The sequence below is a fragment of the Diceros bicornis genome, chromosome 15 (genome assembly GCF_020826845.1).
Source record: "Diceros bicornis minor isolate mBicDic1 chromosome 15, mDicBic1.mat.cur, whole genome shotgun sequence".
Taxonomy (NCBI): Eukaryota; Metazoa; Chordata; class Mammalia; order Perissodactyla; family Rhinocerotidae; genus Diceros; species Diceros bicornis.
In genome coordinates this window covers 50553696-51089038 of record NC_080754.1, presented here as the reverse complement: position 1 = coordinate 51089038, position 535343 = coordinate 50553696, and the positions used below count along the sequence as shown (strand labels likewise).

The 535343-nt window shown below is 40.2% G+C and overlaps 2 protein-coding genes across 3 annotated transcripts; both read right to left on the bottom strand.

Moving 5' to 3' along the window:
• Window positions 1–55056: 55056 nt before the first annotated feature.
• On the bottom strand, window positions 55057–81891 carry SLC2A2 (solute carrier family 2 member 2). The gene is made up of 11 exons (XM_058555586.1): window positions 81877–81891; window positions 74710–74802; window positions 71034–71296; window positions 66553–66677; window positions 63492–63607; window positions 62412–62574; window positions 61720–61907; window positions 59936–60040; window positions 56251–56352; window positions 55347–55550; window positions 55057–55257 (listed from the first exon to the last, which is right to left on the bottom strand). The coding sequence occupies exons 1-11, from the start codon at window positions 81889–81891 to the stop codon at window positions 55057–55059; spliced, it is 1575 nt and encodes a 524-aa protein (XP_058411569.1).
• Window positions 81892–104126: 22235 nt separating this feature from the next.
• On the bottom strand, window positions 104127–495706 carry TNIK (TRAF2 and NCK interacting kinase). 2 transcript variants are annotated; one of them, XM_058556353.1, is made up of 32 exons: window positions 495308–495706; window positions 414402–414467; window positions 273528–273584; window positions 258644–258769; window positions 244030–244140; window positions 240575–240665; window positions 238546–238676; window positions 230386–230440; window positions 228286–228364; window positions 220778–220953; window positions 216826–216892; window positions 212905–213109; window positions 188299–188409; window positions 186138–186326; window positions 176325–176489; window positions 172120–172359; window positions 169012–169118; window positions 156967–157130; window positions 154826–154923; window positions 153932–153955; window positions 148113–148297; window positions 136209–136338; window positions 130693–130857; window positions 128446–128557; window positions 127478–127648; window positions 122970–123113; window positions 120041–120175; window positions 116935–117035; window positions 114586–114735; window positions 112636–112795; window positions 112246–112385; window positions 104127–110009 (listed from the first exon to the last, which is right to left on the bottom strand). In XM_058556353.1, exons 1-32 carry the CDS (start codon window positions 495362–495364, stop codon window positions 109926–109928), a joined length of 3996 nt encoding a protein of 1331 aa, XP_058412336.1. In that variant the 5' UTR covers window positions 495365–495706; the 3' UTR covers window positions 104127–109925. The 2 variants fall into 2 exon arrangements, with proteins under 2 accessions (XP_058412336.1, XP_058412337.1); XM_058556354.1 differs by lacking the exon at window positions 153932–153955.
• Window positions 495707–535343: the final 39637 nt, after the last annotated feature.

The window sequence follows — 535343 nt, the reverse complement described above, 5'->3', positions numbered from 1 at the left end:
GATTGGAGAATGCCCACTACCTGATTTCAAGACTTATAAAGCTATAGTAATAAAAAATGAACTCAAACAATGAAGGACAGTCCATTTTTTAAATGGGCAAAGGATTTGAATAGACATTTCTCCAAAAACAATATAAAAATGTCCAAAAAGCACATGAAAAGATACTCAACATCATTAGTCAGTAGGGAAATGGAAATCAAAACCACAATGAGGTACTACTTCACATCCACTAGAATGGCTGTAAAAAAAAAAAAAGGGCAAGTGTTGGTGAGGATATGGAGAAATTGGAGCCCTTGTATATGCTTGTGGGAATGTAAAATGCAGCCTCTGTGCAAAATAGTTTGGTAGTTTCTCAAAAAGTTAAATATAGAATTATCATATGACCTAGCAGTTGTACTCCTAGATATATCCACAAGAAGTGAAAACAGGTACTCAAATCCTTGTACACAAATTGTCAAAGTAGCACTATTCTCAATAGTGTAAAGGTGTAAACAACCCAAATGTCTTATTAACAAATGCATGGACAAAAATGTGGTACATACCTGCAGTGGGATATTACTCAACCATAGAAAGGAATGAAGTACTGATACATGCTACAACATGGGTGAATCTCAAAAATATTATGCTATGTGAAAGAAGCCGGACACAAAAGGTCACATATTCTATGATTCCACTTAGATGAAATTTCCAGATTAAAATCCATGGAGATAGAAAGCAGATTAATGATTGCCAGTGCTGGAAAGAGGAGAGGAATAGGGAAGGACTGCTTAATGGGTACAGAGATGTCTTTTGGGGTGATGAAAATATTAGAAATAAATAGAGGTACTTGTTGCATACATTGTGAAGTGTACCAAATACCACTGATTTGTACAATTTAAAAATGGCAAATTTTGTGTTATATGAATTTCACATCAATAAAAAAAGCGAACCTCAATCTCCACCTCATATGCTACATAAAAATTAATTGAAAATAGATCATAGACATAAACATAAAATAAAACTTATAGAAGAAAACATAGGAAAATATTTTTGTACCCTGGGAGTAAACAATTTTTAGGCAAGACATAGAAAGCAATAACCATAAAATAAAAATATGTTAAACTTCATCAAATATAAAACTTTTTGTCAAAATGAGTAGTTAAGCTACAGTCTGGGAGAAAATAATAAGAAAAAAATACACGTAGCCAAGATACCTTTCAATAGATGAAGGATAAACCAACTGTGGTATATTCATACAATGGAATATTATTCAGTGATAAATAGGAATGAGCACTCAAGCCATGAAAAAGACATGGATAAGCCTTAGATGCATATTGTTAAGTGAAAGACTCAAGTCTGAAAACTATTCCAATTATATGACCTCCTGGAATAGGCAAAACTATAGAGTCAGTGAAAAATCAGTTGTTGCCAGGGTTTTGGGGGAAGTAGGGAGAGTTGAATAGTTGAAGACAGGGAATATTTTTAGGGTTGTGAAACTATTCTGTATGATATTGTCGTGGTGGATACGTGACATGCGTTTGTTAAAACCCATACAACTTCACAGCACTAGAATGAAACTTAATGTATGCAATTACAAGAAATCATTTAGGGGGCCAGCCTGGTGGCATAGTAGTTAAGTTCACACACTCTGCTTTGGCAGCCCAGGGTTTGCAGGATCGGATTCTGGGCACGGACCTACACACCACTTATCAAGCCATGCTGTGGCAGGCGTCCCACATATAAAGTAGAGGAAGATCAGCATGAATGTTAGCCCAGGGCCAATCTTCCTCGGAAAAAGAGGAGGATTGGCAACAGAAGTTAGCTCAGGGCTAATCTTCCTCACCAAAAAAAAAAAAAAAAAAAAGATAAAAAATCATTTAGGAGATTGGGGGATCCAGGAAGGAATGCAGGTGTGACAAGAGAATATAACTCTATTAAATGTGGAAAACAACCTCAGTGAACCTTAGTTTCTAAGGCTAAAGGCAAAAGGAGTTGCATGTGAGTGTGTATTCTAGTTGATAAAGGTGTTTCCCGTGGGGACATGGATTAACAATTCTGATACTGCTATACTTGTATTCTGGAATTAAACAACAGAAGTAAATGGATGGTATAGGCTAGGAGCCAGTTTTCTCACTGTTGGAATGAGAATTTACAGATAAACAAAGGGAGGAGATAGAATGATCTATGTGGTGGTCGACAAGAGTTAGAGATGTCAGTATGAACTCGTGTAGCTTAGTATAACTACACATCGTTACATACAGAAATATTTATAGATATGTATATTATACAGGTTAATATACATGCATGTATTTCCCTGCTCTGTCGGCTGAGGAGGCCTAGAAGCAGAGATACCCCAGTAGCCATGAGCAAATCTGGTACCCAGATCTTAGTTTCTAATATCATTCTTCAATAAAAGGAACTAGGGCTTCTTGGAGAAATGTATGATTCTACAACTAGGGCAGGAAATACACAAGATAAGCCTAGAGCATCTTGTAGTGCCAGAATGTAAGGAAATGCCCCCCCCCAAAAAAAAAGGAAATGAAAAGAAAAGCTTACATTGATGGGACTATGTCAAAGAGACACAGGAACCAATTGAAAGAGATTCCACTGGTCAAAGTTGGAACACCTTGAAGTCATATTGGATAATGACCCAAAGTACAAAATAAATATTCATGAGTACCTGCTGATATAAACAATTGATTAAATTAATAAACAAGGGAATAATGGGTAAGTTATCAGCACAGAAGAATTCCAAATAATTTGTGTCAATATTCTAACCATAAGGAAGTGGAACACTCCTTAAGTGTGGGCTTCATATAGTGACTTTCTTCCAAAGGGTTATGGAAAGGGAGAAAAAAGTAACAGTGGAGAAACCTGACAACACTATATCAGCCAGGTGATCAGCAAGGTCAATAGCAACAAAACAAATGAAATAGTATTGGAATATAACCCAAAGTGTAAAATAAATATCATGAGTCCGTAATGATATAAATAGATGATTGAATAAAGAAGTGAACGGAGGAAAAGAGGCAAATTTCCCTTACAGAAAAATTGTAAATGATTTATGTGGATGCTCCATGCTCAAAGAGGGGGAGCACAAATCCCCGCTGTGCATAGTGACTACCTTCCAAAGAATACAGTATGGAAAAGGGGGAAAAAAGAATGACTTTACAGTGGAGAAACCTGACACCTACCTCAGCCAGGTGATCAAGGTCACTATCAACAGTGATAAACCATATTGATAAAATGAACCTTTGATATGATGTGAAAAAAAACCCAGTACTTTACTTCTGTGGTCTTCATCCCCAAAACCCATATCCTCAGTCTAATCATGAGAAAAACATCAGACAAATTCCGTTAGAAGGACGTCCTACAAAACACTTGACTAGTATTCCTCAAAATTGTGAAGATCCTCAGAATAAAGGAGATTTGAGAAACCATCACAGCCAAGAGGAGCCCAACGAGACATGACAAGTAAATGTAATGTAGTATCCTGGATAGGATTCTGGAACAGAAATTATACCTTAGGTTAAAAAAAAAAAAAAAAAAAAAAACAGGAAATTTGAGTAAACTATAGACTTCAGTTTACAATAATATAGCAATATTGGTCCATTAATTATAACAGATGTACCATACTAATATAAGATGTTAATATTAGGGGAAACCAGGTGAGGGAGTATATGGAAGCTCTCTGTACCATATTCTCAATTTTTCTGTAAATCAAAAACTTTTGTTAAAAAAGGTCTATTAAAATATACATGGCAAATGACTTATATTCCTATTAATTAAAAGAATCCTACTTAAATGCAAACAATGAAAAATCGACAAATGGCTTGAACAGATACTTCACAAAGGAAAATATATGAATACCTAGTAAGTGCATGAGGTACTTTATATCACTAGTCATTAGGGAAATGCAAATGTAAAATCACAGTGAAAAACTACACTACAGACCCACTAGAATAACTAAAATTTAAAAGTCTGAAAAGATCAACTACAGACCCACTAGAATAACTAAAATTTAAAAGTCTGAAAAGACCAACTACAGACCCACTAGAATAACTAAAATTTAAAAGACTGAAAAGACCAAATGTTTGTCAGGATGTGTAACTCCTGTACATTGCTGGTGGGATTATAAAATGGTACAACCACTTTGAGAAATGTTTGACAATTTCTTATAAAACAAAACAATTCCAATTTTAGGTATTTATGCAAAAAAATGAAATCAGATGTCTACAAAAAGGCTTGTACATGAAAGTTTATAGAACCTTCACTCATAATAGCTAAAAACTGGAAATAATCCAAATATCCATCAATTTTTATCTTTATTGGATAAACAAACTGTGTTGTATTCATAAAATGGAACACTACTAAGCAGTAAAATGGAACAAACTATGTACTGATAACCACAGCAATATGGATGAGTGAAAGAAGCCAGAACATTATGCTAAATAGAAGAAGTGAGACACAAAATAATTCATACAGTGATGTGCTTTATATGATGTTCCAGAATAGGCAAAACAAATCTATGGTAGAAAAAAATAAGAAAAATTATTTACTCTGGGAAAGGGGTGGTGTATACACAGGAAAGGGGCATGAGAGCACTTTCCTGGGTGATGAAAATGTTCTATATCTAGACAGGTGTGTATTACCTGGGTGTATGCATTTATCAAAAGTCGTCATATTGTAAAGTGAAGATGTGCATTTCACTATGTAAATTTTACCTAAATAAAAAATTCTTAAGGAGAAAAAAGCTTAAGGGTTTTGAATTGGTAATTTTAATAAATTGAACAATTATTTAAAAATCTTTTGAATTTTTTTTCTGTGTTTAAAAAACTACCAACAGAGACGTTACAAAACATTCAAGATTAGGTAATTTTGTCAAGAGATTTTTGCTGAGAAAAGGAGGAGAGAAGTATAATAATGGGTAGAGTCAGATGTGGAGTCAAAGGAAAGTTTTTTATTTTACCTCTTTATATTTAAACTTTTTATTTTGAATGAATTTTAGATTTAAAGAAGTGTTGCAAAGATAGAATAGTTTCCATATACCCTTCACATAGTATCCCCTAATGATTATATCTTACATAGCCATTAAGAAATTAATATTAATACAATATTATTACTAAAGTAGAAATTTTATTTGGCTTTCACCAGTTTTTCCAGTGATGATTTTTTTTCTGTTCCAAGATCCAATTCTGTTCCAAGAACCGCATCACTCTATTTCATTAGTCTCCTCCAATATGTAACAGTTTCTCAGTGTTTCCTCGTTTTTTGTATCTTAGATAGTTTTGAAGACTACTGCTCAAGGTATTTTGTAGAATGTCCCTCAGTATGAGTTTATGTGATGTTTTCTGTTCTGTATTTTCATAGATTATGTGTTCATCTATTTTGCATCCATTAATCACAGGACCAAACTAACAGCCAAACTTCTTTGCATCTCCCCTGTGATCCAGCATTCACAGGCACATGAAAGTCATATTACAAACCCTCCAACCAATCCCAGTCCGTACCCCAACCACCTCCTTTATCTAACTCACACACCAAGCCAATATTTCCCCTGCCTTAAATCACCCAGGGCCGGGTACCAGACCACTCCTATAGCTCAGAGCCTGTTGACCTTATTCAAACTAGCCAATCCTGGGTTGTTTCCTCTGCCCTGCCTTGCCAGAAAACACAATAAAGGTTCTAGGCCATGCTTTCCCCTCGCTCTTGCTTCTGCCTCCTAACCAAACTTGATGCTTCACCATGTGGTCCTGCATGGCATGGTGTGCGCTCTTCTCTTGGGAAATGTAAATAATACATTCTTCTTTCAATGGTATTTGCCTCTCCATTGTCATCACTTAGTCATTTCCATAAATTAAAATCCTGTCGGGTATATTTTAATACATTTTCTCATTATTAGACTAGGATGATGAGTTAGAGGGAATAATATTATAGAAGTAAAGTGCTGTTCTTTCATTTTAGGGGCATATGATATCAACATGACTTATTATTGGTGATGTTAACCTTGAATATTTGGTTAAGGTAATGTCTGTCAGATTTCTTTGCTGTAAAGTTAATATTTTTCCCTTTCTATATTCTAGTCAATAAAAGCAAATCGCTAAATCCAGCACACATTCAAGAAGTGGAATTAAGTTTCACCTCTTGGTGGGAGAAATATCAAAGAGTTTGTGGACATATTTTAAAAAGCACTACAATTATTAATAAATATGTTGGGGTAGATGTTTCAAGGCTATGCACATATCCTATTTCTTCTTAAATTTTTGACCACTAATTATAGCATTCATCTATGGATCTTGCCTGCAACAATTAGTACTGTGATATTCTAATGGTGATTTTCTATTTCCTTCATCTCTCCTGCATTGATTACTTGAAATTCTTCTTTAAAGATTTGTCCCTTCTCTCTCTCTGTTTGTTTGCTTATTTATTTACATCAATATGAACTCATTAATATTTATTTTATTTTTTGGTGTATAATCAACACTATCATTATTTTGTGGCTTAAATTGTTCGGGTTTTGGCCATTTGGAGCCTGTGTCCTTTTAACATGCCCCCATCTCCCCATCCTCATATGTTTTTTTTTAAGTACTTCCTTACGTTCTGGGATTATATGATGCGCCAGGCTCATCTTGTATTTTCCCCTGCCTGGCCCTAGAATCAAATGATACTTATTTACAAATCAAGATCTTGTTGCTACTAGGCGTGCTTGCTGCTTTTAGGCTTAGAGCTAGGCTGTAAATGTATGTATACTAACCCATATATACACACTGTGTTGGTGGTCCCTATGACCACTCTCAGGTTCAGTATTTTGCTAGAAGGACTCATGGGACTCAAAAATCATTATATTCATGGTTTATTACATCAAAAGGAATCAAAGCAAAATTAGCAAAGGGAAAAAGCACATTACATGAAGTCTGGAGGAATTCAGGTGCAAGCTTCCAAGAGTCTGTCTTCAGTGGAGTTTTTCAGGATGCACTTGATTCCTCCACCATTGAATTGTGACTTCATGTTCAAAGTGTTCTCTACTAGGGAAGCTTGCTTGAGCCTAGGAGTCCAGAGTTTTTGTTGCAAGTCAGTCACATAAGCACACAGTCAATGCATTTTCTGAAGTTCCACATGCCCAGAAGGAAAAAAAGTGTTCACCATAAATCACATTGTTTACACAAATTATCTAAACAAACTGGTATAGGGGTTCAAGGCTCCAAGCGTGCAAAATACTCTTATCAGTTAGAACATTCCAAGAGCTCAATTCCCAGGAGTAAGCCAAAGGCTAGTCATGAAAACAGGCCCTTCTGGGAATGTGCGAAGTTTGAGCCACTCAGTCCTGCTGCGATTTTGCTTTCCTGCACACACACCATCTATATTTATTTCAGTTCTATTTATTGGTAATATGTATGTTAAAATAAACATGAGTTCATACTCATATCTCTGTCTAATCTAGCAATACAAGTTTCATTCAAGCTTCCCCCCTTGCTTATTTATAACTTATTTCTCTGACAGTGAGAAACATTGCTCCATAATCTACAATTTGCTTTCTTATTTATTTATTCACCTCTAGTATATATGTAAAGTAGTTTCAGAATTGCTAACCTGTACTCCTGTAAGAAACACATTTATCAACCAATTGAAGTACCGTTTTTATTACAATAATTTTTGTCTTTAGCCTTTCAGTATCCAGCCCAGACACTATTTTCTGTAGTTACTTAGGTCAGCTGCTTTCTTCCCCACCCCCTTCAGTGAAGTTATATCATACATTTATAATTCAGTTAAGATTCATTTATCACAGTCTGCATTCCATCCTGGGATTCTCCAAAATACTGGTTGATTTTTTAAAAAATTGGTTTTCAGTGAAGGTCACTCTTTGTGGTGTTTGGTTCTATGGGTGTTGACAAATGTATAGTCATGTATCCACCAACACAGTACCATACAAAATAATCTTATCACCTTAAACATTTAGTTATTTGGTCCCTTTATAGTCAGACACTCTCCCCTCCATCCAAAGCTCTGAAAACCACTGATCTGTTTTCCATGCCTATAGTTTTTCCTTTTCCAGAATGGTATATAAATGGAGTCATACAATATGTAGCCTTTTAGATCTGGCTTCTTTCACTTAGCAGTGTAGCTTCATGAATCAATATTTTGTTCCTTTTTATTGCTGAGTAGAACTTCATTTTCTGGATGTACCATAGTTTATCTATTCATCTGTTGAAAGATGTCTTCTAGGTTTTGGTGATTATTAATACAGCTGCTATAAACATTTGTATACAGGATTTTGTATGAACATAAATTTTCATTTCTCTTTGATAAATACCTAGGAATGGGATTGCTGGGTCATGTGCTTGAAAGAAAACTGCCAAAACGTTTTAAAAAGTGGCTGTACAATTTTGCCTGCCCACTAACAGTAAATGAGAGTTTCAGTTCCACATTCTCAACAGCATTTAGAATTGTAAGATATTTTTATTTTAGCCATTCTATTATGTGTTTAGTAGTTATCTCATTGTAATTTTAGTTTGCATTTTCTTAATAACCAATGACGTTGAGCATCTTTTCATATACTTACTTGCATGTGAAGTGTCTGCTTAGATCTATTGCCTACATTTTAATTCAGTTGTTTGTTTTCTTATTGTTGAGTTTTAAGAACTCTATATAGGAGAATTCTGGGAAGTCGGAAGAATAGGAAGCACTAGGAATCTGTCTCCCTACCTAGATAACAATTAACACTTGCAGAATCTGTCTGATGTAACTATTTTAGAACTCTGGAGTCTGTTGAAGGTTTCCAACTTTCAGAGGAAGGCTTGGATAGTGAATCACATTTAATTTTGGTAAATTTCAGCTCAGCCTAGTAGCAGCTACCCATCTCCGCTCACCAGCCCCATGGCAGGTGACTGTGCACATGTTCCAGGAGCAGCTTGCATGCAGCTTGTGAGAGCCAGAGTTCTCTGTTCCCTCCAAATATCAGGAATTTGTTCTCTGATCACTAATTGCTGCTTCTGATCTCAGAGGTGCACACAAAGAGGTGGGTGGCCATTGTTATTGCACCTCCCCCATTGTTGCAAGCCCTTCCTCCTCCAGCTGAAGTAACTTCTAGGGAATTTAAAAGGCCAGCACCCTTCTCCTCCTTCAGTTTTCTTTTTTTCCTCTTTTGGGAGCCATACATTAAAGACATTCAAAAGCAACTGCATATATGGAGGAAATTAGAAAGTCTTTGTGCATGCCCAGAGAAAGGCTCAGGCTTAGGTAAGACCTGTGATCCTCAGCATAGACACTGCCTCCAATAATAAAAAGTAAATAAATAAATAAACAAAATATAGAAAACCCTGGAGAAAGGGGGAGAATCTGACTTCCAGAGTTACTGCATTTTTAGATTCAAATGTCCACTTTTCAACAAAAGAATCACAAGGCATACAAAGAAACAGGAAAATATGGCCCATTCAAAGGAAAAAAAAAAAAAAGCAACAGAAACTGTCCCTCAATGAGACCAGATGGCAGATCTACTAGACAAAGACTTTTAAAGCACCTGTCTTAAAGATCTTTAAAGAAAAAAGAAAGATGTGGAGAAACTCAAGAAAACAATGTATGAAAATGAAAATATCTATAAAGAGATAAAAACCTAAAAAGGCACCTAAAAGAAATTCTGGAGCTGAAAAGTACAATAACTGAAATGAAAAATTCACTAGAGGGATTCAAGGGCAGATTTGAGCAGGCATAAGAAAGAATCAGTGAATGAAGATAGGACAATGGAAATTATCAAGTCTGAGGAATAGAAAGAAAAAAGATTGAAGAAAAGTGAACAGAGCCTGAGAGACCTGTGGGCACCATCAAGCAGAACAACGTATATGTTGTGGGAGTCTCAGAGAAGAAAGAGAGAAAAGGGCAGAAAGAATATTTGAAGAAATAATGGCTGAAAACGTACCAAATTTGATGAAAGACATGAATATAAACATCTAAGAAGCTCAGCTAACTCCAAGTAAGATGAATTCAAAGAGACCCATACTGAGACACATTATAATCAAACTTTCAGAAGACAAAGACAGAGAATCTTGAAAGCAGCCAGAGAGAAGTGACATGTCACATTCAAGGGATCCTCAATAATAATATTAGCAGATATATCATCAGATACTTTGAAGGCTATGCCGTAAGGCAGTGGGATGATGTAGTCAATGTACTAAAAGGAAAAAAAAACTGTCAACCAAGAATCCTGTGTCCAGCAAAACCATCCTTCAAAAGTGAGGTAGCAATTAAAACATTACCAGATAAACAAAAGCTGAGGGATTTTGTTACTATTAGACCTGCCCTGCAAAAAATGCTAAAAGGAGTACTGTAAGTTGAAATGAAAGGACACTAGACAGTAACTTGAAGCCATATAAAGAAATAAAGATCTCAGTAAAGGTAAATACATGGGCAATTATAAAAGCTAGTATTATTGTAACAATGGTTTATAACTCCACTTTTTGTTTTCTACATGATTGAAGAGAGTAATACATTAAAAAAATTATAAAAGCTAGTATTACAACTTTGGTTTGTAACTCCATATTGTTTTCTATGTAATTTGAGACTAATGCATTGAAAAGAATTATTAGATTATGTTTTGGGACACACAGTGTATAAAGATGTAATTTTGTGACATCAACAACTGAAAGGGGTGAGGATAGAGTTATAAAGAAGCAGAGTTTTAGTGTATTATTGAAGTTAAGACTGAAAATTTTTTCTCTAAGATTAGGAACAAGACAAGGATGTCCACTTTCACCGCTTCCATTCAACATAGTGCTGGGAGTTCTAGCCAGAGCAATTAAGCAAGAAAAAGAAGTAAAAGACATTCAAATCAGAGAGAAAGAAGTAAAATTATCTCTTTTTACAGATGATATGATCTTATGTGTAGAAAACTCTGAAGAGTTCACACAAACAAAATAGAAATAACAATTGTGCTAGGCAAACTGGATATCCACATGCAAAAGAATGAATTGGACCCTTACCTAACACCATATACAAAAATTAATTCAAAATGGATCAAAGACCCAAATGTAAGAACTAAAACTATAAAACTTTTAGAAGAAAACATAGGGAAAAGCTTCATGTCATTGGATTTGGCAATGATTTCTTAGATATGACACCAAAAGCACAGGCAAAATAGACAATTTGGACTTGATGAAAATTTTTAAATTTTGTGCATCGAAAGACACTATCAATGGTGTAAAAAGGCAACCCACAGAGTGGGAGAAAATATTTTATCTGATAAGAGAGTAAATACAGAATATATAGAGAAACTCAACAACAGCAAAACAATCTGATTCAAAAATGGGCAAAGAACTTGGAGACATTTCTCCAAAGAAGATATACAAATGGCCAATAAGCATGTGACAAGATGCTCAACATCACTAATCATTAGGGAAATGCAAATCAAAATTACAGTGAGATACCACCTCATACCCGTTAGGATGTCTACTCTCAAAAAAACCCAGAAAATAACAGTGTTGGCAAGGATGTAGAGAAAATGGAACTTTTGTGCACTGTTGGTAGGAATGTAAAATGGTCCAGCTTCTCTGAAAAACAGTATGGCAGTTCCTCAAAAAATTAAAAATAAGAGTTACCATATGATCTAGCAATTCCACTTCTGGGTGTACACCCAAAAGAAGTGAAAGCAGGGTCTCAAAGAGATATTTCATAGCAGCATTATTCACAATGGCTAAGACTTGGAAGCAACCCAAGTTCATTGACAGATGAATGGATAAGCAAAATTTGGTGTAAACATGTAATGGAATATTATTCAGCTTTTAAAAGGAAGGAAATTCACACATATGCTACAACATGGATAAACCTTGAAGATGTTATGGTAAGGGAACTAAGCCAGTCACCAAAAGACAAATACTGTATGATTCCACTTATATGAAGAACTTAAGAGTAGTCAAAATCAGAGAGACAGAAAGTAGAACGGTGGTTGCCAGGGGCTAGAGCAAGGGAGAAGTGGGAAGTTAATAGGTATTTGCTTAATAGGTATAGAGTTTAAGTTTTACAAGATGAAAAGAGTTCTGGAGATGGATGGTGGTGATGGTAGCACAACATTGTGAATGTATTTAATACCATTGAACTGTACACCTAAAAATGGTTAGGATGGTAAGTTTTATGTTATATGTATTTTACCAAAATAAAAAAACTGGAAAAAAAGAGAATTCTTTATGTATTCTGAATATGAGCCCTTTTATCAGATACAGGCTTTGCAAAAATTTTCTCCCAGTCTGTGGTTTAACTTTGTTAACTGTGTTTTTTGAAGAGAAGAACTTTTAATTTTGATGAAGTCCAATTTATTAGTTTTTTCTTATATGTTTTGTGCTTTTGGTGTCGTAGCTAAAAAATCTTTGCCTAACCCAAGATAAGAAAGATTTTCTATGTTTTTTTCTAGAAGTTGTATAGTTTTATGTTTCAATCTATGATTCATTTTGAATTAATTTTCATATATTGTGCAAGATATGGATACAATTTCATTTTTTGGCATATGGATATTCAGTTGTTCTTCACCATTTGTTGAAAAGGCCCTCCTTTCTCCACTGTATTGCTTTTGTGCCTTTGTCAAATATCAGTTTTCTATTTATGTGTGGGTTTATTTCTGGACTCTCTATTCTGCTCCATTAACCTATATGCCACCCTTATGTCAATACCCTGCTGCTTTGATTACTGTAGCTTTGTCATAGTTCTTGAAATCAGCTAGTATTAGCCTTCCAACTTTGCTCTTCTTTTTCACAGTTGTTTTGGCTATTCTAGGTCCTTTGCATTTCCATGGTGGACTATGTATTTTGTGTTCTGTCAGTACAATGACATTCATTCCACAGTTAAGCTTTCAGTTTCTACAGTCTGCTGAGATTTTGATTGGCATTAAGTTAATTTAAAGAATCAATTTAGGGAGAATTGACATGTCAACAACATTGAATCTTCTAATCCATGAACAAGATATATCTCTACATTTATTTGGATCTTAATTTCATTTTAGGAATATTCTGTAGTTTTCAGTGTACAGATCTTTCATATCTTTTGTCAGATTTATTCCTATTTCATATTTTTGGTGTTATTATTAATAGTGTATTTTTTATTTCAATTTCAGACTGTTTGTTGCCAGTTTATAGAAATTGAATTGATTTTTGTATATTGATCTTATATTATGCCACCTTGTTAAACTTGTTTATTAGTTCTACAATTTTTTTTGTTTGCAATTTCTATAGTATTTTCTACATAGACAATCATGTTGTCTGCAAATAAAGCAGTTTTACTGCTTACTTTCCAACATGGATGCCTTTTATATATTTTTCTTTTTTCCTTTTTGCTTGATTGCACTGGCTAGAACCTCTAGTTCAATGCTGAATAGAAATGGTGACAGTGTAATCCTTGTCTTGTTCCTGATCTTAGGGGAAAGGTATTTGGTGTTTCACTATTAAGTATGATATTAACTGTAGGTTTTGTATAGATCCCATTTGTCAAGTTGAGGATATTCTCCTCTATCTCTAGTTTGCTGAGAGTTTTTATCAGAAATGGACGTTAAATTTTGTGATGCCTTTCTGCATTTATTGCTGCGTCTATTTCTATATGTGGTTTATATTTTTTAGTTTGTTTAGTTGGTTTAGTTTGTAATGAACTACATTAATTTATTTTCAAATGTTAAACAAACTCTACATTCCTGGAAGAAACCCCACTTGGTCATTATGTATTTTTTAAAATATATTGTTGGATTCAATTTGCTAAAATTTTCTTTAGAATTTTTACATCTGTGTTCCTGAAGGATATTTGTCTATAATTTTCTTGTAACGTCTTTGGTTGTGGTGTCAGGGTAATGCTAGCTTCATAGAATGAATTGGGAAGTGTTACATCCTCTTCAATTTTTTGGAAGAGTTTGTGTAGAATTGGTATTATTTCTTCCTTAAATGTTTGGTAGCATTCACCAGTGAAGCCACTTGAGCCTTGAATTTTCTTTTGGGGAAAGTTTTTAACTACAACATCAATTTATTTAATAGAAAATAAGACCATTCAAATTATTTATTTCTTCTTGCATGAGATTTGGTAATTTGTCTTGCAAGTAATTCCTTCATTTAATCTAAGTTGTTGAATATTTTAGCATAAAGTTGTTCATAATCTCTCTCTATTATTCTTTTAATATTTGTAGAATCTGTAGTGATGTCACCTCCCTCATTTCTGATGTTGGTAATTTGTATTGTTTCTTTTTTTTTTTTTTTTTTCCTAATCCATCTGGCTATAGGCTTTAGTGATCTCAAAAAACTATCTTTTGGTTTCATTGATTTTCTCTGTTTTTCTGTTTTCTATTTCTTTGGTTTTTACTTTGGTTTTTCTTATACCATTTTTTTCTGCTTACTTTCTCTTAATTGCTCTTCTTTTTCTGGTTTATTAAGGTGGAAACTGAGATTCATTGATTTGAAACCTTCCTTATTTTTTAATATCAGGGTTTAGTGCTATAAATTTCCCTCTATGTATTGATTTAGTGGCATCTGATATGTTGTTTCTCTTCAATCAATGCATCTTTTTAATTTCCATTTTTTATTTCTTTTTTGATTTATGGGTTATTTAGGAGTGTTTTAATTAGTTTTCAATGATTTGGAATTTTTCCAAAGATTTTTCTGTTATTGATTTCTTTTTTAATTACATTGTGGTCAGAGAACATACTTTGTATAACTTGAGTCTTTTTTAATTTGTTGAGATTTATTTTATGGCTCAGAATATGGTCAGTCTTGGTAAATGTTTCATATGAGCTTGAGAAAAATACGTATTCTGATATCGTTGGGTGGAGTGTTCTATAAATGTCAGTCAGGTCAAGTTGGTTGATAGTAGTATTCAAATCTACTACATCCTTACTGATTTTCTCTCTACGTGTTATATCAATTATTGAGGAGGTGTCTTAGTCTATTTGGGCTGCTGTAACAAGATACCACAGATCAGGTAGCTTGTAAACAACAGAAATTTATCTCTCACAGTTCTGAAGGCTGAGAAGTCCAAGATTAAGGTGTCAGCATGGTTATGTTTTGGTGAGGGTCCTCTTTCTGATTCATAGCTGGAGACTTCTCACTGTGTGCTTAAGTGGTGGAAGGCACAAGGGATCTCTATGGGGTCTCTTTTATAAGAACACTAATCCCATTTATGAGGGCTCCACCTTCATACATGTGAATCTTTTGGGGAAACAAACATTCAAATCACAGCAGGGAGTGTTGAAGTCTACAGCTATAATTGTGGATTTGTCTATTTCTCCTTGCATTTCTTTCAGTTTTTGCTTTGTGTATTTTGAAGCTCTTGTGTCATTAGGTGCTTAAATGTTTACCACTCTTATAAATTTTGATTAATTTACCTTCATCTTTATGGAATGGCTTGGCTTTTCTTATTAATATTCTTTGTCCTAAAATATACTTTGTCTGATATTAAAATAGCCACTACAGCTTTCTTTTGACTAGTGGTAGCATGGTGTATTTTTTAAAAAATTCTTTTACTCTTTACCTATTGTGTCTTTGTATTTAAAGTACATTTCTTGTAGGCAACACAGTGGATCTTGCTTTTTTATTATTGTGGTAAAATATACAGAACATAAAATTTCCTATTTTAACTATTTTTAAGTGTATACTTCTGTGGCATTAAGTATGTTCATATTGTTATGCAACCATCACCACCATCTATCTCCAGAACTTTTTCATCTTCCGTAACTGAAACTCTGTATCCATTAAACACTAACTCCCCATTCCCCTCTCCCCCATCCCCTGGCAACCATTATTCTACTTTCTGTCTCTATGAATTTGACTACTCTCTATGACTGACCTCATATAAGTGGAATCATATGATATCTGTCCTTCTGTGTTTGGCTTATTTCACTTAACGTGATGCCCTCAAGATTCACACATGTTGCAGCATGTGTCAAATTTCCTTTTTTTGAAGGCTGAATAATATTCCTTTGTGTGTATATATACCACATTCTGTTTTATCTTTTCATCTACCAATGGACACTTGATTTGCTTCCACCTTTTGGCTATTGTGAATTATCCTGCTATGAACATGGGTGTACAAATATCTGTTTGAATCCCTGCTTTCACTTATTTTTGGGTATATATCCAGAAGTGCAATTGCAGGATCATATGGTAATTCAACGTCTAATTTTTTGAAGAGTTGCCATACTGTTTTCCACAGTGGCCACACCACTCTATGTTCCCACCAGCCATGCATGAGTGTTTCAGTTTCCCTACATCCTCAGCAACACCTCTTATTTTCTGAGTGTGTGTGTGTTTTAAATAATAGCCATCCTAATGGGTGTGAAGTGGTATCTCTTGGTTTTTATCTGTGTTTACCCAATGACTAATGATATTGAACATCTTTTCATGTGCTTATTGGCCATATGTATATCTTCTTTGGAGAAATGTCTACTCAAGTCCTTTGCCCATTTTTTGGTTGGGTTGTTTGTTTTTTTGTTGTTATGTTTCTCGCCTTTTAAAAAATCCAATCTGAGCATCTCTACCTTTTTAATTGGGGAGTTTAGACCATTCACATTTAGTGTGATTATTGATATTGTTAAGTTTGAATTATTATCTTTCTATTTGTTTTCTGTTTTTCTCATCTGTTCTTTGTTTCCCCTTTCCTATTTCTTTGACTTTTTGGATTAATCAAGTATTTGTTTTTTTATGACTCCGTGTATCTCTTTGTTGACTTATTAGCTATAACTCTTTGTTTTGTTAATTTAAGAATTGCTTAAGGATTTATAGTATACATCTTTTACTTTTCAAAGATTTGCTACAAATATGTTACATGTTATACATAGTATAAGAACCTTACACTAGTATATTTCCTCTCCTAGCCTTTATGCTATTTTGTGTGTGTGTGTGTGTGTGTGAGGAAGATCAGCCCTGAGCTAACATCCGATGCCAGTTCTCCTCTTTTTTGCTGAGGAAGATTGGCCCTGGGCTAACATCTGTGCCCATCTTCCTCTACTTTGTATGGGATGCTGCCACCACATGGCTTGACAAGCGGTGCGTCGGTGCGCGCCCGGGATCCGAACCTGCGAACCCTGGGCCACCGAAAGCAGAGCACACACGCTTAACCACTGCGCCACTGGGCCAGCCCCACCTTTATGCTATTTTTGTCAAGGATTCTACTTGTACAGTTTATAAACAACTCAATACATGGTTAGTATTTTGTTTAAAGGTCAATTATCTTTTAAAGAGATTTAAATAATAAGAAAAAGAGTTGTGTGTATTTATCCAGGTAGCTACCATTTCTGTGTTCTTTGTTCCTCTGTGTACATCCACATTTCTATCTGGTATGCTTGTCTCTCTGCCTACAGGATGTCCTTTAACACTTTGTACAGTGCATATCTGCTATGACAATCCATGTTCATGGATTGGAAGACTCGATATTGTTAAAATGTCAGTTCTACCCAAACTGATTATAGATTCAACACAATTCCAGTTACAATTCTACCATGCTTTTGGTAGAAATTGACAAACTTTTTCTAAAATTTATTTGGAAAAGCAAAGGACTTAGAATATCCAAAGCATCTTGAAAAAAGAACAAAATTGGAGGACTTAACTACCTAACCTCAAGCCTACTATAAAGCTACTATAATCAAAACAGTATGGTATTGGTATAAGAAATGACAAATAAATCACCCACACTTATACAAACGTTTGATTTTCAACAAAAATGCCGAAGTCATCTGAAAGGTAAAAGAAAATCTTTTCAACAAATGATTCTGGAAAAACTGGATATCCGTATTGAAAAAAAATTAACCTTAGTCATTACCTCATACCATACACAAAAATTTATTTTGGATAGATCATGGACTTATACATAAAAAGTAAAACTATAAAGATTTTAAAGGAATATCTGTGACTTATGGGTAGGCAAAGGCCTTTTTTGGGCAGGACACAGAAAAGCAATAACCAGAAAAGAAAAAAAAAATGGATAAATTGGACTTCATCGTAATTAAAAACTGCTCATCGAAAGACACTATTAAGAAAATAAATCATATAGCCATAGAATGGGAGAAAATATTGACAAAACATATATCTGATAATGACCTCGTATCCAGAATACAGAAAGAAATCCCTCAAGTCCATCATAAGAAATGCAAACAACCCAATAAAAACAGGCAAAAGAGGGGGCCGGCCCCGTGGCTTAGTGGTTAAGTTTGGCGCATTCTGCTTTGGTAGCCCCGGTTCACAGGTTCAGATCCCAGGTGTGGACTTATACCACTCTTCAGCCTTGCTGTGGCGGTGACCCACTTATAAAGCAGAGGAAGATTGGCACAGATGTTAGCTTAGGGCTAATCTTCCTCAAGCAAAAAAACGCGGAAGATTCGCAACAGATGATGGCTCAGGGCTAATCTTCCTCAGGAAAACAAATATATAGGCAAAAGATTTGAACAGATACTTCACAAAGGAAGTATGCACACAGCTAGTAAGCATATGAGAAACCAAGATCTGGGTGCTAGGTATGCTGTTGCTACTGAAATATCTTTGTTTAAATGATTAGTGGACAGAACTAAGAAGTAATTTTTTTTCTTAAATCATGAGTTAATATTGATATTTCTAATTCAAATGTAACATTATAGCATTTTTCCATACCTGATTTTATTTTATATATGTATCTCTTTTCTCTTACAGTGAAATCTTGGTTACTAATTTCATGAATATATTTGCTTATTTGCTTTATTCTATAATTACATACAAAAGTTTCAGAATTACAATACCTATATGATTACCAATAATATACCAACTAAGTCAAGTTTAAGATTTCTTTTTCAGTTCTTTTTGTCTTTAGAATATATCACAATAAGGATGTACAGAGTACTTGGTCAAAATCTAGTTGAATTGTAATTTTCTCTTTTGTTATTTTATCAGTTTGATTTATAGTTAGGTTAATTTGTTTCTGTTTCTGTTTAATAATAAACATCAGAAGAATGATAGTGATATAAAATCATTTTGCAATTCCCGGTCTAGTAACTGATTCAAATAAGCATTGTCAGTATATGTTAAAACCTTTGGGCAGAAATTTGTTGGGGTCAAGGTATTCACATGACCTCAAAGTAACACTCCATTCATGACATTAATTATGTAGGGTAAATTTTGTGGTCACTACCTTAACCAAGTGATCAAACTTAGCAACACAATAGTAGGACAACCTGATATTATGTTTCCTGAAGTGATGCAATAAAAATGCAAAGTCACTTATGAATATTCTTGCCAAAATGTTTAATATGAATCTAATCAGGGGGTAATAATCAGACAAATCCAGAATGTGGGACATTCTACAAGTTAAGTGGTCTGGATGCTTAAAAAATGACAATGTAATGGGAAGTAAAAAAAAAAGTAGTGAAAATTGTTCTAGATTAAAAGAGACCTTAGAAACGTAACAACCAAGTGCAAAGCATAATTCTTGATTAGATCTTGAATTAAAAAATACAAACATAAAAACATTCTTTGTGACAATTAGAGAAATTTGAATATATATAGCATATTATATGATGATGTAAAACTTACTGTTAATTTTTCAGGTAAGGCAATGGCATTGTGTTTATGTAGAGGATATCCTTAGGAAGTTAATGCAGAAAATTTTGGAGTTGAAGTGTTTTAGTGTCTACAATTGACTTTCAAATGATTTAGCATATATACACATATAGGAAGAACTGAAGCCAGTGTGGCAAAATGTTAGCAATTGGTGAATATAGATGATGGTATAGGAGTGCTTATTTTTTTATTTTTTTACCTTTTTGTTTTTATTGATGTTTTAATAGTTTTTAACATTGTGAAATTTTGGGTTGTACATTTTTGTTTGTCTATCACCATATATATGTCTCCCTTCACCCCTTGTGCCCACCCTCCACCCCCATTGCCCCGGTAACCACGATACAGTTTTCTCTGTCCATGTGTTGGTTTATATTCCACATATGAGTGAGATCATACAGTGTTTGTCTTTCTCTTTCTGGCTTACTTCACTTAACATAATACCCCCCAGGCCCATCCATGTTGTTACAAATGGGACGATTTTGTCTTTTTTTATGGCAGAGTAGTATTCCATTGTATATATATACACCATATTTTCTTAATCCAATCATCAGTCGAGGGACACTTAGGTTGCTTCCACTTCTTGGCTATAGTGACTAATGCTGCAATGAACATAGGGGTGCATAAGCCTCTTTGGATTGTTGATTTCAGGTTCGTTGGATAGATTCCCAGTAGTGAGATGGCTGGATCATAGGGCATCTCTATTTTTAATTCTTTGAGGAATTAGGAGTGTTTATTTTAGTGTTCTTTCAACTTTTATGTCTGTGTGAAATTTTTTCAAAAAAAAATTGAAAGAAAATGGAATTTAGGACTGTTGGGAGGGCAATCTGAGCTATCGTCACCAGATGGTGCTAGTGCTTTTCAAATAACGCTAAATAAACAGGTGAAGTCTATGTGGCAATTAATTGGATGTTTATTTAGGAAAAATTTGGCTGTGTGTGTGGGAACACAAACTAGAAGCCCATTTTTTATATTTTGCCAATTTTCACTCTCACTTGCATTATTATAGTCTTTGTAACTTGAAGAGTTTTAGTTATAGATTTCCTTTGTCTCAGAGTCTGCCTCTCTCCCTGCTTTTTCCCTTTCCAGGCCCTTATTTACTTCTCACAGGGCTTCTGCAGTAATCCCTCCACCAGATGCCACTTCCGTCCCCACTGCTGACACAGTAACCTTCCCACAGCACTTCTCTCCCCTTCTTCTGCTCCGCATTTCCCTCCAAATAGTTTCTACTCCTCAGCAAAGTGTTCGCACTTGATACCAGTCTGCTTCCCCAGTGTATCTCCCATTATTGCCTTGCATTAACCCTACTCACAGTCACCTCAATTGCTATCCTTTTTTTTTTTAATGAATGTCACACACTTTCTTGCCCTTGAGTGTTTCGCTGCATATGTCTACATACCCAAGATGCCTTTCTGCCCACTGCCAGTCAAAGTCTGACCTTATCCTCATCAAAGCCTAGAATAAATGTCATTTCCTTTATGTAAACTTCCCAAACACCCTCTTGAGAGATCTTCTTCCCACAGCACTTTGTAATTTTCTTATAGAACTCATCCCATTTTGTATGATGTAATAATTATGTATGAACACTAAGTTATAAACAGTTTCAAGGTAGGCAGTTTATCTTCATGGTCTCCACATTGTGCTGAGTACTATGTGGCATTCACTAAAGTTCAGTGGAGTTGAGTTTTGGGATTATTCAAAGCTAGTTTATGGTAGTGGCGAAAGTGCTGACCGATCACCACCAGTTGCTGGCTTTGCTCTGGCTTTTCATTTCACAGATATGCAATGAGAAACATCCTAGATGAAGGATGTCCATGGCTTATAAACCCCAGTAACCAAAAATTTAATCAATTTGAAGTAAAATTCCCATTCAGTTTGACACTGTATGTCAAACTATTAAACTTTTGCATGTCGTTTGATCCATATTTTCCACTTTTAAGTAGGAATGTGATAAGAATGCTCAAAGATTTGTTTTAAGAATATTTGGAAGGATGTGTTTATAAAAGAAAAATTGGAAGCAGCCTAACTACTCAGCAATACAGGGTTGGTTAAATGAATTCTGATACACCCATATAATGGGTTACTATGGAGCCATTAAAGATGGTGCTAGGGAATATATTTAGTGACATAGAAAGAGGTCCCCAATGTATTATTAAGTGGAAAAAAACTACAGAATAGTGTTGACATCATAATGCCTTTTAATGGAAGGAAAAAATATCTATGCATAGAAAAAAGACTGAAAGTGATGCAGAGATATTTCTAGGTTTGGAGATTGCATGTTTTCAATTTTCTCTATTACTATATTTTTTGAAGTTTTAATGATAAGCAGCTATATTAAGAAAACAATAAAAAAGTTATTTTTAAGAAAAGAATTATATCCCCAAAGTTATTCTGTTGTATACATGAAATTCAGTAATGTAGGAAGAAAATTTCAGGGTCTAACACTAGTCTTTGGGCCTCACATAGAACCAGGGGACAGGAAAGGCCAAATGATGACATAAGGGAAGACAGTATTAGAAGTCAGAAAAGTGAGAGTAAAGGAGATAGGTTAAGGAGGTTAAGGTTAAGTGAGGGTTAAGGAGTGTGGTTACCATGTTAACGAACAGAGGGAAACAGGAGTACAAGTAGGAGAACCACAGGAATCAAGCAGGTACCAAGATTGTAATGTAGTAGAAAGAAAACTACACTTAGAAATCTAGGTCAATATTTAGTATTATTGTTTACTAGGTGGATGGTCTTGAGTAAATCATTTGTAATTTCAAGGGTCAGAAAATACTTTTAAGGTATTTTTATGCCTGTTTTACAAGTGAGTAGAGTAGCACTCAGAAAATATAAATGAAGTCGTGTATATATATGTAAGCTAGGGTTTCTCAACATTAGCACTCCTGCATTTTGGACCAGATACGTCTTTGTTGTAGAGAGCTGTCTCATCTGAACAGGTACGTTCGTATGGGATAATGGGATGTCAATTTTATTTTTATTTATTTATTTATTTTTGTAAGGAAGATCAGCCCTGAGCTAACATCTGTTGCCAATCCTCCTCTTTTTGGTGAGGAAGATTGGCCCTGAGCTAACATTGTGCCCGTGTTCCTCTACTTTATATGGGATGCTGCCACAGCATGGCTTGACAAGCGGTGCCTCAGTGCATGCCGGGGATCCAAACCTGTGAACCCTGGGCCGCCAAAGCAGAGCACGTGCACCTAACCTCTGTGCCACCAGGCTGGCCCTTGATGTCAATTTTATTAAAGAGAGAGTTGCCCAGTGAGAAGGAAAGAAGATGAGAGGCATTTTGTAGTTCATCAAGGAACTAGAAGTGATATGCCATTTTATATAAAGTCTCTCTAAATACTCAGTATATATCTCACCAAGGAGGGCTCTCCACTGGTCGCCAACTCCGAAGAACTTCAGTATCTGTAGTTGGCAGGCATATGCCCCAAATCTCTGCAAGTCAACTCAAGCTACCAGCCGAAAGAGCATCTTGTATAAGTGTTTTTAAGCCAAGTCTTTGTTAGAAAGGGCTCTCTCATATCCTTCCTGTCTAGGCAGAGATAAGTCTTCAGTGTGGGTGGGCCTGAGAGAGCCCAGATATGTGTAAGAGGGTGAGTCATTGTCCCTGATTTGGAGAAAGAGGGAAAAGGGTAAGAAAAGGGGGTTCTCACCCTAGTGGCGCTGTTTGTGGGTGTGTAAGGAGGACTCTAAAATAACTCGTCAAATCGTGATACCGTGTTAAATCCCCCCAAAATTTGGAGTAGGTGTTGTTTGTATTAATCCCATTTATTTTATTTTTTAAAGAGAACTGTCATGGATTATTACTTCCACCTCAATTCACCTCAAATTTATTCCAAAGTAGAGATATAGATTTAATAAAAATGAGAATAAAAATTTAACTTCATGTTTAGTTTAACTTGCAGATTTCAATTTTGAAAAAATGTTTTTAATACGCAGTTTAAACATTTTCATACTTTAAAGGTTAGAAAACACAGTAAACAAAAACAACAAAAAAAGAGAATAGAATTTATATGTAACTTCACACTCAGATAGACCCAGTATTCATATTTTGGTATATATCCCTTCAGACTTCTTAAATCAGTAGTTCTGAAACCAGCCTGCACATTAGATTCATTTGAGGAAATTTTACAATGTAACCATGATTAGTTTCATCCGAGAACAATTAAACCAGAATCTCTGGGGTGGGGAGAGGGGTGGGGAAGTGGAGGGGTGGAGCCGGGCATAGGTAATTGTATGTAAGCTTCATAGGTGATTCTAATGTGCAGACAGGGTTGAGAACCACTGTCTTAAATGAATGGCATTAGTGCTATTGTCTCCAGCTGAAGCATCTAGGCCACACCAGGCCAAAATAAAAGATGCTGGTGCCTACAGCTAAGTGGTATTTTGGCTGTGGTTGACATTGGCAACTAGAAAATGAGAGTGGTGGAGAGCCGCCTGGCATACAGCGATCCTCAGTGGCCTGGCACTGTCCGAGCCACAGCACCACTGTCTTTGGTAAACAGTGATCAGTAATTTGGGCTGCAGTAGCTGTAGATATTTTGCAAACAGCAGGCTGTCAACCACGTACGCAAGAACTGCTGTTTACTGCATTCTTATTTCAAATTATAAAAAATGCCAGAATTTATCACCAGAACGTCATCTTTAAATATACATATTTGAATGGCCCGATGGGCTCTGTGAAAGGTCCCCAGGTAAGCTAAGTGGTGGAATGTATGGAGGCTGCAGATTACTTTGCCCTGGCCCCAGTATTGTCATTGGCACCAGTTGGATTGGTGCAGTGGGGTCCCAGGTTCTTGGTCCACAGATGCAAAAGAATTTGAGAGCAGACACACAGCAGAAGTTTTAACAGAGGAGGCTTTGTTAGCAAAGCAAAAGTACACTCCCAAGGGGAGGGGCGGGTAGGCTTGAGGGAGCAACTGCATCACAGTTGTGGTGGTCAGTGGCTAAGGAAGGTCAGGTACAGGGGTTGGTGAGGGTCTTGGAACGTGTGCCTGTCGGTGCATTGTCTCCACTCTCACGTCGGGAGGGGGAGATTTTTTCCTTACATAGGCATCTCTGGAACTGTCATGGTGGTGATCCCTCACAAGGGAGATCAAAACTGCAGTGCAAATGAGGGTATAATGGCGCTTGGGGCTACTCTTGATCAGGGTCAGGGGGAGTGCTGCACATCCAAAGAGCCGCTGCCTGGTAATTAGGATGCTGCACCTGGTGGAGTGACCTTGCTATTGGTCAGGGGGAGTGCTGCATGTCCGAAGAGTTGCTGATGCAGTGAGCTTGCTCCCAGCTCATGTCTAGCTTCCTGCCTATCTCAGTATGGCAGGCTCATAATGGGTTCTGGTGAACTATTTGTACAAAGGGCCAGGGAGGCAGTATGGGAGAAACACACTGCAAGAGCAGATTGAGAGAAGCATCAGTCACTCAAAATACTTTGTCCATCAGCTGTTGCCTGTGGAAAGAGGAGTTGATGGATGGAAGGGAGTCAGGTTGCTCCATTGGGGCCTCATGAGCTGCCTTTTCCACAGTGGGGTCTGGCATCAACGTTGTACAGCCCAGAGATGGGATCCTTCCAGTCTCTCCAGTGGAGGATGAGCTCTGAGGACAGCTACACACAATAATGATGAAGTATTATTCAGAGGAGGAGAGTACTTAGTAGTCACCAAATATTTTGTGTTTATTACCCCAAAGACTCTTTCCTTCCTAGGAAGGGAAACTGGAGATAATGAGTGAACATTTATCGAAATATCAGTGTGTTGGGTGCTTTACATTTTGGCATTTCATTTTCAGATGAAGAAACCAAGGTATGGAGAATATGCCCAAGTTCCGAAAGCTGGTCAGTGTGATGAAGGCGAGATTTAGTCCCAGCTCTTTCTGGCTCCAGAGTTGTGCTAGCCTTCCCAGGACACTGAACGTGTATTCTGAAGGATGCTCAGGAGACTGAAAAAAGGAAAAGGAATGATCCTACGGAAATGTCGTGAAGGCCATAAGAATACCTGCACTATACCCGTCTCCTAACAGGGTGGGCCTCTCTGGTAACCAGAATGATTTAGGCTGCCAAATACAGTGTCTCTCTTTTGAGAAGTGCTGTATAATACTTAAATGATCTTTCTTTTTTCCCCCTGACTTGCTGAAGTCTCACATATAGAAAAGTGGACAAATTTTAAGCGTCCACTTAAGAACTCAATGAACTTTTACAAATGTGTACACTTCATATTGCCGTAACCCAGATGGAGAACATTATTAGCAGTGTAGTGGCTTCTGTTTTGTTCCCCTAGTCAAAATCTCACCCTATCCTCCTGCTTCCCAAAAACCCACTATTCTGAATTGTGGCACAGATTTGTTTTTGCCTATTTTAGAGTATCATGTAAATGGATTATACAGTATGGGCTTTTTTGTATCTGGTTTCTTTCACCCTACACTATTCTGTGAGATTCATCCATGTTGTTGTATATAGTTCTTAATGTTTATCTTTTCACATGCTCTGAGAAGATCACTCCTAGCCATATCCTAGCCTCGAGCAGTTGGTTTGTGCATATTTGATGAGATTATACCTGTCTTTGGTTATAGTCCAGTCCCAAGGACACTCTCTGGACACCCAGATTGACTCCAGTATACCTCATATTCACATCAGCTAGATATCTAGGCACCATTTCTTAGGGTGGACGATATCTTCAGAATTTTTTTTGTTTTTTTTGTTTAGCTGAGGAAGATTGGCCCTGAGCTAACATCTGTGCCAATGTTCCTCTTTTTGCTTGAGGAAGGTTCACCTTGAGCTAACATCTGTGCCAATCTTCCTCTATTTTGTATGTGGGTTGCTTTCATAGCATGGCCACCAATGAGTGGTATAGGTATGCGCCTGGGAACCGAACCCAGGCCACTGAAGCGGAGTGTGTCCAACTTAACCGCTAGGCCATGGGGCTGGCCCTTCAGATGTTTTACTTACTCACTATGTGCTTATTCTTTTTCTTTTTTTTTTTTTTTTGGCTAAGGAAGATTGGCCCTGAGCTAAAATCTATTGCCAATCTTCCTCTTTTTGCTTGAGGAAGATTGTCCCTGAGCTAACATCTGTGCCAGTCTTCTTCTGTTTTATATGTGGGACGCCACCACAGCATGGCTTGATGAGTGGTGCGAAGGTCGGCGCCAGGGATCCAAACCCATGAACCCTGGCCATGGAAGCAAAGCACGAGAACTTAACCGCTACGCCACTGGGCCGGCCCCATGTGCTTATTCTTTTTTTTTTTTTATAAGTTTTTTTTTTAATTTTATTTATTTAGTTTTTTCCCCCAAAGCCACAGTAGATAGTTGTACATCATAGTTGCACATCCTTCTAGTTGCTATATGGGGGACGTGGCCTCAGCATGGCTGGAGAAACGGTGCGTCGGTGCAGGCCCGGGATCCGAACCCCAGGCCGCCAGCAGCCGAGCGCGCGCACTTAACCGCTAAGCCATGGGGCCAGCCCTGTGTGCTTATTCTTAATGTTATCACTCTCAATAGTGATTTTTTTTTCCTCCAAGTTGTTGCATTTTACCAACCATAGCTCTCTCTTTTAAAAAAATGCTTTGAGGGGCCGGCCCGGTGGCACAGGTGGTTAGGTGCATGAGCTCTGCTGCAGCAGCCCGGGGTTCGCCGGTTCGGATCCCGGGTGCGCACCAACACACCGCTTGGCAGGCCATGCTGTGGCGGCGTCCCATATAAAGTGGAGGAAGATGGGCACGGATGTTAGCCCAGGGCCAGTCTTCCTCAGCAAAAAAAAAAAAGAGGAAGATTGGCAGATGTTAGCACAGGGCTGATCTCCTCACAAAAAAAAAAGAATGCTTTGAGTTTTTTGTTTTTTTGTAAATGCATGGCCAGATAGAAACAATTGCTTTTGAGAAGAAAGTTTTACTGTATATTGTGTTTTTCTAATGCAAAGAGTTTCTGTGGCTTGTAGGGAGGTCTAGTAATAATGATAAATGGTTCCCAGGTTATTGTTCATATGATGCCAAGGAGTAGAGAAGTAGAGCTCTTTACCCTCTAATTACCCCATGCTGTCATCCGAAATGTCACTCCTACCACTCTGTTCCTTCTCCCAATCTTGGTCATCAAACTCCAGCTCTTCCCACAAACAGATGGAAGGAGGGCCAGTTTTCAGTGACTTGCAGGCACACCCTCCACACATCCTCCCCTCTTTCTTATTTTGGTGAGGAGGATTGTCCCTGAGCTAACATCTGTGCCAATCTTCCTCTATTTTGTATATGGGACACCACAGCATGGCTTGATGAGCAGTGTGTTTGTCCGTGCCTGGGATCTGAACTCACGCACCTCGGGCCGCTGAAGCGGAGCGCAGGAGCTTAACCACTATGCCACTGGGCCAGCTGCCTCCCCTCCTCTTTTAAAAAAATATTTCTTAACTGTTACTTGTATCAGTTGGCAATTGATATCTTTTAAAAGAGCCAGCAGCCAGCATTGCTCAACACCTTTTACCTTCTCTCTTATGCTACTGCTCTCTCTCTTTCCACCCTTTCTTTCTTGTTGTGGCAAGGGGAAAAAATAAGTTGGAATCCTGGCATAACATTTTTCAGAAATTGCCAAATCAAATTATTGGAGGGAAAATATAGGAAGACCTAAAGAAAACATGTAGAAAAACTATTTTTGCCTGGAATTTTTGCGTATAATTTCCCCTATAAAATATGTAGTTCTTGGCAAAGAAACATCACTACCTTACCCCTGTTTACTTTTTTCCATTTCTACAATTAGCACTTGTTTTTCTTTTTGGTGGCACTTGTTCTTATGAAGGATTTGTTATTGCTTGTTTGTTTCTTTGTTTAAATCACTTCATGGGGGCCGGCCGGCCCTGTGGCTTAGCGGTTAAGTGCACGCGCTCCGCTACTGGCGGCCCGGGTTCGGATCCTGGGCGCGCACCGACGCACCGCTTCTCCGGCCATGCTGAGGCCACGTCCCCCATACAGCAACTAGAAGAATATGCAACTATGACATACAACTATCTACTGGGGCTTTGGGGAAAAAAAAAGGAGGAGGATTGGCAATAGATGTTAGCTCAGAGCTGGTCTTCCTCAGCAAAAAGAGGATTAGCATGGATGTTAGCTCAGGGCTGATCTTCCTCACACACACACAAAAAAATCACTTCATGGCAGTTAGTGCATTGTTATAGTGAGTAGAGAATGACAAAACCGTGCAGAGATTCATGCTAGCGCAGGGGCCTCTGAACATGTTAGTCAGGTTTGGGTGATGATGGTCTACTGTGCTTTTGTTTCCACTTTGAAAAAATATTTCCCAAGAGCCACCCCTTCCCCTTACACATGCGTATATACAATATTTCAACTAAAGTATTGGGAAAAAGAGATGAATGAGCACATGGGTAGAAGTTGCACCCATTCTTTTCTAATTATTTCATACAAGCAATTCGTTTGTATGTAGCAAAGAGAAAACCGTTTATTTTTCTTCTTTCTGAGTGTAATACATGTTGATTGTAAAAAATTTAGAAAATAGAGATAAATGAAATAGAAAAAAATAAACTTCACATGTAAAAAATAAAAATTTATCTGGGCTGGCCCAGTGGCCTAGCAGTTAAGTTCCCATGCTCCGCTTCGGCGGCCTGGGGTTTGCAGGTTCAGATCTCGGATGCAGACCAACACCCACTTGTCAAGCCATGCTGTGGCGGCGTCCCACATAAAGTAGAGGAAGATGGGCATGGATGTCAGCCCAGGGTCAGTCTTCTTCAGCAAAAAGAGGAGGATTGGCATTGGATGTTAGCTCAGGGCTGATCTTCCTCACAATAAATAAATAAATAAATAAATAAATAAATAAACAAATAAATTAATTAATTAAAAAATAAATAAAATAAAAATAAAAAAATAAAAATTTGTCTCTAATTGAATAACAGAGAAAAACATTATTGCTATTTGGGATTATAACACATCCTTTCAGTAATTTTTATGTCTATATACCATTTTATTTGTTTTTTCCTTTCTCACAACATAAAAAGAGGGTTTACTAGTTAATTTTTTTCAATTTGATGTATTGAGAATGTGTCTCCAAGTCAATAACTACTGTTTTTCAGCATCATTTTATTTTTATTTAGGTAACATTGGTTTATAATGTTATATAGGTTTCAGGTGTACAACATTATAATTCAACATCTATATATGTTACAGCTTGCTCACCACCAAAAGTCTAGTTTCCATCTGTCACCATACAGTTACCCATTTCACCCACTCTGCAACCCTTTTCACCTCTAGTAATGACAAACCATTGTCTGTATCTATGAATTTGTTTTTGTTTTGTTTTGTTCACTTTTTTTATGTTCCACATGTGAGTGAGATCATAGGGTGTCTTTCTCTGGCTTATTTCACTTAGCATAATACCCTTAAGGTCCATCCATGTTGTTGCAAATAGCAATATTTCATCTTTTTTATGGCTGAATAATATTCCATTGTGTATATATATACATAGATATATATATATGTATGTATATATATACCACATCTTCTTTATCCACTCCTCTGTCCATGGACATTTAAGTTGTTTCCATATCTTGGCTATTATAAATAATGCTGCAATGCATATATCTTTTCAAATTAGTGTTTTCCTGTTCTTTGGATAAATACCCAGAAGTGGAATAGCTGAATCATATGATAGTTCTATTCTTAATCTTTTGAGGAATCTCCATACTGTTTTCCATAGTGGCTGCACCAATTTATATTCCCATCAGTAGTGTACGAGGGGTTCCCTTTTCTCTACATTCTCTCCAACACTTGTTATTTCTTGTCTTTTTGTTAATAGCCATTCTAACAGGTGCGAGGTGATATTTCATAGTGATTTTGATTTGCATCTCCCTAATAATTAGTGATGTTGAACATCTTTTCATTTGCCTATTGGCCATCTGTATGTCTTCTTTGGAAAAATTACTGTTCAAATCCTTTGCCCATTTTTTAATCAGGTTGTTTTTTTTTGTTGTTGTTGAGTTGAATGAGTTCTTTATATATTTTGGATATTAACAGCTTGTCAGATATATAGTTTGCATATATCTTCTTGCATTCAGTAGGCTGTCTTTTCATTTTGTTGATGGTTTCCTTTACGGTGCAGAAGCTTTTTAGTTTGATATAGGCCCATTTGTTTAGTTTTGCTTTTATTTCCCTTGCCATTGGAGTCAAATCCACAAAAACAATGCTGAGACCAGTGTCAAGGAGCTTATGGCCTATGTTTTCTTCTATATGTTTTATGGTTTCAGGTCTTACATTCAAGTCTTAATCCATTTGAGTTAATTTTTGTGCATGGTGTGAGATAGTGGTCTAGTTTCATTCTTTTGCACATGGCTTTCCAGTTTTCCCAACACCGTTTATTGAAGAGGCTTTTCTTTCTCCGTTGTATGTTCTTGGCTCCTTTGTCGTAAATTAGTTGTCCATATTTGTATGGGTTTATTTCTTGGCGCTCAATTCTGTTCCATTGATCTTTGTCTGTTTTCCTGCCATTACTGTACTGTTGTGATTACTATAGCTTTGTAGTATAGTTTGAAATCAGGGAATGTGATACCTCTGGCTTTGTTCTTTTTTCTCAGGAGTTTTTTGGCTATTGGGGATCTTTTGTGGTTCCATACAAATTTTAGTATTTTTTGTTTTATTTCTGTGACGAATGCCATTGGGATTGTGATAGAGATTGCATTGAATCTGTCGATTGCTTTAAGTAATATAGACATCTTAGCAATGCTAATTCTTCTAATTCATGAGTATGGGATATTTTTTCATTTCTTTCTATCTTCTTCCATTTCTTTCAACAGTGTCTTCTAGTTTTCAGTGTATAGGTCTTTCACCTCCTCGGTTAAATTTATTCCCGGGTATTTTATTCTTTTTGTTGCAATCATGAATGAAATTGTTTTCTTAATTTCTCTTTCTGATAGTTTGTTTTTAGTGTATAGAAATGCAACAGATTTTTGTGTATTGATTTTGTGCCCTGCAACTTTACTGTATTTGTTTATTATTTCTAATTGCTTTTTTGTGTGTGTGGAGCCTTTAGGGTTTTCTAAAGATAACAAATAAAATTATGTCATCTGCAAATAGTGACAGTTTTACTTCTTCTTTTCCAATTTGGATGCCTTTTATGTCTTTTTCTCACCAAATCATTCTGACTAGGACTAGGGACTAGGACTACGACTACGACTAATACTATGTTGAATAAAAGTGGTGAGAGTGGGCATCCTTGTCTTGTTCCTGATCTTAGAGAAACAGCTTTCAGTTTTTCACTGTTGAGTATGATGTTAGCTGTGGGTTTGTCATATATGGCCTTTATTATGTTGAGTGAGTTTCCTTCTATACCCATTTTATTGAGAGTTTTTATCATAAATGGATGTTGAATTTTATCAAATGCTTTTTCTGCATCTATTGAGATGATCATATGGTTTTTATCCTTCATTTTGTTAATGTATCACATTGATTGATTTGTGGGTGTTGAACCATCCTTGCATCCCCGGAATAAATCCCACTTGATCATGATGTATGATCTTTTTAATGTATCGTTGTATTTGGTTTGCTAATATTTTGTTGAGGATTTTTGCATCTATGTTCATTGGAGATATTGGCCTGTAATTTTTGTGTATGTGTGTTGTCCTTGTCTGGTTTTGGTATCAGGGTAATGTTGGCCTTGTAAAATGAGTTAGGAAGCATTCCTTCCTCTTCAATATTTTGGAAGAGTTTGAGAAGGATAGGTATTAAATCTTCTTTGAATGTTTAGTAGAGTTTGCTATTGAAGCTATGTGATCCTGGACTTTTTTTGGGGGGGTGGGATTGATGCCTGTTTCAGTCTCCTTACTAGGGATCAGTCTGTTCAAATATTCTATTTCTTCATGGTTTAGTCTTGGAAGGTTGTACAATTCCAAGAATTAATCCATTTCTTCTAGGCTATCCAATTTGATGGCATATAGCTGTTCATAGTAGTCTCTTATGATCCTTTGTACTTCTCTGGTGTCCATTGCAACTTCTCCTCTTTCTTTCTTTCTTTTTTTTTTTTTGTGAGGAAGATTGGCCCTGAGCTAACATCTGTTGCCAATCTTCCTCTTTTTTGCTTAGGAAGATGGTCCCTGAGCTAACATCTGTGCCAGTCTTCCTCTACTTTGTGTGTGGGACACCACTACAGCATGGCTTGACAAGCGGTGTGTAGATCCACACCCAGGATCCAAACCCACGAACCCCGGGCCGCTGGAGCAGAGCACATGAACTTAACCACTACACCATCAGGCCAGCTCCTCCTCTTTTGTTTTTGGTTTTATTTATTTGTGCCCTCTCTCTTTTTTTTCTTAGTGAGTCTAGCCAAAGGTTTGTCAGTTTTTTAAATCTTTTCAAAGAATCAGGTCTTAGTTTCATTGATCTTTTCTGCATCTTTTTAGTCTCTATTTTATTTATTTCTGCTCTGATTTTTATTATTTCTTTCCTTTGATTGACCTTGGGCTTCATTTGTTCTTCATCTAGTTCCTTTAGGTGTAAAGGTAGATTGTTTGAGATTTTTCTTGTTTCTTGAGGTAGGCCTGTATTGCTATAAACTTGCCTCTTAGTACCACTTTTGCTGCATCCCATAGATTTTGGTATGCTGTATCTTCATTTTCATTTGTCTCCGAGTAGTTTTTGATTTCTCCTTTGATTTCTTCATTAACCCAATAGTTGTTCAGCAGCATGTTGTTTAATCTCCACATATTTGTGATTTTCCCAGCTTTCTCCTTGTAGTTGGTTTTTGGTTTCATACCATTGTGGTCAGAAAAGATGATTGATATGATTTCAATCTTCTTAAATTTATTGAGACTTATTTTATATATCAACATATGGTCCATCCTTGAGAATGTTCCACATTCCACATACACTTGAGAAGAATTTGTATTCTGCTGCTTTTGGATGGACAGTTCTGTATGTATCTATTAAGTCCATCTTGTCTAATGTGTCATTTAGGGCCAACGTTTCATTGTTGACTTTCTATCAGGATGATCTATTCACTGATAAAAGTGGGGTTTTAAAGACCCCTGCTATTATTTGTGTTGCTGTCAGTTTCTCTCTTTAGGTCTGCTAATAATTGCTTGATGTATTTTGGTGCTCCTATGTTGCTTGCTTATGTATTAATAACTATTATATCTTCTTGATGGATTGTTCCCTTTTTCATTATATAATGTTCATGTTTGTCTGTTGTTATCCTTTTTCGCTTGAATTCTATTTTGTCTGATATAAGTATGGCTACACCTGCTTTCCTTTGGCTACCATTTGCTTGGAGTACCATCTTCCATCCCTTCACTTTGAGCCTGTGCTTGTCTTTAGAGGTGAGATGAGTCTCTTGAAAGGCAGCCTATAGTTGGGTTTTGTTTTTTAATCCATCCAGCACACTTTGTGCCTTTTGATTGGTGAGTTCAATCCATTTACATTTAGGGTGATAATTGGTATATGAGAACTTACCACTGCCATTTTATCTTTTGTTTTCTGATTGCTCTGTAGCTCCGCTGTTTCTTTTCTCTTGTATTTCTGTCTACCGTTTTAGTTTGGTGGTTTTCTATGATGTTTTTCTCAGTTTCCTCTTTTTTTATGTTTTGTGTCTCTGCTCTAGATTTTTGTTTTGTGGTTACCATGAGGTTTACATAAAACATCTCATAGATAAAATAGTCATTTTTCTGCCAATAGCTTCTTATCTTCATTCACCTACATAGATTCTGTCCTTTTCCTCCTCCTCTTTTTTCTGTTTTTGTTGTCACAAATTCTTTTTTCTGTTGTGAGTTTGTTACCAAATTGAAGTAGTTGTAGTTACTTTTAATGTTTTTACCCTTTAACCTTTATGTTGTAATTAAGTGTTTAACATCCTAATCTGAAATAGAGTTGCAATTTTCTGATTCTGTCTGTCTTTATCACCTTACTCAAAGTTTTGTGTACTTTTCCCTTTTGTTTCAGGTAGAAGAGCTCCTTTCAACATTTTTTGTAAGGTGGGTCTAGTAAGGTGGTGAATCCCTCAACTTTTGTTTGTCTGGGAAAGTCTTTATTTCTCCGTCATATCTGGAGGATAACTTTGCTGGGTAGAGTATTCTTGGCTGGCAGTTTTTATCTTTAAATATTTTTAATATGTCATTTCACTCACTCCTGGCCTGTAGAGTTTCTGCTGAGAAATCTGCTGATAGCCTAATGGGAGTTCCTTTGTAGGTTACTGGTTTTTTCTCCCTGGCTGCCTTTAAAATTCTTTCTTTATCATTGACTTTTGATAGTTTTCATATGATGTATCTTGGAGAAAGTCTTTTTGGATTGAGATAATTAAGAGTTCTGTTAGCTTTGTTGACTTGTATATTCGGTTTCTTCCCCAGGTTTGGGAGGTTCTCAGCCATTATTTCTTTGAATAAGCTCTCTGCTTCCTTCTCCCTCTTTTCTCCTTCTGGGGTATCCATTAGCATTATGTTGCCTTTTCTAATGGAGTTGGATATTTCTCTTAGAGTTTCTTTATTTTTAAAAAATCTTAGTTCTTTCTCTTCTTCCACCTGAATCATTTCTAGATTTCTGTCTTTGAGCTCACTAATTTTCTCTTCCATATGGTCTATTCTATTTCCAAAGCTTTCTAATAATGCATTCTTCATCTCATTTATTGAGTTCTTCAGCTCCAGAATTTCTGTTTGGTTCTTTTTTAGAGTTTCAGTCTCTTTGGTAAATTACTCCTTCTGTTCATTAATTTTGTTCCTGAATTCCTTTAACTGCCTTTCTGATTTTTTTTATAGCGTGTTGAGTTTTGTCATGAGAGCTATTTTGAATTTTCTATCAGTTCACAATCCTCCATGACTTTGTTTGGTTTTTGGAGAATTGTCATTTTCTTTTTGTGGTACCATGTTACTATGACTTTTCATGGTGCTTGATGAGTTGTTCCTTTGCTGGTGCATTTGAAGTAGCAAACGCCTTTCTTATTTATGTAAGGCTTTGTTTACTTTGATTCTAACAATTCAATAGATTGGTAATTAGAGGCCTTTCTTTTGTTTTCCTGTAGGTGGCACTATAGCACAAGTTTTTGGTTTCTCTTACCTGAACTGCCTCTGGCTATATTTGAGAGCAGGTGCTTTCCACCCTCCACTGCCTCTGTCAAAGATGTCACTGGTACCCTTGTTGTCACTGCTTGTGCCTCTGAGGTCACTGGTACCTTGCTGCTACTGGTGTCACTGCGGTCACAAGTGTCACCACCATGGCAGGTGCCTCTGCTGCATCCAGGGTTGCCTGGGTTGCAGGCATTGCCACTGTTGCGGGGGGGTAGATGGAGGGTGGGGGGAAAGCTGGGGTTACAGGTGCCTCCACTGCATCTCAGGTTGTTGGGTTTGCAGGTGCTGCTGCTGTGGGCAGGAGCACCAGGATCGTGGGCACCACCATGGCTGGGGGGACCAGAGTTGTGGGCCCTGCTGTTGCTGCTGCTCAGTTCCCTGTGGCTGTGGGTGCTGCTGCAGCCAGGGGGCCAAAGTCATGTGTGCTGCCTATGCTGCTGCTATTGGGTTCTCTGGGGGTGCAGGCACTGCTGCAGCTGGGGGGTCGGAGTTCTGGGCAACAACATCACTGAGGGGCTGGGGTTGTGGACCTCACCTCTGCCACTGCTACTAGGTTCACTGGTACAGGCTCGGCTGTCATGGCTGGGGCTCCAGGTCATGGGCACCACCTTCACTTTTCCCCCGGTTCTACCTCTTCTGTGCGTTCCAATCCTCCTACTTTCGGATGTACAGATGTGTGGATCCCTTTGGCATCCTGGTGTGCTGAGAAGAGCAACCTTCGTTGAGTTATAAACATCCTACTGGTTGTAAATTGAAGTGGAGAGACAAAGGGAGCATCTTCTGCTGCCATGATGCTGACGTCACTCCATAAATCTTTTCAGCGTCATCTTTAATAGAAGTCCAATATTCCAGTGGGTGAACAGATCATAATTTATTTAATGATTTGCTATTGTTAAATAGTTAATTTCTTTTTTTAGTAAGCAACATACAATAACATAAAAAGATATGCTTTTCAAAGACCCTTAACTTTTAATGTGTGTTCATCTGTTTTCTTCTAGACATCATTCTAGAATCTAGTTTTGCAGTAAGATTTGCCAAAATTTACATTGTAGAACAATGGGATGTTACCATTGGTTCATTATGTCTTGCATTCAGTTATCCAACAAATACTTATTGACTGCCTACTTTGTGCCAGGCACTGTGCTAGCTACTCAGGATACAATGATGAAGAAGGTAGAGGTGGGTCCTTATTCTGGAGAATTTTGGTTTTGTATGGGAGAAAGGCAATAAGAAATGTTGAAAAGTTAGATAAGTGTCATTATAGAGGAAGTATAAGCATCCAAGGAAGCACATAAGAGAGGTAGCTATTCTAGACTCTGGTGGTTAAGGGGAAAATGTTCACATTGCATGAGAATTCCCTGTGATATACATTCTCGTGGTTGGAAAAGACTTCAAATGTCATTTAGTTCAAAACTCATTTGCTGCTGAAATTCTCTGTGTTAAGTGGTGATTGATCCAATAACATAGAGGTTTGCAGTATGGTCAGTGGATTTAGCCTACCTGGATTTGAGTCCTGGCTCTACTCCTTTACTGTGTGATTAACTTACTTGTTTAAGCTGTGATTTTGGTTGGGCAAGTTGCTTAAAATCCATGTGCCTGTCTCATCTGTAAAATGGGATAATGATAGTACCCACTTAAAAGTGCTGTTGTGATAGAAGATTTAATATAGGGAATGCACTTAAAAGAATGTCTGGCACATGTTATACATGCAGTTCATGCATACTCAATTCATGCAATGGTCATGTTGATAGGAAACTCGCTGTCCACTGAAACATTTGGATTGTTAGAAAATATTCTTCATGAAAGGCTGAAATTGGGCCCCTGTAGCTTTTACCTGGAAAGTGTTCCCACCTGAAAAAATGGAAGCAATTTCAGGGAGGCAGATTTCAGTTCAATTTAATGAAGTGTTTTCCAAGTTTTAGAGCTGTCTGAAAGAAATGGACTGCCTCAAGAGGGGCAATTTTCACAAGTTAAAATAACTACACACCTTTGTGGTTTGGATAAAATCCCAAATAGCAGATTTCAGAGCTTATCTGTACTACAAGTGGACTCTGAAATGCATTTGGAAAGCATGTGAACACAGACACATTAAACTTTGATTTTGTACTATAGTGACAATGTCATTGGCAAACCCAACTTGAAATTACACATTTGCATCAGGACATGAGCACATTATCTTACCCTGAATTCCACGAAGGAATCAATATTCCCATGACATTCAGATTAAACTTGGCTCTATGACAGAGAATCAGGCATCACTCTCCTTTGTAACTCTTGAGTCAATCAATATTAGTGGTGAAATTTAGATTATGACATTTGGCAATCAAAACCAGCCTTCTACCAGAGATCCCTCAAAATATTTTTCCTACAACAAAGAGATATTAAAAACAAGACAAAATGAACCATGCTACATTTTGTTAAGCTTGTTACCAAGACTTAAGTGAAGTAAATATGTTTGCTACTGAGAGAGATTCTTACCATGGGTTTCCTAGTGTGAAAGGTTTATGATAGATTTTGGACTAATGCAAACAACTATGCTTTGGAAGAGTTTAAGTGGGAGTTGATGTGTGCTTATCAGTTTTGAATTGATTTACAATTCATGAAGCCTTTAGATGGCAGAAAAGAATGACTGCTGCGTGAGTCACCTTGGTGAAGGTCACAGGAATAGTCAAGAGAGATCAACAGTGCATCAAGGCTGTGAATGGAGCCCAACAGGAACAGCTACTGCTGCAGTGGCCATTTGGAAACAGGAAGGGACTGACCCTGCGGCCAGTTTCTTATCTCTTCCGGTATAGTATTTTCATGTCCTTCAAGATATAATCTGTGTTATATAACTGAGCAGTTTATTGTTTAAGGATATCACTCAAGTTGGATTATTTCTAGGGTCAAACTATTATAATACCGAGGAACTGTGTAAGAGATTTACATTTGAAAATTAGAAGTGGTGTCAGATAGGATAGTATTATAGTACATTGTAGGGTTTTTTTTGCCTTTAAAAAATGTTTGTGTCTCCTATTTTTAGATGAGTTTATAAACTTGGAAGGGCAATTTCTCATTTGAACTCAGAACTGACTTCATCTTCCTCTTGAAACCACTTCTCTTTTCTCAGTGAAGGTCAACATTATCTACTAAGCCACCCAAGCTCAAATCTGAGTCTCAAAACTGTAGTGTCTCAGGATTGGAAGAGACCTTACAGGGTCCTTAGTCCAGTCACCCATTTGATTCTTAAAGGCTTTACCATCATCTAATTTGTGATTCCCCAAGAATTTGAGTACCTACTAACTACCAGGCACTGTACTCATTCTACTGAATAATCATTTCTGCCAGGTATTGAACATCTCTGGAAAGAAGATGTAGTCATAACAAGGCTCAGCCTGCTCTGGTGGAAGAGACAGCTGAGAACAATTGAATACAGTGTAGCGAGTGCTTTGCAGCGGCAATGCAGAGGACTAGGGGGAAGAGAGGTAGGGTGCCTAGTCTAGAGGAGGCTCTAGGAAGGGAGTTGGGGCCTGCTTTCTAGAGTAGGGAACACTAGAACTGAATCTTGAATGATGTATAGGAGTGATGCAGGTGACTTGCAGATGTGTGTTTCAGGCAAGAAAACTGCAAAGGTAAAATCCAAGAGGGACCATGTGTATCTCTCTAAATCTTGGTTTCCTCATTTGTACATCTTGGTTTCCTCATTTGTAATAATGTTTACAGGAGTGTTGTGAGGAATAAATGAGAAAATGTTTATCTTTATAAAGGACAGAGTAAGTGCTTACCAAATTATCATTATAACGTTGTAACATTATTATTATTATTATTGTTATTGTTATTATTATTATTATTGCAACTGCTACAATAGATCAGTGCAGACCAGATGACCCCCCCAGGTCCACAATACTTGCCTGATAAATATACTAACATATCTATAGTAGGAATGTTCCAATCTGAAACAATCTCAGCCTAATGCTACTAGATACTTAGATCATAACAACTCCCCTTGCTTGCTGACGTTCCATGCTCGCTAAGAACCATGTTGCTTTGGCTTCCCTTGTGGCCAGGTCAGGTCAACATGAATATCCAGATTGCTTGACAACCCTGTTTCCTCACTGTAAAATAATTTACCACTCTGGTGTTATGACCAGTCTCTTATTAGTTTTGTAATAACTCTCACATGCACTATGTGCCAGACATTGATCTTAACATTATTCAAATATTAATTCATTTAATTCTCATAACAACCCTAGAAGGTAGTTACTATTATTATCATCATTTTTTAATTGTGGAAACTTTTAAAAGGAAGGCACAGGGAAGTTAAGTAACTTGCAGCTAATAAAGGGTAGAGCCAAGATACATACTGACGTAGTTTGGCTCCAGAGTCTCTGTTCTTTACGTCCCCGTGTGCTGCATCCCTGAATTCAGGCAGCTCTGGGACCCTATGGGACTGACTTTCTAAGCCCACAAAGCTGAGTTCAGACCCTGGCCATGGTAAATGCAGCAAGATAAACACCACTTTGTTGGGTTTGTCTGGGTGCCTTTGGGAGCTGGTCTTCCAAAGTGTCTGGATATCAGCCTTGTGTTTGGAATTTAGACCTCATCATTCTTCCTCAGTCAGCTAAAGAGAGTAGTGGGTCGTCTCTTGCTTTCAAGATATCAAATGCACTGGCCTTTTATGAGATTTCAGCTTGCCCTGCATTGGGTCCAAAGTTTGCCCTAACGTAAACTGGAAAAGCCCTCAGCTTTGAAAAAAAAATCCCCTGGCCCTACAGCAGAGCAGTTCTTCAGCCATATTCTGAATGGGAATTTACACTTCTTGGATTTAGAAGTGGTTATTCCATTCCTATGGAGAATCTTATGGTTTGAGTTTTTCTGTGATGAAAACAGAGGCGGCCAGAGGCCCACCATTACAGTCTTCCTAAGAGATCTATACACAGAAGCCATATTCCAGGAGAATACACATTGCTCTTTCCTGTATAACTTTGACCCCAACTCCTATGAGACATCCTGGCCTTGCTAAACTAGGTGAACTGTGAGTGAACCAGGAGGACTCCTTTTGCCTTTCTAGCCTAAGGCCAAGTCTGACTAGGTCTTCATTGCCCTTTCCTAAAAGCCCACATTCCATACTTGAGCTTTGAGATGTTACACTGTTGACAGAAAGAAGCAAGGACAGATGAATTGCTAAAGCCCAGAGCAGTGTTGGCTTTATCTCCTCATCTCCAGGCTTCTTCAGGGCAGGAGACCCCCTCCAGGCAGGGCTCGGACCTATTCACGCTAGCATCCTGGAAGAGAGCAAAGCTAAAGTAGCTAAGAACCAAGAGAAGGTAGAAAGAGAGATAACCCCAAAGAGCTCTTCATGCCGAAGCAAGGACTTTTACCTTCTTCTGACCAAGAGAAAGCTGCAACTCCTAACAACACACCCTCTGAGTGTCCTCTCCAATGGTCCTTGACGGGAGGATAAAATTGTGTTGAGTGGGGGTGGAGGTGGGAGAGGGTGGAGGGCAAGATGGTGCTTGAGCAACCCTAGAAGTTGGCTTATGCTGCAAACGCCTTGTAAAGGGCCAATAAAGTCATGGCCTTATCTTACCTGCTCTTGAATTCACAGATGAGACAGGATACAGCATGTCATGGGGGTGAAGATCAGGGACTTTTGAGTCAAACTACCTCAGTTTGAATCCTGCTCTACCAGTTACTAGTTGAGTGGCCTTGTACAATTTACTTAACCTCTCTGTGCCTCAGTTTCTTCATTTTTAAAATGGTGATCATAATAGAGTTTAGAATGGTGAAATGTCGGGGAAGAGTATGTATGATGGCAGCACAGGTTACACAACTAGGCAAATCCAGTTCCAGTTGGAGACTTTCTCTGTCAGTAATCAGAGAACAAGTAAAGGAAAAAATCATTAATAAGGAAGTAGGAGACCTGAACAACACTATCAACCAAATTGGCCTCGTTGATGTTCAGAGAACTCTACCCCACAACACAGACTATGCAACTAGACTGTCCTCCAGTTATTAAAGGTTTTCTTTTATCTAATTTCTAACTTGATAAAAAATGAAATTTTATATAACTGCAGAACCAAGAGAGCAGTGATTCTTGCTTCATAGTGTCTATAATTCATCTCAGGTTTTTTTTCTTTCTGATAGTTCTATCATATTTACATGATTTAAACACTTTCTGCTTTTGCAAAGTGTGGTGTGAGGGACAAGTACCTCATTCATCTCTTCTGCCACTGCCCTGGAATGTGGGTGGGCAATGGAAGATGGCAGAGATAGGAAGCGGAATCTGGGAATGGGCACTGAATTTCCAAAATTATTTCTATGTTCTTATTTGACAGTAATAGTGATGTAGGGGATGAGGATGAGTCTTTGGCCATGTTTTTACATTATTATTTGCTGTTATTTTGCTTGGCTTTCACTGAACTGCTCTGGTCTCAGAAACCATCCTCACTTGTTTCTTATTCCAGCAAAGTGATGTTAGGTGATGTAATAGTTAATTGTGTAGGACATCCAAGATTGTTTTCCCTACACACAAAATACGCTTTTCATCACCAATTAAGAATAATGGGACAAAGCAGATCCTATACACAGGGAAATAAAAATTAAAAAAAAAAAAAAACAGTGAGAAGAGCATGAGATAGTGCAAGCAAATGAAGAAATCTATGCTGGGGTGGATGAATCATTGTCCTGACTTCCCTGGGTTTTGCTTGCCAAAGACCTTGTGCTGAGATAGATGTGCTTTTGCAAGGCAGAATTGGAGGTGAGTAAATAAAAAGGTGGTTATTAACTTTTATCATCACAGCACCCCACATGTCAGTTCAAGAAAATGCTAATGAAAATTCTGTGTTTTTTTTTTTAATCAGAACCCAAGTTACTTTTAGAATTAAAAGAATCAGAGGAGGGACAGCACCAGTCACTTATCTGATGAAACACAAAAGGCCTGATGGAGATCACCTTGGAGCATTAGGAAAACAACCTCAGGGCTCCCGCTGACAGGACACTTTTCCTAAGTACTATTAATTATAACGCATTATTAGCTAACTGCAGGCAGCGGACACCCTTTGCATGTTAACCAAAGTGCAACAGCCATTTAGCTAGAGGGGCTTGCTCAATTTTTAAAATTGTCTTAATGATTAGTGAATTAGTTAAACTATAACATTAGGAGATAAAAATAATCACCAGTGTCACTTGGGAAGAAGTCTAAACTGAAACTAGTTGTCAGAGGCCCTGAGTACAGACATTCCTGGCTGTGCAGATTGATGGTGACAATCAATAGCTCCAGATGGGGCCAGCCTCATCCCTGCCTCCTTAGGGTTACACAGTATCATGAGATTGTTGTTCCAGGGTTGATTTCTGCTTCAGAGTGTGGTAGGTGTGTGAGACAGGGAAGGCGGTACCATGGCCTTTATATTCAGTTCTCAGTCATTCAGAAATTGGCGATGCAGTTAGCAGATTTTAGAAACTGATGTTCCTTTAAGTGCTCTCTTTTTGGACCATTTCACTGATTATTAGTGGCTTCACTGGGGAGGTCTGGAAATGATGCTAAAACTCAATCAAGCCTCCTTGGCAGTTCTGGAAAGAGGTTTAAGGGTTAGCTCAGAGACTGTGAAGAGAAGCTCAAATTGTGCTTTAGGATTATCTGTGGATTTTGATGATTAGCATATTCCTCTTCTGTGGCAAATCAGCCAGAGTTAACAGAATAAACAAGGCTTAATTGGTTTGGTTTTGATTCATGTTTTGATGACTGATCATAGGCAGAAAACATGGAAAAAATCTCTCCTCAAGTGACCTGAGAAGATAAGTTCATTGCTCTTTACTTTATCCAAATTTTTGAAAATATTAAATTTACTTTTTCAATTTTACATACAGTAAAATTCACTCTTTTTCTCATATAGTTCTGTGAGTTTAGACAAATATATAGTCCAGTAAACCACCACTACAATCAAGATAAAGAACAGTTTCATTACTCCCCCAAATTCCCTCATGCAGTCCCTTTATAAATCGACCCCAAACCCTTGCGAACACTGCTCTGATTTCTAGTCCTATACTCTTGCCTTCTAGATATCATATCAATGGAATCATAGATTATGTAGGCTTTGAGTCTGGTTTTATTCATTTAGCCTAATATATTTGAGATTCATGCATATGTTGCATGTGTTAAATTAATTAAACGAGGAGGCCATTAAACTGAGGTGGCTGTAATGCCTTGGCAGCCTACCTGAGCAAACCAAGACATAAGCCTGTAAATGCCTCGAGGGTGAGAAGTCTACACCTAAGGACAGCCAGCTACAAACAGCCAGCTAGGCTTTCCTGAATCAGGGAGCCCTGTAGCCAATCAAATAATTTCCTTGCTTTGCTTCTGCTTCCTCTCTATAAAAGTCTTGCCCCTAGCTCCTGTTGGTGGAGCACTCCTAACCACTTCGTGTTTGGCACTGCCTGATTTGAATGGATTTTTGCTCAAAGAAACTCTTAAAATTTTTAATTTGCCTCAGGTTATCTTTTAACAAATGTCAGTTATTCACTCTTTTTTTAATTGCTGAGTAGTATTCTATAGTTTGTTTATCTGTTCATCGGTTGAATGACATATGGATGTTTCTAGTTTTTGATGATTATGAAAAAAGCCACTATAAATATTTATACACAAGTTTTTATATGGATGTATGTTTTCATTTCTCTCGGATAAATACAAAGTGCGAGATTGCTGGGTCTCATGTTAAGTGTATATTTAACTTTATGAGAAACTGCCAAACTGTTTTCCAAAATGGCTCTCCCACGTTGCGTTCCCACTGAGAATGAAGGAGAGTTCCAGTTACTCTGTATCCCCATCAGCGCTTGGTATTGTCAAGTATCTTTCTTATATTTTCTAGCTTATTTTTTTTTTTCTGGTTAGAGAATATACTTTGTATGATTTCAAATTTTTTTACATTTATTAAGACATGTTCTATGGCCCAGAATATGGTCTATCTTGGTGAGTGTTTCGCGTGCACTTGAAAAGAATGTGTATTCTGCTACTGTAGGGTAGAGTGTTTTAAAACTGTTGATTAGGTTCATTTGTTTGTTGTTCAGGTCTTTACTGATTTTTTTGTCTACTTGTTGTGTTGATTACTGAGAGAAGGGTGTTGTAGTCTCCAACTGTAGTTGTGGATTGGTCTATTTTTTCTTTTCATTTCTATCACTTTTTCTTCATGTATTTTGAAACTCGACTGTTAGGTGCATACATATTTAGGATTGTTGTATCTTGGCTAATTGACCCTTTAATTATATAATGTCTTTTATCCTTCACAATGTACCTTTTTCTGAAGTCTACTTTATTGATATTAATGTAGCCACTCCAGCTTTTTTTTTTTTTAGGTTTGCTTGATATATTTTTTTCTATTCTTTCACTTTTAATTTATCTATGTCTTTATATTTACAGTGGATATCTTGTAGACAGAATATAGCTGAGTTGTATTTTTATGCCCAATCTCATAATTTTTGTCTTTTAATTGGTTGTTTAGACCATTTACATTCACTATAATTATTGATGTAGTTGGATTCAGGTCTACCATTTTATTATTTGTTTTCTGTCTCTCCCATCTCTTTTATTTCTTCTATTTCCTTTTTCCTGCCTTCTTTTGGATGTTTGATTTTTTTTTTGTATTCCATTTTATTTTATTTATTGTCTTTGAGCTATGTTTCTTTATATTATTTTTCTAGTGACGGCTCTAGGGATTACAATATGCATACCTAACCATTCACAGTCTACTTAAAGTTAATATATTAACCCTTCAAGTAAGGTGTAGAAGACTTAAAACCATGTAAGTCCTCCCCTGCCTTTATGTTATAGTGGTCATAGGTATTACCTCTATATACATTGAAAACTTTACCAGACAATGTCATATCTTTTGCTTTCAACAATTGTACATGTTTTAAAGAATTGAACGTGAAAATAGTTTTTAAAAATGTTTACCCAGATGTTTACCATTTCCTTTGCTCTTTCTTCATTTCTAAAGTTCCAAGTTTCCTTTTAGTATCATTCCCTTCAGCCTGAAGAAATGGAGGGAAATGTCTTTAACAGTTCTTTTAGAGCAGGTCTACTGGCAACCAAAGTCTCTTGGTTTTTCTTCATCTGAAAATGTTTTTTCTTTCTTTTCATTCCTGAAGGATATTTTCTGTACATATACCAATTTATTCTTTCATAAGCAGTGTATCAGGGCCCTGTTTTCTTAGCAGTCCTGCCAACCTCAACAGTGCCATTTTTAATAGTTTTGCCAATTTGACAGGGAAAAATGACATGTCATTCTCTAGTCATTAAGAATATTTGCCCTTTGTTATATATGTTGCCAATTTTTTTCCATTTAGTTATTTATTTTTTAAAAACATACACAAATGTTTAATTCCTAGGTAGGAAAAGCTATCTTTTTTTTTCCTTTACTGCTTTTCCATTTGCTTTTATTTAGAAAGACCTTTTACACCCCAAGTTTAGATAAATATTCATCCCCATTTTCTTTTGACCCTTTAGTTGTTGTTTCCTAAATTTAGCACTTTTCTCCATTTGCAGCTGATTGTTTTGGTTAGTGTGAGGTAGGCATCTAACTTTATTTTTTCTAACTAGTAAATATCTGTTCAGTAACTTTTATCAAGTTATATATACTTTCCCCTTGTTTGAAATACCTACTTTATCAAGTATTAATTACTTTTATATAGTTGTGACTTCCTGATTTTTAATTCTATTACGCCAGTCTGTGTATTTGTACCATGCCACATTTTTATAATGACAATTTTTTAGTATTGCCAGATTTAGCAAATGAAAATATAGCACACCCAGTTAAATTTGAATTTCAGATAAGTAATGGATGATTTTTTAGTATATGTATGTTCCAAATTTTGCATGAGATTCTCAAATTCAAATTTAACTGAGCATCCTGTATTTTATCTGGCTGTACAAGTTGCCCTCAATCTTTTTCTGTTTCTAAAGTGTCCTATTATTAAAAAAAAAAAAACATAGAGTCTTTTAAAAATTGGTGGGTAGGCTCTTTGGGAAAGTATACCAGGAATCAGTGATCTCTAGGATTCCTGCTCAGGATATGAGCTCACCTAGTGCTTTCTCTGCTAAAAAGGGCCAGTCAATCTGATACAAGCAACTGCAGTTTTTCTACTCTTTGTCTCAAAATGTCTCAAAATGAATAAAGATTCATTTTTCATTTTTCACTTTTCTTTCACCTTTCTGTTTCTTCCTTCCTAATATCACTACCTGTGATTTTTATATCAAACTTTCCCATGCTTCACTTATCCTCCTCTCACACATCCTAAAATTCCTTCTCTATTTCTCTTTTCCCTTTTCTCTCTTTTCACACACTCCCCATTGTAATAAAGTCTTGTCATGTTCTTCAAATTGCAGACCCGTTTCTCCTCTTTTTCTCACTATCTGTTTCTGAAAGAAGATTAATTTCCCCCACATTTGTTTTTACCCTATTATAAACATAAGATACATGCACAATGAAGAAAACTTGGACCACACGCTCACATACACACTCTCTGAAATCCTACCACACACTCATCTACACGCTATCCTAAATCCTACCACACACTCACATATATGCTGTCTGAAATCCTACCACACACTCACTCACATGCTATCTGAAATCCCACCACCTCTGGATAACCACTAAACCCCGTTAATTTTGTCCTCTCTCCCTCCCTCCCTCCTCATTCATCTCCCTCCCCTTCTACCTCTCTTTGGTCTTTCAATCTTTCTCATCTATCTAAAATATATTGTGTATAGATAATGTCATCCATTTTTATGCTATGAGGCATTTTTAAAGTTGATTTAATGTTTTAAATTAAAATGTTATTTAATAATTATTTTTTTATTTTTATAAAATAATGCATGTCTATAATTTAAAGGTCAAATAATAGTACAAGGCTTATATTAAATATATTAAAAACACACACACAATAGTTTCCTGCCCCATGCCTCTCCACCCATGACTCTCCTTATAGGTGAACACTTGAAAAGTTTTTAACTATTTCTTAAGGCTTTAATTTCCATATTCTAATTCATATGCTATATTGTTCAGGGTCCCAGGAGAAACAGAAGCCTACTGAAAAAAGAAGTGGCTGAAAGAAATGGATGAAAAAGGAATGATTAAAGAAGTTTAATGAAGAGGTAATTTACAAAAGAGTCAGCCAAGTTAAGGAACCAGCAAGGGACTAGCAACTGGAACTAGTAATAGTGGAACTGATAATAGTCGGATGCCTTTACCAAATCTAGGATTAAAAGGGGCAAGGTCAGGGGAGCAATTACCAGAATGCAGTTGCAATAGAGGCTGTAGAAGAAGACCCACCCTACAGGAGCTGTGGCCTCAGGTGGAGGAATGCAGTCACTGCCCAGCCTAGTGGGAGGGTGGAAGCTGTAGGAACCAATAGCCTGCTTTCTGTCTCTTCCTGTCTTATTTCCCTCCAATGCACCCCATTAAGCAAACCCAATTAGAAGCCACAGACAAGGAGCCCAGATGATAGTCTAAAGAGATCAGCCCTCTGAGGCACAGAGCAGAGTGGGAAGGGTGAAAATAGATCTGCAGGGACACAGGGAAAATTACCAGCACGTAGGCTTATACTGAAATTTTTTTCTTTATGGATTTATATGTTGACTACTTATTATGTTAAATAATAATTGTGTTCTTAATCTCATGGTTTCTCACCTTTCCTTTCTACATAGCTCGTAATATAGTACTTTTATAAATTGCATTTGAAAACAAGAGTTGTAACAATATCCAGCGTTTTACATAATTATATAAATAATTGTTCACTGCTGAGCCAAGTAGTGTACTATGTTGTTTCTTTTCTATGTCACTCCCTACCTTACTGTCTCCCCAGGAATTCGTAATTGCCTCATATTTTTATTTGTTTAGTTTTCTCTGTATTTATCACTAATTTTTTCTAAATGTTCCAAATTATTCTTCGTATGGCCAAACACATCAGAGAATCTTTCAGTTCTGTTTTTCCCTGGAACCTTCTTTTCCTTGCTTCAATCTGCATCGGTTACTTTCTAGGCCTTGATGCTAGATGTCAGGACTTCTGTCCTGAGACTTATCTTTCTGTCTCCCCTTTTGCTGAATTCCATGTCTTCCTCTCTTTTGGTTTTCTCCCTTATTTTGATAGAACACCCCTTCCACTTGTTTCATGAGAAAACGTACAGAAGAGGTAAAATTTTGAGTCTTACATGTCTGGAAATATCTTTATTGTACTTTTACACTTAATTGATAGTAAGTCTGGAGAGAGAATTCTAGGTTGAAAATTATTGTCCTTCAGAATTTTGTAGGCATTGCTCCACACAGCCCTATGGCTTCCACAGTTGCTGTCCAGATAGTTCATGCAGTTATGAACTTTGTTCCTTTGTATGTGGCCTGTGTTTCCTTTCTAAATGCTTTTATATGTACTCTTAAACTATGGAGTTTTGAAATTTCATGATGAAATTTTGGGCTTTGTTTCTTTATTGTGCTTGGCACACAGTGAGCTTTCAATCTCAAGTCGTCTTCTTCAGCTCAACGATATAATATATCTTTGATAATTTCTTTCCCTCTATTTTGTTTTTTCCTCTCTTTTGAAATCCCATTGTTTGGACACTGGATCTTCTGGGCTGATCCTCTAAGTTTCATTTCTTCCTCTACCCTCAACACCCTCAGCATTAAGTTTGTAAATAACTTATAATAACTGTTTTTAAAGTTGGGCATATGATCTCTTGTTCATGGACAAAAATGTATGCTTTCATGCTCAATAATGTGCCTGCAGTTGGGCATTAGGTCATTTCTTCTTTCCAACACCTCTGTCATAATCATCCTTCTCATTGGATCATGACTCTCACCATGGTGCATTGTCTCAGAGTGTCAAACCTTTAGAGGTGCCAAACAAAGGGATCCTTGGAAATAGCTTCACTTATGAAGCCTCCCTTAATTAAGGTGGCATAAGAAATAGTACGTTTTGGCCTGGGTTAGGATATTTTGAATTTAGACATTGTAGAACAGGATAATGACCACTTTTATTTAGCACACCTTGCCCAGTTATTTTCAAAGTACCTTGCTCCTGAGGGAAAGAACAGTAAAAATGAAGAAAAATAAAGTATCTGTAAGAAATGCAAGAGACAGTCTTATGGCAAGTATTCATGCCTTATCTGTGTTTACCTGTGGAAGCACTGGAATTCAGACATGAGATGGCTGTTACAGGAATGAGTATTAAGATACTTATTGGAAGTGAAAAATTAAGCCAGATAGCAAGTAAGTCTGATTTGGAAAATTAGTTTGACAGTGAGGACTGATTTGCCCAAGAGGTATGACAGACATTTTCCATGAATTGAACAAGCTAACAAGCTTAACCTGAGCTCTGATGGTTTGATGTAACTAAAGCTTGTGATAAAATAGAAGAATTTTATATATATGTGAAAATGCATAACATTAATAATAGTCCAATTCTCCCAGTGCTTTCTCGGTATATCAGATTAAGCAAGTTGCCTCTAAGTGAAAGATTCAATGATATAATTAATAGTCATTTATTAATTCTTGGTAAAGCCTTTTTGGTATGCTGCCCAGAAACTAAGTGAGGGAATGATTGTAACAACTGGATAACAAATCCTTTCACAATACGAATTCTTTGATTTCTACAAAATTAAATGGCCCAATTGAGTTATTAGCTGATAGATTATTAAAAATTACTTTGATGATTAATTTTTATGTGCTTTTTGGCTATAACTTAGAAATATTTCATTGACTTGAATGACATTGGTCCTTTGATTCCTCTCTACCTATTTATGAAAACAAGATTTTTCAATATACCTATAATAAAAAAAAGTAATAATAGAATTTATGCTGAACACTGTTCCACTTATCAATAAGAAATATCCATTCATTAATATTTAAATTAATTGAAAAAAATAAGCCTATACTTCTCATTAGATGAATTTCTAAAATCACTACTTTTAAAATAAATAATTTTATCAAAATTTGTATTACATATGTTTTTCATGAATTGTGTACTACTAATAATCATAAATGCCAACTCAACCCAGAAAAAAAAAAGGTTAAACATTTTGGCCTTTGTAGACACAGGATATTTTTAAAAATTTAAATTTAAATTATAGTCATGTGTTGCTTAACGACAGGGATGCATTATGAGAAATGCGTCGTTAGGTGATTTTGTCGTTGTGCGAGTATCATAGAGTGTACTTACACAAACCTGGATGGTATAGCCTACTACATGCCTAGGCTATGTGGTACTAATTTTATGGGACCACATATGTATATGTGGTCTGTTGTTGACCGAGATGTTGTTATGCAGCACATGATTGTATAGATATTTTTGTTGCAGAAACTTAAAATAGAATCATCAAAAATATTTTAAAGCATATAAATTTATTACTTTGGGATAAAAATCTTTGTGGGAAATGTAATGGAAATATGAGAATAAAAAAGAATGCAGTAAAATTTCCATCTGTTAAATATATAAATATATATATATTTTTTTAATGGTTATAGTGAGTAACAAATTACTATGGTATTTAAATTCCATTGGATAAATAGGGCACAGCAGTTATTAAATGTCAATATGTACTGTATTTTAAAAAATTACATCCTTTGTAGCTATTCAAACATAAGATGAAAAATTTTAGATGTCAACTTAAAAATTTGAAAATCGCTAACTTACAATTTTTTCTGTTCTCTCCTTTGTACTATAACTATTTGTTTTCAAATTTTATCCCTTTAATGAGAATGCAGGTGATTGAGGATAGAGACCATGTTTTCTAAGCTTTGTATCTTTCACAAAACTTTAACAAAGTGTCTTGTTCTTAATAGGAACTCAATTAAACATTTACTGAATTATTTTTATTTTCATCAAAGGGAGTCATTCATTCCTCTTCAACTGTTCTTACCTAGCCTTCAGGTTAGTTTTTTCTACTACTGATAATCAAAACTGCCTGATGGAAATAAAATTTGCATTGAAAAAGTAACTCACATATCTTTAAAATGAGAATAGGAAAAATACTGTGAGAAGGAAACAAGTGTATACAGTAAACCAATATCAGTTTTCTTAAATGTAGTTATTTTCTATATAAAATAAAACAACACTAAGCATTTGGAAATATATTTATTGACATAAAACTATAGTGTATATATGCTCTTAACTAAAACCAGTTTATTTTCATGATGATTCTTTCTAATGTGTACCAAATTAGAAAGCAGTAAAAACACCAGCAGATGGCTCAGAGTGGTTGGCAATAAACCTTTTCTCCTCAGGTCACTGATATAGAATTGTAATGAATTTTTATTTTTTACACTTTACTCAGCACTTCTGCTTAGGTCACCATAAGCACAAAATATTGTCTAACATTGCTTTATTTGCTACATAAGCAACAATAAGCTAGCAATAAGAAGTAGCTTATGCATGTACACTGGTTTACACACTTTTGCAATTTTTGAGGATTATCAAAAAGATTTGGTCTTGTCCTGTAATTATAATCCTGTCAAATTACATTTAAATATGATATACAGCATTTTACTTTGTACTTAGTATTATCCAAAAAATAATGTTACATATGGACCTCTTAAAAAATAACATAACTTAGGCAAAAGCAAATTTTAAAAATATAATAAAAACTCTTATAACCTACTTAGAAATAGAAATGAAGTTTGGGTTTAGGAATTAGATCGCCTAATATCTCCCCCTGATTCTTACCATTTCCTTGTTGTGAGATTGTTGCTTGAAGTAAGAAAATACTATCCTGAATTTGTAAAACTCCTTTTATTCAAAAGAAAAATTTGGAACTATCTTATATATGATAATACAGTATCCTAACAGTATCTTTGTGAATACTAATTCTAGGTAACATGTATTGAGCACCCCCTTCGTGCCAGGCATTCTGCTTAGCACTTTAAATTTAATCGTCACAACAGCTCTCTGAGGTAGGTAATATTATTGATCCCATTTTGTGAGAGGCCTTCAAATTGAGGTTCATGGAAGGCAAACGATGCGGTTGGAAACATTTATACCCTGCTCTTCTTGAACTCCTCATTAGACTGTGAGCTCCTCGAGGAGGCATTCTCTTACTGTGTCTCAGGGCTCATTACAGAGCTGATGTATAGAGGAAAGAGGAGAGGAGGAAGCTAGAGAAGACCCTTTCATTGGTGTCATGACGGTGGGCAGTAGCTAGATGTAGCAGATGAATGGCAAGACCAAGGTGTGTAGTCATGCTTCGAACAAGCTAAGAGAAGAATCACATTTGCAAGGACATTAGAGTATGAAAACACTTCAACAGAAATTATAGAGCACTACGAGAATTAAGTGTTCAAACTCACATCTAATTTCCCTGGGATTAAATCTAATTAATTAGTGCCAGTTTTATTATTTATTATGATGTATACTGTTGAAGACCTTGGAGTTTTTATTATGTTAGGCTACTTCCTTTGACCTCGTATAAAGCTCTAACAGCTTGTTATTTCACCTTAATGTTTCTTTTCAACTCACTTGTATCTCTGCAAGGAAAAAATTGTGGAAGGGAAACCATGTAAGTTACTTAAATTTCTCTGAGGCAGAAAACTTGAGGGTCTGACTATCTGGTATTTGTGGGTCAGTCAAAATAACTAATTAGAACTTAAAAGTGGTCTTTTGGTTTCTTTATTTAAACCTTTTCAACTTCATTCTCTGAGTAAATAAGATCAGGAACAGTGATTTGATTAAATCACATTCGTTGCCTATAGAAATGTTAAATTTCTTTATCGTTGCAACCTTGGGCTTCTCAAAGGCCACCAGCATCCTGAAGAAGATGAGAGCCGCACAGGAGCTATTTTCCTGCTCCTGCCCCGTTCAGTCCCTACTTTTTTTTCCAGAGTTCACAATTTAGCAGAAAGGTCTACTGAACTATTTAAGCTCACTTTGACTGTGTCCTGAAGTCCTAAGTGAAAACAGTTTATCCCAAATTGGGCCAAAGGAAATAAAAATCAGTCAAAGTGAAAAGAAATAATTTCATGTTGTTTAAACTGCCAAATTACGTAAAGGTAAACAACTTTGGCAAAAAAGCAAGTGTTCAGTAATTTTTTTCCACCTCTAAAAAGTGCCTTTCTTTTATGCACATTAAAGCAAACTTAAAAAGGATTGATTCAGTGCTCCACTTTGTGAGGAAAACAGCCTGAAGACACTTTAGCTCCCTGCTGAGCCTTTGGTGTCCATCAAAACTGTATTTCCATAGTTGCAAAATTGACTGTAAGTGAAAGTCTGTGTAATCATCTGTGTATTTCCAATTTGCCTGCATAGGTGAAAGCACTTAAAACGGTGCACAATAAACGTTAGCAATAGCAACAGAACAGCTTAGATAGCGTCCGTATACTGCTAAGACAAAGAAGGCAACGGCAAAGAGAGTGATTGTTTTGTGTTAGGGAACTCAGTCTTTCCAGGAAAATTAAATAGGGATTTTGATCAAGCCTGAAATTGAACATTCATGAAGTTTCAGGAGCCCACCCTCTGGAATCCTCCAGTCCTACCTTTTCAACTTGTTTTGAAACATAATAATTCAGAAAATATTTTTTAACAAACTTTTACTTCAAGTTCCCTAAGTTAGGCTGCTCTAACTTACTTAGGATTTGAGGAGATACACAAAATGCCTGACTTATCACTGTTTGAGTGTATTTTATAACACAGCTCAGAAAACCAGGCTGTGCTCAATCAAAATGCAAAACAAAATAGAGCTGAAAGGATGGAACCAGCCAGGAATTAACGTGAGTTTATAATAGATGTTAATATTCACCGATAACCCGTGCTATATAACCAGGTAAAACCTTTTTAGTGTTTAATCTTACAAAAACCATTTGGTCATCAAAGGAGCTAAAATGTCTTTTTTTTCTTGCTAGTACTGAAAGGTTTTGGTAAGCCTACCAAAAATAAAAGTTTTTCTTTATAAACATATTCTAATGTTTATAAAGATGTCTAATGTCAATAAACCATTTCACATGAAAATACAGAGAAAATAAAATTTTAAGCAAAATACAAATTCTAATGCACAAGAAAAAAGCTGAGTGGGAAAAATGGAAAAGTTATTAATTTTAACGTGGACCTTACTGCCACTAGCCATATCTCCTTTAGTATGAGGTGTGTGGGTAAGAAAATTCCAACTTAATCATATTCAAATATATAAATAATAGATGTATCTTCAGGCTTCTAGTCACGTGCTTAATGAAGCAATAATATGATACATTGAAACTGCTTCAATTTCAGGAGAACCTTGTTATAAAGAAGAGAGCTAGGAACATTAGGACAGTACTTGCCATTTAGTGTAGGGAAATGAGCTAGACTTTTTGGTTTACTTAATTACAGAGTCTTACCATCAAAAATAGATTCTCTAACTTGAAAAAGAAATACTTTCTTTGGTAATACTTGATGACATTTCTATCAGAGCCCATAAAAGCTCTTAAAAAAAATAAAACAATACTTCAAGACGTAGATATAAAATTCTCCAAGAACCGTCATTTAAAAACACACAACCTCCTTCCTGTTTCTGTCATATCTTTACGCAGTCTCTGTAGGCCCAAGGAATTCCATTTCTACAGCAGCTTTTGGCGCTTGGTCTGATCTACTCTTCTTTCGGAATTCTGCCGCGATTTCCTCAAATGACTTTCCTTTGGTTTCTGGAACTTTGAAAAATGTAAACAGAGTAAAGGCCAGGACCACACCAGCAAAAAAGAAAAACACATAAGGTCCACAGAAGGCCTGCATAGAGAATAAACAGAGAGTTCCAATTAGCAGCTGTTCAACATTATCTTCTGTTCATTAAATGTGCACAATATTAGGCTGCTTACCACAATGTACGGGAAACACAGAGCTACAATGAAATTGCAGGTCCAGTTGCTAAATGCAGCTATTGCTAAAGCAGCAGGCCGTGGTCCTTGACTGAAAAACTCAGCCACCATAAACCAGGGGATGGGGCCTGGCCCAATTTCAAAGAAACTGACAAAAAGGAAGATGGCTGTCATGCTCACATAACTCATCCAAGCCAATTTATTCTGTGGAAAAAACAAAACAAAACAAAAGTGGAACTGGGATCATTGGCTGCTTCTTGCTTCAGCTAAATAGACTCTCATTGAGTTCAGAGGTGACATACCTCTCTTCCTGATGTGTTTATGTTCAGTTAAGTACAAGTTATTCTAGTCAGAGACAAGTTTATTCTCGTCTGAGTCATCCTTGAATCTTTTGAGGTCTATTGTAGGAAATCTCTGGATTAGGATTTTATCTGACTCTTAGTCACTCTTTTCCTTTTCCTGTGAAAGAGGCAAGGCAAGGCAAGGATCCAATGACCTTTGCTCTTCCTCATACCAAGGTTGCTAGACAGGTTACATGACCCCCTGTGAAGTGGTGGATGGGTGCTGGGCTGCAGAGGTCCAGGTATTTGCCCAAGGTCACACAGGTAGCCAAGTGGCAGCCAACTCCAACACTGTTGGAGTTGACCCCAGAGCCTATGCTCTGACTGTTTGCTACACTGCCTCCTTGGGTAACAAGTGCAATTTACTTGCTCATGTTCAGTCTTTACATTCAAAAAACTACTTCCCTCTTTCTTTACATTTCTCCTTTGTATTATATGCAGTTCCTCTGGCTTTATTTCATAACTCAATCTCAAATGTTTTTGACACACAAAGCACTTTAACCTGGAGCACAGAAATGCTATCATATGGTAACCAAAAATCTCAGTGCAGGCACCAAACTCACCAGTAGCAGAAGTCCCACCGACATGAAGATGGCACAGACAAACATCCCACTCATTCCAATTAGAAACAAAGAGCGTCGCCCTGCCTTTTCCACAAGGAATACCTAGGAAAAATTTTTAAAAATATTGACTTTATACTTAAATATTTTTACTTCCAAAGAAGTCATTTTAATTTATACAGCTGGAAGAAGGCAGTTCTGTTATATCACTTTAGAGATGTGGAATTGAGGAGGGAAGTGACTCTTGCTCGAGGTGGCAGAGCTGGTCTCAGTAAACAGAGGTAATTAACAAATACCTGTTTCATTTAGTCACAATGATTTGAACAGGCCATTCTAGAGACAGAACCATGGCATTACCGCCACTCTACGATTATCACTTCGGGTACAATATTAAGAGGCTGTACATCTTGGATCTCTCCCTATAGATTTCCTATACATTTAAAATATAAAGGTCCTGCATAAAAAATGACATTAATTTCTCTTTTGATAATTATCCTAAGTTATAAATATAAGGGTTTATGCACTGCAGAAACTTGAAACAGTACAACTGTTGAGGTGTCAGCTATTCTCATCCACCTTTCTTACTGCTAATAAAGTCAAATTATGACCACTCACGTAGCAACATATGGAATTTGATCACTTTACCAAAATAGTCAGGTCTGCATTTTTCTGCTGTGCCTAAATGTATCTGGTGCTGGAAGTGAACTATACATTTCAAAAGATAAGACTTGAAAGCAAAAGGTTAAAGTGCTTTCTTAACCTAATTCAGGGCACACGTCACTGATTCCTTTGGGTCTGTGGACCTTTACATTAATGGTTAAGATTTACAATTAGCCAAGACCAGACGTTTGTTGAATAGACTCTTGCTTGATCCTCGGAATGCTGCCAAGTTTGGTGAGTCACACACACAAAAATTACCTGTCATAATTTCTCACTTCAGTAAGTAAATTGGCCAGGCTCATAAATCTATCAGTAAATCAATAGCAATTCAATACCCTTAGTATAGTGAGCTCTGGCTCTGAAAATATCTGAGAAACATTTCCTTTCATCAACAGTGAAAGCCCCTTTTATCTCGGAGGCATTCATATCCGAGTTTCAAGTCATTTGGGGATGATAAGCAAACAGCCCACATTTAATTATTGAGAAGGAAGTGGGAAAAACCAACCTTTCTCAAGTTCATAAAATTTTTCTATATATTTTGACTCTTTAATTATGACTTTCAAAGCTGACTTGATGACACCATGTCAAGTGACCAAGAAAACAGAAGTATTTCTTTAGGAATAAGGGCTTTTGCTCTGTCTGTCTTCTCTGTTTCTGAACAATGATTATTAATTGGATAATAAACTCTAAAACTACATGCCTTGAAAATTGAGTTGAACTCCCCCCTTGAGGTCAGGCGAGCACTCAGGAGGAGTATGACAGGGTGAGACCTGCTCAGTGGCTGGAGATGTCTGCCTGACCTTAACCCTTGTCTCTGCCTCAGAGACAAGGGTCTCTGGCCCATTCGTGTGTAGTATAGAAAATATGGAATGTGGAACATAATCCAACATGGAGTTAGGAAAGTCTCTCTCTTTTCCCAGATACTCATTGAGAAAAAAAAAAGATTGATTATGTTCTTTCCAAGTTAGTGAAACATTAATATATTATCAGTGCATATTCGTATTTGCATATCTTTATTTGAAAGGATTCACAGACTTTGGTAACATTGGTTAATTTGAGGGAGAACCTGAGGGATTATCCTTTTTTGTACAGTTTGAATTTTATTTTATTTTCATTTTGAATTTTAAAACAACTTTTCAAAAATAAATATAATTAAAAATTTTAAATGTTATCTGTAGTCCTGGAGGGTTAATTAGACAGCTAGTTACAGATGAGTTTTTTTTTATTATATCACTCACTTGCTCAAAAACTTTCACAGAATAAAAGGATGAATTCTAAAAAGGTATATTCAAAATAATCAAGACACTGTTTTCAAAACAGCTCCTCCCACTCCAGTGATGTAGGGGAGGGGGAGACAAAAATGAAATTCTGTAGTAGTTTCCTCTTTAGGCATTCTTAGTGTTTGGGTCACCCGGTGTTGACAACTTGATGCTTTACATAGAAAATCCTGTTACATGTAAAATATTTTAATCATAATCTCTATATTTAAAAAATATGTTGGGGGCTGGCCTGGTGGCGCAGCGGTTAAGTGCGTGTGCTCTGCTTTGGCAGCCTGGGGTTCGCAGGTTCGGATCTTGGGCACGCACTGACGCACCGCTTGTCAAGCCATGCTGTGGTGGCATCCCATATAAAGTAGAGGAATATGGGCACGGATGTTAGCCCGGGGCCAATCTTCCTCAGCAAAAAAGAGGATTGGCATCAGATGTTAGCTCAGGGCTGATCTTCTTCACACACACAAAAAACAAATATGTTGAAGTAGGATTTGTAACAAATATTATCTCAGAAGGCAAAGAATGTGAATAGTCCCTTGGATAACATCCCAGGCCTTCATTGATTTAAAGTGGCCTTTAGGCTTGAACAGGTATGATTTCTAAAGGCATGTCTACAGGACAGCCGGTGTTCCCTTGTTATCCGTTCTTCCTCCTCTTTCCAAGGTCCAGCACTGTTTAATGTGGTCTGGACAAACCTGCCTTTTGATCTGGGTAGCCAGGCTGTAATTTATTGACCACCCTAAGGTAATAGTTAAAAGTCCATGGGCAGAGAATGAAAAACAAGTGACTAAAGTATATTTAGTGTAGCATTGAGACCAAAATTGAAAAGCCCAAGCTTTTTGAACATCCTGCATTCAAAGATAATAATAAGCCTAATTACCCTCATTTTAGAGTGAATTACGTTAGTTAGGAAGTTTTGGGTTTTTTTTTTGCTGTTTGTTTACTTTAACTCTTAGATTGTTTTTTTAAGTATCATTGTTGTCAAGACATTGAATCATTCCTTATATAAGGTATTTGGTTTTAAGAAGAGTATATGACCTCTTCCCTGTGTTGGGAAAAAAAAAGGACATTTCAAAAATATGTAACATTTGACTTTTCAAAAAAATAACATTTCAAAAATAAGAATAACATTTCAAGTTATACACATCTACTCCATCCTCTCATAATATCACGCACACACTTATGCATCACCAGAAGCCATAGCCTTGTAAGCTACCTGGAGGCTCTGCCCAAAGGCCTAACATCGTAGGAATTTGCTTAGTCTAACTTTGCTAGAGGCTTAGATAACTATTAGAGAGGACCTTGTTTGTTTATTTTAAAAAATGTTTTCCTCAAGACATCAGGATAAAAAAAGAATTTCAACCATGGGAGGAGAGGAACCTAGGTAGAAGACCCAATATTGATAGAAATAATAAGCTGTTGACTAATCCCAAGAGGTGTAAGTACAGAGCAAAGGAGAGGAAACCCAGGATTTACACAAGGAAAAGATTCTCTCTGCCCCCAAGTAAGTTATTAATTCACAAATGAGTTACTAAATGGCATCCTAGCAGATGGGGACAACCAGTGATCCACCAGCTTGGTTAGCCTAATCTCAATACGGTGGGTGGCTATTCACATACAGGACTCTTCCTGTGACCCGCTTAGTTCACAGTACACGTGGATAATAAGCCATTGATCGCTTTTAGATCACAGATTTTTTCCCTCCCAATTTCTGGACTGAGGAACAAGCAGAGTGTTTATCTAGGGTGTTTACTTACAGACACAGCAGTGAAAACCGTGTTGACAGCACCCACTCCAATGGTTGCATAAACAGGTTGCTTGATTCCAGCTGTCTGAAAAATGCTGGTTGAGTAGTAAAAGATCTGCGAAGTAACAGTTTAGCCTTAATCAAGAAGCCTAGCACTGATGGCTTTAAAGCAAGAAATATTTTACGTTGTTGATTTTTAGTAGTTTCTATGGAACCGTGGTCTCTAGAACTCCCTAAAGATTTTATCTGCCTTCTCCTTCCAGGGAAGGAGAAACCACAATCTTTCTTTAGTGTTTAAAGCTTCTAATTGCTGAAGAGTTCTCCTTAGGGGGCCAGCCCGGTGGCGTAGCGGTTAAGTTGGGCTTAAGTTAGTGCATTCCGTTTCGTTGGCCTGGGGTTTGCAGGTTGGGATCCTGGGCGCAGACCTACTCACTGCTCATCAAGCCATGCTGAGGCGATGTGCCACATAGAAGAACTAGAAGGACTTACAACTAGGATATACAACTACGTACTGGGGCTTTGGGGAGAAAAAGAAAAAGAAGAAGATTGGCAACAGATGTTAGCTCAGGGCCAATCTTCCTCAAAAAAAAAAATTATATTTAGCTGAAAACTCTGCTTCTGCATTTTCTGTATTTTTTTTTAATTTAAACTTTCTGTTATTAAAGTATAAAAATAGATACAAAACAGTACACATATCATAAGTGTGCAGATCAATTAATTTTCAACATTTCCTGGATGCCTCTAAATCAGGCACAGGGATGGAAGCTAAAGCAGGGAGGTTCAAAGAGATTAAGTTTTGTGCCATTGGATATACAGACAGAGCTGAGGAAGGGATATGAATTTGGTCTCTGAGCCCCAAAGGTATATAAAGTAAGATAAAAATTATTATCAAGGACCCCTTAAAGGAGGACAGAGATCACAGCAGATCAGTAGTCAGCTTGTGGAGTGAGGGTTAGTTCTCCTTTTCCTTCAACTGATGGGAATTTCTTTCTTTGCCTCCACCGAGTTTCTTGTGGATCCATCAGTCACCCCCAAGGTGTCCCTCGTGGATCTGGGGTTGGCTCACTATAGATGAAGCCCAAATCACATTTTCAACAGCAATGAAAGGGGATAAGTGATTTTCGTTATCTAGTTTCTTCATAAATGCTTAATTTTTTCTTCTAGTAGCTAGTTGCCAGTAGAACAAGTTTAGTCTGCATGATGCAAGGATTTCAATTAAAAACCTAAATGCTAGCTAGTTTAACACTCAGTATGTTTTTCAGTTATGTCTTATCTACTGCCCTCACTCACCAATATCATGCCAGTTCACTCTACTGTTTATTTTGTATGCTCTCTCCCCAAATAGAGTGAAAGTTTCTTGGATGGCAGGAAACTTCTTTGCACCTGGCTGTCTGGTGTACGTCACTTAAATAGATAGAGGGAACCATGGATTTCATTTGCCTAGGCTATCAGAAATTTTAAATTTGATACTCAACTCTAGAAGCCCCTTGTAATTTAGTTTTTTTGGTATAATTATTCTCCTTTCCCCTCTTTTGTATTTATGACTTTGCCTTTTTGCCTTCATCTTAATAGACATACCTTACCATTGGTTGTTGACATTTTTAAAAATTGTAAGCTAATTTTAGAAAGCAGTTGAAGGAAAACAAAGAAAATTAGTGCTCACTCAGTATGTATGTTGTAATGAAACATGTGATGTCAACATTTTAAAATATCTTTTAGCTATTTAGACTTATACCCCTTTCCTTCTCTTAGTTCACTTTCCTCTTAAAAGTTAGGGAGTGTTCTTAAACTTACCCCATTGATTCCAGAAAATTGCTGAGCCATGTGTAGCATCAATGCCACTAGAATAGGCTGTCGGTAACTGGAATTGGTGAAGAGCTGAATTATGGAGACTTTCTGCTCACTTGATGCTTCTTCCTTTTCTTTTCTCATCTCAGTGATGTCTTTGGTGACATCAGCACCTCCTCTGAGTCTTTTCAAGCCTGTCCCCCAAAATGATCAGGTTGACAACTCAGGTCAAAACAAAAATAAATTTATTTTTATGTGTTAATGAAAGAGCTACAGTTCTGCATAGCCCTTTCTATTATTTAATAGCATGGGTATTGGGAATTCTTTTTTGTTGAATTAGATCCTGCTTTTTTATTTTAAAAAAATCAGAATGTTTGGCTTCATCTCATGACAAAGAAAACTATGAACCTCATTATCATTGAAGCACAGCACTGGAAAAGCTCTTTTAGAAGCCTCTGGTTGAGTCCAATACCCTGCATGTGGGTTTACAATTTGGGTTCAAGTGAATGTTTATGGATGCAAAATGGCATGGAACAGTCATATTAAAGTGATCTTGCACATTCTTTTTACATGTAATCATTGACTTCATTTGGAAAGCACTGGTACCAATTTCACAAGTAACCATTCTTGCACACTGTTTTTCCTTAGCTGATAGTTCCAAAACAATAGGAAGAAAGTAAAATCACCCACAGACTTACTTTTACTGGCTTTGACTTCCTCGTCCAACTTAATGTAAAGGTATCTGGGGCTTTCTGGACAGAAGAAGAGCATCAGCGACTGGAGGACAGCTGGCACAGCAGACAGACCAAGAAGGATGTGCCACAGCTGTTGATTGCCCAGGATAAAGTTGAGGCCAACAATCTGAAAAGACAGGGAGGAAACAGATCAACTGCACGACAATTTGGGTCTGCCTTCTGCAACAGTGTATTGAAACAGCACATTGGCCATTTAATAGTGATCTTCAACAACTTTGATTCAAGCATGCACAAGATGGAAACTATTACTAGTGTGTCTCACCTTAACTAAATTAGGGACAATTTGTTTTACAAAGAATTCACCGAGGTTTGTTTTCATCAACTTCAATGGGACATTTAGGATGGGAAACAATCAAACTTTTAAGAAAACATGCTTAAGCTTTGATATCTAAAGCAACACCAAAAATTACGCATAATTTTGGACTTTTGTTAAAAATTTCTTCTTAGGTTACCCAGAACTTAAATAGAATGGGGTTTCATAGATAGAACAATTACTCTCATGAGAACCAGCTTTGTGATCCCTATCACAGTGGTTTATAGACTATCATCTGGATGGTCATAGTTCTGGGGTTCCGAGGCCTCCCTCTGAGACCATGGGATAGCAGGGAAGGATAGAGCCAGCTGAACAAGAACTGCTATGGTGATAATTTACATATTAAATTTCCGAGTAAGATGCTCAAAACAAAGGAAACCCAGACAGCCAAAAATGTGAAGTTTCTTTTTCCTTGAAATCTAAATGGAATAATTTAATTCTAGAATAGCTCCAGAAGTTCAGGACTTGACTTGCCAGGTCACCTCCAGTGCCAACCCCACCACACCTCCAAGGGAAAACGTGAGGAGTGGAGTAGTGATAACTTAGCTTTGAGCTAAAACGCCTGTGTCTCTATACCACCTTCACTACTGCTAGGGGTACTGGTAGAACTGTTTTTTTCCTCTGTTTTGATCTACAATGAGAATGGACAGTCAAGGAGGGAGAAGTTGGGAAAAATAGAGGATGGTGAAGTAGGGGATGGGAGTTTTTACCTGACTAATAAGAATGCCTGTGACAATGGCCAGCTGGTGAAGAGTGCCAATAGCACCCCTGAGCGTGGTTGGAGCAACTTCACCAATGTACATTGGAACCAAGCCTGAAATTAGCCCTGCATGAAACATGATCATAAATGTTAAAGTGCAGCCAGGACTATCTCAATAACAATAATTTGGTTTAAATATAGTCAATATCCTGATGGAAAGTCCCTTCTTGAGTCTGTTGGAAGGAAGAGCCTTTGTCCCCAGCCAAAGACACAGTTTATTTAAAGAATATTTGTTGATAAGACTCCAGGTGAAGTTGTAGTTGGATGTACGAATAGAGAAATGGTTAGTCATGTATTTGGCAATTATTCATAGCATTGTCTTATTTAGTTAAAAAAATCCATGTAAATATTGAGTTTACATCATATTGCCTTAGATTGTCTTCAGAAAAGAGACTGAAGAATGCTTTAATAATATTCTTTAAAAAAATTCTTTCTTTCTTTCTTTTTTTTTTTGAGGAAGATCAGCCCTGAGCTAACATCCATGCTAATCCTCCTCTTTTTGCTGAGGAAGACTGGCCCTGGGCTAACATCTGTGCCCATCTTCCTCCACTTTATATGGGACGCCGCCACAGCATGGCCTGACAAGCGGTGTGTCGGAGCGCACCCGGGATCCGAACCCAGGCCACCAGCAGCAGAGCGCATGCACTTAACCACTATGCCACCGGGCCGGCCCCTAAAACAAATTCTTAATCTAGACTCATGGGATTAAAGGAAATTAGAACATATCTAGGCCACCTCTTTACTTGATAGGGGTGAGAAACAACTTACCCAAGATCACAGTGAAATAGAGAGCATGAGAACTACAAGCCGTATCTGAGTTTCCACAACATGATGGTGCCTCAAGATCACTGTTAGAGTGGTGGTGGTGGTGGCGGTGGGGGGACAGTGTAGAGAGGTGGAAGGAGTTAAAGAAATCAGACGCTCTTCCTCCAATTACTCCAACCAGCGCAACCTAGTTTCTTCTTTATTCTCTCCAAACAGTAGCCTTCATAAAATATTTTATTTGAATAAAGACTTTTGGTACTTAAAAGAATACAAAAAATTTGAAAAGCACTAGGCAATTCTACCTTCTATAGCTTTCTTAAGAGCAGATGTAATCAGTCATGTTGGAAATGGTGGAGTATCCAGCCATTTGGTGAGTGCATAAAAAGGTCAAAGACTATCAACAAACAAGCTGAATGCAATGTTTGGCATTTTATTACGAATTTAAAAATAAGATTTGTCAGAGGCTTCCTCTTAGAGAGACTGCCTGCCTATCAAATGGAAATGGATGGTCTTTGTGTGCAAGATGCTTTTGGGAACTGTTTCAATATGTTTTTTAATAGTTCAAATTGTTTTCACTATCTCACATGAACATTTGTGTGGTTGAAACGGCATCTGAATTCTTGCTGACTTTTGCATGTGACTCTGATGTGTGCTCTGTTGATCTTAAGTAAGATAAAAACCCATTTATTTGGCCCTGTTCTGGCTGTACTATCTTTCTGTAATACATACTATTATACCTCAAGAACAGAATTATAAAGATAAGCTCACAGGCCTGAAGTCATAAAAACCTGAAGTCAAATTGTATTTACTATAATTTTTAGCAGCTTTAATGCTCAGAATAAGACCAGACATAATTTTAAAAGATGATGGGAGAGTACAAGTTAAAAAGTTAAATTTTAAAAGATGGTTGCAGCGTACTTGGCTGCAATATGTTTATAGCATTTCTTTTCAACTTTGCCAAAAACATTTTGTGATTTTTTTTCCTTACTGTATTTTAAAAAATGGAGAGAAAAGAAAGAAGAAAGAAAGATTTGGACCTCTTTCATAGTGTTATTATTTGCATTTTATAGAAGAAGAGGAAACTGAGGCTCATATTCAGTTATAATAGGCCAGACAGAGACAGTGCTAGAATTGATTCACTCCAAATCCAAAGCTCTTTCCACATATGGGTTGACTTTTCACCTTGATAAAACCATCCTGATTTTCAGTTATTTATTTGTATTAACATTGAAAATAGTGAAAAGAGACATTTAATTAAGTAATTTTAGACTTTTGTTTCAACTGATCATTGAAGATGCATGGAATTATAGTCTTTCCTCTTTGTAGGTAAAAGTGTCGTAAATATTTTATACACCATTTTGTGCCCTCATCCCTCGTCTCCCAACCCCGGTGGATATTAGTTTGAAATGTGGCTGTGATTTGGGACAATGGGTTAAAACCTTGACCCAGAACCGTCTGAATCAGGGCGTCACTGGCATTGAGAAGCGAAAGATTTGACCATTTTAGAGATTGAGCGATCCTCCCTTTGTTCAGGCCTCTGCTGATTAGTTGCTTTGGAAAGTTTAAAAATCTATTTCCAAGAACTAGTGATTCCAGCTATTCAGATGTGAAGTTCATGGGAGGAGAATCCTTCCTCTGTTCTGAACTCATCTACCAGCTGCTTCTGCCTGATTCCCCCTCCCTGTGGTCACCGCCACTTTAATGCTTCACCCAGCCACATCTGGAATCACACAAGGCTAGGTAATGTGGTCTGAGAGATGGGCCTAGTGTTAGTCTTTCCAGATAGGAGAGACAGAGACATAAGCGGCCAGGTGGGCCATAAGGGCCGAGTTCAGGGTGCAGCAGTCTTCCAATTCTACTGCATGACAGGAGGAATAACAGATAGCATTTCTTGGCAGTTTACTGTAGTCAGATTCTATGCTGAACGTTTTACATGTATATTCACAAGCACCCTATGCGGCAGATATTATTATCCTCTTCATTTAATAGATGAGGAAACTGAGAGTTAAATAATTTTTCTGAGATCATATGACATAGAAATGATGTCATTGCCATGGGCAAGAACATAGCTTCACAACTCCCATTTACTGGTCTCACATCTCCCTGACTCAGGACTTCAACTTGGTGCTATTGCTTTTCCCTTTTATGATGTCACTTTAGGCTCAAAAAATTCCCTGCATATTACCAATCTGCCTTTAGAATAATTTTCAGACAAATGTGTGTGTGTGGGTGTGTGTGCAACTTACCACAGTAAAGTCCTGATATGCCTCTTCCTGAAATTATAAGAATGTGAGATGGTCCCAATTTCGAAAACCCCATCAAGAGAGCTCCAACTAATGAGAAAATGTTTGCTACCAACATGGCTTTGATTCTGAAATTTTAAAAAGCAAAGATTACAAATTCAGCATTGATACTTGGTAAAATTATTTGCTTTCAGAGAATGCTGAGATTTTTGCTTGAGCGATTATTTTAATTTTGCTGAAAAATCTAGCTGGGGAATCTTAAACCGTCATGCTGCTTTGATAAATCTACAGACTAAAACATTAACAATAAGTAATATTTATAATGAGAGAATCTGGGTTGCGTGCACCTTATCTCCACATTTTGATAGAGATAATTTGATTGTGGTGATGACTAGTTTGATTTAAGATCACACTTCTGACACTTTTTCAAATAGTTAACCAATTAACTTTTCTGCAAGTTGATTGTTTTAAAGAATAATTGCCTGATGATAGCTAAATTCAATTCTAGTAGTTTTAACCTATGACACCCTGTAGCTTTTTTTTTCTTTTAGTGGTACAGGTTTTTAGTTGATGTAGATCATGAAAGAAACCTTCAAAGTTAAATTTCCTTTAGTATGAATTATTTAGAAGTATATTAAAACATACTTTTACTTTAAGCCTTATCATAGAGAATTACAATTATTCTTATTTTAACATTGTATGCCAGCATATTTCCAGAATCTAGGAATTAATGTCAACCAATGTAAAATACATAATAAAGTTTAAAATAGCAACAAAAATATCATTTTCAAAATTAATCATATTAAAATTGACATTTGCAGATATCTGATACTTTTATTCCTATTAAATGGGAAAGTGAGTTGCACAAAAACCTTCCTTAAAGTTCAATAGATGATGATAAGGCCAGTAAAAGAATCTGAGTGGATAAGTGTGGAAATGTTTTTGCCATAAAGAAACGTAAGCATTTCAGTGTTTCAAACTTTAATAGGTGAGTGTTTTCTAAGCAAGTATTATTAATACTAAACAGGGTTTGTTTTTTTTTCCTGGAGAGTAAAACTATATAATCATACTGCGATGATTGCCAAACAACCATGTGATAGGCTGAATAATCCTTCCCAAGATTCCACATCCTGATCATCAGACCCTGGAAATATGTTACCTTATATGGCCAAAAGGATTTTGCAGATGTGATTAAATTAAGGATTTTAAGATGAAGATATTGTCCTGGATTATCCAGGTGGGCTCAGTGCTGTACTCACAAGTATCCTTATAAAAGGAGGGCAGAAGAGAAGGTGATATGATGATAGAAGTAGAGATTAGAGTAATGTGCTTTGAGGATGAAAGAAGGGGCCACAAGCCAAGGAATGTAGGTGGCCACTGGAAGCTGGAAAAGGCCAAGGAAATGGATTCTTCCCTCAGAACCTCCAGAAGGAACCAGCCCTGCTGACACCTTGACTTCAGCCAAGTGAAACTGAATTTGGTCTTCTGACCTCCAAAACTGTAAGAAAATAAGTTTGTGTTGTTTTAAGCCACTAAGTTTGTGGTAATTCATTATAGCAGTAATAGGAAACTAATATATGGAAATTATAACAATCCAAAGACAGGGAAAGAGAATGATTTAGAGCTGGCCAGCTTCAGAGATGCAGAGTAGGAAAAGACAGGGGTGTTTCTCTGTGAAGTGCTTTTTCTCTACACAAGGACGGAGGGCATACAAATTCAATAATTTACCTTAAGAAATTGTTACTAGCTAGCTAATAGTATATCTATTAGGAGAGAAAAAGTCTTAAAAGAGATAGTCTGAAAGTATTTTTGATGCCAGATTGCTCTGAAGTCCCTCTTCCTTACCACCTATGGATGCTGGAGCGTTTTTTACAACTTAAATGATTTTTTTTTTTTCTGAGAAAGATTAGCACTGAGCTAACATCTGTGCCAGTCTTCCTCCACTTTATATGTGGGTCCCTGCCTCAGCATGGCTGACGAGTGGTATAAGTCCGCATCCAGGATCTGAACCCATGAACCTGGGCCCCTGAAGTGGAGTGCACTGTGCTTAACCACTACACCACGGGGCTGGCCCCATTAAAGGATTTTTACTTCTGCTCAGACATGAGAAATGGCCAAGAATAAATAGTCTAAAAATACATGAAATGGTTGAATCAGGGGAAAAGAAATGTATTTCTAAGTATATTTCTTTAAATCTTGCCCTAAATACTCCTTTTAGCGTAGGCTTCATCATTGTTGTCGTCATCATCATCATCATTGCAATCAAAGTAAGCCTACATTCACTGTTTGCTTACTGTGTGTCAGGCATTGTGCTAAACCCTTTTTATTCCCTCTTGTTTAATTCTCACAATAATGCCATGAGGTAGGTATTATTCTTTCCCATATTGCGGAGGGGGAAACAGCTTATAGAACTGAGGTAACTTGCTCATTTTCACCCAGCTATTAAGTGACAGAGCTGGGGCTTGATCTGTGTGAAACCAAGGTAAATGCTTCCTTTTAGTGAGTTTCATTTACCATACAAGGAAAGAATGCATTCAAAGGCAAGCTATGTATACTTTCCTTGACTAATGATAGTGTGGATTGCACAGACCGTGGTTTCCCTCTACTGTACCCTTCTAATTAAATTGTAAGTGCACAGCCTCTGAAAAAATTACCTTGAGAACCCAAATCTATAAAATAGTGGCCACAGACATCTATTGACTATTCCACAATCACAAGGAAAGACTTTTTCTAAAAGCAGTAATAGAAAAATACATATTTATTTATTTTTAACTGGTGGAGCAGTGACACTGGCAAAAGGGAAAATCATGTCATTTCTCGTGATTCTTCTTAGAAAAATAGTTTTATGGGAGAGGCTGAACTCTTTTGTCCAAATTTTGAAGTTAAAATTATTAATTTTATGGCTGTTTTTCAAGTAAGATCATTTTTCTACTGAGAGCTGGAAGAAGCCTTACTTTTAGTTTACAAGTTATTTGATAAATGGTCATTTGACATTGTTTTGTGGTTTGACCATTGTTGATGCTAAATCCTAAGACTTGAGAGGGCACGCATCCTGGTTCTATCACTAGGACACTAATTAAATGTTTTAGAGTAAGTCACTGGACCTGTCAGAATCTCATCTATAAAAGAAAGACAACAAGGACTTAAATTTTTTCTTCAGGGATTAGAAGTATAAAACATTAGTAGCTGCTAAGAGAACTGGTTTGTCCATATTTCAAAATTTAATTTAATTTTGCTTAATTTTATTTATTTTAGAAATAATCTAGAAAAATTTCCGATTACTGCTTAAACCAATTTGATACAAATTAAAATGATTTTTAAATTTTTTAAATGATTAAAGTCAGTTCATGGACTCTGTATTTTATGGACTCTGATTTAAAGTTTAGCTAAACACAGTAAGTTGATAAAAATGTGAGGAACTGACCATTTTCTTTTATGGTAGAGGAAAGTTCCTTTGAATTAAGAACAAGAATAAAATTTGGGTTACCATGCTACCCGTAACTTAAAATTTCTTACAGTCTTATTACATAAAACCTTCAGTACAAGAGGAAGAAGTTTCCAGAATTTTAATAACCAGAGAGACAAAATTATAAAGTAGGAATTTTAAAAACTAAATGAATTATTATCTAGAATTACTAAATAGTTGCATATATCATTTACATCTTTAAAGGTTTTTACGTTTTCTAAATTTTCCGTATTTGCACGTTTCTTTTTATCATCAGAGAAAAAGGTAATTAATAAACAAAAGATGGATTTAAAGAGTAGAAAATAAATCTATTATTTATTAATAATCATTTGATTTTCTGATTTTATTTCCTCTCTATGGCAGGGGGCAATCCCAAGAGCTTTGGTAGGTCACATGACTAAGTGAAATTTGAGTGTAAAGGAGTTCTGTTCATGTTTTTAATCCAAAACGCCTAATAGAAACCAGAGTATAGAGTGGAGACACCACTGGCTTCATCTCTGGTTGGACTTTGTGATAGCAGTAGCAGTGGCTAAAGACCCTGTGCCATACTGGGCAACTGGAAGTTGAGGGTATTGACTTGACCTTAGGACTTGACTGATCCAAATGCCAGATTCTACCTTGAAAATGAAAAACTGGAAGTATGAGAAATGGAGTCATTTGGTAAAGCAAACAATGGACTCCCAGGTTAAAAATTCCACTCTTGGCCCTTCCGTTGAGTTCCTGAGCTGACCATTTGTGTACTGATTTCTTAGTATGTTTTATAACTTACAAAGCCAGAAAATCAAAGTAGTTATCTAGAAATACACACGAAACTCACTTTTGCTGTAAATGCCTCCACAAATAAGCAGTTTGTTTTCCATTATTTGGTCTAACACAGAGCTAACTCATAAGATCATGAGTTGGAAAAAACAACTCTAAATTATTCCTCTAAAGGAAAGATGACTTCTTTCTAAACAAATTTTAGAAACCTAAACTACTAAAGTTTCTATATTCATGCATATTTGTGAAATTTGCCTACCTTCCAAGCTTGTCCCCAAGCCACCCACCAAAGAATGACGCGATCATTCCACCAACTGCAAAGCTGGACACAGACAGGGACCAGAGCATGATGATGTGGTCGGTAGATGCTATAGCCTGTTCCTCAGCACCAGGAGATGGTGTTGGATTCCTTAGAGATGGGACCGTGGGCAGTTCCTTTGTATTGTTGATAGCATAGTCACTGATAGCTTTTCGGTCGTCCAGCGGAACACCCAAAATGTGTCTATAGTGGGATATTATTACCTGAGGAAATAAAGTAAAGAAATGTAGCTCCAATATTTAAAACATCCTATGTATTTTTTGTTTGTTTTTCCTTTAAAATGTTTGTTAGGTGTTTAAACAGGATCATCCCAACTATGTGTGTTATACACATACAAACACATATAGATTTATTTACAATTCACCATATCCTATAAAACAGAGGTCACCAATTTCAGTGCCAACTGGAACCAGGCAGGAACACAGTGAAGAAGTCAAGAAGAACCTTCATGACTAGACAACTGAAATACTGTCTCCACTATTGAGGATATAATAGTGAGTGGGCAGGATTATGTCACTGCAGAGCATTTGCCCCATCTAAAGGAGGAAGCTGCAAATATGGGTCTAGTGTTGCATGACCTTTAATTTTTAAAGAGAAGCCAGACATCTGGGTTTTTATGTAAAATTACTCAAGTTTTAAATATTGGCAACTATTCAAATTGAAAATATTCTCCAGGCTAAAATGATACGTTTTCACATCAGTGTTACTCCTACACAGCAAGATTTAAATTGACTTAGATAAATATTTTGACTGAAGAAAAAAAGTGAATATAAGAAAAAGATTGGGAAAGATAAGATGAGGCCAAAAATAAAGTTTGTATACAAAATGCAAACACTAGGTGCTGTATCCTTGCTAGAAGTGAGCTATAAAGTTAGCAATAAACTTCCTAGCATGGGCCGGCCCCGTGGCTTAGCGGTTGGGTGGGCGTGCTCCGCTGCTGGCGGCCCGGGTTCGGATCCCGGGCGTGCACCGACGAACTGCTTGTCCGGCCATGCTGGGGCCGCGTCCCACATAACAGCAACTAGAAGGATGTGCATCTGTGACATACAACTATCTACTGGGGCTTTGGGGGAAAAAATAAATAAATAAAATTATAAAAAAAAAAACAAAAGAAAACTTCCTAGCAGCCAGTGCAAAGAGAGGAAACAATCCTGTATATTGATGAATTCCAAAGATAAAAACTACTCAATTGCCCCTGAGAAGGTATTGAGACCTGAAGAAAGTTTCTCCTATGGATCTTCATGGAGTTCAGTGTGTAATAGAATGAATAAGGTTCAAAACTAAATTTCACAGAGCCACATTTTATAATGTGTTTCAGTAGAGGCAAAGATCATACTACAGTATAATCGAGTAAAGGCACGTCCTTCAGGCTATCTTCCTTCCGTGTCATTCCTCTCAGTGATGATTTGGTCCTTATTCAGTGGCAGTGAGCTGGGAAGACCTCTGACAAGGACCTGGAATGCAGCTGCTCTGGGTTGTCGGTGGTGGGCAAAGTCCTGTATGGTAAAGTTAGCTGAGGGAGAAGGGAACTGACATTGTCTTATGATAAAGGAAGTCTGACCAAGGCATTTGCCTCATTGGAAGGCCACTCTTTATGGATAATATGCATAGAAAAAAGTCTGGAAGGAAATATCCAAAATGTTCTCAGCAATTTGCTCTATGTGGTAGAATAATTATGGGTGATTTTCTGTTAATACTTTCTGCAACAGGCCTGTGTAGTTTTCATAATCATAAAATATGATTTTAAAATACCCTATAATAATTCCAAATGTCATTCCACTAATAAAAACAAATGGGCCTGAATGACTATTCTTACATAATGGTGTTTAAGCAGCTCTTTAAACACAGGAGGAAGGGGCTATAGAGAGGGCACTAAGACAGGTGCCAGTCAGGGAATCTGTGTTTTCAGGTCTGACTCTAGGACTTGGATTGAAGGACAGGAAACCTTATATTAATTTTCCTTCTAAGACTGGAGTGGATGGTTTAAATAAGGATTTGAAAAGGGCTTTCCATAAAAAGAGATGAGGCTCTACCAATTCCAAATTATAATGATATTGAGCCACATTTCAGGGAGCCTGCTAAATTGACACATGTTGTCATCACTCACAGAAAAAAGATATGAACTCCAGCATTATTCCCTAAATCTCTCAGCTTTGGCAAGGCCTGCCACACTTATGGTGACGTGTGGCGCCTCACCAGAGCACATCTTTTGGTTCCAAGAGCAATCCTTTTCAGTTGATGGACTGGGGACCACACACGTCTCACACATTCAAACTCTGCAGTATCTTAACATGTTCTTTGGAGTTCAGTGTTGTAAGAGAAGCTGAAGAAACATGATGGATTTCTAGAAGGCACCAAACAAATGTTTGTACCTTCACCTTATGCCAGCCTTTCCCCCAGCTTCTCTCCTCTCTCTCTCTCCCCTTCACTCACTAAACCCTTTATTGAACACCTTCTTTACGCCAATCATTGTGCTCAGCACTGGTGATAGGAAGAGGAACAAGACGTTAATCCTCCCCTAAAAGACCTGACAGTCTGAGTTAGAGCAGAGGGAATGAAGTCTTGGTTCCCCCACTTAGAGGCTGTAGCAGCTGAGAAAAATGACATCCCTCTCCTCACTGTTCACTGGATTCCAGAGTAGAGATGCACAAAACAAATGAGAAAACTGATGGAAATTATTTGATATTAAAAAAAATACCCATTCAAATAGTTGTGGAGAAAATCCAAACTTTTTTGGACTTTTTGACTATTATTTAAAAGTTTTGTGTTATTTTACTTTGAGAGACAGGAATGGGGGGAGGGCTAGAATCTTTTTTTTTTTTTTTTTTTTTTTGTGAGGAGATCAGCCCTGAGCTAACATCCGCCAATCCTCCTCCTTTTTTTTTTTGCTGAGGAAGACGGCCCTGGGCTAACATCTGTGCCCATCCTCCTCCACTTTATATGGGACGCCGCCACAGCATGGCTTACCAAGCAGTGCGTCGGTGCGCGCCCGGGATCCGAACCAGCGAACCCCGGGCCGCCACAGCGGAGCGCGCGCACTTAACCGCTTGCGCCACCGGGCCGGCCCCTAGAATCTTTTTAATGTTAGGGCTCCTAAAGTTTTCATTCTGGCGTAGAAATGGGCACAATAAGGTTGATTTGAGGGTCAAACTGGGGAAAGCATATGTTAAAGTGCCTGATGCCCAGTGAATTGGTGGTCATGAAATGTTTGTGTCCAGAATGAAACATCCCCTTCTATTGTTTCCTTTTGTTTTCTGGCATTTTTCATTATGTGTGGCTGGGATCTCTGAATGAATGCTGCAATTTTCTCTTAAGCTTTGTAAAAAAACATCCTTAGGCATGTGGTGTTCTGGCTAGAATTTTCTGTTAGTTCAGCAAACAGCAGAGACAGCGATCAAGAATTATTTATTGCCCTTTCTTTTCTTGTGAGGGTTGTTAAGTGAGGAGTCAAGGCCAAGTTAATTAGCTTTGGAACCATGCACATGGTACCTGACAGGAGGCTGGGTTACCTCGTGTTCCCCACGTGGGCACACTTTATCTCTCTGTACGAGGAACAGATATCTTTCTGTCTCTGACAGAAATTGCCAAATAGAGAACTTGTACATGTTTCACTTGCCTCTTGAGGTGCATTGATCACACCAATGTCGTATCCAAACTGGAAGGAACCCAGCACGGCAGTGAAGACAGTGAACATCAAGGTCCCGGCGATCTGTGGGGAATGAAACAGAGGGCTGGGAAACACCACGTAGTTTCAGTTACTCATCATCCCGTCAGCCTGCAGCTTGGACTTCTGACAGGCTCCGCAGGCTGGTTCTTGCCCCTTGATACTCATCCACAGTGCGCCTTGTGCTCTGGCAGGGGTCATTCACATGGGAATGTCTGCATCTTTCATCATTTCCCCTACACTGCTAAAGCTGAAAAAAGTTGGGGTCAACTTCTTCCAGGGAGGAACCAAACATCTTTATTTATATATATATAAAAATATATATATAATAAATACATATATATGTAAAGTTCAAAATCAGGACTGAGAACTAGAATTGCTCCTGAGTAGAGGAAATTGCCAAGATGAAAACGGTCATTTATATCATTGGGAGAAGTCAAATAAGACACCCATAACAAAGAGATGGGGAGCTCTCTTGGACATTGCTATGGTGCAAAAACACCTCAAAACTCGTACAAGAAACATCAGCAGCCTTTATCATGATCCACATCAACATCTAGGTAAGGATACTTTTCAGGATTTGCATCTAGTTGAACCTAGAGTTGTGGGTTAAGGGGTATTATTCCCCCCCAACTCCATGTAGCTACAAAAAAACCGTGTAGAAAAGGGCCGAGCATTCATTCCCTCAACTCATAATTACATATCTAACCATCTTAGAGAATTCATGTCATGCATACAGAATCACATATAAGGACAGTTGATGCAGCATTTTTTGTGTGTGATAAGAAAACTTGTAGAAAGAACCTAAATATCATTTAATGGGAAATGGCCAAATAGATTTCAAATGCATCATGATACATGCAACATGCTATGCAGCAGTTAAAAAGAATAATGTGATTTTTATGTACTGACTTATTGTTAAGTGACAAAGGAAGTTGTGTAATCTCATCAGTGTTTCTTTTTAAAAGGCTTAAACCTGAGTATTCTTTAATTTGTTCATGTTGTATATAATTCATAGAATGTTTTCTTGAAGAACAGATAACAAGAGGATGACATTTGAGGAGGAACGTAAGATTGGAGAAGGAGGGTAAAGGAGTATTTTTTCTTTTATTTATATTTTTAGACATCTTATAAGGAACTATTTCATGTATAATTACACAGTTTAAAATTTTAAAATAAATAACATGGAATATGGTAGGAACGTTGTTGAATGAAAGAATGAGTCGGAACAACATGGATTCCAGTTCCTGCTCTGATGCTTAGTGAGTAAGTGACCCAAGCTACTTCTCCTGTAGAATCTTCAGTTTTTCTCTAAATTGGAGGATAATTGTAAATCCCCCTACTCCATCATGAAGAATAGCTAATTAACCAGGACGCTTCATTCTCCAGTCAGTCTCCAATCTCCAATTTAGTGGTTCTAAAACCAGGCCCTACTTGGAAAGCTTGTTACACATGTAGCTCCTAGGGCTCACTCGAGACCTATGACTGGATTGGAATCTCTGGGGTGGGGATTGGGAATCTGTAGGTTTGCAAATCTCCCCCTCTTACCACTAATTCAGAATTAATTGCAGGTGGCACCTCTGTAGACTTTCCCTCCCAGCAACTTCCTTCCCTGAAAGAAAGCACTTCAAAGCTGACCCAAAAGTTATGATAAAAGAAGCATATATAATATCGTATAGTATACCTTCTATACATTTATTAGATATAAATCATATAAATATATGAGTTATTTATAAATTATAGATAAGTGTATTGTATGTAAAATATGCACATCTGTGTGCACTTGCATGCGTGCACATGCACACACACACAGTATGGCATATGGTGTATGGGATTACCAGAGATTTTGAATTATCCTCTAAAATGTAACTAGACATCTAAAACTCAGTGGCTCAGGCAGCCAAAGCTAAGATGGGGTTCCTTTTACTTGGTTAGTGGTTTCTCCTCAAATCCTTTTCCCCTCCAGCTATTTCCAAGGACAGGGAATTTTATCCTATTTACAGGTAGTAACTATCATCAGCGGTGAGGGGACCAGGGGCACCCTGAGAGGGCTTTAACCCACTTCCATGATAATCTCTGTACTGATAATCTGGACAATCTGATGTTAGGTGCAACGCAAACACAGCCTGAAGTCCTAATACTAAATATTTATGCCTACTGCGTGCCTGTTCATTGTTGTATGTGTATTATCGCATTTACCCATATTAGTTTTCTCTTGTTGCCGTAACAGATAGCCAACAAAGCAGTGGCTTAAATAACACAAATTTATTATCTTAGAGTTCTTGGTATAAGTCTCACCAGACTAAAATTAAGGTGTTGGCAGGCTGTATTTCTTTCTGGAGGCTGTAGGAGAAAATTCAGGTTGATGGTAGAATTTAGTTCCTGGTGGTTGTAGGACTAGGTTCTGTGTTTTTGTGCTGGCTGTAAGCAAGGGCCATTCTCAGCTCTAGAGGCCACCACATTCCTTGGTTAGTGGTACCCTTCCTCCATCTCCATTGCCAGAAATGGGCTTGTCAGATCCTCACGTTGCGTCTCTGTGACCCTGACCACAGCCAGGAAAGTTTATCCCTTTTAAGAATTTGTGGGATTAGATTTTTGTTTATAGGGATAATCCAGGAAAATCTTCCCATCTCAAGGTTCATAACCTTAATGACATTTGTAAAGTCCTGTTTGACACATAAGGTAACATATTCACAGTTTCTGGGGATGAGGTTATGGACATCTTTGGAGGACCATTATTCTGCCAACCACACTTCTCATGACAGCAACATTAGTATCCCTATTTTATAGATAACTAGACTAGGTTAAGGTATCACAGCCAGTAACTTGTAGAATAATGTTTTGGATCCAGAGCCTATGCTTTAAACTACGTAGTTATTTTGCATTTCTCATTGGTCAGAAACGGACATTCAAAAGTCAAGCACATCTCAAAATCTAAGATCATAATCTTTTCTAAGTTGAAAAAAAAAAAATCCAAGAATGCACATACACATAGAATTTTCCAAGTGTGATGCTGAAGCCAAATCACCAAACCCCCACCAATTCCAAGTGCATTTCCCCACCACCTGCCACACATATCCCTTTCCTCCTCATCTGCCTGTAGAAAACTTTTTGAAGTCTCTGGAAAAAAATTCAAAAGGGCAAAGGCTACTCAATTGCTCATCTGTGGCTCACTTGAAGAACCTCAGGGCCTTCTCACCAGCAAGCCCAGGGCCACAATATACTCACCCAATTTCATCCCTGCGTCACCTTTTCTTCCTGCGGCAGAGTCTCCAAGCACTTGGTATCTTAGTGACTACACCTCTCACTCCATCCCTGGGCTTCTGCTCTCTACTGGCTCTCTCCTTCTGCCCCCGCCAGACAAGCATATAGTTCCTGTCTTCTTATTTTAAGAGTCCAACTGGTGACTGTGCCAATGGTGAGCAGGGGTGCCACAGAAATGGAAGTTGGGGATGAAGGTGGTGGCTGCAGTAGATTTGGTCCCCCGTAATTTATGTCAGCCCTCCCCTGTCACTCCAAATACACAGTCTAAGTCACAACAGTGTTAGCTGTTCCTGTAGCACTTTGATAAAAATGAAGGTTAATTTTCAAAGATGGAGGTTCTCTGGAGCTTCTGCCCCATTACCTTCCAATCAAATTGTTCTAAGTCATCACTATAGAAATATGGAGCTGCCTCTAAGATCAATTTTTTATGTTGTAGAGACAACAACAACAACAAAAAGCAACTGTGAAGGAGATAGGAAAGTTTTTAAATGTTTAGAAATCCTAGAGTGTTCTTAAAGTCCTTGTCCTCTGGTCTTCCTGGCTTCTTTTTCAGAGTTGGCTCTGGTCCTGCCACCCCAGGGCCTCCAGTTCCCCACTTTAATTCCCTGAGATAAAAATTTCACCCACTTGGTCAGGTAAAGAGCAATGTCATCAATTTTAAGCAGGTCACTTGACTTTCTGAGAATTCCCAACTAAAGTGATTTTTCCAAATATTGAAGTCTCTGGAACAGTTTAATTGCATTTCCTTTTTTTCCTGCATTTTTTTACCTCTTATTTTCAGGTTTAATTTCCCTCTCTGAACTCCCTTTTAACCTGGCTCTTTTCTTGCCATCTTTTCTTTTTCTGCTGTGAAATGATATGAGATAACATTTATAGTTAACTTTCTATGTGGCTCGGCACTAGAGTTGGTCAGAGAAAGTTTGTTTATAAGAGGGAAAATTTCTGAAAACTGCTAAGTCTGAATTAGCCCATCAACCCTCATCCATTCAATCTAATGTCCAAGAGGTTGACTCAAGGATAGGTACATAGCAGCTGATGAAAACAGTGAGAACTTAGGACCTTACTTTGTCCAGGCTCTGGGGTTCTAAATGGTTTGCCTCTTCTCTCAATAAACATGTAGGTGGGAATTATTATTATTTCACATATGGGAAAACTGGTATGGAAAGGGTAAGGAGCTTGTCCAAAGGCTATACACTTACCAAGTGACAGAAGATCTTCAGCCTTTTCTCTCCACCTCTTCATAGGCTATAAGGCATTAACCCTGCACTTTTAGCAAGACTACTTTCATTTAGAGCTTAATAATTTTAAGTTAGAGAAACTAGGTGCCGTATCCAATTAAAAATATGCTGCTGGATAAATATGGAAGAGTAGAATGGGCAAGTGGCTAAACCTTAACATAAAACAAAATGTGGTGTTTATTGTGGCTGAGAAGTCAGATGGGGTCTATTAGAGAAAACAAGTAGACTTGGGAGTCAGAAAACTTAGAAGAGTCCCAGCTAGGCCCTTAATATCCCTGAGCCTCTGTTTCTTTGCCAAAAAATGAGTATAATAATAGTTAATGCATAGGATTATTATAAAGACTAAATAAGATAAATAATGTGGTCTTCCTGTATATAGTGACAGGGCTATAACACAACTGTGTCTTTAATCACATCATCATCACCTCTCTTCATAATCTCTATCATGATTACTCTTGCCAAACAACCACTTGTCAACTTTTCACACATCACCAATAATCTTTACAACAATACTACATAGTACATGAAATTGTCCCCATTTTGCAGGTGAGGGAACCAGGGGTCAGAAGTTAAGTGGTATGCCAACACTACACAGCTAGGAAGTAACAGATACTATAGCATTGGAACCCAGAGCTCGTGTTCTTAAACTCCCACTGCTACACAAAAAAGCAGGTTTTCAGCAGCTACTCACTGACTAGGTGGGGAGGAGAAGCTTATGCTCTTTCCTCTAAACCGCTTGCCTCCAAATGCCAACCCAAAGGTGATCTTGGACCCAACTTTGGACAAGCCCAGAGGCCTTTCAAGCCATAGAATTTTCAAGCTAAAAAGACTCCTAGAGAGCAATGGATTCTAGTCTAATCTCTTCATTTTTCACTTCAAGAAACTGAGTCCAAGTCCCTGTCTGAGTTACACAGTGCATTACTGGGCAGAACCAGAGCGAGAACCCTGGTCTCCTGACCCTCAGTCCATGCTTATCCCACTTTTTTCAAAGTCTGGGTAGATTCACAAAGCTGAAACATTGTGCTTTACATCAGTTCTTGTTCTTTCTGGATTCCATTATTAAGCAATTTCTTGGTTCTCAAGAAAAGTCCTACAACACAATTTCAAAAGCCCTCTAAGGGAATTTAATGATAGATCTAAATGGAGCTTGAATATCTGCAATGTGCCAGGCACTGTGTTAAGCATGTTATCTTCCCTTTTGCAGTGTCTTCCAAACTTCAGTTATTTGAACACTGTCTTCATGATTTTTGTCAAATTTACATCTACCTATATAGTTATTAACTTAATATTGTCTTTATATTGTCCTTAAAATTCTAACTATTTAGCTTTATCCTGGGCTATAATAGGAAATCATGATGTCCTAATTATTCTTTAAATACACATTATATAAATAGGTAACTGTTAACATTAAAATGTTTTTCATCTGAGCCTCTCTAATATTATCTCATTTAATTACTCCTAGACCATAAAGAGCTATTATAGTCCCTGTATATCCCATATTATATCCTTATATTATTTCCCAATATGTTCTTATTTTGTCACAATGTAGAAAACCCAAGTTCAGTTAAATAACCCAGGTCTCACAGCAGGTAAGTAGCATCACCATACCCCAAATCCACACCCAGCTGACTGCAAAGCCTATGCTCCTATCCTTGTCACTTACTGACATGAAGGAGTGTTCAGCAGAGTGAGTTATACCAGATCAGAACTTAGAGGTCCTACTCTCACAGGGGCACAGATTTACCTATTGGAGTGATTGTGTGCAGCGGTGGGTGCATTTGTTTGGGGGAAACTTATAAAGGAGCAACAGCACTATACCCTTTTTATTTTGAAAAGTATCATATCTACAGAGAAATTGAAAGAGTAGTGCAGTGAACACTCCCTAACCTTCACCTGTGTTCACCAATGGTAAACATTTACCACATTTGTATAGCTTTCACTCTGTGTATGTGTGTGTGTGCTTTTGGCTGAATCAATTGAAAATAAGTTGCAGATATTTGTGTCACTTCACTCCTCAATACATCAGCATGTACTCACTAAGAACAAAGACATTATCCTACATAGTTGCAATACCATTATCATATCCGGGAATGTAATAGATACACTAATATTATCTAATATATACCCATTTTCAAAATTTCCTAAATGTCTCATATTGTCCCTTAGAGCTGTTTTCTGCTTCCTTCCACAATCTATCACTTTTGCATTTGGTTGTCAGTTCTTCTCAGTTTCCTTTAATCTAGAACAGTCCTACTTCTTGTTTTTCATACACTGACATTTTTAAAGATTTCACATCACTTTTCATAATTAGTTAGATTCAGGTTGATCTGCCTTTTCTTTTTCGCACATTCCTTCAGTAATATGGTTATGCAGAATCACTCGAGGAAAAGTTACACAGTCACAAAACAGAGCAAATATTCTTAAAACCCCAATTACTGAATAATAAATATGATTTTTTAGCAGCCAAATGAACTATCAGTTGGCCAAGAGAAGCAGCTTTGATCTGTGTTAGCTACACCCAGCACCCCCCAAATCCTCCATTCACTCACTGACTTGAGCAGATTCCCCTACTCCTTTCCTCAAAGCCAGATTCAGAGTGAACGTAATGCTGCTTTACCTTATCTTCTGTCATTTTATGGGTCGGGAGTCCTCCTCTAATTCCAGGTCCTGCAGTGAGTGTGGTGCATGCAGCTGGCCAGTCCCTGCCTGTTTCTCCAGCCTCGCAAGACTAGTTATACATTAGAGGAGGAGGAGCAAGAAAGGAGCGGGGCCACTACCTAAAAGTCCAAGTCTAATCTTAGCCGAGGCTGATATTGATAGGAATCACATCAATAAATGCTTTGCCTCAGAGACCTGTGGCTTCAGTGCCTTTATTCCACCAGGAAAGAGAAAAGGAGCAGGTCCCTTAGGCATAAGTTACAAACCAGAGGCGGTCACATTTTAAGGCATGTGTTAAGTGTGGCAGTAACCAGGAATAGGTGAAGGAGAAATCTTCTGGGTCTTTGGAAGAAGATGAGATATAGTGGGCTGCCATGCCGTGTTGTGGGGATGAACGACAAAGCCAGGGGCCTGGGAGGCACACCGCACTCTGCCCCACAGAGAACCAGTGCCGTGGTGTTTGAGCTTTAGGGCTGGGCCGTGTGGCCAGAGGCTGTTGTAGGCTTGAGCAGTTACCTGAATGAGCTTTGGAGAGTTATGAACTTGGGTTTGAATCCCAACATTTTACTGGTGGTGTGACCTTAAGCAAGTGGCCAGCTGTGCCTTAGTTTTTTCACCTGATAAAATGAAAATAAGAGAATACACACTTTGTTTTGTTGGGTGGATTAAATGCAATAATATATAAAATGTTTAGCATAGTGCATAAAAATTGCTCAGCAAATGGTGGTGTTATTGTTTTTACTATTATTGTTATTAGTTCCATGTATGTCAAGAGGCACTCATTGGAGGCAGTAGTGTCGAGTTCTCAAATAAATCTGCTCATACAGCTTGAGCTTGTACCTTCTGTGTATCCTCTATGATATTCGATCCCTGTGGGGGCCCAGGCGATATCAAAATTGATTGAGCTTGGCTGTGCTTGGCGACTAGTGTCACTGGTTCCACTGAGGCTCAACTAGAATCGTTTCTCAGCAGAGGAAATGTCATGGACAGCAGCAAAAACAAGCAGTTGTTATAAAGAAACAGAAGATGATAAAGTGAAGAGGTAAAGGAGAGTCAGATTTCATTTCTTTTATTTCACCACCCTCTTTTCATTTCTGTCACTTCGTCAAGGTAATGCACCTGCGTAAATAATTCAATTCAAACCACAAACTTTTATTGAGCCCAGCACAGCCCCAGGCTGTGAGATGCATGAGATAAATAAGACACTTAGGAGCTAATAATGTATAAGGAGAACATATATAACGCAATACAGTAATTTCTCAGTGGAAAAGCATGAACGAATATTATTAGCAACGTTAGTTAATATTTATTGTGTTCTTGCTTGGTGCTAGGTGCTGCGCTCAGCACTTTACATGGATTAACTCGTTCAGTCATAACATGAGGCGCTCTCCGTTGCAGACCCAAGCTTTGGGGAGCAGCTTTGAAACCAGACTTTAAAGAGCCACGCTGACGTTAGTGCATAGCCGGCTCCTGGCTTTCCGCACAAGTTTCGGCCGGCAACGCGCACGCCCAATCGTCAGAGCGCTCCATAATCAGGAGAGAATTCCTTAGCAATCATTTCCCAGTGACCTGACACTTTGCAGGAAAGAGTCTCTGTGCGGCTATCAAAAATGATAGTTGCTCTCTGCTGTTTACCGCGGAACTGGCCTTGAGTGCGCTGCGGGGCGGGTGAGCCTTGAACTTCTCGCGCCGGGTGGAGCCCGGTCGCGAGCGGGCGCGCGCAGGAAGCTGCTTTTCTCTCTCTTGGAAGCACGCCCTGCCTCTCGCTAACCCGGCGCGAAGGACCTTGAGCTTCCCAGACCAGTCTCTTCTGGTTTAGTCAGGGCTTCTCTTGTTCTGCCCTTGCTCAGAAATGAGTAATCTCTGCACCATTTAGGGATGGGCTGAAACTTTATCTCCGGGGTAGGAGTGGAGGGATTCAGTTGCAGTGATTGCATTGATGGATTTAGCCCTCGGAGAACGGATATTCCATTTCGGCCTCTCAGGAGAGTTTGCCTTAGTGCCCACCAGAGGAGCTGAGGGTCTGATTTCATGGAGGCGGCTTCCTGTTTCCCTAGCGGTGGGATGAAGTTTGGCTTTTCGCACTTTGCTGTTGGGTTGGGGGGCCACTCAATGAGGTGCACCAATGCCCACATGCACCCGGAGATCCCCGCTGGGCTGGGTGAAACCAGTTCTGTGTGGTGGTTCTTTTGGCCTCACGCTTAAAAACACTTTAGGTCACGTTCTGATTACTTCTTTGATTAATCCTCGAGGTAGATGCCATAGCTCCAGGTGGTGAGAGTTTCCAAGGATAGAAAAGAGTGCCCCCTCCTTTTTTCATTATTATCCTTCCATTCAATAAACTGAGAGTTTAGTTTATTTCTATAAATGAGAGGAAAGAAAATTAGCTATCTCAGCATGCTGCATTCCTCTCTGATTGAGTCAGGTGTAGCTTACGTGCAAAGGACCCAAATCAAAAGAGTTCAACCTGGGCCAAGCCAGGAGTGCAAGAGAATGTTGACAAGTCCTAGTCCCTGAAGTAGGCCAATGTGTTTTAAAATACCGGTCAAATTTGTTCCCATTGTAGCCTGCCTCTTCTCCCTCTCTCCACAGGTTCCTCTCTGGTCCAAACCACCAGCACTGTCCTGAGTGTGCCTGCACAGCATCCTACGTGGCATCCCTATCCCCATTCCTGCCATACAGTCCCTTTTTGACAGAGTAGCCAGTGGTGATTGATTGATTGATTGATTGATTTTGCTGAGGAAGATTCGCTCTGAGCTAGCATCCATGCCAGTCTTCCTCTATTTTGTATGTGGGTCTCTGCCACAACGTGGCGGCTACGAGTGGTGTAGGTCTGCCTTGGGAACTGAACCAGGCCACCAAAGTAGTGCTTGTGGAACTTAGCCACTAGGCCATAGTGATTTAAAAATTAAACCAGGCCATAACATCTCTTGCTTCAAAGTCTCCAAAGCCTTCCCAGTCACCCTTAGAAAGAAATCCATCTTCTCCACCATGGCCTGAGAGGCTGCCTTGATGTAGCCTTTCCTGATGCTCAGATCTTCTCTTCTACTACTCTCCTCCTCCTCTGGGCTCAGACACACTGGTCGCAAACTTGTTTAGTGTGTTCCAGCCTCAGCATCTTTGTACCCAGTGGGCCTCTGACTAGAGCACTCCACCCCAGATTTGTATGTGGCTAGCTCCTCTACATTCAGATAGCAGCTCTGACTCTCCAACCAGGCTTCTTAATGTGAACACCGCCTACCTCCTCCAACTCCTTCTCAGGCCTGTTACTCTGCTTTGTTTTCTTCATAGTGCTTATACTTGAACTATTATCTAAACAATAAACATTAAATATTTAATTAATAAATCAATAAATTATATTAATTAAATTATTTAAATATTAAAATTATTCTATTATTAAAATTTATTATTTTATTATTTACTTGTGTATTTATTATTATGGTCCACTTTCCTCACCATGTCTAAGTTCCATGAATGTGGAGACCTTCCCCATCTTGTTATTCCCAGTGCCTATGAGAATGCCTGGTACATAGTAGACACTCGGTAAATATTTGTTTAGTAAATGAAATTCAAAAAGAGTTGCCGCATGCTTTCTTGCAATGGGGGAGGAGGTGTCTGAGGCTGGCATTGCGACATTTATTGATTTAACATTCAATAAATGCAGTATTTACTGAACATTTTGCTAGGCACTAGTTACAGCAGTGAACAAAACAGACAGGGTCTTGTGGGGCTTACATTCTGTGACAGAAACTAAATGAGTGCTGAGGAAGAGAACAAAAGGGGGCACCCACTTTGGAAAAGGCGCTCAAAAAATTTTTTTTGAAGAGGTATCTCTTTAGTTGATACCTGAACAATGGGCAGGCAGGGTGGAGGGGGAAAGTATGTGCAAACTTGGAGGAAAGATCTTAGATTGAGGAATAAGAGAAATTTGGTTAAAGCAGGGGAGCAAGAGGAAGTGGAAAGGGATGCTACTGGGGAGATAGACAGCAGCCATAGTCATGCAGGGCCTTTTGGGCCCTGGGCATGAGCTTGGATTCATCTGAAGGGCAATGAGAAGTCACTGGAGGAGATAAACGTGGGATTGATATGATCCGATATATGTTTCAAGGTTACTCATGCTGTTGAGTGAGGGATGGATTGGATGGGGGCATCTGTGGCAGGGGAGGGACACAATTGCAAAGCTCTTTCAACGGTTCATATTTGCTCTTGACCGCCAGAAATAATGGTGGTAGCAGGGAAAGAGAAGTAATAAATTCAAGATATATTTTGGTGGTAAAGCAGACAGGACTTCTTCATAATTGCTTTTGGGAGGGGAGGGAAAGGGGGAACTCAGGATGGCAGGTAGGTTTCTGGTGTGTTAAACTGGGGTGACTGTGATGCCATTTAATACTATAGGTGCTGGATTGTTTATTCATCTGAGTGATAATCCAAGTTCATCTCCCAGACCTCAGGGAGAGTCACAATAAAATAATCAAAACATGTTTTTTTTTTTGTATTATATGTATTATATTTGTATGTAATAAAACATGTATTAATTTTTTAAAATTAAACTTTTTGAGATAATTGTAGTTTCACATGTAGTTGTAAGAAATAATACAGAGAGATCCCATATATCCTTTACCCAGTTTCCCCCAATGAAACTATAGTACAATGTAAGACTATAGTACAATATCACAGCCAGGGTATTGACATCAATACAGTCAAGATACAGAACATTCCCATCACCACAAGGATCCCTCGTGTTGCCCTTTTATAGCCACACATACTTCCTTCTTACCCTTACTGACTGCTAAACTGTGGCAACCACTAATCTGTTCTCCATTTCTATAATTTTGTCATTTCAAGAATGTTATATAAATGGAATTAGATAGTATGCATATTAGTCAGAGTTCTTCAGAGAAACAGAACCCAATAGGATATATATACATAGAGAGACAGAGGGAGACAGAGGGAGGGAGGGGGGGAGAGAGAGAGAGAGAGAGAGAATGGGAGAGAGAGAGAGAGAGATTTATTTTAAGAAATTGTCTTGTGATTGTGGAGGCTTGGTGAGTCCACAATCTGATGGGGGAGACCAGCAAGCTGGAGACTCAGGAATGAGTTGCAGTTTGAGTCCAAAGGCAGTCAGTTGGAGAATTCCCTCTTGTTCAGGGGAGGTCAGCCTTTTGTTCTATCAGACCATCAACTGGATGAGGTTGATGTCAACTGGATGATTGGATGAGACCCACCCACATTCTAGAAGGCAATCAGCTTTTACTCAAAGTCCACCAATTTAAATGTAAGTTTCATCCAAAACACCCTGACAGAAACATCCAGAATAATGTTTGACCAAATATCTGGGTACTGTGACCCTGCTAAAAATGCATCAAACTAATCATCACAGCATGTAACCTTTGAGATTGGCTGTTTTTGCTTAGTATAATTCCCTCAAGATGCATTCAAGTTGTTGCATGTATCAATAGTTTGTTGGCTTTTATTGCTGAGTCATATTCCATTGTATGGATGTACCACAGTTTGTTTAACCATTTACCTTTGAAGGACATCTGGTTTGTTTCCAGTTTTGGGCTATCCCAAGTAAAACTATAAACATTCATGTTTAAAAAAAAACACCTTTTTGTGTGGACATAAGTCTTCTTTTCTCTGGAGTAAATATCCGTGACTGCAATTGCTGGGTCATGTGGTAGTTGCATGTTTAGCTTTTAAGAAACTTCCGTTTTACATTCCTACCAGCAATGTATGAGTGATCCAATTTCTCTGCATCCTCACATTTGATGTTGTCATTATTTTATATTTTAGCCATTCTGAAAGGTGTGTAGTACTATCTCATTGTGGTTTTATTTTGCATTTCTTTAATGGTTAATGATGTTGAACATGTTATCATTTACTTATTTGACATCTGTATATTCTTTTTGGTGAAATGTCTCTTCATGTATTTTGCTCATTTTCTAATTGAATTACAGTCACGCATCGCTTAACGACAACGATATGTTCTGAGAACTGTGTTGTTTGGTGGTTTCGTCATTGTGTGAACATCATAGAATGTACTCACACAAACCTAGATGGTATAGCCTACTACACACCTAGGCTATATGGTACGGCCTGTTGCTCCTAGGCTACAACCCTGTACAACATGTTACTGTATTGAATACTGTAGGCAATTGTAACACAATGGTATTTGTGTATCCAAACATAGAAAAGTTACAGTAAAAATACAGTATAAAAGATAAAAAAAATGTACATCTATCTAGGACACTTACCTTGAATGGAACTTGCAGGGCTGGAAGTTGCTCTGGGTGAGTCAGTGAGTGAGCAGTGAGTGAATGTGAAGGCCTAGGACGTTACTGTACACTACTGTAGACTTTATACAGACTATACTTAGGATACACTCAATTTATAAAAAAATATTTTTCCTTCTTCAATAATAAATTAATCTTAGCTTACTGTAACTTTTTTACTTTATAAACTTTAATTTTTTTACTCCTTGACTCTTTTGTAATAACACCTCAAAACACAAACACATGGTACAGTTGTACAAAAATATTTTCTTTCTTTGTGTCCTTATTCTATAAGCTTTTTTCTATTTTTATTTTTTTTACTTTTTAAACTTTTTTGTTAAGAAGTAAGACACAAGCACACACATTAGCCTAGACCTACACAAGGTCAGGATCATCATCAGTGTCTTCCACCTCCACATCTTGCCCCACTGGAAGGTCTTCAGGGGCAGTAACATGCATGGAGCCATCATCTCCTATGATAACAATGCCTTCTTCTGGAATACCTCCTGAAGGACCTGCCTGAGGCTCTTCTTGAGGAGGTGTCACTCTTTTCATAAATATGTTCCTGTTGGTTTGCTTGGTTTGTTTCTTTTTTTCAACATAGATTTGCTTTATTAATAAAAACATTTCGGTGTTGGGGTCCACGTTTTCAAGCTTTACAAGGAGCTGGTTGAGGTCTGCATAAGCTTCTGCTAAACCCTTCGCTGTGAATTTTCTTGGGGGTTCTTTTTCTTTTTCTTCTCCTGCAGTTTCCTTTTCTCTTGCCTCTTTTTCAGCTATGCATTTCTGTTCCAGTTCCTACAACTCCTCATTAGTCAATTCCTGAGGAACCACCTCTAGCAGCTCCTCAATGTCATCCTCATCCACATCCAGGTTAAGTTGTTTTCCATCTCGACCACAGCCTTGTTGATTTTTGCAGCCCCTTCATCCTTGGCAAATCCTTTGAAGTCATGGACAAACCTTTTGAGTGTCTTTTTCCAGATGTCATTCATACACTCCTTGGTGACATCACCCCAAGCCCAAGCAAGGTCCTTGATGCAGTCATAGATGTTGTAATCCTTCCAGAATTGTATCATTGTCTTCTCAGTGTCTTCCTCAGTTGCAGCAATAGCCTGGGCAAAGGTCCTCCTCAGGCAGTAGGCCTTAAAAGCTTGATCCATTGGTTGAGTCAAAGAGGTAGTGTTTGGAGGGAGAAACACCACTTTGATATTGGGATGAAGATTACCAATAAAAGGAGGATGTCCAGAAGCATTATCAACAATAAGCAAAATCTTGAAACAGTACTTCTCCATTTCGCTACATGGTTTCCGCTGATACCATTGGAGGGGAGTCTCATTGCAGTGTGGATAAAAATCCTGACTCCCTACTTGGCCTTCTCTGACATCACCCTGGCAGAGATGCTGAGGTTTCTTATTACAGCTTCACAAGAGTGTGTGTCTAGGCTCCCTACTTGGTCTTTGCTGGCATTGTTTGGGGGTAGGGCCACAGTTTTTTCTGTGGCGATTGGCTGGAATAAAGCAGTTATTATCCAACACTGTTCTGCCTTGCTAAATTTCCCTTTTCCTTGTCTTTTGGCTAGAGAGAGCAAGTTTTGGGAGGACTTTTTTGTCTGCACCCATTGGTATTTCTAGGTCGCTGGCTTCTTCAGTTCCAAGTCTGGGATATATGAGGCCAAAAAACAAAAACACCCAAAACAGGGAATTCACCACTGCCGTTCCTCAGGCCTTGAGGTTTCTAGCCAGTCAGCCTTCTACTCTCTGCCTTTCATAGTCTTCTTGTGTTTGTTTTATATTAATATCCAGGGTTTTTAGTTATAATTAGCAGGAGGAATAGGGAAAAATGTGTCTACTTCATCTTTCTGGTAGCGAAAGCCTTGTTTCACTTTTAAAAGACCTTTAGGAAAAGAAACCTAATTAATGATAAAAGAAACACGTGAACAAATAAATAAACAAAAGACAAAGTCAAACCAAACTAAAACAAAACAAAAAACTTTTATGGCGTTTAACCTAAACTTCTCCTGCTGCAACTTCAGATCTCCCCACTCTATCTCATCCATACAAGAGTTAAGAAGTTATTGTTTTTCATACCCTGTACCTTGATCCATCATATATAGCTGTGAGATGTAGGGGAAAGAAAATGGGCTAAGGAGGTGGATAAATGTGGGCTCGAAACAATCTCTCTTCAAACTCCAGACAACTGGATATCACCTGCTTACTCAACATCTTCATATAAGTAAGTGTCTAATAGGTGCAATCTCAATTTTATCATGATTAAACAGAAATTTTAATTTTCCTCCTCCCTACCCTCAAATATGCCACTTACTGCTTATGTAGCTTTGGGTCTCAGTATCCACTTCTATAAAACTGCTGTGATAATGCTTACTTCTTGGATTACTTAATACCTTTAGAGAATATGTATATATAAAAAGGACATGGCAAATACTGGTTGCTCATTAGTGATAGTTATTATTATTGTTATTATAGATCCATATGAATCTTTCTATCCAAATTAAAGTTCGTCATGCACTCCATCTCCTCCTCACTAATTCTAACAATTGGCACCTGTGTACTTTGTCTCCTTTGTTATAATGTAAGACTATGTCCCTGTTCCTCTCCAAAGCCAGTGCCTAAACTTCCATTCTAGCTCCTCATACCTTCTCAAGGACTTCATTCATGCAATTACCCACTTTCTCTCGTGGTAACCAAGAGAAATTATCAGTTTCCCCATCTCTACTGAACCATTTACTTTGTGGTGTAAAACGCATTAACCTTGCCCATCTGGGAAAAAAAATCTCGCTTAACCTCCTAGGTGATGCTGCATTTCTCTGTTTCCCCTTGTGGTAAAACTCTTCTGAAAAATTTTCTACACTATCTTCATACTCACTGTCCTTTTCTTCTCAACCCACTGTTAAGTGGGCTTTTGTCTCTCACCACACCTCTGAAATAGCTCTTTATGAGTTTCCCAACAACCTGCATCTCCCCAAGGCTAATGGACAATTCTCTGTCCATTGGACCACTCCCTTCTTTTTTGAAACATTTTCTTCTCTTGGCCGCATGACAACCTGATCACTTGAACTCAAGGGCCACTGCCTCTCATTTTCTGATTCCGTCTTCTTTTCCAGACTTCTAAATGGTGGTGTCATCCAGGGCTCAGTGCTTGGCCCATTTCTGTTTTTATCTACATTCCTTGTGTAGATGATCTCATCAGGTCTAATGGCTTTAAGAACCATCTATACCAGCCCTGTCCAATAGAATGTTCTGTGACGATAAAAATGTTGTGCATCTGTGCTGTCCAATATAGTTGCCACTAGCCACATGTGGATATTTAAATTTAAATTAATTAAAATAAAAAATTCAGTTGCTCAGTCACACTAGCTACATTTCAAGTGTTCAGTATCCATCTATGGCTAATGGACATTGGATTGGACAGCACAGATGTACGACATCTATTTCCAGCACTGCACTTCTCTCTCCAAGCTTCAGACAATACTCAGCATTTCCTTAAATGTCTAAGAATTTTAATTTAAATTTATCCTATGTAAACAGAACTCTTGCTTCCTCTACTCCCTAACCTTCAATCTGCTACCCTATGAGTCTTTTCTTGTTCAGTAAACTGCATTAAAAATGGCTCCAAACTGGGGATCAATTCCTGTCTTTTAGGTCCTGTAGCCAATCCATCAGAAAGCTCTGTCCACTATATCTCCCAAATATATGCTGAATCTGACCACATCTCTACCACCATCACTCTAATCCAAGGAGCTACCATCTCTTGCCTTGACTATTGCAGTAGCTTCCTAACTGCTCTCCCTGTCTCAATTTTTACTCCCTTGCAGTTCATCTTCCCTGACGTAGCCAGAAAGATCTTAAAAAAATAATCACAAGACAACATTTCTCTGTTTGCTTTCCATTTAAATGAGAATAAATTAGAACACCTAACCTTACCTACAAGGCCTGCATTAGTTGATTCCTTGCTTATTTTTTAACATCTCCTCCACTTTCATCTTTGTTCATTTTGCTGCAGCCACCATGTTGCTTGAGTACATCAAGCTAGCTCCTCTCTGTCTGAAATACTCTTCCCAGGATGGATGCCCCCTTCTCATAATTTAGGTCTTAACTCAGATTTTATGCACCCCCCCCCGACACACACACCAAGAGGCCCTCCTGACCACTATAGCTAAAATAGCACCTTCCCTCCAGTCACTACCATAATTACCCTATTGTGACTTGTTCATTGCATTTGTTAATATCGAAAATCACCTTATTTGTTTGTTTACATGTTTATTTATGAACATGTGTTGTGTTATGTATCTCATAATACAATACAAATTCTTTCAAGGACACACTCTATCATGCCCACTATTGTATTCCCATCCCCTAGAATATTACTAGTATACACAGTAGGTGCTCATTAAAAATTGACTTACTGACTTCAGGCTTTCCTGGGAGTATTATATTTGTTGATTAATTCATATTCAGGCAATATACGCAGTTTTCCAGAATCCATTTCTACCTTATACCTGGAGTAGACAGTCTGGGTTCAAATCCCAGTTCCATCCTGTTTAGCTTTGTGACTTTGGGAAAGTTACTGAAACTCTCTGTGTCATAGTTTCCTCACCTGTAAAATGGGGCACATAATAGTGTCTCTCTCATGGGGGTGGTAAGGATTAAAGGAGTTAATACATGTAAAATATCTTGAATGCTTGGAACAGTGTCAGGCCCATAATGATGAGTATTTGCTGCTGCTATTATTATTATTATTATTATTGCTGAACATAGGCTACATTTCATTAAAGGGCACTTTCATTTTGAAGATTTCCAATAAGGACATTGGGTCTCTAAGGATGATGATGCTTCAGGAATTCGCTGACGCTGATCAAAACACAGCAACTGATATGTGATATGTGTTGACCCACCCTATTTATTCCCTTTTTAATCAATGACATTTAGAATTAGTCCCAGGAAGCGATTCAAAAACATCATCTCTTGCCCACTGAGAGAGAAAGGGAAGAAAATTTAATTATTAGTGCAGACTTCCCACTGTGGGGTTATTAATGAGCAACTTCAAACCCTGGAACAGCCACAGGACATTAGTGTCTTCTCACTGCAGCATTTGTCTGACAGTGAAAGATCTAGATATTATCTTCAACGTTTAGACAAACAGTCCTTCAACAAATATTTGTAGATTATCTTTTATGTGCCAGAGCTGGAGATAGCAGTGAACCAATCAGATAAGATTCCTGTCTTCCAAGAATTTACGTTCTTTAGGGATTGGGATCCAAGTTTTAGAGCCTATATTGAGAGCACCTCAAATTTCCACAAATGACAACCGGTGTGGGAATGAGGTGGGAAATTAACAAATATGTTAACAAATACATGGGAACAGTGAACAATTACCATAGCAGCCACAAATATTTAATGAGCACTTCTAGTTCTTGCAGATTCTAATGACAACTGGGAAGAAAATAGACACAACCCCAGAGCACCTAGAACTTTCAAAAACTGTTGTCAAACAAGTGCTTAACAGGGCCAGGCAAGGTATGTAAATGATGAAAATGGCTATCCACTGTATCCTTTCAACACAGCTATATTTTGTGTGTTAAACAGCTACACATACTCTTCACTTTTTCAAGGAAGTATACCTTTATCCATTTTTCTTAAATTGCAAGGTTCTCTTTGGTCTAGCTTTTGTTTTCCTAATTTTGTTAGAGGCATTCTGTCTCATTTCTCTCTTTACTATGAGAAAAACAGCAGCACACATATAGTGATGAATGGCAGCTGACAATCGGCTTCAGCCTCAAAGAGTAATAGAGAGATGTGAGGTCTGTGACAAACTGGAGAGAGGCTGTTCCTTGTAAGGGGGGCAGCTGCTACCCAATTCCAGATGATTTCACCATCAGGGACCAAGGATTTGTGTTGTCAGAGCAAATGTAAGCCATAGCCAATGGTGGGTTGATTATTTTGAGTTCTTCCAGAGCTGGTGAACCCAAGACAAAAAGAAGGAGGACAAAATCTGGGGGGTTTAAAGGCCTGAATTGACTGAGCATGTTCTTTTCCCCTGGTATACTCTGAGGATGGTTCTAGGCCTATAGATTCCAGAAAACAAATCATACCCTGTAATCTAGATTATCTAGTTGCATGTTATTCACTGTGTGTGTTTTCCTTCTGGCATTCCTAACCCTCTAGAAAAGCTTTCAAGGAGAACTAAGAGTTGAGTCAATGCCCACCCTGAAGAGCTAGTGGGGACAGCTGAGGACCCAATGTCAGCATAGTGAATTTTGGGAGACTTGAATCAGTGTTGTGGAGTGCCCCCCATGTAAAGCTTCTCATTTTATTGCTAATTTGGGGGGATGTGGATTTATTTTTAAGGGAGCCTGTAGGTTTATTTCAAGAAAAGTAGGAGGTTTATAAGTAGGACAATTAAGAAGTGATGTGAAATACAGAAACCTTGCTTCTCTCATCCACACTTACTTGAGTGTGCCCACACACAGTACGTGAAAGCTTCCTGAAGGTCCGAGTCTTTCAGATTCAGCGTAGTTGCACTGAAACAAATTGCTTGAATCTTGTTCATTTGTGTTATAGTTGCATTAATGATGATTGTCATAACTAATAATCTTATCGACTTTCACTTTTATAATGACTATGATCTCATGGGATCTTCACAATACATTCTGAAGTAGGTATCGTTATTGTTCTCATTTTACAGATGACAAACCAAGTATTCAAAAGCATTTTAGTGATTTGTTCAAGGTCACAGGATTAGATAGCGTCAGAGTTCCATATGAAGTCAGATGTTTGGCTTCAGCTCTTTTTTCATAGCTCGCTCCTTTGTTACTGTTCTGAAAGCCACATATAACGGTTGTCATCCATGTGATCCACACACAGTGAATGTTTGGCTCTCTTTACATTCAAATGCTGTATGGGCTAAATTATTCAACAATTGATAACTAGATTCTTGACCATTAAGGTCAGGAGCAGACTGTTGTTTAAACTACAAAACCATTATTATGTTTTCCACCAAGTCTAGAGACCCCTCACACCTACTCCTTCTCCCAGTTCCACCCACAATCCTAACACAAATTCATCTATTGTGTGGAGGATCTCCATAGAGTAAGAATTCCTATGATATCCTTTCTTGAGAAAAGATAAAATGAGGACTTTATTGAATGTATTGAGGTTGAGCATTTGGCATTATTTAATTTTAGAAGACATTACTTTGAGTAAACAATTTAGAGATAATTTAGTGGCCACAAAAATGTTTCAAATTCAAACCTTAATCAAACTTTGTATTCCTAAGCAATGTAAGGCAGTTGGGCCAATAATATTAGACCCTTATTTCTTAGAGTAGGTCTTAGGAATAAATAAGCCAAACACTAAAGCCTGAGCTTTGATGTGATAGATTTAAGGGAGAGGGTTTGGTAAAGAGTAGGTATTTCTCTGACAGTCAGTAGTGTGAGTGTGGGTTGGGTGGGGCAATGGGTGGAAAAGGAAAGAGAGAGGACACTAAAGAGAATCGAATCCGAGTCTCCAGGGGGGCCTGCTGAGGCTGGAATATTTGGATGATACTCTGGGACCCAAACTGACCTCTTGGACTTCTCCTGGAAATAAGCTTTGGCAGGGGTCCAGGGAGGTCAAGTTGTGGTCAAGGTGTGGTCATGGTCTCTGTTTCCAGCCAACTCAACTGCTAGGGGAGCCTGCTAGGACTTTAGGAAGAGTGTTCAATGCTGGGAATAAGAGGGAAGAACATGGGGCAGTTTGTTGGTGCTACTTCTGCTTGTGGCAGCCAATAAATTGGCCTATTTCCTTTAAACCTTTTTTTCCCTTCTTTTAAACTTGCCTATAATGGAGTCAATTCAATGGATCTATGTAGATGGATTAGGAAAGAATTAGTGGATTCTTCTAGCTAGCTCAGTGGTCGACTGGAGAGACCCACACAATCTAAGGTAACAAACCCAGATGTACACAGAGGCCTATGAGACCTCTTGACCCCATCCCAAAGGCAGACATATGGCCACCAGGTGCAGGGCAGAGGAAGTAGCCCTGGTCACTGGGGCTGTGACTGTCAAGACTTCTTGGACAGATGCAGTGACCTTAATAGCCTTCCAGTGACCCACATTGAGAGTCACAGGTACCAGATGAAAAGCTATCCAATAGTTGTACAAGTCTAGGCACTGTCTCCACCTTTCAATTGATCTCTTCTTCTCCTTTTAAAAATATTTACTTCATTTTAATAGCAAATTAAGCATAAATACATGCAACCATTGTCATTGAGAAAATTTCATAGAATACAGATAAAGCTGAAATGATTCTCTACCACCGCCTTTGACCAAGACATCTCCTCAGAGGATCTCTGTTTTTAGTTAGGTAGGTGTCTTTCCAATCTACCATCCCCTTTGAACCTTCTACTCTTATTTGTTTACGTAGTTTCTGTCATTTTGCCTTCTTGCCAGATTTGTCCCCTCTGCCATGTTAGGATGAGATTTTAATTTAATTACTTCTCAAGAAGCTTCCTCTTAGTTTGCCCTTTTTAGTATGGCACAGAAGCCTGTAGACAAGTGACGTCCAATTCCTCAGACCAAGCTTAGGTGTCTAGATACCCTTTTCCAGCACCCCAGCCCTCTGCTTGTCTAAGAGATAGCATGAGAAAAAGACCAGCTGTATCATCACTTCTGCCAGGCCAGATGATGCCTGGTTGGCCCCCGTAGCCTGCTGCCCATGACTTCAGAAAGGAAGAAGAGTTTCCCTTTCCTGGAATGGTTTTATGTCTCTTCTGAACCCAAGGCACCTTGTAAAATGAATTCATGCCACCCACTCACAAGGGTTTGGAGCACTGGACTGGAGTCAAGAAATGTCGTTTGGGTCTTCCCTCTGCAAGGGTTTGGCTACTTGACCATGGGCAAGTCTTGCTTAACCTCTCTGGACTTCATCTGTGAAACAATCTAGATAAGCTCTAAGTCTCTTCATATGCAAGGTGGAGAGCGTGTCTGACTCATGGGATTATTGTGAGAATTAAATAAGATAGTATGGATACAGCGCTTAGAACAAAGCCCAGCACATACTAAACGCTCAGTAGACATCAGCTGTTATTATTTTTCTGCTCTCTGTTTCCATGATTCTTTGTTCTCAATGTAACATCCTCTTCAAAAGTTAATATGGGGTCCTGTGACCTCCTGAGTTGACTAGCTAGGTGAGTTCTGCTCCTTCTTTTACCCTGGAGCTTGTGATAATTTGGCAATCAGAGCAGTTCTCATTAAAAGAACAAGGGGCCACCTACTGCGTGGGCAGTCCCCTGGGTTTGTGCCATTCATGTCATGGAGGTTTGACAATCTGTGGCAAATTCCTTTGACAGATGTGCATCTCTGGCAATTTTTCAGTGAGCACTGTCCCAAATTAATTAATCATCAGGCAATTCAATCTAAATTGAATGGTGCTGTTGCATGCAGAAAAATTTTGTTTGCAATTCTTGAGTTATCTCAGTTTAAATTAAGTCTATTAAAATTCTCTGTTCCTAACCATTTTTAAATCAAGTATGCCTAAATGGCCACAATACTCTGCAGGACATCTTTCTGTTATGAGTTTGGGTCTCTTTAATGTCTGTGGGTTAATCATTTTCAGACAGTGTTTGTGCTATTTCTATCATTGCCTTCAATACCATTGCTGCTAATTTGCGGGGTGCTAAGGGAGGCTTATGAGGTTGACATAAAAAAATGGGAGCAAAGATCATCACTGAGGTTTAACAAACAATGTTGCTCGGTGTTGTTGGCCAATAGGTCACCAATAAAAGGAGCAGTGTCAGGGAGAAAGGGTTCTCATGACAGCTGTTTACCAGACGCAGAGGAGTTCCAGGAATGTACTGTCACAAACAGATGGTGCAACTTGGTGGTGCACAAGTTGTTGACCCAGGTACTTTGCCTCATAGATCTCTAAGAGACACAAACAGTTTTAATTTATTAGCCTCATTCTCCTCAGAAAATCTCCAGTGCTTGCAAGCACCAAATGGCTTCTGGCATCTCTTTAGAGACATTGCGAGTCAGTGGCAAGACTGGTCAAGCAAGCCCACATAGAATTTTCCTCTCTCTCACAATTTGAAGTCACTTTCTCTCTTGGAGCAGGGCAAGTGGGTTTGGTCTAGCACTTTGTGATGGTTGGTGGGGAGAGGAAGCGGTTTTTATTTTTCTTCAGTGATTCAAATGAGCATATCGAAAATTGAAGGTCAGTACCTCTGTGTGGCTACCACACACGGTGGAGTCTGCCCCAAGGCCTTGTCTTTGTCTTTTCTCTCACTTCCCTCACTCCTTTTTCTTCTCTCTTCCAAAACTCTCCTCAGTTGGCCTATGCTGAACTGAAGGGGGAAAGTGCTTTGTTTTGCTGCAGCAAGATTGCTGCAGCAAGAGCACAGGTCTTGTCTCTTACTCTGGCCCACCTGCAAGATTCCAGCCAAGCCTTATGGGTGGGCTCTGTTGCCACACACCAAAGCCATTGCCTATGTTTTGCCACTGATGCGAGCAGGATGAAGAGGGCCAGGAAAGTGGCTTGGTAGAGAGGAAAGAGAGCTGTCCTAGGAGTCAGGAGATGAGCCTTCTTGTTCCCCTGCATGCAAGTGATTCTTATGATCAGGAGAGTTTGGGGTAGTAGTGCCATAGGACAGCTTTATGCTTTAAAGCTGGGGTCCAGTGAGGAAATTTGGGGGCTTGGTCCTACAGACAGCAACTAAAAGGATGCCCAGAATTACGTGCATGAAATGATCCACTCATGGGTCTTCTAGCATGAACACACGGGAATCCCTAACTGATGGTGTTATTCATTCACCAAACATTGCCCACATGGGCCAGGCATCTGGCTGAATCAGGATTCTGAAACCCCTGGTGTCTCTGTCTGAGGTTGGGCGTAGGGGTGAAGAGAATATGCTATACATTCCTTAGTTAGGCAATTGTTTTTCCTGCTCCACCAGCGTTTTCTCTAGTCATGATGAGCACGCCGTTTCTGTGCCACATGCTCTTCATTCCTCTGTGCCTTTGCTCAAGCCGCTCCCTGTTGCTGGAATGTCTCCCTCCCTTTTTCCTGTCCCATAGTCTGGTAAAGGCCACCTCCTCTGGAAGCCCTCCATAATCCTTCCAGCCAGAGGTCCCCTTCTCTTCGGTCCCATTGCTGTTCCTGCCTTCCTCTAACAAATGCTAGGCTCTGCTTTTTTGGTATTGTCTCTGTTCATGTTTGCATGCGGTCCCCTGCCTTCCCCATCTCCCCTGCAGCATAAGGAGACTGCAGCTCCTTAATGGCAGGGATCATTTCTTCATCAGCTTTTTTACCTCAGCATCTGGTGTGGGGCCTGGTATGTAATAGGCAGCTGGTAAATAAATGGCTACTTGCTTTCCTTCACACAACTGGTATGCCCTGGGTTTGCTTTAGTGGCTTCTCAAAAGTAAGATCATAGCTGTCTCAAGTACTTTTAAAAATAACATGGCATATAAACAGGCAAAAAATAAAAAATAGTATGATGATATTTTTTGAGTGTCTAACACCTGAAGGTGGTAACGGCTGCCTTATTAAAATGAATTGAACCAGTGACCATTAACGTAACCACATAACCACTTTAAAACGTTGCCATAAAATAAAACCAAGACACAAATAGGGGTTCTTAAGGAGAACGTTTATAGTTACATTTTCCAAATTATGGACCAGGGACCTCAGCAGGGCTGGGAGCATGGAGCTACCATAAGGGGTCCAGCAACCCAAGCGTGTGCCAAGCATTGTTTGTAGACTAAATAAATGACTCACATGTATAAGTACCTTTTAAAAATGATATGGCTTATAAAATGCAGTTTCATTTAAAAGTGTTACTGAACTTTTTGCTGCTTTTCAGTTTCTTAGGTGGATGTGATGGGAAGGCATCATATTGAAAAAATTAGGAACCACAGGTTGATAAGGTGGGTGGGATGCAGTTAGCTGATGACTTCTGTGTTTTGCAGTCTTCCATCTCACAGTGTGTCTGCTCTGTGATGGCACTGGGGCCTGTAGAAGTTTCTTGAATTCTGCCCGAGTTTAACCACCACTTACCTTGATAAAGCCAGCAACATAAGTTGAAATCACCGACAGTAGGTGGGGCATCTGATTTGTTCCTAACGCTGGATGATGCTTTTTTTTTTTCCCTTTCTAAATTTATTCCATCAGTTTGGGGGATGGGCAGCATATTTCTATACTGAAAAAAGATCTGGACTTTTATAAGTACTGTAGAGCAATTATTACCACATTTTTCTGGATTTCACTAACCAGGAAAATTCCAAAAAGAAAACCAAAGCCTCCCTCACCCAACTCCAAATCTGGTTAGGACCGAAAAAAAGGCTGCCAACTTTTAATTTTGCCACACTAGAACATTTAATAAAGTGAATGGCTATATGTTATCAGCATCAGCTCTCAAATACATCTTAACACTATAAAATGAGAGCATACCATCTCCAAATAAGACTGTCTTTAAATAAGCTTTATGGAAAACTCACTACATTGTTCTTTTTGATTGTTTTTCCTTGAACTGGTGATAACTTTGGCCTGCCCTGGTTGATGAGCCTCCAGTTATGAATGGCTGTCCTACTGAGGAGAAAGGATGACATGAAGGAAAAGCATCAGGTTGACGTGAGGCTATACTGTTTCTTTCTGCTCCAGTGATGCCTTCTAGCTCTAAATTCCTCAATCTTTTAACTGCCATCTCTTTTACTAAATGAGTTTAATAGTATAAGATAACCTGAGATCATGAAGCATCAGGTGTAAGGCTGAAAAATTTGATCAGACCGTGATGCTGCTAATCCATGTCCTCATGACATCATTTGGTAAAATTAACTTTGAACTTTGAAAACCAAGATGACTATTTTTTAAAGGGAGGTGAGGCTATCAAATTGTTATTGTCACAGAACATGGACTTAGTTGCTTAGGGAAATATAAAAAAACATGGAAAGCTGGTGATGCTCAATTTTAAAGAAAACCAACACTCTAAAATATTTTTTCACATAAATTATTGAGAATGCATTTTGATATCATTTCTTGTATCTTAAAAACCGGAGACTGTGATATCTAGATTGTTCACAATGACTGGGACACCTTGGGCATTTCTTAGCATCTGTTTCACGTTCTCCATCTGTAACTAGATCCAATGCCCTGTATCTTTTGTAAAGGTCTTCAAGGATCTGCAACTAAGCACCATGGAAGCCCCTAATGGCTTTGGTCCTGGAAAAGGTTAATTAAGACCTTGACCCTGGCTATTTAACATGAACTACACATTCTCTTTCATCTCAGCAGATTTGTGAGAAGATACAGAAAATAATAGAGGAATAAAAAAATTCTTTCCTTATATTACTTCATATTACATCATTTCATTATCTTCTTCCTTTATTTTTTAAAATATTTCTTTTATTAAGTGCACAGGAAAATACATGATTGAACAAATTGAAAAAACAAAGTGTGCCCTTTACAAGACTGAGTGAAACAATAAAGTCATCAGAAGGCATGTGTCAGTTTCCTACAATGAAATTTCATGCAACAACATTCAGTGGAGCTGAATACATACAGACGTTAGAGGCTGCCCAGGGAGGCCTCAGAACTATTGTCACTTGGAAAAATGATGAGACCCAAATGTCGTTAGGCCTTCTTGAAGCTTCATTTGGCAGGAGGACATTTTACTGTTGTTTATTTCTTGCTTTAGAAAGAAAAAATGGTTGTTGTTATTGTCATTTTTAGACATTTAGACCAGAAAACAAAATTCAGAATCCTCCCTCCAACTTCCAATAACTCTGCACTTATTGCAATACCAATAGCTTAAAATGGATCATTATCTGTAGAAATGTAAGAGTTTTGAAATGCTACTTTTTTCAAGGTTTTATATGACAGCCTCTCCTCCAGCCTTGCAGTTGGGCCTGTTAAGATGATTCATGGAGCAGGAAAGTATAGCTAGGATCATAGCTAGGTGTTTTCCATCCACAATGGCCTTCCAGGCAAGAAAATCCATAGGATTTTCTATTTTCTACATGAAAGCAAACCTATGCTTTTATGATATAGACTTTGGACACAGCTTTTTGTATTCATGTTGAAATGAAGATACCCATATAGTTCTATACTTTTTTTCCCATTGTAAAGCTGTTATTGTTTATTTTCATTCATTCATTCATCCAGTATATACTTATTGAGTGACTACTATTTGCCAGGCATTCTTCTAAGTACTGGAGATTGACCAGTGAACAAAGCAGAAGTTGGTACGTGCTATGAAAGGCAATAAAGCAGAAATGAGTAGGGAATTGGAGGTTATTTTATATAGGCCTCTGATAGTAAAGAAATATTTATGCAGAGACCTAAAGGAAGGAACGAGCAAGTCACGCAGACATGTGGGAGAAGAGATTTCCAGACAGAGGAAACAGCCAGGGCAAAGACCCTGAGACAGGAGCACGTTCTGAGGATACTCTAGGTGAAGCAAGGAAGGCAGTGTGGCTGGAGCAAGATGAACTAGAGAAATAGATGAGGTCAGAGAAGTGGTAGTGGTGGTTGGGGATGGGGCAAACGGTAGGTCAGATTAATTAGGGCCTTATAGGCCATTGTAAGGACATTGACATTCTGAGTGAAATGGGAAGGCATTGAGAACTTGAGCAGAAAAGTGGCATAACCTAGTATATGTTTTAAAAGTGTCATCTCAGGCAAGAAGTGGCATGGAGTCAGACTGCATTCTGGATATATTCTAAAGCTATGAAAAACAATTTTTTTTTTAATGGATAGGATCTGGTATGTGAAAGAGAAAACTTAAGGGTAACTACAAGATTTTCTGGTCTGGAAGAACAGAATTGCCATTTACTGTCATAGGGAAGACTGTAATGGGAGTAGAATGGTGGGCAGGGTGCAAATTGTCAAGTTTTGCATGTCAAGCAAACATGTCAAGTTTGAGATACCAGTTACACATCCAAATGAAGATGTCAAGTAGGAAGTTAGATATATAAATCTTGTGCTCAAGAAAGTGGTTAGGGATGGAGATAAAAATGTGGGTATTGTCAGTGTATAAATGGTTTTTAAAGCTCTAAGACTGGAAGAGATCACTTAGAGAGGGGATGTCCAGTGCTGGGCACTCCAGGAACTCTGAAGGAGGCTGAGAAGTGGCCCGAGAGTTGAGAGAAGAACAGGAAAGGGATGTCCCAGAGCAGAGAAAGTATTTCAAGAAGGAAGGAGTCATTAACTGTGTCAAAGACTACAGATAAGTCAAGCAGCCTAAAGTCACAGACCTGACCATTGCATTTGACAGCAATGGAGATCACTCCTGTCCTTAGCAAGAGCTACGATGGTGAGAATGAAAGCCTGATCTCAGTTGGCTCAAGAGACCAAGGGAGGAGAGGAATAAGAGACAGTAAGTATACACAATTCCCTCTGGGGAGTTTTTCTGTGAAGGGGAGCAAATAAGTAAGATGGTAGTTAGGGAGGGTAATGGGGCCAAGGAAGGTATTTTATAAGATGAGGGACAGCAGCATGAATGTAGTGAAATTTTCTAATAGAATGGGAAAATTTGGTGATGCAGGCGAGAGGGAGAGATTGTTGGAGCAATGTCCTCTATTTGGTGAGGTTGGATGGGATCTACCTAGAGCAAATGGGAAGAATTGCTTGAGGTGAGGCGGTGCTATCGACTGACAACATGGTGTAGTAATTGGTAATGTAAGTTTCACTGGTCGAGATCAAGACACTGAGTGAGAAGCCAGATTATTTGCAGGATTGTCTAAGCAGATATCGAAATCACCAAGGATTAAGAGAGGGTGGTGTTGGAGATAGTGACAGTGAGTCAAAAACTAAAATGCTTAAGCAATGAGGGGGAGTGACTGAAGGGAACAAGAGACTATAGGCTGATGGCAAGAATTTCAAAGCATTGGGTGTTTAGGAGGAGGGACGGATAATACCCTGGAAGTAGAAATGAGGAACAAGCAGGCATCCTACTACCATTAATGTTTTATTATTCACATTTTGACAGAGATAACATAAAATAATATATCCCAGGGTGTGGCAGTGACTGTATGGGAAAACCCTGGCTTGGAACGTACCAAATCATTTCTAACTACAGCTCGGAACAACTGTAGACAACAATAACTGCAGGCTTTTTGTATGCAAGAAAAAAATACTTGAAAGAACCAAAAGGTTCAGACTAGAAAATATGCCAAGAAGATTTTCTTCTTTTACATCCTGACACAGGTGAGACTTCTCCAGTTTCAGCATATTTTTGACAATTTAAAACACTTTAGAAAACTAGAGATTTAAACAATGTAAACACTTGTAGGCATAGGAAAATGATAGTTTTCTCTTCCAATATTATAAATTTGGCATCTCTACACTTATGTTAACATTGCAAATAAGACACCTAAAATGCACAAAAATAGTTTCACGACATCCAATTTTAAAATTCATCCAAGCTGTCATCTTTTTTTCCTGCTGCAGATTCTTTTCTTGCTGTCACCTAACATTTGAAATTCTGACTCAGGGTAATGTATGAGGTTTTTAAATAAATCACAATACAGTATTATTATTCCTTAACACTAACCCCAGGGGAAAAGATAAGAGGAAGGGGATATTGGGGCATGGATATTTGCTATGTACAAATCATGATCCACTGCTGGAAATGAAGACTCACCTTTCCACCAGCATTTGCTCAGCCTCAATAGTGCAATGCAACTCAGTGCTGATAAAAACAAACCATCAAAACCAAACCCTATCATGCAAGGAATTGAGTCAGTTTGAAGATGTCTGCACAAAGCCAAAAATCTGGAAACTTTAGAACATTTCTACTTTTAACTATATTTTCTAGTCTTCATCTAAATGTTTGGCATCATGGACACAGAGTCCAAGATTTTGATTTAGATTTAAATATCTCAAAACTTATCCAGGGACTTTTGTTTTAAAAATGCTTTTATGGGGATTTTTTATTTTGGTGCATTCTGGCTGTTTCTGGAATGGCAGGCCCAGAAAAATATGTAAAATTCAAAGCAGAGAGTGTTATGGTCTCCTACTGTTTAATGCTATGTAAATTTTTGAATATTCTAATTGTCTATGGAAAAATTCCCAGAACAATGATACAGTATGGAAATCAAACAGCACTAAAAATGTTTAGTAGAAATGTACAAATGGTCAGTTTTGAACTTGCAAATTCTCAAGAGGTTTTCTTCTTTGCTAGAGCTTCTGAAAAGAGATCACTTTATACTCATTTTGAGACCCATGAATGAACAGCACACTTTAGCGTTCCTGATATTGCTATACTGATCAAGATCAAAATGTAGCGGCATTTATGAGAAATATTGGCAGGTAAATGAAATCAAATTTAGACTTTTGGATTTTATGTTGTAATTATGTAGTCTCAGGGGAGGCCAGTTTTGGGTCGGTTTGTTTGTTATGCTGTGTTTGATTTGGTCAGATTTAAATTTTTAAGGAATAAAAAGGTAACTAACAATTCACAGGGCCGGCCCCGTGGCTTAGTGGTTAGGTGCGCGCGCTCCGCTGCTGGCGGCCCAGGTTTGGATCCCGGGCACGCACCGACGAACCGCTTGTCTGGCCATGCTGAGGCTGCATCCCACATACAGCAACTAGAAGGATGTGCATCTATGACATACAACTATCTACTGGGGCTTTGGGGGAAAAAAATAAATAAATAAAATTATAAAAAAAAAACAATTCACAGAAATTGTTGAGACGGTCAGGACATAGTATCAGAGGGGATTTGGGAATATCTGGAGCATGATAGGGTCATTCAGAATTGTTATCAGCGTGTTGTGGATATTCTCCTATTTTCCTCCAGTGATTAAAAGTTTGATCAGTAGCTGTATCTTCTTTCTTAAAAAAATGTAGCACATCTTTTAAAGCAATCAGCACAAATGCAAGTGATGCCTGTTCAAGCAGACTTTCAAAGACAGCACACACTATTAACACAAAGAGCTCTTCCACATTTCAAGAATACGGTGATGGGAACTGCGACACATAATAGTAGGGAAAATATGTATATTTTTTAACTTCATGGAATGTGAGGTCAGACTTCAGCTGCTTCCTTGTCTGGCAATGGACAAAACCAAAATGGCTCTGGCCTGAATTTCACATCTTTCTAATCTACTGCACAGGAGGGACCAGAGACACCAATTACCAATGACTCACAAGAGCAGACAGAAAACTGTTAGTAGGTCTTGACAACCAGAAATTAAGATGCTTTTTAAAAATGTGTACTTGATGCAAAGTATGTAAGGAGTGTATCTTGGAAAGGTAACACATGTCAATGTGTTAGAAAAACGGAGTCCCTGTCCAAGTGGCCTTGTGGGATTTCATCAGTACCTTAATCTATACTGCTGAAATAGCTCTAGTTCTTCTTGAAGCATTGTTTAAAAGTCTTCAAGAAAAATGAGATCTATCTAAATAGAGCCATTAGATTTTGTGTGGAACATAGTACTAGATGTCTTCATTCATACTGTGTGCAATCACAATGGTCTGAATACAACTGGCATGGGAGGACTCTCATCATTTGAAGGGATCTTATAGGTCATCCATTCCTACCACCCACTGGATGCAGAAATCCTTGCTACAATGTCCTGGACTGGCACCTAGGAATGATGGTCACCTATCAGACCGTAGACTTAAACTATGGTGTAGGCAGTCTCAGTGGATTTTTGCTGCGTGATTATCAATTTAGAGCAGCAAGGACTGAAAAGATATAGTGAAACTTACTTTGGGGGGAGGGCTCAGTTTCTTTTCATAAGAAAATAAAAATAAAATGAGCCAGCGAGTTCTAGAGACGATATCCCCTACAGGAAAAACTGAAACTAAAAACTGAAACTAATTCGTTTCAAAAACTAGTTTCAAAACTATAGAAATTTTTATTAAGATGCTATTAAGATGGATGAAAAGCACAATCCTCTCCCCGCCAAAAAAAAAAAGAAAGCAAACCAAAAAGTTGGGAATTGTTACAAGAACAGCATTCTGAAATATTCTGCATGACCTAGACCTCAGTATATCAGGGCGAGGGCCGGTCCTGATGGAGGAAAATGTATTTGTGAAGATAAAAGCTTCAAAGAATTCTTTAGATATCTTTTAAGGAGCACAGATTTGTGGGGGGCCCTTTTAAATTTGGTTTTGCCTTGTACTCAGTGTAAAATATTTGTACAAAAATATAAAGGCATGGCTTGATGTTTAACGTCTGTGTTTTATTGTTGTTGGCACCAGAAAAGCTCATGTTCTATGTTATGTCACTGTACATACTGTAAACAAGACTGCATTAATATTGTTTTATGATTTTTTTCTTTCAGTGAATCTAGATTTTAAAAAATACATTCACAAACTACCTTATGTTTAAACACAATGATTCCCTTTTATTTCTTAACTGTACCCAAAATCCCACAATAAAAAAATCATTTAAAGCTGTGTGTTTCAAACTTATCACTTAGAAATAAAAATAAAACAAAACATAAAAACAAAGATCAGTTTGCAACATAATTTAAAGAAGCTTCTGATTTAAAATACCACAGCAGCAATATAAAGAGCTGGTGGCAATCACATTCGGGGATGAGACCCAATTCAATATATTTTGTCCATGTCAGTTTTCAATTACAGTAGTTGTTAAATTCAATCCAAAAAGTTATAGCGGAATTTGTTGCATGGAATTTGTGAAGATAATATTGTTTAGCAGCAGAACCACAGCAGTAAAAATGAGAACGGGAGGATTTCATTGCTTTTGAGAGCTAAAGGGACCATGATGAGGACATCTCGGTGATCGCCTGAAGATAATCCTCAATTCCATTCCTGTGTGTTACCTGCTTAAAATAAATGCAAATGACAACCACCTTTACAAGGAGGGGCATAATCATCTACTTTAGAAACCAGAATATTTCCCCTTCCTTTCTCCCCCTTGCCCAAACCACCAGATTGAAATAGCTCCATTTTCCTAATGTGTGTGTCGTTCTCATTAATAGTACATCAGCTGCTCATGTATTTAGGCAAAATCAACGGGATCATAGGTTTTTGTTTTTGACCTTTACCGTAATTGTTTTCTCCAGAAACAAGCCACATTAGATTTTGTTGTTGTTGGATGTTTTTTTTCAAGAACAACAATTTGGTCAACTACTGTTTTTTGTTTTATTTTGGTTTTTTTAAATATTAAATACACCTGAGATTGCCAGTTGAGCTCTCTATATGTCTCCTGGAGATAACACTGCTGTGATGAACAGTGAAACAAAAACAAACAAAACGAGGTAGGTTAAAACAGGAAGCGCAACACAGATATTGTTTTGCAACACCTTGATACCACAGGCGGCCATGCTTGGAGCTTTGGGAAAAAAAATCCAGACAGTCACGTAAAGTTCAAATCATCCGAGTAAGAGTTTATAAGGACACAAGTCAACCTGAAGTAAATACATACATATCTCTGCACGAATGTTGTTTACCGTGTGTCGGGTAATTTAGAGGAAGGTAAAATGATTAGGGTCTCAGAATTTTGGCCAAAGCCCTGCTTTCAAGTTCTATAAAATTGGAACCAATGATGCCTGCTGTGTTTCAGGCAGGCGCAGTAGTCTAGTCCCTTCTCTCACCAACCCAGAGAGAACACAGGCATCTTAGAAACATTTATTATTATTATTTTTTCAGTCACAGTTTTCATGTTGAGAAAGTGGCACCCTCAGGAGAAAGCTGGGAATGACCAGAGCCTGAATGTCATTCACTCCCCAATTCCCAGAAAGAACTCAACAGTATCACTCCTAATGAAGCCCGAACTGAGTGACCTCTCAGCTGGGAGGCTTTGAGCATTTAAAAAAAGAATGTGTATCTATCTGTATTTTAGCTTGTTTCCCAGAAGCTCTTTCTGTCTGACCCCATCTGTCATCCCATCTTTTGCCCTGATCTATTGCATCATAGCTGAGGGAAAGTTGTGTTATGGAGCCCCTCAATTGCAAGAGCCAACTCAACTCAATGGCACTACTATCCCATTCAACATACTCCCTTCTGTGCAAGCCCATATAAAAATAGGGCCTGTCAGACTCACAAAAATGGTAGTTGATTTTATTAGTCTAAGGCTAGTAGTTTAGCCATTTAAAATCTATTTTCCCAAAGAGGGGAAAACTAGTATTTTTCTTCTCTTTTAAAAATCCATTAGCCAGTTGCTATCAAAAAGCAACCTTTTGGGTTGGTGAAGGCAAAAGAGTTCTAAAATTACCCCATGATGCAGTTATGGCCTTCAGTGTAAGGAGATAAGGTACATTTATTGTGCTGTCTCTCACCATTTGAAATTGGAAATTTTACAACATATCATAAACTTAAAGCTAGCAGGCAGACAGAATTAAAAACAGACTCATTTTCTCAGTATGCATTCTCTCCCTATTCTTACAAAGTAAGAGGGTAAAGAAAAAAAGGTAGAAAAAAAACCCAAAACAAAACTCAAAATCCACCATAACACAGCTTAATCATAAGAGCACACAATATTTGTTTCTATCCCTAACTCCGAAGGGCACATGGTCCATCTTTGTCCACAGACAACGCAGCATTCTTGGGGATCTCCTGGAAATTCCTGCCACCTTTTTCTCTCATTCTCAACCAGGCTGCAACATTGAAAGATGGACTGTATTGGGACGGGAGGAGGGAGAGGAAAAGGGGAAAGTGGTATGTTCAACCAAGCCTTCTGATTCTGCCTCTAGACTGGCATAAGTCCACATGAGTTACGTTCTTTTAAATTAGAAATAACGCCATGAAGATAAGTGCCAAGTGCTCTTCTGTTACCAGTTCATCATGGAATTTCTGTTGAGGGTCATGAAAAACACTTGGCTACTTCCTCCAGATCGCACGGATGCAAAAAATACCTGTTTGAAATTAAAAAGAAGTTAGTTCAACTGCATGGTTTCTTTCCCTCTTTTCTTCAATCGTCCATCCTTTTTCTTTCACATGTCCTATCCTTGCCATGTGTCAGCTCTTAGGACCCATGGCTGATGTTTATAAAGTGCCTTTTAATACAGTACATCCTTTGTAAACACTCCTGCCCTTATTACTTTGATTGTTACTATTACTTATGTGGTATTGGCCTTCAGGGACATGGAAGGGGCTATACCTTGATTTGCAACATCCCTTTGGGTGCTCACATTTTAAAAGGGAGTTTTGTGCTAGGATAACGTGCTGGATTTCTGGCCTAGGACACAACAGGTCCTTTGTTAGTTTCTAAAAAGCCACAGAGGCTCCCCTCTCTCCCCCATAATGACAAGAGGGCAGAGTTTGGGATTGAAGAGAATCCCTTCAAATTCCCAAAGTCAAGGGGGAATTTTGGGTCTACTGACTTGAGTTCTCAGATTTAAAATTAAAAAAAAAAAAAAAAAAAAGGTTGCAGTCAAATTGGGTAAGGTGTTTAACACCTGTTCACTTTGGCATTTCAAGAGTTAACACTTGGCTTCTGTGCTGACACAGGCATATCCTAGGCCAAAGGAGATAATGGCATTAATAAGCAGAACCACAGTCCATTACGTCAGGGTCTGTTAAATGATTTTATTAAACAACTGAGAGAACTGAGCAAGATTTGGGTTATTGCTTGCTTGAGCTGAATGTCAATGAACCACTGCCCTAGGAAACGAATATCCTGGGCTGTGGCCTAGCCCTTAAATCAGCCAACACCAAACTTTGGTTCAAGGCATTTACTTTTGTCACTAGTATAAAGTCTCTGCTACTTCATTTCCACAGCTTCTTCAGAAGAATGCTCTCTCTCCCAACAACTTCTTAGGAAGTTCTGTGGAAATGCTTGTCATTCAGCTAATGCTACATATGTAAGTAAAGCTACTGTTAGGATCAATGAATCAAATGGGGAAGCACAAAGGACCCATGGAAACACAATGAGGGAAAGAAAGGGCTGCTGTTCTCTTCAGGTTGTGTGCCCCCTGGGCTCTAAACCTCGGGGCCCCAGATACTGGTGTGGTCCCAGCCTGCTTCTGAGGGTTTGGGCATGGCAAGCCTTGGAAAAGGCTTGCTGGGGTGGGTCTTCAATGAACTGGAGTGTGGGGGTCAATGCTACATCACTCCTAGTCTTATGATCCCCAGAGACTAGGTGAGGGCTGGAGTTTTACTAGGGGTCAGGTCTGTCTTCTGGTGTACTCTGGTAAGGCCCTGGAACCATCTTTGCCACCCGCAGCTCTTGGCCACCCAGACCACACCAGACCACACTAGATCATAGTAGTTGGCCAGGGTTGAATCTCGTCTAGACTTACACCTCCAGGGTTGGACTAAGACCAGCCTGGCCTCTGGGTAACCGGGGTGGACCAAAAGATGTATGTCTGTTCAACTCATCACATTCTTTCGTATAGGTGTTTATGTCTGCTGTTTGGGGAACAGCATTTCTAAGTTGGCCATAGTCACAAAGGATGAATTCACAAACGCAGTACAGCTTAGCTACTGAAAACTCTGGGCCAGTCTACAGGGAGGGCAAGGGAGAAGCAGCACTGCTGCAGAGTCCTTCTGAGGCGACTGATCATGCCAGATGGACACCGCCAATTTCACTTGCACTGGAAAACAGTCCCCCTATGACTCTTCAGAAGAAACATGGCTGGAATGACACAGGGCATGGCACTAGTTGAGTTTGTGATTGTGTATTCCTTAAGGAATGGGTGATATTTTTAAAAAGTTTATATTTCTACATGTCAAATGTTTTACATTTAAAGGTGAATATAATGTGATGGGTGAGATCCCGATAGTGACTTTGTGAAAAGTCTAAAAGTGGAGTATAAAGTTGACCCACTGTGAGATGATTAATGATGGGCCAACTTTTCTAAGTGCTTAGAAGAATTTGGGGTGTCTGCTGAGTCATCATAAGGCCTGCAGGCCACAAAAGTTACTAAGAGTTTACAAGAAATTTTTACATGTTTTTATGTCTTTTTTGATATGTGAATAATATATTTTGAGGGTTCACATGAATCAAACCAAATAATGCCATTTCAAGATAATATTGATTGTTTAACATAGATGTGATTTGAATCAGTATAAAGGAAAAATGAAGGTTTCACAGGTACCTGGTGGTCTCTTAAAATGCAAACACTAATGCAAATGTTGAAACGGATTTACCTTATCATTTCTTTCACATAGAAACTTTAACCTTTGAGCTCGCTTATGCATAAATACTCCATCCAAATGTCCTGTTTCCACTGACCGGATCTCAATAGCTTTCTCGCCCCAGCCCATTATCTGATTGGAATGAATGTAGGCTGTCAAAAGGAATTTCCAAAACTGCATTAAAAACATTAGATGGGCAATAACTCATAGCATCTGTTCACATCTTAACCACAAAAATGACAAACGACTTGAGATAAACAGACAAAGCAAGTCTTACAAGTGTTATTCACAGACTGTTTTTTTTTTTTTTTTTGTGGAATCAAATGGTTGTTTCACATTTCTTGACTTTCGTTTCATTTGGGGGGTGTAACTGCTGAAGGAGATAAGGAATGGTTAACCTACCCACAGACGTGGGCATTTCTCCCCATTGGAGCACCACATCCTTAGTTATCCGGCCGTAGGTGTTTACATACACCCCCTCATCCTCATAGCAAACAAGCATTTCCATTCCATCTGTTTTAGGCAAGATGACAATGGCATGAGGAGTGATATTGCCCTGAATCTAGAAGACAAAGAAAGGCCAGACATTATTCTCTTAAAAATAAGACAGCATCTTCACTATTAAGCTCTAGAATTGCAAAAAAAGAGGTGGGTTTTTTTTGTTTTTTTTTTTCCATTTTCACTCTAGAGACTGACATTTTGCTTTGCTTAATTTAACCAACAACATGTCAAATACAAACTTAGGTACTAGGTCGAGAATCCAATTTACCTGTTCCTAAAAACAATAACAACTACAACTATGGAGGACCTCCTTTGTGCCAAGCACTGGGCCCCTTTCATACATAATTTCTAGTCCTTAGAACAGCTCCCCATGGTAGATACCATTGTCTATAGATGAGGCAACTGCATCTCAGAGGGCTGTGTAACTTGACCAGAGCTACGCTAGTGTTTTGTAGAATTGGGATTTGAGCACATCTTGTGAACACTGAAAATCACGTTTTCCATCTACTTCCAAAAAAGGCGAGGAGAATGCAAACCAGCTGAATCTGATAGATAGCTTAAATGCGGTCAAAAGGTGGGACCAAAATGGACTCTTATCAAATGGGCTATGAGCATATAACACAGATTGTTTAGCTGGGTGCCTAAATAACACAATAATCTAAATTAATGCCTAGTTTAGAAAAAAATTTAAAATTCCCACTCATTAAAAAAAAAATCATACTATGGAAATAAGTGTAAACTGACTTGTTCTAGGAAAAGAGATGTGGTGCTGCCATGATCCTCTGGTTGAGAATGTTGTGGCAGTCCAACAGGTAGCTTGGTGGATAGGAACAAGAGGATCAAGGATGATAATGGTGATGCCCCAGTCACCCCACCAAGAACACGAGCTGGGAGTCCTGTGTGCACATACACACACACGGGTGAAAAGCTGTCATGCAGCAATGAATGTTGCATGTGTGTGAGAGAGATAGTATGTGTGTCATGTACTAAAACAACTGTTTTCAGTTGTGTGCTTCTTTGGAGTGAAGTCTTTAGACTCTCAAAATACCAATCAGCAACAGATTAGGCCTGAGACTTTCCTGATAGTTTCCACTGAACGTTAGCCTTGGGACTACATACAAGAAACACAACTTACACTGCACCAATCCTACTAAGTGAGACCATGTGCAGCATTTCCCTTTAAATGTCATGTTTCAGGCAATGTGTCAGTATAGTAATATTGATACTACAATTTGCAGGGCCCTGTGCCAAGTACTTGATGCTGATGATAACCCTAAGGGATAGATCCTTTAATCCCCATCTTACAGAGGTGAAAGCTGAGGGCTGGAGAGGCTACCTAATGTGTCCATTATTGCAAAGCAAATATATGCTAGAGCCAGGGTATGCACTCCACTGTGTTTGATTCTACTACACCACACTGCCCTCAAGTTGAAGAGAGGAACAAAAATAGCAGAAAAAGGACCACTGGCCTTCTCCTGCATAAAATGAACCAATCTCCCTTCAAAAACTGAAAATAGGAACTCATCTATTATACTGTTGCTTAAAAAACAGAATTTATGCCCTTGAAGGAAAAACATCATATGTATTTTATTCTAAAGTCCAGTGAGACATGTCCAATAAATGGCAAATAATTGCTATTATGTGTTACTCAGTTTTAAGTAGTCATAAAAATTAAATTTACATGTTTTATTTATTAAAAGCATTGTCTATTTAGTGAAAGCCAAAAGTCCATCTACTTTACTGATTAGTAAAAGTTAGCATGACTTCCATTAGAAATGTACAAAAGCAAATCTCTTAGTACATTGAGGTTGTTGTACAAAGAGCCTTGACAGTCTGCTTCCAGGAACTTACATGAGATGGTATGTAGATATCATAAGAGTTTCCTGAATCAACATCAATTACATGGAAACCAGTGTGTGAACCAAAAATAACCTTTAATCTTTGACCTTCTTCTACTGTGAGATCAACAAGCAGTGGCTTGTGCTGGAGATCTGCAAAAGACTTTAAAAATCACCCCATGAGTGTCCGCATCATTCAAAGAGATCATCTTCATAATTTTTTCCTTTAGCCGTTGCCTGGTGGAAGTTAATGTCTGGCTTTCTTAAATTGAAAAACCAGGAAATTTCTCTTTCAATTTTAGGTCTATCTCATATTCTGGTTCTAGGAGAAAGGGTCTACTATCCATTTGTGCCCCCTTCTCCACCCCTTGTCCTCCAGGGCAGAGAAGTTGGTTTACAGTTGTCAATTTTGACAGTGTCATCATATATTAAAAACTTGGTGCCTGGGTGCTGCTGTTCTTTCCTGTTTATTTCTAGCCTTTTCCCTCAGAAGAAGGTCCAGTTACCTCTCTGGCCCCTCTCCTTCCCAGAGATAGCCTGGTTGGGCAGCTGGGCCAGCTCTGTGCTAAGCCTGTTCAGGATTAATGGGCATGCTCTGGTTCTGATTTTCCTTCAGTGAGTGAGTAGGCATAAAATTAGCACTTTCCCTAAGCTAATGTTGAGATCTGAGACTTGGGTTTGGGTGATAGAGAAGGAAGGTAGGGATGGAACATCTCAAGACTCATGACTTACGTGAGCTAGTTGGGTTTAACTAGAGAGGAAAAAAAGAGAGCTCCAATCAAGTTTATCAGGGTTCTCTGTGTTCTCCAGAGCCTGAGCCCCATCTAGCTGTCAGTTTTCCTCTGCTCTTATTTAATCCACACTCTACCTTTATTAGGCCTTGAAGTCTGGGAGAGAAATTGTGAAACCACAAATGCCTCAGCTATAATGCACTGCCACCTAACAGACCCGTTCCTCTTCATCTTTTGCCAGCATGAGAGGCTCTAGCCTCATATCCTTGTCTATGGGAGGGCTCGAACCCTTGCCAGCTTGTCTTTCCTGTTTAAGTCCTTGCCTGTGTTCTTCCCTCTTTCCAGGCTGGGTGTGGTCTGCTGAAAAAGCATTTTGCACTCTCTCATGCACTTTGGCTGGTAAACTGATGGTGGTAACTTCAGAACCAGAATGGGAATGGAATCTTGATTGAAAAGCTTGTGGGGAGAGAGTTTTGGCAGAACAGCAGCACCACTTTAGCTTTGAGGAGTCATCCCTTAAGTGTTGTTACTAACCTAATACATTCCAAAAATTTCTCTCCATAAAAGTGGCGTTATGGAGGGAAGCCCATTTCCATTGATGAATATATCTTCCTGAGCACATCACAAATGAGCCCCTTGAGCTAAAGGAACAAGTTAGAAGTGGGGTGACTCAGCCCTGAAGAGGGCCTCATAAATGTTCCCAAGGCAGCCTCTGCCCTCACATGGCATGTGTGGCAAGAAAGAATATATACAGGGTCAAAGGGAGATAAGAGTCACAAAGGTGGGGAGACAAAGTGAGGGCCAAGGAGATATAAAGAGAGAGACACAGGCAGAGCACGAGAGTGAACAGAGGATGAATTCACATTGGCTGTGGATAGACTATGCAGCTCTGAAAACATCAGAGTGCCTGTAAGTGCTGGTCCTTCTGGCATTCTGGGATCAGCTTTCATGAGCTGGGGTCAACGAGACTAGCATATCCCCATCCCATTTCTGTTGAATCTCATAAGTGATCAATCCAACCATGGTGGGTACAGACTAAGACAAGGTCAAATATGAAAAAGCAATCAAAATTGAAGAACGCAGAGAAACTAGGCCATTTCCATACGTGACTACATTCAGTATTCATTTCAGACAAGTCCAATAGCAATGGGGATATATGAGCATCAAGTGAGTATTGGAGACTTTACCCCAAAAGGCTTAAGAGGATTATAAGATTTAGAGACTCAGTTCGACCTTGAGATTCAGTGCTGCTGTTGGTCTGCCTTTTCAGACAAAATATCAGAGAGTGCCCTAGTAAGGTGGCTGTATAATGAATCTCATTGCTTAATATCACAATTAATGCTTTGCCTGCAAACCATTCCATACTAAATGCCACTTGGAGATGATGATTCATAGACCTGAAATGGAGAAGAGTGTACCCAAATTTTAATTTGACTCATTTAACAGCATTTACTAATACTTAGTCTTTACTTTTAGAATAATAAATCTAAGAGTTCCTACACTTTTAAAAGAGGTTTATTATATATAGGAAAATTGGTACTAGTCTCCATACAAGCCAGACCACTGTGTTAACTGGTGGGAACCTAAAATAAAAAAACAAGCCCTTTTTAGGTAATCACATGCCTGCTTACCTTAAATGCCATGAACTTATGATATGGTTTAGGAGCCCAAGCATATATCTCCACAGCATTCTTTAAGGCAATCACCAAGAATTTGATCCTTTCATATTTAACTGTAATAGAAAAATTATGAATTAAAAAAGTATATCGTTTATTGAAGTTTTTGTATTAATGTGTAAGCCACAATATGTAAATATATATGTATAAAGCCATAATTGACAGTGATGCTCTCAGTGTGGGATTTTCTCATAGATATAGATTTAACTTCCTTTAGTGTACTTGGTCTGCAGAATACTTGAGGCCTTTTGCTTTATATTGAAGGCTCTTTTCTTCATCGAAAGATGTAACTGGCTTAGGACTGTCTTTAACCACTAGGTCTAGATGTGAATTATTCATTGCAGTAAGAATCTGTATAATATCCTTCATGTTTCCTTGCCTGGCTTATATGTTCACCCACATGAAAGTAGCTGAGGGATGGTATGGCAAGATGGGAGAAAAATTAGCAAATGGGTAGCGACATAAAGGCTGATGTTTGCTTATTATTCAAATTTGAATTCCAATTATTAGGAATTTATAAGGGATCAGTGCTTTTATAAAAGAGAACCCAGAGAGATCCCTCTCCTCTTCTGCTATGTGAGGTTGTAGCAAAAAGATAGCTGTCTATGAACCAGAAAGTGGGCCCTCACCAGACACTGTATTTGCCAGCACCTTGATCTTGGACTTCTCAGCCTCCAAGGAATAAATTCCTGTTGTTTATAAGCCACTCAGTCTGTGATATTCTCTTATAGCAGCCTGAACAGACTAAGACAGTAAAAAGTCATTTTCTTTATAAAATATCCGAACAAACAGAATATTCGGTGTCCTAAAGACACTGGACAGCCCAGGATAACCAGCCAAATTCTTACTCTCTGAGCTCTTTCTATAACATGCCCTTCTGTTTACACATTCTGTGTTTAATATAGTTTAAACTGCTTCTTCAGCAATTTATTTCTATATTTCTAAATAACATGCTAATAATGTTAGTTTTTGATTTTTTTCAGTTGTAGATATTATCTACTGACTTCGTAGTATGGAAAGGATTTAGTCTCTTATAACCATCTCCTCTCTCTCAATATTTCTTCCTCCCCCACACCCTCAAATAGTTATATTTTTAATTTTCGGTTAAATCAATGTCCTGTGTTCAAATTATTATTGTTCACAAATGAGGCACATAGTACACCATAATTATATTTCCTTTCTTGTTTTCTCTCACTGTTTTCACTTCCTTATTTTCTATGTCTCTATCTCTAAGCACATGTAAACTTTCTGCTAGTGCTGTAAATGTGTTCAATACAGTTAAACATGGCAGGTAATCTATTAATAACATTTTATTTTTCTTGAAGGCACCTCTTCTGGACCCCTCCCCATCATCCCACTCTGCTCGGACTGATTTCTCTCTAGGCCTATATATACATACATATATATATATGGTTCCTACTGTTTCTGTTTCTCTGGAGAACCCTGGTTAATGCAGATGAGTTATAAAATACCAGCTGAAAATAATTTTTCCTTCAGAATTTTGAAGGCCTTGCACTTTCTAATCTTCCAGTACTGCTGCTAAGTTCCAGGCCACCTAATTCTGGGTCTATTATATGTAAACTGTTTGTTTACTTATTTACTTATAATCTGCAAGCTTTAAGGATTTTCTCATTTCCTGAGTACTGAAATATTATGCTCATATGTCTTCTTGTGAGTCTTTTTTTCATTCACTATACTGGGTACTCACAAATCTTTTTATTTTGGGATTTCAAGGCCCTAGTTCTAGAAAATTTCCTTGTATTCTTTCTTTGATACTTACCTCCCCTTTCATTTCTTATTTTCTCTTTTTTCTATAACTTCTGTTACTTAGATTCTGAACCACTTGGACTGATCCTTTTATTTTCTTATCTTTTCTTTTATTTCTTCTTGTCCTACTTTCTTGGAGATTTCTCATCTTTATCTTCTAACACTTCTATTACATTTTTATTCCTGCCAATATATTTTAATTTCTGAGATTTTTTTCTTGGTCTCTGAATGATCTCCCCCAAACCCTGCTGTATTTTTTTTTTTCTTTAATAGCCCCTATTCTTTTATGGAAACAGTTTTTCTAATCTCTCTGAAATTATAGTTTCTTTTTTAGAAAATTTTCTTCCACTCCTCATTATCCCTTTTCCTCTAAAGTCCCTTCTTTCTGTTTAAGTTTCCTTCCTATTAGTGGATTTCCCCATTGTCTGGCATAGGTGGGCTTGTTGACTGCTAGACTTCACTTTAAGGTGGTTAGACAGCAGACTTTTTCATGGCATTTCAAATATTAGTACTTGAACATCTTTTCTTTCTAGCCATTTAGTTTATCCAAAGAAAAATCTTTCAATCACTTGTTTGAGAGTTTAAGCATGATGGCCAATATTCTGGGAGCTAAACAGGGAAAGGAGGTGTGTATGTGTATGTGTGTGTCCTCACAATTCAGTATTCCTCATCATCAGATTGACTGTGCCAATCTTTCATCTTCTGTTGCAGTGGAGGAGGGTGGCTGCCTGACCAGCTAGGAACTAGGTTCTGGAGGACTTGCTGGTCACCAACTTTCCAACAATTCTATTTTCAGTCACACTGTACACCTCCACCTCAGATACACCTGGGGTCACTGGTCCTGGGCCTTACTGGGTTCTGTTGAGTGACTAGGTTGATTTTGATGACTTTCCTCACTGCAGACTTAGAATTCAGCATTTCCTGGTTGGCTAGGTCTGTTCCTAGTCATCCAACTATTCTTGTTCAATTTTGTTGACATCTCATTTGCTGGCTTCTCTTCTCCTGGTCCCTTTGTCCCTGTGGGTTTATGGCATTTTTATTCCTTCATTGTCATTTTAATGGGTCTTTGGGAGGGAGTGGATTTAAATGTTCAAACTAGAGTCAAGGACTTTATTCTGACAAATGTACTCTTTGAACTTCAGCAATTTGACTTTGGAAATAATGCAAGTATACTTAAGGGTCCAGCAACATCTCAAACTGGTCACAAACATATCGTCATTATTTGATAGAAGAAACTAAATGAAATTTGGTGGAATAATTCGTATTGAATAAGCAGTCCCTGTCTGAGACTCACCAACTTTGTAATGAATACAGCCTTCCAAGTCTCCAACAGTGATCCAGCCTTGTTTCTTTTCTACTTCTGGGTCATTGTGGAGTATTCTGTTTCTTAACCATGAAAGATAATAAACTCGTAGCTTATTCTTCTTTCCTGTTGAAATAACAGATCTTTAATTTCAAGCTCCTGTGACAGCTTTTTCTCTCAATCCTTCCCCATCTCCACATTATTCATTTATTTATTTTTTTTAATTTAGCCCTGTTTGTTTGTTTATTTATTTATTTATTTTGTGAGGAAGATCAGCCCTGAGCTAATATCCATGCCAATCCTCCTCTTTTTTTGCTGAGGAAGACTGGCCCTGAGCTAACATCCGGCGGATCTTCCTTCACTTTATATGGGACGCCGCCACAGCATGGCCTGACAAGCAGCGCGTCAGTGCGTGCCCGGGATCCAAACCTGGGCCGCCAGCAGTGGAGCGCACGCACTTAACCGCTACGCCATGGGGCCAGCCCCTATTCATTTATTTTTATTTACAATGGCGTGTGTGTGTGTATGTGTGAAGGCACAATAACCAGTGTCCCCAGTGTGATCAAAGTGTTGTCTTTGCCAGGACTATGGTTAAAACAGCTCCAAGTGTTTTGGACAAATAACCATTTTATAATTTGTTTTTACCTTTGGGTGTTTCTGATTTAAGCAAGCTGTTCTCACTCTCTTTTTTGAATGCAAAGGGCAGTGTCTGCTGAACTCAGTAAGACCTAATTCTGTAACAGAATAATTGATCCGAGTTCCACAACATTCTAGATCCACTTACATGAAGAAGTGTGACAACTGGACATTTTTAGCATACGTACTTATGTGTGACTGCCTTTCCCTCACCTTCTAACCCAGCAGCATATGTTAACGAGAGCTTCTTATTTGTCTCCTCTATTAATTTAAAGATGACAGCTTGCAGTAGTTTTATTTTACCTGACTAACAACAAAAAAAGAAGGGAATTTTATACGGAGACAAGAGAAACAAGTGCAATAAAGGCAATCTGGGCTCAGAAAATAACCCTAGACATGTTTTTGGTGGTGAGGTCACTGAAAGGAATACTAACAAATATAGGAGAGGATAAAAAGATGTGTACTTGGAAAACAATTTAAAAGTTCCCTTTGGTAAAGTGATCCTGGAGTAAAGAATTCTTAGTATGATAAGAAAACATCTTAAAAATATTGAGGAGCAAAATTTAATATACTCCATGAGATTATCTGGGTACCAGGTAATGAAATGTCCCTTGGGGTGGCTCTTCCTAAGTGATCAGAAATTTAGGCCTGTGGGTTATACTTCTTGGGTACTTATTTTCCTTTGATTTTTCTTGCATGTCAAAAGATGTTTTATATTTTACAGGTGTGATATATATCAGAAGAAGAGAATTCATTAAAGCATTGCACACTGGGGTTGATGGGAGAGTGCCTTCATAACTTAAATTAAGAGAATCACTATGCAGTTACTATTCCTTTTTGTAACCAAAAGCCAAGAATATGCGTTGATCCCAATAGCCAGGATGGGAAAGAGGGCCAGTGCTTCCTCTTTTCTATGCCAACATTGATCTGAGGGCACTTCAAGAATCGTTTGCTCTTATTTTCATTTTCTTCTTTCCCCATCTATGCCTCATGATAAGAGGAAATGGTTACACTTTTAAGAATGGGGATGTGTTAATAACAACATAATGAAGCCTAAATGTGAATTTTCTGGTATCATTTCCATTTTTGGTAGGTGAGTGGCAGATGTATGGTTTTAAATTTGATTTGATGGTATAGAATCCAGAAAGCAATTAACCAGAACAAAGGACTACACTGAATTAAACTCAAATAATAATACAAGAAGAATGTACTTGGTTAACCCTTATCTGGGGAGAATAAAAACAGATGAAACTCTTAGCATTCAGTGGAAAGGTAAAAGAAAGAGGGAACTGTAGCATCAAGTGAAGGCATTTTTTCAAAATAGAAGTACAGATGGAGAGTTAAAACTTTACTCAAGGTTCAACCCAGTAGTCCTGTGCTGTCTCTATGAAACAATGGCTGAGTGTAGAGCCATGGTTCTCAAACTTGGCTGCACACTGGAAACACCTCAGGAACCATGAAAGCTATTGATGCCTGGGCCCCACTCCCAAGGATTCTGAACCACTGGTCTGGGGGGCATCTTGGATTTTTCACATCTCCTCAGGTGGTTCTAATGTGCAGTGGGACAGTTGGTTTCATATTAGATGGGATAAGATAGGATGGGAAAAAAGGATGTTATTTATTAAACTCTTTCAAACACTATCAGAAAGAAAAAACTGTCAATAAATGCAGACTCTTTCAGGTAACATTTTTAACCTGTCAGTAATAAGGCCTTCACTTTTGTCTCTCTTTTTTTTTTTTTTTTCCAAGCTCTTTTGGAAACCAGAAAGCTGCAGAGGGTAGCAATAATGATTTCCACATTTGAATCTCTTTGCAGACTCAGTCACCCAATGGGCCAGATGCACTTGCTAAAACATCAGTGGACTATAAGCTAGAGGAGTTTTTGAGAGAAGAGAGACCAGAGAAATTTCTGCTTATAAAGCTTCCTACTCCTAGAAGCCTACATTTGATATTCTCCATCTGAGAGGAGATAGCTGTGACTGGAGTGCAGACACCTTAAAAAGATTCTTGCTGAGGGCTGGCAGAGGTTTAAGGCCTATAGATACACAATCTTTGTGGTATGTCTCTGACTGATTCAGATTTCATGCAGAGGTGAGAGACTTCCTTTTGGAGGTCAGAATCTCCAAAGTTACAAAATGTGGGTGATCTCACTCTGGCTAAACTGCTATAATTTATTGTGTCACTTGTTAGCTGGGAAGGGCAGAGCTTACTGTTTTTTCAGAAACAGGTGATCACTTTCCCCACCTGTGCAGACTGGAAGGTCACGGTCATCCTAGTAACATACCTGATATAGTCACGAGGACATTCAGTCCTTCCAGCACGTCCATCTGCTGAAATCGCCGCCGGTTGATCAGGTTATAGACTTTGCCTTGCCCACTTCGATCCAAAAGCATCAGGCCATTTTCAGTTCCCACCAGGAGGTTTACACCTGCAAATTTAAGAAGCACTCAAGACTGATGTTTTATGGGCTTTAACCTTCTGCATCTGGGGTCCCTGTAAAATCTAAGAAACTGTGCTTTGTAAATATAAACTAATGGGCAAGTAGATACTACAGTAGGGAGTGGAGAAGTAGAAGCTCTGTCACAGTAATTAAATCACTGTCCCTCTGGTAATGAAATTAGCTTTCTTTTATCAAGTGGTAGTGGCATTCATTACATCTAGCCATTTACTACCTAGTATAGAGTCCTTCTCAAGAGGAGCCTTAGGCACAGCTGTGATGTTAGCACAATTTGCCTTTATTCCTTTCCTGTAATACCTACCCCTTTCTTCGCTCTCTCTATAAATCTTAACTCAAGACTTCCCTAAGGATCACCCCACCCCTACTCATGCAGTGATTTCTAGCCTACCCACCTCAACATACAACAGAGTGCCCCATTTCCATACCTCACTGGAAGAAAAGCCCTTCCTCGTTCTCACACCAAAAGCTTAATTTATGTCCTAAGGTTCTTCTCTTTGTTAGGAAATGATAAACCAATTTAAGTGAAGGTGTTAATAGCCTGAGAGTCACCGAAATATTGACTGTAAGGGACTTCTCATGTATCTAAATCTAGTCTGGCCCACCTCCCATGAAGTAATCCCTATTATAAAAGCTCTGGCAGGTAAGTGGTCTTGTCTGGATAGCTACAATCCTAAAAATTCACCCCAAGGCAAATTAACCTCCCCCCACCCCCCAACACACACACACACACACACACACACACACACACACACACACACAAAAGTCCACTGTGCAATGGACTATATTCATCAACAGGTAACTTTCTAATTTCTCTTGCTTGTTGTACATCTATCTTCTGAGTAACATGAATGTCTGCTCCTTTGTCCACATATTGTTCAATACTAAACATGGCTATCTTGTCATCTTCTGTCTCTTCTCCAGAGGACAGAGCCTTACTCCCCTCCATCACATCTCCCATAAAATGGTTTCCAGGCTTCATGTTTTTCCCCACTAACATCTCAAATGCTTTTGCCCTTATAAAATTGTGGTGCCCAAACAAGGCCTAGTAGTTTAGATGGGTACAGATGGGACATGTCCTTCCTTGATCTGTATGTGATGTTTATAGTAACACAGACCAGGACTTGGATAGAATATCATCACACCTATACGAGGCATACCTTGTTTTATTGTGTTTCATTTTATTGTGCTTCACAGATATTGTTTTTTCTACAAATTGGACATTTGTGGCAACCCTGTTGAGTAAGTCTATCGGTGCCATTTTTCCAACAGCATTTGCTCACTTCGTGTCTCATTTTGGTAATTTTCACAATATTTCAAACTTTTTCATTATTATTATATTTGTTATGGTGATCTGTGATCAGTGATCTTTGATGTTACTATTGTAATTGTTTGAGGGGTACCACGAACCACACCCATATAAGATGGCGAACTTAATTGATAAATGTGTGTGGTCTGACTGCTCTACCGACCGGCTGTTCCCCCATCTCTCTCCCTCTCCTTGGGTCTCCCGATTCCCTGAGACACAACAATATCGAAATTTGGCCAATTAATAACCCTACAAAGGCCTGTAAATGTTCAAGTGAAAGGAAGAGTCACATATCTCTTACTTTAAAATGCTAGAAATGATTAAGCTTAGTGAGGAAGGCATGCTGAAAGCCCAGATAGGCTGAAAGCTAGGCCTTATCACCAGTTAGCCAAGTTGTGAATATGAAGGAAAAGTTCTTGAAAGAAATTACAAGTGCGACTCCAGTGAACAAACGAATGATAAGAAAGCAAAACAGCCTTATTGTTGATATGGAGAAAGTTTTAGTGGTCTGGATAGATGATCAAACCAGCCACAACATTCCCTTAAGCCAAAGCCTAATCCAGAGCAAGGCCCTAACTCTCTTCAATTCTGTGAAGGCTGACAGAGGTGAGGAAGCTGCAGAAGAAAAGTGTGAAGCTAGCAGAGGTTGGTTCATGAGGTTTAAGGAAAGAAGCCATCTCCATAACATAAAATTACTAAGTGAAGCAGTAAGTGCTGATGTAGAAGCTGCAGCAAGTTATCCAGAAGATCTAGCTGAGATAATTAATGCAAGTGGCTACACTAAACAACAGATTTTCAATGTAGATGAAACAGCCTTATATTGGAAGAAAATGCCATCTAGGACTTTCACAGCTAGAGAGGAGAAGTCATTGTCTGGCTTCAAAGCTTCAAAGGACAGGCTGACTCTCTTGTAAGGGCTAATGCAGCTGGTGGCTTTAAGTTGAAGCCAATGCTCATTTACCATTCCCCAAACCCTAGGGCCCTTAAGAATTATACCAAACCTACTCTCCCTGTGCTCTATAAATGGAACAACAAAGCCTGGATGAAGCACATCTGTTTACAACATGGTTTACTGAATATTTTAAACCCACTATTGAGACCTATTGCTCAGAAAAAAAGATTCCTTTCAAATATTACTGCTCATTGACAATGCACCTTGTCACCCAAGAGCTCTGATGGAAATGTATAACGAGATTAATGTTGGTTTCATACCTAAAAACACATCCATTCTGCAGCCCATGGATCAAGGAGTAATTTCGACTGTCAAGTCTTGCTATTTAAGAAATACATTTTGTAAGGCTATAGCTGCCATAGACAGAGATTCCTCTGATGAATCTGGGCAAAGTAAATTGAAAACCTTTTGGAAAGGATTTACCATGAACACTTGTGATTCATGGAAAAAGGAAAAAATATCAGTATTAACAGGAATTTGGAAGAAGTTGATTCCAACCCTCATGGATGACTTTGAGGGGTGCAAGACTTCAGTGGAGGAATAAACTGCAGATGTGGTGGAAATAGCAAGGGAACAAGAATTAGAAGTGGAACCTGAAGATGTGACTAAATTACTACAATCTCATGATAAAACTTTAACAGATGAGGAGTTGCTTCTTACAGATGAGCAAAGAAAATGGTTTCCTGAGATGGAAATCTACTTCCAGTGAAGATGCTGTGAAGATTGTTGACATGACAGCACAGGATTTAGAATATTACATAAACTTAGTTGTTAAAGCAGCTGCAGGGTTTGAGAGGACTGACTCCAATTTGAAAGAAGTTCTACTGTGGGTAAAATGCTATCAAACTGCATTGCATGCTACAGAGAAACCATTCGTGAAAGGAAGGGTCAACTGATGCAGCAAACTTCATTGTTGACTTATTTTAAGAAATTTCAACAGCCACTCCAACTTTCTGTAACCACCACCCTGATCAGTCAGCAGCCATCAACCTCAAGGCAAGACCTCAGCCAGCAAAAAGATCATGACTCACTGAAGGCTCACATGATGGTTAACATTTTTTAGCAATAAAGCATTTTTAATTAAGGTATATACATTGTTTTTTTAAGACATAACGCTGCTGCACACTTAATAGACTACAGTATAGTGTAAACATAACTTTTATATGAACTGGGAAACCAAATATTCATGTACTTCACTTTATTGCAATATTTGCCTTATTGCAGTGGTCTGGAACTGAACCTGCAATATTTCCGAGGTATGCCTCTACTGAGTTTGAGGTCAGTTAAAAACTGCAGATCTTTTTTACAAGAACTGTAGGTTGGGGGCCGGCCCGGTGGCGCAAACGGTTAGGCGCGCGCGCTCCGCTGTGGCGGCCCGGGTTTTGCTGGTTTGGATCCCAGGCGCGCATTGACGCACCGCTTGTCAAGCCGTGCTGTGGTGGTGTCCCATATAAAGTGGAGGAAGATGGGCATGGATGTTAGCCCATCGCCAGTCTTCCTCAGCAAAAAAAGAGGAGGATTGGCAGATGTTAGCTCAGGGCCGATTTTCCTCACAAAAAAAAAAAAAGAAAAAAAGAACTGTAGGTTGATGTTTTGAACTATAAGGGATGGTTCATCACTTGTTGCCTTTTTCAAGTTTTATCTTGCTGCTACAAGCAGGATGGCCTTCAGCAATTCACTAAAATACGCTGGGCTAGTTTTCCAGCTGTGAAAAGGAGTAATGCCATGATTCCCCTTGCAGGATGTTGCATGGATCATAGAGACAGAATGTGGGGCACATCACACAGTGCTGGGCACACACTGGGTATATATTAAGTGGTAGCTAGTTCTGTTGTTGGCTTTAGCCCATCACTGTTTTGTGACAAGCTTGTTCTGAATCTCATTCTATTAAGCTGGGTATTAGGGAATCAGTTCTTTCTACCTATAAAATTGCTTTTGATCTCTCCTGAGGTTAGAACAGTCCCTAATCAGGTCTCTAACACCCATGATTCAATCAGTGCTCTTCTGGTGGTAAGATCCACAGGCTTAATATTTGAGCGTCAGTTCATGAAAGAGTGGTAAAAAGCAACAACTTACCCCACAGAGCTGCACAAAGTATTTCTGAGTTGAATCGTTTCTTGTATTTTCTGATTTCTGGTGTGTCGCTATGAGGCCGAATGTTGGTTGGGTTTACGTTTACTACCGAAATCTTCCTTGCTTCATTGAGTTTGGCCTGTTCTTGCCTAAGGAGTTCGCTAGTAAACAGAGCTTTGAGAAAAAGAATCAAAGAAGTCAGTGGGATCTTAAAATATAACCAATGGAGATATGGAGAAGGGGCTTCAAACACTATGATTTCTTCTTGTTTAGTGTGCGTTATAGTAAAGGCAGAGAAACTCTGGAACTATGCATATCCTACATTTCTGTTTAGTAGAATAAATTATAAATCATTCAGAGAGGCAGTATTTTATCCATTAGTAAAACAGGCTTATAGACACTACTCGGGTAGTTTAGAGAATTGATGGGTAGTTTAGAGAATTGATAGTCATCTCACAAAGTTAAATACACCATCCTCATTTTCTGTAATATATGCAGGGAAGATTTACTTTTTGAAATTCCACATTATCAGTTGACTAACTGGCCTAAGCTGACTCTGATGATTAGTGAGTTGCAGAAGTCTAAAAGCAAGACTCTCCTCTAAGTCAGCCAGATCTTTGCGGTGGGAAGCACACACCTAGAACTCAACACAACTCAACACGCACTTATTAAGTGTCTACTGCGTGCACAGCATTGTACCCAGAAATTGCTTTTGAGAAATAGGTGGTAAGTTTGGAGATCTCTGAGGAACAGCTTTTCCTAAGGCCCCTGGATATCTCTGGGTTCCTACTAAAAGCAAAATAGAAAAGATAAAAAAAAATTTGTTTTGTAAATCCTACAAAAACAATAACTGAAAAAGAGGTCTTTCCTTTAAGTCAGGACCTTAGCAGTAAATGGCTTAATTTATTTATCCGGCCATACCAGAAAGGAAAACCAAGCTGTTTCTAAAACATCAGGGCCCCCTAGCTTACCTGTGGCTGACGATTCTTCATCCTCTTCATCTTCATCAGTCGGAGACGTCTGGTATACTCTGGGGTCCACAAAGGGGGTGAAGGAGGCTTTAGTGCTGCTCCCCATGCCATACTAGTCAATAAGCAAGAAGATTAAGAAGAGCATATAAATAAATACAGCAGGAACAAACAATGCTAACAGTACTTTGCCTGGGCTTTAAAATGATTACATACTCCTCAGTCTATCCAGCTGGTCACACTCTAACCCCCTAGTCAAAGTGTTTGCCACCCACCCCCCCAGCTTCTCCTGGCATTGGTTACTCACTAACCATTGTGCCTTTGCAGCATTTTATTAATTATCAGACTGCAAGAGCCGCAGAGAGCAAATTACATTTTGGACCGTATATGGCACTTTAATATCTGGTAGGATGACTGTGGTGACAGAGCTTATCTCTCCCTTGAAGTAAAAGCAGTCTCATATTGACCAAGTGGCCTCAAGAGAAGCTGACACAATTGGCAACAAACTAAGTAAGCATGTCTACGCAGCAGCACTTTATCCTGAACACAAGGTCCACCAAAGGCTCCCTCTTGAGGCCTCTGGGCCCTCCACGCTGGCCTGGCGACACAAGTGGATTGATGTTGGCTCAAGAAGCCTTAAAATCTTTAATTCAGGGATAACGTCACCGTGGGACTGAAGATTTTTCCTTCCCATGATAGTTTCCTTAAAAGGATACTTAGATTTGCATGCCTTATTTGAGGACTTCATGAAGATACTAGGTTTGAAAGCACTGCACTTTAAGGGCTTACTTAAAAAATAAAAAGGGCTTACTTGGACAGCACCACGAAGACATGAAGTCAGAACTAGACAAGGGAACAGGAAACTCAAATATCAGGGCTTCATGTCACATTATTCCATATTTGTGTTTTGCCAAAAGAGCTGCAATAACCATCTCCCCATTTTGTCTGTCATCTCCATTCCTTCTACTGTATTCAAGACCTTTTAATATCACAAACAGACCTGCATTCAACTTAAGAAGCACCTCTTTTTTTTTGGATAAATGTTTTTAACTAAGTTTTTAATTTTTAGTTTATTTAAAAATAACATCAACATCCTAAGACCCCTAAACACATAGGGAGAAAAACCACAAAGATTCAATCTGATTTAATTTGCCCTTCACCTAATAAAGTCAAAACCACTCCATTCTCTACAAGGTAGGATTCCCGCTTCTAAATAGAGCTCTTTCACATACATCCTCTCCCTTGATCTTTAAAAGAAGTCTGAAGGAGGTAGGGCAGATACTAACATTCCCACTTAGAGGTTGGGGCAGCAGCAGAATTTGAACCAGGGTCCAACCCCATGGGGTCCTCCTTGGTATCAACAGAGGTGTTCAGGCAGGGAAAAATCTGCCCACACTGCATGAAGCTACAATAGGATGTTGCACTTTGCAATATGCTACTATTCTTTTCCTTGGGACAGGCCAAGCTCATTTGCTCTGTAAATTTAGAATCCAAAGTATGCATCATAAAAACTTAGTGTGCAGAGATCAGAAACAATGGTGCCTATGCTCTATAAACACATTTAGGGTCAATGTGTGATTCACAGGACTATTCACAAAACATGACCAATAACTGTGAACTCATCCAATTGGTCAAGCTCGGTCAATGACACCTATGAGCACTGCCTAACAGACTGTGTTTAATCAGGCTTTTTTCCCTGCACTGTTTCTATATAGGAAAGATAATATCCCATTTCTGTCTTTCTAATGTAATTTGGAGTTTAGGAAGATGAATATTTTGAGAGCGTGTCTATTTATTGATTTTTATTTTTCATGAACAAATCATTTTAACCTCATTTCATTTAAGTCAAACTTAGTTTGACTAAATTAATGTAAATATGAACCTTAACTATTGGCGTTGGAATCTCTACAGGCTGAAGTTTCTGTCACAGGCCTGGGAGATAGGAGGTCCCAGTTCTGGTCCCAGCTCTGTCACAAACCAGCTGTGTGCCCTGGGAAAGGCATGTAATCTCTCTGAGCCTCAGTATTCTCATTTGTAGAAACAGGTATTGGTCCAGATGATATCTGAGAACTTTTTACTGCTCTGCTTCTATGATTTCCTCCATTTGAGGATATTCATAAGTAGCTATATAGTAGAAATCAACCAAACACGTTTCAGGGAGCTTGGCAAAGCCTCATTCTTGAAGACAGGAGGCTTTCAGTATCCCCTGAAATGAGAACAGAGCTGTCGTGACCGTTGCCCAGCACCTACTTCAGTCCCAGAGTCCATCTCCTGGGGATGGGTGGAGACGCGCCCCAGGCCCTCAGTTGGGGTCCCAGCCGGGGAATGGCTCTGCTGCACCAGGTCCGGGAGGTTGATGTGGCCAGCAAAGCCATTGCTGTCACTATGGCCAGATCGCTTCTTTTCTCCAGACGTCTGAGGGGGCACAACACATGGGGGACATTAGGGAGGGCAAAGGCCATAGAGTGACATCATCCCTCACAGAGCACAGGCGCAGTGGTCTCTGAATCGACCCGCTAGAGTGTGGGAAGATAACATTGAAATTTCTATTTTACCTAAGAAAATAAGAAAGAAGTTAAGCTTTGCTAATATTTAGTATATGGACTGACCCTGAGGCCTATGCTTCTGTATGGGGGGCAGTCAGAGGTCACATAGGATGTGGGGGTTCTCTGTGGGGAGACAGGAATGCCACAGGTGGAGGGGCTGAGGGCGGCCCATTCTTGCAAGTTTATCTTCTGCAGTGTTTGTGTGTGTATGTCTGCCTGTCACACCAGTTAAGTGCTTTTGCAGATCATATTACCAGGTTACAATGACACAAACCCACAAAACAGAAACATGACCTAAAATATTGCTGAGAAGAAGCAGTAGGTTGAAATAATACTAATAATCCATGCACAGTGTAGAGATGATACCTACCCAACTCACAGGGCTCTTTGTCAGTCATGAGGTCAAAACAATGATTAACTAATCATATCTGACAGGAGTTACAAAAAAAAACATTGAAGTGATGTAAATATTATTTGAAAATATGAATTTACATCCACTATCACTAACATTGAATCTCTCAGTAAGCAACTATGGTGCCTTGTGATAGTAGCCAGAAGAAAAAAGAAGTCATCATGACTAGCAAACCCTCTAAATATTGTCTATAGCATCCCTTTTTAATGTCCTTTAAAGATATTTTATAATGTATATAATATTTTAGTGTAGTAGGACAAATGCATGATTTGTAAATAAATAAATACACTGTATTACCTGGCATGCTCTGAAATTTTTACCGATAGGGTTATATGACCTAACAAATCACTGCTCTGGAGAGCAAAGCCTACTCCCAAATCTCCCGAGGAAGAAATACAGACTTAAAAGACAATCCTGCTCCCTAAAATCCAGTGCCCACATTGTAGGCCTGGCTAGTACTGCACCTTCTGATTTAACATTTATGTGACTGGCTCACTGAGGTTTCTTAGAGCAGACCTGATTAAGTAATCACCCCCTTCTTTGTCTTTTCTTTCTTTCATTCATTTACCCAACATTTCTGAGTAGCTACTAAGTGTGAAGCATTTGCTGAATATGGAGGAATCAGTCAGGAGCAAAGCAGATGCACTCTCTGCCTTCTTTGGGGCTGGCTGCCAGGGGCAAGGGCTCATGCTGTTTCTTTGACCACCTCACTGGCCTGGCTTCTCCGTTTCAGAGCCTGTCTTGGTCTTGCAATTATCGCTCTGCACTTGCCGCTGGCTGGAAGTGAAAAGAGGCACTTTTTGTGGGGGGAGATGAAACAGACCCCAAGTTCCTGAAGGGTTGTGTGAAGTGGGTAGTTTCTTGATGCTACCAAGAAGCTTGAGAAATAACTGGAAAGCCTTAGTGCCCTCTGTTTCTTAGTAACATGCTCCTGGCTTGAACTGCCCTGGAGACAGATATTTTCTGGATTCCTCTTGTCACTGCTCATTTGAACATTTCATCTTCTAAATGACATTTTGAGGGTTCGGTCCTATTTTATCTTATTGTCCCCAATTCTATGTGTACTGGGAAGCTTCTCCTCCCTTCTAACTTCCGTTCAAACACTGAAAAGCTTTTTAAGATTTTCCCCCAACGTCCCAGTAGCATACATCACAAACTGTCTCTTCAGAGTTTTGCAGTCTTTCTTGCGTCAGCAGCAACCTGCCTTAAGCCAAAAACTGAGGCAGACACATTGGTTATCAAAGACCTGAAGAGGCTAATGAAGGGAAATGGCCCATAGAGTGAGAAGCTTGAAGGAATCCAGCAATGACCCCTGAATCTTCCCACTTCTGAGTCATCAACCTTTTGTTCAATCAACCAGCACCTTCTTAGACTTAAATACCTTCTGTGTGCCAGGCATTCTGCTGGGAACACAAAGATAAATGAACAACAGTCCTACCCTCTAGGACCTCATTAACAGAGCCCCCACAATCTCTACGATCTTCATGCCCTAACCATTCCCATGGGGGTAGGCACTAAGATGTGCCAAGTACCAATATATGCCAGGTACTGCGCTAAACACTTCATGTTTATATCCTCACAATAACACCATGGGTTAGCTTCCATTCCCCCCATTTACAGATGGAAAAACTTCAGTATAAAGAATTTAATTAACTTGCCCCAAGTGACGTACACTTAGAAAAACTTCAGTATAAAGAATTTAATTAACTTGCCCTGAGTGATGTACGTTGTAAGTGATGAAATCAGGGTTTGAACTAAGGCTATCTGGTGGCTGAGCCCAGTGCTCTGGGCAGCTGCTGTACTAGGTGGCTCTGCTTGCTCTTGGCCACAGCTAATTGGATCAGAGTGGACACCTGAGCCAAGCAGGATCTGATTCCCATTAGAATTTACTATTAAGCCTGAGAGATACTGCTAAGTCTCTGCTGGGCAGCTAAATTGGGATGTGGTTAATATCTTGCAGTGGGGGACCAAGGGAGATGAGAGCACGTGCATGCAGAGGGAGAGAAAGCTTGTCTGTGGAGAGAGAAGAACAAAGGAGAAATGCAGAGGAAACAGAGATGAGGGTAAAAGGAGGCCAGGCAGCGAGAAAGCCAGAGATATGCACATGAGAAGTTGCCTGAGCTCCTGATCCCTTTTTAGTTTCTGGTTCCAGACCTGCATAGGGGGCCAAACTCACTCTTTGCCTTTGGATTCCTTCCATGAAATACCTCTGAATCTTTATTGCCCCATCTCTGATGCCTACCTCACTTATTTTCTTTCTTATGTTGTTTTAACTGGGTTCTTTTTCCTATGACTTGTAACTACAAGAGCCTTCATGATGACAAGCCAGTGTTCTGGCCAGTGGGGTAGACAGACACTGGAGAGAGACCAGCTGGTCAGTAAGGAAGGTGCTATAGAGTCCCATGGAGTCCCAGGAGAGACTTCAAGGAGAAAGGGAAGGCTGAGCTAGCCCCATGGACAAAGTGGCAGATGACAGCTGGTGTGGAGTGTTCTAGAACTAGAGTAAAGAAAGGTAAGAACTAGAGTAAAGCAAGTAAAGAAAGGTCCTGTGGGGCTGTAGAATAGGAAAAGGTAGAACCACAGGGACAGGGGTGTGTACTTTGTGCATCTGACAACACCATGGGTAGGAGAGCCATTATGTTCCTAAGAACCATCTAGTCCACGCCCATGAAAATGACGAGTTGAGTGAGTTCTTGATGTTCATCTTGGGGAACTGAACTAACAGCACCCTATAAACTAACTTCTATTATAATGAGTTTTTATTTTCATATTTCTTTTGTCAGGGACAAACTTTAATTTGCATTAATCTTTTTAATACATGTACTTTTAATGGATTTCAACTCAAGTTTTCTTATTTTTAAAGCCCACGTTTGGGAAAGGTAGAATTTGGAAACTGAGAGGACAAAAAGATTTGGGGGCCCTCAATAGATCAAATTCATATAGGACACTGATGAAAGCTATTTTCAAAGTGCTTGACTGTGACCAGAGAATTTTTGAGTGCTTTAAATAATCTGGAGCCATTCAGATGTGGCTGGCAACTGAACTAAAAATATGGCTCCAAATAGCTACTTCAAGGTGTTGATTCTGTCATAAAGACTCAAGCAAATTTTAAACCACATTAGAAACAGCAGTCCTTTCATTTGGAGTCAGAAAGTAACTCATTCCAGAACATTTTCCCTCATGTTTTCCCAAGTGGCAAGCTATAGTGATGGAAGCCCTCCACGCTTCCATTGAAATGATCCCTTCACCACACTGGGAGATTTATATACCAGCACTACACAATGTCAACTTCAGCAGCCAAGCCCATTTTTCATTTCATGCTTACGTGAAAGGACTCTTGAAAGCCTACTTGAAAGATTCGGCAAAGCCATAAAACGAAATTCTAGCAAGTTGCTTTGTGAACTTCTCTTCCTGTTATAGCCCTACTGCCAATGATTACTTCAAAGGCCTTACTCATCTCAAACCTACAGTTCCTTTCTTTCTTACAAAGTGAGATACCCTCTACCTTTCTGGAGAGCAAAGCCTGCTATTAGGGTTTCCCAATCTATCCTGGATGAGGAAGGAGAGTGACAGATAATATACGTTTACGTTTCAGAGGGAAGAGTGGGGAGTGATAACAAATCAAAGAAGAACTCAACTCCATGGAGAGAGTGAAATAAATATAGTTAACATTTATTGAATGCTTACCTGTATTAACTCATTTAATATTCCCAATCACCTTATGAGCCATATACTATGATTTATGAAATTTCATAGATGATAAAACAGATGCAGGGAGACAACAACTAATTTTGCCCAATGTCACCAGCCATTACTTCTACACAGAGACCTGCTGTCAAACTTGCATGGTGATGACGAAGTGAAAAAGAGAAGACGGATTCTAATTTCTGAGGGCCCTTCTGGTTAGCCCAGATACAATGGGGAAGTACTGCATGTTTGAGGGACGGGTGAAAGGGAACCTGTGGGCACCCCTCCCAAATGAAATGATGCTCCTAGAGTTAAAAAAAAAATAAAATCACTCAAAGTGCTAAGGTCATTTTTAAGTAGTTCTGCATATTTCTTTGTTCTTTCACCAATATAGCTTAAGTCTTTTTTTTTTTTTTTTTTTTTTTGTGAGGAGATCAGCCCTGTGCTAACATCCGCCAATCCTCCTCTTTTTTTGCTGAAGAAGACGGCCCTGGGCTAACATCTGTGCCCACCTTCCTCCACTTTATATGGGACGCCGCCACAGCATGGCCTGCCAAGCAGTGCGTCGGTGCGCGCCCGGGATCCGAACCAGCGAACCCCGGGCCGCCGCAGCGGAGCGCGCACTTAACCGCTTGCGCCACCGGGCCAGCCCCTAGCTTAAGTCTTTTTAATGTTAATTTACCTAGATAAGATGATATCACCATTTCTTGGAACTACTGAGCATTTTCTACATAAAATCCACAAGGATAAAACCACTACGGGAGGAGGCATAACAAGCCCATTGATGCTATTCAGAGAGACCATTCATTTCTGTTTTCCTGTGGTAGGAAACATCTGGGTTTGCCAGTTTTATATCCTCAGGCTCAAATTCCATATTCTGATTTGCATAGCTCCTACTGAAGAATTTGGACTAACGTAATTAAGTCACACTGCAAAAGCTTAGAAGGATACAGGAAAGAAGGCGGCTGACAATTAAAATCACTCAACCATTTGGAAGTATGGGTCCTGCTCCCGCCATTCCCCGTGCTTAAAATACATGCCATAAGCATTCTTTTTGAAAGCTCTAATATAAAAACCACTCAAGAAATGCACTTCCTCTGCATTTTTTTATACCAACTTACCTCCCTTATCATCAAGGTTCCTTCTCTTGAAATACTGCTGCTGAAAGTGTCCGTGTGAGAGGTCTCCAGCCCGTGCATGCTGACCATTCCCACATTGTACTGCTCTGTGCTCCCTGGAACTCCTGTTGGTCTGAGATGGGAAGAAACAATATTCATGGCAATGTATGTTTAGGGAATACCTGTTTCCTGTCCATATTAACTTTCTTTATTGTGGTAAAATATACACAACATAAAATTTACCATTTCAACCATTTTTAAGTGTATAGTTCAGTAGCCTTAAGTACATTCCATATTCATTTCCCCTCTCGACCTGTTCTCTATCCAGCAGCCAGAGTGAGTGAGCTTCCTGCTCTCCATGGAAAAAACACTGCTGTCAGTGTCGGAGCTGACCGGGCTCTACGTGATCTCCAAGCCATGCCTACCCTTTCTTTGACCAGGCACCCTGACCTGCGTTTTTGCATATGCTGCTCCCTCTGCCTAGAAAGCTCTCTCCCACCCCGGTTCCTGCTGATTTCATTTTACTTTATTTTTTTTGGAGGGGGGAGGAGATCAGCCCTGTGCTAACATCTGCCAATCCCCCCCCTTTATTTTTTTTGCTGAGGAAGACTGGCCCTGGGCTAACATCCGTGCCCATCTTCCTCCACTTTATATGGGACGCCACCACAGCATGGCTTGCCAAGCAGTGCACTGGCACACGCCCGGAATCTGAACCGGCGAACCCCGGGCCGCCGCAGCGGAGTGCGCACACTTAACCGCTTGTGCCACCAGGCCCGCCCCTCTGATTTCGTTTTAAATGATACTTTCCCTGAGAAGCCTTCTCTCACCACCTATCTATGTCGTATCCTGCCAGCCCCTCATTTTTCTCTTCACCCTTTCTCCTAATACTTCTCATTACAATTTGTAACTCTTTTCTCTCTCTGATTCTCTTTTAACTTTCTCTTTCTTTATCATTAGAACAAATGCTCATGAGGGCAGTCCTTGTCTCTTTGCTTATCACTATATAGCCAGTACCCAGCATAGAGCTTGGCACAGAGTAGAAGTGCAAAAAATAATCATTTGATAAATAGGTTTTACACCATTCATATCCACAGATGTGAAACCCATGGATACAGAGGGCCAACTGTATTCATTGTATTATGCCATTTCATATAAGGGTCTTGAGCATCTTCTGATTTTGGTATTTGCAGGGGGGTCCTAGAACCAATCTCCCACAGATACCAAGAACGACTGTACTTATTTTTATCCTACTTCAGCAGCTAACTCTCTTTTAAAGTGGATTTTTTAAAAATAGGAAAGGTATCAAAGCTGTTTTCTCTCATTAGGTGTATTAACTGCATCTCTTACCATTTCATTCTTTTATTTTAATTGTTTCTTATATATTTAAAAAACATCTCTGGGGACCAGCCCCATGGCCTAGTGGTTAAGTTTGGCGCACTCTGCTTTGGCAGCCCAGATTCGGTTCCCAGCCAGAGCTACACCACTTGTGAGTGGCCATGCTGTGGCGGTGACCCACATACAAAACAGAGGAAGACTGGCACAGATGTTAGCTCAGGGCAAATCTTCCTCAGCAAAAAACAAACAAAAAAAGAAAACCCAAAAATCTCTCGTTTCTCACATCCTATCCAAGTCCAAGGTCTTGATGAAATATTTAGATCAAGAAGCAAGAGACACTCCATATGTATGATATCTCTGGGGCAGAGAAGACATATGTCAAGGATTTTTATCCAAAACAGAGAGGCAAAAAGATGAGTCCAGACAAAAAAAGTGTATAGCAAGACACTTACTTCAAAATTACTAAACTGGAGCAGGGAACTGAATGAATCTGAATATGGGTTAGAACTGATGTGTTTGGGAAGAAATTCTGAAGAGGCATTTTCAATATATTATCCCCAGAAAAAGCTATTAATAGTGTTCCAGAGACATGGAAAAAGAAATTGCTGCAATGAATTTCTGGCACATTGCTAGATCGGGAAATCAGAAGAGTTCTCAAAACTATGATTTATTTGGAATTTTATTTTATCTTGTATTGTTTTGTTTTTGTTTTTTAGCTGCCTTAAATTCTTATTTGGCACAAGATGGTATAAAACAAATAAATTAATAAATGAAGCATTTATCAAGAGCCAAAGCCTTCTAGGAAGGTAGTCACTTTTGTTCTTCATCAGACAGGCATACTTTGCCACTGTTGGGCTAGATTGATGGTGGCTACCACCAGGCTGACACTGTACAACTGAGTTCCCTTTTACCATTAGAGAGTCCCATGGGAGTTCAAAGATGGAGGACATTTTGGCTCCACTTACGTTTTTTTACCCTGATGATCTTTTGATTCTATCCAAACATTTTAATCAGAAATATGTCAACATGAATAAATTTTTCATTAAAAAAGTATTTTCTATAGCTAATTCCATTAAGACAATTCCTTGATTAATTTTCCACATCTCAGTTAAACTCTTCCCCAATTTTTGCATTTTCATTATTATTTTACTAAAATTATCACGACTGGTTCCAATTCTTTTCTTTTTTATTTTATTTTTTTATTTTTATTTTATTTATTTTTTGTGAGGAAGATCAGCCCTGAGCTAACATCCGTGCTAATCCTCTTCTTTTTGCTGAGGAAGACCGGCTCTGAGCTAATACCTATTGCCAATCCTCCTCCTTTTTTTTTCCCCCCCAAAGCCCCAGTAGATAGTTGTATGTCATAGTTGCACATCCTTCTAGTTGCTGTATGTGGGATGCCACCTCAGCATGGCCAGAGAAGCAGTACGTCGGTGCACGCCTGGGATCCAAACCCGGGCTGCCAGTAGCAGAGCACGTGCACTTAACTGCTAAGCCATGGGGCTGGTCCCTCCAATTCTTTTCTATGTAAATTTATAGCAAAGATTTGATATACCAATGAACTTTTTGGTCCAATCATCTTTCAAAGGCTTCTGTGGTCACAAGTTCTACCAAGTACAATTTGTCTAGATCAGTTTTAAAGGTGTGAATTTTATTAAGAAGATTTGATTCATGTGTCAATCTTTAGTCAACAGCAAGTTTTACAATGTATAGTGTTAGCCACTGTCAGTTTTACCTCTTGTTGAACATTTTTACTGAGATTATTTTTTTCCTGGATCAATTTTTATACTTTCAATTATAGGAGCCAGAACTGCTTCATCTATGATAAATTTTCATGGTGAGCAGTTTGGGCTGTTTTTTTTTTTTAAATGTTATTTCTACTAGTAATATTCTTTATAGATTGAATAAAAGATAATAATCTATATTTCTTCCTTAGTCAGTTTTCTTTTAAAATGGCGAGCAATTCCTCTTAGATAGTTTAAGGTTGTTCTGTTGTGTAGGATGGGTCTTTTGTATTATGAATCTTTTGTACATATTTACTCATTCTGTGTACCTTGTATTAATTGCCCACACCATTAATTTTTCTGTTACCATGTAGTCTGATATAAGGTAATGGCTTTTGATTATGGAAAATTCCCACAAATTTCTGCATGTTCCAAATCACCTCTCTACACCTTGCTTTTTAAAAGGCAAGGTGCAACCCACAGTTCATGCTTCAGGGACTGCAGAATATTTTTAAATCATGGAAGAGGACTTTCTGCTGTGTCTGTCGCTGCTGATCACTCCCTTCTGCCCTTACTCTCCTGGCTTTTGTGAGACTACCTTTTCCTGGTTGTCTTTTAAACTCCTCTGTCCCTGTGTGTTCCTTCTCAGAGCTCTGCCACGTCAATCTTTTTTTTTCTTAATCTTTGCTGAGGAAGATTTGCTCTGAGCTAACATCTGTCACCAGTCTTCCTCTTTTTTTGCTGAGGAAGATTTGCCCTGAGCTAACATCCATTGCTAATCTTCCTCTATTTTGTATGTGGGTTGCTGCCACAGCATGGCCACCGATGAGTGGTGTAGGTCCACACCTGGGAACCGACCCGGGCCGCCGAAGCGGAGTATGCTGAACTTAATCACTAGGCCACCAGGGCCGGCCCCAAGCCATGTCAATCTTTATTAACTCCTTAGAAGTTCTTTCGTTTTTTCATTCATTCATTCATTCATATACTTATTAAAAGTTTACTATGTCATATGCATTGTGCTAGATGCTAAAAAAAAAATATTTAAAAAATAAGACATAATCCTCGACTTCCAAAGGATTATAATCTAATAGAGGTTGAGAGACTAATAAGGTACATAAAGTGATGGGCAAAAGACAAAATAATTAGCTTAGCAATACAGTATTTCTAATTTATTGACAAAGCTAAATAGAAGAGCAGAGGAACAATGCCAATTGGAAGTTATTTCTTCTCCTTCTCTTTCCTGTGTTTTCACAGTCTCTCCCTCTGTACTGGCTCTTTCTCCCAATCAATAAACATGATATGGTCTCTCCTCTCTCTCATTTCATTAAACCATCTCCCTTGACCCTAACCTGCATTTTCCGCTAACACTTAAATTTCTCTCTTTTCTTAATCAAAGTTCTTGCAAAGGTCTCCATTTTCTCCCATTTATTCCTCAACATACTATGATTCACTCCTCAAACCATTGCATCCTATACTTGACTTCAAGCACCTCAAGGAAACTCTGTAAGTCATTTCTTAGCTCTCAAATTCAATCTTACTCTTTGATACTTATGGCGTTTGGCATCTTGCCTGTGCCTGCTATTGCTCATCACTCCACTCCATCCTTCTCTACTCCCCTGGCTTTTGAGAGACAACTTTCCTCTGGTTTTCCTTTTACCCTTCTGTTCTCTCTCTGTTTCCTCCATGAGCTCTTGCTAAATGCTACTGGTCCCCAGGATTCTGCTTCACTCTACATAACCTTTTGGCATGCTCTTATCTACAACCATTATAACCATTACCCATTGTCTAGAGTAATTCTAATTTAATATGTCTAATCTTCTTACTCAGAAACTCATTTATCCAACTTCCTGTTGGATATTTCCACCTAGGATCCGCAAGTCTCCAACTCAGTGTGCTCCAAATTGAAACCCTCACCTTCCTTCCTAAACTGATGCTTCCTCCTGTATTACTTACCTCAGTTAGTAGCATTAAAAGTCATCTAGTTATCCATGCTAGAAACTCAATGGACATCCTGAACACCTTTCTCTCATCTACCCCTCACAGTCAGTCTAGATCCTGCCAATCCTACCTCCTAAACATGCCTCAAATATTTTCTATCCTTTCTGTGACTGCTCAGTTAGGTCTTCTTCCTTGTTACCTGAACAACAGTCTTCTTGCTGATCACCCCATCTCCAGTCCTGTCCCCTTCATATCCACTCTTCACAGCTGACAAAGTGAGTTCTCTAAAACACAAATCTGACCGTGTCACTCTTCTGCTTTCAACCTTCAGTAGCTCCCCATTAACCACAAGATAAACTTGAAGTTCCTTACTGTGGCTTACTGTAGCTCTCCATTATCTGGTCCTTGCCTATTTCTCTAGCGTTATTTTTTCACCAAAACATGCCTTCCATTTCTAACTCTAACAATATATAACTTCTAGTAGCTTTCTATACACATCATGGTACCTAAACCCTTGGGTGACTTCAGTCTATCTTTTCTCCCTGAAAGGTTCTTTTACATTCTCTGCCTCTCCCTGGGTAACTCATCCTTTAAACTGCAGTTCAGGCACCCCCAACCCCATCCCAGCCCCACTGGGGTGGTTTAGGTGGTCTTCACTCTGCTTCCATATTACCCCCTGCACATCTCTACCAATACACCCAATAACACAGTCCTGCAATTATGAGATCTCATTAACATTGGTATCTTCAGTGCCAAGCACTGTGCCTGGCACGCAGGTAGCATCCAGTTAATGTTTAATAAATCATTGAAGGTCTTGGGCCAAAGGCTTTAATGACTCTAGTAAAGATCTCATTCAAGTTTATTGTCAAAATATAGCTCTTCTATGAACTGATGAGCAGTCAGCTATGAGGATAATTATTAGCATGTTTAAAGTGTCCTGAACAACTACTGTTGAGTTTCACTTTTTTAAAATTTAAAAATAATTTTGGTGTAGGTTGACTTTTCTACATAGGTTGTGTGCCAAAACAATTTTCTTATAATTAGGTTGTTATTGTAAGATAACAAAAAAATCTGTTCAGTTATGTCATAGAACTTTATAGTACAAAGAGTGAACTCGGATGTATGCAAATTAAAAAAAATTATTTCGGAGGTTAGAAGAGCCCCGGAAAGATGTAGACTGTGACAAGAGACTCTAACTATATTATGAATGTATTAAAAAAATCTCACTGAGGGAGGATGGGGGAAAAAGTGTTGACCTAAGTAACTTTGGAAATGAATGGAGTCTATAAGATTAAAGGCAAAAGAAATACTCTAATTGATAAAGTTGTTTCCCATTGGGGTATAGGTTAACCATTTTGATACTACTATACATGTGTCCTGGAAGTGAACAATTAAGTAAATGATTTGGCAGACTGTGATAGCCAGTTTTCTCACTGTTGAAGTGGGAATTTACAGATAAGGAAGAGGAGGGCCTAGAATGATCCATGTGGTAATGGATCAGAGTTGGAGATATCAGGATAAACTTATGTTTAGCTTAATACAGATATAGATGACTATATATAGAAATATTTACAGATATGTGTACATACATGGGTTATTATATACACCTATATGTCCTTGCTCTGTCAGCTGAGAGAGCCTAAAATAAATGATACTCCAGTAGTAATGAGCACACCTAGTGCCTAAATCTTGGTTCTAATATTCTTTAATAAAAGAAATCAAGGGTCCTTGGAGAAATGGCTGATTCCAGGTCTGGGACAGGAAATATACAAGGTAAGCCTGGAGCATCTTATAGCGCCAGAAAGTAAGGAAGTGCTTGATGGGGGTATGTCAGTCAAAGGGGCATAGGAGCTAACTGAAAGAGCTTCTAATGGTGGAAGCTGGAACAATTTAAGCAACAAATTAAAAATGTATTGGATGATAATCCAAAGTACAAAATAAATATCCATGAGTGTGTACTGATATAAATATATGACTGAATAAATTAATACATGGAGAAGAGATAAATCTCCTGTACAGAATAATTCCAAATAAAATTATATAGATACTCTGTCCTAAAGGAACATTAACTCCCCACTCCTTAAGTGCCAGCTGTGCACAGTGGCTTCCTGCCAAAGAGTACAGTATGGAAAGGAGGGGAAAAAAATCACTTTACAGTGGAGAAATGTGACAAGCAGTACCTCTGCCAGATGATCAAGGTCAATGTCAACAGTCATAAGTTACAGTGATTGTACATACCCTTGATATGAAGTGATAAAAATGTCACGTTACCTCTGTGATCTTCCTCCCCCAAATCCATAACCCTAGTCTAATCATGAGAATAACGTCAGATAAATTCCAGTAGAGGGGACTTCTACAATATTCCTAATCAGTATTCCTCAAAACTGCCAAGTTCACCCAAAACAAAGGAAGTCTGAGAAACCGTCACAGCCAAGAGGAGTTTAAGTAGACATGGCAACCAAATAACTAAATGTAATGTGGTATCCAGGATGGGATCCTGGAATAGAAAAAGGACTTTAGGTAAAAACTAAGGAAATCTGAATAAACTATGGACTTTAGTTAAAATGTACCAATATTGGTTCATTAATTGTAACATATGTACCATCCTAATGTACAATGCTAATAATATGGAAAACTGTGCAGGGGGTAGTGGGAGCAACATGAGAACTCTGCTCTATCTGCTCAATTGTTCTGTAAATCTAAAACTGTTCTAAAAATAAAGTTTATTAATAATAAAAAAATGAAAAAAGGTAATGATTAAAAAAAAAAACTAAGGCTAAAACAACTATAACATTTTATAGTTAAAGTAATCCTTTGTTCTAAAAATTATTTTTCCAATGTAGAGTCTGGAAAAATGAGTTGTCCAAATTCCTATAAAGATTGTAAAAAGCAAAACACCTCCACTGATTAGAAGGAAATTTACTGTAATTAGGCCACAGGTTCAGAACAACAATTTCCTCTAATTGGATTTGTCAAAGTGTTCCTGCAGGTATTGATTTAATTCAATTCAATACACATTTATCGAACATCTGCTATATGAAAGGCCTTTAGTTTGGCACTGGGTAGTAGATATAAAAGACACGGTTCCTGAAACTAAAGTCGTTAACATCCCGAAGAGCATAAACACATAACACAAATAGTCAAATATAAGGCAGGATGTAAGTGAGAATGTGGGACAGAGGGAGAGGTCGTTCCAAGAAAAGGTACAACATTGGGAACGTGCAAGGCATTTGTAATGACTGAGGAGGAGGCCAGTTTGGGTGGAGCATATATTGTGGCAATTATGGGCCCCAGGGATGAAGAGAGTTGTAGGGCACTAGGGATACAACATGAGCAGAGCCACACTTCTACAACACTAAGACCAGAGCCTGACCAATGGATGGGAGGGCAGCGAGGGGACCACTACAATAGCCCCGGGTGGGCAACGGGGTCATGGCCTTCTAGGGAGAATGGAAAGGAGAGAACACAAAGGTGTGTGGCCTTCATTGTCCAGACTGCATTTTGTGACACTGTACAAAATTCAGTGACTATGGCAGGGGTAGATGGTCCTAATGATCAAGACTGCCTCACATGTACTGTTCTGAAGCATGTGCTGGCACTTGAGGGAAGATACTGATGCAAAAGGATGCTTCTTTGACTTGCTTGATATGATGCACATCAACTTACATGCCTTATTTTTTCCAATAATAAAAATAGTACATGTTCATCATCAAATTGGGTAAAAATAAAAATCCCTCATAGTTTCATAATCCAGGGAAAATCACTATTATAATTTTGCTCTATTTCCCTCCACTCATTATTTTTCTATGCATGAGGCATTGGGAAATAGTAAAATTGGTTAGTTAGCGAATACAGTATTAGATATGTACACTCTTATATGTTATACCTTATACTATAAATATGAAACCAGCTCTGTATGTAGAAAAAGTTGTTTGTACATCAGAATCTATAGCTGCTTGTCTCAATGGTTAGGATCTATTTCTGAGAAGCTCTTTTGTATATATTTCATGGTAGTGAACTATGTTGCAATGTTTTAATTTTTTGATCTAAAATATGTAGCACAAAATGTAAAGGCTTATCTTAATAGAAAATAAAGGTGATAAGAATGTATATAAGAAGCACTCTAACTCTGAACTACCCTATTCCTAAAGAAACAATTATTTTATAATGGATTTGTTAATAGTGTGAAGTTTCTTAGGCATACAACTATTATGCTGTAGCAGAATAGACTGTATATATTTTATATTCACAAAAAAATGCATATATTTACCAAATTGGAATAAACACACACACATACTTCTATCCTGCTTTTTCTCTGAGTATAAGATAATTAAACATTTTAAATGTTCTTTAATGGATGATCATTTCAATCTGTCTAAAATTTACCAATTCTTCAAGAGCCATGTCAACTTTTGCCTCCATTATAAGCATTCAATGATAGCCCATTTATTATTTCTCACCTGGATTACAGTAATAGATCCTCTGAATTGCTTTACCAGTCTCTAGTCTGTTCTCTTTCTAAATCATGTTGCTGAAATGATTTCTTTCAAACACAGCACCGATCATGTCACTCCCCAGCTCAAGAGACTTTCAATAGTTCCCCAATGGCTACATGATAAAGTGCACACTTTTTGGTCTGGTTTCACTAGTCCAGATCCCCATCCTCCCATACACTCTACATTCCCACCAAACTCAACCTTCACTTCAACTCGCCCCTGACTGAGATTCTAATATTACCCCATGTTCCTTTCTATCTTGATGGCAGTTATTTGTGTACCTGTCTTTCCTCTGGATTAGGCTATAAATTCTTTGAAGCCAGGACTTGCAATTTCAGGTCAGTGCAATTAAATGTAAATCAGAGTCCCCCACTGAGGACCAACTCTATTCCCGACACCATGCAAGGTGTTAAGAGGCGAGTTGAAGAGATGAGACACAATCCTCACCCTCAGGGCTCTCACAGCCCAGAGAGGACGACAACATGTAATACATATCCCAATTCAAGGCCCTACATGAAACTGCAGGAATTCACACAAGATACAGTGGCAGCACCGAAGAGGGCACAGGCTCCACCTGTGTGGGCTGGGCTGTGACTAGGTGATTTCTAAAGGGACAGGGGAGTGCCAGACAGCAGAGAGGAAGTACAGCATGGTCTATTCAGGCAATTGTAGAAAGGTGGCTGTTTCTATATTGGGGAGAGGTCACAGAGGATCTGCCTTTAAAGGTAGGAGGGTAAACACCATTAACAGCTTTGCAAAATATGACAGGAGAGTTAAAAACCAAATGTGACTTAACATCTCTTCCCAGGCTGTCTTTGGTTATTCTTCCAAATATTAACATTACTCTGAAGTTTTCCATTTATTATTTTGTCTCTCTCCAACTAGAATGAATATAAACTTTGGAAGGCAGAATTCATGTATGCACTTCTTGAACGCCTCAAAACCCTCAGGGTGGTGTCTAACACATAGTGAAAGTTTTACCAATCTTTTAAATTCATAATCCACCCTCATCCTGATAGTTGTATGCTCAGTGCTTAAAGGGAATTCAAAACATCTGTTTGAAGAATTAACCAATGCTGAGTCAAGACAAAAACTGAAAGCACTAGCATATTTTGCAGAAATGTTCTGGATTAGTGATTCTGCCTCTAGAACAATTTTTTTTGTGGTTAAAAAAAAGCAATTTAATGCAATTGTTTCAAATGTCATATTTTAGCATATTTATGGTTGTCAATAACTGGGTAATCAACAGTAAAATAACAAGTATGGATTTTCAGCTATGCTAATTGGATTTGCCTCTCAGAATTGCTCATATGTAACCATGATTAATCAATGGCTGACATTCCCTGCAGACTAGCCAGCCTTGTCTCTCTTCTGCTGGACAGGACAGTAATCTGTGGCCCAAAATGGCATGTTCTCTATAGGGAGTGAGTGTGGTGTGATGATCAACACTAGCAGCTGAGCCAAAGAAATGGAAATGAATGAGGAGCGAAGTTGAAAGAGTTAGCATCGCACTCTATCAAAATTATAGGAAACGGGAGCAACAGCACCTTGTGTTTCTTTGGGGGAGGAAACAAGAGATGTATGTGAGTGTGATTGTGTGGATATGTTTGTTTGAATTGGGGAAGCAACAGGGGAAGAGGAGAGGTTCTTTCATAGGATCAAGCCCAATGAGAAAAAGAAAAAGTGAGTCTCCCCCTCACTGAAAAAAAGAAAAGAAAAAAAGTAAAGATTATAAATACTAAGAGAAATATGGGTAAGTGTAAATACAGATATAAATATCCAAAAAGAAGACTGCAAAGAGACTGACAGAACATAGGTGGCTAAGCCACAGGCCACAGAAAAAAGGATCATGTAAAAGAGACAATGAAGAAGATGAAGTGGAAAGTCGTAACAGGGAAATATTCACATCAAACACTCCGAAGTTTCTCAGCAGGATTACTTGACTCCTAACTCTTTTCCTGGGATGCTACCTCACGCTGGCACGTGCATTCCTCCTTATTTAGTGGTGATGGGGGTGATGAAATATATGTCTCATGTTGTTAATTTTAACCCTGAAATGTCATTGCCCATAATTTCACTCTTTCAGTTGTAGGGGGACAGGTACGTGCCAACAGTTTGGCTATCAATATCATTTACCCTGGAGATGACAAGAACCAAGAAAGTCAGCAAAGGGACAGTCAATGCAACACAGCAGGGATAAAGCACATACAGTCCAAGAAACACTATGTAGTCTAAGTGACTGTCTGCAGAAAGAGGTAATTATTGAACTATGCTCTAATAAAAACTTGGATCCCAAAAGTTAACTGATCCTGCCAGAGATCCATAAACGATCTTATATTTAACTTATATTTCTTGTCCTCTTATTTTGGAGACCTAGCCCCTCCTGGCCAACATTTAAAAAGTAGTCCTCTTACATCAGTCTGGGTATGTCACTGACAGCCACTGTCCCATCATGGGTCTCGCTCTCTCCATCTTCTTCCTCTTCATCACTACTTTCCGACTCCTCGCTGGAGGAGGAGTAGTCAGTTACCTTCTTCAGCGGGCGGTTTGTTTCTTCAATCCGGAGTTCTCTTAATTCTTTGGCCAATGCCGTCAGATCCTACAAAAGGAAAGTTTGCTCAGCATATATGAATTGTAGATATGAACAAAGCTACATGTCTCAGCAAGTCAGTGCTCCAGCTTAAGCAACAAGAAAAAAAGCTCTATATAGAAGTGTTACAAACATAGTTACTGCATGGGAGTAAGAAAACGATGTTTGTAGTGCGCAGAAACTAGAAAAGAAAGATGAAATAAATTTAAACTTTGTTCAAAACCAATTGCTAGACTGAGACTGTTCAGTTCTGAATTTATATATATATATATATATATATGTGTATGCATGTTGTGTGTGTACACATATATACAAACATAGGATTCTCATTTTATTTTGGGAAGGTGAAGTTGGTCACCCTCAGAATTAATGGGAAAACACATGGGATTAGAAATTGTTCCCCAATATTTTGGGGTTCCTGCCCAAGCCACAGTCATGGCCTTTCCCTCTTATAATTGCTACTGTACCAAAATCTAGCATCAGTCACAGAACAGAGCAATTCCCAAGGTTCCAGCTACTACAGTGACTCATTTGGTGTGTCATCATTCCCTGGAGAGCAGAGGTACCATATCACATAATGGCCCATCCCAAAGCCCAGTGTCACTGAAATTTATAGCCACAGAACTGAGTTAAGAGGAAAAATAAAAAAAAAAAAGGGAGTTCTCTTCCAGAATGATGGATGTTTCATTTTCTTTTGTTTTAAATGGCAGTCACCTGGCAGAAACCCTGGCAAAGAATACTGAAATGAATGTGCAAACACCAAAAGGAAGAGATAATTTTTCAGTTTTCCATGAGTATGATGAAACTTTTTGCCTTATGGATGTGATGATGTGGTATTTGATCACCAGGCACATTGCAGGCAGTGTGCTGAGTATCTGACTGCCCTTTACTTTACATGCTTTCAGAGCAATGCAGAGGGAAGCAGTTCTGCAAAAGCATGGCCGCTCTAATTTGCATGGGTAAACTGCCCATGGCACATAGCATGCAAAAGAGGAAAAAGCAATTTGACATCAGTCTTACCATTTCTCCCTATATTAGTGACCCATGTGGGAATCAGAGCATTCAGTGAGAGACAGGGCATTAGGGAGAAAGACACTCATTGAAAGAAACTAAATCCCACAGTTTTCTTATGGCCATATTCTCTCTTTATTTCAATCCAGAAATGTATTTGTCTAATTCACCTGATGTAGGATTAAAGCAATGTAGGTGATATAAATAACATTTGGTAATCTAGCTTAACTGGTTAGAAGAAAAACTGTGACAAATGAGTAGAAAAACTGTGACAAATGAGTATAATTAAATTATAATTATTATTTTAAGAAGATAATAAATCATCGTGTTTCTTTACTGTCACCTATATGTCAGGCATTACTATGTTGGTTAAGACCAGGAGAGGAAACATTTCAGGTGTTTTATTTGGTCTAGAAATTTAGGAAGTTCAAGGTGTAAGTGAAGGAGTCATTTCTTTCTAATTTCATAGAAATCAAAGGGAAAGCAATAATGACTTTTAAATTTGCTCTAAAGTCACTTGATTGAAGCCCTTGGAAGGGGAAGTCTTTGAAAATTCAAATTGTGCATTTTCCACCCAAACCCACTTTCAGGGCTTTCACACACATACACACGTGCACACGCACACGGCCTCAATCTCAGTGGATATATTTGCCCCATCCGTGAAAATGAAAATAGAATTGTATTAAAAAGACTCCAAGGTGTTTAAATATAATATATACCTTTAAAGGAGAGGAAAATTACCACATAGAATTTTATGCAAATTTATTTCTGCTTTCTTTGGCAATGGGCCAAAATAGGAAAAGCTAATATCCAGATATCAGCTTTTTACTATTTATTTCCTCTTGACAGTGTTTATCAAATTGAGAAGAAAGTGAAGGGTATGCTATACTTGAGCACATTGGGAAAATACAGTCTAGATATTTGTTAAGGCTATGAATGGAAAATGATATTATAATGTTCCAAACCAGTAAAATAATAACAAATTAAATAAATTTTTTATTTTATATTTTGTCTTCTATATGTTAGAAACATGTTAAGTCTCATCAAAGAATATAACTAGAATTTAAACTGTTACTTGTCATTAAAAAATACATTTTATTATAATTTAAAGAGAGAATATGGTTTAAAAGAGTTTATTTCTAATGTCAATAATTCTGAGTAAATATAATAATATTAGCTATGATTTATTTAAATTAATAATACATTTTCCCCATGGTTGTTTTTCCTTATCTCTGACATTTCAGAACAAGAAAAGGAGATTTAAAAAAATCAAAACTATTTAGAAATATTTAGCTGATCCAAAGCCCATTGATTTAAAGAAACCCTCACTTATTAAAATGACCTAAATTTTTCCAAACACTGTATTTAAGAACACGTTAAAGTTATGACCTGTTTTACAATTTTGGTTTTAATTAGAATTTTTTTTGCTTCTGTGTGATTAAAAAGCTATCTTCCTGAAACATTAGAAATAATTGCAAATTCCTTTTAAGTTTAATTGGTAACAGCTTGGAGGGTGAGACATATATGAAAATCCCAAGGTAACAATAATTTGTAACTCAAAAGTAATACCCCCCAAAGAAAAATTAATTTTCCATTGCCAATAGGCTACATGTTTAGCTGAAGTTTTGTTCCTTATCCATCCACTCTGGAAAAATTTACAATAGCAAAGTTATAGGAAATAGACATGATCTAAAATTGACACCATTGAGTTCAGATCCATTTTCATACATTTTATTTTCTGACAATACCAATTTTCTCCATATAATGAGTTTTTGTGGTAATTTATTGTTTGGCTGTCTCAAGCCTGGAGCTAAAAAGTATTAAAAAAAGGAGGAAAAAGTGCTATTTAGCATGAAAATATTTGAGAATGTATAACTGAAAAAGAAATATGGCAAAATGGTAAGATTTTTCAACTACCGAGTAAATGTGAAGATAGTTAAGAGGCCCTTACCCAAAAGTTTCTTTGATGTAACACTTTTTAGAATCAACTTGATATAATTTTTCATTCAAAAAAACTTATCTTCTGACAGTTATGAATGCCTTCCTAAAAGGGTGCTTTTTTAAGTCTCTTTTTAGAAACAACATGGTTTATTCCAATTTTAGTGCAAATTTTTAAACTATTAATATAATAAAGATTTTAAAACTGGTCTTTTCTTTACATATTAAAATAATTTATTTCTTTTTTAGGAAATCTAAAGATATGAGATTGGGGAAGTCACTTAACTTCCATATCCTCATCTAGTTATTGCTCAAGTTCTGTCCGAACTATGGATGTGCTCTGGAATTTTTCAGATTCCTACATACTAATGAAAAAATAATGGTAGAGCCAGTTTTTACTTATGTATATAATCTTAATGCCATGTATTTAATTGTGCTAAAGTAAAAAGAATATTTATTTTCAAAGGATATATGAAATAATCACAGACTATACTGTACAATTTCATATTCCATTAGAAAGTTATGCCAAATTAATGGACACTCCCCCAGATTGATTTTTATGAACATTCAAACCATTACATTAGCAATAACAAGCAACAAGTTTTCAAAAAGAGTTTTAAGACTTTTCATTTCAATCCTGGGTTACCTAAATGGCAAATGAGTCACTGGAGAGAGAATTCATATCAAAACCTGGGAATGGAGAGAGGAGAAAGATTTTTTTCAAAGTTTCTCAACTGTGGCCCTATTGACATTTGGGGCTGGATAACTTTCTATTGTGCGTTGTTCTCCTGTGCACTGCAAAATGTTTAGCAGCATCTCTCTGCTCTACCCACAAGATGCCAATAGCACTGCTTCCCACCTCCAAGTTGTGACAACCAAAACTGTCTCCAGACTTTGCCAAATGTCTCCTAGGGGAGCGTAAGGAACAAAAGGAATCATCCCTGGCTGAGAACCACTGGGTTAGGTAGAACCAAGTAATCCTGTATTTTTAGTGGTTTGGATCAGTGATACTCAAGGGGTAGGATTATCAGAATCACCTGGAGGGCTTTTTCCAACCACACACGGCCCCAGAGATTTTGGGTACAGCTCACACTCCCTCAATTACTTATAATTACTTATACCTCTGTTGCCCCCTCTCATCTCTGTCCAGTGTGCTAGAGTATACCAAAATGAATAAAGCAAATTTTAAAAGCCTACAATATCCTGGGTTAACCCCTGAGATGAAACCCCTGAGAACCCTTTCCCTCATGACGGCCCCTCCACGACAATTTCTGGACTCATGAGATTTCCCTTTGAGTTGTGCACACACACAACCATTTTATTGGCAGCCATAGCACCAGAACATTGTTCTCTTTCTTCTGCTGTTCGGGAGAAAACTGATAAAAGTTATGATAATCCCTGTCCTTCTCACTATTATAAGGGAAAGGGGCAAGACTGTGTCACAGAGCAATAAAAAACATCCCCCTTTTCCTTTCTATATATGCCATCCACACTCTGTAGACATGTGCAGTCTCACTTTTTTATAAGCAATAATCCTTTAACTATGATAATAACTTTCTAAATCACTCTGAGTGGTGAGGCTGTCATAATTCTGAAAAAGTGAGGTTCTTTGGTAAAGAGCAGGTGCAGAGAAACATGCTACTCCCACCTGCCAAAATAGTTCCATGCCTCAGGCCCAAACCTTAATATGAGGACAACCTCTTGGCTTTATGTAGCACAACACTTCATAAACTGCTCTTGCACACGTGATCTTGAGTGACCCTAAACAATCTTCTGAGCGAAGCAGGGCAGGTGTTTTTTACCCCCATTTTACGGATGAGGAAACTCTTGCCCAGAGAGGTTATGAGACTGGTACCAGCCAGTTATTTACTGGGTGAGCCAGAATTTGAATCCAGCTTGTTGATCCCAGAGCCAGTGCTTTTTCCATATTACTTCACAAAAATGGTGCTCAGCAGAGCTACAGCCTTAAAGCCATAATGGTGGTTTTCAGATTCCATGCAGTTAGGACTCTTTGCAAGACCTGTGTCTGAAAAAAAAAACTCCACTGTGCTGTATTCATGCAGATCTGACAAACAGCAGTAAGGCAGTCATCCTTCTTTGCAAGCTGCCTAAGATTGACAAAGCCATATATTTTTCTAATGGAAAAACGTCTCCACAGATAAGGAAATAAAGTCTCTTAACTTGCCAGGAATCATTAACTAACGTTGATGTTGCTGCTGATGCTGTAGTTAATGTCCCACAAAATTAATCTAACAATACCCACTAACTCCTTGTTCACAAATCACACACTATAAATTTGGAGTGCCCTAGAATGATGTCTCTTTTCTTTGTGAGTAAAACCACCATCCCCTAGCAAGGCTGGCAAGTGCAGGTTAAGAGCTCAGGCTTTGCTACTGGAAGATACTGGAATGAGAAACTGTGCTGATAACAAAGCACTAATGCTTATCTTTAGCCAGACTGGAAGATTGGAAAAGTGACATTTTGGCTTAGAAGGAAGGTCTCTGGAGCTTCATACAAGTGTCTGAGGGTCTCAGGCTGGCTTCTGTTGAAGGGGTTCTCCTCCTAGCAGATCACTCCAAATAAGTGAACTTTAAACCTGCAATCCAACTGGCCACCTTTCTGAACATCCACATCAGAAAATGAGTTTTATATTTACATTTTGTGAAAGCATGACCAAGAAAAGGTGATACTAACCTCATCTATAGCTTTCTTATAGCTCTGAGATAAGAAGAACCCAATCCAGAAGAATCCACAGGAGGAGGAAAAGGCAGAAGAAAGGCAGCAGGTTAGACACAAAATGGGAATCGTTAGTACACAACTGATAAATGCAAAAGGGCAAAGAACCTCAACCCACAATGGGGAAAGTCCCTTCATTATTACTCTCACTATACTTCCTTACTGTAAAATGTAAAAACCAGAGTAAACCAAAAAGTCTTCACACTCATTTCATAGAAAAGATTCTTGGAAAATTTCAATAAAATAAGTGGATGGTAACTCATCCTAAATTAATTTCCAACTTTCAAATTTCGGACTCCACCCTCTTATTTCTTTCTTTAAGGCTATTTGAGGTCTGTTGTGTCACAGCAATAAGCTAGGTTTCAAGTTGTCAGCCCCCTGTCAGACCATGCTTAGCAAGTTTGGGTCCAGAAAATACAGTCCTAGAAGCATGAAAAACAGCAGAAAATTGTAATATTAATTTATATGGAAAATAATATGGGGAAAGGGCAGAATAGACAAGAGAAACCCATAGAAAGTACCCAAATCTCCTTAACTGCCAGTTTCAACATCTTTTTGCCAAAGCTGCTGAAGAGAAATTATGGAATGACATGAGTTATTTCTCCTCCTTTTTATTCTCTAAAGTGGTGCTACTGGTCAGCAAAATACCAAAGGTGGACAGATAAGCAATCCAAGATCTGTTCAGTTCTTTCCTAATCAGATATGACTTCCTTCTGGATGCTTCTAGCATCCATTCTTATTAATCTCAACAATTTTTGTTTCATAGTCATGAGTGTATCCCCAACTACTTCATCCTGTGGGTTCTCTGGTAAATTAAAAGAGTTCAAAACTCTTAGAGAGAAAAGCACTCACAGCTGGTCGACTAGGTCGGGTAATTTCCCTGGATTCTTCTGGCTTCACCTTGGAAGGCTCATGCGGGAGCACAGGTGATCCTTCCGACTTACTGTTGGCTAGAGGAAAAAACAGAGGGCCAAGAAAGGTAATGACCGTCAGAAAGTGCTGGCTCAAGTTCTGGAGTTCTGTAGTGAGTCATCTCTCAGGATTACTCAGTGGACACATCGTTCATTTAGGACAATCCTCAAGCACATCCGTGAAAAAATAGTAAATGTTCACGCAAGCAAAGTCAAGCAAACACATTTAGGCTTGTAACCTGGAAATCACTTATACAATGAGAAAAACTAGCAAGCACCACCACCACCATTTACTGAGCATTCATTGTGTGTCAGGCCTAGCACTAAATGCTTTCTATGTCAATTGTCTCATTTAATCCTCGCTCCAACCCAATGATGTTGCAACACTTTCCTATTTTACAGCTGAAGACAGACTTAGAGAGATAAGACAACTGGCCCAAGGTCACGTGGAAATTATGGGCAGAGCTGGGATTCTGTCTGGTTTCTCAAAGTCTGTTCTCAATTATTATGCTAAACTAGTTTGCAAGTTAAGATTCTATGTTTGGTTTCTTCTTTTACCACTTACCCAACAGATAGGTTATTTTGATGGAATTTTGTGGAAAAAAATATTTCATTTGGTGGAATAGTTTTTAAATGGGGAGGGAGTTATCTGGGTCTTTTAAGGAAGAAAGAATGAGGGGGGCAGAAAGGAGAACATGGGTGATAAAGCGCAAGGACTCTAGAATAGAGGCTGAGCAATGGTGGGGGAGGGCTCCCTGCTAGCTACAGAATGAAGAGCATCCCTCCGATGTATGAGCTTATAGGTGGAGAAGAAGCAATCTAGGGTAGGAGAGATTCTTTTGTTTTGTTTTAAAGTGGTCTTTCCTGGGCAGGGACATACCAGGGACACAAGAGTGCTTTTAACTCAGAAGAACTAGGGGCCAAAGGAAAGAAGATAAAAATTAAACCTGGACCAGACCAAAGAATTAAAATAATATGCATAAGTTTGGTTTTCTAGACCATTTGCTCTAACTAAGGATATTAAGTTGTTTATGAATAGAAAAAAGGTAAGGGAATGGCAGTTTTCTAAATTAAGTAAATTTATATTTGGATCAAGGCAACAAAAAGTATACACAGCTGTGGGCTGTGCCACTGATGTCAGAAGAATGCACAGAGGGGCAGCCATCCGCCAGTTCATATCCACATTCAGAGACACAAGCATCATGTGTCAGATGTCAACCTTTTCAAAATGGACATACCATGATTTTATCTAAAACTTTAAAAAGATACTAGGAGGTAAACTATGATTGTGTCTAATGAAGTGGCTAAGAAAAGTGTGTTAACATTTATCAAATTGCACTTAAAAAAGTCCTAGTCTTTATTACTTGGAAGCAAAATTATCTTCTGAAGCAGCTTATTCAGAAAGAGTAAATTTAGATTAGCTAGAAACAATGTGTTGTCATGTATAATTAGCTGGACATATTCATGTTTTCATAAGCTTTCTCATTAATGAAAACTAAACAATGATGAATGACTTGAATTAAATGGTCAGAGAGGCTAATTTTTACCTCTCTAATAGGAATATCCAGAAGAATCAAATATATTTTTGAAGTCAAAGATTTTATTTCTTCTCTCAAGTGTATATGTATTCTATATTAGCCTTTATTGAATTTCACTTTGAGAAATACCTAGTAATATGAACTACGTTCAGAATACGAAAAGGGACTATTGGCACGTGGGAAGAGGATCCTTGGGGGTACACGAAACTCTAAGCAGGCAATCAAATGGAAATGGGAATTCAGGTGACTGATATGTGATGATATTTTCGAATAAGACCAATATTGTGTGATCTCCCTGGAAAACACTGGTAGCTGTGATTACAAGGGATTTAGTCCACACTCTGATGTCACACATATGATTGGGGAGGGTAGCTCACTCCACTAAGGAGACTGAGGCTGAGAGCAGTTCAGAGGCTCTTCCGTGTCACACAGTGGTGGGCCACGTCAGGACCAGAAGTCACAAAGTCAGGAAGTAACCTGATTCACCGCCCACGGCTCCCCTCTCCAGGCAGTGTTGTCAGGGATAGGTAAGGGAAAGCTTTACCTCGAACTCTGGTCCGTTCGCTGGACCCTGCTTGCGATCCAGGCTGAGAGCCTCCTTGGGAGCTGGGCTGGGAGCTAGGGGTGCTGGAGCTGGAGGAACTGCCACTGCTGGTCCTCTGCAAGGGGCTCTCCAAGACGGGCTCAGTTCTCCGGAGGTCAGGGTTGCTGTACGGATGGCAGAGCACAGTGACTGTACTCTCAAGACCTTGCCATTGGTAGACACAGCACAGTCCAGTACCATCCCCAGTGCAAAGGGGTAAAGAGAGCACTTATAGTGCCCTTGAACTGAAGAGGTCAATGGAAATGATAGTTATGCCATCCTCTGTGGAGCTCCAGGATCTGGATGGGATGAACTCTTGACCCAACTCAGGTCATCACACTATAAGCATTAGTTCTGAAATGGTGAATCTTCAAAGGAGGCTTTCTTTTAAGCCTTTTTTTTCATGCTTATTGTAAAAAACTTAAAGAATATTAAAAGACAAAAATAAAGAAGCAACACATACAATCTCTGAACCAAGAGATAGATAGTCAACTATATTTTACTATTTGGTATATTATCTTCTAGTCTTTTTCTTTTTATATGTATGGAAGCATACGGTATATTCAGTTTTGCAGCTTGCTGTTTTTCTCTTAACACTACAATGTGAGCAACCTCTTATGCTTTTAAAAACAATAATGGCTGCATAATAGTCCATTATATAGATCAACTGGTTTAACCATTCCTCTATTATTAGATGTTAAGGTACTTCCAATACATTGCTGTGACACAAACACAAAAATAACTAACTACATGCATATAATTACCCAATCACATCTCTCTTTCCTGGAATTGGAATTCTTAGGTGAAAGGACATGAACTGGGGGGGGGAGGGGCGGGGTGTGCATAGGTTTCTATGTGAATGTATAAAGGTATTATCAGTTGTCGCTAAAGTGTATGAAATAGTGTCACTGAATTCTTACCACACTTTATTATGAGCAGTTTGCTAATTTGTAAAAAAAATGTGTATCTGGTTGTTTTAATGCAGTTTCAAAACATTACTACTGAGGTAGAATAATTTTTACTCACGTTTATTTGCCATTTATAATTCCTCTTCTGTGAATTGCTTAATTAAGTTCTTTGCTTGTATAGCTAGTGGTATATTTGCATTTTTAAATTTCTTGCAGAAGTCTTTATATACTTTGGCTATTGTCAAAGGGAGGTATGTTTTAAAATAATTGTTATTAAATGCTACTTCAAGAACAAATTAGTTTATTGGCAGGCTAGTAGGGCTACTTTTTATAAAATCTTACTGTATTATTCACCTTCATATCTTTACTGCTCCCAAAACAGTGGTATTTATTCACTCACTCAGTTGGTCTATACCAGACACTGGGTCAGGCATCTGAGATACGGTAATGAACAAGACAAAGCCCATGCCCTCTGCCAGCTTAGCCAGACACACACAACCAATTTCCTTCTTGCTCTGCCTGCACTAAGTACAGGGCAATATGGGAGCACGGAGCAGGGCCATCTAGGCCACTTCTGGTGATCATGGAAGCCGTACCAGAAGAGGAGACATCTAAGCAGTGAAGGTAAGAGACAACTGCTGAGGTTTCTATGATTATTTTATAAAAATAAGCAGCATTATCAAAGTTTCTACCAAGCTCTTTCTTTTTAATTTATAACCTTTTCATTTTTCCTTTACACTTACATAATGCTAGATAATTCAGTGAGACCTGAAACTCAAAGCTCAAATGCCATCCAACTGCTAAGGGGAGCATCATCAGCCCCCTCCATGTTACAACATCTTCAGTTCCCCAAACGGCATTTCACATCTTAGCTAATAGAGTCACCATAGTGCTATGATTTTAATGCAGTGAGATATCATATTAAGATGTAATTTTATGCTCACTTTGCTCTGCCCATTTCAAGAGTATCGAGTGCATACCTGGCACTCTGCACTGGGTTGGGTGTCAGATGTTTCACATATAAATATGAAAATAATATGGTCCCTTCCCTTGAGACACTTGCATTTTAGTCTACCAAAAACCTGGCCATGAAATGGCATCCTTATAGCAGCAACTAAACCAAATAATTTCTTTTTGAAAACACAAGAATCTTGCTTTGTGGTAATATATCTTCCAAAAACATTTGATCAAGTTACAAAAATTCTTAAATATTGAGTTACTGGAAAACATGGCTGGTAGCCCTGGAAAATACTATATGTAAAAATAAATGTCCTCATAATTTATTAATTTTGATCATATAAATGTAGAATTTATGACAATATTTATGTTTTTATGGTATAGGGGTTGCTAAGGTAACCTAACAATAAAATCGACTGCAGAAGGGATTGTTGGTAAAGTTAAGGAAAACTTACAAAATTCTTGATATTTTTATGGCACTCCTTTGTATAGCAACTACTTTGTGAAAACTGTTATCATCTAATTGATTGAAATAGATTTAATCAATACTGGAAATACCTCTGATTTGGAGGATACATAAAATGATAAATATATCACACTTCTGAAATATCCTATATTTCAAATTTCTCATTTTTCATAAAGAAACAATCCTATCTTCTTTAATTCCAAAATAATGAATTCTTCCCCATAGTCCTCTTTTATTGAACAGTAGTGGTCAGGAATTATTTAAGTATAATTAATAAATTCCAAAAATATTTTTTCTAAAAATTGTATTGCTAACCAACTGTATTGCAGATGAAGGATGATGGGCATACTAAGGTTTCTTGGTAGGTACTCTCATTTTGTGGAACAATAATGTAGTCTTTTTTGTATTAAAAAAAAAAATCCACTGAGATTTTTCTGGCTGTGAGCTCTAAGTTGTTTGCCCTGGGCTGTGGTGTGGTAGCAGGATCCAGCTATTTGCTCTAATGTAGCTCTCCTCTGATCATTTAACCAAAACCTTTCTATTAAGCGCCTACTTGGTGAGACTCATTGGACCAGTATGAGGGATGGAAGAGAGCACAGGTCACAGGGCAGACAGTCAAGTTACAACACAGTCCTAGAGATGAGATATGTGCAGTAGAGATAATAGTGAACAAGGCAAAATTCTGCATGCTGTACATATCGTTGGAGTTTGGGGAACAATGAATGAAGCCTACAGTGGTCCAGGTGGTGTCAGGAAGGAGACAGGACTTGACTGGGCCTTGGAGGGGTGAGCAGGAAGGCTCAGGGTATAGCCTGAACAAAGACACAGGGGCTGGGGTTTTCCTGGGGCTTGTCAATGTAGAGAGACATGGAATACCAAGTCTGTGTTAGGAAACCCTGGGAGAGTTGCTCATCAGAAGAAATGGGCGGCAGAGGCATTTAAAGGCAATGGCCTTTAAAGCCTGGCAGAGAACATGAGCCTCCCAGGGTAGAGTTATGAATGACTGGCCAGAAGAGAGGCAGGCTGACCAGGTAGGAGGCTGATGCCATGTTAGATGATAAGGCCTGGGCCAGGGATGTCCTGGCATAAAAGAGGGGCATGGGCATTAGCAGAATCAGCTGGGATGAGTGTGCGTCTCTGACGGGGTTCAGCGCCTCTTTCTGTGTGAAGCTAATTGGTTCCCTTGGACATTAAATCCCTGACCTGCGCCTCATTAGCACAAGTCCTCCCCACTGGAGCTAACCAGCATGAGTGCTGATCTTCATGGGTTGCTATTTTTGCTGCTGGAGACGGAAAGAAGTATTTAGTTTCTATGTAACCACACACAGAAATAGGAAAACCTTTAAAATGCCCTATCTTTTTTTTTTTTTTTTTGATAATATGAGTATTTTGAGAAAATGTCACACTGTTCACATTTTTCTCTTCTTTATCACATAGTAATATGGTCTGGCTTTGGGGCCAAGGGTTCTGAGATAAATGTTCTTAGAGGGGATCAATTTCAGAAGAATTCCATGAAATAATAGATTTCCCTTGTTCACATACTAACTGAGCCTACTCAGATCTAAACGAGTAAAAACTTGAAAACATTCATATAGATTTCTTTAAATGCTAACTTTTAGTTCAGACATTGCCATCCCAGAGACAATGCTGTTTGGTCTATGAAACACACAGTAAAGTGAAAATGTGGCAATTATTCCATTTACTCGAATCATTATAAAAAGTCGAAATAGATAATTAGGATTACAAAGTGATTTCTTGGCCCAAATACTTGGGCCAAGTCTATAATTAATTGGCTGACTGCCAAAATTCACTTTACTTTGTTCTTTGATGACACACCCAGTGAGAACAAATGAGCCATAAGAAGATAGGTTTGGGATAGGACAGAGAATTATTTTTTGAAATTAAGTATTTAGTCATTGGGTTTTGACTGGGTGTTTCTGGCTTAACTTAAATCTTTTCACATTCTGAATGTACTTGTTTGATCAAATTCTAATTTGCTTTAAAAGAACAGATGAATCCAAGTTAAATATTAAAGTGCTTAGAATTTTTTAAAACAGCATTTTAAAAAATGAACAAGTCAAATCTTGATTTGAACTCAACTGATCACCTTCACAACATAAGGCATTTGAGAGTCTATCTTGGAGCTGAAAACTGCCCATTGCTCTTGCAGCCTGAGCAATGCCCAGCTGCACACGGTGACTGTGTTATCACCCCGACTTCAGCTGTCTAGGAAGGGGACTGTCAAAAGCACATGATGATACTTGTTCCAGCTTGAGTAGGGAAGGTTTGGGGATATAAATAGATCTCACAGAACAATAACCTTTAAAAGGTAGTGAATATCACAAGATGAGGATCAATAACCATAAGATTAAGAGGAGCTGTTAACAGACTCACTAAACTACATGGTGAGGGGCTAGCCCAGTGGCGCAAGCAGTTAAGTGCACGTGCTCTGCTGCGGCGGCCCGGGGTTCGCCAGTTCGGATCCTGGCACGTACCGATACACTGCTTGTAAAGCCATGCTGTGGTGGCGTCCCATATAAAGTGGAGGAAGATGGGCAAGGATGTTAGCCCAGGGCCGGTCTTCCTCAGCAAAAAAAAAAGAGGAGGATTGGCAGATGTTAGCTCAGGGCTGATCTTCCTCAAAAATAAATAAATAAATAAATAAACTACATGGTGAGAAAGGTGGAGGCAAAATGGTGCCGTGTCAGTCAACAAATCATGAGCTCCCCTTCCCTTGGGAAAACAAGGTAGCAATGACAGTTGCATTCACTGCTCAACAGATCAGCACAGCTGGTGCTTTCGAGTGAGGACTTTGGTGCAAGGCTACCAGGTTTCAAATGTTGGCTCTTTCACTTACTAATTTTGTCACCTTGGCAATTTACTTAACTTGTGTTTGTCTTGGTTTCCCCATCTATAAAGTGGAGGTGATTATAGCCACTACCTCACAGAGTTGTTTTATGGCTTGAATTAGTTAACATCTATAATGCACATTGAACAGTACCTTGCATATACAGGTGTTCCAGAAGTATTTAATGAATAAAGAAATAAAAAATAAGTCACCCCAAACCAAGCAGAAGGTAGGGATCCACAGGGGTGGCCCAATAACACTTTCTTGACCAACTGATGCCAGCACAGCTGTACCTGCTCGATACTATATCTATTTAAAAACATGTTCTCTATAGGGCTCGTTTTGATTTGGTGTGGCATGTGCAAACAGCGGAAGAAGGACATAACAGCGAGTTTTTCCTGGGAGAAGGAAGGCTATTAAAAATGGTAAAGCTTTGCTTTTCTCCTCATGTTACAGGTACATGCTTATATATTCCCATTTTAACTCATGTCTTCTATTCAGGGTACTAAGTAGTTTATTGATTTCAACATATTGTTTCCCAAATTATCAAAAAATATCACACATTCTGCAGTTACTACATAACGTCTTGCACCTAGTAACTGAAGTTCATTAGTACTGAATGCAGGAAGCAAAACTGAGCTTCTTGACAATTAGGCTCTGCCTTTTTTTTCTTCACTGGCTTAGCACAGCAATGGTTTATTTCTCACTCACATCACAATATACAGAGGTAGAACTGCTCTCCTTGGTGGTTCTTCTCCAAGTGGTAAGTCAGGGACCCAAGTTCCTTCCATGTTGAGACACATGTTATCTCACACTTATGGTCCCTGAGTGTGCCACAGAAGGAGAAGAGAGAGGCTCTGCCTTCTTCAGATAAGTTAATTCACATATTTACTCCAAAGCAAAATAAGAAAGAAAAGCAAGAAATAGAATCTCGCCCTGATAATACCTGTAGCCCCAAAAAGCAGCAGGTATAGTATATCCTCTGACTCATGGGCCCCAGGATCAGGCAGCCTTGGTTGAGTCACTGGACCACAAGGTCACATGCAGCCCTGTACACAGCGAGTTCTCAATATATATTTGCTGAATTTAGCAAATAAAAATAATAACAACAAAACATCTTAAATCTGTCCGTTATTACATGTGTAATTTTTCTTGGGATCCATTCTAACTTTGCTAATTTTCTAGTCTCCCTTAAGAGTCATTTCAAAGAAAAGGCTGGGAGGACAGAAGGAATATTGACTAAGTATAAAGAGTGTGGCTTATAAGCATTGTAAAGAACAAATTATTTAAAAGCAACCCTTTTTTATGGCTTTATGAGTAGGTAGTTATCTGAAAAACAATACAAAGAGAATTATGAGGAGAGTTTGGAAGCCAGTGGCACAGGAGAATCCTGAACTTGCCTCCTCCCATGGACACGACAAACCTACAACTACCTGTGGAACAATTTCCTCTGAGAGAGATCTGGAAACTGGATGAAAAGAACCTCCACAACAAGGGACAACACAGAGAGGGGTCGAAGAGGCAGAGATACAGGCCTGCTGAGGAAAAAAATCCCACCCTAGTCACGGTGCTTCACAGTCAGGAGCAATCTCAAAGGTACGAAGCTTCTCCTGGGGGAGTGCAGAATTTGAGCTCCACATTAGGCACCCCAGCCCTTAGATCCAGCATAAGAGACATGAGACCCCAAAATACCTGGCTTTGAAAACCAACAGGGAATATGCCCAGGAAAACTATAGAACTTCAGGGAAAGGAAAACCTGCTCTTAAAGGGCCCACACACAAACTCACTCAACCTGGAAACCAGCACAAAAACACCAGATAGAAAAGTGCATAGTCCATTGGTAAAACAGACTCCTTACTAAGCTCAGAGCCAATCCTGGGGAGGCAGGAGTGGCTGGGCCCACCCCCCAGGGACTGAGATACTGGCAGCAGCCATTATTGTGAACTAGTTCAGCAGTGCTGACACTGACACTGGCAGGCGCCATTGGAATCCTCCCTCTAGCCTGTGAGTGCAGGGGTCTGCCCTGCCTACTAGAGCACTTGAGGCAATCAAGCGCAGCCAGGCAGCAGACAGCCCACCTCAGGGACCAGCCCCATCCACCAGCGAGCTGGCAGCCGACTTGTGCCACTGGCCTCAAGTCCACAAACAGCCACACAAGGGATCTGCCTCGCCTACCAACTACCTGAAATGGTTGCGCACTGCTGCACCGGGGACCTGCTCTGCTCATCAGCACACCTGAGGCAGCTGAGCGCCTCCGGTGCATAGCCAGTTCATGCTGGAGACCTGCCCCACCCAAGAGCAAGCTGGCAACATTGGCACACGGTGCAGCCAGCCTCAATGGGGGCCTGCCCTGTCCACCAGCATACCCAAGGCAGCAGAGCACCACTGGGCTGTGAAGCCAGACACACCAGGGGCGTGCTGCAGTTATGCGCCCCTGGGCCTAGCAACCAGCCACATTGGGGGCCTAACTTACCAACAAACCTGCAGTAGTTGTGTGCTACCAGACCTCGCAGCCAGCCATGCTGTGGGCCTACCCTGCCCAATAACGTGCCCATAGCACCTGCACATGGCCAGACCTCACCACCAGCTGGCCTGGGGGCCAGCACAGCCTACCCATGTGCCCAAAGCAATAGCATCCCCACCACAACATAAGGGCACATGCAGCCCACACAGGGGACACTCCTGGAGCATTTGGCATGGGTGACAAGAGGGGAGCATGCTGCTAGGCCCCATAAGACATCTTCTACATAAGGCCACGTTTCCAAGATTGGGAGACATAGCGGATCTACCTAATACACAGAAATAAGCACAGAGACGTAGGCAAAATGAGGAGACAAAGGAATACATTCCAAATAAAAGAACAGGAGAAATCCTCAGAAAAAGAACTAAATGAAACAGAGATAAACAATCTACCTCATAGAGAGTACAATCTACCTCTAATTGTCATAAGAATGCTCACTGAACTCAGGAGAAGAATAGATCAATACAGTGAGAACTTCAACAAAGAATTAGCAAATATAAAAAAGAACCAATCAGAGCTGAAGAATAATGGAAATGAAAAATTCACTAGAGGGAATCAACAGCAGAGTAGATGACACAGAATAGAAGTAGATGAACAACAGAGTAGAGGAAATCACCCAAGCTGAACAGAAAAGAGAAAAAAGAATTAAAAAGAACGAGGACAGTCTAAGGGACCTCTGGGACAACATCAAGCATACTAACATTCACATTATAGGTGTCCAAGAAGAAGAGAGACAAAAGGGGGCAGACAACTTATTTGAAGAAACAGTAGCTGAAAACTTCCCTAACCTGGGGAAGGAGACAGACATCCAGATACAGGAAGCACAGAGAGTATCAAACAAGATGAACCCAAAGAGGCCCACATCAAGACACATTATAATCAAAATGCCAAGAATTAAAGATAGAGAATCCTAAAAGCTATAAGAGAAAAGCAACAAGTTACATACAAAGGAAACCCCATAAGGCTATCAGCTGACTTTTCAGCAGAAACCTTACAGACTAGAAGGGAGTGGCATGATATATTCAAAGTGCCTAAAGGAAGAAACCTACAACCAAGAATACTCTACCTGGCAAGGTTATCATTCAGAATGGAAGGATAGAGAGCTTTCCAGACAAGCAAAAACTAAAGAAGTTCATCACCACTAAACCGGCCTTACAAGAAATGTTACAGGAACTTATTTAAGTGGAAAAGAAAAGGCCACAAATAGGAATAAGAAAATTATCAAAGAAAAAATATCACTAGTAAAAGCAAATATACAGTCAAGGTAGTAGATCAACCATCTATAAAGCTAGTGTGAAGGTCAAAAGACAAAAGTACTAAAATCATCTATACCTATAATAAGAGGTTAAGGGATACACAAAATTAAAAGAGGCAAAATATGATGTCAAAAACATAAACTATGGGGAGGCAGAGTAAAAGTGTAGGGCTTTTAGTATGAGGTCAAACTTAAGAGACCATCAGCCTAATATAAAGTGGTTATTATATATGAACCTTATGGTAACACAAACCAAAAACCTATATAAATACACAAAAAATAAAGAGAAAGGAACCCAAACTTTAACATGAAAGAAAGTCATCAAATCACAAGGGACGAGAGCAAGAGAAGAAGCAAGGAAAAGAGAAGAACTACAAAAACATCCAGAAAAAAGGTAAGAAAATGGCAGTAAGTACATGCTTATCAATAGTTAATTTAAATGCAAATAGACTAAATGCTCCAATAAAAAGTCAAAGTGTGGCTGAATGGATAAAAAACCAAGACCCATATATATGCTGCATACAAGAGACACACTTTAGACCTAAAGACACTCACAAACTGAAAGTGAAGGGATGGAAAAAGATATTCCATGCAAATGGAAACAAAAAGAAAGCTGGATTAGCAATACTTACATCAGACAAAATAGAATTTAAAACAAAAACTATAACAAGACACAAAGAAAGGCATCACATAATGATAAAGGGAACAATCCAGAGAGGATATAACATCTCTATGTGCTCAACATAGGAGCACCTAAATACATAAAACGAATATTAACAGACATAAAAGGAGATATTGACATTAACACAATAATAGTAGGGACTTTAACACTCCACTTACATCAGTGGATAGATCATCCAGACAGAAGATCAGTAAGGAAACATTGGCCTTAAATGACACATTAGACCAGAGGGACTTAATAGATAATATACAGAACATTCCATTCAAAAACTGCAGAATACACATTATTTTCAAATACACATGGAACCTTCTCCAGGATAGATCACATATTAGGCCACAAGACAAGGTCAAGCGAGATCAGCAGAACTTCTTAGTGAACACAGAATCATGAGAAATAACCTGTTATTATTTCAGGCCACTAAGTTTTGGGGTGCTTTAATATGCAGCAAAGGTGAACTAAAGCTGTCTCTATCACAGTAAATAAACCAAATCCTGAAGCTTTTAAAAATGCAATCCAATCTGGAGTTGCAAAGTCCGATTCACATCTTAAATGTTGGCTACTTGGAGATACATGATATTAAGAAACAGGTGTGCTTCATAGGATTGTGCCACATGGCAGAGATGGAGATTCTCCATCCCTCCCCTTCCCAATAATCCCTCTGACTTTCATTGTAGGTAAATAATTATTACCTCATAGCTCACTCCCTCCATACCTCCTCTCTAAGCAGAAAAATGTTAGCTGTCTCAAAAAGTCTGCATTCTTTGCACAAAGTACAATACTTAAGTGGTTCCAAGGGAAAAGCGCATGGTTTGCAAGTCACTGACCATCAAACGTCAACTGTCCTAGGCCCTAATGTTGTTAAAATAACACTTCAGAGGAAACAAAGAGCTGGTTTTTATTGGACTATATAATGATATTTCTCTCTCTTTCTTTTTGGTTGATAGAAAGAAAAAGACTTAAAGTTGAAATGATGCTTGATCTACAGCAACTAAAATCTAAGCAACTATTCCAATGAACAGAGCCTCTAGGGCAGAGTTCAAAGGAGAAAAAGCACTGATAATTGTGGCTTATCGCTGCTTGAAGAGGGGGACTGATAAAGTTCAGGCTGGCAGTCCAGGACTAACATTCCTTTGGCTCCCTGGTCACAGTGCACTACAGTAGTTCTCAGCACTGCTTAGCAACACCAGCTCAGCCTGAATCTGATAAGTCACTGGAAAAAAATGGCTCATTCACAGCTTCCTGCAATTGGTAATTCCAATCAGAATGGGCTAGCTTCTTTGCCCTAAATGGATTAATGTTCTTAGGACAGTTCCATCTTTCTCTTGGACTGACCCCTTCTCCTAAGGCTTTTCATGTGAAGAGGAAAATTAAAACTTTATGATCAAAAGCATTCCATATTTTAGATATGTATGAATAATCATAACCTGCATTTCCAGTCTCTCTTTCTCTCTTACTAGCAAGGGAGAGTCCTTCTCTTATTATGAACACAATAAAAAAGAATAAAACAGCCAGCCCAAGCTCACCATTGTTATAGTCTCAGCAGAGGCCATTTGCTATTTCAGTTGGTCCTAAAAAGGGGTGTATTTATCATGAAAAATCTGAGGGAAGCTTGATGAACTATAGCAGCAAACAGCATCTGTTACCACATAAAATCTGCTCAGATACTGTAAAGAGATTGTTTACTTTCCAGCTTCTCTTGAGACCTCTACACCAACCAGTAGGTGGATGCAACTTCCTGACTGTAGGAATATACATTGTTGATGGAAATTTCAAGGAGAGCACAGAGCAACAGTGGAAACATAAGTGTATTTAGTGACCCTCCATAATCCCAAAGAGGTAATTTCCTCCTAAGAGCTAGTCCTTCTGTAATTTGCCAAGCTAGGGAAGCTCTGCATCTGGTCATGACTACATTTCTTTGGCAATTACTTTGTAATGTCTCAGAGGTTCCCAGGGCACATTTCTTGACCTGATGCTAAAACTCACCTCAAACCAGGTCATTTTGTTCTGCTGACTCCATGAAATGGTATCTGAAGTAATGACTTGGGGTACTGCAACCAGACTTACTTTTGCAATTTTACTCCCAGATTTTTAAAACTGTCAGGTAAGGTACACCTGATTGGCTTCTGAGTTGCCTCATTCATTCATTCATTTACTCATTCATTCATGAGCCCCCACTGTACACTGATTTCTGTGAAAGGCTACTGAAGAAATAAAAGGCAGGTGGTCTGGCCTACCAAAGCTTACAGTCTAGATGGCCAGTCAATATGCCTCTGAAGTGAAAAAAGAACAAAGACATTTTTCAGGAAAGCAATAATGACAGTGGTGGGTGGGAGCCTTTTCCTTCACCCTAACCATCTTCCTCCCCTTACCTTGCTCTGATGGGCTGAGATCCGAGTCTGGGTCCCAGAGCACTACCATTTCCAGGAGAATTCTTTCTGGCTAACGCTGGGGATATAGAAGTTGTTCTTTGAGGCACCTGAAAGAAAAACAAAATTCAGAAATATTTTCCATAAAATAGTTTCCATAGGCTACTGCCTGAAAAGCAACCTACTCCTTTCCAAAGATTTGCCAGGGGTTACAAACTATCAGAAACGAGGAAGAAATACCTTGCATTTCTCAAAGAAATATTTAACTCCCAAAACAAAGTCAAACAAAAAGCAATGAGGCACATTCAGCAACCATTAAGGAGTATGGTCCTCAATTTTAAAGTCAAATTTAAAAACAGATCAAGCTAATTATTTTGATTCATTGGGTTAAAATAATTGACCTCCTTTTGTGCAAGAGTGGTGGATACCAGAAATTTCGGGTTTTTTTTTTAAACAATTCTCATCTCTTTTTTTTTAAGGAAGATTGGCCCTGAGCTCACATCTGTTGCCAATCTTCCTCGTTTTTTCCTTTTTATTTCTATCTATCTTTCTATCTTTCTATCTATCCCCAGTAGATAGTTGTATGTCAGTTGTACATCCTTCTAGTTGCTCTATGTGGGAAGCCACCTCAGCATGGCTTGATGAGTGACACATAGGTCCATGCCCAGGATCCGAACCAGTGAACCCTGGGCCACCAAAGTGAAGCACGTGAACTTAACTGCTATGCCACCAGGCCAGTCCCCAGAAATTTCTTTAGTGTACCATTAACTCAGCTGATCATTGGAAATTGCATCAGATGAGAGCCATCCAGATAAACCGAGCTCCATTTTTAGCTCACATCCCAACTGATAAACAGATAAGGAAATTATGAAATCTGGTGAGAAACTAGGCTATCAGGCTAGAAGTTGGGACAGAAGCCACATGTCAATGAGCTCAGAGGAACTACTGCAATAGATCCTGCATGCTTCCACTTCCTAATCAGCTTGCAATTACTAATTAAAAACAAAACCCAAAACACTGTGCTATTGTATTACTGTGCAAAGGTAATACAAAACAGGATGAATACTGAAAATACTAGAAAGGTCTTCAAAAAGACTATGTGAGTACCAATCGGACTGTGAGGTATAGCAGGAAAAAGTATCAGCTTATCTGGCAAGGGGCTAAGGTAGAATTCAGTATGCCTCATTTTATGAAACATTTTTTAATGAAATCAAATATTGTAAGTGTACTAAAGAGGGAAAACTTACTTCATGCAAGTTGACTAGAAAATGAAAACGCAGATACCCTGTGACAGCTATTTGGGTTAAACATTCATCACGTGCTTCGATTATTATTCATTTTTTGGCTCTTTTAAAGTGGGTTTGGGGGCTGGGCCCGTTGTTTAGCGGTTAAGTGTGCGCGCTCCGCTACTGGCGGCCTGGGTTCGGATCCCGGTCTCGCACCGACGCACCGCTTCTCCGTCCATGCTGAGGCTGCGTCCTACATACAGCAAGGATGGAAGGATGTCCAACTATGACATACAACTATCTACTGGGGCTTTGGGGGAAAAAAAAAGGAGGAGGATTGGCAATAGATGTTAGCTCAGAGCTGGTCTTCCTCAGCAAAAAGAGGAGGACTAGCATGGATGGTAGCTCAGGGCTGATCTTCCTCACAAAATAAATAAATAAATAAAAATAAAGTGGGTTTGTGTTTTGTACTAGATATTTTTAAGATGTGCTTTGTTTTAATATTTTTGTTTAATATATTTAATGATATGAACATTGATATAAATTTTATTGGTTATTATGTTTTAAGATAGAGACCTAGAAAGATGAGTCAGTCAAGCGAAGCAAAACAACCAAATCGGTGTTACCACCTGCTCAAATCAAATATCACTACTACTGTTTTTCCTTTTTCTTTTTGTAAACTTAAACAGTTGTAGAGAAGAAAGAGTCTAACGAATTATTAAAATCTAAAATCTTGGTATTGATCTAAATATTTCTCCCAGCTCTGTAAATGTACGCCTGCATGTTTTTAGAGAGTAAACCAATAACTTCCATTTTCAGTTTCCCCAGCTCTCGTCTCTGCTCCTCCAGCCACCCAATTTTCCATTCCTCTGCCTATCCTATTTTCCATATAGAACTCTGCTCCCTAAATAACCTTTTCTGACGGCATCTCTGCTTCCACAAGAGGAGAACACCAACAAAAAAGCCATTATCAGCTATTTGCATTTTCAAAATAATGGAAATCCTGTTACAATAGCCTTTTGAGATGAAAATGAGGAAAAATATTTGAAAATCATTGATTAAAAAATTATATTTTTTTTCTGAAATCAACAATGGCATTGATCTCTGGAAATTGTGGGACATTCCATTTGTCATGGGGCCTAGGCTGAGCTCATGAGAAAGGGGAATCCTGAACCAGGAAGAATCTGATGCAAAATTTCTTCAGTATTTTGAAATATTTTCAAGTTGTCTGTAGTGAGATGCATGGACACATTTCGGGACATTTTGGGGAATGAGTAACGACTTGGTAAAGGCAAACACAAAATAAGAACCCAAACCAGGACTGTTCTGCCCAGTGGGCTGGCTGGTCATTTTACCCTACAGTTTTATCCTCAGTAATAATTCAGGTTGGTATTAGATTACAAGCTGGCCCAGAAGGAGCTTTCCTAAATGGGGCAAACTAAAATATTCTAAGAGCAATACTACCTGAAGAATAAATGAATTTTAAGAATAAATGAATTTTCTACTTTTTATATGGATGTTTTCAACTGGTCTAGATGTAGATTCAGTCATCAAAGGAAATATCTATTATTCTATTTCTTAATATGGATAGTAAAATAACCGTTTGCAATGCTTGGAGTTGAGAGTTCTAATTCTGGATACAGGATATATGCTTCCAAGTCATTCAATCTATTTGAGCCTCCATTTCTTTGGGGAAAATGGAGGACAGAAATGATAAATGACAATCCAAGTCCTAGCTTGGGAATGAGGAGGAACCAAAACAAATGTGAGAAGAGATGGTGCTTTGGCATTATCATGTTCTTCTTTACTATTAAAAATCTAGAATAGGGGTAATAATAACAAAAAAACAATGATGACGATGATAAAAACACCCCAGTAATATTACCTTTGGTGGAATGTCGTCTTCTTGTCGTAACCAAGAGCTTCGGTCAAATTTCTCAATTCGAGTGGGGAGAGGAGGGTTTTCGGACGTGGGATCCGAGTTCTGGCGCGGCATCTCAACGCGGTGAGAGGTCACATTCAGAGCCTCCTGAAACCCAGACAGGCCCTTGGTGGGCTGCTCGTGCACTGACTGGGAGGCGGTCAAGGCAGGCCCCTGGGATTTTACAGCTACCAGATGTGGGATCTAAGCATCAAACCAACATTAGAGCAGCATTATTAGAAGAAAAAGCAGATCAGCCTGTACCTCACTCAGTGGGAGGGAAAAAACAGTTTTAGGGCACGAGATTTGGAGTACATGGAGCCCACCGTGGCTTTCTGCAGCATGCTTTTTAAAAGCTCTTCGAAATTTTCCACTTAGAGCCATGTGTAGAGCTGAACCAGAGTTCCTGGCAAAAAGTTAAATGATTTACTTGGGACTGCTATGAAGTCAGTGAAATAAGGGTGACAATAATAACAACAGCAATTTTTAGTGAACATTTGTTGACCAGCAATGTAATATATTTACGAGCACTTCTCTTCTAATATTACAACTTCCTCCTTTGAAACCCCTATCCTTGACTTTAGAAAATGTTATTGCTCTGAAAACAAGAATTGCCTGGGATATCTTACTTCTTACGAACTAACTAAATCTACCATGAGGTGGACACAATTATTTTCCTCATTTTACACATGGGAATGTAAGGTACAGAGAGCTTAAGGAACACCCTAGATTTCACAGCTAATATGTGCAGGAGCCTGGATTGGAACCCACACAGACCCCCACAGCCCATACGTCCAACTGCTATGCTCTTCTGCTTTCTGGTGGACTGGCTGTTACCATCTATGATATTATATACCTCTTGACACCAGGACGTTTCTTTTATAGTTCTAAGTCTCACAATTTGGCATGTGTTGATATTGTTCAGGCAGGGAAGACATGCAGGAAATGTGGCTTTTTAACAAATCATTAAAATCTAGAGTTCAGAGTACCCTTTACCACTAGCACCATCACACTTTATTGTTCGTGCTCATGTTAGCCTGTCTCTTCCATCACGAAGGTAAGCTCCATGGATAAAGGAGCCACGTCTGACATCATATCTCTGAGTCTAGCACTGTGCCTGGCATGTGGAAGGTGGTCAATAAATCTTGGTTGGGAAAACATCTAGAGTGCTTTCTAAATTAAATTGTTAATTCAACAAACGTTAATCTCATATCTGCTTTGTACAAGGGACCTATCAGACCCTCTTTGGTTTGAAATCTCAGAGCCTAGACTGCTGGGGGGCATTTCCACAGCCCTGCTCCACCAGCCTGGCCCCATCCCTCTTGCCCTTGAGGTTTCATCCCTGGAGCAGTCCTGCCTCAGCCCCTTCAGACGCTCTTTGGTCTGAAATCTAGAATGTTATTAACTATAGTTCAGAGAAAATCCTCAAAGTCTAGTTCAGCTGATTGTCATGCTTCAACCAGAACAGAACTGTAACCAATCAAATTTCTATTAATGTTAAATATCAATCAATAAATAATAATATTAAAGCAAAGCATATTTTAAAAATATGTGGTACAAAACACAAACCTACTTCAGAAGAGCCCAAAAAATAAAAACAAAAATCGAAGCACCTGAAGAATGCTTAATCCAATCAGCTGTCACAGGATATCTACATTTTCATTTCCTAGTCACTGTCATAAAATTTCATAAGTTTCCCCTCCATTCTCCCTTTTACTGGGCGAAAGTACCCTAACAGGTCAAAGTTAGGGTTAAAAGAGGACATTTGTGTGCTAAAAGAGATGTTCCCATAAAAATGTATCCTCTGGAAGGTTAGGCATGGAAGAATTATATACAAATTAAAAAAACCAAGGGAAAGCTATGCTAAGCTGGCCGGTACTAAAAAATCTTGGACCTTATATGCTAAAGGCAAACTTAAAACCAAGAATCCTTGATTTTATCACTAGCCTTTTAAACTCCAGATCAAATAGCATTACATATTTCAAAGGTGACCTCAAAATATTTTGTGGAAGTGTTAACACAGGTGGATGCCTGAAAGAAATTTAAGACATTTGGGTGAAAGCAGCTGCATTACCTTTATCTTTCATGAAATTCCATTCTTTATTTCACTTCATATTTCATTTTTGGCACACATAATTTAAAAAGTCCTCTAAAACTTCCCAAAACTTCCTCCTTTTCTAAAAGTGGAGTAACATTTTTTCTTTTTCAAATAGCTTAAAACATTGGTTCTCTGACAGCTTATCTTTGAAAAAGGAGCCAAGAACATACAACGGAGAAAGGAAAGTCTCTTCAATAAATGGTGTTGGGAAAACTGGACAGCCACAAGCAAAAGAATGAAAGTAGACCACTATCTTACACCATACACAAAAATTAACTCAAAATGGATGAAAGACTTGAATGTAAGACCTGAAACCATCTAACTTCTAGAAGAAAACACAGGCAGTACACTGACACCAGTCTTAGCAGTATCTTTTTGAATATGTCTCCTCAGGCAAGGGAAACAAAAGAAAAAAATAAACAAATGGGACTACATCAAACTAAAAAGCTTCTGAATGGCAAAAGAAACCATCAACAAAATGAAAACACAACCTACCAATTGGGAGAAGATATTTGCAAATCATATATCTGATGGGGGTTAATATCCAAAATATATAAAGAACTCATAGAACTCAACAACAAAAAACCCAATTAAAAAGTGGGCAGAGGATCTGAACAGGCATTTTTCCAAAGAAGGTATACAGATAGCCAACATGAAAGATGTTCAACATCACTAATTATTAGGGAAATGCAAATCAAAACCACAATGAGATATCACCTCACACCTGTTAGAATGGCTATTATTAAAAAGACAAGAAATAAAAAGTGTTGGAAAGGATGTGGAGAAAAGGGAACCTTTGTACACTGCTGGTGGGAATGTAAACTGGCATAGCCACTATGGAAAACAGTATGGAGATTCTTTAAAAAATTAAAAATAGAACTACCATATGATCCAGCTATTCCACTTCTGGGTGTTTATCAAAAGAACACCAAACACTAATTCGAAAAGATATATGCACTCCTATGTTCATTGCAGCATTATTTACAGTAGCCAAGACTTGGAAACAACCTAAGTGCCCATCAGTAGAATAATGGATAAAGAAGATGTGGTATATATACACAATGGAATACTACTCAGCCATAAGAAAAGATGAAATCTTGCCATTTTCACAACATGCATGGACCTTGCAGGTACTATGCTAAGTTAAATATGTCAGAGAAAGCCAAATATCGTATGAGTCCACTCATATGTGAAAGATAAAACAACAACAACAAACAAACACATAGATATAGAGAATAGATTGGTAGTTACCAAAAGGGAAGAGGGGTAGGGGGAAGGTGAAGGAATAAAGGGGGACATTTGTACTGTGACAGATGGTGACTAGACTTTTGGTGGTGAACACAATGTAGTCTATACAGAAGTCGAAATATAATGATGTACACCTGAAATTTATATAATGTTATAAACCAATATTACCTCACTAAAAATAAATTAGTAAAAGAAAAAAACAGTGGTTCTCAAACTGTAAAGTGCATCAGAATCACCTGGAGGGCTTGTTAAACCATAGGTTGCCAGGCCCACCCCAAGAGCTGCTGATCAGTAGGTCTGAGGTGGACCCGAGAATCTGCATCTCTATCAAGTTCCTGGGTGATGCTGATGCTGCTGGTCCAGTGACCACACTTTGAGAACCACTGGCTTAGAAGACACACTTTTACTTAACCAAGTCCTTTTAATTTTTCCAGTTTCAGGATCATGCCCAAATCCCAAGGAACAAAGGATAATATAATAGGTTATATATATCAGAGGTCTATACAAATTTTAGTTTGGTAATTATAACGAAAAAGATGCTTGTTTCTACCTCGTAGAAACTCCTAGGGGTCTCCAGAGAGGCCAGTTTACCAAGAAGTGACTTTGCGGTTGGCTCAAAGATAAAGATGGTGCTTTTTTCTTGCTCGTCCCTCCCTCTACCCTTCAAATTCAGTGCAGCCTCCTATATTACTGTAGATTCTATACTAAGGGCCATCATTTGACTGGTCCTATGCCTGAAACCATGTTACAATCCCCCAGGCTTTTAATAGGTTTAACTGTACACCCTATTGAAATGTCCAATGGAACAAAGGGGAGAATGTACCTGGGGGTCGACTGATCTGAGCATGGGGGGCGTCCGAGCAGGCTGAACTCCACTGATACTGAAAGACTCTGACCTTGGGGGCAGGTTGGGGTCAGATATCCTGTTGGCAACCTTGTGAGGCATGGCAGGTGAACTCTGCCGGTTGAGCCTCGACCTTTCTTCTACCTAGAAACAAAAAAAAAAAAAAAAGAGAGAGCTTCAATGCATAGATAGATAGAAGCTGCTTTACTTCCTAGAAGTAAAGATTTTCTATAGTCACCTGCACAGCCATTTTTGTGTCCCTCTGATCAATGCATTTTAAGGAGCCAAAACTCTTGATATCTGTTCTGCATCAAGAATTTTCGAAAAAGCTCTTTCTGTCAGAGTAAACACTAGCACGAAAAACACACAGAACAGTTAAGCCTTCGCCCTTCCATTACCCATTATCTCATACTATTTTAGTTTGCTGGGAATTTGGGGTCTGCTTTAGAGTTTATCTTGCATTGATTGGGATATTATCTTGCTGATTGGTGGCAAAGCCATGCGGTAGTGAGGGAGACAGAGGGAACCATGGTAGGCATTAAGACTGCCTGGGAAAAAAAGAAAATTGCTTTGAGTTGACTCATGGGACAGGGAGGGGAAGAACATGGGAGGGCTGACAAGAGGATGAAGCTGAGAGCACTAACCCTCCAATTCTTCACATGCCCTACTGATAGGCAAGTGGGTGTTTCAGGAGCTCGCTTAACAAGCATGGCCTGTCTTAAACAGACTTCCTGTATCATTTTCTTTTTCTCTCTTTAGGGCCCTTTCTTTTCACTTGTCTCTGCCTGCCCCCTAAAATACATCACCCCTCCTCATTCCTTCCATTTCCAGCTTAGATTCCATTGCCTCACTCTCCCCTTGCTCCTCCCTGTTTCTCCACAAGTGGCCTTCATTCTTGCTTCCTCCCTCTTCTCTCTCTCCTCCAACCCTCTCTCCTTTCTGGCCATTTCATTTTCTTGTCATTCCCTTTCTTGCAGAGTCTCTCTTAGCCCCAAGCAGATAGCTGATCAGAAGCGTGTCACAGGAAAGGCTCACAGTACCAGGGAATGCCCTTTTCACAGGTAAAAATTACCCTTAGTACATGTTTGCAGCAGACAGACTATCATGGAGGATATTTTTAAAGGAAAATTTAGATAAACAAGACATAAACTGCAAGACATGATTTATCTTTGACAGCTTCAAGAGGTCTAGGACTTTTCTTCCAGATCCATCGTGTCCTGTCCTTTATTTCTTTAGGGTAAATTTGACAGCTGTACTTTGCAAACCTACCAGGGCAATGAATCCCACTCTGATGACTCTTCAGTATAAGCCTTAACTCTCTTCTGCTGACTCACCATCTGAGTGTTCCAAGAGCCGGTTACAGAATCCACATGCGGGTCCTCAAGACATATTTGCATGCAGCAGCTCAGAGTCTTTATTCATTTTACTGCCTGATTTGAAATAAAAATTCAAAAGAGCCATTCTTTCCCATCCTCCCTATCCCATTTTGAATCTCTTTAGAGGCAGACTCAGTCTCACATACAGGATAAGTCGGTTTTTTAAACTCTCATATTAACTGCAAACATTTTAACGTGTTAAGATATGCTACAGAATAGAAAACCACCCCCCTGCCTCTACTTTGGGATAATTTGAACATCTCTTCCCCCACCATGGCTGTGCAGGGTACATACAATTAGCATCCAGTTGACACTGGTTTTGAAATTCCATGTCCCAGAAGCTTACTATATACCAAATAAGATTAGCTGCAAAAAGCTAGGAATATAAACCAGAACATGTATACTTTGTGTGTGTCTGTGTGCAAAGTATTACATCAGCAATTATTTGGCTATTGCACCGAGCAAAAGAAAAAAACAAAGCCAGCTTCAAGATAAGACCATAAAGAAGAGGAAGTCCCACAAAACAGCAATAGATAAACTGAGAGCAAGGCATGCAATGCATTGCTTTTCCAAATACTAGACTCTTTGAAAAGAAGATGACTATTTCCAGACCACTGGAATTAGTCAAATATTAGCTATTTTCTTATTACTAGGAAAGATCATTAATAGATAAATCACAAGTACAAGCACCCCTCACTATCTGAATTCCCACCATCCAACCATTGCTGTCTGAGCTCAGGAACCCAAGAGATTCAAACACATTTTCAGATTAAATACCTGGCTATCCCCTTATTACCCGACTATAGCCAATTGTTACCAGACATTCAGGAACCAAACATACTCAGAGAGTGAACAATACTTGTCATGATTATTTTTTTAACTGTAAAATATACTCAGTATTTTTTGTTGTTGTTGTTGAGGAAGATTGGCCCTGAGCTAACATCCGCCACCAATCTTCTTCCTTTTTTTGCTTGAGGAATATTAGCCCTGAGCTAGTATCTGTGCCCATCTTCCTCTACTTTATATGTGGGTTGCCACCACAGCATGGCTGATGAGTGATGTAGGTCCACACCTGGGATCCGAACTCACTAACCTGGGCTGCCGAAGCGGAGCATGCAGAACCCAATCACTATGCCACGTGGCTGGCCCCTTATACTCAGTTTTAAACACACATTTAGAGAAAGCACATTAAAAACAACAGTCCAAAGTCTGCTCATAGAGACTCCATCTTGAGCAAAGAAACCACTTTTGAGATAAAGAATTCTTTTGGCAAGTGCCAGCAGCAAGGCTCCAATAAAGGAAGCATTCTTGCTTCTAATAGGACCACAGGCCACACAGGCCCTAGAGCTGTCACTGGAAATGAACAGGGCAGAAAGCAGTGTACTGATTTTCATAGGAAATTAATGGGTTTGATTAGTTGTATATAGATATTACTAATGTACTTCTACTAAAATTTCCTGAACCTTCTTTCAGTTAGTTTATAGGCTAAATCCTACCATTAGTATATTTCAGTTTGTACTATTCTAAAATATACAATATAATCAATCTATTGTTACACTTTGCAAATTATTTCAGGATGATCCAATGAGGTGAAATTTCCTGGGTGGGAGTTTATCCAAAGAAATTTGAAAATCTATGAGAATGGTGTAACAATGAGGCATCTAGCTACACATTTTATCTCTAGAAAACCTTGTCCCAAAATCTTTAGGAAGATAATGCTGCCCATTGCTTTTGCAGCAAAGGAACAGCATGAGTATTGGAGCAAAGATGTCAAATCAAACATCCCAATAACAGTTTCAGATGCACAGAAGGGAAGCTGGATAGTGTGTCTAGAAGCAGGCCCCTTCCGATTATTTGGATACTGGGCAAAGACCTTTCTCTTGATTCATCACATCTTTTGTGTACTAACTGAACAGGAGATAGGTATGTGAATAAAAAATAAATAAAAGTGTGTTTTCTCCCCCAAGAATAAGGATATATGTGATTAAAAACTGGGGTACAGTCAAGATATGTTTCAATCTGCCTTGTGTGATACTCAAAAAAAAATCTATTAGCTGAGCCTCTGGTCTAACCTCTTGCTGCCAAGAAAATGTAAAATACCAGAGGTACTACCAAAAAAGAGTGTTCTAGTAGCATGGGACATAGTGTCAAGGTGTCAGAGCATAACAACAAAAGATACCTGTTACAAAGAATTTCATAGTTGAAGGGATTCTCAATGAATATAGAGAACAAGATTAGGAGAGCTTGATCAGTTTACCATAAAAGCCATATTTTTCTTATTAAAAGGATTGTTTTAACATCAAAACTAAAATAACTTTGGAGAGGTTTGGATCACCTCTGTAGAAATGCTATACTATTTATTATAGCATTATAAGGAGAAAGAAAGAATAACTGTGGTCTCAGAAATAAAATTCTGCTCCAGGCAGGCTGTGCTGTCCATTGGGTACGCTAAGAGTGATGTCTAAGGCCTCTGAGATGTATAAAGGCTACCCAAATACAGAAGACCTGAAAATAAAATTGTTGATTACAAGATTTCAAAGAATTTTTCAAAAGAAATAAAAATATGTTTAAACATATACAAAAGGAAATATTATATCAATGTCAACTGCTAAATTGTTTCATGCATTTGAAAACAATTTATAGCTTACAATGTCTGACTTTGCAATAATGAATGATACTTGCTGAGAGAGAATTTCAAAACAAAATTACAGAAGTAATTTTTAAAATGTTGATAGCAAAAATGTATTTGCTGTGTAATATGGGTGAATTTTAATAATATTTTATATGATTTAGGATCCATGGGTTCTATGAAGGTCTTAAAAGGCCTTACTTAAGAACTAATACTTGGTGACTTGAACACAATTGTATGGGAATTCCTTTTTTTCCAACTGAACACAACAGTTTGATTTTTTGTCCTTACTGGCAATGTTGGAGAAAGAGAAAGAAGTCAACAAGTAACTTTTAAGTGCTCCATAGATTCTTTGACCCTGTACTCCCTGGTCACATAAAGAGTTGAGTCATACCATCCTTTGGAAAAACCACAGGGTTGGATAGTTACTGAGCAAGACTGGGGATATTCCTTCTCTGAGGCACCTTTGAGGACAGGGGAGATGCTGCTTCATGTGAAATGCTTGAAATGCAGTCTCATCTGAAGACAAGAGCCTGGACTACTTTTCCAAGATCTACTCCTAACCAATGATTCCAGAGAAAAGTATAAATCCTCAAGCTAATGGAGCACATAACTTAAAAGTAATGAGGCAAATCTTTAGCAAGCTGGGATGGGAAATGAAGAAGTGTGCATCTATCACTGGGGAGGGCTGGGTGGAGGAGAGGGGAGATGCTCGTGAATCGCTTATGTGAAATCCAAACCAGAAACAACAGAAGCAAAACGCTTATTCCTTCTGGGCAACAATGGCCTTGAAAACAAAATATGACTATGTTGACTACTGTATCTCATTTGCATTTGTCAGTGCTACAGTTTCAATGGCACATTCACATATACGATTGCCCAGGATCCTCCCAACTGGGAGGCAAGAAGAGCAGATAGGGAGGCTGCGCCTCAGGAAAGCTATGAGACTTATCCCAGGTCACACAGCCAGGAAGTGGAAGAACCTGAACTCAAACTCCTTACTACTCCTTCCAGGTCTCTCTTACGCTAAATCTTGAGAGATAAGGACAAACTGAGGAAAGATGGGAGCAGAGCTGTAAACTCTCTCAATGGTAATTTGGGACCTCATATATAAAATAATTTATATAAAAAGAAAAAAACAACACATCAGTGTATAGCAGAGAAAACCAAGTGCAGAAGGAGTTCTTATGTACAGGGATTTCAAAGTGCAGTGGGTTGATAGGATATAAAGAGATATCTTGGCCTATTATTTGCCAAATAAAACCATAGCCAGATGACTGGCACGCATCACAGAGAAAGAACATGATGGAGTGTTAAAAAAAAATTGAAATACAATCTCATGCAATCCTCACGTACACAGAGCATTCTGTCACTGCTGTGTGCTGGTGAAAATTTTAAAAAAGTATGTGTCAGGTGCGGGGAGGCACACACAGTTACTGCCAGGCCCAGACAATCACATGCCATTATAAGGAACAGGAATCTGTCCCATTATAAGAAAAAGGCATTATAATAAAAGGAAACTATCTTTCAAAAAGGGACAGTGTAAGAAAACCCTTCAAACAGAACAAATCTCCCTTCCATCCCAATCCAGAAATGTGAGAGAATTTGAAGGGGGTGAGGATGCCCCTACCCCTCCTTTTTTTTTTGTGAGGAAGATCAGCCCTGAGCTAACATCCGTGCTAATCCTCCTGTTTTTGCTGAGGAAGACCGGCCCTGAGCTAACATCTATTGCCAATCCTCCTCCTTTTTTGTTTTTTCCCCCAAAGCCCCAGTAGATAGTTGTATGTCATAGTTGCACATCCTTCTAGTTGCTGTATGTGGGACGCCGCCTCAGCATGGCCGGAGAAGCAGTGTGTCGGTGCACGCCCAGGATCTGAACCCGGGCTGCCAGTAGCAGAGCACGCGCACTTAACCGCTAAGCCACGGGGCCGGCCCCCCCTTACCCTTCCTTTTAATAGACACATTCATGTTCCTTTCTGGCTGACATCTGAAAATCAAAGTCAATGTGACATTCAGAACAGATAGAATATTCAGTAAAAGGAGAGAGGGAAGAGCTCAACAAGATTTGCAAATGATCGAGTATTTTCATTTGTTCTTATTGCATCCAACAAATTAATGAGAAAGGTAATGAGAAATGCGATGATGATTTATGTTTTACAAAGTGAAGCAACAAAAACACAGAGGATGAAGCATTATAACAACATTACATTGCTAATGAAAAACTGTCGATTTGGAATAAGGAAGAGAAATAAGTGGATGGAAAAGTAATCAAAGAAGGAAAAACCATCTTGATGAGAAGGTATAGAACTGAGTTAGAAAACAAATATGGAGCAGATTACAGAAGAGGCTGCAGTGGGTAGAGGATGGCATATGTGACAAAAGAGCCTAGCCCTATACCACAGGAGACCGTGGCATGGGCAGAGCTGCCGTCCCATTCCTGGCAAGGATACATTCAAATTTATATGCTGGCAGAGGATGCATTTGGAAAAGAAAATGGTATCTTTTATTCTACCTCCAAGAGTGAGTTTAACCCAGCATCTTTTTATCGGTTGATAACTAAATAACTAACATACTGCTGAGCTAGAAATTGTGTCCCTATCTAAAGTCTTGAAATGTATTTTACTGTTTGTCTACTTTCAGCCCCACCTACCTCCCTACTATAAGAAAAGAAACCTGTAAATAATGCTCTAGAAGAAAAGTTCATACATTGCTGTTGAGAAGCATTAAAAGATCAAGATAAGGATCCTCACATTCACTTTTAGTCCCATTTTAAGAAGTGGGTGTTAAGAAAATGATGAATCAGGGGGGAGGGAGGAGGGTGAAAGGGATAATTTGGTACATGTGTGTGGTGATGGGTTGTAATTAGTATTTTGGTGGTGAACATGATGTAATCTATGCAGAAATAGAAGTACAATGATGTACACCTGAAATTTTTACAATGTTATAAACCAATGTTACTGCAATAAACAAAAAATTAAAAAAATAAATAAATAAATAAAAACAAAAAACAAAAAAAAGAAAATGATGAATCAAACCAAGGCAGACAATTATTTGTTCTTATTTATACATCAGTCACTCCAATCCCAAATTTAGCACTGTCATCCATTCTATCAACTAAATGTTTCATCTTTCTTCTAAAATATGAACACCTACTCTAAGACGTGGGAACTGTTTCATGAATAGATTGAGGGTTAGTTGGAAGCTGGATAATGTTAACCACACCCAGGAGGATAGGAATAAATATGAAATCCCAAAAGAATGTTTCCACATACGGCTAGGAGTGCATGAAGCCCAAAGGAAGAGCATGAGCTGCTAGGAAGCCAGCAACCTTGTAAGATGTCACCCACCAGAGGTGACTTATGATGGCCAGGGAACCTCACATCTGGAGTGCTTCATGACACAGCCATGTTGTTTGCACACCCAACTGCTAGGTTTCTTTTAGTACTGGGAGCCTGGCCAGGAAGCATAGGGGAATCGGGAGGTCTAGAAAACTGCTTTGATGACATCTGCAAAGATTTGCCCCCAGGAATGCCATGGCTTCTGAAAGCTCGAGAACTGTGAACTACTTCTGTAAAGGGAGGACAGGCCAGGAAACTTAGTGATGAGGACAGATAGTAACTAGGTAACAATGAGGTCAAAGTGGTTAAGTTCAAATCAGAACATACTGGGTACAGGCTGAAGGAGGGAAGTGGAAACTGCTCCAGGCTTTTTCCCCTTTTTTGGTACATTTGTGCATGAGGGAGCTGCATAGGGGAAAGAAGGAGTTCTGGGATGCTTTGCAAAGAATCACAGTCTTCTCCAATGGGATCTGTAGGTGTCCCTCTTCTAAACTCATGCTTGGGGCTAGGAACACTGAGGGCCATGTGGTAATGCATCAAAGAGAGGTCATTTAGCAATGCAGCACATCTTAGAGGAGTCAAGGTACTTGTAACGATGCATGAATTCAGGCCCCTCGTGCCCAGGTCCACACGAGTCTCTAAGGCCCTCCTTACTTGTAGTAATGGACAACTTGGGGCTTGTCACTTTGGAGATGTTGAGAGAAGACACACAAATGACCTTAGATCCTAACTCTCGAGTTGGGCTACATCCTCGGGAGCAAGATGGCTTTGGAGATCTCACTGTGGTCCTTGAGGCTTCCTGAGGCTCCAGTTGTTCTTCAAGACCAAGTCTAACAGGACAAGCGGATCCATCTTTCTTCCATGAGTGATGCTCAAACAGGAGTCCTGATCTCGAATCATTAATTTCTGCAGATGCTACTGGTATTAGCTTAGTAGAGGCTAGTTTTTCAGCTTTCTGAATACCTGCCATGATCAGGAGCTGTGTCTGGCTTAACTGAGAGTTTCAATTTGGCATGGCTAGAAAATGATTTAGCAGTGGAGGAAGGTGGCACATCTCTGCCAGCCAGGACGCATGTTAGCTGCTGTTTAACAGCATAGAGATTCTGCTTAGCTGGAAGAACAGGTGGGTTATTAAGGGGCTGATGCTGTACCTGGGAGTAGGATCACAAATTTGAATGACTGATCTAAGAGAAAGAGGCAGCTGTTACAGACATAGGTAAATACAAATCATTTACACACTCTAAGGGAAAGTGATCAAAAACATTCTTTACATCAAATAGCATGATTTTCTCTACAGATTTAGTTTTTCAAGTTTTAAAAGAAAAAGTTATTATTTTTGTAAAAACAGTACATGATCATTATAAAAGATTTAAACCATATGTAAAAGTACACAAAAGTTTAAAGAAAAAACCCTGCAGTTTTTACTTTCCATAAACAACCATCATTAACATTAGGACAACATCATTTCAAGCATTTTCTATACGTACGTAAGATAGAATGAAAAAATAAAAAATTTTTTTATAAAAATAGGATCTTAGGTAAGAAATCTGGTTCTGGTAAAACTGTAGTCTAGATAACTTGAAATAAGCTCTAGCTATAAATACCTGAAGATACTAGAACAAAATACAAAAAAACACAAACATCCTTTTAAATGACTAGCTATGCTCACAAGAAAATAAAGGAATCAGTAGGTGCCACAAATAACGACAGAACTAAAAACCAGGGTGTTACACACATGAGCTGACACAGTGACTCCTGGAAGGGTTGTTGATTTTGGCTGGAGTTATTACTGTGATTGTTTGCTTTATCCATTTGGTTATCGCCCTTTTTTCCTACCATGCAGTTTTTAATTAGATTTTTAAAATAGCTCATCACAGAGACAAGTTTCTGAAAATCCTTCATTAGTCTAATAGTTGAACAAATGAAGGACTATTACTTTGGAAGTATTTGTGAAAGAAATACAAATGACCTCTGACCCTGGAAGTGAATACCACAACCACAAGTGTGAGGCCAACTATGTATCCACTGGTACCACAAAAGATCAAGGGAGTGTTAGCAACAATGCTAATGATCAGTTTCAAGGTCTAGGTATGGAGAGGAAATGATTCTACCTAGAATTCCTTAAGTCCTAAATCATATTCTTCCATGGAAAAGTCACTAAAAATCCTCATGCCACAAACTTCACTGGACTTCTATAAGGAAAAGGATTTTTCTATTTCCTGTTGCTTACAAAAGTGCACTGCATCCATGAAGATATAGGGGAAAAAAAAAAAAAAAACCAACCCACAAATGGATTAAGGTACCTTGCCAAAAGCAAAGTATGTGCATCTTATGATGAACTGATTTTAAACTTGGTAGCACTAGTTTAACTCGCTGCTTCTACAGGATGAACTCCTGAGAGCCAATCGCCTGGCCCACAGGGCATGGCTGCACTTGCTTGCTTACTTACCTCCTTGGCCCACGCTGGTTTCTCACTGGGACTCATCCCTTCTTTGTAATGGTACAGTGGCTTCTTCTCCACAGGCCTCTGTTCCTGCCGCTGATGCTGAAGGGAAACCAAGTAGTCTCTCTCTTGCTTTAGCTGTCTCTGTAGTCTTTCTGCTTGTCTCTGTTCTTCCAATTGTTTGCGCTTATATTCCTGTCCAGATCAGGAAAGAAGAGCAAAGAAAAGGCCAAATCACCACACAGAAACCACTGGCCACTTCCAGTAAAGCATGCAATGGAGCCGAAGGAGATGATCTCAAAGAGCCTTAATGCGAACAGAACCACAGGAGAACGTCAGGATGTGCCATAGAGGTAAGCTACAGCCTCAGGTTAGCATCTACACAGAATGTGGCATTTAATGAAAACACTACTGCTTTAATGGCAGTCCCTACAGAACACCACCCATTGCAAAGTGACTTGTCCCTGATGAATTGCAACCAAGAGAGTGGCAATAATGAGGACATTTGGATGGTCAGCACACAACCCCTGTCAGGAGCCATCCACGTCCTGATTGAGTAATTAACCATTCAAACATGTACAGTTAGGTACAAAACTAAATTAGTAGCTAAAGACATTGCCTAAATCATCTTTTGTTTAACAAAATTTGGACCAACAAAGGCCATTAGCAAGCTTATGTACAGGCTAAAAAAGTATCATAGTGCCACTGAATAAAAAGTTCATTTAAAAAAAAGATACACCAAGAAGCTCATTTCGAGAGCAGTGTAAGAGTAATAAAAAAGTACTTCAAGTGGAAGCTGCGTGAGCAGGGAACACAAAATGTTCCCATCGTAAGGGTAAAACTAATAGCTTGCAAATGAAATATGACTGCAGAGCTGAGTGGGTTCTTATGGAAGAGGTGCATTTGGCTATGATTGTGTTCCAGCATGTTGCAAATGACCTCAAAAATTACTCTGCAATAAACACAGTGGGTCTCAAAAACAGTCTGAACTTATAATAAGGCTGGATTCATGTTAAAGTTTCACAAGTAAATGGAGTTAATAAAGAATGCATAACCAGTGTCTTAAATGTATTAAGACTCAGCAAACTGGGTCAGGAAATGTATTAAGTTTCTATGAGATTTTAGAGGTCAATGAGGCTTGGAGGATCCCCTCTTCTGGACAGGCACATTAGGAGGTCACACACACACACGATGAACACAGAGCAGGTCAGCTGGCTCGTGGCTTTCCCATTACCAGAAGTAGAGCTTGTTCATGCAGTAGCTGCTGCTGCAAGATCTCTAACTGTCTCTGCTCCTCCTCTAACTGTCGCCTGATGTACTCCTGGAGAGGTAGGCAGCAGAGAATTCAGAGGAAAACAAAGAGAGAAAGAGAAAGAGAAAGAACCGGTAATTTCAAAGGTGACAAGAGCTGCCAAGTAAAGTGTGCAAGGAAGGAGGGAAAAAACACCCAGACACCTCCTCACAAAACAGGAAAAGTATGCCACACCGAAGCCAAAGCATTTCAATGCAGTCAAAAGCACAAGCCCTCTAGCTGCAACAGCTGACTGAGATGGCCCAGTGCTTTGCTGTTACTATTTGGTTTTAACAAACCCAGCTACATTTTAAAGCTTTTCATTACAGGTTCCCTCTGTATGGGCTACTCGGAATTAACAATGCTATAAAGTTCAGAGGCTCCTGTGCAAGCAGCAGGGATAAAATAATTGTTGAATGCCATCATGCACAGTCTTTGTAACGGAATCATCCTGCAGAGTTTCACTGTGCTGTCAGAATGTGATCCTAACCAAGAGAGAGAGGAGCCTGCATCAACAGCTCAAAGTCATGGGGACCAGAGATGGCATGAGTAGAAAAGCTCTTCTGAAGCAATGAAAGAGAAGGACTCGTTTATCATGCTTCAGTGCTACCTTAAAAGTAGATACCCAGGGCTGGGAGAATCAGAAGATCAAGGTAAGCCAGGGGACTCTGGCCTGGGTAGGGAGCAAGGTTGAATGAGTGGGCATTGCCAAGGTTGTGCATTTGACCTCTTGAATAGGTGAGAATAGCTGCTTGAGAAAAAGTAAAAACCTGCTTAAACTGAGCAGTCCTAAGAGAAGGTGACCCACAACCCAGAGACGCTGGTGCTGGAGTTCACACCGGGACCATCTGTGGGGCTCCCTGGTCCCAGCTGTACCTGCTCATGCTCCGCGCGCCTCCTCTCCTCCTCCCGGCGCATCTGCTCCTCGTAGTGCCGGCGCTGCTCCCGCTCCTGCTGCTTCCGCAGCTCCTTCTCTCTCCTTTGTTGCTGTGGGGCAACAAGCAGACAACCATGAAGGAACAGGGTCTGGTGGGGGGTGTCGGGAAATCAGCAGGGAGAGCTGCAGAACCGCGGACTTGAGGTCTTAACAGAGATGCCCACAGAGAGCCCGAAGGCTCTTTCTCTCCTGTGCTATTGGGAGACACACTGGGGAGGACGGGGTGATAGACAGCAATTCAGTGTCATAAAGAACAACCTTCCATTTACCATGCAAGTAGACTCTCCAGGTTTATACATCTCCCAAGAAGTTTCCATTAAGTGTATTCTCCCAATTGGCTGATGGGGGTTTTCAAATCAGGAGTAGGAAACACTAGTGTATAATAAGTAACTTATTATTTATCATCAAACTGTTTATGAGATTCTATAGGTTTTAAAGCACATTCACAATGCTCATGTCATTCAATCTTTTTGACACCACATAGGGCAAACATTTGGTAGATAGAAAAGGCAAAAACCAGAGAAGTGAAGTGATGTATTCAAGGCCATACAGTAATTAATGGCTGAGGGTGCAACAGAATTTACTGACTCCCACCCAGTCCACTACCCTTTCTGATATACCATGCTGCTGTTATTTTCTGGAGTATTCAATGTAAGTGTCAGTTTCAACTTCTTGCTCAAGTAGACCCTTAGGCTCAGGAACCATCATCATCATCTCATACAATTACTATGTCTCTGATGCTGGACAGTGTGGTAAGCACCTTTCATGCTTTACCTCATTTAATCTTCACAAAAATGTTCTGAGGTAGATATTATTATTACCCCCATTTTATTTATTTATTTATTTATTTATTTATTTATTTATTTATTTATGGTGAGGAAGATTAGCCCTAAGCTAACATCTGTTGCCAATCCTCCTCTTTTCACTGAGGAAGATTGGCCCTGGGCTAACGTCTGTGCCCATCTTCCTCTACTTTATATGTAGGATGCCTGCCACAGCATGGCTTGATAAGTGGTGCGCAGGTCCACGCCCAGGATCTAAACCTGTGTACCCCAGGCTGCCGAAGCAGAGCACACGAAGTTAACCACTACGCCACCGGGCCAGCCCCTACTATCCCCCATTTTATATGAGAAAACTGAGGCACAGAGAGATTAACTAATTGTTCAAGGTCATGCCCACATTCAAGGTCAAACCCAGTAAGTGGCAGAGCTTGATTTCAAAGCCAAGCAATGTGACTCCAATCTGAGCTCAATCATTACAGAGGATGAAGAGGTGACAGGAGTGACAGAAAGATCACAAATTAGTCTGGCTCTTCACTATACCCTCAGGAAAGGAGAATATGTTAGCAGCAGTTACAGGAGTGAATGTTTCTCAAGTAGGGATAGTGCCGTTCCCAATCCCTGGAGCACGTGGATACGTGGGGGCATGTGGGAGCTCTTTCAGTTGTCCCAATGACGGGGGGACAGGACTGGCATTTAGCCCGGGGGCCCAGGGAAGCTAAACATCCTGCAATGCTCAGGATACTCATACACTACGAAGTATTTTCCCATACCACCTGCTAGTAGTGCCCCTTTTGAGAAATGTCGCAGGCCCTTTGTGTCTGAGCCTGGTACTGGCATTGGGATTTCTTCTTCCTCAAATACGAGATTTGGAGGGGACATATCAGGGGGTCCATTCCCTTGTAATATTCTCAATAACACTTCACTGCCTGGCTGAGGAAGCATGAGTTACTCAAAATAGAATGGATTGAGACTGTATCACACTGACAAGCTAGCTCTACACAACCAGGGAAACAGCTTTCTAGTACAAAAGCTCTCTGTCACAGCCCCAGCTAAAGCAACCACAGACATTCAAACTCCAAAGAAGCCTATGAATGAGGAGGCCTTCCTGACGTGCCTCCTGCTCACAATCCTCGGATCTGCTGTCTTCCAATAACCTCTGAACCCTGGGAGATAAGCTGCATCTTTTGAGCCTCAACATCTATCACTTCTAGATCAACAGTTATTTGTCCGCCTTAGATTGTAGGCCATGGGGAGCCACTGGAGGACTGTCTGCAGTCAAATATCATGACCACATTTGCATTTTCAAGATGCCTCCTAACAGCCATGGCAGGAGGCAAGACGAGAAGCTGAAACACAGTGTGAGGCCATTCTACGGATCCGGGCAGAAAATGACAGAGCATCGATGAGTGAAGCAAAGGCAGTTGGAGAGTCCATATTCATAATCCCTGGTAAGGATGGAGACGCAGCCAAAAGGAAGAAAGACTAAAAACTATTCAGATTTCTAGTCATTCTAACAGGACTGGAGTGGACGCCAACTTACAAGTAGAAATTAGAATTAGGCCAGATAAAATTGGCAAAATTTGGTGACTATCGGGTTTGTGGGGGTGAGTGAAGTTCTAGGCCAAGGAGCATGGCAGATGGTACAATACAGCGGCAGAAAAGCAGGTTTAGGGAAGGGAACGAGGGGTGTTGACGGATAGGGGCAAGTTAAGTTCCAGACATGCAATTATTTGTTTTACAGAAAAATAATACAGGAAGAAGTGAGTAGCAAACATCATGGGAACCGACTAAATAATTTGGATTACAAAACCAAAACAGAGAGATTTCTAACATTCAACCAACATGAATCAAGGCCAGCACACAGAATAAAAGAATTATGTGTACAGATCTGGCTCCTGGCAGGAAATAGCCCTAATTTAGCTAACATTTCAAACTTTTTACTCCCACCATTGGTCTCTTTCTTCAGAAAAAAAAAAAATAATCAAAGCTTTTGGAGACTTAGCTGATTTTTATGTGAAAAATTTGTACATTTTCAACCCCTTTGCCAGGAATCAATGCTGTTTTATAATTACATGCCACTCAGGTCCCTGAGCAAGGTGTACACAGTATTGATTGCAACTCAAGAGGTTCTGGGCTTCCCAAGTACTCTGTAGTTTCTGAGAAAGACACTCAAAAGTGACTAATAATTAATAATGATCTCAACTCAGATAAGCTGCCAGTAACTCACGGAGGCATCTGCCAGGGCTTTGGTTCCTGTGGTGAGGTTGGAAAAATAAGTCACTTCCCCAACCTTCTGAGGGCACCTTGCCAATTTCCAGCTGCTATGTCTCAATGTTAATGCCTTTCCCAGAAAAACGTTTGCTCTCTCTCCTCCTGGGTGTGGGGCTGTTTGAGGGGCCATATCAAAACATGTCAGAGAAAGACCATGTCCCTGGCTTCAAGCGCACACCTTTACAAAGCTCTGATGACTCTTGCTGGAAGCAGCTCTTTGAAAGCAAGGCCTGTGCTTGAGTGCCGCTGGACCCGCAGACCCTCACGTGGGGCCTGATACCTGGCAGGTGCACAAAGACTTTTTGAACTGAACTGAACAAGAAACCTGGGGCAAAAGAAGAGAATACAGTATCCTCTTAAATTTCTTTGGGGGCATTTCCCTCCCATCAATGCTTATAGTTTATATCACACTGTACCTGGTATTATGGTTATCTGAGTATGTCTTACCTACTCTGCAATCTAGGCTGAAAGCTATTTGTGGGCACGGTCTTTGTTCCACTCCAGTTTTTATCTCCCACTATCTTCTACATAGGGCCTGATACCACTGATATTTGTTGCACTTAATACCGTAAATTGTGAAGCAAGAGAAGAGGAGAAAGCCTGGCAGAGCCTCAGACCACCCCTCACCCTTCTATGCCCTTCTCAGACAGCCCTTCCAGGCCAGAATATTCTTTTATGCTGAGCATAGACAAGGACTGAGAATGTTTTTCTAAACAGAGCCACCTATGGTGGGCACTGGCATAGTACCTATTTGCCATCTTAGAGAAAGGCAGGAAAATAAAATAAGGGAATGAGTCTAAGCTGGAAGGAGTAGAAAAGGGCAGAATGAAACAGTATTTCTAAATTTCATTCAAATTATGCATCAAGATCACAGTGGTTTTGCTGTCAAAAAAGAATGGCTTAAACCAACCACTTTGAAACTCTTGGCAGATGCCCCACCTATATTGAACTGCCTAGAAATGTATTTTCATCCACATTTTCTTGGAGGCATCTCCAAAAGTTATCACTTAAAATTAGACATTCAGTGGGTTCTTATATGTTTCTTAATTTTTTTTCCCAGTTGGGGGATGATTGATAATACACACTCTGAAAGTTTTCCAGACTGAAGTCATTGCTGCCTTGCTCTATGGAGTAGGTCACCAGGGTCTTCTTGTCCCCTTTGCCTTCTGCTGGTGTTCCCAAAGAATGATTTTTTTAGGACAGTTTTGATTCTCCCCATGGGTGTTCCCCTCAGGCCACCTCCAGGCAGAGGTTGAGTGGCTGTACTTTCAAGTATATGAACTGGCTAGTTAATTTTAATGAGGAAATAATCCTATTCCCCTGCTCAGGGGACCCTCAAAGGTTATACATTTATCCCAAATTGACTACGCAGAATTTTGGTTCTTTAAATTCTCCCAAGAGAATATCACCTTAACCCTTAAATATTCAATTCTTATTAAGGTCAGAAGAAATAATGCCTCATGGGTATTCATCACAAAGGCTGTGGAGTTGATCTTTCTTCCTTTTGTTTCTTTAAGCGTTCTTGGTAGATTAAGTTTAACCAGCAGGAAGATGTGGACTGTACCATGGTGCTCTGGCTCTTGTAGAAGTGACTTTGATGAACTATTAGGCCACAAATTGCATTTTACAATGTTATCAGAACAGCTGAATAAAGCCAACCACTGTGTTTATGGTAGGAATATCACCTCAGACCTTATTCATAGAACTCTCAACCACTAACAGGCAGGGGTGCAGGTTTTCAATGATCTCAGAAAGCTGGCCTGAGTGATGTGTTTATTTTATCTGATGGACAACAAGAACCTTGAACCATTCGAGTTTGCCTCTTTTCTTAGTTGCTAGGACTCTCAGAGCCACACTGGCGGCCCGCCTCGGCCACCTGCACCTAGACACCATGTTATGCAGGCCTTCTGTGAATTGACCCTACCCTGGCTTCATCTTGTGTTTTTCTTCTACTTTATAGTCCCTTGTACTTTATTTTCTCATTTACTTTACTTTCAGTTACTGTATAAATCTTTGTAAGCCACCTTAAGTCTTCTTTGTGGAATGAAAAAAAGTCATAAAGAAGGGTATACATAACAAACAAATGAACAACAAGTATTGACCCTCCATATCTTATGAGATCTCAAAATCTCCCTTGGAAAGATCAAAATGGAGATAAGTGAGAAACTGTAGACGTGTCATTTGACTCGTTGTTTATGAAGATGCTGCCACTGATTATGTCACCTAAGCATGTGGTTAAAGTTATTTGTGCAGCAGTGGGGATCACGCTGCTCTGAGCCTGCCACGCCCTCTCACTAGAGAGCTGGTAAAGTGAGCGATGGTAACACACACAGAACTCACTGGGGAACTGGCGAGAGAAGTCAAGATGGCAGCGTAAGCAGACTCTGAACTCACCTCCTACCGCCAACACAGCCAATTGACAACTACTCGTGGAAAAATTACTCCTGAGACAGAACTGAAAACTGGATAAGAGGAACTCCTGCAACAAAGGACAATCCTAATTGAGGTGGAAGAGGCAGAAACTCCGTTCTGGAGAGGAAAAACGCCACCTTCACAAGCCGCAGTGCCTCACAGCCGCCCGGGAGCAGCCCACAGGTATGCAGCCCTCCCTGGAAGAGTGGGGCCCTGAGCCGGGGAGCACACCCGCTGTGGGCATTTTGTGGACCCAGCACAATCGAGACACATGGCACAATATCTGACTTTGCCTGCTACTAAAACATTGGGGAGTACCCCCAGAAAAGCTGGTTCACAAAGAAATTTAAACCGGCTCTTAAAGGGCCCACGTGCAAACTCACCCGTTTCAGAAAGCAACCTAAAATCAACAGAAAGAAAAGTGCACAGTGCTTTGGTGAAAAAAGACTCACCTGATAGGCTCTGAGTGCATTGCAGTGAGAGGTGAGACTTCTCCAGGGACTGGGACATTGGCGGTGGCCATTGTTGTGGCCTGGTGTGGGCGTGCTGACACAGACATTGGAGTTCTCCCTGGGGCCTGCTAGCCCAGGTCTGCCCCACCCACTAGAGCACCGATTTAATCCAGCTCAGCCAGGACAGGCAGCCCACCCTAGAGCCTGGCCCCACCCAACAACAAGCCCTCAGGCAACTTGTGGTCCTGCACAGATTGGTGACTGGATTCTCTGCAGCCTGGTAACTGAGCCCACTTCAGTGGGGCAGGGCGTGCACAAGGAGCGGGTGGAGAATGTGGGGCGGTGATGGAGTGTGTGGGGCTCCAGCTTTGGAGAGACTGGGTCCATTTCAGGAGGTCGGGGCGCGCACACGGGGCAGGACTGTGTTGACTGTGTGTGTGGATCTGTGGGCTGCAGGGCTTGTCAGCTGCAGAAGACTTGTGCTTCTCAAAAACCTACACAGGGGGTTTGCCCCACCTTCCAAAGCCTAAAACAATTGGGTGCTCCCGTGCCTGAGGCCAGCCCCACCCAGCTGCAATCCTCAGAGAGCTGACAAGAGACCTAAAGGCTGGAGGCTTATAGCATTTGTAAGCCCCTGAGCCTAACAACCTGCCACACTGGGGGCCTACTCACTTAAAAGAAATACTGAAACACAAATGTGGTATTAGAACTTGCAGCCAACTGTGCTGGGGCTCCCCACACCTGATAAAGAGACTAAAGGGCCCACAGCAACTACAAGCAGCTGAGCATTACAACAGCTGGCCAGGAGCATAACTCAGCCTCCCTGGGCGCCTACAGGGAGAGCAAACACGCCACAACAGAAGGACACATGTAGCCCACATAGGGGTCACCCCTGGACATTGAGAACTGAGGGAAGCACACTGCAGGCCTCCTAAGGCATCACTTATATAAGGTCACCTATCCAAGAACAGGAGACATAGCTGACCTACCTAATACGTAGACAAAAGCACAGGGAAAGAGGCAAAATGAGGAGGCAAAGGAATACATTCCAAGTAAGGGAACAGGACAAAACCCCAGAAAAGGAACTAAGTGAAACAGAAATGAGCAACCTACCAGACAGAGAGTTCAAACAAAGAGTGTTAAGGATGCTCACTGATCTGGGGAGAAGAATAGATGAACTCAGTGAGAATGTCAACAAAGAAATGGAAGATATAAAAAAGAACCAATCAGAAATGAAGAATACAATACTGGAAATGAAAAATTCACTAGAGGGACTCAAAAGCAGAGTAGAGGATACAGAAGAACGGAACTGCGAGCTGGACGAAAGACTAGAAGAAATTACCCAAGCTAACAGGTAAAAGAGAAAAGAATTAAGAAGAGTGAGGACAGTCTAAGGGACCCCTGGGACAACATCAAGCACAGTAACATCCATGTTATAGGTGTCCCAAAAGGCGAAGAGTGAGACGAAGGGGCAGAGAATCTATTTCAAGAAATAATACATGAAAACTTCCCTAACCTAAAGAAGGAAACAGACATCCAGGTACAGGAAACACAGAAAGCACCAAACAAGATAAGTCTTGGTGTGTCACACCAAGACACATCATAATCAAAATGTCCAGAATTAAAGATAAAGAGAGAATCCTAAAAGCAGCAAGAGAAAGACAAGTTACATACAAAGGAAACCCCATAAGGCTATCAGCTGACTTCTCAGCAGAAACCTTACAGGCTAGAAGAGAATGGCACCATATATTTAAAGTGCTAGAAGGAAAAACTTACAGCCAAGAATACTCTGCCCAGCAAGGTTATCATTCAAAATGGAAGGAGAGATCAAAAATTTCCCAGACAAGCAAAAATTAAAGGAGTTTGTCACCAAGAAACCAGTGCTACAAGAAATGTTAAAGGGACTGATTTAAGGGGAAAAAAGAAGACCACAAATAGGAAAAATTATCTATTTCCATGATAAGAGGGTAATGGATACAAATGCACAAAAAAGAGGTTAAATATGATATCAAGAACATAAAATGAGGGAGGAGGGGAGTTAAAGAGTAGAGCTTTCAGACAGAGGTCAAACTAAAGAGACCATCAATTCTGTACAGAAGGAGAAAGGAACAGAGAAGGACTACTAAAACACTGAGAAAAAAAAAAGTTAAAAAATGGCAGTAAGTACACATTTATCAATAGCTACTTTAAACATCAATGGACTAAATGCTCCAATTAAAAGGCATAGGGTGGCTGATTGGATAAAACAACAAGACCCATATATATGCTGCATACAAGAGACACACTTCAGACCTAAAGACACTCACAAACGGAAAGTGAAGGGATAGAAAAAGATACTCCACGCAAATGGCAATGAAAAGAAAGCTGGGGTAGCAATACTCATATCAGACAAAATAGACTTTAAAACAAAAACTGTAAAGAGAGACAAAAAAGGCCATTACATAATGATCAAGGAAACAATCCAACAAGAGGATATAACACTTGTAAATATCTACGCACCCAATGTAGGTGCACCTAAATATATAAAGCAATTATTAACAGACATAAAAACAGAAATAGACAGTAACACAATAATAGTAGGGGACTTTAACACTCCACTTACACCAACGGATAGATCATCCAAACAGAAGATCAATAAGGAAACACTAGCCTTAAATGACACACTAGAACAGATGGACCTAGATATATACAGAGCATTCCATCTAAAAACTGAAGAATACACATTCTTTTCAAATGCACATGGAACATTCTCCAGGATTGATCACATATTAGGCCACAAAACAAGTCTCCATAAATTTAAGAAGATTGAAATAATACCAAGCATCTTTTCTGACCACAACGGTATGAAACTAGAAATCAACTATAGGAAGAAAATCAGAAAAGCCACAAATACGTGGAGTTTAAACAAAATGCTACTGAACAACGATTGGGTCAAGGAAGAAATCAAAGGAGAAATCAAAAAATACCTGGAGACAAATGAAAATGAAAATACGACACGCCAGAATTTATGGGATACAGCAAAAGCGGTTCTAAGAGGGAAGTTTATAGCAATACAGGCCTATCTCAACAAACAAGAAAAATCTCAAACAATCTAACAATGCACCTAAAGGAACTGGAAAAAGAAGAACAAACAAAGCCCAAAATCAGTAGAAGAAGGGAAATAATAAAAATCAGAGCAGAAATAAATGAAATAGAGACTAAAAAAACAATAGAAAAAATTAATAAAACCAAGAGCTGGTTCTTTGAAAAGATCAACAAAATTGACAAACCTTTAGCTAGACTCACCAAGAAAAAAAGAGAGAAGGCACAAATAAGTAAAATCAGAAACGAAAGAGGAGAAATTACAACAGACACCTCAGAAATACAAAAGATTATAAGAGAATACTATGAAAAGCTATATGCCAACCAATTCGACAATCTGGAAGAAATGGATAAATTCTTAGAATCATACAACCTTCCAAAACTGGATCAAGAAGAAATAGAGAATTTGAATAGACCAATCACCAGTAAGGAGATGGAAACAGTAATCAAAAACCTCCCCAAAAACAAAAGTCCAGGACCAGACGGCTTCCCTGGTGAATTCTACCCAACATTCAAAGAAGACTTAATACCTATCCTTCTCAAACTCTTCCAAAAAATTGAGGAGGGGGGAAGCTCCCTAACTCATTCTACGAAGCCAACATTACCCTGATACCAAAAGCAGACAAGGACAACACAAAAAAAGAAAATTACAGGCCAATATCACTGATGAACATCGATGCAAAAATCCTCAACAAAATACTAGCAAATCGCATACAACAATACATTAAAAAGACTATACACCATGATCAAGTGGGATTTATTCCAGGTATGAAGGGATGGTTCAACATTCGCAAATCAATCAACGTAATACACCACATTAATAAAATGAAGAATAAAAATCACCTGATCATCTCAATAGATGCAGAGAAAGCATTTGACAAGATACAGCATCCATTTATGATAAAAAGTCTGAATAAAATGGGTATAGAAGGAAAGTACCTCAACATAATAAAGGCCATATATGACAAACCCACAGCTAATATCATCCTCAATGGTGAAAAACTGAAAGCTATCCCTCTAAGAACAGGAACCAGACAAGGATGCCCACTGTCACCACTCCTATTTAACATAGTACTGGAAGTCCTAGCCAGAGCAATCAGGCAAGAAAACGAAATAAAAGGGATCCAAATTGGAAAGGAAGAAGTGAAACTCACACTATTTGCAGATGACATGATTTTATATATAGAAAACCCTAAAGAATCCACCAAAAAACTTTTAGAAGTAATAAATGAATACGGTAAAGTTGCAGGATACAAAATCAACATACAAAAATCAGTGGCATTTCTATACACTAACAACAAAGTAGCAGAAAGAGAAATTAAGAATACAATCCCATTTACAATTGCAACAAAAAGAATAAAATACCTAGGAATAAACTTAACCAAAGATGTGAATCATCTGTACACCGAAAACTATAAAACATTGCTGAAAGAAATTGAAGAAGGCACAAAGAAATGGCAAGATATTCCATGCTCTTGGATTGGAAGAATTAACATAGTTAAGATGTCCATATTTCCTAAAGCAATCTATAGATTCAATGCAATCCCTATCAAAGTTCTAATAACGTTTTTCACAGAAATAAAACAAAGAATCCTAAAATTTATATGGAACAACAAAAGACCCCGAATAGCTAAAGGAATCCTGAGAATAAAGAACAAAGCTGGAAGTATCACAGTCCCTGATTTCAAAATGTACTACAAAGCTAGAGTAACCAAAACAGCATGGTACTGGCACAAAAACAGACACACAGATCAATGGAATAGAATTGAAAGCCCAGAAATAAACCCACACATCTATGGACAGCTAATCGTCGACAAAGGAGCCAAGAACATACAATGGAGAAAAGAAAGTCTCTTCAACAAATGGTGTTGGGAAAACTGGATAGCCACATGCAAAAAAATGAAGGTAAACCCTTACCTTACACCATACCCAAAAATTAACTCAAAATGGATTAAAGACTTGAATGTAAGACTTGAAACTATGAAACTTCTAGAAGAAAACAGGCAGTATGCTCTTCGACATCAGTCTTAGCAACATATTTTCAAGCACCGTGTCTGACTGGGCAAGAGAAACAATAGAAAAAATAGACAAATGGGACTACATCAAACTAAAAAGCTTCTGCATAGCAAAGGAAACCATCAACAAAACAAAAAGACAGTCTAACAATTGGGAGAAGATATTTGCAAACCATACATCTGATAAGGGCTTAATCTCCAAAATATATAAAGAACTCATGCATCTCAACAACAAAACAACTAACAACCCAATTAAAAAATGGGCAAAAGACCTGAACAGACATTTCTCCAAAGAAGATATACAGATGACAGGCACATGAAAAGATGTTCAACATCATTAACTATCAGGTAAATGCAAATCAAAACTACAATGAGATATCACCTCACGCCCATCAGAATGGCTATAATTAACAAGACAGGAAACAATATGTGTTGGAGAGGATGTGGAGAGAAGGGAACTCTCATATACTGCTGGTGGGAGTGCAAACTGGTGCAGCCACTATGGAAGACAGTATGGAGATTTCTCAAAAAATTAAGGATAGAACTACGATATGATCCAGCTATTCCACTGCTGGGTATTTATCCAAAGAACTTGAAAACACCAATGCATAAAGATACATGCAACCCTGTGTTCATTGCAGCGTTATTCACAATAGCCAAGACTTGGAAGCAACCTAAGTGCCCATCAAGGGTTGAATGGATAAAGAAGATGTGGCATATATACACAATGGAATACTGCTCAGCCATAAGAAATGATGAAATCCACCCATTTGTGACCACATGGATGGACATTGACGGTATTATGCAAAGTGAAATAAGTCTGAGGGAGAAGGTCAAATACCATATGATTTCCCTCATTAAGTAGTAGATAATAACAACAACAAACAAACACATAGAGACAGAGATTGGATTGGTGGTTACCAGAGGGGAAAGGGGGAGGGAGGAGGGCGAAAGGGATAATTCGGCACATGTGTGTGGTGATGGGTTGTAATTAGTATTTGGGTGGTGAACATGATGTAATCTATGCAGAAATAGAAGTATAATGATGTACACCTGAAATTTATACAATGTTATAAACCAGTGTTACTGCAAGAAACAAAAAATTTAAAGAGAGAGAGGGAGGGAGGGAGGGAGGGAAGGAGGGAGGAAGGAATGAAGGAAGACACAAACAAACAAAAACAAACAAACAAAAAAAGAACTCACTGGGACCTACAGGGAAACTTAATCCAGTCTCCTTTCTAATCTAAGACTGTACTGCGGGCCTAGTACCTGGGAGAGTATCTGTCAATTGGAGATGTAGTGGGAAGTGCAGTGCAGTGTAGAGGGAGGAAGTGAGCAAAGATACCTCATCCACCCCATCACCATTAGCACTTCCTTCAACATTCTTAAGAAATTCCAGATAGGATACTTGGCTGATTTTTTCTACTTACCAAATGTACAGGTTGAATTTGAATCTTGTTCTCATGACATTCAGGTAGATTTGGGGAAAACAAGGCTAGATGCCATTGTGTAAAGATTTTGGGCCCTGGGTTTATCTTTTACATCATGTTTCCCATTATACAGACTCAGAGATAACACCCACATATAAGAATTAATATCTCATAGCTGCAATGTGACGTGCCTTTGGGGGAGTCGGGTAGGTAAGAGAGGTCACAGGGCTTGGGGGAAAGTACACTGGATCAGAAGTAGTAAGACTAGATTCTAGTCCTGCTCTGCCACCGATACAAACACTGCAGACCCCACAGTCTCAATAAATGTCTGTTTAATAAATGAGTGAATGTTGTATGACCCTGAATATGTCATTTCAACCCAACCTTCAACAAGGGGGTAGATTAGGTGATCTCACAAGTCTCTTCATTCTAAAAGTCTAATCGAGGATGTGCTACATCGAAAAGCTAAGATCTACTAACACTTCAGAATAAGAAGTGAAGTGAAGCAGTTCTGGTTTGCTCTTGGAGAGCTCCGCTTGCTTTTCATCCTGGGTGCCCTCCTAGAAGTGGTGAGAGGGGACCCCACGGACTGTGGAAGACCTGAGTCAGCCTCCAGAGGACAGGAAAGCAGCTGTTGCAGGATCAAGTCAGGCTCCTTGGGAAGTACCTCAAACCATCCCCTCAACCCAGGGGCTCTCTGTTCAACGACACTCGGAATGAAAGGACCCAGTGCAGTCTTTTGAATCGACCGCACAACACACATGCCCCCTCACTTAAATAGGACTATTCTCTATAAGCTTCACAGGAGCTGCAATTGTGATGACAAGCATTAAAGCTTCTGGGCATTCCATTGGCCCATTTTAACATCCACTAAAGTTTCAGTTTTGGTAAGACCATTGCAAACCAACCATTGTGGGGCAAGGGCATGAGTCTTTGCAACTAACACTGGGATTCCAGACCTGCTTTATAGGAAGGACACGAGAGTGATGGTGAAGCAGTCTGGCACCTCTGAATCCAGGACACAACAAAGTCATCAGAATAACAAAAAAGAATAATAATTATTAATAATGAGAACAAACACTTATGTAGTGCCTCCTATGATGCCAGGCACCGTCCTAAGCCCTTTACTTGTATTAACTCATCTAACTCTCCTCCCAAGTTTTTGCCCAAGTTCACTCAGTTGATAAGTGCAAAGCCAAGACCATACTCTGCATCTGGCTCTTGCCACGCTGCCTCTGTGGATCGGAAAGCAGCTGGTTGAGACATCTACATATACAAAGTGAAAGATGTTGTCTTATGCTTTTTCAAGTGGCCATCTTCCCCTCTTTCTATCTTCACTTTGTTACTTATCTTTTCTTCACAGAAACAGTAAGCAGCAAACCACTGAGAAAGCTAGACAGACTAGATATAGCTCATTCTTTCTTTTTACATCAACTTTCCACTATTAAAGATAAACCATCCAACCTACTCATTCAGAGCTTTCCTGGAAAATTAACAGCCTAAGTGAAGCCCTCTCTTTGAGTTCCCAGCCAACTTTTGATCAGTAGGCAGCCCCATGGCTAAGCACCGTCTGAGTACACATGTGCCAAGCTGGTCTTTATGCATGTGGAAAGCAAATGCAAGTTCCAAACAGACTGAGCCACGAGGAAGCTTATAGAAGAATCCTGGTCCCGCCTCTTCTCCGGATGCTAGTCAGTGTGATAATTCACAAGCTTCTTATCATCTCTGAGCTGCAGCTTCCCCAGAGAGAATGGCTACCTGGGTTTTCCTGAGTATCACACAGAGGAGCAAGAATGGCCCAATGGACATCCTGAGTACCTATGACTCTGGAGGTTGGTGTAAAAGTCAAGTGCAGATCTAATTCTCAAATTTCTTCTGCCACCATTCTGAAGCCTTAATATGAGTCCTAGGAAAACAAGCCCATTATACACCAGTTTATTAATACAATATCTCCACAGAGGGCCACCCCAGCACATCTGCAATGATACTGAAGATGCTAAATTATATCAGATGTGGAAAGGTTGCAGGAACTGTGACATTTGTGGAAGAACATTACCATCGCCTTCAGACATTTCTGGGCTGATGTGTAGGGCATTTTAGTTTTCTTTGGCATGACCTGTATTAATGCAGGGGGATCACAAGGACTTGAATCAATAACAGGATACATTTCTTAACAGGAGGAATTGCTCGAAAATAGAACATGCTGCCTCGAACCTCTTAACGTATAAGCAGAGATTACACATTAAACAGGTTAAATGACTCTGAGGAGTATTGTCAAAGGGAGTCTTACTTTGAGAGAAGAAATGGCTTAGATCACTTTTGAGGTCCCTTATGTTCCCCAGCCTCTAAGATTCTATAAAACTGCTCACTGAAGAAAACAAGAGTGGAATGAAAACAATTCGATTTAAATGTCACGTGAAATCATACTTTCTGTGAAACTATTTTGTTGTCATAGTTCTACGTTTAGGAATACTAAAAATAATGATTGTGAAACATAAGAGATGAAGACTAGATGTAACAAAAGAGGTTCTATGAAGACCCTAGACAATGGAACCCAGGTCCGTAATGTCCATTCCACGCTGTCAGGGAAAAGCAATCCCTGCCTTTCACCTAAGGTGCTCTAGATACACTGAGGGCCAGAAACTGCCTATCACTGGGTTTTTTCCAGTTTGAAATGCTACAAGTGTAAAATACTGGCATACCCTTCCCATTCCTTGAAAGTGTAGGAAGGAGTCTGAGCAAAAGGATTTCAAGTATCAGTAACTTTTTAAGCTGCAGTATAGGAATTTCAGCCCAACTTCCTCACCTTGGCAGGACACCCTTCCCATCACAGGACCCAGGTGTCCAAGTGGACAAGCGGGACCTCCTGCAGCATGGCAGGTAAGTTAGAACAAGGAACCCCTCTGGGATCCACTGAGAAGCAGGGTTCCTACATCCATGCCAACCACACAGCCTCCTGAAGCACAAGCATGATTTCTAGGCACACACGACCGCACACCCTTGTCAGAGGCCCATGGGCAGGCCTTGCCCTGGACAATGAGTAGCCAGTTTGCTAGCCTGCCTCCCAGCTGTTTCATAATTTCTGTTCAGAAAGAGAGCAAAAGCCCAGCTAGAAAGCATTCAGCGTTCGTGCTGATGCTAACGACATCCAGGAATAAAGGGCTGCTCGGCCCCCCACCAGCGGCCGCTGCTCACAGGACACATTCGGATGCCTGTGGTTAATGATTAAGTGAATTAAAGGCCATTTCTCAGTAGTATCAATGAATTAACACTCCAGGCCCTGAAATGGGGGAGTTATTCTTGTTCACGGTGCTTTCTTCCGGCTGCGGACCCGCGAGTGTGGTCCTGTGGGTGGGAAGGCAGCATTCCCTGTCTCCTGCTCGCTCAGGCTGCATTCAGCTCTGATTCCTCACCCTGAAAAGAGATGACTCAGAGCGGCAACAAAAGGCAGATAACGGGAAACAAAGATTGTCCTTTTGTGTTCAGTCTCTTCTTGAACTTATTTAGGTGCTTACTCGGCGCCAGGTACTGTTCTAAGTGTTTTGTGTGTATTAATTCATTTAATCCTTGAAACTATTACTATCTCATTTTATAAATGGGCAAAGCAAGGCATAAAGAAGTCATGTTCTGCCCACGATCATAAAGCCAGTTAAGTGGCAGAGCCAGGATTCAAACCCAGGCAGTCTCTTACTGCACCCTTGACTGCCTTGTTTCTACCTTCTCAGTGAAATGGTCATTCCCCACGTATGTGTCCCTGATGCCCAGAAGCTTACTGTTCAGACATCACAAGATCTCTGTCTTCTTAGCGGTTTTTTTAGGTACTGATAGGAGAGGAGACTTGCTGCAGCCATTTGCTGGCAATGATGGGATTGTAATTATACAGTGCTGGAAATGACAGTGAAAAATACTGGTAAGAGAATCTATCGAAAAGCAGAGTTTCTCCCAGGGAAGGTCCCCTGAGGCTTGGCTGGGAAGAGGAGACTTTCCAAGGTGGTGGTTGATCCTATAAGACGAGGTACATCTGGAAGGATGAAGAATGGGTTGCCCCCTTGTGCTGGCAAGGCCAGGACTGCTGGCTAATTTAACTGCAGACAGATACCCCAGCAAGACACAATAAGAGGGGTGCACTGAGAAAAGAGCCTCCAAAAAGGGATGGAAAAGTCCAGGTTTCATAGTAAACAGGGAAGGCATGTTAGATAATTAAGGAAGCCCTACAATGGGAAAATGCTATCTATCTAGAAAACTCTTAAAACAAGAAAACTGACAACAACATTGAAATCATCAGTTCCAAAATAACAATAAAATATTCACTCAACAATGTCAGTCCACTCTTGTGTCAGGCATTGTGCTGAGTCTTCTGCAGATATGATTCCACTGACTTCTCACAACAGTCCTGCACAGTAAACAGTATCTTGATGGTGTACATAAGGAAGCTGAGGCTCAGAGAGGGGAATTTGCCCAAGGCCACGTGGCTGGAATTAGACCTTGGTCTCCACGGCTTCACCGCTGGTGTACTTTGCCTCTACACTTATCTGCTACCCAGCCGTTTAAAAACCGTAGATATTTTTTTCTCTTAATGACATAACTGAATTCCTACTAGTATAACATTCTTCACAAAGCATGAATAAAAGTTTACCTGTTGGTACATATATTTTAATAAATTCAAGAGGGTTTTACTGCCGAACATAAAAGAGCTTAAACTTTTGGAAATTATACCTCTGACTTCAGCCAAAGGCACCCACTCCAATAATAACTACTACTAATATTTATTCAGTGTGTTCTCAGCATTGATGCTATTCTAAGGCTTTCTATGAATTCACCCATTTATATCTCACAACAGCCCCAGGAGGTAAGTGTTATTGTTATTTCTAGTTTCACAGATGAGGAAACTGAGGCACAGAAAAGTTAAAGAACTTACATCTAATAAGGAAGATAGCCAAAATACTGTTAGCCAAAGTACTACTCTTAATAGAATTTCCCCAAAAGCTCTGTCGTCCATGGGACTTTTCAGAGCTTCAATATGTTGTCCTGTACATAGTGACTCTTAAAGAAATATGCAGCTCCCCTCTGCCCCCCCTCACTTTTTTGGTCTAAGAGAATCTGGGAGAAACTACTTAGGTTCCAAAGAATAACCTCACACACCAGTGGCTTCTCTGGTTTGGGCTCCAGCTGGCACAGCTTCTATGAGACTAGCCTGGTTAGCCTGAGTGAAAGCAAATGCTAAGAGAGAATGTGGGCAAGGCTGACCACAAATGGATGCACAAGTAATTATGAAAAGTCTTCTAATCAGAAGCATGAGGTAGGGCTTGTTAACAATATTTAAACTGGATTTGTGGGGCTGGCTCAGTGGCGTAGTGGTTAAGTTCACATGCTCTGCTTTGGTGGCCCGGCATTCACGGGTTCGGATCCTGGGCACAGACCTACACACGGCTCATCAAGCCATGCTGTGGCAGCATCCCACATACACAAAAGAGAGGAAGATTGGCACAGATGTTAGCTCAGGGACAATCTTTCTCAGGCAAAAAGAGGAAGACTGGCAATGGATGTTAGCTCAGGGCCGATCTTCTTCACCAAAAACATAAATAAATAAATAAATAAATAAATAAATAAACTGGATTTGATAAGTCCTTCAAAAGCGAGATCTGTGCCCCTCTTGGCAGCTGACAAAGTGCTTCACAACCATTTTGCTGGTTCACTCTCAGCACAACGTTGGTGGTGGGAACAGGCTTTGTTAGCAGCCTCCCCGCAGTGCTCAGGAAGGGGGTTGTGGGGAGACCAAGGGGACCGTCAGGGCATGCAGGTGATACACAGAGACCCTCAAATTCAAATCAACTTCGTTTCACTCCAAATCCAGATCTTCTGACTTCCTGAGCAGATTGCTTCCCTTCCTCCAAAAGAGAGAAGAAATGAATGTGTTTCTAGAGAATACTACACAAAAACTACTTTTTAAATATCTTCTTTGTTCTGACAGTAAAGAATGCTGTTATTTTACTCAACCTTTGGGGGAGGTTCTGTAGCGCTGGCCCCTTTAACTCCGTCCTTATGCTTGAATACTTGATTTTCTTTGCAAAAACATCAAACTCTCCTGGTGTTCCTTCTATGTCCTTATCAGTCTTCTTTGCTGGCTCTCCTCCCCTACTCTGAGTTCTCAGAGCTCAGGCCCAGACTCTCTTCTCTATGTATTCTTCATTACCATAAACCAATAATTTCCATTTTTTTCTATCCTCGACCTCTCTTCTAAGCTAAATCCATATAATCCAACTGCATCCTTGGTGTCACCACGGGCCACCTCATACGCATCTTAAACTCACTACTTTCCAAAGTGATCTTCTCCTCCTGCTTCCGAACCTGGTCCTCCACCTGGATGCTCCAGTCCAGCATCGGGGAACCTTCTGTGACTGCCTGCTCTCCTTCACCTACACTGTCCAATCAACCACCAGGACCTGCATCTTCCACAGGCTGCATCTCTCTCAAAGGTGTCCACCTTTCTCAGTCCCCACTCCACCACCCTCCACCTGAAGCACCACAGCGTCTGGCCTGGACTAACTTGTCTCTCCTACCCACTCTCGCTTTCTTCCAATCGCAGCAGCAGCCAAAGTTTCCCTTGCAGCAGCCAAAGTTTCACTGTAAAACCACAGTTCTGATCGTATTTCCTTGGTTGCAACACATCAATGGTTTCCCACTATTCTTAGAACAAAATTCGAAATTCCTTAACTTGGTCTATGAAGCCCTGCGGGACTGTGCCTTGGATTCCCAGCCTGGCATTCCCGCATGCCCCTCTGCCCTCCTTCAGCTGGACACCAGGCCTCCAAGCCAGGCTAGGCTCCCACCCCTGTGGCTCACCCCCTTAGCGCACCATTCTCCACCATAGCAGTCTGGCAATGACAGTGACTGGTTATTTGGGTGTTTATTTGCCTAATGCCTGCTTCCCTCACAGATCCAGCCTTCACAAGGGCAGACGTATTCCCAGTGTCCAGCACAGTGCTTGCATAGTAGAGGTATGTATTCACTGATTTTGTTGAATGACTGCCTATAGGAATAGGAAAAAGGTTTTAATTCCACCATACACTTTAAAAAAAAACAGTTAAGCCCAATATCCTTGAAAGCCCCAGTCACTCACAATAAACAATTAGAGGCTTATAGGGACTTCACATGTTTGGACTGCTAGGCTCTCATTTTGTACATTAGTGCTCCACTGTTACTGGCCAAGGAGACACAGATGGTAATTCTTATTTTTTTTTTTTGCTGAGGAAGATTTGCCCTGCACTAACATCTGTTGCCAATCTCCCTCTTTTTTCACTTGAGGAAGATTATCCCTGAGCTAACATCTGTGCCAATATTCCTCTACTTTGTATGTGGGACGCTGCCACAGCATGGCTGGTGAATGATGTAGGTCCGCACCTGGGATCTGAATTTGCAAACCCGGGCCACTGAAGCAGAGCATGTGGAACTTTAACCACTCGGCCACCGGGCCGGCCCTGGTGGTAATTCTTTAAAAGAAATTTCATGTGATAGAACCAAAACAGTATAATATCTTTTAGCTAGCACTGGTTGTTTTTATAACTGGATGATGTTACGATTGTCTGGTGAATTACCTGGTGGTAATTCTTTAAAAGAAATTTCATGTGATAGAACCAAAACAGTATAATATCTTTTAGCTAGAACTGGTTGTTTTTATAACTGGATGATGTTACGATTGTCTTAAAGGGCACTAAATGAGACCCAGGTGGCTTGAAAAACTTAACACAATTCTCCAAAGAATAAAACTTACTACCATGGAGGTGGGTGGTGCTCCTGGAGTCAATTTGATTCATTCCTGTGACTTAAAGACACTCTCCCCCAAATGAAGGTACAGAAGGCTCTCAGCAAATTGAAAAAAATACATAAATCACTAGTATCATTTCAAAACTCTTGAGCAGAATCAAGCATCACCACACATCTTCTGCCCAAGGTTAGTCTGAAAAGATGACCAGAGTGGAAACCCCCACACCTCCTGGCCCCTAACTCTCTGATAACTCGTATAGAACAAGCTGTGTATAGTCTAGGCCAACTGAATAAAAACACAAGAGGCTCTCTATGCACTTCTTCTCACTATTGATGGATTCATTCACCTCAGCTGGGTTTAATCGAGTTCCTGGAACTTAGTTAAAATTGTACTTCATCATTGGTCAAAAACAGAGAGTCTTATAATATTGCATTACTGTTGTATTAACTTTGTATGGTGATAGAGGGTAACTAGACTTATTGTGGTGATCACTGTGCAGTGTATACAAATGTTGAATCATGAAGTTGTACACCTGAACCCACTATCATGTTGTATGTCAATTATACTTCAGTAAAAAAAAGCTGTGAGTCTTGTACCCACCACTTAACTGACCTGAAGCCACGTCCTTTTCACGAGCTGATAAATGACTACACTCAGTTTATAGTCAAAGTCCTTCTAAGAATATACATTTACTGATTTAGAACCTAGTCAGATCCACATGGTTACCCATAAATAGCAAAGGACAGTAGGGCTTCCTCAGAAACCTCTGGAAGGAGGTGACATCCGAGATCACTGAGGAATATGAAGGCTACAACCTACGCAGCCCCAGGTCACCAAAAGGGCATCTGAAGTGCCTTTATTTGGAAGTGGTAATGTATTTCCCAGGATGCCTACAAGAGCCCAGCTGACCCACAATGAAGCTAAATTTACATGTCTAACTACGGGCTTTAACTGCTCCTATGTGACAATGTGGTCCAAGTTCCTACTCAGGACACCAGAAACACAAGTCATCACCACAGGCCAGGGCAGCAGACGTGGATGGGGATCCAGCAGGAGCAAGATGCGGGAGAGGAGTTCCTGGTGGCAGGGACAGTCATTACTTAAGGGTTCAGAATTTACAGCCATCTGAGTATTCAGTATTTCTTTTTCGTTTCTATTGAGCAATAGGGGCAAGATAAAGGATCAAAAGATAAAGCCGGTATAACCTCCTGCTGCCCTGTGGTCACAGTGTTCCTGCTTCTGGGGAGAAGCCGGGGCTCGTGCACATTGGTGCAGAGGGCACAGTGCATGCAGCTGTCTTCTGCACAAGCGGGAACTTAGAGGGCACGTCCCTGTGGTTACACGTGTCCCTCTGAGTCTGAACTCTGACTTGCATCCAAGGTAGAGGCTCCAGAAAATGCCACAAAAGAAGAGACACGAGGAAGCCTCTGTAGCTCTGACTGGGAGCATGAGAGCCAGAACCCCGCTCAAAGATGAGCACCTGCTGGGTGCAGCTTCTTTGCACTTGCTCAGAAACCCTTCAGTTCTCAGGGTAATAGGCCACAGAAGCAGAGGCATTGGAAAGAATATGGAAAAGCATGCTGACCATGGCTTATCAGCAGAGAGGCCAGACAGATGCTGTGACAGCACCTGGGCTCAGCAGTTTGATCCCTTGGATTTGAAACCTCTCAAGCTGTGTGACCTTTAGCAAATTATTAACCTCTCTGAGACTCAGCTGCATTATCTTTTGAATGGGGGTTACTGTGAGGACTACATGAGCCAATTCACATAAAGTGCTGAACAGACTACCTGTCTTGTGGCAGGTGTTCATAACTGTCAGAAATGACTATTCTAACAACTTGATGAGAAAACATAAATTCAAATAAATCATGCCAGGTAAGAAGGGAAAAAAAAACAAAAAATAAAAACAAAACAATACAATGCATCCTCTGAAAAGACTTTGCACTAATTGAGGATCGAGGTCCAAGGGGCCAAGAGTTCTTATGTTAAAATTAAAAAAAAAAAAGGAAATTCACGTAAGTGTGTGTGTATGCCCACATGCATGTTTGCATTCTTGAGTATTGTAAGTGCTTTATGGGATGTCAGTGGGAATTTTCTAGGGTTACATGGTACTGCCTTTAGCTTGAAACTAAGTGTAACAAATCACTTGGCAAAGAACCCACTGACTAAGGCAGATGGTCCGGTTTCCTTCCAGGATTTGACATTCCAATGAGGTGGCAGCCTTGGGAAATGCTCCTGGAAGGAATAAACCACAAGCCAGGACAAAAGCAGGGAAGGCAGGATTCGGGAGCAGAGCCTGCGGGGGCACTGCTTAGCTGGAGGGAGAGGGTAGATCAGAAGTCTAAAGGAGCAAAGCTTGGATCCAAACAGCAGAGGCCTTTGGTCCTGAGGAGACCTGAGAGAGTGGAGGACATGGCGTGGCTCCAGGCTGGGGCCAGCAAGGAGATGACACCAGGGCATAGCTGCAGGGAATGTCAGTCTGTGCCCAGGAGAGTAACCAGAGGTGGTGCAGGCACCTCCACGGCTACACTTCATACTCCACTTCTGAGAGCTGCCTGATGAACACCCACACCTGCCTTCACCCTGCCTCTGCCCGCTTCTTTGAAGGTTCTGCCCCACAGCCCTGCAGTGCCTCTGTCTACTACAGCATAATCTTAGAATAGAAGGAGGTGAACGCCAAACTTCTCCTGTGCTGAGCCGTCTTCACACTGACAGTGTTACAGACTTATGTACTTAGATTGCAAAGGGCTTCACTTGCCTGCTGCTGTTGGCAGAAGCCTACAAGGTCCAATTCTGAGGATCACAGTTCGAGGCTCTGGCACGTACCTACACTTACCGTCTCAGGGCTTGCATGGACTTTGGGATCAGGGAGACCAGGGTGTGAATCCTGCCCTTGCAATTACTGGCCCTGCAACACGGCACCAATTACTTCCCCTCCCTGATCCTCGGTTTCCTCTGTTAAATGGGGATTATGTGTGTTTTGCATCCGAGATGATGGATATATGCAAAGAGATAATGACAGTAGATGAGATCCTAGACATAAGCAGAGCACCCTATCCGGTACCTGGCACACAGAAGTCACTCAGTAATTGCAACTGTTGGTATCATTGTTGCTGGTCGGCACACTAATATTCCAGGGACATAATGAGCTTGATGAGATTTACTGCAAACTGGAACTGAGGCCCTCACTGATTTAAACCAGGGAAGCTGGGCCTGGATGTGCCATTTAAAAAGCAATCTGTTCCTGGTGTCTGCAATTTACCGCCCTCTAACCACAGCAGCCACCTGACAAAGCAAGTGAATTGCTGTAAACCGTTAATGAGGAGCAAGACGGTGTCTAGGAAAACTGTAAAATTACTGCCCCATTACCGGGCAGCTAGTTAACCTTTCCTCTGCCATCCAACTTCCCCAAAGCTATGCCCTCTCAGGGTCTGAATTGTCTAGAGGCTTTGATTTATCTGGCAGAGGAAGGAGGCCTCAGAGCAAGGCTCTGGGAAAGAGGCTTCAATAACGATCTGTAAGACCACAAGGTGAGAGCCTCGCCCAGGACAAGCCATGCAGGAAAGTGTGCTTGCATGTGGTTTCCCACAGAGATGACAGCAATGCCTGCCGGTGAAGGCAAGTGTTGCCCACAAACTGGAGGACCGGCCCTGGGTACCAAACGGTGTGTGTGTGTGGAAGAACTTGGGAAATGCTTTCCCCGGTGTTCAGAGGAGTAACAAAGGAGTATCAAGAGACAGGCCCTGCTTTTCCATACTTGACATTTCTCTGTGGTCTAGTTAACACCTATATTTCACCTCTCAATCACTGCCTCATTCATTTGTATATTAATTCATTCATTCCATGAATATTTTTGAGGCATCTACTGTGTGCTCGGCAATGTTCTAGGCAGGAGAGACACATAATGTAGAGATACATCAGGGATACAAGAGACAAAATCCCCTGTCCTCAGGGAGCTTACGTTCCAGTGTTAGACACAGGGCAGTACACACAGAGTATGCGTGAAGGTGATAGGAGCATGTAAAAATAATAAAGCAGGGAGGGCAACAGGACATGCTGGAGGGAGTGGGTGTGAGGAGGTGACATTTAAGTAAGACTTGAAGGGGCTGAGGCCTCCACCTGCTTTTCTGAAGTGACCACAGCAAGGTCACACCCCCGCCCCAAGCAAGGGAGGTCCTCTGCTTGTAAGGGCATTCAGGCCTCGTCCCCCCTTGCAGTTAAGGTGTGTGTCCTCCGAGCACCGACTCAAGGGTGGGATCGGGCCCAGTGGGTACCCAGGAAGCGACCCCAGCCACGGGATGTGGGCGCAGAGGTGGCCCGCACAAGCCAGGCCTCACCTCCTCCAGCCGCCGCCGCTGCTCCTTCTGCTCCTCGATGCGCTTCTGGCGCTCAGCCAGCAGCTGCCGCTTGTGCTCCTCGTTCTCCCGCTGCTGCTGCTCCAGCTGCTGCCGCCGCAGGGCCTCAGACCGCTCCTTGTTGGCCAGCTGCAGCCTCAGGAAGTCCCGCCGCAGCGTCGACTCCCCCGGCAGGTTCAGAATGGAGCTGTGGGCAGGAGAGAGAGGTGAGGATCCCACACGGGGCAAGGGCCATCACTACCTGGGTCCTGGAGAGGAGAGCAGGGCAAATAACTCACCCATGTGTGGGGAAGGAAGCCACACGATCAAGCACAGGCTCTTAGATCCTCCGCGAATTACATCACTCACCCCCGGAAGAAACAGAGTCAAGGCAAGAGACTAGTGTCCAGCTGCCTTTCAGTGTGACTACTGCATACACATGCTGTCTCCATCCTGGAGGGACGTCACATCCTAGAGTCATCACCTCTCTCCAGGACCGTCCACACTGCTCCCTCACTCTTGTGACATGGCAAAGATCTGTTTCTAAAGGCTTTGGTGACTGTGCAAGCCCTGAGCCCCAGACCGTCTTATTTTCACTTTTAAGAAAGGCAAGAGCAAAGCCAGCAGATAAAAATGACCCATCAAGAGCAGTAAGGAAGCCTACTCTCCCTGGACGAGTACATCACCCTCACCCACATCACCTCCTTGACTCCTCCAACCCCAGGAGGCAAAGGGCAGGCATGACAAGACAGGGAGAGGAAGTGCCAGAGTCAAGGCTGACACAGATCCAGAACTTGAACCCAAGTCGGCCAAGTCCAAGAGTTCAGGGCTTGCCTCACCACACACTGTTAATTGGTTCTGGCCACAGAGGGTGCACCTGGGACTTCAGCTCAGCTTACTGATTCCTAGATTCTGTTTAAGCACCATGGGCCTCAATTTCCTCATCTGTAAAACAGTGGTTGTGCATCATGTGCATGTGTGCGTGTGTGTGTGACAGAACGAGGGACAGAAAACACCGTAACCAAACTCCAACTACTCCACTGGAGGTCCAGGGCCGCCCTACTCTCATCTAACTGCAGGCGGACAACTCAGAGTTACAGACTCCTTAGCTGTGCCCAGAAGCCTCACAGGGAGGTGGGAAATGGCCCCTATTTGTTCTTACAAACCCAGCCCTTTTAATCTTTCTGGCAGCTTCCACCTGTGATAAACCCATTAAATAATTACTGAGCACCCACTAAGTAGCAGGCACTGTAACAGGCTCTAGTGGATACAGCAGTAGCTAAACAAATTCTCTCTTGAGTTATCTTCTTGTGGGGAAGAGAGGTAGTTAGACAAATAATGAGACAGGCAGACACATTATTACAAGTAACATAATTTCAGGTATTTATAGGCTCTGTAGAAGACAAAAAATGTAACAATTTAAGAGTGACGGTGGCAGGTCACTGGGGCAAGGATTATGGGTTCTGCTTTAGGTGGGGTGATCGGAGAAGACCTATCTGAGGAGGTGACAGCTGAGCCAAGACTCAAATGATGAAGAGTCAGTCCCGCAAAGAGGTAGGGGAAGAACCTCAGGCAGAAGGAAAAGCAAGTTTAGGGGCCTGTGGTGGGACCAGGTGTGCCCTCTTTGAAGAAATGAACCCCCGCTGGTCTTCCCAGAGCAGAGTGAATGAGAGGGAGAGTGGTGCAAGAGGAGGTCGGAGAGACAGGACAGACGGGTGAAGCGTGGGGCCATGGAAGCCATGCATAGCAAGCTTATAAGCAGGAGAGTAACATGATCGAATTTGCTTGGCTGATGAATGGACAACAGTCCACAGCAGGTATGAGGGCAAGCAAGGCCAGCAGTTGTGCTGCTACTGCGGTGGCCTAGGGCAGGAGCAGTGGGGATGGAGGCTGGGAAAAGTGTTCGGGGATACAGTTAATGAAACCTGTTGATGGAGCTAATGTGTGGAGTGAGGGATGACTTGCAGGTTTGGTCTTGGCACCTGGGCAGTGGTGGTGACACAGACTGGGATGGGGAATGCTGGGGGAGGAGCAGGTTTGGTGGCAGCTGACGAGGGATCATTCTGTTTTGGAGAGTAGTTAGTGTGCCATGTGAGATACCACCATAACGTGTCATAAAAAGGCTTCTTTCATGACATTCCATAGACAATGCTGGGTTTCTCCTAGCAAGCTTCCCCTAAAACTTACAGACTTTGTGTAGAACTCTCAAATAAACCCCAAATGACAGCACTTATCTGCACAGGCCACATGCTCTGTGCAAGGCGGTGGGGCTTGGAGAACCCAGCTCACATGCACACAAGGATGCTCCATCAATTATTAATTAATGTTGAATCACTGTCAGGCGATCTGGGCTGTATTAGTGACTCAGTCATTAACTCAGTGTGTGACCTGGTTGCCATCCTTGGGCTGTTACCTCATTTCTAAAATGAGATAACCATTGTTCCTTTCTACTTTTCAGGATTTCATGAAGATTAATTGCATGTGTCCATAAAACAGGACTTGGACTATAATCTTCAATGTGATGTCATGACATGTTACAATTATAGAAGTGTTAAGGCATGACTAGGTCGGCCCACTAAGTGACTCATGCAGTTTAGGACGTATCAGTTACAACAGAGTTTCTCAGTTCTAAGGACAGAGATCAGACAGGCTGACACGACCATCTGGGTGACCTCTGGAAAACATAGTGTGTAACTTCTCTGAAAGCAGGACATCTGGTGCTTTGCCTTATAAGAAGATTCATTTTCCATGTCACCACCTGACAATCATCACCTCTATGCAGCTAAACTGGAGGTGGCTAACATGTTAAAGATCAGGTGGAAGGAAAGAATTCTCCTTCAGTAGTTGACCTTGAAAATTCCCAGGGCAGGTGATGAGAGACAACCTGATGGCCCTGTAAGCTCAGTGCCGCCCTCTCTCGGCAGTTGGGCAATAATCCAGCCTGGTAGGTCTGAGCTAGCTCAGAATGAACCCACTAGCTCCTTCCTGCAGCAGTGGCTGTGCCAGCCTTTCCGAAGCTCTGTCACGAAGCTCTGCCTCAGCAGTATAGGAACCGCTCCTCCTCCTGAAGCATTGGGGTCCCCTCCTTGGATGGCTAGAGGATGGGGACCTAAATACCCTGGTGACCCTTCTGCTTGTGCATTTTCCCCAATAAGTCTCACTTCACATGTTCAGTGAACCTGCCATGGTGTGCGAGCCTGCACTCCTTTCTCACTAAACTGCCGCCAGCTGAATTCTCCCGAAAGAGACATCTTAGCAGTGTGAGCACATCGGCCTTAATTATTTATAAACACAGACTAGAAGAAAGTCGGAATCAAAGTCAAGTGAAACGCAAAATGGAGAGGCAACAATAATAAAGCAGCACTTGATTCTGGGGTCCAACATGGGACAACCAGAACGGGCATAAAAGTTTCTACTTAGGGTTCACCTCTGGAGTGTAATTTGACTTCCTGGAAATCACTTCCTCTTGGATTTGGCTGGAGAGAAAATACCAAGGCATGTGACAAGGACACTGGCTGCCCTAATGGGCTTCTCAAAGATAGGAGGTAATGAACTGAGTAACTCAAGTCCAAAAATACCACTTAAGTCCCCAGAAAGTTGCAGTTTTAGGTACTTTCAGTCCCGTATTACCCAGATAATTGTCTCCTGCCCATTCTATACATTACCTACATGAGGAAACAAGGTCTTAGAATAGAGACCATAAATCTTGGGAGACAAGATAAAGAATATGCTGATTTCCATGTTTTCGTAAGAATCTGCCTAGAGAAATTTTCCCAAATTAATAAGTATGTTTGTGGGCAATAAATTAAGTAAGACCACTCTGCTGGATTCTTAAAAATGAACCTATAAATCAAAAGGAAGTGAATGTCACGCAAGCACAATCCAGAATGTGGAAACAAGAAGACTGGGCTCTTATTCTCCTACCTGGGCTCTCCTGAGTCATTCTCCTCCTCTTCTTCCTCACTTCCGCTGTACTCATACTCGGTCTCATCTAAAGAGAGACTCACAGAATGTCAGTGCACAAAAGGTACTACAGCTCAGCAAAGCCCACCCTCTACGTTTTATCTATAAGTAAATGAGGCCAAAGAGTGGTAGCTAATGCTGACCTGGGACAGGCTCCAGGCCTCCTGACTTGTGTGCCAACAGTTCAAGATTCAACAGATTCAAGTCCATGGAATTAATCCCATCCAAGATTGTCCCCACTGACTCTTGATATCTGTCCCTAACACCTGGCGTTCACATGAAAGTGGAGACAAGGAACTGAAAAATAACTTTATACTCCCATTATAGGACCACCTAAACTAATCTTTTATTGGCCTGCTGTTAACTTATTGATGGCATTAATCATTTTTTTAAGTAGGAGTTTTATTATGACTTACATGGATTCAGAAATTGCCTTTAGATATTTTGATAAATACCAGAAAGAAACTTTTGACAATATGTGCTATTAAAAATGTAGAGTTAAATGTGTTTTGATTGACCCACTGCGGACATTCATTTAATTCAGTAACATACTAAGCAGGTTAACATGCAATAATGAATAAGACTGAGTCTTTGATTTGGAGGAGATCAGAATCCAATGGGCAAGATGGACAAGTAAATAATCAGAGTCCCCATGATTGTGAAGAAAGGGGACTAATCTTTACTGGGTGTCTCCCACACCAGTCACCATGCTAGGTACTGTGTTCTCTCATTTATTTCTCATAAAAACCCATTTTTCAAGCGAAGATACTGAGATTATAAGAGGTTAAGTGATATGAACAATGTTATCTTATTAAGAAACCTGGAATTTGCACTTAGAATTCAATCCAGAACTTATCCAACTTTAAAACTAGTGTTCTTTCCAACATATTATATGCTAAATAGAAGTAAATAAAGAGAGCAATAAGATATTAGGGAAAAGAGCAGCTAAGTCCACTGGGCATAATTAAGGGAGAGAACAGTGAAGTGTTTGAGGGAAAAATGAGTTGGGCCTTGGAAGGTCAGTGCCCTTTTCCAGGCAGATGGCAGCTGAAAGTGGTGGGAAAGGGGCATTCTAAGCAACATAACCACCTGAGTAAGGCTGACAGCATTACAGTGCATGCCATGTTCAGGAAACAGTGAGTCGTGAGTCACTAGATGTCTGGGTGAGAGAAAAGCAGATGGAGTGAGAAGGCCAGCAGGTCTGATATAGCTTGCTGATCCTTATATAAACCATGCTGAGGACTTTTCTGTGAGCAATGGGGAGCCTTTGGAGGAGCTTTTAATTTTAAGCAAGGGAAGTTGTCACATTACTATTATCCCTTCACAGCTGTGGGTTAGTAATTACAACTTTGAAGACATGTGTGAACCCCTAGAAAGGAACTGAAACTGCAATTTGGTTATGTTACCACCAGGAGGCAGCAGTCACATGATGAGAACTACTGAATTTGATCATAAACTTAAACATGCTTTGCCTTCCATACTATTTAGCCATTAAAGGGATGATGAAAGGAAGCCAAAAGCATGATGAGTCAAGAGTATTTTTTTAAATCACAAATTAGCTTCATATTTTTAGTTATGAAGTTTTCAGGCTACTTATTTTTTAACTATTATTTCACCAAAATGTAAAAAACCTTCATAAAGTGTTTCAATAATCCAGATCGAAAGTTTAATATTCCAAACTTTCCTGAGATGAATCAACACAGAATTCAAAGAAAAATGCAGACATTTTATCTATTAAAAGAAATTACAGCAAGGAAAAGAAGCACACAACTAATCCAATTATTTCTACTCTCTAGGGTAAAACTTTCATTTGTCAGGCTCCTCAACTGTAATACTTCACCAGAATCTGGTTTCATTGCTTTTATATTACTGGCTTAAATCAGTATGTATCAACATATCTTAAGGAAGAAATAATATCAGGTAAAAAGAAATCATAAAGCAATACACATTAAAATTGTTTGCTTCTACCAAAAGCTGGTCTTAGAGCTACTAAGAGAGTGAAAAAGTATTGGAGCAAGTTAAGTCATTGGTCAAACTGAGCAAATGGAATGAGATCTCATTTGATCAATACTCTTTCTTGGGGAGCAGATAAAAATGAGGGCTTCTGGTGGCTCTAAGCCTAAACAGAATCAGGTTCCTTAAATCACCCTATAACTCTTGAGTACACCGACCACCAAGAATCTTACTCTTCTACTCTGCAGAGAAGGAATGCACTAAAAATAGTCTATCTTCATGGGATGGTGAGTTCCCAGTCACATTCCAGAGTTTGTGCCAAAAAAATGTGAAAACAACCCAAGGCACAAACTTTACCCATGCTTACTCATAGGTCAGAGGCAGAGAGGTCGCAAATTCTCAGAAAGTAATCCTGAGTAGTGCTGAAAAAGTATAGGTCAATGAAGAATTGTCTAAATAAGAATAGCTAATATTTATTGAGTACGTCTATGTGCCAGACAGTGTATTAAGCATTTTACATGCATTATCTCATTTAATCTTTGCAACAATGCCAAGAAATACTAATTATTATTACACCCCCACTCCTATTTTAAAGATGAGAAAACTGGGGTGAAGTTCACATAACTGTGAAGGGGTAGAGCTAGAATTTGAACTCAGAATTTGAGTCTGAAAACAAAAGTCTGAGTACTTAACCTCCCTGAGCCCTCTGCTGATCTGACCTCTGCCCAGCCTTGACCCCTCCACTGCCCCCCGCCCCACCCCTAGGTCCCTGCTCATACCTTGCCACATTACAGATATTAACTGCAGGGGCAAAGAAGAAAAGAAATTCAAATAAAAGGAGAGCACCCCCTGACCTGTGCTGCCCACGCCCTTGCCCCCTCACCCCCTCTGGCTTATGAGGAACAGAGGAGAAAGGTGGGGAGAATAGGAGCGAGGAAAAGCACATCACCGTGTACCTCCCATCCTCCATCCCTAGCCTCCCCTCTCCTCTCCACTCCCCGCACGCTCAGTGCGCACCTTGCGGTCTATCCTGCCCCCTCACTGTCATCCTCTCGCCAGCTGCCCCCTCCCACTCCCACTCAAGGAGAACCCACCCTGTCTGTCCTCTGCATCTCCCTCTTTCCTTCCCATACCACAACCTTCCCGACCTCCCTACCCAACTAGTCATAGAACCTGCCCCCGACCACGGAATTTTTCTCCTTGGTCAGGATGCTAGTCAAGGAATTTTGAGTCATTAGTCAAATAACTAGAGTACTGCCTCAGGACCTCAAGTCTGGACTCATGTCCTTGCCAGTGATGCAGTGAAAAGACAGCGTGGTATAGCTGCTAGAGCCATCGACATAAGAGTTTCTGAATCTACAAAATAAAGAAGTGCTAGAGCCATCGACATAAGAGTTTCTGAATCTATAAAATAAAGAAGTGCGCTAAATGATCTTCTAACTCAAAATTCAATGTTCCACATAGCAAGCCTGGCAACCTCTTTTATATCAATCTTGACTATGAACATTCATTCTGACTTCTTAATCACTAAATTAGAAATGAGCCTCAGAGCACGAAAACTTAAACACTGCAGACTGCCAGTACAAAAGAATATGCCAACTAGATTTTTTTTTTAGATTGTCTGTCTTCTGTAGATTTTTAGTCTTCTAAACATGAATATTCATTTGAATTAAGAAAATCACTTGTCATATTAAACCACTTCATAGTATCACTCAACATCACCTTTTGTTCAGTGCCCGGAAGAGGTAATATTTCTCTCAGTTCTATTCTTTCATGGGGATTCTATTCCAGCAGTCTCACTCCACTGAAGCCCAGAGGCTGCGATCTCAGAGGCAGCCCCTCTCGCTAAAGAAGAATGCAGGCACATTTGAAGTCCCCACAGTCACCTCGGAATACATCAAGAGCCCATGACTCACTCCATCTTTTGTTTCCTTTGCTGAAATACAAATGCGCTGCTAACCTTTCTCTCCTCGCTTCTTCTTTGTTCTATCGATATGGTCCTTGAGTTGAATGCGGACCTGTCGCTCATTAGGTTGGTCTCGTATAAATGGATGCTTCATCAGTTGTTCTGTGGCTGGTCGCTGGCTGTGGTTCTTTACCAAACAGCTCTCAATAAATGACTGGAATTTTTTTGACCTGCCAAACAGAAGAGAGGAACCCACAGATAAAAAGGCAATCCAAAGAAAAGCAAACTCACATTGTCTGAAATGCTAGAATGAAAAAAAACAATCGGTCCAATCAGCCAAGATAGGGATCAACCAATCACAAAGTAGGTGTAGCCCTTTATTAGGCACAACAGGGCTCAAAGGCATCATCACCATCAACAGACAATTCAGGTAATTACAGACAGGAAAGCATTTTTGCACAGTTTATACATAATGTCACGCAGAAGACCAAAAGGAATCAGAGGAGAGAAAGACCCCCACGGGAATCATCCCTGGAAGGTCTACTGGAATGAGGGAACCAGAGCTGGGCCCCAAAGAATTAGGAGAAAATTACTCTGGAGAAGGGGTAGTTCAGGGAAGCAGGAAAACAGTAAGTAACTGGAGCAGGGGGCAAGCACACTCCACGTCAGGGGACACTGAGGTGAGCTGTCTAAACGAGGCACGAAATGCAAGCCTGGGAAATGCAAAGCCAAGGTGGGACAGGTGAGTGAGGGGGAGGACATTTTGTAGAAATGAGCAAGATTCTCCTACGGTAAAAGGACCTGATTAGGCAAATTTTTTAACTGGTAATTTCAGAATCACTTTTGAACTTTGCTTTCCAATTAGTAAAAACAGGATGTATGTGTGTTTGCTATCAACCCAAGGACTCGGAAATTTAACTTTAAGGGACTAAGTTCATACCCAGACGCAAATTTATCTTTCTCTAGAAAGGCACTATTTCCTCAAAGATAACACACAGAGACACATAGGGGCAGAGGAGAGCTGGTGAGAGATACCATACCAAGAATTAGGGCAGTAAGTCCACAATGTGGTAGAAACTAATGGTGGACTTTAGCTATGAGTCATGAATTGGGCATGCATGTTCTCGCTAGGAGTTCCAAGAAATTGTCGAGCATCATAAATAAGTAAGCTCATGACTCTATAGCATGCCTTTTCGAGGCACTCCATCGGCAGCAGAGCACATGACTCTCGGAGACCTTGGCTGAACTCTATTACCCTCCTTACCTTCCCCACCCTGCTCAGAGCAGGAGGGACTCCATTTTGTGCTCTCCGTCGCCCTCCTGTGGAGCACTGTGGAGTTACAGGAGCAGATCCCAGGAGCAAGTCTTTCCCAGCTTCCCAGCAGGCCATATATAAATACTTCAGGCCTGAAAGGTGTCCTCACCACACAGAACACAGGGGTGAGCAGGTTCTTCAAGATTCAAATGCGAGGGGGCACTCCTGTATGTGCCACTCTCTACTTCTGACCAGGTCAAAGCAGTTTCTCACCTTATTCCATGTTTTTAAAGTACTGAATAATTGGTATTTTCTTCCTCCCTAAATTTCAAAGCTATGTTCATGCTTTTAAATTATTGTACATAGAAGTAAAAGTAATCTGCTATGCTTGGGGTCACCCCAAGATGAATCAGAACTGGCTGGGCTGTGGACTAGAAATAGTGACAACAGGGTGCACACTCTACGCACCTCCCTGTACGTCCTTCAGCCTGTAACCCCGCTTCCTCCACAATGGAAATGCTCCCCAGTGTCAGTTGTGCCTGAGTCATCTTCGCACCATGAGCACACTACCTGCCCTTACATGTTTGATGAGTGAATGAATGCATGAATGGTTATCGGATGAAAGTTCTGGGCAAGAGCTCTAATATGGGTACCTTGAAATCTGTGCTTATGAGGGGCAGAGAGGGAGGTTTGGAGCGTAGGTATTATTTATTATACTTCCTTTCTCAGATCAAATTTGTTTCTCAGACAAATCTGTGGAGGCACAAATGTGATATCATCTAAAGGGAGACCTTGCAAAAAAAAAAAAACCCATAAAGAAATAATGGACTCTCCTGGGGAATAAACTGAAGACAATGAGGTTAACCTGCATAAAAAAACAGACGAATCCCACACAGTGCTTGTCTAGGTAGAAAATCAGTACTAAAAAGATGAAAGCAAAAATAAAGACAGAAAGCTGTTAAATATTCACAAGGAACACAAATGGTAGTTCTCTTTTTCCTGCTTGCAACTACTAGAAGGAAGTGCTTGTTTTTTATAAAGTGCTCAACCATTAATTAAAGGATGATAAATAGAAGAAATCGCACCCAATTTAAAAATGAGATGCAGACTTAACAGACTGTACATTCCATTCCCCAGTACTGACACCTAAAAAAAGTCTGAGAAATCTCCAGGACGGATAGTGTTCAAGGGGTTTAATGGGACCAGCTACAGTACAGAGTCCTTTTTCCATTCTCTCTCCTGACGGGAAAGAACCTCAAGAGATATTCAAGGGAATAACTTTGGGCCCAAAGGATGGGCCAAGATGTGCAGAACTACAAAGCCGGCAGCGTATCCCACGTCTTCTTCAAGGGGTACTGTTTGAAGAGGAAATAATGCTGACTTAAAATGAGTCTTCAAAGAAAGATTCATTGTCTCTTATTTAAGTTAGGGCGACCAAAGAATCAATATGCTTAATTACACATTTAATTAAAAGTAAAAACACTTCAGCTATGTTGAACACCACCTAACTGTTTGCTGAGCAGTCTAACTGGTTTAAAGTACATTTATATAACTTTACTGTTTGAAACTCTGCTGTCGGTAATTTAGTTCTGTCTCTTAAAAAAAAAAAATTGCCTAAGATTAGTAATACTAATTTCCCAAGGGATGGCTGGCATGGAGAGAAAAATGTTAATGATTGGTGCTTATAGTCTGAGGCACTGGTTCTCCTAATACCAGTGTCATGGAACACTTTATCTTCCCAGACTTTTCCTGTTTATATATTAAATTGTGTTAGAGCAATTAAAAATGCCTGGAAGATTATTACATTAATCATTATAACCAGTTGGGCTAAAAGTTTTTGGTAATTATCGGACTCCCTAAATGCAATTTGATCTGTAAAATTTGCATTTGCCCAGAACTACCCTTTTTGTCTACTTTGGGCTCCATCACTTACTGTGTGACTTTGGGCAAATTACTTAACTTCTCTGTGCCTCAGTTTCCCTGGCTGTAAATGGAGATATTGTTAGTACTTATCTCAAAAGACTGTTGTGGTGATTAAATGAGTTAATTCATGTAAAATACTTAGAACAGTGCCTGTTACATCATAAATGCTGTATGTGTGTTTGCTATTATTGTTATTATTAGTATAACTATTACATGAGGACAATGTGTCAGCAACCTCTGACCATCACCTGGTTTAAAGAACAGGAGTATCTGCTTTTAGGGCTGGGAATGTAAATCTGAAGGTGTTTTTCCCCACTTCTGTTGAACTGAATGGTATAGCGTTCTTTAAGGGAATTATTTCACATATATATGGATTAGATATGTGGGCAGGAAGAGTCAGCAGGACCATTACATCCAAGGACACTGGGCAAAAAAGGTTAACTTTAAAAGTTTGTATAGCGATGTTTGTTTTGATTTTAATAAAGTCCAAAGTCACATTACTACTAGCAAATTCAGCCTATTTGAGGTATTTTCTGATATTTGTTTTCTATTGTCATTATTTTATTTAGAACACACACACACAAAAAGCTTTGTCATTTCTTAAAATAAAAGTGCCTGACAACCTACCAAGAATCAGACCTGGTGTTTCATAAAATAACAGGAGTGGTTGTAAGCTTTGGAGGAAAAGCAGGAGGCTGGGGCTCCAGGCTGGCTCTCCCCGTGAAGAGCCTGGGACTCTTGATAAGCCAGTTAACCTCACCAGGCCTCCCAGTCTTCACCTGGAGCATAAGTGGTTTGGACCACAGTGATAAGCAGTTAACGATTTTTCCAATGATCTCAATCAAGAGCTGCTTTGCCTGAGTGGAGTCTTCACATTTTAAGGGCACGTGAAAAGAACAAGACTGACCGTCTTTTACAGGAACGAAGTCATCCCTGTCCTTCTCCAGAAACTCCTCGAGGGATGCTAAGCAGAGCGCACATGTGAGGGCAGGGGAGTGGGGCTGAGCACGGCGGGAGGAGGGGGAGCAGGACATCTTCTGAAGGAGATGGTTTACCCTTGTGGGCTCAATCCAACCACCCACAGAGACAGGAAGAGGAAACAGGAGTCCCAACCTACTGTTCATTTGCTGGTGGTGACATGGGGACAGAGGGCGGTAGCCTCCTCGTTCTCCTCTGATTCAACTGAGGTTATAATCCTCCCAGAGACCTAATTATTCAAACAGCTGAGCCGCCTCGGCATTGACGGGAGCCCTGACCGCATGGCTCCCCCAGCTCTAAGGCCTCTCCTCGTCATGCTGAGGGGGGACGGAAGGCCAGATTCCTGCGAGTGGGGGCGCTCTCCTTTCCTGCAGCACCAGAAGGGGCAAAGAGCAGTGCTCCTGCTTTCCTTTCCCTGATATTAAGGCGCATGAAAAACAACGTTCAACCAAGAGACTCATGTGGCTCATTCCCCACTACTCTAACCTCAACCTTTAACAGACCGAGGTGCAGTGGAAAGAATGTGGGTTACAAACTTGGGAAGCTAAGACTGTACAGCCGTGTGCAAGGAGCGCAACCTACCTACAGTCTCTCACCCATGAAACAGGGAGTCAGAGCGTCTGTGTGGCAGGGCTGTGGTTAAGATCACATTTGTATACATATATATATATATATATATATATATATATGCCAGAAATTTATACACACACGTAGAAGTAAATTACTGCATCTACAAGACATATATGCCTTATAGGCCTCGTATGTTGTAGATTCAGCAGTGTTAGCTGGAAATGACCCTCAACTGAATGCTTATAGTGAAGAGTTTCATGGCCCCTCTCTACCACAGTGGCGTCCCCCTTTGGTAAAATGTTGATATATACACTGAGAACAATGCACTTCATCTGATAACTCATTTAGGAGAATAGTTGGAAATAAAAGAACATTTTAGAGTTTTGTTTCTTTTAGTGGGGGTGGGGAGGATCCTCTCCCTAAAAAAAAAAAAAAATGAAAATAAACAAAATATTTCACTTCCTCGCAAACACTAGAGCATACTAAAGCAAATCCTAACCTATTTCAAATTGCTATGGACCTGGTCCTTCAAGACAAAGTACGCTGAAGTGCTTAAATGTTTTCACTTAGAAACTGGAATTCTATTGCAGAGAAGTGGGAGCTACACCAGGTGTCCTGCGGCTGGAGGCTGCACAGCTGTCTTTGTAAAGGCCGGGTTCTAAGGGAGAAAGAGTCCTCTACCAGGGCTTTTGTTTCCCCAACTGGCTCTCAAACAGCCAAGTGCTTTTCCCTTCCCCTGTCCAGCAGAATGAGACTCCCGCTCCTAACTGGCTCCCCTTCCAAGTCAGGCGAGGGCGCGCCCGGAGGCTGGGGAGATAAAAGCGGCCTGGCCTCCTCACATTCCTGGACTGATCCAGCTCCCTCCAGCATGATCAAAAGTAGTTCTCGTTGTCAAAGGTTTGAAGCAGAAAAGTCAGCCTGTATTTTCCCCGAAGTCTGTGTTTCTCAAACAAGCACAGTGCAGAGCCGATCTTTCTGGAGCAGGGTCAAGGAAGACCGAAGCTGTAGCGCAGGGGCTATTCACTGACCTTCCTGAGGGGCCACAGGTCATACGAAGGGCGGTGCAGGCCAGGGCCAAGAGGAAAACAGGACAAGTGTGGTGACCAACTGGCTCTGCTTCTGAGTTGGGGAGAGGTGGCGACTGGGGCAGAAGGACAGTCTCCTACACTAAGAGGGAGCAGGAGCCACTCGGCAGGGCAGTATTACTGCACCTTCGCACAAAAGGCCAGAAATCTCAACATAATGTTCAATCATCAGGTTTTTAAAAGTTGGCAATTAATACAAATATTTCTGAAACACGGTGTGTGGCCACACTGTGCCAGTCAAACAAAACACACGTGTGGATGGCCAGTGTGTCCTCTGTGGAAGAGCGCAAACATCTGCTCCGCAGCAGTGCAGGGAGGGGAGAAGGCAGAGAGGGAACAGCATATGTAAGCAAAGCCCACTGTATACAGCAGGTCCCACGGGGAGGCTTGGCATGAAGGACAAGCAGAAAGCTAGCAGAGGGCTTTGTAGTGCCACTGATGCTTCCAGGGCACAGAACTGAGCCGACCCCTCTCCCTGGAGTCTGTTCCCAGGAGAAGGGAGGAAGCGGTGCCTCTGGGCACCCGTCAACCGCGTGCTGTGCCGGTGCCCAATGGAAGGCTGTTGCTGGGGAGAGAACACTGTCTTACACCACAGTGACCCTCTGGAGAGAGAAGGAGGAGCAGGGACACTCTGCCTCCTGGTTACCAATAGCAACTCTCACTCCCTCCTGTGCAGCGCAGGCCCCAGCAATTCGGAGGCTGTCCTCTCCCCCTGTGTCTCCTTCTCTGTCTCTGTGCAGCTCCACCAGGGCTGCCGTGTCATTCCTAGATGCCTGCTATTAGCCAGGATTGCTCTCTGTAGAGTGGGGGGTGGGTGAGAAACACGAGGGGCCTGATCGTGAAGCGGTATGAAAAGGGGCAGTAGGGTCCTGTCCCTTCACACTCCAACTGCCCAGACTGTGTCTCCAGAAAAGGACAGGAGGTCACAGCGGTCCAGGAACTGGCCCCCAGGCAGGGAGAATCAGAATTCAAGAATGTATCAGGGAGGATACACCATATCCACAGGGGGAGGAAGCAGCAATGAATTTTTGTTATAGACTCTGATATAAATACACAAAAAAGTCAGAAGTCCCACCTCTGGTCTAACCTGTAGAAGTCTGTTTCCCAAACTTCAGTCACTCATACACGACCAACACAACTTTTACCAAACCCTTAGACCACCCATACAAGAATTCACTAAGTATTTTCCTTTAAATTAAGTCACTTTCTATGTGAATAAGTTTATTAAATGGAAAGATGATATCACTGCCCCAAATAAGAAGCCAGCATCACCTGGCATAAAGAGAAAGCAACAGTAAAAACAAAAATTACAAATGTTCATGCACAGACCAGTGAAATCATCTCACATACTACCAGGTGTGTGTATGCATTTTGGGAATTATTGTCTTAAGGAACAAAAGAAAAGTCGGCCAATCTAATGGGTTGACTCTCTGATAAGATATTCTGTACTGCCAGGAAAGATATTACTTTGAGTGAGAAATCAAAGAGTTTCCATGTTATTACTTGTGCCCCACTACCCATTTGAGCTAATAGCTCCTCATCGCGAAGGTGTGGGGATAAAGACTTGCTGTGCAAATAGCAGGTACTCAATATGTACTGTACGCTGAGTGACAGCATGTGGAAAATCACTCACCAAGTCTTAGTATATATTAGTCTAATCCTGTCAGCAGGCCCTAAGGATTTGGCTCATCCAAAGGAGAATCACAGGACAACCCTGCCCTCAGATCTGCACACACTGAAGACCAACTCACCACTTCTTAGACTTCAGCCGCGGCGCTGGGTTCCGGGGAATGAGGAAGAGGGCTCTCATGGGGTGCATGTCACAGAGAGCTGCAAGAGACCAGAACAAGGGCCAGCTCGGGTTAGGAGGCCAAACCCAGGCCAAGCCATTCCTAGCTGTGTGGCTGATGCTGCCAAATGGCTCCCCGAGTCCACGTATGACCAGCGAGCAGAGTCGGAAGGTCACAGAGCTTCCATTTTGCGAGCATTTAAAAGAGCTGATGTTTAATTACAGAAGTCTTGTAAAATACGTTTCAAACAGATATGTAAATATTTCTACTTTTATTTCATACTTAAGGAAACTAAGTTAAAGGGTCAACCACTTTTGCTTTGCTGTAAATAATCTTCTAAGATTCAAAGTAAACAATATCAAGATAACAACTATAATGGAAATGGTAAGTTATTTTTAATTAGTCAAAGCCTAAATCATAAAATAAAAGATATTTCATAATCTATAGTCTATTTCTTATACACTGAAGGCTCATCCAGATGCAATCTTATCTCTGTAGATTTTTGTAGTCTAAAGCACTAGATCAGAACACCTTTCTCTCTGTATTTCTAAATAACCTGAATGGCTTTTCAGGTTTCATGATGGGTTGTTTTTGTTTTTGTTTTTTGTTTTGTTTTCTTTTGCTCACTGGCCCCAGGAAGACCAGAGGATTGAGTCTGGTAGAAAAGGTTATAAAAATATCTCAACTTGTAAACATGACATTATTGTTTATAGTGAAAGCACGCATATATTCTTACTTTAATCAAAATATTTCACTAGTTTACTTTTCAAACATCTGGGAGTATCTTTTTCTTTGTGCCTAAAATAAGAATATGTTCTAAAAGCTAAAGGATTCTGTGGATAGAAGTTTATTTTCACCCACTCTATTACTCAACAAGAATGATAATATGGTTTTAAGACTGCATTATATTATTTTTCTGATTCATAAATGCCTGTTAGCATTGTGGATGAGGGGAATTTTGTCAAGAAACACTCCAAAATCAATCATGCTACAGATGAATTCTACCAACTCCAGAGTGAGAAATATGAAGACTATGACAACTTGAAGGTAACAAGTCATATGACTCACATAATGACCTGTCATGCAAATAAGGGGCCCATTTTGGTCCAGATCCTCTGAAAAGCAGACACCAAGGCAGCCTTAAACACGAGAGGATATTACTGGGGAAAATTCCTCCATGAAATGAAACAGGGAGGGAGCCAGGGGAGACTGGGAGATTTGTCAGACCCCAACTGAAGGAGAGAGGGAGGAAAAGTAGGTGGAAGTGTGCTAGACTGTCCTGCAGTCTAAGGAGGGTTTGCAAAGTCATAGAGGATTACTTGAGTCAAAGTTGCCTACACGGGAATCCTGTGTCTTCCAAGAAAGGGTCTACCTTATATCCCTGCCAAGCTCAGTCATTGATAGGGGGTGGCCCTTGGGAGGCGCTATCTTGGTGCCATTGCCACAGCCAAGCCCTCAGTCAGCCGCGCTTCCTGCATGGATGTCTTTGAGGCACATTTCCATGGCCACCACAGGGCTGGGAGAGGCACCCTGCAAGGCCAATACTCCGGATTTCAAGGAATTTGAGAGGTTCTCCAGATGGCCTGAGCCCTGGCCACTCTGCCTCAAATAACAGCAGGGAAATCTAAAAGTCTATACATTAGTATTTTAACAGAAATGAGAGCAATTGAAGATAAGTGTTTGCATAACCTGTGCACTGAAAATCAGCTTTGAATTTTCATTAATTTGGAGTTTACAGTCTTTGTGGGTTGGTCCTAGTTTTACGTGAGGCGAAGAGCAGTTCAAGAATAAACTACACACTGAGTCTGTAAAACAAACAAGACTCCCCCAAGTTTGCTTCCCTCCTCTTTCTTTTTTTCCTCATAAATGCAAGATCTCACACCGCTCTGGAATGAATGGATTCCTGGTTGATTTAAGATGACTCTGCTTTCTAAATACACCAGCTTGAATCCATGCAGGGCTCGGTGTAGCAGAAGTAAAGCCACTGCAGCTCCTGGCAAGGAACCTTCAGCACCCGCAGAGCAGACCAGCAACAGATTTCACCCAGAGGAAGGGACTTACGGGGAGCACCTTCTGCCATCTCGATGGCGGTGATTCCCAAAGACCACAAGTCACTCTGAAAAAGAAGGAAGGCACAGACACATGCATAAATGCAGTCAACAAACGACAACGTGGTTATACCTGGTAATTGCTTCAAAACTACCTGTGAGAAAGCCGTTCAGTCCTCTCTTTACAAACTGATTCCACCCACTAGGCTTACAGGCAGAAACAGCCTCATTCACTTTTCACTGACAATAGCTTTCACGGTGCCTGACACACAGTGAGTTTTCAATAAACGTACGAAAAATGAATATAAGGTTTTAAAAATTAATTCACCACTAAAATTTATCTACTTATTGAACCACATGAAATTGCTGCTGTTTGTTTTTAACACCTTTAATGAGGTACAATTGTCATATAATAAACTGTGCATATTTAAAGTGTACTATTTGATAAGGTTTGACATATGTATATGCCTGTGAAACCATCACCACAGTCAAGACAGTAAATAAATCCATCACCCCCAAAGGTCCCACTTGCCCGCTGCAGTCTCTCCCTCTTGCCCTGCCTGTCCCCAAGCCCACTTTCTATTCCAAGGCAACCAGTGATCTGCTTTCTGTCACTATGGATTAATTTGCATCTTCTAAAGTTTTATACAAATGAAATCATCTAGTTTCTTTCATTTAGCATAATGTGTTTGAGGTCCATCCCTATTGCAGCGTGTATCATTACCTCACTCCTTTTCATTGCTGAGTAGTGTTCCATTGTATGGATATGCCACAGTTTGTTCATCCATTCACTTGTTGAGGGACATTTGGGTTGTTTCCAGTTTGGGCTATTACATATAAAGCTGCCACAAACATTCATGTATAAGTCTTTGTATGGATGTATGCTTTTATTTCCTTTAAGTAAGTACTTAGAAATGGAATGGCTGGATCATATAGTAGATGGATATTTATAGTTGACAGTTTTTAACCTACAAAAACAGCAATTTCTTATGGTTTAACCAAGTATGATGAGGACAGGGAAACTTTTGCATGGTGGTGTTTATTGATGTATCCCCAGTGCTGAGAACAGAGCTGGGCACAGTAGTAGGTGCTTGATATATTTGCTGAATGAATGAACAATATCTTCTATCTTGTAAGTAGACTAATACGTAAAACAGAGATCCTATACTCTTATGTTCTTTCTTATGGAAATACTGACTTTTACGCTCTTACTAGAATTTTCTAGGTTAATGCCTCCACCTCTACCTGTGCAATCTCCATCTCTAACAATATGCTTCTCCCTCACTCTGTGTCTACAGCTCAGTAGTCTCTAAATATTGCAAAAGAGGAGGCAAATCAGGAGACAGGGAAAACCAGGTTAGGGAACCCCAAAAAGAGGTTTGCTGCCTCAGCTTCTCAGTAGATTAGTAAGAATTTGTACATTATTCAAAATTCTCACTGGTAACCTCACTCAGATTAGAGAGATCAAAGTTAAATTTCCTTGCTGTTCCCATCAAACAATGTCAAGGCCACATGAAAAGGAGAAGGAACTAGAAGGGAACTATGAAATCCATGCTGAGCCATTTCCTGGAACTAAACTTCTCAGTCTCTTGTGAGTGACACCCAGGCGTGTTCAGCATTTGGACAGAGGCCTGTACAACGTGGAGAGGGCTGTCTAGGGGTCTAGCCTCTTGCCTAAAGTGCAATCTACCTTACAGCAAGTGGCCGGGGCACATGCTAACTCCACACTAGGACCAAGGGGGGATTCTTTATTCATGAGCCCGTCAACCCGTTCACATAAATGTTACTAGTTCTCAGTTCAACTGGAGATAACAACGCACCTACACAATACCATTGCCCTCAGATTCCAAGTAACTTCTCTGCTAGAACACTCAAGAAGGCAACTCGTGTCCTTTCTCTTTGTTATATTTCAAGACGTATTCAAAGTTGTCATTAAACACACACACACACACACACACACACACGTGCACATGCACACACACTCAAGGTTTGCACAGCCCAGGATCATTTTTTTGCTGGGGTTCTTTTGTTTTCCAAAAGGAATATTTATATTCCTGGCTATATATACCCAGAGCTGCTTGTAAGCTATGCTTAACTGCCCAGGCTAGAAAGCAATAAACGTCCTTGACGGGCCTTGTTTAAGCCTTTGGATACATTAGCGAGTCCCAAAGATACTTTAGAACTTAAATACGGGAGAAAATGTTCCAATTACAACTGGCAAGACAGATCACAGGAGACGAGAAAGGGAAGAGGGAGGAACAAGATGAGGAGAGAGTCAGGGAAAGATAAGTTTCCTTCCTGGCCATGGTGTGACTCATTTTGGCAGGAGCTGGGTAATTCATTATTCCAGAGGTGCTATGCAGCCTGGCCTGTGGTATGATTAACAGCCCAGTCCTGTGTGCATTACAAAAAGAACAGAGACAAATTCTAGTGCCTCTGAAAAGGCAGAGGCAAGCACACAACTTCTGGCTGGTGGGGGACCAGCTGGCATAGGCATCTTGAACACAAGAGAGCATTCCTTTGGGGCTGAGCTGCCCAACACGTGAAGAAAAGAATACTTTCAGATGGCCAAACCAACCACACAAAGAAAGAGAGGCAGTAAGGCATAGGAAAAGGGCCCCCGCTGCACTGAGAGGCAGAAAGAGCTCATGCTGCGCAGCCAGGCAGACCTAAGTTCGTCTCTCAGCTCTGACACAACTAGCTTGGTGGCATAGGGCAAGCCACTCAACTCCTCTGAGCCCATTCCCTCACCTGTAACGTGAAGAGAACACCTATTTGCAGAGTTAATATGAGAATTCAATAAGATAATATATGCAAAGTGCATAACACAATGCAGTGCACATAATGGGTATTTAACAGATACTGGTGCAGACAGACCCCGAGGCCCAATTATCATTGACTGGCAGTTCGACCAGTAAACCTGAGTCAGGCAAAGTGACGATGAGCTCTGGTACTAATGGTAACAAAAGAAGATGGCGTAAACAGGAAGCTTAAGGGAAGCAACCAGGAAAGGGCGTGTCCTTCCTCCTCTAGCCTTGCAGTCTCCCCCTGCTGGCAGAGCATAGTAAGAAGCCAGATGAACAGGCAGAAATGGGGTTCGCTGAGTCCTAGCCCCCACATCCCAAAGCAGAAGGTAGCAAGGTAGTCTAGGGTTGACAACAATAGCTTCATAACGTGCACAACTGGTACAGTGGATTCTACCAAGTTCTTAAAACCAGTAACTTATTTGGTATTCTCTTTTTGGAAATGTTCTAGCTGGAAAAAGGAAATTGAATTTATTGTGTGTGGTCTCTAAGGGCAGCACCTTAATCTAGAGGTAGAAGTTATAGAGAAGCAGCTTCTGGCTCCACACATGCAATTAGAGGTGTGTAATACAAACATGAGGTTTGAATTATATGATATTGCTAGTTTTTTTAGGTCAAAAATGGCCCCAAATAGCAATATCTTCATATGACACACAAACACAAATATTAACTATCATATACTGAGTACTTACCAAGTGTTAGGCACTGAATAAATTCCTATATATATGTTAGCTCACTTTATTCTAACATAACTTTGTAATATCCAATTTATTATTCTCATTTTATAGAGGCTCAGAAAGGTTAATAACGTCCCTGAGGTAATACAGAGAACAGGAGGCAAAGTCTACATTTTAAACCAGTCCTGTCCAACTTGAAAAGCCTGGTTCTTATTCACTATGTCAAACACTTATGTACTACATCATATAGAAACACGACCAAGGTGGTGAGTTCAGGGTCACTGAGAATGTTCAGGTACAGGTAGTTATTAATAATCCCATCTCACACAAAAAACAAACTGAGGCAGAAATCTTTAGTCTCTGTTCATCTACATTTGTTATCTGACCAAAAGAAAAATGTTAGAAGAATAGCTTATTCTCGTCAGCTGGGGATCAGCATGTAGCCTGGAGGAGGTGCTGGCTGTCAGACTAAGGAACCTTATACAGGCGGGTGTGAACATGCAGCCGCAAGAAATACATTTAATAGCACTTTCATCTTCCCACTGCTGATAATAACACGGTGTCTGTATCATCCTTCCCTCTTCTGAACAGGGATGGGACCTTTGTCTGAATCTCAGCAGAGAGAGGCCAGGCCTTGTTTGAGAGTGTAAATCTCATTCTGCAATCCGCATATGGTCCTCTCACCTGACACCCTGTATGCGTCTTGGTGACTCCTTGACTAGTCAGGTTGCTCACTTCATCTCCAGCTAAGGCCTTACCTAGAGTAGCTCTTTCCATCCTGCCTGAATAAAGCCAATTACCTGTAACACAGGAAAATGAATCCCTGCTCTACAGCCAGAGCACAATATTCACCCAAACCCTGGAGGAGACACCTACGTCTGCAAATGATCCACAGCACCTGTGGGCATCGTCGCATAAACAGGGTTTAGGTGAATAATACACCATATCAGCACAGATCGGGCAGGAGGATGGGGAGTGAGGGAGGAGGGGACATGCCATTTTGCTGTACTTCTCTTACCTTACTAATTTAATATAAAAGCAAGGCTAGTTTATGATTTACAAAAAAGGATGGGACAGAAAGATATATAAAATAAAAATTTTAAGTTCTCCATCCACATCCATATATCCATGGGGTAGAGGAGAATAAGACAACATTATGTGCACTAGACTGTATGTTGCTCTTTGCACCCAGCACTCTATCTTGGGATCTGTCCAACTTCAACATACACACTACCCCACTGCTGAAACGGCTGCATAGTATTCCACTGGACAGATGCCCCAGTCTTTATTCACCCAGTTCCCTAGCGATGGGAATTTGGCCACAGAGGACTTTCCTTAGTGAGTGGTTCTGTTTTAAAGCAATAAATACACAGGACTATAAAATACTTGACAAATTCCATCCAACTGAAATGAAATTCAAATTTAAAAAACAGCAATTTAAACAGCCTAGGAATTTTGAACAGTTTTATTAATTTCAAATCTTTTGAATGCTTATTATTAAATGAGAAAGCTTTCATTATTGCCCCACGTACTTATCAGGGAAATGAAACCTTTCCTTTTGCTTGAAGTGTTTTGACAGAATTTCTGAAAACAAGAAAGGAGGGGCCTCTAGGGGACCGTGAACACACCAGGCGAATGAGATTCTGGCGCTCCTCCTTGGATAGGGGTTATTTTCAGTCTGTTACTTACTGCGCCCGGCAGATATCAGACAAAACCAGATTGCAATAAAAAGCAGGAGCTCTTCAGAGAAAGACCCTTTCCTACAGAGGCCCTTATTTTATAGAATTACTGTAGTTTTTTTGAAAAATTTATAGCAGTCTATAAAGACATCTTAGACAAATTAAATAATACATCATAATCAACAAATAATCAATCAAATATCAAACAATAAACCCAAACTATACTCTTCTCTTTTGCATTTTGTCTTCATTAAAGGAAGGATTGTTGTGGAATCTAAGAAAGCCCAGTGGCCTTCAAGTCATCTTTTATTCTAAACACGCCCTCTAGGCTCAAAGTGTTTAATGCACATTAGAGCCCGAAGTCTCCACGTCAGTGTCTGAGGCTGGGATACACAGCGGGGTCAAATGGACTAGCAAACACACAGTACACCAAACCTCTGAACGTCGATGGGGTTGCAAACGAACTTTGTGTGTTGAGAACTGCATATACAGATACAGCATGGCTAATTCCCTCCACATAGTGGGTATTTAATAAATACGTGCTGAGTGAATGAAGAAATGGTTTTGACAGTCAAGTTGTCTCCTAGTGACAGACCACATTGCTAAGAATAGTGAACAGAAAATAGGGTAAGATCTGGTGCCAAGCAAGAAGTAGAAAGATTATATTTATAGAATAGCTTCTTCTCTGACCCATGGTAAAACTGTGAAGTGGTTGAAAGGAATCTTCAAAGAACCCCCAAACCTTCCTTTCTGCCCCATCTTCCCAATTCACCCTTTTTTCGTGTTCCTTCTTTACCCATGTCAAGTGACCAGTGAAGCTCATGTTCTTGCCATGACTTCTTCCTCCTCTGGTACAATCCTCCTCCTCCGACAATCCTGACAATCCTGACAAATTAATTCACACTAGGGTCTAAATGACTGTAACAGTTGAACCTGTTCTCTCATCAGGATTCTTTATTTTTTAATAAAAACATGGAAATTAATCTTCAATTTATTGTCTCAGGATACTTTTATAGTCACATGGACTTTCCAGTACCTCTGAAACCACCCTATCCACCATGATGCCCTCTGTGGTTACTCATACACCAGGGCTTTGCCCATACCTAGAATTATGCATTGGGATCAAAATTTTTTTACTGATCTCAAACTATATTCCTTAGCTATAATCTGAGGAAAGAGGACCAAGATATCAGTTTAATTCCAAGCTTTGGCTTGGCCAAAAGGAAGTCCTCTCCTAGTTACTTTGTGGAAAAAATTAAGTCACAGGGATCTATTTTACGTGACAGAAAAAAAGTCCCATATACAGTATAGCCAGTCAAATTACTTAAAAGGTTAAGCTAAGGGTAAACATTTGAAACACTCTGATTCTTCCTGGCATGTTATAAAGTCATCTAAAATATCTGTGGCCCAGATGTAGCACTTGTTAAGTGTAGCTATTGTTTGAAGAACTGCTTATAGCCAATTACGATACACATATCTGGTCTGGGACATATATTTTGTAGTGGCTCTTCTGAAGGGATTTGCAAATTAAATTATTTAAATGTGCTTATCATTAGCCGTTTAAATAAATGACATTTATTTTGGCAAGAGATTAATTTTTGACTTGGCAGCTGTTTTCAGACAGATTGTTGTCAGGTTATTACGGTGACTAACTTTGGAAGAAGGAGGATATTTACAGGATATTTTGTTTTTAGACCTTCAAGCTTACATCTCTCCAAAGAGGCAAATAATTTTGTCGATGCCCTGAGCCACTGGGGCCCGAAGACATTGCAATGTTTGCATCTTTGTGACCTGATTTCAATAATAACCCCACACGTGGAGAACTAAAAATGTTCTTTAAAAGAAGAATTCTTCAAATATATCTTAGAGGCTGTTTTGTTGGTAAACTGAAGATTCATATAGGAGCACACCATAGAGGAACAGGGTAATATATTGGGAAGAGCTCTGAACAAAGAGTGGGAGACATGGGTTCAAGCCTCAGCTCTGAGAAGATCACTAAGACCACTAAGTGGGTGTGCACTTGCAAAAGCCTCAAGCCTCACTTTCCTCGTCTGGAAGATGAGGGTGTTTGGTGATGATCACTAAAGTCTTTTGGTGAAAAGGCTATGAAACCAGACTAGGTAGTTATCAGGTTTTGCCCATGGCTGTCCTGTGGTCCACATAAAGACCACAGGGTGTCTCTCTACCTTCTGCACAGTCTAAAAATACACAGTTCCTATATCGCATTTGCCTCAGATTTTAATGTCTCAACTTTCAGCCAGAAATCATGACAACAGTGTCACCTGACATTGCAGCTATCGATGGGATGGTAACCCCAAATTATGTTTAATTACTGACTAGCAGACTGGAGAAGACGAGGGCTTCTTGGAGAAGGGGACAGCTTTCACCTCTCCACTTAAACATTGTTTGAATTTATTAGCAAATTTCCAGTTTAGAATACAAATAATGAGCCACAAATCAAATTTCTATGAAACACCAGGACAGGCTACAGAAACACCAAAAAGCTACCAACATTCCATTTGTTTCTCTCTTGTTGAAAAGAAACTCCAATAATTAAACTTTGAGCAATGTAGAAATGAGTAAGTCTGATTATTTTTAATCAGAAAAAGATGACCCAAGACAACGAATTCATATCTTGGTTTCTTTTAACACACGAAGCTCTCGGAATATATATACTTTGCCAAAAGTCGAACCAAACCTATATCTATAACCAAAACTCTAACTATAACCAAAATAGAAATCTACTTCCTAATAAGAAGCAAGAGTAAGTTCAAAATATAGAAAATGGTTTAAACATTTTTTACAAATAGGCAATCAGATATGATGGGTGAATTCATTAAAAGATTCTCACGTGAATGTCTTATCATTTCGAATTCAAATAATGTTTTCCAGTTCTCCCTTTGGATTACATAAATTATAAGCCCAAGGGCACGTGAGATTTCTCCCACTGCAAGACTCAGGATGAGATGTTAGGCATAGTTTTAAAACATAATGAGGAAGTAAGAAGTCATACCTTGAAATCATACGTGGCATCCGGGTTTTCGTCACAGGCAATAACTTCTGGTGCCATCCAGTAGGGAGTCCCAATGAAGGTATTCCTCCTGCCCACTGTTCGATCAAGCTGGGCACTGACCCCAAAGTCCACTATTTAAGAGAAGACACATGAATGAAGTCTACGATCTTTACATGAACATAAAATGAATGTGTATTTTTTTTATTGTGGTAAAATGTACATCACATAAAATTTACCATTTTAATCATTTTTAAGTGCACAGTTCTGTGGCATTAAGTACATTCACATTGTTGTGAAATCATCACCACCATCCATCTCCAGAACTTTTTCATCTTCCCCAACTGAAACTCTACCCATTAAACAATAACTCCCCATTCTCCCCATCACCCTGGCAACCACCATTCTACTTTCCTTCTCTATGAATCTGACTACTATAGGTACCTCATATAAGTGGGATCACATAGTATTTGTCTTTTTGTGACTAGCTTATTTCACTTAGCATAACGTCCTTAAGGTTAATCCATGTTACAGCATGTGTCAGAATTTCTTTCCTTTTTAAGGCTGAATAATATTCCATTGTCTGTAGGGGCCACATTTTGTGTAGCCATTCATCGGTCAATGGGCAGTTAGGTTGCTTCTTCCTTTTTGCTATTGTGAATGTGTATTTTTAAATGCTATGTATAAATGGATCAAGTGTACCAACGAGGAAAGCACAAAGTGTTATATTTGGTTACATCAGGCTCCATGGGGACCAAAAATAGGTGTTAAATAAAAGGCAAGCCTGGTTGCCACAAACGGTAGTATTTAGGGGATACAAAGGAAGTGGTTAAGAGCTAAGTTTCTGGAGTCAGACTGCCTAGGTTTGCACCACATTTCTGCTACTTACTAGTGACGTGACCTCAGGCTAGCAGGTCAACCTCTTTGAGCTTCGGTTTCCTAACCTAGCAAATGAGCATGATGATATCTACGTAGGGCTGCTGTGATGATGAAGTGATATAATCTTTGTAAAAGTGTTTTGTACAGCGCCTGGCATATAATATTCTCTCAACAAGTAACTGTTAATTAGTGATGAGTGAATATTCTGAGGATGGCTTATCTACTCAGTACATATATAACTGCCTTCCCTACATAACGCACGCTTTTGTTTTAAAAGGGAGTATTCATGAGAGGAAAGTCGGCCCCAAATACTAACTAAGGAAAAATGGAAATTATATATTTTAACAAAAAGGCAAGAGCAAATGTTTGGGATATATCCATAGGAAATATTTAAGTCTCTTTGAAAATAAACAATAATATGGACAGTAACTCTTTTCTAGATGACAAATTGCATACCCTATGAGACATTTGTCAATTCATGCTCTTACTCATATACACCAAGCGGGCAAATACATGTGGAGATTCTCTACCTTATCTGGACAGTCCCAGATTTATTGTGGTAAGGGCTCTAATGGACAGCACCAGAGAAAAGGATTCCCTCACTGATAACTCTGGCAGACGGAAGTGGGATAATCAGTACACACATCAAGCAGAATATTGAGCATCCACTTTGTACAGGTCCCTAGGTCATAATGAAATCAATGTAAATATAACTTAAAATACATGGGAATATAGCAGGAATTCATTATTCTAAATATATCTAACTGTGGATATTTCTAATTAAAAAAGTGAGTCATCATTGTTCTGTTATAGCAGCAACAAGGTAAACAAATGGTAAGATACAAGAAACCATTTCAAGGTCAGTCACTTCTAATGTAAAGGGTCTTTACTAAAAAAAAAAAAACCTCAATATTTCTACGCATTGATTAAGCACATGGTTCTGTTTACTACACTGTATACCAATTCACTCCTCAAAGTGCTTTTAGAAAATGTTTTTGAAATACACAAAGAAATATTTTTCTTTTCCTTCTTAGTAAAATGACTTTCAAATCCACAGTGATAAATTTACATTCATTAAAAAAAAAAAAAACCAGTTGTTGAAATAATCCTATCAATTCTTGCAATTCCTAGGCTCACTGAATCCTGTTCTTACCTAGTTTAACTTCTGCATTTTCAGTCAGCAAGACATTCTGCCCTTTAATATCTCGATGAATCACTTTATGCTGGTGCAGGTGACTCAGCCCCTGGAGTGATGGAGAGTTGAGAAGCATTATTAGGGACATAGGCCAAGATACAAATAAACTATTTGGGATGTTAATGATCCAAAAAAGATGTAAACTCACCCAGAGATACTTTCATTACTATATTTACATCTTTCAGCTGCTCAGAGTGCTGTTTAAACTGCAGGTAATTGATCAATATAAACTGAAATATAGAGGTAGTCCTTGCAATGCATGGTGCTGTGTTAAATGAAGTGCCCGCATATCAGCTCTGAACTCAGGTACCTCGGAACCACACAAACGATGACACGATCCTGGCATGCATGAGTTTTAGCTAAGAGTGCTGTGAAAAGTCAGGACTACCCATATTTGCTAGTTTGTAACAGGAACATCTACAGAGTCTCTGTACAGGAAACTAACCTGATTTAACTGAATCCTCCACTTTTTGGGGGGCAATATTTAAATTTAAAAGTTAAATTTTAAAGTGAAAAGTTACTGTATGTTATATAATTTTAATTAAGCACAATAAAATATTTCTCAGACCAGCCAAGAAATTTCCCATTGGCTTTAGCCAAAGTGGCTCACATTCAAGAAAACAAGTTCTATTTCTTTTGTTGGCATTTATAACTGTCATTTTTAGTGCTTTATGATATTTGTGACTTTGTGTTCATCATATGAAATAACTCTTTAGTGACATCCAAATCTGACTTGTTCCATTTCTCCATGAATTACTGTAAATTTGGCTTCTTTCTGATGTGAGTTCTAAAACCTACAGACTTGCTGTAAGGTAGTCACATCTTTCTCAGATAATCTAACCTAAAATAATCTAAAATTGGAGTCTTGAAGCAAATTAGGTTATGCTTACCTTTGTTAATTATAGACTGGATACTCAAGTGTTGTTATTTTATTATTCATGATTTTCTATACTTTTAATTTTTCTCCACAACAACAAAACCATGGTATGAGAGATGAGATTGACCCCAAAGGAAACAAAACTAAATATCTAAATTCTCTTGTTGAAAAGTTCAGCATGAGAATATGGATGCCCAAACAGATCCACATGTATGTTTAGGAATATCAGTAAACATAAACCATGTGACAGTTGGAAGCACTGATTTGGATCTTAAAAAATTACCTTTCTTATCTAGTCAGTTTGGCTCAAGGCAGGCATCAAGCAGATTAAAATGTATGGTTTTCACAGCATATTAACATCCCATGAATCCCTGAAAAAGGGATTGAAGATCTCTTTCCCTCCTTCACCACCAAAGCGGTTGGAAGCAGATACTACAGCAGATAAGTGAGTCAAAGGTTGTGTTTAATGAGATCATATGGTACATGGGGGATTGTCATCTCTGAAACTTGTGAGTCAATGCCCCTTCCAATGGTCACCTTATCTCAAATGCCAGTATCATTTGAGAGAATGTATTGGAAGAAGGAAGAAAACACTGTTTTCTCATATTTTAAAACCAGATATTGGGAGATACTCATGAGGTGAAACATCCCTGCTGCTTTGAGAGACCTGGAGGTCCCGTGACCCATCCCCAGCAGGGGTCCCCAGCAGGGCAGAAAGGGTATAGGCAGAACCAGCCCTGTAGACCCAGCAGATTTTTGGCACCCGCTGAGTGGTCTGGATGACTAAATGATTCACCATGCTTTCTCTGAATGAGGAAAATTCTAAGTCAGAAATTCAAATTAAGTTTACACAGTGGCCCCTCAAGACTTGGAAATACATGTCAGATTTGCAGGTGGTCAGCAGCCATATCTCCTTGATTCCCCCTCCAATTTTGTTTTGTGTTCTGTTTGAGAAATCTTTTTGCCTATTCCAAGCCATGGAGGTATTATCCTCTGTTTTCTGTTAGGAGCTTTATTTTTTATATCTTTCACATTTATATCTGTAATCCAGCGGGCATTAATTTTAGAATGTGGTATAAAGCAGGTGTCCAGCTTCCTGTTTTCACGACTGTGCAAGTGACCCAGCACTACTTACTGACAAGAGCACCCTTCTCCCACGCACTGCAGCACCTCCTCTGTCATAAATCAGGTGTCCATAGGAAGCGGGTCTGTTCCGGACTCTCGATTCTGTTTCCTCAGCCATTTGTCTATTCTTGTGACAATACTACTCTGTCTTAGCAACTTAGTAGCTTTAGAATAAGTCCAGATAACTCGCAGCATAAATCCTTCAGTTTTGTTCTTCAGATTGCCTGGTTATTCTTGGCCCCTTGCATTCCCATATTAATGTTTTAAAAATCAACTTGTCAATATCCAGGTATATCTAGAGGGATTTTGATAGGGAGTTCAATCACATCATGGAGCAAAACTGGGAGAACTAACATCTTTACAATATTGAGTATTCTAATTTGTGAAATGGTATACACCTCCATTTATTAAGGTCTTCTTTAATTTCTCTCAGTAATATTTTATAGCTTTTAGTGTAGAAGTCATTCACATCTTTCTGTAAATTTATTTCTAAGTATTTGACTTTTTATGCTATTATAGATGTTATCATTCTAATATTTCATTTTCTATTTGTTTTTTTGCCTAATGTGGTGTGAATTAAATGAATAAGCATCATTTTTTTTAATGCCTTCCTTCCATCCATCCATCCACAGCACATAATCTGTCTCTCAAAAGCATATCTTGGACACATTGTGAAAATAGTTTTAACTTTTGTTCCCTCATATTAAGAAAGCAGAGCTTAAATGTAAGTAGCAATTGCCAAGCAAATCTAGTAAGAATGCTCAGTGAACATACAGTAGCCTCCATATAGTAGCAAGAGATAATTATACTAGTCCGAATGAACAAAAATATGACCAATTACCTTCTTCTCCCTGAACTGAGCTTAGCAAATATGACACTATTGTCTAGATTGCCAATTATGGGATTTGTGGGCAAAACTGGGCAAACAGGCACAGTCTTGTCCAGCTATTTTGATTGGTTTAAGTGACTAAGTGTCAAAGTATTTTTTTTAATGTAAAATCAGTTAAACTAGATTGTATGTGCTGACATGGCTAAAGTCACGCCATCTTTAAATTAGTCATAAACTTTCATAAATGAAAAACTCAAACGAGTGACCAAAATGCCTCTAAAAAACCCATTTCCTAAATGGAACACTATCTCTATGATCTAAAATCAGATTTCTAATTGGAAGCACCATTGGAAATGAATCCCTTGTTGAAGGAAATCACCCAATGTTAACCTTCCAAATGAGAGTGCATGTGACCTATTCAGAAGGGCTCTCACTTCCATCAGAGCAGACCACAACAAACTACCACTACCACTATCGCTGTAAGAATAAAGCTTTAAAACAGTTTCCAATACGTTTACGAATTTCAGTGGAAGGTTAGTACAAAGTTCAGTACCTCCCAAGATATCCAGTGTTGTCACTTACTCGTAAGATCTCCCTGCAGATGTATGCGATCCACTCCTCCTTCAACGTATTGCCTTTCGTGTTCTTGATGAGGTCAGTGACAGAGCCAGCGCCACAGAACTCCATCACCAACTGGCAAAGGAAGCAAAGATGCCATTATTATAATTACACTTCACAGCTTCCACTGGGTTGAGATAAGAAAGCGTTAACTATTCCAGCTGGGTGCTTTGGGATGCCATTCCTGCAAAGAAAAAGTGATCATACAACAATATACAAAATATAAACTGTTATCTTAATTTCATCCCAAAATGCTAGAAAGGAAAAATTAGTTTTAATTTTCCAACCTGAAAATTATAGTTGGAAATTGAGAAAAGTCTCCATATTCTAAGTACTTTTAAAAATGGGGGTAGCTAGGTGGTTCAGATGTGCCTGAGAATTTCTCTGTGTTTTTATCCAGCAGTCGAACTCATTTTTCCCACAACAGTAGGATCATTCCCAGTCTGAAAGAGCTATGGTAGTCTAGGCAGTCCCAAGTTAGGACAATAGAAGTACATACTGTTTATGTCATTGGTTTGTAAGTGGCACTATAAGCTGTCAGAATGAGGACTATCTGTTTTTAATTAACTTCAGCAAATGTTCCCAGGAGGTTGGACACATCAAATAAATTCAATAAGCAATAAGCCCTAATTTAGCACCTTTCATCCAAAAAGCTCCAAGTTCTCCATAAATATAAACTCATTACATTACTCAGCAACTTTATAAAAGAGGCAGAAAATAAACATCTCCCTTTCTTAATGAAGAAGTAGTGACTAGAAGAGGAAAAGCAATCGATCTGCTTTGACGTTCATTTTCTACGTTTAGAAAAACACATCCATTTCCATATCTTCTACCTCTTCTTCAAAAAGTCTTCAACAAGGGGCCAGCCCAGTGGTGTAGTGGTTGGGTTCGCACACTCCACTTCAGTGGCCCGGGGCTCGTGGGTTCGGATCCCAGGCACAGACCGACACACTGCTTGTCAAGCCATGCTGTGGCGGCATCCCATATAAAGTAGAGGAAGATAGGCATCGATGTTAGCCCAGGGCCAATCTTCCTCAGCAAAAAGAGGAGGATTGGCATCGGATGTTAGCTCAGGGCTAATCTTTCTCAAAAAAAAAAAAAGTCTTCAACAAAAGTCACCTTATCAGGTACTTATATTTTTTGGTAATTATATGAAAAGTCAGAATAACCAGCAATCAATCTCTGATTGGACACTAGAAACAGAACTAAAATGGATCCATAATGAAACCACACTGATGATTCTGGCTTTGTCCAAATGTGCATTCCTAACATCAGCACCATGTCACCAGGTCCTAAAAGATACCCCACCAGGCTGCAAAATCTTCAGGCAGAAATTAGGTTTTCTTTTTTTCTATATACCTAGTTGAAACTCAATAAAAACTCATGAAAATAGTTTCATGAATGAATTTCCAAGCCTCTTCTGAATTGTCTTCTTATGATTCCAGAAAGGGTAGGGAAACCCTCCCATGTTCCCCAGAGTGCCAGTGGAAGTATAGAGACCTATCAGGAGCTTTTGTAAGGAAATTTGAGAAGTGCCACAATAAACCACATTCCAACCCAATGAGAGTCATAACATTACCATATGTGATAGTCGGGAAGCTATCAAAGACCATAACAGCATGTTAGAAAGGACTCAGGAATCAACCTCAAGAGGTTCTTACTGGCCAAAGATGGGATAATTTGAGCATCAATAAGAACAATAACCACAATGTCTTGAAACACATTAAATACGCTTAACTAAATGCATCAGTAAAGACACCCCTCACAAAGAATATACCTGGCACTGTTTGAAGAAAATGAAGAACTAACTTCTTATTTTGAGAACTGGTCAATAAAGGGAAGGAATCAAGAATGTACACTGCCTTTCTCATGTAAGTTTTACCACTGGGTAATTAAATAATAAAACAAGTGAAGCTTCTCTTCATAAAAAGCAGGTATTCCATCTAATAAAGGAAGAAGACATAACAGAACTAGAATATCACTATTTCACAACCCCTAACAAACTAACAGATTTAGGCACTGATCATCAATGGCTGCTAACATAAAAAAATTGGAAATAACCAGCTACGATTTGCCTCTTTATTAGAATAACACAGCATCACCTAAGGAGAAGTCTTGCCAAAAACAAAACAAAACAAACCCAAAAATCTGAATCTAATCAATCTTCTAGTTCCAGCTAGCAATTTACAGGAAATTCAGAGGACAGAGGAACATGTCACATCATGGAGATACAATCAACAAAACCTAGAATAGGAAACTACACAGGGCAAATGACTCATTTGCTCTAACAAATAAATTGCTAGAAGAAAAAAAGAGATGGAGGGGAAATCTATAGATTCAAAAATATTTAAAAAGAAATGTTGCAACAGATGAAACTTATTGCAATGGATGAAACTTATCTGGATACTGATTTTTTTAAAAAGCTGTTAACAATTTTGAGACAATCTATAGACTAGATATTTGATGATACTAAGGAAATATGGTTAATATTTTTTTAAGTGTGATAATGGTACTGTGGTTATGTAAAAGAAAAGTTCTTGTCTTTTAGAGAAACATACTGAAATACTATGGATAAAATGATATGATGATAGTCTCTTCCACAAATGGTGCTGGGACAACTGAATATCTAGATGTAAAAGAACGATATTGAACCCTCACCTCACACCATATACAAAAAATTATCTCAAAAATGGATCAAAGACCTAAATATAAGAGCTAAAACTATAAAACTCATAGGAGAGAACATGGGGTAAATCTCCATGACTTTGGACTTGGCAATGGTTTCTTAGCTATGAGAACAAAAACACAAGTAACAAAAGAAAATATAGATAAATTGGATTTCATCACAATTAAAACCTTTTGTGCATCAAAGGACACTATCAAAAGAGTGAAAAGACAACCCACAGAATGGAAAAAATATTTGCGAGTCATCTGTCTAATAAGGGTCTAGTACCCAGAATATATAATGAACTCTTACAACTCAACAACAAAAACATAGACAATATAATTTAAAAATGAGCAAAAGACTTATATAGACAGTTCTCCAAAGAAGATACACCAACGACTAATAATCATGAAAAGATGCTCAACATGAATAGTCATTAGGAAAATGCAAGTCAAAACCACAATGAGATACCACTTTACACCCACTAGGATGTCTATAATTAAAAAAAAAAAAAAAGCAGAAAATAACGTGTTGGCAAGGATATGGAAAAATTGGAACCCTCATACCTTGCTGGAGAGAGTGTAAAACGGCGTGGTCACTGTGGCAAACAGTTTGATGGTTCCTCAATAAGTTAAACATAGAATTACCATATGACCTAGCAATTCCACTTCTAGGTACATACCCCAAAGAATTGAAAACAGGTGTTCAAACAAAAACTTGCCTCTGAATGTCACAGCAGCACTATTCACAATAGATAAAAGGTAGAAATAATAAAATGTCCATCATCAGGCAAACAAACAAAATGCGTATATCCATACAATAGAATATTATTCAGCTACGAAAAGGAAAATGAAGTACTGATGCATGATACAACACAGATGAATCTTGAAAACATTATGCTAATTGAAAGAAGCCAGACAAAAAAGGCTACATATTGTATGAATCTATTTATATGAAATATCCAGAAGAGGCAAATCCATACAGAAGAGAGCAGATTACTGTTTGCCAGGCACTAGTGGGAGGGAAGAATGGGTGTGGCCACTTAATCGGTACAGAGTTTCTTTTTGGGTGACAAGAAATGGTTAACATGGTAAATTTTATGCTATGTGTATTTTACCTGAAATTTTTTTTAAAAAGATAGGATGAGAAGATTTGTTTCAAAATAATAGCAGAAGGGAAGAAGTAAATGGGTGTGTATATGGGGCAGGATTGACTACTGGTTGATGGTTGTTGGGTCTATTTTTGGGTACATGGGTGTCCATTATACTATTCTATCTACTTTTGTGTATTTTGGGGATTCTCTATAATACAAAGTTAAAGAAAATCTCATTATATAGCAAATGGTGGTTCAAAGCCAGCAGGATGTACCAAAGAAACATCTTTGGGTAGAAAGAAAAGAATATTTTCTCAAGCAAGCAAAACACCCTTGTGCCACTTCTCCAAAGCCCATTTTGAAAAACACAGTGACCGGACCTCCTGTGAATGCATCCATTGCTCCTGTATCAGCTGGGGAAAACGTCCCACCACTGAGCTCTATTAGGCCACATAATTATAGTTCCCAAGGAAAGCAGTGGAAGCCCAGGGACTCCAGTCTTTTAAAATGAGATTGGACAAAATACTTTCAAATATTCAGTAGGAAACAATCCTGCTCTATCCAGGCACTAATGTCAGTGATTTCTATAATTTGTTTCTCCATTCAGCTCCAGCTGAAGGCTGCTAAATTCTTTTCATCTCACTATGGAACAAAATGATTGTCAAATTATGTAATGGGATTTTTTTTAAATAAGCAAAGAAAGAAAGAAACCAGCATTTGCCAGCAATCGGTTCCTGCAGCCACACAGCAACTCTGATAATTACTGCCACACACAGCGGGGACCCTCCCACGCCACAAGTAACCTCATCACGTTAATAAACAGAAACAGGGCTCAACACGCCAAGCCCAGCAGCGATAAGTCAATAACTTCACATCTCACAAGCAAGAAATAATGGATCATTAATATTCTCCCCAAAAGACAGTTCTCAAAGAGTTGACACTGGGGCAATATTACTTGCTAACATTTACTGAGAATTTACCGTGTGCCAGGCACCAGGCTAAGTAATTTGTAACTGTTGTTTCATTAATTCTCCTTCCCCTCAATTCCTTTTTCTTTATTTGGAAATGAAGCTTAGTTACAGTCTGCTGCCTTATCCATACACTCATTAAGTAACTGGAGCAGAGTTGCAAGTATGGTGCACTCTCAGGACTAGCTACGTGGCCTTGGGCATGTTCTCTAACCACCCTGGGCTCAGCACCCCACCATCATCACTATAAGATGCAAAACAAGAGCATCAACCTTATTGGTTTGATGTCAACATTAATTGTGTCTATGAATACAAAACTCCTAGTAGCCAGAAATCTCAAACTATATTTATTACTTTTCTATTCTCTGGTCTGTTTGCATTTACAAAAAAGTTTCCAACTTGGAAAACAGCATCAATAGCTCCCCAAGATCCACTTTTTCCTTAGATGATGAAGAAACATCTGAAAGGTGCTTATGAAGGGCCTTGGGCATGTGTGTTTCTAAAAATTCTATTAATGAAAGAGTACCAAGGACACATGTCTGTTTTTCAAGCTTGCATCACACAGCAAGAAGATACAACAGTGCATTCCAGGACATTGGATCTTTTTATTTTGAAGGTTGGAAGATGGTGGTGGTGGTGGGAGAGGTTTCAAACGAGTCTTACATTTGAAATTCTCACTCAACACCACCTACATAACTGGTCAGAAAATGAAATACACATGCATGTCACTTGGGAAGAGAGAAGGAAGGTTAAGTTGAAGGTGGGGACAGAACTGTGCTCAGTCACGATGGGAGTTGGGCCCGGGCCTGGAACAGTGTCACGGAGGGGATATTTAAAACACAGCACAGTGTAGTGCAACCCAATTATTAGGAAAAAGGTAGCTTGGATTATTGGACATGAGCAGTTATTTCTATCTAAATTAAAATGGCTAATTTTTAAAAACAAAGAGTTCTAATATACTTCACAATTTGCATGGTTGTCTGTCACATATTTTTGTCAGTTGTCTTATATTTCTGAGAGCAGATGTTTTCTGCTGTGGGGGAAGGAGGGCTTATGCCCTCCTGTGCTTTCCCCCTCTCCAGGGCAACATTTAAGGAAACGGTCTTGAGCCTCAGCTGATCCCAGAGGGAGTTTCAGAAGCACTATTTAAGTTATCCTTAAGCTCACCTCCTCACCGGGAGGGGCCTTCAGTCTGGAATCACAGATGTGGTCACATCTAACCTGCCCTTTCCAACCCCAGTCACCTCTGAAAGAATTTAAAAAGGTCTTTTCTCAGAGCCAGCCTAAGAGGCTCAGGATGATTTCTGGGGTTCCTACGGTATTCACTCACTTGCTAGTTAACTGATTTTAAATTCCTGTCACAAGAAACAAAGCTGTAAGGTATTTTTATTTTTATTTATTTTATTTTTTTTTTAATTTTTATTTATTTATTTTTCCCCCAAAGCCCCAGTAGATAGTTGTACATCATAGCTGCATATCCCTCTAGTTGCTGTATGTGGGATGCGGCCTCAGCATGGCCAGAGAAGCGGTGCGTCGGTGCGCGCTTGGGATCCAAACCTTGGCCGCCAGTAGCGGAGCGTGCGCACTTAACTGCTAAGCCATGGGGCCGGCCCTGAGGTATTTTTAAACTGTAGGCACTAGCCCAGAGTATTCCTCCCAAACGTCACTAGTCAGTCACCCACAAGAATAAATGTCTACTAACAGATCCCTTCTCTTTTATAGTAAAAGGAGGGCAGGAGACAGGGGTGAGGAAGAGGAGGGAACAGGAGGATGAAGGTCTACCGAAAATGAGAGAAGTTTGCACCAAGCAATTGAAGGGGCACCCTAAGAAAAAGGACAGGAAAGATAAACTTCCAAGAATTCACAACTCTGCAGAGGACCAGCCTACTGACCTTGAAGGTCCAGAAACATCAGCAAGACACAGGATATTTTTATCATGTGTGGCTGGGAATAGCCACAGATCTCATCTGCATGATTTATGAAGGTGTAAACAAAACCCAGACTCAGTACTTTGTCATAGAATGCTGCTTCATTTGCCAGAGGTAGTTTAAGTCTCACAATGTAAAATATGTGTGTATAGAAGAACAAAAATTGGTAGGTATACATTTATCATTTCAATCAACTGATGTAAAAGTAAAATAGAACTGTGGGGAGCTCCAAGCAACCTAAACAGCTTTTTGCATTCATTTTTAAACTAACATGTACTTAGAAAAGAGACTTCTTTGGCTTCTGAATTCTATTTTTAGACTTGAAAAGAGAATGCTTGAACTACAAATTCTAAGTCTTCCAAAAATAAAAAGATGAGTCCCAAGGATGGGAAGTTCCAAAATTGTCAATAAAGTTTCTGGATAATGAAAAACTTTGTATCTTGAGAATGACAACGACAGTTTGAATATATCGAGCCAACCGGTATTTTTAGCAACAAGAAGCCTGCCCAAAGGACAGGCCCACTGGACATGCTCTACAGTCGCCATGTCTAAGGAGACAGCCATCTCAGGGGCAGCATGGCAGCATGCAAGGAATGAGAGAAGTTAGCCGCATCTTCTATTTGGTCTTGCATGCAAGATCTTCTGGAGAATTTCTCCTGTTAGGGGTAAATCATTACATGCCCTTTGGACTCAATCACAGAAACTAACCCTGAGGCTGTAAGAAATTTACAACTCTTTAAGTCAGAATGCAACACCCAAAGAGAAGAATTTGGGATGAGGAGAGGGGACCAAGCTTTCAGATCAATTAAAAATAGGAAAAGAATAAAAACTAATGGCCTTAGAGGACCTAGGACTAAGCAAGTTGGTAGCTGAGGATTTTGAGAAGCACAACATAAACAGGAACAGAGACCCTGGCTCAACATTAATCTAGAAAAGGAACCAGATGGTTGTATAGACAATGAGCAGAGTAACTTTGGGCATACATGAAGTCTTCCTCTTGCTAAGGCGAAAAGCAGTTTAAGCACATTTCAAAGGAAATTCACGATAAAAGAAGAAATCATCTTCACATTCTTGTCACAGAATCACCCGTTAGTTCATAAAAATGGCTCTATTAAGGCTGAACTCAAGCCCAGTTGCAAAGTATTAAACTGAGTGTAGTTAGTTGTAGCTGTGTTTGTATCTAAGGAACTGACATTCGTCTCTATAGGTCATGCAATGGGGTTGTTTACCATCCCCCCTCCTATTATTTTAGGCACTCCTATATTTACCAAATTCAGCCTTATAAAAATATCTACTCACAAAGCATAAGATTCAATCACTTCTCCAGACGAGTGACCTAGCCTCTTTGTATGAAGGGAGTTCATTAGTTATAAAATCGACAAAAACTAATTAAAACAGTACCCCCATCCCCAAAATGAAAGCCTCATTTCTGATGCTTAGAACCAGGCAAAGAGAAATTTTAATTAACTGTTCAAAAGACCCAGCTACAGGTGGCTGAATTTTTAATGGTGCTATCTGCAGCACTTTACATTTAAATCTTAAAACAACCAAAAATGTCAGTGTGCATGGTTTCTGCCAAGCCAAGATGCCACAGCAATGCAAATCCAACCTTTAACAGACTTGGGTTTGGGGGCTGTGGCCAACATCACCACAGATTCTAGAAAGGATCCCTCATTGGTAGCTGAATGACATCATGTCTTCGTTCATCTCAGTATCTCATTCCCAGATGATCTGACACAGGGCACGGGCAAGTCGTGCAAATGTATGAAGCTGAACACACACAGAAGACAACAGGGAGTGACGGGGCCTCTGGTGCAAACTGCAGCGGGCACACGCCCTCATTTAGCGCTGTATACTGCTCTAACACACAGCTGTTATTTGGGATCAGGCTCGATATTTTCAGATCATCTGATTTTTCAAAACTTTTCAAGGAATCCAGGCTTTGTGTGAAACTGCTTGGTTTTTTCTAATGTTGGCATAATTAAAACACCACCACCTCATGTGAACCAAACTAAACACATTTACCTGGATAGCATTTAGCCTCCGGGCTGCCAGTCTGAAAACTCAGACCTAGTCCAAAGTTATCATCTTATAAGGAAGAAACCAAATGCCAGAGATGCTGCCTCTGCCAGGGTTAGAATCCAAGTCTCTGGACTCCAGGCCAGGTTTCAGCCAACCGCTAGCATGTCTGTCTCTAATATGCATACAGTATAATTTCTTAACTCTTAGCTCTGCAAGTCCACACTGTTACGGTCTAATGAATGGTTTATCGAGTCATTTCGGTACAATAATCTACCTGACTTGACTACCCTACATTTTGGAAGCTAATTAGAAATTTATTTCCTTTTGTAAGATATTCTAGCCCTGTGATTGTTGTGCTGGTATCGAAAAAAACAGCAAAGTGTGTGTGCTTCCGCTTTCTAATTTTAGAGAAATTAATGCTCTTAATAGACAGCACTTCTCACTCACTCCCAGTGTCTGAATATCATGCAGCAAAACGGCGAGCCTCTCATCCCTGAGATGCATGGAATGAGATGGCAGTGCTGTGTGTCGGAGCTCACTTGTTTCCGAGAGATCGGAATCTTTATTGCAAGAGCTCCCTTTTTTGATTTCCGGATCAGGCCCTGAGCAGTTGATAAAGGAGAATTACTTGGCCATTATCAGAAGTAGTTGTATTTCCACAAAGAGCTGGTACTAAACAAGAGTTTATCTCTATGACATGACTGATAGAATTCGCACAGATTATAATTCAATCAGACACCTGAAACAGCACATATACCGGCTGGTGGGATATGTGCAAACCTCCAGCCACAGCAAAAGAAATAACTGGGGAATAGTTCACATAGTCTGAATCCCGGGAATAAATGTTAGAAAGTGCTGCTTTTGGTTGCTACAGGATATGTCTCTATATAATCCATAATAATATTTTCATATAAATGTAATCCTCACAGAATGCCATTAGCCCAAAGAGTCAACTATCTGTGACCTTTGCAATTGTTTGCTAAAACATTCCCGAAAGGTTTAACGTACTTTTCAAAGTGTATTTCTTAGACTTCACACCAGTCTTATTAGCAGCTGACTGGTCTTGCTATCCTCTTTGAAAACTGGAAAAACTGAGGAATGAAGATTAAAGGTGACGTCAAAATAAACTTATTTAGACACAAAGCTTCAATCTTATTTGGAACACCAACTTCTGATATCAGAACCATTTTTCACAACTAAAAGGAGAAGTGTAGGATTCAGGGGCCTGATTCTAGCATCAGACAGCTTGGGGTTAGCTAGCACAATGGCTTCAACACCCACTAGGTCTGAGACCTTGGGCAAATTTCTTAACTTCTCTTAGCTTGATTTCCTCATCTGTAAAGTGAGGATAATGATAATATCTAATTTGTAGAGTGGTTGTAAAGATCTAATGAAATAATATGACAAGTCAAACACACACAGTACTTGGCACATGATAAGCAGGCAACAAATATTACCAGTCATTGTCATTATTAACACAGAATGGCCCAAGTTTAGTGAGTTAGAGACCTTGAAATAAGTATCCATCATCATACTCTATAACCAAGTTCCCACCACTATTGTAATGTGGTACTAATTTCCTAACTATTATGTTTCTGTTCTGCCTTTACTTTTCCAAGTTCCTCCTTAATTTGTCATCAAATAGAAGTGCAACTGGAAAAAGAAATGATGCTCTTTCCCTTACGAGGCACTTTATAGCTTTGTATTTTATCCCCAGTGACATAGAAGCTAAGGGATGACTAGTGGGGATGGTCAGAATAATCTTCTGCGTGGGCAGGAATCTGACAAGTGCGAGGCCCTCTGTCTTCCAAGCAGAATGTGGGGCCTGTCACTACCACATTTGCCACCTGCATTTAATTGCAGGTGGGGAAAAGGAATGTGAAGGCAGGGATCCTCCCCATGCGGCCCGGGTTTGGGAGTGATCACTACTCGCAGATCCCCCTTTGCCAGCTTCAGGAAGATTAGCCTGCTACACCAGTCTCCTAACTGGCCTCCCTGCTTCTACTCTGGCCCCCATCCCGTCTAGTCTCAACCCAGCAACCAGAGGGACCCCTTCACTGTGTGGATCAGATCCCATCCCTCTACCTTCAAAACCCTCCAGTGGCCCCCAGCTCACTCAGAGTAAAAGCTGATGTCTTTCCAATGGCCTGTAAGGAAGCTCCTGCATGATGCGGCCCCAGGTCTTATCTCCCACGTGTTCCGGTCACACTGACCTCATTGTTATTCCTGGAAAACACCAGGTCTGGCATGCCCTTCCTCGAGTCACCCACAACAGGGCTTCCCCTGGTCACTGTACCCACCACTGCAACCCCTGCCTGCATCCCCATGAAGCTCCTCCCCCGCTCTTCCAGGTGATCACCCACTTCTGACTTCTCTAGAGTCTTCTTACTTATAATGTTTATTGTTTGTGGTCTGTAGCAAGGACATAAGCTGCAGGAAAGTAGGGGCTTTCGTCAGTTTCATTCACTGATATATCCCAAGTGCCTAGAAGAGTGGCCTGTGCCTGGCAAGTGCTTGAGATATATTTGTTGGACGAATAAATGAATGAATGAGTGGTGAATGAATAAATGGACCCGTACACATGCAGCCTCTTGTTCCCAGCAATCATAGGGAGAGCTATTGGCCAGGGTGAGAACTGGCAGGCAGTAACTCATTTCCAGAGAACAAAACCTCCTGTGTGCGCCGTGCAGACACAAACAGGCTTGCTTCTCCCCTCCAGGGCCAATCTGAACACGGACGGCAGATTTTGCTCATTTTTTAAAAGAAACTTCTAGCGCCCTTCACAGAACTTCAGGCCAAGCCAAACTGTCACGTTTCAGGATGCCTGCATTCTCATCTGCATCCATCCATTAAATCAGTTTGGTGGCCCTGGGAGAGTCAAGTAGCTTCATTGAGATCCAGCAAAAAAAATGACAACTAATTTTCTTTCCAGCTTAAAACATCTCAGCATTAGGAAAAAGGTGACAAGGTTTCAAGGCCTGCTTAACCACTCCTCTCCTCCCTCAACCAACAATTTGTAAAGAAATACCCCAATTTTAACAGTTTAACCTAATAAGAAAACCAACTGCCCTATCTGGTCCATCTCACAAAAGGAATGATGTTAACAGTTCGGTGTGACCCATCTAGAAATAGTTGGAAGACCTCAGGTGATGAGCTGGAGGTGGTCGCAAAGCTACGTTAATGCTTTCTTTTAATTTGGAAACATGGTCCTGACCAAACAGAACACCTTTCTGTAGACAGCATCAAAATAGCTCTCATTCCCCACCTGTCATCTGCTGCAGCTCATGGCAGCACGGGGGTCATTGCTAAAATGCTGGGTTCTTGAAAATGCAGAAGTCCTTTGAGAACACAGAGATGTTCCAACTTGTGCCATCTCATCACACCCTGTTGAACCTGCAGGCCACAGGGAAACTGAACTCTCAAAGTACCTGTAGCAATCAGGTTTCAATCAATAATAATAATAATAGCAACCAAGTCTGTCCCAGTAATATCACTTTCATTCATAAAACAACTATTTTGTCAGCATCACGTGCCCTGCACCTTCCTAGTGTCGAGGAGGACAGTAAGATGCAAAACACACAATCCTCGTCCTCGGAGAGCTGTCTATATGAGGAGCAAAGATAGCCCGATGAGAAACAATAAAAAAAAAAGACATGAAAAAGTCAAATGTTTTAAAAATTAAATTACCGAAATTACTACCCTGAAATATCTTCAACATTATTGGTGTATATTATTCTAGACATCCCCACCATGTCAATATATGTATAGATATATATTTTTTTCCTTTTTCTTTCTTTTTTTTGACAAATATGAAAATGTACTACATATCTAATCATAGCCTCTAAAATGTATACCCATGTGTGTATATATATATATACACACACACACATATCTGTATATCTGTGTGTGCGTGTGTGTATCTGAATGTATTCCAACTGCCCTTGAGTAAAGTTGTACCAAGTTCATGTCCACAGGCAGGGGGAGTGACTGTCCATTCTGGGCATATCATTTAAAAAGAAAATCTTTGACAATCTACTAGGAAGAAATGGTATCTAATTCTTGTTTCCTTTTTCATTTATATTACTAGCAAGATTACATTTTAGAAACATCTTTATTGGTAATTGATATTTTTACTTTGTTAATTGCTGCCTTGTTCTTAACTCAATCTTTCTATTAGTAATTTCATATTTTTTCCTATTGATTTATTAAAACTCTTCATCTCTAAAGGCTACTAAATTCTTTCTCATCATATATGAAATAAATATTTTTCCTAAATTACCTATTTGCATTTTTACTTTGTGTTTTTTTTGTAATAAGAAACTTGTAAAAATTGACATAGTCAAGTCTATCAAAATTCTGTTTTGTAGTTATCTCCTTGCTGTCATATATCTATCTTTAGTATTACAGAGTCACATTTATTTTCTCCTACTACTTTTACATTTTTAATTTTCACATTTACATCTACTACACATTTAAGAGGACACAATTAAAATCTTACTGTAGCTCTTTCAGAAATCACATAAAAATATATAATCAATGTGATCATACAAAGTGGGTTTATCTACCCCAAAGTACATTTTTAATTTTAAATTTAGAGATGGATATTATGGGGGAAAAAATTCCCAGCAGCTCTTTTCACTTCCGAAGATTGTAGTATTCAATATCAGATGACACGACAATCTTGTTATTTTTCTGAGCTAACATTATTATACCCTTTCTGGTCACCAACTGTGTTCACTGTATTTGTTTTGTCTTGTCAGCTGGACTATAGATGTCTTACACATTAAGAGAGTAACTTCTACCCAAGACTGATTCCTTTGAGAAATCTTCCATGAAATAGTGGTCACTGGATCCACATCGTTTAGTACATAAATTGGCATATAGTAAGCACTGGATAATTCAGTGAATTTTTTGTGTTAGACACATAGTAAGACCTCTGGAAAATGAGCAAGACAACAAGTGGTTAAAAGGGTATGTTTAGAGCTATTAATCCAACAGCAACATATGAGACGAACAGAGATGAGAGAGAGGTAAATCGAGTAGGAGGCTACTGCAAAATCTAGGCTTCCACTGAATGGGCCTATACTAGTGGGGTGGTTAGAAAATTGAGAAACGAAGGTCACAGCAAGACAGCATTATAAGCCTGCCTGTAGGACCAAGTGAACAGAAGTTCCAATGGCAGAAATCAGGAAGGTGAAAAGAAAAGCAATCGGGGCAGGGCAGGGGCAGGAGCAGTGGGACAGTCTGTGGGACAGCTGTCTCATAGACTGCCAAAGACACAGGCCTGGGGCACATAGCTAAGTGGACGAGGGGAAACAGCCTATGAGAGTATCTACGCGGTGTCAGACACTGTCTCAGGTATTTTACTCATAGAGGTGAAATTTAAATTTCTGGCATCCACACATTAGTGCTAGACAAGGGGAAAGACACGTAGAGCTTGCTTAGATCTGAGCTCCACCATTTCTAGGCACACAAACCTTGGGGTAGTTTACTTATCCTCCTTGTAAATCTAAGTTTCGTCATCCAAAAAATGAGGATGATAATAATGTCTACCTCAAAGAGCCAGAATAAATGATAGAATCCATAAAAAGTAAATAGCATGGTACCTAAAATATAATAAAAACTCAATAAAGGTAGCCATTAGTGGGGGAAAAAAAACAGAGAATGAACAAGGGCTTTCGGGATGGTCCACATTAAGGGACAGAAGATAGAGATATGGAAAAGATGGAGATGTATTCAAGGAAATGGGAGAAAACCTTGAAAACACAATGTTATAGAAATCATGGATTGAAGGGTTTCAAAGAAGGAGTTACTTAAACTTAGTCATGAGGATGGAAAAAAGTGCCATTTGGTCCTGGTTGTTCTTTACGTAAAAAAAGCAAATTCGGACAGCACTACATACCCAAAGTTGGTCATCCATGCCTGGTGGGTTCTTTTTGATAAAAGCACCATAGTATGTAGCAATATTCCGGTGATGAGAATATTTCTTCAACATGTTAATTTCTTGTTTGATTTCTTCCTCTTCATCCTATATTGGAACAATAAACATTCTGTGATGAAAATCCAATGCCTTTAGTAGGATTCTGTTTTTCATCGCCATCTATGTCAACTATATATTAAGTTCTTTCTTAAGTTTTTTCTTCTATGTTGATAATCAAGCATAATTATTATATGACTTGACTTTCTTTCTTGATTACGAAGAAAAAATTTACAAGGCAACACATTGGCAGTCCAAGGGGGTCTTCTGTTTGTACGGCAAACAGGCATAACACGCTGTTGAAAATAAGCTGTTGAAAAAAAAGATACACCTCATCCCTTCACCTGGAAGAGATCAAGGCAGACAGATTATTGAGATAAAATTCACTCTAGGCCTCAGGGAACTATGTCCATTGAGTACCTATCACTGATCACCTCTGGTATAGAAAAGACTGAGGAAAGTGAAAAGAAAAAAATACAGACTCTTAGATTTAAAATTTGTTAGGTTCATTTTCTTTGAAGCCTACTTTATTGAAGTAGCTGACTGAAGATGATGAAAGTCAGATGGGAAAGTAAGGGTAAGTTCCCTAGATCTGAAGAAGTTCACAAAGCAGGACTATCCATCTCACCTTTGGGGAACTAAACATGAAAAGAAAGGGGAAATGCGGTAGGTAGTGCCATGGATGTGAAAAGAGATAGGTCTCCTACAGAGTAAGTTTCCTAATTCAGGTTGCATTCATTCTGAGTTTCCATCTGGAGTCCACCAACTTGGGCCATTTTTAGAGGCCCTGCCATCACTGGTGGAGATGCATGTGTTCTCTCATAATTTCATTTTGATAAGTACACATCAGTGGGACTGCAAAACAGTATTTTATATTTGAGACTGGCGGAAAAAATTTCTGTTCCGGGAAGATTGTTTCAGATACAGCAGTAAGAATCCCTGAGTGTAAGATGTTACATTACCATGATCTGAAGGACAACTCACAGTGTGTCCCTGTCTGGGCCGTGGTCCTCTCCAGCTACGTGGCCTCCTTCTAGTGTCTCTATACATACTCCCTTCTGCAGTCTCTCATGTTTGTCTTCCTTCCCTTTTTCTTCTTCACACAATCTCTACTCATCACTCCTGACTGGGTCTAACTGACACTCCTCAGGGATGTCTTCCCTAATTCTTTCAGGCAATGTCAAATCCCCCCACTATATCTTGTCCACTCCCTACACTTCACATATGCCATATTTCTTGGTACTGATATAGAGGTATGGGTCATGCTGTGTCAGAATTGCCCTTTTACTTGGCTCTCTTCTCCATGGACTGTAAACTCTCTTCTGCCTTCAGATCTCAGTTCCAGAGTCTTTTCCCCAGCAAAGCTCTCTGATCTGCCTGACCTGGTACTAACTCCACGGATCATTACGTGTCTCCTCCCTTGTAGCACTTACCAGAATTGCAATCCACATTTATTTGTCTAATCACTTGATTAAAGTCTCTCTTCCCTGTTGGTTCATAACAACTATAAACACAGGGATCCTGCCTGCTTTTGCTCTCTATAACATCCCCAGCACCAAGCAAGTGCCTGTGAAAAAATGTGAATGAAAGAATGAATGCCTACAAAGGGCCCAATGGCTGACAGCAGCATCAGTGATGTTTAAGAGGAACTGGTAAAAATAAGGTGAGGAGAGTGGTGAAATGCTGACATTTCCTGACCACACACAAAAAAAGTTCTAGTAAAAAGCAATGGAGATTTGCAAACTTAGGAGAACTAAGCACGTAACACATTGCATGGCTTAACTACGTCGAAGACTAGGTAATCCAAAAATAGAAGGTACGATTGAGATGCTGCGCTGAGGTGAAGCTCGTGGCCCTCACAGTGAGGGGAGAGCAGAGAGGGGCTGGGGTGGTGTCTGAGGGAGGGGATGGCATACTGCTGACCAGTGAACTCTCCCCTGTAGCTATGGGAAACTGCCCACGCCTTCACCGCAGGCCTAAGGAGAGACTGACCGTCAACTTGTTGAAGGGTCCCTGCAGCGTGACTCAAATGTCTTACTATGGTGCATATTAGCTATTTTAAACTCACCCTGTGGGGCCAAATAATTGTGGATGAATGTAGGATGTGAGTGGATATACTTTAGAGAAGCCTAAATAGAAGGGGAGAAAACAAACCTGAGCGTTTCTGGGGGCAGCCTGGGTCAACAGCCCCTTGGACTAAAGAGGCAGCTCCAATGAGGCAACAGAACACCCATCACTTCCCCAGGGCAGCCTCACAGGCTCAGCTTCCCTCGCGCTTCAGGAGAAGTCGGGCTGGTTCTACACGGATGTGCTGCCTGCCCCCTGGGTTCTTAACAGGATGGTGCGTGATGTGGGAGAATTAGAGGGGAAAAAACTGCCTAAAAAAAGCTTACCAAATCATTAAAAAAATAAGAACTTATGAAACAGTTAAATAACAGTGTAACTCAGTATATAATTAAATCCAAAATCAATAGTATTGGAGATCAGAATGAAGTCAGCGCATTCTCCATCACTCTGCGAAGGTAAACTGAGGCAATGTGACAGTGAAGAAAGCATACGCATTGAGTCAGAAAAATGAGGGGGGCAGGCAGGGTGCATGTTCAGTTTGGCTCCACTCCTTTCTGGCTGCGTGACCTCAAGAACGTAACCCACCTTTTGGAGTCTAAGTTTTCTCATCTATAATGAGACACAGATTTTATAGTTGTATTATTATATGTCCCAGTCTTTTGTGGTAATTAAATGAAGTATGTGAAAGTTATAATGTGTAATACAAATAAACATTATTATTAATCTTCTCAACCAGAAAATAAATAAATAACAAGGGTAGGGAATGTAAGTAACTTGAATTTTAGGTTTAAATTACACTATTTCCAAACACAATTAAGGAACCACGGTGGGTCATGGTTATGTAGCTCTAATCTAGAACCTTGATCTTGATCTCATATGACATTGTAAGTGAGCATGCAATTTATCAGGCCTTCAGGGCTACTGTTTATCTATATTTTTAGCCTAGGGCAATGATAGCAGCAAGTTATTTGGTGAAATTGAAAGGGAGGCACTTGCTATGACTACAAGAACTCACTTAACCTTTCCACAAGCAGTCCAGCCTCTCACAATACGGCTCATTGAATGAGATGGGTTACAATGCTTTCCAAAAATGACAACAACTGAGGCTAGAATTAGATTACAAAGTTATGAGAAGGATATCCTCTATTTTGTAAATGGATTATTATGTCTTTTTTTTTTTTTTTTGCTGAGAAAGATTTGCCCTGAGCTAACATCCACTATCAATCTTCTTTTTTTTTCCTGTACATGAGCCGCAGGCACAGCATGGCCACTGACAGACGAGTGGTGTAGGTCCATGCCCGGGAACTGAACTCAGGCCGCCAAAGCAGAGTGCACCGAACTTAACCACTAGGCCACCGGGACTAGCCCTATCCTGAATATCTTAAGAATTAAGCATAGGGATGAAGCTCACAGGGAAATAAATGACCACTGTGTTGTAATGAAAAACAAAGTAATGGTACCAAATTGTCACAAATTTAAAAATGGAGCAATTTTGGGCCAGCCCTGGTGGCCTAGTGATTAAGTTCGGCACACTCTGCTTCAGTGGCATGGGTTCAGTTCCCGGCCACGGACCTAGGCCACTTGTCTGTCAGTGGCCATGCTGTGGTGGCGGCTCACATACAAAAAAGAGGAAGACTGGCAGCAGATGTCAGCTTAGGGTGAATCTTCCTCAGCAAAACAAAAACAAAAAAACGGAGTAATTTTAATAAGCCACGTCCAGTACTCTAGGAAGAACCGTCACTTCAATCAGAAGATTCAAAATTGAGTGCAAGCTGATTCCTTACGTAACCTCAGATATGGCATTTAAACTCTCAGTCAGTTATTTTGTAGTTACTTTGTCAGTTATTTCCCACCCATGAATCTGAAAAAGAATACCTCTCTAAGTCACCTCTCAGGGCTTAGGAATGATTAAGTGCTTATTTAAGCACAGCTTTATTATTGACATAATGAAGATTTTTTTTTTCAAGATCATAGGAATCTATCTATTGCTTAGTATTTGTGCTAGACCAAAAAAAAAAAAAAAAAAAAATGGCCATGGTATTTGGCAGGCTCCCTCATGAAGAGGTGGAGTCCATCTCCTCTCCTTGTCTCTGGGCTTGGCCACGTGACCTGCTTTGGCCGATGGGACGTTAGCAAATGTGATGCAGGAGAGGCCTGAAAAGCGCTCGTGCGTTGGGGCGGCCCTCTCTGATTGCTCGCAGAGAACACTCCCATGTGAGAAACCAGGACTGGCCTCCTGGAGGATGACAAACCATGTGAAGAGATGGTGGTTTTCAAATGCAAGGAAATGGATGATGCCAGGTGATGCTCTTAAGCCACTGACTACCTCTGATGACGATGTGATCATCACGACTGTGGTCATGACACACAGCCAGGGCCAACCTTACGTAACGTTCACTATGTACCAGAGGTTGCGTGTGAATTATCTCATTTAATACTCAAAACAGTTCTACGAAGTAGATGTTTTTAATGATTCCATTTTACAATGAGAAAATGTTTCAGAGAGTTTATTCAGAATATATTTTAAACGTTAGAGCTAAGATTCAAAGCCAGATTCGTCTGACTCCAAAGCCAGTGCTTTTAATTCTATACTGAAAACTCCTAGACAGAGGAAGAGCAATTACCCACGGTGATAAAACCAAAGCTCTGATCACGAAAGAAGAGTTTAGGAGCATCTTAAGCTGAGGCTGAAGAGAAACCTGCGTTTGGTCCTCCAATTAAAGGAGCTTGTTAGCACACAATAATATTTGCTTATGAATGATTTCAGGAGATAAAGGAGAGATTTAAGTTGCATATTTATTACAGAGGGGAACACACTTTAAGCACCTACAATGTGCTAGGATTTAAAAATGGAATTAATAAGACATTTAATATTAAAGTGCTCTATAACAAAGAGTTCGCCCAACCTTTAGCTCTCAATCCATCGAACAGAAATAAAACTGTGTAATTCCTATAACAATCCGACAGACTGGTCAGTTTTAAACTCTAGAGGGAAGTGAGAGGTGTATAGACTCATAAATGCCACCACCTCCTAGATGTAGGGGCACTGGCTAGAACCGTTCTGCCCCTGCTCACCTGTCCTGCCTTCCATAGCAGTTGCTGGCACTAGGCAAGTGTTTGTGTCAACCTCTCTGTCATTCTCACCTTCACTCTTGACTGAATGTGACAAAAAGTTGAAGATAATTTATTGGTAAAAAATCATAGACTGTTAGAAGCGGAAGAGATTGTTGACATTTTCTAGGATGGGATTTAAAAAAACTTTTTAAAACAATTTGTAGTAGTGAAATCCATTCCTCCATTACACATTTTATTCAGGATGCCAATATATAGCATCAGTAAAAACTAGACTTTTTAAATCAGTCCACATTTATTTTACTGTTTACCTATGTAATATCTAGTTATAAAGTTAATCAATGACGACAAACAGGGTGTTTTAGTGAATACAAAATTAGAATTTTCCAAAGAAATTTAAAGTTACACTTCAGCTTCAATATCTTATTAATTTTTGGTTTTGTTTTGGTTCCAAAGGAGAGAGAAAATCTACATTTCCTAAGATAAGTAATTGCAAATGGTAACAGTTACTTTTAAAGAGCATGCCTTGAAATTTCAGTGGAATCTTCATCTTGAATGACATTTGCACATGAATGGACTAACTAGCAGTACAAACTAAGAGGCCGCCATTTCCCAGTGCATCCAAAGTTGGTATATAACAGACAGTTTGAAGTTTGTTTTTTCAAATCACAGTTTATTAAATGTTAAAATGCATTACAAATTAAAAGATAATTAAGCACGTCTGGATCCTCTAAAATTATCTCAAGGTGATGTTATGTACCTGCCAACTATATTTTTACAAGTCTAAAGAAACAGACCCACCGTGTCTGTTTAATGAGTTGCCGAAGCCCACATCTCTTTACTGCAGCATTGACAGAACTCGGGATTTTACCATGACATTCTGCAGACAGCACCTGAATGTGTTGTATACATCAACCCTAAGCTAAATGAATTCATTCAACAGATATTTAAGTGCCTACTAGGCATAATGCCAAATGCTAATAATGTAATAATACAACAGTGGGCATAACAGATTCAAACTTACTATCGTCTAGTGGGGAACACAGACGGAAATCAAAGAATAACACAGATGCATGCAAAATTACTAACATGAGAGGTATGGATGGGTAATCTAATTGGGGGCCTCAGGGGAGACAGCCGTTAGAAATCCAAGTTTGAGCTGAATTCTAAAGGCCTTGTAGGAGTTACGTAGTTGGGAGAGAAAACAAAAAAGTGAGATGTGGTGTGGTTGAGGAGGGAACCGTTTTCCTGGTAGAGAAACAGTGACTGCCAAGGCTCTGTAGCTAGAGGGGATATGGCATGTTGTCTCCTACCGGGGTCACAGGCACCATGGAGAGAAAAGTGAAAAATGTCTGCAAGAGACACCATGATGGTAACAATAAAATGCACTGAACACTGTGTTCCACATATTGTTTTCAAATGCTTCTAAATAACTCTATTTATGTCTCACACTAACTTTATGAGAGAAGTGATATTATCCACATTTATACATGTGGAATAAGGGAAGGTTAAGCAACATGCCCAGGGTAAGAGAGCCATGAAGTGTCAAAACCAGGATACATCCTGAAGGGAGTGACAATCCGCAGTGTCTTCTTTACCATTAGGCTAACCGCTCTCTCTTACCAGGAAGTGGTGTCCCTCAGAGCAGCAGATAACACAAGTCTGACGTGCATCTTTCTCATACCCAAGCCTGCACCGATGTATGACTCCCAAGAAAATCATAAATTAAAAAAAAGAGCTGTGCTCAAGTGACCCAGAAGCAAATTGGTTTTAACCCTAGTAGTGTTGTCATTCATTTGGCTAAACTCCACCATAAATGAAGTGGCTTATAGCCTCAAGAATCTAGACCTGCAATTCAGGCAACAGCCCACAGGAATTGGAATGAGTCTTCTTTTCTGATGGTATTAACAGTGCAATTGATAATGTCTCCTCTTTTGGCTTTGGTTACCAAGAAAAATAACTATGGAGTTCCCTGTGACTTGTAATTTGGATTTGTTTCTCCTTTATCTGGCTTTCTACTCTTTACGTTTTCTCTGGTCTCTTGTTTTTACAAGTATATTATCATTTTGCGTAGCATCTACTATGTGCCAGGTTCTAGGTTAGCAGGCTCTGCAGGAGGTACAAAGATGCACAATGCACAGTTCCTGTGCCCGGCTCATTAAAGTCAGAAGGCTTTAAATGAGAAACAGAGGACATTTCATAAAGGGAAAACAAAAGGTGAGCTTCAAGTCATTCAGAAGAAAGCCAATATATTGATAAGGAAGACAAGACTCAAAAGAGCTCAACAAGAGAGAACCTAGTCAGGTCAAAAGAGAGACATAAACGTGAGATGGAGAAGACGTGCTGTCAGTGCAAAGGAGGGGACAGATCCACAAAAGGAGACCCCACAGTCCACTACTGTGGAACTTCGTTGCAAATCTGAATCTGAACAGCCTGCTCAACGCTTCCAGGCCCCCAAGCTCTGTGTGCCAATGTCCTCACCCACATGCATCTCAACTCCACTAGGGGAAACGAGAATTAATTATAGCTTTGATCGAATGCTTTGAGGTACACAAATGAAAGGCACTATTGAATACAAACCAACATGATGGAAAGATATTTTTAAAACCCAGTGAACCTAAGTGCTCACCTTCTTTAGTTTAGGGGGTAGAGACAGTAGTCCACAAGTCCATTTTTTGCTCTTAAGCAATCTCTCTAACACGTGTGCACACACATATGACAAGCCTTACACATCCAGGCCATACACTGACCACGCGTGCACATGTGCAGAGACCTAGACACACATAAGCCACCAAAGGGACATAATCTGTATGGACGGTGAGAAGAAATGCTGAAGTGTGCATGGAATGGGCAGCTCAGCTCATTCAATTTTAGAACTCCAGAAGCTTTCCAAGTTCTACATCCTGTACAACACACAGAGGTAAAGCCCTGAAAATAGCCCCAAAGGTGGAGAGTACTATGGAGACCAAAACACATTTGTTTATCTTATCTCCATTAAAAGTTCTCATCATGTGCTTTATCATACTGGTGTGTCTGCTAAAGACATCCACCTGAACAGCTCCAAAGGAAAAGTCCCAAAGAGGTGTCCGGAAGGGTCTCTGTGGCAGAAGAGCCTGGGGTGGGCATTCCAAGGCTTTGCTCAACCCACTTGAGGGTCAAGCTCCCACAGCTGGGAATGCCGCTCTCCCAGCCCTACCAACGTAACCAACACAACCAACATCTACCCATCCTATGGCTCTCACGTAGTTCTCACTTTATGAGGGAACATACTGGCCACACAGATAGGTCAGTTTCCTTCTTAAATTCTCTCTTAATACTCTCTGTATACTCTTTGAAAATTAAAAAGAACTCTGATTAAGTAACTGTCCAACTGTTTGTTAAACGTCTTTCCAGCATGCTGGAACGTAAGATTCCAGAAGATAAGGTCTGTCTTCTTCACTGCTATCACCCCAGAGCACAGCATATTCATCCATTCTTAAATGAATGAATTAATGAATTATTGTAATTTCAGTCTTCAGCTTCTGGAATCTAGTCCCACTTTGTCTCCTGGATCCTGATCTACATTAAGTCATTTGGACAGCTACATATTGCACAGAGTAGGACTAACAACTTTGTAACTGAGGTGGTGAAGTCAGGGCTGAGTCCAACTGTTTACATGTATTAACAAGTAACTAACCCACGTATGGCACGTAGTTCAGAGCACAGGCTACCATCCCCATATACAACCACTGAAGATCAACTCACACTGTAAAATCCTCTTTTCATTCTGATCACCTGCCCCATTTAGGCATTCACTGTCTCTTACCAGGACTAACAATTAAAATTGTTTATTGAGGAACTGTTACGTGCCAGGCATTAGATATTATATAATTTTAGTCTCAAAACAAATTTGCGATGTTTGTATTCCCATCTAACAGATAAGAAAAATGAGACTCAGAAAAGTTTTAAAATTTGCCCAAGGTCACGGTTAGTAAGGAGAGGAGTGGGGTGTGAATCCAGCTGTATCTGAAGCTGAAGGCCACACTCAGCGATGCCCCTCATCTCTCATTCTTATAACAGGGCTGTGGGAGGGTGGGCACACCCTGATGGGCTGGACTCGAATTCCAACTCTGCCATTTACTGTCTGTGGGGCTTGGGCGAATAACTTAGGCTCCTTGTGCTTTCAATTCCTCATTTGCAAAATGGATACAACAGCAGTGCTCCCCATGGGAGATGTTTTGAGGATTAAACGAGTTCATATATGTTGTATTAAGTACCAAGAACAGTGCTTGGCACATAATAAGCACTCAATCAATGTTACCAACTTTTATTTTGACCATGGCTGTTTCTGTTGTTATTACTATTAACAATACCATTATGTGCTATGTTACTAATCCCTCCACTGAACTGCCTCCCTTTGGGAGGGAGGAACCAAATGTGCTTAGAGCACTGTGTCACCTGACTTTTCCAAACAACCCAAGATGAAAAGATGTTTTTTTTCTTTTGGTCCAATTTCAGCATTCAATGAGCCCATTAACTATGGGCAAAGCACTCTACCAGAGGCTCCTGGGAGAAGGCCACTTCCTTAGTCTTCAAAGAGAGATTGAGCCTGGTGATAAGCTTCATCTACAGGAATTCAGTAAGACAGAAATAGAAACTCAGTCAAGCAGGGCTTAAAATGGATCTTTCTAGAAGGCAAATCCCATCATGTCACTTGGCTGGTTAACTTCTGGCTCCCATCCTGGCTCTAGCAGCGGTTGGGGAAAGGGGCCAGGACCTACAGCCTCCCACCCCTTGAAAAAAAAAAAAAAAAAGAAAAAAAAAAAACCTATATCTCTTTTATTTATTGGATTTTTGCCTAAGACTATTTGACCCAAGTGTTCTATTGGGAAAATAAAAAGTTGGAAAATCTTGCAAAATCCTTGTCATGGTGTTCAATTCCTTCATGACCTGGCTGTAACTTGTCCAGATTCATCTTGTATCACTCTTTCCTCAGCACTTTTTAATCTTAAAACTAAACTATGTAATAGTTTCCAGAACATGCTCCATGCTCTCAGCCATCATGCCTTGGCACAGGCTGTCTCCTTGGCAGGAGTGTCCTCCTCTGATTGTCCTCCTGGGCTTAATCACTGTCCCTCACTATCACATCAAACTTCATAAGTAAATTTACTTATGAATTTTGTAACTTTATTATAAAATTGATTAGCTTTACTTATAACTATTTAGGGCAAGGCTGTGTTATCGTGAGTTGTCCTTCAGGCAAAGGACCATTTTTTCATCCTTGAATTTCCAGTCCTGTCATAAAGTAGGTGTTTAGTAAATGTTTATTGAATAACTTAAGGAAAAAAAAATCGCACCAAATTAAACACTAACTACTTCCACCTTAATTGAAGACTTATAGCAATGTGGATAAAAGGATGGACTTAAAGAGTTAAAAGTTGAAATATTCACTCCACCATTTCTGTTACATTGAGCAAGATACTTCATGTGCCTGGTTTTCTCATCTATAATGGGACTAATAATGGACTCTGTTTTGTAGGTTGTTGAGGGGATTAAATGAGTCAATATATAGAAAGTAATAAAAAGAGTTCTGGCACATAATAGTCACTCCATCAGTGTTAGTTACCATTATCACTATTTTTGGCTGAAATATACAAAATGTAACTAGAGAGGCACTTTACTTAAGGACCAAATCAGCTTTGAACATGGGCACTATAAAGACACAACATAATTCTCCTGGTTTTGCCTACTCAGCATCCTCCCCCACATTTTCTCTAATAGCTCTCAGGCTTTTCTTTGAGGAATCATCCTTCCCAACTCCCAGTCCCTGTGTTAGTTTCCAGGCCAGGCACCCAACCCAGACGTGGCTGAAGAGAAACAGGGATTGGTTCAGGGATGGTGATATGACCCAAGCTGGGCCATGGATATTCAGACTGGCACTTTTGCTGGGACTAAGGGTAATGCAGTAATTAGAACATGAGCCTGGAGCTGCTCGTGGGAAGAAAGCAGAGCCCAGAGATGGAGAGCGACAAAATTCCCAATCACATCCTCTGACTGCCTGGATCCTACTGAGCACTTCTTTTTTTAATATACACAAGCCAATAAATTCCATTTCAGCTTTATTAACTTTGCATGGGGCTTTGGTACTACAACCCAAAGTGTCCTGAGTAATATGATCACAACCAGTCATTTGAAAGGTAAAAGCCTATGATATTAAGTTAGTATCTCATTAAGTCCCATATGGGCTTCAAGGTATCATTGTAAAGGGACTAGTCTACACCATGAAATTTTGTCCAAATGAAGATGGGGATTATTTACAGGGTTATCAAAGAATTAAAGTCTCTTCACACTTGGTGTTCAGAGAGCAGTAAATACAAGACCTTAGAAAAAGGCTCCTCTGACTTTGGTGTGTATGAAGCTCCTTGAGGAGCCTGTAGACAAGGCAGGTTCTGAGGCTCCACCTAGAAGTTCACAGCAGGCCCAGGAGTCTGCATCTATCGTGAACACCCTGGGGTGCTTCTAGTCCACTGATGCTGGTAGTCCACTTAGAGAAATACTATCCAAAAGATCCAATTTTGTTTAGATGTTGTAGGCAAATCTAGAGAGCACAAACCCACCTGGGATGGAACCCCCAGAAAGGGAGGAAATGCAGAAATTCCCATAATTATTTCAGGAACTAAAAGAAACTTCAAAGATTGAGTCTGAGTTTAGGCACTAATTCTGAAGCAAATATTAGCAAATTTGGAAGGAAACGTCTCAGCTCTAAAACAGGAAAGACACAAGAATTACATCCAGTTCTCTCTGTGGCTATTTTCTATTTAAAAAAAAAAAAAAGAAGAAGTGATATAGAATAAAAACAATAATTTAAAAATTGATTTCTTATGGCTTTATCAATTTCATTACAATAAACTGTAGTAACTGCAGTAGATCACTGCAAACAATTAACAAAGACGACCTTTGAGAATTCATCTCAGTTTTTAACGGAGCAGCTATAATGAGCACAATTATAATAATTGCTAAGAAGCTTTTGCAGCGTTCCACAATACACAAAAGACAACATGGCAAAATGAAACAGACTGTTTTCTGAGGGCATCACATGAGTTTCACAAAGGAAATCTTATGTTGACTGTGATGTGTAAGGGGGTGATACAAGTCATTAGATGCCATATCACACACCATGGGAAATAAGAAAACCATTTCCTGATGTGTATCTGTGTTTGCCTTTGTTAAGGGTCAATGGTTACATAATGGTCAATGATGTGCCTCAATCAGGGAAACTGTGCAGCTCTTTCAACAGGGGTGCCCCAAGAGAATTAAGCCTAAACACTATCAAGTATCCATTGTACTCAATGGATTGACTCTCCTACGCACTGAAAATGGGGTTAGCTCTATATCATCCTTGGGAGAATTGAGAAAATAGTCTCTCACATCATTTTCTGTAGGGCTTAGCTGCCTTGTGAAACCTGGTTCAGAAAAGCTAACAGACACTCCTTAAACTGAAAATACATACTCTGGAATAAATTCCTCGGTAACTTTTTTGATTCCAAGCAAGGTGGTCTAGCAATAGTAAGTGGTTCTCTGAGCAATTTAAAGTCTCACAAATAAAATCAGAAAAAGTAATATACAGTGCTCTCAGGTCATACTCTATGCATTAATATACAACTTTGTGCACACTTGTGCCCTGAGATTAATGACGTCAACAGAGCTCTGCTGTAGTTCAGCAGAACCACACAACAGAACTGTACGGCGTAATTGTCTTGGACTCCATCCACAACCATTAGTTGTTAAACTGCCAAGTGCATCATATTATGTGGAGATCCCATTCAATCCAAGGAAAATACAGTCGTATGACTTCAGCAGAAGTGCAGAATAAACTCTGATTTGTTTCGTGGTGGGAGCTCTGTAAAAGACGTGCACATTTATAATGGGTTTCTGTGCAGAGACTGATAATATCTGATCTTGATTTTTGCATCAGACCCTGCTAATTGACCGTACAAGTATTCATTCTCCCTTCATTCCTGACTAGTAGAATCTGGATTAACTCGACACGCTGGTAGAATAAAAGACTACATTTCCCGGCTTTCCTTGCAGCTAAGGATAGCCAATGAAAGCAGAAATAAGTAGAACTGTTATATATAAGCAGAAAAGATTTCACTGGAAGGGGCTTTCTTCTGTACCCTCCTGCTCCCACCCACTCTCCCTGTTTTTTTTCTCTGCCAGAGAATGTGATCAATGAAAATCCGACAACCACCTTGAATCACGGAACTGACCTTAAGTGTGGCAGCCGTGTGTTAGAATGACGGAGCAGAAAGATAAAAACCTCCTTCTTCTCCACCACATTGCTGCCATACACCCCTGGCTGTCAACTCTAGACTCCTTCAACACGAGAGAGCAAGACACTTCCATCATGCCCAAGCCTCTGATATTTTGAAATTTCTCTTTCAAGTGGGAGAACCTAAACCTAATTAATATAATCTACATGCAGATTCTTATTCAGTAAAGGCCAGGTGAATTAATAAACTAACTGGGATTAAATATCTGCTGGTTTGCAACCTCCGAAATTTGAATAATGTATTTAGGACAAATGAAAAGAAGTACTATTTACCTTAGTGCTATTAAACATATGGAAACAAATTTTTTTTACTGGTTAAAAATGTATGTAATTTAAAGAGGAATTCAGATCAATAATAAAAAAGGAAAGGAAGTCAGTACAATGTGTGACATAATGAAAATTAGTGAAATTAGTATTATGGTAGATAGCAAACCACATAATACATACCTCTCAAAGGTAACAAACGAGTCAGAAAAGGCACAGATTCAAGTCTTCCATACAGACATACTGTGCGCCTTTCTTATTTGTATATTGGTTCTTGATACCTTTGTGTGACCCATTCATTCTATGTCTATTTACATTGAATAATCCACTTCTGGGCCGAATGGAAGACTTTGGTCTTTTAGCTTTTATGTACAGCAAACAGACATCTTAGAAAAATCCCCAGGACAATAGAAAACTATTAACATGCTTTTGACTTCCATGAGTCCTTTCAAGTCTGATTTTTGCTCTGTACTCTTGAAAAGGCATTAAAATATTCTAAATAGACCTAGCAAAAAGGATTGAAAGCATAAGATTGTATTTAAAATGAAGTCTATTCCTTAGATTGCTTTTGATCATCCAGGCAGAAATTTTGTTTCAGTGTTGCTCTATCAATAATAAGAATTTGTGGTTATTGTGATTATTTGGTCAATAATGTTTTGGGGGGAGGAAAATATTCATGTTAAACATCCTACCAGGATTTTAGAGCTATCCAAACTCTTGTCTACTCAAGTGTCACGTGGACCTTTGGGAAAATTGTTAAGACCCATCTCTTCTGTGTAATCTCAGTATTATTCTCTTAATATCTTGAAATCCTTGTTCTGTCTTCATATGCAAATATCGTTGGTTGTGTTTATGTAAATTACCAGCACACATTATTCTTCACTCTAATTGTGTAGGTATCTAATTTAATTAGAGGGATTTGCCCATGGTCTTCTCGGTCAGCTGTTGAATATTCTTACTTCTTTATGTTAAGTACAAGTGGGGAAAGATCTTAGATGTTTAAGAAGATTTTATTTCTGAAAATGATTCTTTTAATCAGTAACTTCTCTATTATAAATATATAGCTACAGAGATGGCAAGATTAAGATACGTTACCCCTGTGACATCCATAACCTTAATGGCTGCAAGCTGGCCTGTTTTGACATGACGACCCTGTAAAGAAAAAAAATAATAATAAAAGACTTTAGTTCTGATGAGCAATATTAGCATTCAGTTCCAACCACAGAGAACAATTACCAAGGCCAATGTGACTGAATTCCAATGGGAAAGACAGACAGACAGAAACACACACACAGAGAAACCTTAAATGCTTTGAAGATCAATTTCTATTTAGTGTTTATTTTGTAAAACATCTCCATTACTTTGTCTCTTGGGTTTGTTTTCACACTGGTTGTCAAGTTAAATAAAAAAGGCAATGTTGAATAATTTGGTTCTACCTCCTCTCCTGGGTGTTAGATAAGGGCTTGTGTGAGAGGTGGATTCATACGAAGGGGAGCTAGACCTGGGTGGAGGAGACACGAGTATCTCCTCTGTCAGAAAATACTCAGTATGTGAAGATATTTGAGTGTCCTTGATTATTAAAATAGCTTGTATTGTAACCGTCTCTACTGGATATGATTCTGCTATTATTCACTTGCGATTGCTCATTTGTTTTTATCATAAAAGGGAGCCTAAAATAAAACAGATAGCAGCCCAAATTTGTGATCAAAGAGATATTGTTAAGCATAAGCACCTGCTTCCCCACAGTGGGCATCTTTGGTCTTTGAAACCACAGTGTAGCATCAACCACATATAATCAGAAGAGAATAGGGTGTGGTGAGGGGAGGCAATCCAGAAGAGAAGCTTTCTCTCCACTTGCTTCTTGAGAAATTTAAAGTCTACATCTGACTCTCAGACAGCAGCAAAGATGGTCAATACCCACTACTTCTAAACACATTTTATATATGGCTTCTAAAATACATTTTATCTACTACCGCTATCAGGCAGTCTAATATCGTTTCCAAGATCAGCTGGATTTAACTCCAGCTTCATGACCTTAGGCAAGACCCTTAACCTTTAAGGCCTCAGTTTCCTCAACTGAAAAATGGAAATAATAATAGCACCTAACTCATAGTATAGCAGTGAAGATTAAATGAGATAATGTATATGAAGTGCTTGACACTTGGCACAGATGAGCTGTCAGCAGATGCTGGCTGTAATTATTTATGGCCCACAAAATTAATTATGTGATTAATTTTAAATGTCTTCCCGTCTAGGCTATATGTTTCATGAAGGCAAGAACCATGTCTCATCATTGTATTTGCAGTACCTGGAATAGTGGGTGCCTATCCCATACATGGTGTGGCATGTTTATGACTTAACAGCAAGTAATGGAGGCATGTACACTTGTAGAGGGGAAGAGGTGATAGAATTGGTGCTGCCTGCCCCTTTCCTTCTCATATATCTCAGCGTTTTTTTACATTTACTTTGACTCTAATAGCGCTCCCTTTACCTTTTTTTTTTTCCCCCAAATCCCCAGTAGATAGTTGTATGTCATAGCTGCACATCCTTCTAGTTGCTGTATGTGGGATACGGCCTCACCAGGGCCAGAGAAACGGTGCGTCGGTGCGCGCCCGGGATCAGAACCCGGGCCGCCAGGAGCGGAGGGCGCGCACTTAACCGCTAAGCCACGGGGCCGGCTCCCTTTACCTTTTGACCCCCATTCTGCTCCCTCTCTTTCCTCCAACTCAGGAAAGAGCACAAAGAAGGAGATATTAAATCACTGCAATCACGTGTCACTTAACAACAGGGATATGTTCTGAGAAATGCATCATTAGGGATTTCATCGTTGTGCGAACATCACAGAGTGTATCTACACAAACCTAGATGAGACAGCCTACTACACACCTAGGCTATATGGTACTAATCTTACGGGATGACCGTCATATAAGCGGTCTGTCATCTACTGAAACATCGTTATGTGGTGTGTGACTGTAATCCAATATGGTCAGAGGCACAGCCCCTCAAACTTATTTCAATTTTCAAGAAATTGAGGGAGGGGGCTGGAGCCCTGGACCGGAGTTCCAGTGGCCTGGTTCTTGTCCGCGTTCTGCCCATGATCATCAAGTTCATCTGGGATAAATTATGTAACCCATCTGGGTCCAGGTTTCTCCATCCACAAAATGTGGGGAGACCGGGCTTAGTGAGGGGAGTAGGTATCATTGTTACCACCACCTCTTTCCATCGCAAGCAGCATTTGGAAATTTAGTTTTCACAGTGACTGAGTGGCGTCATTTATAGCTACTGCTATTTATGGCCCTGGGGCCAGGAGTACTACCTCCTGCAGAGCGCAGGTCAATCTCACACAAGGGAGAAGTAGCAACAGCGCCCTCTGTTGATAAACACTGAATGACCTCCAGGGTTGTCCAGGTCCCAGTAAGAGTCTGTGATGCAGTAACGATGACCTTAGCAAAGGAATCAAGAGCATCTCTTTGGGAATATAAAGTCTTTAAATGAAAGGCCATAAATCATAGCTTAAACAATGGCTGTTTCTCGATTAAAGCACTGAAGGAGGGTAGGGGAACAGCAGGAAAATACAGAGGGTCTGGTTGATATTATACAGCTGATTCACCTTGAAACTCTTAATGGTGCCATACAGCCCGATAAAGGCAACCACCTGTGTGTGGCTTGCAGGATCCCCTAAGAACTGGCCCCTTTCTGCCACACCCCCTTGTTAGGCTCCCATCTGCTCTTACTCTGTGGTCCTTGAAACTAAACTGTTTGTGTTCTCTAAATGTGCTATACTGTTTCTTGCCTCTCTGATAGTGTGTTTTCTTGGCCTGGGAAGCCCTTCACCTCCTGACTCGCCAGTAAACTCACTCTTTCTGGACTCAAGTATCACCTCCTCTGAAACCTCACTGTCAATTGTTCCTCCCTCTGTGCTACCAATGAACATGTCCATGATTCTATTATTGCATTGAGCCCAAAGGACCACTGGGCCCCCACTCTCCTTCTCTGTTTTTCCTTCCTTCTCTCCCTTTCTTCCCCTCTGGCTTCATTTGCAGCAGAACCTTTTCTCCCCAAAAATGTTAAATCTAATCCTCCTGGTTCAAGCAGGGGCTTGACCGGCAAAGTCTGGTCTGCTCTGCCTCCCAACTGCCCCTCCTCCCCTGTGGGAGCCCCTGAGGCACCTCTGCCAACACACAGTTTGAGAAACATTGCACTTGATTTTTAACACCTTAAGAAACAAGGAATCTTCTCTGAGTGAATAATTTGTTAAAGGACACATCAACACCTTGTTCTTTCCATCAGCAGCCTGGGAGCTGGGCAGATCCAGCCCGTGGAACTGGTCTAAGTCCAGGGAGCAGACCGGATACAAGCAATTCACTTTATACTTCACACACAAGGCACTGGGCAGTTCTTGGTTTGAAATACTAAATAAAATACCTGCTACTTTTTGGAACTCAGGGTACACGGTTGTTTTTGTTTTTATAGTAACTGCTATAATGTCATTGAAGGTAACACTGGAAAAAAATATAACCTACTTCTCCTCCATTTTAAATTTCACTTCCAAGCTGAAATAACAGTTCTCAATGGGTCTGACAGATGACTGAACAATACACCTTGGGGATGGCAGTTTGGGCTTAACTGAGATCCTGCAGGTGGAACAATTAGCGGCCTCAGCTCAGTCCCAGGCACAGGCATCCCTGTGCTCTGGAACAGGAAAGCTGCTGCGCTGTCAACCTTTGATGGTGAAGGGCCACAAAGGAGGCTGCCCAGCATGAGTTGCCTTTACCTCACTGGAGAATGTCAAACCAAATTAGGATCCAGATTAAGGAGGACTTTGAGAGAATGGCCAGGAGTCAGCTGACCTAAAGATCACTAGAACCCTGAGGCACCGTCATTGTTAAGACAGTGTTTAAAGAGGCAACTTCATAAAATCACAAATAAATTGAGTAGGAAGAGCCCCTAAGGCACCAAATCCAATCCCTTTATTTCAGAGACAAGACCAAAATCTCACAACTAATGAGAATCTAAACCCAGGCCCCTCTCTCCTCTGTCCCACTTCTGCCATCCAGCCCCTGAATTAGAAATTCTTATCACTAAAATTTAAAAATAGTTTTTTAAATAAACCTTCTTTTCATATTTTACTTAACTTGAGTTAAACATTGAACCATTCATCTCTGTTTCACATAGGATTTTTTTAAATTTATTTTTCTGATTTGAGGCAGGGCAATGAGGAAGGATGTTATTATTACAGGAGAATTTTGAAGAGGAAATTTAATATTACTCCTAATTTTATTTCCACTTATGAGAAATTAAAATTCAACCATAGACACCACCTAAATTTGGATCTAAAATACATACTCAACCAAAGACTAAAAATCAAATTCTGGAAAAAACAAACAAACTTCTAAAGGGAGACAAAAGAGTTAAACATTTTTTCTCCACAAAAATTAGAGAAAATGTCCTGTCAGATTGCAGTTGCTGAGTCACTTCTTAATCAAAGAATGAACTAAGGTTTCTTTCCGAAAGAAACAACCAACAGTAACAAAAATAACAGCCTAAATCTAGGAAAAAAACAAAATTGATATTCCAGTAGGACCCAGAACCTGATGTCCATCACGTCCTGAAGCATAAAGAGCCCGTCCACAAGAAAGGAGGAAGAAGGGCGTCAAATCGGGGAGTAGAGAGTGGGAGTCACTCAGAGCTGGCAGGCACAGTCCAGCCCAGTCCTCAGACACACTTCCAAACCAACTCTGCAACCCTTTTTCCTTTCTTCTGCCTCACGATTGAGGTAAAGACCTATGCTGATTCGTGTTCGAACAAATAATTCAACACTAAATCTAAATCACTCAAGGATTATAGTACTCTACGCCTTTCCCTCCTCCCTAAAACGAATGCAAGAGGAAAACAACAGTTTTGTCTGCAAGAGCCATGTCAGCCTTGGCTCTGTTATTGCTGCCATTTCTAAGGAACAGCAAATGGCTTTAGAGCTGCAAGCCTGAGGCTAGCCTGGAAGAGAGAGTACTTTCATTTCTAGGTCACTGAAATACATTTGTTTCCAGCAGAGCACAGGAGCAAAGTGGGGTTGTGGAAAATGCAGACACTCCACCTATGATTTCCTTCCCCCATTCAAGGACTCACACACAGGTAGAGTGTTTTTAGCTTTTTGTGTTTAGCTTAGATTAGATCTGGCCTTTACTGAGGAAGACTTCTTCGATTTCCTAATTGTAAGTGAGTGCCCTACCTGTGTGTTTCCACATCATTCTACATAACCCCACTGATCGTATCCAATGCTGTGATTTCCAAAATGTGCATCCTAAGAACCAGGAAAATAAATCAAATGAAACAGAGAAAAATCAGCGTGTAGAACATGTAGTAACAGCAGGTGTTGTTTCATGGATCAAATGTTGCGGTTACATCTGTCTATCCATCCATCAACATATCTATCTGTCATCTCTCTCTCTCTGTCTATTATCATTCATCATTGATGCTGAAGTGCATTACTCAGATGCTCCCTTCAAGACTGCAGCACCCAAGAGCTCTTAGCCAAGTCAATCCATGGGAATTGCTCTCAGCCAAAAGAGCACTGCCCAAGGTCATGCTCCCTCCTGGGGACAGCCATATCCAATAACTGGTTGATACAGGAGTATAAAGGCTCACTCTTGTCTTAAAGTGGGACAATTCTGAAGGGCCATCTTAGCTCCTGATCTCTCTTAGGCATGGCTGAGGTCTTTGTTAAGACTGCACTGCAGTTAAACACCTTCTTCTGCACAATTCTATTTTCTTCACAGGTGTAGATCCTAAGAACACTCCCCAGTAAAATTCCTACATGTTAATCTCCATCTCAGGGTCTGTTTCCAGGGGGACCCTACCTAAAACAATTGATGCCAGTAATGGCCCAAGGAAACAGGCCCTAAGAGTAGCTGTCAATGAGACCCCCATCACTGGTGACAGGTGGCTCACTGATAGCCCCTGGCATGCCGCTGTAGCAGTGTCACTGTTAAGATGCTCACTAGCAGGGAACTGGAGTAGGATACAGGTGCAAGGGAATACACCTGTGTGTCCAATATTTCAGACTTTTGAGAGATCTAGAAGAAATAATAGTGTAAAAAGAGGGAATCAGATGGCTTTTTTGAGAGCCACTGATATACAAGAGAAAGACAATGAAAAGCAAAGGATGATTAATCATCAACTGAAGACAAAGATGAAAATCATAAGGGAGGCGAGGTTAAATCCTGAGGTCTGTGCACTGTCTTCAAACAAGATGGGAACATCACTTCTGTAGGCTCAGAGGGTTCAGGGGATTGGGGATCTCAAGCTTTCGGGTGCATCAACTTGGATGTCTCCAGTCCAAGCTTCAGAGTCTTATATTCCTTCCCAATTAGGTTGGAGTTGGAGATCCAACCTTTTCTTCTACCCTGATAACTAATCTCTGTGTCTGGTACTCAGATTTTTCTACCATCCGGCTGCAAAAGATGAGACTTTTGGGGCCAGCCTGGTGGTGTAGTGGTTATGTTCGTGCACTCCGCTTCGGGAGCCCGGGTTCATGGGTTTGGGTCCCGGGCGCGGACCTACACATCACTCCTCAAGTCATGCTGCGGCAGTGTCCCACATACAAAATAGAGGAAGATGGGCACAGATGTTAGCTCAGGGACAAAAAAAAAAGATGAGTCTTTTTTAAATACTATCCAAATTTTTTTGTAAATAGATAACAGCAGCAGTCAATTCTCAGAAAGTCATGGTGAGCAGGAGCTCAGACTTCTCAGGAATGAGGATCTGGGTCACCCCAACAAGTATGCCATATAGACCAACCAAGATGCCAACCAAGGGGAGGAAACATAAAATGGGCAGTAGAGGTGGGAGATGATGAGCATCAGCTGCAACCATTAGACAATATGTAATGGTGGTGGCTTCTTCTTAGAACTTTGCCAACGAAAAGAGATCAGCCAGAATACTAGAGGACCTGTTTTCCAGAACTTATTAGACAAAGTAAGTGGATCCAAGCATCACAAGGGATGGACTATAGTGGACACCGTAGTGTGCCACCCAGATCCTCCTTCAAGACTGAAGGATTCTGAGTCTCTCTAGGAACTGCCCTTACACACAGAGAGGAGCTGGACCCAAGGCCGTGGTTCCTGCCCAAAGTAATGCCCCTCACCTGCAGGCCGCAAGCACCCAAGGACTGGTTGATATAAGAATACAAGAGCCTACATTGCTTATGTCAAAGTGGGACAACTTTGAAGGGCTCTTCCAGCTCCAAATCTCCTTTTTTGGATTGGCTGGGGCCTTGTCACTGCATTCAACTCCTTCCTCTGCCCAAATCTGTCTTCACTCTCTCACAGGTGTGATCCTGAGAGCACTCCTGAAAACACTTCCTACAAGGAAATCTCTGTCCTCAGAACCTGCTTCCTAGGGAACTCAATCAAAGACTCACTCACTCACTCTATCTATCTACCATCTAATGATTTGTCTGTCTACCTATCTAAATGTGTGTTCTTGATATTAATGTAAAATATTTCTTATTGGATCCAAGGTGAAAGTTTTTACAAAAGCTCGGACCTAGAAGATGAATAGAATAAACTAAGTCAAGCACTGGGAAGTATATTCTAAATAAAGGAAACAGCATGTTCAAAGGTCCTGTGGTATGGTTATTAGAGCACTTCCGTACCCGAAAGCAGGCCAGTATGCTGGAGTAGAAAATGTGAGCTAGTTCATGCAGAGCCTCACAGGCCACTTTGAGGAGTACTGTCTTTATCCTAAGACCAAAGGGCAGCCACTGAAGTTTGAAGTGATGGGGTTCAGGGAAGGCCACCCCAAAATACACCATTTTGGCATACTGATTATTTTGAATTAAAGTTTCTTAAGAAACAGCCAACGCAAGAAGGATACTCTGACCCTCCTCTGTCTCCCTAAAAGCAGGAAATAAATCTCCCATGTGAAAGGTATCCTCCCTGTACCAGGAGAAAGAGAGACATCCTTATCACCAGAGGTAGGGAATTCAGGGCGGAGAAGGCTGTGTAAACAAATCTTGTTACTTCTTCAATAATGTATTGCCCCAAGCCTAAACTCCTTTGTCTTGCCAATTCTTCACAAAATTATTGTTTCCTTGTTTAAAAGGCATAAAAGCTGCCTGCTTTGGTCACTTCTTTGAGACTCATATTTCTGTGAGCTCCCATACAAATGAAATTAAATTTGATTCTCTCCTATTATTCTGTCTCATGTCAATTTAATTATTACCCAAAGAACCAAGAAGGGAAGAAAGAAAAGTTTTCCTCCCCTACAGAAGCAAGGGTGCAAAGTCATCAAGTTTGCATTTGAAAAGATCACTCTGGGGGCAGGGCAGAGAATAGAGGAAACCAGAAAAGACGATAGAAGAACAACACTTATAACACTACTTAGTAATTCAGACGAGAGATGATGGCAACTTGGACTAGGATGGGAGTAATGGAGAAGGTGAGAAGTCGATAGAGTCAAGAGATATTCAGGAGGTCAATTCGTCAAGACTCGGAAATGGACTGAATATATATTTATCCTGTGCCTCCCACAGTGGTTGGCACAGCAGGGACTCAATAAATATTTGCTAAATAACAGAATGAATGAAGTAGTGAGATTTGAGGGTTGTATTCAGGTTTTTGGTCAATACATACCATGTCCAGATCAGTTTCTCCTATTCTCTGCTATTCTATCCAGGCACAAAGTATATAGGAGCAGATGGGGTGGGGTTGTGAGCAGGAATTACAGTAGTCTCCCCTTATCCAAGGGGGATACATTCCAAGACCCCCAGTGGATGCCTGAAACCACGGATAGTACTGAACCCTGTATATACTATGTTTTTCCTAACTAATGGGCTAATGGGTGGGTAGCATATACAGCGTGGATACACTGGACAAAGGGATGATTCACGTCCAGGGCAGGACAGAGCGAGGCAGCATGAGATTTCATCACGCTACTCAGAACAGCACACAATTTAAAACTTATGAATTGTGTATTTCTGGAATTTTCCATTTAATATTTTTGGACCGCAGTTGGCCACAGTAACGGAAACCGTGTAAAGCAAAACTGTAGATGAGGGAGGGACTACTGTCTGATTATTTCACCATAAATAAGACGTTGGAAGATGAACTCAGTGGGTGAAGTTCCTTTAAACTCTATACAGAGGCCAATTTACTTCCCCTCTCCACACATCACAGAGAAACCAGAAATTGGTTTTAGCTTTCCCTCTGAGCTATATGATGAGAGTGAAGGCGAACTCTGATTTTCCACTCACAGTTAAGATTAAAGCATAACTAAGACACCTATCTAGACATCTTCAGGAAGGCTACCCTTCTTTGATACAACATGCCTTGAGAAAAAGAGGTAGACAGCCAATTTTATGGAAAGACTCCAAAGATCCCTATGATCAAGGAACGTGAATGTTCACAGAAGATACTTGGCACAGTGTCTACTCCTAGGGTTTCCCCAGGTTAAGTGGGGCCTCTATTTTTCCTTGACCTGCGTGTGCCACTCATTGGTAGCTTTAAAAAATCCTGCTCTCCATATCTGCGGAGCTGTGGATCCAGCCATCACTGCTCCCAGACTTGTGGCAAAGATGAAGCAGGGTACCGACACAGGCCAGTTCCCAAGCAACAGCTCTCCATCTCAACATGCTCCCCGTGAATTGCTCTGGTTGGCACCTCCGAGAGGCAGAAAATGGATTGTTTTCAAGCTTGTTCAGGGCTGGGCCAGCTGAGAACCGAGGCTTGCTCACAGACACGGGTGGGGAAGAAAAAACTGTCTCAGTTTTCTTTGTTAGAAACTAGGATTCCTCCGTCTTTATGGCTGCAAGTTTGGCTCAATTTATAAATCAAAATGGATGATTAAAGGAAAAAAATCAAATAGTCACAATTTTTAGCAGACAATAGTTAATGTATGCAGATTCCATGGCAGGGAGCCTAATGTCTGTACCCAGGAAAGGCATGCACAGCTGAAGTGACAGCAGTGACGAGGCAGACAGGCTGCGGGGTGATAAGAGCTCAAAAAAGTAGCAGAACCAGTCTTTTGGCATGGCCTTAGGCCAAGAACACATATCCCAGTAACCTCCTCTCTTAACCCAAAAACTGAGCACAAAATCAAAGATCTTACTGGCTCTCATTTCATTTATGCCACAGAGTCACCACAATCATTGGCGGCTTTCATGCATTAATTTCTGGGAAGATCAGTCCTCCAGAAATTTGAACCCCCTAGATGTGGGGTTCAAAGGATGGGGATAGATTATGCACATGCAGCCAACTCCTCAGCCTCCCAGGTATTCCACCCCTCCCACCCAACCCAAAAGCCTTCCCTATCCCCTGAGCCAGGGTGGCCCCTGAGGATAGAGATGGCATTTAAAAGCCTTGGCTCCTGCACACCAGTCCAGGATGAAGTTTATACTCAACTTCAGGAGAAGGAGAAAAATAAGGACCCTTTGGCAATTTTTTTCAGAAAGCCAGAGATTCAACTTAAGCAGGCTTCTTTTTTTAAAGATTTTTGGTATAAAAATGTCCATTAATGAAATGTTTTGAATTTTTAAAAAGTAAAAGTAAACAACCCTATGCTGGTTCCTAGTGGTTGTTTTTGTTTTTTATTGGGGGTGGCTGGGTGAGATTTTAGTACTCTACGAAATCTGAGAGTCCAGGCACAGTGTTTTCAAATACATGGGTATAGAATTGTTACCGCCCGACATGGGGCCTTCTGCTTGCCGCAAGACATGCCAATAGTCAAGAGGCAAGGTGGTAGGAGAAAATGGACTTTTTATTACAGCTTGCTAGCAAGAGGGAAGATGGCCAACTCATGTCCAAAAGAATCATCTTAAGGGGGCACGAAATCTTACAGCAGTTACATAGGCCATTGGGTTATTGGGGAGGGGGTGAGGAATGTTGACCCTCTGGTGTTACAGGCGGGAGTGCCACACCAGATCTTTCAGTTTTCACTGATGATGGCTATCAGCATAGATTCTCTGTTCCGGGGTCATCACATTCCTAAGGAACTCAAAAAAACAAAGTTATCATCTTATCACAACTGGGAGGTACCCGCACAAGCAGGGGTCGTAAAATCTACAGAGCAGTTAAATCTCCTGGAGGGTGCATATCCAGCTGGGTTAGTTTGTCAGAGGTCATTCAAAGTTACAACAGGGCTTCTTTTCTACAATATGGCTTCCCTTATGCCAACCTTGTCTTGAGCCAGTATCAGTATGGTAGAGAGGTCAACAATCCTCTTAAGATACAAAGATAAACTGTTCTTGATGCAGTCTACACAAGTGAAATGTAACAGCCTATACAAGTGAAATGTAACAGCATATAGCTCCCGATAGCCTATGCTAGCCGGTGGGAACTGCATTGGAACCAACTTCTCCCTCCTCTGAGTTCCCTTAGTCCCTAACGTCTTTGGATCATCAGTCTGCCAGGCACATGGCTTCCGCACGCTGGAACCAAAAGCTCCTCAAAGGCAAGGACTCTGCCTCATGTCTGTTTAATCCTCTGACGTTGCCTAGGAAAGCATCTTGCAAAGAGTAGGCGCTAAACCAGGCTGGGAAACATGGAGCCTCTAGGCCTGGCCGACCTTGTAGGCTATCTCAACTCATAGTCAACGGAGACTCCAGCCACCCATCACGGCTTAACTGGGAGAAGTTCGACAGAAGCTGGAGAAATGCCTCCGTAAGAGTAGCAGAAGGCTTTTCTCTCTTAAGAAATAAGGGACTATAAGAGCGGCTCATGGTATTGTAGCTGGAGGAAAAAGTCACACGGTCTGATGGGTGTTCTGCTCAAGAAGATTTTGTTTTTTGTTTGCTTTTCCAAGCAGTAACTAACACACTGGGTCACTGGAGTGACCCAGAGGCTTGAGCAGCCATGAGCATTATGCATCTCATACTCGCAGCGTTTTACCTGAGGAAAGGGTCAGGGAGAGAACGATAGACGGGAGAAGCAAGGCCCAGACGCTGCCCTGCTCAGGTTCCTCCATCTCCGCCTCCCCTGAGAGAATACTCATCTGAGGCAGGACAGATTCAACTGTTCTCGGAGAAGGGCAGCTCATTTTTTTAGACTCCGAATCAATACCTCCCTCTCTACGGACTACTTTAGGGGCGACTCTGTCTTCCCCTCAGGACTCTGGCAGACCCACTGCTCACTCCTCTCCACCTCCCAGCTGCAGATTAAGAAGATATATTAGGTCCTCTCCCCAGGCCTGCCTAGGTTTGTCAATTACAGCCAGACAGCCAGCCCTATGGTCGGAGATTTACAACCACGTGGGCGGGAGTGGGTGCGGTTGGCTTTGTACCACGAGGCACCATAGGCAACTGTGCAGAGATAAATAATAATAATAATGATAAAAAGACAGTGCTGCATTTCATTTCACCTAATTTATGGCTTCAATAGGAAGCCAGTCTACCCGAGGTGCCGTCTTGGTCACTTCATAACAGAAGGTCTGTGGCAGCAGCAAGAGCAGGTCTGGAAGCTGGGAATTATTGGGGAAGAGAAAGGACAGCACCGGTGTCATGAGAAAAAACAAGGGCAAGGGACCAGTGTTCCCAGTGATCATTCTTGGGTCAGTGGGAACACAAATAGGGACCCATTTGACTCTCTATCAGGGCTGTTGATGAATAAACCCTCTCCCACAGTGTCCTCAAACCTCCAGAAGTTTTAATTAAAACAAAAGAAATGTCAGCGGGAGAAGCACTGGAATATAATTAGGGCCCACCAAATCTAAAGTAATATGGGGAAAAAAGACTAGTCATGAAAGGGAAGCTTTCATGTTCTTACTGAATCCCTGCTCTGTTGCTGACACAAAAATCAATTTCAATAGGCTTTAGCTGAATCTGAGCAGGAACCCAGGCGACAGATGAAATTTAGTGAGCAATTTACTGGAGTGATAATGATTCCCATGAAAAAAAGACTACAATGAGCACTCCCAACCAAATGCCCCTGTAAAAACTCTGTAAGAATGTGTGCTGTATGTGTGTGTGTAGATATAGATCTAGACATAGACATAGACATAGACATAGACATAGACATAGACATAGATATACATACAGATTTGGGGAAGATAGAATTTTAAACAATTATTTATTTTTTATCCTTAAAAACTGTAGTTAAAGTCTCTACCTCACCCCCTTTAAGGGGCAATTTTGGCTTCACCCCCAGGAGACATTTGGGGATGTCTGGGGAACGTTTTGTGATTGTCATGACTGCTGCTACTGATGGGTGGGTAGAGGCCAGAGATGCTACTAAACCTTCTGTAGTACACCAGACATTCCCCTCCCCCAATAAAGAATTATTGGGCCCAAAATTGGGGTCAGTGGGGCCAAGATTGACAAACACTGCTTTAAAAGAATTTGACATTTAATAGGTGCTCAATAAATGTTGAATTCTATTAAATGTCATATTCCCCACAGGCACTAAGTTTACAAAGATCAAAAGATATGGCCTTGCCCTGGGCGGGGGGCTGGGGGGAGAAGGTGGTATTGTTCTTTCTTTGCATAGCAGCATTTACAAACGAGGGACATATTTCTCAAATTCCAACACCCATGGTCTTTTAGAACACAGGTAATACCCAATGGCCCATAAGACCACTTTCCATCTGGCTTTTGTATGTGTAAGAAGCCAATTCCAAGATCTTCACTGTCTCCTAACTAAGCCACATTTTCTAAAATAAAAAAACAAATTGAGGGCCGGCCCCGTGGCTTGGCGGTTGGGTGCGCGTGCTCCGCTGCTGGCGGCCTGCGTTCGGATCCCGGGCGCGCACCGACGCACCGCTTCTCCGGCCATGCTGAGGCCACGTCCCACATATAGCAGCTGGCAGGATGTGCAACTACGACATACAACTATCTACTGGGCCTTTGGGGGGAAAAAAAAAAGGAGGAGGATTGGCAATAGATGTTAGCTCAGAGCCGGTCTTCCTCAGCAAAAAGAGGAGGATTAGCACAGATGTTAGCTCAGGGCTGATGTTCCTCACAAAAAAAACCCAAAAAAAACCAAATTGATAAAGTAGTATTGAGGCTAAATAAAATTTGATTTATGATATTTGGACACAGAGGTATAATTCTGCTAATTACATTAATTTTGGAAAGCTCTCCTATTTTGATTTCTCAACAATCTTTAGGTCTTCTCAACAACTCTTTATTGTGTGTGTGTGTGTGTGTGTGTGTGTGTGTGTGTGTGTGTGTAGGGGGGGTGTTCTTTCCATCCTTTCAAATGTTGAGTGATAGTTTTTAACTATTAGCAGCTCCATTCAGGAATACATTATTTTGTTTGATTAAAAAATAAATCATGGGGCCGGCCCGGTGGCGCAAGCAGTTAAGTGCGCGTGCTCCGCTGCGGCGGCCCGGGGTTCGCTGGTTCGGATCCCAGGCGGGCACCAACGCACTGCTTGGTAAGCCATGCTGTGGCGGCGTCCCATATAAAGTGGAGGAAGATGGGCACCGATGTTAGCCCAGGGCCGTCTTCCTCAGCAAAAACAAAAAAAGAGGAGGATTGGCAGATGTTAGCTCAGGGCTGATCTCCTCACAAAAAAAAAATAAATAAAAAAAATAAATAAATAAATCATGATGAAACTTTATGCTTAAAACATAAGGGTCAATTACAAGAGAATAAAGGTGTTTGCCTCTATCCAACACAAGTTCTTTAAATGAAGGGAAACAGGAATCTTGTCTTTGCTGTTAAGTGATCTGTTTCCCAGAAATAAGGAAAGCAGAATTTAATTTTTTTAGAAAGATTAAGAAGAGCAACATTATTCTATATCAGTGACACCCATTCACCACCTTTTAGATATTTGAAGATTAAACAACTCAAGTTTCTTGAAAGTGGCCAAAGAATAGCATCCAAATATGGATCTTCCACAGTGTAGGAAATGATTACGGCACAGTAATGGTTCCACCTGCAATAATGGAAGACCCAGACTTCTGCAAAGCTGCAAATCTCTCTGCCCCCAAACAGAAGTCTTCTGTGTCAGCACAGACAGCATTACAATTGTGCTTTCCGAGTAAAGGCCTGAAAATCGTTCTTTGAGTAGGAGGGCGAAGAGGACAAAAAGGACATTTGAAAACTGAAAGCCATTTTATAAATGCAGGACAGCGCCTACATATTCATAATCTTTCAAAGTGGTGGCAACACTGGCTATGGCAATTTGTCAGCAAACACATCCATCCCTGGGAAGCTAGCTGCTGGGAGGAGGTACTCATGCGCCTCTCAGAAACCTATGCCCTCCCTCCGACGATAATGCTGAGAACACTCTGTCTGAAATCTTGGGGGAGGGGAGGTGGGCGAAATACGATGACACCCTGAGAGAGAACGGGGGGGGGGGGGGGGGGGGGCGGGGGGCTCTTTTAAGTAAATATGACGTGCCCCAGGCTCTGGGCAGGCTGGAATGGGCGGGTAGCTGCTGCTAAGTAAGTAAATGCATTGATTTGCAGCTAAATTTAGCTGCAATCCGACCATGACCTCTCAGGTAGCTTTCTCTCAAGGAGGACGAGAGGTTTCCCTGACTCCAGTGAAATTCTTCTCGCCCATCACAGTTTCATGCCTCCAGCGTAGCCTGGCTGATGGGGACTGTGAGAAGGGCAAGGACAGCATCTTGCTGACTTTTCTGACAATCTTCTCGTCTCAAGCAGGGATTTCCCCCAGGCTAGGAGAGAGTCACCCATCTGAGCTGGAGCCTCTCTCGCAGGCCCTAGAGAGGAGTGTGGAAGAGGACAGGCTTTGGACGAGGTGTGAGGTGCCCTTGTACGATTTCCTGGGTCTAGAGTTACTTTTGGTCTACAGTTTCCTTATCTGTAAAACAGGTATAAAATAATAAGGATTAAATTAATATATATGAAAACACTTGGTATAGCGCCTGAGTAAATGATGACCACATTGCAGTGTTTTTGGTGTTACTATAAGGTTCTATTTCTGACCTCATCTGCTCTCCCCTCACTCCCCTCCCTCTCCCACACACTCCCAGCACAGTGCCTCCTCCCTTTCCTCCAACAGGCCTTTACACTTCTCCTCCTCCTGCTCTGCTTGCTCCCCTGCTTCCTTTAGATCTTGACTCAAACGTCACCTTCCCCAGGAGTCCCTTCCTGGCCATCCTATCCAAAATTTCAACTCCGCCCTGACTCTTACTGCCGTCCTTCCCTGCTTTATTATCACCTCACAAATCACATGTTTTACTTATTTATCGTGTATATTGGACTTCTCTCGCTCTAGAATGGAGCATCCTGAGGGCGGGCACTTGTCTTCATCTTGTTCACCCCTCTATCTCCAGTACAGGTCAGTGGGCACTCAATCAACAGGCACTGTAAGAGTGAGTTCCCCCCCTCCCTGTGGAAACACTTTTTCAAGTCTCCCTGTCTCTTTTTAACAAATCAGAGCATCTCATATTTGAAGGCATAACAGCTGATAGAACAAGTTCTGTCATCAAAGGAGGAAACTGAGGCTCAGAAGCAAGTGTTTTGCTGGTCAGGTTCTCCTTTCAGATTGGCCTTGCATATAAGCAAACCAAGCAAGAATGAATCGTTTCTCTCTTTTTTTACTCTATTTAAAATTCTTCCTAAAGTTTAAAGGTTAAGGAACAGAGTTATAAATTAAAATGCCTGACAATCAGAGTATATTTTGTCTAAGAAGATTTGTGTATTTATATGTACTTTTATTTAAATATTAGCAACATGAATTGAAAAGTTATATAATATAGAGTATTGAAAATCTATAAAGTATAGAAGTTGAGGTGACTGCATCTTCAAATTACATTCCTGCCAGCAGCAGCCAACAGATCAACCTTACAGGTAGCAATTAAGGATGAGAATGTGATTTTTGAACCAAAGAGAACATCTGATAACCTTTCTTTGACACAAATGTGGAAAGACGGAGCTAGCAACTTTGCCTAAACCATTCAGACCTCCATCAGGTAAGGTCACCTGCACAAAAGAATGAAGAATTGCCTTTCCTTCCTCTTCTTCCTCATTTCCAGTTGTGGAACAGGTGTAGGCATATGGCCAAAGACTCAAAAATCAAGTCTAATTTAAACGTAGTTGCCAGGACCTCATCTATCACCTTGGGCCTTAGGGACTTGCCTACTCTCCAAATGATCAGCATCAATCTACATTTCTTTGGCATTTAACCCAGCAATCTTGCATTTACAATATCAATGGTTTTATTTTATTGATAGCTTCTGTCTTCGGAAGGGATGTTAAGAAAATCAAAACGGTGCTCATTTAAGCAAATAACTGAACTGAGAGTTTTTATTATTAAAATATACCTTATGCTACTTCAGGAACTTCTAACCAGAAAATCTGTCTTAGATTTAAGAAACCATTAAATGATAGTAGTTTAATGTCAATAATAGTACAATGTATTAATTTATTACTCATGATGGACATTCAACAGTTTATAGATCTGACTATTGAAAAATACATAAGAATTGTACATATTATGCTTTCAAAGCTTGGATTATACTTTTTAAACACATTATACTTCTGTTTCTACATTTTTTAATATTTATTTTTTTTCTATCTTTTTGAGAAGAATACATTTTAGAAAGCAAATTCAGAAGCCATGAAAAATCTTCAGAAGATAGTAAATGCAGTGGAGCTGAAGGAGTAAAAATATATAGATTCTATTCAGAATTTGATCAGTTTTCAATTTTTCAGTAAGGCTCTATGCAAATCTCTTTAACATTTCATGTATTTTATAAAGACGGGAAACAGAAATACTTGCTATGCCTGTTGTCCTTTACAGGACAAAATGCAAAGAGGAGCAACCAGATGGAGTAGGTTCTTATGACTCACCTTATTGAGTCAACATTTCATTGTGTTATTCACGATAACTTCCAACAGAGTTGTCTAACCTTGACAATTCTGCCCAGGGGCTCACAACATATCATAAATACAATCAGTACCATTTCATTATTAAGCAAAATGACAGTCAATAAAAAACTTTCCAAAAAGGTGTCATTTCTATAAGTAGAAATGGATTTCAGTGCACACTGGATTGTGGTCAAGTTTTTACAAAGAAAGGTCTTATGAAGAAAATCTACTAATTTCACATCAAATGGGCATAATAATTATAATACGTTAAAAAAAAAAAAAAAAACCTTCTTACCCTAATCACAAGTCACATTGTTACACAACTCCAAGAAATACCACGCCCTTTCCTTTCCGTATGAACGGAATTTCCTGGAATTGAACAACATGGCAGCCCTGTTCATTAAAATTTAAATTCATAGACTACTTATTGAGCATCTATTATATATATAAAGCACTACGTCCATCTCTGAGGAGTCTGAATCATAATAATTATAATTATTAAAATTTCTTGCACTAGTTTAATTTCATTTTAATAGATTTTACTTCTAAAAGAAGATTTATAAAACTATGGGGCTTTTTTCCCTGTTTGTTTCATTTTCAGAGGCTTCCTCAAGTCATGGCATCTTATTTTGGAAATGATACCACTAAAAAGAAAATCTCTAATATATCTGGTCCTTACAAGACACAATAATTACCTTAAAGAAAATGGCAAGAAAGAAATCCACTTTATCTCACTGAGAAAGAATCATTTTTACTAGATCCAGAATATTCTTCCCTAATTTACTTTGCAAGGTCCTCCAAGAACAACCTTATTGCAGAAAGAAATTGAAGAGGACTGAGATTTTAGAGAGGCTGTTTTTTTACGGCCATGATACAATTTTAACTTTGTGCTTAGTGCTATACTATTCTCAGCAAAGATACTTTTTTACTCAAATAATCAACATTATAATACATTCTCAAATATACTTACTTATCCTGAAAAAACACTTTTCTCAAAGAGTTTAATTAATGATTGTAGAGAAGGAACTTTGTGCATTCCAATTTATATTTGCCAGTAAAAAATTACTCTCTAGTCTGGTCACGTACTATTTCTGCCACAGCTTTAGGTGAAGAAACTATTAAGGAAAATATCATGTATTTCAACTTGAAATTTAATCTACTGGCCTCTGTGTTACAAAGGTCATATGGAAATAAACTTCATGATTGTATTTTATTAATCGACACCCCCATATTTGATATACTTCACACTTCCTTGAAAAATTAATTCAATGGCAATAAGATAACAACAACTTACTGGTTCTCTCTCTATATATCATAGGAGCTTGTCTAGATTTCAACAAGAGACCTGAAATTACTATGAGATTATGAAAAAGGAACAAGGAAGCTACTTAGAAAGATTTGTATAAGCTTCTTAACTATTTTGCATTTAACTACACCAATAGTTATTTATGAACTGTTTCCTTCTGGATTACCAATATCCTCAGATACTCTTAGAAAATACAGTATTAAAGCAAATGATTTGGAAAAGGAAGTAAGAATGAAAGGACACGGGAATTCAGATCTGTTGAACTTCTGCTTCCGTTGTATACAAAAGAACCGGCTATGTAGGGATTTGAACTTTTACTTTGGGCTTTTACTTTGGACTTTTAGGAAATTTAGACTTTTACTCTTCAACACTGTACTTAGGTAAAGATGTAATTAATACAAACTCTATAACCTACATCGAAGCTAGAGAAGTTAAAGGATCCTGTGAGAGTGATCTGAATAATTTGGGGAAAGGTGTCAACACCTTTATGATAACACAGGCTGAGAAAAAAATATAACAACAGACATTAACTGTCTGGCCACTAGAACGGTTGATCATCTTTTTATATTAAAAGTAAGAGAAACAATAGACTTAAGCCATAATTTAATATTTTTAATTTTATTATAAAGTAAATTTGTGAAGGTTATTAAAGGGTCTGAGTTACCTAGGAAGGTTGGGACATCTTTTTAAGATACTTCTATAAAAATAGAACTAGATTCTCAAGATTTTGGCATGATGAAGGTATTATAGTACTCCATAATAGAAGAAGGGAAGCCTAAATTAGATGTTAAAAATCTGATTGGTGATTTTTACAGTTTATACATTTCTTTCCCATAGATCATCTCATTTGTTTCTGATAACTTTCCTCTAAATACCTACTCTAATACATATATGAATAAAATGCTATTTCTTGTCTTCCTGGAACTTACAGTCACAGCTTTCCTTCATTATAAATTTTTAATATTGTGAATATTTTAATTTAAGTAAATGAACATCAAGTCCTGTTGGAAATAGCAAAAAAAAGAGAATTGGAGGTGGGAGTAGAAAGGGAGCAAAAGCAGGTGTTTTTGTAGGGTAGCCTTGAAACATAAAGGAAGGAAAGGCAAGGAAAACTGGATTGTGAACTTTAGGTAGAGACCAAAGAGCTCTGTGTGTGAATGAGAGAGAGAGAGAAAGACAGAGAGAATGTTGCAGAAGAAGAAGCCAGGTCAGCCTATTCTGCCACATTCTGCATAGCATGAACAGAGTTAACCCTGTGCACTGGGAAAGGAGTTGAGAAATGCATAGTGGGCTACTCTGAGCTGAACTTAGATATACATCATCCAACTCTTCCCAAGTCAACTAGAAAGGCACATCTTTGAGACAACAGTGGAAACTAAGATGACTCTACAACTGTGAGTAATAAAATAGATCCCACTGAACACTTAGATTGGAGAATCAGTCAAAGAAAATGTGTCTTCATATTCACACTTCAGAACAAGACAGATTCTAATCACCTCAGTAAAAATAAAGGGGTTGGAAATAAACAGTATGTGGCAATCATAGCTGGTAAGTGAAAATTATTATTAATAGCTCACACCTACTGAGTGCTTACTATATCAAGCATTGTTTTAAGCATTTTACATATATTAACTCATAATTACAAACTATGAGGCAGGTATTATTATTATTATCCTCACTTTACAGACATGGACATTAAGGTACAAAGAGGTTACATGATTTGTCCAAAATATCTATTATTTAAGATAAATAGCTTCTCATTTGTGTTCATTTTACTCACTGTATTTTCTTTATTGCTTCATTTCCGGTAAACAAAAAATACTTTGCAGGGCTTTCAGGAGTTTACTTGCAACCTTAGTCTTTCCAGCACTAGTTTCTCTCCCAAGATCTTAGGTTTTCAGAACCTCTCAGCTTGAGAAACTGACATTATGATGGACAGATGCCCAAATATTACACAGAACAGGAGCTAGAGCAGCCAACTCAGACGGGGCTGGGCAGGAACGGTAGCAAAGGAAGACTTTAATTCAGTACTAAATGATCAAAGGAACTCGATCAGGAGAAGGACAAGGAAGGACATTTAAGGCATTGAGCAGGAAGAGCCAAAATCTGTGTATGGCTGTGATACCTTATGTGTATGGAAAACAGCAGGAAATAAGGTTGAAGAAGTAGACGGGATCCCAACCAAGAAGAGCTTCCCATGTTGTGCTAAGGAGTATGACATTAAAGGGTTTAAAAGCTGGGAGATACAGGATCAGATTGGATTCCAGAAAGGACACCCTGTCACCATCTTCCACACCCCTTGCCCGCCTCCCCACCCACTACCATCCAGCTCCAAGATTATAGTTCATCCATCCTCCACCAAGATTTAGAGACTATTAAACCAGTCAGGATCTGAAACAAAGTCTGTGGCAGAGAGAAGAGACTGGATCCAAGGAAGGAAGAAGCAATAGAATCAACAGGACTTTTATAAGGGGTGTTGGAGAATTGAGGGAGAAGAACTCTAGGAAGAAGCTGACATTTCTGGTGTGTGCATTTTGGTGGATGAGGGTTCCATTCGCTGAGACAGAAGACTCATGGGACAACACGAAGAGGGAGGAGATGACTTCAGTTTGGGACATACAAGGTTTTCAGGGGCCTGATGGACATCCAGACATATGTGTCCACTAGGCAGCCCAGTTGAGGGGACTAAGCTTCAGGGGGTCAAGCTGGTCTTACGGAGACAGAAGGACTCACAAAGGACACTAAGAAAAGACGACCAGATGGTGGGAAAAGAGAAAGCTGCAAGATCAACGGAAATCAAGGAAGGAGAAAATTTCAGAAATGAGGGTGTGATGAGTTTCCAAAAGGAGGGTATAGTCAGAACCAGATGCTACAGGAGACCAAGTGAAATAAGGACTGAGAGGGGCTCATTCAATCTGGCAATTATGAGACCCCTGGGGATAGAAGCAGGGATTATGAGGCAGAAGTAGAAACCAGATTATACAGAGGGGAGGAAAAATGGGAGGTGACCAAATAGAGACAAAGAAGGCAGAAAAAAGTTGGCTTGGTCTAGAAAGAGATGGAAACTGATACTGAGGTCTCACTAAAGATGTCTGTGTGCTGAGAGGAAAGAGACAATACACGGAGAAGGTTGGGAGACACCAGAAACAAGACGAGGAGGAGGGAACCCACACCCATGGAGGAGGATGAGTATTGAACAGAAGGAGGGAGAAGTCTTGCACCAAGACAGGACAGAAGAGAAGAAGGTGGGTGGGTACAGATGAGTTTGTGAGGGAGAGAGGGGCATTCAGGGGTGGTGGAAGGGAAGAGAGGTGAAGTTTTGGAGTAATTCTTCTAGGGAACGGAAGAAAGAACTGAGCAGGTACATACGGTAGATTATTAAGTAGTACTGAGTGTCTCATTGGGATTGGGGTTGCCTCTTTTTCTTGAGTTGTGTTGTGCAGCCCAAAGGCAGAAAAAGAAAGCAAATGGCTGGACTGATCCTAGGTAAGGGGTCTGCAAGGTGGATATTCTGGAAGAACAAAGGGCAAAGGAGATAGCACATGTTGGCTTAAAATGATTACATTAAGGAATCCTGGGGCCCAAAGCTAGATAGACAAGTTATTAAAGTTTCCTGGGGACTGAGAAACTGACAGAAGAGACCAGAGGGCTTATTCAACATCAAAGAGCAGGTGTACAGGGTTCAGGGACTATAAACCAGGAGAGTCAGAGGCTGTGTTCTGAGACTGGGATGCTGCAAATTTACGATTTTAAAAGCAGAACAGACCTGGGTCAGGATAAGTCCAGGGTGTAAGTCACAAGAGTGGGTGTCATTACGGGTAAGTGTAACACAACTACAGTATCATTATTTCACTAATGAGCCAAAGATTAGGTGACTTATTCAGTCACAGCTAGTTAATGGCAAGGCCAAGGTTTTATTCCAGACCTTGGTTGCCAAATCCTGTGATCTCTTCATACAAAATCATTTCATTTGGTACCTTTTTCTTCCAACCTCTGAATAAGAAATAATAAGATGGTGATTTTGCTTTCAGTCTAGAACCAAGTTATAAATGAAAGAAAGCTATAAATCTGACTTAAAATGCAAGTGAAAGTGACAGTTTTATTTTCAGTGTTCTGGTTATTACCTCTGGTGTAGAAGCTTATGAAATCCTGTTAAAATTGATCTTTGCATAGTCTTTTCTTATTATAAAAGCATTAAAAGTAAATAGCTATCTAACATGGCAACAAAAATAGTTAAGAACCATTTCAGCTCATACAACATAAATCCAGCCTGAAGTGGCATGTCAGCCATTATATCACTACACTGTACCCCACTGGCTAAAGTACCAGGCTGATTTAGGATGATTTAGGAAGATAAGGAGATGTTATATCACATATTTTCAACCCAGGGACGTTTAGGCATATACCCAAATGTGAACATCAGATTTGTTCAAATGTAAATGGGGCTGTCATTTTCTTTAATGAAGAATCACTCAGGCCCTCCACTACCATTACCAGACAATCTAAGGAGGCTGAGGATGCAGGGGCTGGGGTGGAGACGGCAAATTAGAGGCCTACTGCAGTTAGTTACTGCTAACCCCGCCCAGGGCAGCCCTTAGGATGTTATACATTAAGAGGCATATTCAAACGGAACGACGGTGGCAAACATTAGCATAATTCAAGCTGGAATCATTCATTACAAAAGATGAATGAAAAAATATCAAATTTGCTACCTCTGACATTAGCTATTACTGCCCTTTACTATATATTAAAGTCAAGAGACTGCAGGAAAGCACACGCTTCACACATTCTCACACAGAATTATTCCATACCTATTTATTTCACCCACTCTTGAAGCAGGCAGGGTTTTCCCCTGTCACCCGAGACCCATCCAACCCAGCCCATCAAGACTCTCCAACTGTTCCAAGGCTTTCTGCTCTCACTACTGGGGGCTAGTAGCTTGCTTTTCCGGAGTATTTATTTGCCATGGATAACAATTTAATCTCCACATCACCCACGTGAAGTAGGTACTGTTACTACCCCATTCTACAGATGAGGAGAGTGAGGCACAGTCACAAGATCAAACAGCTGGTAAGGCCAGGCTCTTAGCCATGCCCACACACCCTCTCCACGCCTCTACCTTTACTAGTTCCCCATCCAAACTTCACCCAACTTCTACTCTACAACTCAGATGTCACGTGTTCAGGAAGACTTTCCAATTATTTCAATCCACACTGATCTCTCCCTTCTCAGAGGGAGCTCATCCATGCCTGGATGGAAGCTTTGCTTTCTGCTAGCATCATCACCATCTAACATTCATGGGGAGGACTTTGGGGAGACAGAATGGCTCAGTTTGCCTGGGAAACTGGTGTCGACAGATGAGACAGCTTCTTCACAGAAGTGAGGTTTGGGTTAAATAGCTTCAGCACTTTAAAAATTCTAAGATGTAATTCAAGCCCTGGTTCCCCAAAGTGTTCAGATAGGGATTCCTGGAAATCTGAATTATGCCTGTTCTTTTAATCTCTCGTGCTCAAACCTGGTAGACTTGAAAGACTCTAAAAAAAGAATGTTAGAGCTGTTAGAGACATTTGGGCCCACAGATAACAACCCCTTCCATCCTACTCCCCCAAGGCCATGCAACTAACTTAGAAAAGCAAGCACTCCAACTACTTCAGCTGTGGGAGGAGAAAAGCCACTGCCCCTGTGTTCCAAGACCCTTGGGTCTGCAGCAGGTGCTGTCACCCACCAGCTGTGTTGACCACGTATGTGCAAATCACTCAAATCTCTCTGGACCTCAGTTTCCATCAGTACAACCAGAGGAATGATACCTAGGGCTGTTGTAAGAATTAAATGAACTGACATATGAAAGTTTCTAAAATGTATAATGCTGTGAAAATGCTACAAATTTCCATTATTATTTTACATTTGGGAATTTAGACTTTCACGATGGAGATTGGTTTTTTTCTTACAATCCTCTGTTGAAGCAATCATCAACTGATGGTGTCCAAGGCCACTGTCAAATACGGTGTACAGTCATGTGTCACTTAAAGACAGGAATACGTTCTGAGAAATGTATCGTTAGGTGATTTCGTCGTTATGGGAACATCATAGACTGTACTTACACAAACCTAGATGGTATAGCCTACTCCGCACTCAGGCTATAGGAACTAATCTTATGGGACCACCACCATATATGTGGTCCATCATTGACCGAAACATCGCTATGCAGCGCATGACTGTGTATTGTTCAGAGGCACCAAATAACAAACAACCACATGCCTAATTATGTGTTATGGTGCATCTGAGAGTGTTCGTGTGACTAAAGAACAGCAGGAGCTCATCTAAACTGCAGCAGGAAAACCAGCAAAACCCAACAAAAGGTATCACCCATATACATCAACTGCCAGACAACTTAAAGGTGGGCAGCAGCATACCGGAGATGAGCCAAAACCAGAACACATGTTGCAACCTGCATATGGTCTGGGAAGACCTGGACAAACAGCAGAGACCAGGGCACAGTAAGAACTTACTAAAGTAGGAAGAAGTGATGAGTCCTCTAAAAGATGATGATTTCAAGAGTGTCAAGACTGCTTTGGGTCTGTTCCTGCATGAGGTTGGTCACTCCTGCTGTTGGAGGCCTGAGATGATGTCTGACCATGTTTGGGTCGTGATTTTGATGACATGCACTGATAGCTGGGCCCAGAAATGAGAAGCAGGAAATGCCATAATAGTTACCAACCTTCCTGCCACTGTCTTGGGATAATTTCCTCTGGCCTGGGCAGGTCAGCATCTAGGGCTGGGGTGGGAGCAGGGTGCAAGGGCATTGCAAGATGGTCCTTATTATGAGATTTTTCATCTAACTCAGAGCCACAGAATATATGCACTTAGTTGGGGCCTAAATTATCAAGAATTTGAATTTCTTACATAGACTATTTGATATTTAATATAAATAATGTGTTCAATTTTATTTAATAAAACTACTGGGACTTGTACTAAAAATGGATTTTCTCTCTAGGCATTAACACCATTGATGTTTAAATCATTCTGAAATTGCCTTCATCACATTCCTCTGGATATTTAAGAAGAATTATGACCCATCTTTATTTGTTAGAGAGTATATTTGATTTTCTGAAAGAGTTTAATATCTTTCCAAACAGGGAAGGAAGGAAGGAAGTCAAGTTGGATAAAACTGCTGGAAAGCTAAAATGATAAGTGACCAAAAAAGCAACTTTGCAGTCTGTGCATCTCATCACCAAAAGATGGCAGTCCCCAATATGTAGGGCAATTGAATCATTTTTGAAAGAAATAGGTACAATCTTCTACTTGGAAGGAAGGATATTCACTTACACAGATAAATTCTGGGGTATGTATGTATTCTCTTTACTTAATAGATCACCTTAAAAAAGTCTGTGTTACTCTCTAGTTTTTCTTTTCTCATATAAATACATCTTCACTGTAAGCAGTTTATGGGAAGAGAATCCTCTACACCCTTCCTGTGCTCACTAGTTGGTTGCTGCCTAGTGTTGGGCATATGGTAGGTACTGAATAAATGACTGACTAGGCCTCAAAATTTAACTCTAGATAAATGCTCTGAACATAAGAACTAGGAAATCAACGGAATTTGGGCAGCTGGTGGAAAAGTAACATGTTCACTTATACCAGTAGGTGATATTAAAAATTGGAGTTGGGGGAAGACGAGAGGATGTAAACAAAATCATAGAAAGAAGGCATCGTACATACAATATTATAACTGAAAGTGTCATAAATCTCCATTTCTCTTCTGATAATTCAAGATAATTAAAATTCAAGATAATTAAAATTATCTGCATATTAAAATGTAAAGGTGCTAACACTGCATTGCTCTCCCCACTTGGAAGGTAAATACTGAAGCAAGCATGTGGCCCACCAGTGTGAATTAAATTAGAGCAATATTATACATCATTGAACGGAATTGGTTCTTTGACATTCACAATATAACTGCGATGTAAGAAAACAGTTTGGTTAGTTCATCTCTTTTTGAGGGAAACAACTAACCCGGATTTTGTAAGAAAGCAAAAAAGGGACAGGGCGTGGTGGGTTGGGGGGAACACTAGGTCCCAGTGACACCATCCAATCCCCTAAGAACATGAAAATCAACAGCTGGGATTGTACCAAGTAAGACAGAGAAAAGGGCATTTAAAGAGAATTTAAACGGAGTGAGCGTGTGATGAAGCATTTCATATTTTAGAATAACAGTTTTCCTAGGGCAGAGTAAGCCACTCTTCCCCAATTTTGTGAAATAACTGAAGCATCTGGGAATATTAAACCAGGACTCCAGAGCGGTCCCTCTGGCAGCCTGAGGGAGGCCCCTCACTCTGCTCCATTCTTCCGCCCTCAGATTTGGCTTGCCTGGTTAACTCAGCTAAAAGCAAAATCTGCAATGAGGCCTCAACTTGCTCTTCTGTCACCCCAACACTCACCTTGAGCTTGGGTCCAAATGGCTGTTTTAACTCTCTTTCTCATAGATTTGATATCAAGAATATAAGAAATCAAAAGACAGTTATTTTTTATTAATTTCCTCAAATATCAGCACTAGGAAGAAGTTTCGGCTGGCAGGGCCACCAAGACCCTAGAGTAAATGCGAGTGACGAACCTTCTCCACCATCCTCCCCAAAGGGAACTCAGATCAACAAAATCCAGCCACCCTCTCCCTTAAAGAACAATACTCACAAAATTAAGTTAAAAATTAGTTATTGAAGATTGGAAAATAGCAGGAAATGTCTTTACTCTACTCGTAAATACTTCCAGAGAAGTTAACAGAACAAAGGATGTAACTAGCTGGCCTTCCATTATTCAAATAACTGCTTTATAAAAACACACAACTGGCAAAATTATGAAATGTTTCATAACTTTCAGGATCTGGACATGGCTCAGACAATCAGCCATCTCAATCTCTCTTTCTACTTCATTTTTTAAAAAAAAATCTGCTCTTAAATCCTCAATTCACATCAAAATGCAAATAACTAATAACTACATTAAGTATCCTCTTTCTTAAGGATATGTTCATTTTAGCAAGAAATAATAGTAACTTCTAGCACTTGTAGAACAATACAACAAAGACATTCCATAGCTCATTTATACAGATCTTCTTAATGTAGGCTGTCTATTATTAAAGGCATTTTATAGAATAAAAACCCAAAATAGTCTTTAAATGAAGTCTTTAAATGAAATAAAGATGAATTGACTTTCTTAAAGTCCATTCTCCAATTCTTCTGACCCCAAAGACCACCCACACTCTTTTCTATCAGGCTGCCCAAAATGAAGAGTTGATGAACTAATTTACAGAATTTCAAACTTTACTCAGACTACCGGAGAACTCAATTCTTCAAGTTTTAATATTTGCTCACCCCTCCTCATATAAACCACAGAGTCCCACCTAAAAACCCAGACTCCTTGCAACTGTAAATTCAGTTTTTAGGTAGATATCACCAAAATAAATTAAGTTAGACACAAGCATCACCCAGAAGTTTTGCACTGTGCTGATATTAATCCCATAAGCCTCTCTTTTTGGTGGAAAACAAACAACAATATTATTACTAATCAAATTTCTATTACTAGATGAAGACTCTCAACTGCTAACTAATGCAGGCACATATATCTATCCAGCCCTTTACAACTAAGATTTAAGGGCTAAATGGAAATCCTAGTTTTATAGCATTAATCCATTATTTTGTGATAAAGTTCATGAGCAGACAATACAACAACAGAGACCCATTGTTTTAATTCCATTTCATAATCAGAAAGAAGTGATAAGCAAAACATAAGCACAGAAAACCTACTTGGAGAAAACAGTATGATTTTTCACTGTTTTCAAATAAGCAAGATAAATATGTTCTCATTTGGAGTATGGTAACGGCTTTGGGAATTGTGTTCGGAGAAGCAAAATAAAAAGGGATTTAGTATGTAAATTAATCATATGGCTTTTCCAAATTTTCAAAAAGAGAAAACTATTTTTAACGTATCTGAAATTCACTTCGAATTTGCAGTGCCCAGCCCACCTCAGCCTCATTCCCTAATTTTGGTTCATAACTACATCTTATTCTGCTGGGTTGCAGCTGGTTTTGAAGTTGTAATGTGTTTTATTTGATGCCAATTCAATTTAGAAAATAAAGGAGTGGCAAGTTCTTGAAAGAAACATCTGGCCAACAACACCTGATATGGGCAGAGAAACTATTAATCACTCCTTTGGTTTATGGAAAATTCCAGGTTCAAATAAACCAAAAAGATTCCTCAAATTCTATCCCCCGACTCTCCATAAGGAAACAGTAGATTTTTCTAAAGCTGTCTGGGCGACAAATGCTGTCTGGTTATACGCGATGCTCTATGGCTTAGGTAGAGCAAAGATGGTTTCAGAATCAAACTACAAATCACTTTGAAAGTTCTCTGTTTTGCAACTCCGGATACAAGCTTTAGCTATTTTTCTATTCACTACCTAGACATCACCTGCTCATCAACAGATTTTAAAACATCTTGCAGTGGCTAATTTCCAAAAAGAAGTCTTCACAGGTAGCCTAAGTACTTATCCACTCTTCAAAAGCAGCAGAGAGTAAATACAAAGCTGTCTGATAAGTCAGGAGACGATGAATTCAAGCTGAGGTGCCTGAACACGGGCAAAGCAATGGTTCGTGTCACAGGCCCAAAGGAACAAAGCCGATTTTGTTGCATATCCTCAGGTGTCGTAGCTCATATCCCAGAGTCCCTTCAGAGACCACAGGTGTGGCTGCTGCTTAGTGTTTCAGAAATGTCCTTCTGTAGGAAGGACACTGAAAAGTCATAAATACAACAAGAGTTTGCTCTGTACTTTCTAAGCCCTCGATGGTTTTGAAATCTGTCGCATCCCCTTGGGCTCATATTGAGAATGGATACAGGGTAGTGGGGTGGGCGGATCTAGTACCCTTGGTGGGACCAGAAGGAAGGTGGCTCTATGGAACCACAGGAGGGAGTACAGTTATACAGCAAAGTATTCTGAGCAGCCAATGAGACGGGCATTTACTACTTTGCCACGCAGAGAAAAAAGAAGAAAAACAAACCCTTACCTCACCACCTGCTTTGAGCATGGCTGTTTTGAGCATGGCTGTTGTTTCAGGATATTTCCAAGTTTTGTTTTCTTCCTCAGTTATTTTCTCTGCCTCCTATGCCTACTTTATTATGCATGAGAACTGAAAGCAAACTATTAGAAATTCTCACACTGCCAGAAATTCAACAAATGACTATAATTCCCAAGGCCCAGGCTACAGAAATACTGGCTGAGAATTAAAATAAGGAGAAGAAAAAATCTATAAAGAGGTTAATTAGCTTATGTGGTACAGTCAAGGGAGGCAGAGGATTTTGCTGGGAAATAGCCAGGGTGTCCCAATGGGGAGATGCTACCTTCTTAACCAAGTGAGATGCCCAGGGAACTCTGCTCTGCAACACTTCACACACACTCAAAAAAAAAAGCCACAGACACGAAGGACAAGGGCTAGCCATGAAGACTCAGGAGGAGCTAGTTCATGAGCACCTCAGGAAATACTGTATTCTCCTTCAGCCAATTTCCTCTAAGCTTCAAGGTCAGCTAGAACTTAGAGGGTGAACAGCTGAGGAGTCATCTGATTTACTTCCTACTGACACATACGAGAAGCCATTTATTACCACTAGTGGGGATGATGGATTCTGAACTATCCCCATTCTAAGGCCTGCGCTTCTGTGTGACACCAGAAGGGCACTTGGAAGTAGCCTCACTGGCATGACAACTGGAGTTTGAGGACAAAGATCAAAATAAACTAAAAGCTCACTCAGGACAGGACAAAAACTTTGGCTCCATTACACAAAGAGAGTCCTCTACACTTCCCTAGGGATGGGTGTGTGATCATGTGTGTTCAGTTTAGTGTGAAAAATCAGGATAAAAATAACTCTGGGTGCTGAGAGGCACTCCCACTTTCCCAGGTCCGAACATCCTTTCCATCTTTCTTTAAACTTGAAAAGTATCCACCAGGAATTGTTTATTCTAGTTCTCAAGTGGGGCTGACATGATGAGTGGCTGCATAGAAATGACCAGGAGAAGAATGAAGTCGTGAAGGGGGCAGCCCTAGGCACGTTTCATCTCAAAGGAAGACGGTGCTCACCAGTGGGGGCACTCTGCTGAGGTCCTGGTGTGTTTGAAGAATTGAGGACTGTGCTGGGGGGACCAGGGCAAGCGCCGCTCTAGGACTGGGAATTCATTTTCCACACGCTCAACATAAAAAGGGGTTTTAGTGTTTACATGTAACTGTCCATTATGGCAGCAGGTAACGTTCCCTAGCATTACAGGAGTCCAAACCCCAGCTCAATCCCACCAGCCATGTGACCCTGGCTCTTCAACCACTTCAGGCCTTGTCTCCTCATCTAAGAATAATAACACCTCTCGTCTCAGATAGGAGCTGAGAGAGAGTCCATGTAAAATACAAAGCAGATACTGAGGACATGATAACTATCACTATTACCATAGTCCCAATTTAATTGATTTATGCTCATCCCCACACTCTGTCCTGGTGATCTGGCTTCTCAGAAGGGAAAATAACATTTTGTTGACAATAAAAGCAAGCTGGCCATCTCAGGTACTTGAGAACCCATGCCACTTGAAAAGCCCAGCTAGGGTTCCCACTGGCACCTGAGAGCCAGGGAGGCCATCTGCCCAGGGCACCTTCCCTGAAGGCATTAACACCCCATTCATCTTTGCTATAAACTATGCTGCCCTCGACGTGACATTCTGGAGGACAGGCAAACCTACTCTTTCATCCCAGCTCAGACTCCATGAGAGCATCACGCTCATGGGGATTGAATTCCACATATGCTAACAGCAACCCAGCTTCTCGAAACACACTCCATGAGAGCATTACGCTCATGGGGATTGAATTCCACATATGCTAACAGCAACCCAGCTTCTCGAAACACCTCTGTAATACCAGCTGCTGGTCGGGGTTCTGGTTTCATTGCTAGTGCATCTCATTCCAGAGGTACAAGTCGGAGAGTCTTTTTTGGTTTCTGCATTTGGAGATTGTCCCTCACCACTTCAGACAAACACATCATCCTGTGCTTACAGACTGGCACTTCCCCCACCTCCTCCGTCTTCCTCTTTCCACCACAGAGATGATTGATGCCCCGCGATCTCATGAAGAATAATGGCAGCAAAATGAAAAGCATATGTGTCATCTCTAGGAAGACACGTGGGCAGTAAAATATAGCTGTACCAAGGCTTCGTGGTCATAACTCTTAATATCTCTGTGCAACTGGAAATGATAAAAAAAAAACTTTATGATTAATATTTTATCTAGAACTCCCACCACTATGGGGGAACAGAACAAAGGAAATGCACAATCCAAGGAGCCCTCGGCATCGATAAATAAGGAACCCTTAAAGAGCACCACTATCCTACTGATGATTTCCTGACTGACCTGAACCAACTTTCAGAGAGAAAACGCAAGTAATAAAGGCCTGGGAGAGGGGAGAATGACTCATTCCTATCTCCCTCTAGATGTTTTCTAATTCCCCTCACCTACTTTCAATGCCCCATGTCAGACAAAGAAAGGAGAGCCAACAGGGAGCCAGGCCTCAAAACCACTGCCGGTAGCCACTGCACAGGCTGCCCGTGGAGCCGGCAGGGGAAAGCGAAGCTCAGGCTCCTCTTGCTGAGAGTCAGCAAGCTCCAACCCACATGAGGTAAAAGGGAAGTTCTTTCAAGCCAAGCCCAATTTAGGACTTCATTCCTCTCCATTTCTTCCAGGGACACCATGCCTTTCCTGCCCTTCTTCTGCCAATGCAGTCAAGTTCCCATGAATTTTCTTTCTGTTCACCTGACCCTCTCAGAAACTGTGGCAGTGCTGTTATCTTCCTGGTGAAGTGTAAGACAATTCAATGATGGCAGTCTCATCACAATTTCAGTAACCGATTATCCTTGTCTACTCCCTGTACTGCTCAACTCACTTTCACCACACACACACAGACACACACCACTTAAGTTTGATTTCTCCCTGTAAATGTCATGAATCTGTCAGCCTTGTAATGTATTGTAATGACCTGTGTTTGTGATATTCATTTGCACAGCTTATGTCCCACAAAGTCAATGACCATGTGTTTTATATGTGTGCACTTGGTACACAGTGTGTGCTTAATAAATGTTTAGGGAATAAATCTTAGACCTGGGCCTTATATTCAGGCAGAGTGCTGACACCAAGTTGTAAGCACAGATCTAACATTTAAACATCACTTTTAATTAGGAGGCAGCCATATTGGTCTTTCAGGAGCCATCATCAGGAACCTATCACATGAGTGATGGAATAAGCCTCAGGTTTTAGGACTAAGGAAGAACTGGTAGTTGTCAACTGGCAGCTGATAACCACCTCTAAAAACTCCACTGAGTGGCCTAGAAGTTGACCCTCACAGGAGTCCACCCAAACCACTGAAGATGTAATGAGCCTCTAACAAAGAGGGTTGAAAGAATCCTTTTGCTTTACAATTTGCCTCACCCATTTGCTGGGAAGACCTAAGTACCCACAGATAGAAAGGAAAAGCCTATAGATATAACAGGTTCTATATAATAATTCTAATAATTATATAACCTATAGACTAACCTATATAGAAAGCGCAGAGAGAAACAAACTACCTGTCTAACCACATGGCCAAAGGTCAAGAATTCACAGAAATTAAGTCAAAAACTGGAAAGTGGTATCCACAATCGAAAAGCACTCGCTTTTTATACTTCTTAGCCAGGCACTCTTTATAATATCATAGAATCATGGTTCTGAACTCTGTCATTGTTTCATTGCCCTCATCCCTCATCCAACGCTCTTTGAGAGACCCAATCAAGATATAACTTGCTCTGCACTCTGGACGGGGCTTACATCCTTCTTCGTGCCCTCATTAACTAAAGCCCTAAGTATTAACCTGCAGTGAAGGGCTTGGTTGTCCCTAGCCTTGTAAGAGGATGAAAACCTGGGGAGATGGCATCCTTTCTCACCCTCTCCTCTTCCCCAAGACACACACACACACACATTTTACTGAGAGCATTAATTTCCAGGAGGGGAAGGATGTATTATTTGGCAGGAATTGGGTGGAGCGGGTGACTAGGGTACAGAGGCTCCCAGAATTAACAGCATCTTTGTCCTACAAGTTCTGTGGAGCTAAATTGACATGCACTTCAGAAAACAAGAGAGTTGAGCTCAGCTCACAATGGTGGCTGCACCATCTGGTTCCCAATGAGTTGTTTTTAGCTAAATTTTCAGTTAGGTTCATTAAAATCTAAGACACTTCAGTGTTTAGTTTAAACAAATGGGCTCACACAGCACTTAAAAAACTCAATAGAACTTTCCTTTCCTTTAATGGCTAAAATGCTTTACGAAATTCCTTTGGGTCCAATGGGGTGTTTTTCCAAAGCCAACTGCTTTAAGGATATTACTGAATAGCTTCACACCAGATTTACTGCTGAAATATTAGAGCTTTTCATTTTCAAATCTTTTCCTAGACTTAGAGTTTATTTTACATTAGATATTTAATAAAAATATAGGACCACTAACATAGATTATTTAAGAGCTTATGAGTCATATTTTATAGAGACGTTGTCTGCTTTCCTTTCTTCCTCCATCAAAGGCCTACTACGTTCAAGGCACGATGTTAAGTGCTGGAGACTCAGAGCGAGGAAAACACAGTCAGTTCACTTTCATATTGTAGAGTGGAAGAGCCAGCAACAAAGCCCCTGAGCTCAGAGCCCCCGTCCAGGGCCTCCTCTGCCACTAGTGCCTGTCACTGAGCAGCCTGATTAATCTGTTACCCAAAGGTTGCTGTGAGATCTAAATAAGAATTGATGGGAAGCCTTCTCTCTAGTGGGGGTGGTGGGGGTAACGGCAGGATGGGAGTAATCAGTAGTATTTACCACCATTTTCCTCAATACTGCCATTTTGAGTAAAACTTTGTTTGGAGATGACCAGCCTGCCCTTTAACCTACTATATTTCACAAAGGAATAGGAAGGGGACTGATGGATTTAAATAAAACGTCTTGATAACACAGTTTCACAGACACATATATGATATACACAAAAGATTACAAATCCTTCGCACAAATTGCCTTCTACCCAATGCTAAAGAGAAGCAGTAAGCTTGGCCACTTAGCATATATAATTTTAACTTCAACCTAAAGTTCCATAACTGCTAATACTTAAAACTTTCTGTCAGTCTGTCCATCCCCACATAAGCCCATCCATTTGCCTGTCATCTATCTATTTATTAATCTTTTTCTTTTTGAAAGGGTGCTAATGCAAAGCACAGCTAGACATGTAAACGTGTAATGGTAAAATTCTGGAATATAATTCTCCTGACTGTTTTCACTGACATTGTAAACCTCAACAGTCATCAGCAGGTGCAGCTGCAGCCTCTGTCCTCTCAGTTGCATCCCTAAAGCTTTCCGGATTGGAACGGAAAAGACAAAGGCTCTGTTTCGGTTTAAATCCCTGGTCCGTCAGTTACTAAGCCATGTGGCTCTGGGAAGTTATTCCACTTCCATGAGCCTCAGATTCTCATCTGTACTGATTTCTTAGGGCTTCTACGTTCATGAAACGAGGAGCACATTATAAAGAACGCAGAACAGTGAGAGATACATTTTAGGGAGGTGCTAAAGAAGTTAGCTTACTTAATCTTGTGTACCAACACCACCAATGCTCAAATATGTTTTCATTGTGGCATTTTACTTTTAAAATGTAGGTGTGGTGAGAGGAGCACAGTTTTTCTAGATAAACATGAAAATATATTATTCACGTGACCCAATTACTTTAAAGTAAATGAATCTGTCTTTTTCTCAATTCATTACATGCAAATAAGCATACCCAATTGGAGGTATTCAACGTTTGCATATTGAATAAATGTAGCTCTTCTCAAGGCAACACTCAAAACTAATAGAGATTTTCATATAATCTCTCACATACAACACAGAACTACATATATATCCAATATAGGATCCCATCCTTGTAGCAAATGCTAATAAGATCGTCTACCACAAATAATGTTTCCTCCATCACTATTTCCAACTGTATAAAGACACTCAGAATTAGGGGCTATGTAGTAATAAGGGACTGGGGACGTCACTAATAGTTGAACATCCCACTCAACACAGAATGTTACCTATAAGGCTAAGGCTCAGACACCACAAGGGTCTTAACAGGGTCACATTAGTACATGGCAGACCCTGCTTCCCAACCCAGAGCTACTTACACCGAATCAAGTACTTTTCTGACTATGACTATATTCCAAAGTAAACATAAAAAGGAAGCTTAATTCCTGACACCTAGCAGACACGAGACATTTGAGATTATACCTCACCATGACACGACGGGTCCTTTATAATATAGCCCCCAAATCTGTCCACTCTCATCTTCTGTTACCTCCTTCCATTCAGCAGGTACACCAAAACACACTTACATACATCCAACAAACACCAACAGATGTGGGTGCCTTACCAACAAGGAACGATTCTTACCAATCTCCATAGCAGAATACCTGACACATGGCAGACACTCAGTGCATTCCTATTGACTCATTAAGTCACCCTAACTTTTTTCCAAGCTCTCTTACACATGACAATCTTTCAAACATTTAGAGATTGATCTCATGTTTCAGATAAGATATCTTTTACCCCGATAATTATCCCTCGTTTCTATAGTTATTACTCATATACCACATGGATCCCAGACTCTTCCTTGTTTTCCTCCACTGGAAGTACCCCTACATGATCAATATCCCTGCTAGGATTTGGAGACCCAAAACGAACCTTAGTGCTGGGCAGAAACAGGCAGGGCTGTTCACCTCCTAAGTTGGATGACACTCAGGCATTTTTCAGAAGAGTTGTTTGTAAGGCTGCCTCTCTCTCTCTCTCCTGACTTGCTCAGTTGATTTCAGTGTGTTTCATTCATCCCTATGCAATGTCACCTTGCTTCACATTGCTTCAACCCTACTAAAATCATCATTTTGATTTTATCAACCCACCAATTAGTGATCTCCATCACTTTTGTGTCATTTATAAATTCCATATTTAGGCCTCCACTGTCTTCACCAAAGGCATTGATTTAAAGAAAAGAGAAAAGAAAAGAAAAGGACAGCTGCCATTAGAAACCTCCTACCACATGGATAATGGCCCATAAATCAATACAGGGCTGTGTGAGAAGCCATGAATCAAGACAGCTCTACTCTTATCTAGCCAGTACATTTTCATGAATGATGTCTCTAAGGCACACCACTGATAACTACATTGCCTAGTTTAAAATTTCTCCATAGCTCTTGATATTCTATTCACATCTATTTTATGGATAAAAGTCAAAATCTTCAGGGGCCGGCCCGGTGGCGCAAGCGGTTAAGTGCGTGCGCTCCACTGCGGCGGCCCGGGGTTCGCTGGTTCCCATCCCGGGCGCGCACAGACGCACTGCTTGGTAAGCCATGCTGTGGCGGCGTCCCATATAAAGTGGAGGAAGATAGGCACAGATGTTAGCCCAGGGCCGTCTTCCTCAGCAAAAAAAGAGGAGGATTGGCGGATGTTAGCTCAGGGCTGATCTCCTCACCAAAAAAAAAAAAAAAAATTAAAAGTCAAAATCTTCAGTGTAATATAAAAAGCCCTGCCCTTGGGCCTTTGCCTGGCTCTCCTATCTCAGCTTTGGTACCATGTCCCTTCCCCCTTACAAAGCTACCTTCACCCTTACAAGGCTACTCTCTGGCCATTTGGGACTAGAGCATTTCTCCCACCATTCCAGGTGATGCCACATCCCTACACCTTTGCTCACGCTCATTTCCCTTCCAGGATTGCTCTCCCTTTTTTTTTTGTTATATGTAAACAGTCACATATATTTCATGATCCAGCCCAAGCATTATTTTCTGTGTGCACGTCTTCCCAGGCAGAATCAATCGTTTCCTCCTTTCCTTGCACATTACTTTAATCATGATATCTGTGCATCTACTTGTTTATATGTCTGTCTCCCCTATTAAATGTTAATCCGCTTTCAAACAGGGGCCCCAGCACCCATGATAGTTCCTGGTAAATAATCAACAAATATTTGTTGGCTGGTTGGCTGGATAGATGAATGCCATTTTTGCTACAGTCAAGGCAAATGACCACATCACAATACCAAAGGTAAAGAAATCTACTTTAATTTCCTGTTTTCCTTGGATAAAGTATGACTTCCTTGTATAAAGTATGACTCATCCATTCAACAACTGAGCACCTATCCTACAGGCCATTATTCCAAGTGTTGGGGCTATAGCAACAGGTGAGGCAGACAAGGTTCCTGTCCTAACGAAGTTAAACAAGTATATACCTAAGTGAAGACCATTCCAGATCAAGATATGTGGTACTCAGAAAATAAAATAGGAGTGGAAACACAAGGGATAGCCTGGTTTGGTGGGAGGGGACACAAAACTTTAGATTGGTTTGGGTTGAAAAAGTCTCTCCAAAGAGGTAATACTTGAGCTAACTCCTAGATAACAAGAAGATGTCAGGTGTACGAACCACTGGAGTCAAATACAAATACTCCTATTTATAACCTTTGCAGTCCTAACCCAGCAGTAGGGTCAATAATAGACTATTCTGGGGGCACTGCAAGCAAAACGAGGACCATGGTCTCGCTCTGCTCACCACGGACCTCTCCAAGGGATTCGTCACGACTGCTGATTAACTACCCCAGAGCGAGGGAGGACTGACCTAAAGGTTTACCTTTCCCTAGTTCTGTTGGTAAAAACTGTCTGCTCTGTTTGATTTTACTGACCTTTTCATAAAACAACCAGATTCAGCTTCTGCTTGTCTTCCTCATGTCCCCCTCTCATCACAAGCCACCCTATCCCACCTCCTCTCTGAAACAAGCCTGAATGCCATTCTTCATCACTTTCATCTGGACATTGTCAGAAAAAACTCAATCTGGCATTCCACATCTCAATTTATCTGCTCGCCCCCCAGAGCCCATAAATAAAACAAAAAATTCTAACAGCTCCTAAAAATACTCTGGAAGATAAAAGATCAATGTCTGGAAGCTACTTCTCTCAGGCATTCTGGGTATAATCAACAAGTGAGAAATGAAGTCACTCATTCCTAACCTTGAAGTAATTTCACCTGGCTTTCCAAGAGTAGCATTTGCAAAGCCCTGTGGTAGAGGCACTGTGGAAAGCAGTTAGTTATACTAACACACCTATGAAGAATTACAAAGGAATTCAAGTTCAAGGTCTGTTACTAAGCAGTCAGTTGCCTACCAAAAAATTATTCTCCCCTTCTTCCTGGATAAGGGAACTCCAATTTTGCTCTAGTATCCACCCCTCAATGAAACGACACTATTCCAAGTTTAAGTATAAATCCTGACCTATCTTCAAAATCCTAGCCCTCTTGCAACTGACTGGCTTAGGAGTGGGCGTGACTCATTCTGGCCAATGAGATGGGGGCAAAATCTGCTGGAAGCCTTCTAGGAAAAGCGTCCTGACTGATGAAACACCCATGGAAGGAAACAGCCCCTCTTATGTTGCTGGACATTATCATACCTGCATCTGACACATGGAACTTTGACAGCTGGCTCCAGGTAAGCCAGCCGAAAGACAAGCTGACAGCCTTCCAATTCATCACCTCTGTCACCTGGAAAAGTCACCATGCCATTCCCAGATTTAAAACAAGTGAGTTGGGCTGCATAAGTGTTTTTTATAATTTTATTTTTATTTGTTTTTTCCCCAAAGCCACAGTAGATAGTTGTATGTCATAGCTGCACATCCTTCTAGTTGCTGTATGTGGGACGTGGCCTCAGCATGGCCGGAGAAGCGGTGCATCGGTGCGCACCCGGGATGCCAGCAGCGGAGCGCACGCACTTAACCGCTAAGGCATGGGGCCGGCCCTGGGCTGCATAAGTTTTAAAGTCCTTTCCAGCTCAAAATAGCATGGGATTCTCATGGAGGCACACTTTAGTGCTGTTTTAGGTAGTAGAGCCAGTGTTGATGTATGTGATGCTACCTATAAAAACTCTGCCAAGTGACCAGAGACTCACAGAGGCTTTTGTTCACAGGAAGATATGAATTGAGATTTGTATATCTAAAAGCTTTCAAATTTAATTTTTGGAATGAATTAAGAATCAGAGAGGGTTAAGGAAAAGAATTAGTTAGGAGAAATAAAGTGTACACTGACTGTACCAGACTGCAATTAACAGAGAGGAACACTTTTGAGGGAAACAAAGGGTAGGGCTTTCAAATTGCAGTGATTTAAAAATAATTCCAATGACGTTAATTTTTTTATCCATTCAACAAATATTTATGGAGCACCAAGTATCTGGTGGGCAATGCCTACATGCAATGATGTATAAAAAGCACAGTTCCTTTTCTCAAGGAGTGAACAGTACAGTGAAAGCCACAGAAAAGTAAAAGATGTCACAATTTCTGACAAGAACCATTATTAGAAGAAAGTCTGAGGGTTATGGGAGGCCAGACAAGGGGCTCTTACCCTGACCTGGAGCAAGTGGTGTAGAGAGGGCTTCCTGATGGAAGCAACCCTTAAGTTGCCACTTAAGTAGGAGGGCCTGGTAGGAGGGCCAAGGAGGCCTGGCGCATTGGGGGAAAGCAAGTATTTCAATAAGGCTGGAGGATTGGGTGTGAGGCAGGGAGCTGTGAAGCTGAAGAGGTAAAAACCGGGGCCGAATCACATGAGATTTGCTAAGGAGTTTGGGAGCTGAGATTAGCACCCGGGAGACCTGGGAAAGAGAAGGAAGTTTGTCTGCAGTAGTGTTGTTCTCCTCTACCTCCAGGCCTCCATCTCCAGTTCCCTCCTGCCTTCCATTCTCCATGCCAATCTTACCTCAAGAGGCTCTCAAGTTGGAAAGAGATTCCACAAACCAGCTTATACCGTGGAATAGACGAACAAGCACAGTTTAAAGTACAATTGTGTGTTTTAAAGGGAGATAATCCCTTAACACAGGAGAATGAAGTCATAGTCCTGCATTTTAGAGACTAAGGAGCTCCTAGAGACAAATTTAGATCAAGCCAATTCACAGGTGAGGAAACGGAGGCACAGAAATGCTGTAGAATGTTCCCAAACTCACTCACACCATTTCACACCTCTGCATTGAGAGAGAGGAGATACTTTTGGGTGGTGGTGGTGGGGTTCCCTTCAGAAGCTATCAAGTGAGGCCCTATGGGCTGCCAACTCCTGAGAACAGTCTCTCTTACCTCACTGAACACGTCAACCAGAAGCTCCGTGAGGACAGCAACCTTGTAAGTGCTCTGCGTGGCACACAAAATAGGTGCCTGTTAAACATTTATCAGAGGAAGGGAGGATCCTGCTGCTATTCCTCGTGTAATCTGAGAATGTGCAAGGAACCCGGTTCTCTCCAAAGGTAGGCACCAAGAAGCAGAATATGGTGCATGAAGTGTACTTTCAAAAGAAAAAGCTGGCAAATGACAGAATCCAACAAAATTGGCATGGCTGCTTGCCATTTGAAGAATCAAATACTGAAAATATTTCAAATATTAAAAGAAAATCTGGAGGAATTGTGACTTAGGACCAATATGGATAGGATTTCTAAGCAGATAATGTTCAGTTTAAAAAGATGTGTGGATGCTCATTTTCAAAATCTACATTGACTTCTAGCTCAGAAAAGCCACAGGCTAGAAGACCTTCCTCAGTTGAACTTGATTCTTTTGTCTTTAATGACATAACAGGTATTTCTATGAATGGTGTGGTCTCAGACCTGCATTCGCTCTGGTAGAGACACATTTCAAAACTGTCTGGTGAAAAATAATTGGAAGAATGCCATTCTTCAAGTGTTTAATTTCTTTGCACCTCCAATTCAAGCAGATGCTCCTAACCAATAGATATGCAAGATGGTTAAAGGTTGCAAGAGAATGGTAATTAAAACCATCCTCATAAGGTGATTCATGTTTGTAATGCTACCAACGATGTGGCAAGCCAACATTCATTTAATCAAGGTGAACTGGAACACAGGAGGAAAGGGGGACCTTAAAAAGGGACTGGACAGTGGTTGAGCCCTAAGAAGGATTGGCCTGAATCACTAGTGTTTGCTTTAAAGAAGCACTATATTTTTTCCTTTGTAAAGTCATGAAAAGGGCAAGAATTCCCAGATTAGGATCTACAATTGCCTGTTCAGCAGCTCCTGGGGCCTCCAGAGGCAGCCAGCTAGTTGTGGCAGCTCGAATTTAGACATGATCCTGGTTCAGCATACCTCCAAATGCAGTCTAGAACCAAGAGGTGGCAGATGCAAAGGGGGCAGAAGTCCAGAGAGCTGTCAGAGTTGAGAGAGAAAAAGACAAGGAGGAAGGGAAGAAGGGGGACAGAGAAAAGCAAAGAAAAAGGGAAGGAGAAAGAAAGGATGGAGAGAGGATAAAGGAAAGGGGAAGGAAGAAAGGAGGTTCCTAGTCCACAAATCAGACCACTGTTGACAAAAGACTGTGGATGTGAATTTTACAAAGTGAAATACAAAAATAATGTAAGCTGATAAAGTTTCCAGGAATTGTCATTTTACCACCCATCCCAGAGGGTAACTGCTCAGAAGATAAAGGATTCATAAATATTTTGGAATTTTAAAAAAGCCTACATTAGGGTCAAATACTTGGAAGCATTAAAAACAAAACAAAACAAAAACTAAGATTCAGAAGCATCTCCCCCTCTCAGTTTCCTTTCATCTTCTCCCGAGTAAGGAGGAATGGGTTTTACTAAGGTTGGCCCCATGGCTCTGTCATCTAAACACACAGAACAGGGCTGGGCTCCTCCTTAGCTGAGATGCCTGTTCAGGGTTCTCAATCCTCATTATTCTGTCCTTCTGCTGATTTAGAACACAGCTCTGCTCTACCACACTTCGTGAGATTTGCCAAGTGTCTAATCCAACTGACTTGTGAAATGTGGATGCTTACATGGGAGAATCTGGGTCTTAGCAGAAAAGTACATTTTACACAAAGGGAACCAAATAGAAATTTAGAAAAAACAACCTGAAAAAAATTACAGAATGCCTTGAAAACACTTCCTTCCTCTGGCCTTTGAGAAACAGAAGCCAATGTCTTTCAAGTTGAAAAATCAGTCCAGCTTAAGTTAAACTGGCTTCCTTCTGTTCTCCAAAGCAGATGATTATCATATTTGACTATTCTCAGTCAGAGTCTGTTCAGAACAGCCTGGCCAGTGTAAAATCCAAAAACATTTCACTCTTGGATTGCCATTTAAAACGCCTCTCTGATAATGACAAGCCTAGACACAGCAAATGGCATTTTCAGCTTTACTAGACTTTTTCTAGTGATATGAAGCTGGCAAAGATAAATCCATGTTATATTTCTTGGGATGCAACTTTGTTTTTTTCATCTTTACGGAGTAGCAGAAAAAAGTATTATTCAGGGTATAAATTAAAGGAGAGTTTGTGATCAAACCATCCTGGTGTTATAGTAGTATTCACCCTCCGTGGCAGGGATGAGTCACTGCGCAAGAGTTGGTAAATACAGAATTGACATCTTGTAGAGGAGCCAAAAGGTTCTGAGAAAGCCAGCCAAGGCTGCTGGTGTGGGAGCTGCTCTCTTCACCTGGCTTGTTCAATACAGAGGCAAAGGATCCTGGCTCAGCAGGTTCTGAGAGAAAATAAGGGGCCAATCTCTTCCAAAATGAAATCACATCCAGAAAAGGGAGTACACTTAATTTACTCCATGGCAGGGCTGAAAGAGAGCCTGAAATCAGAATTCAGATACTCCCAGGTCTAATTTATTCCTCTCTCCACTGGCTACATGTTCACCATCTGAATGTTCCAGTCATGGGAGATGATGAGTCACGAGTTCAAAATTCTGGGATGGGAGTCATGCGTTCAAAAATTCTTCATTTCAAGGCAAGTCTCTGGAGTACAATGTACTAGTGTGGCAGTAAAATGCTCAGTCTTCATCCTTCTGATTCCAGAGACTAAATAAATACTTATATGGCAACGAACCTACTAATAATATTTCCTCCTACTAATAATAAATTACAGTGCCATCCATGAGGAAAATACTGATAACTATCTAGTGGCCAAAACCTTTGGATAGGGCAGGAAAAATAAAGGTAATTTTTCATATAAATGAGATGTGAAAGAGAACAAAGTTCTCCAATCTCTCTCTGGGTCAGTTTCCTCATCTGTGAAACTCATTTATTCATTTGGAAAACAAATTTACTGTGCTCCTGCTATTTATGTCAGGCTCTGTACTAGGGGCTATGGATTCAACAGCATGCAGGATAGACACAGACCTCACATCTACTCTCTGCCAATTCCAAACCCTGATGATGGCCCTGCACCCTCAGCTCTCCTTTCCCTCTTCATCAAAAGAAATCTAACACGGCTCTTCCATTACAGTCAGAACTACATTCTAAGGAGTCCCCCCCCCCCCCAGAAGACTGTCTCAACTTGAGCCCAATTTGGAGTTGATTTGCTCCTCATTTAAAATATAACCCCTCCTCTTAGAATATTGTGCTTACAGTGACAAGAGTCTCTCCTTGACCAAACTAGGCCTTGACTTTTGGACTTCCATGTCCATCTTTTTACATCACCCAATTTTCGCAAGAATTCTGTCAAGTTGGTTTAGCTAGAATTACCCACCCTCGATATCTGATCACCTTCCTCATCTCCCACCATGCCCCAGGTAATATCTGATCACCCTAGACGGCCTTCAGCAAGAATCCCGTTAGGTCAGTTAGCAAGAATTACTCTACCCTTTGAGTAACCTTCCATCTAATGACCGCCCCCCGACCCTGCTCCTTGGCTATAACTCCCCACTTGTTCTTGCTGTATTTAGAGCTGAGCCCAGTTCTATACTAAGGTCTCTTTTCCCCTACTGCAGTAGTCCTGAGTATAATGCTTTTACTGCTTTAACTATTGTTCAGTTCTGGTTTTCTCTGATACCAGTCATCCAAACCTGAACATAAATTACTTCAGTCACCCCATGAGATCTAACGTTAAGCAAAGCAGCTACGGGAAGTGACTGGACTTTTCTTCTCGGAGAAGATGAGGGGGAAGGTTATTACAATGAGAAGATGTGGGTGGTGTGCTGCAAAGGGAGGCACTGGGCAGGCTGAAGACAGGAGCTCCAGGAAGTAGGATAGAGGATTAGATGAGAGTGGGAAAAGGGACGAAATGGACTGTGCCAGTCATGTTAGAGCTGGCAGCTCTCAGAAGTGCCTCAGGGGCCAAAACAATGGCTGCTACGTGGAGGTACAAAGGTACCATTCAAAGGTATGTTATGGCACAGCAATTTACACTTCCCAGAAATTTACTCACCCCATGAGTAGAAAACCTATTTACATTCCTTTTCAGAGTAATTCAACTCACACTTGATACAGCTCACTCAAGTAACCAAGTTTTCCTATTGACATCTCAATACAAAAATTTTCAGGATTATTCAACGCTCATTTGAAAAGCCTTAAAAAATATATAATTAAAAGTACAAAATGGCTGCGTTTTGGCTCCCTGGAAAAAAATCAAACTATAATTTTTCTTACAATGAAACAGTAATACTGTCTGTAATTTATTTAGAGAGTATCTAGAGTAATGCAAACATGCATATTAAAACACTCTCTATTTCATTTCATCTGTCTAAATGAATAAATACATTATACCATCCAGACACACAGTTGAAACATTTCCCCGAGTATTCTTTAAACACAATGCGCAAGATTGCAATGGCATCATGAATGATAAAAATGACAAAGACGCTGTTAATCAAGTGAATAAAAAGCAACCACATGAATTATTTATGCCAGTAATATTTGTAACCATACAAATTATAGATTGATGTTGTATTGGAGTTTTCAGTATTTCAGCTAACACACATCACACAATGGCCCCGCTCCCTCCCCTCAATATTTAATTTCCTTGGATAGCTTTAATTCAGTGGTACCACTTAAAACAGAACCATGGGGACAATAGCAAATTTTTTTTGGTTGTCTCAAAATGTGATTTCTCCTTTATTATGAAACAGTTACTCCACAGACCACAGCCACAGCTGGTGTTCTGTCAGAAATTCCTACATGAAAGACCATGGAAATGGCTTTGCTAGGGAGATTGGAGTTCCACCTTCCCTCATCTTCTCTTCTGAGAGAAGGTGGTATATGTGACAATCACTCTGAAATTGTCTTTTCTCACTCCTGTATTAAGGTCAGAGTGACAACATTTTAAGGGAGGGACAGCTAAAGCAACTCTTCCAAGCTAGGGACCACAAAGATTTTCTTTTGGTAACCTAAAATATGTTTCAGAGAACTTCAGAAATACTGAATATTTAGAAAGATTTTGAGTCCTCCTTCATCCACGAGATCAGTCATCTACACTGATGTCTTCATCTCAATAGGAAATACACTCACAACCACAGAGCCATATGCACACACACTCACATTCACTCTCACTTTGAGCAGTTCAATTCCTGCTTGGAAACTGGGAAAATAATTACTTTTCCTGAGGTAACCCCATCTTTCTAAGTTTGGAAGGAGCTACTCAGGTACCACAGTTGAGCTGGACACCCACCAAACTGTGAGTTCCTCAAGGGCTGGGGGCACATGGGTCACAGCAGTACTCTCATAGCACCCACTATTATTTAAAATACTGTATGATTACTAAATTGGAGTGGATTCTTAATGAACAAGTGATCCCTTAGGAAAGAGCTAGAAGGTAGTATTACATCCTCCTCCTTGAGATCCACTTCCCTGTTCACAAAGAGATGGAATATATATGGAATGCTACTATAGACTGTCAACATGAAGAGGAAAGAAGCCAAAGAGAGAATGTCTGGTAACTTCTGCAAAAATACCCATCTCCTTAGTGAGACATCCCCACCTAAATATATCACACCAGCAGTCCAAATGATGCCCAAAGTAAAACCATCTCTAATCCCCGACCTCCTTCCTCAAATTTTCTCTGTGCCTTTTCACGTATTAAATTCACTTCCTGAAATACCCTTCCCCAACTTTGCTAGATCCTCTTTCACTGCTGCCCACCGCCTCAACTCTCTCCTGACAGGGTGTAGTGGTTAAGAGTATGGACTCGGTTTGAATCCCACCTCTGGGTTTGAGTCCCGCCTCTACCACTGCCTAGTTGGGTGATCCTGGGGAAGTTACTTCATGCTCAGCGCCTCAGTTTCTTCAGCTACATAATAGGGATAATAAAAGTTCCTGCTTCATAGGGCTGTCAGGAAGGTTACATGAGTTAATAGATCTTAAATAGTTATAATAGAGTCCACATAATAGGTGGATTTTAAGTGATCATTGTCAGCGTTTCTGCTATTTTATCCCACAGCTGGACATTGGAAATACACTTAATACAACACCCATTTGTCTACCCTTCTGCCTCCCCTACTAAGCTGAATTCAGGGACTATTTCTCACTCTCTGTGCACCGTCTGAGCACAGAACCTGAAACGCGGTGGAGATGCTACATGTGGGAAGGAGGGATGGGTTCTGGCTTCCCCTGAGGACAACCTTATCCTCACTGTGTCTGGGTTCCAAATCTGTCTTTAAGTCCTGTAAACAATTCTGCTTCTGCATGGGCACATTTCCTATTTGAATGCCAACTTGAATAGTTTTGGCATTTATACATCACTTGCCCCTTTTGCATTATTCTCATGATTCGCCTTCCTTCTTCATCCTCTTACACTGTCATCCGAATAATCTTTCTAAGAGTCAATCTGATTATTTTTTTAAAAAAGAAAATAATGATCACCGGCTTCACTCGGATCATCAACAGTGAGTTCAATCTCCCCTGCCTGGCACTGAGACCTCTTTACAATAAGATCCCGACTTATCTTTTCAACGTCATTTCCCATGACCTACCCAATACACACCTCGAACTCACCTTTTTCCTTTCCTGCCTCAGAGCCTGTGCCCAAGCTGGGTCTTCATCCTACAAACATTCACGTCCATCTGCTAAAATCTTATTCATTCTTCAAGATCAAAACCAAATGCCATCTCCTCCATAAAAGTTCCTTTCAAAATTAATCTCTACCTCCTATATAGTTTCAAAACTCTCTTTATAGGAAGGCTGTTTTTACAAAAGTACTTGTGACTCTTTGACTTTAGTTATTTATATATATTAAGTTCTTATAAAAACAGGGACCATGTCCTAATCATGTCTCTATCCAGGAATGTGCCTGGAGCAGTGTTTCACAACCTATTGTATATAATTTTTTAAACTGAATTAAAAAGGAGAAAAAATTTAATTGACACCTAGTACTCATGTGTTTATACGCAAATTTAAAATTTTTTAATTAATCAAGTTTCACTCTCAGAATTACCCTTGAGTGTTAAATACTTGCCTGAACCCCATTATTTGATTAAGCTTCAAAGTCTCCTTTGAATGCTCTGAAGCATCTTGCACACAAAAGGCACTCAAAATATTTGTTGAATTTAATTGTTGAATTGTTTCGCTCAAGACAGTTCAGGAAAATAGGTCAAAAGAAGGAGTCCACAACATTAGAGCCACCACCTAGTTACAGCAAGGGTACTGCATGGTGACACCAAGAGGAAAGAAAAGACAAACTAGCTCCCTTTGCTGGTCCCTGGTTGCCATGTAAACACCTGCATGACTTACAGAACTTGACCTTCCCCATCCCACCCTACTGGAGCCAGGACTAGTGGGATTGCCCAAGTCCTCCTGTTGGGAGTCTGCAGGGCAAGATGTGAGCATCAAGGGCTTCAGTGACAGAGAAGGTGATTGAAGTGTCAACCTCTGGGGAAGTCCAGGACCCAGAAGCCAGGCCTTTAGCAGATGGGAAAGGGATTTCCACATCTGAATCATGGGCTAGAGTTCTTCAGCTGTGAGTTGCTAAGGGGCCTCTCTTAAGATGGCACCCTACACATGGAGACAGTTGGAGAGCCAGAAAGGAACAAGCCCTGAAGCGGGTGTTCTCAGGCTGAGGAGGCAGAAGACAGACAATTTTCTTGTTTTTACCCTGAGTTTACTTAAATTTGTTTAATTTTGTGTTGATTGTTATTCCCCTCCCAGTCTTTGATAAAGTGTTGTTTAGCCACTCCAGTCATCTCAAACCATGAACCACTGGGTAATAAGAGAAGTATCCAGTAGTGTGATGGTAAATGTTTGACAACTGGCTCTCTAGGGGAAATGCCCCTAGTGCTTGCCAATTTCTGTGGTGTAAATGCTATCACCACGGCCAATTTCAAACTACCAATATGGTGTCAATAAACTATCAATAAACTGAAAGTTGGGAAGAGACACACACAATCAGCTCCAGGCAGTACCAACTGGCTTTAGAATATCCTCCCCCTCCTCCCTTCAGCAGTACCAAAGTCAGTGAGGTACTGCTGGCAAATATTTATCGAAGGACCTACACCAGCAAAAGATTCTTTTTCAGCACAAACTTTGCTGGTGTGAAGTTCTGTTTTTAGTGTGGAAGGCAGCATACCTTTACCACACATACCTAAATTCCAAGGGTAGAGGAAGTTTGAGGTTAGAGCCATCTGTGAATTAATACCAAAGCCTTCAAAGCCACCCACTTTTGTCTACACATCCTGAAAACACACAAAACTTGGTGAGACAGAGATTGGCTGGTATTCCAAAACCTGAACGATATCGAGGCTACAATACCCTGTGTCCTTGTCACTAGGCATAGACAGATATTGCTAGCCAATCAAATGTGAACAAGAAGTGATGTGCAATCCTTCCAGCCTTGGCCACAATATCCTACCTATGTGCTCTCTCTCTCTCCTGCTCAAGTCTTTTCTCTTCCACCAGCCTGATGCAGACCACCACTGCAAGATGTATTTTAAAGATGGCAGAGTCAAAAATGGAAGGAGTCTAGGTCCCTGAATCACTTCTTGAAGGAAAGCTGCTCTTCTTATAAGGAATGCCTGTTCTGGACCTTACATAAGCAAGAAATAAACTACTATCACATATGTGCTATCTAAGGATTGGTTTATTTTAGCAGCTAGTGTTAACTAGTACATTTGGCAATACCTGCCATGATCCTGTGTCCCCACTGGGGATCATGAATACTCTGGAAAAACATTTCCAGGCAAAGCTAAAAAAGAATTTAAAAGCAAGTATTAAAAATGAAACTCCAGGCTTTTGATTCACAAAATGTACTCTGTTCATTTGATTTGGCTGCAGTTTGAGCTCTCACTAAGAATTTTTGTTGTTATTTTATTTTTTTAAAGAATGACTTTCAGACTACTCTAGATGAGAACAGAAAGGAGAAATTAGGCAAGATCCCTGAGAAAGTCAAAGGAATCAGAGCAATGATCCAGGTGCTGCTGATGACATTGTGCTTGCCCTACGATTTGTTTTTTCTGGGTTTTTTTCACTGAGGAAGATTCGCCCTGAGCTAACATCTGTTAGCAATCTTCCTCTTTTTGTATGTGAGCCACCGCCACAGCATGGCCACTGACAAGTGGTGTAGGTCCAAGCCCGGGAACTGAACCCAGGCTGCCAAAGCAGAGCACGACGAACTTAACCACTAGGCCACCAGGGCTGGTCCTATAATTTGTTTGCATTTATATACATGAACCTACGCTCAGATTCTAAGTGATAGCTAAAAACTAATAAAACAACAACACATATTTTAACTATGCCTGTATCATTTTCACAAGCTATAAGTCTCTATTAAACATTTTTAAAAGTTGTGTTTTGAATGCTGCACACCTTATCAAAAAATCAATTTACATTTGTCTACATAATTGTGAGAAAGCAGTGGTAACACAGAAGAGTCTACTCACCTAATTTAAATGTGTCCCATTTTGCACTGTATTAAAGTTATTATAAATTTGCACATTATTAACTATATTATATTTGCATATGGGTTGCTCTGACATTTTAACCTTAATATATTATCATAATATATTAAATACTATAATAACATAATTAATATATTATAATAGTGTATTATATAGGCATACCTCGGAGATATTGTGGGTTCAGTTTCAGACCCCCATAATAAAGCAAATATCACAATAAACTGAGTCACATTAATTTTTTGGTTTCCCAACGCATATAAAATTGTCTACACTACACTATAGTCTACAAGTGTGCAGTAGCATTATGTCTAAAAAAACAATGTACATACTTTAATTAAAAAATACTTTACTGATAAAAAATGCTAACCATCATCTGAGCCTTCAGTGAGTCATAATCCTTTTGCAGGTGAAGGGTCTTGCCTCAATGTTGATGGCCGCTGACTGATCAGGGTGGTGGTTGCTGAAGGTTGGGGTGGCTATGGCAATTTCTTAAAATAAGACAACAGTGAAGTTTGTCACATCAATTGACCCTTCCTTTCACAAATGATTTCTCTGTAGCACGTGATACTGTTTGATAGCATTTTACCCACAATAGAACTTCTTTCAAAATTGGACTCAATCCTCTCAAACCCTGCTGCTGCTTTATCAACTACGTTTAGGTAATATTCTAAATTTTTGTTGTCATTTCAACAATCTTCATAGCATCTTCATCAGGAGTAGATTCCACCTCAAGAAACCACTTTCTTTGCTCATCCATAAGAAGCAACTCCTCATCCGTTAAAGTTTTATCATGAGATTGTAGTAATTGGGTCACATCTTCAGGCTCCACTTCTAATTCTAGTTCTCTTGCTATTTCCACGACATCTGCAGTTACTTCCTCCACTTAAGTCTTGAACCCCTTAAAGTCATCCATGAGAGTTGGAATCAACTTCTTCCAAACTCCTGTTAATGTTGATATTTTGACCTCTCCCCATGAATCATGAATGTTCTTCATGGCATCTAGAACAGTAAATCCTTTCCAGAAGGATTTTTACTTTGCCCAGATCCATCAGAGACTCTCTATCGATGACAGCAATACCCTTACAAAATGTATTTCTTAAATAATAAGACTTGAAAGTCAAAATTACCCCTTGATCCATGGGCTGCAGAATAGATGTTGTGTTAGCAGGCATGAAAACAACATTAATCTCACTGTACATCTCCGTCAGAGCTCTTGGGTGACCAGGTGCATTGTCAATGAGCAGTAATATTTTGAAAGGAATCTTCTTTTCTGAGCAATAAGTCTCAACAGTGGGCTTAAAATATTCAGTAAACCATGTTGTAAACAGATTTACTGTCATCCAGGCTTTGTTGTTCCATTCATAGATCACTGGAAGAGTATTATTTAGCATAATTCTCAAGGGCCCTAGGATTTTCAGAATGGTAAATGAGCACTGGCTTCAACTTGAAGTCTCCAGATGCATTAGCACCTAACAAGAGAGTCAGCCCATCCTTTGAAGCTTTGAAGCCAGACATTGACTTCTCCTCTCTAGGTATGAAAGTCCTAGATGGCATCTTCTTCCAATACAAGGCTATTTCATCTACATTGAAAATCTGTTGTTTAGTGTAGTCACCTTCGTTAATTATCTTAGCTAAATCTCTGGATAACTTGCTGCAGCTTCTACATCAGCACTTGTTGCTTCACTTTTATGTTACAGAGATTGCTTCTTTCCTTAAACCTCATGAACCAATCTCTGCTAGCTTCCAACTTTTCTGCTGTAGCTTCCTCACCTCTCTCAACCTTCATAGAATTGAAGAGAGTTAGGGCCTTGCTCTGGATTACGCTCTGGCTTAAGGGAATGTTGTGGCTGGTTTGATCATCTATCCAGACCACTAAAACTTTCTCCATATTAGTAAAAAGGCTGTTTTGCTTTCTTATCATTCGTGTGTTCACTGGAATAACACTTTTCATTTCCTTCAAGAACTTTTCCTTTGTATTCACAACTTGGCTAACTGGTGCAAGAGGCCTAGCTTTCAGCCTGTCTCGGTTTTCGACATGGCTTTCTCATTAAGCTTAATTATTTCTAGCTTTTGATTTAAAACGAGAAACGTGTGACTCTTCCTTTCACTTGAACTTAGAGGCCATTGCAGGGTTATTAATTGGCCTAATTTCAATATTGTTGTGTCTCAGGGAATAGGGAGGCCCAAGGACAGAGAGAGAGAGATGGGCGAACGGCCAGTAGGCAGAGCAGTCAGAATACACACAACATTTATCGATTAAGTTCACTATCTTATACGGGTGCAGTTCGTGTTACCCCAAAACAATTACAATAATAGCATCAAAGATCACTGATCACAGATCACCATAACAAATATAATAATAATGAAAAATTTTGAAATATTGTGAGAACTATGAAAACGTGACACAGAGACACAAAGCGAGCAAATGCTGTTGGAAAAATGGCACCAACAGATTTGCTCGACACAGGGTTGCCACAAACCTTCAATTTGTAAAAAACACAATATCTGCAAAGTGCAATAAAGTGAAGTGCAATGAAACAAGGTGTGCCTGTACTATATTTGCACTGTATTATAGTTCTTTTCAAATCCTGCCTTACCTACAGCACTAGCTCCTCGGTGTCCTGAAGGGCAGTGATTGTGACCCATATCTAAGCTACCCACATCTCACACAGTGCCATCCTATGGTGGGCAGAACAGTGTACGTTGAATGAGTAAATACATAGGAAAAGTCATTTTCCAAGGATTTTCATTAGCAGTAATCCCTTTTTAGAAGTCTGTTGAATCCCTCTTCCCTTCCAAGTTCACATGTGGTCTTAGATGAACACCATCAAGGTAGGACCTGCTAAGGCATGAGCTGTCATAACAAGTGATCTCCAAGAGGGGTCGCCAGCATGTGTTTATGAAGGTCAAATCTGAGTGCTAGATAACAGGACAAGGGTAGCTTGTAGTCAACAGAAAATTATGTGTATTTCCACTTGATGGTCGCTGTCTCCCTTTTAACTATTCTCCTATTTTCTGTTGCATTTTCATTTACTATACATAGCAGCATAGAGACTCTCCCATCTCAGAGTAAAGTATCCTTTCTAACCAGAAAGACCATCACAGTCTGGACATGGGTCATCATTTAGGCGCTTTTTCGTAACTGCAAATACGTTCCCAGTTTCTGAAGACGAGTCTGGACAAGCTTCCTGGAAAATCCACAAGCACTTAGAAGGAGATGATGTACGGGGCTCTCATGGACACTTATCCAAATAACAGATGTGAATGTAGAGAAATGACTAGCCCACACTCACACACAAGGTAACGTGTTCAAGTGGGATTAAACAGAGCCTCAACTTACATGTGACATGCCACCACCAGGACTTCATCTTGGAAGTCTCATGGGAACCTTGGGTCTGACCATTTCTGAGGCTTGTGGAAAGGCTTAGAAAATTACCTTCAGTTTAAAAAAGAAGAAGCCTACAGCTTTTTAATAACTTTCTTATGCTGGGAGCCTCAAAACTCACCATTTATGTATGTGTTGCTCAAAAAAAATAAAACTAACTTGTTATTTAATAAAAATGTGAGTAGAGACTAAAGAAATTGGCATAGGAATGATAGAGACTTTCTGACAACTGACAAGGAACCACGGAAACTATCTGTTTTGTTTTGTCTTCCCAGGAGGGAAATCAGAGTGAGAAAATCTGTGAATTAACAGCTTGATTTACTTTAAACTTTCATGGAGAAGCCTGGAACATCAATAAGACATAAGTCTTCCTAAGGAGCTTAGTACAGACATCCCAAACACCCGATTTCTCTTCCTCATCTTGCAGAACACAGACATGTATATTCATAAGGGACTCGATAGAAAACGGGAGAGAGGAAGTGAGTTAACAGCTTGTGTTTTCAACAATGTTCTGTGTTTAAGGTGAAAGAAGCAGACCAGGGCCCTATATCCCACAGGGAGATCAGCCAGTGAACATTCTTTAGCAGGGAAAAGACTTCACAAAGAGAAAGACACACAAGAAACATGAACATCCTCATTCCAATCTTCTGGAATTCTCAAGAGTTAATTTGAGATGTTTGGAGTTTTTAGGACCAAAAAGCAAGACATAATCATGTGTGGGCTACTCCAACTTGTCAAAATACAATTTACTGTCAAAGCAATGGATAAACTGATTCTCTCTCTCAGGTTGCTTGTAGGGACCAAGGCCAAGGAAGGAGTAGAAATCACCTCAGAAGCAGCTGACAGCGATTGGCTGCCTAATGAATAAGGAGGTAAATAAATGGGAGAAAAATGGTCCTGGAGGAAATACAAGTAAAATAGGCAGTAGAAAAGAACTTCAAATATCCCAATGAGAGTCAGGAAAACATATCCATAAAACGAGAAGAGAATGCTATAGAGAAGGAAGAATGAGTAACCAAGAAAAAGTCCTAGTAATTGAAAATTACTTTTTTTTTTTTGAGGAAGACTGGCCCTGAGCTAACATCTGTTGCCGATCTTTCCCCTTTTTTCCCTTTTTCTCCCCAAAGCCCCAGTAGATAATTGTATGTCATAGTTGTACATCTTTCTAGTTGCTCTATGTGGGACGCTGCCTCAGCATGGCTTGATGAGCAGTGCGTAGGTCTGCACCAGGATCCAAACCAGCAAACCCGGGGCCACCGAAGTGGAGTGCGTGAACGTAACTGCCAAGCCACCGGGCTGGCCCCTGAAAATTACTTTTAAAATTAAAAATTAAAAAGAAAATGAATCAGGAAATATTCTCATTTCTCATAAAATCATGACAATTTTAGAATTTGAAGTCATCACAAAATGTGCCTTCATATAAAAAGCAAAGAGAAAAACTAGTTCTCTACAAAGGAATAGGAACCAGACTTTTCAGGAGCAAGCCTGAAAGACTGAAGACAAATGAAACTCCTACTGAAAAGTTATTTTTTCCCTCTACCCCATTCTTACCACTCACTCTCTCAATCCCTAACAATGGAGTCAGAGGAGCATAATTCTCATCTGAGAATTCTATATTCATCCTGATCATCAATCCAATATGAGAATAGAACAAAAACATTTTCAAAGACTCAGAAAAGTTAGTCTCTTTACACCATTTCATCAGAAGAAAACTGAAGACATGTACAACCAAAATGAAGGACTGGCCGTAGGATGAAGACAGGATGATTTGGGGGAACTAGTGGCTCCAAAGCAGGAAATTCCCAGAGTGACAGGGGAGAGAGAGCAGAGTGATGGTGGATGCCAGGGAGGAGGGCCTGGGGAAAAGGGCCCACAGTGAACCTGATGTAGGAGTGTCAGAAATTGAAGTTGTGATGAAAGGGCCAAAGGGCAGGGAAAAGAAAAGCATTTGGAAATTCCATGAAAATAGAAAGCTCTACAAACAAGAAAATTGAACTATAGTGATCATTAGCTCCACTAGAAACAATGTGACAAATGTTATTTGATTTTCAGTTTTTAGAATCAACTTTTCGATAAAGCGCTAAAGACTTAAGTGTAGTTGTATAACAGAATGAAATATTACGAGCCTGTTACACAAAAACAGAAAGAGGTGGGGAGTACAGGAGTGCTAAAATCTTAATTTTACAAAGTAGGCAATCTAAAAGATACTGTTTATTAGTGAAAATTCATCAAGCTGTACAGTGAACTTTTTGCTATGAATATTATTTCAGTAACAAGTAAAGAAACAAAAAATAACAATATAATTATATTGCCAGTATGGAGGAATGGGTACAAGAGAGTAGCAGTGAACTAAATTCTCATCTATCTTAGCAGAAAGTTAACAGATGTCTAAAACTAACAAATTAGGAAAAAACAATAAAAGCCTATTACATTGAGATAGGAAGGCAATATCTAGAAGAAACAGCTAAAAGAGAAACAAGTAGTTGCTTTTAGACATATACTGGCATTATTTTTACTGAAAAATAGTAAATTTTAAAGAAAATAGTATTGTTGTACAATGTATCAGCAAGTTACAATAAGTTTCTGTGAGCTGGTCATTTATAACAGGTGTTGACAAACTAAACCCATTTCACTTCCTGTTTTTATAAATAAAGTTTTATTGGAACACAGTCACACACTCATTTGTTTACATATTGTCTATGGCTGCTTTCTGCTACAACAGCAGAGTTGAGTAGTTGCAACAGAGACTGTTTAGCCCACAAAGCCTAAAATATTTATTATCTGGCCCTTTACAGAAAAAGTTCACCAATCCCTGATTTGTAACACTGATTTTCTGGGGAAATGTTATCTATAGTCAACTAGATTTTTAGAGTCAGTTTCTAAGTTGAGGGCTGCCTCGCTCTCTTATGAGCACAGCTCACCTGATGGGAAAGGATGTGGTCCAAGACGCAGTCTGTTTTCTCGTTTGGGGCATGTAAAAGGTGCATATAAGATCCCTCTCTCCACTTTACAGAGATGGGAAGAGTCTGTCACTACACTGTAATTCTTCTGACCTTTCAGATGACAGTAAGAACCTGACCCTTGTATTTTTATTGCTACATGCTGCATGTTACCTGTCAAAAAAGAGCGGTCTTTACATGCTCACATAAAAATGAATTTCTGCCTGTATCTCAATGTGGGTATTAGAATGAAGCTTATCGACATCAACTAACATAAGCATTCAGCATTCTACACCAAAGACTCAGCAGCTGGGCATTAAAAGACATACTATAAATTTTTTTTTTTTTTAAAGATATACAAGTCTGAATGCTATGTCTTTGGCCTTTTTCATTACAGTGCTTTAAATTGTCATATTTGTCTGAGCTGCTCTATCCAAGGCAACTGTTAAGTACACTTTGACAACAGCAAAACAACAAGGATGATGGTGGTGATGATGATGGAAACAACAGCCACAAACCTTTAGAACAATACCTTTGTTCTACGCATTTCGCATATATTATCTCATTTAATTGGTACAACAACCCTATAAGGGGGTACTATTATAATCATCTTCATTTTACAGATGAGGAAACCAAGGTACAGAGAGATTATATAAATTGCCCAAACCTACAGCTAATAAGAGGTAGAACTAGGATTCGAACCCATGCAGCCCGGTGCTAGAGCCCTTCAGAATTGATCTTGCCTCTCCAGATTCAATACATACCTGCTAATAGTCCATCTACCCTAAAGAAAAATGATTCATGAGACTAGAGAAATCACCACCCATGCCTGCCCTCGGGAGCACAGTTGTAATTTCTACAGTTCTACAGATGTGAGCTTACTTAAATACAATTAGCCAAGTACTTTCCCATCTGGACTCTGTTCCCTTTTAAATCAGAACCTATGCCCTGCCTGTTCCCTCCTGGATACCTGGCCCTCATGAATGGATAGGCACTATCTCCCTGTATCGCACCAGTCATTGGACCACGTCCTTCAGCCTTGCAGCTCTTGGATGGCCTTAGCCCTGCCCAATATCCAGGTAATCACATGAAGCTTCAACTGAGCATCAACAATTCTCACAGCTGCTGTGGTTCTATCTGATCACTGTAGATGAGACTTTCTGAAGAGGGCAACAGACTCTCGGGTTTTAAGAGGTAACTGAGCATCCTGTGCAAGGCCTTGCTTTCAGGGTCCACCACGTAGGAACTGTGTGCCCTTGGATCAGATGCTTCATCTCAGTTTTTCATCTATCAAGTAAGAATAAAAATATTTACAGCTCATAGGGCTTATGTGAGGAAATGTACATAAAATGATTAGTACTATGCCTGGCACATAGTAAATTAGTGATAAATTGTAGTTATTGTGATTTCCAGATGTTTCAAATGTTAGCTCTTTTTGTTATTCCTCTTGATCCCACCTTGAGAACTATCATGATGCACATAGTCCAAACTGTCCCTAAATTTAAAAATTGCTTCCAAAAGAACAGTTCTTCAGAGATGTATCAAAAGATGAAATAAAAGCATTCTTCACTTTAAAAGGAATTAACATTAATGTATAATATTATATAAAATTTTCTTAGGGTCTGGCCCGGTGGCATAGTGGTTAAGTGCACATGCTCTGCTGCTGGCGGCCCAGGTTCGGATCCCGGGCGCGCACTGATGCACCACTTGTCAAGCCATGCTGTGGTGGTGTCCCATGTAAAGTAGAGGAAGTTGGGACGGATGTTAGCTCAGGGCCAATCTTCCTCAAGAAAAAAGGGGAGGGTTGGCATCAGATCTTAGCTCAGGGCTAGTCTTCCTCCCAAAAAAAAAAAATTTTTTTTCTTAATATCAGATCTATAGGCTTTAGGACCATGCTGTTACTATATATTAGCGCTAATACTTTAATACTTGTTACCCAATAAATATTAATTATCAATATTAATATACTATTAAATATTGACATAGTTATTAATTGATACTTATTAATATTAATGAAACTATATGCAATAATTACTATGATAACAATAGAGAAATAGATATTTCATGTTACTCTAACACTGACCGTGGCTCTAGAAGAATAACCTGACAACATCTAAAACAGTCTCAGTCACACTTTCAGCAAGTACCCCTTTGAAACAGCTGGGGAGCAATAATGTCCTTATAGAATGGCATAGCATTAAACACAAATAGTTCCCATTTATTAGTAGGAAATATAATATTCTGGTTAAATTGAGATTCACTAAATCTAGGCCCCAAATTTTGCTTGGATGGGAGCTACCTTCTATCTCCCTTGTGCTTTAAAAAGATAAAAAGCCATGAAGCACTGGAAGAGAGAGGAAGAAGAGGCGGGAGCAGCCTCCCGCGCCCGTTCTCATACGAAAAATCCAAAGCTGGCCAGGAAGAGGAATGACATCACTACACTGTCGAGTTCTGACCACATTAGATCACCACTAGAAGTTTCCTCAGGGTAGCAAATTGTATAAGAACTTTGTTTTCAAGTCAGATAGATATGGATTCTACTTCTGGTGCTGCTACTTCCCAGCTGTGACATCATGAACAAGTTATTTACCTTCTTTTAGTCTCAGTTTCTCAATCTGCAAAATGAGGACTGTAGTAGCATCTTCCTCACAGGGCTGTTGTGAGGATTAAATTGGGCAATGCATATAAAGGGCTTAACAGTGCCGAGTCCAAATGAGCAAGCAATGCATTTTAAATATTATTAATATTTTTGATATATCAACAGCTAACACTAAAACTGTACCAAGTATAATTATTTTGCTCTCTCTCACACACATACACACATTCATACACATCTCAGACAGCTCTCTGGATCTTGCCCTACCCGAAGGTCAGTGAGGTCAATGTTGGCTGCCATTGTCTAGTACAATTAAAAAACTGTGATTATGTGAACTGGCATCCTGTCCCCCACTCACAGCACAGACTTGAGATGTAATCTAGAGAATGAGTGTTTGGGCTACAAGAAATCATCCAAGCTTCAAATCTTTGGTTATCATCAAAATAACATTTTCTTCACAGCATTGGGCCAAGATCTCCATGAGTAAATCACAAAGAAGAGAAAGAGCCAGCAGGAGTATTTATAGGTCACTGACTTGGTGCGGGGCCAAAAGTTTTTTTTTTAACCACCATCTCTGCCAAAGGAACTATCTGTGGATTCTCCTAATGGTATCTTGAAGCTTTTAAAAATAACAAATGAAACTGAAAAGAAAAACAGAGGCATCAAAGCAGTTACTCATGAACAAATGATGTAAGAATCTCAAGAAAGCGACTGTAACTGTTTTCTTTCCTTAAGATTCAAAGCAGAAATTTAGAATCTAAAACTCCAAGAAAGAGAGGAGAGAGAAGCAATAGCACCAGGAGGTGGACAGAACCCCAATCTTATAACAGACCTGGACAATGGCTGTTCTTAATTATGCCAGCACAATGGTGTAGGCAGGCTCCTTAAAGGCTGGGACCCAGCTCATGTTACCTGCACAATGAGAGTAGAACCCTGACACACACAGGCCCCTCTCCACAACATCTTCCTATGAAAACTCTTATGAATAAGAAAATAGTGGCCTTTATAAAGGAATCATTTTATTTAAATTGTGAAAACTGAAAATTTTTCATAGTTTCTTGTGGAGGGGAGAGGAAGGAAGCTAAATTTTATACTAACTTTTAAAAAATCTCATGTAATGTTAGCAACTGACCAAATTCTCCTTGAATTTCATATGCATCAGGAGAAGGAGTTAAGAATCTAAACAGTCTTCTGAAATGTTTCCTGGATTCTTTCCTCTTTTTCCACAAAAATAGAACTACCCTTTTTTCTTTTTTGATGGGAGATGAGGATTATATAGGAGATTTGGCAACCTGAATGAACATATGAGAAAGCCAATTGTATAACTAAAGGAAGTAGATCCCCCAAAATTATTCACTTAGGAGAATTTCAAACTTTGGTGCTAAAGCTTCAAAATAATAACGATCACCACCAGTGAACACTCCCCCTCTCACCCAGGGGCTGAGGAGTTCAGCCTTGCTGACTACCAATTAAGGGCTCTGAAAAAGAAAGGCTTCCTGGCAGCCAGCCAAAGCTGGGCATTCAGGAGAATCCACAGCTCCTGCCCTCTGTAAACCAAGAGAAGAGGAAGTAGAATTCCAGGTAGCCTCGAAGAAACCTTATAGATCCAGGGCTGTGGGGAGGGCAGCTGAGGAACAGGCATTCCCACCATTCAAATAGGGTTCTGGAAGCCACAGTAAATTGCCAGTAACTGGTTCCCAGAGAACTGCCTCAAATCACAGGGACTAGAGGAAGCCAGGCAGGTATGGCGCTGCATGGGAATGCAAGCAGACCAATCTCCCCAGAATTTACGAGGGTACTGCCTCTCTGCCACCTTCCAGGTCTCCCACAACCCTCAAAGTTTCCTTCAGGTGGACGTAATTTGGGTTACTTGCAAGACGGAGTTATGGCACAACTTCATTCAGAGAGGCTGAGTTGGTATCTCATCTCTCAGACCAAAACTTTCTGATTTTCACTAATATTTGCTCATTATCCAAGCAGAAACATCAGCATCACCAGGGAACTTGCTCATGAATGCAAATTCTCAGCCCCACACCAGACCTATGAATCTGAAACTCTCCCAGAGGGGACCAGCAATTTGTGTACTAACAAGCCCTCCTAGGGATTCTGATACACACTCAAGTCGGGGAACCCCTGAGCGTTCTACAGCAACACAATCTCATGAAAAATTAGCCTTGAAAACAACATCTGGATGGATATTGGGCAACAGATAGGTACCTGAATAGAAGAAACCCTCTCTGTCCATAGCTGGTTTCCACTCCCAAATTATTTTACCTAATAGTTCTCCTTTGCAAAAAATGTCCTCTCACATGCGGCATTTTATAATGAGCAATTTATTGCAAATAGCCAGTCTCAAAAAAATTCCCGACTTTGTAGTTTCCCTCAAAATCACACATTATTTAAGGGGCCTGTCTTTTACACATTTTTTATAACACCTAGAGAAATACAAATCCTCCACAAGCTCTAGCTAATATGGACTAATGTAATCATAAGTAATTTTGGGAGCAAGCACTCAAATTAGTAAGGTCTGGTTTCCCGTAGATTACCAAAGCGGGTGGAAGGGGGAGAACTCAGATAAAATGGGCATTGACTAAAAGGCAGAAAGGAAGCAAAAAATTTACTGTGAACAGATGCCAAGACTTTGCCACATGCTTACAGTAAGAGAAATGGAGAGTGGAGAAAATTATTTTTAAAACCCCCTTTCCTTGAGAACTAAGTTAATAATAGCCCTGCTTTAAGATATTGGGTAAATACTTTTTCAATGAAAGACATTAGGCAAACACAGAATATTAGCATGAAATATGCCTTAAATTATTTAAAGGATACAGAATATTTTTCTTCCATGGACAGGAATCACCTGTCTTCAGTGATAAAATTCAAGCAGATAATTTTTTGATAAAACTGTCTTCTTTATAAGCTGTTGATCATGTATCATTTATACCCAAGGCTGGGACAAACACATCAGCCATTGAAATTCCTCAGCAATACTCAGGCTGCTGAATTTGTTTGCAGTAGTGATATTAGCCTGCCTGACTTTAACTGCATTTACTCAAAGAAAAAAGTTGATGAGAAAGCAAGAGGGTAGAGATGATGTGACAGAGTGGAAAGTGATGAATAAGTAATAATAATAATAATTATTAAGAAGCACTTATTTTCACTTTCAATCTATTCATTAGACGTTAATAAAATTAATCCTTATTCTTCCACTTGGCAGGTAAGAAAGCTCTAGCCCAGCAGTTCTCAGCCCTAGCTGTACATTAGATTTACCTGGAGAGCTTTAAAAACAACAACAACTACCACCCCACCACAGAACAACTGGATCACAGTGCCTGGGGAGAGGCCCAGCCATTAATGACTCTGGTGATTTATGAGGGTTGAGAAACACTTTTCTTGGAGAATTCTTGATGAAAATCAATTTTGGGCAAATTGGCTATTCTGGGACTTGATCATTTAGTGAACTAGCCCACTCCATTCCTGAAGGATCAGAAGTAGACACAGCCTTAGCCCATCTTAGCATTCCTGGGAGATGTCAAGTACACCCAATGGTTATGAAGGAGAAAATAACACTAATTCAATATTTCCTGGTTGCCCTTTGGTGGGAGAAAAGGGGAATATGTCTGATGATGAGCCATTGAAATAGCATATCTGAATTAATTGAGATGGCAGAAGAGACAAAGGAGGAGAAGCTGGGTTAGTCGTTATTCTTAAAAAGGTTCTTCTCCTTCTTCTTCATCATCCTCCTCCTCCTCCTCCACCATAACAGATACCTAAGGAGGCCCTACTACAGTACCTAGAACACAAACTGAGTGTAAGAGGATGATTCATGAATGCCTTGGCTCATTACCTGGAAATTAAAGGGGGGTGGGGGACCTATTTAGACATCTCTGGAAGAAGACCTAGAGCTTCCAGAACTTCACAGCCTATGTCCTCCTTTCATAGTAAAAGTATACATTGTAAATTGAGACATAAAATTTTAGAGCAGAAACATCACCTTGGATAGTAAATAGATGTTTAACATTTGTTCTGACTCAATTAACACTACCTGGTACCAAATATAAGCCATGGCCATGCCAGGTATTTCCATTTACACAGTCTCATTTATGACACAATGTTGTAGTTCAAAGAGCTCTGTGTACCATTTTCTAGTACATAGGAACCTCTTATAATAATCAATTGCTATAGAAGCTTTATGACACAGAATTTTACTCTATATTTCATATGTGTTTTTATAGCTTATTGTTGGTAAGATGGTTTATATGATGCCAAGTCTTTGTTCAAAAAAGCTGCACCTCTCCATAAGGTTGTTCTCATAGAAAAACATACCTGTTTTACAATAAACCACTTTATGGTATTGTTTCCAGGAATATGTTGAGACAGAATGTAGGGGCTTCCTCTATGGTCCTCAAGGCAAATCAAGATGATCTTTGGTATTATACGTATGCTGTTGCAAATCTTTCTTTTTTCTTAGCCCAACTCAAAAACTGGACCAAAATTCTCATTTTAATTATTGAGAAAGTTCTCAACTCTATTTTCTTAGTACATAATGTCACATCCTATTTTTATCATTTATCCTTTCCAAATTCAATATATCTAAACTTCAAATTCACTATATCTAAAAATGGCCTTAAATATATCGAATCAATTAGTTTTGTGGCTTTTCCTTTGGTTTTAACACAAACTCTAGGATAAGAACATCTAAGAAGGTGACCCCAGTTGTACACAGCCTAAATACAACAGAATCCTGTGCCTATTGGCTTTAACTTGGAATAATGGCTTGGTGACAAATAAACATCTCTCCTAAAAATTTCCACTTACGTAATATTTTATAACATATTTTGGAACCTCACTGGGGATTTTACTATATTTCACAGTGGCTTTAAAAGATTATGACTTTTTATTCCAATCAAATCTAGTGCAACAGCAGGTCAAATAAGCTCATGAAAGTTGTTGAGTATTTTATTCAAGGTAAGTATTTACAGGACTGGCAAAATTATTCAAGATTACTAAAGTCAGTGAACTTTCTCCTTTACATTTCTTCCCGTCTTTAACTTTATTAATCACTTTCAAATGATAACTTGTCCCAAGATGGGTTAAAAAAATTTAAGTTATAACATGTACATTATAAGCACCCTTTCAGGGATAATAGTTCAAGAGGCATAAAGGGAAGTCTCACTAAGAGCTCATTACCTCACGAAGTAGATTAAGGGAAAGTGGAAATAAATGTGGCTAGGAATGCCCTAAATTGTGAGTTAAGACCCTTGAATGGTAGCCCTGGTTCTGGGAGCACTAATTGTATGACCTTCCCTCTGAAGTGGTCATTAAACCTCTCTTTGTCTTGAAAGCACCTGTAAAAAGAATGGGAGAACGGCTTTCTCTAAGATTCCTTCACACCTTTAAAAGGCTACGTTCTAAGTATACTTGGAATTTGGTTTTAATATGGTCTTAAAAACTCTTTATCTTTCCAATTAAAAATGTTCCATCTCCTGTAAATCTCACTACTGATCTGATATCCTGCCATGACATTCCAGACATGAGACGGGAGAAAATGTGACAGGCTTATGTAGATGCTATTCCCATCCTCTCACTACCCTGACTTTGCCAGGAGCCAGCTCAATCCTGGAACACTTCGAAAAACATGTCCTTATCACCAAAGTTCTAGAATAGGGATTCAAATTTAAAGTGTAAGAGAAGGCTTCAGTTTAGACTTGAACCCCGACATATGACTTCACGCCTAGTTCTTACACTACCATTCATTTGGGCCTCAGTTTATTCCTCTGTATGGCAGAAAATAACAAATCATGTTAGCAAATGCTGTGACATTTAAGTATGCTAATATTTTTAAGATAGAAGTAGAGGAGTATGGGAAAAAGAGCTTCTAGCACCTCGGGCTCGTGGGAAGGCATGTACTACCCCTACTATCACGACTGTATCATGTATCTGTTGCAACTTGTTATTCTCAAGTGCTCAAAAATATCTATGGATGAATGATGATGACAAAGCAGATGTCAACATTTAAATTTGATAAACTCCAAACAGGAGGAAACATGATGTGTGGGAAGGGGTTCAAATCCCAGCCAACCATCATTAACTACATGGTCTGAGGCAAGTTACTTGACCTCCCTAAGCCTGTTTCCCTGTCTATAAAATAGGGAAATTATAATTTTTCTCATGGGCATTATTTTGAGTATTGAATGATATACGACATGAAAAGGGCTCAGTATAGTGCCTGGCACATAATAGGTATGTGATAAATGGCAGTGATGATTATGTAGCACAAACTGACTTTATTAAGACAACTCAAATATCCTGGACATCAGATCTTATTTACCTGCTACTAACGACATTATGAGCTCTCTTTAAGCCTCGCACAATAATCTCTGACTTGCAATTTGCCATCACCTTATCTTTAAGAAAAGACAATCTGTATAAAGATACGTGTTAAATATTTTTCTTTATCTGAAAGTTCCTAATCCTCATCTCCTTAATTGTTGAAGGAACAGCACTATGTCTGAAGCTCACACATTGATGGGGAATGGGGAAACACTGTGACAAAGTACAGTGGACTCTATGCGAAGAGTTAATTCAGTGATAGCCAGAGAAGCAGGAAGAAAGGAATGGCAATCAAATATGATGAATTCCATGACAAGTCCATAGAACCAAAAAATATCTGCTCTCTAACTATGTTAGTCTATCCATATCACAAACACCTCAATTACTTTTTAGAATGTTAATTTACCCAATGGCTTTTTAACCTATGCCTTTTTGCACTAATTTTTTTTTTCAGCATTGCTCTAGAAGATATGATCTCTAACCTTTCACAATCTACTTAGAGTTAATACTGTTAATATTTTCCCCAGAAAATGTAGAAATCTTGCAACCATATATTCTATTTAACACCCCCCTCATACTGTACTTTATGCTGTGGTTGTCATATGTATTACATCTACATACATTATAAACCCCACAAGATAATGATATAATTTTTGCTGTAAATAGTCATACGTATTTTAATCAAATTGAGAGGAAACATAGCCTTTTTTATTTACACAGATATCTACCATTTTTGATGTTTTACATTACGTCCTGAAAAACTCAAGTTTCCCTCCTACATTATTTCCCTACAGCTTAAAGAACTTTCTTCAGCATTTCTTGTAGTACAGGCATACCTATTTTATTGTACTCCACTTTATTGCACTTTGCAGATATTGTGTTTTTATACAAGATCCACCACCAGCAAAAAGATTATGACTCACTAATGGCTCAGATGACGGTTAGCCTTTTTTTTAGCACTAAATGATTTTTTAATTAAGGTATGTACATTGTTTTTTAGACACAATGCTATTATACACTTAACAGACTATAGCATATTGTAACCATAACTTTTATATGCACCGGAAAACAATAAAATTAGTGTGACTTGCTTTAGTGCAATATTTGCTTTACTGCTCTGGTCTAGAACCGAACCCACAATATCTCTGAATGTACGTTTGCCCATACAGATCCACTGGCAATGAAGTCTCTTATGTTTCTTTTTATTTAAAAATATCTTTGCCTCTATTCTCAAAGGATTTTTCACTGGACATAGATTTCTGGTTTGACAAGTTTTTTCCTCCCCTCTAGAACTTTAAAGATATTGTTCCACTCTCTTCTGGCCTCATAGCTGCAGACGGGAAGTTTACAATCATTTGAATCAGTTATCCTGTGTGTAGTGTGCCATTTTCCTCTGACTGCTTTCAAGATTTTCTCTTTATCTTTAGTTTTCAGCAACATGACTGCAATGTGCTTTGGCGTGTATTTCTTTGTATTTACCTTGTTTGGGTTTTACTGAGCTTTTTGAACCTGTAAATTTATGTTTTTCACGAAATTTCAAAAAATTTTGGCCATTATCTCGTCAATTTTTTTTGGCTCCATTCTCTCACTCCTTTCCTTCTGGGACATTAAACATGTTAGACTTTAATTTTGTCCCATCAGTCTTAGAGTTCTGTTCACTTTTTTCCAATCCTTTTTCTCTTTTTCCTCAGGGAAAATTTCTATTGACTTATCTTTGGGTTTAGTGAATCTTTCCCCTATTACTTCCATTCCGATATTAATTAAGTCTATATGGAGGATTTTTTTATTTCAGATATTGTATTTTTTAGTTCTAAAATTTCCCTTTTGTTCTTTTTTAATATTTTCTGTTTTCCTAGTGAAATTCCCTATACTTCCATTCATTTGTTACAAGAATATTTTCCTTTATCTCAATTATGATGGTTGCTTTAAAATCATTGTCTCATCATTCCAAATATGGATCACCTCGGAGTTGGCTTCTGACCATTTTCTCTTGAGAATGGGTCATATTTTCCTGGTTCTTTGTGGATCGAGTAATTTTGGATTGTATACTGAACATTGTAAATGCTATGTTGTGGAGACCCTGTATTCTGTTGTATTCCTTTGAACATTGTTGTTGTTTATTTTAACAGGCATCTAACTTTGTTAAACTACAAATTTTGTCTTGCCTGCAGAGGGTAACAGATCAAATCTCAGTTAAGTTCTTTTATCTTGAACTGTGCTGCTTTGAGTCTGTCCAGTGCATGCACGGTTCAGGAGTCAACCAGAGACTTGGGCAGAGTTTACACACACAACTTGGGGCTCTCCTCACCTGACTCTCTCCTTTCTGGTACTCCATTCTCACTTTCAGGTAGCTATGGTCACTCCAGCCTCCGACCTATTGTAAGTAACTCAGGCAAGCAAGACAGCAGTTTTTATCAGAGATTCAGCTGTTCTGTGCCAGGCAACAACTGCACTCTGCTTCAAGGTCAAAGCTACAAAACAACTACCTCATCCCATTACAGTTCCTTTTTCTAGGTGCTCTACACAAAACCTGCTTGCCTTTTTTCACTCTCAAAAACCTTCAGGTAGCTACTTTTTAACATTTTGTCCTGAGTTTATAGTTGCTATCTGTGGAAGGTTAGTGTGTTCAAAGCTTATTCCATCATACAAGAAGTGGAAACTACAAATATCTCAATTTAAAAAATATATTTTACATATTATATATATATCATAATATATATGTGCGTATATATACACACATATATATTATGATATATATAAAGAATCAAACTTTAAATGGTGAAATAGACTGCCAAGTCTTTCTATGCCCACTTCAGTCTCATTCTACCCCACCCCTACAAGAGTCATGTTGAGTCTACCTACCATGGCCAATGAGTATCCTCTATTGTGCATTTCAACTCATCCTCAAGCCTTCATTCATATCTGGTCTCTACTTAGTAAGTGTTTCCCAAGTGCAGAATGTGCACCACTGGTAAACCCGATGACTTCAGGTGGCAGATACACAACATTAAATAGCACTGAATCACACTAAGGGAGTTATTTTCAAATCTAATTCTGTCAAGGAATTAATCTCAGTTTGGCGCTAATATGCCTTTAACACCTTTCTAATTGTGGCTAATTTCTCCCTTTCAAACATAGAGACAGCAAGTCTCATGTGAAGAACCTTCTCTAGGCAATAGCATCTAGCTAGAAATGAATAATATTATTTTGTTTTCACTCAATGTATTTTTAGAGTTACCTACTATTTGCAGTTATACCGTTTTCCAGTTGTGAAAATGATAAAAAGTTTAACTTTAAAATCAAAATTCAAAAAAAGTGAACTGATTTGAAAATAATAAATGACAGCATAGGTTATATACAGATAAGAATAGGACAAAGATTTGTAGTAGAATGGATAATTCTAGTTGCTATAAGAGATATCCCTACTTCCCAAATCTCAGTAGCTCAACACAACTGAACTTATTTCTTGCTCACAAAAATTCCAATTGGATGTTTCTGACCTGTGGTAGTTTTCCATGTGTTCATTCAGGAACTAGGAATGACAAAGTCTCTACCTTCTTCAACACAGGGATTCTGAGATCATTCTCAGTATGTCTGGCCAACAGACAAGGAAGAGTGAGAAAAAACATGACATACAGTATGGGTGGTTTTTATTGGCCAGGCTTAGAAAAGATGTACATCCTTCTGCCCACATTCCACTGGCTGGAACTCAGTCTATGACTACACTCAACTGTGAGAAGCCAGGAAACAGGTCTAACTCTGTGCCCAGGAGAAAGAGAGTTTGGGGTTTTGCTGAGCATAAAGTTTGGGAAACTCTGCATTAGGATATGTTCCCTCAAAGCAGAGCGGAGAAGGGAGCCATCATGTCTGAGACATCTCCCTTCATTTTGTGAGGATGACTCTGGATATTAACATCTCTCCTTCCTGCTCACCTTCCAGCCCAGGTGTTAGGTCTCCACCCAAGAAATGCAGAGAGACAGACAGGCGGTCCTCAGAAATGTTCTATGCATTTCAATAGACTTCTCCCCACACGGGAACCTGGGATGCTCACTCCAGCTCCAAGCTGCTCAAGCCTCCTGTCCCCCACCTGTCTTTTTCTTCCTAGCGGTTTTGTAATCACAATTTACTAATCCTGCCTCTCACCCTCTCCACAAAGTCTTTGCTTTCTGAGAGTCCAATTAACTAACCTGAGAAAGTAACCAGTGTTCATGTTAATTGAAAGCTCTTCCTTCCTTCCCTCTAGGGAAATTAAGAACATTTTATACAGTGGCTTCCTGGAGCCCACGATCTTGCATCCAGTGTGTACCAGCAAGATGCTGCAACTGCAGTCCCTGCCAGGGCCACCACGGACCAGGGAGGGAGCTCCCTCAGGGAAGACAGGAGCTTCTTGATGGGATCGCTGTCCACCAGCCCCACTTCTAAGGTATCTGGCCTGTTCTTACTCGGCTACTTCCTCATGCAGGGAAGGGGGCTAGCTCTCTAAAAACAAGAAATGCCCCTCCCTAGGATTTTTCTTTGATCTCCACAGATCACAGAGGATCTAATTCAGGGTCTGAGTTCTCTGCTTGGGATTAGTACATGTAACTTAATGGAATTCCAATTTTCGATTCAGCACCATTGAGACATTAGCAGTCATTTAAATTGTGTCCTACGTATTCCTTAAAAACAGTATATTTTTAAAGAATCAAGAACAGTACGTGCCAAATCTTTGCTCATTCCCCAAATGCTGTAATAAAGAGTCAACTCCTCACACTTTGTCAGAGCACAGTGGAAGGTACCCATGCACGACGCAGGCCTTCACTCAGATGTGACCTCTGCTTGACCCCCACTATTTTAAATTCATGCACTATTGGTAGAACATGTTGGCAAATATTAATTTCTATAAATATGTTTCCGGAGAGAAGCATCTCCTGCAATAAACTGGTGTTTCATGAGTGCATCAACAAAACGCTACACTAGTGGAGAAAGTTCCTGATACTGAATCATGAAGCCATCCTCCACACACTCACACTCTTTTAAGAAAATATGTGGAGCACAGAGATTCAAAGATAGTTTGGAGGTTCCCTGGAAGGTGTTGTTTGTTGGCTGGTTACACTGATTTTAAGAACAACTCCAACTAAGTGGTCTTCTCAGCTGCCTTGTCTATTCCCACGGGTTCTGGAACCAGACAGCAGAGGCTTGAATCCTGGATTCACCACTTTCCAGTAATGAGATTTAGAGTAAGACACTGCACATGATGTTTAGGATTTGCTTTAAAATTCTCCAACCAAAAAATAAAAGGATGGTGGCGACAGAGTAGATGAAACAAAATAGGCAAAATACTGATGATTAATGAGGATGGGTAAGGTATAAGTTAATTCATTCTATCTGCTTTCATGTCTGTTTCAAATGTTTATAATTAATTCTTCAAGGACACTTTATATTATCTAGAGCATAAATAATTTTCCAAGTCCTTTCACAAAACAACTTTCTCCTTTATTTCAGATATAAATGGTAGAGAATACATTGGGGATTCTATCCTTATTTTGCAGAAGCATTTCTTTTAGGCTTCTCTGCTCTCTTGTTAATAATATAACAAGAAGACCTTTACTTTTTTTTTTCCTTCTACCACGTCAGCTGTTCAGACCCACTAAGAAATCAAACTCTGTGACATGTATTTCACAGCAGTCCTTGCCTCTTACAGGCCAGTCAAGATCCTGGGTATCTGGACACAGCTATAATTTGGTGTCATTCTCAGTGTTTGTGCTGAGATTCCAATCCTTCAGTACCTCCCCTTTCCAAAAGGGGAGAGACTGGAGGCGGGAGGAGGAGAAGATAAGAAGAGAAGGAATATACTGCATTCCATTTCAAGCACCAATACAATTCCATTTTTCTCCCATTGATTCTTCAACATCTGGAGAGATCTAAACACAGATGCCATGCCCACAGAGAGGGGAGACAAAGTGATACACTGGGCTCAATACATATTTTTCTTTTTTACCCTCACCTCAACTTTTCACATGTAAGTAATGCACTGAGAAAAAGAGACGGTTTCCTGCTGGAGCTCCTAGCAGGACCAACATAATCCGCTGGCTTCCCCTAAGTTATATGAATATAACTGACTCACTGGCGATCCCCAGGCTGCATGTGATAATGTCAAAATTGTATAGAACGGGGAAAGGCTGTTTAAAACGCTTTCCCCAAATTACCAATTTTTAATTATATCCCAACAAATACTGACATCTTTTTTATTGCTGACAGAGCATATAAAATTTGGAGAGTGTTTTCCTTCACATTTTTGAAAAAAGTTGAACTCGGTATAATTTTATTACTTCTTTCAGATGTCTTCATCAGCTAACTTAATGATTGTTCTTTTAAATTAAGTGTAAAAAAAGAAATCAGTTTGAATTTTATGTTAAAAATTTAATAGTTATCACTGAAGTAAAGGTTAAAAATATATTTAAAGGCAGTTACTATCAGCATCAGAGTAAGAGAAAGTATATAATGACAGTTCTAATTATTACATTCTCTTGTTTTGCAGTTCCGAAGAACAGCAATTAAATCTCTGCTTAGATTTATGTGGAAAGTAAAATGTTCTGCACCTGCAATGCTGATACCGTGTCACTCCCTCCAACTGCAGGAGGGTTTAGCTCCTCACACCGCAGACCTCGGGTCAGAAGGGTGAATACAAACTGTTTCAAGACTAGCACTGTACCTCTGAGGATTCAGGATGGTGTTCATCTACCACTTGATTTCCATTCAATACCTACAAATGCAGAATGATCTGCCTAGCCTCTACCAAAATAAATACAGACTAAAGCAGGTGTTGGTTTCCATCCAAGTAGTGTACACGGACCAAGTGTAGTTTCTGAGGTCTAGAACACCGTCATTCGCTATCTTGGCCTTGGGCAAGCCCTTTTCTCTGAACCTCTGATGATTTTCCTCTTTCTATGAGTAATTATTGTGAAAGCACTTTGTAAAATGTAAAGCATTTGCACACAGAACTTTTTTTGGTCACTACCCACTTGGAAAAGTACTAAGCCAGACTGGTAGGTTGACTTTGGGGAAATGCATGCCCATAGCAAAGACCATGTGCTCACTAAATATTCCATCTTTCCCCCATCTCTCCCAGCCCTTGCAGTTAGGTTGGGCCAGGTGATAGTTCTGACAAATAAGCTGTGAGCAGAAGTGACTTGTGTCACTTTTATGTCAAAGTGTAGAAGGGCAGGCATGTGATCTTCTGACTGTGTCTTTTCTTGGCATGGTGACTGAGGGGCCCTGAGCTGCAGATGTTACAGCTACAAGATGGTAAAACTGCTGCCATCAGCCTGGGTTCCTGAATGACTGAGTGGAGTACAAACCACCACCAACTCTTGCTACATATGTACAGTGAGCAAGAAACAAATCTTTGTGTGCTGAGCCACTGGAAGACGGGATTATTTGTTCCTGCAGCATATCTACCCTATCCTGAACAAAAATAATGTTTGAAGGCCAAAAACCTTAAAACTTTCACCTAATCAGCATCACAAAACTCCAGATGCCTTCTTTCTGCAACTTCCTCCCACACTGATAGCTGACAGGAAGAGCAGTATATAGGGAACGGCTCCCCCGTGCACCCTGGCAACCTCACACGTCTCCACATAGGCCGCGTAAGGCAAAGCTTATCCACAGTCTGACCGGAGTCTTGGCGGGATGTCCTGCAATTTGTCCTGAAATGAAGGGAGATAAGCAGGCTGGTGGGGAGCTGCCATGTGGCCGTTTCTCATCTACCTCCCAATCTGGTGGGAGACTGCCCCAAGACCGTTTCCCATCCATCTCCTGCATTTCAGTTGAGCACAGGACTTTCCAGGGCACAGCTGCAAGCTTCTGTGTCTATAAAACTACTTGGCTGTAATTTAGAGATGGCTCCTCCAAGGCAGAGTGACCCACTACCCATGTCACCTGTCATCTGGCCCCTCCAGTTCAGTGTGATCCTGTGTGTGGGACTGGGGAGGCAAGGAGCTGATGCCATGCTGATCTTCCTTGCACTGTCTAAGTAATAAATGTCTGAATCCATTTGGGCTCATCATGTTCTTAGTGGCCAAGTCTATGGAAGTGTGGCGATCCAACATGGTAGCTGCCCTAGTAACCATGACACTGCCTCAGGGAGACTGCTGACCACTTGACACATTAAAAGGTGGCTTTTATGATAACTATTTGTTGCTCAGCTTCAGACAGTTCTGTGCTGGGACATCTCTCTCCTGCTTGAAAGAATGAATGGGGCTCCAAGCAGACCTATAAAATAGCTTTCCAATTTGAAGTTGGAGTACAAATGAGCCAGGATGATTTCCCATCACTTTAGCCTCGTCAACATTTTAATAAAGTTAGTATCAAGTTTACAAAAGTTAGAAAGCTCCAACAACACACGCCCAGATTCAGGTATCTGGTGGCAACACGGGGTGATAGAGTCTGAAGTGTGCTGAGCAGTGGCCACAAATTTTGGTGAAACTCATAAAAAAAAGCCAATACACTACCTAATATCCAAGGGGATGACTTGTGGCATTTCTTATTTTTGCCCTTCTGATGAACCAGAAACATATATCACAAGGACGAATAATTTCTTTCAAATTAAATAACCAACAATGATGCTAACGCTAAGTTTCCTGAATATTAATAAACATGAACGATAAAAAAATTCATTTAACAACTACTAAGCATCAGGAACCATGTAAAAAAGAGGGCTTACAAAGAAAAACGGGATTCTATCTTTAGATGTAAACCAAAAGGTCTCCGCGATGCGCACTGTTTCTGACTTGGCAGTGAGGTCCGGAAATATACCCGGGCTTATGAATCCCTGGATGTGAGGAGATTTATAGGCAACTTTGTGACTGGTAAACCTGCTACTTATTAAAATGGTGCAACCACACACAGCATTCTCTGTTGCAATTACACAACACAGCCTTGCCCTTTGGTACCACAGAGAATGGTAGCAGAGTTCTGCTTCTTTCAAGTTTACAAATATCCTATTGGGAGTAAAAATCAACACGACATATTTTGTTGATCGTAAGGGAGAGATTTTCTCAGAAAGAGAACAGGGAAAAAATACCTCACGTTATTTCTGGAAAGGAGACATCATTTTCTTATAGAACTGAGAAATATGTTGCTTTAAAGATGTTTCTGGGCAAAGAATGGCGAGTGAGAATCTGTGCTTTCAATGAAAATGATAGGCCTCTCTCTGTGCCAGGCATGATGCTAGGCAGAAAGGCTACAAAGATGAATAGGATACATGTTTGGTCAACCAGTGACTTGGCACTGTTAATGCTTTGAAGCTCCATTTCTATGGAGCTTCCTTGGTTTCTATAGTAACCAGTAGTGCTCAGTTAAAAGGTTCTGGGCTTTGGCAACCAAGGAAATAATAATTGATTCAGGCAAGGATTCTCAACGGATGTCCAAACCACTGAGTCAAAGTTTAGAAGGGAACAGGAGAGTCACACAGTTCTCGAAGTATTACTCTCACAGGTTACTTATTCATTACAAAAAGGAAAAGGAGAAATCTCTGCAATGGAGAAATCTAGTGGGTGTCATTTTCACCAAGGGATTAAACTCAATACCAATAATGGCACAAACATTACGTGGCTCCTGATGTGATGCAACAGGAAGGACAAAATGGTGCCTACATGGTACTCTTGCAAAATTAATAACTTGACTCTAATCATAAGGAAGCAAGCAGACAAATCCACATTGTGGGACACTGTACCCAACAACTGGCCTGGACTTTTTCAATACTACACTCTATCACAGAAGACAAAAAATGTGGAGAACTATTCTAGGTTAAAGAAGACTAAAGCAACAGAATAAAAAGGCAATGCATAATCCTTGATCAAACCAAAGAGCTGTACAAATAATTGTCTGAACTACTGGGGAAATCTAAATAAGGATTGCGTATTAAACGGCATTATTGTATTGGTGCCAAATTTCTTAGTACTTGATGGTTTTGTGATTATGTAGGGACAAGTCCTTGTTCTTAGATGATAATGCTGAATTACTTAGAGGTGAAACAGCATAATGTTTGCAACTTACCTTCAAATGGCTCAGGAAAAGAAACACGTTTGCATATACATACATATATACAAGGGGCGACACAAAACAAAAATGACAAAACGTTCACAATTGGTAAATTTAGAAGAAAAATATATGGATGTGCATTGTACTACTCTCACAACTCTTCTGCTCAATTGGAAACTTTTCATTAAAAAAAGTGGAGGAAAGGGCGGGCCCCATGGCTTAGCGGTTAAGTGAGTGCGCTCCGCTACTGGCAGCCCGGGTTCGGATCCCAGGCGTGCACCGACGCACTGCTTCTCCGGTCATGCTGAGGCCGCGTCCCACATACAGCAACTAGAAGGACGTGCAACTATGACATACAACTATCTGCTGGGGCTTTGGGGGAAAAAAATAAATAAATAAAATTATTACCAAAAAAAAGTGGAGGAAAAACAAAAAACTGGCAGCTGGCTGAGCTCAGGTTCCACTTGTAAGTCAGGTCACAGACAACAGAAATGCTAAGGGACCACTGGGATGAAGCCTGAGCTCTTGGCCTCACAAGCCCCGCTCTGACAGGGTGGGCCTCATCTGAATGATGGGACAGTCCCAGACGTGCACTCCTACTTTGAAATGTTTCAAAATGCTTCAACTGCCACACCCGAAGAGATTCACCTGTTTTAGTATACCTACAGACTTAAAACAAGTTTGCTTCAGAAAAGGGACAACTTCTCGTTTGCTATTTAGGCCACTGAAGACTAGCACAAATTCTACAACTGAAGTAGTATGAAATGCTCAGTGACCAACTTTGGGGACAATATCAGTACAGCTTGGGGACAACGTGGGTGTGAGCGTATCTACATCCTCAAACATGGTCACAACCAAGCCCTGGCTCCAGTAGGAGCCTAAACATTAGACTTTAAATTTTTCTTTTGAATTATAAATTCTCTGCTGAATAGTCAATAGCATAGACCTTAAAAGTCGGGCAGAAGCCCACATACGAATGAATTCATTATATGTTCTAAAGGAAAGTCATCAATTCTTTGTAAATAATCTTTCGGTATCTAAAGAGAAAAATCAAAAGATGTTTTATGTACATAAAGGAATGACAACTCAAAGTCCAACCTTCCGCTCTCTCTCACTGCCCTTTTATAAAGCCCTTTGCACTTGCGGAAGACAGCAAGCTATCTCCATCCTAGAGTCTCCATGTCCTTCACCATCTGCTCCACATGCCGTTCCAGTCTCTCTTGCTCAGGTCATCTGGTTTCCTTAACATTATCAATCAGCCTCTGCAGTTGTGTCTACATGATGCAAAATCAGATTCATACTACAAAGTGACTTTTCTCTACAGATTGTCTAGTACTAACATTGTAACAAAATGCCTTTATAACAAAAGGTGGTGGGGCTAACACCAACCAACACAAAACTCATAAAGTCAAACAAAATTAAGTTTCCATTTATCACATAGCTCAAAAGTAGTACTCCTACTAAAATTGAGCAGGATCAAAATGACTCTTCTCTCATCTTTTATTGTTCGATAATAGTGTAAAGTAAATAGGCAGCTACTACTGGGAAAAATTTTGAAAGCGGAGACAGTCAGGCCTCCCTCCTTCATACGTCAGAGAACATGAGGGTCCATTTTCATTCCCCCACATCCAAATTCCAGACTCTATATGGCCTAACGTATGGCTTTGACATTACTTAAATTAATAATATGTGGTAGTTTCATAGCACTACCTCATTTAACATTGTGAAACGCATATTTCAGGCATCCAAGTCTCTGATATGAGTGTGGAACTGGAACATATCCTTTTAATCAACAGAAGTAAAAATATTTTTTGACAGCCCACCACACATCCTTATTTTTCTAAATATATAAATACAGAATATATAACATTTCAAAACATTCAGATTGCATGACTAAATGCTTGCCTTTCCATCAAGAATTTGGAGTATTATACTTCAGCTTCACACCAAAAGCTTAGAACTAGGCACCCCAAGGTTCAACTCACATATTTTTCCTCTGCTGTCACCAGCCTGTCAAACATATGTATTGAACTATTCTTCTAAGACCAATTCTTCAAAAGCTAGCATGTGTGAATAAAAACTCTATCCATGGTTGGGCCGGCCCCGCGGCTTAGCGGTTAAGTGCGCACGCTCCGCTACTGGCGGCCTGGGTTCGGATCCCGGGCGCACACCGACGCACTGCTTCTCCGGCCAGGTTGAGGCCGCGTCCCACATACAGCAACTGGAAGGATGTGCAGCTATGACATGCAACTATCTACTGGGGCTTTGGGGGAAAAATAAATAAATAAAAATTAAAAAAAAAAAAAAAAAAAAACTCTATCCATGGTACCCTGGCTCCATCTGAGTCCTCTGGTGGTGTAAGGAGAATCTCACCGCCAGCTTGTGGTTCTGTCCCCAGAGGGGAGACAACCAGGACTTGTATGATGATGTAGAGCGTAGACTGGACTTGTGCAGAGGAGCTGGAGGAGTCAATCAATAGAATAGGAACTCACATCTTAGGTGAGGAAGGACCTGGGAGGAAGTGAGACCTGAGCTGGACCTTGAAGGAGAGGAATCCGGAGCGGGATCTAGGTGAGAGGAATCATGTAAAAGGAAGGACAGAAAGAATACAGCAGGGGATGTCTGCAGGGAAGTGAGGCAACTCCAGTTTGATGAGAGTTAAGGAGTGGTCGAAAAATACTTGCTGCAGGTGCCCACAATACGAAAGCCCCACAGGGAAAGCAGAGGAGTAGCCACGACAGTGGGGCTAAGAAAGGTGGGGCCAGGGGCAAGTCGTGAGTAAGAAAGGGGCTTGAGGACAATATTAGCAAACACTAGATTAACGGTGGGAATAACTTAGCTAAATGTGACCTGCTCTAATGGGGCCATCACACGGCACATATGATTTTTTTTGTTTTCCTTCTTTCTCTTCAACCAGACCACTAAGAAAGAGGACACACTGGGGCCGGCCCGGTGGCGCAAGCGGTTAAGTGCGCGGGCTCCGCTGCGGCGGCCCGGGGTTCGCTGGTTCGGATCCCGGGCGCGCACCGACGCGCTGCTTGTCAAGCCATGCTGTGGCGGCGTCCCATATAAAGTGGAGGAAGATGGGCACAGATGTTAGCCCAGGGCCGTCTTCCTCAGCAAAAAAAAAGAGGAGGATTGGCGGATGTTAGCACAGGGCTGATCTCCTCACAAAAAAAAAAAAAAAAGAAAAAAGAAAAAGGACACACTGATTCAAAGCATTCTTGACCCATTAAAAAAAATATTTCATTTGGAAATTCATTTGGAACCCTTTCAATAGCTTTGCATCACAGATCTGATAGTGTGGAGTAGAAAGCAACGTTAAAATAAGACAGGTTATAGATGCCAACTATGCTCCTCAGGGCGTGCGAAAATGACTTGTTATAGGATTTAAAGCAGAAAAAATAAGCAAATGAAATTTTTTAATCTTTCCATTTCAATGATCAATGGTCAAACTGTTAGACATTTGGGCTCAATTTGAATCCCCCCAAATTTATATTTGGATGCCAAGTGTCTCACTCAAATGGATTTTCATGAAACAGTGAAATGACAGGGCCTAAATATAAATACCACCAAAGCACAGGAAGCTGGAAAGAAAAACAACCAGTAGGGAAAATGTGCTCTCGGTGGTAAGACACAGCAGCAGTGACTCCCAGCAATTCCAGCTTAGCTTTTCTTGAAATAACAAATTCTCTACAGAGAGACGGCATGTGTGCTCTGCTGTCGTGGTGACGGGAAAAATCTCGGCAGGCAGCAATGGGAACTGACTGGGCAGATCTGGCCGACCCCAGCCCAGGGAACAAAGTCAACAGCATGCTCTGTGTTTTAGGGAGGTTCATCTGTGCACAATGGGATTCATGGCCAAGTCAGAGGTCGACTAGAAAAAGGGCAGCTAGTGTCAAAAACATCTGCCCTAATACCAAACTTTTCTTTATATAAGCTTCCAAAATCCCTGTTTTCTATTTAATCCTTTTGGCCTTTGAATTACTCATAGAATTTTATGCATAGTGCTGCGGGGAGGGGTAGTGGGGACAGGATGGTATGGCAGAGTTGCTATTCTCTGGGAAGAACCTTGAAGGCTAAAAGTGATGGCAGGCCCACAGTAATCAAATTCAAACCCTGCCTCCAGGCTCATCCATGTAAACCAGGACTTCCAGGGAAGGCCTCTTCTTAAATATTTCCAAGTCTGGAGACTACACACACATTCCATGTTAACTTACTCCAAGGTTCACAAGAAGTTCCTTATGATACCATATGATTAATTAGTATCTTCACTCACTAAGAGTGAACAGAAAATTCTCTTCACTCGGTTGACTCATAAGTCTAATTTAACATGTTTAAAAACAATTGAAAAGTTAGAAGCCATTGAGAGTTTTTTTCTTTTGTTGTTGATGTTATTGTTTTCTTTCTTTTTTACTACCAGTAGTTCCAATTCTGGACTACAAAGCTATTTGTAAAATTCAACCTTGTTTATTTTTAACCCTTCATACAAAGTTACTTATCCTGGAAAAAGAAGTGAGTGACAGTTTACTGAAGGAAAGAATCAGTACAATCACCCCAAATCTTGAGTATAAATAGCTCTATTGTGTCGATGGTGTAGGGTGATTCTCAAAGTGGTTTAGGGGGCCTCTGAGGGTTTCAGAGACACTTTTAGGGGATTTATGAAGTTAAACTATCTTTACAGTAATAGTACTATGATGTTATTTGCCTTTTCCACTCTCATCTTCCACAATTGTACAGTGTTTTCCATAGGTTACATGCCTCGAGATGACGTCATTCTGTGGCTAATGGAACGAGTGCTTGTATATTCCTGTACTTCAAAAATTCTCATTTATCGATAATACAATAAACATTGATAGATATAACCCACATAAACAAAAGATTTTTGGGGTCCTCAACAACTTTTAAGAATATAAAGAGGTTTTGAGACCAAAATTTTATAAGGGGTAGAAGTCTTATTAAGATAGCCCTTTCATTCAGAATCTTACTAAGTAATAACTTTGTAACATGGTGTCACACAAGCAGCTGGGGGCTTAAAAAATAAAAAACGTAAACATCCTTAGACTTTTTCCTTTAAGTGGTAGAATTCTAGTGATCTCCAGCTCTTACCAGTAGCCTGGCTTGTTCCTTCCCTGGAACCGTATTTGCTGATTTTCCTCTTGGGGAGAAGGCATTCATCTAATTCACCCTTGCCTATTCCTCCATTCTGTTTTTGCAAATAAACCCTTTTCTGACATCCCATCAACACAGTCACCCACTGAGGCTCTTAATCACATACCTCCTTGTCTGTTACTTAACTTTCCCCCACTGTGGTGATCACCTTTACTTCTTTACTCATTTTTAATTATTCCTTGCAACTTATCTACTCTTTTTAAAATTTGAAGTGCTCTATCACAAAAGACACACCTTACTGCCTCTCTTCTAATGTCTTTCCATAGCTCTCTGCCTGGCAACCTAAAAGATTCCCATAGTCTTCTTCCTCCACAGATGGTGGGTCTGGGCTCGATGGAATCCAGCCTCTGTTCATCTGTAGTTTTTGTTTAGAGGGTTTCAACCCACCAAGATTGTGAGATTTATAAATTTTTTTCCTCTCCTTTATAATTATCACAGAGAAGATGTTTGATGACTAAATCAATTAATGAACATAGGACTGTTAATTTAGAAATTAAAAATTTGAGAGAGAGAAAAAGGGAAGCAAATGAACAAAATAACAAAGCTACAATATACTACTTATAGTATGTTAAATCTGATTCTGACCTTCCTGAAGGCCAAGGGGGAAAAGAAAATAGGGGTCTGGCTTCATTGGTTCCCCTCCCCCATCTAGTAGCATAGGTGTTTATTAAACACTGCCTGTAAACCAAGGCCTCTCTTTGCTCAAGCGGTGGAGTTTGAGTTGTCTGTCCAATGACATATTGGATGTCACTCAAGATGCACCGCAAGGCAGGCAGGACTTCTGCAGGAACCTCTGTCACCCGTTCATTCGTAAAGACAGAATCCAGCTTTGGACTTCCCACATTGCCACCTCTATCTTTCCCTTCGGGATGAGTTTAACGGCAAAAACAACTTTTACACTTCGCCAAGAGAAATGAGCGAAACTTAAGGGAACTGAGTTTATTGAGAAGAAATGCATCAAGCTTAGAAGAGCAAGGTAAACAGCGAGGGGGATTAAAAACCAGAGTTGAAAAATAAGGAACTTCACTTAATTTCCTTTACTTTTTTGTATGAAAAATTTTCTCAATTATTTTTCCTGTTCTACACTGTTATTAATCAATCTCTTGTTACATAATAATATTTAATATTTGAATAAAGCATATCTTTTCAAGCATTACAAATACAAAGTCTACTAGTCCCTCATCTTATCTGTTGATCAGCAGAGAAAAAAGCTGATACCACACTCTTCAGAATGGCTGCCATGAGTAAAAAGCAAAAATATTTACTTTTTTATTTTCTTCCAGGAATACATCAAACACTTATGAAACACGTGTTCCACCCAGTTATTTCAGATCATGATCTGTTCCCCCAACTGTGTATATCTTTTCAACTCAAACACAAAGTTATTACCCCCAAATCCCAATTTCCACTCATTAAAATTCTTGGGGGGGGCGATGAGAATGTAATAAAAAGATACACTGCAAGCTTTATTCACAAATATAAAAGCGTGTTCTGACAGCAAAGCAGAGAAAAATTTTTCAACTCAGAGACTTTGTCTCTCAACCAAATCTTTTTGATATAAGAGAAGAAAAACTCAAATCATAACTTGTGATAAGAATCTTTTCCACTTATTAACATTATATAAACAGTTTTATGCAAGGTGTTTATCTGGGTAAATATTAGCATATCATTATCATCACTCACTGCCTCGCTGGTGAATTGTAATCCTTGTGCACACTTCCCAGAATCCTCTGGGGAAAACAGAACAAACAAGCTGGCTAGTAAGCACCTACTGTGTGCTAGGAACTCCACATATATTTTCATTTAAGCACCCTAAACACTGGGGACGTATGCATCACCATTGGTGGTCTATAGATGAGGAAACCGACGCTCATAGAAGTTAGATAACTTGCTCAAGACCATACAGAGGAGTGCAAGGAAACCAGAATTCAATTTCAGGTCTGTCTGATTCCAAGGATCATGCTGGTTCCATCTCCTAGAAGCAATCTCGTAATATCGAGAACCTTCCCCAACACCAAACCCCAGCTGACCCAGAAATACTAACTGTAAAGATTCTCCAAGCGTTTCCCCCCAGCTTCCCCATGATTTTAACAAATTCTGTTAAGTAGAGTGATATAACAACGAACACCTTTTCTTTACAAAGGAATTTAGAGAACAAAACCCATCATTTCTATTTGCTCTTTCATCATCAACTTTGCTATAATTCAGATAAGCAAAAGCTTAGCCAGCTAGGTTTTTGTAGCTGGGTTGGAAGGGGCAGGAAGGATCTCAGCAACAAACACACACGCAAGGCCAGGAAGTGCCAAAGTCCCCAGGAGCACATGTGACTTCCCCCAGGGGAAGGCGAGGGAAGGTGCAGCACTCCCGTGGACGGGGGTCTCAGAGCCCAGCCCTTCCTCGGGAAGCCGCCTGCCCACTCTCCCCGCTGGGCTGCGGGGAAAGGAGAGGGGAGGGGAGACATTTTGTGGCATTGATCTGCATGCCCTCAGCTGTCCCTAATGGCCGCTCCAGATCAAAAGAGGCCAGACAATGCTTGGCATTTCTGATTTTAAAAATGTGTGCACAATTGTATATGTGCTGTGTTTAAAATATGAGATTAAAAAAAGACTGGCAGGAAATACATTAAAAGGTTAATGAAAGTTATATCTGGATAGCGGTATTATCAATTGTGAGTTCTTTCCATATTTTTCTTTTTCCAAAATTATCAGAAAATGTTATTTTTATAATAAAAATATGTCTATGAAACTATATGTAGTATATCATTTTAAACATTTCCATTTTCAAATTTTAGAACAAGTTGTAACTGGAAGGGGGTAGCCTGACCATCCAGAATGGCTGCTTTCTGATGGGTCTCAGAAAACTGAAGTAATGCGGAGGATTTCACTACTACAGAAAAAACCACTTGGGACGTATTTGCCCAAATTGCCCTGTTCTCGGTGGTATCCAGTGGGTCAGGAGATCTATTTAACTGAAAGCTTTCAACCTTTTGTGCCAGGACTCTTCTTTTAACTGGGGTCTCCTTCCTGTTTCACTGTCAATTTTCAAGTTTCTAACATATATCCAGTAAATTTATCAGTTTCCTTCATCTATTGTGTTGAAACAATAAATTGCTCCACTTTTTTCAGCAGGCATGGCGCAATGACCAGTTGTTAACTCAGTAGCGTCACCTGTGTGTCTCTGACAACACTAACTACTTTAGCTTTCACAAGATGCATATTCTCAAATTCTGGTTTATAGCCGAATTCCAGCAGCTCCCACGTGGGGCACTTCCTTGAGTATTCATGGCAATTACTAATGCTTAAAGACCAGGGTATCGGACCACACAGTGACATTAAATGTACTTCTGACCTTCAAGATCTGCGCGTGCTTAAATTCTCCACGTGGATTCCCCATGCTCCCAGCATGCTACACAGAATAAGAGATTACATTTCAGGGAAATTGCTTTGCAATCACGGAGACAGTGTTTTGAAAATGAAGGTAGTAAGAATACAAATGTTTAGAAACTCCTTAAGAGATTTTTACCAGCAGGTAGTTTATAAATTCAAAACCAGGATCATTGCCTATAAGGATTCCAGCTTGTCCAGTTTTGAAAAAGTTATCTTTGTCATTATTTGTAGTACTGTTTACCAACTTTTACTTACCAAAAAAAAAAAAAAAAGCTAGAATTACACATAGCTAAAATCACAGAACAGTAGAGCTGGAAGGGAATTTAGAGATCCTCAACTTTGACCTGCTTGTTTTAAAGACTAGGAAAATTGTAGATATGAGAGATTAGGTGAGTTCACAGAGGACACACAGACTTAGTGGCAGAGAAGGTCCCAGAAACAGCTCACTTCTGTTTTCCTTACCTACCAGTCCTAGAAAGTAAAGTTTATAATTATTCCTTTTGTCATCAGATGGATATTCCATAAAAGAGTATTCTGCAAGTAAAAAGAATTCTAACTGTGTAAAGTTCACTTATAATAATAATTTTAAAAAAGATTAATGTATTGTGAAATAACAAACACATAGCCCTGTATCCTCAAAGTAGAATTCTGGCTTGGGGGAGAGGTGGGAGAAAATGGGTTTCTACATTTAAACAATGAAGAAAACCACACATTCGCAAAGAGCAGATCTATTACCTTGAGAGCTGCAACCCCACTATCCTACTCTTTAGAATAAACGTCAATGGAATAAGCCCGATGAAGTTCTCTCTGAAAATGCATTCCCTCCGATAAATCATTTATTGTACAACTGATCGAAAACTCAATTTTCTCTTGGTTCTGTACCATGATCAGAGTGTCCTGAGACTGGTCTTCATTCAGGCCTGATATTATGTGCTATCATGTGACATGCGTGAGGCTGCAGAGGCGGCGCTGGTAGGGTGGGGTACACAGAAGTACCGAGGCTAACGTAAACAGCCTATCCTGAATGTTTTAGGTGCTCAATAAATGTTGAATGCTTGGTGCCATGTCATAGGACATCATATACATGCAGATACATAGATGAGAAGTAAAGAACATGAGGAAAATGAGCCACACTCTCTGGGGGTGAGGACCAATACGCTCTCTGTTTCTGGAGTCACCTAACAACCTCATCCCTCAATGCGGCCTGTAGACTTCAGGCATCAGAGAAGATTTCTGAATTAGGAGAACCTTCAGCCTCTCCCTCTGTACTAGGAGCCACAATGGTAGACCTGTCCTCCCCCATCTGGCTATGACCCAGTGACCTTTGGTTGGCACCTCTGAGCAATGGTCTCAGGAGGAGGGCCTGTGAAAATATCTGACTCAATTCTCCATCTACAACAAGACTAGGAGATTCACGTAGAGCTGAAGGCTGACCTGGAGGCTCTCCCTGCTGGCACTGCCATCCCGCTGCCGCCAGCTCTCTGATTTGCTTAGGGACTCACCGCAGGGTTTCATGGATATGGTCTTAGATGTATAAAATGGGAAGGAGCTGCTAAAAGACTGGGAATTCCTGGCCTAACTCAGCTCTAGGAACTGCATTCACTCTGTCATTCATTTACTTGATAACTCATTCAAGAGATGGTTCCTGCATGCCCACTGGGTGAGTGAGTTTGGTTACCTGTCCTCCGAGGACTCACAATCTACTTGGGAAAACCCACACAAACAAAACTTCATATAATAAAGTGCAATGGAGATTTGTGAGACATGAGGAGGTCATGGAAGCTTTACAGAAGTGGTGTTGTGGTGTTGTGATGGACCAAGAGTGAGAAGGATTCAGGAGGCAGAAGGAGGGGAGAGGCCTCCAGGCAGAAGAAGGAGGGCAGCACCCCAGATTAGTGAATATCTGATTAGTACAGCTTTCAATTATCACGGCACATCTTGGTCCTTTCATTGTTTTCCCTTTACAAACAAAAAGAAATTATAATATCACGAATCATATGTGCTATGGAACTGAAGCAACAACTGTGAAACACTCTGAAAACATAAAATGGAACACAAACTCTAGCAATCATTAACAATAACCAAAGAAAAAAAAACAGTATAATTGCTGCTTTATCTTGAAGTGAGCCATTCAACCAGAGGGACAAACACAAACTGCCTGAGGAAGTGGGGGCTGGAGATACAAGGACTAAGATTCTACTTTGGAGGGAGAAATGGAAGAGTTACTCTTTCAACATTAGTGATTTTAGCTTTTTTAAGCCCTCTCATTAGCCACAGTGACAAAAACACAGCTTTATTTCTAAAGACAGAGCCCCCGAGGGCAATTAAGTAATTCAGTTCGGCCTCCTCAATTGATGATGATGTTGTTAACTGTGAATCCACATTTTTTTCCTCTTAAAAGAGAGCCAGAAACAGAAAAAATATCCTGAACTCACCCTGGTCTCTTAGCACTAAAGAGAGCAAACACAATACTCTATTCATTCATTCAAACATTCATCCAAATTCATTCATTTACCCAAACATTAGTGCATTGTGGTGTTGTGCACTAGTTCCTATGAACTTCCCTCTAGGAGAGGATATTCGTTTCCCAGGGCTGCCATAACAAATTACCACCAAGTGGGTGGCCTAAAACAAGGGAGATTTATTCTTTCACAGTTCTGGAGGCTAAAGGTCTGAAATCCAGGTGTCATCCGAGTTGGTTCCTTCTGGAGGTTCTGAGGGAGAATCATGTTCCATGCCTCTCCTCTAGCTTTTGGTGCCTGCTGCCACTCTTTGGTGCTCCTTGGCTTGTTAACTCATCACTCCAATCTCTGCCTATGTCTTCACATGGCATTCTCTCCTGTGTCTGTGTCTTTCTCTTCTTCGTATTGGACACCAATCATATTGGATTAGGGCCCACCCTTAACAAGTATGACTTCTCTTGACTTGATTACCTCTGCAAAGATTCTTTTTCCTAATAAAGTTGTATTCATAGGTAATGTATGTTAGGACTTCCACATATCTGTTTGGAGCACACAATTCAACCCACAACAGAGAATATGTACCCCACTACATGGTCATAGTTGGCTTATCCTATTGCCTTCTCCACCAAGCAAGAGGCTGTCACTGATGTTAAGGGGATTACAGTCTAGAGAGAGAGACACACAAAAATATCTCTATCTTCCTTGCTGTTATCACAGCTGCAGTTTTAGCTTTGTGGGTTTCATTATGTCCTTACTGGCCATCTCCACCTGAAGACTCCTGGACGACAGGCACCATGTCTGTTTTCTGCTCCCCATGACACTCCCATCTCCTTGCACAGTGCCAGTAAGCTTTCAAGAAATAATTGTTGAATGAATGTATGGATGGGTGAATGAATTAATTAAATACACACAGGAATGAGAGAAGCCTATACACGTAATAGTGGTACACACAATTGCCAACAATGAGGAACAGAGACGAAGAAATAATTGATTCTGATCAGTAGGACGTGGAAGGTTTCATGAAAGAGAAGGCATTTGAACTCAGTCTTGTGGGATTAGTAGGATCTTATAAATGAATACGGAGTCAAATTTATCCCCGGCTCACCAAACAGTATGAGCAAAGCCCTAGAAACAGAAAGCAGGGTCTTTGGGGGAACAGCTAATAGACCAGATAAGCTGGAGAAAAGTGTACCTAAAGGACGTGAAAACACTTGGGATGAAAAGGGGATGAAAGGCACCTCACAGAGGCCTCTGAGTGCAGTAAGACGCCACTGAACTTTATTGCAAAGGGAAATGATGCAATCCTACCGTGCTTCCAAAGGAAAAATATATCAAAATGATTGCTGCACGTGCTCCTTCTTCATCCTCCTGCCTGAGTGATAGTTCTTATAGTACTACAAGGAGTATTTTATATTTACCTGTGCATCTACTATGTACTTATTTGCCTAAGGAACTAACAAGAACCATACATAAGCAATTGTTTTATAATTATTAAGTATATACATATTATATTATTGTATAAATTACATAATTCATTATATATCTCATAATTAAAAGATACTATCTGAGAAGTACTTAAATAGGATGCTGTCACAGGTCCTAAACCTCTTCTCAGGATAATATCTGGAATTGAAAGCTCAGGGAAAGATGGATTTTCTACCGAAGTAATAAGAAGGACTTTCCCCTCTGTAGCAAAGCATTCCAACTTCTGGGTAAAGCCTGACTCTTTGGTTTCGATTTGAGCCTGGCAAGTCCGCAGACCAATAACGTTCATAACCAAGGCGGGGGGGGGGGCAGTATTACCATCTGTTGTTCTCTCCATGCAGCACCAGGGATCCCCCACCCTCCCCCACCTACCACTGACATCTGGAGAGCACCAGGCACCATTATAGCTGGACCTGAAGGAGACACCCCAGTTACCCATGGAGGTCTGTTCAGTAGCTGAAACTCTGCCAAATGAAAAGATTATTATGGTCTTGATGCCACCAAAAGTCTTTGATAATAATGCAAATATTCTTAGGAAGAAGTATTCATCATTCACCTGTAAAGAGATTCATTATATGGAACTGTTAACCAAGCTACCCCAGAGAGAACCCACCCCAGGCAACAAATTCTGCCTAGGCAAACGGGAGACTGGGCGCATGGGGAGGGCTTGAGTGAGTAGGTTAGAGGTGGCACGAAGGAGAAAGAAAACTCATTTCATCCTCACAAATCCTAGAAGGTAGGCCCCAGAATTTCTAGTTCACAGTAATCTCTTTGTTATTTAGACTGTAGGACACCAGAAGGGTCAGGACTGTGTTCCTCTGGTTCACATTGGTATCCATGTCCTAGCACTATGCACACAGATGTGCAGAAGAGGAGTGAGCTGCCAGGCGGGAGTGTCCCTACTCCAAGGCACTTTGAGGACATTTCTCTGACCTTGAGCACACCCACCACATATATTAAAATTATGCCTATGAGTCTACCTCTCCCACTGGATGGTAACCTCCCTAAGAAAAGGAAAAGTGTTGTTGCTTATTCCTACTATAGTGCCTGGCATTTAGAAAGCATACAATCCTTGAGTCTCAGGGGCTTAAATAACGTACGTGAAGTAAATAGCTAATTAGCAAGAGGCTTCGCTTTGAACGAGAGCTGTCTCCATCTAAAACCCGTGCTTTTTCTCTATACCTCACGATAGAAAGGTACCCTACACTACATGGCTTGGCCTGAACCTGGCCTTGTGAAAGGATTGAAATGTCTTTAGAAACAGGTTGGCTGCTGTGCTCCAGCCTGGTAAGACAGACAATCTGTGTGATTATTTACCATGAGTGTGTCAATTATTTAATGCCTAGTCAAAATACAGGCATGTGTAAACACACTCAAAAGCTCATACATCCCAACACTGAGTCCAAGCAATGACTGTCCAAAACACAGATAGATTTTTAGTCACTAATGGTCCTAAATTTCTGTTTAAAGAGGATAAGCTTAGGTGGACATAGAAAGTTTTAGAGAAATTCAGAGCAAAATTTTTAAAAAGTCAATTCCTATTTTATATATAATCTAGCTCTTATTGGGAAATATTGTAAATCTGTTCAAACCTATTCTCCTAAAACCCTTAGCCATGTTCTTACTCAAACAAAGACAGACAGAGAAAAATCTTCAAAAGCTATTATTTTTAAACTGCAGTTCCTCACACGGCCTATGGACTTTATTCTTTTGCCAAAAGACCAAAATATTTTTTAAAAATTGAAAAAAGCAACTTCTAAAATGCACTAGGTTTAAAGCTTCTTTTATAAACTCTCAAACTAAGAAATGTTAGTTTAAGCACTTATGCAATATATTTCATTCTAGTGGATTCTAAAAATTAACACTGTACCTACAAATATCCCAATAATATGAGTGTAAAAGAAAATTTATACTACACTTATGGTGTTAAAAATTACATGTAAAAACATTAGGAAAGAAATTCTATCTTGAGGAATGCTTTATCCTTTTTACTTCAGAGTTTTACAGAAGAAGCAACTTTCTATAATTTTATAGAAAATATTACCACTTTGGGGCAAGAATTCTGCACACTTGAGCTCTAACCATAGTCTGGAAGGAATTTAGCATGAAGACAAGTTAAAGTGATGGTAGTTTTTTCCCATTACTGATAAATTAACAAGTTTAACTGCTACAGTTTATGAAATAAATGTTTACCATCCTTTCATGGTATTCTTAAAAATCTTTGGGAAGGTTTTAGGAAAGACTTCCAGAGCAAGACATTTAGTGAAGTTGGTTGGTCGACTAGGTAATTGATTGGTTGGACAAAAAAATTTTAAACATCTTAGATTCCTGAATCAATAAAATGGATTTCTGAGTGGGTGATTAGATAATGAAGTTTCTCAAAACTCCTTTATGACCTTCAGTTTCTCAAGGCATTCAATGAAAAGCACTGGGACCTTTCTAATGTACCAGAAGTTAACAAGAAAAATGCCCTAAAAATTAAGTAATTCTCCAAAAGGTTATAACACCTTTGTAGACCACAACTACCCTAGTGGATATTCCAATGATGCCTTCCAGAAGCAGGTATTTGAGAAGGCAAGATGTCTTTACCTCCTTACAGGGAGGGTCAGTTTCTAAATACTGAAATTTAAAACACCTGCCTTCACCTACTCTTGGAGGGATGCTGAGATTAGGAATAAAATGACTCTGAAAGCACAGGGAGAAGGCAGTCAACCCTGTGGCTACTCATGAAGAACTCAATTGCCAGTGCCTGCAAAAGAACCTCATTCCCAGGGAAGTTGACCTCCTCCGTCTATCTGCTCCCTTATTACTGATCAAGCCAGAGGACAGGGGCCTTTGGCCTATTATACCTGAGTAGTTTACCTGTTCTTTAATTAGTAGGAGGGGTAACAGAACAAAGATGTTTTGATTTAAATTTTGTAGTTAAGTACCCATCATGACATTCTAATATGTCTTTTCTTTTGCCTATAAATTGACTAATAAAATTATATACACTGCTGTTGGAGATTTCACTATAATGGTCCACAAATAAAAGGTTAAATCCAGAAGATAAAAAGAAAATACTAGGCAAAATTATCTGTGAAGGGAAACAAAGAAACTGATTTGGCCACCTCACTGTCAATTTCCTCAGGCTGAAAATGTAAAGTGAAAAGAGATGAGATTTAAAGGGAAAAAGTATTTCTGGTCTCAGTACTACCTGAAAGGATAAGGTCACTACTTAAGGTCACTCAAAAGTAGGAGTTTCTCATCATCAAGATTTCCTTCTCAGACACATGACTCATGCAAAATCATCAAGATTTCCTTCTCAGACACATGACTCATGCAAAAAGAAACAAAAATGTTCAATGCCTATCTATTGCTTTTGATTCAAAACAACAACAACAACAAACTTGCTAGTGGTCTTCTAACAAAATAATAATAACCCTGTGTGGGCATACTTGATGCACAGTCATTTCCCTTGGCCCTCACGTTTCTTAGAAAGCTTTTGCCACCTTCACAAATGACTTTCCAAAGGATAGGGCAAGCGAACAGCATTATAAAGAGGCTGTGTCAGAGAGAAAAAACATATTTGGTTACGAATATTCCCACTCCTGCTGGCTTGCCTAACACAAAACGGGCTGTTTCCTTATCCCAACATGGAGGAACAATGGGACCCTGCAAATCAAATGCGTCACCCTCCAACCATAGGCACTTTCACAAGGAAGCAGGGTGTCAGATGGAAGACCAGACACCCAGAAGATGTGACATCTGTAACTCAGATAATTGCAATTAAAAGTAGAAAAAAAAACGAAATAATAATAATTTTTTAAATCCTCTATATTAGTGAAGTGGAAGAGGGAGGAGAGCAACCATTTCTTTAGCAACAGCTGTGCAGACTAATTTTTTTTTTTAATCATTCATACACTTTCAAAAGCACTCATTCCCAACTGCTGCCTGCATACTGGCAAATCCAAGAAATTCAAGACATGTAAACAAGAATAGATTTGAACTTAAATCCCAAGGTCAAAGACAGCATCTGTTGTAGAGAACAAGAAGGGCTTTCTTTTTGCTGGTTAGTTTGTTGTGGGTTTTTTTCTTAACAGAAAAAAAAAGTAGACAAATTTTCTAGATGCTTCCTCATCGTCTTAGGTGGTACAAAATAGAAAAACCTGCATAAAAGAGAATAAACATACAATGTTTTGATATTTGAGTTGCATGGATGAAAGGCCAGCCATGCTGTGATTTTTAAAGCTGATAGGAAAATTCATTTTCATACCAAGTCCCTCTCATGCCATTTGGCTATTAAATTATTCAAGGAATTTCTCTGCTTATAAAGATTAATAATATCAACCCAGGCCAGTTCTGAAAAGTACTTTCACCTCCTGCAGGAGACAGATGGACTACAGGAAAACAGCCTATCATATTACAGGCAGACAAAAAGATTTCAGATTACCAGATTAACACACCAGGCAGGGAAAGAATGACAGAAGTAGCAAGACATGAAATAACTGACAAATGGAACCAAATATTCTTCAGAGCCATCATTTTGAGAATAAACATAATTTGGAGCCCAGTGTAATTCAATTTTACCTGTTTGGTGCTCCCAAACCCAGCTAATTAGCATAAATGTCAGTTCCAATTTAACCAAAGACTGAAAATCTAGAGGAACCTTATTAAAACACATTGGTATCAGGAGACAAAGACACCACCACCTTTTGTGTTTTATGAAGAAATGTATTCTAAAACTCTGTGTATATGGTTGGATTCACACTGTAGTAGATTGTGGGATTTTATTGTACTTTACATTATTTTAAATATCAGCATCACTTGAGAAAATATTCTTGCTTCTATAAAACCTAAACACTTTCTATTTATCAAATCTCTCCTAGATGAAGGGATTTCTCAAAAGTTGCATTTCAGAAAGGGTAAATACAAAAAGATTGCAATGTCATTAAAATCACAGATAAATTGTATTTGTAGATTCACAGAAGCAAGCAGTGTTTACTTTTTCATGAATATATTTTTTAATTAAATACATAACTAATTTTAATTCCACAAATAATGCAAGAATCATTCTCATTTTAAAGTAAATAATTCAGAAAAAGGTCAAGTACCTTCTCTTCACCAATCCCACTCCCAACGGTCATGGGTAAAGAAACCAGTGTCACTATTTAGTAAATACCTTCCAGAACTTTCTACAAGCATCTATATAAAATACACCATTTTTTGTATAATGTAGTTTTTTTAAAAAATGGGTTCATACTGTATTTTCTACATTTCCCTCTCACCATCCCAAATGGCTAAGAAAACATATCCAATGCAATCTGAAAACTTGGTTCTACTTCTACCACACACATATGCACGCACACCGGCAAGCACGCATGTATGCTTAAACACAAAATGGTATAAAAATAAGCCACTACGAAAAAGCTCCTTTGTCCCTCATTTTAGTGCTTAGCTACCCAGGGAAGCAATAAGACAGATAAAGCAGAAATACTCCTTTCTGCCAACAAAGCTTTGACTTTGGTATTAGCAGTTTTTTTTTTTTTTGGCGCAGGGGTCGCCAAAGGCTGACCAGTGGGCCACACCTGGTCCACCACCTGTTTTTGTACAGCTAGTGAGTTAAGAATGTTTTTACATTGTTAAATGTTGGAGGAAAATGTTCTTAAAAGAATAACATTTCATGACATGTGAAAGTTACATGATACTCACATTTCAGTGTCCATAAAGGAGATTTGATTGGAACGCAGCCACACTCATTCCTTTGCCTACTGTCTATGGCTGCTTTCATGGTACAAGGGCAGTAATTGAGCAGTTGTGACAAAGACCACATTTCTACAAAGCCTGAAATATTTACTGTCTGGCTCTACAGAAAAAATTTGCCAACCTCTGTTTTAGTACATGAGATTTATGTTCCTAATACCTCACTTGTCAAACATTTCTTTACATGCCCTGTGGGTACTCTTCCAGTGGGTAAAGACCAGAAGTATGCCGGGAGACACGTGTAGAAAATGCTCTCTTTGCATAACCTAATAAATAGGTAATTTACATGTAGACAAAGTTTTAGTTTCTCTTTCTGGACCTTCCGAAAACTTGATTAGTCCCAATAAATTACTTACGATCTGCTATGGAAGTGAAGGCGCCCTGGCCGCCATTGCTCTAAAGTCTAATTCTTTCATCTATCTGTTGAGCACCTTCTGTGCCCCAGGTTAGTGCTGGGCACTGATGGTTCCCGAGTCAACAAGATGGACATCATCTCTGCCCTCATCGACTCCCAGCCCAGTATGTTTGTTACAATTGTGAGAAGCTACAAAAGCATAGATGGAGGACTAAACACAGTTTGAGGGGTGGGACGGGATTAGAAAAGATCTGAAGCAATTTCAGTATCATCAGGTGGAAAACTCTTAAAAACCAGAGTGTAGTTGCTGCACAAGAAATCAAGTAGCAATGAGAGGAATGTCCACCACTTGATGGTCTCCGTGTCCTCACACTCTGTTCTTTATAAGCCATGATTTAAAACAAAAGGAATATTTTAGTCTCTAAGACGTGATTTCAATCCAGTTTATGAGTCAAGTCAAACTGTGAGTGCTCTGCACCATCAACAGATTGTGAGTTTAAATTTTTTTTTTTTTTTTTTTAGTGTATCTAATCCAACCACTAAACCTGAGACCCCTCCATGGAAAAGAGAAATGAGACCACTGCACATCTCATAACTACCTAACGGTATTTAAAAAACAAAAAGCAAACATCACCCCCCTGCCTCATTCCACAATGTAATCCCAGCCACCACTGGCAGTGACAGCTGCTCACTTCCAAGCAGAACTCCACCCAGATGACAAAGGCTCCATGTCCAAATAAAAGAAATCAACATTACAGTTTTTATACACCTGAAATCCCCATGCACACAAAGTGAGAAGGCGGGGAGAGCAATGGGAAAGAGATGATTTCAGCAAGATTCTGCAATCCCCATGTAGGGAAGACTGTGGGTAAAGTTCTAGTAACTTCAAGGTTCTGCGCCTTTAAGGCTTGAATTCCTTTGAGTAACTGAGCTATGAGGACATTTAAATTGGGTCAGAGTCACTCTTACAGGCTTCCTTGGTGTCCTGTGTTCCTGTTGACTTCATGGAGAACTAAGCAAGCATAAACGGTCTCTAGAGAGAAACAGCAACTGGAATCTAGGACGGAAAGAACAAAATGACTTTACACTGCCGCTACTAGGTCTCTGCGATTGTCACAGGAGGCTGAGCGAGCCCTGTTCAGTCGAGTTGTATCTGACACTATCTGCACGGGTTTTCTCATGAGAACCTGAGCTGGTGGGGGTAAGGTGTTTTTATTCACCTAATTGATGGTAATTAGACGAGCCACCCTTACCCACACAAGGAACTCGAGATCAGAGTTAAGAGGTTTGGTGATTCACAAAAGATCAAAATCATACAAGAGAACTGCAGTTAGCTAAGCTTTCAGAAACACCAGGCTTTGTGACCCGCAACTATCCAGATATCACCCAGCTCCAAAATGGAGAGATTAACCTAATTTGCAGGGTGAGACCAGGTTATTAAAGGGAAGAATTCAGATTGGCTGGTGCTGTTTCTGACAGATCAGCCTTTCTGCAAACGGCAGAGACCAGGAAGAGGAACACCAAGAGAGGAGAAAGCAGAGGGTGCCCAAAAACGGAGTGACAACGACAAAGTAACAATGGCTTAATAAACAGAGTCCAAAGGCAAATGCCTCTGCTGGCTAGGGGCTATGGCCAGGGATCAGTAAGAAGCTCTGGACAGCTCAGTGGCCTCCAAGGATGCCTTTCTATAAGTCACATGAGTTCTGGCCAAAAAAACCAACAAGTCAAACTTCTGGATGCCCAGTGAAATTTAAATTTTAGATAAACTAACCTTTCAGTATAAGTACGTCCCATGACTAAGTATGTAATATGGGACGTACTTATACTAAAAAATAATTCGTTGTTTATCTGAAATTCAGATGTTCATACTTATTCTATATTCAAGTATTCAAATGTTACATACTTATAGTTATGGGTCATACTTAGACTAAAATGTTATTCATTGTTTATCTGAAATTTAAATTTCACGGAGTGTCCTGTATTTTATCTGGCAACTTTAGTTGCGGCCAACACAAACAGCCAAGGTCAGCGACATTTTAAGGATTTAGGGGAGCAGACGACAGTTCTCTAACGTGCCAGAAGACTACTTTCGAAGGGTTTATTTGGGGTTTTGATTCATTAATTGATGTTTGCAGAAAGGCCAGGAAGTCGTGCATTTTTATCCTAAACCTGCTTCTACCACTTGTATGAAAAAGAGGCAAACCTTGCTGACATCAGGGACTTGTGCCAGGAAGCAAGTCCCAGGGCCCTTGCAGGGTTGGGCCCACCGTTCCTAGGGCTCCTCTCCTCAATCCTCCAGAGTTCACAATGACCGAGGTCCATTATGATCCCCTCAGTCCCACGATTTAATTTGTTCAATATTGTTCATCTAAGATGGTGTGTTATGGGGCAGGAAAGAAGAGTTGGAAATGTTTCCAATAAACAGACTAGGATGACACACGTCAGGGCCCTAAAAAATCATCATGCTCAGAGTTCTAGTTAGCCATAGAGGGGAGGGCCAAAAGCAATCAATAACACCAGAGGAAAACTACAAAGGCTTTTTGAATCAACCTTTGCTTTAAAATGCTTTTAAAATTTGTGAGCCCCTTTCTTCTTCTTTATTATGTAGTGTACGTGAAAAGTAATTGGTCATCTTAGGCGCCTGAACTGCCTCATGTTACCTTTCTAGATATTGATTTTCACGACAAAGTGTTGTAGGCAGACATACAAAAGAAGCAGGCATCTAATCTGAAAGAGAAGCAGTTTCCCCAACAAGTGTCCTGAAAGGCTTTTGTCCATCTCTTTCTCCCATAGAAAAAAAAAATTCCCACTCAGACTCCCTAATTACTTAGATTTTGATAAAACTAGAATCAGCAGGTATAATCTATGCCAGTGATTCTCAAACACTGACGAGCATCAGAATCACCTGGTGGGCTGTCAAAACAGCGACTGCTGCACTCCAGCCCCACAATTCTGAAGCTCTGGGGTAGAGGCTAAGAGTGCGCATTTCTTAAAAGTTCCCAGATGATGCTAATACTTCTGGTTTAGAGACCATCCTTTAAGAAACCTGTGCAATTATAGGTAATGAGATTGTTTAATTCATTTGTTCACAGTGAGTACTTAACGATTTGCGGTACCATAGAGGCAAATCACCCCTGCCCTTGAGTGTGCCCTTCCTAGGATTCACACCTTGTCTGCTTATATTTTTAGACTGTCTAGAAAGTCCCTAACTCACAAACACCATACTTAGAACCATCCATGCCTACAGGAGGTCTGCTCTGGCTCCTAAATACCCCTGCTGCCAATAACACAAGAAGCATCATAAAAAGGAGAGTCAATGATAAAGGAAAGACGTTATGGTATCCCTGAGTCTCTGGGATGAGACTCCTACTTTAAGACAAAAATGATTTCTGGGATGGTTGTCGGGGGCAGGGTGTCTATTATGCAATTACACCTCAGTGTGATTTGGTTTAACCAGGCCGGTTCTTCCGCATGCTGCGCTGAACTAGGGTTGAGGGCAGAGAGATCAGTAATGCTGAGCATGGACTGAAGTATCCAGCAGACCTGTGGAGAAAAACACTGGGAACTCGCAGGCAATTGCATCCGGGAGAGAACTAAGGTTACGATAGCAGACCCAATGCTATGTGTGTGCTCGCCAATAATTTCTCTTGAGTCCTGGGCACATAAGCTACCTTTCCTGGCCCCTTGCATCTAAAAGGAGTAAAACGCATCTAAAGTGACCGATTCTGCTTATTAGAGAATACGGGCAGAAGGGCTGGACAGTTCCAGGCCTGGTCCCTAAAATGACCCACAAAGATGGACACACTCTCTCTTCAGCTGACTCTGCAGGAGCCTCTGAGGAGGCCATATGGGACACAGTGTGACTGGATGAAAGTCTCTAGTATGCACCACTTGGAGGAGGGCCGCCCTTCCAGAACACCGGCCCTGGACTTTGCAGGAGCAAGAAACAGACTTTAGAGCATTAAGCCACTGAAATTTGGGGTTATTTGTTACTGCAGCATAGCCTGGCCTTCCCTAACTAATACAGCTATATAAAAGAAGCGTATTGATTACCCCTTCATCATCTGAGCCAGAGCAGACTGCATCCTCACTCCACTCTTCTGCATTACACAGAACCTATATTGTCCTTACCCCAGACCAGTGGCTCTAAATCACGGCTCATTAACAAAATCACTTGTTAGGGGCTGGCCCAGTGGCACAGCGGTTAAGTGCTCGCGCTCCACTTCGGTGGCCTAGGGTTTGCGGGCACGCACTGACGCACTGCTTCTCAAGCCATGCTGTGGCAGTGTCCCATGTAAAGTAGAGGAAGATGGGCACGGATGTTAGCCCAGGGCCGATCTTCCTCAGCAAAAAGGAGGAGGATTGGCATCAGATGTTAGCTCAGGGCTGGTCTTCTTCACAAAAAAAAAAAAAAAAAAGGAAAGAAAATCACTTGTAAGGAAAAGAAATCCCGAGCCCTCTCCAGACCCACTGAATCAGAATCTCCAAGACGGAGGCCAAGCCACTTAGACTTAGGCTGCAGGTTTATCTACCCGGGGCTACACTGAAAAGTCCCTTTCAGAGGGCCAGTTTGCCCCTATCTGAAGACGGGGTAATGCTTCTCCAAGTGCATAGTTTAGGACATTTTGGTGGGTTTACAAATCTTTACCAAATTATTTTGAAGTGAGGAGTTTAAATTATGTATTGGCAGGAATCAAACATTCAAGTGTAATGGGTTTAATTAATTTAAAAGCTTCTCTTTTAAGATGATGCAATAATTGGCATAAAGCTGAATGCCTGAAATACCTACCAGTGAGAAGGATTTAAATGCTCAATTAAAACAATTTGAGTTTTATTGCTTCTGATGGAAGTATTTAAATATGTAAATGAGATTGGCTCCTCACACTCTCTAGCTTGCGTGTAGCTTCTGCCCACCTTTCCCTACTCCCCTTTAAAGGAGCCTCTAAGCCCCCTGAGAATGGAGGCAGTCACACGGTGAACTTGAGCTGTCACAGGAAGTCACTGAGAAGACTCAGCCTGAGGGTCCCCTCTCGGTCAGAGCAGAAGAGCCCCATCTGAATTGTCTGAGACTGACACTTCCTTGTTGATCCTCAAAAACAATACCACCACTCTACCTCAGGGCCTTTGCACTTGCTGTTTCTGCTGCAGTCTTCCCTCAGATGTCTGAAAGACTTGCTCCTGCACTTCCCTTATGTATTTGCTCAAATGTCACACTATTCTTGAGGCCTTCAGAGAATCAAGAACCCCTTGCTCATTAAACACACACACACACACACACACACACACACACACACACACTCCTTCCACTCTATTTTGTTTTTCTCTATAGCAGTTTAACCACCTGGCATGTTAAATATTACTTGTTTATTTATATTTCATCTATTTCTCTCACTCACATGAGTTCCATGTATCCCTAGAGTTTAGAACCCAGCACAATAAGTGGTTGCTTAATAAATATTCTGAATGAGTAAATGACCAACCTTATCCTCTCAAAGATTAGTGAATTTAAATAATCTGAGTATTGGGGTGGGGGGCTTTAAATAAAAGATAAGTATGGACTGGGCTGTGATATCTCGGCTATACATATGATAGAGGGTTGTCTTATGACAAAGATTGGACAGTTTTCATTTCATACTGTCTAGTTTATTGCTTCACTGTAGGAAAATTCTAAAAGAGTTGCCCCTAAAATGTTTAATTTCTCATGTCAGGAAAAATATATTTGAACTGAATACTTTCTGCTGTCTGTTTACAAATTTATATTTTAAAATACCACATATATAGGAAGCCTGGAGCTTGCAGATGGGCTGTGTTCTAAAAACATGTAACTCAGGGCCTGCTTCCCCTCAAAGGGATGTAATAAAGTGATATGGTGGCCAGTCCATAGCTCCAGAAGCAGCCCCACCCCAGCCCCTAGTCACAGTCATGTGACATGGGAAAGCATGTCCTCAAGGGAGGAGAAGGTTAAGCATGTCCCCCTTCTCCTGCTGTCTCATTGCAGGACTGGGTGTCAGCAAAACTGCAGGGAACTCTAGGATTGCCCTCAGGGTCCTCCCAGGATTTCTAACTTGCTCCTGAAGCCAGTCTCACACCCTGCAGGGAACCTCGTCCCCACCCCACAAGAGCCTGACCTCATCCTCAACCAATCTTTCAGAGGGAGAAAGAGTAACCACCAAAGTATACTACAAAAATTTGTTCAAGGTAAGAGAGGGTAGAAAAAAACCACTCCAACATTATTTGCCCATGAAATTATTGATATTTAAACCAAAAATTATTATTTTTCTGTAATAAAATATTACAAGAACATGAACTCAAAAGACTAATATCTCATTTCATTTCCATTTATATTGGTCACTTACAGATCATTCCCTTTTTATGCTCAACTCAAGTTGCACAGCGAGATGAAGCATCCGGACTATGAAGACAGCTGGCCGGGGTCTGAATCCTGCCTCTGCCGTTTTCTAGCTTTCTGACCTTGGACCAGCACTCCAACTTTTTTGAGACTCATCAGTAAAACGGCAAAAAAGTGGAACTCATCTCTCTTCATCATGGTGAGAGTTGAATAATGCCTGGTCCACATGAAGTGCTTGGTTCAAGGAAATGTGTTACTGTCATTTCAAAAATTATTTACTATGACAGTAAATATTTTTCCTTGTCTTCTGAGGCAATAAGATTGCCAATTTTACTTCAGTTTAATTATCTCTCTAATATATTTCAAATATAAAAATATATATATATTTGTTTTTTCAGTGAGGAAGATTAGCCCTGAGCTAACATCCGACGCCAATCCTCTTCTTTTTTGCTGAGGAAGACTGGCCCTGGGCTAACATCCGTGCCCATCTTCCTCTACGTTATATGGGACGCTGCCACAGCATGGCTTGACAAGCAGTGCGTCGGTCTGCACCCAGGATCCGAACCTGCAAACCCCAGGCCACCAAAGCGGAGTGTGCAAACTTAACTGCTACGCCACTGGGCCGGCCCTAAAAAAATTTTAAATAAAGAGAATATGGTCGAAAACATCAGGGCTTCCAGAGAGAGAAATGTGTCCAAATTTCAAATCTTTTACTAAGGAGCTATGTGTCCTTGGGCCATCTTCCTTGAACTCTGTGAGCTTCAATCCCTCATATATAGGATGAGGATAAAAATTCCAACTTTCAGGGTTGTTGAGAGAGGGAAAGGAAAAAGTAAAAACCCCTAGCACAGAGTGGGCCCCACTGATTTCCTGAAGGAGTAGATGGCAAAATAAAGAAAATAAGAGAATCAATGCCTTTTTATTTAGGCCAGTCATTAGCTAACGATCAGCCACTGTGAATGAAAAAAAGTCTAGTAAAGTCAATAAAATGTGAAGTGAAGCCTAATTCATTTTTACAATCTGACCTACTTTCAGCTATTTTTGACTCACATGAACGACCAAAGTTACAAGGAGCTGATTCTGCAAAGACCGTTCATTAAAAGCATTTTCTTTTCCTTACGGCTTTCAGCTTTGAGTGGTAAGAAAACAAATTTTCAGTTACAAGCATCCTTTGAAAGACCCCTGGCACTCATCTTACAGTGTGACTTTCAAAATCTATGCAGTGTCAAAGGTTGTTGCAGATGGGGAAGGGATGGCGGGACCTGAAGGAAGGTGGTTTTCAGTTCCATTCACTTATGCAGCTGCCATTAGTCAGCTCTAAATGCCCTAAATAGATGATTCAGATCTTAGCGTTGGAAGGTTTGCAAAAATAAAATTCCGAATGATCTTCTCCTTTCCTAAGAAGTACCAGGAGCTATACCTGGGTTTATGCTCTGTGGAGGAGGCCTAGCTGAGCTGGTTTTTCATTTGGGACACAAATGTGCTTATTAGATATTGACTCCAAATCACTTAAGTGCCACTGAATCTTAGATAGCAAAACAGCTGAAGGAAAAAATATTTTCAGCTGCTTTGGAGTATCTTTGTAAAGTACCATCATCTTTTCATTCACAGACTGCAGTATTCTTTAACCAATTTAATCTACCCGCTAACAAAGATGGAAGAAGGAAGGCTTATTTTCCCACAGGGCTAAACAAGAATTAATGATAGTCAGCCAAATTGTCTCTTAATTTTCTTTTCTTCTCCCTCTCCGGCTGGCCTTCTAGAGACAGAGTACATAGATTTTTCCCTTGGTTAAGAATGTTAACTCAGAAGGCAGCAGTATATGAACAACAGAGAGTGGGCTTTTGGTGTTTGGGGTTTTGTTTTTGACACCCCCGGGGATTCTGCCTTATAAACTGGAGGGGGGATGGGGACATTTTATAATTGGGGTATTTTTAAACAAGCAGATGGGGAATTATCAGGGACAAAACCTTCTTGAGAGAATCTGATATATGATCCTTATATTCCCACTATATTCCCCAAACCAAACCCAAATGAGAACCACTGCTCTGTCCTTCAGACCTACCATCCCAATTACGCTGACAACAAACCTATTCATCTCAACCCTCTCTTCCTACCCTAACAGACTCCTGAATTAAAACACGCACAGGGCTCCCACCCAAAGAAGAACAAATGGCGAGCGAGTGGATGGAACGTCTGTTTGGACTCATTTCAAAATATAGGGACAAAAGACATAGATGGTCCTCCCATAAAATAACAGAAAAGCTGGAGCTACATAGGTGCCAATTGTGACTAAATTTTCAAAGTAAACAATATAAGTAAGCCTTTGAAACTGTGACATGAAAACAAGACTTTGTGATCCTCTGAAACTGCAGTACATGTTTGAATCCCCCGTTGAGAGAAAAGCACTGGGGGTTGTTAACTAGGTCCCAAACCCTCTGGGGAGCCAGTTCCTCTCCTTTCTGAGTGAGGAGGGGGCTGAGACAGTGCCTTACCCTACAAATTCAAAAGCGGGCCACCCTTCCACCCCAGATCCACGGCCACTCCCTGCCCCTTTCCTAAAGAGCTTTCATTCAGGAACAACATGGCAAAGAAAACCTCCTAAATACCGACTGCTGTCATTTCTTAATGTTTTCTGTGATGGCCTGACTTGCTAAAATGATAGGGTTTATTATTTTTAGCTTTCAGCTTTGGTGAGTTGATCAGTCAAAACAAAGTATTAAAATAGTACCTACATGGTAAATTCAATTTCAGATGACTGCATTTTAAACTCACATCCATTACAGACTCATATAAAACTGACTTTTATATGGCTAAGAAGTTTGAGAAGAAATAATAAATATCTAGCTCAAAGAGGCAGGATGAATAACTTCTTTTGTCTTAAATATGAGTCTATTTTGGAATCAAATCCAAAAGTAAGTCAATGATAAACAACTGATTCATTTAAATCATTTCAGGGCAAATAGTAAAGTTAAAGAGAGTTTCTGAATGTTCTAATGTGCCATCCGGTATGTGTGAAGTGCTTGAAACCTCAGTCAAACGCAGCATTACAAATAAGTAAGTAAACAATAATCTGAGTCACACATGCCTTTTGATGAAAAACATAAAATTTTTTCTTTATAAACTCCCTTTAAAATAAACCTAAATAATTACGAAAAGTTATCTTGTGACAATGTAAGCCACACACCTTAATCACTGTAAAAAGTAACTTCTATTTTACTCTAATTTTAAAAAGTAATACAAGTATAGGGAAAACTGGGCAAGGTCTATTGGAACTGTGTACTGTCTTCGCAACTTTTCTTTGAAAAATAAAAGCTATTTTAAAATAAAAACTTTATTTTTAAAAATGTAATACTGTTTTTGTTACTGTAGAATATTTGGAAAACAAAATTGTAAAAAAAGGAAAACACCTATAAAAATAAGTATGCATATAACTACATCTAACTTTGTGTAAATATGTAGTTTTACATCCTGTTTTCTTTGGATTAATATGGCATTTTCCCAGTCATTAAAAATTCTTCGTAAACATTGTTTAAAGGGCTGTTTATCATTATATCATATGGCTAAACCCAAAATTTGTTTAATCGTTGTCCTACTGTAGAACATTTAACTTTACTATTTTTAGCTATTGGGATTGGCTTGACAAACAATATAATTGTGCATATTTCTCATCATTTCTTTAGAGATGGATGCACTTTTTTAGACATGGCCAAATTGCTTCCCAGAGAATTAACTTATTCTTGAAGAGCATGCATCGCCCAACCTCAGCCCCAAGCACTGCCACATATGACAACTTCCACAATGGCCGGACTGCTGACAGTGTAGCACACCATGGCTCTTCCTGCGAAGAGCCTCCACACTGAATATCTGCTGTGAGTCAGGGCTGCTGAGCCAAAGAAAGGTGTGAGATGCACAAATGTCTCCAGGTAATCCTTCTGCCAGCCAACCACCTCCTGCTTCAGCCATAACCGAAAGCCATGTGCATTTACTCAAACAAAACCCACTGAAATCGAGTAAGGGGAAGGATGGCTGAGACAAAGAAATATTTTACCAAGAGTATGAAGTGTCATATTTGGCCCAAGATTATTCTCAGCAAAAGAAACACAGAGATACTTGGATTTTGTCTATAATGATACTGGAAAAACCTCAGCTGGTGGTAGGGATATTGTTTCCCTAGGAGTTATTTGCAAATTTGAGGGCATTTTTGTTTGGCAGAATGACAGGAAAGCAATATTGGATAGGAGGGGCTGTGGTACTAGAAATCTGTGATATGAAGGTGAGTTCCATAGAAAGAAGAATCTTTCTGCCCAAAATGCCAGTAGCACAGTGACATTCCTGAAGATATTTTATTTGACCAGAACAGTGTAAGGAGGGGCATGAGTGTGTCTCTTTCTAATTCCAAATTCAAATTTCATCATTTGGAAAATCTGGCTTCTCCCCCCAAAAATCATAAGACCTGGCAACACTGAACCAAAATTCCCATGGTAACTACCGGTGGAAGATGAATAGTGGCTGCCCCCTTTGAGCTGAGTGGATGAAGCGGTTTCACTCATTAGAATTACCTGCCTGGTAAGGTTTTTCCAAGATTTCCCCAATTCCCCAGACTGAGGAAGTTCAAGGAAGGCCCCAAGTAGTGCCCTTTCCCCTTCCCCTCATGCTCAATTACCAGAGAGATACAGCACCAGGAGCTCTTCCTGCCAAAGGTAGTTTCCCTCCGGGACAGTGTGTCTGTCTTGAAACCGGCATCTCCTTTCCCTCCCTGGCCAGTTGAGCTGTACAACCCAGAGCCCTCTTCCTGGAGCCCCAGAGCAAGTCTTCCAGTGCTAGCGTCTAGTTTCTTCCCCAACACCATCCTCACCATTATAACCATCACCACTCCCCAGACCATTGAAGCACCAGTGCCTCCTCCACAAAAGAATCCCCACCCCAAGCTAGAGAGGAACTTTGTAAGGTCCATCAGAAGCTCCACACCAAAAAGCTACAAAAAAAGAAGACATACAGGGGCCAGCCCGGTGGCGTAGTGGTTAACTCCATGTGCTCTGCTTTGGCAGCCCAGGGTTCACAGGTTCGGATCCCGAGTGCAGACCTACACACTGCTTATCAAGGCATGCTGTGCCAGGCGTCCCACAAATAAAGAAGAGAAAGATAGGCATGGATGTTAGCCCAGGGCCAATCTTCCTCAGCAAAAAGAGGAGGATTGGCAACAGATGTTAGCTCAGGGCTAATCTTCCTCCCCTCCCAAAAAAAAAAGACGACGACGACATACATAAGGTTATGGATTCTGTCAAGGAAGTGGATCCTAGCAGATCCACCACCTCTGGCCTGGACTCAGCATTTATCTCTCATTTGACCTTGGCCTTGTCACTTACTATCTCTAAGTCTCAGTTTCCTCAGCTGTAAAATGAAGATAAGGCATCCTTCCCAAGGTTGCCGGGAGGTGTGTAAACAAGATCATGAATGTGAAAATGTCCTCATGGGTCCTGGCACATAGCATAGGCTCAGGAAATGTTATGCGAACGTGAAGCTAGTTAAAAATAACGCTTTTACATCCTCTGCACTCAGGGTAACATGCCCCTGTCCGGACAGCTGCACCTGGGAAAATAAAATATCAATTGCCATACATGCCCCTGGGTACGAGGTATTATAAGCTCCTTCCTGTAACTTCTGGTATCGAATGGGTTCATTTTTTTTTCATTGTTTATTCATTGATGTCTTGAATAAGCATTAACTGAGCACCAACAATGTGCTAGGAGCAGGGATACAAAGAAAAAAATGACAACTTCAAGAAAATCAAAGTACAATGACAGAAACAAGCATATAAACACATCACTAGCACTTAGTCTAACAAATCCTATATCAGAGATATGAATGGAGCTCAGGGAAGGGAGCATGACTGACTACCTCCACATGAAAGAGGGCAAAGAGATCAGGGAAGAAAAGGACAGGTTTCAGCTCCACCTAAAGCTGACTGGAAATTCACCCAGAAGACAAAAAGAAGAGGCGCATGTCAGACAGAAGGCCCTCCATGCACAAAAACAAAGACATGGAGAAAGTGTCCGGTGCTTCTGAGGAAATACAAGTATTGTGGCATAACTAATGCACCAGGTGCTAGTGAGGCAGTGGGGCAGGGGCTGAGCACGAGGACCAAGCACCCCAAGACACAGCTTGGATTTTGGAAATGAAAAGGGTTTTAAGAACTAGAAGGACGATGGCTTTTAGAAAGACTACCCAAGCAGTCTGTTTGTTCTTTTAGTTCTCTCTCTCTCAGTTCTCTCTCTCTCTACACACACACCCCTCCAAGGTGACTGTAGCAACCGAAGGGCCCTTCTCTGAGGAGACAGAGTGAGTGGAATAGAACGCTGAAAAGAGGCATGAGGAGATGAAGGAGAAAGATGGAGAAGAGCAGATGGCCCAGAACGCAGTTCGTTTCTGATAGGACCTGTGGGCACCAGAGATTCTTCAGGCCGCAGGGCTGATTCATGGCCACACCACGGCATCCAGAAATGGCCTTGCCCTGCAGCCATCTCAAAAATATGACACTCAAGTGCAGTGTGGGAGAGCCTTCTAAAAATAGTCTAGAATCAAGCTACCTTCTGGGCCATTTCTTCTTCTTTCTTTTAAAGATTAACTACCCTAATGCTGCGCCAAAAAAAAGGGAGCGGGGACAGACTCGTAAAGTCTGAGCAGGTGCTGCTGTTTACACACCAAGTCTGACAGCACCATATTGTTTCTAAGGACTACAGCAAGCTTCGGGGCCTCAAACACACCAGTAATTTCCCTACGGAGAAGCGAAGTATGAAGGGAGGATAGCTTGTACTCAATTTCAAAACCTGAGTCCTGAATCGTTGATCTTTATAAGCTGTTTCTTACCATAAAGTGTCACAACCCCTTTGATGACAGAATCTATTATTCTACTAGTACTCAAGACAGATCACTATTATTTGAGGTGACTTTCAGAGTCTTTTTAGAGATAGAGCTGATGGACAACGTGTCCTCGTCAAAAATGTTCTCTTCCTAAATGTCAGTCACTAGCAACCATCTAAGAGCTTGGCTAACATTGGAGAATCTCTCTAACGCAAAAGCGTCTGGAACTAAAAGTGATGACAGCAGGGTCATGTTTTATTCATATTTTTATCCCCAGAGACAAACATAGTGCCTGGCATACTAATGGCATGCAATAAAATTTTGTTCTTAAAAAAATGAGGGGCCAGCCTGGTGGCACAGCGGTTAAGTTCTCGAGCTCTGCTTCAGCGGCCCAGGGTTCGCAGGTTGAGATCCCAGGCATGGACCTATACACCGCTCATCAAGCCATGCTGTGGCAGTGTCCTACACATACAAAATAGAGGAATATGGGCACAGATGTTAGCTCATGGCCAATCTTCCTCACCAACAAAAATGCACTCATGGGGGCTGGCCCCGTGGCCCAAAGGTTAAGTTCAGTGTGTTCCACTTCGGCAGCCCAGGTTTTTCCCCCAGGCATGGACCTACACCACTCAGCAGCAGCCATACTGTGGCAGTGACCCACATACAAAATAGTGGAAGATTGGCACAGATGTTAGCTCAAGGCAAATCTTCCTCAAGCAAAAAGAGGAAGATCGGCAATGGATGTTAGCTCAGGGTCAATCTTCCTCAGCCAAAAAAAAAAAAAGAACTCACAGATACAGAGAACAGATTGGTGGTTGCCGGGAGGCAGAGGGGGAGAATGAATGACAGGGGTCAAAAGGTACAAACTTCCAGTTATAAGATGAATAAGATCTGGGAGGTAATATACAGCATGGTGACTAGAGTTAACAATACTGTGTTGTACGGCTGTTAAGTTGCTAAGAGAGATCTCAGAAGTTCTCATCACAAGAAAAAAAAATTTGTAACTATGTGAGGTGATGGATGTTAACTAATCTTATTGTTGTGATCATTTCATAATATACATATATATCAAATCAATATGTTGTACACCTAAAACTAATACAAGGTTATATGTCAATTATATCCCCCAAAAATTTTTATTGAAAAGTTAGTCCGGGGCTGGCCCCATGGCTTAGCAGTTAAGTGCATGCTCTCTGCTACTGGCGGCCTGGGTTCAGATCCCAGGCACATACAGACGCACCGCTCGTCCAGCCACGCTGAGGTGGCATCCCACATACAGCAACTAGCAAGATGTGCAACTACGACATACAACTATCTACTGGGGCTTTGGGGAGAAAAGGGGAAAAAAAAGGAGGAGGATTGGCAATAGATGTTAGCTCAGGGCCGATCTTCCTCAGCAAAAAGAGGAGGATTGGCATGGATGTTAGCTCAGGGATGATCTTCCTCACAAAAATAAATAAATAAATAAAATATTTAAAAAAAAATTAAAAATTAAAAAAAAAAGAAAAGCTAGACCAATAAAAGAAAATGTGTGTATTATTTATTTAGTAATGCAATTTCCAATTTTTGGAATTTTCTTAAATTGAGGTATAATTTATATATAATAAAATTCACAATTTAAAAATGTACAGTTAGATGAGTTTTGACAAATGCATGTAGTCATATAAGCACCACCACAATCAGCCCTTAAAAGTTCCTTCATATCCCTTTGTAGTCAAATCCCCTCCTCACAATCCTAGTCCATTGAAATGTTCTCCATCCCTGTAGTTTGCCTTTTCTAGAATGTCACATCAACGGAATCACACTTCTTTCAGAAACTTAGCATGAGGATTTTGAGATTCATCCGCGTTGTTGCATGTATCAGTAGTTCATTCATTTTCATTGCTGAGTAGTATTTTGTTGTGTAGATGTACCACAAATTGTTTTTCCATTCTCCAGTTGATAGATATTTGGATTGTTTCCAGCTTTGGGCTATTATGACTAAAACTGCCATGAACATTCACATATAGATCTTTGTGTTTGTGTGTGTTTTACTTCTCCTGAGTAACCACCTACAAGTGGACTTGCCTAGTCACATGGTAAGTATACGAAAAACTTCATAAGAAACCGCCAAAGTGTTTTCCAAAGTGGTTGTATCATTTTCCATTCCTATCAGCAATGCATGAGAGTTCCAGTTGCTTCCTATCCTTGCCAACACTTGATATTGTTAATCTTTTTAATTTTAGTCATACTCATGGTGCTGAGTCTATCTCACTGATTTTAATTTGCATTTGCATTTGCATGATGACTGATGTTGAGTATCTTTACATGTGCTTACTGGCCACATATAGCTTCTCTGGTGACCAAATATCTTTTAATCGAAATAACTACATTATTCATTTAGATTTCTCCAATCTATTTTGACTAATATTTGAAACTGGCAAAACAGGTTTTCATTTTTCTCCATTTTTCATGGAAAATTTCTAGGATGAATTACACATTTCTTTGACTTCTCAGAGTTCTTAACCATTTTCTTGTGGAGATGACTGAGGCATGTGGCCCATATCAGTTGACTATGTGTTTTTCTTGCAAAAATTAGGTCTGTATTTCATTTTCACAGTTTTTCTATCTCCTTCCTCTCTCTCAGGGGCTACTTGATCCCATAAAATCCCCATAGGTGTCCCCATGCTCACCTAAAATCACTCACCCCACCAGCCACTGTCATCTGCTGTGTAACCAGCTACAAGATTCTGTAATTATTTTAAAAATAAGCATAGATGGCTCTGAGTACAGGCCTGAAAGTCTCTCCAAGAATCAAGCCCATAGTCTCCTCCAAGGGAACTGATGATACGTTTTATGGCTTATTTGCAGGTCAAGGCTCTGCTTTAAAGATAGGCAAAGTCAGTTAATAAATGTCCTCAGGATCAGTGAATGGAATCTCTATCAGCATTTCCAGACAGACAGAAAGTTTTGAGGGGACTTACCAACCAACTCTGATGCATCCCTGAAGGAGCCAATATTTCTAGTTCTACAGCCATAAAGGATACCAAATAAATACTATCATATGTAAGGCCAGCCAATCGGAATAGAGTTCCTACTCCAGTGCAGTGTCCTAGAATAAGTTCCCAGGTTTCCTTTTGGTTCATTTAACAGCACAACTCTCTTCAGCGGAGAGCCTCCTGCTCACTGAAACTCTGGTAGGGACGAGAGACGAAGGCACTCTCCCTGCCTGTGAGAGCGTCTGGATTCTAAGCAGCTCCACCCCTTCCAGCAACTGCAGCCTCACTACTCTAGGTCGGTTTCCTCACCTAGAAAATGAGAATAATAAAGTACAGACCGTCCACCTCAGAGTGCCTTGTGCCAATCAAACAGGAAAGAGAATGTGAAAGTGCTGCATGAAGAGTAACATGACTACAGGAGACCAGGATTACTACTCAAGCTCAAAGGAAAGCCCAACTTATAAGAGTCCATGACAGTCTCACGCCAAGGCAGAAAGTTCCTGTGAATAAAAACAACAGCAAAGACACAAATACTCCTTCAACTGGACCGAGAGAAGGACAAGAGCCTCACAGTGAGAATGAAGCAACACACTGTGCTGCCCAGAGAGAGGAAGTCCTAGGAAAGAGGAGAACAGAAACAGGAAGGAGCAAGAGACCCCAGAGAAGTAAGGGTGAGGAAGGGACACGAAGTCCAAAGGATGAATGAAGACACAAACAACACTGGGCACGGTGGGAAACCGGTTCAAACCTGGGCATCCTATTGGGGTGGAGACAGCTACGACGCCATATTTCAATCTTGAGTTTGGAGTTGGCAAGACTTTCAGTGGAACTTCAGCTCCCTTATTCCCACTTCAGTGTTTCTTATCCATTGAAACAGATGTCGATTACATATACTTCTCATCCCCTCACTGCATCTTCTGTGATAGCATCTTCCCCAATAGAATTTTTATCCAGGCCCAAGTTTCACGATAGTCAAAGAAGGTAGATGATCACTGTTCAAAGGAAGTGCCTGGCCACTTGATTCACTTCTAGAAATATTTTGTCAAGATTTACCACGCAAGAAATATACCTTCGGAAGACAAAAAGATTCCCAGAGTCTTCCCAGAGTGACATCTTCAAAAAGCCCTTGGGATCAACACTGTTTCAATGAGGGTAAGCAAAACAAAATAGAACCTTGATAATGAACCCTAGCTCTGGGTCTTTTTTTCTCTTATACCATACATAGCATATGAGCAGCAGGGAGAGAAGCTGTTCCCACAAAGAATGAACGATAAAGCCATTTGGCAGCTTAATCTGCCCCTTCAACCACGTACCTCTGAGTCTCTAATTTTATCAGATTCTCCTATACGGACCCATTTTTCTAATAATTTTGTAATTACGATCGTAATGTGACTGAAGGAAGATATATTCATCATGTGGCTCCCTCTCCAAGTCTTTTAAGTTCAATCAACCAATAATTAATTTTTTAATAATATGACATATGCTACTCCTTCTATACTTTCTTGTCTCATCTCTAAACTGTGAGAAGGCTTCATTTCAGTCAGAATAACAGGTGATGTGTGTAGGTGTGTATGTATAAAATTACATCATAGTTCATCTTCTCTATGAAGGTAATAACTTTTCTCAATTTTCTAAGGTCACAATGTTGATAAAAAAGAAAGTTGGAGGGGCCGGCCCCACGCCTTAGTGGTTAAGTGTGCGCGCTCCGCTGCTGGCGGCCCAAGTTCGGATCCCGGGCACACGCCGACGCACCGCTTCTCCGGCCATGCTAAGGCCGCGTCCCACATACAGCAACTAGAAGGATGTGCAACTATGACATACAACTATCTACTGGGGCTTTGGGGAATAAAAAGGAGGAGGATTGCCAATAGATGTTAGCTCAGGGCCAGTCTTCCTCAGCAAAAAGAGGAGGATTAGCATGGATGTTAGCTCAGGGCTGATCTTCCTCAAAAAAAAAAAAAAAAAAAGTTGGACCTCAACACAGAATGTGTAATATGTTAATAACATCTCCCCAAAACCATTCATTAAAAATTATTATTATTGTTTTTATTCACTAATATTAATTGAATGTTTACTAATTGCCTTGCAACCACTAAGTCTGGTTGGTACTATTATTAGCCCAATTTACAAGTGAAGAAACTGAGGCTCAGAGATGCTGTAATCTGTCCAAGATCTCAAAGATGGAGAGATTCTTGAGAATCTTGAGATTCTTTGAGAATGGAAGAGCTAAGATTTGCATCTAGGATTGTCTGTCTCCGGAACCCAAGCTCATAACGACTATGCTGAATCTATTCACCTTATTTTCTTTCTCTCATGCCTCCCCCATAATGCTCATCTTTTCTCCCAAATTCGTGCATTCACTCAACAAAACTTTATTAAAACTTACTGTAGTACGTGCTAGGCAGGAGGCTAGATGCTCTAACACATTCCTGAATTCTCCATTTTGGTTTTTGGCTAAGTTAACTAAGTTAACTCCCATCTCCCACAACCAGATATCAGCATCTAGGTACGCATTGTTTGGACCAATGTGACCTTAGACCAGAAAGGTGCACTTCCAGGCCTCATGGAAATGACTTGACGATAAGTCACCCCTGCAATGAGTTTGGCTCTGGCCTTGTGCATACTGACAAGCAGCTCTGTTCCTTCCCCATACCTCAGTCTGTCTTGGAGCACACTCAATATGCCAGTTCCTCTAAAACCAGAGCTCCACCTTGCTTTTGTCAGTCCTCATCCAAGGAAGCCTTTCCTCACTAGAATGCAAGTGCCATGAGGGCAGACATCAGTGTCTGTTCACTGAGGTATCCCAAGCTCCCAGCACAGTGCCTCGTACACAGGGGGCCCTGGATAATGTTTGTGGGTAAAGAGACCGAGGTCCTTCCGCTGAATCCCAGGCTGACTGATGGCCACGCTGCTTTCCACTAACTTCCTGATACTTACTTACTCCCTCTTTCCAGATCTTAAGACCATCTAAGACTTCTTGGGATACTCTACAAGCTCCCTGGATTCCCTGATGCCAAGTGACAACCAGAATCCTGCCTGTTGCTGTAATTTTCAGATTGTGTGCCTTGGCCACCAGACTAGGCCTTCTGGCAGCCCCTGCAAGGTGTGTTGGTTGGTACACATCAGCTCACGGGCCGATTCCCAGCCCCTCCCAGCCTACCCCATTTGGAAGTGTTAATTGGTCTTTGCCTAGTTACATCTAGAAATATTTTTTATATAATTATATACAAAAATCATGTGACATTCTCAGAGATTTATGTTCAAAGATGTGACAGCAAGAAATTGGAATGAATGATATAACTGTTAATGTATGGCAGATACACACTATGGGCTTTAATTCTACCATCACAACATTATAAAGAATACTGATGACATGAGAAAATGCTTATAATATTTAAAAAGTTATAAGATTTTACATCTAGTATGATCCTAACTATGGGAAAACACATTAAAAAGAGAAAAGACCAGCAATAATAGTGGAATTATGGATGATTAGGTTTTTGATTAACATTTTTCTGTTTATTTATAAATTTCCACCACAAGCATATATGACTTTTATAATATGAAAACACAGTAAATTTCATGTTGCAAACATGTCCTAAAGCAGATATGACTGTTTCTTGACAATACTTTGCTCAAGCTTCTCAGCCATTAGGATCTGAATTACTAGCCTATGCTTATCAGTAAACCTAACTAAATAAAACAAGATGAATACAATTTGAATTTTAATTTACTCCTATTTTATTTCAAGCTAATGAACAGATCCACAGATTGAAGTAGGGTACAGCCTGACCGCTCAGCCCACAGCTCAAGTCTTCTGGAATACCCAACGTCATGCCTTGTTAGTTATACTTACTTGTGAACTTTACTCATTTCCCCCAATTAGCTATCAGCTCCCTAACGATATTCCTGGAATGTCTACACAGAACCTACATGTAACTGGTGTACCATCGATGCCTGTTGAGCAAATTAATTTTCAGAGTGTACCAAACTGGTTCCAAAGGAGTCAGCTTTTTCCAAAATTATCATGGAAAAAATAACCAGGCAGTCCAACGGAAACAACCTCTTCTTTGGCTGAAAAGTCCCTCCCCTATCTCTTTCACCACAATGGCATCATGACTCTTGGTCTTTTGAAATAAAAAACAAACAACTACAAATTCAGAAATAGGCAAGCTGTCCTCCTCCTCTAAGGCAGAACAAAAGTTCTGAGAGGATGGATGAAGAAAGCTATTTAAGAGGCAGATGGGAATACCTGAGCTACCTCAATAGTTCAGTTTATCAAACTGCTGAGTCACTGAGAATAGGCTTGGGCACTTATCAATAATTCAGGCTATGCCAGGGTGATTTCAGGAACCCAAGCAGATTTCCTTCATCATAAGCCTGCCACGACCCCACACTCCACTCAAACGTTCCCCATCCATAATCAGTTCTTGAAGTTTCAAAATGCAGTAGGCAATCTTCTCTTTGAAATGTTATTCAAAATAGCTTAGGTGTAAACATTTTAGGTGATACTTGGATTAATATTTTGATTTTAATAAATATGCATTGATTTTAATGTTGACTAGAAAATATGTCACGAAGACTGCAAAACCACAAGTTCATGACTATTAATGTAGTTGTAAATCAGATAAAAAGTATCAATTTAAAGAAAATTAGTTAGTATAGTACAGGTGAATCTGTCAAGCTTCCTTAAAGAGTACACTTAAGAATTGTACATTCCACTATACGTAAATTCCACTTCAATTCTTCAAAAAAAGTACAGGTGGTGCGCAGCTGTGGTAGAAATCCTAAGGTACCATGGGGAAACAAAAGCCTGAAAAATAATGTGATCATTCCATAAACATCCACTGAGTTCATACCTTTATGGACCATGCATTGTTCGAGGCACTGGTGATAGCTACAACCCAAAGACTTTACCCTTATGGCACTTACTATCTAGTAGAAGAGAGACCCAATACAAAAATAATCCATATGTTCCTTCTGGCTCACCAAGCACTGTCGAATCTGCCACCTCATTTGAAATGACTGAATAAATACATACATGAGGGAGAAAAGACAAATCCCCTGTGCAGAAGAATTGGAAATAACTGACGTAGATACTCGGTCTTCAACTCCCCACTGTGGGCTGGGCATAGTGACGTCCTTCCGAGGAGGACAGTGTGGAAAGGGAGGGAGTAAATGCACAGTGGAGGAACCTGACAGACACTACCTCATCCACGTGATCACAGCAAATGGCAACGGGGACAAGTCGTGTTGACAGTATGTACCCTGGAGATAATGTGATAAATATTTTACTGCTGTGGTCTTTCTCCCCCAAATCCAATCTAATCATGAGGAAAACATCAGACTACCGAGGGGCATCCTACCAAACACCTGGCCAGTACTCCTCACAACTGTCAAGGACAACGAAAACAAGGAAAGTCTGAGACACCGTCATAATCAACAGGAGCCTAAGAAGACACAACAACTAAATGTAATGTGGTATCCCATCCTGATCCTGGATGGGATGCTGGAACAGAAAAAGGGCATTAGGGGAAAACTAGTGAAAACCAAATAAAGTATCAACTTCATTTAATTAAAAACAAAACAAAACACTGAGGCTCACTGAGCAGCCATCATGTCTAAGGTTGTTGGTCACCTTGACTGAGGGAAAGAGAAGTCTAAAGGCACCGGCACCAGTAATTAATGCTCACCCCATCACTTTCACCCACAACTCACTGGCCATAACTAGTCACATGGCCCCTTCCACCCACAAGGGGATGAGGACATGCAAGAACCACAGCGTGCCCACAGTGGAGGGATGAACGGTACTAAGGACTGCCACACTATAATGACTGCCACTCTATAATGACTGCCACAGCACTGCTTTCCATCTTTTTGAAATGCAGCCTTGTTTCTCTTAAGTTTTATTCTGCAGATTCTTTGGAGTCAACCTGTAGACTGATGGGCATCATGACTGAGCAAGCTGCATGGTTTCCATACAGAGATTATTTAGACTGCATCTAATTTTCTCCTGCTCCTCCAAGTGTCTCCTAGGGTTACATATCATAATTGGGGTTTCCAGTCTTCTTCTCCAATGATTCTTTTGATTTTATCTCAGACCCAGTGTACCATCACAACCAAGTCAGCTATTTAAGAGTTGTTTGTTGGTTTACTCAAAAGACACAAATGAGTTTAAACGCCTCACTCGTTACAGTAAAATGAAAAGGGCAGCCCCTTTTTCACATGAACCTGCTCAACCATTTTACAAACCAAATGTCTACTCTGAGCAGAAATCAACATTTCAAACTGAGTGTGTTTCCTCCTTCCTCTCCTGTTACTCAACTCAGTTCTTAGTCTTTGTGTCTTCCTAAAAATAGTACTATTTTATTTCTCATCTCCTCCACACCCTCTCCTCTTGCAAAAGCACCTCCCCCAAAATCCTCAAACCAAACAATTTTCCTTTAATACCTAAATCTTGACTGTTTGCATTTCTCTCTGCATGACTACAGTGCAATTTTAATTTTTCATTTTGCATTCACCTTCCAGGAAGTTAAACATGTGACCCTCAGCGGGCAGTTTTGGTAACCTCCTCCCAAAGGGCATTGCTTGACCTTGAGATTGCCCGCAAACTCCTAAAGGATCTATCTCTTTCAGTAAATAAGTATTCTTTATATTCTTTATAGGCTATGAAACAGCCACAAGAAGGTCTTGCTTCTATGCAGGGATTTTGTGCTGATTGCGGCGGCGGTGGTGGCGGTGGCAGTGGCGCGGTATGTGTGTGTTTTTATTTTCGTTTTTTCCAAATGCAGCAGTTTTTATGGCAGAGACATATTACAGCCATTCCATACTGAAAACTGTGTAAATCACACTCAAGAAAGGAGTTACTGATGGCCTCATTTCAGCAAAACACTAGACGATCAGACCTCCCTATGTACTTTGCACAGCTCAGAATTCTAAAAGTCACAGGCTAAATTTTGTGGACATTGCCCAAAAATATAATCACACCAAGATCCCACGGTTTAACTCACTAAGTGTATTTTTCTTAAATGATCTCTTTTCATATCAATATTAAGAAATTCTTGCTTTTCTTAACTGATTCCTGTTTGCAACTGTCCCCATTTCATTACAACGAAGTTGCTAAGATGGTTTAGGATTCTGAGCCTTGCCAAAATTATGGATTCTATTTTCTGGAGTGAGAGTTTTTAACTCTTTGAATATTTACAACATAAAGACCAAACTGATTTAGAAGTTGCTGAGATTAATAATTCATCTGTACACATATCATGTACTTTGGCCCAGACTCCAATACCATCAACACTTTTCCTAAATTGGTGTTCCCAATCCCTTTATTAGAAATAATGAATTCATCTCATGGCTGGGAGCAGAGAGCGATTTCCATGGTCTCAACTGATATGAATCAACCCCATTGGGGTTGGGAATATGTCTTAACTGTATATTTGTTTGTGACCAAAACTACTGCTTCCATTTGATTTCTTCCCCCTTTTATGTACCCAAATGATTTTCATTCTTACCTCACTCATCAACTTGTCAATTGGAAAACAGGAGCTATTTCCTTCCTTTGTTTGGGATTCTGGCCACAATCCAGGCACCATTTTCCCAGTAATTAATGAGCCCTGCAATGTCCTGGCTTGTGACCACCAGCCTCTTCCTTTGTTATATTACATCTCGCCGGGAGAAGGCCTGAATGCACGAGCAGGCAGTAGGCTGCTGCTTAATGAAGAGCAAGCTGCCATTTTTTGGTGAAAATACCCTAAGTCCTTTTACTTTTGCCACACGGCAAAAGTGTGTGTTTATAGCCAAATCTTAGGCTCATGAAGAAAGCCCCAGAACAGAAGTATTTAAGAGTTATAGATTTCCAATAGACTGTCAATAACACGGAGCGCCCAATCTGGTAAGGCGGCACTCAAGCTTTGCTCCCACCCGCCATCCCAAAGCTGCTTTCCCTGCATCAGCAACAAGGGACCTAGTGTTTGGTGAAGGGCAAGAAGAAGTCCAAAGGTGAAAGTGGACTTTATTCTCCTTCCTTTTTCCTTAGAGGCAAGGGGTTTTCTTCACCATGATCATTCATGCATTCAAAAAACATGCTTTTAGTGTCTTCTAGGTATCTAACATTGATCTAGGTGCTAGGGACAGCATACTCATCAAACAGAATCCTTATCCTCAAGGAGCATTCTAGTAGGAAAAGACTGGAATGAATGAATAAATGAAAGGGAGATAATGATGAATGCTATGGAAAAAATAAATTAAGCATGGTAAGGAGAACAAGGAATGGGAGGTCTAGAGGGTGGAACGTTACCTTCTATGAGGTGGTCAGGGAAGGCCTCTCCAATAAAACAACATTTGAACAGAGACCTGGAGGAAATGAAGGAGCAAGCAACAGGCGTGTCTGGAGGAGAGGATTCCAGGCAGATGACACAGCAGGTAGAAAGGCACTGCAGTCAGACCAGGCTTGGCATGGTCGATCATTAATCACTCTAAAAGCTTAACAATCTATGCAGAATTGAGTCACTGCAGATAAATACCTACTCCTTTAAATCCCAAAACATTGATTTTACCATTTTTGAAGAAAAATTGTTGAATGTGTTATGTAACCCTCTGCCCTGTTAGAGATATATCCATAATTAAATCTTTCCTGATGACTCCCACGTGTATCATCCTTTATTCATGTACACATCAAGCACATAATCTATGCACCACATTCTACTTATTCTTTTACTAATTGTACATCTAGTCTTTACTAGGTACTATGTTAGTTACTATGATGAGCAAAGTAGATAAGTCCCTCCCCTCATGGAGCTTACAGTCTGAGAAGGGAGAAAGGTATTATTCAACTAATACATATCACTATAATCTGAGTTCAGCCCCCTGAAGGAATGTGCAGGGGCTATGAGAGCTCACAACAGGGACTGTGATCTTCCGGGGGATGAGGAAAGGTTTTTGTGAGGAAATGACATAACGAAGTTTATAAGAGGAGAAAAACATTCCAGGAAGCAGGAATAGCATGTGCAAAAGCCCTGAGATGGGCAAGAACATATTGGGTTTGCTGTATTAAGAGAAAGTAATGTATCTGGATCCCAGAGAGTGAGAGGAAACAGCAATAAAACTGAGTCTGGAGAAGGAGGCTGTGGTCACATCATGCTGGGCCTTCACAGCTAAGTTTGGTCTTGATCAAATGGGAAACCATTTGAAAGATTTTAGGCAAGAGAGAGACGTGATCAAATACGCATTTTCATACGACCCCACTGGCTGCAGAGTGGGAATGCTGGGACTGCAGGGATAACATTAGGGGACAATCCACTGCAGGCGTTCAGATGAGTGAATTTCATTGCCTGGACAGGACAGTGGTGGAAGAGACAGAAAACAGAAGAGGGAATCAAGAACCATTACGGGGGCCAGCCCCGGTGGCCTAGTGGTTCAATTCCGCGTGCTCCGCTTCAGTGGCCCAGGTTTAGTTCCTGGACACGGACCTATACCACTCATCTATCAATGGCCATGCTGTGGTGGCGGCTCACATACAAAATGGAGGAAGATTGGCAACAGATGTTAGCTCGGAGTGAATCTTTCTCAGCAAAAGAAAAAAAAGAACCACTAAGGAAGTAGAGTCAGCCAGACTTGGTGATGGATTCAAATTCAGGAGATTAAGAGAGATGTCGTGGGCAACCCCTACTTGGTTTGTGGAGTCATAATGATGCCCTTCATTCATTTGTTCACTCGTTGGAAAAAAGGACGAGACATCCTAGCTCAGGCGCCAAACACACAGAGCACAGGATCTCTCTTCTTTTTGGCAACCAGGCTGGTTCTAAGTAGTATCTGGATCCCTGGTATTCAAGGCCTCAGTGTCCCACAGAGCTGGCCGTCTGCTGAGAGGAGTCTATCACAAAAAAATTTCAGAGAAGCCAGTAGGCTTCATCTGACTCGGGACACATGAGCTCCTGATCCAAATGACTTCTTCTGTTTCAGGGGATTAAGTATCCTGGCACTTAGCTGCTCACACCTACAAAGAAGGCAGCAAACTGGGTGACTCATTAGGATTTTCTTTTCAAGAGAGCAAAGCACCTAAATAAAGAGCCTCGCATTTAGATACAATACCGAGAAGTCATCTGAGCAGCAGCAGCAGCAATTTGGGAGAACTTAAAGTGTGGCATTTAAGTTTGAGAGGGGAAGTTGGAAATCAGAGAACTGATCTCACAAACAAAAAGCTTTTATAACAGCCTGTCCTGGCTAAGACAGTAATGAGAGGACAGAGAGAAAAGCTGTCCTCCTCTTAATCCCAAGGAAACCTCAGGAAGTGACTTTTTAAAACAGGTGCAGGTGAAAAGAAAAATTTTAGGGTCATCAGGAGTGACTGTTCTTCTTTTTTAGAAATAGCTAAGAGAGTCTAAGTCACTCACTAGGCCCTGAGAAAGGAGGTGCTCATAAATGAGCCTGAAACCGACAGGACTGTATAGATTCTTCCAGGTTCTTCAGAGAATCCTAATGGACTTTAATATTTACCTTAAGATCACCCGTTCAGGGTCACCACGGCTTTAGGATAATATCTGTAATTTGTTTTTGATAATAAGTAAATCCATCAAAAACTCAATTCCTTCCCTGGAACATAAGTTTAAAAAAATAATAACAAAAAAAAGCCTTTCTAAGCCTTAAATGCTTTATGCCTGTGTTTTCAAACCAGAGAACATGTACTCCAGGGGGGCATGCCGTCTTATAGGGGCAGGAAGACACAGAATTTTTTTTAAGTCTATCTTCCTGTAGGAATTAAGTTCAAATAATTTTAAATGGAAGCAATAATGGTTATTCCATGGTATAAAAGTCAAAATCTACCTGAATTTTCGAGCCATAACACAGGATTTCAAATACATTTCACTTTTTGTGGTTTCCTCGCCACCACCTTGAAGGAAGCCCCCACTCTTGGTGGAGATGGGGCAGTTACAGGCCGACTCCTCCATTAGGTACGGAGGGCACAGTACCGAAGGCCCACAACGCTTTCCATAGCTGACAAAAAATGTCCTATTAGTTTTAAAATCAGAAGAAAACAATTAACTCTTTCGGTCAAAGAAAATGTTTTAATATATAACGTCAATATATTCATCTTTATACCACAGCAGTTGTAAAATCTAATCTAAAAAAATTTTTTATGGAGTCAGAGGACCACGAAGGCAAAAGTGCCTAGGGCCCACGAGAGGCATACTGTGGCCCTGGGTAGTTAGCCCCACCCCTCTACTGTGCTCGTAAACCTCAGAAAACAGGTGACAATGACATTTCTTAAAGTATTGTGGTCCAAATATCACGATGATTTGGTGGAACAACAGCAAACAATTTTTAATTTGAAAAGTATGCACTATAAAGTATAGTTGAAAATAATGGATTTCCCATTTACAGTAGCAATAAAACACTTTATTTGGAAACTTTTTGGAAAATTATAATTTTTGGATACTGGTCTGATTGTTTAATTCCATTCTAAATCATACATGGTAATGCATTTCAGAATGAGTGGATCACACTGTTAAGAGAGCAAGAAATATTTGTTGATTGGGACAAGGCATCTCCTTTTACCAGCACATGAAACGATCCTACATAACTCCTGCATTGTACGAACGGAGGGAGATAATTGATAAAGATTCCTCACAAGAACAAGACATTCATATAAAAATGACACCAGCAAGTCCAGTCCTACCAGCTGGGACAAATTTTACAAGGGTCAGACAGTCCTGGGGCATAAACTAATCACTCCTGGGACTGGAGGAAGCTGACTCCTGATTCTCAAGAGGCAGCATCACACAGGTAGATTGTTTACCCTTGCTCAACACCAATTTGACACATTTCCCCAAAACTGCCTGTCTGGGGTCCTGTCGAAATAGGATGATGGAAAGTCAGAATAATTTTCTGGCCCAGTATGTCTAACATTCCAATAACCCATTCCATTTCAGTCATCTTTGGGATGTAGAGAAGGATATTTTCCCCACTAATATTTGAAGTCAATCCATTCTTGCATACTTTAAGATCCACAGAGCATAGATCCATTGTTGAATCAAAAGCAGCCAGTGACATCCAGGACCTTCTAAAAGTAGTATTCTAGGGCTTCTTTGTTTTCTTGTATGTCTTAGAGTTGTTAACTCAGAGAGAAGGGACTTATCTACTCCCAAAGCAAGAAGGCCTTATATTGTTTTTAAGGGCCAATGAAACTTTTCCCAGGGAGCTGGAAGAAGGGCTGTCCAAAGAAAAATACTCTGTATATTTCTCATGAACATTTAGAAGAACTACAAAACAAATAAGACATAGAATACAACATTATTGCAAACATTTTTGAGGAAGGTAAGATTCTCAATTGGTTCATTCACCTCTGCCAGTATCAGCTATACCATCATCCTTACCTAGTACTTGCACAAAATACTGCAGCTAGTAATCAGCAGCATCAGGATTTGAACTCAGGTCTGCTTAGACCCAAACTCATGCTCTTAACTCCTGTATTAGAGCAGTGCCAGGAACAAAGCTGGTAGGCAATACATATTTTTGAATCTGAATCGAGATTAGGAACTGGGCTGTTTAATCCAGAATTCTGAGGTATTTTCTAGAGCTACTTTATAGCTAATTTCAAATCCCAGAATAAAAGAATTCCTTAGAATATCTGAAGAGATCAGAGAAGTGCATGTAATAATGTCATATTCATATATTCTTTTAGCTTAATTTTACCCCTTGCTGAAATTCAAATAGGATGAAAAAATTAACTATTACAATTAAATAAGCAAGAGGAAGCAAAAGATTTCCATACAAAAAGTTTACAGTTCTGTTGCTTTAAAAAAACGAATGTCCAAAGAAACTCAATCCTTCAACTGGATTCCAGATATCAGAGTACACTACCTACATACAAACTAGCTAACAGTTTTTTTGAGTACTCATTTTATCCTTGAAACTCTTCTAAACGCATTTCATGTATTATCTCATTTAATCCTTGTAAGATAGGTATTATTCCTATTTTTCAGCAGAGGAAACCAAGGTACAGAGAGATTAAGCAATTAACCCTAGGTCAAACAGCTAAGTGGCAGAGCCAAGCTTATGGACTCAAGGGATCTAATGCCAAGGCCTATGCTCTTAAACACTTTGCTCTGCTGCTTCTTATAATAATAACTACCACTTATTGGACACTTTAATATATCCCATATATCCTTTATGCACATTATCTCATTTACTATTCCCAACAACCACAGGAAGAGTATTTGTATATACATATATGTATATGAATGCATGCAGCTAGAGAAGTAGGTATGTGTATATGTGTATTTGTGTGTGTGAATGAGTCTACCTTCTATCCCATCACTGTAAAACACTTGACAAATCTCTCAACCCTTGAAAGAAAGCCATCTTAGATACTCCATGATCAATCATATTAAGTACTCACACAAAAAGTACATTATGTATCATCCTTCTCATATTTCCATTAGGTATTTCGATTGAATCTTCGTTTTGAGAAGAACAGAATTCATTTATTCTCATGTTCTTGTTCTTTTTTTCATTTTAATATGAGATATAACAGCACCAGAGAACCTTCTACAATATCTTGAAAGACAGAGTGTTAGAACTATCACTGAATTTATAAAAGTTCAGAGGAAAGTCTCCAATGCACAGTAGCAGCCAAGTTTTTCAAATGTGTATGCACCCTCCACTTAGTATCATAAGACTCCATCACGTATCCTGGTTATTGACAGAGCCAAGAAGATTTGCCTTCTCCTCCTCACCTATCCAAGTGTGTGATTTATCTCTGTGGATTGTGACAAGCCAACCAGCACTGGGCATCAAGTTCTTGCCTTCGCCTTCTCATTTTCCAGAGGAAGAGTGCAACACAGAAGTTACATGCCCCATTCAGGCACGCAGCCCATCCTGAATCTGGATTTATGCCTTCTCTTCATCTAGGAAAGGCGTTTCACCTAATCGAGTGACCTCTAGTTCTCAGGGTCAATGAAGTGGCCTAATTTCATGCTTCCCAAATGTAAATGTGCATATAAATCACCTGGGGAATCCTGTTAAAAAGCAGGTTCTGATTCAGTAGGTGGGGAGACCTGAGATTCTGCATTTCTAACAATCTCCCAGGTGTTGACAACCACGCTACTGGACAGTAGACTGCACCTAGAACAGCAAGGGTCTAGTTAATAGACATGCCAAAAAAAGACATGTTTGAATTTTTGAAAGGTTCATCCTGGATTCAAATACAGAGTGAGCTATAAAATTTTCCGTTATCTTCATGCGGCATTAAAAACTCTAGACAATCCTTAGAAATATCTATTCACTTTTTAAGCCTTCAGACTCCACAGGGTTATCTCACTCCAAGGAAGGAAGATCATTATTTCATACATAAAGTTAAAGGCATCCTTTCTGTCACTTAGCCACATGTTCTTTTGTGTCCATTTATCCAAAAAGTAAGCAACTACTAATTTCAAATTCTCCAAAATGTGAATCCTTGACATAAATGTGTTTAATACTCAGTAAGTCTCTCTAACTCAGACTACTTTGAATGCAAGGGTTGGTACCACTGTGTAAATAAGTCACTATTTTACTGTATAGTTTAATGAACCAAGTACGTGCAGTACAAATTCCCTGCAGGAAATGCTTTAATATTGAAGAACAACTTGTGATCAGCATATCAATAGGAATAAACAAAGAGTAGTTTTAAGATATCTGAGGGTATTTAAGGACAGAGGCTTTTCAACAAACTTCTTAAACTTCTGTTTATACTCTTAAATTACTTAGTAAATTCTTTCTTCTAGGGCACTTTAAAAGGTCAAGTTCAGCCCAGGTCTCCTCTCTGAAAATTAATAATGTTTTAATGTACTCAGAAATGCAGAAGTGGTGTCAAGGTTACTTGACTGACCCAAGCCAAAGAACATTCTAGAATAGCAACATATTTTGGCTACGTTTCTACCTTTAAGCCATCTATCCTCTTAAGTGGGATATTTTAAAGAACATTTATTTCGAAATATTGGCAGAATTACTAGGTCGCTGTGAACAGCCGGATAACTCTCTTCTACCTTTTTTAAATGGTCAGATGGGAAAAATAAAGCATGTAAACAATGCTGCAGGAAAAATGACTGGCCAGTGTGTCTCCTACTTTAAAACGGATCCTCAGAACTAGAGACTATAGTTCTCAGTTAAACCAGACATTTTTAAATTAAAGGTTAGATCACTGAGGCCTTGAGTTGGTCAGTGAGACCCACCACGCTGTCATTATTCCAGTGAATTACATCTGCTTAAGTCTTGGGTGTTAGAAGGTTGTAGGTGGGTTCAACTCCAGGTTGTGCCACTTATTGTCAATGTGTCCTAGGGCAACTCGAACTTTCCAAGGTTCAGACTCTTCATCTGTAGAGCGGGGATAATAAGGAGTAAGTGTCTACCTCATGACGTTGTGGAATGGAGCCTTTCCTGTAACGGACATAAGTACTATATGCATACACTAGACATAGGCGTTTACAAACCAGTACTGCTTCTACTGTTAGCAGAACAAGGGCGGCCCTTGAGGTTGAAAGAGACACACAAACCACAAGACAAGAACTGCCGCCTATAAAGCACATATTAAATCTATGGAGCTCTCGACCACAAGACAGGACCCAAGGTGAAAAAGATAGAGACTGCTCTTTAACCAACTACCAAAAGCGATCTGAACACTTCTTAACTTCTAAGGTTCAAGTCTAGAAAGAGAGTAACATTCTTCTTCCCCAATGTGACCTTCAACAGCATGGTAATCGACAAGGCCACGGGAGGCGGAGGGAGGGTGGGGGCAGGTGAGTTTTGCCTGTAAGCCAGCTCTTAGCCTTTGGGCGTTTCATTGGGATGCCCTTCATGTGAACAAAGTTGCTATTTGTTATTTCTTACAACTCTTGTTCTGGAGGATTTTTTGTAAATATCCTCCATGCTCCAAATCCCCTAAAAAGTCCCCTAAAAAGTGTATGGTAGTATAAAGTGCCATTATTCTAACAAAATCAGCTTTTCAGGCCACATTTATTTTAGGGTGACACTGCACCACCAGGAGAATTGTCCTCAACTGCTACCTCTTCTTAGAGAGAAATCCAATTCCAATAAAGCACAGAACTCAGTCAACACCAAATGGATATATATATACCCTGTGTATCCACTCTTTTTCTTTTTTTTCTTTTTTACTAATATTCAACACTAGTCATTTAATTGCTTCTACTCTAACCCAAAACACTGACTGTGAAGCGGGGATTTTCTCCCCCCAGTGTATTTTGGAAACAGACAAGACACCAGCCACAGAGTAGTTGACTTCATGTGCCCACAAACTCACAGCACCTGGGCTGTTCAGCCCCTTAAGCTGTGTTCCTCGAGGAAATCTGGAAAGAAAACCTTTCAGCTTTAACCAGGACCATGGAGAGCCAAAGGGCAGCTCTTAGCAGAGCTTTGTGGGCACAAGACTAAAAGCCTAGGAGTTCTGCGTGTCACACCCTCGGGCTTCCTGAAAAGCAAGATCCTGAGCAAGACGCTGAAACTCTGGATGTTCAAGTTCTCAAGGAGCAAATGGGTATCATACTCCCAACTAATCTCTGGATTTGACTGTCAGAATTACAACATAGTGACTACAGACTTCAAAATGCAAAGATGCTCCCTAGAGACTGATGCACAGAATAAGAAGTCCCTTCAACAGTGATAATGTAGATGACAGAACGCTGGGGGGATTGTCAGTGGTCAGTGGGCTGTGATGAGAAACACTATCAGAACCTATCTCACTTTTAGGTATTCACAAATACATGGATTTGAATGAGAACTAACATCATGACGCAGAGCATTCAGGCCAAATTTCAAAGAGCACATTTGACCACGGTATTATTCATCAACTTAACCAGGTATTCATAAATCTCCTATGCCTCTGGACTGGAGAACAATATTCAAACAGAGTTTTTTGTTTTGGAGGTTGCTATTTTGTTTGGGGCTTTGTTGGCAGCCTTTTTTTTTTCTTCTATTTTGTGTTTACCCCATCCCCTATCAACACTGGCTTCTTGCCCACATCTTAAATGTATAACATATTTACTCAGATGATTAACTGTAGACCTTAGTCTTGTTCAAGCAAGTCTTGTCCTGAGCAACAGATAAACCAGAGACCGAAGGAAGAGGGCAGCCACGGCTCCTCATTAACCATCTGCTCAAGCCCCCTCATCTCCCATCCTGCTGTAGACCATGAAGGCTGGGTTAGCTCGAGGGCTGGGCATCAAGCATCTCCTCCTCTCAGCACTCACAGGGGGCTTATTCACATGGGGCGGGGAATAGTTTTGGTGATTAGCTACAGTAACAGATTTCTTCAGGGAATGAAAGGTTTTGAAAGTTCTGAAGTATCTCTCAAAGCACATAAGTGGGTACAAAATGGTAGAACTAAACGTACTAAACACTTAGGAAACAAAACATTCCTTTTCTCCTGCTGAATTCACCGGAAGGGTTAGCTGGGGGAAATCAGAATCTGCTTTATTTGAAACTCCTCTTAAGAGAATATACAATCAACTCTGCCTCTCTCCAAAGAAAAGGACACACTCTCCTGTGTTTTCACTATCTTAGATTGTTTTGACACATAAAGAGATAAATTTGGGTAAAATTTGCCATTGAAGCATCTAATAATAGCCTTTAGAGGGACCACTAGTATTCTTGGGTTGTAGATAGTACATATCTAAAATCTGTAGGAAAAAAATGAATAGTGTGGTCCTTAATGGAAACAGAAATGGAGAGTCTTTACACAGGTATTCACAACTTGGATTCATGATAAATTGTCCAATAAATAGTTTGTATCCTGATACTGTCGCGGGGTCACTCTCAACTACATTATCCAGAAATTCTTTCTTTTCATCCTCTGTTTCATTGTCCTTCCCTACCCTCAACCCTAAACACACAAACCTAGGCCCCCCTAGAGGGAGAAAGAGAAAAGCAAAAAGTAAGCAATTTGCCACAGTGCCACACACCAGGTTGCAAGTACAGAGAAAAGTACAGATTATGCACCTGGCAAATATTTGCATGGTCTCCAGAGCAGTCAGATCCATCCATTTGCTCACAAAAGTACACAACTGCAGCCGAGAGAATAAATCAATTCAATTTGACAAACATTTATCAACCTCCAGCCTGACTGCTGAGTCTTTCCGAAAAAAATAATCATGCACCTGGCTATTGGAGCTGATTTTTGAGGAAGTCTAGAAATATGCTATTTCCTCCCCTCGCCCACCAAAAACAAATCATGAGAAAAGAAGCAACCAATTCCTTCAAATGATCAGCACAGCAGCATTTCACATTGTAAAATGTAACTAGTCCAAGGCTTCCCAGTTCCTTTTTGTAGATGGAAAAGAATTCCGTTCTTATCTTTCTAGGGAAATAGCCATTTTGTTTGCTACATAAAAATATAGTGTCTCCACTTACTAAGAAATCAATGATTAATTACCTAGCCATCAATCACCCTTCAGTATTTTGGATATAAGGAGTAGAACTACATATTCAAACAAGTTAGGGCATCACTGCTTTATATCATAAATTCAGACTTATTGGGGATCTGTTTACAATGAATTCTAAACCTGCAATGCAGGAGCAGGGCAAAACCAATGCCTGCCAAACATTTAAGGAGATTTCCTGGGAAATTTCTGAGTGGAGCTAAGAGAATTTAGGCCACTTGACCACAAGTCAGGCTCTATCACCTACCTGATGACCTCAGGAAAGTCATTTATAAACTCTCAGACCACAGGTTCTTCCTCTTTAAAACAGGGATCCTTGTACCTCCTCTGTCTCACTGGTGAGGTTATTGTGAAGGTCAAATGAAATGATGAATATGAATGTTTTATGAAAACTGTTACAATCATCAACATCAATGTCTAACTCCACGGTCCCAAAGACATGATAAAAGAAAGAGAACCTAAGAAAACTCATGTCTGTTACCATGTCTGTTACCAAGAGTATGCTGCAGAGTCTTTACAAGTTCAAATGAGCTGTCGCCCCTGGAGATTAGTAACAAGGACAGATTAGAATCATGTCCATGAAACCAGTTTTATTTTATTATTTTTGTGTGTGTGTGAGGAAGATCAGCCCTGAGCTAACACTCGATGCCAATCCTCCTCTTTTTGCTGAGGAAGACTGGCCCTGGGCTAACATCCGTGCCCATCTTCCTCTACGTTATATGGGACGCCACTACAGCATGGCTTGATAAGCGGTGTGTTGGTGCGGGCCTGGGATCTGAACCTCCGAACCCCCTGCTGCGGAAGGGCGGAGCAGGCACTTAACCGCTGTGCTACCGGGCCGGCCCCCATGAAAGCAGTTTTAGAAAGGAGGAAAAATATTTTTCTTTATCCTATTTTTTTGTTATATTGGTGGACACTTTTTATTTAACTTAGTATTTAGCTGCTATTGGCTATTAAGTATCACATTTAGTGTCAGTCTCCTTGATTAATATACTTAAACCGTTGACATTAAGCAAAACAACACATATTCCCCTGAGATAGGGTATTCCAAACTAGCCAAAGGTAGGAGTGCTGTACTCTTTTTTTTTTAAAGTTGATATTTTTAACCATCTACTCTGTGTTGGCACCAGAGAAACAGTCAGGTAATGTCCCAGACCTCAAGGAGCTCCGAGTTTAGAGTGGAAACAGCCAGACAGAACATGACAAAACAGCAATGTCAGCACAACGAGAAGAGGTCAGCTGTGTGCCCGAGTGTGGAGAAGGGGGTGCTGCTTGAGCCAAGAATTAAGGACGCAGGGCTGCTAGCACGAATAAACAGAAACTGTCTGCTGTGTGCACAAATGCCAAGCAATGTGGTACCACTGAGGCACACAGTGAGTAAGGATGGGCCAAAGATGAGGCTGGAGGGGGAGGCAGGGGTCATGTCATGAGACCAGGGACTGGGGGACATAGAATCTGAGTGTGGGGCTGCTCTGTGGATACATGCAGGGAGGGGAGTATCAGGGAAGTGATTCATTGGCAAAGAGACGGCTGCACGAGGGAGACCCCAACTAACCTCCATCTACAACATTCTGCTGTTGTATGAAATACTGGAGTTTCCTATGAAAAAAACATGTCCTGCTAAAAAAACAGTTGATACATTTCAAGGTAAAGGAGAATCTCATTTATAAAACTGTAATAAAAATAACCATAGTCCAGAACATTTTAATAGAGAAAACATTAACAACACTTTTAGGATTCAAGAAAAATGCTTGCACATTTGTTATTGACCTCCACCTCTACTTCTACCTCTACCTGAGAAGGATCGTTTTATTTAGATATAAACAGGGTAGAAAAATCAAGGGCTTCAGCCAGCTAGAACAGATGCAGCCCTGCAGGGGCTGGGTGCTCAGTCACCTGGAGGATAAAGTGGGCTGTCGGTGAGCCATCTGGAAGAATGCCAACCCATGGACAGACAGATGTTCAGGACCATTCCAGGTTTGTTGGTGAGCCAGTGTTGCAAGAAACTATCCAGGAAACCTTCACTTCTATAATTAAGTCTACTGGGAATATTTTTTAAAAGAAAGACCCGGAGCTGGTTAGAGGAGGAGGGTGGGAAATGGGGACTTATTGTTTAATGGGTACAGAGTTTCAGTTTGGGATGATGAAAAAGTTCTGCAGATGGACGGTGGTGATGGTTGCACAACAACCTGACTGTACTTAAAGCCACTGAACTGTATTCATGGATGTGTATTTTACCACAATGAGAGAGAGAGAGAGGCAAAATGAAAAAGTAATAAGATTTCTAGTAAATGCAGCTAGGAGCTTCACACTGCCTTCCTGAATGTGACGCACAGACCAAAACTGCATTTCTTAAGAAATACTTTAAAGAAAAGCATCAACTGGAACACGTTAGTGGCCTGCCAAAGACGCAATGTCCCACTGGCCTATATTATGTAATTATGGGCAAGTTTTCTAAAACAAAAATTTTCTCTCCCTAAAGGAGAACAAGCTCTTCACATGATTTACTTCATAACTCTTCCCTGCAGTCTAGAAAGATGATATTATTATCATCATTATTATTATGGTAGCTATTTTGTATTTATTAAGAGTTCTCAGTAAGCCAGCTGCTATCCTTTCTTCCTTTGTCATAGATAGGAACAAAACAGACACAGAAATTCTGTGCATTGCCTTGGAAAGTAAGCAACAGGACCACGATCAGAAGCAATGCCCAAGGCTACAATCCTTGGCAGAAGAGGCTGTATTTGGCCCTATTTGGAGGCCCTGGCAACGCTTCGTTCCTTCAATCCAGACCCTCACCAACAAGCAAGGCTCCTACTTAGTAGTGAGTATGTATTTGCTGGTCAACAACACATATTTATTTTTGCACATGCAAAATATCCAAGTGGATTTAATAAAATTCCATTTAAGTTTGGACTACAGAGATAAGAAATTCAATCTCAGGGCCCCAATTATTAGTTATTCTTCTTAAAGAGTCTCAAATGTTTCCCATGTACAAACTGGTTAAAACTGTACATGGCTCTATAAACCCTGTGCCAGTAATCCTGGCAGAGTTTCATTTTACAGGTTACCAATAACCCTAAAATAATGGTAATTACGTAGTAACTATTGATTGTTTAATTACTTAAACTGCCTTATAATCACCAAGCCATTAAGGGTGTTATGAGATCTAAAAACTACAAGTCACCAGGGTGTTGTGCATCAAGCTATTTGGCAATTCACTGATATGAGATGGAACGCAACTATTTTGAACAAAAGGAATCTAAATATTGCAAATGAAAGGTGGGCACACAAGTGCCAAGCAAATAATAGATGCTTATTACAAAGGCTGATGCTGAATAAATGAATAAACGAGGTAAACCAAACCTCAAAGGCAAAGACATTCTAATACCACCTGAGAGGCAATAGCTTAGCTCATTGGCTCTCAATTCTGGCTGTGCATTAGAAGCATCTGGGAAGTTCTGGAAACCAATTTTACCCAGACTAACTAAAACCAAATCTCTAGAGAAGGGCCCAGATAGCTATAGCTTTTCAAAGCTATCCAGATGATGTCTATAAACAGTGAGGGCTGAGAACCACTGTTAATAACAAGAGTTCCTGCATAGTGCCCTGCAGCAAGTTTTGGTAGCAACTCTGGAGGTTCCACCACCTAGCAGAGAAAGCGACCCTTCCGTATGACATCTGGCACATAGGCACTCATGAAGGTCTTCCCTCTGTGCTCACATGGCAACCATCTAATTCATTACACCTCACAGATCATAGCATGAGGCAGCATGGTCTTGAGCCAATTCAGACGCAAACATCACAGGGATCTATGAGGATGAAAAGCTCATCAGGCCAACATATTGCAAGGGTAAATGATTCTCCTACTTATTGAGGAGCAGGACTGAAATTGTTACCTGTAATTCTGGTCAACTGCAATTAAAGGTCACTCTGAGACTAAACAGCAATAATAATAACTAGATAATCCTAAAGTCTTAGCTACAGTCAAATGAGCCTATGACCAAGAACAAAGCTTTGCAAGTGCTATAGCATCTTAGAGACGTTTTGTAAATGTCTATTTGATGTTAAAAATCACAGTTTCTGCACTCCTAGAAAAATAGTGCTGAGGTATTCTGGCAGTTACAAAAAAATTTTTAATGGAATGAAACCCACTAGTATCCTTAACCATATCACTAATTTATTTTAACAGATAAAATGTGTTACTATAAACAATAAAAAAAAAAAAAACTTTTTAAAGGTGATCAATATATCAGACCTGGCCCAAGAGCCTGGTTTATAAGGAAACAAGCAAGAAAGCCCTCCAGCCGTGTTTTACGTTAAATGCCCCGATCCAAACGGACAGGACGACAAGGAGGCTGCAGCAACGGAGAGATGGGCATTCAGCCACGGTACAGGGACATAAGCCATCCTGATTATCTGTGTTCTGGGGAATAGTTCCAAGAGGCATGAAAGGGGGAGGGGGAGGAAAGGGGAGATTCCGCAGTTAAATAAATTGAGGAAATACAGGGTAAAACAAAGTAATGCAAATGCAAATATTCAAGAGGAAGGGATAGTTGGAAGTGCTATGAAACTTCTTTAGTCACTCTGCTCTTTTTTCACAGAGCTCATCTTGGGGTTCCCCTGAACAACTTCGGGAAATGTGACTAACAAGCTAACAAATGTCAATGAGGCAAAGGCAATGCCAGAGAGACCTCCACTCAATCCAATGACACTTGTTTGCCTGAAGATGGCAAAACAGGAAACAGAAGGGGTGTGAAATGAATCTGTAGCTGCAGTCAGGCTACCCAGAGGGGAATATCATTTGCCTGGTGACACACAGCATAATGAGCATAAGGATGAAGAAGAGAGAGAACAGCAGAGGAATAAACTTCCCTAAATCCTGGTATACAGGACTTGGCCACCCACCTTGTAATGAATGACAAGAGCAATAATCAAACATTAAGTGTACACAGCAGTTCAAATTTAACAAAATACCTTCATAGTTCTTAATTCGTTTCAACCTCACAGTAACCTGATGGAGTATAACAGGAAAGATATTTATTCTCATTTTACAGATGAGCAAAACTGAAGCTCTACACGGTTATGTGCCAAGCTCAAAGCCACAGCAAATCAGAGGCAGAACCACAATCATTGAGACAGGTCCTCAACTCCTAAGTGAGGTCCTCACTACCCCACGCCCCCTACAAATCTCACAATAAAGGCTCTCGGCTTAGATCCTCTACTACCTGAAGAGGAAATACTGTTGATTCTCCCCCCAAATTTGTAAAATATATAATTATTTAAAAATCACTCTCATCCGACAAAAGTTCCAGCGTGCTACAATCAGTTCTTGTTATTTCCTCTAATAATCTACCTTCTCTTTACAAGTTATTGAGAAATTGGCCTTTTTTTTTTTTAACACTAAAGATGACTATAGAATCCAAATGGTAATTATATCACCAAATTCCAAATAAGTATTGAGAATTGGATTTAATGTAAATAATGCAATTCTGAGCATTCATAAATACTAAGAAATCAAAGGTAGAAGGTGAAGCACAAAGATAAGTGTATTTCTGACTTCATCTTCTATGAATGTTTCTTTCAGATCATAAAATCTTCTACAAAGACAAGACCACGGAAAGAACTGGTAAGCTAGGCTCCCAGTGGCACATGTGTCTGGGAAGAAGAGGTTCTGAGTGCCTGAGTGTGTCAGGCACTGGGCTCAGGGCTTCTGCATACATTACACTTGAGTTTTCATAACAACCCTATGCTGTACTATTAACAATAGATGAAGAAATTCGACTCGGAGAATAAGCTAGCTATCTTCACACAACTAGAATGAGGCAGAACCAGACTGGGAATCCAGCTCAGTCCTGCTCGAGTCCTTTTTACTACACTCCTTTCTACTTATGAACATGCTAAATTACACTCCAAGATGTGCAAATCCAGGGCCTCTAGGTTTTTTCCAAATCTTCCTCCTACAGTCCATTCAGGTCCCCACTCTGCCTGGACGGCACTAATAGCTCCATATTCTACACTCCCACTGTCTCTGTTCGTACCTCAATTTTAAGAGTTTTGCTATTTTGTCTTATCCTTAAAGAAGTGGTTCTCAACTTGGAACAATTTTGCCCCCCAGGAGACATTTTTGCTTGCTGTGACTTGGGGAGTGCTACTGGCATCTCCTGGGTAGAGGCCAGGGATGCTGCTAAACATCCTATAATGCACAGGAGAGCCCCCCACAACAGTTATCTGACCCAAAATGTCAATAGTGCTGAGGTTAAGAAACCCTGCCTTGGAGTGATAATGTGGTTTAATAAATATGCTTTAATTTCCTCCCCTATAAAATCATGAGGAGTAACAAGACAACATATATGAAAACCTTTAGCACACAGAAGGCACTCAGAGTCTTGATTAGATAATCTGATTGCACACTACGTAGAGTAGGAACCACCTCAGTAGACTCTGCATTCTTCCCACACAAAGCACAGGGCTTTTTTCATTGGCACTCAACAAATGTGAAAGAATGTATTCTTTATATTGGAAAATCTTGATTAAAGAAACAAATACCACCATTATCAAGAAACACAACATTCTCCCACACTCACTCCTCATCAAACAAGAAGTGAATAGTACAATTCATGATTCATTAGAACAGACTGTGAAAAGCTACACTGCACCCTGAGTGTCACAGAATCACCTTCATCTCAAGACAATTAATAACCTTACTATTAAAATTTTTTATTTTATTTTAACAGAAGGTTAATTAAGAGATCATAATGTATAGATTTGAGGAAATCTCATGCAACAGGCTTATATTCTTTGTGTAGAAGGTCATTTTTGACCCCATCGATTCTCAGGTCTTGAGCTGAATTATTCAGGAACAACCTTAAACTGTAATCACAAGCACATCAAATGAAAACACTGAAAGTCAAATCTCTGAATGAGTACATCAAACTGGTTGACATCACATCTCAGCTCAAGATCTTTACGTTTTTCACTTTTCTCAGTTTATGCAAGTTTGAGTCAGCATGGAAATCCTAAAGTAGATGATTACAGAAAACATTAGGATTAGCATTCCCTCAAGCGGCCCTACAACAGGATAATCTACAATCATGTTTGCAGCATTTCTGGAGGTGTGGCCCCGGGGCCCTGGACATCAGAATGAACCCATGTACTTACTAGAAGTGCAGACTCCTGGACTCCACTCCAGACTTACTGAATCAAAATTTCAGAGGTAGGGCCTGGAAATCTACATTTTTAATAATTTCCCAAATATTCATTTTGCACACTAAAGTTTGAGAAGTTCTGCCAGAAGTCTCAACCCCAGGAAATTGATTGGCCTTACTTTTCAAATTTCCAGCATGGGTCTTGCTTCTACAGACTATCAACAATTCATTTAACATACAATCCACATCTACCTCCCGCCATAAAAAATAGGTAGAGCATTTTGCTGATTACTTTTGTGCAAATATGCATTTTTGAAGTAAACAGACTAATATTTTATGGGAAACGCTGAAAGAACTGGGAACTGGGAACTGGAAAAAAAGAATTATCAAGGAAAACAGCTCAATTCTGGGCCCCACAACAGTCAACATCTCCTATGCGTCAGACTGGGGATACAGTGATAACTGGACAGATGAGGTCCCTACTCTTATTTTTCCTTTTTCATGCATTTAAATTGTTTAATATACAGAAACAAAGACGTAAGATGATTTCAGACGGTGGCAGTGCCATGAAGACAATAAAACAGGTTGATATGAAAGAGAAAGTCTACAGGGGAGGGAGGCAGAGGCAGTGGCTGGCTGTATTAGATACAGGGATGAAAAGTGGCTTCCTTAAGGAGGTAACATTTGAGCTGAGACCTAAAGGAGAAGGAGCCAGTCATGAGAGGGTTGGGGGAAAAGTGTTCTAGACAAAGGGAACTGTCACTATAAAGATGGTGAGGTGAGAACAAGGTTCTCATGAAATTATTACAGGAATTAAATCAGAAATAAGATAATATACACAAAATGTTTTACAAAATAGAAAACTATTTTAAAATATAAAGTATTATTTTTAGTAATATATTAGAATAGTTTCAAGACAGAAGCTGGGCAATGAAGGCCCTCAGGTCTACGTCATATGAAGAATTACTTAAGCAACCAAAGCTATGCTATATCGTCTGGAGAACAAAAGACACAAGTATGTATTAGGGGGTGAAGTCTTCTTCAAATATCTGAAGGACTATGTTCTTGTGGAAGAAGATTTAATTTATTTTTTTAAATAGCTCTAAGGGTTTGGAATGGTCTTGAAATGGTAAACATTTTAGGAAGGCAGAATCTCAGCTCAACATGATAACGAATATTTAAAGAGAGTTGCAGGAAAATGGACTGACTAGGAGGTAATAAGATCCATGTGACCGGAGGTGATCAAGGATGGGCTGAACAACAGGGGGCAGAGGAATGACTGGACTAGATGACATATGAGGACCCTTGTGCCCTTTGAAAACACACACACACTCACTCCTTCACAGTGCTCTCTCTCACGAGCTCTGTAACACCAAGATGGCCTCTTTACTTCACATTTTACAGGCTTACTGAGGTTTCAAGAGAAACCTGAAAGATACTGAGGAATCGACCATCTTCCCAATTCACATTGTCACACTGGGATAAAGTATGTCTCCATCCCTGTAATAACCAATATATATTTGAAAAGAGCAAATTAAGAAACAAGATAGACTAACATGCATTTGAAATCTGTGGCTAAGATTTAGTGGTGTTTAAGCAGTGAGCATTAAGCAATTATTTTGACTTATTAAAATAATTACTCTATTTTAACAAAACCATGTGTGTATTCCATTAGGTTCCTAATAGGTGGCATGCTGATAAACAGCCAAAATCTTTAGCAGACAGGTATGCGGCCTTTTGTTGGTTTGTTTTTTAATGGGAGCCATGGGCTCAGGAAGATGGTTTCCTCATTAAAAGCCCTGAGAGAGAATCACAACTCTTTATTATTTATGTATTCTGTCCAGTAAATAAAGTAAAAAACAGATACTGAATTACCACTTGACCACCTAGGACCAAAATGCTAAAGATAAACAAATCTAGCCTTCCAAGGACAGACAGACCAAACTAAACTTGGGAGTAAGAGTAGAAGCAAATTTGAAAAGCTAAACGTTACTAAATGACCTTTATATAACATATTTATATTTCCACATCCAGATATATGTGGCTATATGCTGATATACTTCAGGACATATTCTCTTAATGTCTACATATACTTTTTGTTTATTCTATTAAGCATGTTTCTTAAAAACTACTTGTAAATAAAATTATATTATGACTCTTTTAAAACAACTTACAAAAAGACACTTATGATGAATCTTTCCATAAAATAAAGATTATGTCCATATAGTTGTTCATAAAAGTATTCCCCATTTTATGAAATCCAGGCACACCAAAAGCTGGACTTTCAAAAAATTAAAATCAAAGGCTTAATACTTAATGTAAAGAAAGTATTTATCATAGAATTTTTTTGTATAGATATCTCTTTCTAGGTCTATAAAGTATATTTGTTAAAGTATATATAGTTACATATATATATACATACATAAAGTATAGAAAGTTATATCTGAGTTCAGATTTTGCTATTTTATTAAACTTTAATCCCTCACGACTCAGGGCAATGGCAGAACTGGATTAGTGACTCAGGGAACCCAAGTGTCCCTGTTCACGAGGTGTGCAACTTAATATCAGCTGGTTGCCTAGAAACTGAACCCTTAACTGGGTAAGGAATTTCAATTCTTTAGATAAAGCATTACAAGTCTCCAGAATATTTCTAACGATATTCTCATTTGACTAATGCACAGAAAGGCTGCGATGCCACAAAACAATACACAGGCTGGTAAAAGACACTAAGTCTCCTGTCCCAAAGTCCAATGTGTTCCCCATGACTATTCTTTGCAGAGTCGTCCCTCAGCTTGAGAGAGGCCAAAGTTTTGTATCAACCACTAAGAAAATGGCACCCTTTAGAATAATAATGTTAACAATGTAGTTAGTAAATATCTTTCCTCTCTAAAAAGATAGGAGACCACTTGCCATTTGTTTCTTTTTCCTTTTATTAAGGTGACAAGAAATTAGGGATAATTCTGGATTTTCCAAACATCCTCATCCTTAATTGAATCGCTTTGTTATCTTCTCTTGCAAGAGTGTAAATCCACCTCTTGGATTAACGGACAAAGTTGTGAATCATCTCCCAAATGTGTATTCCACAGGTGGGAAGCACGGTACAATGGAAAAGCTCTAAGAAATGGCAGCATAAAGCCAACAGGACACTACAGAGTTGTTCCTCCATATTGACAGCAAATCAGAAGTAATTTTCTACCTAAATCAGAGCTGAATTCTTTAGGTTCACATTATTTCACAAGTTCAATCCAATTTCTCAAAATGCAATAACACAATCTTCCAACCTAATTATCTTCATTGAAAGTATTTAAAAGCATTTGCTGAGACACATTTCTTTCTTGTGTCAGACAGGATCAGTGTCAAGTGAACAGCTTAGGTAGACTACATTCTGTCTAATAACAGGCAGCTGACATCTTAAGAATAATCATTTCTTGCAAGAGAGAAATATTCCCCTGGAGTGGACACCAAAAGGTACCTCCCAATAAATAACAGCTTAAATATGTATCCATTTACAATTGTGCTTTAAAAACCAGATTCTCAAGAATACCATATATATACTTTTGACATTCTGGAGAACTGGAAATACTATAATTTGGATGACTTCTACAGTAATTTTAATCAACTAGGAGAAGTTTAGGGCTCAAAGAAGGAATTTTTAAAAATAGAACAAAAGAGATAATTTGTAATGGAAATGCCATCCCATATCACTACCACTCAGGAAAATGATGGATATTTCCCTAGAAATAATCATGAGGAAACAGTTGGTTTGTTTTGAAGGCATTTATTTCAATAGCTCATTCACTAAAACCCCGAGTTTTAGTCCAAACACAGTTCATTTCCATTTCCTTTTGATAATCAGAAGGGAAATCAACCCACATTTTCAAATGACCATTTTTTTTTAAGATTATTTACTGGGGAAAACATCTTTTAAAAGCACTTTTTGCGTGAATTTGTAGGCAAAAACTAGTAAAAGGACAAGAAGGGCTTCTTATTCCTCAGCTCAATCTAAACTCAAGTTTAACTTTTAATTATTTCCTATCTTGTAAAAGTCATTGCTGCCATTAGGCCTTTGCTTTTTGAGGTAGCCAGTTTTCTCTTAACACTGTTCACTAAACTCATTTAACTCACGCCCTAGGCCAATAACAAATCTACTTTTCCAGCTGCGATACTTTAATGGCTTAAATTTCTGAAGTAAATGGCATCCTTTGCTCCTTTGAAAACCAGTTCTGGCAGTGATTAAGTCACAGAAACTAAGCACTTAAAAGAGCTTCAAATATGCAACATCAGAATTCATGTGTCCACTATAAACATTGTAATATACAATGAAAGGAAATGCCCAAATCCCCGAATCCAGTTTAAGCAATGGGACCACAGATACATTTGAAAAGATGGAGAGTCAATTAACAAGTATATTATTTTGTTTTAAATCTATCATAAAGCATATATGAGCAAAAATAGACAGCACTGTTATTCAGCATTCATGAACCGAAACCACACATAAGCCGTGTTCAAACGTAATGAACTTACTTTATAAACTTGTCCATATGTTCCATTTCCAACAAGTTCCACCAATTCAAAGATCCCTGCAGGGTCCTGAAAGAAAATAAACAAACAAAAATTCAAAACAATATTCTAGGCATTGTCTTAATCAAAAGCAAATACTTATTTAAAATAATCAAATAAAGAACAACTTTAGCTTCGGGGACTCTCATATGTTAATATTAAATACTATTAAAATTTAATGCAGCTGCAGCTATGAAATTAGTTGAAATCCATTTTGTTTCTGTTTTACATTTCTATGAGATGTGTTTAAATCAGACAAAAGGAGACACGACTTCCGTGGAAACAATAAAAAAGAATTAATATATTTCCCACTGTCAAATGGAAACACACAGGTCCATAGATAAAATGAAAGATTCATCATCCTGAGAGGGTTCTAATTTTTAAGATCTTTCTCTTTGAAATTTCTGAGCTGCTCATTGTGTTCCACACTGGCAATTAAGAAAGGGGTGTTCCTGTACCGGGGAGCCATCTTACCTAAGGTAGTCAACAGTTTCCCAAAGAAAACGGAATCAACAGAACTACCTCTCCCAGAATGCTTTTCTTTGGATTTGGCTCCCCTCTCTACACTGCTGCCTCTCCAGTACCTGCAGAGTACCCGCAGGACTTAGAATACCAACTAAATTGGAGAATTACGCAAGTTCTCACCACCAAACAGGTGTCTGCCAACCCTCAGAGTCAGCTAAATGTTAGAGTGCCCAATAAATGCCCAATAATTACTGCTATTATCTCCGAATTACCATCCCAAAAAGTTGAAAAGAAAAATCAAAGCCTATAAAATTCAACTCAGAGGCGGAAATGGACCTTGACCTCTACTGATTCCTAACTGGACAGAAATTGTTTCTTTAAAGGCCTAAAACAAGAACCACAAACTTAAATGTCCACAGAGGCCAGGCAGATAAAGTACAAGAGTGAAATATGGGCCAGCTGAGGCCTGGGGTAAATGAAGTCCTGTCTCCTCTAAGGGGCGGGGGCAGGGCTGTTACCAATTGTTCTCATGTCAACCTAGGAGCACATATTGTCAGAGCTAAAGATTTTTTTCAAGAAAAACAGAACATTTTGTTTAATTCGAGATGTCCTAATTTTTAAATGTTACGCACTAACTTTTTAAAAAGGTACTCTGAGGGACAAATGATAAAGGCCGCAACTTCTGATCTAAAAAGCATTTTTACTACATCTAGTCAACACGTTTCTGAGAGCAGTGCCATATATTATTACGGTGGCTGAGAGGCAGGAGGGGGAAGGCCTGAGCTTTGTTGCAGACAGACCTGGGTTGAATACCAGCTTTGCCTTGACTGGCTGTGCGACGCCAGGAAACCCTGGAGAGCAACAGTTTCCCAGAGAAAACAGAATCAGTTAGTGTCTCAGCAGATAAAATGGGGATGACATCTACCCAGCAGAGCTCTGGTGAAGAGTGACAGCCCAGTACCACGCCTTGCACACAGTCAGCAATCTATTAATATCTAATAGCAGTCATTTTTAAGCTGAGGAATTCCACACCACTAGTAGCATTTAAAGGGAGAAGGGCTGCTTCAGAGCTGCTGTTCATGGGGAAGGAGACAGATGAGTTTGAAGTGACACGTTAGAGTTCTTTAAAGTTACAGTCTTTAGTAAATAAGCCCAAGGAAAGCCCTTTGCTATGTGCCTTCAGATTCCACATACATAGAAAACAGAAAGCAAAAAACCAACAGTTGAAGTTCTTAGTCACTGAGAAAGATTGAAATTAGCATTATCCATTGTTACAAAGCCAAAAGGGCAAGAAACCACACTCCAGACTCATGTCCCGACAGATCGAGAAGTCCAAAACGTTCCAAATGGAACCAGGAGACAGGAGAACACGGTAAGGGCCTGGAGCTCTGTCGACCGAGACGCCACAGCTAAAAGACACCATCAAGGCCACCTGGGAGGCCTCAGGATGAGAAAGAAAAATCGTGTTTGTTAAACTACGAGGCCATTAGAGCAGCAGGTTTTATTACAAACGGAATTAGAAAGAAATGAGGAAAAGGGAAAAAAAAAAGCCCACAAATGGCGGCAGCTGCTGTTTGTTTCTAAGCTGTGCCTCTCAGTAGTTTGTTTGCTCAGTGATGTTTCTGCAACAAATTTTGAGAGAGGTTCTACATTTACTTGAAATATGTCGATTGTGTTTTCAACATTCATTTTTCTTGACTACAAAAAATTAACAAAAGACAGGAGATGCAGGACGGTGACTACTAGCTGCCTTAAGGAGCCTGGGAAGCATAAGAAGGTTGGAAGGGGAGGGCAGAAGCAGAAACAGGGTGCAGAGCAGGAACCAGCTTCTACACCCAAGGGTCACTCCACCTCAGAGACCCCGCCTCAGGGCTGGGTTTAATGGGTAGGTGTCAGGAGGAGCTGGGCAGCTGACTTCTAGACTCTTTCCTCTCCTTGACTAGTCCATTAATGGGCATATGGCCTAGCCAACTGGAGCCAGGGGGCCTCAATGGTTAGACTTTCGTTCCAGTTGCTGAGAAAGAGGCTCTTCTCACTGCACACACCCAAGGGGCTCAGAAGCAAAGGTCAGAGGGACTACAGAATTTGGTGACCTGCCTTGGGTAGGCAACCAAACTGGAAACCATTGAATCAGGAAAGAGACTCTGAGAATCGCTGAGATTTACACACGGGGAGTTAACTGGGGTGTGCCTCGGAATCAACACCAGGGGGGAGTGAAGAAGGACAGGACTGAGCAGACGGAGAGTTCAACCACAATGCAGTGGAATAAAAACCGCATCTGATCCCACAGGAGCTCTGGGGCTGGGATGACTCTTCAAAATTATCCTACTTTGAGGCATGGGGGCCTTTGGACCCCACCTCCATTGACTAGTCATTGCATGCAGGTTGTCCCCAGTCCCCATCCCAGAGGTTATGATCTTGGGTGAAGCAACACTCTTCAGCTGAGGACGATTCCCAAGTGAGAGGCATCACTAGCTGCCTACACTCCCAGCAGGTAGACAATGAGTGCCTCAGTAGTGGAGAGGGGATCTGGGTGACACACTATAGCATCCACTACAGGCATCATGGCTAGAAATCAGTACTAGCTTGGAAGTGAAAGAGAAGTCTATAAACATCTACTTTCTACAGTGTGCTGACAGTAATAAGACAACATGGCATGATTAGAGTCATGGTATTTGCAAGGAGGGGGCTCTCTTAGACCCTAGAAAGCAGAAGGCAGATGTCTTGTTCAGGGACACCTGAACTTAGCACTGACCCTCAGTTTCCCTCTCCCCTACCCCCAATCCAAGTACCTGGAGAGCTGGAAGTCTGTGAATACTCCCTTACACAAATGCATATAATTGTTAGTTACGTTCTTATGAAACAGTGATACGACTTGAACATGGTAAGCATTCAGCTGTTGTCTCCACTCTTGCAGGACTCGAAAGCAATTTCTCCCAAGGGTCACCAATAACCTCAATTTCTTATTTGGAACATCTCTTCTCGGTCCTGTCCTAGTGGTCTTCTTATGAGGCATTTACACTGCTGAGCACCACCACACTTGTTGAAATATATCCCCTCCTTTGTCTTCCATCATACCACTCAGTCTCTCACAGAGATTCTGTTTCTTCTGCCCATACCTTAAAGGTAGGCTGACCCCACGGTTCCATCCTCTTGTCGTTCACTAAGTGCTGATGTTTTTATCTCTAAACGTCCACCATATTCATCCACTCCACTCCGCTCACACAACAGGTCTCATCATCTCTTGCTGAGACTATTTACTTTCAATCTTTCCTCCTTTCAATCTATCCTTCACACAGATCATTCTAAAATAGGCATTTCTAATTACAACACTCCATACTTCAAAATCCTAGACGCTGTGGTTCAAATTGAAAGTCGAGGTCCTGTCATTCTTAGGCCGGCCTTCATTCCCAGCCTCGTGTTCCATCATTTTGCGCTATAACCAACCATCTCAACCCGCCTGCCATTTCCCTAACACACCACCCTCAGCCGTGTCTTTGTGCCTTGGTTCATGTCTGTGCCAAGATTCTTCCCTCTGCCATTCTCTACCAGGCAAGCCCATCCTTGAAAGCCCAGTTTGTCCCCTCCTCTGTGAAGCCTTTTTCAAATTAGCGCCACCGCCTCGCTGCAGCCGCAGCACACTGCGCATGCTCCATGATAACTGCTTCCACACAGCGCTACCCCCTCTTCCATTGCTCTCCCTTGATGGATTACAAATGCCCTAAGAGCAGGGACTGCAACGTATTTATCTTAGTATTTCCCAGCACTTAGCACAGTGTCCAACATATAACTGCTAGACATAATTATTTACTGAATGAGGCTGATGTCCCACTCCCAATTCTCCATAACATGTGTAGAGGAAGTCACAAAAAATGGGATCAGAATGCAGAGCCAAAGATCTAACAAACTTACGTCATTTCTTTTTCGATCTAGACAAGCCGTCCCAGCCACTTCCCGATCCATCCCCCTTACCCCACTCCCACTTGCACAAAACTGTCGCATGCGCATTAGCTCCTATGGTATTCTCAGCTCTAAAGAAAATCCGTCAAGCCCGTTGGTGTAAGCTGTGCCTCAGGTGCACTGGGAAGACAGGCGGCCAGGACGCGGCCATATGCAATGCACCGGAAGATGCTGTACCTAATAATCATGTTACAAAGACAGGCAAGCTAAGAGACAAGAATCAGCTTAATTTCCCCTCTTGTGTTTGCTTAGCTACTGGTAAAGCCAGGATGGGCAGCATGGAAGAAGGTTATATACACCAAGGAGAAAAGAGCAAATCATTGACATTTACCAAAGTCAGGAATCCCTGTTGCCTACATACGCCTTTATTCAGATCTTAACCTTTGCTGGGAGGCTGAAAAGGAATTTAATTCTACGGTAGAATAATTTACATTATTTCATAATGAAATATAACTACATGTCAAAAGGCAAGCTGTTCCATGAAAGAAAATGTAGCTTTTCAGCAAATACTGATAAAGGCAAATTTGGCTAGTCATGATAATAAAAATCACAATAATAGCTAACATTTCGCAAGCACTTAGATGCCAGGCACTATTCTAAGCATTTTCCATGAAAGCTCATTTAATTATCACAACTCTATCAAGTGAGTGCTATTATTACCTATGTTTTACAGACGAGGAAACTGAGGCACAGGGAGATTAAGCACTTGGTCAAGGTCACACCACCAGTGAACGGCAGAGCCAAGATGGGTGCCCAGCTTGTCAGACTCCAAACCCTGAGCTCTTAACCGCTCACGACTCCATCAGCTTCACGGAATCAGAATTCCCGCCATTGATTTACCACTTGCTAGCTCTCCACCTTTGGGCAAGTTGCATAACTGCTGTGGGCCTCAGTTTCTTCATCCTTAAAATGGGACAATATTAGCTCCCTCACAGGGTTACTGTGAGAACTGTGAAAGGTTCTGGATGAGCTCAGGGCCTGATACATAATAGGGCTTCAATAAATATTAACCTCCTTCCTTCCTTTTCTTTTTTTCTCTTTGAAAAAGAGTTCACTGAATATACAAGAACTATGCCACAGAAAAATTCAGTCTGTACTTTACATATTTACAACTAATAAAGCCAATAAAAGAAAACCTATTGTTTTTTAACCAATATCACCACCCACTTAGCAAACAGGGTCAGGTATTTATGGACAAAGAGATGTCTCTTTAGGAATCAGTGAGACACTTGGGAAGAAACATTAACTTCTGGGGGCCCCTGGGATGTTGGAATAAATTCTCTGTTCACTCTCAGCTGATGAAATTCAGGCGGCGTTGGCAGGCTTGAGCCTGACTTGGCAACAGAGTGGAGAGATTTAAAATCTAGGGGTTAATATTCCCAGTCACTGAGCTGTACTTTAATTCTTCCAGGTCCCCTGAATGATACTGAATTTACCGGAACAGTAAATAGCATCTCTAGACTAAATCCCAAAGATTGAAAAAGGCAAACCTAAATACATAACTAGGATGCCTACTTCCTTATCATCATAAACGACGATACATATTCTTCCCAACCCCTCCTCCCTCTGAAAATGAAATTAAGAGAGGGATTGGGAGGGATCATGAGACTCTAGACACCCCTTCTCCCAAAAGACATAGCCGTTCAGTGACAGATCTTTCACTCAAGTTCACCAGCCCTTTGGCAGGTGAAATAGACCCCAACAGAATACAGATGGCTGATCCAGCTCCCAGAATTGCTGCCTACCCCCAGATTCCCCATTGACATCTGACAAATGACTATGCTTACTCTCAACTTATGGGCCTGAAAAAGACCAAAATGTTATTCCTCTTAGAACCATATTTAGCAGCTGTTTTGTTCGGTTTCAGCCCTAACTGACAAGCATATGCTCACAAGAGCAAAACAGAACAAAGAAAACAGAACAGTAGGAGAACTCTCCATATTTATCTTGAGCCTTCAGGCTTTCCAACACCATCGTTCTTCCAAAGTAAGAACAGCGCTAGGAAATGCTGTGCTGACGCACCATCCCCGGATCCCAGTCCACGCTGCACGCACAGCGTGGCAGGGTCCCTTGAAGCTCGTTTAACTGACCCGCCCTCCTTCTACTGTAGTGGGGGTCTGAGGAGCCAAAGGTCTCGCCTTCCACAATGGGGTTTATTCAATCCCTGGGTGCTACCCGCACCCACCACACGCACCTACTAGCCAAGGTAGAAGCAGGAGGTACACTGGCCCCTGCCTCCTGGTGCTTCCAGTCTGATGAGGAATAGACATGAGCACACACCTACACGTACACAGTCATTAAATTACAATTAAAGTACAAGAACAAGCGACATGCAGGAAAAGTATAACGTGCTCTGAGAGTATACACCTGGGAGATCTAGAATACAGCCCAGACTTAACTCCATTAACATGGCATGCCAAGCCATGCCAATCAAATGGAACAGATAATTCAAGTAAAAAAATACATAAAATAACAAAGATAAAACACTGATTGCTGAATTTTCTCACTTCATCATCTGTATAGAACAAATTAAACTATGCAGACCTATCAGAGGACTGGTGCAAAAAGGTTAGGGTTCAAGTGGGGATGCTACTCCTTGCTAGTGTGATTTGACCTCTTGTATTCTGTAAAATGGGATAATCCCAACTGGCCTGACTTCCTCGCAAGGCTGCATCCTGCACCTCCCCAGCTCCATGTGTCCAGTGTCGTCCTTTGGGAAGGGCGGTCCTGAGCACAAGCTGACTCCAGGCCGTCGTCAACCCCTTACAGCTGTGCCTGGCTAGATGGTATTGGTGTCCTTTTACCAATACTGGCTCCTGGCAAGGTCAGGACAGTCTCAGCCAAGCCTCAAGGAATGCTGTCCTCAATGCTGGTAGCTTCCAGCCCTCAGGACAAGGAGACCAGAGCCGCCTCCTCCTGTTCAGTTTGCTGTCTGTTTAGCTCCACTACTAAGTAGCCATCGGTAGTGAAACAGCTTCCCACACGCCCGGCACTGCTTGCCTGCTTTGTTTGGGACTCCGCAGCCCCAGCCTGTCATCACCAAGGCAGCCTGTAGAACTAGATTTGAAACCTGCCTCCTCAGATTAATAGCTGTGAGATCTTAAACTATAATGGTCATTATCACTGTCTTTGGAATAGACAATGGCCTAAATGCTTTATATACGTTTTCATGTCTAATCCTTATAGCAACCATGGGGAGTAGATATTACTAACCCCAATTTTCAGATGATGAAACTAAGTCTTCAAGGAATTAAGTAACTTAGTCCAAGGTTAAACAGTATGTGGTAGAGGCAGCAGCCAAAACCAGACTGTACAGTGGCGATAAAAATACCTCCCATGAAGATTGTTCTGAGGATCGAAACAACATATATAAAGCATTTAGCACAATGTATGGCAGTGCTTAATAAATAAAAGCTACTGTAGTATTGCCATTGCTGCTGGTGTTATTAAAAGTTGTCCAAGGTGACAGCACTGGTCAGTAGTAGAGCCAGGATTCAAATCCAGATTATTTGAAGCCAAGTCCATCATTACTCACTTCTTGACAAATGGCCAATGCTAAAATTAACTTGCTGTTATGGGGATGATGAAGACCCTGTGGTTTAACAATGGAGCCAGAGAAGGGCTGGTGACCTCAAACCAGGCAGATGCAACCAGCCAAGTGGCTGGGAACCCAGAAGTTGAATGTGCCATGGTTGCTCAGTGCCCCTGTCTTCCCATCAGAGCCTGGAGTCCCAGAGACGGAAATCTACTGGCCTCTCAGATTTCTACCCAAAGCTACAGTTTCTTTATTTTTTTCTACTTTGCCATCAGCTAAGGTGAATACTGATTACTTTAAGTTAACCAATTAATTGACAGTGAGAGACAGTCTACATTGTAGTGAAGACCACAGACGCGACAGCTAGAAAGCCTGATTCTAATCCCAGCTTCACCATTTACTAGCTACGTGACCTTGAGCATGTTATTCAATCTCTCTGTGCCTCAGTTTCCTCCACTGTCAAATACTGATGATAGTAGCGCCTACTTCATAGGATCATTTGACAAAACAATAAATATATATAACACATTTAAAGCCATGTCTGACATATTATAAGTGCTCAAAAGTGCAAATGATCCTTTATCCTAGAATGCAAACTCCAAGAAGGAATGACTTCTATTGGCTTCGTTCACTGCAGTATCCCTAGTACTTAGATCGGTGACTAGGACATTACAGACACTCAAAAAATATCTGCTGGATGAATCAAGTCCCCATATCACCAGTTTAACCACCGACAGCCACAGTGCAGTAAGATCTCTGACATTTGGAGCAGGGATTTCTGAGACTGTATCAACAAAATCCCTCTCCCCATTTTACAGAAGAGTAAGGTAAGGCCCAGGCAGGTGCTTTATACTCATAAAATCACAAGTTTTTCCAACAAGTGTGTTTAGGAGACTTGTCCAAGGTCTCACCTAGTTAGTGGGAGAGTTAGGTCAAGACCTCAAGTCCTTTGACTTCTAATTTTTCCCTCTGCTCAACAAAATCCTTTGATAAACCAAAGGAATCACTCACTGTCTTTCAAACAGTGGGCCTGGAAGGGAAGGGAGCAGGGAGAGTGGGAGGGTGGAAAGGATGGGTAGGCACTTGTATTCAGTCCTAAATTCCAGGTATTTGAGTTGAGAGGCAAACTGAATTCATGCCCAGAACTGATATAACAAGACTTATCACACATCGCCAATTTGATATCATTGAGACAGTCAATTCAGTTGCTCACAGGTATATATTAGCATAGGAGATCAATGGAATTTTTCAAAATATATTTTTTTCAGTTCACAGACTTTGCATATTCATACTCATATTTAGCTCCATTCCAAATTATCTCCTCACAAGAGAAAACAAAGAATTCTACATAAGCTGATCATTGTCCACTGGCTAACACTGGAAAAATGGGCATATAGATTTAAGAACATAAAATTAAAAGGAGAACAACCCAAGAAGGACTTATTAACTTGAACACGTTTCCTGACTTTGGTACACAGGTAGTTTAATCCTCTGTCAATTGCTAAGATCTACTGGCCAGCCCTTCTCTTGCTTCTTGACCTAAGCTCCGAGCCATGCCCACAGCGCCTGTGCACATGTGGAATGCAGAAAACCCACTCTCTGTTCAGGACTACTTCCAACACACCCGCAGTCAGGCAGAGACACTAACTCCATAAGGCAGATGGAGAAAACTCTCCAGGATATTAGGCCACAAGGCGGATTTTGGACAAGGATAGAGATCTCCACCTTCCAGAACTTTCCTCAACTCTCCACAATCTGTCCAACTCAAACATTGCAAGTTGCCCTAAAGGTCAGTATGTACATAAAGGCCTCCCACCCCAGTCCCTCCCCTTCCATCATCAGGTTGTGGCAGAGATTATACCGCTGTTTGCAGAAACCTTATCATTCAGTTTAGAGAGAGACAAACATGGGATCTCTCTGGGCCTGTCGGGACATGGTAACTTTCCAGTATTTCCAGCAACACGAGGTCAAAATGATGGGAACCAGACTAACAAAGGTTTTGGCATTTTGCCTTTTCAAAGATGCTTAGATGAAGAAAACAGATAGCAATTGGAGCAGATGGACTTTAAAGACAAGAACTGATTACCTAAATAATTAAGTAAGAAAGATTAGGAAAGCACCCAAGGTTCTATTTTGGAAAGAAGAGCCTTAACCCTCCCCGCAAAGGTACTCACTCACCACCTGCTTACAGGAGACCAACGACCCTTACATTTGCTTGAAAGCATCCTCAGCATTTCTCCCACACCTACAGCAACCATGCAGCTGATGACAGGCCCTCTCTATGGGAAGAGGAGGTTGATATTGGCTGGTTGGATCCTCTATTACTCTCTCACTTCCAGAGAAGGATGGGATGACCAAGAGCCATGTAGGAACAGCCAAGAGCCCATCAGCATCTACCTGGGGCAGGGCCTGTCATCTGGCAGATGGCAGTACGAGCCCATCCCAGTCCATCACTTGGTGTTGCCACTAATGGTACAGATGGCTGGTTAATACCTACTCTCATACAGATCGTTTGTAACAGGGCTTCACCGGCATCTGATCTATTTTTTTCTTCAAGGCTTTTGTCCCTATGTCCAGGCTAGTACAAAGGATACACAAGCTTGTTTGTTGGTTGGTTTTACAAGGCAGATAATTTCTGCAATGGGGTCTTTAAACCATCTGTTCAAGGATCTAAAAAGTTTTTTTGGCAGATTCAAGAAGCTAAAGCTAAACTTCTCTGTGTCCCTCGAAGCTTCTAAGGGTATTGGATTTCTGCTTCTAAGGGTATTGGATTTCTGTTGTCAAAGTTTGGGAACACTGGCTGAAAAGATTAGCAGTTTAGCTCTTGCTTTATTGCAGGGCCTCCGAGAGTCTTTAATGTAGTAATGTACCCTGTTAATCTCCAAGAGAGGGCAAAGCTTCCCACATTTCCCAAACCTGACTGGCTATTGAACTCGGCAGCCATTTCTGACCCTGAGGTGAATTTAAGAATGGAAGCCTCATGCTAGGTTGTTATAGCAGAACAATAAAATGATCCTAAGCTTCCGATGACCATGGAACTACCACACTATTACTGGACTGCTTATGCCTGGATTTCTGTATCGTGGAAGAGAAATAATCTTCTATCTTCCTTAACCCACTAATATTTGGGGTTTTCTGTTTGATGCACCTGAATTCTAAATAATTTGCTTTGAAGTTTCATGATCAGATATTTTTCTTTATTTATGTTTAACTAACAGTCCTTCTTTAAAGCACTCTTCTCCATCAGCCTTTGATCTTTGGTAGAGGTGGAACCCATTACAGTTGTTCAACAAATACTCCAGTTCTCTTCCTGCTGGTATGTTATAGGATGGCCCCTCCCATCCCTCTTTAAGTTGGGTGTGGCCACCCATGATTTGCTTTGGCCAATGCAATGTGATTGGACGTGATGTGCCACTTTCAGATGGAATATTTGATTCTTGTGTGAGATACCATGATGACTATGGAAGCACATGGAGAGCTGAAGCCTCCACTAGTCTGTGTCCTGGGTAGCAGATGAATAGAGTCCTCTCCTGACGGGCTCTGGACATGTGGCATGGTCACAAAATAAACCTTAGTTGTATTAAGTCCCAAGATTGTTTGTTATCACAGCATATCCTAGCCTATTCTGACTGATAGAACAGAAACAACCAAAGGGTGGTGACAGTAATTATTTCAGTGTATAATGCTTTATGATTTCTGAAACAATATTTGAGAAGAGCCACTTTTTACTGAGTACCTCCTGTGCCCCAGACACTGTGCAGGGCATTTTGCAAAAATTATTTTATTTAATCTCTACATTGATCATGTAAGGGAGATTGTTCACAAAAGAGAAAACTGAGCCAAGAGAGGAACCCACATCAGATCAATGTCCAATGCCAAAACACACCTTCTCCCCACTGTCTCCAACCTGCAACGTCTGTAGGCAGTTCTGGAAACAATAAGAACCCTTCATAGCTGGCTGGTGACACAGGAATTCTGGAAACTCTTTCTTACAAAAAGGGGACAATAAAAAACAGTAGTGAAGAAACAGAGTTCACGTCACATGCCTGACCCCATCCCATATAGACTAAACCAGGGCATGCTGGGGCTTGTAGTCCCTGCAGCCCATTGAGGCCAGCAGAACCGCAAGCCCTCTGACTGCTCACTTGCGTGCCTTTGAACTCAAAACCTGCTTTTTAAGCCACTGTCAAGGTAACCTAGCAGCTGAGAATAACTAATTGGGCAACATTCTCTGACTGCTGGCATGGACAGTTATAATCTCAGCATCACCGTGGCAACCTGACTGGAATGCTGATTATTCACACAAAGGAAAACCAGTCTCCATTCAGATCAGAATTGCATTTTGTCTCCATTCCACTTTTCCCATTACAAGTTGCTACTGAAGGAACAATGCTTCTTTTAAGAAGAAATGTTTCTTATGGGTCTGTGGAAAAACAGCATTTTCTTAGCCTGGAAAAATTTGGAAAGGGAAGAAAAAGTCATATATCTATTATTGCCACAGGCAAAGAGATTTTATTAAGACAGGCTCCATACAAACAACAGTAAAGGTCATCATGGAATAAGTGACCTATCACCAGGCCACGGAATTCTATGGACATGTCAACAGCACAGTATGGGCAATGGATTACTAACAACTAGGTCACTTTAAATTGACCACTGCCTATTTCCTGGGCATCTACAATGTAGTCCCCACAGCTCACAGAGGCCAGTAGATGTGGAAAAATAGCATTTTTTCCCAAATGCCCCGGTGGCTCCCCTTGCCTACTCTACTCCACCATCCAACTCCAGCCTTTATCTTTAAAGCCACAGTGTACCCCTCTCCACACATCAGCTACAGCCGACTGTTCACCAGGTCTAGAAGATGCCCTGTATGCCGTTACGTTCCGTGTCCTTGTTCCTGCTTTCCAGAAAGTCCTTTGCTCCCATCTCTGTCAGTCAAAGCCTTACCAGTCCTTCGAGGTCCAACTCAAGTCATATTTCATAACTCAGATCCTCCCATTACACTGCATTAGAGCAAACTCCACATTAAAGGGCATCCCATATACTGCCTTGAATGCATCTGTCTTACTGCCCTGGAAGGCAGCTCTCCAGGGAGCAAAGGCTACGTCTCATTATCTGAATCCCACAAGATGTTTAACAGTAATGCCTCACACATCAGCAGTGTGGCAGGCTAGGGTGAGCAGCAATTTGTGTATCAACTGATCAGGGTTTGAGTGGGGCTTTGCCACTTCCACTTGTGTCGTCACTGAAAAATTACTTATCTCTTTGAGCCACAGTTTCTTCACCTGCAACAGGATGCTACTCAAAGTGCAGTCCATGGCCAGTGTCCGCAGCACCTGAGAGCATGTTGGAAATGCAGGATCTTGGGCCCCGCCCAGACCTATTGAATCAGAGTTAACATTTTAACAAGATCACCAGGTGATTCAAATGAATATTAATGTTCCAAAAGTACTGATAAAACCTACCTAGCAAGGTATGGTGAGAATGAGGGAAAGTTTATGGAAAATACCCAGCAAGGAGTGTAATACATCACAGACCCTCACTGAATAAAGAAACTATTACTAATGAGTCCCAATAAATGTTTAAAAAATTGAATTGTTTGGTGTTATAGAGGATTTAGATTATATGGCTTGAACTTGCCCTGAAGGAGCGTGTCTGGTTAGTAATAATACAGGAAAATAAGTGAAATACAAATGGAGAGACATGAAAGATTATGGTTTAGAAGAGCAGATCACTGGACCTGACTTCATCATTTACAATTTTCCTGACATTGAGCAAACCCACTGACATTCTCTAGCCCTTGGTTTCTTTTCCTATGAAGTAGAAATAATACTAGCAGGCTGCCTGTCTCTCAGAGTTGTATTGACGTTGAAATGAGACAAAAGCATGAAAGAATTTTGTCAAATATAAAGCAATGGTGAAGTCATTTAGTTAATACTAAAATAAGAAATGCCCATCACAAATTCCCTGGTCCTAAACTCATGCGCCAGGGCAGCCACCCTTGAAGGACACATGGAAGACAAAACAGCATATGAAGGCCACTCCGGATAATTTTCAGCCAATGCCACTTTATAGGATTTGAAGATGGAGTTTTAATGGAAGGAACGAAGAGAGAGCCGAAGGGGGCAGCTGGCTTTGCCTTCCCAGGCAGCTGACATGGTCAGAAAGGGGCTGAGGGTTATCTACTGCTTTGAAAATGCTGGGGAAGGGAGTAGGAGGGGTGATATCGTGGGTCCCAGGAGAAAAGAATTCATAGCAGACCTGGGCATTCTCAGCTCCAGAGCTTAGAAGAGAACTGTGAAGGGAGTCCTAGGATTCCTGGCTGCCAGGCAGGGCTATAGGGCAGGAGTCTGAGACTGAATGGAGCCCTGAGGCAGCCGCTCTGAGGAATAAGGAGGGAGCATATGCCGGAGGAACCGCTGTAATCCATTTCTCAAGAACCTTGCTCGGAAAGGAGAAGGGATGGGGGCCAGCTCTGTGGTGTAGTGGTTAAGTGTGCGTGCTCCGCTGCTGGCGGCCCGGGTTCGGACCCCGGGTGCGCACTGATGCACCACCTATCAGGCCATGCTGTGGCAGCGTCCCATATAAAGTGGAGGAAGATGGGCACAGATGTTAGCCCAGAGCCAGTCTTCCTCAGCAAAAAAAAAAAAAAAAAAAAGGAGAATTGGCATGGATGTTACTTCAGGGCTGATCTTCCTCACCAAAAAAAAAAAAAAAAGGAGAAGGGATGGAGTTTAGAAAGCCTGCTCTAACCAGCTGACCAGGCAAAACACAGCGTAAATGCTAAGAGTGCTCAGATGGGTGGACAATCACTATAGACTGACACAGCCAAGGAAAGCTGAGAGGAAAAGGTGGGCATCAGGCTGGGCTTTGAATTACAAATAGGATTTGCCCAAGCAGAGAGAGATCAGTAGAGGGGAAAAAATTGCTTTTTTGATGGTATTATTTTAAAAGGATACATGTTAATCACATGTATCACTTCTGTCAGAAATGATGGAAGCCTGGAAACATGTCATCTATAAAACAGCACACCTTCGTTCAGTAAGTTTTAGATTATTTCCAGAAACCATGGTTCCATAAGCATTTTATAAGGCAAATAGATTAAAAGTATTGAACACACATGGCTATGACAAAGTGGCAGACACAACATGGGATAAAGAATATATAAAGCCATTATTTTTTGTTAATAAAATGCTGTTTGTTGCAGGCAACAAAGGAACAAGTACATAATGACATTGTAATAATTTGTTTACATCCACCTCTCCCACTCAGCCATGCTCCCCCTCCCCACAAACCAGGGGCTAGCCTCTCTTCATATTCATTTCGTTAGCAACTTGCACAGTACCCAGGCCACAGAGAATACTTAATAAATGTTGGTTAAGTAAATAAATAATTTTACCAAGACTGACAACAAGATAACATATATAAGTTATTTACTTTTTCATTGGTGAAATAAAGAGATATACAGTAAGGAAGACTTGATAGTATATCATGAAGATATGGATACACATTCCTCGAGAGTACACAGCTGGACACCACAGAATCTGTGAAGCCACATTCAAATATGGCACATCTTCCTGGAAAGCCTATTTCCATGAGGACTTAAGTGTTTGTTTGTTATAATACATTAAATTAAACATGGATAAGTTTGTATCAATTTTTTTCCAGTGGAGGTACCACAGTCAACTCCTATCTCTAGGGGTTCAAATCTACTCTCCTTCACCAATAGGGATGTTTGGCAAAAACATTCAAAAGTATATTGTTCACCTATACCACTTATATCCCTAATTTTCAAATACAGTACATGCTCTTAATTTTACCTCTACTCATTCAGAATTTGTAATTACTTAGATTGGAGCTAGACAGCAGTTTTATTTTCTATTGTCCATACAGAGTAGGTTTTAAGAAAAGTAATAATGTAAAAAGATAACAAAAGGAAGACTTATTTCTTAAAAAACATTTCAAACAGTCAAGCACCATTCACATCCCATCGCTGGCTGATTACAACCAGACATGTCTCCTGAAGCCGGCACTCTGGGACCTCTGCTAAACATCGCCACTCTAGGACCTCTGGGTATCGTCTAAACCGAAAAGGGAATGAGACACTTTACAAATCATTAAGTCTTACTTTTCACCAATATAAAAATGCACCCTGCTCCTCCCAACTCTTTGGATTAGTGAGGTTGTTCTATGAGGCAGATAGGAGCATTCTAGTTCTCAAATAGACAGATGGTCACACTGGTGCTAAATGAATGAGCTAAACATCTTTGTCTTGTGCAGTTTTCAGTATATATTTCACAATTAAAAGGGCTGAAAAATAATTTAATCACGAGGAAGGCAGCTTCAATTGAGAAGGAGGAGGAAACAGGTATAAGCAGCAACCCAACAATGAAAATATGAGTTCCCTGTCCCAGGAGGGCTTCAGAGCTCAGGAACTAAGGCTTACTTAAACCCCGTGGGTAAGGGTCTTCTGTGACAGTGCAGTATTTCTCACTCTGTTTACTGAATTCGACTCTGTGGTTATCCATACCATATAGCACGATGCTAAGAGCATAATACTTGTAGATAGAGCAATTACTTCGTTGACATACTGTTAGCCAGTAAATGTGTAACTAAAACAAGCCTATGTCCACATCCCCAAAGCTGATATCAGCTCTCACATCTTCCACATTTGTTCTTAAGCTTTCTAGGGACAGTTCTTTCAAACCACCCTCTCATGTACCCTTCTCAGCCACTACATTCAAATGCTTTTTTGAGTCAAGAAATTGGGGAGTACGTGGTTGGAGATATCGTCAGGAAGAAGTGGGATTTGGTGCAGTCGACTGTTAAGTCAAATAATGAATTAAGCATAATGACAACCATTGAAAAATTTACATGTTATTAGAGTAAACATCCTCTCGAGTAGAACCATTGGCTCGGACCAAAGTCACCCATTGCCATTGACACACATTATTAACTAGAGATCCTCTCCTCCTCAAAAGGTTAGGGCTCTAAGAAGTAATATGAAGCACATTCAAGAATGTAATTTACATATTTTTTTAAATTAGGCAGAAAAAGGTAGAAAGAGCACTGGCGTTGTAGAAATCATTTCAGTTCAAATTTCAGGCCCTACTACTTACTAGCTGTGGGACTTTGAGCGAGTTATTTTACTTTATTGCGTTTCCTAAATTTCTTGAGAATGAAGTGTCTCCCACATAGCGCACTTCTTCCCCTACCACTTCTGCATACGTACACACCCTCACACACACGCCTGCTCTATTTTAACTACTTTCAGAAGTCTGTTCACAAGCAACTTCCTTGCAAGCTGGTTTCCACCTTCAGATCAGATTAAGCATCACGTCCGCCAAGCCCTTCCTAAAACCCACTTCCTTCTCCCCAGAGGAGCTTAGTTGCTCCTCCTCTGTGTTCTCACAGTATTTGTTCTAGAAAATGATGAAAGTACCTGCCATGTATTGTAATGATGTGTTTAAGTGTCTCACTCCCCCTCTAGACTGTGAGTGAGCTACTGGAAGTAGTTCTGAGTCATACTGGGATCTCTAGTTTCTAACAGTGTCAAAACCCACAGGAGGTCCTCAATAAGTGTTAAATGAAGGAATGAATGAATGACACAGTGTACGTTTCTTGAGCACTTACTATGTGCTAAGCACTTCCATGCATCTGCAATCTTGACAAGAACTCTATAAGGTGGACAGGAGTATTTTAATTTACAGATGAGAAAATGGAGGCCCAAACACAGCCAACAAGTGATTAAAGTCAGGATGGACCAATCTACAATCTGCCTACAAAGAATCTAGCACAACACCTAGCACTTATTAGGGCCTCAAAAAATGGCATCTTCCTTGCTTCTGCTCAAACAATAGTGGGAGTGTGACTTCTGTAATGTAAGTATCAGAAACTAGGTTCATTGGTGTTGGTCAACACTGTAACTTAGGAAATTTGAAACAAAAAGCTCATTTCACCAAATTCTGCATCAGCACTCATGAACAGTTTTTTCAATCGCACATTAATCATTCCCAAAATATTTTCTGAGTGCCTACTCTCTCCTAGCTCTGTACTGTGCACTGGGAGATCCATGGATGAAAAGCCACGGTCCCAGTCTTCCAGGAAGAGACACCAGGAAGTAATGGCATTTGTGGAGTGCCTGCTCTGGGAACTTCTGAGGGCCTCAGAGCACATATTCTTAATGCGCAGATGTTACACGCCCATTGAGTCTGCCATTAGAGAACACATTTAATGGAACACAAGGCAGCCTGCTCTGTGCAATGTATGTGGCCACAGAAGATTATTTTAGGAAGATAACTTTCATGTTACAATTGAAGAGCAGCCCACATGTGGACTCCTACCACCTGGGGTAATGAAGTGAGTCCTTAGAGAATTCATCAGGGTTTCCAAAGAAATGATAATACGGCTGCCACCTAGCAAAGTAGTGAGCATCAAGACAATAAAAAGTCATTCATCACTGAGAGTTTACCACACATGCCCTGCCAACCTCCCTCTGGAGGAGTCCCTTGTTTCCACCAACCCACTGTGTCCACCTTGAGGCTGGCAAGCTGGTGTGCCTTTGCTCAAAACCCCAAGAGGCATAGTACACATAGCATCCTATGTGAATGGGGCCCCAGAGCACAACACGACAAGATAGGAATACACCACGAATGGTGTGCAACAGAAGTGGTCCTGACTACCAAAGGAACTGAGGTTCCCATGCGCCTTCAGCGGCAAAGTCCGGATCAGCAAATGCAATTTTCAGGCAACATGTATGAAGTCTGCTGTGCCTTTCTGGCATTGACTGACCACGGTAAAGCAAAGCCTAATGATCAAGGTGCCTCTTTCTGCCCAAAAGGGCAAGCAAACAATCAGTCACATAGAAGACACCCTGAGTCATTACTCTCAGCACTTTAATTTAGCTATTAAAATGCCACCCAACTGAATATATTCTTGTCAGATCTCCACTCGGTGTTAATAATTGCCATACCATCTTTGAAAGCAACACAAATAGGACTGAAAGTGGATAATAATAATGGTACAAGATTGCGGCCTCATATTATGCCTTTTGTCACAGTAACCTCCTCTGATCTCTCTTCTAGGCCTTCAGTTCTCACCATCATTCCCTCGTGGACTGAGCAATTATTGTTTACAAACTTCTCTGAAGAGCCCCTATTTCACAGTGTCTCCCACACAGCCACTCAATTAATAGAATCAAATGCCTTGGTTAGGTTCACAGAATCTGCCAACAAACTGCCACATTGCACTTGGCATTCGCTTCTAAGGAAAACGTGATGTCAGGTGATGCTGGTGATCCCACCTCTTTCAGGTGAAATTCTGAGACCATCAACCTGCTTTCCTAACTAGCCAAGTGGATGTGTGTTAACCTCACATCTAACTTTTTTGAGATGAGTGCGCTGACTTGTTCTGCTCTGGGACTGTAGCTACTGAAGGGGTTCAGAATATGCCACCCCAAAATACACCACTTTGACATAAGGATTATTTTGAGCTGCAGACAACTGAAGCAGACACACAAACTCTCTGCTCTCTCCCTCTCTACCAGGAAGGGCAGAATGATTTTTATCAATCCCCAAAGACAACTCTAGACTCTTATAGCCCAGAGATGGCACCAGAGGAATCTACACCACAAATCTTACTAAAAGACCATTGTTTTCCATTAGTTTCCCCCATATATTTACCTCCCCATTGTTTGCCACCTTTGCAAGCCTAAAACCTTTTTCCTTTGTCTTGAGACTTCTCTACAAAGAGTACTGCTTTTTTGTTAAGATATATAAGCCCAAGTTCTAACTACCCCTTTGAGTTACTCATCACTGCATTCTCCTGTGTGTATGGGCAACGCACATGTTAAAAAAAAAAAACCTCTGTTTTTCTCTTGTTAATTTGTCTTTTGTCAGTCTAATCTACAGGGGCCCAACCAGCGAACCCAAGATGGGTAGAGCAAAAAGACTTTTCCTCCCCTACATTATATTCTATCAGATAGCTCTTAACCTGTGCCCATTAGAGTCTGTGAACCTCCTGAAACTAGATTCCAGGTTTGATGCATGTACATTTTTTAGGGAAGAGAATCCAAACATTTGATCATCTGAATGGATTCTAATATCCAGAATCTCAGTTGACCCTTCAACAAGCCTTCAACATGAGCTAAGTCAGTGGTACGCTCACTCCATTTCATAAGGGAAGAACAAACTCTGAGCTGTTACTTGCTGAATCACCTGAGAATAGGTCAGGGAGTCTCCCCTCCCCTGTTCTTAATCCATATCTTTCCACAGGATGCATCCACAACCTCTAAGACTCATCCGGCACAGACTCTTGGCTGGGATAACTTATCTCTCATCTAGACTCTGAGTCCTAAGGACAGAAACTATTTTTATCTGTCTTATATCATCTGTGTGTGTGTGTGCACGCAGGTGCATGTATGTGTATATTGGAGGGGAGGTGTGTTATTATAGGGATTATAACAATAATCATGATCAGTCAATTGATGCAAAGCACCTTCACTGTTCAGAAATATCTATTACTGTTTTCTGTCATAAGACACTTAGAAGTACAAATATTTTTAATGAATGTATATAAAGCCATAAGATGTGAGGAGACTAGACTTTGACAAAACTTTCCAGATGACTGAGAGAAAAGAACTTCAAGTTCCAGAAGTTCTTGATACTCTATAATTGATCAAGATTAATTGACTAAAATTTTAACAAAGTAACAGCTTAAAACCTTCTTTCAAGTCCTCACAAAATCAACTCATTCATTCCAAAAAATGTTAAGCAACTACCAGGGATCTTCCAGAGAACACAGAGATCAGTTGGGCGTGGGTCTTGTTGTCAGTGGACTTAGGGACTATGCTTTAGAGGGAGAGAAAACCATAAGCGAGAACAGACACACCCACAGAACATCTCCCTCCTTAACAGCTTCCTGGAACGGCCCTTTGTTTTCAATTCTAAAGCCTCAGAGACTGTACCCATCTCTCCATAAAACAATATCTGGCCAATGTGTACATAGAAAAAAATTGTATTTGACTCCAAAACTCTAAACAACATTTTAAACAAAAAAACGATGCCAGAGAAAAGTTTCAAGTTACACTCCAAACTCGGTTGGTAGAATATCAGAATGATGTATAGATGATTTTGAAAAGTGCCAAATTCAGTCAACAAAGAAGGTGTGGTCTGGGATGCTGGCTGCGTACCTGTACACAAAACAATCCTTAGTGATCAGGAAACTAATGTTTTAGCATTTTATATCCTCACAAAAGAGCTTACTTATAGGTATTTTTACTGTGTTTTAGCAACACTTTAGGAAATTGGTTGGGGCTTTGGAGTTGACATGTAACATATTATCATTTTTCTCATTGAGAAAAAGAAAAAGAGAAATCTTCCCCAGGTAGTTTTTCAAGAAGAACATCTGGTTGTCAGGAAAAATTAATGCCTGTATCTGTGACACAAGGTAGAAAACGGTTAAGGAGCACCCAGAAAAGTACAAATGAAGCCTTGGCAGTTCAGAGAAAGGAGAAATTATTTCTGATAGGCAAGAAGCACGGAAGATTTTGTTTAGGGGCCTGAGTTTGAGCCCAAATGTTTAAAGGCAGAATTCAGACAAACGCAAACAGTAGGAGTCATCCAGCAGAAGAATTAAAACTTGGGCAGGAAAGTTCAGGGCAGGGGTAGAGCGAAGGGCACATGAAGGGAACGGCTGAAGAGCTGGGTATTTCAAGCAAGTTCTAGTCACAATATCTAAACTGGTGGCTGGGAGGCAGGGGAGGGGAGGGCCGGAGTCAGCAGGACCAGACAAAAGGTAACAAGGGGCCCACCTGAGGGAAAGGCACACTGACATAATTAATGTGTGGCATCTTCAGCTTATGAAAACAGCACATCCTTGATCTGTCCAAAGACCATCAGCCTTGATTCTAACATCTTGTTAAAAAAAAAACAATACAGTTACCATACGCAAGGATCTTCTAAATGCATTCTTTTGTCTCCTAAGAGAGGAAATTTTCAACCAATTTATTGGGCACAAGAATAACCATCCTAATCTGTCCCAAAGAAAGAGGTTCCACAACCTTTCTGTCTTATTTTCCCATAAAAACAGTGGCCTTCTCCCTTCGACATGATGTGGCATGCCCATTAAGTCCCATTTCTAGAAACCATCGTAAGAGGGCCACTCTATCAGTCTAAGGGCAGACAGTGCTTTCAACTGCCTTGCTCAACCCTTCTCTCCTAGCTCAGTGCACTTTCCTGGGTTGCACAAGTACAAACACATGGAGAATGCAAAGAATGTATCCAAGTCTGGCAGAGCCGGCTGCATTCTGCCTGGAGAAGTGCCCCCAAATGGTGCGAACTGAAGCAAAACAGCCACAGAGGCAAAATGCAATCTCGAGGTCAGTGCAGACCCAGCTGCCCTTGTCTCTCAGACATTCCTGGCTGGAATCCCACTGAGCAAATGTGGAGGGAGAGCAGACAAGACAGACCCGAGGATCAGGAAATACCCAGCTGCAGCAGGAGAGAGCAATTATCAAAAACTTAAGCTAAGCATACAAACAGCAGTTTCCCTCCAGGAGTGCCCCCAAGGGCAGTCCTATAAATTATCCCTGGGAATTCCTTTTCAGCTATGCCATGACCCTATCACTGATTTTTAAACCCCACCTCTTAAACCATATGATGGTCCCGTAGGGGGTCAGCAGGTCCACAAACACAGCTTCCACTATTTGACCTGAAATCTAAATGGAATAATGTCACCCCCATAGAGCAGCTTCCTCATCAGCCACTTCTGAAATCTTTTTTCCCCAAAATTCTATCAAGAGTCATTGTACACCCACAAAAGGACAAGTGTTCAAGGAAAACAATCAGTCGTTTCATTCGTGATTTTAATGTGTCAACTAAGGGAAGCCATACAACTTAGAAACCAAAGGTAATGTCCATTTCTCAGGTATTTATTCTATTCAAGTCTACACAGGATACTGACAGAAAAGATTCATTCATTCATTCTTCTGACAAATACAAATTAAGTACCTAAGACTGCATTTCATCTTTTTACATTTTACATCAAATGTAAAATACACATTTTTTTTCACATTTTAACATCTCTGGAATAGAGGTACATCTGAAAATTAAGATACTGGTTCTCCTCTTTTAGTACATAAAATAAAATAGCATCTTACAATCAGTTATACATGCCACACAGGAACTGCTTAATACTTCTCAACTGAGTAAACCCACCTTTTCCCTTGAATTTGTCCTTCCCTCTCCAATGTATCCTCAGACACTGCTACCAGAGTAATCTCTCTATAGCAAATCCCGTCATGTCACTCTGCCCCCTGCTTTGAATGAGTCAATAAATTCCCTTTAGCTGTGGATAATCTTGGAGTAAGACGCCCTTCAATGACAAGTCCCAGGAATACTTTCTCAGCATCATCTCCTCTTGCCTCCCACCAAATTACGAGCATTTTCCTCAATGTACCAAATTTCTCTAAACCCCGCATAACTCAGGAGTCAGCTCAAGTATTGACTACCTGAAATCTCTTTCTCTGACACTTTCCGCCCCCCCCAACGTTGAAATAAATGCCCATCTTCTGAGGTCCCACGGCCTCCTGTTCTTTATTATAGCATAATCATACTCTAACTTGGGCTTTTTTATTTATATCCTCCAATAGACCACTGTTTCTAAGAAGCCAGACTGCATCTTGCACGTTCCTGATGCAAAGCCCATAGGACACTGCCCAGCACGGAGTTAGAGATCAAACATAATTATTCAAAGGATGGATGAACAAACCTCATGACATTCTCTTCCTCAGTTCACAAGATGACCCACAAGTTCACAAAGTTTATGGCTTTTAGAGGTCATCAACAATCAGATAGGATTTCACGTCTTCTTGGTTACTCTGAAGTCTCAAGTCCCCCTTGTCCGAAAAATGACAATTCTAGACTGATGGTCTCTAAGTTCCCTTCCATTCTACAATTCTGTTATTTATATTCCAATGAAAGCTACCTGCTATTCTACTCTTCTGGCATTGAACAAATACTACTTTCCACTGTGAAGCACCTTTTTGAAAACGGATTCTCAGATTGGCAAAACAGCCTAGTGCTCAAGATTCTTGAGATTGTACGTGTGTGTTGGGAGCAGAGAGCATGTCTAAAATTCCAGGGGTAATATGTCATTTGAGAATGCATATTCAGTATAATTTTATATCTGGAAAACAAATACTCTCTTTCTTCAACTAAAGAATATAAGGCTTGACAAAGTGATCTTGGCAGATGGAGAAAGAAAAAGATAGTGATTCTCAATTGAAGAGAGGGCATGATATTTTTACAAAGTTTATCATAGTGGGGCATAGGTTTTAGAAGTTCACAAAACACCAGTGCAGTAAAAGCTAACATGGCATAGTCTGGTATTGCTCTCGGTTAAAATTCCAAATCTATCCCTTACTAACTAGCTCTAAGACTTTACTTAATCTCTCCAAGCCTTAGTTCTGTCATCAATAAAATAGGGATTATTATACACATCTCATAGGGTCATTAGAGGAATTAAATTAAAGATTTCATCTAAACTCCTCTAACACTGCTTGGCATTTAACAGACCCCTAATAAATGGCTGCAATTATTACAACTGTTACTAATATCCCTTCTCTAATCAAACACAGAGATCACATTACATGGTCCATTACATTGCATAGGACACTGGAGATGTACACAGGCACTCAAGAAATATTGGAAAATGGTGATGGTGATGACGACAATGATGACAATCACAATGAGATGAAGCAATAAGTATCCATGGAATGACATTTGATTTTTAAAAACTATATATTGAAAAGAGATCTTTTCCATGATTCAACAGCTTTTTTTGTGGATCAGAGATATTTTTATTTATGAAATATGGGTACCAAGAGTGCTTATGACATATGTGTGCAGTTTAAATAAAAATTATAATAAACAGAACATAGTGAATATCTGTGCAGCCACCACCCAACGGAAATAGAACATTACCAGTCTCTGTGAAATCACCTGGATGCCCCTTCCTGATGTCCCTCCTCTCACTTCCCATAGTAACTGCTACCTTGAATTTTGTTTCTCATGTTTATCATTTCTTGCTTTTTTAAAAACAGCTTTCTTGAGATATAATTCACAAACCACACAATCATCCATTCGAAGTGTACAATTCAGTGATTTTTAGTACATTCACAGATATGTGCAACCACCACCAAAGCCAATTTTAGAACATTTTCATCACCTCAAAAAGAAACCCCATACCTTTGGCTATCACCCCTCTATCCCTTCATTCTGCCCACCCTCAGCCCTAAGCAACGACTAATTTACTTTCTGCCTCTGTAGATTTTCCTGTTCTGGATATTTCATACAAATGAAATCATCCAATATGCGACCTTTAGCATAATGTTTTCAAAGGTCATCCACGCAGTAGCATGTATCAGTATTTCATTCCTTTTTATGACCAAATAATATTCTATTGTATGGAGATAGCAAATTTTGTTTATCCATTCGTCAGTTGATGGACATTTGGTTGTTTCCACCTTTTGGTTACTATGGATAATGTTGCTATGATCATTCACATATGTCTTTTTGTGCAGACACGTTTTCATTTCTCTTGATCATATAACACCTAGGAGTGGAATTGCTTGGTCATATGGTAACTCAGTTTAACCTTTTGAGGAACTGGGTTCACCAGCTTTTATACTAATTTCCAGAAGACAAAAAAATAAAAGTACCTTGATGGCTTATGGTGCTAAACCAATCTATTCAGCCGAAGGTAGACTCTCAATGCCAATGGCAACTGGTCACCAACTTTCTAAATAGTTACACATCAATTATTCATATATGTGCTGATACCGTCTTTTAAGAATTGATATTTTCTAGCTGTTACAGACAGCCAATAGTGGGGACCGGCCCGGTGGCGCAAGCGGTTAAGTGAGTGCGTTCCACTTCGGTGGCCCAGGGTTCGCAGGTTCAGATCCCAGGCACGAACCAATGCACCGCTTGTCAAGCCATGCTGTGTGGCAGCATGCCATATAAAGTGCAGGAAGACGGGCACAGATGTTAGCTCAGGGCCAATCTTCCTCAGGAAAAAATAAATAAATAAAAGAGGAAGATTGGCATCAAATGTTAGCTCAGGGCTGATCTTCCTCACACACACACACAAAAAAAGACAGCCAATAGCAAGAAGAGAAGTGGACTTACTGGAATCAAGGTGTCCCCACTTCCTGGCTGTTCTTGGTCGACTCCTTTGACTCTCAGAATGCCATTTTTAAAGTATTTTTCTTTTAGACCCCGTCCACTATTTTTGTGGATGGCAATTTTAATGATGAAACCACTAAAGGTAGAATATAAAAATGGGCCAACATGGAAGACCCCAGAAGTATCAACCCATTAGGCACAGTCTATTTTTTCAGACACACTTTCCAGCAAGTATATTTATAAAAATTAAGATAAATCTACTTCCTACCAAGAGTCGGAATTGCCAGGATATTCTGACATCATATGACATCATCATATAATGACCAGAAAGTGGGCAAGGGGTGGCAGGAGAGAAACTAAGGAACAGAAGCGTCATTTGAGAGCCTCTGAAACGTGGCATCTGGAAAATCTATTCATGCCCACACAAATCACTGCAGGTCTGATGTGTCAGTCTCTAAAGCCTTCGATACAAGGGTGCTAAGGGCATCTGTCTCTGATTTTCCTACTGAATGACTGCCTTGTTTTCCACGGTCTGCTACACTTCTCTTGTGTTAGTCATGGCCATACTGATGGACAGAGATGTGACAGACCAAGGAGTACACTACTTACCTTTACGTTCGCTATGTTGAGGGGGTTAAGAAGGTGGCCACTACAGAAATGCCTCTGAATTTTAATATGGTATTTCTGAGTGTCTTTGACTCATGTTATACCATTGCTCAGAAAGATGTGGGGTAGGCCCCAAGAAGCCAGGATTTTTAATACCCCATAGTGACTGGCATGAAAATATGCTGACTGCTCAGTTACCCATGCGAACTCCATATTCCCCTAATCTTGAAGTGCAAGTAGTTAAGAACATAGAGAAAAAAAATAAAATTCCACCTTGCAATAACAACTGAACTTGCTAAATGACAACTTACAAAAAAAGCCATATTTACATTTGAAACATGAGATATCACTGTAATATATTTATATCTCCAAGAAAATACACATACAGACAAAGGCTTGTATAATTTCCTAAAACACAAATACATTCATACAACCCATATATACCAGACATTGGGATGTGGAGTTTATCAATAAAACTATTTTTATAACCCAACATAAACACATTTTTTTCTTTTCTGCTTAGTTCTATGGTCTAGATTTACAATATTTACAAATCAAAACAAAAAAAATATAGTAAAGCAAAGTGCTATGTAATAACCCTCTAGGAATCCTAACATTTTAATCTTTTTCTTAACCTCGCCGCTGAAGAATTCTTAGGCCTTCGATATGAATTGATATGTAATGAATAGGAAATGCAGGAAAAAGAAATAGTGGCGATATGTAGAGGTTTAATTTATGTTGGCCAAAACACAATTTTCCCATTTACTGATTCTTTTCACACCAGCCACAGTAAATAGCACAGCACTTTTGGAGATACCAAAATAACTGATGTTCTACTATTAGCACTTTTCAAATCATTCCTCCTTAGACTGTCACCTTTTGCCAGCTCAAAACAGACTTCACAACTGCAAGTTTCCATTGTATAGTTCCAGCATTGCAACATTTTCCCCAAAGAGATGTGACACAGGTCAGTGTGCAGAGCTAATAGTATCAAATTGTTATCTGGGGGAAAGCATGTGTATTTCGGAATTGTTAAAATAGCAAAAAAAGGACACCAGCGGCATATGTTTATAAGCAACTTGAGATCCATATCGTCTACCTCCACAGGGGTCTGTAACGGAGGGACTGTCCCTAAACAACTGACAAAGAAATCCAAACTCCTTCTTGCATGGCCCACACAGTCCTTCACAACTTTCCAGCTCATCTCCCACTATCCTTCTACCATGTGCCCAAATCAGTGTGACCTAAACTTTTTCACATGGCACATTGGGGTAAATGGATGAACCTGCCCCGGGACCCAGGGGCTGAGGCCCTAGGACTGGCAGGGTCACTGTCTATGCAGACCTGTCACCTTGTGTGACACAGAGGTTGGGAAGTTCAGCCTAGATGCTACCTATGGGAATGTATTCCTGGTTCCCTTGACTTGTCACGTCACCACTGCAATTCCATGGTTTCGCACATGCCCTTCCCTCCCACTGGAACATCTTCCCCTCTCTGCAAAAATAAATATTTCTTGTTCTTCAAGATTCAGCTCAGACATCACCTTTGCAGCACAGGCCCTTCCTTGCCTTCCTGGCCTCCTCAGCCCCAAGAATTGCAGACTTCTTCTCTGTGCTCCCATGGCAATTCTCACCCACAATAAGCCTTTTCTCTGTCTGTCTCCTGCACTGCAAGTAAGCCCCTTGAAGGCTTATTTACTTTCATACCCCCAGACAAATAGTAGGTGCTCCATTGCTATTCTTTGAAATAATTCAGAACTCATCCAAAGCATGCAGAGAACAGAGAAAATTCAGAACCAGCCTCTAGCAAGGAGGGATTTATTCTGAAGTGTACGCCTTCAGTTTCACCTGTGGCAAGCCTTCCCATTTATGGATTCCTGAAGAAATTCCCATTTATGGATTCCCGAAGAAATTCTTTAAAACCCCCTTCTGAATCCAGCATGCAGTTGAGAAGATCTCGAGCAGATGTGAACAGCAGCAGGTGAATTCCCCTGGCCCTTGAGCCTCCCTCCCTCTTGGAGGCTGGTTTAGCTGGAGGCCAATCAATCACAAGAGTGCTGGTCTCACCCCAAAACCCAGCAACATTCAGCATCTAGAAATATGTCCTAAAGAAATCATCAGCGATGCAGGAGCAATTATGTTTAAAGTTATTAAATGTAGCATTATTTATAAGAATACAAATTGGAAACAGCCTAAATGTTCAACAACAGGGGATTAAATAAATTATGAACATCTCAATGCTAGAATACTACACAGCCATTAAAAAAAATCACGTTGATAAGAATTTTTCATGACATAGTAGAGATCATTACCAAAAGAAATAGAATAAACAACACTATATACAGTTTGATCTAAATTTAATTTATAAAAACATGTATATGAGTGTTTGCACAAATAAGACTGGTAGGAAATATATTAACATGTTTAGTGGTCTCTATATCTGAGCGATGGGATAATGGGTGATGGTAACCTTTATTTTATTCTCCATTCTTTTTCAATATTTTCCAAGTTTTCTATACTCAGCATGCTTTCCTTTTGCATGGAGAGGATGGAGATGGAAAGGAAAAAAATCAAAGCAAAAGGAAGTGAAGAGCGATAATTGATGGGCTGTCCTGCTCTGGGCTACATGTAATTGTCCAGCCAGATTCTGGGAAGCAGTCCATCACCAGGGTCCTAGGACACATAAGTATAAAGGTTCTCCCAGGAATGGACAAACAGGGTGCCCTATATCTGACTTAGCGTCCAGTAAGTTCATCAGACTCAAAAGGGATCTAGGGATTGACAAATTTTCTTGAATCAGGGGAAACCATACTCTGGACCCACAATTCTCTTGCCATCCTAGGACTAAACCAAAAACCTAAAACTGTAGTTTTCTGAATTTGATTTATAGGAGTTTTAAGAAATCACACCAAATTCATCCCCTGGTGTCCTCATTTTCCTCAGAGAAAACACTAGATAGACTCCTTCCAGAAAGACATTTCCTCCCCCAAAATACTCTCCCACTACCCATTTTGCAAATAAAGTAAAATTCTGTTTTATTCTTAATGTTGCTTAAAAAGGTTACTCTTTAGGGGCCAGCCCTGTGGCGTAGCAGTTAAGTGCACGTGCTCCACTGCTGGCGGCCCAGGTTCGGATCCCGGGCGCGCACCGAAGCACCGCTTGTCAGGCCATGCTGTGGCAGCGTCCCATATAAACTAGAGGAAGACAGGCACAGATGTTAGCCCAGGGCCAGTCTTTCTCAGCAGAAAAAGGAGAATTGGCATGGATGTTAGCTCAGGGCTGATCTTTCTCACGAAAAAAAAAAAAAAGGTTACTTTTTAGAAACTCAAAATAAGGGAGAGCTTGAGTGCGAGAACTAGAAGAACTAGGAGTAGATGGTATCAAAAAGGCAAAGGAAGAGAATCTCCCGAGCATCACACACCCCAAAGAAGCAGAGATGAGACAGAGCCCAAAGCACCCGGATTCGGCATCTAGGGAGCACTGATGATCTTTACCAGAGGGATTCAGGTAGAACTAAAGTCAGAATTACACAGGGTAAAAATTATAAACTATTCTTTAAGGGGCTTGTCTGAGAACAGCAAGAGAAACTTAGGCCAGTGGTCACAGGGTCAAGAGAAGAATGTGAATCTGCATCTGAAGTTACAGTGAAGGATATAAGGTAAAGGGAGTTCAGGAAAAATCAGGACAGAAGGGAATAATGGTGGAGCAAGTCCAGTCCTGGAATTAAAAAAGCGGCCAGGAACCAAAGCCTAGGTGAGGATCACTCTCGAACAAAAGGGGCATTCTGTCTTCTGGAGTGATTCTTGCCCAGAGAGCACATCAGAACCTCCTGAGGCAATTTTACAACCACCACACACCTGGACCCCACACCAGACTTGCTGAACCGTCACCTTTGTGGACAGGAATCAGGCTGAGGATTTTTCTAAAGTTCCCACGTGATTCCGATGCACAATGCTGGTCAAGAATCACTGGTTAGAAGGAAGGAAAGGGTGAGTACAGAGGGAAACACATTCATGGGCATAAGGGCAGGAAACTGAAGGAGGAGAGAGTTCCAAGTTCGCTCAACAAGAGGTAAGGGCCTGCCGAGAGAGAAGGCAGAAGTAGAGGGCTCAACGAGCAGTGAAGTCTCAGCAGAGTCTCTGGGCATTGTTCAGAACAAAGCATCTGGGGGCAGGAGGTGGGGCAACCATTTTATGGAATGTCCAGGGCACCAACAGACGGCATGGAATCGTTTTTCCCCACAGGGCTCAGCAATGCAGAGACCAAGTGAGAAGCAGATGGTCAGACGAATCCAAATGTGGGAGTTTCAGGGAGAAAAGGCATAAAAGAGCAAGGAGGCAATTTAATGTCAACCTCATAGGGATGTTGGAAGAAGTAAATAATGCATTTAAACATAGCCTGGTGTCTCACACAAAACAAGAGCTCAGTAAATGTTAGCTGCTATTGTCATTGCTGCTACTGCTGTTATTTCTGGAACCAAGCAAAGTGATCCCTGTTTCTTAGGGACCTATAAAATATAAGTCAGCAGTTACTCCTCAATTAACAGGAAAATTCACAAGCTATGTGGGGTGCAAAACCCCTCAAACAAGAGATGCCAATGACCATATATTTCTATAGGTTTCCATTTATACTTCCTTTTGAATAGTTGGTGGTTGAGCATTCTTGTAATAATGACTAAAGATAACTGGTACCATTTTTACCATAAATATGGCAGTACAAAAGACTAAAAAAAATGAAATGTAAAATAATGGTCTCTTTAGAAAGCCCATGTGAAGCTGTTTTAGGGTTAACACGTTCTGAGCTTGCGTATTCCATTATGGCTGCCCCCACCTCATTTAAAAAGGATTTGTGGAGGCTGGCAAAGACACATGCAGAACGAAATAAAGAAAAGAAAGTGAGGCAATTAGTCTAAAAACAAATAAAGGGTAGGGAAAAATATATTTGGTGCCCAATGGAAATGAATGGACATGTAAAGAGTCCCTTCTCTTGATGCTAGTGGTGGGTCTCAAATCTGGCTGTGAACCACCTGGCTGTGAATGCAAAGAGAGAAACGGGATTGGCAGCATAAGTGATGGGTTCCAAAACTAGGGGAAAATGCTGGTCTTGCTGTTACTGAATCATGAACATATTTTCCTTCATAAATTGACAGTAATACAGTGAACAATGTCTATAATATCATCCTTACAGCAATGCTTAATTAATCACCTGATTAAAAGATATTTTTATTTCATCCTCAAACTACCCTTAATTCCTAGTAGAAGAGACAAGCTACCAGAATCAAAGGGTAATTCTCCAAAATCCAGGATTTTTTTTTATACATAGTTTATTAGTCCTTTTTGTTCCAGAGTAGGCAGAATCACTTTGAAACATATCCAGTTCAAATCAACTAATGTTCCCATCTTTTGGAGGAAATAAATTCACGCACTTATACATGACCTACATGAACACTTGTCTACAAATAAAGTATCATTTCCAACCTAGAATTCTTTACCAAATAAAACTATCCAAAAATCATGAGAACATGATAAAGACATATTCAGACACGCAGTGTCTAAAACTTTTCCAACCTTTCTCTGAAAGCTACTGAAAGACGTACTCCTCGAAAAAAAGGGAGTAAACTAAGAAAGAGGAGAAGACATGGGATCCAGGAAAGGAGATCCAACACAGAGGGGCAAAGGACGATGGGAAAGGAAAGCCCAGGATGGCAGGCCTGGGGCACAGGCAGTCCAGACCAGGAGTGATCAGAGGCTGTAGATGAAATGATCCCAAGCAGATGAAAGTGCTGAATACCTGCTATAGCTAAATATATTGTGAGAGGCCAGTTCATACACGGGCAAGAGTGTAGAAATACACCATTGATGAGTACAGAAGAAACTAAGCGAAAAACAAGAGCTTTTGCATGACAAAGGAGGATGAATTACTATATACACCCATTTGCTCACATAAAGAAACCATGGAAGTCTACTAAGAAACTAATAAAAATGGCTACATATAGGAGGCAGACAAGGGCAATGAATAGATTAGGACAAGAATAGAAGTGAGGCTTTTTAAAGCATACCTTTTATGTTATTTTAATTTTTGAACCATGTGAACATATTACCTACTCAAAAATCAATAAAACAGGAGTAAATTCTGAAGAGTAAAAAAAGGATGTTTTTTCCTACTCACAGGCATCGGTAGGCCTGCAGCTTTCCTTGTTCTTGTTTTTCACAGCAATGACTATGACCTAGCCCTGGCTTTCTGTATCGTACACATCTGTGGAGAATCAAGACAAAAGGTCACAGGGCATGGCTGCAGCCTTGAAAATGCAGTCAATGAAGATGAGAAGTGGAGAAGAATTTCCAAGTTATCAAAACATGAAATATAGCCCGTTGTTTTCTATACAAGTAGTACCAGCTATGTACCTGTAGTACGACCTACACAAGTGTATAGAAATCAGGTAACAAGTTGTTTCTCATGGGGGCAATACTAGGATGTTGAGCAGAGCAATTCTTTGTTAAGCTGGACTGCCCTGCTCACTGCAGGGAGGTCAGCATTCCCGGGCCCCTGCCCACCGATGCCATTACGACTCCCCATTCATTGTGACAACCAGAAATAGCCCCCCCCATTTCCAAAAGCCTCCACCCCTGACTGAGAACCACTGTAAGTAATAAGTAAAAAGAATATAAATAAAAACTTGCCAACTTTTCTCCCTATCACTGCAACTAATTTTCATCAGTTCATTAATGTAATGCATTTTCATAACACATTCGTTAAGAAATCATGAGCAATCTGATCTTACAAATGTTTGGCTGTTACTCAAGATAGTTTGTGCCTTGAGTTTTAAAACGAAAAAAAAAAAAGCTGAGCTAAAGAAAATCTGAGGAATTTAGAATCTCTGCCAGTCTTCAGTCAAACCTACTCCACAACTGCAGAATGCACAGTATAATTAAAAATAAAAAGTTCATATATATTCTCTCATTGATTATGCTAATTAATTCTCTTAAGAGTGCCGTAAGCTTGGCAAGGAAAATATTATTTTCCCCATTTTCACAGACAGAGAGTCTAAGGCTTGGAGTGGTTAAGTGATTTTTCCAAGCTCATGATTGACAGAATTTGGGGTAGAACCAGGTCTTTTGATTGCCAGTCTGGCAGTTTCTCTACTAAGCTGTAACACTTACTCTGGATACTATTTCCTCTATGCCAAGCCTATAATACATCGCTCAATTCAAACCTTTAATATGATAATTATAAATTTGAAACCCATCATCTTCTTTTTAAATCATTAGGTCAGACATAATGGTCCTCAAAACGGTACAATTAGAAAATCAATAAACCTGACCTGATAAACCCACCCAGGTTGGTAGAGGAAGGTACAGTCATTTTTCCGTCTTACAGATGAGAAAACAGAGGCAGAGAAAGGGGTAAGCAATGTGTTAAAGGTCACACATTAGTACCAATGGGGATTTGAATGCAGGCAGTCTAAGTCTGTGGGGAAAATTTACAATCGATTAAATTAAAAGATAAATCACAAGAAAAACTGGTAGGTGGAATGCTTTAGATAAACAATGAAACATTCTCTTTAGCTTTGTAAATAACATTTAAATGAGCATCCTTCAAATAACTTTTTGTTGATTTGTAAGAGTGATCTCACAGTATAGAAACAATCCCATAACTAGTCCTTTGTCAAACTAGCCAGTATTTTACTTACTCAAGTAGTGGGCATTTATAATAAGCTATCAATTTCCTACTCCAATAGTAATACTTCTGTGGAACAAGATAACCCTGAAATAGCCAGATAAGACTCTTGGACATCTTATTTGGGTGACATGAAGGACTTAAAATTTTTCTACCCTTAGTTCACCAATTTATATCTTGAAAAGACGAAAGAATTAAATGTACAAAGAACTCCCAAATACCAATTTGGTAAAAGATCACAACAAAAATAATACAGAGACAACATACTGAGTAAAACAGCAGTCTGGAGAAAACAGATCCATTTAATTCAAACAACTTCAAACTAGAAATGGAGAAGTTAATGCAGAAGGCTGATACATCTTCTCCCTAATAATTTCTACAGAGCATTCCAAAATTCTGTTTTTTTTAACCGAATTTAATCTCCAGAGGTAAGAGCACGATATCCTGCTAGGAAATACTACTCAAAATAAAAATTCACAGTCGTCAAATGGCACTAGTTTAGAAGAACACTGAAAGGGTCACGCTCCAGCCTGAAAAACCAGGCCAGGTTGAGGGCAAGCAAGAGTTTAAGGAAAAGCCTGAGCTATAACCAAAGAAATCATTCATCTAAGTCTTCAGAAGAACTCTAGCTCTACAGAGGTAAGAATGGAAAGGGCTAGAGAAAATGCAGAGTTAGTAAAAACTAAACTTCATGATAATTTATGTTCAATGCTATAATACAGGTGGACAAGTATATCTGAGTCTATAATACCAGGACCACAAATACACAATCGAGTTAATAATGAGGTATTCAATGATCAACGACCAAAGAAGAGCTAGAAGAAAAAAACACAGCATCTACTTGCTGTTGGTTCACTGGTGGTCCCTGTTGCCACCAGACAGTCCTTAACTGCAGAACCTTATGGCTATTCCACTACACTGCCTCCCTAGATGATGGAAATCTGAAGCCAGGGCAGGTTCCAGGAACTGCCCAGCAGGGCTCTGGAGCGAGATCAACACAGTGAGGGATTGAGAAGAACCCAGAGCTCTGATGCGAGCAGCAGACACTCCACACACTGAGAGCAAACACAGTCCAAAGGCTCTCTAGAAAAGATCCCACAAATTAGCTAAGCCAGAATAAGAGACCACGTCCCCATTTTACAGATGGCATATAGAGGCATCCAGAAGCATGATATTCCTTGGTTCACTAGGTCGATACTGAACACCTAAGAGAGCAAGCATAATGATTTGCTAACAAGGATCATAACAGATCCCATAAGACTCTACCTGGAGGAAAGGAGGGAAGAGGCAGAACAGGAGTGGAGGAAGCCCTCCCAGTCATGCTTAGTGGAGGCAGTGGAAGTGGGGAGAGGTAGAAGAGGACAGGAAGAGGCCCCTCCAGGAGTGGTCAGGGGAGGAAAGGTCAGGAGGAGTTCAAAGGGGACTGGAGACTGAGGACTGGGGGGGATGGGGGGTCTCCAGTGGTGTTTAGTGGGTGAAAGGGAGGAAGGAAAAGTAGAAGGAACTGTTGAGCTGAAGAAAGTGGGAGAAAGAACTAGAGTGGCTTTCTACAGTAGTCAGTGGTGGAAAGGGGGGGAAGGTGGGCACAGGGCAATCTTGGCAAGAACGTCATAAAAAGAATGTAAGCATCCATCTAGATGTCCTTCAATAATGCTCAGATTCTATTAACTCTCCAGAGCCATCTGTTCCAAATTTAGAAACTCTTCAACTTGTAAATTGAAAACCGCCTTGTTGCCGTGGTTCATTTTCTCCCATTTTAAATGGAACACGGTTGGGGGACAGTTGACCACCATTATTAAAACAGCAATTTACAGTGGGTTCATAGCACCTGAAACAGTCTGAGACGTAAGTACTGCCCCCCCCACCCCAGTTCTATCTCAGCAGGGAGAGAGACAGGGCAGGCACTCAAGCAGCACCTACCCTCTGCAAATCCACACTCAGTAAATGCCCTTTAGCAGAACAACAGAACTTATAACTCTATTTCCCAGGGGAAAGGAAACATCCAAAGGTTTAATGTTTTTAACTTTAATCTAACAAGTGTTTTGAGGTTCTTGCTATGGGCTAGGCTTCCCTAAGTGCATATAGAGAACACCAGCATCTCCCCATAAGGAATGCCCATAAGAATCTCAGAGCTGTGAGCTGTGCCCATCTATCTCATCAGGCTCCTCCAGGCATCCACAGTATCATGGAACAGTCCAGAAAGGAAGGAGTTCAGGTGCCTCATGGCTGCTTCCTGTCTCCAATCCCTTCAGTAATTACGGTTCTGAGTCAGCTTTCACAACCCGCAGTGAATGACACACCTACTCTGAGCACACATTCTGATATATATCGCAGTGAATGACACACCTACTCTGAGCACACATTCTGATATAACAATGCCCATAAATGGCTAAAGATAAAAGGGAAAATCATAACAGTATGATGGGAATCAAAACAAGATACAATTTCCATAAAAATCATTTTGGTGGCAGCTTCTTCTGAAAAAAGGGACAAAGGAAACATAACATCTCTTACATTATGTTTATGTTCTGTACCTGGCATAAATTCTTTGCCTTCATTAAACAGAAGGGAGAGAAAAAGTCTACCTAGAAAACTGAAATACTACATTAGGGGTTTTTTCCCATTCAATTTAGGAAATTTTGCAAAAGTGGATCATTTATTTAAGGAAGCCCTAACTTTCTCATCTTACTTAATAAAGAAAGCTTTGGCTTCGAGGAAGGGAAAATACCATAGGGGCTCATTTAGGGAAGTTTTGACAAGGGTGGGCATCAACACTAGTCAAGGAATGTCCCTACAACAAGGCAGCTTGGGGAAAGGGCTATCTGACTCATTCTGCCACTAAGGACCCTTAGGCCTCAGAAGACTGAAATTCTCTACTCTTGGGGACAGAAGACACCAGAAAGCAGGCAGATCTGAATCAAACTCGAGCTCTGGCACTCATTAGCGGCCTCACTTGTGTTACTTAATCACCCTCAGCCCCAGTTCCTTCCACAATCAGCTGAGAATGATAATAATGGTGCCTGCCTCAGTGGGTTGTTGTGACAATTACATGAAGTGACACGTTAAAGACTCTAGTACACACCAGACATACAACACATATGCGCCCTCTCCCACCTCCCCTCTGGCAGAACCCCAAACCAGCAGTATGGCAAGCTACACATCTCTAAATTTCACTTTCTTGGACAGCAAACTGATGAAGGTTAATATATGTGAAAGCTTTAAATCGATATACAAATGTTAGGAAATACTGTCATTAGCGCCAATCAGTACTCCTCCCTCACAACTGAATTTCAGGGAATAAGAAGCATCTCGCAGTCCGTTTCTTTCTCCTCCACCTGTTTACTGCTCAGTGTTGATATACTTTTATATTAGCATCCCCTGAGGGGGACTAAACTGTGCTTTATGGTTATTTTCATTTTCATTTTGTGCATTTAATTAACACTTTTATTTCTGTGCTCATACTCTGGGGTAAAATTTGAGAAAACCAGAATTTGAAATGCTCAAGACAAATACTAGCAGCAGGCAACTTGATATTTGCTTACCCTTGCACCAGGATCCAAAAGGAGTTGGATATTTGGAAAACAGGTAGTGGGATAAAAACGAGAAACCAAACGTCAAGAACAAAAGCACTGTGAGTTCCTCTGGGGTGAAACTTGCCTTAGAATCCTCAGCACCTAGCAAAGTGCCCAGCACCTTCTCTATCTGGAGGGGCAACAGGACTTCAACCCATCATCATCCATTAAGGAAAAGAAAAAGCTAAACACTAAATCTGAAAGGCACTAACATTTATCTACTGATAACGTATTTCCACTGACTAATTGATTCATAGAAGAGCCACATGTAGACCATACAGATATATATGGTCTTCAGCTCCAAGCTGTTTAAAATAAACAGACCAAAATAAAGGGCTCCATAGCCCGTATTGTTGAGAAGATGACACACTTGATGGACATAGACAAAGCCTGGGACGGGATCTTATACTCTGGTTTCCTAGACACCACACACACCACACGGGGTTTCAGAGGAACACCAGTGCACCCGGTCACTTTGAACTGACTTCTCATTCAGGATGCCAAATGCTAAATAATCAAGACCAAAACTTCTGGAGTTTCCTCTCTCTCTCCATTTTTAATCCAAGCACTATTTTTTCTTGGGATTTCTAATCATTTTTACTTTCTCCTTTCTGACAATTTCTAGCTTCTTCCTACCTGTCCCAGTGTTTTCTCTGGCCAGTGCAACACGAGCTTTGCATGGATATCATGCCAGAGGAATGGAAATTTATATTTACCACAATTTTGTACAAAGGAGTAAGGTGAAGTTAAAGAGAAATTAGAATCCAGATGAGGAGCAGCAATTTATTACACAGGGTTCTTTGGTCCTCTAGGACTCTTAAAAGAACCTTGATAACATCAGCCTACAGAGGTCCCAGCAGCTGGCTATAGAAACAGAAATACACAATTCTAGATAGTCAAAAGCATCTTCTCTCCTCTGACAGGGAAGAATAAAATGTTTCCCTGTTCTGGTTATCTAATGATGGATAACTAAGCACCTCAAAATGTAGCAGCTTAAAATAATCTCTTTATATTATGTTTCATGATTCTAGGGGTTCTTACTCCCCAGGTGAAGCTGGAATCACCTGAAAACTTTTCACTCACATGTCTGGCACCTTTCTGAGATGGCTGGTTGACATTTCTCTCTCTACACAACCTCTCCACAAATATCTTGAGCTTCCTCACAGCATGGCTGTCTCAGAGTAGTCAGACTTCTTACATGGTTTCTGTCTTCTCTCAGAGCAAGCGTTCCAATACACAGGAAGTGGAGGCTGCAGTCTCTTAAAGCCTTTGCCCAGAAAACTGGTACAGAGTCACTTCTGCCATATTTTATATGGCAAAGCAGTCATCAAACCCACCCAGATTCAAAGGGAAGAAGGTATAGACCCCATCTCTCAACAAGAGAACTGAATTTGAAGCCAGCATTAACACACTACACTCAGATATCCTTGCCTGGTCTCCATCACAAACACAGGGCTGATGGCAGAGTGAGCTCCAGTGGATCAGATTTGTGCACATGTGGATGCCCACTCCCCTAGGACATCATAATCTTACCATTGGGAGATAGAAAAAGGTACTGGTCCACTGTGCTAGTTAGCTATTTACAGTGTTTTCATTTTACTGCCAATCTCCAAGGTTGGGGAAGTTATTAGAAAGAAAAAGAAGTAAAAGCTTTGGTCACTGACAATCATCAAATTTATATATTTATTGCATGCGTAATAACGTCTTCTGGGTAAAAAAAAATACCATTAGTATTTTCATGGAGGTGCAATAGGTTTAATTTCAAATTTTGATCACTGAAAGACTTCACTGCTCATCTTCTTGTACTGTTCTTCCAAGTGGAAATGAATGGATAATTAGTCAGTTACTGGACAAACAGATTTTCAGAACATTAGCAATGCAAACTCGTGCTTGAATTCCTGTTGTGAATATTCATTTAAATGAGCAGGAAAGCTTCAGGTTATTTTAAATTACACCCAGAAATCAATACTGCTCATACTAGAGAATGTATCTGTACATAAAACTGCTCATTAAAGCCAGGCAAGAAAGAGGCACTCCTGGAAAGGCCAACTTAGCAATTACACCAAAGCTTATCCCCACCAGTGACTCGTTAATGAATATCTCTGGTGTTCTAGGCCTTAGAAGAACACACAAAGGAGAAGGCGAGGAGTTTTCCGTTTCAGATGACTATTAAGCCCTGCGGGAACTGGTTCTCTCTGAATCCTTTGTCTCCCTTCTTTCTGATAACTGCACCCAAGTAGGTGGCTTTTTTGTCTTGTTTGTCTGGTTTTATAACAGCCTGTTTCAAATTTGCTGAGTGACTTCTCCTTCAGAAATCTCGAACCATCAATCACTTGAGTTTGCTCTTGCCCGCAAAGTCAAACTGAGGTAGGGCAGCTCTGATAACTCTTTTCACTTTGGGGAGAGGCGTTCTTCCCTGTTGAGGGCAAGTCAAGAAGGACGGTCAGGCAACAGCAAGTTCCTTCTTGCTTCACCACCCTTAGGTATCCAGAGGCCAACATGGAGCAGCCGCTATGTTCACTGGGATGGGTACAGAGAAGAGGGAGAGAAGGGTTAAGAAAATCCCGGGGGAAAAAATAGATAGCTAATTAGAGTTTTCAAACCAATACACACAAACTGGAATGAACTTTCAAAGATGTTTCTCTTTTCTTTGTGCCAGAATTTAAGCCTTTTTCTGAGCCCCAGAAAGCTACAGCCAACAGAAGGATTTGTGATAGAAAATAATGATAAAAAATAAATCATAAAAGAGCTATTAATTGATCCTTATAATATGCAGGCGGATATAATGACTACGCCCATTTTACAAATGAGAAAAATGAGGCACAAATGCATCTAATAACCTGCCCAAGAGCACTTAGCAAGCAAGGGGGCAGGGTTGGCCAACAATTAAGTTCATACTCTAACTACGACAAGTATACAAGAAGAAACAGGTTTTCTGACTAGACAAAGCTAGGATCTAATTTAACTCCACCAATTACTGTGCTAGTCATGTGACTTTAGTTGTTAATCGCTCTGACCTTCAGTTTCCTCACCAACAAAACAGAGATACCACTTAATTCTTCCAGTTGCTGTGAATTCCCAGAACATACTAAGTTTTCAATAAATGATAGCTATTTTTATTGTGCAGGCCAGAGGAAACATGGTCAAACCAAAAATATGAACCCCAAGAACGAGAAGGAAACCTAGAAGCACCAGGAACATGAACACCCCATGCTGAGCTCAGGAGGAAAACTGTACCTTAGAAAGGGCTCCCTCTCACAGCCTTGAACCCCCTCTTTACACATGGACTGAGGATAATTCTGAGAGAGTTTGTATAGTCTGTGTTCATAACTCAAAGAATTGACATACATTTTCCTTTTACTTTTACTTAGAGATACGTAAATATATAATATCATACGAAAATATATTTTTACTCATATCCAATCTTTTCTAACTCCAATAGGCCCTTATATCTGATTCCAATTAAGTCTTCTTCAGACACAGCTCTGATTAAATCACTCACTGGCTTCAGAGGCATCTAAGGATCTTTAATGCTACTGGAATAAAATCCAGTCTCTGCAGTCTGGCCTCCTCTACCTCACAGCAGATTCAGCCTTCCGTTCCAGCCCTATCTCCCCTCATGCCTCATCCGGAGCTCTCCTTTAGGAAGGACAAGGCCTCTCAGCCTGCTTGTCCCTAGACGTAGAGACCTTGCTCGTTCCCACTCTGTATCTCCGCACTGGCCAGCTCCGCTGGGCACCAGCTCCTGCTCATTCTCTCCTGTTCAAGTGCCCTCAATACGTAAGGCCCCGCTAAAAGGCCTCCTCTTCCAACAAGGCTCCTGATATGGTCTGAATGTTTGTGTCCCCCACAGATTCATATGTTGAATCCTAACCCTCAAGGGGATGGCATTAGGAAGTGGGCCTTTGGGAGGTGACTATGTCGTGAGAGTGGGCCTCATGAATGGAATTAGTGCCCTTATAGAAAGAGGGCCCAGAGAGTTCCCTTGTCCCTTTTGCCTGTGAAGATGCTAGAAGTCTGTGACCCAGAAGAGGGCGCTCATCCGACCATGCTGGCACCCTGATCTCCAAATAATGGATTTCTGTTGTTTATAAGCTACCCAGCTTGTAGTGTTTTGTTATAGCAACCTGAATAGACTAAGACAGTCCCACGACCAGTTCAGGCCCCAGTAATTCATTCTCTTCTTCTTCTAAATTCCTGTAGGTGTAGCCTTCTCCTCTCCATTGCAGGTATACAGGATTCAGTATTGCTATGTAACTTCCCTTAGAAAAAATTCTTCTCTCCCAATGATACCATATGCAACTTGAGAGAGCATATATGGTTAAGGGTGTAGGTTTGTAGTCAGGCAAATCTGAAGTCAAATACCAACTAAGCAATTTTCGAGCTGTACGTCCTTGAGCAAGCTACTTAACCTCTCTAAATGGTATTTTTCTCCCCTCGTAAAATGGGATAATAATATCAGTTACCTCCTATGGTTTGGGGGAGGATTCATGCCAGGAACAAAAAAGTGCCTATAATGTCAGCTACAATTATTATCAATATCCATTTCTCACACATTTTTCTATCCCCCACAGCACCAACTATCTAATCTATTTATCTGTCTACCTACCTATCCATCCATCCATCCAACCATCCATCCATCTTCCCATCTATCTATGTTAGCTACTCAACAAACCTTTGCCGATTGCCAATCCTTCTCAAATTTCCATTTCTCAACAAGCACAAAGCTGTTTCTAGTTTATTAATCCAGCATTGAAACTCAAGAAGATTCTCCAGATAGGATCTCACACAGAGCATGCTGATTTCCAGGGGTTGAAATGGGAGTGAAAAGTGATCATTTCCTTAGTTCAGATATGCTGGTTTGAAGAACAGCTGAATAATTCATTAGGTCCTTTAAGGTGCATTGATCAGATTCTGCTCTTTGAGACGCATTTTACCTTGAAGTAACTATTTGTCATTCCCCTTTCAAATGAGAGGTAGATAATAGACTGCCTCTTTTTAGCGAAACTATAATAAAAGTCTAAACGATAATAATACCTCAGACTTGCAGAGTGCATCATAGTTTATAAAGCACATTCATATCCATCAACCCATTGCATTCTTCCAGCAGCCCCATCAGACAACCAGAGGGCTTATCTCAGTGTGATAAATGGGAACACTCAGGAAGGTTCAAGAGCTTTCCCACATGCCAGTTTGTTGGTTCAAATCTTCCAACTCCTAGTTCAGTGCTCCTTTCACGACCACCACGGGATTTAAAACTATTTGCACATCTTTACAAAGAGATACCCAGCTGGAAAGAATGGAATCTGCTGCTAATTTGTATTTTGGCTAAAGTATTTGTATTATCACCTTGGAGATATGAACGCAATGCAAAAGTGTCAAACGGTATTTAACACAGTTCTATACTACATGAGACTAAGTGAGAGACCTCAGTTGAAAATCTGTTTTTACACTAGCCATTTTCAGGGTCTTTCATGCTTGTTTTCCTAGCAGTAAAATAGGAGTATACAGTTCCAGCCTCCAAGGATTTCCTATTACCATACTCAGGGGGGACCACATTTGAATACTATTCCAGGCTCCCCTCACTCACTGCCCTCCAACGGCCCAACCAGCTGCCTGGCTCTTCCTCAGACAGAGTATGTTCCCTCTGAATACCTATTCAGGGGGTATCCCCACCGCATGGCCTGCTCTCTTACCTCATTCACACTTCTGCACAAATATGACCTGAGAGAGGCCTTCAGCCCATCTTATCGCATTAACATCCCCCCACACATACTCTGTCACCACTTTCCCTACCATTTCGTCATGGTACTTGTCATTGTTTGACATTTTGTAAATTTTTTTATCTCTGTTTATAACCAGTCTCCACACTAGAATGTAAGCACCATGAGGGCAGGGCTCTGTACAGTCCACCATGAAATTACCAGCACTTAGAATAGTGCCTGACGATAGGAAGCTCCCAATAAATACTGTTGAGTAAGGGAACACAGCCTACAAATTACCCTATTTAAAATCCCTACTTCTTCCAATTTGAAAAGATTCTTATACATGAAACCAAAAGAACAAAAACAAATCTCACAACTAGGACAAATGCAAAGAAAATTAGTGCCATGGAAGGGACACAGAATATGTGAACAGAATCCCTGGGATCAGAACAACCATGATTTCAGCTGTTACAAATAGGTTACATCACTGGAGCTAATGTCATTCAGTTGATAAAAACAGATTAATGACCAACACTCCTCCTCTCCCACTCCCAACCAACTGGCCTCTCATTGCCTAAGGCAATTCCATCACATGCCTCAGGCTATCCTTTTGGAAAGACGTCCAAGTTATTTCTTGGATTTTGCACGTATGACAGTAAACTGGAATTCATCCAGTGGGAGCAGAACAATGTGACATTATGTGCTCCAATGTGATGCAACAAGAATGTAATTATGAGAAAATCATCACATGTCCAGAATGTTGGACATTATACAAGACAACTGGCCAGGACACCAAAAAAGTTAATGTCAGGAAGAAAAACAAGACAGGAAGACTCACCTAGATTAAAAAAAAAAAAAACCTAGGTTGGATCTTGGATTGGGGAAAACATAGCTATAAAATTGTGAAACTGGGGAAAGTTGAATACGGACTTCATAGTTTACAAAAACTCCATCTACTACACCCATTTACTCTACTTTATTTAAAGCCAAGATCCAATTTATCCAATTAGTCACCGCTACCAGTAATCATCATGCATTTTCCACATACATCACGTCTTTCTCCAGTTACATACATCTGGTCACAAAAAGATCTATATCCTGAGGTCAACAGGGCTTAGCCTCCAGAGGGTATCTTTCATGCTAACTGGAGGAGGCAGGGTTTGTAAATCCTTATTTACAAGGTGATTACAAAAACTGTATTTCCCAAGCCTGCCTTTTGCACTTCTATTACTCTCTTTGTGTATTTCTCTCTCTCTTTTTTTTGGCCTTTAACATTTAGTAAAGTTATCAAATAATACTTCAGCCACTAAATTGTAAATTCCTTGAGAATAGAAATGATACCTGGCTAATCTATGCATTCCCCGAGGCTAACACAACGTCTCACATAGAGTACACGGCTCAGAAGTGGTTGTTGAATTTTAAAAATTACTATAATTTAGTAGTGACTATTTAGACGCTTGAATGTTTAAATGACCCTGAATCTCTCTCTCCGTGCTACAAAATGTACTGAGGAACTAACACATCTTTCAGATTTTGCAACTTTCATTCAATTGCCAAGCCTCTCATACATTTCATGAAATGTTTAACAATAAAACTACTCTTCATATCTCAAAAAAATATCTTTGGTAGAAACTGGAAAATCAAGACATTCTTTCCATGTATAAAAATTCACAAGTGATTCAATAAATCAGTATCATATCTTATTTCAAATTGGGATGGTATTAAGAGCATTTAGTGAGATCTTTTGAATACTCTTACCTACTTTACCAAATCATCCTTGCATCATGATTTATACACCTTTTCTTATTCAAGTCAACTGCATCTTCACTTACCCTCTTCAATGAGAAATTTTACAGTTGCTTATTTCTTTAGTACTCGTTGAATTGATTCCACTATTATGGAAGGTGTTATAACATTTAAAAATCATTTAATAATGCTTTTCATCTCACACCTTGCTTTTTAATATCCATTTCCATTTGTGAATCTTGACATTTGTAAACGTCCTGGATCATCAGGCTCTGATGACACTCACATTCTACTTTACTGAAATCAGACTGCTCACTGAGCTTCAACAATTATGTCTCTTTTATGCTAACACTCTCTCATGTCGATCTCCCAGACCACTATCTCTGCTGGGACCTCATGCACCCCCTTCCTATAATCAAAATGCTTTGCAGGGCAAGCTTTCTCTAAGGCCACATAGCATATCCCAAGGAATTACCGTGACCTAGTTCTACAATGTCACTCCAGATAGATTTCAGCCAGCAGCAAACAATATACGAAGCATCTTTACTTCAGCAACTGAGCCTCATTTCTAAGAACTGCTCCCTCTTTGAGACGCTAACCCAGTGGAAACCACCCCCTAGGAGAAAAAGAGACCATGTGTTTGGTCAGGTTCAGCCACTACCAGCTGCACAATCCTGGGAAGTGAGTCTCTGAGCTTCAGTACCCTCATCTTTAAAATAAAGCAGTTAGACTAGGTCACCTCTCACTTGCTTTCCATTTCTAAGATTCTGTAATTCCACCAAGTGTTCCTATGTGAGACAGAGGACAGAACATGATTATCAAATTTCAAAAATACAGCATAAACCCTTGGGTAGCTCTTCTGTATTTTGCTACTTCAATGTATTTTGGGTACTCTGGCAACTTCCAAAAGGACCTCCACAACCTCAGAGATTAAAACATGGCCCAAATCATATGACCCAGCAAATCCACTCTTATACCCAAGAGAAATGAAAACAAATGTCTACACAAAACTTGTACACAAATGTTCATAGCAGCATTATTCATACTAGCGAAAAAGTGAAAACAACACAAATGTTCATAAACTGATCAATGGATTAAAAAAAATGTGATATAGCCATACAATGGTATATTATTCAAAAAGGAATGGAATATTGATATATGCTACAACAGGGATGAATCTTGAAACTATTATGCTAAGTGAAAGAAGCCAGGCACAAAGGACCACGTATTATAATAACCCATCTATATGCAATGTCCGTAATAGGCAAATCTATAGATACAGAAAGTAAATTAATGGTTGCCTAGGGCTAGAGTGGGTTGGGAGCTGGAGGGAAATGGGAAGTGACTGCTAATGAGTAAGAGATTTCTTTTTGGGGTGATGAAAATGTTCTAAAACTGATTGTGGGCCGGCCCCGTGGCTTACTGGTTAAGTGCGTGCGCTCCGCTGCTGGCGGCCCGGGTTCGGATCCCGGGCGTGCACCGACTCACCGCTTGTCCGGCCATGCTGAGGCCACGTCCCACATACAGCAACTAGAAGGATGTGCAGCTATGACATACAACTATCTACTGGGGCTTTGGGGGAAAAAATAAATAAATAAATAAAATTATAAAAAAATAATAATAATAAAATAAAACTGATTGTGATGATGGTTGCACAATTCTGTGAATTATACCAAAATGCACTGAATTACATACTTCAAATGGGTGAATTGTATGATATATGAATTATATCTCAATAAAACTGTTTTTAAAAAATAAACAAATAAACATGGCCCCAGATTACTGCCTAAGGATGAAAGAATAAAGAACTTTGAAGGAGCCCTGGGTTTAAATCCCAACACTCCCACTCAATAGCTGTGTGACCTTGAGCCAATCTCTTAACCCCTACTTCCACCAATCTGTGAAATGGGGAAAGCACTGCAATCTTCCTCAGTTGGTGTGAGAATTAAATGAGATAATGCACACCACAGTTCAACATACACTAAGCACTTAATAAACAATGGCTGTTGATGACATTATTATGATTTCCTCAGTAGAAAACCAGGCTATATATTTTTTGAAATGAATTGATTCCAAAGCTCGAGCACTAAATTTGACTGCAAGTTTGTAGCAGCTAGTGCATAAACAGAAACACTCATTTTTCACTTTGTGACAACAGAAGCCAGTGCCCCACTTACCCATAGGCTGACTATCCTCTGAGTGTGTTTTTGACTCAAGAAGAGGCATGTCAGTAAAATCAAAATGACTTTTAGCATAGGTAGTTCCAATGGAGAAAATTTCCAGGTGGTCAAAATACTTCAATGACTTACACCCAGAACTGGTCCTCAATATTTGCTGACTGAGTGCCTTATTCACGCCTGACTTGTGAAGATTTTTATTTCAACCAGCATTTAATAAGTGTTGGTGAGATAGGCCCAGTGCTGGCCTCTGGGGGTACACAGAAGAAATAGAGCTGGGCCCTGCCTTCAGGGAGTTTGTAATCTAGCATTCAGTCCTAAACTGATTTTAAAATTTACTTTCACTTTTATTTTGCCCCTATTCCAGCTCTCCATATGAAAAATAATAAAACTGCTCAGTACATGAAGGCAGGTAGTCAAAAACAGTAGCAACACTCAAGGTGGTACCCACCTCTCCAAGCATTTCTAAGGCCCAGATCCACTCTGAGCCCAGAGTAAAGAACTCTGCGCCAAGCGTTGAGAGGTCAGAGTTCTATTCCCAGCTCTACCACTGAATAGCCATGAATCCAAACCAGTGCATCCCTTTGTGCCTCTGTTTCCATCACTAAAATATGAAAAGCCTAGCCTAAACAGTTCACTAAGTTCTGCAACACTCAGGACAAAAAAATGCTTGTATTAGTTGCACATAAATTTTTTTCCAGCTTTATTGAGATACAATTGACATACACCATTGTATAGGTTTAAGGTGTACAATGTGATTTGATATATGTATACATTGCAAAATGATTACAGTAAGGTTAGTGTATCCATCCATCACTAGTTGCACATAAATTGAGTGCCAGTGACAGTTACACTTCTCAGGATAAATTAATAAATTGGTACAATGTTCCATACAAGATGCAGAACACTCCCACACACACGCCCATACCCCAGAAAACAAAGTGAGGTTCCTGAGCCTGCATGGTAGAAATGACCCATGATGGTAAATTCACCCACATGAGAGGCGTCCTCCAAAGAGACAGCCTGCCAGCCTGTCATCTAGAAACCACACGTTTCTTTCCATGACCCTTGCACAGTAGGGTGTGTAAAGTGATGCTGTGGTTCAACTTTGATGCATATTCTCTGTCTAAGGTCATATTATCAGTCTTTTGGGTGCACATGGTTGTACACCACAAATACACACACATGGACACACACACATCATTTGGTTGTACACAAATATGTTTATACATACACATTCAAATACATACACTGTTTACAATTGGGCCATTTACTGCTGTGAATTAGTAAATTAGATTGTAAACATGAAGATAATATTTATACAGTTTTTAAAAACTAGCTAAATTGTGTCCACTTTAGCTCAATAATTTATTCTTTTTAAACTCTCTACTTTCTCAAAATACCTTCTTTTATTACATTTTTTTTAAGAACTACTTCCAGAAAAGGTGAACACAAACTTACTTTTGGTAGTTAAAAATTCATCAAATATGTAATATGTACCAGAAATTGTGCTATGCACTCAGATACAAAGGTGAATAAGAAATATGGGACCCTAGTTAGCCTTAACCCTTGAGGAGCTCATAGGACAGTAAAACTGTGGTAACAAAAAATTTTTTTAATTTCTTTCAGCTTTATTGAGATATACTTGACATACAACATTGTGTAAGTTTAAGGTGTACAACGTGTTGATTTGATAGACTTATATATTGCAAAATGATAACCACCCTAGCATTAGCTAACACCTCCATCAAGTCTCATAATTATCGTTTCTTTTTGTGATGAGAACATTTAAGATCTACTCTCTTTAACAACTTTCAAGTACATAATACAGTATCGCTAACTATAATCACAATTCTGTGCATTAGATCCCCAGAACTTATTCATCTTCTAACTGGAAATCTACACCTTTTGACCAACATCTCCTCATTTCCCCCACTCACCAGCCCCTGAAAAAAATATTTTTTTAATTAACCAAACGAATTTTCTTCATTGGTATAAAGGAGTGAGTTCTCGTCAGTGCTCTAACACTTCCCAGATGGGTTGGCTTTGAGCAAATGAAATCTTCAGAACCTTGGTATCTTCCTCCGTACAAATGAGAAGGCAGACTAAGAAGCCCATCACATCCCTTCTCCAATGAAAGTATGTGATTCTAAATGCCATTTTAAGCCAGGTTGAACTTTCCCTCTTTTTTTATAAGGTTCCATGGCTAAAGTTGCAGACATTTTGGCCAATGTGCAAATCAGTCCATGTGTGGCATTGTGTCAATACACGAATAGTTATTTATTGCATAGCTATATAAAGCTGTGCACATGTTACTAAATAGAGGACTACAATCACCCAAATCATTTAAAACCAAATTCTTTACATTAAAAAATAATCTGAATTTATACAAACTGGTATGTTGCACTCATGTGCACTCCCATTCAATTTATGTATGATTAATTTCTGTGCTTTAGAAGAAAGCAATGAAATCAATATTTGTTTTTAATACACATGTACTAATTTCAAAAACCACAATTTAAGCAACCTGCCAAATATCAAAACACAGGTATACAAACTAACAATTCCTCTCAGATAGCTGTTAGTTATGTTATAAATAGTAACACTGATTCACACTAATATAAATGCCAACTTTTTAGCACCTCTCTGGCTAAATATAGACAAGTACGCATAACTTGACTATCTACAAATTCTAATTTTAAGAAATTATATTTATCACTCATACTATATTTATTACCCATACTTACATAATATTTACCCTTAATTCTATGCAGAAGACATACCATAGGTAATTTTTTCCACATTTAAAAAAGAAAGTTTTAATGTGAACAATATGGGTTCTACTTACCAAAAAAAAAAAAAAAAAAAGGAAGAAATGACAGCACCATGACTGTACAAATGCATACTTTTTAAACATCAAAATCATCTTGGAATACATACAAGACTATTTTAAACAGCAATGAATTTTACTCAGCTCTACCTTGCCTCAAATCTCTCCCCGCTTTGACTGGAGCTCCATTCTCTCTAGACCCTCCCAGTCTTCCTCCCCTCCTTGGTACCTGTCTATTAATCCCTTCTCACCACATCCTGCCACTGTCAACTCTTCACGCTTTTCCTTAGAAAGCCACAGACTCCTCAAGTCCAGCCACAGGTACCAGTGACGGAAGAGGGGAGAGGTTAAGGTCACTGGAGTTGGGGAGGGCAACAAAGACAAGATCCAGGTGTCGCACGGTCGTCTACCTGGACAAATAATTCACTCAAGAATGAAGAAGACAGGTATACCCACTACGGAAAACAGTATGGAGGTTACTCAAAAAAATTAAAAATAGATCTACCATACAATCCAGCAATTCCAATTCTGGGTATACATCTGAAGAAAACACAAACACTAACTCAAAAAGATATATGCACTCCCATGTTCACTGGCAGCATTATTTACAATAGCCAAGATATGGAAACAATCTAAGAGTCCATCAATGAATGAACAGATAAAGAAAATGTGGCATATATACAAGTCATGCATCGCCTCACAACGGAGATACATTCTGAGAAATGTGTGGTTAGGTGATTTTGTCATTGCGCAAACATTACAGAGTGTACTGAAGGGGAACAAAATTTGCCACACCAAAAGGCATCTCTTTAACATGAGGATTATTTTAGGCTGATTATTTTTAACAAACAAAAGACTCAGAAAGTTTTTCTTGTTACCTCCCCCTTAACTACCTAGAAAAATTCAGATAAAAAAACCTGTCTCAAGAGGCGAGCTATCGCCTTAGCATAACATGAACGAGGTGGTAGACAGGGAGGAACCTGGAAAAACCTGTTTGTTGGGCTCCCCTCTGTGTTCTTCTGTTTCTGTGTGGCCAAACAAAGGTTTGCTTTCCAAATGTTTGCTCCTTTTCACCTGCCTGTGAATTGCTTTCCTTCCCTTTAAAGTCCCTGACTCTCCCCACACCCAACATCTTCTTTTGTCTTTAGCTGAGGATGGTATTTAAAGTGAGAGATGCAGACATTTTGGTGAATTACTCGGTTTTCCTGGGTTTCTCCCATGTACACGTTATTAAACTTTTGTTTGTTTTTCTCCTATTCTGTCTCATGTCAATTTAATTCTTAGATCAGCCAGAAGCACCTGGAAGGGTAAAGGAAAATTTCTCCCTCCTCTACAGTACTTACATAAACCTGGGTGGTACAGCCTACTACACACCTAGACTATATGGTACTAGTCTTATGAGACCACTGTCATACATGCAGTCCATCATTAACCGAAATGTCATGTGGCACATGGCTGTACATACAATGGAATGTCATTAAGCCATAAAAAAGAAATCTTGCCATTTGCGACAATGTGGATAGACCTTGAGGGCATTGTGCTAAGTGAAATAAGGCAGACAGAGAAAGACAAATACTGTATGATCTCACTTATATGTGGAATCTGAAAAAAAAACAAAAACAAAAACAAGCTCATAGATACAGAGAACAGATTGGCGGTTACCAGAGCCGGGGGGGTGAGGGGGGTGGGCAAAAATGGGTGAAGGGGGTCAAAAGGTACAAACTTTCAGTTATAAAATAAATAAGTCATGGGGATATAATATGCAGCATGGCAACTATAGTAAATAATACTGTATTGCATATTTGAAAGTTGCTTAGGGTATAAATTTTAAAAGTTTACAACCCAAGAAAAAATTTGTAACTATGTACGGTGACCAATGTTAACTAGATTTATTGTGGTGATCATTTCACAATATATACAAATACTGAATCATTATGTTGTACACCTGAAACTAATATAATGTTATATATCAATTATACCTCAACAAAGCAAAAAGAACAATGAAGACAATAAACAGACAAACAACCAAATGGAAAACAGATGTAAGATAAGCGGAAATGACCATGGTCTTGATAGACAGCAGACAAAGGAGATACAGTGTAATAAAGTAAAAATTTGGGAGCTGGATTAAATGATCTGAGATGCCATCCATTGCTAACATCCCTTCGTTGCTTGATTGGTTACTCGAACTGGGCCCTAAAGACATCTCAAGAATCCTACTGTTGATTTCCTGTAGATTCTTCATTAGAATGCCCAGATGGATCTATTTTCATACCTTCCCTGTCCTCCTAAAATCCCCAATCACCTCCTCTCTTTCTCAACAGATAAGCTGACTTCCTTCTTTACCAAGAAAACTCAAGGCCATCAGAAAAGAGACTTCTCGAACATTCTCCTTTCAATCTCGGCTCTTACATTTCTTCACCTATCTTCTCTTCTCTTCTTCCTAATTTGAGAAAAATCCTTTCTGACCCCTAAGATTAAATCCTCTCCCTTTGATCCTCCTTTCTTAGGTATATTAGAATGCCTCCATAATCTAGTAGCTTGAATAAGTTTATGAACAACTTACGAATATTTATTAACCTCCCCAATACTCAGCTTTCTTAGCTATGAAATAGAATATAATGCCCACCATGCAAGGCAGTTGTAAGACTTAAACACACTAACATATTAAAGCACCTGCCACTGAGTCAGGTGCTTAACAAATAGTAGCTATTATTATTATTACCCTCTAGGGCCTGTCTCCCTCAATTACCATGCACACTTTCTGTCACGTTAATTAAAACTTCATTTAAAGCCAACTTTCTAAGAGGCGTTCTAGCCACCGGGAAGATAGCAATGAACAGAACCAAGGGTAAAATCCTTGCCCTCATGGAGTTTACAGCCTAGTAGGCAGAGAGAGACAGGCAATAAATAAAACAGAGAAGTAAATTATATAGTGTTAGAAGATGCTAAGTCCCATGGAGTTGCAATGGATGAAAGCACGTCGTGGGAGGCCTCACTTAAAAAATGACACGTGTATGAGCAAAGACCTGCAGGAGGCGAGAGGCCAAGCAGGTATCAGGAGAAGAGCGTTCCTGGGAGGGCTGAGGCAGGAGCATTCTGCAGAGTCTGAGGACCAACAAAGAGGCCAGAGTGGCTGAAGCCAGTGGGCAAGGGGGAAAAGAGCAGATGAAGGCAGATCAGTGCGGGAGGCGGCGTGGAGGGTGCAGGATAGACCTGACAGGGCCCTGTAGGCCATTGTAAGGAATTCAGCGTTTACCCTGAGTGAGTAAAAGAGGAGCCCCTGGTGAAATTTGTACAGTGGCACGATCCAACTTAACCTTTATTAGCATCTCTCTAGACACTGTGTTGAGGACAGACTCAAGGTCAAGGAAGGAGGAGGGAGATCAGTTAGGAGATGATTTCAGTAATTTAGGAGAAAGATGAGAGTGGCTGGTTGATGTCAACAGAGGTGAGAAATAGTTGCGATTCTAGATATATTTTTGAAGGAAATATAGTACACCAAAAGGATTTTCTGATGGATCCAATGTGTGGTGCAGAAAGAGGGAGGAGCCAATGATGACTCCCAAGGATTTTGCCTTGAGCAACTGGAAGGACAGAGTGGCCCTTTCCTGAGATGGGCAAGACTGCAGGGTGCTGCCTTTATCTGCCCCTGCCCATTGCTTCCTGCCACCTATCATCAACCACCCAAAGATCTTCCTCACTTTAAGAAGAGAAAAGAAGGCATGTTAGCTTTCTGCCGTCCTAATCTCTCATAATGCTTGACACTAAATTTCCTGCACAAATGCGCTGTAACCACTGCTCGCACTTCCCTAAGAACTCTCCCCCCACCTCCCTACAAAACACACCTCCCCATCCCTTCCAAACAACACTCCTGCAGGGTCCCAGGACATTCCGATCATCCAGCCCAGCAGCTGAAATTCTCTGCTGTAATCTTCTTGCCTCGCCGTAGCATTGGACTCTGCCTAATCACCTCTGTCTTCAAATTCTCGCCTTGGTGGGAATACCTAGTATCCTGACTTACTATGATGGCTGGGATCACTCCTCCCCCATTCTCCTCTTTCTCTTTTCATGTCTCCTCCATTTCTTCTCTCACATACCACATCCTCTGAACTCCCCTCTGTCCCCCTGAAGCTACACTACCAGGACCTTACACTCACAGCCATTCTGCTGTTCCCTTCATAGGGTCCCTAGCACCCACTTCAGGGCCTGGAACATTGTTGAGTGAACAAATGAATCAATCCATCCATCCATCAGTCATCATATCTCTATATTTAGTTTTCACCTGTCTCCTAAGCTCCAGCTCTGTATCCACAACCACGAGCTGCACATTCCTGTTAGAGGTCACGCTGCCCCATCAGATGCACCGAGCCTAAACCAAACACTCCATCTGGACTATCCCTCCACAGAGCAAGCTGCTTTATTCTAAGTCTCCTATTTATTTTAAGGCTATAACAATCCCAGCATAAAAAATTTATTTCTTCACGCCTATAAAGAGCCTCAACAAAGAGCCTCCCTCGGCCCTCTTCAATTCATTTTACAATGCCATCAGCTGAATTTTCTAAAACACTATTTTGATCATGTCATTCATCTAATCAATAATATTTATTGGCTCCACATTGGCTTCAGAAGTTGACAGAGAGAGAGAGAGGGAGAGAAGGCAGGGACAGAGAGAGCAAAAGAATGTTAACAAGGCCTGATTTTGGTTATTTTTGCTTTTTCTTTTAAATAAATTTTCTACTAGATAAATTTTCCCCTTCAAAATTCTGATATACTCCACCTAGCACCTAGTCCCTTGACTATCCAAAGCATAATGCAACCCTTTCACTAGATATTAAAGACCTCCAAAAATCTAGTCTCACACTTATTGTGGTCATCATTTCACAATACATGTAAGTCAAACCATAACGCTGTACACCTTAAACTTATACAGTGATGTATGTCCATTATATCTCAATAAAACTGGGTGGGTGGGGGGTCCAATCTACCAACCTGTCCCATCTCATTCCCTACAAATGTCCAGCAAAAACCATCTTGCCCTTTCAGATGATCTCTCTGCCCCTCAAACAAGCCTTACACATTCCCCCACCACACCACTGCTCACACAGTTCCCTCTGGTTGTGCCCTCCTCCAGCTTCTCTTCTGTGCCCTGTACCACCCACCCATCAAGGCCCTGCTCACACCCTATCTTGCCCCAGAAGCTGTACACACATATCCCAACCAACAATGGTTTACAGCATTCCTCATCTAGAAGTTACTGTCTTTACTATTCCTATGTCACTTATTTTTTTTTTAATTTGATTTATTTATTTTTTCCCCCAAAGCCCCAGCAGATAGTTGTATGTCATAGCTGCACATCCCTCCAGCCGCTGCATGTGGGACGGGGCCTGAGCATGGCCGGAGAAGCGGTGCGTCCGCGCGCGCCTGGGATCCGAACCCCGGCCGCCAGCAACGGAGCGCGCGCACCCAACCGCTAAGCCACGGGGCCGGCCCTCCTATGTCACTTATAATGCTGGTTCTCAAGGGTGGCCCTGGGACCAGCAGCATCAGCAGCATGCCAACTAAACAGTGTGCACACTACCTAGAGCAGTGTCTAGTATACAGCCAGTTGTCCCTGAAGAAACTTGAGTTTTGTGATACCGTTTTCAGTAGTAGCATCACATTAAATATCAAGTGAATTTTACCCCCTAATTTTGGAGGAAAAAAATTACACTAAACAACAAAAATTTTTAACATGAACCAAGAAAATAAATTAATATTGTTTTCAAGAGCTTGTTTAAATTCTTTTAATTCAATATTAGATAAATAACATACAAATAAATCCTTTTATCTAATACTAAATAATTAATATTAAATAAATGAGCAGAGAATTTTATTTTTCATTTCCTTTATATTTCAACTTTGGAAAGAAAAACAGTTTTGAAGTCTTGAGGTTGCACCTTAATGGTGAATACAGGAGAAGTTACCTTAATAAAAATATCTGCAATGAGAAGATTAGATCTTAATTTTAAACAATTTGTATGTTACAGAAAATGAAAAGTAGAACCAAGCCACAGAGAGCCAGGTTTAGCGTTACGCTTTCAGGAAATTCAGTAAGAATGAGCTGCATTTATTTCATAGATCCGCCCTACTTGTTTTAGCTATTTAGACAACCATATTTAAGAAAGATTAAATTAAAAGGGCCCAAAATGAACATTTTGTCTCTTTGATAAAAAAGAAAATAACGATTATTGCCAAAATGCCCAGGGTTCCATACCAGGACCCCTTTTTAATATTAATTTTTTTCTTTTCTTTTTCTTTTTCTTTCTTTTTTTTTTTTTTTGCTGAGGAAGATTCGCCCTGAGCTAACATCTGTTGCCAATCTTCCTCTTTTTGCTTGAGGAAGATTTTCTCTGAGCTAACATCTGTACAAATCTTCCTCTATTTCGTACGTGGGTTGCTGCCACAGCACGGCCAGCAACTAGTGGTGTAGGCCCACGTCTGGTAACCAAACCCAGGCTGCCAAAGTAGAGTGCGCCGAACTTAACCACTAGGCCCCGGGGCCGGCCCCTCTTTTTAATATTAATTTTTTTTAATGAACAGAAAGACTATAATAGGCTATGCCAAAATAGTAAGAGGAGTTACTTCTGATTACACATAATTTTTTTACTCTCTCTCTATTGTTTTGTAATACCCAATTTTTTTCAAAGAGCATATATTAACTTCAAAAAACTAAAAAAAATAACTTTTAAGGACATATTTTTGTCCTTGCAAGCAATAGTACAATAGCTTATTTCTACATTTAGGAGAATTATTTTTGTCTTTTTTACATGTATCATCTCATTTAACCCTCACCATAACCCTATGAGATAGGTAAAATCGTTATTCTCATTTAATGGATAAAAAACCGAATCACAGAGAAATTAAGTACATTGTAACAGGATTCAAACACATGCAGAATGACATCAAAGCTCACCCAAGTCACCCACTGGAAACCCAGGCTGGCAACTTCCACTCTGCCTTTTGGCAACTCCCAGGACTGGTTCGTTATCTCTTTTTGAGAATGTATAAGCAGAAACACAGCAGCAATAACAATAGATCTCTGACCCTGGGACATTATTGCACTTCTCTTATTCTGCATCATGTCCTGATGACTCAAAAGAAAACATACCAAACATACAACATATAAAAATTTTAGAATGCACCTTCACAACATCCTCAAAAAGGAGACATGCAAGAGGAGATGACCTCCTTAAGAATGGAGTCAACAGACAAAAAGAAAGAAAAGAATGAGATGAGGACAGAAATGAGAAAAGAACGCAGGGATGCCAAAAATACAAATGGAAAAATGGAGGCGGTACAGAACAGAACTGATACTGTGGAAAATAATATCCACGCTGTGAAAGACAAGCATGAAACACTCTACCAGACGCAGTTTTATTAGGCAGATACAAAATGAAGACAGGAAAGGTGCTATGTAGGGATCATAGGGGACAGAGATCCAAACTAAGCAAATAGATATTCCATAGGAAGAAATTCCATAGTGAGGAATAGAATTAACAAAAATAGGAAAGGTAAATATTCATACATGAACTAAAACCAGCTCCCAGGAGCAAAAGTACACTGAACTCCAAGCAAAATACCTGGAAACAGACCCCATTTGTGCCCAAAAAACGTAATTTCAAATATTTTTTAAAACTCATACAACCAACCAGGCAGGAAATCAGATTAACTACAAAGTAATAATCAAACTAACCCCAAACGGCTCTTACAATATTCAACACCACAAGCCAATGAAACATCTACAAAGTTTGGTAAGGAAAGGATTGTGATAAAATAACTGTATTCCCAAATCATGGTTCATGAAAAAAGGCAAAAGAAAACTTTTAACTATGTAAGAACTCATATGACACATACATAATATTCCTAAAACAAAAGTAAAGTATACATTCCACCTAATTGAAAGATAAATCAAAAGAGAGAACTCAAAAATATAATAGAACAGAAAATGACCAATTTAGTCTAATAACGAATTTGACGCAAAACACAAAAAGCATCCTTGAAAAACAATGTACTGTTTTTAATATCTTCAACTTTTAATTTAAAATTTAATCTTTTAAAAAATCAGTATATAATATTGAGATCAGATAACATATATAGCCAATCTATAATATCAGATTGAATTAAACCCTGGGAGGTACAGAAGAAGCATGGGATCAGTGTAGAGGAAATAAGGTTTCACTCAACTCTTCATTATTCATCAGAGACATTAAAGGATTCCATTTTATTATTAATTTGCATAATTAGAGAACTACAAGTCTAAGTATATATTTAAATTGGATTTTTGGAAACAGTCTATATAGAAAAACAAAGGAGACACTAAGGAAGGTGGAATTCAGAAAATGGCAGAAGATAGAGCATATCATTTATGGCAATAAAACCAAATGGTTTAAACTCTCCCTTTAAAAGAAAACTCTTAGATTAAGTTCAAAAACAAAATCCTCTTACATATGCTGCTTTCAAGAGACACAACAAAATAAATCAAGACAAAGTCTAGAAATAAAAGGAAGATCAAATACATCAAGTTAACGCCAAGAAACAGTCAAGAAACCAAAAATAATTCCTAGGAAAAGCCATTACCTGGAACAGAATGTTTTTATATTAATAAAAATCATAATCCTCTATGCAGTTGTAACTGTTAAAACTTTTATACAGGAAATAATACAATATAAACATATATAACACACACAAACACAAATGACAGAAACATAAATTATACCAGGAGACTAGGAAGCTATTCATCTCTGATAATTCTCCCAGATGAAACTTAGAATCATTTTGTCAAATCCTAAAACAAATTCTTGCTTCATATTTGTATTAGAATCCCATATTAACAGGGGAAGAATAGACACCTTTACATTACAGTTGTCCCCCCTTATCAGCAGAGGACATGTTCCAAGACCCCCAGTGGATGCCTGAAACCGTGGATAGTACAGAATTCTGTACATATTATGTTTTTTCCTATACATACATAACCATGACACAGTTTAATTTATAAATTAGACACAGTAAGAGATTAACAACAATAACAAAATTAAACAATTATAACCATATATTGTAATATACGTTATGGGAATGGGATCTCTCTCTCTCAAAATATCCTATTGTACTTACCCTTCCTCTTGTGATGATGTGAGATGATACAATGCCGACATGATGAGATGAAGTGTTTGGCATATCTGAATTGCCAGCATCACCATTCTGGTGCTTTGGGGCCGTTATTAAGTAAAATAAGGGTGACGTGAACACAAGCACTGTGATATCATCACAGTCAATCTGATAACCGAGAAAACTAAGTTACTACTGAGCTGGTAGCAAATACAGTATAGATACACGGGACAAAGGGATGATTCACATGTTGGGAGGGACAGAGCAGGATGGTGCGAGATTTCATCAGACTACTCAGAATGGTGTGCAATTTTAAATTTATGAATTGTTTATTTCTAGAATTTTCCATTTAATATATTCAGGCCTTGGTTGACTGAGTGTAACTGAAGCCACAGAAAACAAAACCATGGATAAGGGGGAACTAGTGTACTAAGTTTTCCTTTCCAGGAACATGGGATATCTCTGCATATACTCGTCTTCAGTATGTCTTTTGTTAAGATTTAAATTTTTCTTTATATAGGTCCGACAGAGTTCTTGTTAAATTTATTCCTAGATATTTTACATTTTTTGTTATTATTGTCAAGGTATCATTTTTCAAATATATTTTTTAATTGGTTATTTTGGCTGGCTAATAAGAATGGTATTGATTTGGGTATACTTACTTTGTATTCAGCCACATTGCTGAACTATTATTGTTCTAATTTTTTTGAGTTGGTTCTCCTCAGTTTTCAAGATATCATCTGTAAATAATGAAAACATTGTCCCTATCATCTAATACCTATAATTCTTGTTTCTTGTATGTCCTGCCTTATTTCAATGGCTAAAATTTCCAAGACATTATATATTATTATTGGGTATATATCAATATATCTTACTACTGACATCCTTGTATAGTCCCTGATTTTAAAAGAAATCTATATTAATTGGGATGTTTGCAATTGCAAATAAAAGTATACATAACTAAAGTGGCTTAAGGAGGAAATTGTTAGCTATTATAATACGAAGTCCAGAGTTAGACCAGTTTCAGGGTTGATTAATTCAGCTGCTCAACAATGTAGGGACCTGAGTCGATTTTTCTGATTCTCCAGGCTTTCCCTCATGGTTCCCAGATGGCTGTAGCAAATCTAAGCATCACAGTCTTATAGACAATACCCAAGTCCAGGACAGGGAAAGTCTCATTTTTAAAATTCCATTTGTAAAAGTGAGGAGAACCTTCCCAGGACCACCCCTCCCCAGCCCCCTCATTGGTCCAATTGTGTCACATGACTTGCCTAAACTCATCTTCAACAAAAGGAATGGAATCTAAGTGACTGGCTCAATCTATTCCACCTCCTCCTTGCTGGGGCTGGGGAGGGGGGTCCACTTCCTCTGAGAATGTGGGATGGTAAACACCAAAACAAATTCAGAGCTCTGACAGCAAGAAAGGAGATGGGAACAGCTGGTAGGTAGGTAACCAAGTGTCCACCACAGAGAGAGTATCTGGTGTTTGAAGATTAGGGATGAGGTGGTCTATTGGTTTTAGACACATTCTCTATCAAGTTAAGAAACAATCCCCTTATTCCTAGTTTAATAAGAATAATTGTTTTGGGGGTTTTTAAAATAGAGAATAACTGCTAAATATTACCAATGCCTTTTGACATCTGTTGAAACGATTCCCGAGTTAATATCCTTTGGCCTACTACTGTGTTGTGTTGTATTGTATTAATAGATTTCCTGAGACAGAAACAAAGATGCTTAAAAAGCATTTTCTGTGTTTTCAGTTCCATATTGATTACCAACAGACTTTCTCATACAAAGCAGGACACACACTGCTGCTTATTAGTAAACAACACTTCATATATATATAATTTTTCCAGATCATATGTCAGAAAGATTGAAGAGGGAGAGACTGGAGTCAGAGGGTGGCCAGCCGGAGAGACAGGTACAACGATCCAGACAGAGAGTGACACAGCTTGTTATGGAGTGGGGAAAGCAGGGCAGGAGAGCATGAGAGAGATGCAAAGCCTACTTCCAAAGAACAACTCATACTTCATCCATATCAATATTTCCCATCAATGGCGTTCCCACCACAGATTCATTGAGAATTGCTTTAAGGTATTTCAGCTCCCTGAAACATCCCACGGCCCCTCTTGGTCCACTTCCTCCACCTCCCTTGCCCCTCTTCAGCTGGCCATCCACCCAGGTGCTCCTACTGAATATATCTATTTTCATATCTGTCTCTACCATACACTTTGAGCTTCTTGAAGGCAGAACCTACACCTCGTAAACTTACATATACTCAGTCGTTTACACTGCCCAACATTCATAGTGGGCTCTCCGATTGTTTGAAAAAGTGACGCTGGTGTTGAATGTGTTGAAAATTTTATCATGCATCTGCAACATGGCAAGCACTGCCCTAAATACTTTATATAAAATATGTCTTTTTAATTCCTGCAATATCCCTACGTGTTTTATTATTATTATCTCCATTTTACAGGTGTGGAAAAGCCTAGAGAATTTCCATAACTTGTCCCAAGTGGCGAAGCTTTCAAGCTGCCAGGGCTCAAACCAAAATCTGACCCCTAATGTTACGCTCTAAGCTATGCTGCTTCCTGTGATTCTGAAAACAAGAGAGATAAAGCCATAAGCTCATAAACCAGCCCAAATTATGTCATGGTCACCTCTCATATAGGTCATTCTCCATGGAATTGCCAAAAATGTTCTGGCTGACTTCATTGCCAAGGTGTTATCTGGAGAATCCTAACCAGACACCAGAGGCCACCATCATTAATTTACATTCCCTGATTTCAGAAGGACTAAGAACAGGTTGAAGATGTGAACATTTCAGTACAAATCTGCATTGGAACAGGCAATGTGTCTGCCTCATCATCCTTTCCTGTCCTCACCCAGAGCCCTCGATGCATGTGCCCCCTCAAGATCAACTGGCCAGGTTGCCAAATCTCCACACACCTCGAAAAGAATGGCAAGTACAGCTGTATCACGCCAGGCCCCTCTCCTTTTATGACTGCCCCAAAGCCCATAAAAGCTTCGAATCTATTAATTCTGTTTATAGCAGGAATTTCTATTCATTATTACCCGAGAAAGGAAGAGTCAATTTAATACACTTGATTTCAAAGATTCTACCCAATGAAGCCAGAGTCCATTATAGTCATATCAGCTAGTTACTGTAAAGTGCTACAGTCTGCATTTGTAAAAGAAAAAAGCATCCAACCTCAGCAGGCGATACCCAGTAGAGAACACGGAGACGCGATGAGAGCCTTTGTCGTTGAATTATATTTTGCAGATCTGAAAAAAAAGGCTCCCCCTCCACCTTGCTCTGTTCCCGGCATGCCATTTAACTGCCACGGGCCTTATCCCCCAACAGCTGTAAGAAAGGGACCACAAGAGCCATGGAGCACTCACCAAAGCTAATCAATACTTAGAAGCCAAAAATAAAACAGGAATAGGCAAATGTCAGCACAGGCAAAGGAAAGGGGCTTTTTCCTTTTGCCCTCAAGACCTAGTTCTAGGCTAATACCTGTGACTGTTTCTGAGATGCTCTGGGATTTACAACGGCATGAGACACTCGAGCACCTCAGCCTCCAAAGAACAGCTCAGCCCTTCCTTCTGTCCCAGACCAGACCAGCCACGTGCAGAACTCTCCCACAACAGTCAGTGAGGCGAGAGGGAGTCTACTGCCAAGGCCGGTCCCATCATCCCCAACTCCTATTAGGTCACTGAAATCATGCATCATCTGCTGACCACACCGAGAGGCGATCCTGGAACTTCATCTGCTGCCTCTGGCTTAGGGAGACAGAATCTTTCTCTTTCATACACTTCTCAAAAGTAAACTTAGAAGGTTTTAGATGACTTCATTCAACAGATATCTAAGTGCCTACAATGTGCCACAAATGACAGGTGCTGAGGAAATCCAGGGGATTGATAACCAGCTAATTAGCTAGCTAGCTACCCACACCAGGATGTAAGACAACATCCTTTACCCTGTCTTCCTGCAAGTCACCGGTGAAGCTGCCCCACACATAGTGTCCTTTAGAGTCCATGGAACAAAAGGGGGAATCTAACTGCTGTATGTTCACAGTGACTTGTCACCAATAAAAATTCACTGCTGTCTCATTTACCAAGGCTGTGCTTATAAAGAGGTTTATAGTCTGTTGTGTTAATGAACCACTTTAAAGTCTGAGGGGAGACAGAAAAGCAATAAGTAAAGGCCATTTCACCATCTCAGAGCCCCTTCCTGCTTCTTCCCATTGAATTTCACAGGACCCTAGAAGGTTTCTAATAATGCCGACATTAAGTTCCACAGCTGCCCGGGACACGGGTTTTCCAATTTCTCAAGAGTCACTGCACTTTTATCTTAAGGTTTGATTTCCCAATATCACAATCCCTCCTCTTAAAGGCTGAAAACACACTAAATTTACAGCCAGTCCACTATCCATTCTGTGCACAGTGGGGGCTGCAGGATCCAAGCAAGATAACTTCAAGAAGGTACCTTACACTGAATTATGTGTTAGACATACTGTGGGACACAAATGTAAACCAGCCCTTATTCCTGCCCTTAAGGAACCTATAATTTAAAGACCATAATGGCTACATGGACAAACTTTGAAACCAAACAGAGCTGCAGGTGATACTAAGTATAAACAAAGCAAGACAGAAGAACAAAGTAGATATTAATGGTAACAGAGGGAAGTCCTAGATGATGAACCAAGTATAACTGATATGCTTTTCACAACAAAATGTCTTAGTAACAGGCGTTTTTGTGGATTGATCAGGGCCACAAGAGGAAGAACGGGTGGATCTACCCAGATCCGTCCAACCGCCACTCAAGGTGGGGTGAGTATTGCGACCCCGAGAGGGAGCAGGACCCGAGCTCCAGGCTCAATCTAGCTTCAGTCCGCCCCCAGCAAGCACATTTCCAATCAAAATTTCAGATTCCCAAGCCCCTCCAGAATGAGGACTACACTGCCCTGCAGAGCAGACAGCAGTTCCACCACTGGAAAGGTATTTCCACCATATAGTTAAAAAAATGGGAAGTAGCAATAACACAACGCTTACATTTCATACATTTCAAAATCAGACCAACCTGGGTTCAAAACCAGGCTCAATCATTTTCAACAAGTCACTTGACCTAAGCCTCAGTTTCCACATCCATAAAATTAGGAGAGTAATAGTACATATCCCAAAATGTGACTACATTAATAAGATCAGGCTTTTAAAATAATTAGCCCAGTGCCTTACACATGGCAAGCGGTCGCAAACGACATTAGCTATTAATATTGGTATGATGATGATGATGATGATATAAATTATGCTCCAGGTCAGTGTCAGGTACACCCACGTGTTGGTGTAACCTAAGACCCAGTACCCTGATTCCATCATGTTCCGAGAACTACAAAGCTGAGGACCAAATCTCTGCCCTAACCAAGGCCAGCATGAGCCACCAGCCTGTGCCACCTGCCTGCCGGCGCCTTGCTCAGCACCTGGCACAAGCAGCCCCAAAAGCTAAACATGTGCTCACTCTCCACTGGTGTCATGAACATTCTACCCTGTCTCCCAGCTACTCGGAGGGAAGGGCCATACTCTCCCCACTTCCCCAACCTCACTGGGGCACACCAGATGGAAGAAACCTGCAGGCTGCTCCTTACAGGTTTCCTGTGCATAAGATGACAGCGTCCACGGTTTTTCCCTGTCTCTGTTTTCGTGATATCCGAGACCATGCCAGCCTGGGGGATGACCATAGTGATAACTGGCTCTGAGCCCCCACCCAGTTCTGCTACTTCTGGAAAGTTCCCACGTCTCTTCCCTTCCCCACGTTTCCCAAAGGGTGCTCTCATGACCGTGGTGGCTTCTGCAATTTCCAGCAACTCATTCCTCCTTGATGACTGACCTTTCAGTCCTCCACTGTCACCCCTAGCGCTCAGCTCCTCTGCTCCCACAGAGCTGGAGAATTCCTGTTCTCGAGTGATCACGGCTCCTTTTGGCATCTCGTCTTCCTCGAATCTCTACTCAGATACCAAATGTCGCTGAACTTTATAAAAAGCAGCAGACGACATGTCTAATTCCTCTGAGTTAAAATTTGAAAGTTGAATAGCTGTTCATCACAGAGCCAGTGGAGCAAAGACGGGGGATGGGGAGGTCCCGAGCAGAAGGAGTGAGAGCCCGCACGTTTCCGTCTCACAGCCAGACTGTACCTCTTGTGTCTACACTGCGTCCAGGGCCCAGCATTGCTCCCACTCTTAGTGGGTGTTTAGTAAATGAACAAGCGGCCTAAGTCAGCGAGGTAGATGCCAGCAACTGCAGTTTGTCATAGTTGCTTAATGTGCAGACCACATGTGTCTGGATTACGTGAAGGCCACAGACGTGAAGATTTGTGGGCCCCAGGCTTAATTATTGAACTAGCATTTGCAAACTAAAATCCCCCTAGTTGAGTCTTATGCAGTCCTATGGGCTAAGCCAGAGCAATGAACTTCAAACTTCTAGTCCTCATACCCTGTAAGAAACACATTCCACACTGTGACCTAATACACACACATATAAAATACAATACATGCACGCTCACATTTTTCTACTCTATTCTAATTAATGTTTTTCAAAAGCTGATTGCAAACCATTAAACTCATTTCACAACTCATTACAGTTTGAAAAACACTGGGTTAGCGTATAGAGAGGGAGTGGGATGGTGATTGCTGATACTGTAAAGAAGTAGGGAATGGTTAGATCATAGAAGGCCTTGCTAAATTAAGGAGTTTAGCCTTATGCTGTCAGTCATGAGAAGTCATTCATTTCATTAATAATTAGATATAAAGATAAACAAAACATAGGTCCTGCCTCTGTGGAGACTGTAGTTTCCTCTGGAGAGGAGGAGTGGGGAGACAAACAAATAAATTATCTGTGAACTACAGGGACTAGAGGAGACTTTTAGGCAGAGAACAGCACGTGTAACAGCACAGAGGTGAGCAACAGCGTGAAACACTGAGAGAACTGAAAGTAGTTCAGTAAGGAATGGTTTTAGATAGGAATACTGATCCCAGTCCCGGCTCCAAAGTCCTCCTTTCTCTGGAAGGAGAGATAAGTTATCTGGGCTGCCTTATCTGGAAGGAGGTTATTATGATTAAAATATGAGAAGCTCTGCAGAAAAAGGGATGACGTGAAGGTAAGTAGAAAGCAGAAGACAGGACCAGAGTCCTCGTCCCCCAAAGTGTTGAAGAGATGGCCTTCCTAGAAATACCAGAGTAACCTGACTGGAGGATTTGCCCTCATGGTGTATGGAGCTGGTCCAACTGTGAAGCAATGTCTCGGGGATATTATATTTTAACAGCTTTATTGAGGTATAATTTACATACCATAAAATTCATTCATGTTACCACCATCCAATTTTAGAACATATTCCATCACCTCAAAAAGATCCCGCATGCCCATCTGCAGTCACCCCTATTTTCATCTCCAGCTCTAGCCAAACACTAATCTATTTTCTGTCTCCTTAGATTTGCCTTTTCTGGACAATTCATATAAATAGAATCATACAATATGTGATCTTTTGGATATAGCTTCTTTCACTTAGCATAACATCCATGTTGTAGCATGTATCAGTACTTCATTCCTTTTCACTGCCAAATAGTATTCCATTATATTCCGCCACATTTTGTTTGCCTATTCATCAGTTGATAGACATTTTAGGTTGTTTCCACTTTTTGGCTATTATGAATAATACTGCTATGAACATTTGTGTACAAGTTTTTGCCTGGACATATGTTTTCATTTCTCTTGGGTAGATATTCAGAAGCGGAACTAAAATTACTGCGTCATATAGTAAATTTATATTTAACTTTTTCAGAAACAGCCAAACTGTTTTCCAAAGTGGCATAACCATTTTACATTCCCACAAGCAATGTATGAGAGTTCCAGTTTATCCACATTCTCAGGTATATTTTTAAATCCAGATTTACATTTATTATGGCATGAAGCATAGCCTGAATAAAGTTTTAACTAGCAGTTCTGTGAACTGTGGAGTTCACAAGGCCTGATAATTTATTCACATTCCAAATTTCACTGAAATTTCGAGCAGAAATTATCAGAGATGTTCATTTGAAATATGCTTGAAATCACTTAGTATCAAAATGCAATACCAAACAACCATGGAGACCTAATGGTCACAGAAAATTTGACCAAAATATTTGCCAAAGGGGAGTTATCAAGGAACCAAGCATGACAAATGAGAATGTGTCTCGCACACTAAACAGAGTCTCCACAGGGACAGTATCCTAACTGTGAATCCTGCAAACCAGCAGCAACTTACAGAGGCAGCAACCACAGCCAGGAATCCAGAAAGAAGGTCAGAGAACTATTTAAATCTGATGCAACTTGCACTGCATCAGGTGATGGGCTACAAAGCAGAGACCCTGCTTCCAGAAAAGAAAAGAAACAGATCTGGCCTCAAGGGGACAGAGAATAGTCACAGGAATGCCCCCTGCTGCTTTGAAAACCCCAGGTACCTTTTACAAACACATTCACAAATTAAAGAGGGGGTGGGCACCCAGAGAACTGGCAAGAGGTTTTGTTCAGAGACCACAGAGGGACACCAAGCTCTCAAACCCCTTCCACTCAGACTTTTCCAATCTAGAAAACACATCCCCCCATCTGGGGCTTGGATCTCTGTCTCTCCAACATTTTACTTTGAGTGTCCTGCGTATGTCACTGAATGTGGACAATCTCCTCTCTTCACAGACAGGTTTCCTCTTTGGGAGGGATCCTTTTTCTTCCTAGCGATGAGGACCTACAAGGACCTACGCTAATTACCCGCTAGCACCTCTGGTGCCATCAGGCATGTGGAGGTTTAGGTACCCAGCTGGTCAGGTTCCAGGAGATTTCCCCTGCTAATTTTCAGTCACTCAAGGAAAACAAAGGAGTAACCAAGATTGGGTTACCGTGATTTTAAAGAAACACTGTTCCTCCTCCTCCCCTCCCCCCACCCCCTGCCAAAATGTGTAGACTTCTGTATTTCACACTTTTACATCTGTTCTTCTCCAAAAATACAAGCTGTTTATATTCAAGAAATGATGACTACAATACCAGTGTGAGTTACATCTTTAAAATACTTACGGAGAGAACATACATATTGTTCGGACCAAAGAGCACGGGCAGTGTTCCTTCCCAGCGTCGCACCTGGGTATGGAGCTCCAGGAGGGCACGGTCCTGTTTTTGTTTGTCTGCACAGAAAGAAAACTGAGTTCTCTCTGACTGGTGCCAGAGCTATCAGTTTAAAGAAAACAGAAGAGGAAGCAGCCTTTTAGGAACAGCAAACACTTGGCTTTGACCCTATCAACCATTCCAGAGCAGGACACCAGCACCAGAAACATCCAGGCTCCATTGCTACCCAGAGGCTCTGGAAAACCACAGCATTTCCAAACTCAAAGGACCCTTTCAACTACGCAAATGGCCGCAAAGAAGCCATTTCAAATTCGTAGCTCCCTCAGAGCCTAAGATACCACCACTGCTAGAAACAAAACCGTCCCAAACTTGGTCCCAAGTAGAACTTTTTTGAATGATGTAATTAATTCACTGCCCCATCTAGAACGTCATTAACATTCCTGATTAAAATGCTTGTGCAAGTCCCTGATACTTGAATGATATTAACACCTCTTCTGAGAAAGTTGGATCTGTCCTCCCAATTGTCAATATTGCAAAACACTTAACCATCTTTAACCAGATATTTTTTACATCCAGTCTAATGATGATTATCTAATCATTTCTTTGCCCTTTAAAATAGGTCTTCCAAGAAGGGTCTTTGAATTCGATTTTTCAAAAGCATCTTCCTCAGCAGTGAGTATGCAATAAAATTTTGATATATGATCATTATTAAGTTGTGTACAAAGTTACCTTAACAACCATAATCATCATCAACCTTCCTCCAAATAAAAAAACATGCAATATAAGCAGTGTGTTTATCCAAGAACTGCAGATTAAATAACAAGATGCGACATGTTTGTGGCTGGGTAAGAGATGTTTATGGATTGTTGTTACAAGGAAAGTCTGTGGGATTTCTCAATAAGGAAATCCTTTAACCTGCTGTCTAGATTCCAAACGTCCATTCCATTTTCCAAATCTCAAAAAATAAACAACCTAAGGATTTCAGGCTTCAAACAAAAGTAGGGCTGAACGAGTTTGTGATGGATGGATTCTTTTTTTCAGCCTCTAGGCAAATATCAGCACCTCCTGGGACTTTAAACTGAATCCCTACAGGTCCACAGGGAAAAACAGGAAATTAACACCAGCAGGATGCATCTTCTTGATCACGGGGGTGGGGCTTTTCTGCCCCCAGAATAAACTTGCTAACGATAAAAGGAAAAAAAAATGGCAATGCAAAGAATAGTCCAGCATTTTCAGTTGAAAGTTGTATACTTCTCCCTTTCAAGTATCCCTCCTTCTTACAAACAATTCAAATCCACATAATATTAGTGTGAAATTTTAAATTCCATACTCCTAAAAGTATGTCCCTTTCACAATTTGAAGCTATATGCCTGATGAAAAAGTTGCAGTTACTTTATATAAATCACTGTTTCCTTTCCTACTGTGCAACATTTTCAAGCACATTCAATTTCTGTGGCTATGTTCTGTGTTTTTCCAAACAACTTGTATTTAGTAAATCCTTTTCATGATTATTTCTTCTCATTCATTAGGCACTAAGATCCACGAGGACAGCGTTCACGTGTGTCTTCATTACTACATCCTCAGCATCTAGAGCAATGCTAGGCACACAGCAGATGCTCAATAAGTATTTGTTGAATGAATGAATGAACCAGAATGAAAGGAACAAGAAGAAAGAAAACTGTCTTTTAAAAATTTAGGCCAGTGGTTCTGCAACTCTAAAGTGCATCAGAATTACCAGGAGGGCTTCTTAATTCCCAGGTTCCTGGGCCCCTCCCCAGAGTTTCTGATTCAGTAGGTCAGTGAGGCAGGACCTAAGAGATGATCATGAAGCTGCTGATGCGAGGATCTCACTTGGGGAACCACTACTTAGGCAGTTAACCTGTCAACCAGCTCTTAGAAAATTACAATGCCCAGGATAACATTTACTGAGAATCTACCAGCTGCAGAATCCTCTGCTACCTACTGGGTGAGCCACGCAGGTCCTTGCTCCAACACTAACGAAACTGCCAACAAGGATATACACGCAAGGGGACAATACACAGACACATGTCCACAACAGCAAGAAGTCGTTAGTGCAGTCAAACTAAAGGCATTTCATTTCTCCATTGCATTTCTTTATGATGTATCCTACTGTGCAGTTTAATCTATTTTTCTCAGATGGAAATTACTAAACCACAACGCGGAGCCATTCTTCCCTGCACTACCCCACTTCACTTCACTTACTAATGGGAGTTTCGTCTGAGGCCAGGGCACAAAATGTAGTGAGGGAGCCCATTTTAAAGCTTATTTATGTTGTTTATATTTTAGTGCCTGTAAGGACCACAGCGATGATCAACACTCAGTCCTTAATGATCAGAAATCAAGCAGAGGCCTTGATAAAGCGCAGATATAATCTAAGTGCAGATACAGTCTAAACCACCACCAGGCGGACAAACCACCACCAGAAAAAAAGGATGTACAAGAACAATCCAATGGAATCCCAAGCTCTATCACTGTATAGGTTTTTAAAGCATAGCTGGCATTAACTTTCAGATGCATACTTTTCTCATGACCCTGTTCTGGATTTAAGTGCATTTATATCCGGATTATAATCAGAGAGGGTATTTAATTAGATAATGTTTGCAAGTACTTTGAAGATATAAAGTGCTCTATAAATACTAAATATTATTATTATTATTTAAATACAGTTTGCAATTACTGCTTACAACCTATTCCACCCACCACACTGCTGTAATTTGATTACAGGCAGCTAAAAAAAATACCTAGAAGAAGAAATGATGAAACCATGTCCATGTGAAGCTCTGGATTTTTACCCCAGGCATAAATAATATAGAGGCATTTTAAATGGAGGGTTAGGTTATAAAATCTAGTAAATCAAGGCAATTGGCCTCTGTAAGACTGACAACCACAAAGTTGTGTCAATTTTAATAGTTTCTTACTTATAAACCAGGTGGAAAGTAGATTGTGGTCCAAAACACTGGGCTCTTTACTCTTTTGGCTGCTAGCTCCATCTTCCATTTTCTCCAGTATAGTCTTAAAATATCTATATCCATCTGAAAAAAAAGTGTAACTCAAGATTTTGGTTTTAATAATTATCTGGCAGATAAAGGCTTGAGAATGGCCTCTGCTAAAACACGTCCTCTGGCTCATCTTGCTATCTTCTGTGATAATCACAAATTCATTTGTCTCCAATTCCCAAAAAATGGAAACTTGTGAGCCTGATTCCACACATCTTCCAAATACCCTTCTCAGATGATTTTCCAAAGAGAATGACAGATTAAATGTAAACATCCCTTATACACAATGTACAAGGAAATCACTGCTAAACCCAAAATGGTTCACATTTTATGTTTTTAGGCAAGAAAAAGAACAATTAGCATATTCTAAACTGACCTTGGTTATTTAAAAAACAAAATCATAAGGAAGAAATACTTTGGAAATAACGTTTAAAACACCACTATGCTCATCAAAAAGATCTTGTGCCCAAAAGGCTTCTGGGAAGTCTGTGAACCCCAGGGACATAATACATCAGATAATTCTGACGTCATGACAAGGTTGGTAAGTCAAATAATGACCACGTGAGTCACTGTGGGCAGTGGCTTGGGGGCAGGTCAGTCTTAAGCTCAGCCATTTAGTAGCTCTATGACCTTTGGTAAATTAATTGATTTTTTTAAGCCTCATAAGTTCATTTGTAAATGATATACACCTCACAGGAAACTGGGAAGTAACTTGACAATGTCAAGAACTTTAAAGAGGGCCGGCTCCGTGGCTTGGCGGTTAAGTGCACGCGCTCTGATGCTGGCGGCCCGGGTTCGGATCCCGGGCACACCCCAGGGCACCACTTCTTCGTCCAACGCGAGGCCGGGTCCCACGTACAGCAACTAGAAGGATGTGAACCTATGACATACAACTATCTACTGGGGCTTTGGGGGGAAAAAATGAATAAATAAAATCTTTAAAAAAAAAAAAAGAACTTTAAAGATCATTAATACAATTTCACTGTAAATTGCACTTCTAAGAAGTTATTCTAAGGAAACCGAGATGTATACAAATACTTATGTATAAGGATATTTATCAAAGCACTATTTACAAAAATTGAAAAGTTGTTAATAACTGAAAGCTTCATCAATAAGAATTGGTTAAATATGTTATGATAACATCCCCACAATAAACGCTAAGCAGTCATTAAAAATATATGATTAGAAATTTGAACACTGACTTAATATTTGAAGCAATTTAAAATTACATTCTAACTTTTTAGGCATGACAATAGTATTGTGGTTATGTATTTTTTAAGTGTTTATCTTTTAGAGATGCATACTGAAATATTTACAAATGAAATCATATGACGCTTCAAAATAATATGGGGAAGGAAGCGAATGGGGATGTAGATACAACAAGATTGGTCACGAGTAGATAATCTTTAAGTTGAGGGCTCATTATACTATTTGTACCTTTTTGAAGTGTACAAGTGATTTTTAGTATATTCCGAGAGTTGAGCAACCATCACCATTATTTAATTTTAGGACATTAGCAGTCACTTCCCACTCCTTGTCTCCTCCAGCTCCAGCAACCACTAATCTACTTTCTGTCTCTATGAATTTGCCTATTCTGGACATTTCGTATAAATGGAATCATACAACATGCGGCCTTTTGCGTCTGGCTTCTTTCACTTAGCACAATATTCATTCATGTTATAGCGTATATCAGCACTTCCTTTTACTGCCGAATAATATTTCATTGTACTACATTTCGTTTATTCATTAATCAGTTGTTGGACATTTGGGTTGTTTCTACTTTTTGGCTATTATGAATAATGTTACTATAAACATTTGTGTACACATTTTTGTGAGGATAGATGTTTTCAATTTTCTTGGGTATATACCTAAGCGGGGAATTGCTGGGTCATCTGGCAACTCTATATTTAACATTCTGAAGAACTGCCAACCTGTTTTCCAAAGTGGCTGTACCTTTTCACATTCCCATGGGCAACATATGAGCATTCCAATATTCTTTCTACTTTTACATAAGTTTCAATTTCCCCACGATAAAGAGTTTTAAAAATTATGCCATAGAAAAATATTAATAGCATGCAAAAAGGCTGATTATTAAGATTAAAAAAACAGGTTCCAGATAATATATACAACATGATCTTAATTTTTTTTAAGCTATCTATTTAGCTATGCATAGAAAAAAACTACTAAGCTGTATACCAAAAGGTATACGTGGTCATCATTGGAAATTCTTTTTGCTTTTTCTCCATTTTCCAAATTTTCTGCAATGACCATGTGCTGCTTTTATAATGAGAACAAGAAAGAGCTTTTTTTTTTATTAAACAAATTTTTAACAATTCAGCAATCTTTGTTCCCACAGTCCACATTTCTGGGCCCTGGAGCCCCAGAGATCCTCCTGGTGAGATTCCTAAGAAACCCAAATATATGCATTGCCTTCACGTCTAGCAGTGAATATAATGCAAGATAGAAAGTTCTGAATGTTCTAAAGGAGGTGTGAGGTCGGTTCTGAGAGAGTTTATAAGTGGGAGAGATAACTTCTATCTGAGAGAAATCAGGGACAATTTTGCAGAGAAAGCGGCATTTGAATGTTTAGTGTTAGGGAAGTAGGTACAGAAAAGGAGAATAAGGTAGGGCACCCCTAAGAGCATGCATGGGGAGAAGGAAGTTGTTCCCTGCGGGAGGACTGAAGGAGTGGTCATTAAAACTGCAGCGCATGGTGGGAGGCCCAGCGAATCAGAGCTGGTCTTGATGCTATGCTGAAGAGTTCAGCCTTTGGTCTGCAGACTGTGAGGTGTCAAGGAAGGTGGAGAATACGAAATACCCACAATGAAACTGTGTTTTAGGAAGACTAACATGGTTGCAGGGTACAAGGGAGACCAGTCAGGAGCAGGCTGGTGGTGGAGACGTGGGAGGCAAGTCTCGCCATGGGTGCTGCCCAGGGGAGAGGAACTGCTGCATTTGAAGGGAGGAATGGAGACAAGGGGACCCAGGCAACTGATATTAAGAACAGATTTTTAAGATTGGGGTGATATAAAATATGTTTTGGGAATTTCAAGGCACCCGCTGGAGAGAAATGGAGAAAGCCTGGGCACGTAAAAATCACACAGAGAATCATCTTTCTCTAGAGGGAAATAAGCTTCCAACCAGAATGGAAGAAATTACAAGCGGAATTCATCCAACATTTTCTATTTAAGTCCTCCCTCTCTCTCCACTAGGAACCTTATATTTATATGTGCAGAATAACATTTCATTCAAAAAATATCACCCAGATTTTCTTGGAATTCTCAGCATACTGCTTGTTCAGGCCCTGTTCTAGAGAGCTACTTCCCCCACAGAAATGGGAGAACTAATTTGACATGAAAGCATCTTTCAGACACAATTTATCCCAAATTCTATCAGAAACACAGGCTGAGAGACTGGTTGTGTTCAGCTGGGCATGGCAGCCATGATTCAATCACAGCAGCTCAGAGCTGGGTGGACTTTAGAACCACTATCACTGAAAGAAGGAATGGTGTTGAAACAAGAAGGGCACAGAAGATTAACTCCAGGGCAGAGAGAAGAAAGAAGAAAGGGCCAACCTGCAAGACTCAAAATTACAAGATTTCAAAGAGTCTTACAGATACGGGAGGGAAATGTGATGTTTCCATGAAGGAAAATTGTTGAGTATTCTTCCATCCACAAAATATTCCATGACTTCCTAAGTAGATAATTATGCAAACAGCAAACCATGACTTACATTAGCTTTTATTCTAAATTACAACAGTTAATAATGAATAATGAAAATGATTATGCATATTTCTCTGATGTTGTGATAGCTACCACTACACCCTATTTTATTATGAGGCAATGTCATCACAAAGACAATACCTGTTTACTATCTCTAAAAAGCAACAAATGTATCTTATTTAAAAACTGCTATGCTATTATCATTTTAAGATACTGTTATCAATTCCTGCAACTTTACTAAACTCTCACTTAAGGTCAAATTTAATTAAGTGCTCTGGGGTAATGAATTAATAATGTTTCAAGATTTCTTTAAGCCCCATGAGACCTCTGATCAGAAGGTTTTAAGTACTGGACCAGTAGTGTACCATTTCAGTGCCCACTCCCTCCCCCGACCCCCAGACACCACACACACAAACTCTGAAAAGGCACAGGCATAACAAATGTGTTTTTATTTGAATAATGGTTAACCCATAAAGAGGAGAAAAAGTTAAAAAAAAAAAAAAAGAAAAAGACAAAGGTTTCAATGAATAATGCTGATACTTGATACTGGTTTAGAAGTATGCTAATCTCCAAAAAGCTTCCAGACTGAGCTCACCTCATATGTAATGAATACTGATACTGGGGCAAGGGTCAACCTAGGCCATCAGAGAAACATACAAGGTCATACTGGCACATAAAAGGAAGAGGTACTCAGAGGGACGGGGGTGGGGGGAGGGCAAAAGGGGTAAAGGGACACATATGTATAGTGATGGATAAAAATTAGACTATTGGTGGTGAACACAATGCAGTCTATACAGAAACTGAAATATAATAATGTACACCTGTAATTTACACAATGTTATAAGCCAATATGACCTCAATAAAATAATTTTTTTTAAAAAAGGAAAAGGTACTATTAAAAATATGCAGAACCTTCCGATATCTTTGTCTCAGGATCATTTTCAATTAGGTGCAATCATTGGGATCAAATGTTGGTGGAATCAAGTTTCCCATAAAATTCTATTTAATTACGAATAGCATATTTCTCTAGTGCCTTACAGTTTTCAATGCATTGCTATAAATGCTTAATTGACTTTTGAAATCAACTTGTGAGGAAGGCAAGCAGTTGTGATCACTACCATTTTTAAGTTAATGATGGTTAAATGACTTACCCAAAGTCACAGAACTCATAAGACACGGACACCGAACCTGGTGCTCAGTCCCCTCCATCCACTCACTCACTCATTCATGCATTTATCCCTTTATTCAACTCACTGGGACCATGGACTAAGATGAACAAGACCTAGCCTCTGGCCTGAAGGAACGCACAGTTTAGTGAGCAGGCAGAAAGAAAATGCTACACCATTTATAACACAAGCATGAAAAGTATGGCAGGAAGGATGCATGCAAGGCTTCCACATGAGGTGATTTCTTAAATCTAGGTTTTGATGGAGAAAGAAATAGCTAGGCTCAGAAGGAAGTGGGGAGTAGGGGAAAGACATGCAGAGGTCATGTAATTCTGTTCAAACAGAAGAGTGAGTGCGAGTCCTGGCAGAAACTTCGAGTATGAAGTCAGCAACGGCCAATCTTGGCCTTAGATGCCTTACTCTGTGGGCCAAGCTAAGGACAGCCAAGGTGTTCAGATTCAGATATACACTAATCTCCAAAAAGCTTTCTGGGCTGATCTTACCTCATACGTAATAAAGTTACTGGTGGCAAATTTCATTTCTTTTAATACCGTGATGTCTTAAAGGAAGAATGACTCAAGCCCTGGGTTTGAATGAGTAGATTGTTTTCTGTAGCCTATGCATGTGTGTATACACACATTTCATACACCCACATGGATAGTTTATATCCACAGTACTCTATATAAAATAAGTATCCACATAGATTATACAAAACATACATAGAACTCTATAAACCTCACATGCAGAAACATATCAATAATGTGTATGTCTAGACTGACCCCTTGGGAAATGTTCAGAGGGAGATGGGTTACGGATAGACGTTACCAATCTGTCCCAGATTATTCAATCATTTGCTTACAGAGGAGGAACTGAAGGGGGCAGAACAAGATGAATTCCAAAGGTACCTTAAAGCTCCATGGTTTTATGTATTATGAGCTTACGTGCATGAAGCAGTCTCTCTCTTCTCTCAAAATAAAATTCCATGACCCTATTGAAATTATTCCTCTCTGTCATTTTTTTGTGCTCAGGCAGAAAATGTAACATTGATTTCTGAATCAACCACAGGCAATGTGACTTCGAGAAAAGAGCACTGAATGAGGAATCAGGAAACCAAGATTCTCTCCCCAAACCACCCTTCTTATTCCCCTTTCCCAAGGAGGAGGAGAGGGGGGTAGCTGGCTGTGTGACCTTGGGCAATAGACTTTACCTTTCTGGGCTTGTTTCCCAGGTGTTAAATGAAAGGAGTGGCTAAGTGTTCTACAATTCTCTTCCAGTACTAAATCTATGAGATCATCCCCCTCCCTCAAAACTTAGTTTATCTCTGGAGCTCTAAAAATCAGGACTAATGAAACTAGGTTCAAATCATCCCTTTTCTAACCAAAAATGATCCTGTTTTATCTTACTTTTAAAAACTGCCCAAATCTTGCATAATTTAAATGATCAGTGCCATCACTGGTTGCTCTGGTTTAAATTATGCATTGTTGCTATTTGGGGAAAATTTAGACTCGATCCAGTCTGGGATCACTGGCCGAGAACAATAAGCCTCCAAAGTGAGAAGGATAAAGGCCTCTCCAGACAGGATCTGCTTTTCATGCACTGAGCAAAGGGTTTACAAAAAGAGCATTGACTGTGTACACTAAAGAGCCACCGAAACAGCAAGGGACTGGTAAGGCTGCATCAAATTCTCCTAGAAGCCACTGACCTTGGCTGCATTTCAGGGGTCAGGCATTCCCCAGGAGGTTCTCAGCAGGCTGGCTTTACTGAGGATTTAGGAACAAATGGACCTCTCATCTAGATTAGCCCACCTCTCCTGATTTGGGAAGACAGAGAGATGATCTGCCCTCTGATTTGTGGAGATTACCTATGTGGCCTTTGAACCCACTCGGGGCTTGCACACCTCACCCACCACAGGGCTGGTCACAGACCCTAGCCCTCTGGATGCATCTATCTCCACATGGGCATTTAAGTTCTCCAGCCAGCAGTTCCCCAGCTCCTGAGCTCGCTCTAGCCCTCTCTTTCCACACCTCCTGCAGGCAGAAATAACAGAGGCAGAGCACTAAGCCCAGGCCACAAAGAGCAATGTCAGTGAATCCTGCAAAGATATCTTTTCAAAACACAGATCTCAGGATCACAGCCCTCCCATGTGTGGATTGCACTCCAGGCCAGCTGGTGGGCCCTCAGGGTGGCTCACAAGCCTGCAGGCTCTGTGCTCGGTATCTCAGAAAACCCTCCCCAGGAAAATAAGCCCACGAGAGAGACCTCTGACTGAGCCCAACTTAAAAATCACATCAGAGCGCTTTCCATTAGAGGAGTGACGTCGAGATTCCAGCTCAGGGAAATCACAAGCCTTGCCCATTGTTCAGACTTCATGCCCTGCCTTTGCCACTTTCCCCTACCCTGAAGTCTGGGCCATCTATCCACCTGCTTAACCCGCTGGCAGCAACTCCCAGCGCAGAAAGTAGGGCAAATGAACACAGTCTATAAAGCAGGAAGCCACAGACTTGGCCCAAGCACCCACCCTGTTACCAACCCCCACCCCCAGCTGCCCAGGGGGCAGCGGGTTCTGAATGTGGCGTTTCGGCGCCAGGGCAATAGACGGCTTACTGTACGAACATATGAATGGGCTTTTGCTGCCCAACTATCAAAAAAGCCAGTTTCAAATGGCATCTCTTGTTCCTTCTCAACCCCTTGACTGCCTTGCAGAAAACTCACCTCTTGGATGGAAGGATTCAGGAGAAAGGGAAGGGGAGCATAAAAGGGGGGGATAGGGAGGGGGGATTGGGGAGACTAAAGAAAAAGTACCACTTTGACCATAAAGGTAAGTCTTTAAAATAACCGTGGATGAGGAGGCAATGTCACAAGTACTGAAGATTCAGGTACACAGCGCCGAGATTTAGCATCAGTCTAACAATGTATTCCTCGGGAGGGCGTGTGAACTTCCGAGCTTCACCCATCCCGCCTGTCTCCGCGTTGAGAGCCACCATCAATTCGGTCTCACCGACCCTCCATGCCTCAAGTATATGAAGCGGCTTTGGCTTTTTTTTTTTTTTTTAATTTTATTTTTGGTTCAGGAGAGGAAGAAGCCGTCCTTCAATTGGTGTCCAATCCTTCTCAGTCCCCCCGTTGTTGCTGCCACCCCCACCCCTCACCCCCTTCCCCGCAGGCAGCATCTAATTAAAATGGCAAGAAAAATCTGCCCCCTTCCCCAAAGGAGTGTGTTGGGACTGAGGGGTGGGGGTGGGGTGGCGTCGGGGCTGCACTGGGATTCCTGGTATTCTCATCTCAAAACAACAGCAAAATGGATTCTATACCAGTGATGTCTTAGTCAATACAATGAAACGGCAATTCACGTGAAGGTAAATGCAAACCAGCGGGGCCGAGAGGGGAAGGGAAGGGCTCTACAAAGGACTGGCCGAAGACACAGGGAAAATACACACACACACACTCACACACACACTCACACTCACTCACTCTCGGGAGTTCCGGTCTGATTGGGGAAAGGCAGAGAACACATCCTTTTCACCTGCTTAAGTTCAGCCATAAAACTGAAATGTCACAGCCACAGAGTCGGAAAGCACAGGCAGGGCTGAGTTAAAGCCATAAATAAAGGTGAGTGACAGACTGGCATTTAAGAGAGCGCTGAGAGGGAGTCGGGGCGCAGAGGGCAGAAAAGGGGGAAGGGGCGGCAGTTGCCATCGACAAGACTAGCATAGCAATAGCTGTCCCCTTGGAGGGTCAGGTTCGGCTTCGTGGGGAGAGCCAGGCTCACAATACCATCTTGCAGGTAGCTGGAAAACGTGAGGACCCAGTGCCTTTATTCACGCTGTTCTTCTTTTTGCAGAAAGGGACAGTGGGGTCTCGCGCCTTGGCACGAGACGACTGCCCGGAGCTTGTGTACACACACACACACACACACACACACACACACGAGCTTTTCATTTTAATGCTCTTACTCCGGTCTAAGATGAAACTGGCATAAGCTCCACGTGCCCTCGGGGGAGCCTCGGCCACAAACGAAGGAGGACACGTACCGCACAGCCCCTGCCGTGGGGGCTTAGCCAAGAGCACCTCAACAGCCCGGAATCAAAACCAGAATCCAGGTTCCGTCCGCGTCGCATTCCCCCACCTCTGCCCACCAGCTCCAGCCCCAGTCCACGCACCGAGCCCATTTACCCTGACCCAAACCACTGGAAAGAAATCAAAACGTGCTCACCCTCAGAGCCGAGAGATCGATTTCATCCAGGCTGCGGGCCGGGGAGTCGCTCGCCATGTCTACTTCTTTGCCGGAGAAATGGACCAAAACCACCCCGAAGCTTCTCCCTTGGAAATTCCACCTTGGTCTATCTCACTCGCGTCCTCATGCGGGTGTCGCGCCAGAGGCCCGGGGCCCAGCCTCCCCCGCCCACCCCCGCCCCACAGCGCCTGATCCCGATCCTCCGCGCCTCGGTCCGCGGGGTCCGGGAGCCCAACCTGCGCGGATCTCCAAGCCCGGAGCCGCGGTGTGTGTGGGCTGCGCGCCCTGATCGGCTAAGGGCGCTGGGGCTGCGTGGGTGTATTTAAATGGGACATGCTTCTTTGCTTGTGCGTGGATGGCGGCTGCATTGGCTGTTATAATGAGACACATCAACTCCTCCACTCAGCTGGGGGGGGTGGGGGTGGAGAACCACACAGAACTGTCTATCACCGCTTCCTGGGAGGAGTAAAGGGGGGGGAGGCGGAGGAGGCGTGGTCTCCGACTGGGGAGAGGCCGCGCTTCCTGACCCGGTCGCTCTGCACCAACGTGTGTGGGGGAGGGGCGCGCACCCTTTCCGCCCAGGCTTTTGCTGGCTAATCCGGCCGGATTTGAAGAGCTGTCCCTGAACTCTGCCGTGCTTATCGTGAGGACAAGGGGGCTTTATTTTTGTGTGTCCAGTTCATGCGCTGGAGCAAAATGGCCCTTCAATCGCATCTGGGGGTTTCTCCACAGGGTTCAAATACTCTAGCGCTGAAAAAAATCCAGAGGAAAAAAAGAGCGACGCCCTCCCGCCCCCATTAATTATTTGTGGGGCTGGAGTAACGCGGGCTGGTGCAACCGGTGCATATAAGGACTTGTGTGCTGGGAAGGGGATCCGCCTCCAGCCGCGGAACGAATGGGGGAGAAGCGCACTCGCACAGCGCGCCCAGCCCCGCGCTTTGGCAATGTGCAGCGGCCGCTGGGTCGGGTCTGCCAGCGGTCCCTGGGATTCCGGATGGCGGGTCTCGAGGGCCGGTCACTCGCCGTTTCGGAGCTGGGAAGGTTTGCCAGAAGCGGGAAAGCTGGGAGATCTGAGCTCCCTCTTGGCATCGCCACACCCAGGACCTGCCCGTGCCGCAATTCCCCACGGAAACGACCGAATAGAAACGAGAAGCTTGTTCTCTGGGTGCAGTAGCTTGAATGCTTCAGGTAACTCCAAAAGCAAGACTGGGTATGGCAACACTCGCCGCCTCAGGACCCTGCATTTCCCCTTCAGGCAGCGTTTCCGCGGCTGACCTACCCAGATTGATGGAGAAAGTTTGGCTGGGGGAAGAAGATGGAACGTAAAATGTATGTAAATCGCGTGAGAGCGATTTTACTCCGCCCGCTTTCTCATTTAAAGACTGAACGTTTACAGTGGTAAACACGACATTCTGTTATCAAGCGTGTGAAGTCATTTCCCCCAACTCCCCGCACAGCCCCTCCTCTCCAGCCCTGGTGGGCACGCGAAATACATGCGAAGAAACGCTAAAATTGAACTTTCCCCCAAATACAGCAGTAGCTTTGAAAGCATTATCTGCACCTCTGTTAAGATGAGCATTTACTTCTGGCCAAGTGCTCTGCGGGTTTTTTAATTGTGTGATGTGAATATCAGCTTCAGAATAAGGCTTTTGAGTGAATGAATGAAAGCCAAGGCAGTCAGTTCATCGCGTCTCCAGGCTTTACAAGACTTTGACACAGCATTCGGTATACGCTGTGCTGTGTTTGTTAATATTACTGTATCTATTTATGTGCGTTGTGGATCATGAAACTTGAGATTATTCCAACATCTTAGTGGCCACAACAGTAATGTTTAGGAGCTTTTACCATTAAAACGTCAAACGTTTAAACGTGTTGTATTCAAAACGCTCGGTTTCATCTCTCATGTTTTTAATAAAATCATCCAGCTCGAGGTTGTAAGTAACGTGCAGTAAGCCACCAATAATGTCGAAACGACGTTAAAAACTATCATTTCCCATCAACATCGTTATTTTTCCCTTCTCTGTCCCTTTGTTATCCTTAATCTAGATGACAGGTTAATGTATTGTCTCAATGTTGAAAGAAAATAATTTAAGATCAGATATTGAGATCTATGAACAGAACTATTTTTAAAACTCCAGGTCCGGCCCGTGGCTTAGCGGTTTAGTGCCCGGGCTCCGCTACTGGTAGCCCGGGTTCGGACCCGGGCGCGCACCGACGCACCGCTTCCCCGGCCATGCTGAGGCCGGGTCCCACATACAGCAACTAGAAGGATGTGCAACTATGACATACAACTATCTACTGGGGCTTTGGGGGAAAAAAAAAAAGGAGGACGATTGGCAATAGATGTTAGCTCAGAGCCAGTCTTCCTCAGCAAAAAGAGAAGGATTAGCGTGGATGTTAGCTCAGGGCTGATCTTCTTCACAAAAAAAAATAAATAAATAAAATATTTATTAGACAGGGTATCACCCCAGGGAGCTGCTCACCAATTGCCAGGAGAAATGGGAACACACACCCAGAAAGCAAACTACCTGCATCCCCTGCCCTGTACCATGTGCTGTCCTGCCCCCCTCCCCCCCTCGGCAGAGCAAGCACTCAGAATTAGAATTGGCACCACAGATAGGCAAATCAGATTTCCAAACACTAAGATGCACAGACAACCCAGAATTGCCAATCATCCCTAGAAATCTATTACTATGAAAGAGAGACCAACTTCAATCAACAAATGATTGAACACCCAAAGTTATTTTTAATAGAGCAAAAACAAATTTTATAGTATATATTTTTTAATCATCAGAGGGATAACACAAGATCTTACATTCACAAAACAATGAGGTTGTTATGAAAACAAACCAGTTAGAGGACTAATTAAGAATATATTTATTGAAATTTTAAAAATGAATAGATAGATTGAACAATAATAATACTTTGCTGCAAATACTCTTCTCAGCATTCATATATTAACATTTAATCTTTATAATCTTATAAAGTAGGCAATATCATTAGCATATTCATTTTACAGAGGAGTAAACTGAAGAATAGAAAGGTTAATTAACTTACTTAAGACAACACAGTAATAAATGGCTGAGCCAGGATTTGAACTCAGGCTCTTAATCACCATGCTGTACTGACTCAGGCTGAACTGAAGGGTGAATTAGTAAACTAGAAGGTTGGGCCTAGTTTTCTTCCAGATTGCAGGAAAAAAGATAAAGCAATGAGCAAAATTTTAAGTAATATGGAGAATAAATTTAGAAGTTCTAACATTCATCTAATAGGAGATCTGGAGAATGGATGGAAGGAGATACTTAAAGAAATGATAGAAAATGTTCTAGTGTCTTCAGGCTAAAATCTCCTGTTTAGTGAATAAGTAAAAAATACTACACTCTAAGGCATCATGATGGAATTTCAGAGCATTAAGGATAAAAAGAAAATTCTAGTCACCTACTCCTCATTAGCAACAATGGATGCTAGTAGATAATGGAACAAAGTATTCTAAAGGAACTGTTAGAATTCTCTACCCAACTAAAGTAACATTTAAGAAAGAGTATAGAATAATGACATACTTTCAGACACATAAGGATTCAAATGGTTGATCATCTCTTAAATTATCATTGGAAAATATATTCTACCAAAGAATCCAGAAAAAAATGTGCCACACAAAAGACAATGGTAAGCAAATGTAGCAGACTGTTATCCACTCAAAGTCATTCTCTTTCTTCTTTACTAGGAAAATTCTGATTTTGAGAATTTATCCTCCACGTGTTTAAAGAATATGGGTTCTCCCCAGCCCCAGAGGGAGAGTGAATGTTAAATAGTCTAAACTCCTCACAGTAATTCTATTCTCTCTCCTAATGATTAGTTTAGACAAAGGCATATCATGCAACACTGACTAAAGAAAAGTCTGGTGGGGGTTATAAGAATGATTTTCCTCTTTGAAAACTTAAAAAAGAAAAGAAAGAAAGAGAAGAGAAGAGGGCCAGGGAAAGCTTCCTGCCTATGGTAGCCACCCTCCAAGATGGCTCCCTGTGAGCCTCACCTCTTGGTATTTAAACCCTTTGTAGATCCCTCCAACATAGAACACAGACGACTTCTAAAGCTGGGAAGTAAAAGGCAATTCAGCTTTTACCTTGTTCTCTTGGTTCACTTGTTCTAAGGCAGAGTTTCTCAACCTCAGCATGTGTCTGATAATTCATGCTGTGGGGGCTTGTCCTGTGTGGTGTGGGATGTTTAGCAGCATCCGTGGTCCCTATCCACCAGACGCCAATAACATCTTCCCAGTTGTGACAAACAAAAATGTCTCCAGACATTGCCAAGGGTCCCCTGGAGAACAAAATCACCCCCAGTTGAGAACCACTGCTCTAGGGGAAGCCAGCCACCATGTCCTGTGGATATTCATGCAGCTTGCCAGCTGTGTGAGTGAGCCTCCCTGAAGTAGATCTTCCAGTCCAGTCGAGCCTTCAGATGACTGTGATCCCAGCTGGCCTGACTGCAAACTCCTGAGAGATCCTGAGCTAGAACCACCCAACCAAGCTGCTCCCAAATCCCTGACCCACAGAAACTATGAAAAATAATAAATTTTATTGCTGTTTTAAGCCAGTTGATTTGTTATGCAGCAATAGATAACTAACACACTGTCTTCAGACATGGTTGTGTGTGGGTGTAGTAGCTGGAGCTATGGCAGCCATCCTCCCACTAGGTCAGATGAGCTTGAGAAAGAAAGCAGAAGATGAAAAGCACTTGGGTCCTTAATGATGTCATTAAGCCACTAAATTAATCCACGAACAACCAATCTCTGAACTTCTTTTTATGTGACATAAGTTTTCTCATTTTGTTTAAGCCACTTTCAGTTGGGCATTCTGTTACTTGCAGCCAAACGCTTCGTATTACAGAAAACAAAAATTAGAACTTTTAACTGTTTTTATTACTGCTGATTCACAAACTAAGAAGAAATAATGATCATCTAAAACTAAAATGATCTTATCACGAGGGCAAAGGGAAAGGAAAGAGAGAAGAGCATGCTAAGATTTTTGTCTTATTTGGAGACAAGTATAGATACTATCTCTAACTACATACAGAAAAATGTAAGTCAATAATGCATGATAAATATTAGGGTTACCATACAGGCAAATATAAATAAGATGTATAGGTTACAAACTACTTGAGTAGAAAAAATGGAACAAGGATAATTGATGAATTCAATAAAATGAAGAAAAGAATGTGTAGTGTAGAGGATATATTTTTGGAGTAGTGGAGCCCACTTAGCATCCATTCTGCTTTTGTATACTTTGGGGGGCTAATGACCCCCCAAAGATGTCCATGTTCCAATCCCCAGAACCTGTGAATATGTTACCTTACATGGCAGGAGGTATTTTGCATATGTGATTAAATTAAAGAATATGAGGAAGAGATTATCCTGGATTAGCACGGTGGGCCCCATGTAATGACAAGGGTCCTTAAAAGTGAAAGAGGGAGGTAGAAGAGAAATCAGAATTAGAGGAAGAGGTGACATGGAAGAAAGGCACAGAGAAATGCAACATTGCTGGCTTTGAAAATGAAGGAAGAGGGCCATAAACCAAGGAATGTGGGCAGCCTCTAGAAGCTGGCGAGGCAGGGAAACAGATTCTCCCATGAGCCTCCGGAAAGAAATGCAGCTTGCTGACCCCTTGATTTTAGCGCAGTAGGACCTCTTTTGGACTTCTGACCTCCAGACTATAAGATAATAAATTTGTGGGGCCCGCCCGGTGGCGCAAGCGATTAAGTGCGTGCGCTCTGCTGTGGCGGCCCGGAGTTAGCTGGTTCGAATCCCGACGCGCACTGCCACACTGCTTGTCAGGCCATGCTGTGGCGGCGTCCCATATAAAGTGGAGGAAGATGGGCATAGATGTTGGCCCAGGGCCAGTCTTCCTCAGCAAAAAGAGCAGGTTGGCAGATGTTAGCTCAGGGCTGATCTTCCTCACAAAAAACAAAACAAAACAAAACAAAAAAGATAATAAATTTGTGCTATTTAAAGCCACTAAGTTTGTGGTAATTTGTCACAGCAGTGATAGAAAACTAGTAAGACTTCCTGTCTCTGCGTTTACTTTTGAATAATTGTCTCTTTCCCCCTGGTTCAGGTTACTGGTGCTGTTGCTTAAAGGTTTCCTGCCCACTGGTAGCCAAAAGGTGAGTAGATGTCTGAGATCAGAACAGTACAAGGTCCCTTCGCAGAAACCTTGACCTTACGAAGAATGGCAATAAGACTGAAAATGGCTAGTAGTCATTCATTCCAATTTTGGTACCCTACCCATAAGATGTTTACTAGAGTCTATTCTGTTTCTCAGAAGTTGCCTTGTTTCCTGCCCATTTCCCAGCTTGGTTCTCTGTGCTAGTTATCTATTCCTGTGTAACAAACCACCTCAAAACTCAGGGAATAAAATAACAGTTCTTTCTTGAGCTCACAAATGTGTAATCCGGGCAGGGTTTGGTGGAGAAGTCTCATTTGCTCCATAGCGCGTTACCTAGGGCTGGAGGACCTACTTCTAAAATGGCTCGCACACCTACCTAGCAAGTTTGGTGCTGAGCTATCTGCTGAGTGCTCAGCCAAGACGGATGGCTAGGAGCTTTGGTTCCTTTCCAGGTTGGTCTCTCCATGGGCTTGTTGGATTTCTTCACGCATGGTGGCTGAGTTCTAAGAACTCATCCTAGGAGAACCAGGCAGTACCCCCCACCATTTATGACCTAGCGTCAGAAGTAATGTGACTTCAATTCCGCCATTGTCATAAATCTACCCAGATTCAAGAGGAAGTCACATACATTTCACCTTTCAATGGGAGGAGTGTTGAAGTCACATTGCAGAAGAACATGTGGGATGGAAGATATTGTTGCAGTATTTTTGGAAACTAAAACCTACCACATCCTTCCAGCCTAACTATCAATTCTCTGTTCTCAGTATCTTTGCCTTTTGTTCACGTTAATCAGAGTTGATTTCTGCCATTGCTTGCAACCAAAGAATAATACAGCAAATGTAAGCACAAACATATCAGAATAAGTATAAATATTTAAATTCCCTTATTAAAAGACAGAATTTCCCAGAGTTTCCATTGTCCAATTACACTCCCTACCTTCTAGCTTCCTGGAAGCCTTCACTAACATTACTAGTGTTTTCAGCCACATAGCGATTCCATTTCTGTCCATTGGTAGCCTTCTTCATTCTTTTCCAATTAGTTTTCCCTCTGACCCTTTCTTCCTTCCCTATCCATGCTGGATCTCAAAGTGTTTAGGAGTCTGAAATTCAATATACTGTATTCCATACAGTATGATCTGAGATGAAGAGCATGGTCCCTGGGAGTTGAACTGCCTGAGATCAAATCCCAAAATAGAAAAATGAAAATAACACAATTGTTTTATAGTTTTCATTTCTTGTTTCTGATATAGGTAGGTAGGTAGGTATAGATAGATAGATAGATAGATAGATAGATAGATAGATAGATAGATAGACAGACAAGTAGATAGATTTTCTTTTAGCCTAATTACCTTGGAATAATAATGCCAAGTGACTATATCTCTTTTGTATTACATGAGTTCAGAGCAAGTTTCCTAATTATCCAGCACTATTGAGCCTAAAGATAAACACAACACTTTATATAAAATACCAGTATTACACTTTCCCCAAATGCAGAAAACTATTTTTACTAAAAATTTGGCAAGCCCTTTCAAAACAGCATTTTCTGTTTTCAATATTTGAGAAATTCCTAAAAGTAAATATGTATAGAAATTTAAATATGCAGCTGTAATCCTCCAATATTTATTGTAAAAGTTTAATTGTTTATAATTTTTTTGGAAGTTGCTTGATCCTCTTAAATCCTAAAGCAGTTTTAAGTTTAATTATATTCCAGCTACATAATGGAGTTTTCAGCTTGCTTTTCCCTCAGTATTTTTAGGCCTAACCTAGTGAATTGAAAGAGTAGGCATTCCACACATGTCTGGTCAGTGATCAAACATACTGTAATAGAAATGATGAAAGGACCTCTATTCTGACCACCAGTGCCTGTCCAGACCATGTCAAAAGACTGTGGTTTTTAGTTATCTCAATTATTTTCCACTTTTTTCTATATAACTTTTCTACAGAACTGTATCCTGTTTAGTTTTAGATTCAAAGCTCTCCCTATCCCACCATACACAAAATCATTTTCAGTTTTTTATTTCACGTCCGTTTATTGAAACGGCACGACCTCACAGATTAGCCGAGGCTGGGAGAAGGGAACAGTCCAGCTGGATCTTTACATGAAGTCATAGCGTAGGTAAAGCTTTTACCAGACTTCTAAATCTGGAAAGAATCTTACAGAGAACCAAGTCCAACCCTTTCATTTTACAGATAAGGAAACCAAGGTCCAGAGACACTATGTGACTTGCTCAATGTCACAGAGGTAGCACAGGAAAGGGCTTTGGGGACTGAAGGTTTTGTGCTAAAAAAAAAAGAAGCAAGGCTCTATTTATTGTTATTGTTTCCCCCCAGATTCCCGATCCACTGTTCCTTCTACTGTACCGTATTGCGCTCCAGACATTTGAAATACTATCCACTTGTGTTGTGCTTTTTATCTTAAGGAAACTGTAAAGAACACAACTGATCATATTTCCCTTAATGTGTGGGCTGCCTGAGAGCTCCAAGCTACATGAGTGGGTTTGCCATGCCTGGTACGGGCTCTAGCAGTGGGAGAAAGTGCCAAAAATGGAGCCAAGAGGCATGTCTGAGTGAGTTCTTTCAGGCAGAGAACCCAGACAACAAAACAAGGAATGGGGAGTTGTTTTGATCAGTTGGCCAATGAAGGTAGAGGCCAAACCTCACCAGAGGTTTAACACACTCTCTTCATGCAGTAACATGGATGACTCATAAGGTCTACACTGGAAAATGCAGTATCTCTCTTATAGCACTTAAGGCACTACAATGTAGTTGTTGTGTTTTGTTGTTGTTGTTGTTTTTTCCGCCATAGAGCTGTTGAGTACAAGAACTTTTCTTGTTCAGCTCTGAGTCTCTAGTGACTAGTCATAACGCCTGCAATAAACTGGTGGTTATTACAATTAATCAATAAATCAGTGTAATGAAGAAGCTGGTAAAGGTGGACAGAACTAGCTACTTTAGAGTCAGAAAATTTTGGACAAGTCTTTTAAGCCAAGTGCAAACATTTTTGCATTTGTTGTGATTTTTGCCTGATTCGTTGATTCTCAGAATAAAGCAAGAGTCCCAAACTGTGCCAAAAACTGATGATAAAAATCGTGTGGATCCACCTTTCTCATCCATTCACAGAAAGTGTAAATTCATTAACTCATTAATATATCCATTCATCAAAAACATGTATTGAGTACAGGGATCACCAAGATGGCCTCTGCTTTATAATTTAGACAGTGTTTCTAAAAGCATGCCCCATGGGGAACATATATCAAATAGGGTGTAGGACTTGGTTAACATGCAGATTCCCAGAATATTGAGGGGGCAAGGCTCGGGAATCTTCACCTTTAAAACAAGCACCCTCCCAGATAGTTTTTTCCATTCCCAAATATTTATTGAGCATCTTTGATGGGCAAGGCACTTACTTGGTTAGACCAAGGAATGATGGATATAGACTATAGCTGTGCAAGTATCTTAGTCCATTCAGGCTGCTATAACAAAATACCACAGATTGAGTGGCTTATAAACAACAGAAACTTACTTCTCACAGTTCTAGAGGCTGGGAAGTCCAGGATCAAGGTGCTGACAGATTCAGTGTCTGGTAAAGTCCCCCTTCCTTATCGAGGGCCATCTTCTCACTATGTCCGCGAATGTCAGAGGGGGCAAGCTAGCTCTATGGAGTCTCTTTTATAAAGGCACTAATCCCAGCCATGACAGGTCTGCCTCATGACCTAATCACCTTCTAAAGGCCCCACCTCCAAATACCATCCACTCGGGGGTCAGGATTTCAACATATGAATTTGGGGGGGGACCCAACTGTTCAGTCCATATCACCCAGAAACAAAATCCAATCTCATAAATAAACATGATAAAACTTAGGTTAGATGCACAGATGTTGGAAGAGAGGGGTGGAAGGGATTCAGAGACAGAGTCTGGTTTCTAAAGAAAAAAATAGGACCCTAAAGCTGGTTGGACAGAGGTTCTAGACATATATAGATGTTGTTGGTGATCTCTCAGTGAAGGAGACCTTGAAAAGTTGCTAGAATTCTTTGTCTTCAAGTATGTATGTCACCAGCTTCTTCAGTCATCAGCATGTCGCCAGAGTTGCTTTTTCTGTCTCCCCTCCCCATGCTTTCTTTTTCTTTGCTAAAATATTTTAAAACAAATCTTTGATATCGCATAATTTCACTTCTAAATATTTTAGTATATATCTCAAAAAGGGGGAGGGTTTTGAGTATGGGCTGTGCTTAGTCACATGCTTCCAAAGCATCAAGTATGAAAGGGGCAAAAGTAACTTCACAGTGGGGAAATCTAGCAAACAGCAAACACTATCTTGGCCAGTTCTCAAGATAACATCATCAGTGATAAGCCATATTGATAGAATGCAGCCCTGATATGATATAATGAGAAAGGCACTAGTAAAATTCTAATAAAGTGTGTAGTTTAGTTCATAGTAATGTGCCGATAATGCTTCCTTAGTTGTGACAAATATACCAGAAGTAATGTAAGATGTTCACAATAGGTGAAACTGGGTGTGAGGTATATAGGAACTCTGACTAACTTTGCAACTTTTCAGTAAATCTAGAACTATTCTAAATTTTTAAAAATTTATTATTTAAAAAGGGAGGAGTATAACAAATTGGATAACCTAGAAGAAATGGATACATTCCTAGAAACATGCAACCTAAGAAGATTGAGTCATGACGAAACAGAAAATCTGAACAGACCAGTAACGAGTAATGAGATTGTATCAGTAATCAAAAACCTCCCAACAAAGAAAAGCCCAGGACCAGAGGGTTTCACTGGTGAATTCTACCAAACGTGTAAGGAAGAATTAACAGCAGCCCTTCTCAAACTCTTCCAAAAAAATTTAAGAGGAATTTTGTGAGGCTCAAACTCATTTTGTGAGACTAGCGTTACCCTGATATCCAAGCCAGGTAAGGACGCTATAAGAAAAGAGAACTACAGACCAATATCTCTGATGCATATAAATGCAAATTTTGAGAATACTAGCAAACTAAATTCAATAGTACATTAAAAGCATCATGCACCATAATCAGGTGGGATTTATCCCTGGGATGCAAGGACACTTCAACATACCCAAATCAACAAATATGATACACAACGTTAACAAAATGAAGGGTAAAAATCATATGGTCATCTCAATAGGTGCAGAAAAGGCATTAGACAAAATACAACCTCTTTTCGTAATAAAAACTCTCAAAAAATTGGATATAGAAGGAACTTAATAAATAATAAACATAATAACTCAATGTAATAAATGCCAAATATGACAAGCCCATAGGTGACATCATACTCAATGGTGAAAAGTTGAAATCTTTTCCTCTAAGATTAGGAACAAGACAAGGGGTCTCACTCTCACCACTTCTCTTCAACATAGTACAGAGCAATAAGGCAAGAAAAAGAAATAAAAGGCAACCAAATTGGAAAGTAAGAAGTAAAATTGTCTCTGCAGATAATATGATCTTATATTTAGGAAATCCTAAAGAATCCACAAAAAAACTGTTAGAACTAATCAACAAATTCAGTAAAGTTGCAGGATACAAAATCAACATACAGAACTAGTTGTGTTTCTAACACTGATATTTACAAACAACAAAATATCTGAAAAATAAGTAAAGGAAACAATCTCATCTGCAAGAGCATCAAAAACAATAAAATACTTGGGAATAAATTTAACCAAGGAGGTGAAAGATCTGTACACTGAAAACTATAAGACTTTGATGAAATAAATCAAAGACATAAATAAATGGAAAGATATCCTGCATTCATGGATGGAAATAATTAATATTGTTAAAATGTCCATACTACCCAAAGTCATCTATATATTCAATGCAATGTCTATTAAAATTCCAATGGCATTTGTCACAGAAATAGAAAAAACAACCTCAAAATTCATATGAAACCACAAAAGACTCCAAATAGCCAAAGTAATCCTGAGAAAGAAGAACAAAGTTAGAGGCATCACACCTTCTTATTTCAAACTATATTACAAAGCTATAGTAATCAAAACAGTATGGTGTAGGCATAAAAACAGACACATAGTCCTACGGAACAGACTCAAGAGCCCAGAAATAAACCCTTGCATATACGGTCAACTAACATTTGACAAAGAAACCAAGAATACTCAATAGGGAAGGGATAGTCTTTTCGATATATGCTGTTGGGGAAACTGGATAATCACGTGCAAAAGAATGAAATTGGACCCCTATCTTATACCACTCACAAGAAACGGATTAAAGACTTGAACATAGACCTGAAACCATAAAACTCCTGGAAAAAAGCATAGGGAAAAAGTTCCTTGACATTGGTCTTGGCAATGATTTTTTGACTAGGACATCAAAAGCACAAGCAACAAAAACAAAAATAAACAAATAGGACTACATCAACTAAAAAGCTTCTGCACAGCAAAGGAAATGATCAATGAAATAAAATGCAACCTACAGAATGGGAGAAAATATTTGCAAACTTTGTATCTGATAAGGAGTTAATACACAAAATACATAAGGAACTCATACAACTTAATAGCAAAAAAAACAAACAAGTTGAATAAAAGAAATGAAATCAGGGTCTTGAAGAGATATCTGCACTTCTGTGTTCATTGCAGTATTATTCACAATAGCCAAGATATGGAAACACATAAGTGCCCACCTACCGATAAATGAATAAAGAAAATGTGGCACATATATATGGCATATATGTATATATATAGTACATACTATCAGATAGAGAAAGACAAATACTGTATAATTTCTCTTATATGTGAAATCTTAAAAAGCCAAACTCATAGAAACAGTGTAGAACGGTGGTTGCCAGGGGATGGGGGTTGGGGAAAATGGGGAGATGATGATCAAAGGGTACAAACTTTCAGTTATAAGATAAATAAGTTCTGGGGATCTAATGAACAACATAGTGACTATAGTTAACAATACTGTATTATATACTTAGTTGCTGAGAGAGTAGATCTTAAATGATCTCACCACACACACAAAAAATGGTAATTATGTAAGGTGAAGGAGGTTTTAACTAACCTATTGTGGTAGTCATTTTACAATATATACATGTATCAAATCATTACGTTGTACACTTTAAACTTACACAATGTTACATGTCACTTATATCTCAATAAACCTGGAAAAAATAAAATAAAATAGAAATTAATAATCAGAATAAATAAATAAAATACGTAATTCCAACCTCTTATGATTTTCTCATTCCCATTTTAAATTCGGAGTAAATTTTGGGAACAAACATTTGTTGTTTTCAATTAATACTTATCAAAATCTTAGTAAAAAGGAGGGGGCGCAGAACAACAATGCCACTATCACATTAAAAAGAAAACTTGTCCTAAATCAGGTCAGAGACAGAACATTTTTGCATAATGTAATTCATATCTATCTTCTGCAAAGATATTGACATTCATGGTAAAATTCTTAAGCATTTTTCTAATGAATTTTAATGAGATTAAATCTTGTTCTGGAAACCAGTTACTGACCCAGCCAACTGGCTGCCAGTCAAGGGCCCAGTGAATTTAGTCTTTCTTTTTTAATCTGTTCCATATTGAATATCTTAGCAGTCTCTTTTTCTATAAAATAAGAGTGAACTTTCAGTGAGCCTGCTAGGACCTTTTTCCTTGAATGGTAGCAACATGTTATGGTAATAAAATATTCACGTGTGTTCAAATTAAATTAAAATGTTCACATATGTTCTGAAAAGTTTACTTTAATAGCACTTAACAAAAATAACAAGCATTTCCTAATATTGTCTAATACCCAGTCATAATTGTATTTGGCTATTACATTCAAATAATTCCTTTTTTTTTTAATTGCTTTATTGAGGTCACATTGGTTTATAACATTGTGTAAATGTCAGGTGTACATTATTATATTTCAGCTTCTGTACAGACTGCATCGTGTTCACCATCAGTAGTCAAGTTTTCCGATGATTCTCAAGCTCAGTTACGTTTGGGAATCCCAGGCATCTGTTGGACAGATTGGAAGAGCTGAAAACAACCTCTGGCTTTCTTTGTAAATGGAACATCAAAGTCCATGATCAAAGCACGGACTCCTTAGTCCCCAGGTTCTGAACTTTCCTTACTTTTTGGACGCTTTTGATAATTTTGAAGCTATGGACATCTCCCCAGACAAATGCACATCTGCACATATCTAAAATTTTTGCACATAATTTCAGGGGGGTTCATGGAGCTCTTGAAGCTCATCCAAGGAGTCTCAGACCTGGATTAAGAACACATGCTTTAAATGTCCCTTCCTGATGTGTCACTCTGCTGCTTACACTGCACAAGGAGGCCACTATCAACAGGACGTGCACATTACTTTGTTTCCTTAGGAGAGGACACTGTGCCACTGTCGAGGCCTCCGGTCTTGGTTGAGAAAACAATCTGTAGTCTCACAATAGAGTAGAAACAGCCATAGATTTGGTGGCAGAAGACCTAGATTCTCCAAGTGACTTTTTCAATACTTTGAGCAAATCACTCTAGGGAGACAAAGACAGGGTTAAGGTTAAGGTTAGAAACTTAGAGTGCAAGGAACTCTACAATATTATCATCTCCATTTTACAAATTGGAAACTGAGAATTAGAGAGGTTAAATAATGCATCCAAAGAATATTCAGCTTATGTATATATTCAGTCAGGTTTCAACATCAGGTTTGTCTGAATGTAAAACTCAAGCTTTTTTCAAATTACGTTGGTGGTCTTCAGACTGCTTAAGATAACCTCCTGGGAGTGGTTGGCCCCAGCAGTGTGGGGGCAACGGGTACCTTTGGCCCACTGGTTTTGTATTTATAACTTCTTAATTAGAGTTTGCTAGGAGGCAAAAATTTTTGGAAACACTGCATTCCATGCTGCTGTTCAATCTCCACATCTGTAAAGGAGGTATAATTCAGGTATCTACGTTATTGTGAGGGATAGGTAAGGAGATGCATGTGAAACAGCTGTGTAAACTTCTAGGCATTATTCAGATGGGAAATATTAGTGTAATTGTTACATGGCAATGAAATAGAGTTTTCCTCTTTACAAATCTTTACTACCATCAACCCACAACCTTGGTGGCATGTTTCATGCACCTGAGAAAATCTGTTGGCTTTCAAATGGTTTCGGGGCACTAGCTTAGATCTGAAAAGCCCATGTAAAGGATGGTGTCTCTATATATTTTTGAAAGTTTAATTCTTAATACACTGTTAACTGCATAATTGGATTTTAAACTACCATGAATACGTCCTCTCAAATGTATTTGAATTGATCCACCTTCCATTTAAAATATTTTTTAATGTTAATTTAGAATTTCTGAGAAATTTCAAATATGATTTGGGGTTTATCATGATTTTAAAATATTATCATAACTTTAGTTGGAGACTAAACCTTAATACCTGGGATTTCAAAACTGGCCCTAACTGCCAATCATTCACCTGATGACTTGGTGAAACCATGTCACACTGCACGTCTGTAACAGGAGAATGGCCTCTGGAAGTCTACTGAAGCATTCAGAGACAGGCATCCAAAACCAAAAGAGAAATCTACCCCATTGTTGCTGAGCCGACTTGTGGGTAGAAATAACATCTTCCATAATTGAGATATATCTTTCAGAGGTGGAAAAATGTTCCCATTTCCAAATTTTTCTTGAAAAATCAAACAGTAAAAAAAACAACTACAAAAAGAAAATTCCCCTTGTATGCTTCACACTTCAAAACAATATCACTTTCATCACTGAGTCATCAAAACTTCCTGAGTATTTCTTTTTCAAGAGAAAAGACCAATCAGTAACCTATTTTCTTTTCCACCCCACCATCTACAGCAGAAACAACAACTCAGAAATAGTCTTCGGTGAAACTGCAAAGTAGGCAAGGTTTTTCTGTGGCTTTCTTCCACCCTCCTCTCGCTTCCGTCTCCCAGCCCGTAGATTTCTGAGCTCTCTTCCTGCTCCCCTGAACCCCAGGACTTATGGTATACTTTGTTCCCCAAAGCTACTCTCCCTTAAAGTATCCAGAACCAAAATTACCTTTTCCTTCCCTTTCTGACAACCCCAACCCCCATCTTTCCCTGCTCCTGATCTCAACTGGGTGCTGCAGTCTGACCTTTCATTTATCTCTCCTTCGCTCCTTGTCACATTCCTCAGCATCCTTTCCCAATATTTTCCTGTCTTCAAGCCCCCACAACACACACTCCCTTGCAATCTTTTTGTGAGCAACTTTGCTGCCTCCTCCACTGACCCGATGGAGGCAGGAGGCTGGTTTGCCACCACTCACAGTGTAAACAGAGTCCCCTGGAGTTGTGCATGGTGAACACAATGTGAGTGAGGCCTGGAGATAAGCAAAGTCACTGTCCGGGGTGCGGCCACCTAAAGGGAAAGCCTGCAGCTTAACTCCAACCCTCTTTATGCCTCATCTTTGTCTTCCTTCTTTCCCCCTCCTCAGCACACACTTTTCTGTGTAAGGCATGCTCTTTGAATTTAGATGGATTGGGTTTGGAGGATGACACTCTGCCACTTCCTTAGCTGTACGACCTTGGGAAAGGTACTTAAGTCTTCTAAGTATTAGTTTTTTGATTTAGAAAAACAGGATAATAATAACACTTACCTCTAGTGTTAGCGTGTGGACTAAATGAGAAAATGTGGGTAAGAGTGCTGACCCGGGAGCATGCTCAGTCAAAGTGACCTGCTGATATAATTCTCAAATCTAAGGCTGAGGTTCCACCCATGAAGTCCACAAAGTCCCTTTCAAACTGTTTAGAAATTATCTTAATGCTCCCCTCAGTTCTCCACACTATTTTTAACTTTTCTTCATACTTGTTTGAACTTTTTTATCATCTTGATAGTTGGGATTCAATTAAAGCAGTCCTTGGTGCCTTATAGTGATCAAATTATTAGCCCAGTCTGTGCTTAGAGGTCCTGTGCCCACGCTCTACTGTATTTTAGCCTTTGTATCTCTTATTCTGTGCTCTTCCTCACCCTGTGTTCTTTATCCATAATAATAATAATAATAAAAGTAATAATAATTACCATTTACTAAATGTGTTTTGTGTCAGATACTTATTATGTTGCTCAATGTAATCCACTGTGGGTTGGCATTATTATGTCCGTTGTACAGTCAAGGAAACTGAGGTCAGGAGTTCTTAAATACATTGCCTAAGATTTCAAAGGTCATCATGTTTAATCCAGGAATGCCTTATTCTAAAACCCATTCCCAGCCTTCACCCCAGGCAACCACTAATCTGGTTTCTGTCTCTAGGCAGAGAACCTGTGTGCGTGAGACTGTGGATAGGCCTATTCTGGACATTTCATATAAATAGAATCATATAATATGCAACCTTTTGTGACTGGCCTCTTCTACGGCACATCATATTTTCAAGGTCCACCCGTGTTGTTGCATGTGTCAGTACTTCATTCCTTCTACGGCTGAATAATATTCCACGGTATGGATATACCACATTTTGTTTATCCATTCCTCAGATGATGGATGTTTGGGTTGTTTCCATTTTGCGTATTATGAATAATGCTGCTATGAACATCTGTGCAAAAATTTTTTGTATGAAGATATATTTTCAGTCTCCTTACTAGGAGTGGAATTGCTGAGTAGTCATATGGGAGGTGTAAGTTTAATTTAAGAAACTGCCAACCTATTTTCTAAAGTGGCTGTACCGTTTTGCATCCCCACCAGCAATACATGAGGGTTCCAGTTTTACCACATTCTTGCCAACACTTGTAATTTTCCGTCTTTTTTATTATAGCCATCCTGGTGGATATAAAGCAGTATCATACCATGGTCTTGATTTGCATTTCCCTAATGACTAGTGATGTTGAGAGCACTATCTGATTTTATATTGCTATTCTTTAGGTGAAAATACAATGCAAGGTTTAGTGGATGCTGAGTGTGGAATGATCTAGACAAATGTTTCTCCCGTCTTTAATTCACAGTCTAAACTTAGTACAACATTTAAAAAATTACTTTGCTTTTCTGTACTAGCCAAAAAAAAAAAAGGCTTTATCCTTGTCACAGTGGTGTTTGTGTGTGTGTTTGGTTAGGTTTTGTTTTTAAATGAAGAGGTTTAAATACAAACGAAATACATACAAACCCTGGTGGTCTCTGAACCACATGCTTTCAGTCCACCTGGCTTCAGGGTAACTGTGATGGCCAGTTCCGTGTTCTTCCTGTGCCCGCCTTGAGTGCACACTCCTGGCACGGTCTGCTTTGGGCCTTGGGCTTTCTCCTCAGCCACAGAGGCTGCTCAGTCAGATCCTAGAGCCCAGAAGTGCAGGGGAAGGAGAGAGTAGGAGGGTGCATTTAAGACTGATCCCCTGGGGGAAGCTTCAGTCAATAGAACTGGAAGTGGATGGATCAAGGCTCTAGCTCCCATGGCTTAATAGGACAATTCTGGGGGCAAGGTCCACTCGGATCCTTAGAAATGCCCACGAGGAGTAAGCCGCAGTTGCTCACAGCAGAAACCCATTGCTTCACAAACACTTTGCTGGCATTTCTCCTTTTCCTGTTTCACTTCTCAACTCCCACACTTCTGCTTCCTGGGATCACCTCGCAAATAAGCTCCCTGCTCATAAGTCCTCCTCTTGGTCTCTGGTTTCAGGGACATTTGTGGCTAAATGTGCGTGCTTCTTTAGATTTGTTCAAAACAATTCCCCAAATCTGATTATTACTACTGTGTTAACGATCAAATTGGCACGTAGTACCTGGGTGGACTCCAGAGCCTGGGAATTCCATGCTGGCAAGCTGCTCACACGAGGACTTTTTGGGGACCAGGGAGTGGGGCAGTGCCCATCCTTAGGTCCCAGCTGCACTCAGGGCTTTTTACAGCCCTGTCGTTAGCTGCCCCCTCTCTGACTTGTGGTATCCCAGTTTGGCTTGCTGGTCCTGAGCATTTCACAACTTCCCTGCCTGTGTTATCTTAAGTCTGCACTCTTCCCACTTAACCCAGACTTGGCAGCCCTGTTTGGCTATCTCTTTATACATCCTTGTTATCCCCTGACACCCATTCTGTCCAAACTGCCATCTTCTGCTAAGCTGAGAAGTGATGAGACTGGCCGAACCAGGATAGAACAGTGGCATGTGCTTAGAAGTCCTGGGTTCCAGTCCTAGCCCTGCCCCTTCCTAGTCTTGAGACATTGGACAACTCATAACCTCTCTGAACTCTATTTCTGCCTTTTTTTTATTAAGACAATTTTTAGAGCAGTTTTAGGTTCACAGCAAAATTGAGGAGAAAGTACAGAGATTTCCCATATACCTCCTGCCCTCACATATGCACAGCCTCTGCATTATCAACATCCCCCATCAGAGTGGTACATTTGTTCCACTTGATGAACCTACATTGACACATCATAATCACTCAAAGTCCACAGTTAATGTTACGGTTCATTCTTGGCATTGGATCTTCTATGGATGTAGAGAAATGGGTAATGACATGTATCCACCATTATGATATCATACAGAGTAATTTCACTGCCCTAATATTTCCTTATCTTAAGTGTGTCAATAACATGATCGATTCTGAATCCTCGTAGGGTTTGAGAAGATAAAAACTGCTTAAAAACAGTAAGGCAAGAAAGTTGAGTGTAGTGTTGAGAGTGAAAAATTAGAATTGGACTATCCAAACACAGGACCCTAGTTAAATAAATTATGAAATAATCAACAGAATCTTTGCAATCATTAAAAATTACATTGGAGAGGGCCGGCCCCGTGGCTTAGTGGTTAAGTGCGCGCGCTCCACTGCTGCCGGCCCAGGTTCAATCCCGGGGCGCACCGACGCACTGCTTCTCCGGCCATGCTGTGGCCGCGTCCCACATACAGCAACTAGAAGGATGTGCAGCTATGACATACAACTATCTACTGGGGCTTTGGGGGAAAAAATAAATAAAATTAAATTATTAAAGAAAAATTATGTTGGAGAATAGTTAAATGTATTGGAAAATTAGGTAAAAAAATTACATAACAATATGTGCAAGTGAAGGTTACCAGTGGCTGGAGAAGGGGAGGAATGGGGAGTTATTGTTTAATGGGTACAGAATGTCTGTTTAGGATGATGAAAACATTCTGGAAATGGATAGTAGTGACGGCTGCACAACATTGTGAATGTACTTAATGCCACTGAATTGTGTACTTAGAAATGGTTAAAATGGTAAATTTTATGTCATGTATATTTTACCACACACACAAAAAAGGATAGCTAGAAGGTTGCAAGTTCTTAGTGAGGTCAAAAACAATTCTCATGTGAAGCCATGGTGGTTTCTTACCATTTGCTACTGTTCTAATTATTAAGGGCATATAATTGGATGATCCATTAAATTATTTACCAAAATTTTCATTACAAAGAAAAGTGTTTGGTTTAAAAAAAGAATGTGCAGGATGACCCTGTTCTTTAACTCTGTCTATCTGTCTGCCTATCTATCTATCTATCTGTCTAACATCTATCTATCTATCTATCCATCTATCTATCAACTATATCTGTATCTGTCTACCTATTTATCTATACACACACTACATGCATATCTGCTTTTTCTAAATTTTCTGTGATGAATATATATTACTCTTACACCAAAACTTTATAAAAAAGTACGAAGCACTATATAAGCCACAAGAAACTTTTCTTATTCATATAAGGGCTTTGGCCTATCATAGTATAGAATATGCAACTGTTGCTAAAGAAACCTGTCTTAGATAATCTTCAAGACAGTGGTTGACTTTAATTTGCAGGCAAAGAAAATTGCATATGAAAAGTTCAAAAAGTGATAGACTACATAGCTCATTTGAGGCCTTGAAATAAGTTCATGTGTTGGAGCATTAAGTCTGTGAGTGGGTGATGTTGAGAGCAAAGGGCTTGGGATGAGTCTGGAGAGGTAGGCAGGTAACAAAGCGACAGTTGACCAAATTAAAGAGTTTGGACTTTATCCTAAGGATAACAGCAAACCATTAATGGATTTTAAGCCGACGATATGATTAGATTTGCATATTAGAAAGATTATGGTATTTGTGTCATGGCAAATGGACTAGAGAGGAGCAAGACTGGAGGCAGAGAGGTTGACTACAAGGCTGTTGCAGTCTCCGAGGCCATCTGGGAGGTCACAGTGGGTATAAAGCATGTGGATTTGAGACACATCAAGAAAGTAGAACTGCTGTAGCACTTGAAATTGACTCGATATGGAAAGGGAGAGCAGGAACTGTCTAGAATGCCTCCTGAGATTTTAGCCTTGGGCAATAGAGAGGGGCTTGTGTCACTCATTGAGATAGGAAGCAAGTCGGAGCTTGTTTCGGAGCGGGGGTGAGTAACAAGTTCAGCCTGGACCTGTTGAGTTTGAGGTGCCTGTGCAGTTGGAAATCCAGGATACAGAGAACTCAGAAGAGAGATCAAGAGTCAGCAGCACATAGAGGGCAACTGAAGCCGTCAGAGTAGATAAGATTTCCCAGGAAAAGGATGTAGAGAGAGATTTTTAGTCTTTCTTGGGGCTGAAGGAGTGAGAACTGATGAACACTATGAACCTTTTCTCCAGAAATATCTTCAAAGAATTTGGTTGTTAGGGGGATGAAAGAAATCAGGACATAATTGAGGGTTATCATGGGATCAAGAAAGAGTTCTTTTTCAAAATAACAAGTGTTGGAGAGGATGTGGAGAAAAGGGAACACTTATACACTGGTGGTGGGAATGTAAATTGATGCAGCCACTATGGAAAACAGTACGGAGATTCCTCAAAAAATTAAAAATAGAACTACCATATGATCCAGCTATTCCACTGCTGGGTATTTATCCAAAGAACTTGAAAACACTAAATTGAAAAGATATATGCACCCCTGTGTTCATTGCAGCATTATTCACAATAGCCAAGACTTGGAAACAACCTAAGTGCCTGTTGACAGATGAATGGATAAAGAAGATGTGGCGTACACACACACACACACACACACACACACACACACACACACAATGAAATACTACTCAGCCATAAAAAAGACAAAATTTTGCCATTTGCAACAACATGGATGGACCTTGAGGGTATTATGCTAAGTGAAATAAGTCAGATGGAGGAGGACAAATACCATATCATTTTACACATATGTAAAAGATAAATAAACACATAGATATGGAGAATAGATTGGTGGTTAACAGAGGGTAAGGGGGTTGAGGTAAAGGCAAACAGGGTAAAGGGGCACATGTGTGCAGTGATGGATGGCAAGCAGACTTTTGGTGAACATGATGCAGTCTATACAGAAGTCAAAATATAATGATATACACCTGAAATTTATATAGTATTATATACCACTGTGACCTCATTAAAAAAAAAAAAAGAGTTTGTTTTCAGATGAGATGTTTATATTTATATAAACAAGTAACAAGGCAGTGATTATAGAAACAGGAGAGAGAAGGAATAATTAGAAAACCAAGTCCCTGAGAAGGGACAAATATACAGGCTCCATAACATTGCAAAAGGCGTGAGTCTTAAGCAGAATTAGACAACTTTTTAGAACAGGAAACAAGGAGGAAAGACTAGAAAAGAATGCAGGTGATTTTGTGGATTGCATGCTGGGAAGTTGAATGTTTTCTTATCAGATGACTTCTGTGGAATCAGTGAGTAGGAGGTGAGGTCATCTGTAACGAGAGTGGCCAGAGGTCAGAGGTCTGTGAAATGGCCACTGTGGAGATTACGGGAGAGGATCAGGGAGACCTCATAGGATCTCTAGGCTGTGGAGGCCCAGCTGAATAAGGGGACCAGGCATTTATAGTGTCATCAATCTGGATGATTTTACTGCAGCAAATCTCAGGATCCTTGGTGCGAGGGAGAAGAAGGCAATAGTTCAATTCTGTGAGGGCTATAGATTTGCTGATAATTGTGAGTAAAGGACTGTGGGGCAAAGGAGATTAGGAGTCAAATAAGAATTGACCATAGAATGAGGTATCAAGTGTCAAAGCTGAATAGAAAAAAGTGAGGTCAAGATGGAAAGAGAAAATGAAAATGTCTAGGGATTGAAGGTACCAAAGTGTACAGCCAGGCAATCTATGTGCTGAGTGGTTTATTTTTTAAAAGGACTTTTATTTTCATTTTTGTTATTATTTAATATCACCAAGTGTCTTGATGCAAGTATGCTGCAGTTTGATCATGAAAACTTGGCCAGAACACTGAAGCCAGGAGAAGACACTTGAAATCAAATTCCTTGCCCCAACCTATATACTGTATAATCATTCCTTTGTCTTTCAGATATAGGACCAGAATTAACCAGTGAAATATATCTTCCTTTCCCAGACTCAAGGCCAATATTACTTTGCACGTGTAAAGTCTGTGGACTGGGTATTAGATAATATTGGAGATTTACAAATATTCTTGTATGTATAATGGTATTGTAGTTATGTAGGTCAATATTCTTATTTTTAGGAGATGCCTGCTAAAGTATATGGAGGTGAACTGCCAGCATATCTGAAGCTTGTTTTCCAAGAGTTTTGAAAAAAAATTGTACAATAAAGCAAATATGGCAAAATAATCTAAGTGGTTCTCAATGGGGAAGGGGAAAAATTTTACTTAGGAGATATTTGGCAATGTTTGGAGACATTTCTGGCTGTCACAAGTTAGGGGTGGTGGTGCCACTGGCATCTAGTGGGTAGAAGCCAGGAATGCTGCTAAACATCCTACCGTGCACAGGACAGCCCCCGACAACAAAGATCATCTATACCCAAATGTCCTAGTGCCAAGGTTGAGAAACCCCGTTCTGGGTAGTAAATACACAGATGATCATGCTGCTAGTGCTAGTCTTTCAACTGTTTAAATATTTTAAAATTTTTATTAAAGTAAGTTTGAAATGAAACCTGAAATATGAGAAGAAAAGAAGAAAATAAATCTTTTCCAAGTAGTCAACAATAAATTATTTTTGATGGTGATCAAAGCATTGTTTTGAGTGTGATTGGGGCTGCTCTTGGAAACCATGACCTTTAGATAGATGGCTAGAAACCATTCTTCATCTTCCTTCAGTCAATCAATCAAAATAGAACATTGTCTTTATCTGGCATTTGAGTTTTTGTGCAAAATGTTTTAAAAGAGAGAAAGGAAGCAAAAAGGAGAGGAATAGACATTTTCAGATCACTTACTGTGACCCACGCATCATGCCGGGCACTTTTTTTACGTAATCCTGTCTGGCTTGGAGTCAGCTGATACGGATTCAAGCCTTAGTTGTGTCATGCAATGACTAATTAGATTCCTTCATTTAATCATTCATCTCTTGATTCAACAAACCTTTATTAGACACCTACTCTGTTCCAGACACTATGCTGGGCCCTGGGGATACAGAAATAAATAAAGTACACTCTTTGGTCTTAGGGAGTGTACAGCCTATTGAGGAAGATAGAAAATTTAATAGTGAGCAACGTGAAATGATCTTCCTTAGAGGGATGGACAGGTTTCTCTGGGAGCACATAGATGGGCAACCAACCCAGAGAAGACTTCTCAGATCTGGGATAGTGAGGAGTAAATCAACTCAAGGGACGCAGAGACAAGCATGGAGTGAGGGGCGAGCAGTGTGGGGAGAAGGACAGAGCTTAGAGCTGAGACAGGACTGGAGGGTGTTCCAGGCAGGTAGAACAGCATGATAAAGGCCTAGAGGTGAGAGAGAGAGGGAGTAGAATGCCTTAGAGTGGTTCTCTACCTTGAGCATGCATCAGAATCTTCTGGAGGGCTTGTTAAAGCACACATTGCCAGGCCCTGCTCTTATAGTGTCTGATTCAGTGGGTCTGGGCCCAAGAACTTGTATTTCTTTTTTTTTTTTTTTTTAAAGATCTCTTACTTGACATTTTTTTTTAATTTTATTTATTTATTTTTTTCCCCCCAAAGCCCCAGTAGATAGTTGTATGTCATAGCTGCACATCCTTCAGTTGCTGTATGTGGGACGTGGCCTCAGCATGGCTGGAGAAGTGGTGTGTGGATGCGTGCCTGGGATCCGAACCCGGGCCGCCAGCAGCGGAGCGTGCGCACTTAACCGCTAAGCCACGGGCCCGGCCCCAAGAATTTGCATTTCTAACAAGTGCCCAAGTGATGCTGATGCTGCTGGTCCAGGGACCACACTAGAAACTGCAGGTAGTTTGAGTAGAGTTGGAGCTGAAGACATGATCTGGGGTTAGAACAGTGACCATGCTAAGGAGTTTGGACTAAATTATGGAGCCAATAGGGAGCTATTGAAGTGTTTATCTCTCTTACTCCATGTAATTAGTCAGAGTTCTCCAGAGAAACAGAACCAATAGGATATGTATTTATATGTATATGTATGTGTATATACATATGTATATACACACATACATATGAAGAGATTTATTACAGAAATTGGCTCACACAATTTTGGAGGCCAGGAAGTCCTGAGATCTGCTGTAAGTAAGCTGGAGAACCAGGAAAGTTAGTGGTGTAATTCAGTCCGAGTCTGAAGGCTGAGAATTGGGGGGTCCATGGTGTACGTCCCGATCTGAGTCTGAGCACCTGAGAATCAGGAGCACTGATATCCAGGGGCAGGAGTAGCCAGATGCCTCAGCCCAAGCAGAGAGAGGGAACTCGCCCTTCCTCTGCCTTTTTGCTCTATTCAGGCCCTCAACAGATTGGATGATGCCCACCTGCATTGGTAAGGACCATCTTCTTTACTCAGTCTATTGATTCAAATGCTAATCTCTTCCAGAGACACCCTTGTAGATACACCCAGAAATAATGTTTTACCAACTAGGCATCTTTTCTAGGCATCTTTTAGCCCAGTCAGGTTGACATGTAAAATTAACCATCACAGCCCATATTTCTTCATCTGTAATATGGGAGACTAATAACTATCAAACTATCTCTCAGCATTCTTTTGAGAATAAAACCAAACAATATTATGTATGTAAATTTAGATCACTGTACAGATATCAGAGATAATTATTAAAATCAACTCATTTACATTTGTCAATGATACCCCAATAAGGCTGAAAAAGATAAAATAAACTCATTTAGAGCCAGAAATATTGTCCTTTTCCAGATAACAAAACTGATGTACAGAAAGCAGAGATGGTACCATCCAAAGCGTCCTGGGCCTGACCACGCTCACCACTGCCCTACCTGCCCCTCCCTGCTACTCCAGTCCAGAGGAAGCATTTCCCAGAGTCATAAAAACCCTCCTCTCCCAGTAGTCATACCCACTTCCTCTTGACCATAGCCATTGAGTGAGGTAGATGACGAGGCTGATTGTCTCAGTTTGGAGTCTTAGAGAATGACTCACCGAGAAGTAAATATCTAACTCGGTTGAGTAAGAGTAACTGGTAAAGCTGAGGTCAGGCGGTCAGTCTCATAAACTCGCTGTTCCTCCCACTAGACCATACTTGAGGTCCAAGTACAGGCTCGGGGGTGTCTCAGCCAGGGGGAAGCTAGGCCCTGACGCTGGCTTAGTCAGCAACTCAAACCCAGAAGGAGAACTCAGAAGCTTCAATCTTGAGAAACTCTGTTAAGGAAAGTAAAGTTATTTGGGGAATTAGCATCTTTTGAGTCTTCCTATTATAAGCTGCAGGAAACCTTGCCTTTTTTTTTTAATCCTCATATTTGTGTGTCACTTTACAGTTTAGATTTGCTTTTACTTTCACTTTCTCACTTAATTTTCATGGGCACTATTATTGTCCCATCTTACAAATGTGAGGTTCAATGACTTGTTTAGAATGACACAACCAGCAAGTCAATTCCAAATCTTCTGCACTGAACTCCACCAAAATATTTATATGAAATAACTGTCATGTGACAATTGTTTCCAACAAACATGGTGATTATATATCAGAATATATATATGTATATAAGTGTGTGTGTTATATGCTTTTATTTCCTCATTTTCTCTTGCAATACTACTTGTTTATTTCATCTGCTTTTTAAAAATGATTTGTTTTCATTTGCTTCCATTTAATTACCTATAATATTGCCAAAGAAATTAGAAAGTATTTTTGGTGAAAATAATCCTTCAAATATTAGGATTTAAAATAGCATGAATTTGTGATTTGATGAAATGACTAAAAATGTAGGCTTAATGGTGACAACTCTGCCTGGTTAATAGAACATTCAGTTGGTCACAGAATCTATCGTGGTTTTTTTTCTTTTTAATTAAGAGAGCAAAGGTTTGGGAGCTTCTTGAAACATTTTCCACAAATAACACACTTAGGTCTTCTGTGAGGGCAATCAGAGGGCTAAATTAAAGTAAAAAGAGAGACTTCGATCAGCTCCCTCCACAGCCCTAATAATCTGGCTAATAAACTAGAAAGGCCTTAAGGTTGGGCAGAGATCAGAGTTCAAATTCAGCAAACCACCAGAAGCAGCAAGTGGAGAGACTTATACCGGGGACCAAGGCCAGCAGGGGAGAGGTACGTATCTCACTGGAGCATTTTAAGCGTTTCTTCCTCCCTTCCTGAATGACATCTGGCAAGCATGAAAGACCCTTGATGGTCATCAATTTTTCCCCTTACAAAGATTATAAATATATGAGTTATGAAAACCTGGCCTTAACGGAAGGTCTGTGTTTTTTTTTTGGTGAGGATGATTAGCCCTGAGCTAACGTCCTTTGCCAATCCTCCTCTTTTTTGCTGAGGAAGATTGGCCCTGGGCTAACATCCGTGCCTATCTTCCTCTACTTTATATGGGATGCCGCCACAGCATGGCCTGATAAGCGGTACGTGGGTCTGCGCCTGGGATCCAAACCTACAAATCCCGAGCTGCCAAAGTGGAGTGTGTGAACTTAACCGCTGTGCCACCGGGCCAGCAACAGAAGGTCTGCGTTTTTAAAATCCAGACTCCATTTGTTTTTTAAGAAAAGGTTACTACTCTGCTTAGAATCATAAACCGTTGATGCTGAGATAGAGTGCAGAGATCTTCCGCGTGAAGACAGTGACTTACCCAGAGTCACCTAGCCAAGGGACAGTCAGGGACCCAGGATTCCTGACTTCCTACTTTGGTGCTCTCATTGTGGTTCTGAGGAAATAAAAAAGACTCAAACAAGAATAAAATGAAATAGTTAATGGCATAGGGGGAAATGTTTACAATATATTGTTGTGCACAGAAAGCACATACTATGATATGTATCCTGTGATTCTATTTTTGGAGGAAAAAGAGAAGGCAGGTGTGCTGGGTACAAAAAGACTGAGAGATGTTAGCAGGCCCGGCATCTCCAGGTGGGGCAATCAGCAGGACTTGCTCTTTTCTTCTTTGAGTTTTTTTGTATTTTTCAGATTCTTATGATAAAGAAGTATGACTTTGAAAATAAGAAAGAAGTTAATGTTATAAACAAAGGATTAAAAGCATCCTAGGAAGGTCAGACAGGCACATTTCAGAAGTATAGAGACAGCAGCACTAGGACTCTTTTCCAGAGGGTGGGGAGCGAGAGGACTGTATCTATGGGAGTGGAGCATGTGACCAGAGCCGAGCTGCAGGGTGGCCAGGGCACATGCACAAATGGATGCCAGAGCCAATGCGCAGGCCAGAAGACAAACATTCAGGGAGAAGGGAGCAGTGAGAGCCTCCCTTTACTGGGAAGTCAGCTCACTTCCCACTTCCCACTGCTTTAACATCTAAATGACTGGGAAATATTAAGCTATGAACCTCTATGTTCACTTCCCTAGACATGTGGAATATTCCTCTGGAACCGATGCGTTCTGAAGGAAGCTGATTCTTTATCACGAGATCTCTCACGGCTGCTCTATTCCTTCTTCCTAGCTTGACTGCGTACCTGATACTCAGACCTGGCAAAGAGCAGGAAAAAGATATAAAAATAATAAGTAGATGGATGGATGGATGAATGGATGGATGAACTACCTTGATTTATAGAGAGCTTCCTATTTGCTTGCCAGATCCTAATTTATGTGCTGTATGATTTCTAATCCTTGGCATTGTTACATTATCTCTAACCTCAATAGAAAGGCATTATTATTCCATTTCAGAGGTGGTAAAACTGAGGCTGAGTTACCAAAAAGAGCAGGATTAGAACGCAGGACTGTCAGACTAGGGCCCATGCCCCTTCTAAGGCAACTGCCTCGTTCTCTGCACCCTCGGAATGCCCAGGCTTTCTCAGTGGATCCAGTGGACTGCTGAGGGGAAAAAGGAACACTGCATTAGGAGTCTGTTTCTGAATGCGCCCCAGGCGTGGACAACTGTCTCAATGATCTCCAAATGGCCCATGGCTGACTCTCCCATCTTCATGTTGTTTGCTGACACAACAGATAGTCTTTGCCACAGTTTTTTGTTTTTTTGTTTTAATATGTTGACCCTACTCAACTCAGGGAGATAGAATATCTCCTGCTTAAATTAGGAAAGATGGAACTCAGAACGAAGTCTGTTTTGGAGACAGGTTTAGGGAGAGAATAAATGACAAGGGAGGGATTTTCTAAAAAGTGAACCCAAAATGGCAGTGCCCTGGCTGCCAAACTGTATTTCCTTTTCTCGTTTCCTTTTCATTTCATGTCCCCAGCTCACAAATGATCATCTTTCCTCTGTGAACCAACTGAAGTCAGTGACAGGGCGAACCTCAAACAACTTCCTCAGAACTCTTTTAAAAGGACCAACCCTAACGTGGTTTCTGTGTAGTTAGCTGCTAGGCTCTTGTGTAAGTAAACAACTCAACTTTGATACCAGAGAGTTTGTGGTTGGGGCGGGGGTTGAGGTTGGAGGGGAGGAGAAGCAAGTTTGAGAGAAATTTTAAGTAGAAGATTTCTTTTCAAAAAAGAAAATGAAGTCTTGACTAAAGTCGTTCTCTATTCTACCAGTAGTGAGCCATCCTCCAGCACTCTACACTGACCGCACGCTGCCCTCTGCCCTCTGCCCTTGCCCTACCTTCTACCCTTGGCCTTGGGCCATAGGCCTCCAGGGAGTGATGTCATAATAATTTATGGCCCTGTTTCCTGAAGAAAGATCATTGAGAATATGGCTCACTAAACCACACAAGAGAAATTCTTCTCAGTTCTCTGTTCAGGAGAAACTGCCCTTCTACTGGTCACTGGTATGTTTTATCTCATGAGCGCTGGGAATCATGTAACTGATTTTCTTTCTTTGTGTTTGCTGCAAGGAAGCTCACCGCCAAATTTGGGATCCACTTCTAGTAGAGTGTGAGGGGTCTAATAGCATAATTTGGAGCACCGATCTTATCTCTTTTTCATCTGATTCCTCCTACAGCTTCTTTTCCTTTCCCCTAGGCCTCTTCACTCAATGGATTTTTTAAAAAATCTTGCATTGCTTGTGTCTTTGTCAGCTACCTTAAATTATTCTGGAACAAGTAGGAACAACTCTCTATATTTCTCACACCACATTTTTAGGTGTCTGCCCAACCTACAATAGCACCGTTCCCTCCTCACTTTTCTTTAAGAACTGTCTGAGCTGTCACAGGAATGGGGCTGCCAGCCAACTTGTTTGCATTATGTGACCCTGCCTGTCTGGCCAACTTGACTGGAACTGAGGTAAATATCTGACCCAAGCTGAGCCACACAGATTCTTTCCTCCAGAAATTTGAAATTGGAACTTGACACATGCCACAATCTGCTAGGCTGTGTACTTGACCATGTAATATATCAACAGCACTGATTCTCAACACTGGCTACCCCAGAGTGACCCAGGGCACTTTTAAAAACTACTGATTGGCAGCCAGCCCAGTGGCATAGTGGTTAGGTTCGTGAGCTCCACTTCAGCGGTCTGGGGTTCACAGGTTCGGATCCCAGGCGCGGACCGACGCACTGCTTGTCAGGCCATGCTGTGGCGGCATCCCATATAAAGTAAAGGAAGATGGGCATGGATGTTAGCCCAGGGCCAACTTTCCTCAGCAAAAAAGAAGAGGATTGGCAACGGATGTTAGCTCAGGGCTAATCTTCCTCACACACACACACAAAAACTACTGACTCATCTCTGCTTATCAAGGAAGGTGAAGATACATACCCTGCATGACCCATGAATTCTGCCCCCAGATATGTAGCCAAATAGATCTACTGATTGGATTTATTTTGTGTCATTTCTCTAAAGAGTTTGTGACTGGAGAATATGAGACCAAACCCTTAAATGTCCCACCTGAAAATTGTTACATAGGAAGCATGTGAAGCTAAAGTACTTTTTATTTACTCAAGTCCCAACCATCTGTGTGTGGACAGACAGAATTTTGAATAAATTTAAGGACCTGTCACTACCATTGGACTTTATTTTCTGATTGTTTTACTAGGTTTCACTTCCCAAGTAGACTTCCTTATTTAACATGCATTTGTTGAACACATCCTGTATTCCAGGCTCTCTGCTGGGTGCTATGGGTGAAGGTGGGGGGAGGGGAAGAAAGTGGTACCCAAGTGGACCTGACCCTGGGGAGGCAGGCAACAAGGAATATGGCAGAGAGAGTCAACGGTCACATTCTCAGCATATATCAATAGGGAAGGCACCAGAAACTTGCTCCAAGCAGCACTTGTCGGTTCTGCTTATTTTGTTTTATGTACAGTAATCTATTACTCTTTCCATTTGTGGAAATAATCAAGGGTTGGCTAAAGTGGCATTCAAATTATGCCCATGAAGAGTCTAGACACAACCAGCCTCCAAGGACAGTCTCATTTGAATCTAGATAAAACCTATCGGATATTCTACATATTACAACTCCCATTTGAATTCCTCGCTCAGCACCAATTTTCTCAGCTGGCCTTTCTTGCCCTTTCTTTTTATTGTTTATCTACCTTTGAAAATAACAAAGAAATGGAGTGGGAAATGGAAAATTACTCTGCTGGAAAAACTTACCTTCCTAAATGTGAATTTTCAATGCATTTGGAAATATTCTGTAGGATTTCTGAGCACTCCCAGATATCCCCACCAGCTAGTGTAACTGACAGAGTTTCAGGTTGGAGAGAAAAAAATAACAGTAATATTTAATATTTATTGGTACTTACACGCCAGACAATTTTGCTAAGAGCGTAGATGTCTTATTTAATACTCAGAACAACCCTTGAGTAATTCAATCTTCTCTATGTTACAGAAGAGCAAACAGGCCTAGAGAGGTAAAGGAATGTGCCCAAGGTCATGCAGGCCGTTAGGGGTGGAGAAAAGATCAGTACATAGGCCTGGCCACTAGAACTCAAGGACTTTGTTTTTGAGTGCCCAAGGTCATGCAGGCCATTAGTGGTGGAGAAAAGATCAGTACATAGGCCTGGCCACTGGAACTCAAGGACTTTGTTTTTGATAGCTGCTGTATCTGTAGCCCTCCTAGCACTTGGGAGGCACTCAATAAATATTTGCTGAATGAGTGAATAAATGAATGACTATCTGGCTACAGAAACAAATCTCTAGCAGGTGGGTAAAAAGAATCACACAGCTAATACATAAGGCCCCTACCGATCCATAAGACCATGGATTCTGGGCTTGAGTTCCATCTGGCACAGAGGTGTCCTCTTTCAGAAATTAGTGGTGGGACAGAAATAGTATCCCATGACCCAGAAGAGCTAGGTGCTAATTTTGGCTCTCTTGTTGTATGACCTTGGGCCCATCATCCCCATGCCTTTCTGAGCTTCAGGTGTCTTTTCTGAAAAATGAGGCCCCTAAGAGTACCTCTCAGTTTTCTTCCAAATCTAACAGCCTATTGTTCACAAGAATTTTACACTAGAGAAATTTATCTTCTGGATGAGCCACTCCAAGGACAACCCCAAACGGTATCAAGAGCTATGGGAAGGGAATTCTCATTTTCCATCCGTATTTGGAGCCACCTCCTCTATCTCCCTACATTCTCTACTGGGATGCTGCATTTTGTGGTTTTTTCTTTTACTTTCTTTTTCCATTGTCAACTTTTAATTTTGAAATAATTTTTGACTTGGGAAAAAAAGTTAGAAAAATAGCATAAAGAATTCTTGAACAGCCATCACCTAGTTTCCCCAAATGTTATCGTTTTTCATGCCGCAGTTAAATGATCAAAATTGGAAAGTTAACATGACCAAAATCCTATTATCTGTTCACCAATTGTCCCACTAATGCTATTTTTCTGGTCCAGAGTCCAGTCCTGGTTCACATGTTACACATGGTTGTCTTGTTTTGTTAATCTCTCTTAATATGGAGCAGATTCTCAGTCTGTCTTTGTCTTTCACGACCTTGGCACATTGGAAGAGTACTGTCCAGGTATTTTTCAGAATGTCTCTCAATTTGGGTTTGTCTGATTTTGTTTGAATTCAGAACATGTACTTTTAGCAAGAATACCATGGAAGTGATTTTATTTTCTTCTGTGTGCCTCTCATCAGGAGCTACACGGTGTCAATTTTTTGTTGCTTCACCCATGAACTAACTTTGACTACTCTCTGTGTTGTTCCATATTCTAGACATCTTACCTGAAAAATGGGATAATAATAGCACCTGCATCACAGGGTTTTAGTGAGGATTAAATGGAAAAAAATGGCATATAAAGCAGTTAACACAATTCCTGGGACATAATAGGACTTAACTATAATAATAATAATTACTATTATTATTATTGTTATTACATCATCATCATCCTTTTTTATTTTAGTAGCATATGGAACAATTAGGAAATTGTTTACGTAAAAATGGGAGTTGCTGATGGAGCTGAATTTGGGGCATCTGCAGATGCACATTCTGCCTTGGCATTTGATGCTACAGCTGTGCCCCTCAAGTCAGGAGAATTCCAGCAGGCCCGGGAGGATCACAGCCCTCCGTGTTCCTCTGTAAGGGCAGCAAATGTAACCAAAGTGTCATTTGAGTGTTTGGCTATTGTACTCTCAGTGGCAGGGGACATATCTATTCAGCCCTGGATCTGGCCTACAAGATGTCAGTAACCTTTTCAAGGCCATGAGATTTTAATAGACTTTGAAGTGAAGTTACTAGAAATTACGTTTTTGCCTGGGTAAAACATACAATTAATGTATAAGTCTGGGTTTTATAAGTGACATCTGCATAGAGTGTTTATTTAACTAACTGCAGGCTGATTGACATGCAGACATTCTGCAATATTTTTCTATTAGTCTGTGAATAGGCAGTGCAATGAATTATTTATTGGTCTAACACATCCTGGTGCTTTTTTTTTTTTTAAAGAACATTCTCTATTGGAAGTCCTGGCCTTGCTTAGTCAATTAACCTTCCCCTGTCCAGATCTTCTCTCTTGGGGAATAAACCATCAGAATCCATAGGAGCATTTTAGTCTGCAGAGGAAGGGATTGTGCCTGCTCAAGACCTTAGTCCCCTCCCGTTGTAATCTCTCCAAAGTCAGATGTAGAACCTTATTCCCAAAGCACTTGCAAGGGGTGTGATGCACAAACACCAAGTTACTATCCTTTTCTAGAAACAAGCTAAAGCCTCTGTGGCAAAGGGGAAAGAGAGATAGGAGATCCCTCTTCCTGCCAGATTCCAACCTCATTGCCCTGAAAATAACCAAGGGTGCCAGGGATGGGAGGTGGTGAGTGGTGACAACAAGAGCTAATGAATCAGAAGGTGTCGCTCTATTTTCCCTTTTTCCTTTACCCTTGGCTCTTTCTGGTGCTATTTTCCCCCCTGCTCCCTTCCCCATCAAATGCTATGCTGGTAGTTCAAGTGAGGCATGAAGAGGAGATGATGAGCACCAGGGTCAGATTCAGAGGATACTTTGAAGTTAGAGCTGACAGGACTTGCTAATAGACTGGTTGAGGGGTGTGAGTGAAAGAGAAAAGTCAACGATAACTCCAGACTTTTGACCTGAGCAACTAGATGGGTGCTGGTGCCATCTACTGAGGTAGGGAACCCAGAGAAAGCAGCAAATTTGGGAGTGGAGGAACTCAAGTGTTGGGTTTGGGACATGTTATGTTTAAGACGCCTATTACTGGACTGAGGAGAGAAGCCAAGTAAGCAGTTTGGATGTACAATTCAAAATTTAGGGGAGAGTATAGCGAAAAGAACATGGGATTTTATGTGGTACATTTGGAGTTACAATCATATTATAAAACTTTGGCAATATACTTAACCTCTCTGAGCCCCAATTCCCATATTTTTCAATTGTAAATTACATTACCCATATTTCAGTTGCTTATTGCTTTGTAACAAACCACCCCAAAATATAGTGGCTTAAAACAACAATTATTTATTACTTTTTTACGACTCTGTGGGGTAGGCTCAGCTGGGTGGTTCTTCTGGTTTTGCTTGGATATCTTATGCAGCTGCATATAGCAGAGAGCTCTGCTGGGGCTAGAATAATCTAAGATGGTCTCTCATCCTCCAGAGCCTCTTTCTACGTGGCCTGTCATCATTTAGTAATTTAGCTTGAGCTTTTTACATGGCAACTAAATCTCAAGAGGACCAATCCAGTGTTTAAGCAGTTATGCAGCCTCTGCTTGTATCGTGCTTGCTAATGTCCCATTGGTCAAAGCAACTCACATGGCCGAGAGTCAACTTGGGAAGGGAATACAGAAGAGAGTGAATACTAGGAGGTGTAGCTAATTAGGGACCACCTTCTAAGAGTCTACTACAGCTGACTTAACTGGGTCTTTGTGAAGATTAAATAAATTGCCTGCCATGTGGTAGATATTCAGTAAGTATTAGCTGTTACTATTAAGACATAACGACCTTCAAAATCAACCTCCAGGACTCATATGTCCTATTTTACTTAGAAATGTACAGGGAAAGAAAATTAGCTTGCTTTCTTGTCTCTTTATTATATTCTCCAGCAGAAGTAGAGCTATAGTCCTTTTTCCTTTGCACTTAAATGTGCTGCCTAATAGATACTCTGTGATTATGTAAAATCCCACAAAGATGTGGTCTCATATTCTGATTTTGGAAAAGTAAAAATGCTCTTATACTCTCATCAAAAATGGCTTTGAAACCAAAATGAAAAATCTGAGCATCCGTGTTCTCCCAATGAGTCTTTCAAACATAAAAGTTGTGTTTGTTGATTTTTGTGATTTTAACCTAAGTCCATTGTAAGTCCTTATTTCGAACTATAATTCTCCTACTATTTCTTTGCTATTTGATATTTTTTCCCTATATCAGTCACTGCAAGGTCACTATAAATATTTCAATAGTAAAGGAACAAATTACTCTTGCTTTACTCAGAGCTCTTCTCTTCCACAAAGACACACAAAACAATGCAATGTTTAGCAGAGACGGGGATATAGAGGTGGCATTTATGTATTGTTTATTCCATTCTGGGCACCAGAATCTTGACTGTAATGGTAACATAAAGAATCTACCAGCCCAGATATCTCTACATCTCTATATAACAATGCCCAGAAGGGTTCTGAAACTTGGGACTTTTTAAAGATGGCAAAATGATTTTTGAGAATGATTGTACTTAGACTATGAATAGATATACATGTATGCACACACACACACACACACACACACACACACACACACACACACATAAAACTTGATGTATAACAGCAAAAATACTATGCAGGAGAGTTCAGTTTGGATTCTGGCCCCAAATCTCAGGCTTACGTGTAATGAGAGGCCACTTCTTTCAGGCTCTTAATTCCTATGGCAGAATATTTCTGTCTGTCCTCTGACACGATTTACAGAATGTTATCTCCTTGCTGTACATGTGGGCCCCTATTTCTCTGCCATTGTAGCTCTACCTGATATTCTGTATCCTGTGTGTGTTTCTGCTTGTGTGGCCTTGGGAACAATAATTTATTCTCTTTTCTTTGGCAAGAAAAATAACTTCCTGTTTAGGATCCAAACACAAAATGTTCCATCCATTGGCAGCAGCGTGGTTGTCATAACATGTCCTGTGTAACACCTCTGAACACCTCTTTTCATCAAAGCAGCACGGGGTGCTCCTGTTAAGTCACAATGCACACAATGTCATCTGGGTAACAATAGTAGAAGGACATAAAACAAAGTAGATAGGGATCAATTCAGAGTCTCTTTCTTACTGAGTATTTGGTGCCACTTTCATAAAAATCCGTGTTTACTTTATTCCTATGAGTCACATAACTTCCTTTCCTCACTTGATTTATAGAGCATCAGGAAATTATTTTCAAATTGGAAATCATTGGCCATAAAGACATGCTTTCCTTTGTTTCAGAATCACACAATCCTAGTACCAATTTAAGCATTTTCCTAAAGTGAAAGGACATTGATGAATATTTCACCTTATTTTCACACAAAAATACATAGAGCTATATGAGTCAGAGTAATCTCAATTATGTTGCAGTAACAACCAACCCTGAATTTTGGTGATTTAATAAGGTTTACTTCTCACTCCTGCTACCTCCCAATGTGGGTTGGCTGGGGACTTCTGGTCATCAGGGTCACTCGAGGACCCAGACTGGCAGAGGCTCCATCTCGACTCACACTTTTATGATCATGCAGGCAGGGAACAGGGAATGTGGTAAATTTGCACTGGCCCTTAAGGCTTCTTGCCAGAAGTGACACGTCACTTTACTCATATTTCACAGGCCAAAGAAAGTCATATGGCCAAGCCTAGCTTCAAAGGGGGAGAAGTCTAGACTGTTATGTTCCCAGTGGAAGAAGAACTGGAATACGTGTGAACAGCCCCAGGACGGCCACAGCACTTAAGAATCCACCTCACCAGAAATCCAAGTAGTCTAAAATATTTGAATAAATAAAAAAAGAAGAAAACCCTCAGTGCTGCCAAAGTAGCAGTGAAATGGTCACTCTCTTACACTAATTTATACAATATTTCCTTTTTTGTGTGTGTGTGAGGAAGATTAGCCCTGAGCTAACGTCTGTTGCCAATCCTCCTCTTTTTGCTAACATCCGTGCCCATCTTCCTCTACTTTATATGTGAGACGCCTGCCATAGCATGGCTTGATATGCAGTGTATAGGTCCGCGCCTAGGATCCAAACCTGCAAATCCCGGGCCACTTAAGCAGAGTGCGTGAACTTAACCACTATGCCGCCAGGCCGGGCCCTATATGATATTTCTGAAAAACAATTTAATGATATCTATCAAGAGCCTCAAAAACTATTCATAACCTTTAGAACTTAATTATACTTTCAGAATCTAACTTTATAAGAGTAAAATGGGAAACATCTAAATGTCTAACAAAGGAGAGTTGGTAAGTCAGTCCACTACTATAGCACATGCCATGGACAATTATGCAGCCACCAAAAATTATATTTTTGAAGAATATATAATGACATGGTAAAATGCTCAAGATATAACGTTAAATGAAAACTATCAGAGTATAATATTGTTTTCAGTATTGACTCATTAAAAATCTTGATAGTGGTTATCTCTGGCTGGTGGGATTAAGGTTTTTATTTTCCATTTTTATACAGTGCACACTTTCTAAAATAAACATGCAAATTTTTAAAGAAAAATATAACTGAACTTAAAAACAACCACACTTCTGTTTCACACTTTATTGAAGTGTAATTTACATACCTCAACATTCACCCATTTGAACTGTACAGTTATATGAGTTTTAGCAAATTTATACAGTCATGCACCATCAATACCATAAAAATTTAGAATACTTCCAAAGCCCCCAAACTTCCCTCATGTCCCTTTGTAGTCCATCCCTGCTCCCCCATCCCCTGCCCCTCAATCTGTTTTCTGCTGCTATAAAATTTTGCTTTTGCTAGAGGTTTCATACGAATGGAGCTATATAGTATGTAATCTTTTATGTCTGTCTTCTTTCACTCAGCATGACGTTTTTGAGATTCATTCCTATTGTTATATATATCAGTAGTTCATTCCTTTTTATTAGCGTTCTTCAGTAACATTCTATCGTATGGAAACACAATAATTTGTTCAACCATTCGTTAGTTGATGGACATTTGATGCTGCTATGAATGTTTGCATGCAAATCTTTGTGTTTACATATACTTTTAGTTCCCTTGGGTAGATACCTAGGAGTGGAATTGCTGGTTCATAAGAGACATACAAGTTTAATTTTTTAGGAAACTGCCAACCTGTTTTCCCAAGTGGCTGGACCATTTTGCATTCCCATCAGCAAGGTAAGAGATTTCTAGTTTCCCCATATTCTTGCCAAAACTTGGTGTTGTCGGTCTTTTTAATTTTGACTATGCTAGTGGGTGAAAATTACATAGCACTTGGACAATTCACTCATAGGCATTCAGAGGGCATTTAGCATGGTTGTAAGCTCCACTCTCACGCTGGCTGATAACTGGGGTCCTGAGTTTCCGTGACCACAGGCCTCCGACACTCTAATCAACGTTAAGGTAAGCCTTCATTAACTACCAAAAGCTTCGTCTCCTTGTTACTACAGACGTGGCCGAATAAGTGTCTTACTTAACACAACATATGCAACTCAACCCACATACAAACTGACTAGAATAGATATTTGTGCTTCTTAAAAATGTATGTGTTGGGGTTGGGAGAATGGGGATGGAATTATGTTGTGGTATTTTCTTTTTGCATTAAAGCTAACTAAGGAGCAGTCATGCCACTCAGTTTTTCTTTTTTTTTTTTCTCTTTTGGTTTGACAAGACAAAGTATAGGCTGAGTTTATAGTTATTTCTTGATAACTACAAGGACAGGAAGCAACTGCTGTAGCACTTATGGAATCCTTTGACCTGGGATGAGCCTAAGGGAATGAGATACTTATGTGTAAGAAGGTAAAGAGAGAAATCCTAAGGGAAACTCTGTGTGTGAGGTTTACATTATGTATGGGGAGATGTGCTGCTCTGTCGTTGATGAACATTGTGCTAGAATAAAAATTTTCTAGGTTCAAATTTAGGTCTTCTATTTATTGGCTGTGTGACCTCAGATGAGTCATTTAATATTTCTGGTTTCCTCATCTGTAAAATGAGTATAAAAATATCTGACCTACCTCCTGCATGGCGACCTGGGATACAGCAGCAATGCAGAACCACATCTGTACTGCACTTTGCAATATGAGTACATAGCACATTCGTATTTTTCATTTCATCTTTTATCTTACGTGACCAACAAACAA

Excerpts from the sequence above, each read along its gene's own strand:
- SLC2A2 (XM_058555586.1), bottom strand. Across the intron at positions 66,678-71,033 it reads CTTGGGGACAAGCTTGGAAG|AATCAAAGCCATGTTGGTAG; the intron begins GTAGGCAAATTT and ends TTAAAATTTCAG. Across the intron at positions 55,258-55,346 it reads TGTGTTTCCCGTACATTGTG|GCCTTCTGTGGACCTTATGT; the intron begins GTAAGCAGCCTA and ends TTCTCTATGCAG.
- TNIK (XM_058556353.1), bottom strand. The coding sequence starts at position 495,364 with ATGGCGAGCGACTCCCCGGCCCGCAGCCTGGATGAAATCGATCTCTCG. Across the intron at positions 188,410-212,904 it reads AGCGGCGGCGGCTGGAGGAG|CAACAAAGGAGAGAGAAGGA; the intron begins GTGAGGCCTGGC and ends GTTGCCCCACAG. Across the intron at positions 172,360-176,324 it reads TCAGATCAGTCGACCCCCAG|ATCCCACATCTGGTAGCTGT; the intron begins GTACATTCTCCC and ends TTTGATGCTTAG.